Source organism: Desmodus rotundus, chromosome 10, assembly GCF_022682495.2.
Source record: "Desmodus rotundus isolate HL8 chromosome 10, HLdesRot8A.1, whole genome shotgun sequence".
Classification (NCBI taxonomy): domain Eukaryota; kingdom Metazoa; phylum Chordata; class Mammalia; order Chiroptera; family Phyllostomidae; genus Desmodus; species Desmodus rotundus.
The window spans coordinates 95,126,872-95,701,266 of NC_071396.1; the positions used below are offsets into that span (position 1 = coordinate 95,126,872).

The following is a 574,395-nucleotide window of genomic DNA, read 5'->3' on the forward strand; positions in this document are numbered from 1 at the left end:
CTTCCTGTCCTTTCCTGGGCTGCTCCCCTCCCTCTGTCCCTGCTCAGTGCCCTGGCCTGTTCCTTGTGGCCTATGGCCTGGGAAGGGGCGTGCGAGTGGCAGCGACATTCCAGCAGGGCTGAGGTCATCGTGCCTGGGAAAACAGGCTGCAAGGGGAGACCAGCCTGCGTCACTTGAGGGCCTTGTTGGCAGATCATAAAAGCTGGAAATGTCTGATGAGGTCATTGCATCCAGGCTCTGGGGGCTGGACCCCACGGGTGCTCTCGGTGGTTGACACATCGTGGCTGACACATCCTGCCAACTCCCTTTGGAGAGGCAGAGCAACAGGCCCAGGCTGGGACGGTAGCTCTTCTTGACCTAACTTTTCTTTTACTTCACTGGCCCTCCTGGTCCCCTGGGAGGGAGGACAGGACCCTGCCTGCTGGCTGGGCAGGTTCAGCTCCCCATGGTTCTGCCAACAGCCTGAGCCCCTGCCGTAGGGGCCCCACTTCTGGAGGGTCCAAGCAGCCACACTGCTGATACAGGGTGGGTCGGGAGAGCAGGGAGAGGAAACGTAGCAAGTAATTAGTGTTGATGTAAGAAGCTGCCTGCCACGCAGGACAGGGAGAGACCCAGGCTCTAGAACTACGTTGCTTCCCAGCAGGGCTTGCCACTCCCTCCTCCACGTCTCAGTTTTCTCATCTGTGAAGTGAGTGTGTTGGTCTAGAATCGAAGATCTTAATCTGTGCAAAGCGCAGAGCCCTTCGAGTTAGAGGCAACACTGTGAGAACATGAGGCCAGGGCAGCAGGCTGACGCCTGTCCTCAGATGCTGTCCTGGGCTCCCAGCAAGGTTGGGCCTCTATAAGCCCGTCCCTCCTAACAACCTCTGTGTGCTGAAGGTCTCCAGGAAATGACACAGAGGCCCCTGGAGTGGCGCCCAGATGCCCTTGTAGCCGAAGCCCCAAGGCTCCGGGCCCCGGCCCCTGGGACAGAGTTGGTGCCAGCGAGCTTCTCAGAAGAACCAGTGCAGACAGTGCAGAGTACCTTTGAAGTGTCCGGCCATGTCCAGGACAAGAGGAGAAATGGGACAAAGAGCCTACCCGCTTCTGTCCTCCCCCTGTAGCCTTGTGGTGTGGCTAGATGGAGCCCTCGAATGTTCCACCCAGGCAGGAGGTGGGTCTGTCTCGTGCCCAAGGCCATCTGCACCAGAAGGTGCTCTTCCTCACTCACTGCTGCTGAGGTTCTGGGGTTCTGGAGAGAACTTCTGCTCTGCAGCTGCCTGCAGCCCAGCTGGAGCAACACGAGTGGAAACTGAAGTCACAGAGCAGTTAAAGAGCTGGCTAAAGGGAAGAGGAAGAAGAAGAAGAAGAAAGAGAAGGGGGAGGAGAGGAAGAAGAAGGGCATGCAAGTGACGATATTCCAAAGTATTTCCGTAGCTTCTGCATGAACCTACCAAGTCCCCAGTCCAGTCACACCTCCGTCCTGCTCCGTAGCATTTAGACCTCAGGTGGTCCTCAACCCCCCGCGGGCAATTTCTGTGCGTAGAGCACCTGGTCAGCATTTATAAAGGTGCTCCCAAGTAGTTCGCTGCCATGGCTGATTTCAGCCCACAGAGGCCTCTGAGAGTGGGGTTTCCAGAGTGATCTCCCTCATTTGATACATCCACAATGACCCCCATGTTTAGGTAAGGAAACTGAGACTCACCCAGCTCTGAGGTTCAGGCCTGTCCTTTCCTACCAGATGTTCCGAGGCCAAGTCGAGGTCTTTCTCACCCCCTTCACCTGCTCCATTTAGCTGTGATGCCAAGATAGCATCGATCTAAACAAGGAGGCAGTCTGTGGCCTGGGGGTCAGATCCAGCTGCCTGTGTGTCGCTGTGAGCGAGGTTTTCCTGGAACCCAGCCATGCCTGCTCATTCACACACCATCTGAGGCTGCTTCCACCCTAACCCCAGAGCTGAGTGGTTGTAGCAGAGACTGTATGGCCCACAAAGCCTGAAGTGTTTACTATCTGGCCTTTTACAGGAGAAGTTTGCTTTGGTCCAGAATATATAAATCGAGATGGCTTTCCCCGAGAAAGCAGGTCAGCGGGGAGGTTACTTCTTACCCGAAGCCCTGGTGTCTAAGACGCAAACAACTGCAGCACTTGTATTTAATCAGCTGATAACGGTGCCGCGCCTGTGTTTTATCCAAAGCGTTCAAGTGACAGCCTCAGCAGGCCAGTACTGAGATGTGGGAGGTGATTGGAGGAAACAACTTGCAGAGGAGGAGGTCTGTGTTTGAGGCTGGAAGCTGGGGAGTCGTGGTGGACAGGGTGGTATGAAGTGTTTGCACGGGTTGTACACATGGTGGGAGCTCCATCAGCATCCTTGGTGGAAACGCTGTGGGCACCCTGGGAGTCCTACCTTGGGTAGAGGGGGCTGGGCTGCTGAAACTGTGATCCGTGGCCAAAGGCTGAGTTCATATCCCATCCAGCTGATTGCTGGGGCCTGGCTCAGCGTGTGAGTGTGAGTGTGAGTGTGTGTGTGTGTCCCATGAGCTGTAGGCCCTGCTGGGGTCTACAAGGCCACCCTGCAGGGTGTGAGTTTCTAGGGAAAAGGTGGGTGCTCCTGGGAGGCTCTCTGGACCTGTCCCCTTAGGGACTGGCCTTGGAGGCGGAAGGGACCTATCGTGGTCCGTACTGGGACGAGGGTACTTGTCCACGAAGCTAACGGAGAAGTAGTGTCTCCAATGGCAGAGGGTCTAGATTCAGAAGGGTCTGCATCTGTTTCTCTTCCATCATCCTTGATGCCCCACCCACCCACTGGCAGGCCTGGCTGGACGCTCCAGGAAGGTCTTAGCGGAGCACCAGGGTTAGGAGGGGGTCCTAAGGCCAGTTCTGGGCCACAGCACGGAGGCTGCAGTGGCAGCACCCATGGCCTATCTTCACCAGTGTGACGCCAGGCCAACTTTGGCAGCTCTTGGTTTAGTTCAGTTTGGTTTGGTTTGGTTTGGTTGAGGAAAGTGGCATTTCTTCCTCCTGCCTCTAAGGAGGAGGCTCTGAGCATGGGTAGCCTCTGAGGGCAGGAGATGGTAGGGACCAGGCGACACAGAGCAGTGTGGCTCAGTGGTGAGGTGTCCTGGACAGGATGTCCTCCTTGCTCTGTGGATGGTGACGGTGTGGAGAGTCTCTGGTTGATTGTGTGCCCAGGCCTCTTGGTTGGTGGACCCTCTCCCATGTGCTCTCTGCACCTCCTGCTAACTTCTGTCCATGTCCGAGGCCTCAGGGGGTTAGGGTGCTGGGGCCATCGACCCAAGCCTGGTGCTGTGGGACCTTGCTAAACGAACGGAGGCTCCTGTTCCAAGGCAGTGGCCCTGCCTTCCCTCCCTCTCAAACTCTGAGAGGACTTATGCCCCGGATCAGTGCCTGGGGTGGAGCCGCAGGGGCAGGGGACTAGACAATCCTTCCCGGTGGGTGAGGTGTCACAGCGCTTCCTCCCCTCCCTGCTTGCTCCTCCCTCTGAGTAATCTTCAGCAGCCGTGTCTAGCACCACGGTTTCTTTTATTTGGGGGGTCGGATCTCCCAGGGGGTGATCCCCCCACCCTGACCTCAGAGCTCGGGCGGCCTCGGGTTCCACCCCAAGGACGCGCAGCCTCTCCCACCCCGCCCTCACCGCCTCGGGCTTTGTTCTCCAAACGTCTCAGCAGCGCGGTGGCCACACGGGGGAGCAGCAGGGCTGGCTGCGGGCGGCGGGGACTGGTCTCCTGCGCCCCTTCTCTGTCCACGCCTCCGCGGCCCTGGCCCCAGCGCCCCGCCTCAGCCGCCCCGCCCCGGGGCTCTGCTCTGAGCGCTCCAACAGGCGGGGACCGTCTCCGAGGGTTATTCCCCTTTCGGAGCCTCCCGCTTAGGACACAGAAGCCTCCTCCCGGGCCGCCGCCTGGAAGCCCAGTCCTGGCGCCTGCTCCGCTCCAGGGTCCGAGGCGACGCTGCTGGGTGGAGCAGGGCGCTGCAGGGCCGAGGCCTGGGCACAATGCACCTGGATCCCGAGGCGGGATTGTGTCCTCTGGGTGGGGAGGAAGCAAGGGAAGCGACAGCAGTAGCGTGCAGTTCACGAAGATTACTCTCGTGTCCACCGCAGTCAGGTTGTGGAGACTAGGATGGGATGGAGGCAGGGAGACCAGATTAGGGGGTTACCTCTGTGGTCCAGGTGAATGAGCAGTGGCCCTCAGTGGAGGCCACAGCAACCACAGACATGGAGAGGAGGGCACACTCCTACCACGTTTGGGTTGGAGCCCACAGGACTGGGCTTTCGGAAACCCTCTCCCTGGCCTCGAGCTCCCTTCCCACCTGAACTCGTCCCTGACGGCCCCACGAGGTCTTCCCTCCCTTGGGCACGGACAATTCCTGCTTCCCACACCACTGCCTTTGGAGTCTAGTGAAGGGCTCTGTTGCTTGTTTTAGCTGTTTTCTTGTGCGCCACGGAAAACATTGGGAAATTTTTTTCTAGACCAGAGTGTGGTCAGCCTCCTTCTCCCCCTCTTTCTCCTTCCCCACCCCTCCTGGCCTCTTTCCCTTCCCCTGCTCCTTCTTTTCTGCTTTTCTTGCTCTACCCCTCCTGTATTTATCACAATTGATGTATCCATCCTGCCCTCGCACTGTTTCCAGTTTCTGACACTTACGACTAATGCTGTTTATCCCTGTACATGAGTTTTGTCGGACCTGTGGATGCAGTCTGTCGGGCATACAGCTAGGACCGGAAGGGCTGGGTCACACGTGTGCATGTGTTTGACTTCGGTTGATATTACCAGTGTTCTAAAGAATTGTGCCCGTTTTTGTTCCCACCAGCAATGTATGAAAGTTGCAGTCGCCCCACACCCTTGGCAGCACTTGGTATTGTCAGTTTTAAAAATTTGAGCCAGTTTGGTGTTTGTGTAGTGGTAGTTCATTGTGGTTTTGATCTGTGTTACTTTGGTGACTAAAGAGGTTGAACAGTTTTTCTGTGTTTATGGGCCATGTCGATATCTTCTCTCATGAGGTGCCTGCTCAGGTTTCCGGTTCCTTTTTCAAATGAGTTGTCTGTCTTTTTTTATATTCTGGATATGACCCCTTTGTCTCTTATATCTTCTGTAACAAACATCTTCTGCTCTGTGACTTCTCTTTACTTCCACAATGATGTCTTTTGATAAACAGAAGTAGTTCCTCATTTTAATATAGTCCAATTAGTCTATCTTTTCCTATATGGTTTATGCATTTAGTGGAATGTTTACAAGATCTTTCTCTACCCCGAGATCATTAAGGTATTCTCTTATGTTTAGCTTGTAGAAGCTTTATTGTTTTGCCTTTCACATTTATTTATACAATTGGAATGGAGTTTTATGTATGGTGTGAGGTAGGGTCGTTTGTTTGTTCGTTTCTTTCTTTCTTTCATATGGATATCCAATTCACACAATTCCGTACACTGAAAAGACTATGCTTTGCCCACTCCTCCGTCACGCACTTTTGTTATCAAACAAGTGTGCCTATATGTCTAAATTTTTGGAACCTCTATTCTGTTCCGCTGGTTTATTTGTCTATCTTTGCACCAGTAATGCACTGATTTAATTACTGAAGCTTTGTAAATCTTGATATCTGCTATAGCAAATCCTCCTAAATTTGCCCATACTGTACTTTCCACACTGCAATGCAAGTCCCTGCTTACTGGTTCTCAAGGGATAATCAAAATGTATACGCCAAGACTCAGATGTGCAGAAACTTTAACTTCAAAATTTTTCTAAACTGAATTTATTTTGCTTTAAAACTCTCCCTTCCTACTGTAAGTCTATTGCTGCTGTTTTTAAATTAATTATGTTTTATTATTCCATTTTCTCCTCTAGTAGCTTGTTATGCGATATTTTATAATTTTTATTGGTTTCCTTAGAGATAAAAATACGCACTCACAAGTCTAATACAAATTGGTATTTTTACCATCCCAGGCACTGCAGTGATTTCAGAACACTTTAATTTCAGTCAGTCTCCTCTTGTGTTTTACATATTTGTGTATATTTTAATTTCTATTTTGAATTCTACTAGAAATTGTCATTGCTGTTGATTTATACAGCCAATATTCATTTGGGTTTACCTGCAAATTTGACCTTTCTTGTTCTCATTTTTCCCTTCATTTCTGTGATTCCATCTGGGATCGTTTTCTTCTCCCCGAATAACTCCCTTTAGTATTTCCTTAGTGTTGTTTTCCTGGTGACAATTATTTTTTTCTGTGAAAATGTGTGTGAAAATGAACTTAACTTTGATTTTGGAGGACATTTTGTTGAGCGTAGTATTTTAATTTGATGGTTACATTCTTACAGCACATTGAAGACACTAGTCTGTTGACTTCTGGCTACTTTGTTTCTGTTGAGGAGTCAGCCGCCTGTCTTGTTGCTTCTTTTAAGATACAAGCCCCACCTCCACCTCTGGATTTTTAAAAATGTATCTTTCTATTTGGTTTTCAGCAATTTTATTCTGAGGTAACTAGATGTGTGTGTGTGTGGTTACCCTTCTTGGGGATACCCAGAGCTTTTTGAATCTGGAGTTTGATTTCTCTAGTCAGTTTTGGACAATTCTCAATAATGATCTCTTAAAATTTGCTTCTGACCTATTCTCTTTCCCTTCTCCTGCTGGGATGTCACATATATGTCGGATCTCTTCACATGTCCCATTTGTCTTTTCTGCCCTTTTCTGTATTTTTCTATCCTTTTGACTTTATCTTCAGTTGGGCATTTTTCTCTATTTCCCAGCTCTTAAATCTTCTTTTCAACTGCATGTAATCTGCCATTCAACTTTTCCATCACATTTTTAATTTCATATACTGTAGTTTTAGTTACAGGTTTAACCCATTTTTATACTTTCCAGTTTTTGCCCAAATCCTCCATTTTGTGATTTAATTCCATGGACACATCAGTCCTAGTTATTTAGCACTGTTTCTAGATATCCATATCTGAGAGTCAGTGAGTTCATTTCTATCATCCTTTTTTCTCTTGGTTTTGGCCATATTTTGTCGTATTAATTTTTTTAACCCTCACCTGAAGATATGTTTATTTATTTGAGAGAGCGGGGGAGAGAAGGGGCAAAGGACGGATAGAAGGAGAGAGAAACATCGATGTGTGAGGGAAACATCGATTTTTGCCTCCTGTACATGCCCCGACCAGGGATCAAGCCCATGACCTAGGTATGTGCCCTGGCCAGGAATTGAACCTGCAACATTTTGATGTATGGGACAATGCTCCAACCAACTGAGCCACCTGGCCAGGGTAGACTTTGTCTTTTTGAAAGCCTTGATGTCCTTGCTCACCATCACATATGAGAAACGGTAGAAATTAATTTGAGATTCCGAATGGTGTTATCTTCCTTCAGGGAAGATTTGCTTTTACTTCTCACAGATAGTAGGCTAAGAGCAATTCCCTGTCATTCAGGGATGCCCTCACACTCCTGCAGCAGCCCTTTCAGATTTCAAACAAAGCCTGGGGTTTTTATCAGGACCCTTCCACTTAGGTGGTCTCTAAACACCCCCAAATTTATGCTGCCTCAATTGCTTTCTGAGGCCATCAAGCAGATTTGTTTTTTTAAAATGTTTTTCCAGATTTTGTAACTGCCATCAGTGGAAGGATGGGCCCAGGATACCCCAGTTGGCCATTGGTGGAAGTGGAATCTTTAGCCCCAATTTTACATGAGCCATCCAAAACAGGTCAAAGGCTGGTGACACACACATTTTCCATGCAACTCACATAAGGAAAGATCCCCGCTGAGTTCCTGCTGGAAGGCAAGTCACGGATCTTGCTTTCCTTAGCTGTTGAGGTGCGCGTGCCCACTCAGCAAACTGACTGGTGGTTTTTGCTTCCCTTCGCTCGGGAGTGGCTGGCTCGTCTCGCCATATCTCCCCTCTGTCCTTTGCCCCTGCCACCTCGGGGACACTTTTTGTTCGATCCTGCTCTTTTGGGCCTAACTCCCAGCGGGCTGGCGGGGCACAGGCTGCACCTGTGGGGGCAGGACCCCCCACCTTCCAGCTGTTATGAGGGCGGGCATGCGAGCACCATGAAGGGCCCCAGCAAACCACGGCCTGGGATTGATTTCAAAATACTTGTAATGCAGACTTTCGGGTCACTAATGTGACAAAGGTCCGAGTAGTTTCTATAGAATGATATGCATGGTGTGTGAACTCCCTTTTTATCACTAAGAGTTCTGTATGGACCTGGTGGAAGGGCGGTGCTGAGAGAAGACACGGGGACGGGGTCCCTGTGGGGGCCACACATCCCCACGTGCATTACCCTGGCTCACTTCTCTGCTGCGCCGACCCCACGACACCCTTGGGCTTCTGGGAACTTGGCCTCCCTTCGTGAATCAAGGTGCCACATTGACTCGGGTCACAGAAATGTAATTTATCCTCAGACGAAGCTTGGAATCAGACCCTGCCAGTGTGCACTTCAAAGGCACCTCTCGTCAGACACCACTCCCGCCCCCATTCCGCTCCCCCTTCCTTGGCCAGTCACCCCGGAGGAAACGTCGTCAGGTGCCGGGACATGCCCAGCCACATCCGATTCTGCATGGAGATGTCAACTGGCATGTCTGCGACAGGTAACCGATCCAATGCAGAGAACGAAGTGAAAAATGAAGTGTGAGTGGAAAGCAAGCGCAGAACTTCTTCTGTGCCTTCAGTGAAGGCAACATCTGTGGAAAAGAGCTTTTTACAGATACAATCCCACAGGCACTCTGAGCCGCTGTGATGACGACATCACTGTGTGCGTCCCTGCGGATGTGCCCGCGTGTCTGCCCGCCTGCCTATGTGCCTAAGAAGAGACTATTGGGAAGACCAAAGCAAGAGCATTCTGGGTGTCACTTGGTAACCTGACAGAGGTGGCACCTCCAGCAGGTGACTTTGGTCTTGGACTGCAGTCATTCCCAATGATGTTTTCATCTAACCGCCTTCGATGATGCGTATTCTGCGTTAATGGGCAGCCTCAACTCTGGAAAGAGAGGAGGGTGGCTTCGGGGAAATTTGGCCCTTTTCAGATGCTCCTCAGCACGGGAGCGTGTCATCTTGCAGTGTGAGAGCAGAAAGAAATCTTGGGGATCATCTCATCCACCCCCTTGTTTTCCAGATGAGGAAACACCGATTTACAGAGTTGAGCTAACTTTGTCCTGGTTGCATGGAGAATTGGTGGCAGAGGAAGGCTTGGGAACCAGCCTCCTAATTTCTGGTGACCCCAGCAGGCTATCCTGAGCAGGGGGAATGAAAGATTGCAAATGATAAATGATTAAGGAAACTTTCCCAAAGCCCCAAATCATAAATACGTGGCTTTGAAATACAAACCCGTAAACCAGTGGTGGGCCCTGCTGTTGGCATCAGAAGCCGTAGTTGTTTCCTTTGCACGTGACCAGATGACAGTGGTCATTGTGCCCGCCATTCTCAGGCCGAGCGCACGGGCTGCAGTCAACCTCTGTCACTTCGAGGTGACCCTGCACTCGATCATTCTCCTGTTTTGGGGATATACCTCCGTGAGTGTTGGAGTGAGCAGAAGCTAAGAGGGCCAGGGACGTTGTTCTGCTGTCCCTTGGCAGCTAAAACTGGGGGGCCTGTGCTGTCACCTTGGCCATTGGGATGCTCCTGCCTGGGACTTTGCACCTGGAGAGGTGACACTGCACGGGGCGATGTTCAGGGGGCAGCAGCTTCCCTTGCTGGCCGTGGTGGTGCCAGCAGTCCGCCTCTTTGGCTTCCTCCCTGTTTTCTGAGGCTGGCTCTCCAACTTCCCGTCAGTCCGCTGAGCTACAACATCCTTTACACTAATCCTCTTTCCCCTTCACTGTCCTTCCCCCCTGGCTCCTGTGCAAGAACCTTGACAAATACATTTGAAGGAGAATGAATAGCCTTCCCAAGTCCCTAGATGCAGTGCTCTTGCTGGCTCTCTGTTATGTATGCCTCACTCTAAAGATTAAAGAGGCACTTGTCTTTGATGTCCAAATAAAATCAAGTTGGAGGTTGTAATTAATTTTCACATGGGGGGCTACAGCCTTGCCTCAGGGAAAGGGATTTTAAAGGTCAGAATGTCTCCAAGTCCAACTGGTCTCCACCCCGTGGAGCCTGCAGAAACATGTGTGAGACACAAGCACCCTTCTGTCAACTGTCTCCAGCCACGGGGTGACCAGTGCTGGGACTCAAGACTACCCACGCAGTTGAAGAGACCCACCTTCAGGCAGGGGGTATTCAGTGCAGCCCCAAGTGCCACAAAGGAGGGGCTTTGAAGCCCTTCTCCACTCTGTAATCCCCGTTAGGATCCAGGCTATTTCGTGGAGATGTCGTAGGTATTCTAGGAAATCAGCTGCAGGGGCCCTTGTTGTTTCTCTCTCTCCTTCCTTCCTGTCTTCCTTTCTTCCTTCCTTCCTTCCTTCTTTCCTTCCTTCCTTCCTTCCTTCTTTCCCTCCTTCCTTCCTTTCTTAAATCCTCATCTGAAGACAGGTTTACTTATTTTAGAGAGAGAAGAAGGGAGAGACAAAGAGAGAGAAACGTCAGTGTGACAGGGAAACACCCATCCATCCTCCTGAACACTCCCTGACCAGGGACTGAACCTGCAACCTTGGTGTGTGCCATGACCAGGAATCGAACTCACAACCTTTTGGTGCACAGGATGGTGTTCTAACCACCCGAGCCACCCAGCAAGCATTATAGGAGCCTCTTTTCCATCAGGGAAGAGTGGAAGGTTGGAGTTCCCAATGGGGAGAGAACAATCAGCATTTGGACATCTGCCACTGAGAAGGCACTGCCCCCTGCAGAGTGACCTTCCCCTTCTCCTGCCTCCCTCCTCTCTGCTGGCCCCCAGAGGAGCCGCAAACTGAAGCTGGGGGTGTTTGAAGATGTGGAGCAGAGTGAAATGCAACTGTTAGGGATGGAATGCTTGTGTCACCCCAAAATGTGCATGTTGGACCCCTACCCCCATGGGATAGTATGAGGAGGTAGAGCTCTTGAGAGGTAATTAGGATTAGATGAGGCCATGAGGGTGAGGCCCTCATAAATGGCGTTAGTGCCCGTGGGAGAGAGCTTGCTTCTCCTCGCTGCTTTCTGCCATTGAGGACAGGGCGGGAAGACAGCCGTCTTCGACCCAGAGAGGGCTCTCACCAGACCCCGACCCTGCCGGCACCCTGACCTCGGACTTGCTGCCTCCAGAACTGTGAGAAACAAATTCTGTTGTTGATAAGCCATCCAGCCTGTGGTACTGGAGCGCCTGGGCCTGCTCCAGGCCTGAGCTGCATGAAGGACCCTAGGGAGGGAACACAGTGATGGGTGAGAGGGAAGCTTTGATGCTGGTTGGGACTGACTGTTTTGATAACTGGAAATGAGACTTCTTACACCACATGTGCCCAGAAGATGTATGAGATCTTCTCAAAATGGGCAGTTGGAGAAGGGAGACCCAGCAGAGTGAGGGTGAAGAGAAGTGGTGGGAAGAAATGACAACCCTTCTCGCTGGCACCCTACTATGTCTGCTCCTTCAATAAAGAGCAGACCACTTCAAGTGAAGTCAAAATGCAAATGCAGTGTCAGCCCCACCTCCACCCCTACCACCTGCTGGACCTCCACACCCTTCCATTCTAGAACGTGTGGGGCCACCACGGCTTTCCCTCCATCTTTCCCGAACACTTGCAGGGCCTGGGCGAGAACACAAATAGAGGTCCATGTGTCAGGTCTAAATATTTAAACACAGAAGCCAAGCTGACGAATCGTTAAAAAACTATGCTCTGTCCTCCTTTCCCGACAAGCATGAAGACCTGGGGAGCCAGGTCCCAGTTAGACCCGCAGGTTCCTTGGGGCTCTGGTGGGGCAGAGCCCTGTCTGCTAGCTGGCAGCCACCCCACCCCTCCTCTCCCCACCCTGGCTCCATGCGGCACACTGAGAGGCCTTGAACATGAACACCCCAGTCCACATAGTTAAACTCTGTCCATCCTCCCAACAAAGAGCCGCCCCGGTGTCCCTCCGTGTGGGCAGAGGGATGCCAGCAGCCATCTGCGCCCACAAAGGAACCCCTGGGAGAGGCTCCTGCAGGCGCTGGGAACAGGCTTGAAGCTGACTGGGCAGGGGATAGAGGGGCCCCAGGCACTCTGCCCATGCACTGCCTGCAAGGGGCACAGGGTCCTGGAGAGCCAATCCATGGCCTTGGATCCTTAGATTCCGCGCCCCAGGGAGCAGCGGCCTGGGGGCCAGGACAAAAGGCAGTGCTGATGGTTCTTCCACCTTTCCAAGCCTAATTCTTAGGGCCCGACTGTGATTCCTTCCCCCCCCCCCCCGCAACGTGTGGCATGGGCTCTGCAGCCTCTGCTGGCCTCCCTACCTGCCATGGGTGTGCCAGCCGCCGTCAGTACCAGAGTGGTCTTCACTGTGCCCGGGGAGCCTAGGGAGGTGGGGCTGGAACCGGGCGGCATCTGGAGAGGAGGCCCAGCCACGTGCAATCAAAGTCCTGCAGCTGAACGCACCTCCCTGGGTGCCTTCAAACAGCTTCACGCGCCAAGCAAACCCTGAGAAATCACCAGCTCACATTCTGACTTACAAAGATGTTCTTGTCACTTCCTCCTCCAGCTTTCCCATGGGAGCTGGCCACTGATTAACCATCATCATCCGATTTTCCAAAACACAACTCCGGCAATCACTGGAATAGTAACAAACACTTCTCCTCCTCCTTCCCTCCTTCCTTCCTTGACCATTTGAGGAATAGAAGCGGAGGGGGAAAGGTAAGGAAACATAAATAAGCAGCATTATTTTAAACATCACTGATGGATCACAGAGGAGGGAAGGAAGGAAGAATAGCAGGCACAAGGTGGCAGGGAGGCCGGTGTTCACTCTGCCCCTCTTGCCCTATCAGGGACCCTCCAAGGAGTTGTTATCCCTCCTTTTAATGAACAGAAAAACGGGCTAAGCAAGGATGCTGAGTGACACAGGGACTCCACTGGGCAGGAGCCCTGGGTCTGTCTGCCAGTGTCCCCAGGGCAGAGGGCTGGGTCCCAGTGCAGACTGGAGAGAGTCTCTGAGTCCTTTCCAGCCACCGGGACTCCATCTGGGGGAGAAAATGAGGCAGCGAGCCCCTGTATCCACAGGCACCCGTGTTGGCGCACTTGGCTTCCTTGCTGGGCCAGCCCCTCTTCCCCTGGCTGCTCCAGCCCCCCTCCCACAAAGGCCCACCTACGTGGGACACCACAGCCATTAGGAAATGAAAATGCACTGTTGCATTTTAGAGTGCGGCTCCTACAGGCGTGACGCTGAAATGACAACAAAGAAAACCCATTTTCATTAAACCCCGCAGGCTCTGCTGTGCCGACCAAATCAGGAAAACCCATCTTGAGGAGGGCGGCTCAGCGTGTGCAGCTGACTTCTCAGCAGTGGCAGAGAAGTGTGGGTTCAAGTTCTGGGTCCCCGAAAGTGATGAGAAAGCCCTGATGGCTGCATGTGCTGGGAGGGCCTGGGTGGGAGGTTGAGGGGTACAAAGATGACCCAGGCTGACGAAGCTCACAGCTTGGGAAGGCACTTTTGGATGTTTCACAGGGTTGGGGAGGGTGAAACTGAGTGAATGTTTACCAGGGCTGTAGAGGGCTGAGGTGTCTGGGGGGGGGGGGCGGCGACACCCAGTATGAGCTTTGTCTAAACAGACTTCTGTTCCTTGCAAGGGTCCTTGCCTCATGCTGGGTCTCAGCTTCTAAAGGGACAGTGCAGGGCAGTGGCCAGGAGTCAGCAGATCCAGGTTCTAACCCTGACTCCGCCAGAGCTCACTCTACGACTTGTCCTTTCTGTTTTGTCACCTGGAGCTCCAGGTCCTCATCTGCAAGTCCTGCGTGGTCACGTGGCGAGTTTTGAGGCCCCCTGACAATACTGGGACTCTTCTTCTGTTTGGAGAATCCTCATCAGGGATCCTTCCTTCTCCAGGCGGAAGCCAGAAGCTTACTTTCCCAGTCGACCTGCAATCAAGACGAGGCATGGGGCTTGGCTTTTCCAATCAGGTGCACCGGCGCCAGAGCGATGCATGTCCAGATGTGTGGAATCTGCTTTCTGGGAAGAACAGTGGTAGAGGCTGGGCCACAGAGCGAGCCCCAGTGTCCTGGGCCTCGAGTCAGGGCGGTGGGCTGTGGGGTCTGTGGCCAGCAACACCAGGAGCAGCACCAGCAGCAATCACATGCGATCTGATGCTATGGTGTGGGGTTCTCCTTGGCTTCCGGGCTTCCAGGGCTTGGACTTCATGCAAAATTAGACAAGGGCACGCCGGCTAGACACATTACTGCCACCTGCTGGGAAGTTGCTATGATATACTGATCTAATGTGTATGGTGACAAATCCACCCATCTGTGTGGGGTACGAACAGCACCCCCCCCCAGAAGTGGTGTTGCTGTGCAGTACGCGACCTGCACAGCGGGTCTTGGTGGCCCTGCAAGCCTGGCTCTGGCCCTTGTGGAAATTCTGTGAGAGCATTAATTTCCTTTAGTAAATGCCTTTTCTACTTAAGCTGCCTAGAATGGGCTTCAGTGGTTGACTAAGAATAGGGTTCTGTATTTATGACATGTCCTCCTAGCGCTAAAACCCAGCTGACCAATGGGTGTCAAGTTCCTCGGAGAAGGCCAGAGCGCTTATGTTACTCAGAGGCTTTGTGCTTAATTTATTAATATTTAGAGGAGTACGGGAAAGTGGTCTGATTCACTCTATCTTCCTTCCCTATTCCAGAAAACTATTTGTTTGTTCTTTCGCTGCTGTCATCAGGGCCAGAGTTCATGGTTAAATAGAGGAACCCCAGGGATGAAAATGAGAGTGAGCGTTATAAATACTCCAGCAGGGAGCCTCGTGGGGGGAACGGCTGTGCCGGCTCTCTTCCAGGCACTGCCTCGTCTCCTATTGTTACACGGAGGGATGACACCAGCCTGTGTGCCATTTGCCTGATGGCTTTGTGTGCACGTGTGTGCATGTGTGTACAAATGTGCACACACATGTGTACACGTGTGTGCGTGTGCATGTCTGGCTGCAGGTACAGTGATCAGTTTTCAGGTTTTCCAGGATTGTCCCGATTTGAGATGTCTTGTCTTTACTTGTGAGGCCATTTCTGGGCCCATATTTTTGGGTTTAGGCCATGTAGCTGCTACTGCTTAAGGTCAGAGTGGCCCCTGCCCAGGGTGTGGAAAGGAGGGAAACTGAGGGGGCCTCCCCAGGGAATCCCCATCAACTTGCTGGAAATGCTCGTTTCACTCAGTCCTCAGTGCTTCAAACCTAAAAGGAGGGAAGGAGGCTTGAAGTTTGCTCCCTGCATCTGGGAAGCAGGATGGGGAGAGGGGAGTAGGGCTGGGAGGCCCAGGCTGGCCAGTGAGTACCCACTGGTCTGATTTCAAGGTGCCTGTCCAGGTCAGCCACCCTCGTTTGCTGCCTGAGGCCTGCCCCTGCTTGGCACCGGGTCTTTCCAGCCCAAATGAGGAACAGGGCTGCCAAGGCCAGGAGAGGGAGCCTGTGAGTCGTGTTCACCCTGGGTGGCCCCTGTCAGGGTTTGGGCAGAGGGAAGGGCAAAGAGAGGAGAGGAAGGTTGGGGTAGGAGGGGTGCCAGGAGGAGGAGAGCAGAGGACCCTGGGGGGTTGGGGGGTGGGCCACTGGATACTAACATGAAATACTTGATTTCAGAGCCTGGCAAGGTCCCAGGAGGGAAGAAGGGGTGGGGAAGAGGTTTGTCAGCGTGTGGCAGGGACCTGCAATCGGAGGCCTTCTGAGGCCCTGTGCACTGCTCTAAACAGGCGGGCCCTGGGGTCAGATCAAGGCCTGAGATGAGAGACAGTCTTATTGCCTGTTGGCTCGTTACTTATTTCTGTCACATATTTGGGGTCTCAAAGGAAGAGCCAGAGTCCTGTTTCTCTGTCCCCAAGTCACGGTAGTTTACAGGGTGGCTGGGGGCATGCAACTGAAGGCCACCAAGGTGAGTTTGGTGAACTGGACCCAACTCATCGTTTTCCCTTGTCGAAGCTCTCCCTGGCATGGTCCTTCTCCTGTGGTCACAAGAGAGTATATATCCTCCTTTCTCCAAATCAGATGGAAGGGACCCAAGGAAGGGAGCATGCCGCAAACCCTCCTTCCAAGCGGGTCCACCCTTATTCTTGAAAGGCGATGGCGAGCCCTTCCAACGACAGACCCCTCGTTGCCCCACAAAGGACCTCCTTCCTCTTTAGGGCAGTTCCAGATGAAAGGAAATTATCCTCCTCCATGGGACACCCAGCTGCCTCCTTGAATCCCTCTCCTTCGGTTCAAATTGGTCCAATGTCGTGAAATCCTTCCTCTTCCTTTAGAAGTGCCAAGGCCTCTTCTCACGCATCTCCTAAGCCTTCTTCCCCAGCTCAGGCGCACGGGCTTCTCTGGCCTGTCCTCAGTGGCCTCCTCCTCCCACCTGCCCCTCCCTCCTGTGCTGTTGTTAGACCCCCAACTCCCTTAGCACAGTGGGGCCTGGGGAGCAGGCCCTGCTCCACGCAACTTCACAAACACCCACGGGGCCAGGACTGGAGGAGATTTTACTTACTTGGAGCGTTTGGGAGCACCCCACGCTCAAGTCCCTTGTGCCCAGTTCCCTACTCCTTCTCCACATTCGCCTCTGGCTCTCAGTGGACAGCCACCCCCAGAGTGAGGACCCAGTGACCCCAGAATGTCCCAGCCGAGTGGAACGTTGACGAGCATGTGGCCTTGTATTTTTGCACTGGGCCATGAGCTGGGGCCTCTCAGAGCTTCAGGGCAGCTAAAAAATACGCTGATTTGACTAGAAGATTCTGGGGAAAAGGCAAGTAATATGACTGGCAAGTTGTTCCAGACGGTATTTTTATATGAGGACTGATGCATATGCATTATGCAATAGATGCAGCAGCCTGAAATTCAAAGCCAAAACATGAGACTTCAGAGCCATTTTACACTATGGGGGGCTCCTTCAGGCTATTGCTTGGGAGTTCAGTCCCCAACTGCCCAAAGGGCCGGCCCCCTGCTGGGAGGTGTTTGGTAGATACCTTGGAGGAACTCGGAAGTACTCAGCCTCCTTTGTTATCAGAGGGGAGGGAAGTGAGGACCGGAGCAGGGAAGTAATGAACCTACAGACCCACAGCTCAGAGGGGTCTGCATCTGAAACCCAGGCTAGTTCTCTCCTCTGTACCAAGACATGCTGCATCCATTTATAAGAGTGCTCACCACGGCAAGAAAGGGGAGCGAAAACAGAAAAGTGGCTCTGGGCCCACCCTCGGTTATCCAGAAAACGCGATTCAGAGAACAATTTTACTCAGGGTCTGCACGCCGGGTTCGGAGTGGAGTAGACCCCATCGGACAAGTAGAGTGTATTCCCTTACCTCCATCAGGGTCAGCGTCCCCTGCTTGGGAACGGGCTCAGGTGAGCAAAGAAGTCCCACTCCAGGGCCAGCGAGGAAGAGCAGGGAGGCCAGGAGGGCAGCAGGGCCTGGAGGCCCCTCTGGACACCACCCCAGGGAACTGGCAGGACGGGCTGTATTCAGTCAGTCAGCCACACTTCGACATTCCCCCGCTCACACACCACAGGCTGTACCCGCACACGTGTGTGCGCACGTGCGCATGCATACACACTCACATTCGGGCTCACAGATGTCCAAAAGCTTATGACCAAAGGGTGGCTCACACAGCTGGACTGTAGGAGACCATCAAAGGGCTGAGTCCTGGACTCCCTACCATGCAGCTGCCCACTGACAACCAAAATGAGAGTCAGAAGGGGGAGATCGGCCTTAACCCGGAGCTGAGCAAGCATGGTTTTACCTCAGGACACTGCCCTTCCAATTATCAAATAAGGGCCAAGGTGTCTTTGACATGATTGCAAGTTTGTGACACCCAGTCATCAAAATCTGAAGCTGTGGATGCGTACAGATTGGCTCGTGGCCGTCACCTCTCACAGAAGTGCAACTCTCCATATAATTTCATCAAGTCAATTAATACTGTTTAATAAATAGGCCAGAAAGTTAGCTGAGAGTTTTTCTCGGCGGGATGCGGCGTGCCATCAAAGTTATTGAAGATTGTCCCTTGAATCACTAAGGCAAACTGTTGAGTGTCATTTTTACATATAGCAATCACATTTTAAAAAGGAGTTATAAATAGAAAAAATTTCAAAGTTCTCCCACAGACAGACAAATTGAAACATCCAAAAAAAAAAAAAAAAAAAAAAAAAAAAAGGAAACAAAACACACCCCCCTGACCCCACAACCCATTTGCTTCAAGTTCTTCTCAAACATACAGTACTCAGCGTCTTTGGGTAATTTACAATGTACCACTCCAAACTGTGGCCAAGAGAAAACAAAGAGAATAACCAGTCATCTGAAAAATCGAGTTTATAAGAAGTCATTACCTTTACAAAATTAAAACAAAAGCCCCAATACCACTGGATTTTGATTTGTTCATTTTTCCTTGTTTTCTTGTAAAGTTCGGATCAGCCCGATCCCTGGGCTGACAGGGGAACCTGTGCATGTTGGCAAGTGTCTGGAATGGAGCCAGGAACCCAAGACGCGGCTGCCAGGCAGGTGACATCTGAAGAGGGTGTCTGAAGCAATTCCCTCTGGGCGTAAGGGCACCAGGTGGGGGGTGGCGTCAGGGGTTTCTTCTGGAGAGCCGGGGAGTGACAAGAGTCTGCAGTCTTCTCTGGCCTTTTTGTTTTTGTGTTTGCCCAGGGAGAAGCCAAGGCGAGAGGACAGTGAAGTCTCCGAGGCCCACGGCTCTGGGACTGGGGTTGCCAGGCCTGGGCCATCCGTGCAGGTGAGCTCGCCTCCTTTCCTGGCTACTGAGGAATGAAAGCAAACTCAGCGAGAAAAGGGAGGAAAGACGGGAAAGGGGAGAGAGATCAGGAAGGCACTGGGCCAGCAGAGCTGTCTTCCTTCTCGGGACCAGGGAGAGTGCGGGGACAGCCCCAACTCACAGAGCCCTTCAGGCCCCTACTGGAGCCAAGGCTCAGCCTCTCCGCCCTGAGGGGGCCACACACCTCAGCTGCATCCCCAGAGGGAGGGGCCGAGGGTGTTCAAATGCAGCAAAGGGAAACCTACAACTTGAAAAGCAAAGAGATAAACCTGGGAACCAAGAGTTTTGTCTATTTCCAGGGATCGTGGTAGAGGGAGGCAGTTGACAGGTATGAAGACATGGTCCCCACCTCTTCTTTGTTGGCCTTAGGAGTCCCTGGAGACTCCTTACAGCTTTGGAAGGGGTGTTCAGAGGTGCGGTAAATCATGACTTGAGGTGTGCTCAAGTCATCGTGGGGTCCAGCCATGCGCGGGGCCCTGCCCGGAGATCTGAGGAGGGGAGTATGTGGAGTTCCCCGAAGCTGCCAGTGGGCTGCGGACAATCCCCACCCCAGCTCTCTCTCCGTCACTGGTGTCTAGTCTGGCCACATTTCTCACCTGCGCTAATACAGAGGTGGACGTGATAAAACTAAATCCTGTACTACAGATAGTTGCATCGGCAACTTCAGGAGTGCAAAGCGGCTACTCTCACAAGAATTGTTTTTGGAGGGACAGGCATGGATATGCGAATAGGTGAGTGGGTGGGAGAGGGAAACCAAATGACCAGCCCCGCTTCATAGTGGGGTGAACTGGGGAAGAGAAAGCTGACCTGTCCAAGGTCACAGGACATTGAGGGAAAAATGGCCTGGAGTCCAGAGCCTCACTCCGGACCCCAGGAGGCCACCCTCTCAATAGGGTGTCTCCAAGAAGGACCCCAGGACCTCTGGGGACTGGAAAAATGACCCATCAGAGCAGTGTCAGCAGGGACTCTGCTGTAAGGGAGTGGGGCTCAACCAGACAGAGCATGTATCCCCAGGCCCCGCCCCTCATCCCCACTCTGTTGGGTCTGCCTCTGGCCCAGCCACCTCCCTGCACACACAGCCCCCAGGCACCCAGCACGGGGCCTCCTTGGAGGCCTGGCAGGCCAGGTGAATTCCTGCCTGAGAGCCAGCGAGGCACACAGTCAGGGGGAGGCTGGCCCAGCTGAGAGGAGTTGCCACCTCGGACACAAGCGAAGGGGAGGCAGCTGCCTCAGAGGCCCAGAAAATACCATTGCTGCTGATATATATTTGTTCATTTTTTTTCTTTGTGATTGTGATTTTGAATAAATCCAGCAGATCCACTGGATGGGGCAGGGTGGGCCTGTAGGAGAGAGGACAGGGTAGCTGGACTGCGGCCGACAAGGACCAGCCTAGTTGTTGGCTTCAGACATGGAGGCCACATGATTGAGGCCAGCGAGCCCAGGGAGGCCAGCCAGGCCCGTGGCCCACGGGTCAGGCAGCGGGAAGTAGGGCCTCGCCGTGGCCACGTTCTCGGCCAGCGCAAAGGCCAAGAGGCCCCCCGCGTTCCTCTCCGCCTCCAGCTGGGCGCGCCCGAACAGCTTCATCTGCGTCTCCTCGAACTGCCGTTCGAGCTCCTGCAGGCTCAGCGCGCCCTTGGGTGCCGCCAGGAAGTGCTTGGCGGGGCTGGGGCCCGGGAGGCACACGGCGGCCCCGCCCAGGTGGCTGCCCACCTCGCCCAGCGCCGGGGGCATCACAAAGGCTGCCTTCTCGGGGGTCGGGCCTCCAGACCCGAAGAGCAGGCTGGCCGCCCTCCAGGCGGCGGGCTTGCGGCCCCGTCGCGGTCGTGCCATGCGGCAGCTCTGGCGCTTGATGTGGCGGTGCAGGTGGTCAGAGCGTGTGAAGCTTTTGTAGCAGAACTCGCACTGGTAGGGGCGCACGCCCGTATGGATGCGCATGTGATTCTTGAGGTCGTAGTTGTGCACGAACTTGGCGTTGCAATGGATGCACAGATAGGGCCGTTCCCCTGTGTGCTTCCGCATGTGGATCTTTAGCTTGTCCTGCCTGCAATGCAGAGCCGGAAGTCAGTCGCCTCGGGGAACACCCTTCGCTCCCCTTCCCCTCCCTCCAGAACCTGCTATGCGGCCACGGTCTCAAATCCCAGGAAGGGCACCCATGCTAGGATTTACCTGCAATCCCTGCCCCACACCAAACAGGTGTGGTTATCACCTGGCTTAGAGGGCTGGAGACAGAGCAATGCCCTGAAAGACCTCTTCCACGCCAGAACCCCTTCTACTCAGACGCTGAGTAATGAAGCTCCTGCTCTTTGTCAGGGGCCCGTCTCACAGACTGGAAAATAGCCCGGCCGGGTCCCACATCCCCAGAAGCCAGCAGGCTGTCCTTGGTCCTCCAGTGGGGCAGTGACCTGTGATACTGAGTTGCACCTTAAGTTCATGCCCACTTCCCTCCAGTCTGTCTTGTGCTTTTGCCCAGAGCCCCTGGGCCCATCCCAGCCTGGCTGTGGGGCTCCGTCTGTCCTCAGGGCTAATCTGGGAGGCTATGGAAACTGGCACACCTTGTTCAAGTCTCCTGCGCTGTGGTTTCTGATCCCAAGCTCTGGGCTCTGCTCTTTGTCTGCAGACAATTCAAGGGTTTACAAAAGAGCCAGGTGCAACAAGAATGCAGCCTAATCTATGGCAAAGCTTCTCAGGGTTTAAGCGGCATTATTCAGAGGTGAGGTATGGTGTGGGGGTAGGGCTCGCATCCGGGGTTTGGGAGCCCCTGCTCTAGACCCACTCACTGATAACATGCTGAGTGACCTTATGCGAGTTACTTAACCTCTCTGCGCAGAGCTGCACCTAGGGCCAGACGTCAATTCCTATTGTCCAGGCCTGATGAGGCGAAATCTGGGTTTGCATTGCACTAGATTCAACACACCTCCTAGAGGTCTTGAGGGGAACACTGACATCCCAGGGTCTTCCTCAAGACTGAGCCTGCATGAACCAGCTAACAGGGGCCTTCAGCCTAGCTGAGACGGAGTCAGCTGGGCGGCAAGGGCTCCTCTTGGGATCATTCTAAAGCCTTCATTGGCCAGGCCCATGGGCCAAGCAGCTCTGAGTCCTGTCTCCCATCTCCTCCCTGCAGGTGTGGCTTGGGTGGAGCGTCTGTCTGCCTGTAATTTTTGGCTCGGCTTTGAGGTCGGAGCAGATGTGGAGCTCAGGAGTCCGCCCTAAAATGGCCAGATTTAAATAAACCACCCTCCACATAACCCCAGGACAGCGGGAGCAGAGGTCCTGGTTCCCTGGTGTCCCCTGCCACTAGAGGTCTCACTGGCTCTCATTTTCAGACTGGTTCCCCAGGGGTGGGGCAGGATGGTCTTGTGTACCCTGCCAGGGACCAGGGGAGGAGGAGGACCTGAGGGGACAGACCTGCCCCTTCCACCTGTGCCCACAGGAAGGCTGGAGGGCATCTGGGAAATGGAGGTGGGGGTGGGGAGTGGGAGGGGCATAAAGGAGGAAGTGAGTCGGCTGGTGTCCTCCGCACACCAGATACCCTTCTCTTCTACTTCCCCTGTCGCTACCCCTCCCACAACCCACCAGCTGCCCCCAGGCTGCATAGTACCCTGCTGTGACATCCCACGCTCTCTCCCACCCTCAGCATGCTGCTCTTATAGTATCTGCAACCCTCATTTCATCCAGCGATTGAATGTTTGAGCAGGAAGGGGCCTCAGAGAGCATCTGGGCCAGTGGGTCTCAGACTGGAGCACATACCGGAACCAGTACCAGGGCCTGATGAAATGGAGTGCGGGGCGCCACTCCCAGACGTCTGATTCCGTAGGTCTGGGGTAGAGAGGGCAGAGATCTGCACTTCTAACAAGCTGACAGCTGCTGCTGCTGAAGCTCATCCATGGACCCCGCTGAGAACCAGAGTCCTAGGCTAACCCTTCACTCTGCAGGTGGGCAAACTGAGGCCCAGGGAGGGACGCTCACGAGGTCACCCCGAGGTTACTGGCAGAGCTGGGACTAGAGTTCAGGCCTATTGGCTCCCAGCCCGGGACCCTTTCCTCACCACTGCAGGAAATACAGCGCTTCTACCCCTGCTTCTTTAGGAATAGGAGCTGCTCATGGAGATGGCATGAGTGAAGTCAGAAAGTGTTCTAACCTCAGGGGCTGAGCTCTCAGTCACTTCCCTTCAGGCTGGGAGGCCTGCGTCCTGCTTAAAATCTCGTGAGGCTTCCTCTGTCCCAGGGCCCATGTGCTAACTTTCCAGTTAGCATGGCTTTCAAAGCTCCTTATGAGCTCACCCCTGCCAGTTACAAGATGACTACGTTCAGGGGACCCCTGGTGACTCTACTTCGCAAGACTAGTGTAGACGTCAAAGTTGCCAAGAGAGTAGATCTTAACTGTTCTCACCATACCCGCACTAAAAAGGTAACTGTGCGAGGTGATGAATGTTAACTAACCTCATTGTGGTGATCATTTCGCAATATATACGCATGTCAAATCATCATGCTGTATACTTTAAACATACACAATGATATGTATCCACTCTATCTCAGTAAAGCTGGAAGAAAAGATCACCCCACCTACTTTGCCATCCCCGCCCCTCCGTGTGCTTAGCCCTGCACCCACGCCCACATGGATATGCTGGCCCCTAGCAGGCCAGGCTCCAGTCAAGTCCGCATGAGTTGGACTTCCAGTGCCGCCTCCCCCAATGCAGACAGAGCCTGCCATGTTATGGGATGGATGCTTGATAAACCCAGGATCCTTCCCCTTCTGGGTATGACTTTTTTTTTTTTTATGTTTTACAGTTGTTTCAATTATTTCCCACTTTGCCCCCCTCCACCAAGCCCACCCCCCACTTCCATAGTCAATCCCCACCCCAACATCCATGTCCATGGGTCCTTCATCTATGTTCCTTGCCATTCTGGGTGTATCTTGTTAACGTTTGGACACCAATCCTTCATCCTCGGGGTCCTACTGGAGATCCAAGTGTGCTAGCTCCTTCTTTCCAGCTGTGAGCCCTTCATGCCAAGCCTCCTCCTCCCTGCACCCTCCTCTTTCATTTCTGAGTTTACTTCTGCAAACTGCCCCACCTGCAGTGCCTCCCACTCTCAATCCCCCTGACCCTTCCAGATCAAACTTAAGGGTAGTCCTCCACAAACCTTTCCCTGGCCACTCAGGTTCTGCCCTTTCCCCTGACCTCCCAGAGCACCTGTGACCTGAACGCTGTGCAGGAGGGACAGCAGGGAGCAACAGAAGTGTCAGCATCATCTGCTCCGGCCACCTAATGGCCCCAAATGTGCCAGCACTGCCCTCCCAGCTGGTCGAGAGCTCTCGGTCCAAGCCTCTCTTCCACACTGTCTGTGGCCCCCGCTCAACCACCTGGGTGCTCCTGGCAGAAAGGGACATCGTTCAGAGGCCCCCTTTGCTGCCTTTATTTTCCGTGCCGGTTATTTCCAGGGCAGGGGCTGTCACTGTGCCGATTCCCTTAGGTGCCCCTCCTGCACTCCCTGTCCTTGGCTGTCTTGTCATGCACCAAGATGACAAGATGAAGCAGGAGGAAGAAAATTCACGGGCAACAAGTACTGGCCCTGGCTGATGTAGGGGAGAAAGCCAGGCTCCTGGGCATTCCCCTTAGTGTGTTAGCACAAATCAAGCACCTCCCACGCACCAGGCAGCAACGCCTCGCTCACCGAAGCTGAAGAAGGCTGTGTTTCTATCCTTCTCAGGAGGAAACGAAGGCAGAGAGGATGCCGCCAGGTGTCCACAGCTTTCCCGATCTTGGGCAACATGTGAATGGAGCCACCAAACTGGGAGCGACCTTAGCGATACCTGCTCCAACATCCTCATGGACACATGGGCAAAGTGAGGCCCAGAGAGGGGAGGAGACTTGGCCAAAGTCACACAGCTGGTTAGAAGCAGAACCAGGCCTGGACCTGGGGTTCCTGACGATCGCCCCTGATCTCTCCCTGAGGCGCCACTGTGTACTGAGGGACACCGAGCTCTACCTTTACTCATTGAGCAGTAATTTGAGAGCCAGGTGCAGCATTCCTGGCCCTCGCTCATCATGGGGCCCGGAGGTACTGGTCCCTGCTTTGATGAGAACCTGCCAGACGCTGTGTATTCTGCCCCATACTCAACACTGAAGGTAAGAATGGATGCTCTTGGAGCGTCTGTTGACTGACCAGTGACCTGCTGGTGCAGGGCCAGTTCTCAGAACCCCGGCTCCAAACCCAACGTGGTCCTCTTTGGCCCTGACCCCCTTGCCTGTCACGTCATTCCTGTATCCTGCACCAGAGACCAGCCAGCTCACATGCACCCAAACCTGGATCTGCATTCCCCCTTGCCCGCCGGGAGGATTCGTCATTGAGAAATATGTGCCCGACCTCATGAGCTCATCCTCCTGAGTGAAAGCAAGGGGCTGCGGGTCTCGCCTCTGGTCCTTGGCCCCCACGTAGGCCCCCACTCAGGCTAATGTGTTCCCAGCACCATTCTCCAGAATTCTGGGTAACCTGATGGTCTGAGACCAACTCTCTTCCTGCTGCCACTGCTAATGACATTACATTATCTTAATAAGGTCCCCAGAGCTGCCAGGAGCGGGAGGACTAGAAGGAAAATATAGAACAAAAAAGCAGCCCAGCCCCTGGCCTTACTGGCAGAGCAGACGCTGCAGGCTGCAGGAGCGACCGGCAGCATTTGGCTGACTGGAGGAGGGCGCTGAGGATCGGGAGCCGCAGGCTTTGGGGGTTGCTGGCAGGGCATCCAGTGGAAGCTGGAGAGATCATGGCCCACCAGAGGGTGACTTCTCAGAGCACAGTGGTCGTCCATCTTTTCCCAAGGATGGGATGGGACTTCTGTTGCTTGGGGGCCAGTCCCTCCACCAATCCTGAAGTTGCATGCCTTTGTTACCTGCCCTGCCGGAGGTGGCTGGGGCGCCTCTGAGAGCTGGGCTGCAGGGCGGAGGGTTGCCCAGCCATGCTCTCTAGGAGTCCCCTGCTCCACACAGCTGCCTGCACTCCAGGAGCAACAAGACAGATATTAGGAGGAACTCAGGGTCTTCTGAGGCCCGGTTGGCAGTGGTGAGCGCTGCAGTGGGGCACCCCGGGGGCAACCTTTGGTCTGGGAGGGCAGCAGCACCGCTCTGCATGCAGAGAGGACAAATGCCTTCTCATCTTCCCGGCTCACTCGCTCCCTTTTCTTCAAGGCCGGTCCTTGGGGCCACGGCTGGCAGAGCCATGCGGCCCTGAACTTTGGCCCTACTTATGGACTTTCTGGGACTGGAAGGCCCCCTGATGAGGAGGGTCTGGGGGAATCTTTATCCAGACTGCCTCTGCGCTGGGTCCTGTTTCTCTCTCCCAAGGTGGCGCCCCTGGGACCTGTTGTGGCCGAGGCCATCTCTCTGCAGCCACACAGACCCCGGCCTTTTCCAGGGAGAAAAAGGCGCCGAGGGACTGTGCTGGAGAGCGTAAACAGAGGCTCGGGCACAGGTGGAGGCACTCAGAGCGGTGACCAGAGAGCTAAGAGGGAGCAGCATGGGCCAGAGAAACGTAGTCTTTGAGTCCTGCTTGGGGCTGCAGGGGTGTCTCCTTTGTGGACCAACCAGGGCTGGGACAACTGGTGGGACTGGCAGAGACCTGGAGTTGGTTCAGGGGTGAGGGTCCTGATGCCAAGGAACAGACAACACCCTGGTGGGGAGGCCGCAGTCCCTGCTCTTGGAGAAGCAGAGAGTGAAAGCAGCAGGCAGGCTTTAGGGAGAGAAGGGCTCTGATGGAATGGCCCCCAGGCCCCTCCTCCCTGTTGTGGCTGCTGCAGTCATTAGGAAAGATGTCCTCGTGGGTCGTGGGCATTCTGGGCATTGGCACCCGAGGCCATAACTTGGAGCATGTGCCGAAGGACCACCTTGCAGGGGTAGGGTAGGGCCCTCCAAGAGGGATGGAAGGTGGGTCAGCAGTAAGGAGAAGGGAAGGGAGGCCTGGCCAGAGAGCAGAAGGCCAGCTGACATTCAGAAAGGGAAAGTGTCCAAGGGGAGGGTTGAGGGCAGCAGGTCTGGGCTCCCTCAGCCTCTGGGGGCCCAGTCCCAGGGCGTGGCCTGGCCTTGCAAGGGAGCCTGGGAATTCTGAGTCAGAGAGGCAGCAGCAGCTGCTTTAAATGGCTGCTGAAGAGCCTCCAGCTGGGGAGGGGGGGAAGGTGTTATGGATGGGGGCTGTAGGAAGTTAGCCATAAGGAAGGTCCCAATGGTAAGGGCTGCAAGCGTCTTGGCTACAGACAGTTGCAGGAAACCCCCACCTGGACAGGCCAGCGTCTCGGTCTCCAAAGACCAAAAAGAATCCTCACAGGGTGGTGCTAGGGAGGTGGCAGGAGGGAAGCAAGGAACCAGTGAATCTGAAGAATGTGCCAGGGAGGGGGGTCGGATGTTCAACATGGATGACCACAGCCCTCAGTGAGATACACAGTCCCTTATTCAAGGAGCAGGAGAATCTTGTCCAGCCTCCCAGGAAGGAGGTGGGAGGTCTCCTGATCTATCTCAGGAAGTCAGAGCCCAGTGGGAACGGGGGAGGGGGAGGGGGAGGAGGAGGTGCTGATGGAGGCTGGAATGCAGCTGCTTTAGCCTGAGGCCAGCCTGGGGCCAAAGGAGTCTGTCTGCTGAGGGCAGGGCAGGTGGCTGGAGGGCCAGGACGCCCCCAGCTGATCTGACCTGGAGGGGAGGGGAGGCTGCAGGCACAGAGGCCACCCTGAGTGATCATCAGGAATGTGCTGGGAGGGAGGGCTCCGGAATGCAGCCCTCCTATGTAACCCAGCCTCGCTGCCCAAGCCAGGAGGCCTGATCAGAGAATGTTCTAGTGTCAGGAGGGCAAGAAGCCTATCTGCAGTGACTGACCAAGTTTAAAGCTTTCCCTGGGGTAGCCAGGGCCCAAGGACTGGCATGGTCCTCACAGAAAGCTGCACGTGGCAGAGGCCGGAGCAGTCACAGGGAGGGAATAAAGATGGGGACTTGGGGGCCGGGCAGGGTCACTCTGCAGTAGCCTGAGACATGCATCCTGTTAAAGCCATAGACCAGAGTCTCCCTGAAAGGAGAGGTGTCTCAGTGGCAGCCACCTGTGTAGGGGAGAGGCATGAAAATTAGGGAGCTGGGCCCTGGATGGCAGGAGGGGATGCTCCGAGCTACTCAGGGGTGGGCTGTCTTGGATCTGGCCAGTGAAGAGTGTCAACTCTTTGAAGATTCCTTGGGGCTGGACTCCATGGGGCTGGAGATGCGTGAACTGCACTTGACTTTGGATTCTGTTCTGGTTGAACTTCCTTCTGGTGTTCTGGGCTTTTTTCAGCCTTGGTCAGGGGCTCCAGCGGGGCCCTGTGGGGCTAAGTGAATTCAGGAGAGGGTGGAGGTGGGACGAGAGGGAAGCATTGCCTAAGGCGGCATCAGAGTGGCAGGGCCATTAGTGAAAGGCACCTGAGGGCAGGTGAATCTCTGGCATTTAGGTCCAGCTGCTCTGTACCTGGAAGTTCTCCCTGCATTGTTAGCTCAAAGCGTGTGGAGAGATTCTCTTTGGGGGTTCCCTCACAGAAGCAGCTGTGTGGGGACTCCAAAGCCACCTTGGAAACAATCAGTATTGTCCTTTGAAGCAGTTGCCGAATGAGCCTGCCAGGCTATTTTAGCAATGTCACTGTCGCCTGAAAAAATTTCTGATACCCTTCTCTGGAAACCTCTGATAGAGTTTTAAGCCACCCAAAAGAGTAGGTCTCATTACTTTATGGAACTTGTTTTTCCCCCTGAAAAACATGACCCCAATTCAGTATTTGGCATGATTCAAGTTTCACTGTATCCTTAAAGGCCAAAGCTTTGGGTCCACTGAAGAAAATCAAAAGAATGAGCCCCCAGCTGTTCCCACGATGAATTCCTGAGAGGACTGGGGTGACCTCAGCCCTGTGGGCACAAGCCAAGCGTGAGTCTCTCAAGGCAAGCTCTCCCACAGGACAGTGGGAAAGGACCTCATCCAGTAAGTTGTGCTCACAGGGCAGATGGTCCCCAGGCTCTGCCCACATCCAACACATGGAAATGACCAAGCCCTGATGCAAGGCCACCTACCAGCACTTCCCCCAGTGTGGACAGGGCTGGGAAGGTCAGCCTCACAGCGGTGACCACAAACAGCACCAATGCACCGCAGTCCCCCTGAGTGAGGCGCGTCGATACCTAGCAGTGGACGAGTCTAACTCCCATCAGTTTTGGCTACCAAACTTCAGAGTGATCAGTAGTCTCCTGGTCATAGATTTTGCGGATGTACAAATAAGTCCCAGCTCTGCCATTTTCTAGCTGCATTTATGAGTGGCCAGCCAGCCACTGGGAGACAGAATGTTCCTCTGTTAACAAAGGCCATATAGCACCTCCCCATCTTCCTGGGTGTGGCTGGGGCGACAGTGTGTGGAACACACTTAGGACAGCCCCAGGCATGCTGAACATGCTCCAAATAAAATAAAGGGGCTGCACGCCTCTGGGGAACTTCAGAAGGCTTCCATGGATCTACGGTGGGGAATGGGAGAGGAAGGGCAAGCGGGCAAGGCACGGAGGCCCCCCGCTTCTGCCTTCACCAGAACATCTCTGCTCTGACCTGTTTTATACCTTGGCCTTCCACCTAATATTGTATTTAAGAAAATATTTTTTAAGTAAATTTTAGCTCTTAAAAAGAGCTTGAAAATCACTGTGCCAGGTAATGCCCAGCACGCCTTCTAGTAATGAACTTGACATACATTTGGACGCAGCTGGACCTCCCCTGAACTGGGTCTCTCTCTCCATCCCAGCCCTCCGCGACCTGTGCCCCTCTCTGCTGTCAGCGCCCAGATGGCTGACCCGCTCCCAGCCCCCCGGGGCCCTGCTGGGGACTGCGGCGCGCACCTGGTGAAGCGGACCTCGCAGATGTTGCACACGTACGGCTTCTCCCCAGTGTGGGTCCGCATGTGCCGCGGCAGCTTCCCGGCCCCCATGATGACTTTGTGGCAGATGGGGCACTGCTGAGAGGCTTTGGGCTTCAGCTTGCGCTCCTCCACCAGTGGCCAGGGTGGGAAGAGGCCCCCCAGGTGGGTGGCACTCAGGAAGTTGAGATAGGCACCATAGTCATTCTCTGACTTGATGGAGCTCAGTGGCCCCCCAGTGAGGTCTGGGAACATGTCCTTGAAGAAGTCATTTGGGAAGGGTGGGGGTGGGGGTGGGGGCAGCTCCTCCTTCTCCTCCTCCTTGATCTTCCGATTCTTGATGACCAGGTCCAGTGGTCCATTGTCCATGGGCTGCTCGGGCAGCTGGGCAAAGGCACCAAAGTCCCCTGGCCAGAGGTGGGGGAAGAAGTCTGGGGTGAAGGGAGATAAGGAGGGTCTCCTGTCAGGGATGTTGGCTTTGGGGTACAGGTTCTCCCTCAGCAGAGATTCAATGGAGAAGTCCCGGATCACACCCAGGTGGCCAGGGCTGCTGGCCTGGAAGGAATCCGGGAAGTCCCTGGGTGTGTCTGAATAGGCCTTCTCTGTGAGATGGTCCGTCTTGGAAGGGCTTTGGTGGCAGTTGATGTCCTGGGGGTCAGGCAAGTTTTCTTGATCAGCGAAATCCTCTGTATCATCATCCTCTTCCTCATCTTCTTCCTCTTCTTCCTCCTCCTCATCCTCCTCATCGTCATCATCCTCGTCATCATCATCATCCTCCTTGTCGTCCTCCTCCCCCCCATCCCCCCCAGGCTCCATGATCTCCAGGCACACGTTCACGATGCACTGGATCTCCAGCATCCTGGCGGCATTGAGGATGTGCTTGACGTTGGAGGCGGTGATGGTGAGCGTGGAGGTGTAGGCGAACTCAAGGATGGCGGCCAGGGCCTCGGGCTGCACAAAGTCAATCTCATAGACATAGGGCTGGCTGGCTAAGGTGCCGGCCGTGAAGAGCTTCTTGAAGTACTTGCTGCAGGCCGCCAGGACCGAGCGGTGGGTGCGGTACTCCTGCTCCTGCACCACCAGGAGCACGTCGCAGAGCAGGCCGTCATGCCGCTGCTCATTCAGGCTGCACAGCACCTCGCTGCTGTGGTTGGGGAAGGGAATGCCGATGAGCTCGTCAATGCCATTGGCCATGGTCTCAGCCAGAGCCCTGCAGAGGGACACAGAGAAGGAGGCCCGAGTTAGAGGACATGGTCCCGGAAGGAGACACCCAGCTCTGGGATGCTGGACAAGGGAGGAAGCAAGGCTGGTGGGCATGCTGGCCCACACCACCCCTGCCTTTGCTTAAGGCTTCCCCCTCCAGAGTTCCAGCCCTTCTCCATCTCAGCTTTTCTAAATCCCATAGGCAAGGCAGAGCCCAGCTCACAAGCTGGGGATTTTCACTGTACCATGGGGTCTTTTCCTGGACCCCTCAGGCCCTTGGAGTTGAACTTCTCTTGGGGCAGTTGGCGTACGTCCTTTAGCAAAGGCTATGTAAGCTTCTTGTGGGATGATCTCACTGAATTCAACTTTGTTGACGTACCACACACAGTGGGGCATCAGGGCGGACCGCCTCCTGACACTCAGCAGCTGTGGTGAGCTACGTCCACTACTTCCGCACACAGCGTCTGAGGGTCAAGGGCCAAACGGGGACCGTTGTCTCACGACTCAGGGCTGCTGCTGAGAAAACGCTCTGCTTTATGTCACAACTCCTCTGACTCCTGCAACAGATCACATTTGGCTGCTATTGGCTGCTGTTAGGGACTGAGTTGTGTCCCCCGCCAAATTCAATTCCTGGTTGAAGTCTTAACCCCCAGCATCTCAGAATGTCACTGCATTTGGAGGTGGGACTATAAAGAGGTGATTGAGGTTAAAATGAGGTCATGTGAGTGGGCCCCAATTCACCGTGACTGGTGTCCTTATAAAAGGGGATTAAGACACAGGCACACAGAGAAAAGACTGTGTGAGAAGACAGCCGTCTGTAAGCCAAGGAGAGAGGCCTCAGAAGAAACCAGCACTGCCAGCATCTTGACCTTGGACTCCCTGCCTCCAGAACCGTGAGAAAACAAATTTCTGTTGGGTAAGACACCCAGGCTGGGGCACTTGGTGGTGGCAGCCCTAGAAAACTGGCACAGCTACTAGGAATCTCAAGGCCAATTTTGTGGCCTATGTTCAGCAAGGGAATTGAGGGCCTTCAGGCATGTGTTTTGCCTTCTGACCTTCCTTCTGTCTTCATCTTAGTTGTTGAAGTTTCCTTTCATTTGCAATTCTTGATTTTTTTCTTTTAAATAGATTTTTTTCTTTTAAATATATATATATATGCATGTCTGTGAACCATTTCACCTATAAATAAACACTGAAATCCAATATTAAATTCAAGTGCATCATTAGTTCATTTATCCTGTTTGTATTCTGATACCATCTGGGAAACAAATCCCTGCGGGGAGAAGTGCTGTGAGACCGCTTAGCCTGGTGTGTGTTAAACATGAAGTGTGGCCAGCGAGAGCCACCGGCAGGGAGGTGTGCAGGACACGTGACTCCAGGCAGCCCCTCTCTTCAGGGAGCAGAACTCACAGCCCGACTCAGCTGGTTAGGACAAAGCTTGAGCATGGCCCATGGATAAATCCAAGCAAAGGCCTGCTCCTTACCCTGGTGAAATTACAATGGAGAAAAAGAAAAAGAGAACCAAACCCGAAAGCCCCAGACCTCAGGGAGAAGAGCTTCGGGGATCCCCACACATTTATCTTCTGGACGTTTCTGCCCTGAGAAGGTTGACACAGTGGGAGCGGGGGAGTGAGGAGTGCCAGGCCCATGGTATGTGCCCAGCACCAGGGACCTGGTGAGGTGTGCAGGATGCTGGGTGCTCCTCCGCCTGCCCCCTTCTCCTCTGTCCCAGAGGGCCTGAGCCTGCCCTGAGCAATCCCACCTGGCATGTGCTCAGGAAGTTGCCCAGAATGATTGCCTCATTGAGTGCCTGCCTTCCCATCTTTAAAAGGGCCAGAGGCCCCACAGGCCATGCACTCATTCCCTGCATAGTTATTGGGCTTCTCCCTGTGCTGGGCCCTGTGGCTGCACGGACAGCAGATGGAGAAGACCCCTCTTCTACCAGAGCTCACAGGGACGTGACAGTGTGAGACGGACGGATGGAGCAAGGTTCACCGAGGAGGAGCCAGCCATCACCACGCACCCGCCCCAATGGCTTCAGTAACACTCGGTGCTAACACCACATGCTGGCGGGGTTGGGGGGGACTGGGTCACCCATACATGGCTGGTGGGAATAGCAATGCTACAGCCATCCTGTAAAACCACTTAGCAGTTTCTTAAAAAACTGAATATGTATTGAGGAAATGACACCTTTTTCTAATTTTCATGCAGCTTCCATGTGAGTAGCAGGGTCCTACCCTCAGAGGGACCCTCCCATCTGAAAAGACTGTGAATGAAATGCCTCTTCAGCCATTAGGAAAAAGCCCAAATCAGTAAAACCTCAGGAAATTAGAGCCAAGTTTTCTTGCTTGATAAGGGCTATTCCTTTAAATATAAAAATGTTCTTAAATGGTATTTTTGGGGATCAGTCCCACAATTCATTAAGCTTTTCCCCACTTTCTTAAATAGAGGAGCTGACCCCATTGGACCATGTGTTGGTGGCCAGTGTCTCATCCAAGCTCCCTGAGGGATGGAGACTGCTGTCCCTTAGTCCGAATGTCCCATCTCAGTGCTTCTGTAGCCATGTCTGCTTGAGACTGGGAAGCAGGAACTGTGGTGGTAAGATGTGGGAGCTGCACCAGCCCTCTGGGCCCCTGCGGCCTCACCTGGTCGTTGTGTGGTCATGGGAAATCTAATAACCGGTGCGTCATGACCGTGAGAAGTAGGAAGTGCAAAGTGGGTCTGGATGAGGAAAGGGTGACAGGCCGGGGTGACCCTGGACTCAGAGGCTGGTCTGCCCAGTGGCACCTTCTCACTGTGGCCTCCTTTGGAGCCTCTGTCCCGCTCCTGGGGGAAGGGATGTAACTGTGCAGCTGGGGGCTGCTTTGCCAGCGGGGAGGCAGGGCTGGCTGTTGCCGTTTCATTGTCTCCTTGGGAAGAAGTGTCCCTGCCCTGTGCTCTGGAGCTTCCCTGGTGACCCTAAGATTCCCATGCCCCGGAGGGCCCGGACAGCAATGTCCCAAAGGGGTGGCCATGCCCCACCCCCGCCTCCCTCCTTCCTGTCCAGGCCTGGGCAGTTCTGCCTCCAAGAATAACACGCTCAGGAAAGACAATCACACACCAAAACAAAACAAAATAAAACAAAACAAAGATTCTCAATAGCCAGGAGAGGCTTGGCACAAAATATGACCCTTTGGTACAAAGGGGGTAAAAACATATGATATATATATAGATAGATCAGAAATACAGGCGGAGGAGAAGCCCGGGAGTGGAGGGAGGAGGTTCAAGAGGAAGAAGGCAGGGCGGGTGCAACCTTCTCAGGTGTGGTGGTTTCCATTCCAGAGGTCATGAGGCCTGCCTGGCCCCCCAGGGCCTCTGCCCACGATGGAAGGTTCTAGAGCCCAGTATATGCACGTAGTCCTGTCTGACAAAGGCAGCACTTCTCATCTCTGGCCTTGGTTTATTCAACTGTAAAATGAGAACATTACTCAGCTCAGGGAACTACCTGCATTCCCCCTCTCTCCCTATATCAAGAGAAGGGGTCTTGCCCTCAGTTTAGCACCTAAAGACAGACAGGGGGCTTCTTTGAGCGGAACAGAGAGTTAGAGGGAGGGTGGGGACTGGAAGGGGTGAGAGGCCCCCCCACCACAGCAGTGCATTGGAGAAACCTGCCTCCTGCAGTCCTCCAAACTAGTGTCTGGAGTGTGACTTGAATTTCATTCTTATTAGTGTCCTGTTCCAATGACCAATTGAAGCCAGCCAGCCAGCCAGCATTTATAAAAATCATCAGTACCAGCTGCCATTTTTTGAGTGCCTGTAATATGTCGGCCGTGGCACCTCTAATCTTTCCTCGACCAGTCCCATTCCGAAAGGTACCTGTATCACCGCCTCCAATTTAGGCATGAAGAAAAGGTGTGGAGACGGTAAGCAACTTGCTCAATACCACAAGTAGACTGAGCCAGGCTTTGAACCCAGCTGTATCTGGCGCAAAGTTCATGTTCATTCTCTTTTACCACAAGGTCCAATTTGGGGGCAGGGGGATTCGAACTCTTTTCCCTTACATGTCGTCTCTTACTTGAGAGCCTTGCTCAGAACCAGGGCTGAGGGATGTGCACCAGGGAGCTGAGAGCCACACATGCCAGGGGTTGGGGGTAGGGCCTCAGTGCTGAGTGCAAACGAGAGGTATTAGCAGAAAGTCACCAGAGCCCCGTGGGCTGGGGGACCATGCAGGAGGAGGGGGCTTGTCTGAGCTGTGAAGGATAGAGAGGACTTTGGTGGGTAGATGGGAGAAGGCTTTGGATTTCCAGAGTCCCCTCTAATATGTGCATAACCCAGATCCCAAACAGGATGGTGCGAGAAGCTGTTCTCAGCCAGCAAGTGCTGAGGTTGGCAATGACCATATGACACGCTAAGGCCCACACTGAGTGGTGGAGGGTGAGGACCCGCTCTCAGCCCGCCTGTGGCCACACCACATCACCCATGCTGCTGGCCTCTGGGACCTGGTATTTCTGTCCTAGAGCTCAGTTTCTTCATCTGCACAATGGGGATGATAATACTGTTGACCTCACAGAGTTGCTGTACAGAGCTAAGGCACACAAAATGAGCTAAGGCATATAGTAGGTGCTCAACCAATGTTTGCAATTAGGAAGTCCAGGAAGGACCTAGGACCTTACCAGTGTTTTGGCAAAGGGAGGTGGGATCACACCGGGAACCGATTTGCTGTCTACATAGTTTCGCAGAGACCCACACTACTTAAGCACCTCTTCCAACAAAAGACACTGAGAACAGCCCTTACAAACTCCCAGGGCTGCCCTGGCCTGTGTTAGGCATCATTCTTCCAAGGTTCATCCATATCTCCTGTCTCATGTACTCTGTGAGGCAGGCGAGGGTGGTATCAACTTTATACTCATTTTACAGATGGGGAAAATGAGGCACAGAGAGGAACCTGTGTCCAAAGTCACACAGCAGATCAGTGTCAAAGCTAGAACCAGAAGTACGGTGTTTTGTTGCCACACCTGTGCCCTTAGCCAGCTGCAGGGTTGCTTGTCTAATAAGGGCCCCACGTTCTAGGATTGTTTGTAACCGGGACGTGAGGTGCAGGGGTATAGGCAAACGACACACTTCCACTGCCCTTGGTTTGCCCATCTGGGAAATGGGGAAGTAATGTCATGGACCTCACCTGCTCTGAGCAGGGTCTGTCACTTATATGCCTGTGTCATTCCCAGGATGCCATGAAGTGTGAACATGGTAGATCCTGAATGAATGAGATCACTTCCAATACAGAGTAGAGATAGCACTGAAGTCACAGGAGGTGGTAGAGTGGTCCCAATCCTCTGCCTTGGGGATATCTGACATTGGAACAGAGCCCCGCCATTCATAAGGCACTGATGTTCATTTATTTCCTCTTATTATGGTCCCCATTTGGTGGGGAGCAGAGCGGCAAAGTGATTTCTTGATTTGCTTGATTTCTGAGTCCCATCTCTTTCCTGTTCTCTATGGCTGCCTTGATGGTATGACTTTTGGGGCCGTTTTATTGCTCTGATCCACAAGTCCAGTGCCTTCCTAAATCCTGCTCAGCTCAGCAAATCTGGGGCTCAGGATGATACTACCATCTGCCAAATCCCTGGGCAGGCTGGCCCCAGCCGGCATTCAGGCTCCCTCTGACCTCACAGTGGGCCCACCATTTCCAGATTCTAGCCCTTCCGCTGCCAGAGATGGCAGCTTCAAGGCCACCTGGCAGAATGGGTGGCTGCAGTGACGGCAAGGGGTGCTGCCCTTGTGGGTTCTTTTCTGGACCTGGGGAGGAGCAGGGCAGCTACCTGTATCTTCTGAGCAGGTTCTTAGTCCCTGTGAGCTGTGTGGGCACTGAAACCGGGAATGGGGGTGGTAGGTGGGAGAGAGGGCGGGGAAGCTGGGTCCTAGCAGCTGGATCTCTTCTGGGCCCGCTCCACCTGCCCTTGGCAGTTCCTCTGAGCAGGGAAGCCACACCTCTTGGCCCCAGAATGCCCTAGAGCCTTAGCTGCCCCAGAGGCTGGGGCCAGACGCGTGGGCTGGGAGGCTGGGCAGGGCCACCTCAACTTCTAGCCTGTGCCCCATCTGCCAGAGAACTCCAGGCAGAGCACCCACAGCTGGATGAAGCTGGCCCTACCTGCTCTGCCACTCTGCCGGGACATGCCCATAGCCCACAGTCCCCAGCTGGCCTCGGGCCCAGGACATGGCGCTGGCTGGTCCCTGTGAAATGAGCTCTGAGCTTCCCTCCTCCACCAGATGTTCCCTTGTAACTGGAATGCAGGCCCTCCTTGACTCACACAGTTGTGCTCCCCCATTCTCCCTCACCTCCACCCTCACCCAGTGTCCAGTCCCCACCCCCCACCCAACAAGACTTGAGGACCAAGGAAGAGGAGGGGCCTGGTAGGCGACACTGTGGGCTCTCACCCTTGCCACAGACAGGTTTTCCCTGTGTCCTTACTTCTGGGGCCTGAGCTTTTCCTCCCGTGACCAGGCATCCAGGCCCCTGCTTCCTTGTTCTCTGCTGAACCCCCTGGGTTAACAATGCCACAGCCCTGTTGAGCTTTAGATTCAGAAAAGCCTGTTCACAACTCCTTTCTCCATACATTTACGTAGGATCCCTGGGAACGCAAAGAATTAGTTGGCCCATTTTTCTGAAGGGAACCCTAAACTTACACTGGCACGCTGACTTGCCCAAAGTCACAGTGCTAGGTAAGTAACAGAGACTCAGACCTCCGACTTGCAGACCAGACTCTGCCCATGGTATCATGCTGTACCCCTTGCCAACCCCTCCCTCACCATCAGCACCATGTCCACACTCCCACCGCACTTGGTTTTTATCAGAACAAGGTCTGGGACCACCCTCAGGGGTTGGGAGTAGGGGCAAAAGGCAGGGTGGGCTTCTCTCCCCCTAAGTTCTTACAGGGATGAAACATACACTAGGGAAGACTGGAGGGGTACCTGGTGGGTGGTCAGATACCACTGAGAGATGAGTGAGGAAGAGTGAGGGGAAGCTCCACACTTGGGCTTTGGCGATGGGGTGGGGGTATGAGAGTCTGAGCTGTTCACTTACCCCTGGAGGAACCCCTTGCTCTTCCCAGCAGGCACCTGCTAGGAACCCATCTGCTCACCCAAGCCCTGGTTTGGAGCCTTTATTTTTCAAAGCAGTTTCACTTCCTCGATGGCAGATGAGGCCGGTATTATACCCATTTTACAGAGAAGGAAATGCCAGGCAAGTAAGGTTAAGGTCACAAAGCAGTGCGGTTAAATAACTCCTGGACAGCCCACATGTCCCCTGAAGCCATTGAGTTTTCTCCCACAGGAGTGGTAACCTTGCGGGAAAGATAGGAAGGGTGGGTCTCTAAGGGGCTGCAGTGAGCTGGAGGGAGCTGGAGGGGCCCAGGATGGCGGAGCAGGCCAGGGGGATGGCTGCACGCTGACAGCTGGAGCACCGGTGGGCTGGCCTGTGGGAGTCTGGGCCAGACAAATAAAGTGGTGCCCCTTCAAACTATTGTTCTTTAATTATTTAGTCATCTTTTATTTATTAGAGGGCGAGGTAGGGGTGGCGGGAGACTTGTTTCCTCTGAAAAAAAATTGCACACTCTTTATGTTCAAAATAAAGGATTTACTACTCGTGTTTATTACAGGCGATTTCCTGAGCCAGAAAACTCCCTGGGAGGCTTATTAAACCTTATTAAACCACTGAAAATTTAGATAATAAAATAAATCATTTGCCCCCCATAAACAGCACTAGGTTCGTGTTGCTGAATTCCAGAATCCCGCTGCCTCTGGCTGCCTTTCAGGAGGTGTCCTGGCTGGTCTATTTCCTCCCCACAGTCCCACACTCCCTGGAGGTGGGGAGGCAGGGGGTGCACGGGTGTCCCCTGGGAACGCTATTTTTTTTTAGCATTGCTGCCCAGAGGCTCCAGCTCTGGGGGAGGAGTGGAGTGGCTTAGATTTTGCTAGCTAGTAAGGGATTGTGTATGGACACCTGCATTAAGTGGCGTTTTGACCTTTCTGGGGATATTCTAGTGTCTCTTCTAGAAGGCACCAATGCGGCCACACAGCTGGCCAGACTCTGAGTGTGCATTGCGTGCAGGCCACCCTGACCCAAGTGCCCAGGTCTCCCAGGGCTGCACCCCGCAGCCACCGAGCCAGGGCCCTTCACAGTGGAGAAGGGAAGGCTGGAAGATAAGTTCTGCTGAAGTTAAAAACACGAGGAGTAAGGTCTGCAAAGAGAGGCTAACGCCCCTTTGGGGAGGGATATACTTAAAGCCTGCATCTACAAGTTTCTGCTCTGCAGCTGAGGTACAGGTGACCCTGGGCCAGCCGGGTTCCCTCTCTGAGCCTGTTTCTTCTTTAATGTGAGACTGGAAGGCACCTCCAACTAATGCACTTAAATATTTGGTTCCAGGGTGGATCCTTGGATTCCGAGGTCACAAACAGCTTACGTTGGGCTTTGAAAGGATGGGCGTTCTACAAAGTCAGGGTGGGAGCTGCATTTGGCCACACTGGGCAGAGTGACAGCGATGTGGCAGCTTGGTAAAAACTGCTTGACATGTGCTTTCCTCACCAGGCGCCCCTGAAGAAGGCGAGGAAGCAGATCCAGGTTTAGGTTCCCGACTCCCAGACAGAAGCCAGGGGCATTTGCTGGGGCAGTGTCTGGGATGTGTGCAAGTTCATTACCAACAACTCTACAGGCCTTGTGTGTGGGGTGCGGGGCAACAGGCAGGGACATAGCCTAACAGAGATTCACTATATAGGAGACAGAGGGTTAAATCTCAGCATCCTGCAGCCGATGTTGGCAGAATCAAACACACACAGAGATGGAGCTCGCTCTGGGCTACTCGCTGTGTTAAATACTCTACGTGGATGCTCTCATTTAAGCCTCTCAAAAAACTCATGCTCTAGTGAGTGTCATCGCTGTTACCCCATTTTTCCAATGGGGAAACTGAGGCAGAGCTGGGACTTGCACCCAGCAGCCAGGCTCCAGGTTCCCTAAGCAGTCCTGAAGCTGCCCCTCAGCTCCAGCAGAGTTTACCACTTTGTGCAGGGCTGGAGAAACGAGGGGGAAGGGGCGGGACTCCTGGCCTCCAGAACTCCCAGAAGAGTCGGAGATGGGGACAAGTCAAGTCGAGACCTAACACCAGTGCCAAGTGCAAGTCCAGGGGTGTGGACACAGCCCCTTGGGGGCAGGGCCCAGGAGGTCAGGGAGGGGACTCTCCTGAGCTGAGCTCGGAGGCCCACAGGCAGCCAGTGGGGCAGGGGTAAGAGAACATTCTGGCAAAGGGAACAGTGTGTAGAAAGTAAGGCACAGAGGCTTGAGCTTAGCACGGCAGGAGTAATGAGTAGTGGAGGTGCTGGGTTCCAAGGCAGAGGCTCGGTGAGTTCAGAAAGGCAAGTGAGTCCACAGCAAGGAAGCCAGGCAAGGCTCTGGACGGGACAGGAATCAATCGACAGGTGCCAGCACCTGGTGGTCTCGGAGAAGGCAGGAAGGGTGGCTGCAAACCAGCTCCAAGACTGCACCTTTGGACCCATGAAGCTGCTCCTCAGCCCCCACAGCTGAGTCCCTGCCCTTCTCCCCGCCCCTTCCTCTGCTCCAGACCTCTGTGTGGGGTCAGCGTGTAGGGGCTCCGGTGCAGGAGGGACTGTGGGGGAGGAGGGCAGAGTCACAATCCAAGACCTCATCCAGGTGGAAGATGTGCTCGTTATGCCTCGAAAAGCACTTCTGCCTCCCTCCTGTTGTCCACTTCAGTTTGGACACCAGGCCCCGATCAGTGGCCCAGTTGGCCAGCCGCAAGGACCTGTGTTTTCCAAAGGAACTGAAACCTCAGATTTGCCTTCCACTTGCCCTTTTCTTCTAAGCGGACACCATCCACCACGAGAACCGCCTGGCATTCAGCTGGGAAGAACAAACTGGAAGCTTGCAATTTCCAGGCTTAATTGCAGTTACACATAATATTATAATATAACTTTTATTGTGCTGAGAAAGTCCAAGCATTTCCTTTTCCTATTTATACTCGAGCCCAGTCCCTCCTCTGCTATAATTTCTTGCCTTGCCCGCTACAGAAGCTGAGGGCTCGTTGGTTCAAGGGCAATTAGAATGTGAGTGGAAACTCAGTTAACAAACGTGGCCGATCACTCACCATGTGCTTGACGTGGGCTTCATGCAGTGTGGGGTTTTAAACTAGACCCCAAACCTGCTTTTAGGGGCTCTGGCTTCACTGAGCAGGGAAGACTAACCCGCTGTATATGTAGTGCGTCCTCATCTAAAGCCACCAGCGTATAACGAAACCAGTTTTGACCTTGGCTAATTGATAGAAACGAGAGTTAAGTTCCTCCAGCATCTCATTCACATTGAGCCCATCTATGTTATTTGAGGACCTGCTGCATTATAGAGAAACAGGAACCAAGAAGGAAGGAATCCATGTGGGCTGGGTCCTGGGATCAGGGATGTGGCAGCCAATAAGTGATTGGTGGGTAGGCTACAGACCCCCAGTGTCAGGCCACTGTTTTGGAAACTGCAGGGTGGTGTGCAGCGAGGGCCCACTTCAGAGCACAGCCAGGAGCCCTGTCATCCCTGTGTGCTCTGTTCCCCAGCACACCTCTCAGAGGCAGCGTCCTTCCTTCTTCTGCCGCAGGAGCCCAGCAGCGAGAACTGTACCCTCTCTCCCAGCCTCTGGGGAGGGTGCCTCACTGGCCAGCCCCTTACAGAGTGACTACCTACTCCCTTCCCACCCTGATCACCAGGGCACGTCATCTATTTGCACCAAGAGTTCTGGTCTCTAGACTGTCATAAATTACAGTAAAAATATTGTCAAGACACGGGAAGCCCTCAACCCTGCACACACCCCCTCCCACCTCTGGTGCAAAGAAGCCTAGAGGATCCGCTGATGAGCTGGAATGGGCTCAGCGATTTCCTCAAACCCAGGAAGGCTGGTCGCCCTTTGAAGTCTTAAGATCAAAAATGTTGACTAAGAAAATACAATGTTAGAAAGTTAGAAAAGAGTTGGCAAAAAACATCATTATTTGCAGAGGATATGATTGGATAGTTTTCTATACAAACAATAGACAAGTTTAAAAAATAGGTTAGAGGATCCCATTTACTTGGCAACAAAAATAGGTACAACACCTAGGACTAAGCTCCTAAGAAATGTGTAAGAGCTATACAAAGAAAGTTTAAAAACATGACCAAAGCCCTTTTAAAAAAGATTCAAATGGAAAGCATACCCTGCTCTTGGATAGGGAGCCACAATATTGTAAACATGCCAATTTTCCCTAAATAGTTCAATAAATGCAATATGATCTCAATAAAAATAACCAGAATTTCTATTGAAATTAGATAAGCTGACTTTAAAGTTCATATAGGAAAAAAAAAGAAGTATTTAAGCCTGGCCAAGAGACTTTTGAAACAGATGAGTAATGGGAGTAGGGGACTAGCCTTCCCAAATATAAAAACACATTATAAAGCAATAAAATAAAATATTTGGTGCTGGATCATGAACAGAGAGACAGAGCAATAGAAAGTCACAGACAGGTCATAAAAAGACTCACATAAATTCATATATAGAAGAATTTAGCATATAATAAAGGTAGAATTTCAATTTTTATTTTCTGACAGATTTTTTTTTTTAATTAATGAGATTGAGACAACTGGCCAATTGTGTAGGAAACCAAACAAATCAAAACTTGGATCCCTTCCTCACTTCTCTCACCAAAATAAATGACAAATACAGCAAATATTGAAAACGTAAAGAAAAATCGTGAAAAGGAAATATCGAAGAATTATTTTATCATCTCAAAGGGGAAGTGCTTTTTTAAGTGAGACAGAAAACCCAGAGGCCATAAAAGATTGATAAATTTAACTAAGTAATGACTTAAACATTTGTGCAATTCCCTAACACAATCAAGACACAAATAACTGGGAAAAATATTTGCACAACATATGATGAAGGGCTAATTTCCTTCATAGGGTTTACAGTAAGTCAGGAAAAGACCTATAGCTTGCTAAGAAAATTGACCAAAAAGCATGAACAGGGAGATCACAGAAAAATAAATACAAATAGCTTTTCAAAAAGTGAAAAATGCTCCATATCATTCAGCATGAGACATCAAAATTAAATGAATAGATTTTAATTTTCTTCAATCAGATGGCCAAAATAAAAAATGTTTGAGGATCCAGAAACTTCCCTTATAGATATTTATCATTATAGTTTTATTATCACATGTACTCAGCGTATGTCACACTGATTCTGTAGCCAAAGACTGGAGGAAGCAGCATGTTTGCCAGTGGGAGGCAGTCCAGATCTGTCATGGCATACTATGCAGCCATCAAAAAGGGTGGGGCAACCCATGCATGGACATACAGAGAACTACCTCTAAGACGGAGCTGTGAAGCGCACTGCATCATGCACGGTTTGCCACCACCGGTGGAAAGATGACCAGGTGTGTGTATTTGTTTGGAGATGCATGAGCTGTCTTTGGAAAGACACACTAAAAACGGGTTACTGGTTCTTTCTGAGATGGGGTTGGAGAGCTGCCGCCGAGGGATAGAAAGTAGACTTGTTTTCCTATATGTTCTCTTTAGTGATATATTATTTAAAGATTTTATTTATTTACTTTTTTAGAGAGAGGGGAAGGGAGGGAGAAAGAGAGGGAGAGAAACACCAGTGTGTGGTTGCCTGTCACACACCCCCAGCTGGGGACCTGGCCCACAACCCAGGCGTCTGCCCTGACTGGGAATCTAACCGGCAACCTTTCGCAGGCCAGCACTCAATCCACTGAGCCACACCAGACAGGGCTCTTTAATGATATTTTTATTTAAAAGCCATTACTCTTTAAAATGTTGAGTGATTTGGATTCTCACCCCTCTTTCACAAACTCCCAAATCTTTGGCGTTTTTGGTAATGTCTGACCACTGCCAATCTGTTCTGGGGCCTTTCAGCTACTCTGTCTCAGTTTTTCTGTCTGTAAAATGGGGTTAACAACACTGGGCTGTCTATGTCACAGGTGGCTGTCAGGACCAGATGAGAATGGGGTGAGAACAGGCTTCGGCTGCCATCAAGTCCTGCAGGATATTAAGCATGGCCCGTGTTCTGCCTAGCATCTACCTACTGTAGGGCAATAGTCCTGTGGCAACCAAGGCAGACCGTGCATGAAAGTTGTATTCTTCAACAGTGGAAGAAAGAGAAACACCTATTTCACATGTTAGCTCATTTGTTCTGCCCATTTTACAGATGTGGCTACTGAGCCCTAAAGGATTGAAGTGACCCACTCAAGCTGCCCGGAAAGGAAGAGGCTGAGTCTCCCCACCTGGACCCTGTCATCACTTTACTACAGAAATTATGATGACTCCCTTAAGGGAGTCCCACTGTCCCAGCCTGCCCATCATGGATAGTCCTCCACAGTCTGGTCTTGACCTTATTAACCAGTGCTCTCGGACCTGGTTCCTCTCTTTAAAGCTGTCTGTGCGCTGCCCTCCAAACACACCATGCCCATTTTGGCCTCTGCGCCTGTTCTTTTAACCTGTCACACATCCAGTCCCATCCTTCTTGTCATCCCAGTGTCTTCCAGACCCTGTGTGAGTCTCACCTCTTCCCGCACCCTCCAACCCAAGGAGACTTTTGACTGTGCGGCAGCCAGCCTTCAGCATGGCTCCCAGTGATCCTCATGTCCAGGTATTCCCTCCTTGTGAATTCTGCCCACACAGCATCATGCTGGTTTGTGTGACCACGGAATACAGGGAGGTGATGGCTGACCTTCCGAAGCTGGGCTGTAATAGACATTGCCACTTTGCCTTGCTTTCCCTTGGAACTCTTGCTGTGGGGGAACCAGTCACCCTGTTAAGTAACCAGCCACGTAAGCAGCCAGCAGGAGGCTCAAATGAGGAGGAACTGAGGACTCCCACTAACAACCAGCGCCAACTTGCCAGCTGCTGACTGAGACATCTTGGAAGCAGGACCTTCGGTCCCAATCAAGCCTTCAGGTGACTGCAGCCTCATGGGCAACTCTAAGCCAAAACACCGTAGCTAAGGTGCTCCTGAATTCTTGACTGTAAATTCATGAGGATAATACATGTTATTGTTGTAGTAAGCTGCTAAAGTTTTGGAGCATTTTTGTTACATAGCAACAACTAACTAATGCACATTTGTCTTAACCCCTCTAGGAGTTAGGACCTTACTCCTTGGCCCTCACGTATTTACTCTCTCACCTAACCTTTCTGTGTGTGTAATCTTGCCTCCCCCCCAGCCCACCCCAAAAACCCAATAAACGTGTAGTTTCCAATTTCTCTCTATTTCCCATCATGCCTGGTAGAGGGCTGGGGACAGAGGGAGAGATCCACAAAGATTTTCCAGCTTACTATTCTGGGAAGAGAAGGCAGGTGAGTAGAAAGGCTATAGCATGCAATTGCACAATGCTCCCTGCTTGACTGGTACCCTCATTAAGTATCAGACAAGTCACATGCAAACTACCTGCACACCCACCACCTAAGACCTACAACTCACCTTCACACCAGAGCATTCATGTGTGAGCGTTCCAACTGTTCCACAGTGAGTCAGGCTCGGCACCCACCTCCGGGGAGGGAGGGAGGGAAGGAGAGAGGGGAGGTCCTGGAAAGGGCTCTTGCTTCCCACTTATTCCACTGAATGCTACTCATGATTTATTTGCTTGCTCCACACCCTTTCCAAAAATATTCCTTTCAAAGCCAGAGTGACGGCCCCTCTTTCAGTGTTTCTGACACTCAATTCTAAATAGATGGTATGCTTAAACCCAAAGAACGATTTAGGAATTCAAGAATCACACACACAAAAAATACTGTGAAGGGAGCTGCTACTCTTGCCTTTAGAACAGCCCCTGCCCCAGTCTCTCGTGGAGCCGTGGGCCCTGTCCCCAGAGACAGATCTCCAAATCTGCCCAGGCTATTTTCCCTAAAGGCAGCTGGGTGGGAGGGTGCGATGCTATCTCTGCTCTCCCCCTCCTCCCGTCTCTTTCCCAGGCCTGCAGGCTGACTCTTCAAGACTAATCAGAGAAAGGGGAAGGAAGGAGGGCCCTTCTGTAAAATGGAGCCTAAACAGAGGCAGCCCCACTGTTTTTCGGGCCTGGTGGGTGGAGGTGACCAAAGATACAATTATCATGTAGCCCCTGCTCTCCCACAAGACCCATTTTAACCAGTGTGTAATAAAGCCCCAGCTCATCCACCCTCTGATTTGGGTCAGATGAGATGAATTTTTAGCTTTTCTGGGGAGTTGGTGCCAGTGGGGGAAGCAGAGGGGTGAAGGAACAAACAAATAGGCTGCAGTTCCCTGGCAGAAAGGGAAAGTGCCGAGCCGGAGCCGCCCAGGCAGGGACTTGGGCCTCGGTAGGGCCGCCTTTGCTTCCTCCCACCACCCCAGTCAGCCTCAGGTCCGCGTCACGTCTGGGTCCTTGGTGGAGATCGTGGCTCTCCCTCTCTCCTACTCTCTCGCTCCTGACATCAGTCCGCTGTTTCTGCCCCATGTTTCTCCTCTGTGCCCTCCTCTCCATTCCGGCTGCCGCTTGTTTGGAAGCAAGCCTGCCCTCCCCACTGGCTCCCAGAGCACGTCACTCTGGGCTCCGTCACGCGGCCCTGATCACCGTACTCCTGGGCCTCCAGCAACTGGGAGGTGTTCCCAGCATTCCCAGCTCCCACCACTTTGGCCTTGCTCATTCTGTCCCCACTGCTGAAGTATAGTTCCCTCCCAACTTCCTTGCCCTAACTCACTTTTATTGGGCTAAGTCCTGTTCATCCTTTAAGACTTAGCTTGGGCATCACCTCTTCCAGGAAGCCTTCCTGAATGAGGTGCCTGTCCTCCATGTTCCCTTCCCTTTCTCCTGGCCCTTACCACATGGAGATGTAACTGGAAAACGAGTGTTATTGTCATTGATGTGGAGAAGAGAAGGGAGAAGGAACTCCAGGATGTGAGGTATTAAGGGAGGTCAGAGTAGATGTAAACAGACCACAGTGAGTGCTGCAGGATGTTGGGGTGTCAGGGATCCCCATAACTCAAGGGGTGAGAGGGGCTGCCAGGAATGAAGGGAAGTGCAGCCCAATCTAAGCCCAGGTACGTGAAAGGTGGTGACTGGGCCGCTGTGGAGTGCTGGGACAGGGTGGGGTTGGACAGAGGCAGAGAGAGGAACACGACTTGCCTTGGTCTCTGGAGGCCAAGGAATTCAACATGCAGTGAGGGAGGAAGGGTCCCTTAGAAACAGCTGTAGGTGATTCACAAAGCTTCAGTTATTGAATTGTAAAAGGAACAATGTAAATCCAGATGCAAAGAAGGGAGGAAGGTTTCCTAAAACAAATAACAGCAGTGTTAGACAAAGTTGGATTATTTTACATCCCCCCAGGAAAGTGTCATTCCCTCCCTTTCTCCTTTGCCCTAACATTCACCATGGTCTGTCACTGAGGGGACAGCCGCCCAGCGCACTCCCACCTTGGAGCTTCTGGCCTCCTCCTCCTCTGTCCCGGGTCCCTCAAAGTCCTGAACACTCATCAAGCCCCTTAGACAGTTGGAGATAAGGGCAGGGGATCTTCAGATCCATAGAAACCAACACCATTTGGATGCCGAACAAACACTTTTGTGCACACACACACGTCTGGCCAGTTTTCACGTACGTGCAAATGAGATAGTGACAGATTCAACACGGGTGTACGTAACAGCATTACTGAACCATACAACTAGAGTTCAGCCAGGTAGACATCCATGAAACGTTTTCAGCTTCAGAAAGCAGCCTCATCTTCCAAAGGGTGGGGCCCACAGGCCCAGAGTGTAAGCTCCTCGACGGTAAGAATGGTTTGCTTCTCCAAACCCTCCACAGGATGGAGCTCAGGGCTTCACACCAACAGGATTTGACTGCTGTTTGTCGAGTGACTCATTGAGCAAACATGGGCCTGGTTCCCTTGAAATGATCAGTATCACCTTGACTTTCCCAAGGAGGAAATAACCTGGGAGCATAAGCAGTAAAGACTAGCAAAGCCCTTGGTAAGTAGTTAATATGTGTGTGTGCTTCGCCCCTCCAGTAATGCTGGGCCCGGCTGTGCTCATATGTAGCCAAGGAGAGCAGGACGTGAAGCCAGAAAGCTCACGTGAGTGAAATCTCCCAAGGGAAAAAAGGGAGAAACTTATTTCTTCTGAGTAAACAACTTATAAATTGAGATAGGATTTCCTCTGAAAACCTTCAGCCTCATACTGCTTCACAATTGCCCTCAATTCAAAATATCGTAAACGCGGGGGTGATGAGACTCTCCACTCTGTCCCTGAGTATTCACAGTCGAGAGGCAAGGGCAACACCTGGTTGGTGCCCAGGGAAGGGAGAGGAGAGCCATTCCCTCTCCCCTTCTCCCAGGGGGACCTGGATGTCCACACTGTCAGGTCCATAATGTCACTACTGTGCTCAACATCATATCCTGTCACATCACCACTGAACCATGAGCATGTCAGGCCCCATCCGGAGTAGTTTTGAGTTCATGCACCATTTCTTAAGCACCTACTATGTGCCAGATATTGAGAGGGCTCTTTTACATATAGTTCCTCATTTAATCCTTATGATAGCCCTGTGAGCTATCACTCTGGCCCCCATTTTCCCACGAGGAGGCAGATCCAGGAGTGGTGAAGCCCCATGTCCCAGGAGGAGCAGGAAGGCAGCGGCGTGTGCCATTGCGGGGGCTCCCTTGGAAAGCGTCCAAAGGCCAGAAACTGGGGTAACAGCGAAAAGAGCTGGGAATGCTGTCTGCATCCCCTGCAGAAGGCTTCTAGGACGTCAGGACCGAAGAGCACCTTTTATAGTTGAGGATGTTGAGGCTCAGAGAGGAAAAAGACCTGCCCCTGAGTCACGGCAGCAAATATAGCGAGCGCTCTTAGCCACGGCTCCGTGCCGTTCCAGCACAGGGAACCGCAGGGACGGCAGACTGTGAGCCTGACTCCCGCTGCGCGGCGCTCCACTGTGGGCTGCAGGCCCAGGCAACAGTGGGTGGGAGAGGCCCCTGACTCTGCCAGCTGGCACCCCAGCAAGGAGTATAACACACCATTCTCATCCTGAGAGTTACCCTCCCTTCCTCCACCACCCAAAGCTAGGAGATGGGACCAATGCATCTTGGTTTTCCCAGGACTTTCCTGGTTTAGGCATTGAAAGCCCTGCATTTGGGGAATCCGCATGACCCCAGGAAAAGTGGAATTGCTGGTGACCCTAGACTATCTCCACCGTCTGGTGTAACCCCCCCCACCCCCACCCCCGCCTCTGCTGTTTCACTAGACGCAGTGCAGGGCTCTGGGCCCCAGCCCACACCCTTGTGGCACTGCCCTGCCCCAGTCAATTCTGGAGAAAGAATTTCTGTTGTCACCATGGGTTGCTCAAACCTGGCACCTTTCTGCTTTACCTGTGAGGGGGCAGCCCTCTGCCTCCAGGCTTCTAGAGGGACATGGGGCAGGGAGGAGCAGAAGTGAGGGAGAAAGACGTGATGAAAATGGGAAGGAGGGAGGGCGGGGAAGTTGATGCAATTGAGACAGGGAGCACAGGGGGCCGAGGCAGGCATGGAAAAGGGAGTGTGGAGAGGGAGAGGAAGAAGGAGAGGTGGCGACGTGGTCCTATAAATAAGGGAACGCCAATTGCATGGCCAGCTGTGGCCCAGGTTCCAACGAATACCCATGGACAGGTGTGCTTAGAGTTATACGAGGCTACGGAACTGCCTGGTTTCATGCCCTCATTGTGTAAATTTAGGGAGAATTGAGGCCTATAGGACTGGAAGGGAAAGCCCTCCATAGCAGAAGTCACGTCACACTATTTTTTGTACCCAAAGCAGAACTTTGATGGTATCTTGTGTGTGGCAGTGTCTCAAATACTCATTATTAAGGACTGTGACAATAGTGATGGTTATCGCTGGCAACCCAGCGCTCTTAAGTAGGTCTTTCCGAGTCACTGTCAACACAACATTGGATAATCAACTTGGAAATTTGAGCAACATGACCATTATGGCTGAGAAGGTGGCCCCAATCCACTGGGAAACGCAGCGGGGCTGGCTCCACAGGCGGGCAGCTGCCGGACGGGGTCACTGCAGGGCACCTCACCGAGCCCTACCTACCCCGAGGTACATCTCTTCTATGAGCCCGATATGATGCCACCCAGCTTGCTGTTCCCGCCCTGTGAATTCCCACCAGGGGAGATTATAACAAGGAGCTCTGCTGGTGGGAATCCCCCAAAGCCATTTTTCTCCTGCACCCCAGTTTTTAAGGATTTTGGGATTAGCCTGAGAGTGGTAAGTGAGAGAGTATCAGGTCAACTGTTTGTCTCCTTGGAAGACCCCTGAGGGTCTCGGGCCCATTGTCCACACCACTGGACATGTGGGGTATGGGAAAGGGAAGACAGTGGTAGGAACTCGGGGAAGGTGGGGGGCTGGAGCCGGGGAGGCCTCTCTGGGGGGAAAAGGGGTGAAAGGGAGAGGAGCTGAGAAAAACAGCAGGACACAGCCTCTTGTCGAGTGGCAAAGCCCACCCTGGGCCCCTCATAATACTGACTCCTTGGTGGGGGAGGGGGCGGTTGCTGGGAAGAGTTGTTACTAAGCATTCTCCCTCTTCCATCCAAAAAAAGGACTCCAGAGTCAAAGATTTCAACTGTCAAGATCTGACATGTCTTTCCAGTTTGGGAGAGGCCTGAGGCCCACATTAGGAAAGCCTTGGTGGGAAGAAGGACCCTACCCCCCCACCACTGGGGAAGAGGGGGCTCCCTCCACTCCCACCCCTGGCAGCGAGCTCTCGAGTGCGTGACCAGGCCCAGCCAGCTGCACACTGCTGCCAGGACTTTGAATCTTACGTGGGTGACAGCTAGCAGCAGCAGTTCGAGTCTCTTATTTGCAGCTGTGAACTTCGAATGACACAAACAGGTTTGGGATACCTGAATACCAAGCCCTGTTAGAGAGTCACACTGGCTATCACACACACACACACACACACACACACACACACACACACACACACACACACCCTCTCACTGAGAAAGCCTACAGTACCTTCTTAACTTTGTTTAACTCTGCATTTCCTAAACTTGTTTAATCTTTCTGTTTTGCCTAACACCTTTCAGTATCATCATGTGCGAGGACCCCTGCAGGGACACTGGTATGAAGTTGTGCTTCCTGAACTTTCTCAGTAGTGGGATCCACAGAGAAATACCATTTTCATGGCACAGAGGAGTATGAGGGCTCTCAGGAGGTTGCCGGCTGGCTCAGTTGGCTTAGGGGGCCACTTTCTGGGTTGGAGAAAGTCAAAGCTGCTGGCTGGAGAGCTCTGGAGAGGACAGGGCCCTCTGGGATGGGCGCCGGGAGGCCCACCCTCTGCCTTGGCCTCCTCCGGCTCGCACAGGTGGCTGTGGCCTGGCCCGGGTGTCTAAACTCTCAGCCTGGGCCTCTCCGGCCACACCACATAGCTTCTTGTCCAGAGCTCTTGGAGAAGCAGTCTCATCCGACGATGCCTGTTTTCGGTCCCCACATGAAGAGGACATGGTGGTGCAGCCCATCTTCCAAGCCACCTTCCCAGGGTCAGGACTTGCCAGCTCCTTCCTCTGTCCCTCCCTCTCCCTGCAACTGGTGCCTGGCCTCAGCCCCAGCAGGCAGCTCCTGGAAGTGCCCCATGTTTGGCAGTCCTGCCTTTGGGGGTCTCCCTCCCCCAACATGCAGTGTCTTGTTTCCCCACCTGCCAGCCAGGCATCAACTCCCAGCCAGCTGAACTTTTAGCTTCCTTGCCATATACCTTCTGAGGCCCCCCAACCACTGCGAGGCCTCCCTGGGGCCTGACCCAGGGCCCACCTCGGCTCTGCCCACTGTGATTTCCGGCCCTGTCTCTGGAGTTCTCTGTCTGCCCATGGTCCGCCTCATCCCAACTCTGGATCACAGTCCCTGGGGGTCTGCACACCACATCAGTGTGCGTGCCACCAAGCCCTTTGGGGGCAGAAGTGAGGGTGACGTGCTGCTAACAAGATCAACCATCATGACAGGCCTTTGATTTAAAGCAAACGCAATTTCACAAGCCACATTCAATGGGAAATGAGAGGCGGGTGTGCAGGCCCATCTCTGCGGACGACAGCAGTAAGTGTACAAACCCAAGCATAAAGGAAGCAGCCACAAAATTGTAGATATCGGTGGGGCCTGGATATAAATGCAGGGAGTCAGCAACCACTGGGAGGCCTCCCAACTCTCCCCTCTACTTAGAGGCAGAGCTGATTTCCAGCTCCCCCCTCCCCTGTCCCCAGACCCTGAAGAGCCAGTCTGCAGGCTTGAGAGAGAGGCGGGGCTTATTCACGTGATCACACAAAGGTACTTCTCTTGGAGCCCTCGCTCTGTGGCCATTTGGAGTAGAGAAAGGAGCCAACACTGGACATTAGGACTCTCAGGTTTAAGGCCCAGCTCTCTCCCCTGCCCAAATGCATGACTCGGAAACACTGGTTGGCCTCCTTGAGTCAGAGCTTCCCTCTACAAATGAAGGAGCTGGACTTTACCTATACAGTCTCTTCATGGGTTTACGATATACAAAGTTGAGGATGAGTAGATCAGCAATGGGGGAACCAGGTGCAGGGCTCTGGAGGAGCCGTTCTACTTCTCCAGGTCTCAGTTCTCTTATTTGCAAAATGAGGGGTATGATGGTTAATTTTATGTTTCAACTTGGGTAGGCCATCATTTCTAGATATTTGGTCAAGCATCAGTCTAAGTGCAGCTTTAAAGGTAGTTTTTAGATGAAATAAACATTTACATCTGTAGACTTTGAGTAAAGCAGATTACTCTACCTATAGTGGGTGGGCCTCATCCAATCAGTTGAAGGTGCTAAGAGAGAAAAGACTGAGATCCACAGAGGCACAGAGAATTCTGCCTCCTGATTACTTCTGGACTCAAACTGCAACATCAGCTTTCTCCTGGGTCCCCAGCCTGCTGGCCCACCTTCAGTTTTTGCACTGGCCAATCATCAGGGCCAATTCCTTAAATAAATCTCTCTCTCTCTCCACACACACATACACACACACACCCAGTTGGTACTCCTTGTCTGGAGAACCTGACTAACGCAAAGTATGTAGATGAAGTAGGTCCTGGGTTTTAACCCAGGCTGCACATCAGAACCACTGAAGAAGCTGTTAAAGCCACCAGTGTCTAGATCCCAACCCCAGATCAGTCACATCAGACTTTCCGGGATAGGGCCAGATCACCCCTATTATGTACTCCCCAGGGCCTCTCCATGTGCAGCCAAGGCTGAGAACCATGGCTGAGTCACTTTGGAACTTATTTAAATGCATATTCTCCAAGCTCCACTCAGGACCTATAAATGAGAACTTCTTGGTGGTGGTGGTGGGGGAGGCGGTACAGTTCCTGTCATCCTTAGATTTAACCACCCCTGTAGCACACAGGTCAGACACTCTCTAAAGTCTGAGAGCTCTGGCCGTGGAGTGCCCCTGAGGGCCCTCTTTCCTCTGACAGTCTACCATTCTGTGGTCCAAATTTGGGGGCTAGAACACAGTCCCTCCCCTCTCAGGTGGAGACCAAGGACATCACAGCAGGAGAAGCCAGCAGGGGACCATGACTTGAAAAGGGGACAAATTTTGCATCTTCCCCTCTTCCACCGAGGGCACATGTCAACCGCCAGGCAGGTCGCTGCACTCCTAGAGGGCACACACAGCATCCCACCCACCTTTGTATCCCCCGCCCCGGTGCAGGTGGGGCACAGAGAGGTGCTCATATGTTTTGTTGCTTCATTGACTAAATGAACACATTGTCTCATCTCCACTGGCTCATCCCTGCCCAGGTGTTTCTGTGGGTGGCACGCCTTTCCCCTTTCCCAATTCTTCCCTGCTACCATCTGCAAAGGCCCGTCCCTTCCTTGTCATCCCAGCTCCTAGCCATCCTTCAGGGTCCAGCTTACACCCCCTCCCTTTGAAAGATCTTTCCTGATGCTTCTCTTTCCCACCACTGCATCTGACGGGACCCGTGGGCAGGCCTGAGAGCTGCCACACGGCACGACGCCAGTCAACTTCGCCGCCTTTCTCCCAGGTTGTCCCAGATCGTGAGCGGCTGGAGGACAGGCCGCCCTCCAGAGTCTACCCCAGCCTGGCCCATGGCAGCCAGCTGTGAGGACTCGTGGCATGTGCGGAAGAAATCTCTGCTGTGTGGTCAACGGAGGCCCCAGAAAGCGAGTCAGCCACTCTAACCTCTCCCACCAGTGTGCCCCCCGTGCCGGGGAGCCTCTGTTACCGAGGACAAGGCTTTGAGCTGTACGTGCATTATCTTGGACCCTGTTCCTTCCAATTCCAGGGCTATGCTCTTAACCACTAGACTATAAGACCTCCTCACTGCCCTGTGAGTGAGGCAGGGAAAAGGGTGTTTATTGTCCCTGAGAAAGGCAAGAATGAAGGGCAGGACTTGAGCCATTGTGGTAGATTAGAAAGAAGATCTGATAAAAGGCTAAGGAATCAGGGGCTGAAAACACTTCAGGGGAGTCAGGTCTGGCACCTGGAGTGGGAGGAGGGGGAAGTGATATGTCAGGCACTCTTCTAGGCCCTGGAAGCACAGTCTGTGGATGGGGGTCCTGGAATCATACCCCATTTCATAGGTGAGGCAACTGAGGTTCACAGAGATGCTTCGACTTACCCAAGGCACCAGTGCTCCTATGTGGCAGAGCCAGGACCCAAACCCAGGTCTGTGTGACTTCAAGGGGGTACCCAGTGAATGTCAAAGAGGCAGACAGGGACTCATTCCTTCACCCACTCAACAAATGATGTTAAATATGAGCGATGCGCCAGGCTCTGCCAGGCATGGAGCAGTTAACAAAAGCCCACAATGAGTTTCTAGTCTAGTGAATGAAGGATGAAACACTTTGAGGCCCTGGAGTTCTGGGAGGCAGAATAACCAGACTAGACCTGCCTGCTTGGTTCCAGAATTATCCCCACCAGGACCTTGCACATGAACCCCCAGCTGCAGATGGGTACCTGGTCTCCAGCTGTAAAAGCCACAAAGACATTCTTATCAGATGGTGTCATCTGAGAAAGGAACTGGTGCTACCTTGCTTACCAAGGTCCAGAGACAGAGGACGGCGAGGAGGAGGAAGGCTGTCCCCTATCCCAGTGGGTGCCACTCCAGAGCCGCAACTAAGCTGGAAAGAGTCCACCCTATCTCAGTGTGGGGGTCACGCCTTCTGCCACACAATGTTCTCTGAGAAGGAAAGCTCCCCTCTTGGAGGCTTAGATTAGCACCGGGATGGTCAGAGAGTTCCTTCTCAGACATACTTTGCATTCATACACCCCATTTCTCCCTTAGAAGTCTACACCCAACTTGGAGCCCAGAGTAGCCAAGGGGGACAGGCACCTGTGCATTTTGGAAGGATGGGGGTGCAAACATGCCAACATGATAGATTCTGGGCAAGAAGAGTCTAGAGACCCAGATTACCCCCACCAACCCCATCCTCCTCCTCCCTGATGTTGCTGTGCTGATCTTTATCTTCCTCTGAGCCTGCATTCTCCCCTTTCCCAGCGCATCTCAGAGCCCAGCCTAGTGCACCCAAAATTCCCATCGCTTTATACACTGAGATTTCTCATTCAGAAAATGTGCACGTCTCACTTCATATTATAACTACTTTTCCCCTGCAGGGTCGAATGTCCTTAAGGGAAGGGTCCTTAAGGTCCCGAAGGGACAGTGGCTGGTGCATAGTAAGTTCTTCATATGTGCATGATGAATGAATGAGAATTTTGCAAGAGCTGTAGACTTGTCAGATATTTCAGATGCAATAAAACACACTTTACACAAAAGCGCTGCACGGACTATTTAGCAGATCTGAGAGCAAAGTAACTTAACCAGGGGTCCTCGTTATGAACATAAATGATGAGTTTAAGTTCTTTGGAAAACTCCTCATTATGTGTAATTTTGAGTAAAGGCTCATCGATAACGAAAACCCCACAAACCGCCCAACTCAAAAATGGGCAAAGGACTTGAATGGATTTCTCCAGATCCAGTGGCCAACATGAAAAGATGCTCACTGTTTTGCTCAGTATCACTAATTATGCAGGCAAATGCAAATCAAAACCACAACGAGATACAGATACTACCTCACACCCATTAGGATGGCTACTGTCAGAGGACAAAAAAACCGAACTGAAAATAATGAGTGCTGTGGGGATGTGCAGAAAGGAGAACTCCTGTGCGTTGCTGATTGGAATGCAATGTGCCACAGCCACTATGGAAAATGGCACAGTGGCTCTTCAAAAAGTTAAACATAGAATTGTCATATGATTCAGCAGTCCCACCCCTGGGCACATACACAAAAGAACTGAAAGCAAGACCTCGACAGATTATTTGTCTACCCATGTTCACAGAAGCATTATTCACAATAGCCAAAAGGTGGAAACAATCCAAAATCCATCAACAGATGAGTGGATACATAAAACAGTATTTCAATACAATGAGATATTATTCAACCTTAAAAAGGAATGAAGTTCTGTTCCAGGCTACATCATGAATGGACCTTCAAAACATTATGCTAAGTGAAATAAGCCAGGGATGAAAGGACAAATATTGTATAACTCCACTTGTACGAGGTGCCTAGGAGAGTCACATGCACAGACTGAAGGTGGGAGGGCGGTTGCCGGGGGCTGGGGGCGGGGTGGTGCGGAGCCCTGTGGAACAGGTGTGGCGCTCGGTCTGGGACAATGAAGCACTTCTGGACGTGAACAGCGATGATGGCTGCACAACCGTCCTGTGTACCTCAGCTGCCGCATTATACACCTAAAGGGCGACGCGTGTGTCGAGTGTGCAAGAATGAAGGAAGCATGGGTGCCCTGTGAGGAAGGCCACGGTTGGAGGAAGGCATCCGGTCTTTTAGAGTCAGAGAGCAGTAATTTCTAGTCCCAGCTGTGTGAGATCGGGTGACACTTTCCGTCTCTGGATTTCCAGTCCCTCATCTGTAAAATGGGTTAAGAATACTCAAAATGGGAAAAAATACCCATGTTACAAAACAGAGCCAAGGACTGAGGTGACAGATATGAAGCCTGTAGCCCGGGGCCAGGAGAGGTGAACTCTCCCCTGACCTTCGCCTCCCTTGTCCCCACCCAGGGCCTCAGCAGTGGTCTCTGGTCTCGGTTGACCAGGTTTGCCCCTGGCACTGTCTCCCCCTCACCTTTCCCAGAGACTTGCGGCCTTCCCGTGTCCCATTCCCCAAGAGCAGCCACTTCCCAGGATGCAAGGGACAGAAGCAGGGGGCCAGCAGGCAGAGCCTTACTAGTGCCTCCCCAGGGTGCTCAGGACCAACAAACAAGCCGAGACTGGAATGGGAAAGGTAGAATTGCTCTCTCTGGGGAGTTTGTGGCAGATGTATTTTTAGTAAGGGAGCAGGACGGAGGTATTTTTAGGTTGGGGTACTCTTGCCGTGACTCCTCAAATCCCACTTCACCAGTAACTACCTCTTCTGTGAGGCAGGGAGGAGAGGGGGTGCCCAGGAGCCTCATTTGATGGGTGAGGCAGCTGGCACCCTCTGCGGAGGAAGAAGCCACCCTATGCTTTGCCCTGGGGCTGGGACCCCAGGTGTTTGACCCTGCCCAGTGCCCTTCCGGGCTCCCTTCCCGAGCCACCTCCCTTTTGGGAATGGAGCCTGGAGTTCCCTACCCCCTGCCCGGCCACATCCCTGCTCTCCCTTCAGGATGACCTGAAAGGGAAGTTTATAAGAGGAAAAGGAATGAAAAGGATCCTATTTAACAGCACATACTGGGCGAGGGAACTTCCTGACAGGAAGCGCTGTGGAAACCGGGCCCCATTTGGCCATGGAAAACTGGTTTGGCTCAGAACAGGCCAGAGTGGACAGGAGGCCTCGGGCAGCCGTACGTCGCAATTAAGCTGGACTTGTCCGAGTTCACTTTCTTTCTTGTCCCCTCTAAGCACACAGACACTATAATAATCTGCACACCACAGGGGGAGAAAGGTACCATTTTTTTTTAATCCAGGGGAAAAAAAAACCCACCCTAATTTAGGTCGCAGAGACATAAAGTCCTCCTGGTTCCGAGGCAAATCAACAGCAGATGTAGGCAGCTGAGCGGAGCCAGGCTGAGCAGGGCGGCTGCCATCGGCCACCAGCTTGAGTCACCGGGGTGGAGAGGGAGGGTGGTGGAGGGCAGGGGTGGTTATCTTTCTTCTTGGGCTGGGGAGTGGGGTGCCGGAAACAATGGGAACAGAGGATCCTTGGGGCTGGTTCAGGCACCGTGTTGCAGGCAGGTACGGACAGGCTCCCAGCAGGCTGCTCTTGTGGGCCAAAGAATTCAAACAGGCCCTGAATCTGAACAGACACAAGGCCTCTCCTCCCCTCCCACCCAACAAGACCTGGCAGTTCCCTTGTGCAGGGCTAAGTCTGGCTGTGGCTGGCCAGCTGGTCCCCGCCCCGATCCCCCACCCACCCCTGTGAAGAGCCAGGCTATGCTGCTGCTCGTGTGGGCGGCGCAGCCTCTGCCTGGGCGCCTGCTCTGCTCAGCACCCCGGCGCTGGGTTGCGTTCCAGTCCCTCTCCTCAGTCCTATCATTTCTCTCTTCACTCTAATATGAACGTCTGTCCCCGCCTGTCAGGCCCCTGGCTGGGCCTCCTGTCGGGGAACTGGTGACACGGACCCCTGGAACATGAGCTCTCGGGAACAGGGACCTCCTCTGTCTTGGTGGTCATTTAGCCCTCCAGCCGGCAGGCCTGGCAGAAAGTAGGGGCTCAGAGAGTGTCAGTCATATCTGTGGGTGAGTACCCCTGAGCACCAAGGGACTCCCCCGCAAGAGAGCACAGTGACTTAGAACACCCCTACACGCCTGTGTGGAGAACCACACGCTGCAGCTGGCGTAGTGGCGTGTTTCTCGTAGACAGTGCAGGATTTTCACGATATCCTCAGGTCAACTGAAGCGAGAACTCGGTCTGGGACAGAGTGACCCAGTTTTCCCAACCCCCACAAACCTTCCAGTGACAGAAAGAAGAGTAAGAGCCTACTCCCAAAGATGCTCTGTGTGGCCGAACACTGGAAGCAGAATCAAAGCCTGGGAAAGAGGGAGGGTAAACAGCACGGTCAAGGCCACCTGGCTCATCAGAGAAATTGGAACTAGGTCTCCCGCGGTCCAAAGCCCTTCCCATTCAGTTATGTTTTTGTGATGGCTCACAGGTTTATTAACATGCTGGCACTTATTTTTTTTTGAAATTCTCAAATTTTCCTTGACCCTTTGATTTTCTTAAACTAATTTAATCACATCTTTGCCAGCATCAAAATAGGTCATTTATCAAAGTGCACAGAGCAGAGGGAGGAGGCACACGGTACACGAAGAGGAGGGGCGTTCTACAGTTTTCCCGGTGTACAGGCCTTTCCCCTGTGCATTTGCTCGAGCACGGCTGTCCCACCCTGCAGCGTGTGGTGTTATCGCCGAGAGGTCTGTCTTTGAGTCATCAGCCTGCGTGCCACCGGAGGTCCATTGCTAGACAGCCTTCTCAGTGGACCTTCAGTTTCTACCTGGTTCTTCCCTTCCCACCCACCTGCCCACCTTGCTCTGTGGGAGACATGGCACACAAGAGGGACCCTTCTGTTTTAGTTGCAGCTCCCTGCATTCTTGCCTGGGGTAGGGTGGCGATGTGGGAGGGCTGCTAGCCCAGTGACGGGAGACAACAACAGGAAGCAAGATGGATGTGGCCCCAGCCAGCCCAGAGAGGTCGCATGTGCCTGAACCTCCAGGGACCTTGTTTGGTGCCTGGAGTTCCAAGAAGCCCACGAGGGGCCCTTCTCCCCCTACTGTGGGCTTGACTGAGGTCATCCGCTCAATGAGGACTGAGCAATCTGAGTTGATTTATTTCACCTCCTGCCTCCTCACTCCCAGAATGGGATCTAAGGGCTTCACCTGCAGCTTCCGGGAGAGCGAGAACCTCAGGCCTGCTTCCAGGGTGGGAGGGGAAGATAAATCCCTTCTGCTCTTTGCCAGGGTGATTTTCTCCTCCCTGCATCTGAATGGGAGCATGTTCAGGTTAGCGCTCAGTTGGCTAATCCCCCAACACCTGCAGAAATCCCAAATCGTGGGCGAAGAAGATGCTCCTGCCTCCCCAGAGACTCCAGTTGTCCTCTGCAGACTGAACACATAATCCATCTGCGTGCACCTAAGACAGTGCGGTGCCTGGCACCAGAACTAGGTGCTAAGGGAATGTTTGCTTCCTTGTCCTCCCACCCTTAACTCTTTCTTCCCCAGGGCAGGTTCAGGCAAAATTAACAAATGCCAGCTGAGCCTCTGCGCAACAGATGGCCCTGGGCTAGGTACTGCAACAATGGAGTGGGACTTCTGTCCAAGGGGAGGGGATGGGGAGTCCTCAATTCCACTTTTCCCAGGGAACTAGTCCTCTCCAAAGAGACCACCAAGCCTCTCCTCTTATTTAGGGTCGATTCCTTGAAATGAATAAACAACAGAAGCTGAAATTATGGTTCTTCTTGAGGCAAATATTCAAGAAGGGGAGTAGAAACCTCACCTGCAAGAAAAATGAGACCTCAGGGTGGGCCCTTCTCAACCCCAAGCCAACAGCACAGCCGCACATTCCATGAGGCTTAATGTGCACCCTGCCCCCATACTGCAGGGGCCCCACAAACACACAGCCCAGCAGCATCGGGTCAGCACTTCTGAATGGGGTTCTGATTCTCCACACCTCTGGAACTGCCATGGCCAGCAAACAAGTTGGAAGTAGCCTGGGATTTTGCTCATCCTGTGGGATTTTTTCCCCAATACCACCATTGGGGCCCTCCTTCTCTCCTTTTCTTTTCTCAGTCTTTCTCCTCAGACCTCAGCATACTGCCTACAGTTCAACAGGTGGCCAGCATCAGGCTCAGGTCAGCAAAAGACTATACGTGAGCTGCCCCACCTGGAAGCCATCAGCCATGCGTGGCCACTGAGCACTTGAAACTCAGCTGGGCAAATGGAGATGAGCTGTGAGCATGAAATACAGTCCAGAGTTTGAAGACAGTACAAAAACAATGTTCAACGGAGCATCAATAATTTTATATGGAATACATATCGAAACGATAATATTTTGGATATATTGAGCTAAATGAAATACATCACTAAGATAAATGTCACCTATTTTTCTTTTTTTATGTGACCACAAGGAACATTTTGAGTGAACATGTGACTTGTGTGCTGTTTCTATGGGACAGTGCTGGTCTGGACTCTGGGGATGCCTAGAGAAGAAAGCCGGTCCCCACCCTTGGGGCATCACGGCAGTTTGGGGCCCTGACACATGCCAAGTGAGTTGAAATTAAAAGTCCCCATAAAGCATTCGCTTTCCATGGGATTGCGCACCATCCCCTGCGCTGCCTGACTGAAGAAGATTCCAGTACACGGAGCCTTATAACAGGGCCACAGAGTGTGAGAGTGTCTGGGGCCAAGGCTGGATCGGAGCCATCATTTTTCTCTATGGTGAGACTGCAAGTGAAACTCTGCCCAGTGGTCTCCAGGTGCGACTGAACTGCAAGTCTTGTTGAAGTTCTCTCCACACACCCACGTTCCTACAATCACGTTCTTTATCTGCAAGGACCCAACAGGGGATGGAGCGGTCACTCAGGCCCTTGGCAGAGAACCGGCAAGCTCAGAGAAATGGCTGACATGTACAAACAGTCTCAGCTCTTCACCTCCTTACCAGGATGCTTGCTTGTATGGAGGTATTGTTGGGAGAGTTATATTCTGGGACCAGATACTTGGAGAGGAAGAAAAAGTAAAAGTGCATTGCATACTGTGGGTTCTTTCATGTGCTGGGTTTTATATTGACCCTGCTGAGTGAGTGTGGGCCCATTTTATAGATGGGAAAACTGAGGCTCAGAGGCTTAAGTGACTCTCTCAGGGCCCAGTGCAGGTTGCTTTTGACTGCTCCCCACAGAAAGACTCTGGTGCATGGAAGTGCTGGGGAGGCGGTGAGGCCTGGCCTAGAAATCAGGCTACGTGTCCTGGAGTCAAATTTTAGGAGTTGGGCGACCTTGGACCAGTGGCTTTCCCTTCCTGGATGTCAAGTTTCTTAAAATGAAATGCAGGTATTGGTATGTAAGAGCAGTGTTTAATTTTTTTCAACTGTAACCCACTACACCATTTTTTTCGTGAGCAGGATGTGAAACCAAAGAAAAGTTTGATTAAACTACATCACTTGAACACCTATAATGCATGCTGAGAGTTTCTGTTGTATTATATATAAAGATGGTGGATTTGTTACCCACTAGACTGATCAAATGACCCATAAGTTGCCACCTACAGTTTGAAAAACACTGCTTTAAGTGATTGATTTCCAAGAGTCTCTCCAGAACTAACATCCTGAGGGACTATCACTGATGCCAGACTAAAAATCTGTAAGCTCCTTGGTCTCAAATCAGCTTTCTGCCCTCCTTAGTCTTCCTCCGTCCTCTCTCACTCCTTCTTGCCTGCCCCCCATGCCACCCCTCCTCACAGGCAGGCCAAGGGCACACTGGAATCAGAGAAGAAGGCGAGAGGAGCCTCTGCCCAAAGTACTACTTCGAACTCATCAGCGAGTGCCCAGTTCCACAGGCCGTTTGCAGGGACACGGAACTCTCTCTGTTACAAAGAAATGCATCTCTGTAAATAGAATTTGTTTTAACGAGGCTTTACCACCCAACCTGGCAGCAAAGCACATTTTAGAGCCCTGAGGAAGATGAAATGAAAGGTGTTCTCCTGATGGGAAAGGTGCCAGTGTAAGGAAACCCCCCGTCACTGCTGCTGAGATGACGGACACCCTTCCTTTAGCAGCCGCGTCAGGAACTTTTATCTCCCCTGGTCTTGCCCCCGGAGAGGGAGAGGCCTCTGCACGCGCCTCCTGGGGAGTGGTGGCCGAAGCAGCCCTTTAAACACAGCTGAGATGTCTACTGGGTGATTGCAGGGCCAGTCTCGATCCCCTCCCTGCTGAGTGCCCATGGAAGGTCTCCACACCTGAGCGTTCTGGAAGTATCTGTGGGCATGAGGCCTCCTCTGCACCCAGGTTCCTTGTCCATTACCCCCATGAGGATGTACCACTGTGCTAAAGTACAGCATTGGGAGGCAAGAGGTGGGCACATGCCCCAGCCACACCCCAGCTAGGGAGGGCAGAGAAAGGTGTTGGGGGCAGGCCCAAACCCAGCTGAGGCTCAGCCTTCAGAAGGCAGAGAATGGGAACTGGCAGCCTGGAGCAGAGGTCATGGGCAAACAGTGAATGACGTCCTGCCAGAAAAGTGCCATCCCCTCCCCGCGCTGGCATTTCAGTGACCCTCTCCACCTACTGCCCTGTGTGTCACCTCAAAATTTTGTTTCACTTGCTGCACTGAGAGTGGTTCCGTCTCTGGCGTTGGGTTAACTCCTAGGGCTGGTGGCAGGTGGCTCTCGGGGGCCTGGTCAGCCTTTCCTCTCTGCTCCTGTGCCCCTCAGGGCTGACTCCAGTGGGAGCAGAACATCAGCCCTGGGCTGTGAGCCATGGACGGAGGGATTGCTCAGGCCCCCTCCACGCGACCCCCGCCCCAGGTGTCACAGATTCAGACCCAGCATGGTTCAAACAGGCTTCCCAGGATGCTTTCAGCTGTGCTGAGCCTCCTGCACGCTTCTTGGGCTCCTCAGGTGCATCAGGAGCTGAAAAGTACGTAGTTGGCAACACCTGGCAGGGCCCAGGCAGAAATGGTATTACATCTGGGGGCCAGGAAGTGCCTCTGCACCCTAACCTCTTTGCTACTAGCCCCCACCCAAGCCTCCCTGGCAGGCCGATAATTCCATAATCACACCCTCCTTCCTTCGGGGCAAGCAAACCTGGACTTTAGCCCATATTAAAATGCCCATCCCTGGGAGTGGTGTCTTTAAAATCTTATCAGTCATTCATATCTTAGAATGAATAAGTTCATTCAAATCAACTCAGCTGAACTCCAGGGCCTGCCTTGTGTCTGGGCCTCTGCTGGGTCTTGGGTGGGGGGGATGAAAGCTGGTCTCAGGGGCCTGCTCCCAGGAGCTGCTCGGTGGTTGCTGTCGGTGCTTGCCAATACCAGACCCAGGACCAGCGATTGGCAGAACCCAAAGGGGGCATTTTTCCAGAGTTTTCTTATTTCTTAATAAATTGCTTTCGCCTTTTTCCCCCCTAATCTACTCTTTTTAATTCTTTAAAGCTACCATTTATTTTTGAAAAAGCCTAAAAGCAGATTTACATAAGTACATAAATAAATAAGTAAATGTGTGACGAACACCCGCACTTCCTCCTCAGCAAGGTTATACTCTGGACATCCGCCTTCAGTCAGATGAAAGTCCCTCCACGCACAGGCCGCAGTGTGACGGGGGAAAGCCACGTACCCAGAAAGTAAGCAAGTGCCCATAGCCTCCAGTTACCTTGGGCCGCAGGTGAAGGGGGCAGTCTGAAACTGGCCCTGTGGGAGCCCAGAGGGACAGGTGGCTCTGAGGTTGGGCTCTCAGGGAAACCGGGCATGAAAGGAGGAACAACATTTAGAGATAAGTAAGTTTTAGGCAGAGAAGGGCCCGGGCAGATGATCTATCCAAAAACAAAATGAAACAAAGTGAGAAAACCAAAACCTGTATAAACAAGGAACAAAGAAAGGAATGCAGAAGATGTGTGTGGCGCATCACATGACTCCATGTTGGTTGGTGTGATGGATTGATAGAAACTGTGGGTGTCAACTTGGCAAGGGACAGGAGGTGACATTATGGAGTTTCTTCAATGCCAGACTAAGGAATTTGACCTTAGTTTGGTCGGCAATGGGGACCCACTGAGGATATTTGGATGCAGAAGCGATGGTTTGAAAACACAATCTACCTCGTGGTGCTGTGAATAAAACCTCCCTGAGCCGGGTTCACTAATCACAGAGGGACGAAAAGTGCTCGAAAAGACTGCAGTCCTAAACCCATTATGCCGATGAATTAGAACCATCTGGGTTGCTGGTAGTCAAGTTTTGTCCTAAAGCTAAATGGTTGTTTTCCAGTTTCGAAGCTTGATTTTAAAAAAATACTTCTACCTGGCTACTCCAGCCTGGCTACTCTCTGGGGCAGAGCCAGGCCTGCGTATAGTTTAAAAGTTCCCTAGGTAACTCTACTGAGCAGGCGGGGTTGAGACCCTCCACCCCTAACTCTGGAGGTGAGTGTTCTCTCTTCCCAAGACCGGCAAGGCAGTCTGATGATTGAGAAGTGGCCGCAGGCAGAAGGAGCTCAGCCAGTAAGCCCGTCAGTGAGGTGGGCAGCCCCGAGCCCTTCCCCACCTTGGCCAAGGCCGGCACTCAGGAAGGTTCACTCGGGTGGGACACAGGCATGGAAAGCGACAGGAAAACACCCACATCCAGAGCCAGCATGTGCTTTTTCCTATGAGCCCCCGGATTTTCTCAGGTCATAAAAGGGGAAGGCCAGGCGGCGGCGTACACTAGGCCAGTCACATGCGCCGGCTGTGTGCTGACATATGAAGTGTGAGTGCCTGGGACACGGGCGGGGAAATGGGCTAACAGCCCGAACCCCACCAGCAGGCTGGCTGCTGACCGGGAGCAGCTTTCTCTCGGCTGTTTGGCTACCCAGCCTAATCTTGGGGTGTGAATTTCTGTCAAAGGAAGTTCTTGCCATGGGACCAAAAAGTCATTTGTAATGACACCTACAGAGTTCTGGGTGCCGTTCTGCCCTCTTCTGAACAATCATCATCCCCAGGTGAGCAACACTAGACGGCTCTGACAGACATGCAAGGTGAAAGAACCAACCAGGTCCTCCCTCAGCTACTGCTGTATCCTGAAGGCTCCAGGGGGGCTGAGCATGCTCAGTGAGGAGCATCAGAAAGGAAAGGAGAGGGGCAGAGGATGGGAGATGAGCACTGGGGGAAGTGGGAGGAGTGGAGAGAGGTTGGGACTAGGAATGCTCAGCATGACTGAGGCCTGTCCTTGGAGCCTTCGATCTCTTTAGTCCCCTCCTCCCAAAGCCATTGCTTTCAGAAAGGCCAGTCAGCCGGCCACTTGGCTGCGTGCAGGATGCGGGATTTCTGCTCCCTAACCCAGGCCTGGCAGGCAGGCTTGCCGCCCTGTCTCTCTGAATCGGGCGCACCCACCTTCCCACCGGGTCTGGTTGGATGGCTGCAGCCCACCTCCCTCTGTGCTCTGCGAGCCCCTGCAACAGGCCCTGCCCCAAGTGCCCGTTTTCTCTTCCTGTGGCTTCTCTCTGCCCCATGCTCTTCTTTGGAAATATATCACAAACCACACGTGTGACTTGAAAACTGTCTGGTGGCCGCATAAAAAGTTTTTAAAAGGTGAAATTAATTTTAAAAACAAAATTTAAACCAATGTGTCTGAGATAAGACTGTTTCCATATGTATCAATCTTGAGGTATATGAAAATTTTTTTGTAATGTCCTTGAAATTGGTATTTACATTTATGGAACATCTCATTTGGAAGTAGCCAGATTTCAAGTGCTCGAAAGCTACAGCAGCTCATGGCTATTGTACTGGACAGACCCTGGACTGTCCGCACTTTGAGGGCAGGAGTCATATATTAGAGCTCGCGGACGCAGGTTGGATGGGAGAGCTGGAGGAAACCTTAGGACCACCTGGTCCAGCCCCTCTGTTGTGCAGGTGCAGAAAGAGCCTCAGTCCTCGAGGGAGGTGACTCACTCTAGATCAGAGTGACTGGAAGGGTGGAGTCTCATCCTCCAAACAACACCCAGTGATCAGTCTTCCTGTGTCTGTGTGGTCTTCTCCCTGCAGGAAGACTCTGCCCCTGGCCCACTGGGGATCCTGGAGAAAGGCACCAACTGATCAGTGCCCCTCGATACCGGAGGGGCGCTTAGTGGTCTTTGTTTATTCACTTGGAAGAGTCCGGTGCTCTGAGTGTTCTCACTCAGGCCGGTGCTTCCAGTCTTGGGGTCAAGCCATGGAGAGATAAACACCCAGGAAGAAGGAACTTGAGCAAACAAGCAGGGTGTGGATGCCATCCATACAATTCTTGGCAGCAAAAGCCATTCTGGGAATCATTAATGCACTGACATTGCAACAATGAGGGAACCATCCATCCAATCAGCCTGAAAGCTTGTTTCTCCATCGTGGGTCCACACCTCCAACCACAGAGCCCAGACTGGAGTTATACAACAGAAGGAGTGTCGCCTCCACTTACTAGACTCACTGTGCTAATCAACACTCTCCATCCCCTCTGCAAACCTACTGAACCACGTGCTCCACACCCAAACACCTCTCTCTCTTTCTTCTGCACCCATCAGCTGAGCAACTGTGCTGTGCCCAAACCTGTTTATGCCAGTTGTATTTGCTACTATTTCACAATTTAATGAAATATCATGTAAACTGAAGAACTAGAGCTACAACAAGAAAACAAGCTGAAGTTTTCATGCAAACTAAAGTGACAGGCTTTAAGGTGAGCCATTTAACAAACGCTGTTGAATTAGGTGTGGATGCGATAAAACATTGGAAAGCAAACCAGGAACCTAGGAGGGTTGTGCACTCAGATATGCTTTGCATGTGCCTTTAATCCACTCTAGAAACCTCAGGAAATGCTTCATTTATGGGGATGGTTAATGCAAGAGCAGTGGGGAACCCTAACCACTAGACCCATGTGTAAGTGAAAGGCCTTGACTGACTTCAAAAGATTGGGGCAGAAACGTTCCTTTGGTTTCTGATGACTGCTTTATCTGATTTTGGGGCTGGCTGAAGACTATGGGTGCTGATCAAGTAGGTGAAAACCACTGGGGAAGGCCATGAAATATAGCTGGTCTCCACTGGACCCTGAGGATGGGGGGGGGTGTACGGGGTCTCGCACTGTAATATTAACAGGGATCTTGTATTGGTCAGGGGCCAGTCAGGACCAGGCCATTAAACAGAGAATTTAATGTGAGGGAACTGGTGACTAATGACAGCAGGACGCTGCTAGGATACCCAAAGAGGAGGTGTTAACAGGGTGCTGACCCAGAGCTTTCCCACAGGTGCCAGAACCATGGTGGGGTACCTGGGGGAGCTGGAGCCACACAAAGGACTCAGGCATAATGGCAATGCCACCGGATTTAGAGAAGAGTAGGAGAGGGGGAAAGATTCCTGGCTCCTCCCTTCCTCCTGCCCCGAGCTGGTGTCTCTCAATGACCAAACCTAGGCAGAGACTCACTGGCAAGGGGTCCTGGGCAATGTAGCCGGAGGGGCAGCACCAGGACGCAGAGCGGGGCAGGGAAGAGAGGCACATGAGGGCAAACAGGCCCGGGCCTGGCCCAGATCTCCTGGAACCCAAAAAGTTACCACTGAATGATTCAGAGAGTGGAGTTTAAGACACTTTTAAGGCTGATCGTGGACAAGTGAATATTTGGGGCCAGGTCAGGAAAGAGTTGTCCTCCCGATGCCCTATGATGATGCTTCGTACATGACGGACTATTTGGAGGCTGGCCTTAAGGGCAGCTGCGAGGGACAAACAAGGGCAGGGATTCCTTCACGTACACAGAGGCGTTCACAGGTGAGGAGGTGACAGAGCCCAGGGAAATCAGAAGGCTTCGCTAGGACACAATGCCCACTGCATCCCAGCCTTTTCATATTTAAGGCTTTTAAAGATTTCTTTAAAAAGGCTTTTAAACTTTAATAGGCTTCTTGTTGATGATAACCAAAATCCCAAAGATGGCTAATTTAAGTGGCCCCTGTGCCCTACTTTGGCTGTCGTCCAACCGCTGTCCCAAAGTCAGATGCTCTGGGCCGCCCGACGGGCACTGTGGGCGTGGCTGCCTGGCTAAAGACACTCTCTTCCAGCCAGGCCCTCTCATTTTTGCCCTCCTGGTTTTAGCCCACGGGCAGCCATTCTGGTGACTACCAAGACTCGGCAGCTGATGTTGGGGGCAGTGGCATGTCATGGTTGTGGCACCTGATGAGTATTTAAGAGACTTTGCTGCTGGGAACTGCCAGCTACATGTCTTTGGGCAAGTCACACCACCTCTCTGGGCCTGGTGTATGAAGTGATGGAGCTGAATTGACATTATACATTTCAGGGTCACCCGCCTGACATTCGTTTTCATCATATAGACACTTAAATGGAGGTGGAGAAGAAAGGGATATTAGGGAGAAGGAAGATGGAGACCAGACAGACCTTGGAAAAAGTTTTTAAAAAATCCCCGAGATGAGATTTCCCCGCTCTTTATCATAGGCTTTTCCCCCTAAAAGCAGAATTCTAAGAAATAAATCCTAGTTAATTGAGAGTTCTGGTTACTTGGGGTGCAGTTAATCAAGGTTTTACTGCATTTTCAATTGCAGTGAGTTACACAGTGGTTTGCATATGCAGTTACTTCTTAAGTGACTCCTGTTCCCTGACCTCATATCGGTTTTATTAAAATTGAACACTTAGAAAGGAAGAAGAGAGCGCGGAGCCGAATGGTTCCACCCGGATACAGCTCTGGGGAAACAGCAGTCAAGGTGATGGAAAGCAGCGTCCAACCATGCCCATACATTAGCTGCCCCGCCTGAGACACAGTAATTGCATTTACAACCACACTTCACAGCGTTTTTCAACGTGGTGAGGCATTTATTTCTAGGTTATTCTTGTCACTCTAGGGCAGGCAAATTTGGTGCAAAAGTTCTCCCCCAATCCTCTCTTAGTAGTGACCATAATTTACGCTGGCTGACTAGGCAATATAAGCGATCATCTCAACACTCCCTAAATGCTGTGCATCGGAACTCAGGCATTCTTGGGTCTGGAGGAAAATGAGTTCTTGAATTCCCATGGCCATTCTTAGGTAGTTCCGTGGCAAGCAGTGGTGTTGCCATTTTATGTAGAGGTGAGCCGAGGTCTGCAAAAGCAAAGCCATTTATACACCTGTGCTCTCATTCAAGCCAGAGGTCTAAATGAAAGAGGGCAAAGTAAGATGAGGGAGTCCTGGGGCAGGGTCAACGAGCAGGGATCTGAGCAACTGATTACTGGGTGAAGGAATGAATGGACAACTCAGTCTCACCAATGTGTCCTCCTGCAGCCCCCAGCTGAGGGGTAAAGATGTCTGTCTCCTCCTCTTGCTTCTCCTTGAGTAGCCAGATGGAGAAACAGCTGGAAACCTCTTGTGCAGACCCCCAGCTACACACCACAAGCCATATTTCAATAAGGCGATCGCCCAATTTCTTCTCAAAGCTGCACTTCCTACTACTAAAGCTTCCGTCACTGTCCTATAGCACCCGCAGCTCTGCCCTGATTGGGGACTCTGGCCCCTGGTCCCCCGAATGCTGTCCTATTCCTTCAAAAAAAAAAAGATCCTTTTAATTCAGGCAGCTAAACAGTTACATTGTTTTAGTAGGAAAGACAAAAAGATGAAGGTGCCAGTTGTGAGCATCTGATTGGAAGACACACAAAAAAGAGAAAGAAATCATTTTGGTTTTCTGGGAGAATGTGTGAGAGCAAGCAAGAGAGAAAGAGAGGGGCAAACTGAATCCAGACCCGATCCCTAAAGGCAGGCTACACGCTGAGCTGTGACCTGTATTGGAAGCTCTGAAATACTAAGTTCTCAGACTCAGTACACTTTCTGGGCAGGGGACTTAGACAAAGAGAACAGGGCTCCTGATGACATCAGGGGCCACTGACTGCCTCCCAGGCTCTGGCATGAACTTTATCCTTACTTTTTTCTTTTCTTTTAAAATAATTGTCAGGATAGGACAGTGTTTGACAGGGAGATGGCAGAGGGGAGCTCAGGAGGCTGGCTGGGTGTCATGTTGGCTGGGGCACCGAGGGTACCGCTCCAATTGTCACAGGCAGGGGCGAGTGGGGAAGGGACAGCTTTCATCTGAGGTCAAAGTCTGAATAGCAACATAATCACAAAGCTTATGAACAAACGCTGTCCCATCTCGTGTGGAATTTGAGAGGAACGGGTGAGGAGAGAGCGAGCAGGTAGGGCGAACCAATCCGACTCAGTGAACCTGCACCGCTGCCCCCTTCCTGGCCCAGGACCTGGTTTTTGGAAATGATCGGAGTCTGTGTGGGGCCCAAGCCATTCTTCCCTACTGGACTGCAAGGCCCTCGAGGAAAATCTAAGTTTCACTTATTCCTGTACCCCTGCCACCTAGTGTCATCGCCATTATTGCTCCTACCACTGCCACTATGGCTTCTGTCCCTGCTATCAAGGTGTGGTCTACAAATACACAGAATAAGTAGAAAGGAACTTCTTCTGGAGTGTCTGTCCAGCCTTTGATGACCCTCCTTTTCCTGAAAACTGGTCCTCTCATTTCATAAGAAATAAGTTCCCCACTCACTGACCCTCATTGGTGGGATCAAAGGTAGAGAACCGACTCAAGCTACACTGGCCAAGACTTTCTGTACATGTCGCGGGGCCTGATGGTCATATAACTGTAGATCATGTATGACCACCTTCTGTCTCATACAATACAGATCAAAGTGAGCCAACTTGTAGAAAGGAAAGGATCCATCAGTTGCATAGAGAGAGCGAAGATGAGATAGCCTGGGGCCCCAGAAAGCTGGCTAAATATTGAAGAAAAGTTGGTTTCCAATGGCTGTCCTGGGTTCAGTCTTTCATGAGGTCTGAAAGGCAGCCCGAGGAGGGCCCATCCCGTGGATAGTATTTAAGTGGACTTCCACTCTCACTCTGGTCTTAGATTAAGCTTTGTGACCACCCGGCACCTCCTGTGGCCCGTACACGCCTTTCAAAACACGCAGGCCTCCCTGTGGTACCCGGGTGCTGAGAGAGGTTGCAGGGTGACAGACCCAGCTGAGGCACTGGCGAGTCTCTGAGGGTTAAGTGCGATCCCTGAAAATAAACTGGCAGGGTGCAGCCCCCACCAACCCCTCCTGATGGCTGGGGTCAGGGAGGGGGCCGGGCAGCCCCAGCTGGTTCAGAGTGGGCCCCTCTGATAAGGAGCCTGGTTATCACCCTCCAATCTCAGGCAGCTGGCAGCCTGTCCCCTCCCACCAGGACAGGTACAAGGGCTCTGCTGTTAATGGCCTCAGTTGTCCAAATATCATTCATCACTTTAGACAAGCCTAATAAAAGGCTAAAGGTGCCCCTCCCATACTTTCTTCTGAACGCAATTTTGTGTGTCCCCTTTAAGCAGCTGCCTTCTCAGGTTCCCCCTCAAAGCCTGCGCTCAGAGTCACTGGTGGGACCGGGCACTCACACCCCCATTTCTTGCGCTTCCCCTTGCTCCCATCAGCAAGCCCTCACTCTAGGCATTTGGTTCGGGGGAGTGGGTCGCCTTCTCCCAGGCTTTTCTCATCAAGCGCTCCCTTTTGCTTTTCCTCCATCGTCAGCACATTAGGATGGCAAATAATTTTCCTGGAGGTAGTGATTCTACAGTTCAGCCTGCATGCTTGACAATTAACTAAATAAACTGCTTGGGGTCACTTGGAGTAACAATTCACAGACTTCCCCGTGACAGGCAAAAGTTAAACCCCTCCCAGTGTGGGACCTCCCTGTGGGTCGAGGAGGCCAGTTCTGCAGGAGGGAAATTCTAGGCATCTTATTATTCACCCTCTCCCTTTCCTTTCTCTTTCTGACCTTAAGAGTACTCTTAACCTTCCTCCTCCAGCTTGCTAATGGGGAAATAAATCTTGGGAGAGTATCTTAAATTCTTTTTTATCACAGACTGTATCACCGAGATAATAAGACCAGCCTTCAGAGTAACCATTAAGCCGAAGAAGGTGTGGTCATCATTTATGATTTTTTAGCCTTAATTGCTAGACAGACACTTTAAGTGGGAAGTCTGTCTAATGAGCCCAGTCATTAAAACATCAAAAACTGTTATCTGGGGTTTCTATTTTAGTTAGACATTACATTATTTTAATAAGGGGGCTGCATTTCTTGTCACAGGGTTTGGTAATGGAGACTGAAGCAACCCCCTGGGGGCCGGGGGAGGGGGTGGAGGAGGAGGCAGTCCTGCCTCTGGAAAACAAGGTTGCAAATCAAGCCTGAGACCAGGAAGAGGGATGCAGATGAGCAGATCTGGGAACCTGAGCGGAAGGACTCTGTCTGTGGGACAGCGGGGGACTAGAACGGCCACTGTAGTCTGCGTAGTCTGGGAGAGGAGGAGGGCAGGTCCCAGGGTGCTCTGGCCTGATTGTGCGTCGCTTCGGAGCTTTCTGACCTGTTGCCACACCTCCGTGCCCAGGTCCTCGGACTCCTCCTTGCTGCCTGGGGAGGGAGGCAGGCAGCCGCAGGCCCAGCCCACCCTGGCTTCCCCCGGGCTCTGCTCATGAGCAGAGCCCCTTGTCTCCCTCCTCTCACCTCTGACAACAGGTATGCTCAGAGCTGCCTCTCTGCACTGGCCATTCTCAGACTGAATGCTCAAGATTTTGGCAGTCCACCGCTGGCTGCATTTTATTGATGTGGACCAGCACCATCCGGTGGAAATATAATGTGAGCCACAGTCATATTTCCCCGCGGGCCCCGTGTATAATTTTCAATTTCCTAGTAGCAACATTTAAAAAGTAGAAATAAACAGGTAGGCTTAATTTTAACAATATACTGTTTATTTTTAAACCAACATATACAGAATATTATCATTTCAGGTTGTAATCGATCTTTTTCAATGGTTAATGAGCTATTTTACATTCTTTTTTTCGTACTAAGTCTTACACTTCCACCACATCTTGATTTGGACCAGCCACAGTTCAAGTAGTCAATAGTGACATGTGGGTAGAGGCTACTGTTTCAGACAAAACAGGTATAAACTCGGTTTTCCAACAGCTAACTGTTACCGAGCCCTTATTCTCTGCCAGGCACCGTTCTAAGCGGTTGACATATATTGATTTATTTAACACGACAACCTCATCAAGCAAATACTACTATTACGCCCCTTTTATAGGTGAGGAGACAGGCCAAGAGAGGCTAAGTAACTTGCTCGGAGTCACAGCGCTCATGACTGCCACCACCCACGTGGGGCACATTGTAGCTATGGGCTCAGCATGTATTCGATACTTAATTCAACTGGCCCTACTTAACCCAACAAAGGAGCCAGCCGCACCAAGCCATCTGGGGACAGCTGGTTCCCTGTGTCTGGGACAAGGTCCTGGCCGTGAAAGCCCCAGGTGACCAGCAGCTGCCTGTCTGCGGGCCTCTGTCCACCACAGGACATCCTCCTCAATGAGGGGACTTGCCAATGGTAATCTTTTGGAAAATGACAAAAAATTAACAGGTTAGCTATGAAAAGATAGCCACAACAACTCCTTAGAAAACTTCTGACACTGACAACTTCTGACACTGAAGCAATGGAGAACACCCTAAACGTCACTGTCAACAATAAGAGAGCACAAGATAACACCACTAAACTGTTTTCCCAGCGATTGTCACCTCATCGTCAAAATGATGGCCCTGGGGAAGGCACACCGTACTCCAGCCCACAGATGCTCAGTAAGTGCTGGCTGAGGGAGTGAACTGACCTAGTCTGCTAGGCAGAACAGTCTTACCCCAGCACACTGCGGAGTGGTTATCAAAACCGGGAGAATAGGCCAGGACCAAGCAAGCGGGCAGGTTGCAGGCAAGGAGAGCAGCGTCTTTGGTGGGGGGTGAAGGCAGGAAGGGGGACAACTTGATGACTCATGGCTGCGCTGCTTTTACACCTCACCGTCAACCAGCCCCGCTAGGTTTGCCTGACACATGTAAAAAGGGGGCATGGGGAGAAGGAACGCCAGCCTTGCCAGTGGGTGGTCACAATTCAGAGCAATGCTGTTTGGTTTTAAATTTTGTGAGAATCAATTCAACTGATTAAATTTATAAAGAAGGGAGGCAGGAAAGGCAAATATGAGACAGGAATGACCTGGTTGTGGGTATAAACAGCAGAAGAAAATGCTGAGGTTCCTAGTGGCTCACAGACCAGCCTAAGACTTCCAAAGCTCTGAAAAACACATTCCTGCCCTGGCCGGGTGGGTCAGGTGATTGGACTGCTGTTCCTGTGAACCAGGGGTCCGGGTTCGCTTCCCAATAGGGGCACGCGTAGGATTCACCTCATGAGTGCGTGGGTGGGTGGAAAAGCAAATTGAGGTTTCTCTCTCTCTCTCTCCCCTCTTCCCCTCTCTCTAGAAATCAATAAATGGGAAAAAATTTTAAACAGAGAGAAGAAAAGAAAAGCACATTTGCAGAAAGAGAGATGAGAGGTTAGGCCTGGCCCCCACCAGGGCACAACAAAGACATCGCAGGCAGTCCGTTGGGAAAGGGCCCTGGATTACTGAGCCGGGAGAGGAGGAGGCTGAGTGGGCACAAGTGGGTAAGGGCTGCTGGGACGCAGACGACTCTGACCTAGAGCAGCACGCACGGTGCCGCACGGGAGAGCCACACAACCCGGTCTGAATGCAGCTCAAGCAACTCTCTTGCTTCGAAGTCTTGGGCAATTTCTTTATCTTTCAGCACCTTGCTTCCTTTTCTGCAAGACAGAGATAATGACAGCTACCTTGGCAAGAGGCAGAAATTGGTCAAAATGTATGTAAAGAGATACCCTATGGCCATGCAATTCCACTCCTAGGTATTTACACAAGAGAATTAAAAACATTCGTCCACCTAAACTCTGTTCACAGCAGCCTTTTACTATCCATAAAAGCCAAAAAGTGGAAGCAATCCAAACGCCCATCCGCTGACGATGGAACAACAAAATGTGGTAAATCCATACAGTGGAATATGATGCGGCCCTAAAGAGGGACGCAGTACTGACATCTGCTACGACACGGGTGAACCCCAAAAACATCACACTAAGTGAACTAAGCCAGGCACAAAGGACCTCATGTTGTGTGATTCCATTTCTGTGAAAAATCCAGAATTGGCAAATCTGTAGAGACAGAAAGTAGATTGCCAGGGGCTCTGGGTGGGGGAGGGGAAGTGAGGGGTGACTGCTAATAGATCGGGGTGTCTTTTTAGGGGGATGAACATATTCTAAAAATAGTGGTGGTGAAAGTGATGATTGCACAACTATGTGAGTATATTAAAAACTTTGAATTGTACACTTTTAATGGGTGAATTGTATGGTATGTGAATCATAATGCATTAAAGACATATCTATATATATAAAATCCATCCAGTGGCTTCCATATAAAAAGAATATAGAAGGTACTTGGTAATTGTTAGTTGTTAGAGAAGATCCTTTCTCCTTATTATTTGCTATGAGGATATAAGAGAAGCAAGCACCTTGGGGACCTAAATGTCTTTCTAAGTCAGTTTTCCCACAGGCAGCAAGCTTCGGGTTTCCCTGGGTGGCCTATCCCCAAGTGGGACTTGAAGGGGTACAAAGAACAAGGAGTGGGCCCAGCAGGGTGTGGTGCATGGTGCAATGCCGGGGCACACCTGCGGTGCCTCCCCGGTCCTGGGCAGGCAAGCCCTGCAGCCACAGGCAGCTGGGTGTGGGGCTTACATAAGAAGAGCCCACGCCCAGCCGACACAGGAGAAGTTGGCCTTGACCTCTGCGACAGCCACACTCCCATAGTGCTTGTCTGGCTGGCAACACACTGGTAATGCCTCTGCAGCTCTGCAGGAGAGGTGTTCCAACGGGGCGGCTCGCCAGCGCAGGGCTAACCCGGGCCCAGGGTTTGCAAAGACCGAATGCCCCCTCCCCTTCATCTCTGTCCTCTGCTCAGAGAACAATTCCTCCCCTTCCAGCCCCCAATTCTGCTGTCGTGGGAAGAGTCTGGAATGGGATTTAGGATATGGGCAACCTTGGTTCCCATGCCCACTGCAAACCTCACATAGCAAAAGGATCGCAGGCCCATGGGGAGGTGGGGCTGCGTGTTGCTCATCTTCATCACCCTGCACTCGACACTCTTTGTCAGGACTGAAGGCGACCCTTGAACCTTCTCTACATACAATGCCAGGAGCTGGGCAGAGGCCCCTGATGCTTCTCAGCAGAGGCACTGTTGCATCTTGGGTGCAGCAGTTTGGGGGCTTCGCAGGAGGACACTTGTCGTCCATGGTCCTGACCCGCCTAATACCTGTAGTGTCCCCCGGGGGGCAGCCTCAGATTAGCCCCCTGCCCACTTTCCAAATGCCCCCTGAGGAGATACTGCTCCCAGGGGCGGGCGGGAGCAGCAGGTGTTGTGTATGGTGACCCCCAGGGCATCTTCCAGCCCTGATCAGTGGTGTGATGATAGGAAAACACCAGCTTTGCAGAAAAAACACTCCCGCCAGGCCGATGTTAAGGATGGCTGCACTGAACAGCCACCTGGTTCCCAAAGTTCCCAAAATGTAACAACTGGCCACGGCGCTCACAAGCTGGTAGAGACTGGCCCCAGCAAACCGCTGCCTGATGCCGTGTGTCTTACAGCATAGCTCTATATGCTAATTAGAAGGGGGCCCTGAATGATGAACTCAGCTGGAATATTCCTGCTATGGCCGTATTTCAGAACCTAACACTACTCCTACTGCTGGAAATCCTGATAGCGTCCTGTGACCTGAACCAGGCTGTGGAAAGTGAGAAATATTTCCCTGACCAGCAATGCTGCTGCGTTAATGCCAGGCCAGTGGGCAGGGCCTGAGCCGCCCACTCCTCGCCCTCCACCCTGACTTGGCGGGGGTCCCGCCACACACTGTTAGGGCCTGAAGGGTTCCGGTTCCTACCTCCTAGCCTTTCCCAACCTGCAGTTGGAATCTTCTCCCAGTGTCTCACCTTCAAAAAGCACTTGACTGCTCCTTCATGCCCAGGCGGTGCAGACTCCCTGGGTGCCTCCTACCAGGGGACCTTGCATTTTCAACAGTGGCAACAAAAGGAAGAAGGCAACACTTAAACCACAGAATCCCAGGCCTGGGTGCCAGCTGGCCAGGCAGCCCTGCAAGGCCAGCACGGCAGAGATGGCAGCTGTCGTCAGAAACAGGGGCGCAAAGCCTGTCACAAGGAGGGAGAGTTAGGGAAGAAGGAGGAGAAGATGGCGCAAGAAACTAAAAACCCTTAAGGGGGAATGTATTGAGGCCATTCCCCTGGTTGGAGGAGGGGAGTCCTACGCTGGGGCAGGACAGAGGGTTGTGGGGGGCAGGAAGTCCCTGGGGGGGGGGGGGTAATGGATTTGTTCCCTATCCTGATTGCAGTGTTGCTTTCCCCGAACACCTATCAAACGGTGCACTTTAAACACACACAGTTGATGGTACGTCAATTATACCTCAATAAAGCTGTGAAACCTCCCCCAGGCAAACTGGGAAACTGGACATGGGTATTTGGCTGGACCCAGGGACCCAGCAGCTTGGAACAAACCGGTTCTGGCCTTAGGAAGAACCCGGGAAGGGGAATCTGGAGCAGAGTGGGGGGCACGAGGTGGGAGGGTGGGTGCTCTCTTGCTGCCCAGCTCCAAACTGCCTGGGTTGCAGGGGCCCAGACAGGGATGAAGGGAGGAAGGGAGGAAATGGTTGTATAAGCAGGCTCAGCAAGAGTCACACTGCCCAGAATTGTGGAGGATGAAGGTGATATAATTGGAATCAGAGCCTCAGCTGAACCAGGAAACAGTGGAGATTTAAATACCAGGATGCAAAGTTTACCGAAGGGATCTGAGTGAGGGAAGGAGGAGGGCGGAGAGGTGGAGAATGTGGGGAGGGAGCTTTGCAGCGAAGAAAGGTGGAGGAAAGGTCAGGACTGGGAGGAGGGGAGGGGGATGAGGGAGGATTGAGGAGGAGGGGTGGGGAAGGCTGGGAAGGCAGGGAGGAGGGGTGGGAGTAGGGAAAGGGGTGGAGAAGTGCTCGATAGAGGAAGAGCAGGAAAAGGAGGAGGAAGGGGTGTGGGGAGGAGGGCTGAGCATCGCTGGGAAGGTGCTGACACAGCAGGGCCAGGAGAAGTTCTCACAGTGGGCTCCTGGAGAAGATTCCTGGAGGTGGCCAGCACCTTTCAGGCAGCCAGGGAGGAAAGGGGAGCCTGACGAGTTCCTGGAGATGAGCAAGGCCGGGCTGGGGAGAACCGGGGTCCTTGGCAGGGCAGTGCTTGGGGTGGGTGGCCAGCTCTGAGCTTCACTGGCAGGGTCCTTCCTGCGTGGACAGCCTCCCTTACCCCCTGGGGACAGTTTTCAAAGAAGGACTGATTCTAGAGGAGTCACTGGAGCTCCAGCAGGAGCTTGGCTCAAATGCCCAATGTGGTGAAGGACAAGTTACCTGGAACCCATGCTATCTAGAGAGTAGCAGTAGCTGTCTGTGGAACTGGCTGGTAAAACTAATTCCTTAGGTACCATCCTCCTTTGCTCTCAAAAGGAGTCCAGAGGTTCCTGGGTTTGACATTATGCCTAGACCAATATCACCTTTTCTTCCTCCCCTGAGGAAGACAAAACCTTTCCTCCAAATATTTGTCAGAGCACATGAAATTCTACCATTAGAAAGTCATTCCTTTGATTATACCTGAGGCCAGGAGAGCAGAGTAAGTCACTTGCTCATGGTTGCAGGTGTCTGACTCCAGACCCCATGCTGCTTGCACCTGAGGGGAGCAGTGGGGTGCAGTCCGGGTAAAGCATCCAGGAACAGTGGAGGGGCTGCAAGGCTCCAGGGCCTGAAATTTTCTCCTGCAGGAAACACCCAGTGCAGGGAAGTGGGAAATAAGAAATGGATGGGAGGAACCTTGCAGGGGAGAGATTTAAGTTCAAGGAGGCCAGGCTAAGCGGGAACGTTAGGGACAGGGGACCAAGACCCACCTAAGGAGGGGCTGCACAGACCTCAAGCCTCATTTGGTCTAAGGATCCCCTTTCATGGTTGAGGAAGCTAAAGCTCAGACAGGGAAGGACTTGCCCACAGCGGGTCTGGGACAGATGGGCTGGACTGCAGTTCCCTGACTCTACCAGGCTCAGGCACTCAGAAGCGCCAGCAAGTTAAAGGCACGAGGGGCAAGAACAGGAAAGTGAGAGGGGGCGGTCATAGAGTCAAAACAAAGAAGCACCCCTCAAGAGATGCCGAATGAACCCCCAGGCTGACACACTGGGGAAACCGGGGCACTGGGCTTTGCACACTGTATTTACCACGCCCTTAGGGCACGAGTCAACCGGCACAGCAGCCCGGTTCAGACTGAGTTCTGCGGGCAGGGTCTCCCTGGGCTTGGCCAGGGCCTTCCCACCCCTGACCTGCTCCCTGTCCTGTCGCACCTTTTCTGTTCTCAAAGAGCGTGAACTTGCTCCTCCCCAGGGGGTCAGGGAATTACTGAAGTTGTTCAATGTCCCTGAAACTCTATGTAAAAAGTGGGGACAGGGGAGCCCTGGGTGGGGATGAGAGGGGGCAGTGAGCTGCAGCTAGACAAAGCCCTGGAAGAAGACATTGGTCAGAAGATCCTGCAATAGGGAGACTGCCTGGAGGAGAAGAGGTTGGATGACTCTCCCAGTACGGGGTGAGGGAAGGGTAGTGGCCCCCAGCAATGCCATGGGCCACTGCTGGGAACCCAGGCTAGAGGTGGCCATCACAGGCCAAAGGGAATGGACATCCAGGAGGGAGAGCCAGGGGCAAGGACATGCCACATCCTGCAGCCCCTGAGCAGAGGGACCCCAGCCAGCCAGTCCTGTCCCAACCTTGGTTCCCCAATTTTAAATACCTAGAGCTTGTGCCTCTTCCTGTGGAGCCCCCTTCCTTTCTGGAATTGGAAAGATCCACAGATGATTTCCACCATTAAAAATGATGCTTATGAACAGTTTATAACTTGAAAATGCTCATGAAAATGAATGAAAAAGTGGGATACAAATTGTAAACCACATAATTATCACTCTGTTGTCACATACACGCAGCAAGTGTGGAAAAGGGAGCGGAGGGGATGCAGCCAGATGAGAGTAAGCCAGGGCCCAGGACGAGGGGTGTGCTAAGTCGAGGAGCGGGACAAGGACTGTGGCTGTATATTTCCCAGATGCTCTATACTGAGCATGCGTTACTGTTATAACTGATGCAAATACATGTCACATATGGAAAGGATAAAAAATACTAAATTTTTTCCTAAACGCTAAAAGAATCCTCCCCCCAAGGCACTTCCTGTACAGACAGCAACTCACCCATAAGCAGTTACCCATGCCACTACCTTACCCCCAGATTTAGGGAACCTGGTTACCCCCCAGGTGCTGAAGGGGCACAGATCACTCAGCCCAAATGGAGCTGCAGCCTGGAGGGATGGCTCCCATTTCACAGACTAGGAGACTGAGGCACTGAGAGGTAAAGTGATTTAACCACAGGCCCATCGGACATGGTTAGTGGGAGAGACTGCAGGTCCTGAGTATGAACTCAGTGATCATTTCTATCCCGTATACTGCGCTATTGAATTTATCATCCTCATCATCATCACCTTCACCATTCAGGGTAGTCTTATATTGTCTCACAGGCACAAGGATGACCCACTCCTTGTGAGTCTCTCACACACAGTCCTCGGGGTCCCTCACAGTCCTGCACCTCACTGATCCGAGGGCTGACGCCTTGTGGCTCCCTTGACCACATCTGTATTGCAGCCCACACCCGGCTGCCTTGTCCGCTCACCTGGTTTGAAGAGCAGAGCCCTAAAAGCCCCTCCATGGCTGGCCCCTCCACTGCTGGCCCCCCCTATGCAGCCTGCAGTGTGTTTTTAAGAGCCTGCTCTTTAGGGAGCTAATTACCTAATTAGTGCATCTAGAGGAAGGCTGATAATAATGCAAAACTGACGAAACAATTGTGCTAGGCGGCTCCTTGCTGTCAGGCTTGTTGTTTGCATCAAATCATTAATTACGATTTTTAATCACTCTTTTCCCCGTCGGAACCCCAGAGATTTAATTCTCTTCATCGTCTGGCCTTCCTAGCATACAGGGCTCTGAATGTCTTTCTTCTCCAGGGTGACAGGGAGGACGGCTCCATCCAGCCAAGCAGCCTTCCGCTCTGCCCGCACCTGACAGCATCCGCTGCTTAGCAGCCAGACTGCGAGGCCCGGGCCCACCTGTGCCAGCCAGCCTTTTCCTGTGGAGGGCGTGCTCGGACCGAGGACCCAAGGAGGGGTCCAGGATGGGCATGGGGGAGCCTGGATGAGGGCAGGAGGAGCAGCACAGCGCAGCTGCTAGCAGTCTGATGGGGCTGTCAGGTAGAAGAGAATCGTCTGATTCCGTTGCTCCTTAGACGGAACTGGGATCAATGAGGACACTGTGCAGAGGTTCAGTCTGGGCTTCCCAGAATACCTCTCTGACAATTACAGCCGCACCAAGGATGGCCTGAGCTGTCCTGGGGGCAAACCGGCCTCAGGTTTCTGGATCCCCAACCTTTGAGGTGCAAGAAGACCCCTCCCTCTTTTGTGCTGCTCCTCCCCCAAACTGAGAGTCTGGGTCTGTCACCCCACCCCCACCCAAGGCCAAGACTGGACCCGACTCATCCCTGTGTCCCCAGCCCCTCTCACAGCCGCTAGGGCAGGTGTTCAACAAACGTTTGTGGATTTGCATCAGAACAGAAATCAAGCCAAGATTCAACAAATGGTTAAGAGTTCAACACAGATACAACATGGGATATCTGGACTGGGGGGGATGTCACCAGGGACGTCACCGGGGACTTATTTCTCATGCTCCCATTCTTTCCAGGGAGTACAAGAAGTCATGATATTTGTGAAGTTGACAATTTTAAAATTAAAACCTCAAAGTGAAACTTCAAAAGAGTGCTTAGGTGGCATTTTTTTCCCTTTTGTAAATATTTGGTAACCCAAGGTGAGCTACTACCCAGGACTGTTCTGGTCCTTCCGCAACGGTCCAGGGGAGGCGGGCGGAGGGGAGAAGATGAGAGCTCCGGGGAGGGTGGGCAGGCACGGAGGGGATACAGGGGGCGCATTTTATTTTACCTCAGGTGTGACACATGATAAGGCGGCCGCTGGGGCAGCTTAGCCACATCGGTGGCCCTGACTCTGGGGCCTTCCTGTGAAAAAACTTCCTATGCTCATTCATTTTTAAGGACAAACCTTGTCAAAACGGGAGAAAAAAAATACTCACACACACAGAGAAAGAAACTCAGACATAACCAGTCAAGAAAAAAAAGGGGGGAAACACAAATACACATTTTTTTGTAGGCAACTCAGTCATTTAGGACCCTAAAATGATTATGTGCATTGTCTCTGAGCCAGCAATTCCACTTACTGTTCATCCTAATAAATAAGTATGTGCAAGGGTTTTATTACCTAATATTAATCTCAGTATTGTTATGCTCTGGAAGAAATTTTAAAGGTCCAATATTTATACAATGAAATGACTTATAGCCATTAACATAATACAGATAAATATTTTACTGGCATGGAAATATGCTATGCTATGGTGTGTACAGTGTTGTACAGAAAGATCCCAATTTGTTTAATAAAATATGTGTTTATAGAAAAATACCTGGAGTAATATATATTTATAGCAATCACACTCAGTAGGAGGATTATAATAGTTTAATTTTCCTCCTCTTATTTCCTTCCTTTTAAAAAATGAACATGTGTTACTTTTATATTTAAAAAGAGGTTTAAAATTACATATGGTTTCCCCAGGAAAAGAAGGCCTTTCTGGAGGGCTGAGAAAACGTGTGTGCAGAAACCCCTCGTTTGTGTGCGCCCTACAACTCTAAAGGAGACAGTCGGGAGAATATCGAGAACGTCTATACAGTTTTAAGAACTGCATTTCAAAGTAGTGGGACTATGAGTGTGTTCCCTCCCTCTCCTTGTTTAAATTTTTTCTTTATAAAATGAGTGTTTCCATGTAAAAAGGTTTGAACTTGACCGTTGTGTGTCTCCCAAGTGCTGAGCGCTGCACGGGGGTGTCGTGCTGCAGGGAAAGTAAGACGGGTGTCCACCAGGCAACACTGCCCACGTGCGTGGAGCGCCTTACTTTGCACGCCCGTCATGGGAAAACGTGCCTGCACAGAACCGGGAAGCTGACAGGGTGCTTCCTCTCGGGGAGTCCTTGAAGTCGTCCTTCCTGCGGTCCCAGGCACTGGCACTGTTTTGCGGACAGGGCCATGACATAAGGAAAAGGCCCTGGACCCGCTGCCCAGTCGAGTCATCTGTGACACCAACCAACCGCACTATGCGCGCACACGCGTGTGTGCACTCCAAGCCCACAAAACACTCCGTGTGTGTGTGTGTGTGTGTGCGCTTACTGGTTGATCCATCATCAGCGGGGCCCAGGTTGTTTCTACCTTTTGATTTTTAGAAATAATGTTGCTATCAACATTCATATACACGTATCTGTTTTCAGTTCTTTCGGGTATACACCCAGGAGCAGAACTGCTGGGTCATACGGTGATTCTACATTTACCTCTTTGGGGAGCCACAGAGCTTGTGGAGTCCTATGTAAGTGATGAGACCATCAGAAAAGCAAGGGAATGATAAGCCCATGATGCAGGACAACGATTATTTCTGGGAGGGAGGGAGGGCCAGTGCCTCCCCTGACTCCTGCCACTTGCCAGAGTGTCAAAGGGACCCTGCTCTGACCCTTCACCCCTGCTGGCTGTCCTGGCCACTGTCTGTCCAGCCGTTGGTCCTCTGTATGTATCACCTTTGGTCCTGGCTCCCACTGAGAGCAGTCCCTCTGTGTGCTCAGTGAGCCCTCATGGCCTGGTGGCTGGGGGACACTGGACAAGTGTGGCTCCTGTGTTGTGGTAACACAGTGAGCAGCAGACAGAGCTGGGGGATGGATGACGGAGAGCGAGCCAGTCTCTGTGCAGTCTGGCGACTTTTCCTCCACGCCTCCCTCTGCTGCTGCCCCCATGAGACAGTGCCCATCCATCACGTCACGTGGAATCAACGCTTCTAACACACCACACTGCCCATGGCCAAGGACCCTGACACCTACCACCCTTCCCATTTCTCATCCCAGCCTCTCTCTGCTGTGCATTCCCACCCAGGGCGGAGAGGTCCCAGGCACCTCGGATGAAGAGGCTGCCTCACAGAGGAGGCCCAGCAAGCACTCTGAGACCCAGTCAGGAGCCAGACCAAGTCTTTGGTATAAAACCATGCCCATCAGTGTTCCATAGGCCCTGGACAAGGACTGGGATGGCAGGGCCAAAAGGGTGTGGCTGTTCTCCCAGAGGTCCTTGCAGATGTGAAAGGTAAACACACACCTGGCAATGGTGTCCCATGGGTGCAGCCTCCGCCAACACTGGCAGGTTCTCCTTCTAGTCTTGGTGTCTTGAAATTCCTCCCACTGGGCATCACCTTATCTGTCCTTCACCTCCTTGCCTGGGACTTCTCTTCACGTCGACAGAGCTAAGCAACCCGTGTCTTAGCAAAACCTCACTTTAATCATGACATTCCCTGGCGATACCTTCAGTGTCCTCTGTTACCTCCTTAATTTAGCTATTCATTCATCTACAAACACACAATGAGCCCTCAGCAAGTCCCAAGACTCTTACAGGCTGTGCTGGAAATTGGGAGAAACAAAGATGTAAAAAACAAGGCCCACAGTCCTTGGCCTGTCCCTCAATTTCTCTCCCATAGGGGCCTACCTACATTTCTGGCTGGATCCTGCCTCTCCCCTACATACACCATCTAATGTGAGGGTATCGGAGCCTGCTACTGCCATGTGTCTCCTTCTGTTATTCCTCACCTGTGGCTATTGAAATCCTTCAAGGCCCCATTCAGGTGACACCTCCTCCAGGAAGCTTTCCTGGTTAACCCCACCAGAAGCTGGTGTCTGAGTGGAGAGAGCACAAGGCCTGGTCACTGAGTCCATCTCATTCTCCTGCAGTCACATTGTGAGGGTAGGTCTGAACTGCCCAAAAGGTGTTACATTCCGCAAGGGCAGGGGCTCTACTTTCTAATTCTTTTCTGCTTCCCATGGCATTAAAGCACAGCCATGGGCACCTGGGGAAAAGCTGCGACTTGAGAAAGAACTTCACTTTTACCTTTCTGACGGGCCCACTGATGCAACCCGTCTGGGAATGGGCTAGAGCTATGAATCTAGCCAGCTGCCTCCCTTCACTCCAGTGACCCAAGAGCCATGGAAAATGCAGGTATATTTTCAAGAAAGACAGGCTACACCAGAACAAACCAGTCCCTCCACGGGCAGAGCCACTTTTCAGCTCTTTATAACCATGAAACTGTCCAATAGTATCTGAAATGTGGGTGCTTCCAAAGCAGAGAGACTGTCTCAGAGGAAGGGCTGACCAGAACCCACAGCCAAGTTGGTAGATGGAAGGTAATAGAGGGAATGAATGAATGGTGAGCTAATGGACAAGGGAAGCCCCTCCCAGTCTCGGATGGTTCAGGCGAGGGTCACTGAACCTTTCTGTTTCTCAGCTTCTCCCATATGGAGAGGCAGCCTGCCACGGAGGTTAAGAGCACAGGTGTTAGATGGAGATTTATGAGTTCGAATCCCAGCTCTGTCAGTCTCCTGCTGTGTTGCGTATGCAAGTTACTCAACCTCTCTGGCCTCATATTCTCATCTATAAACCAGAAATAATAAATAGTCCCTTGCCAGCTGGTTGTGAAGGCTAACGAGGTAACACTAGTGAAGCACTTAGAACAGTGCCCGGGCCATCCCATGCCCTAAGTCGGAGGTCTCTTCTTGCCCAGCAAGATAACTCATTTCACCTTATGAAACACTGGTCTGTGGACGGAGCCTTTATGATGTCTAATGAGCTGGGCAAGTAGAACAAATCTCTAGTGAGACATAACTAGCTGTTCTCCAGGAAGGCACTACTGAATTACACGTCTTCCAGAGGACAGGGGTGGGAATATCCACTTCCTTGCACCTTTGCTTGCCGGCCTATTTTTTTTTTAAACAAAGTTTTGTGAAATTGACAAGTTTAAAAAAAGGTGGTATCTTGGAGGTATAACTTGAATTTTTCACTAGTACTGAAGCTCAACCTTGCCTCCTACGCAAATTGGCCATTGGCCATATCTGGTCCTACATGTGTGAACTGCCAGGTCCCTTCCCCTTTTATAAAAGGCATCGAGAGATATGCCTTTCCCTGAAGGTTTAGGGATGCTCTCTTTAAAGGATTAATGTATTACCTTTTTGCCTTATGTGTTACAAATACATACATATGTGTTTAAACTTTTTATATAGTAAAAAGTCTGTTGAGAAATATGAATAATTAATATGAATAATAAAATATTTAGTATTTGCCTAGTCGTTCATTTTCTAGCGTTTTGTCCTAGGAAAAGAAATCAGATTTTTTGAGACAGGATATTTATCGTAGTGCTATGTATGTCCGAGGAAATTGTAAGTTACCCAAACACATAACTACTGTGATATGTTAATGTGAGCATACAGTACGAAGCCATTAAAATTAGATTTTCTGTGCACGATTAGGAAATGCTCACAGCTAAAATGCTAAGTGATAAAAGCAGCATAATGGCCAGCATAATCCCAGTTTAGATAAAGCAAAAACCATATATGTGCATGTGCTTTTTAAAAAGTTCAAGAAGATATGCCAAAATATTAGTAGTATTCATTGGAGTTATTTATGAGTGGTAGAATTAGTGATGTCTTAATCTTCTTTGTACTTTTCTGATTTTTCCAATTTTTTATAATATATGTATTATTTTACAACTAAAAAAAAAGAGATTTACTTTTATCAAGTCAGTCTCGCAGAACCCAGCAGCACCCACCAGATGCCCCACTTGGAGACTTGTCAAAACACAGGGGCCCCGCCCCCAGAGTTCCTGATTCTGTAGATCTGAAGTGGGGCCTGAGGTTCTGCATTTCAGACAAGTTCCCAGACGCTGCTGCACTCGAGAGCCACGCAACACTTTGGGAGCCAGGCTCTATACTAAAGGGTCTTCTCCTCCCATCGCTTTGTTTCCCTTTGGTGAAGGAGGTGAGGAGCACTGGTGTCTGATCTCCTTCATCTTTGAAGACTGATTCATTATTTCTACCAGGTGAGAGAGGAGCCAGAACTTCAGGCAAACATCCGCCAGCCCCACACACTGGGAAGACCTACGTTCCGAGCATTCCTTCTCTCAGATTGCTGGCACCTCCCTTTCCTTCTCTTTTTCCAACCGAATGAACTTTAGAGAATGGGGTCATTCTCATTAGTATTTAGCTCCTGTATTTTGAATTAACTTCCACTGTGACAGGTGGGTCATCCCAGCCCAACCATAAGCCCCTGGGGGACCCAGGCACCTTGCATAGGCCCATCACAGGTATGCGGTAAATGCGTGCTGGTTTGACTGGGGTCCTCCTGCACTCCAGGGACGGTTAGAGGCTGGGAGGATGTGGTGGAGAGGACTGGCGGGGCCCTGCCCTCATGAAGCTCACATTCTAGTGGGAAGACACAGTGTCACAAAAACAGAAACGAGGATTTCATTGACGGGGATGAGCACTCGAAAGAAAGCAAAGCAGAAGAGTGGATTGTAAGTGGCTGGGGGTTACTCCTTCGTTGGGGGCTCAGAGGGGGCCATCTGAGTCTGCGGTGTGACTGTCCTAAATGAAGTTGAAGTGATCTCGCTGTGTCACTTTGGCTGGTGTGACATGCACATGGCCCAGGGATTTTGGTTCATTCGATGTGGGATGGGGCCTGAGATGCTGCATTTTCACCAAGCTCCCAGGCGGGGTCTGTGCACCCTGCTGGGGACCACCCTCTGAGCAAGGCCTCAGGCCATAGGAAGTAGTGTAGAATTCAACCTAATTTCAATAGGGGACCACTGAGAGTTTAAGCCTGGAGAGTGACAGGTCCTATTTATGTTTTTAAAAGGTGATTCTGGGGGAGAGAATCTGTGGGAAGCTCAAGAGCAGAAGCAGAGAGACAGGAGTTGGATGGTCAGGTCCAGGATACACGTTGGAACAAGGGCCGGCAGGAGGAGCTGAGGGACTGGACACCCAGTTGGGGGTTGGGGGAGGAAGGAGAGCAGGAAGCAAAGAAGATTAAGCTGCCCCCACCAGATAGGTCTGCATAACCCCAAACAAAGGGCAGGGCAGTCCTGAGTGCCACCCCCTGCATCAGCCATCAGGGACTCACTCGGGGACTAAGGTATGTGGCTCTTGGGCAGCAGGCACACACAGTCTGAGTCCGAGGCCTTCCCCAACTTGCCGGCAGGGGAGGCTGGGAAGGCATTTCATAGGTTTTCACACTTGAAGTCTCCTGCAGCACCAGCTCAGAAAGGAAGGAACCTGGCTGCAGATGGCTGATGGGCTCTGGGAGGTCCAGGAGGTCTCGGAGAGCAAGTGGGCACCTCAGAGGTCTGCCAGGATCCTAGGGCTGGCCCAGCCCTCCCAGAGTTGTCCCCTGGTCCCGGGGCTCTTCTCCAGGAAGGCAGCTGCTTCCCATGCCTGCTCCCATATGTCCTGCTGAGCCACGTCCAGGAATTCTGATCCTCTCTGTCTCCTGTTCCCGTAAGAGCGAGCTTTCCCTGGGATGCAGAGATCCAGCTGGACCAGTCCGGAAGATGGGTCAGGCAGAAAGAGAAAGGAGCTGGTGGCAAAATCATTACCGAAGCCCCCATGCCCCCGTGTGTCTGTATCTCCGCAGTCAGCCCGCACCCTTCCGCTGTCACCAGAGCTTCCCCTCCTCAGCACATGCCCGCTGCTCTTGCTGTGTCTCCTGAACCTTCTACAACCTTCCTCAATTGCTCTGTCCTTCCTCTTTTTTTCCTTTTTAAGATTGGCTTAATGGTCACTTAATATATAATACATAATATATACATATTTTATCACAATATTAAAGGGCGATTTGAAAAATGCACAGTAGAGCTCGCTGCCCTCCACATTCACACTCCAATACACCTGTTTCTGCCATTCCACACGTTCCCATTTATGCAAGTAGGATTCTGGGCTTAGCCGTATGTGGAACTGATAGGCAGTAATTCACACAGAAGCTTGGGACTGAATGAAAGAGCTTGGCTCGCAGGGCTGGAGACAGGCAGGAGAGACGGTGTGAGCCCCACCTGGAGAGTTAGGCTCTGTGAAATTAGGGCTCACAGGAGAGGCTGAGTAATGTGAGGCCCTGGTGGCAAAGGGCGTGCAGAGAGAGGGAAAGGGCTGTGCTGGGCACACAGTGGCTCTGGTGTCCTGAGGGCTCGGGTGACCCACGGAGGTGGTGTGCTCACCATGCAATGGCAGAAGCTGGAGAATTAAAGCCTGAGCTCACCTGTGTCTTGGGCCTGGGAGACCCTGAACTCCCTGGGGACTTAGAGCAGTTGCGGGAGGTCTATTGCATGTGCAGGGGGCAGGTGCCAGGGTCCTGCGGCCAGGAGAGCCGGCTCGGACACTGGGATCTAGGCAGACTGTCAGCACAGCCCAGTGGAAGCACAGTGTGTGGGCAGCGTCTTTCCTGTCCTGTTTCTTCTTTTACAGGGGCTTCATACAACTCCCATGCTGCTGCTGTGCAATGTCTGCATTTGTCCTGCCCGTTTGCAGCAGGACAATGGATGTTACCATTGACCTATTTTTGGCTACACTGATTGTTACTAATTTTTTTTTCTCTTGTGAAGATGTAGCGGTTGTTTTACGGCACGAAGCTGCTGGAGCAGGGTGTGGAGGGGGCGCCACTGGTACAGCCAATTTCACCGAGCTGGCCCAGAGCCGCCAAGGCGGGTGGAGGCTGGGAGCATGGGGATCAGGCTGACTTCATCTGTTACAACACACTCGGGTGGAGTGTCTGACATGGGCAGCAAAGTACAAGGGTGGCTCCGGACAGGGCATCCCAAGTGAGAACAGAGAACCATCTACTTCAGGCTGTGGGGACCAGAGGTCTGATGAACACGAGCAAGACTTCCCTGGGTGGTGGCAGTGGGGCAGCTCCAGGGGGGGTGTCCCACAGCCCAGGGAACCTGTGCATGCAGACCACCCCACAAAGAAGGAAAACTGCCCACACCTGTGCCCTGTGGCACTGCGCCAGCTTCACTGAAGGTACTCAGTAAACGAATGAAGGAAGGAAGGAACGAACGGATGAGATGGGAGCAGCTTATGTAACTCACAGTCTTGTCGCCACTCCCAAAAACGTTGAAATTTTTCCCTCCTGGGCCCTGACTCCCTGCAGAAGGAAGGGGTGTGGCTGCACAGCTAGGAGAGCCTGTCCCTAGGGCTCTGTCCGGAGGGGCTGACACCTGAGCTGTAACATCTCCCTCCTGGCAGCTGTGGCCTGGGTCCCCAGGCACAGAGACCTGCAGCAAGCCTGCTGCCTGTGGCTGTATCTTAAGAAGGATCACTAACTGCTTTATGATCGCCTGTTATGTGCTCAGCTCCACGCTAGGGACTCAGGGGGACAGAGGGAGCAGCATGGGATATACTTCCTGTCACAGGGCGTTTACAAACTAATGAGCAAGATGAGCCATAGACAGGCTGCAGAGGGCACAACATGACTAGGACAGGTCACCACGCCCCAAAGGAGTGGATGCCAATTAAAGGGACCCAGTTTGCCCAGAGAGTTGGGGAGATAGTACCCAGCCTGTGATCCCCAGGTTGTGGGGTTAATGTGACAACTGAGATGCTGCCTCACAGACAGCTTTGCCTTAATTGGCATTTCTTCCTGGCCGGCTGAGCCCTGCAGGGAAGGAGCCATCTCGGTGTCCCCAGGCTACAACACCTCCTGTCCATCAGGGACCCCGGAGCTGAGCGTCACACATAAAATACGAGAAACAACTCTTCATATTTATAAACAAGACCGGAATATAAATGTCTGTGTTTTACAAATTAATAAAATCTTACGTGGTAATTCCCAGGCAAACTGTATTTCAGGGATGCATCTTGCAGCATTTATGTCTCCAGCCACCATTCTCCCCGCACTTAGAGTCTGAACTACAGAATTAACCCTGAGTGTTACTGCAGGGATGACACTCGGTGTCCTGGTCCCTGTTTCTCCAAGGCTGGCTGCTCTGGGCAGAGACTAGGAGGCAGTTTAGTGTGAGGCTGTTAGTTAGGAGTGCCCGAGGATTCTGCTTCTGCAGGAGGGAGGGGAAGAAGCGGAAAGTGCAGAGGAGAAGCTGATGAGGCAGCATCAGCCGACCCCAGGGGGACCTCTGGAGCTGACATGGCCCCCTCAGGTTTGTCCCACGCCTTTATAGAGCCCCCCCCCCGCCATGCCTCAGGCAGTCTTTGAATGTGGGGGGTCCCTGGAAAGGCACGACTTTGGGCCTGGTAACTGCAGCCCAGGCAATCCTTGCAGGGCTGGCTGCTGACCGCACCCTCAGGAGCCCAGCTGCCAGGCCACTGCTGCTGGGGGTGGGGGACCAATAAGAACAGCAGTGACCAATACAAGGACAACCCGGAGGAAATTGAGAGCTGGCGGTGCATTCTAAGAATGGGTGACACAGAGCTCTTTCCCCAGTGTGCTGTGGGCAAGCGACCTCGGAAGGGCTGTGCCAAGAGCAGAGCCTCCAGGGTGTGCCAGTGTGGGGCCGCTGCGAGAGCCCCAGGGCACAGCAACGTGTGCTTCCCCGAGCTCTGCAGACGCGGCCAGGGCCGCTCTCTGGTGATACATCATTTTTATAACCATTTGACCTCCTGAAAGGATACCATTTAAAAGTTTACACACCGATGTTTTCTATTTCCTTTATTACCTCTCGTGCTGATTTTCCCCTCTCCTCCCCATGTTACCTGCTCTGTTTTGATACCTGGTAGTAATTACTGTGAATGTGATAATTCTTCACTATCACTGATAAATGGACTTAACTGAAGAGCAGGCCAGGACTTTGCCGTAGATAGGGCTAAGGAGTTTCTTGTTCAATACACCAAAATAACTGTCTTTAATCGACCCCCTGGCCCCCTGGGTCTTGGAAACAGCCCTGGCGTCTGTTCCCCTCTGCCCCCATCAAAGCAGGGCTCAGAGCCCAGCCCTGTCCCATGTGACCCTGGTGGCTCTTGAACCCCCTCACCTGAAACTGTGTGTGGATTTGTGCCCCCACTGCTTCCCACAAGGTGCTGCTCAGTTTATTTCCCAAATTCAGACAGTTCCAGTCCCCAGGGGAGATCCTGGCCAAACAGATGCCCCCATCTAGCTTCATGTGACCTGGGGTCGCCTCCCTGGAACAGGCCACTGTGGTGCATTGCGGTTTGTCCTGTCCAAATGGGGAAGGCCAAACCTCACGGACTGGGCATAGAGGGGCTCTCACATTCAGCCCTCACGACAGCCCTATGAAGCTTCATCCCCGTTTTACAAAGGAGGAGACTGCAGCAGAGGGAGGTGGGGTACCTTACCCCAGGCCACACAGCCTTGCACCTGGCCTCGACTGCAGCGCCTCTGCGCTAAGAAGCTGGGCTATCTGGCTTCTCTTCAGTCCCAGCTCAGAGCACCTCTGTAAGGCTTCCCGGGCACCTGGCCCTCATCCCTGAGCTCTGACTCGAACAGCACCATCTTTCCAGACCACTTAGCTGGGTGTAACACTTGAGTCTACAGAATCTTGCTTCATGTTCAAGTTCTGGTCTTTACTGGGTAAACAAATGATAGCCTTTGGACTGCAGGGGCCAGAGAGCTGGGGCCAGGAAGGACCTGTCACACAGGAGGAGCTGCCTTTGGACTCGCCGATGAGGCATCACCTGCCATGGCCCCACGGGCTGTGGACACAGCTCCATAGGCCAGTATTTCTCATCCCAGGACCCCACCCAGTCTCTCCTGGCTCCCCCAAATAAGGCTTACTTGGCCTGGCCTTTCATCCCAGCAGGGGCCTGGGGTTGGCTGACGCTCAGCCCCTCTCCTCTGCCTGGGTCTGCTAAAAGGTCACCACCATGTTATTGGAAAGGCTTCCAAGAGCTGAAGGCCAGGTTCACTCAGAGGGTGCACCACGGGAGTGGGAGGAGGTGGGAGGGATGGTATAGGGAAGTGTCCCTCGCAGGGCACCCTGACAAGGGAAAGCAGGAGGAGAAGACAGTGGAGCTGAGTACCCCGCAGTAGGGTGTGCCTGAGCGCCAGCCAGGGGCCGCCCACCCAACCAAGGAGCCCATGTCCATTTTTTCGTTTACTCTGTTAGTTTTCCAATCTCAGATATCAACCTCTGGTGTTATTTAGTCCAGCTCATCCTTTCAAAGCCCCTGGTTCTCCTGCAAGGCACCCCAGCTGACAGTCCCCCCCCCGCCCCGCTTGGCGCCCCATTCTGCTCATTCACCCTCTTCTCAATTTTGTGCCAATTCAGTGCCCAGGCCTCACAAGCAGGTACTGCTGTGCTTGACCCTTCTAAGAGGTCCTCATTCCCACCCAAACTGCCCAGAGCACTCTGTTTTCTCTGCACACCCAAACCCCTCCATTAGAAACATGTGCCCGTATATTCATTCCCTCTTTCCAAGGCACCCCACAAAGTGGGTAGTCAGTGCCTTCCACACCTTAATGTGATTAGTGTAGAGAATCGCCTTTCTCCTCATAACGAGGCCAGATCATCAGAAAGAGGGGATGAAGCCAGACTGTTGAAGGGAGGCTAAGAGCTCGGGGTGGGGGGAGACTATGGAACGCAGAAGGATTCCTGGATGGGCAGGGTTGGGGGAGATTTGAGCAGTGAAAGAACAGCATGAAAATAGCAGGGGAAAAATTTTTTACTGTCTGTTTCGCTGCCTGCACAAAAGGGAGGGACGAAAAACTAGAGGTGGAAGACACACTCAGGGTGGCTCGTAACTTCCCAGTGTCCCTGTCACTCAGCCAGAGCCCAAAGCTTAGGCGGTGAGCATTCTTAGAATGGAGTTGTCACTGGGCGGACACACACACGCATGTGCACACTCCGAAGAAAAGTACTGCAGTGCCCAGAAACCTACCCCAGGTCTGTTCCCTTCCAAGCTGCCAACCGAGGCCTCGCAGATCAGTGGGAGGCGGCAGATCAAGCCCGTGTCTCCTTTTATTGCAACTTCTACCCTTCTAGAATTTCTCCTCCTCTGCAGGCCCAGGCCACAGAGACATTAATCCCTATTCAAATGCATCTTCAAGGTTCTTCCTTGAAAAAAAAAAAAATCTCTCAAAACACCCCAAAGCAGCAGCTCTAATATCATTGTGTGTGTATGTGTGCGTGCATTCACCAGGAAGGGAGGGAGAGCTCACCAGGCTTCACCTGGTCCCTTGTTGGAAGGCAGAAACGTGACCCTTTCTTCCCTCCTCCACCCTGCTCCCCCTCCCTCCAACAGCTTTAATAAACAGTGATTATTTCAGTCCTTAGGGCACAGCTGCCCTGTGAATTGTCCAGTCAGGGTTATGGGGTAGGCGCCAAGGGCTGGAGCCTGGAGCTCAGATCTCTGAACAAACTGGCCCTCCCTCCCTACCCCTCCTTTCCCCCTCCCTAGCAGGTGGGAGTTGAGAAGGAGAGCACAGCTCTGCCTGAGACAGGATGACAGAAGCATTTTCTGAGCAGCCTGCTGGGCGCAGAACCCCAGTGGGGGAAGGTGGGGGAGCAGAGCTTGCAGACATGGGTGGAAGTGGGGTGGCACTTCCTACCTGCCATGAATTCAGGCCTCCCCAAAATCAAGGTGGTTTGAAATCACACCTCTAGGCTTTAGCCTCAGGCTCTCTCTGGTTAAAATGTGCTAGCACATTATTTGAGGACAGACATGGAGTGTTAGTCAATTTGTCATTTATAGGAGGTGTTCGGGAAATGCTGGTTAAATGGATGAATGAAAGAAGGAATGAGTGACAACACAAAGAAAGAAAGAAAGAAAGAAAGAAAGAAAGAAAGAAAGAAAGAAAGGAAGGAAGGAAGGAAGGAAGGAAGGAAGGAAGGAAGGAAGGAAGGAGAAAGGAGGAAGGAAGGGAGGGAGGGAGGGACTCTGGGTTACTATTAGGAATAGTAGAAGAAGGTGGGGAAAGCGCTGAGAGCTTCAAGAGGACTGGGAACAGAAAGGGATACCACATCACAGTCGCGCACTTGGCCAGCCAGGGCAGCACAGGCCCTGTCCTCAAAAAAGCAAGACTCCAGCCCTGGCTGGTGTGGCTCAGTGGATCACACGCCGGCCTGCAAACCCAAAGGTCGCTGGTTCCATTCCCAGCAGGGCACATGCTTGGGTTGCCCGCCAGGTCCTCAGCTGGGGGTATGCAAGAGGCAACTGATGGAGGTGTCTCGTACACATCGATGTTTCTCTCCCTCTTCTTCCCTCCCTCCCCCCTCTCTAAAAATAAATTTTAAAAAAGGCAAGACTCCATCACTGAGTAACTGCCACGTGCACGACTCCTGCTAAACCTTCCTCTAAGAAGCTGGGACCGCCGTCCTTGGAAAATGTGGCACTCAGAGTCATCACAGATGAACTTCAGACACCATCTACCCAAGACCTCCCTTGCAAAAATATAATTTTGCAAGAAAACAGACCCACACAGACCTGTTCTGCTTGAATCAGCTCAGCAAGGCCCTTTGGAGAACACCGGTCTGATCTGATTTCTTGTTTTGAGTAAGGAAACCAAGGCCCAGGGAGGTCAACCCGTGTTCTCAGACTCCATCGCAACCACCTTCTGCCGCCTAGTCTCCTCCTCGCCTGAGATTCTACTTTCCAGTACTTCTTGGGTGGGGCCCGGGCACCTGTTATCTTTTTAAAGGGTTTCATAGGTGGTTGCCACCTCTAGTGAGGTTTAGGAATGGCTGGATGAAGTACGAGTTTGAAAGTGCAGAGTAAATTAGTAGCAGAGCCTGATGTCAGCTGTTCCTGGGATCACACAGGCCAAATTCTATGACAATGACTTCCAAGAAGCTGTTGGAATTGATTTCTGGTGCTGAGGTTTGCTCATATTCGACATGATGCCACAGAGCATCTGCTAACCAGGACCTCAGCACGTTCTGGTGAAAGGGTAATTCTTTGTGATCTTTCAGTCTTTCAAGCTAAATGAAAGATCCCACTTGGCCCAACTGTATCTTTGTTAAGAGACTACCCCAGTCGGTCTCACAGATATAACAATGGGATAAAACTATTTCACCATGCCCCTGAAATACCAGTGTAAAATGGAACACCCAACGGCACCGAGCAATTTTGGACATATCAGTAGATCCTGCCAGCCGCTCAAGGCCCCAGCAAGAAAGGGACAGGGTGGCCTTGCATTGACCAGCGACTACCTGGCTGAGAAGTCAGGGCTCTCTAGCAGCTTTCTCTGTGGTCCCAAAGGGGCGACTTCAGAGAATAAAAAGGTTAGAGTCTTATTCAAGTCTCCACTCAAAGCCACAGACATTGAACAGCATGTCTAAGAATGCACAGTCATCTTCCTTTAGGTCAATTTCTTCCCTTCCCAGGGCCTGGCTTCCCATCAGCAGCCACATCTGGACAGAGTGGGGCTGGGGGAGTGGCCCCCATTGCCAGACCTCCTCAGGAAAACAGGATAAGAGCAGTGACATTCGCATCATACTCGGGGACCCTGCCCTCTCTCCCACAGGAACTTGAAGGGAAAACCCAGTGAGGGCTGTGGGACTTGCACGGGAGCCCCAGGCTCTCACCAAAGGCCTGGCAAGCAAGTGTGACTAAGCTGATTTCACACTATTTCCTGGTGCTTCTCCCCTGAGCAAACCTTTGAAAATAGGATGGCTGAAATAAAAAGGCAAATGTTGTCAACAGGTGCTGGCGAAGACGTTGAGAAACCAGAATCCTCGTACACCGCTGCTGGGAACGTAAAGTGGCACGGCCACTGTGAAAACCAGTCTGGCAGCTTCCCAAGCAGTAGGACCCAGAGTTACCACGTGACCCAGGAATTCCACTCCCAGGTATCTATCTATCCAAGAGAAATGCTGACCTATGTCCACACACGTACTTCCACGCGAGTCTTCATGGTGGAGTGTTTTTCAAAAGCCAAACGTGGCAACAACCCAAACGTCTATCACGTGATTCATAAGACGTGGTATAGCCACACGGGAATATTATCAGGTATCAAAAGTGAAGCGCTGAGGTATGCTACAAAGTGGATGGAACTGGAAGACACTAGGCCAAGGGAGTGAGAGAAGTCAGTCATAAAAGGCCACGTAGTATATGGCCCTACGATGTGAAGTGTCCAGAGTGGGCACATCTATGTGGAGACAGAAAGTGCATTACTGGCGACCAAGGGCTGGGGGTTTGGGGTGGAATAAGGAGTGACTGCTTATGGGCACACAGTTCTTCCTGGTGTGATAAAAATATTCTAAAATTGATTGTGGTAATCATCGCACAACTTTGTAAATATACTAAAAGCCATTGAATGGTACACTTTAAATGGGTAAATGGTATGCCAATTACCTCTCAATAAAGCTGCTATTCAAAAAAAAAATCTCAGGAAAGTTCCTGTTGTTTAGGTTTAATAGAAACCTCCTCTGGGAGACTTCCCTAGGGCTTAAGGAAGGCAGGGCTCAGCAGGAGCTAACATCACCGTCACCTCTCCAGTGAGCTTTACCAGTCACTTCACAAAGGCCAATGGGCAACCTGGTATCTCCAGAAACAACTTAATAGAATTGGCGGCCAAAATCCACAGCCAAAAAAGCAAGAGCCCCGGGTGTATGCATGCACGCATGTGTGTGTAGCCGACAGTTTTCCAGAAGGTCAAGTTCATTTCTGTGCTTTCCTTTGGGAGGGTCACACGTACATTTGCCTCTGGTTTGTATCTAACTTGAAAAAGCCAGCATAGATCGTGTATTCTATTACTGGGCTTTTTTCCAGTTCAGAGTCTCAGTGTTGCCCCACTCAGTGTTCAGAGGACGGACTCGCTCATTGACTAATGCAGAACAACACACCACAGGTTCTTGCCCAAGGAGGGACAGGCTGCGGTCATCCCAGCTTTCCTCTTCTGCACCCCATGTGGCCCTGAGCCAGGTCACCGCTGGGGAAGGTCTCTTACCCCGAGGGGGAAGCTTCCTTCTCACTAGCTGGCCTCCTGCATGGTGGAGGGGTGCAGACTGGACCCAGAGAGGAGGCCCACTCTGGCTGGTCCCCTTCCAAGCAAGCCCAGCCAGATGGAGGGGCCTCCCAGATGGAATAAAAGGAAGTATGACAGAAGAGAGCATGCATTCCTTTTGTTCTCAACAAAGGCTCAAGAGGTACACAGGGAAAGTTATATTATGCTGCAATTTTGCTCCACTGGAGATAAACTCTCCCTTCAGAGGAATGACCCATCTCACTCCATCATGGTACCTCGGGGTCTATCAGTATTCACATTTATTAAGCAATGACATAAAGAATGCATTGTATCAAGGGCCTGTTTCATCACCCCGCTCCCCAAGCTATTTTTTTTCTTGCTAAGTCATGAGAAGTCCAGCAAGTTAAAAATCAAAACAAAAACTAACAAGCACGCACACACATGCACACTCACTCCAGATGGAAAAAAGTCCTTCGTGGAAGTTACGATGCGGCGGGCGGCTCCAGAAAGGAAAACACAATCTCTGACTAATATGGAGGAGACTCCAAACTGCTCTTGGCAACAATCTCTCAACCCCAGATTTCCCTCCCTCTATTCATCTCCGCAGTTCCCAGCCACAGGAAAATAAACTGAACAGCTCTCTCCCCGGCCCGACCTGTAGGGCTGCACGACCGAGCAGGGCCTGAGCACACAAATGTCCCTGTGCAATGATACACCTGTGTCACGGCTGTAAACCTGGGACAGCTGGGCAGCTGCTCACTGCTCCGGTCAGGCTGATGATCTCAATATTGGGAGAAAAGTGGCTTGATTCTGGCACCACAACATCAACACGAAATGCAATATAATCTTGTGATCTCAAACCAAGAGTTTTTTTTTTTTCAAAGGAAGAAGAAGGAAAACTGTCCTGTCCCGTTCCCCCTACCTTCCCCCTCCTGAACGGGCTGGTGTCAGTTCTGAAGGAAGGCTCTAGAACATCGCTCAGACGGGCTTAGCTCCAAGGCAAGATTTATCAGTGCACCTTCCTCACTGAGGTGATAGTTCATTTTAGAGGTAGTTATCTTACACCTGTTACACCACTCAAGATGGAAGGAGAGTTAACAGGCCAAATGCTCCGGAATATTTATGGCTTTTCTGTCTCAGAGATCCCTCCAACGCCACTTTATTAGGACAGGTATGTCAGGTCAGCTAAAGCGGAGATAGACAGGAGCACTGGGAAACAGCATTGTAAATGGAGATGGAAGGAAATGAAGAACACTCTTTTCAGCTGAGCCCTAAACCATGCTGGCAGGCCAGTGTGAGCTGCTCTGAGGACCGTGGATGGCCAAGAGACCTGCGTTCTAGAACTGGCTTTGCTACCAAGTCTTGTGGGCATGGACAAGCTTCCCCCACGTTGAGATGAGGGGCTTGGAGCTGCAGCTCCAGGCCCGCATGAGTGGTGAGCCATCACGGCCCCTGAGAAACAGGGCTGGTGCATGAGGAGGGTGATCCTCAGGGGGCGTCTCAGCCCCGCTGGCACTGCTCCAGGGAGGAGACTGTCCTCTTGGAGCCTGCACGGGTGCTCTCGTCACCCCCAGCTGGGGTGTGCCCAAACTACAGGCCCATCTTGGAACCTACAATCACAAACCCATAATCTGAATAGCAGGGGCTCAAACAGCTTCACAGGTACTGTGCGAACTTCAATGTGCCCTGACCATAGCACGGGGACAGCTCATCCATCATTCCAGCTGCCCACCCCTCCTCCTCACCTGGGCCTCCTGCTGCTTCTCCTCCATGGACATGCTTCTGTAACGCTTTCCCACATACTGTCTCATTCATTCACTCAATCAGTGCCCATTGAAGGATATACTATTACTATTACTCTTCCCATTCACTGAGGTCAGTCTTCTTACTGATGTACGCCCAGCATGTAGCATGGTGGCTGGCACCACGCGTTAGACAATACAACCATTGTTGAGTAAATGATCGCTTGATTGAATGGGAGGAAAATGAGGTTCAGAGAGGCTAATACTCTGTGTACCACTTGCATACTATTTTGTGTTGTGCGATAATTATACCAGAGTGATTCTTGTCTCCGCAGCTAGAGTGTAAGATTCTAAAAATGTGTGGTCTAATGGGTAGCTTTGATTCCCAGTGCTGTCGCTAACTAGCCGCACAGCGTACTTAACTTATCCTTTGGGCCTCAGTTTCCCGACCTGCAAAGTGGGTCTAATGATTCCTATCTCGCAGGTTATGTGAGTTAGAAGAGATAATGTATGCCAAGTCCAGTGTCTGGCACAGGGTAGGTGGCTCCTGAATGTCCCATCCGCTCCCTCCCCGCCTGTCTCCTCTCTGGTTCACCTCCCAGCGCTGACAGAGCAGGTTAAGCCTTGAGTTCAGCAACCCAAGCTGGTGGCCTCGGGGCCTGTGTGGCACTGACGTCCTGTGGTTCTGTGTAAGGAGCCCTGAACTTACCTGGCCCCCTGGACCTCAGTCCCTCATCTATAAACTGGGGGTGATGAGGACACTGGTGGCTGCCCTTGCGTGGTCCTTAGTGTGGCAGTTTGGGAGAGCCCAGGAAACAGCACCAAACCCTGAGAGAAGGAGCACAGGCTGGCTGACCCCAGTCTTTCTGGGGGGAGAATGGGTTTCTTTTCCCTTGTAGCCCAGGTTGGGCTTTAAGAGGAGAGGGCGGCACCCGGTTACTTTCCTTTCTAGAAGATCCAGACAAAGGAGGTTCCTGAACACTGTTAATCCCCCAGGACTTAACTGGGTGAAGGAGCGGGGGTGAAACTTGAACCTGGCAAGGCCTTCACCCTTTTTTCCGCTCGCCCTCCTCTTCCACAAAATCTTCTTTTGAATCTGGAGAAAACTGCTTGATCATTTCAACCACCTCCTTTAAATTTTCGAATGTCTGCATTTAGAGGGATTGGACGGGGTATACCACCAGTGAGTGGGCCAGTGAATCTCCTGAAAGAGGCTGCCTCCTCTGCAGCGCCCAGCACCAAGAGTTAAAAGGGAGAGGGCAGCCGTCCCCTGCCCACCCGCCTATAGCCAGGAGCACAGAAGCCAGAGACTGAGGCAATGGAACCGGGACCACCGGGAGCCTTCGCTACAGCCGCTGGTGCGAGGGGCTTTGAGCTCTGTCCCGAGCCCTTCCCAGGCCAGCGCCGTGGCCGCGGAGCCCAGCCGAGGCAACCAGGCGCTCCGGACCGCGACTCGGGTATGACTGCCCTTGGAGCCCGGTCGCCGCCACCCCATCTCCACTTCCAGCCGCTGGCCTCCTCGGGAGCCCCAGAGCCCAGCTCGACTGGGGTATCCGGAGGGAGGGAGTTGTTACTTCCCACTCACACCCAGTTTGAAGCGAAGGGAAGGGTCCCCCACCCACCCAGCTCAGCCGCAGATCAAACCCGGACCGAGACGGGACTCCCCCTCTGCCTGGAGGAGAGAGAACCCCCCGCTTTAATTTCTGCCCCTCTCGGGACTTCGACTTGTGCCAGGAGTTGCCACGGCTTCTGTCCTCCCTCCCCCCTCCATCCAGCAAGTTTTGCATCTGCTACTAGGGAGGACCAAGCTTTTTGCGGGACGGCGGGGACTTACACTAAAAACATATATCCACCATTACCTTGGGAGTGCTTGCCCCTCGCACGTCCCCACCCCCAAAAGCCTGCCCGAGAGGCCACCGGCAACGAGAAAGAGAAAAGAGTTTTTTTCACGCAGAGTTCTAGACTCTTTTTCGCATTTCGCTAGGAAGTACGTGGCCGCGGCCGCACGCCCTTCCATCAGCTCCGGGGCTCCAGCCCCGGGTTCCCCGGTGCGCTCGGCTCCAGCTCTGGCGCGGGTTTGAAATTTCGCGCAGACGCCGCCCGGGGAGCGCCTGTGGTTGCCGCCACCCCGGGCCAAAGGGTCCCCGCTCGGGTGGTGAGACTGCCCGCAGCGCCGGAGGTGGGGGCGCCCGCGCCAGCTCTCCCCGACGCCCGCAAAGGCTTCCTCCCCACCCCCTCCCCGCGGCCTGGCCGCCTGGTTCCCGGAGCCCCGATCACACCCCGCTCCCGGCCGAGGCCGCCGAAGACCCACCTGGCCACCCCGGGGGCGCAGCGCTCGTGCCCGGGTCCTGTCCGGAGCGCCGCCAGGGTCCCGGGCTGGGAATCCACGCGGCAGCGCTGCTCAGGGGAGCCTGCCGCAGCCGGCGGGAGGTTGTCATTGATTCGTGCTGGGCGAGTTAAGCCATTCCAGGAGTGGTTTTGAGAAAGCACTCCGACCCCTCCCTCCAACCAGAAGTATTTGGCAAGCAGCCCCTGTCGTCCACCTGTACTGCTGAGCGCGGGACAAGGACCGATTTCACCGACCGCGCTTTGTGCTCACTTTATAATAGGCAAATTAGGCTCTTTCGTAATGGTAAAGCTGAAATGGGGGCAGAGGCGGTGGAGATCCCCCCTCCACCGCCCCTGCCCAAACTCCCCCTTTCTCCAGGGTTCTCCGTTTACTTATTTTTCTCTACTACTTCACAACATGCCTTACCACTTCCCTCAAATCAGCGGCGACTTTTTATTATTATTGTTTTATTCAATTCTGCGTGTCTTTTATTTTTAGAGGCAATTTTATTTCCATCTGCCTGAAACCTGCGCCCAATAAAATTACCAGAATTATATGTTTTCTCCTTAAAGGGTCGTGAGTGTGACTTAACCAAATCAAGCACCGCGCAGAAAGCATTGGAGTGGTAAATAAAAAAGAGGGAGGCGCCTGAGGGACGCTGGGAACCGAGGCCTTGTCCCCTGTCCCGAAGGGCTGCTCAGCTGGGCTTGGCCCAGGTGGGGTCCTGAGGCCGGGGTGGGGGCCGCTCTGACACTTCTCTCCCAATACACAAATCATACAGGCTGTCATTTGCTTTGTCTTGCTTCTGAGACTGACTCAGAAATGCCAACCAGCGATCCAACAGTTCACTTTTGGGGTGGGCCAACCGCCAATCACAGAGAGGTGTGGCCCAGCACCCTCTCCCAAGCAGTTCCTTAGCACCCCCACACCCTTTTCGAAAACTTCTAGAGAGGAGGCTCCAGCTGCTGTCAGATCTCCCTCCCTGGAAACTGACCTTCACCTGGGGGAAACCACCAGTAACTCCTTGGTTCTTAACCTGGCTCTTCTCAGAAATGGGGGCGGAGCCAGGGGAAGTTCTTCCCTGGTGTCAGGGCTGCCCCTTGTGTCACAGAGAATCCGCACAAATCGAATGAGAGGCCTGGCCCTCTGTGGCCTCTGCCACTCTTCCAGGGGCAGCCCATGACCCTTAAAGCACCCCAAAGCCAACAGTAAACCCCAAAGGTCCATGGAGGCCAAGACTGGGTTCTGATGTGCAGAATCCCAGGACAATGGTTCAGACTAAACTATCTCCTCCAACAGGTGCCCCCCTGCCTGAAATCCCAGTGTTAGTGATTCATTCCTTCGTGGGCGCACCCTGCACACAGCCTGCGCCAAGCAGGCAGAACTGCTTCACCATGGCAGGAAGGGTCTCCCTCTGATTCTAACACTGTGCCTGCCCGTGGGCCTGGGGTGGGGTGGGGTGGGGTGGGGCATCTCCCCAAGGGGCCAGAATGAGTTTGTCAGACTCTCTTTGCGGTGATGGGAGGGCCATGAATGGCATCGTGAGGGGACAGAGAGGCTTGGAGCCAGGGAGTGTGGGGCAGGGGTGCTAAATCAGGGAATTAGGCACTGAAGGTCAGAAGGGGAGGCGCTTGAACAGGTGGACAGATTCCCAGATTGGATGACTCCATAACTTTTATCCAAACCCACATACTCCCACAACACCCAAGCCAAAGAATGAAAAGTCAAATCCCTTTGCTCACAAACTCACTAATTAAGCAGCTAATCAAGTTTAACTCCACACTTCAATCCCAGACCGGGTAGGTAAGGGTGCCAACACATGACCTGGATGGAATCAGTATCAATCCAGAAGTGTTTGTTGTGCACCTAGGGGTTCTCCTCAATGGCCCATGTGGAGGTGGGTGGGGCGGCTACAGTGGGATTCTGCCCTCGGAGCCTCCGGTCTTGTGAGGAGATGAAGAACAGGTGGCTGGTCAGTGTGGGGCAGGGCCCAGAAAGGAACAGGGCACTCACTCTGCAGAGCAGCCAAGGAGCCCAGAAGAGTCGGGAAGACAGGGCTCAGCAGGGGAGGGCTTCAGGAGGTGGGCTACGCAGGTCTGGGAGTCTGTGCTGCAGTGAGCAGGAGGGCACATCAGGTGGGGGGGAGGGAAGCCTGGGGAAGGGGGCAGCACGCCTGGTTTAGAGGGTTCTCCCGGCAGATAAAGCATCAGGCTGGGGTCTACAGGGTGGAACCAGTTTATGGATACATCTTCGGGCTGAAAGGAGGGAGTGCAGAGCAAGTCCTGCTATAGAGGGAGGGAGGATTGGAGCACCCCTTTCAAACCCAGTTGGAGCTGGATGTGGGCGGAGGGGGTGGTGGAGGCGGGAAGCTGCAGGAAGGGGTGGGAGAGAGTTGCAGTGCCCAGCCCTGCCTGCACCCAGGGGGCCCTCCAGCCCCTGGACCTGAAGGAGTGTCTGAGTAGGCCAGTGGGTGGTGCCAAGGCTGATGATATTGCAGCCAAGAGCCTGGGGAGAGCTGGCTACTGTCCAACCCACTGGCTGGGTCCTGCTGTGGACTGTGAATGTCATTCCTCCCTCCCCCTTAATCACTGTGTGTGTGTGCCCTGTTGGGACACACCCTTCAGAACAGCTCTGGGCGAAAAGTGGGGAGCCCTGCCCCACCACCCCTCAGCCTCACCTCCCTATTCTCAGCCCCTCAACCCCCGTGCCAACTGCCTCCTGGGAATAGGACCATAAAGGAGTCATAAAGGAGAGGCTCTCAAAGCCACCCACAGAAAGAGCTCTGGGCAGGCCAGACTCTAGATCTGTTATTGTGCATTTCCTTTGGGGATGTGGTCCCTTCCCCAGGCCCTCTTTGGCCTCCTCCCTCTTACTCAGCCTCCTCTACCCCCTCTTCTTCCCACCCTGCCCCCCTTCCTGGGTCAGGTCAGTCAGAGCACTGGGAAACTACAGGCGCCTGGCTTTCACATCTGTCTCCAAACCCACATCTCACTCTTGTTCCAGGAAGGATGGAAGCACCCACCGCAACCGCCAGACCTGGCTCAGAAGCTGAACAGAGGCACAGTGAGCAAATCTGCTACTGTCTTCACCTGAAGCCTAGTGGCACCTGAGCATCAGCTGTGACACAGGCACGAGGCAGCATCTGCGAGAGCACGTGCAGACGGATGCCCACAGTGTCTGTGTGCACCCGTATCAAGATGTGGATGCAGAGATGGTCTGTGTGACCTAGAAATAGTAAATAACTGGTACCTACTGAGGGTCTGCCCCTCACTTAATCCTTCCAACACCCCATGAGGTGGGTGATCTTATTTCCCCTTTTTACTGATGAGGAAACAGACTCAGAGAGGTCTTATCACTTGTTCAAGGTCACATGGCTTGGTAAATCATAAAAGTGGACATGACATCTGGGTCTTTGGGATGCTGGTACCCAAAGGCCACCCTTGGGGTTCAGCTCTGGCTCTTTGTCTGGTTTCTACAATTCGTTCTCTACGAAGCAGTTTACTTTGCTGGTGTGTGCCTCAGTTTCTCCACCTACTAAAGAGGCCCGGTGATGACCCTTGCTGAACTGAGAGGCTATTATTAGCCAGGAAGAGGCCGAGACGGAGGTTGGACGTTGGTAAAGTGCTCGAGCAAGCCTTCCCTAGAGACTGCACATAGCACTGGGCTTGAGTGTTACTCAAGCCGGAAACGCGGCGTCACCCTTGCTGCCTCCCTCTCCTTCCCACCCCAAGCCCCACCCCAGCCCATCCATCCATCTGGGAGACTAGCTGCAAAATAGATCTCCCATCAGCCCCTTTCCTGCTACCTCCTCCACCACTGCCCTAGACTGAGCCACCACCCCCTTTGCCCTTGACTTCAGTAGGGACCTCCTAACCGGGCCCCTGCTTCCATGCCTGTCCTGTGCCTCCAGTCCAGAGCCACAAGGCTCCTAAGTCATCTCCTTAAAATGTGCATTTGGTTATGTCACGGGGCACTTAGAGTGCAACCTGAACTGGTCACCATGGCCTACGAGGCACAGCCACATCCCCGCTTCTCTCGGCACACTCACCCCTGCCTCCCACCCCCAGCCGCCAGGCCCTGGCAAAACTTCGGAGTTCCTCTTCCCTCCTGTGGTGGGACTTCACACACGCGAACTCACCGACCTGACATGCTCGCCCCTCCATCAGGTCTTGCAGCAATGTTACCCCCTCAGAGAGGCCTTGTGTGACCACCACAGGTACATTAGGGACCCTACTCCCCATTATCTATCTCAGACCTTCATGCAACTTGCACACTTTTATTTAACTACATGCTTATGTTGAATTATTTTTGACCGTCCCTCCCACTAAAATGCAGGCTGCTTGTGGATAGGGACCTAGTATATCTTTTTCACTGTGTGTACCTGGTATACAGTAGGCCCTGACATATATGTACAGGACAAAGAGAACCTCAGATCTGGGAGGTAAGAAGACTGCATCTAGTCCTGGCTCTAACACTGGTCGGCTGTGAGTCCTTGGGGAAGTCCCATGCCCTCCCAGGTCCTCCGCTTTATCCTCTGTACATGGGGACACAGATGAGTCCTGCCAGGTCTGCTGCTCTGCAGGCAGGTTGACCTTCATTCTCTGAGAAGGTGCGGGTGCCACTAAACAAACAGGAAGAGAATCCTGGCCATAATGCACTTGAGACGGCTTTCAGGAGGCTTCGCTTCTGTGGTCAGCCCTGCTGACTCTTTAGAAAAATCAGCTCATAAGGACTGAGCAAAGGTCAGCCCCCCGGCGCCTGCTGCTGCACCGGCATAGAAACTTGTCTAGAGGGAGCAGCTCCTGCCTCGGACAGAACCAGCCAGAGACCAAGGCAGGGCTGATTTCACTGGGGTATTTCCACCCTCAACAGCCGGGTTCCCCCAGCACCAGGTCTGAGGGCCTTGCCCTCGATGACGTCAGCTTCTATTCCTGCAGTGCCTTAGTGGCAGTCTAGCCCTGTTATCCCAGTTGACCTGCAGGATGGTCTGAGATAGGACCAAGAAGGGGTTTTTATTTCCACTTTGCAGATGAGAAAAGTGAGGTCCAGATCTAAAAGTGAGTGAGTGGCCGAATGGACACCTTTGCAGCTAAGGATGAAAAACTCTAGTAGATTCATTCTTTCAAAAATTTATATATACAGATATATAATTTTAAGAGAATATGAACATATGAAATGTGTTGTAAAAATAGGTCTGAAATTCTTCCATCTTAGAGGAAATTTGGGAGATAGCGGGGTGGTCACTCCTAGTCTCCCCACAGTAGACAGGCTAACAGCTGTAGCATCACAGCAGTTTAGGGCGGTTGGTCTCAATGTCTGTCTGTCTGTCCTTCTCTCTCTCTCTCTCTCTGGAGGGAACAGTGCACACTGCATTAAACACAGTTTTCATCTGACACCCCACTGTGCATTTCTTAGGTGCTCAACAAATGTTTAATTTGTTGAAAAAAAATTGAGAAAAACTAAGAGAAAACTCAGCCGGAGCAAGAGGAAGAGGTGGCCCTTCAGGGACATGCCAGCCTCTTCCTTCCTGGCCCTCTAGCTTCCAAACCCTTGCTATTACCAAGTCTTCTGTTTGTACTGTTGCCACACGGGAGTTCACTGCAATCACGAGGCCCTATCGCTTTGATCTATAGATCAGGTTTCACTGAAATGTATTGAAACGCAGATTTGAAATAGTTACCCATTGCTGTTGAGCAAGGACAGCAGAGGAGCTACCAAATGAGCCTATGCAGGGCTGTTAACGCCCTGGTGGCCAAGGCGTTATATATGGTGGCCAAGCTCTTCCAAATCTGTTAGTGGCCAGGGCCCCGCACGCTGCTGCGCTCTTCTTTAGCGGGGTGGACCCAGGCAGCTGGAACCCACTGGCAGTGTGCCAAGCACCTTGCCCAAACTCCTCCATTTCTTCACGAGGTGATCCAGAGAAGCCGAGTCCTGTGGCCAGCTGGCCTCTGGCTACCTGTCCTGCAGGAGCTGGAGGGTGAAGGCAAGGCCCAGAGGGGAGGCCTTGATCCTCGAGCCACCTCCCCCTTCTCAGGTGTGCAGGGAGACCAGCCGGAGCTTGTCCTGACCTCAGAGGGAGGTGCTGGCTAAGCACAGGGTGCATGGATTGTTCTCTGTGGGGGAAGTGAGGGAAAGTACCCTGCCTGGCTGGGGTGTGGGAGAAGGCTCCCAGCTGGGCTGGCTGCACAATAGACAGGGTGAGCGAGCAGGGTCCCAGCACTCTCTGCTCACAGCCCAGGGCCCCGGGGCTGCCAGGGCCTCACCCTCCTCTCAGATTATATTGCATGGCACAGTCAGGCACCCACAGTGGGAGGAGGGAGGGTGCCAAGAGCTTCAGCTAGGCCCGGCTGGGGCTTTGGGTGACTGAGCCTGTCACCACCAGCGCAGGCTGGGAACCTGGGGGTAGGGAACGGCTCAGCCAGGACAGGGGGCAATGGCCAGGAAGGGGGGAACTACCAACCAGGAGAGGCAGTTCTATCCTCCTTCCTCCCCTCTTCCTTCCCTTCCCTTCCCTGCACGGGTATGTACTGATTGTCTTCCTTTCCCCCATCTCCCCACTACTCTAGGCTTTAGCTATGAAGCGGTAAGCACCACAACATCTCTGGGCACTCATGGGGTGACCTTCCAGGAAAAGAAAGACAATAAACAGATACCCACCTACCGTGAGTCAGAGGGATGAGACCAAGTCACTGTCCCATTCCCATATAGAGTGAGGACATGGGGTTGAGGGCAGGGAGGTGACTTGCCCAAGGTCACACTCCCATGGACTACTGGCTACCTGACTCCTCGCCCAGTGCTCCCAGAGCTGTCCCTCTTCCTTAGCATGGTCACCTAGACTGACCTGTGAAGGGAGGGGAGAATTTAGCTCTGTGCTTCTAGAGAAACTTACTTTTAAGGGGACATTTATACACAGAAAACAAACAAACAAACCCACAACAACTAAGAACCTCAATCGAGACAAACAACTAACTCGACTAATATTAACTGACACCTGTAGGACAGGACCCTGCGGGCCCAGGGAGCCTGGGGAGCCGAGGTCCAGGCTGCACTAGCTGCACATTCTGGCCTTGACGCAAGTTCCCCTGGTGAATGCCGTGAACGTTGGCCTGCCCCTCCCGAGGCCTGCAAATGTGTGAGCCCTATTCCCCACTCAGGTGATTGGGATCTTTTGAGCATAGCAGACACTTCCTAAGGGCCCAGTTGTCCCCTCACTGGTGTTTGACATCTCCCTGGTGACAGTGATGGGGAAGGTTTGGCAGGGCTGTGTGTGTGTGCAGGCGTGCCTGTGTGGGTGTCCTGTGTGAGGGGGACCGGTGAGTAGAGGGGTGGCAGGTGGGCTGGGGGCTGAGTGCTAGCTGGGGAAAGGGCGTGTGCCAGCCATTTCTCTGTTGGATAAAGCAGCAAACAGGCCCCGGCACCTGCCAGAGAAGTGTCTGCTCTAACTGGCCCCAGGTGCTCTAGCAGGGGTCGGCCTCACCCCTTCTGCTGGGCAGCGAGCCATTGCTGGGGGTACGCAGTATGGCGAGGACAGTCCACAGCCTTTCCCCAGGCCAGACGAACCAGCCAGACTGGAGAGTCAGCACAGCAACCTTCACCACGCTGTGAGGGTGGCAGGGACCTTCTCATTGAAGCTGGCGTTTTCCCTAAGTTCAAAGTCAGGCTTGTAGGGTGGATGGGGGAACGGGGCAGAATTGAATGGCCGTCATGGAGAATAAAACAAGGGACTTGACCTCCTACAAAAACCACATCAAAGAGAAGACTCACTGTTAACCCCCAAGGACAGGGAAATAATCATAATTAGCATAGCTGAAGAGTTATGCTAAGAGCTTCACATGCATTATTTCTTTTAATCCTCGACAACCTGCAAATCCATACATTATTACCCCCCTCTTAGAGAACGGCAGCTCAGAGCCAGGACCTGAACTCAGACCCCACTGGCCACCTCACAAGTTGGTCTTAATCCTGGGAATGGTATAAGGTGGCTCAGAGTACTTCTGGACTTCAAATCAAGTAGGAGAAACCAGAGTGAGACAGAGGGGAAGACCCGTTTACCATAACCACAGTGAAACAGGTAGACCAGGCCCTGGTTGGAGGCTGTAGATGCGGTTTGGGGCATCTCAGAGCAGAGACTGAAGAGCCATCTCTCCGGCGTGGTTATTTAGCAGGCTCACTTTGTGGTGAGTTCCAGGACAAGAGTAACTTAGAAGCCCTTGATAAAGACTTGAGCTTTCACTGATGAAGAGAAGAGGGGTAACAGCCTGGACTGTGTGCTGTACATGTATGTGAGGTGCAGTGATTGAAGCATGGTGGTGTTTCTCAGAATACAGATTTCTAATCTTCTGCTAGAGTCTCTTGGAAAATGGCTACAATGCAGATTCCTGGGCCCCACCTCAGGCCCACTCAATCAGAATCTGAACCCCAGATCACCATTTTCACTGACTTCCTAGGGGATGCACGCTGATGTCACAGAAGCGGCAGAGGTTGGTAATCGGTTGGTTTGACCTTGCTGGGTAGGGCCCCAGTTGAGAGTCTGTGCTGCGAAGAGCCACTGTCACTGACCTAGGTCCTTCAGGTGTGTGATGGGCAGGTCAGCAAGGGGAGCAGGAGGAATTTTTTCCAGCTGCTGGATTGTACCTTAAGCATGTTCTCTGCATCAGCCACTTTTAATAGCTGCACAGAACACCAGCGAGTGGACGCACTATTACACACATAACCACACACTACTTGTGGACACTTGGGGCTTTTCTATATTACGGGTAATGTTGGGATGAACACCCTTATGCATACTTCCCTTGCATTGTGGGTTACTGCCTTTGATTAGGTTCTCACAAGAGAGATGAAAGGGGTGTGTACCTTTTCACGGTTCCTAACACATAGTGCTAAATTGCATTTTCCAGAAAGGCTGCACATTTGGACTGACACCTGCAATGCTCAAGAGTGTCAATTTTATTACAGCACGGCCAGCATGTCCACCCTCATTTTAAAGATAAGGAAAGTGAGGCTGGACTGTTGATTGACCTGCAACCTGGCCCAAGTTACACACTCAGTCAGTGCCGGAGCTGGGACACGAACCCAGGGTTTTCTGGCTCACCGGCCAAGGAGATTTTGCCGCTGCTGGCTTCCTTGATCTCCAACCAGGCAGCAGGGGAAAAATAAGCCTGGTGCATCGTTCTCCCTCTGTCCCGCTCTCCCTGCCAGGTCTGACTTCAGCCATGCCAGGAGCTCACATTTCAGTGCTTTTCATTGTTTTTCTGCCTCTCCTCTTTCTGCTTAAGCTCCACACACTCCCTTCTGGTTACTCAGAGGAGGTCGTTACACACTGAACTATGGGTTAGATGTAGCTAAGTGGGTGGGGACGCAGTGGGACAAAGGCAAGGTGACAGCCAAAGGGAGGGACTGAGGCCAGCCAGACTGGCCAGAGCAGCGGGTGCCCCGCGAGGAAAGATGCAGTGAAAGGTGTTTGGGGCCTGGCTTGCCAGACCGGGGAGCTCCTGTGTAAGGACCCTGGAATGCATGCCTAACTGGCCCTCTGCTGCTGCCTGGACTTGGGTGGTTTCCATAGGAAAGCTGGGCTCTGGCTTCAGCAGGGCCCTTCACAGGGTGTCTTGGTGGGCTTCAGAGGACCCTTCTACCCCCAGCTAAATCATGTGTGAAGTTGTTTGAGTATGTTCCTTTTTCTGGAGAGCCAGCCCACATGTTCATCAGATTTCCAAAAACGTTTCTGATACACTCCCCCAGGAGTTCAAAAAACAACATTCAGCTGACAGATAGAAGTCAACTAGAAACATAAATTGTTTATCGTGCGAGTTATGTGTGTATATATTTCTACCCATGGCAAGGACGGAAGAAATCATTTCAGGTGGTCCTTCTCCGCTAGGCGATGGACAGATACAGATAGACAGATAGAATCTACATGTAGCAACCAGACAAGAAACCATGATCCGTGCCACCTAACTCTTCTTCTCCACTGTGTGACAAGGAGCCAGTGGAGCTGGGAGGAGATGGTAAACCCGGCGCTGAGGTGTTCCGTCACTGCCCTCCAAGGATGATCGGTGACAAAGATAAAGCCTCCATGAAGTGACGACATCTGTTAGTGGGAAGACAGGATTTGGTTTCACAACTTTTCCAGTGCCGTTTCTTGCGTAAAATGGGACACTCTTGAGAATAACCATAGGGAGCCCTTCTCAAGCACAGGGTGTCAGGTCCAGCGCTAAGTGCTTTGCAGGTGTTAGCCTGGTTCCTCCTCAGTAGCCCAGAACCCCACGGTGCTCTGGGCAGGGCTGTGCCTCCCCATTCACGAGAGAGGAAATGGAGGCCCGGCGATGGGACGTCACTGCAGCCAGTGACTTCACATATAAGAGGAACGGTCGGGGCTGGAAGCCAGGTGGACTGGATCCTGGAGTCCGGGCTAGCTAGAGCCTTTGAGAGCAGTCATGTCTTGTGGTCAGTAATCAGCTTCATCTCGGTCTCCTGCAAAAGGGCTGGACCTGAAATATCTTTACCCAACTGTTCTCTTTGCCTTTGAAGGGATGGTTTAGTGAATATACTTGAAATTACCCAGACTTTTTATCTACATTCATAAAAAATTAATAATATTATAGTAGTACCTCCCATTTATTGAGCATCTGAGTCAGACAATAGACAAAAGGCTTTGTAAACATTTAAAAAATTTCACCCTTACACGCCCCCAAGGTATCAGTGTGTCCATTTTACAGATGGGGGCCAAGGGAGTTTAGAGAAGCTGCCGAAGTCAGCCAAGGAATGGAAGGGGGCTGGACTGACCCACGCTCTTTCTGCTTCTCTGCCTCTTGCCGGATAATGCAGAGCACAGAGGGTCAAGGGCCCGGATTCCTTGTTGGGGCCACCTAATATTTGGGGCATAGAAAAGGCCCAGGGAGCTCACTGCCATCATCAACTGGAAAACAAGGAAGGAAGGAGGTAAAGAAAGAAAAAAGGACGGAAGGAAGGGAGGGAGGGAGGAAGAAAGAAAGGGAGGAAGGAAGAAGGAAGGGAAGAAGGTAGGGAGGGAAGGGAAAGAAGGGAGGAAAGATAAAAGAAAGGAAGGAAGGGAGGGAGCAAGGGAAGAAGGAAGGGAGGAAGAAAAGGAGGGAGGGAGGAAACACAGATGTAGCATGAACTACATGTCAGGAAGCAAAGGTGTCGATGAATGATCTAAATCTAGATTTTCAACTTCACAAGCTGTAAAAAAGGGAAGAGCTTCAGCTGGCCACAGCGCTGTGACTCAGTCCACCTGGAGTCACTCACTGCAGGTACAACCAGAGGTATGACCCAAGTCTTTTTGGAATTTGACTGTAGAAGGTGAGGCCAAAGCCTCGAGTGTTCTTGTGAGGTTCTGATGAAGGTGGGAATGAGCCTTTGATTAAAATCAGTGGCCCTTTTAACTCTTCTCTCTTGGGTTTTGACCTTGATTTTGGAAGCCCTAGAGCTTGGAAGGCATGCGACGCAGGAGGCAAGAGGTATGGTCAGCCCCTAAGGTGGGGCTAGGATGGTGGGGGTGGACAGGGTGAAAGCTGTGGCCCACGGTCATGGCTGGGAAAACCTGAAGGGAAGGACAGTGCAAGTCTTGTCAAATCCAGACGCCAAAGCTGGGCTCAGAGTCTGAGAGGCCTTTGGGGCACAGAAAGCAGCAGGCGTTCAAAGTGAGCAAGCAGGGGTCAGGTCGGGGCATGTCAGTGCCAGATGTGCAGCCTTGTCCCCTGGGGTCCTGATGAGCAGGCATGACCAGGAGTCAGGAGTCCATTTGAAGAGCCAGGAGGTCAGTCAAGGCAGGAGGGAACAGTCTGCGGGAGATCCCGGCTCTGACGGGGGTGACAGGAGCCCCTTACGAAAGACCCAGCGAGCCACGGGGACACCCAGGCCAGGGAGACGCTCTCTGCAGGGTGGGGCAGCGCTCTGCACTCAGAGCCTTGGGTCTGTTCTCTGGGGCAGGATGAGGACAGCGCTTGTCCAGGGAGAGCCAAACCCCCAGGAGACTGTGGCTAGTGACTGTCCCAGAAGCCAGGGCAACCCCCCAGCTTTCTTCCAAGGCGTCCCCCAAATCCACCCTGTTCGGTTCTTAGAGGGTTCCCTCTCCTGCTTCTGCAGTCCTCTTGGGTCTTGTATTTCCTTTCATTTTAGAAAACAACACGTTTGTGTTTCTTGATCTCGAAAGCATATACACACATTGAAAAAAATGTTACGTGTTTATGATTCTATTACAAAGGCAACTCTCCTACCCTGTTTTCCGCACTGGCCATTTTATGGCGGGCAGTTTTCTGTGACAAACTGGCCCTGTCCCCTAACCCTGCACTTCTTGCCACCTCATTTCAAGTCTTACCTGCTAGACTCTCTGGCTGGCCTCTGTGTACTCAGATTAAGCAAGATAACCCTCTGAGCCACACAGTCACTTCTGAATGCTTAAGTCCTGGTCTCTTTCTGTGAATTGCTCAAAGAAGCCTGCGTAACAGGCAGCCAGAGAAACCCTCACCATACAGTGGCCGGCGTCAGCCAGGGCTGCCTCCCACAGCCCCTAGACGTGGGGGGGAGAGAGAGCTGATACAGAACTGCGTTTTCACCAGCAGGCTTCTGCCCTATATTCTCAGTTGTTCTACACGGTCTCACACAGGCGTGAAACTAGAAAACCAAATACGTTAGAATTGTGCGTAAAACAAGAGCAAACAGGCCTCTGAATGACAGCGGTCCCAGGGAACAAGCGTTCAGAGCGTGTGTTTGGCAGCTTCTTTTAGGGGCTCGAAGTTGTCTTCTTTTACTCTCAGGTTCTTGTCTGTGCCCCAGTTGGAGGAAGTAGGCAAATAAATGAGGTTTCCTTGTACCTCCAATATCCTCTTAGTATGTTATGTGGACTTTATTTCTGTGAAATTTTAAATGATTTCTTTCATTTTGGTGGGGGGAGGCGGGTGTTCCCAGGTGCCGGGTTTTGCTCCCCTGCCAAGGCTGAGAACCACGGGTTTAGTGCAAACAGAGCTGTACCAGAAAAACCTGACTTTAATATCTCACTGTATCTCCGATGGAGCTGTGTGACTCCAGCAGGCTTGGAAACAGAAGCATGCTCAGACCATCAGGGCTGCGAGGCTCCCCCGAGCCCCCACAGACCTACACCCTTGCTTCCCCCCTGGGGAAACAGAGTTGGTCCACGGTTACAAAAGAAGCTGCTGGCCAAATGCAGCTATCTCCTCCACAGGGGGTCTTATGAAATGATTAACAGCAGCATCCTGGGTGTAGGAACGCGTGCATTTATAACCTGTCTTATTCCAGGAGGATTTGAACTACGTTATGAATGTGCCTACAATGCAAGATAAACATACATAAAAAATAAGAAAGAAAAATGAGGCCAGGGAAAAGTAAGAGAGAAGATGGAGTCAGGCTTAAGTTCAGCACCGAAAGCAGACACTGGCAAGAGCCACGTGCTTATCCAGCATGGCCACAGGTTTGCTATCAACGTGCCCAGCAGTCAAGAGTAGGGGAAATACACTAGCCCCACGGGACTCTGCTTTCTTTTCCTCTAGGACTTGTTATTTCCCTCTCCAGGCATTAGTCAAACAGGCAAACCTTGCCTTGTAGGATCTTTGTGAAGATCAAGTTAAATCTAGTGTATAGAAGAAGGCACTCAAAAAGTACAGGGTACAAAAGGTTTATCATTTTACCATCTTGCTGTCTCCTTGTAATGAATTAAACATTACTCATTTTTCCATGGGCCGATGTGTCCACCAGGTTTCAGTTGGTTAAAGTGAACTGTACAGGTGTTCTTAAGATCACCAAGCACTGCCCGAGGCTGCGTGAGGGGCCCTGCAACGCTTTCTGAGCTCCCAGCATGCCCATTGCCACATCACACCTTTTTCCTTTCCTCGCTCCGATGGGGAAAATGCAGGTACTCGGGAGCAGCAGGGAATACAAATTTCTAAGTAAAGTTTAAGTACTCCCTAGAAGATGTCTGTTCTCTGCTGTGGGAATGACTCTGAAGAGTGGAGAGGAGGGCGCAGGGCGGGGGGAGGGGCGAGGGCGCCCCTTCAGGGCTCTGTCCAGCAGCAGTTCGGCAGGCACTGCCGCTACCTGTCACTTGGAGGGTTTCCTCAGCCTTTTGTGTTGGTGGTGGAATGACATACCTTCTGAACACAGGCTGGGACTTTCAGAAAAGTTAACTAGTGGTCGGAAATGGGCATGTTGTGATTGCAAAGGGGGAGGGGCAAAGGAGCCACCAACGCTGGGTGAGCAGAGCTTTGGGGCCTCAGCTGGCCTCCCCTATGTGGCCTTTGCTGTATTCACCAAGAAGTGCTTTTCAACAAACAAGGGCATTAACAGCAAGAATCATAAATATCAATCATAATAATAGAAACATTATTTAAATACCATCTAGACAATAAGTTTGGTTTGGGATTGAACGTGGGAAAGTCACTATGGGCAAAGGGGATCCAGCATTTTCCTTGGGAAGCCACTGGTCCCAAAAGGCCATTGCTGACAGAACCTGCTGATGGTGGGGGCAGTGGCGGGGGTGGGGGTGGGGTTGTAATGAGTCATCAGGGGATGAATCAACCTCAGCTGGGACATGGCTGGATAGGAACCAGCCCTCCTGTCTGTAGATCCCTTCACAGTTCTATATGACGGGTGAATGTAGGGTTGATATTATTATCCCCATTTTGATAGAAGAGGCAACTGAGACTGGGTTGGTTAAATTACTTGTCCAAATGGCAAGAATCTGGTTGTCCCAGCAGAAAGGCAGCCTGAAATCGAGGCTCTGCCTTTCCTCGCTGTGTGACCTCAGGCAGGTTCTTCAGCCCTCTCTGCTTCAGTTTCCTCATCTGCAAAGCCATCGGTACACAAATATTACCTAAGCCAGTACTTGTAAAGTGCTCAGAACAGTCCCTGACACATATTAAAGTGTCACATAAGCATGTTAAACACATAAAACTGCCAGCTCACAGCCCTCCTCTCTAGCCCCCAAACCAAAACCGACCAATGGCAAGATCCCTAGGGTGTGCCCCATCCTCTGGGAGAAATTCCAGTTCCATCCAGTGTCAGCGGGAGGTGTCTCTGGGGGTGGAGAGAGGGGCTAGAGCCACAGGGAACGTGGGGAGCAGGCACCTGGCAACCTTCCCCGGTGCCCTGGGGACAGTGTCACTTCCTCTCCCTTCAAGGACTATGCCAAGGAAGAACACACAGGCTGGACAGAGCAGTGCCAAGCAGGAACGAGATGGTATCTGGGCCGGATGAGCAGACAAATTCAATATGTCCAGGTTGCCACCAGGAGCAAATACCAGCTTCTGGCTCTGACCCCTGCTCCTCCTTTTCTTTGCTTTGGTGGATCTGTTTCAGCGGCTGCCAAGGGCACCTATCAGAAATGACGGGTGGTGTACCTTTGGGGAGGGCTGCAAAAGTGTCAGGCAAACCAGCCCTGGCTGACTTTCTCCTAATGCTGGCCCCAACAGGCTCCAGGATGACCACGGGACTGAGCCATGTTTCCCCAAAGCCAGGAGCCCCTGTATGTAGGAGCAGAGTCCCCTGAAGTGCAAGGCAGGTGTCCAGCTTCTAGCCCGGGCTCCGCAGTGAAGGGGCTGTGTGTCCTTGGGTGGCTTACTGTTTCCTCCCAGGTCCGCACTGTTCTCATCAGTAAAATTGAGAGTGTTGGGAAATAGACAGGGGGTAATGAACTTTAAAGGCCCTTTTCAACTCTTCCATCTGTGTTTGGAGGAAGCATTCTGGAGCCAGAGCTGCAGAATTCCGAATGGCTGTTGGGGGCCCTCTTCTGCAAGACTCTCTTGGTTTTCATTATTGACTTGGCAGTGGGGAGGGGTGTTTGTTCATTAAACAAACACACAGAGCAAGTGTCCCGTGTCCCTTTCCTACTCTGGTGGGAAGAGAAGAGAGTAGACTCCAAAGGCAGAGGATGACAAGGAGAGGCCAAGGTGAAGAGTGTCAGGCACAGCCTTCTACAGCTCACCCCTGGGTATCAGAACGCTGCATGGAACGACCAGCCGACAAAGAACCCCTGTAGCCTCGGGCACACCCCTTCCCTCTCATGGGCCAGTCTCCGCATCTGGAAAAGGCCCAGACTAGACTCATTGACCTCTCCCGCCCTCACTTCCTGCATTTTACTGGTTATTTGATGTTTATCATGCACAAACACTGGGGGACACAGAAAAATTCAAACCCGCTTCTGCCCTCAAGGAGTTCAACCCATGTTCTCACCATTGCTTAACTAATTAATTCACTTATTGAGCACCTACTATATGCCAGGCCCTGTGTTTAATATATCAGAAACATCCGGAGGGGCAGGGGCTGTGGCCTGTCCCCTTTTATTTTTTTCTCTCTTATCCCCCTTGTCCTAACACAGAAAATAGTGAACATGTGGTGTTTAAGGGCACGAACCCTAGAGCCACACTGGCCTGGTGTAAATCCTGGCAGTCTTCCAATTAGCAGCCTCAGTTTTCTTGTCTGTAAAATGGGAAGAATAATGCCTACCTCATAGGGTTCTCATGAGGATCCAAAAAAATTAGTGCTTGTAAACACTTGGCACAGGGTCTGGCACATAAGAAATGCCCAATAAATGTGTGCAAATAAAATGCTTACCAAGGTGAATGGAGCTGACCTGCTTCTGGTCAAAATTTGTCATCATAAGAAAGTCTCATACATACACCTTCCCACCTGTTCAAAGTCACATGTGTACTGTTCATTTATTCATTGGGCTCTGTGTTCACTGACAGTGCAAAGGTGAACTTTACTACAGACAAGCTCAACTATCCTAAATTCCAAATCTCTAAGATCCAAGTTTGTGAGCTTCTACTATAACCAAAAGTATTATTTTAATCATTTCAGCCTACTTCCCCTCCTGATACTTATTAAAACTGGTAATAGTAGACTGCCTGGCTTGAATTTCTCCCGTTTTTGCTCTTCCAGCCCCAGGTGCCATAGCAGGGCTCACGAACCGCTGGGGTCTAGCAGGCAGGACCCCAGAGCCAGGGGCAGCCCAGAGCCTGCAACAGGGGCCTCTAGCCCTGAGGCTCTGGTCTCCTAACACAATGCCTGGCAGGGCCCCAGAATGACAAGAGCCCCTGCAGGAACAGACATGCCTCAGCCTTTTGCAACCTGCTCAGATATTGGCGGAAGGCAATGAATGGAAAAGAGTCCCAGCATTAATCACTCCGACCTGGAGTTGCCAATTTGGCTCAGACCTACCTCCAGACCCACAGACTCCTTGGGCACAATGACTGGGCTTGAAGTGACCAAAGCTGATGCCAGGTTCCTAATGGTGGTTACTATTGGCCAGAGAAACATTTCACTAGCACGCTCAGTAGGAAGGGGCTAGAGTTCCAAGCCTGTGGGGGAGGGGTGGGCGTCTCACTTCTCCCAAATAAGGTATTTCTCCAGTTTCACCACTGAGGGCTCATTTGCCTCAGCAATATTTACCCAGTATCTACTCTGTGCGGTGCAGGTGCTAAGCCAGGTCCTCACACGCAGGTACCCTAACACTAAAGCACACTGCAAAGGGAGCTAGGAGGTGGGTCGGAGTTCCAACTCTAGCACTAACAAGTTGTGTGACCCTGGGCAGGTCACTCCCCTCTCTGGGTCTCAAAGGCCTCAGTCTATAAAACCCAGGACTGGACTGATGATACTTGTGGTGCAGTTCTACTGGAGATCCCTGTAATTTAATCTATTGGATAACAGCTCCAATTTACAGATAGCGGCAATCTTGATCACAGGGCTCCAAGCTTGTAAAAGCTACAAGCTCAGCAACCCACGCAGCTCCCGGTTGCCACAGGGAGGACTTGTGCTTTGCTACCTGGAAATATAAGAACTCTAGCCTTGGGGATGAAGGAGAAGTTTAACTGGCCACAGGGAGAAAGACAAGGGACAGGGCACTGGAGGGTCTAAGGGGGACTGTGGTGGCCTTCTTGAGGTGATCTGAGGGATCCCTGAAAGGCCTCCCCTGCCCCATATATGCCCCTCCCCCCAACCTGGTGTCCTGCCTTTGGAATTCCACAGCTGAGAGCAACTACTTGGGAGGTGAGGGTGGAAATTATTCCACTGCAGCAGTCCGTGCATAATGCGGACAGAGCGTGAATCTTCCTTCCCTACCAGCAGGGGCCTGGCAGCCAGGGGGCATCGGGCCCTGAGGACTGGAGGAGAAGTGGGGGCCCTGAAGGCCCCTTAAGGGTGTGGTAGGGGAAGGAGGGCCTCTGGGGCTGATTCACTAAACTCCTTCGCTGAGCCCAGAGGGCCTGGGGGAAAGGGGCTGGGCGGGTGCAGGGAAAGAGAAAGGAAAGGCACGCACAGGATTTGAATTCTCCACGAGGGGCGGGAGTGGGAGAATAGAGGAGCTTAGTGCCTCCCTTCGGCCAACCTATTACTCCGAGGAGCCTACAGGGAGGGGGAGGAAAAGGAAAGCAAGTCAGGAGAGAGGGTGGGGCCAGGATGGGGAGGGGGCACTGTAAAAACCATCCGGGCGGATTCACAAAAGATTCCCGAGGGTGGTGAGGGTGAAGGGTGCTGGGCAGCACCCCAGTTTGCTGGGCCCACGCCCCTCGAGTTGCCCGGCCGGTTCAGACTGGTTCGCCCACCTCTCCTTCTCGGCCAGCCCCCTGGCCTGATTCCTGAGAAAGCAGAATCAGGAACATGATGTAACCACAGCCACTCCACCCCGACCACGAGCGCAGCCCCCTTACCCCTGCGCCCTCTCCCAAGTTGTGCCCCAGAGCCCCTGTCCTTATTCCCGATTTGTTCTGTCCTCTCCCCGGAGGACAGAATAGCTCGTCCCTCTCTCCTAGGTGTCCAGCACTCTCTCCTTCTCCGCAGCCATCGCCCTCCTGTGGGGCATCCCGGCGCCCTTGACCCCTCCCCTCGCAAGGACCCCACCCCTCTGTCCTCCCCGACCCCCTCTCCCGGCCCCAGCCCGTTTCTCCGCGCCTCTCCTCCGCATTCTCACACTGCCACAGCCCGACCTCCGCACCCGCCCACCTCCCCTGCTGGTGGTTAAAGCTAGGGAGGCTGGCGCCGGCCAGGGGTGGGGGGCGAGGGGGGGAGGGAACTGCACTGACCCAGGAGAGGGGCTGAGGGGTAGGGAGGGGTCTGAGGGCCACGAGAGGAGAACTCAGAGCCCGACCCCCTCCCCCACCGCGCACCCCTAGGCAAGGCTTCGTGCCAGGGCCTGACGCAGGCCAGGTAGGAAGCTAGCCAGGCTGCAGCTATCAGCTGGGTGCAGGGCCGTGCTAGCTGCCGCGTCCCTGAAGCGCAAGCACCACCCCCACCACCCCCAGCCCTCCCGTCCTGACAGCAGCACCTTCTTCCTGAACCCTGGGAGAGGCACAGGCAGAGAGCCCCGCTTCTCTCTGAGGTCTCCTGACAACAAGCAGGCCAGGGGCGGGGCCTCGCTGCCAGGGCTAGGCTGAAGAGCAGCGCACTCGTTTTCTGGGTGACTGTGGCAAGTCACTTCTTCATGCCTCAGTAGTTGCAGCTGTAAAATGGAGGTAATAAAGTGCCCAGTTCACGGCATGTTGTGAATGTTGTTACTTGGCACATAATAGGTGCTTCATTCATAATAGGAATTATTAATTAATAGTAATTATATTAATCATTTGTATTTATACAAAATGTATAATTACTTATAACATATAATTAATTATATATTACTTAACAATGTGTTGCCTATGTTATTTATATCGCTATATGATATTAATGTTTATTATAATTAATATACATTAAATATATTATCTCAGGGGGGATTTGCTATTTGACAAGTGTAGTACCATCTGTCAGTAAAGGTCTGTGAAGCACCTACTGTGTGTAGGGGAGGCCGCTTGGTGTGGTCTTGGGAGTGAGGTGTGGGTTTGAATCCCAGCCCTGTCACTTAGTAGCTGTGTGCCCTTGAAAAAGTGCTCTCTCCACTCTGAGTCGTAGCCCCCTACCAGTAAAACTGTGACAGTAATGCCTGTTCTGCAGGGACAGTGCAGGCGTCCAATGAGACAACGTAGGACAGTGTCCGGGGCAGTTCTCAGCACGTCACAGTGCCTCCCAGTGAGCGAGAGGCATGGAGAAAGCAAGAGGACGGGGATGAAGAGCACAGACTCCCTTTCTGCTATGTGGGTGTCGGGGGATAAGACGTGGAAGAAACCATCACTAACTCAAGGGGACCAAAGCTCCGTTCCAAACGCCGGTCAGGAGAAGGGCTGTGGGAGGCAGCATGCCCTTAGCACCCGAGAGAGTGAATAAGCTGCTGAGGGTGACTCTCAGGCCTTGGTGGGGAGTGGCACCCCACCCCCAGCCCTCTCCCTCTGGGGTCAAGGGGGTAACCACGTCCCACCCTCCAGGGGGAGCTTGAGAGGGGAGGTAGGTGCTCCTGAGTGACTGATGTCAGCACCCACTTCACTGGGAGGCCTCACAGCTGGCTTGGCCATCTCCCTCCCATCTCGACAGGAGAAGAAGGAAGAAAAGGAGAGGTAGAAAATGAGGCCCGAGTAAACTCTCCATCCTTATAATGGCCGTGAATGCGGCTCACTGCCTGCAGCTATGGCTGACTCTGGAACGGGGTTCCCTCATCTGTAAAGTAACAGGGTTGGTGGGGCGCTTTCAGGGCCCCCTGAGCTGTACCCCTCCGCCCTTCTTGAAAGTAATACTTGTCTGACCTGTAGGAATGTGGGGGAGAAGCCATTCCTCCTTGGAAGCACAGGGCTCAGTCCCATCAACCATTCTGTGAACTGACCCGAGCCCTCTTCAGTGAAGGAGATGGAGCTCCACCCCCTGGGTGGGACAGGAAGAGGACCAGCTGTCCCATGACATATGACTCTTTGAGCTGGAAGGAGCCTTGTAGGCAGGTGTCCAGCCCACTGTCTTAGAGATGAGGAAGCAATATCCCAGTGAGTCAAGGTACTTGTCCAAGTTCACATGTCTCTTCAGGGGCACCAGGGAAACGTATTTCCTTCACTTAATTTAGTTAACAACAAACCCAACAAAAGACCCCAGTAAGCCCGTGACAAGGCCAGTTGGAACCTCTCTGAGTTCCTTTCATGAAAGCAAAATGGAAACTCACTCGCTTCACTACCAGGTAAGAAGGTGCTTCCCCGGAAGTGGGAGAGCCATACAAATAGCCCACATGGCCTCCATAAACCCTGCAGGGGTGACCCATGGGACAGAGGACAGTGCAGCGGGCGGCAGTGGCTCCTGCCAGGCCAGGGGCATTTGCTGTTGTGATCAGCCTGCAGGCTCCCTGAAGAGAGTCCAAGGACACTGGGCTTCAGGACTAATATGCATTTTTATTCTGCAATAATTTTCATACTGAGTTCAAGAGGCACCAGCTCCAAGTACATAAAACCAAATCAAATTAAATTAATTGATTTTATTGAAACCTGCTGCAGCTGTATTCAAGCCCACAGCCAGGGGCACGACCCTCGTGAAATACCAAAGGGGCTTTTGAAATAATTTAATTACTCACACCCTGGGTTACGCACAGGGGCCTGCTCCTGTGCTTGCCGAAGTCGCAGTCCTGTTCACAGCTGCAGGCCACACAACCGTTCTGGGGTACGTGTTGTGCATGCTCTCTGGGCAAACACACACATGTACATACACACACTCACCAACTAGAATTTTCCTCTCTTGTTCTCTCTGCCTACCCAGGCCCCAGTGATGTGCTCTCCTCCTCCTCCTCCTTTTCTGACCCCTCCCATACTTACACTCGTGCACGTGAGTCGTGTGCTTTCTCATTGGCTATTCTTTCCTGAGGGACCGGCTTGGGTCACTTGGCAAAGGATAATAAGCCCCTTGAATGCAGAGAATAGGCCTTGGCCTTCTCTGGATCTCAGGAAGCTCAGCACAGTGCTCTTCACATGGAAGGAGCTCCAGACATTATTAAGCACCTACTATATACTACACACTGTTCAAATGACTTTACACGTGTTAACTCACTAGGTCCTCATCATGACCCCCTACCCCACCCCGCACTGGGATCGTTGTTTGCCCCTGTTTTACAGATGAATAAACAGGCACCCAGCTGGTAAAGGGAGCAGAGCCGTATTGCTTCTTAGAAAACCTTCAGCCAAGACAATCCATCAGCCCCGCTGCTAATCAAGTGATGGTGCTGACCTATTTGAAGATATTCCTACAAACCAGTAAGGTCACAAAGTCCCAGCGTCCCCAGTGGACACTCGCCAACCCTTCCTTGCATGGAGGAGGACATTTTTAGATCAGCAGGGGGAAGGTTCTTTTGCAAGGTCACACAGCAATTCAGAGCAGAGAGCACCCTGTCTGCTGTTGGCCTCCAGCTCTGAACAGCACTGCGCAGAGCACAAAGTTACCAGTTACTCAGTTGCTCACATGTTGGGGGCTAACACTCCAATTCAGCTGCACTTTAGAGAAAACGAGGCGTGTCCAAGGATGGGCATGTCGCCCTGTGCAGTTGCCCACCTTCTGTGGCCTTGTGTACATTCGGGGAGCAAACTAGTGCAGGGTTAGGGGACCCAGCCCTTTAGGAATCAAATCCCCAAACTGTAACCTTATCAGGATGTAAGTCCTCGCCTTAATCGGCCAGGACACCTTAGGAGACAAAATGCACCTCTCTATGCCTGTGGCACAGAGAGCTTTCTGAGCCCCGCCCCTCAGCCCTGCTTATGCGCCCTGCTACTGCCCCCAAGATTAACCTCGAAACAAAGCTCTGGACCCCAGCCAGCATGAGTCTCCTCCCTAAGTCTGTGAACTTGAGCTGCTGGTAGTTACGAATGCGATGATCGTGACCATGTAGGCTCCTCTTCACAGGCTGCATTGCTCGGTGCCAGGTGCACAGACAGCGCATCATTGCATCCTCACAACACCTTATTTTCCAGGTGAGGAAACTTAGGGGAAGGGAAGTGAGTAGCTTGTTCAAGGACACAAGGCTAACACCTCATGGTGCCTGGATTCAAAGCCAGGTCTATGGCATACCTGCCAGGCACATCTGCGTGATACATTTTCCCCATATTTTTTGACTGGTCACCTCTTTGTCTGAGAATAATTTTTTTTAATTGTGGTAAACTACATACCACATACCAGTTGCTATGTAACCATCTGAATGCACAGTTCAGTTTTATTAATTATACTCACAAGGTTGTGCAACCATCATCACTATTTCAAACATTTTTTCACCCCCAAACAAAAACTCTGCAACCATTAAGCATTAACTCCTCAAATCCCCCCTGCCCCCAGCTCCTCTAATCTACTTTGTGTCTCGATGAATTTGCCTATTCTAGGTATTTCATGCAAGTGGTATCATACATTTGTCCTTTGTCTGCAAAGCCAGTTGTCTTAAATAATAAGCCAGACTCTTCAACTTTCCAGGCCCCCACCTTTGACAGGTGACAGTTTCTCACCTGTCAAAGGACATAGCATCCTTGACCAGCCTTCTTCACAGGGGTTTGTGGAGATGTTAATCCCAGCATGGGAACCGGGGGATGTCATTGTGGCGAGGACCAGTCCCTGGAGGCTCAGGGACTGGTCCTCCTACTAAAGGCAGAAGGGCCTTGCTCAGCCCTCAGCATTACCAAGAGGATCAGTGACACAGCACATTGGGAGAAAAGAAAGCAAAGTCCCTAGCAGAGAGAGATGACAAGAAGGGACCCCAATGCCTCTGGGAGATGGGCACTGCGTTGTCACAGGGGTCAAGGGCAGGTGTTGGATGAACCCTATGGAGTAGCACTGCACCCCTGAGGAGAGACAGGCAGCCCAACCCAGGCCCACCAGTCCTGCCCTCCTGATTTTGGGCCCACAGCCTCTTCAGCTCTCTCCCTCTCTCCTCCCTGCTCTCTGTCCCTCCCTGCGGTTCCAGCGGCCTTACTCATGCCTCCCTTTGTGTTTTGTCTGCAGTTCCCCAGCCTGGGCCCCAGCTTGGGCCTCAGCGCCTCCAGGAAGCCTGCTTTCCCCTCATGGCTCCTCTCCAGCCCCACCAGGGCCCTTGCAATCCACATCACATTTCCGGGAGGGGGCTCTGTCTTTCAGGTGCGTATGCAGTGGAAAGGTTCCGCATTTGGGTCCTGATGCTGCATCTTAGAGGGGACCTAGGACACACTGGAGCCTCAGATGCTTCATCTGTAAAGCAACCAGAGAACGCCTACTGTGTGGGGTGCCATGAGGGCGAGAAGGAATGTGTGTTCATGACTACCACACTGTGGTGTGTGGTGGAAGTTACACAAAGATGGGGGATGCTACCTGGCAGACCTTTCTGATGCTCGATTTTATTATTCAACGACTTGGGGACAATGCATTCCTTTTATATGAAAAATATTGGGATGATTATGGAGAAGAATGAAAAACTGGCAGAGATTTTACAAGATAAAACGGGCAACTTCCAGGATATTTCTTGCTTCCTGGGAGCCACATTAGCAATTCTCTCAGAGCTAAGCATTCCCCACTTTGTCTAGAGGGTGCTTCTGAAGCGAGCCGGTATGGCCATGGGTAGGTCAAGGGCCAGGCACGCAATAACATAGTTGTGTTTTCCTGAGCTGTCTCGGGGGAGTTTAAAGCATTGGCACTGTCCTGGCCCTTTACACTTGACAAACCATCTGTTGGTCTTGTTTCTTAATCTCCCTTAGGAGAGGCAGAGCACTAGCGTGGGGCACAGGGAAGGGGGAAGGACTTTTTGTCTCTGCTCTACCACCATAACCTGGATATGTGCTTGGACACATCACTTAACCTCTCTGAATCTGGTTACTGCCCTACAAAATGAAAAAAAAAAATGTCCTAACGGCTGCCTGGCAGATGACATCAGAGCATGTTGGAGGAGACAGCCAGGATAAGGAAGCCCCCATGTGCCCCTCATTGCTCCCCACTGCGGCTCCGGGAGGCAAGCTGGGTAGCGAATGGAGCCCCAAGTATAAGGGGTTGTTACCACAGCGCTGCAAGGCTCTGGAGTTCAGAACCAGGAGGCCGAGCCACTCAGCTGAGCCTGGAGCCCCTCTCTGGCTCCCAGTGGTGCTCCGTCCACTCCACCATGCTCCTGCTAATCCTGCTGCCCAAAGAGGAAGCAAGGGGCCGAGATTCTGGGATTCTAGCTGGCTCAGATTGGGAGGGGGTGCTCAGGGCTCTGATTTTATATTTGCTATTTTTGCTTATTGCATTCCTTTTATATGAAAAATATTGGGATGATTATGGAGAAGAATGAAGAATGCGTCATTTGTCTTTTCTGCAGAACCTTATCCAGAACACAGTACCCAACAGGTGCTCAATAAATACCTGGTGATGGTTTTGCTGAAGTGGCCCTGGAAGCTGCTGTCCAAACTGGAACAAACCCTTTGGGACTCGGCCAGTGAGGCCACCGACACTTACTGGGCACCTATATACTGAGCAAGGAGGTGGCTCGGTAGCATTGTCCTTACTGAATGGTGGGAGGCAGCTCTTGCTTCTGTGTCTCCACTCCCAGGGTCTTTTCCTCTGTCTTGAGGGGGCATCCTCAGCTGAAAGCCCAGGGCTGAGCTGGGCTCCTATCCCTTTTCAGCCCCGCCCCTCTCTGGCCAGCTGAACCCCATTCCGCCCTTCCACCAGAGCTGTCTGTGCCTGCTTTCTGCGCAGTGGCCATCCGAAGGTAGCCCTGTGTCCTGCCCCTCCTTGGCCAGAGGGAAAGTCCAGACCCTTCCTAAACCCTCACAGGCTTCCCGCCCACACCCGAGTCTCCACTTTGAAAACTTTCCATGGACGAGTGAGCCTCAGGCCACAGCCACACACCCACCCTCGCTTCCCCTCCCAGTCAGGCTGCTCCTCCCACGGGCCCTAGCCCACCCATTTCCTCTACCCTTTTCACCCTTGGCACTAGAACCGGCTATTCTGAGCCTTTGGTCCAGCTCCTTCTCCTTGCCAGCTGCTCCCTTACTGGAGCCTCCATTTCTAGCTTCTTTTCTTTGGAATTGACTACTATTCAGCCCTTCCAGAAAAAAAAAAAAAATGCACCCAGAAAGTAAGTGGCGCTATGATGTGGGGACACCAAAGGCAGCAAGACCTAACGTTTGAGTTCCCTATTTGGATGTTAAACACAAGCCGCTGCATTGCTGGGTGGCGTGTGCCCGTGTGCGCCCATCATGGGTCCTTCCAAGAAGCTTTTCAAAGCCATCTTTCTCCCCCTTGCCAGAAACAATGAATTAGTAGGATGAGCCCCAACAGGATTAATAGCCCTTTTCTGGTTACAAGCTTCTTGCTTCTTTTATAACACAGCAGCCACTGGATTTCAAGTTTTCTTTAAGAAGAAGCTAGGGCAATTACTGCAGATCTTATAAAATTACACTGAATGGTATGTTTGAAAAGATAATTTTCTGTATTCGGCTCTGTGAAAAGTTTCCCACAAAAGCAGCAACAGTCAGATAAAGGTGTCCGCCCACACAAACCAGTTCTAGTAGATTTTCAGATCCCTTTCAGAACGTGGGGACAAGAAAGAGGAGGAGGGCAGGGCTACAAAAAGGTTAAAAAAAAAATGTCCCTCGGACTTGATTTGACCTCAGTGGCCAGGAAAACATACTCTGAGAATTCAGTGGTCAATGTTTCCTTCATTGAGCTTTCCGGGTAGACCTCCGCCTGTGGGAGCGGAGGGCAGAGCCTGGCATGGACCCTGGGGTGCTGTGTGCGGTGCCTAGGGTGAGGGCTGGGTTGGTCAGCAGCTGTGCTGAGCCTCCTGGTCCGAGACACCCTGCAAAGAAGCCCCCAGAAAATGTTTGCTCACTGCAGGACAACCTCCTGGGATCTCTGCACCAAAGCTTTCGGATCCTGCAGCTCTGGCCAAATCTATTTTGACAACTACACGAGCAGTTCGCAGGCTTTCCTAATGTGACACACACCTCCTGAACCATGAGAGAAAGGCAGTGATGGGTTTGGCTAAAAGATAAGGACTTTTATATGACAAAGATACCAGATTAATCCACCTTAAAAGTCAACAGACTGGGAGAAAGTATTTGCATTATACATAACAGACAGGGTTTTAAATCTATCATATACAAAGAGCTCCTGTAAATCAATAAGGAAAAACATGAAGTATAAAGGTGCACTAAAACTATTTAAACTGTTTATTCTCACTGCTAATGATTTTGCTTGAATATAAAAACCAACTGTTAGGTGCTTATAAAGAAATGAGTGTGGCCAAAATTTCAGAGAAAGGGCACTGGCTTAAAGAGAAAGAAGACCTGAGAGCTACTTGTCTTGTCCTGTGACACCTCAGCAAATCCAGTTCTCTGCCTGGGACAGCTTTCTAATTAGTATTTTAATGGAAGATGCATAACGGATGGTATTTATTGGACTTGAGTCTTCCGCATCAAGCATAAAGGGGGTGCCTTATAGCTTCCCCTTCTCTGAGCGGTTGTAGAATGCTAATCACACTCTCTCCACTCTGGAAGATTAGAAATAGTAGTTTTATTGGGTCCACTTTTCAACTGTGGAATCTGAGAGCATGGAAGGAAGGGAAGTGGCTGAGCTAGGACTCCCCCTCCTCCCCCCACCCCCCAGCAGCCCTTGGTGAGTGGAACAAGTGGTCTGGGGCTCTTGCCCTATCTCTGTGGGAACCTGCCTATGTCACAGAGTTTGCTGGCCAACTCTGTGATGAATAGGGGAGATGGGGAGTGGGTTAGACAATAGAAAGATGAGGTGGAAGGGAGGAGCACACACTTGATCAGGAGGCAGCTTTGGGGTCGAATCTCAATTCCACCACCTCTCAGCTGAGCCCATTATTCCACCTCTTCCAGCCTGGGTTCCTCTTCCATAAAGTGAGCACATGCTCCCTGCCTCCTGGTCTCCTTTCCTTGCCATTGTCTGTACCCCTGGACATATTTCGGCGAGAGCTGTACGCTGCTCTTACTTAACTGTTTGCTTCAGCTCCCCAAACCAGGCCACGTGACTTCATGGGCTGGAGCTGTGTCTCGGCAGGGCAGGGGCCCCAGAGGTCTGAGAGTGCTGGATGAATGCCCAGGCCCTGTCACGGTCACTTTTGAACTTCCAGTACCTGACGCATTGCTTTGCATGTGGAAAGCACGAAATAATAATATCTGCAGAATGAAGGAATGAAATTTATGGATGAGGAAGCCAAGAGTCAGAAAGGTGATGTGGTATCCTAAGGGCTACAAAACTCATTAATTACCTGGAGAGGAGTGTGAAGTCTTGTTTCTTTTTTATCATGGGCAAAATGGAGAGGGGAAAATATAGCCAATTATATTGGCTCCTGAAGTTTTACATTTGCCAGAAAAGTCCCTTTTTACACCTGTTTTCCCTTATAATTATAACAATGCCCTGCCTGTGCTTGTGGACCCCTGGCTTACAGCGCTCTCAGGCCTGGCTCTTAAGGCAGGACAAAGCAGGTCTCCTGGCTTCTTCCCCAGGCTGGCTGACACCTACCGTATTTTGCTGTGTATAATGCACACCCGTGTTTTGGGCCCAAACTTTCCGGAAAAAATCTTTCGTTTTAATTTTTGAATTCCATTAATTATTTATTTATATTTAGATACTTGTTTTTTTGTACTGTAAAGGAATTTTAGCATTTATTTTTGAACATATTATGGTACAAGAAATTTTATGTAACAAATAATTACAAAACAAGAACAGACATGAGGTATTTCAGGTACTACCCATGTATAATGCACATCCTCATTTTTCCCTCAAAAAGCTGGGCAAAATTTGGTAGTTTCCCCAAAGGAAGAAACCAGGCCTGCTGTGGCCATCTCACCTCTACTTGTGAACAGTGGGCGTGGCCCATCTGGAGCATCTTGAGGCCAGGAATCCAGGCCTCTGGGAATTCCCCTCCCCTTCCCAACTCTCTCCTCCCCCACCTAGGCCAGGCCCTCCACTCTGTGAGCAATTTCCCACAAGTCATCCGCCACTAAATTCTGGGAGCTGATCTCAGCAACTGTGGAGTTGGGAAGAACCTGGACAACTCACTGACCCCATGATTAGAAACATGGTGGGGATGTGTATCCGTCCACCACCCGGGCCCCAGCCCCACAGGCCATGGACAGAGTGAGCTCTCCGCATCAGTTTGCACAACTGCACTTGATTCTTAGTGTGTTGCCCTCTGTCATTTAGTTCCCCCAGGGAGAACTCTAGGACTGCAGGGAGCAAGAAGGGAGACCATGCCGGAGGGAGAGGTAGGAGTGGGGAGCTAGCATATGCCTGCCTCCCTCCTCAAATGGGGTCTGGGAGAGTCAGCCACCCTCCTGGCCTCAATCAGCAGAGCCCAGAGGGAGAGGCAGATAAGTGAGATCAGCTCTGGCCACGTGGCTGCAGACTTATTATTTCTCCCACAAACCTGATTGACTTGATACACCAGGCCACAGAGAATGGCCTTTCCTGGGCCTGCTGCTGAGGAGAGAGGTGAAATGACAGGTCTGGGGTCCTTTGGTGGCCCCTCCCTCAGGGATGCAGCCTCGGGCTTGCTGCTCACTCCACCTCCTGCCTCCTGCCTCCTTCTAGGTTTTTGCTTGTCTTCTTCCCAGTCAGCGTGGTTCGGGGAGCGAGCCCCGGCCAGGCCGCTGGGAAGGCCCTGGCAGAGGCACACAAGCCCGTGTGCTTTCCGGGGCTGGGCGTCCATCTGTCCATCTCTCCCTTGAGAAGACTCATGGAGCACAAACATTAACTTACTGGGAATCATTAACATGCTGGGGATCCCTTCCTGGGCCTCAGTCTCCCTTTCTGTAAAACGGACAGATGGAGCATCCCAGTTCCATCTTTCTCATAGCCCTCCACCATGCCTTCTGCCTCTTCCCAGGGTGAGCAAACAGCTGGCTTACTTCAGGTTTTGTTTGTTGCAGTGTCCTGCTCCTACCTCATGGTTTGAACTTCACCATCCCACTCCACTGAACTTCCTCCTCTCCTCAGGCCACAGCTCTATCCCTGCTGCTCCCAGAACAAGGGCAGGACCGTGGGGATGACCCGGGGCCTGGGCCTTGCATGTCCCTGAGAGTGAGACCCCCTTAAATTTGCCCTGTGAGCCTTATTGCCCCACCCTATTCCCAGACCTGCCCCAATGCCCCTCTACCCAGCCCACAGGACCTGCCCCTCTCTGAGCTTCCTACAGCCCTCTCTTTCAGGTCCTGTCACTGGACTGGGTCCCAGGGCCGACTTTTAATTCTTTGCATGAGTATCCGTCTCTGCAGGGGAGAGATGACATTTCCGTTGTCCCCACCCTGAAAAAGCAGGGTTCAGGACTTTCGCACCTCTGACCTTCAAACCGGCTCCCCCTCCACACTTTTCTGCCCTCTTCCCTGAATGCCAATTCATCCTTTAGAATCTATATAAAAGTGATGGGTTATCTTTTCAGTGAAATATTACCTTTAAAAATGGTGTTTCCACGTGGCTGAATTCTTCTATAACCTCAGTGTAAGAAAAAGCTTTCTAACTATGACTGAAAATCCAGAGGCAATAACATAAAAGACTGATGAATTTGAGTATTGAAAAAAATTTTATGGCAAACACCGTAAGTAATAAAAGGTAAAAGGTAAACTGGGAGAAAATATTTGCCACATATATCAGAGATAAAAGGTTAATATTACTAGTGCATAAAACAACTCTTAAGAATCGAGGGACAATTGAACAACAATAAAAAGAATTAAAAACAAAAAAGAATTAAGGAACAAAGAACCAAAAACCCAAGAAAAAACAGGCGATAGAAAAATGGGCCAAAGAATGGAGAACTCACACAAAGAATATAAAAATTACCCGTCAACATATGAAAATATTCAACTTCACTCCTAACAAGCGAAATGCAAATTAAAACTACACTGAGGTACCATTTCATACCCAGGAGATGGGCAAAAATTTCAAAATTTGACAGTAGCTTCCGCTGGCAAAGCGGTGAGGACACAGGACAGAATGTAGATGGGTGTGAACGGGAACAACCCCCTGAAGGGGTGTCCGGCGGCACCTGACAAAACTCCATACACGTTTACTCCTCAAGCCACGAATCCCATTCCCAGAAGTTTACCCCGAGGACATACTTCCAATATGTGAACCACACGCACAAGCACTGCAGCACTATTCGTCCTTGTAAACTGCAGGAGACCGCCCACGCGGTCAATGCGCAGCGGAGCGCTGGGGTCACCTACGGCACGCGCCCATGCAGGCCTGTGCAGCTATAAAAACAGGAGGGAGACCCTGTGAGCTGGCATGGAGTGTCTTCTGGGAGATATTGAATGCATAAGGCAAAGCAACCAAACAAAACAATGTGTGTAACATGCCATCTTTTGTGTAAAAAAGAAAATGTTAAAAAGTACATAAAAATGTGCTCATCTTTAAAAAAAAGGAATAGAAGTGGAAGCATAAAACAGTTCAGGTGGTTACCTACAGGGGGGTGGGTGGGGTAGGAGGAATACAGGAGGGAGTGACATATCTCTTGTACATCTTTTGGCTTATTTTGACTTTTGAAAGTATGTTACTATCCTGCTGACTAAAAAATAAAATTAAATAAGAAAGAATGGGGGAAAAATAAATCCCTAAAACTTAAAGCAAACAAAAAAGTAAACTTAACTGTATTTCAAATAAATACTATAACCACACTGAAGGGGAAAAAAGGAAGGAAGGAAGGAAGGGAGGGAGGGAGGGAGGGAGGAAGGGAGGAAGGGAGGAAGGATTAATTCAAGTTATTTATGAACACAGCAGGGTGGGTTGGGGTGAGGGGAAGAAATTTTGTTGATTGCAGTGGTATGGGTGAAGCAATTCTGACCCTATTTTAAATGTAACATAGGATGGAGCAAATACGTGTGAGTGAATGTGTTGACGGTTTTGCGAGCCTGGGTTATCACTGCTGAAGAAGGACATAGAAATGTGGAACAGGGGAAGATAAGAAGGACCCTTAGATTGGAATTGGACTTATGATTTCTAACATTCAAATATGTAAGTGTATATGCATGTATGTTGCATGAAAGGTACGTGTATGTACATATGTATACACATGCATTTCCTAGTTCTGTCACCTGAAAGGGCCAATAAGCAGACACCCAGCAGCAATGAGCACACTTGGAACCCAGAGTTTGGTTTCTAATACCACACTCCTACTAAAAGGAAGCATAACCCCTCAGAGAAAGGACTGATTGTCGGGCTAGTGCAAGGCAGCTATAGGATGAGCCTGGAACCTCTTCTTATGCCAGAAATTAAGAAAGTGATCCAAGACAGGGATGGTAGCCTATTAAAATATCATGGGAGTCAGCCTGCAGGGGCTCCCATGGATCAGATCTGGGGCAATCGAAGTACCAATTGACTACAGTAAGAAATAATAAACTCTTATAAAAACAGGAATTCACCAGTCTATATAGGTAGTAGACAAATAAATACATTTTACTGCTTATAATAGTAAATGTATACTGCTTACAATATAAATATGTTTTACTGCTATAGTAGAATGCCAAGGGCTGGCTGGTAAACATAGAGGCAGTACTGGAGCTGGAAAAGCATTGGGTTTTTGCCACCATCCTGGACCAGGCCAGAGCTATCAATGGATGCTACATCGAGGGGGAAGTCTACAGACAACAGAGTACTTGCATAATTTTGAAGAGTCGCCCCACAGACTACTCTACAAGGGCTGAAAAATATAATTATCATATAGTGAAGAAACCAGACAACACCTGGACTGGGAGGTCAAAACTGATGTCACCGATGAGGACCAGCGCAGGGAGTGCCTCCAGACGGGACAGCACGAGAAGAACCCACAACTGCCCGTGCAGGATTCTGGCTAAGAATACACAACCTAGAGCTAATGACAAGGAACCTTCAGGCAAACCCAAAAAGAGGAACGTTTGATTAAAAATAAGAAGGGAGCACTGTACCCTTCAAAAATGTCAAAGTCATAAACGACAAAGAGAGACTGTGAAAATGTTCCAGATTAAAGACCAGAGACACATCAACCAGATGTAACAGCCGACCTCAGACAGCATCTGTTAGTGAAGGGAATGCGCCATGAAGAACATGATGAGATTAACTGACGAAGTCGTAATACAAATGGCAGACTGGTAAATTAGATCAAAGTGTGCGGTAACGTTACATTGCTGGGTCCAGTCGACTACGACTATGTCAGAGAATATGCCTCTCCTTAGGAAACATGTACTGAAGTAGTTAGGGGTAACTTACCCTCAAATGGTTCAGACAAAATGTGTGTGTGTGAATAATTGAAAAAGCACAGATGATAAAGGAAATGGGGTATTTAACCACAGATGAGTCTAGGATATAAGGGTATTCTTTGTATTGTTTTGATTTTTGCAGTTTTTCTGCAATGTGAAATTATTGCCAAATAAAACAATTTTAAATGCATATGCCCACATGTGAATGATGCTCCCTTTGCGGGGGGCAGGCTCTCGTCGACCTGGGGACCCTTGGCAGGTGCTGGGTCAGGGGGCAATTCTGCAGTCAAGCCATCGGGGGCTCAATGTAGCCTCCAGCAAGTGATATTCATCTCTGATACCCACCTCAGGGGCTGTTGGACAATTAGAGCAGATTATGTTGGCACGTGCTTAGCTCAAGCCAGGCTATAGGGAGGGCACATCAAGGAGAGCTGTCACAGCACTGGTCAGTGGTGTTGCTTTCATCAGCATAGACCCCTGAAGGGGGAGGGGGCAGGGCTGAGAGCTGCCTGCAGTTCCAGGAGCCACTGGTGCAGGTGCGCTCCAGCAGGACTGGGAGCCCAGGGCCAGCACACTGTCCCAATGCTAGCCTCCCGCAGCTGAACTCAGGGCTTCTGTGCTCTTGGCCTTGATCTACACTTTCCCTCACCTACAAAGTCCTTTCCCTTCAGCCTATACCCTCCTTCAAGGTCCACTCCTACAGTCCCTTGGCACCTTACTAGAGCTGCTCCGGTCCCTGCCTTCTGCTCCTTCTGGTGAGGCATCAGAGGTGGCATTTCAGTATGGATTCACTATGGCCCCATCTCTTCGCTCCCAGGGCAGCCCTGTGTGCCAGTATTGTTCTGGTAAAAAGAACTGTAATGCCCAGAAAACAGGCTGGGGAGGAGGCATGTTTCTTTGGGCTGGGGACTTTCTTGGAGGCCCTGAAATGGGCCCTTGTACCAGGTCTGCCAAGATGAGACTAGCGGGCCTCTCCCTTCACCCCTGGCCTACCATTTGGGAAAGAGGCATGTGTCATTATCTCCATTTGTCCCTCCAGGCCATTCTCCACCCTGTGCCCTCAAAGCTGACCCCTACAGACCACAGTGGTGGGCTCTCTGCCCTCTGTCCCCCTCCCTGTCAGCTCAGCAGTAGGGCCCCAGGAGAGAGACAGGAGAGAGGGAGAGGGGAGGTCAGGTGTCTATGCCTGGGCTTCCTGTCTTCAGGGGTGCCTCGGGTCACAGCCCAGGTAGGGTGACCCCCTCCACAGCACTCTCACTGTCTCTGCTTTCAGCACCCCCTTCTTTATGAACCTTCATCCCAGGGGAGGGGAGCCGCTGTCAGTGTTGGGGAAACTGCCCTGGCCTTTGGACTCAGCTCTATTCAGACCGCCAACTTTGCGTGTGCCATGTGCTTCCCGACTGGGCCCTGCCTTGCAGACACCTGTGGGGGACACGGTGCCCTGCCCCGGTGAGGCCGCGTTACCAGGCTCAGCAAGGGACCCACCACGAAGTCATTCACTCTGCCAAACAAAAGGAGGGGCTGCCACTTCAAGCCTCCTTCTGGGGCTCACTGCCTCCTGTTCCAACTTTATTTCATCTTTTCCTCTTTTTCAAGTTACTGGTTGTTTTTTTTTTTAAGTCACTGTTAACTGAGAAGCATTACGAGAAGGGAATTAAAAGAGAGAAAAGTTAGTACAGAAATGTCCTTTTTTTTTGGTTTAAACCTTTTGTTATCGACTCTTTAGGAGCTGATTCAACTAGAGGGACATGTGGCAGAGCACATTCTTCAATATTAGTTTTGAGAGACACTCTGGGCTCTTTAGTATTCATTCTATTCAAATCAAAACAGTCTGGCAACTTCTCTGATGCATTGTCCTACTTGAAAGTGAAGAGGAAGGCCTTTCATGAGAGGCCTCTGACCAGTCCCTCTGGTCTCCCGCTCACACAGTGACAGAGAAACCCCGACTTGCTGTGTCTGAAACACTTGCAGGCTCAGGACAAAGTGGTGTCCCATTGTGGCAAGGCCCAGCGGGCGAGGCTGCCTCTTCCTTAGCCCCAGCCTACATAGAACCTCCCCCACCCCCAAGGAGCCCAGGGTGGCCTTGGCTGAGTGGGAAGGCCTCTCTGCATCCGGGGAGTATGGTTCCCCGTACGGAGAGCCAGAGCTGATTCAGAGGGGGTGAAGGGAATGAAGACTCAAGGATGACGAGGCTTAGAAATGCAAAGCCTTTTGCATGTTTTCCTGGATCCCCAGCCGCTGCCCTCACCTCCCGAAGGAATACCACAGTCGGGCTTTCGGCACTCTCCAGAGTCCCCCAGAGGTGCCGCTGTAGTTTTCTAACTGGGACCTGAGGAAGAAAGTGAGGTTCTTAGCTCAGTGGATGCTCATTGTCCTTGAGGACCATGGGTGGGACCAGAGCATCCTGCTGCTAGGGGTCTGATAAGCAGGTGGCCCAGGTTGCAGGGTCAGTGAATGCACATCCCTTAGGGGGCCTTTCAGCTAGCTGGGGAGCCAGGGACACAAGGCCCACCGTGGGGACTACAGAAGGTCAGGGAAGACAGAGATTTCTGGGGGCCGAGTGGACCAAAGAAGGCTTCCTGGAGGAGCTGGCATTGGATAGATGGTTAGCAGTGGAAAGGAGAGAAGAGAGGGATGAGCAAAGCTCACAGGCTGGGGTGGGAAGGAGGGGAGGCAGGAAGTGATCAGAGGTAAGTCTAGGAGGACCTTGACTGCAAGTGAAGGTATTTCTTCTTTCTTTTTTCCTTTTGCTTCCTTGAGTAATCCTAAATTCACTATTAATCTCCCAACACTTATCTTGTTGATAAATGTTGATTTCCCTGCACACCTGTGCATATTTCTGATGGAAACGTGTTATAAAATCACTCCATTCAGCTGGTGATTACCATGGTAATCAAACACGTTCACTGGCAGACCAGGACTCTCGAAAACAAGATTCTGAAGATACGGGCTTTCATTTCACTTATGTCGTGCCTGAGGGAAAGAGGGAGTGAGGCAGGCACATGGGGAAGTGGGGGTGATGGTTTCCTTCTCTGAGGAAGTCTTCACAGACAGTGCTGCCCCAAGGGCCCTGAGGGTGCTGCAGGAAGGTGCGGGATGGGCCAGGTAGGGGCCAAATAAAAGGGGGCAAGTCCCACACACCTTGCTGCTCTAGAATGCCCCTGGCTGGGGCCAGCTTTGCAGGATGCCATGAGAAGAGAGGATTTGAGCTTGCAGGTGCCCAAGATCAGGAACCTTGGCTAGAATATTATTCAGCCCTCCACCTCTGCCACAGGACCCACCTCTATGCCTCCTAAAACGTTACAAAGATGCCATTTATTATTATTATTATTATTATTATTATTATTATTATTATTATTATTATTTCTGCCTCTCATAGGATTCTAGTTGAAGATCTGATAACATGTTTGCACTATATTATTTGGTCTTGATGCAATCTACTTTGTTTTCAAGAGCTCCAGCCAGACTGCTTGCCTTCAAATCCCAGCTCCACCACTTAACTAGCTGTGTGACCTTAGGCAAGTTACTTAACCTCTCTGTTCCTTCTCACTTATAAAAGGCAGATAATACAAGTTTGTAAGGTATAGTATTGTTGTGAGGATTAAGTGAATTAATGCACATAAAATGGTTAAAACATGCCCGTCACAGAGTAAGCATTCACAAGTTCCTGGAATGAAGCAGAGCCGCCCCTCACAGGGTGAGGGGCAGGGGGCACTGAGGATATAGCTGGTATCCTAGACTTTGCACAAACATTGCCTCACCTCCTTCTCCTGACACCCCCACATTACCCTCTCTGAACAATGATGAGACTGAGCCCCGAAAGCCCAAGGCTGGATGGTAGAGTTGGAATCCAGATCCCCTGCCTCTCTGCCCACTGCTCTTTCTGTTTCCTTCTCCAAGATGTTGGCTTGCTGGCCTCTGGTGGCCCTGTTTTCCACCCAAAACTAGGACCTGGTCTGCCTTCTGAAGCCCAGTCACCCCCTTACTCTGACTGCAGCCCTGGCAAGCTCAGGCCTGGTGGGCACAGGCTTCCCGAACACTTGCATCCTCAAAGTATGTGAACACCCACAGCTTTGAACCGCTCCTGCGATGGCCCATATGTGAGATGTGGTCTAATTAAAAACAATCACCATAATAATAATAGCTGCATTTATTGCTGAACTGTTCTAGGCTCTACACTAACTTCCATTTTAATATAATATTTGTCATTTATGGAATTATTTTACATTGCTCCAGACATGGTGTAATCCAAATCAGGCCAAGAGCGGTGGGCTCTGCCTACAAAACCTGCCCCACTAGAGGCGGCTGACAGGCCATTACTCTGTGTCCTGCAGACTCTGTGCAGTGATAAGGAAACCTCACCAATTTGATGCTTTATCTGGTTGCAGGTTGGGGAAAGATATTATTTCAATCAAGATAATGATTCTATTTCTTGGACGGAAATGAGATTTTTTCATTGCCTTGTGGGGGTGCCACCAACATCTGTCTTTGGGCTTAAACAGGTCATGCCCAAGTTAGAGGATTTGCTTGCAACCTGAGAGCATCAACATGAAGGAGAATTGGGGGGGGGGGGGGGAGGGAGCTCATTTGCAAGAGAAAAACATATATGCCAGGCCTATGTGGTTATACAGTAAGTTCTCCGTGGACATTTATAGGCATCAGGCAGAATCTGTGCAACCAAAATTCGGAACATAAGCACGCAGGGGGAGCCTGATAGTCTGGATTTCAAGCGAGGTAAAGGGTCTCTAAAGGCAATAACGATAACAAAGCCACACAGACCAGACTCTGAGCTATGATAGGACCTTAGAAGTCTCCTAAACCTGCCTGTCACATAGGGTGCATTTCCTGTGTGACTCTGCTGACAGATGACCCAGTTGCTCTTTCAACACCTCCTACAACAGGGAGCTCACCGACAGAGGAGCCTGTTCCATCACTGACCTGCTCCTGTGATGAGAAAGCACCTCCAGACTGTAGTCCAGCCACTTCATCAAAGGGCACCACAGTGGAGATTCACGAGGTCTGACACTGCAGCAGACCCCAACCCTCTTTGGGAACAATACACATTTCGGTAAGTCATCGAACAATATGCAAATGACATTACATGATAAATGTCGTGACACTCCAGTAATTTGAATTAAAAAGTGAATTTAGTAACACTTTAAATTATTTTAAATATTTAGACATTTCAAGAGCTATAAGATAGCATCTCAAAATCTTTATACGTGATTTATTGTAATGAGGAAGTACTTTGCAGTTCTTTTATCAGTTGTCCATATAGGAATTCCAAGGAGGTTGGAAATGTTTGTGAAGTTTTATGGATTTTGAACCTTCCACTGAGAGCCGACTCAGGGAATTGCTCTCCTCCGTTTCCGTTCCAGGCCTCTGGGACTGCCCCAGCTGCCGACTCTTGGCCTGGGCCGCATCAGGCTCACCAAACCTTTGGAATCTGAACCACCTCTTTGTGGGTGTGCATCGGCTGTCATTGGGAAGGAACACAAAATCCCAGGAATATTGGGAAGAAGACTTTCATAATGTAACATTTGGCACTTTGGGATTTAGAGCCATGGGACGGTATTACCTACTGAGTAAAATTACAGTTAAAAGGCACACGGTTGTTTCGATAAAAACAGACGTCAACACTATTGATTTCTATTTTAATAACTATACTCTTTAAAATGCGAACTTGCTAGAATGAAAATGACCGCCAGGTCAGATGAAAGCTACAGCTGGCTGTCTTCACAACGGGGAGGCTCCCAGGCATGGTGGTAAACGCTACAGATATCCCCACTCACATCCCCTTGACCTGCCGGGGCACCCACTCCCCAGCTGCTGTCGCCTGTGACGTTCTCAGACCCCTTCTCTTGGTCAAGGTGAAGCCTGGGAGGCAGCACCACTCCAGGCGCCGATGACTGATGAAGGGCTACGGGATACGTGAGGCCGGCCCCTCGCCTCCAGTGTAGACATCACTGCAGAACAAGTCATGTGGGTCGGCCTCATGCTTTCCTCTCTCCCTGGTGAGTGTCTCCGAAGAGCTGTCCCTAGATATGCCCAGTGCACCTGAACCCTGGTCTCAGGCTCTGCTTCTAGGGACCCGACCTGACTCAGTCACCAGTGGCTGCCCTCCTGCCCCTTTCCAGAGGGTCACCCTGGTGATGGAAGCACACACGAGCCTTCTTCCCTGAGGGCAGAACCAAAGTCACCATCCTGCCTGGCCAAACCACCAGACTGACCCTACATGTCCGTGAAAGCCGGCACAGCAAAGCGCTGACCACTCCCACAACCAGACCCCCGTGGGCCCACACGAGTACTCCCCTCCCCAGAATAAAGAGCGGGTAGGGGGCAGGGGCAGACCCGGAGGCCTGTCCCACCATCATATCCACACCTCCTTGATGTGCAGCAGAAAGTCAGTGTGAACATCAGCTCTACCATGTGTTAGCTGAGTGGGTTTGAGGAAAATGTTTAACTACTCTGAGCCTCAGAATGCAAAATGGCAATATCCGGCAGGCTCGTGGGGCTCACGAGAGGCAGTGCCATCGCACGCGCTACACGTTGGCAACACCATGTAAATACTGGTGGTGGTTCTCGAGATTGTGAACCAGCTAGCTTCCTCTGGTTGCTTGGAACAAACAATTAACCTTTGTGAAACAAATAAATCCCAGCTGCCCTTCACCCTGGGCATAGTACCACAGAGCTTCCTGTGGGAGAAGTGGACCCAGGGACAAGCAAGTGGACATCAGGGGCACTGTCCAGTGACTGTCCTTCTGGAGCTCAGGGTGTGTCTGTAGATCTCATGTGGGTTTGGTGGCCCGAGGCTGCAGCTGACTGGGGAAGGCTCTCTGTGTGTGTGTGTGTGTGTGTGTGAAGTACAGGGAGAATCCCCAGTGTGAATTGTGCATTTCCTACAATCTACCCAGTGTGTATATTGATATCAAATACAGTGGCCACCTTCACGCCATGAGTCACAGACAAACTGGCAGAAACTTAATTTTATTTACACAGGTGAGGGACACTTTATTCCATCCTGATTCTTTGCACATGAACCATTTGTGAAGCCATTTCAAGCCTTTTACCACCTGGCCCTGCCCAACCTCACCAGCTGCCCGTCAGCCCCACGTCTATGACACCGTCCACACAGGCTGCTGGGTGTTCCCGTCCTGGAGCCTCTGCCCTGGTCCTCCCTCCCCCATCAGCCCAGTTCAAGTCTCTCTTTCCCTAGGAAGTCTTCCCCAGCTGCTCTTTGTCACGAGCCTTCCTACTTGTGCCGTGAGAGCCAGAGCCGGACTGTCTGCCCATTCATACTGTTTTTTAATGGCCTCCTGTGCAGGTGTCTTCTCTTCCCACACTGGACTGAAGGCAACTCCGTAATGGAGCCTGGGCCTAGTGCTTCTCTTGTCTTTCTCAGAGGCTCCAGGTAGCCCCAGACATTCTCAGGTCAAGGAATGGATTGGGTTACATGAATGCTCTTGGTTTAACACACTGTTAAACGGCCTATGTGAGAATTTACTGTTCTAAATAGCGTCAACCTAGCAGCAAATTTAGGATTGTATGAACTGTTCGTGGCTTCAGGGTGAAAAAATGCACATCTTCCTTATCCCCGGAGGAGTCCTGCTCTCCCTGTGCCAATCACCCACAAGGGAGAAGGCTCCTTCACCTTCGAGCCAGTGGGAGTGCTCTTCACTTAGAGGGCAGAGCCGGGGTTCACATCATGTACCTTCAACTCAAAGCTTTACAGTCCTGGATCCAGCCCCACCCAACCAGAGGCACCTTCCAGAAGAAGAACTGAAAGTCTATTCCATCAAGGTCATGCTCCCTTCCCCAAACAAGGAAACCCGCCCACTCCCCAGGAACATTGTCAAACCACAGACCTCAAAAAGCAAAATACATACTCACAAGCAACGACGCCTTTGTCTTAAATTTCAGGCGAGCAGTTTCTCTGCAGACCTGCTCATTTCCTGCAAAGAGAAGAAACGGATGGAGAAGCATATTAGCATCTGCTCTAAGCATCCTTCGGCAGTTTCCTGGCTGACCTCGGGCTTCTGCACCTTCTCTGCATTCTCACTCCCAGCAGCACTCTCCCCTCCCAGGAACATCGTGTGCTAGTTGGGTGGGCGCCCCCAGCTCCCCGCAGGATCGCACCCCTCCTACTGTGGGCTCAGTCCACGCTGCCTCCCTCCCCCTCCCCGGCGCCATGCCAGTCTCAGATTGACCAGTGCCTCCAATTCCCTGAAGGCGCTGGGCTTCTTCCCACTCTGGAGTGAGGCCTCCTCTCCTGTAGCATGGAGTTGCCTAGCAACCCTGCGCGCCAGCTCGGAAGGCCCTCCTAAATTGGACCTCACAGCACAGGGCATTTCCTTGTACAGCTGCCTGAATCTTAACAATCTGGTTCTGAATAATAACACAATGGTAATTGCATGCATAGGCCCCAAACTACATTTAAATAATGTTCAAGAGCTGACACAAACCCACGATGGCCAGAGAATGCATTGCGGAGGTTGACTGTAAGGCCAGGCAGGACGCTCAGTGAGGGAGGGAGTTGACACCAAAGACTTGAGCTAATGACAATGCCAACCTGAACTGTGAATTGTCCTGCCTTCTGCCTGAGAGTGTCACCACTCTAATGTGTTTTAAGTGACTTTGGGATCTGTGGAGGCAATTAATGCCCAGAAGTAGTGATGCCTCAAGACAGGATGTCCTTTAGTGGTTCTTTCTGGGGGGAGGAGGCCAGGGGGAAGGCACAGGACACGGAGGGAGAACAGTGCATGTGTGATTTCCCTGGGCGTTTACAACCATGGCCAAACACATTTCAGAAGGTGGGAGAAAGAACTTACCAAGCGAGAGCACAAAATGCTTGCTACCTTAGCAAGGGAAAGATTCAACATGACTGATGCATTTCAGGATAAGAAGCAAAGGCAAAGAAGCCTTGACCCTGGCTGACGCGCAGACTGAAGCAGCTCAGCGTGGTGTGGGGAAGGGCCACGCGCGCCCGAATGCAGCCTTCGATCTGTGTCCCTGGCAGAGGGTAATGAAGGATCTCTGCTCAGGGCAGAAGAGCCTTCCCAGGTGGGAAACGGCCAGCTGGCAACCTGCCTCTCCTGGGGCAGCAGCCGGCGGGCCAGCCCACCAGCCTTGACAATTTGAAAGCCTAAAGCGCTTCTTTAAAAAATAAAATAAAAGCTCAAAAGGCTCCTGCAAGGGACTTAAACAGGTATTTGCACACCCACGTTCACAGCAGCAGTATTTATAGAAAGCAAGAGAGGGGCCCTGACTGGTGCAGCTCAGTTGGTTGGGCATGACCTCAAAGCAAACAGTTTCCGGTTCGATGTCTGGTGAGGGCCCATGCCTGCGTTGTGGGTTCGGTCCCCAGTCAGGGCACGTAGGAGAGGTGACTGATCGATGATTCTCTCTCACATCGATGTCTCTCTCTCTCTCTCTTCCCCATTCTCTAAAAATAAATACGATCTTTAAAAAAAAGAGAAAGATGGATGTACCCCAAGTGTCCATCAACAGATGAATGGATGGACAAAATGTGATATATACCTACAACGGAATGTTATTCAGCCTTAAAAAGGAAGGAAATTCTGGCATACGCTACAACATGGATGAATCCTGAGGGCATCATGTGAGGTGAAATAAGCCAGCCATAAAAAGACAAACACTGGATGATTCCACTGCTATGAGGTCCCTGCGCAGACAAATTCATAGGGACAGAAAGTAGAGCAGAGGTTACCAGGGGCTGTGGGACGGGTTGGGGAGTGAGGACCTAATGAGCACACAGTTGCAGTCTGGGGAGATAAAAAGTTCTAGAGACGGATGGTGGTGGTGACCGTGCAGCAATGTGAACACACAGTGCACTGAACCGTACACTTAAAAATAGCTAAAAATAGCTAACGTGGTAACTTTTATGTTACGTATATGTGACCACAATTTTTAAAAAGGCCCCTGCAATTACAGCACAACCACATGACATTTCTCTAGAAGACTTTCGTCTGTATTCATCAGCTGGCCTGTGCCATTCACAGCCGGAGAGTGTGACTCTGCGCCGGGGGACCTGTGGCTTGTAGCCATGGTGTTTGCACAGCGCAGTCGCAGGTGGAGGTGTCTGGGGTGGAGAAACAGAATTCTCCTGTGCCCACCAGCACCAGCACCACCCTCCAGAACATCGTGGCCTTCTGATACCCAACCTGGCCCATTCACCATGACCTCTGCCTGCCCCTCCCCCCGGCCCATGGGCTGCAATGGCACCTCCATTCTTCCCCTTGGCTCTCTCTGTGCTCCGGGCCAACAAAGCCTTTTCCTGCGCCCTCCACCCAACCTCACCCTACTCTTCCTAGTGGACCTCCATCAGGACCCCCTCTTCCACCAAGCCTTCTAGACACCTCCCACCTCTGCTTTCTCGGAGTATTGTAGCCGTTAGCGAAACACTTGCTTAGGTCCTATCTTATGTTCATGCTGGAAGTGTCCCCTCTGCCGAGAAATCCTTTACAGGATCCCTGGTCAGGACTGTCACTGAGTTTGTGGCTGCCACAGGCCCTGGCTCAAGGCTGAGCGCATAGTGGGGCTGCTCACAGCGGCTCTCGGAGGTGGTTCTTTCTCAGGGAGTCTGACCACAGCGCCCCTGCCCCGGGGGACACAGCTGTCTGCCTGCCAGTGGAGCCCCACAGCTAAGCGTTCCAGATGGGCGTGCAGTTGCCTCTGGTCATTTAGAGGTGTGACTCAACGTGCGCAATAAACAACTGAGCGTGTACAAATTTTACTAATTTGGAAAGGTCATTGGAGATAACAGCTTCTCCGAGTGAGAGTGAATGAACAGCATATGGATTATTTTTTTTAGTGTCGTGATTCTTTTCTTGGAATGTGCTTTCAGCCTTAAAAAATAGTGTTACAAGTAAAAAAGGGTGGGGCGGGGGGTGAGGGAGTTCAGGCTTTTGGGATGGGAAGAGCTGGATGGGAACTCTGGATAAGCTTCTACCCTCTCTGAGCCTTAGTTTTCTCTGCAAAAGGAGGGTGTGGACGCTAAGGTCCTTTCCAACTTAAACAAAAATAAAATTACGAATCGAGGTGAAAATGTAAAGTTAGCAACTTTGCAAGCTAACAGTTAACTCCTCACCGCCACCCATCCTACCAGCTGTCGGGCCCCACTTCATCTCTGGAGAGGTGAGGTGCAAGTTCTTCACCCCTTCAGCCGGGAAAAGAGCCTTACTGAATTCAGGTGCCTTCCCAGCCCCTCACCGAGGACTCTCAAACCCGACCATCTGGCTGCCTTGCTCTCATTAGGTCATTAAGGAACACTCCAGACTAATAACTTGTTTTCTGCAATCTCTAGAAAAGGCTGGAAAGGGGCCAAAGGGTATCATCTAGACTCCACTCCCCAGCCCCTGGCTCCATGACCAGTCCACGTGGTCTGTCAAAGGCCAGACTTCTGCCCCTCCTCTCTGCCCGAGTGCAGACAGACGTGTGCCCACGCACGCCCCTGCGCCTCCGGATTGCTCCTAGCAGGAAAAAGTCTAGGTATGAATCAAAACTGTATGATTAACAATGAATACTAACATTAACATTAATATTAGTTAACATTAACATTAGCATCAATATTAGTTAACATTAACTGGTATTTGCACAATGCTTTATAGTTAAACAAGTAGAGATGCTCCTGGACTTAGGATAGGATACGTCCTGATAAAGCTACAGTAAGTCAGAAAGGCCTTAACACAGCACTGTGGAGTATCAGTTGCTCATCCTTGTGTTCGCCAGGCTGACGGGGAGCTGCACCACTACCCAGCATCACGAGAAGCAGCGTCTTGCAAACCCAGAAAATGGTCAACATTCAAAATTTGAAGCCCAGTTTCTACCAAATGCATTATCGCTTTCACACCATTGTAAAATTGGAAAGTCCTAAGTCAAACCATAGTAAGTTGGGTACTATCTGTGTTTTCCCGTGTATTTGTCAGGCGGGTAGGGTAGATTGCTCCCATTTACGGAGCACCTGCTCTATTCCAGGGTCTTTGCTGCCTGCAGGGGACGCAGACATGAAAAGGCGTGGCTCCTGCCTGCAGGTTCCTCCCCAGAGAGTTATGGTCAGGAAGATGGAGGCACAGAGAAACTGAGCGACTTCCTCAGAGACGTCCAGCCAGCAGGAACCAGCTGTGTTCAAACCAAGCCCTCGGACTCAGAGGCCTCTCCCAACAGGCCTCAGTTCCTGCCTGGCCTGTGAATTTAGTGTGGAATTCAGCCTGCACAATACCACCCAGAAGGGACCAGCCCGAGGACAGCACGGCCTGGGGACAAGTGGAAGTTTATGTCCAGGATGAAACGATGCCTGTGAGTGTCACACTATGTTTGGCCCTGGACACCCCAGAGGGGCAGGCCCTGCGCTGGGGACAGGTCAGAGCCCACTGTCGACATGGCCTTGGCCCCTCGTGGTCTTTGGATGAAGACTCTCCTCTCATGAGCAGCCTTTGCAAAGAGGCTGCCTTGAGAGATGACGCAAATTTATAAAATCTTTTTATTTAATCTGCCTAACTTTTCTCTTCTAGGAACTGTCACAGCACTTACAATCAGCGTGTGACACCAAATTTGCATGGTTCCCTGAGTCTCTTGGCTTTTTGGAAAAGTGTCCATGCTTGGAGGAGCCCCGTAGATACCTCACCTCACAGCCGGGGCACCCAAGCCCAGGCTGGGCAGATGACTTGCCCAAAGTAGCGCCCAAGACAAGGGCAGAACCCAGATGCCCAGACTCCCAGCCCAGGGCCGCACACCCCCACCCTGCAGTGTGTGGGGGTGGGGGAGGTTCAAGCTCTGTCCTCTTTACTTTGAGCCCCCTCAGCAGCCCCCCAGCACGTGTGCGTGTGGCTGGGAAGGGGCTCTTTGATGTCCCCCTCCACCCCCCGCCCCACCCAATGATACTGAAATGATTGGCTCTGCCCCGGGCCTCTAGTGTGAGTCTCACAGGGAGGGGCAGAGGCCATGAGAGACGCCCTCTGGGGACAGAGAGGTTCCCATCGCTACTGCAGAGCCCCTCAGCCCCAGGAAGCCATAATGCCTTGTGGCTTAGAACCAGACTGGCCCTCCCATTGACCAGCTGTGTGTCCTTGGGCAAGTGAATTAACCTCTCTCTGCTTCAAATCTTCAGCTGCAAAATGGGCAGAATGATGGCACTTAGCTCCGACCTCACAGGGTGGATTAAATGAGACACCGGAGGGAGCAGTTGGCACAGGGCCTGCCATTGGCGTGTTTTCGGGTGAGGCCATCGAGACCGGCTGTGCCCTGGGCAGTCAGCCCCACGAGGGGACACTGACTGCAGTGACCCCTGCTCAGTCCCCGTGCCAGCATGGGAGCAGCACGTCGAAGAGAGCTGACCGCACTCCTGTGGCAAGTGCTACCCTGCCTGGTGGCCACCCAGCACCTGACAAGAAGAGGCCTGGTGTGATGAGCTGTCACTGAGGGAGGTGACTCGGGTTGGTCAGCCCAGGGTCCGTGGTGACAGGGAGGCAGTGGCTGCTCTTCCCAGGACCCTGCACAGGCTGTGCTGGGCGGGCTGCAGTTAGCTTTTTCTCTGCTGTTACCATCGACACCCTGGGAATGCACAATGGCACAGCCACTTCGGAAGACAGTTCGGCAGTTTCTCACAAAACTAAACACACTCTTACCATAGGATCTAGCAACCTCACTCTCAGGAGTTGGTTTTTTGCCCCAGTAAGTTGAGAGTTTATGTCCACACAAAGACCTGCACGTGGATGATTAAAGCAGATTTAATCATGATTGCCCCAAACTGGAAGCAACCAATATGTCCTTCAGTAGATGAAAGCAGAAGTAAAAAGGAGCACATCCAGACAGTGGAATATTATCTGGTGCTAAGGTGAAGTGAGCTATCAATCACAAAAAGATATGGAGGGGCCCTGGCTGGTTTGGCTCAGTGGATTGAGTGCTGGCCTGCGAACCAAAGGGTTGCTGGTTCAATTCCCAGTCAAGGCATGTGCCTGGGTTGCGGGCCAGGTCCCCAGTCAGGAATGAGTGAGAGGCAACCACACATTGATGTTTCTCTCCCTTTCTTTCTCCCTCCTGTCCCCTCTCTCAAAAATAAATAAGTAAAACCTTTAAAAAAAGATATGGAGGGAACTTAAGTGCATATTACAAGTGAAGGAAGCCAAGCCGTAAAGGCCACGTACCATATGACCCCAACTATATGAGTATGACATTCTAGAAGAGACAAAACTATGGAGACAGTAAAAGATCAGTGGTTCCCAGGAGGAAGAGAGGACGGATGAATAGGTGCCGCTCAGAGGAGTTTTAGGGCCATAAACCTACCCTTTATGGGGCTGTAATGGTGGATATGTGTCATTATGCATTTGTCAAAACCCACAGACTGTACAACACCGAGAGTGGGCCCCTCTGTAAACTCTGGGCTTCGGGCGATTATAGTGCGTCAGTGTTAGTTCTTCCGTTGTAATAAACATACCACACTAGTGCGAGATATTAATAAGCAAGGGAAATTTGGGGTGGGGAGAAGAGAGAAATGGGGGTATATAAGAACTTTGTATGTAGTGCTCATTTTTCCTATAAATTTAAAACTGTTCTAAAAAATAAAGTCTATTCATTAAAAAAGAAAAAACAAAAACCCACCCCAAACAGCACAGGGCAAATCAATACAAGGACTATCACTATCGCTGAGCCCCGCTGGGGGTCCAGGCCCCATGCGGCGGTCTAGGAGGGTGGGGCTAGAGACCAGCCCGTTCTTCCCAACTCGAACCACAATCATGTCAGGCCAAAATGTTAGAGACAGTGTGGGAAAGCCAAGTGGGGAGACCAGCAGGACCCCCAGCTGGTGACATAAAAAGGTCCGTGCATCCCAGCAACCAGAACAGCTCCCGGGCAATGACCCAGCCTTAATTTGTCCTCCTCAAGCACACTCCTGGTGCCAGGCTTCCCATCCCTGGCTTCCAGAGGGAGGGTCAAAATGAGGCTCAGCCCCCCGCCTACAAGCCAGACTACACACAGCCTTTTCCTGATCCCTCCTCCCCCAATCCGTATATAGTAGGCACCCGATAAACATTTACTGAATTAAACAGTGACTGTTTGTATGCCTCCTGCTCTTCCCATTAAAGGACAGAACCCAAATGTAAGCCTGCCTAAATGCTCAGCAAAGTAGCTGCTGAACAGAATGAATTGCAGAACTCAGGTGAAAGTGCCACACCTGGGAGAGACCTTGTATTTGGTCACAGGGCCGCTGGCCACAGCCCTGAGTGCATGTGTCCGAGGGGGCATGCTTGAACACGCTGGCCTGCTCTGCCCTAAGTCCCCACCCAGTAGGACGGATGTGCCCCTGCTCCAGTTGAAAGGGCTGAGAGGCCAGTGTCCCCTGCAATGGGGTGGCAAGTGGGTGGAATCATTGCCAAGCAGCCTGAGGGGACAGCAGGGAAACCAAAGCGGAATGAAGGCTGAAGGCCTAGTGCCCGGGAGCCCCACATGGAGGCTCGCTGGGGAAACCCAGTTCGAGCATGGGGAGAGCGAACCAAGAAAACCGGGGTCCAGCCTGTACCACCTAGCCCAGCACCAGGCCAGTTTGGTTGGGTCTGATTCAGAGACGGGGAGACGGAGAGACAGAGACAGAGAGAAGGGAAGTGTGTGTTTGTGTTGCTGGGGAACAGCATCTCTAAGGCAATGGAATCCTCCCTCCCTCCTTCAGTCATTGCTTTGGGGGTGACGACCCCTTAGAAGTCCCAATTTCTGTGACCTTGGCCTAGAATCTTAAAATAGCTCTTAGAAGGAGGGAGGGCTGAGCCTGGAGCCAAAGCCAACAGTGGGGGCCTGGGCCTGGGAGAGGGGGAAGGGAGAAGAGCCTGTCCGAGGAACAAAAGCCCAGCCAACCTCCCTGGTCAGGCTGCCCCAATAGGCCCCCAGCTCAGTCATGAGCATTGTATTTTTCCTGGCCTCGGATAACTGTTCTGGGGCTGGGCAAAGCTGGGGGAGAGCTGACAGCTGGGAGTGGCCTGGAGCAGCTGAGAGAGCATGTTGGTTGCTTAGACCCCTGGCCCCCAGGGGCCCCCCCAGCCCTGCCTGTTGGGAGTAGGAAGGGGGTGAATGCCCACTGAGGGGTCCTCCTACTGCATTCTGGCTGGTGAAGCTGGGATGGTCAACTCTCAGTAAGAACATGGGTGGGCACAGGTGAAAGACAGAGAATACTCAGTCACACCATACTGACTAACAGTTCCCATTTGGAAAAAGGAAGAGGTTTATTTCCAGAGAGGGAGGGAAAGGACATAAAGCATGAGGAAGTTTTCATGTCTTCTGGTCCCATGGAGAAGCAACAGAGCTCCTCCCCTGCAGGGGTGAGGGGAGGTGGGGTGTCTCATGGATCTAACAGGATGGTTCTCTGGGGCCCATTTCAGTGGCTGATGGTGTCTGAGGAGGCTCACGCTGCGGAATTGCCTCAGTGGGAGCCCCAGCCGGGCCTGCCGGGTTCTGCTGCTGAGCGGGGCTAGGACTTCAAGGCTGGCTGTGAGCAATTGCTGGGAGAGCAAACCAGACGGCAGTGGTAGCAAGGCCTGTCAGTCCTAGGGACCCGTGTCAGGCAGGTAATGGTGTATTTGGAGCTCCAGACAGCAAAACAGGGAGGCGGGCCTGCTCTTGTCGTCACCGGCCACAGGAGCCTTCTGTCTCTGTAGGTTTTGCCCGTTGCCCTGTTTCCTGGTGCTCTGAGTCCTATTACTCACACTCTTCCCTCTACCTAAACCTGCCTTCCAGAATGTTCTATCTCCACCTGGTGTCCAATGTGACAGGCAGGCGTACTTAACGCCAGCCCTTCTTTCAGAGAAAAGGCATTTCCAGCTCCTCTTGGGTAGAAGGAAAAGTTGATCCCTCGGGAAAGAGATTAACTTTACTTTTTATTTTTGAACTCTACTGTTTGCTCTGCTTCGCAATCACTAATCCGACAGTGACATACAGTGACAAGCAATGGATGTCGAGAAAGGGGACAGGCGGCCCTTACAGCAGAAGGGGAGCCCCTGGGAGAGGGCTGCCTCTAGAGTGTCTCCTTCGGCTCCTGCCCCTTGTCTTCCTGGCACTGGACCACTCCGTCCCAGCACGGAGCCTTGGTAAGGAAGCCATACACTTTGTTGTCCAAACTGATACTCTGTGAAAGTGGACACCATTAGTAGTTACCTGGGACAGCAGGCAGAGAGTGGCTGTTCCAGCTCAAGCAGGGTGATCACCCCAGCAGTGTCACTCAACCTTTGAGGTTTGGGAAAGCCCAGTCAGAGAACTTTTCTAGAACTTCCATGGCATGGGTTGGGAAAGGCAGGCCTGTCCCAAACACCCAGCCTCCCCTCCCAGGAGGAGGCATCAGAACTGTCCTGAGAGAGGCCACCAAGCCTATCTAAGACCCACTGGAAGCACTACATGTATCCATGTAACATATAAGAACTCTCCTGTCTAGCCCTGCCCAGCTCAGATACCACCTCCTGCAGGAAGTCTGCCAGGATACCCCACTCCTCTCAGCATATTGTATCTCACATGTCTGATTTCCTCATGCCTGTGGCCATCTCCCCCTCCAGCTCATCATCTCTGGAGGGTAGGTACCACCATGTGTTGTTCCAGTGGACCCTCCTGTCCTTCCCCTCTCCCTCTGAACCCCAGTGCCTTGCCTACAGGAAGTCTCTGACTTCAAGTTGCTGGACAGAACTGAGTTGAATGGACTCCTGCCATTTCCCCTTTAGTGCTAGGGACCCAGGGCTCTAGGTGTCCTTAGACCTCTGAGAGCTCATTGGTTCTCTCACATTGGCTTATGAGTAAACTTCAGGGCAAATACTCCTGAATTTCTATGTCCCTTAAAGGGGCAAGAGTGGGATTTGTGCAATCATGCAGTGTGGTGATTACTGGGTAGGGGTGTCTGAAATAATATCCAGAAAGGGGCTTTGGAAGAACTCTATTTTCATAGCTGGGAAGTATGATTTCGTCAATGAACCTGGGTGAGAACCTCCACTCACCACCTAAAATCTCCCCATATCTTGGAAAAGATAACAAGGTCATCAAGACTAAGTGTAGGAGGGTGGTACATGCAGTAAGCTCAGGGGGTAATCAGGGAGGGCTTCCTGGAGGCAGCAGACAGTAAGCAGAGGCTTGCAGGATGGGGAGGATATAGAGAATAGGGTCAAAGGGAAGTCTAAAAAGGGGGGACTCTGAACAAAGATGCGGAGGCAGGAACGGGTCCAGCATAATCAGGGCAGTGAGTTACCAAGTCTGACTGGAACAGAGGGTGGATGCAAAGAAGAGCAGAAGATGTGGCTATGAGGTCAGATCAAGAACTCCAAATGCCAGCTACCTCTGGGCTTAAGCCTCAGACAGCTGTGGAATCACCCTGCCCACACTCCAATGGCCCGTGGGGAGAAGGAAGAGAGTGGAGGCTGGACAGCAGCTTCTTGTTCAGGTTCCCAGGGAAACATCTGGGAGAGAGCAGAAGGCCAGGCTGGAGGCATCCCCAAGTTTCTTCCTGCTTCCCCTTGGCTACTCCCAATTCTGCCACCTCCAGGGAACCTAGCCAACTAAGCATCTGTGGCTCAAAAATGTACTCTCGCCCGGCATACCAGCATCTGAGTCAGAAAGGGTGGGAGCAAGTTTCCAGAGCTGAAGCCCATGCAAACATGCTGTGGTAGATGTCCTCTTAGCTGAGATGATTGGTCAGCGAAGTGAAACATTTTAACATCTAATGTACTCTTCTACATTTACTCACCAAACCTTGGATGCAAAGCCAAGGTCTTTAACTTTGTATGTCCTGGATGGCATCATTCCTGTTTTCTTTCTTGCATAAATCATATTCATATGACATTACCTACAATTTCCAATTACAGTTTTTTTTAAAACTGCAATGAGAAAGTAAATATACTTGCAAAATAATCTGAGTGCAAAGTCTCTGTTGCTTTTTTGGACATTTCCCCCACCTTTCATAGATGTTTTACCCACAGAGAACTCAACAGCATTCTTAAACAATGACTGGTCTTTTTTGGGGGGTTCCTAAGCTTCAACCTAGTTTTTATTGAAACAATCCCCCTGCCTTTTGCAATGGTATTTAACTGGTTTGTATAATAATTAAATTGCATAATTACAATAGCAAGTTCCACTGGCATAAACAGGTTTGGGAACTGAGCCAGCTGCCTCTAGGAAAGCATTCAGCTCAGCTGGTGCGAGCAGACGTGGTGGATGTTTTGGACAGCTACCTTCCTGTCCCCAGTGTTCCTCCAGCTGTGGGCATCAGTCAGAGGGAAGGGAGAGAGCTGGCAAGATTGGCGGGACGGTTCACTGCGGTGTAGAGCACAGTCTAGTGCTCCCCCGGTCAGGAGCCAGGTTAAGGCTAATTCTCCAGGAATTAAGGCCTTGATGCTGCCCTGCCCCCACCCTGGTCCTCACCTGGTTCTGTTTCCGCCCACCTCCTCCTTGGGCTAAGTAGGCCCCACCCTTCCGGATGCTTTCCCCCTCTTCGCCTCCCACACCCATTCCACCCCTTGCAGCTGTCTAGGAAGGATTTGGCAAACTAAACGCCACAGCTTTAGTGACAGGCAATAGCCAAGCATGCCACCCTCCCAGAGGTGACGGGAAATTCTTTCACAGTTTCCAATGAGGTCGTGTCAGGCATCTGCACTGCATTGCCTGGGGGGAGATTTGGGGTCGGGGTTGGGTGGGGGGGGGACACCTAGGAGTCGTCCCTCAGTCACACCATCTTCCTGAGGTGGAAAGTTTTGATCCTGTTCAACTGAGTCACAGTTGTACCCACTCCAAACCAACCAAACCAATCAATCCATCGCAAGTATTAGCAGGCACCGACAACTCACAAGGAGGAGAAGGAAAACACCGCCCGGAGGAACAGGTGTGCAGTGGGCATCTGTTGTTCGGAGCCACCCATCATCCTTTCCCCCTTCCTCTGGGTAGGAGGACCCTGATTTCCTCCCCGATCACTACCTGCCCCCAATAGCTAGTGTGTTTCAGGGGTGGTTCACGGTTGGCTTAAGCTGATCAGCTCGGCTCAGCTCCCTGGCCATGGTAACTGGAACAAACTCTACCACATCCGTTGCAAGGAGCTATTGGCTGGGAACTTCTGGGGAAGAAGGTCCATCGCTGGACTTGTTGAGGGCACATACAAAGCCTGGAGCTGCTGAGAGCATTTTTACTATAAAAGAGTTCAGAGGGCAGCAGTGAGCTGCAGAAAAACGGAGCTGGGAACTGCATCCAACTTCTCCTAGAGATCAACAGGCTTCTGGACTTTCCAGTTACCTAAGCCAATAAATTCCCTTTAGCGTTTTTTAATTGATTGACTTTAAGAAAATCAAACTAATACATACACATGGCTTGAAAAATCAAAAGGAATAAAAGCCCAACAATGGAAAATATCAGTCCTTGCTCCAGCCCTTCCCATACTGAGTTCCAATTCCCAGAGATAACCGCTCTCGATTATGTTAGTCATTTCTTATGTTCTTTGCTGCCACGTTTCTAAATAGCCTGCTGTATTTGTTAGCTAGGGCTGCCATAACAAAATACCATAGACTGGTTGGCTTAAACAAAACACATTTATTTCTCCCAGTTGTAGAGGCTGGGAAGTCCAAGGTCAAGGTGCCACCTAATTCGGTTTCTGGTGAGAACCTGCTTCCTGGCTCGCAGACAACTGCCTTCTCACTGTTTCCTCAAAGGGGAAAAACAGAGTGAGTTCTCTGGGGTCTCTTCTTATAAGGACGATAATCCTTCCGGATCAGGGCTCCATCCTTATGACCTCATTTAACCTTAACTGCTTCCTTACTCCAAATACAGCCACTCTGTATGTTAGAGAGTCAACCTATGAATTTGGGGCAGGGGCGGGGAGGACACAATTCAGTTCAGAGCACATGCCACGATTTCCGCTTTTAGATATTATCTGTTAATGCCCTGTAATGGAAGATGAGTTTTTATCTCTTGCATGCCCCTATTCCACCTCCTCTAAACCTACATTTCTGTTTCCTTTGGTTAAATCAATTGTCAGTGTTCACAGCATTGTGGCTGTGCAGCTACTGCTCGTAGATGAGCACATGATGTTTCCTTTCTTGAATAACTTATTTTCTCTAGTGTTGCAAATGGCTTCATATGCACCTAACCTTGATTTGCTCACAAATTGACTCCCAGAGCTGCTAAAGTCACTCCCCAAACATTTCATAACCAGTGCGTTAGGAATCAGTGAATTCCTTTTGGGTTTTTTCCAGTAGTCATCCTATCCAGAGTTCCCCATCCTCCGACTCCAGTCTGGACCCAAGCCTTCTGCACAGCTGTCACCTGGGACTTGGTACATTAGATCCCTGGTTTCCCAGGCCCGATGCTGCACTAGTTTCCATTGCTGCTGTAACAGATTACTACATACTAAGTGGCTTAACACAACCCACATGTATTAGCTTCTAGTTCTGAAGGTCAGAAGTCTGAAATGGGTCTCGCTGGCTAGAATCACGGTGTTGGCAGGCCTACGTGCATTCTGAAGGCCCTAGGGGAGAAGAGGACCCATTTCCTTGCTTTTTCCAGCTTCTGCAGGATGCCCACACTCCTTGGCTCATGGCTCCTTTCCTCCATCTCAAAGCAAGTGACCTCAGCTCTCCTCTGCTAAATGAGTGACCATCCATCCACAGATTCCCCAGCCTCCACAGGTTTGTTAATATCTCTTACTTGCTGTCAGCTCCTCGCCTGTTCTCATGGTCCTTGTGGAGTTGGGCTTTGCCAATTTCTTTAATGCCATGGATGAGGGACTACTAGGAAGGGGGTGAAGATAAGTAAATGGATGTGGCCAAGCCACCATGTTTAGCGAGAACGTCACCCTTGGATCTTTGGACTGCTCTTGGTGGGGTTTCCAGTACCATGAGCCAGGCCGCATCCTGCTCCACACACCGGGGCACCCCAGACAGCCACACCCCCATAGCTCAGAGCACACACGGCCATACTGCCCACCTTGGGGCGGCCAGTTCCCAGCACCTGCCCATTCCGGCTCCACCGGCCCCTCTCCAGTGCTCACACTGCCTCTGATTGCAGTGCCAGGAGCTTCGAGCAAGTTCTCCTGACCCTTGTTAACAGCTCTCTGCTCCTGCTCACATTTGCAGTGCTTCCCCACCCCTTGAGTTGAGTACAATACCTGAAAGGCCCCTGTCCACAGCAAGCAACTCCTCCACAGTGCAGACACCAGGTATTCCCAAGAGACTGGACTGCATGGGTCGGTCACGAAGAACCCACGAAGCACCCTTTTATATGCAGGGGCTACACACACTTGCCTGCATCTGCCACCTGGTCTCTTTTGTGACCCCTTTCAGGTGCGCATGTCAGAAAACCCCACCCAGACCTGTTTTGTGACCCTCACTCCATATTTAGACACAGTGCATGGCCCAGTGGGGCTGGCATTCACAGGACAGGCTGTATCTGGGCCAGAGGAGGATGGCAAACCCAGCCCTGCCTAAGGAGACAGACTCCTAATCAACTGCAGGTTCATTGACACGCAGGCGTGAATAGAACACCTAATAGCACAGGCACCAGGTGGACACTCAGACCCAGACGCCAGTAGCTAGCCTCTTATTGCCATTTTCTCATAAACAATACTAAAAAAAGAACTTAAGCACCCCTATGTTCATAGCTGCTCTATTTACAATAGCTGAGTGTTGGAAACAGCCTAAGTGCCCATCAGTAGATGGGTGGATTGAAAAACTGGTACATTTATACAACGGAATACTATGCAGCAGAAAGAAAGAAGGAGCTCCTACCTTTTGTGACAGCATGGATGGAGCTGGAGACTATTATGCCAAGAGAAATAAGCCAGGCAGCAAGGGACAAATACCATATGATCTCACTTATAATTGGAATCTAATGAATACAATAAACTAACGAGCAAAATAGAACCAGAGACATGGAAACAGGGAACAGACTGACAGCTGTAAGAGGGGAGGGGGGAAGGGGGAAATAGTGGAAGGAAGGGGAAGGGACTAATCAAAGAACATGTATGAATAACTCGTGGGCATGGACAACGGAGAGGGGATTGACTGAGGGAGTGAGGGGTGGGCTGAGTAGGGCAGGCGAAGGGGAAAAAAATGGGACAAGTGTAATAGAATAAACAATTTTAAAAAATCCACTGAGTCATTAGAAGTCATCCAGCAAAAAGGTGCCAGTTAGCAGGAAATGGATCCTTTTTCCAGAAACACCTCAGAGAAGAGACAGGTGCACTGTGCCCCCACAGAAGCACAGTCCAGAGATGCCATCAGCCACCTGCCCCATCCCTGCTCAGGCTCTATAGGATAGCCATCTAAATAGCAGCCCCGTGGTCTAGACTCCCTGTGTGGCACTCAACATTCATGAGAAGCAACAAATGTGGTCCTGTTCACTCGGGGAGAAGCCAATGGCGAGTGGCTCACCGTAGCACCAGGAAGGGCAAGGCCTCCGCCCTGGGCACTGCCCCCCAGAGCCCAGCGCCCATGTAGCACATGCCAACAGCAGAACTCAGTCACCGCCCCTGTGCAGGTGAACTCTGCTCTTCACACAAGATCAGCTCTAAACTGCCTGGCACCTCGGATCTCCCTGAAGCTCAGGAAGTCTTGTACCTCATTTTTCGAAAGTGAATCATTCCCCCTGGTCTTCAGAGATTCAGACTCTGAACACCAGGCATGCTGAAAAGATTTACGTACAAATGTGTTGTTATACTTTTCTTTTAAACACTAACAACAATAAAGGAACTTCCCACCCTCTGCCAACAGCCATGCCTAAGGGCCTGGGAGCATAGTCATAGGACTAGGATCCAAATCCAGGCCACAGGCAGGTCACCGAAGGGGATCCTTTTGTACCCTAACAAACTGAGTCTCATCTGTTGTCCATCCCCATGATGACATCACCTCTGGCAGCGCTGTCCCTGTCCACTTTCTGGCAAGTTCCTGGCAGAGCCCCAGCGAATCACGCCTTCAGTTTTCCATGCAGCTTCCTCCTTTTCCTCCCAGAACCCTGCCCCTCCCTCCACCTGCGCTCCAGGTGCCTTTCTCCTGCCTCCTCCCTCCATCTTTTCCAGAGCCATCTCCTTTGTTTTGGCCTCAGGCACTTCCTTCTTTTAAAAATTTGTCATGAAATATTCCTGGCATACAAAAAGGCTCAAAAAGCCTCTAACAAACACCTGTGTCCCCACCATTCGGCTGCGTAAATAATAGGCAGCTCTTCTAATCCCAGGCCCACGTCCCTCCCTGACACCGCGGTTCCTAGCAGCCTTTGTTCCATTTTTCCCTGGAAAAAGCCCAGGTTGCTGCATAAATCCAAGGCACAGCCAGCTGTCATCTAGAGCTCAGTATTAATTCTTTCTCTCCCCCAGCTTCTAGCACGCCATCTTCCTTCGTGATCTGACCACTTCCCTATCCTGGCAGGGAGTGACTTACTTGGGGTCCTGCCTAGTGAGCAGCCCCGCCTGGGTGACACCACTGGGCTGGACTGCGTGCTTCCTTCCCACACTAGCACTCTCTGCCACACTCACGGCCCCTTTGTACATCAGTTATAGTGCAGGGGCTGGAGAGGAGGCAAGAAAGGACACTCTGCTTTCCACTGCCTTGCAGGCTCTTGGGGGCAACAGGCACATGCACAGAGGTAGCCCAAAGCCAGGTGGGCAGGCTGGAATCTGGGGGATCCACCTGTGCAGTAAGAATGGGGGCTGCTGAGGCCTGGGGAGGCTGAGAAGGATTGGAGCCTGAGCTCAAGGGGTGGCTGGGATTGAGAGAGACAGAGAAGGACAAGTGGAGACCTCCCAGGTGAGAGAAGGTAAATCAACAGAGACAGCCAGGGTGGGGGAAGGGAGCTTAGAAGGAGAGTCAGCCAGGCTGGAGAGGACTGAGATGAGGCAGGCAAGCTGAGCCAGGCTGGGCAGGGTCTTCAGTGCCAGTGGTCTGAGGGCTGAGGGGATGGGTGTTGATGCTAAAAATGCTAGGGTCCCTGCACCTACCAGGCCTGGCCTTTTCTCAGATCTTAATGCAGGAAGGGCGTGCATGTCAGGAAGCCCATGGTTACTGCTTCCCCACCTGCCCGCCACACCCGGCCCCTCCGCATGCAGCCTGTGGGAGGACGCGGAAGGGCAGCACAGACACTGACTACACTGTTGACATTGGCACGGCGTGGGCAGAGGCGGGCGATGAATTGCTGGGTGGCCGCTCACCTGCAGTCTTCCCCAGCACACAAAGGGCGCCCACTCAGCCAGGACTCTCCCACAGCACCTGGCACCAGTCACCCTGGGCAGGGGGTAGGGCTAGGGGGCAGGGGTGCCTTCCTCACCTCTGCGGGTATTTCCAGACTGAGGTTCACCACCACCTTCTGCATTCTGCATAAGAGGTTAGAGTGTGGGGGGGTCCTCTCCCAGTCAGTTTCTCACTTGGTTAAGACAACTAGAAATAGTAAATGAGTTTCTCAAGGTTGCCAGATACAAGGTCAATAAACAAAAATCAATTGTATTTTCTATAGACTAGTAACAGACAAATGGAAGAAAAAAATTTTAAATAGCACTTACAATAGCAACCACAAACATTTAAATACCTAAGAAATATACCCATGAAGTATCGGCACAACCTCTCTACCGAGAAGTATGAACAATGCTGAGAGAGATCAAATACTTAATAAATGGAAGTACCGTGTTCGTGGGTTGAAAGACTCAGTAGTGTTACGATATCTGTTTATAGAGTCAGTGCAAGTACAATAAAAATCCCAGCAGATTTGTTCCCGTGCATTTGTGTATGTGGCTGTGAAAACTGACAAGTGATTTTGAAACTATATGGAAATGCAAAAGACCTAGAATAGCTAAGGCAATAGTGAAGAACGAAGCTGGAGAAATTCCACTAGCAAATATCCGGACTTCTACGACAACAATGAGTTTCAGCAATGAGACAGAGAGCAAGGATAGACAGCAGGCCAGCGAACAGAGTCGGGAATAGACGCATTCGCACGTGGCCACTGAGGACAAAGGCTCCTCTGCAGGTCAGTGAGGAAAGAGTGGTGTTTACAATAAGTGGAGCTGAGTCAGCTAGATATCTGAATTTTAAAAAATGAACCTTGATCTCAGCCTCACACTAAACAAAAAATAATTTGAGATAGATCATAGAACGAAACTTGAAAAGTAAAAACAATGCTGTTAAAAGAAAACGCAGGAGATTAAATGTTCATGACCTTGGGTAGGCAAAGAGCTTCCTTAAACAGGACAGGAGAAGCACTAATCAAAAATGAAAAGACTGATGTATTTGACTTCTTTAAAACTAAGAACACCTGTTAATCAAAAGACACCATTAAGAGAGTAAAAAAAGGAAGCTGCGGATAGAAGATACATGAGAGAGGACTGACATCCAGAATATACAAAGGAAGCCTACAAATAAGAGAGAGACAGGCATGCCCATTAAAAACTGGAAGAATAGTTGAATAGACACCATGCAAAAGAGGGAATCAAAATGGCCAATAAAGAAGATCACACAAATGCAAAACTAAGACCACAGGGACACCTCACCACACCAACCAGGATGGCTAAAATAAAACACCAAGTACCGACGAGGGTGTGGAGCAATTAAACTCCTAAATTAAACTGCTAGGTTGTAAATCTGTACAACTACTTCAAAAAGTGTTTGGCGATGCCTATGAAAGCTAACTATACATACACCACATAACCCAGCAATTCCACTCTTTACTATACGCCCGACAGAAATCGTACTACGTACACCAAAAGACGTCAGTAAGAAGGTTCATAGAGGCTTCTTTCAAAATAGTCCCAAACTAGAAGTGACCCAAATGTCCAACACCCATAGAATGGGTGAACAAACTGTGGTATAGTCACACCATGAATACTACACAGCAATGAAAAAGAAGACTTGGCATATTCTACCATATGAATAAATCTCATGGATATCATGCCAAATGAACACAAAAGGAGTGAATGTGGATGATTTCATTTATATGAATCCAAAACAGCAAAGCGATTGCATGACAGAAATCAGGGTAGTGGATACTCTTGATGGGGTACTAGCTGGAAGGAGGCAAGAGGGAGCTTGTCTGGAAGGCTGGAAAGTTCTAGAACATGAACATGGTTTTATGACAAGACTGTTTACCTATGTAAAAACTCTTCAAGCCGCACACAAAAGGGGCTGGGGGTGGGAAGACCAGACTGCGATCAGAAGACCATGGAGAGAGAAAGGCAGGACCAGGGGAGGCATAACTGAGGGTCGAGCTGTCCTTGGTGGCCTTCCCTGTGCCCAGGAGCCTTGGGAAAGGAGCAGCATTTCAGCAGAGTTTCCGCATGAGGGTCAGTCCCAAAAATGCAAAGGCCCCTTTCACCAGCACCTAGTCCACTTTGAAAAGACAAGTAAACAAGAGTGGCTTTTGGAGAAGGGTCATTAAGTGCAGCTGCCACAGTGGGGACTATATGCAGAGGTGGCCCTGGGGATGACAGAAGCCTCTATTCTGGACTAGCCTTATATCAAGTGCTGTCTGCTCTAGGGAAAATTAATAAAATGAGTTTTCTTTCCTTCCTTTTTAAAAAATCTAAACTTCTACTTATTCCCCATGAGAGAAACGGGTGGGGGGAAATACTTTGGCTGGCACTGAGCCTGGAGCCTCCTTACCCAGATAAGAGAGATATGGATTGAAGTCACCCGCCCCAGGAGGCCTTTGTCGGCACTTCCTTTCATCTTGGCCTGATCTGGCAGCCCAGGGCCACTTGGGCTCATCCACCCCCTTCCCAGACTCTGGGTGGCAGAAGAATGGCTTAGGTGTTCCACTTCCTTCTTGGCTCCCACTTTCCCCACTTAGATGGTGATTTATTCATATTTGTTTGCTTTGAGCAATCTGACAATCTGGTTTTATCCCCCACCCCAGCCCAGTCACTTATATTAGGGTGGCACTGGAAGTCTGTTATTTGGATTTGCTCTCCATCTGTCCCGTGCTCAATGTTGCTGTACTCCATGTTATACTGTTTAAAAATAAAGTCGAAAAAGTAACAACTAAATAGATGACAGCCTGGCAAAAACAGCAGCTGTTGCCCATAAGGCAAAATAGAATATATTCCCCTGGATATATTTATATAGAGATGGATATTACAGAGCGAGAGACAGAAGACAGGGGTCTGAGCCAGTGCAGGATCATTTAACCCTCTCTGACGCCACCAAGGTGATGGATGTTCCTCTCTGGCACATGTGACTCAGCCCTCAGGCTCCAAACGTGAACGTGCAGAGGCTGAAGACTCTGAGGCGGGAACTGGTCTCCGGGAACCTTTGCGAGATGAGTGTGCTCGGTCTGACTGCCGGTACGAGTCAGGTCCACATCCAGTCAACCAGTCCGGACACTGCAGCAGATACGACAAGGAATTTCCCGTGAATTCTGCTCTCGACCGACTTGAAATCTGACCGAGTCAGCAGGACACTCAGTGGTCGTAAGCTCACGATAAATCCATTTAAAAATCCAAGTCCTCTGACACCGAAAGCAAAAAATGACAAAAGAAATAAATTGGACTTCATCAAAATTAATTTTTTTCGGCTTTAACGAACATCATCAAGAAAGTGAAAAGATGTCTCACAGAATGGGAGAAAAATTTGCAAATATGTCTAGAATGTACACAAGCCTGTTAGAACTCACAAATAAAAGACAGTCCAATTTTCAGCACATGGTCCAAGGACACGAAGAGACATTTCTCCTAAGGAGAAACACCAATGGACAAAAGCACACAAAAAAGATGCTCAATGTCATTACCTACTAGAGAAATGCACACCCCAACCACAGTGAGGTACCACTTCACAGCTATTGGGGTGGCTAGAATGCAGGAGTCAGCTAATAACAAATGTTGGCAGGGGTGTGGAAATGTTGGAGCTCACACACTGCCAGTAGAAATGTAAAATAGCACAGCCTCTTTGGAAACCGGTCTGGCAGTTCCTTAAAAGGGTAGATGCAGAGTTACCATACGAGGCGGTAATTCTACTTCTAGGTATACATCCGAAAAAAATGAAAACATATGTCCACACACACGCTTGTGCATGAATATTCATAGCGGCGTTATTCAAAATAGCCAAATGTGGAAACAAATGCCCATCAACTGATGAATCAATAAATAAATTGTGGCATTTTCATACAGGGAAATGTGATCCAGCTATAAAAAGGAATGCCATTTTGATACATGTTACAACATGGATGAACCTTGTAAACATGCCAAGTGAAAGAAGCCAGTCACAAAAGACCACATATTATACGAAATGTCCAGATGGTGGCAACTCTGGCCTGGTGGTCAGGGAGGGCCCAGTCACATCTGAGCGGAGACCTGAGTACTGAGAAGCAGCAGCAGCCAGTGAGGGCGGAGCAGCGTTCTACCAGCGGGAGCAGCTGGCATGAGGCCCTAGGAAGGGATGGGGCAGGTGTGTCTGAGGACCAGAACGCCGGCTGGGGTGGCCTTATGCCCTGGGAGTGATCTTAAGTCCCATTGTCCTCTAACTTTTGCAGTCTCCAGTGCTGTCGTTTCTGGATACACCGTTTCTCTACCCACAAACCACCCAATGTCGGGAAATTAACTTGGCCAAAAGAGCTTGCGGCAGAAGAACCTTTGGTGAAGGCCCGAGCCACTCCTCAGTGTCCTGTGCTGGCGTTGAGCGGGACCCACTCTTGCCCTGGGTTTTCCCGTCTTTAACGGCCCCTCCCATGTGCACTGGGAGGCAAGCAGCTCCTGCCATCACGTCTCCTGATAGTATTTCCACAGCCCACCCACATTCATTCAGATCTCTTTACTCCTTAAAAAAAAAAAATTACTTATTTTTAGAGAGAGAAGAAGGGAGGGAGAAAGAGGGAGACATCAATGTGAGAGAGCCGTCTCTCTTACGGTGTACGCTCCCCTGACCAGGGACCGAACCTGCAACCCAGGTATGTACCCTGACCTGGAATCCAACTGGCAACCCTTCCCTTTGCGGGATGATGCCCAACCCACTGACACACACCAGTCAGGGCCATATCTCTTTACTCTTGACATAAATGAAGCAAACACATCAGCTCTGGAAAGAAAGCAGTTACCAGGCACAAAAGACATGTGCTTTATCCAAATTTATTAACCTCTTTTTGGGGCACTGGTTCTGACTATTCAGAACTGAAAGCATCGGATCCCTTGTGGTTAAAGAACATGCAGGAGAATTTGGGCTGGACGAAGACTGGCACTGAACTTAGAGCGGAACTGGCTAGCGGGCCATGTCAGAGTGCAGGGGTCGGCTCTGCGCTGAGCATCCAAGTACGGAGGGCTCCTTGGGGCTGTCAACTGCAGGGGCGGGATGAACAATGGCCTCCGGAATACACAGCTGTGACGACGTGTGTGTCAAACGAAGGACTAGGTGAATCAAAAGGTACTTGGACACGCACCTGCCCGTTCCATGGTGAGAGCCAGCACCGTGTGCGGCAGGGGCTGGGCTGCAGCACAGGCAGGACACGGTGCACTCCCTGGAGCCTCTGCCTGGCGTCAGCCTGCAAAAGCTGGTGGCTTCTTTTCCTCCAAGTCTATTTATTTTTATTGTGGTAAAATACAGATAACATAAAACTTACCATTTTAACCATTTTTAAGTGTGTAGTTTGGTGGCACTAAGTGCGTTCATGTGGTTGTGTAACCCTCACTGCCATCCGTCTCCAGAGCTTTCCCACTTCCCAAAAAGAAACTCTACCCATTAAATCCTGACCATCCATGACTCCTCCCCAGCCCCTGGCAACCACCATTCAACCTTCTGTCTGTGTGAATCTGACTGTTCTAGATCCCTATGTAAGTGGAGGAATAGGTAGTACTGTCCCTTTGTAACCGGCTTATTTCACTTAACGTAATGCCTCAAGGCTCATCCATGCGGTAGCACGCGTCACAGTCTCCTTCCTTTTAAGGCCGAGTAGCATGCCCGGTGTGTGCAGACCGCATGCTGCTTGTCCACTCGTCCAGCTGTTGACACTTGGGTTGCCTGCACCTTTTACCTTTGTGAACAATGCTGTTATCAACACGGGCGAGCAAGGGTCTGTTTGAGTCTCTGCTCTGAATTCTTTCAGATTTATACGCAGAAGTAGAATCGCAGGACCCTATGGTCTTCATGTTTATATTTAGCTACCCTGTTGTCTACATGTGTTTTAAAAACTCAGAATGCCTTCATTTTTTTTGTTTGTGTTTTTCAAAGTGGGCACAGTATAAAATAATACATAGATTGATTTAGTAAATAAATCTCCTTCAAGATCTGGGTCTAAAAGCTCAGTCCCAACAATCATGCTCAAGGAATCCTGCTCACCACCATTATTCCATCTTGACACTAGCAGCCCTGCAGGGAACATCCATGCCAACTGTCTACTTGGTGCAAGACCCCCCCCAGGACCCCTCAAGGCATGGTCGTCCACCACCTCCGCGGGCAGGCAACTTCTCAGTGGGCAGCTTATACTGTTTCCAAGTTCTTCTCTGAAGACACATTTGTTTTCTCCAGTCGGCGGTAAGGAGGCAGAGCTATTCTGTGAATTTGCTTGGCATGGGTGAAGCCTGAGGGGGTAGAAAATGCCTGTCTCCATGGCCTACAGCCTTGTTGAGGAGAGAGTGATGGCTGCCATAACTGGAGTTACATAACCAACCTGAACTGGTTAGAGTTAGGAGGCAAAATGAGTACTGAGAGCTACACAGTCGATAGGAATTGAGGGGGAAAGATCGCAGGTGACTGCTGGTTGGCACTCACTCCTTCGGGGACAAAGGCATGTATGAGAAAGGAGGTGCCAATGTCTCCAAACCAGGTCTCCAGGGCGGACTTGTCTCCCAGCCTTGGGCCCGGTTTCCAGAGTGAGTGTGGATCCCTTCCTCGTGGCTCCCCACACTGACTCCTCAGTCAGAAGCCGGGGTCATTCTAAAATGCTCTCTCCATCCTGAGTCAGCCAAGCCCAGTTCTAATCCTCTAGAACCCACCCCTCCTCTCCACCCCACAGCCCCTCTACCCTCCGACCCGCACCATCTGCTATGGGTTGAACTGCATACTCCAGATTCATATGTCGACGTTCTAACCCCCAGTACCTGTGAACGTGACCTTATTTGGGAACAGGGTCATTGTGGCCATAATTAATGAAGATGAAGTCATACAGGAGAAAGTTGGGCCTCTAATCCCATATGACTGATCTCCTTATAGAAAGGGGAAGTTTTGGATACAGACACTTGGCATTCTCCACCAAGATCAAAGGCAAAGAAGACAAGGCAAAGATCAGGTGATGCTTCTATCAGCCAGGGAATGCTAAAAATGGCCAGCAAACTCCTAGAAGCCGGGGGGGAAGCATGAGACAGATTTTTCCCTCACTGCCATAGGAAGGAACAAACTCTGATCTTGGATTTCCAGTCCCCAGACTGCAAGAGAGAATAACTCCCATTGTTTAAGCCACTTGGTTTGTGGTGCTTTGCCATGGCCGCCCAAGCAAAGCAATATGCCATTTCTCTCGTGTTTCTTTAGTAGCATCTAACTAAACTCTCTGCCTTCCAACCCTCCTGTCCATCCTCTCCAGGTTTAGCTTCTGCACAATCATCAAAAATATCCCCAAGCCACAAACCTGGTGCTGTCACCCCCTCCCCTGCTTAAAGCCCACAGCGGCTTCTACAGTGGAAGCACAATTTCCAAGTCGGTCCTGGTGTCTCCTGTTTCAGTACCCTCGCCTTCCTCCTCCTCACAGAGCCTGAGTCCTCCAGCCCCTTCCTCTGAGCCATGCTGTCCCTCCTACACCTCTTGTCCTCTGTCCAGCCCTCCTTGTCCACCTCCAAAGCACCAACTCACCGTAGAAGCCTTAGCAAAGCCTTCTCCAAACTCCCCGGAGAGGGCCGACCTCCCCTGCTGGGTCCATCCATCACTGCCCTGTTCCACCCCTACCAGCCCAGACAGCCTTGTCAGGACCCCTCTGCTGGGGGTCGTCCTTGGGGCTGCAGACAGAAGATGGTAGGGCAGTTGCTGTGTTTTACAGGTGCAGAGTGCAATGTTAACTACCTGGATGACAGTTACTCTCGGAGGGAACCGAAGGGCCACAGTATTCTGTGCTCATCAGAGAAGAGAGATGCCACTGCGTCCGACAGGAATGCTGCTGCTGCTGGCCCACATTTGGCCGCACCCGCAGTCCCGGGAGTACCTTCGCAAACTTCCTCCCATTGAGTGTCAGCCCCACCTTCTAGGCAGGTAGCTTTCCACCTCCGAGAGTTTGTGTTGAGGGGGAGCCAGGTGGACCCGTCCCCTTCCTTTTGGTTGGCTCTCCATCTAGTGTCTAAGGGGAGGGAGGATGATCAGGGTCTTACTTGATTGTAACGGGCTCCACGAAACCCTGGGAATTACCTTCAGAGTTCGTGGACCTGTTTGCTCCTGGGCGCCCCCTTGCCACAGGTGTTTCAGATGATCCCGGTAGTATCGATAGCTGTTTACACTGTTGTTGGGGACTAGGATCATGGCTGTTGTTATGGCCTGCAGCCTACAGCGAATGGTGAACACGCTGACCATCTTTCAGAGTTGTGCTAACTCATCCAGACCCTAGTTAAACAGCAGTTGTTTTACTAAACGCTGCTTTGCCATAAGGCTTTTCATTGCACTAGTCTTTGCCTTCTAGTAACTAAAGGAAAAAATAAAATTAGGAAAAGAAAAAAAAAGCTCTCTGGAAGGTATCACAGTATTTGTGGACATGGCAGGGAGAAGGGTCCCCGTTCCCTTCCCTCCCTCCCCATCCATCTCACATCAAGAGGGCCAGAGTCAAATGAGGGGGACATTTAAATTGCACAACTCCTTAGTTCATGCAAAAAGCCCAATGCAGACAAGGGGCTCTTGACAAGGGAGAGCGAGCTCTGTGAGGCGCTGTAATGCAGCGGTAGGAGAGAAGGTCTGGGTACCAAGGCAAGGGCTCAGCAGGTGAAGAGTGTGGCGGAGAGGCCCCGCTGAGAACCAGCAGATACTCCCAGCCTCTCCATGAAGGAAGAGGTTTCCATCAAGCAAAATTAGATGGGTAGGGACTGTGGCTCCTTAGCCAGGGAGACAGGACTGGCAGAAGGGAGGACACTGGGCAATACAGAGCAGAGACAATCATGGTAACTGACAAGCCCTTCACTCCCATCCCTGCATTTCACCTGCGTGGGCCTCAGTTTTCTCCTCTGTAACATGGGAGGAAAGGACTGTATTTCCAAGGCCAGTTGCTGCTTCTGACCATGGGTAACTTTGGTAAGGGCCAACCCTTGAGGGAGGGTTTTGCTCACCATCTGTCCAGCACAGATGGCACTGGGTCTTTGCCCTGAGAGGGGGTTGCAGAACTGCTGGCCTGGCTGCTAATGGGTGGGGCAGGCCTCTTTCGCCTTTCCCTTCCCTCACCCCCACCTCTCTGGCAGGACCCCTCTCCACTGTCCCACCCCACCCAGTGGCCTCACAGCACTGCCAAGGGTGGAGGCTGCAGCAGGAAGAGCAGAAGCAGCCCCAGGATGTGGTGGCAGCCTCCCCCTGCCCGCCACACCCCTGCCTTAAGAGGCCAGGAGTCAGGAGGCTCCGGGCAGAACTAAAACCAAAGACAGGGGCAGTCTTCCAGATTACAGGGCATTCAACACACACACACACACTCTCATACAGGTACACAATCATGCACACACATACCCCCATGCATACTTTCACACGGATATACATACCCGCATGTACATAGGTACACACTCACAAACACACACATGCTCTAGACTTAATAACAAGGATATTTCTTCCCCACTTCCTTTGTGCCCCACCCCCCCCAACAAAAAAAATCCATCTGGCTCTCTAGTGGCAACCACAGCACTTCCAAGCATCTGGAAATACAAGCAGAGAAGACTGTACCAGGCTGGAGGTGAAGGCAGCCAGGGTCAGGGGAGGGGAGGGGAGAAAACAAGGCAGCTGTCAGATTCCAGTTAAAAAAGCCTATTCACTCCCCCTCAAACCTGCCTCCCCCAAATGCCCCACACCGCACCCCTAGGTCCTCCTGGGCAGCTCTCCCTGACTCCAACTTTCTTCCTGTGTTCTGCTCACCCACCCCTCCTGCCCCATTCTGTCACCAGCACCCACTCCGCTGACATCTAAAAACAGCCACACAAAGTCTAATTTTAGCTCCAATCTTCCCTGGCTATGGTTGTATGATTTCTAATTATTTTATTCCCAAGATTTACCTTGATGGATAGTTATACATTTTCCAATTTATTGTACAGTATCTTGTAAAGTGCCCTTTAAAAAAATGGGTGGATAAGTCCATGTTGTTAATTTGCCCGGCTCTAAGGAGAAATCTGCAGATAATCACCCGCCCTAGAAGCTCTGATTCAATCCCAATTTCCTTTAATACTAATAAAATGGACAGTTCATTTATAAGAAGTTCCCTAAAAGAGGGTATTGAAAAACACTATATTTCTTTTAAAGTTGTTAAGAGGCATAAATCCATTACTCTGATAGAGATCGCTTAATAATTTAATTCCTTTGGCTTGGCATTGTTCCCGGAATATTTTCACTTTATCTGTCTTTATTTTCGGGTTGGAACAAATTGAGGAATAATCAGCCCTGTTGGCGGGAACCGTCTCAGAGTCCACAGGAAGGAGTGGTGGGGCCGCAGCCCCCAGAGACCGGCTGTCTCCATCACAGCCCTTCAGTCGCACTCCGAGCACGTCCAGGGAGACCCAGCCCCCGCTTCGGGCCTCCTCATGATGGGGAATGTGTCCTACAGGTGGCCTGGGAGGTGACCACCCCACTTTCCCTCTTCCCTCCCTTGGCTAAGCCAGGCAAGCAGGTGGGAGGGCCCACAGAGTCTCTACAAAGGGGATTGGCTTGTATTTTCTAAATAAAATCATTTATGTACTGTATTAACCTGACCTCATAAATTAAATCATTAACATTTCTTTGTGCAGATTAGCTTTACAGAGGAAGTGAGTGCGGAAACCAACATTCCTTCTTACAGGCGCATCAAACCACTCTCGCCTGAAGAAGGCTTGGCGGCGCCATCCTGTGCACCCCCTGCACTACACAGGTCCTGTGGATACCCCTGTCAAGGACCCTCAGCTGCTTGGGTCCAGCCGTGCTGGGCAATGTCTGCCCCAACCCAACCAGAAGCAGGCCCAAGGGGAGCAGGGACCAAGCGGTTTGGGAAGCAGCCCTGGGATGAACAGAAGGATGGCTGACATTAAACCTCTGCTCTCCTGCCACATCACTGCATATTCCTTCCCTCCTCTGGGCCCCCGTTTCCCCTTTAAAATAAAGTCAGTGACCTGAAAAGTTGCTCACAGCCTCTTTCCAGTCCCCAGTGCCATGACCAGTGTGCTGTCCCTGTGAGGAGAACAGATGTTTGGCCACAATTGCTGTTCAGGACATGTTTGTTGAAGGGAATTGAAGAAAACATGCCAGACTAGTGAGGGGATGGGTGTGGGGGGAGGTGGGAGTGTCACCGCATCCACAGGAGGGACATGAACTGCGAGTGGGTGGAGCTGAGCAGCTGGGGATGCTCCAAGAGGAAAGGGTGCCCCAAGGCCAGCAGCATGGAGCCCTCACCCTGGCCACATGGGCAGGTGCCGGTTTCTACAGGCCCCGCCCACGCAGTGACCTCAGGGCTCAGAGGGTGAGTTAATGAAGGCTGCTACAGGAAGGGTAAGTAGGGAAACCTGACATGCAGGAGGAACCGAGGAGGCTCGTGGTCTATCCTGATAATCTAGGAGTTTGATAATCTTTGTCGCATAGATGTATGACCCTTAGGGAGATAGAGCTTAGGAAGTCAATGAAGGCACAACATAAAGCCCTCTCCAGCCCCAGGAAACAGAGTTGTTGGGCTCCTTTTGAGAGATTCTCAACCTCAGTCACCAGGGACATGAAATATAAACCGTACTACACATATATTCACATGGGAATGACAAAAATGAAAAGATCTGACAATGCCCAGTGTTGACACAAAGGTGGGGCAATGGGGGATATAATTTGGTGTACAGTCTTTGCCTGCCTGTGGAGATATAATTTGACATAACCACTTTGGGGAAAAAAACAAGTTTGGTGTTATCTAGTAGAATGGAAGACAGGCATACTTTACGTTAGATAATTCCATCCCTAGCTAGATATACTATAGCAATTACATCACACGGTTACATGCCAAGAATATTTACAGCAGTTTGTATTTGCCCCAAACTGGAAATAATCAATAATCAATCATCCAATCAAGAGTAGAAGCAATAAAAATTTAGAGTATACCCTTATATATTCATAGATGGAATATAGTAATGAAAATGAGCTAAACTATACACAACAAAATGGATGAGTCTAACAAAACCTAATGTTGATTAAAGACACAAGACGTAAAAGAATAGATATGTAATGATTCCATTTCTTAGTAGGTTCAAAACCAGGCAAATCTAAATGATAAAAATGAAAGCACATTTGGTAAAAGAAAAGCAAGGAAATTATTACTGTATAAATTAAGACTAATTGTTACCTCTCAGGAGAAAGAAGGAGTTTCCAGGGGCTTTTAATATGCATGGTAGTTTCTTAGATGTTTGCATTATAACTATATGTTAAAACTGTATGTACAAATTTTATGCACTTTTCTATGTGATATATTTAAGAATAAAATGAAGAAGGTGCAGGGACGGAGGCAGAAAGTGTCTCCATCACCTTTCCCCATGAAGCTACTGGAGGGTGTGTACCACCAAAACAAGGGAGCACACCGCGAAAGAAGATACTGAATCCAGAAAACAGGAGTTCCGCCCAGAGGAGAGAAAGGGAATCCTCTCTCATGATGGTGAACGATGGATGATTCCACGCTGACAGCTATGCGGCAGAGAGCCACCAGGCAAGAATAGAGAAGGTCAGAAGTCTGCAGAGAGATTTCAACAGGAGATGAGATTGACAGATTGCTTGATGTATTTGAAAGGATTGGGAAGGTATTTATCTAATTAAGGGAACATCCGGGCCTGAATTAATGATACATTCACAGAAAACTAATCAAATTTATAAACAAAACCAAAGGTGATCATTAACTCCAGGGAAAACAAAAAGCTGTGTCAGAAAGGAACCATATAGTATCCTGCATTGCTTGGGTAGTGTGGTTACAACTGTACACACCACCATTGCACTAGACAGTACTAGCAGCATACAATTGCAGTAATGTAAACAGCACCTACTGATCTAACTAGAGTTATAATGTAAGGATGGAGATACAGGAAATCTATGTTTTGGGTGTGGATCTAGGGTAAAGAAAGCTGAATCATCATCTTTCATAGTCATAGGTAGAAGGCACCAGGCTTAACTGACCACCAGCACAGACAGAACAGTCTTAAAAGAATAGAAATATACTCAATACATTAAAATTATACCATGACCAGTAGGGTTACTTGAGGGCTATAAGCAAGAATTGCTTCATACAAGAGTTCTATCAATGTGCTACATCATATCAGGATGTTAAATAGAAGTAGTATGCTATAATTATAACATATACTTAAAAGATATTGTATAGAATTCAACAGTCATTTCTAATACAACTTTAAGACCTAGACTAAAAAGAATTTCTGTTGGTAATACAGAGCCTCCATATTTATATTCAATTAGTAATAATTCCTCTAAATTTTAGAACATATAAAGATGCCTGCTATTATTATTAATCATTAATACATATATAATTATTTAACATTATCTTGAAAGTTTCTGTCAAAAAAGAGATAAGGACAGTATAAGGGAAATAAATATTGAAAAGGAAGAGAAAATATTATTGCTTGTATATGCTGTGATTATATACCTAAAAAATTAAATCAGCTAAAATGACTCAAATGTAGAAATATCTAGTGATCCTGTTAAAGTGTAACAGGTTATGTCTCTCTCATATGCTCTCAACTCCAATGGCTTCCCATCTCACTGAGATTAAATACAGTACCCTTACCAGGGCCCCATATCATCAACCTCATTTTCCCCCCTTCTCTGCCTTGTCTGCTCCACTCCAAACACACAGCTTCCTTATTTCCTCAATGTGCTCTGTATGTCTCCCATCTCAAGACCTTTGCACCTGCTGTTCCCTCTGCCACCTTATTCAGGCCTCTGCTCAAATGACACCTGTTGACAGGTGTCCTCTCTATCTCAAATGTCATTCTGTGGGTGGCCTTTCCTGAGCACTAAATCTTTCCCTAATTATTCTCTATTTTTTCTTTCTAAGATTTATTGCTACCTGGCATGTCGGTTACATATTTGCTTATTGTTGCTTTTCTCACTAAAATGTAAACTCCAAGAAAATGGGAATTTTATATCCTTGGAGCCTAGAAGGATGTCTGGCCCACAAAAGGCACCAGATAACTCTGTGTCAAATAAATGATTAAGTGGGAGGCACATAAAATACTCAAAAGAACTGTAGAGGAATCACTTTCTCTTCTTTGTTAAAAGGAGATCGACAATTACTATGTATAACAATATAAAGCTTCTCTACAATGAAAATTAAAATTAAAAAGAGGACAATAAACTAGGATAAATATTTGAATCAACAGGACAAAAATGATTAATACTTAGAGTCAATAAAGAGCCCATTTGAATACATAAGAAAAACTCCAAGACCATAATAGATAAATGAACACATAATTCACAGCTAATACATTACAAACAAACCCATGGAGAAATAGTAATCTTTACTAGTAAACAAAGGAATGTAAATTAAAGCAAATTGGGATACCATTTCATCTGTCAAATTTGCATATATGTATATATATATTTTGCTAACTGCTACTGAAGTTGAGATGAAACTAGTAGATACATTCCAGAGTGATGACACTGTATTGAACAATATTTTTGGAAAGCAATTCAGCAATATAGAGAGCGAGCCATATAAACGTCTGTGTTCTTTACCAGTAATTCCTCTATTAGGAGTTATTCCTATGGAAATTCAACAGCAGCAAAAGCTATTTACAAGAAGATGCTCACTGCAGTGTTATCTATAAAAGCTCCAAACTGAAAACCTAAATGGCCAACATTAAAGGGAATGGTTTAATAAATTACAGTACCTCAGCACAATGGAATATTATGTGGCCATTAAAATGATAATTATGCAGAAACATGAAAAATGTTTATGATCCACTGGTCATTGAAAACAAGCAGAATACAAAACAGTCCATATGTACCATAGCCAAAACACCCCATGGGTATATATATTTAGAAGATAATATGTGAAAATAACATACTGGTTGGATTGAGGTTAGTGGAATTTTATAGCAAGTTACAAAAAAATAGTGTTTTTTAAATGTTCTCTTTAAATTTCTACCCAGAAGCTCCTGTGATTTCTAACAAATTAGATTCTGAAAGGTTCTTCCTGTGCCTGAGATGACACTGCACAAACCACCAATTTGCGTATGTCCCTGTAAGCCTTTATTATCTGTGCTGTATTTACACCACGAGAGTAGGACCCCTGTTACCGCCACTTTCTATGCTCCCTCTGCTATGGCACTTCGTAGTGAAGGCACAGAAATTATCAAACAAACAAAACAACACCCAGGCTAGGGAGAAAATGACCCTCATCACCACTCAAGCTGCCTGTTCATGGCTGGCTGGTCTAACATGGTTTTGCTTTGGCTGGAAACTTGGCTTGTATCTCTGAAAGCTTCTGGGTGGAGGGAGGTCTTACCTTGCCCAAACCAGAAAACACGGTCTGAAAACACAGCTGGGAGTTGGGTCAGCCACCTCTACAGCCAAAGACACGAGCCCAAATGGATTTCCTGGTTATTGGGCACTGGAGGCAAGCAGACCTACAGCCTAGACTCTATGCCCCTGATGACAAGCAGGCTCGACGGCACAGAATGAGGCGGAGGTCCTGTCTGCCCAGAACACTTTCCTTCCCATCCTGCACCTGGAGAACAGATGTCCCAGCCTTCCTTAGGACACCGTCCTGACGCTTCCACCACATCCTACTCATGAGAACTTCAGCCTGTTACTTAAACTCTGGGCCTCACTTTCCCCCTCTGCAAAACGGGGATAGTAAAAGCCCCTGTCTCATAGTGCCATGCAAGAATTAAATGAGTTAGTATCTGCCAGGCAAAGGAAACGGCGTCTGCCGCACAATAAACACCCTCTCGCACAAGGTTAGTTCCCGCTTTGTTGCCGCCCCTGGGTGGACTCACCACCCCTCCTCTCTATTCTGTACACATTCTCAGTAAAGAAACACAGTCCCAAACCTGGTATGGGACAGAACCTTTTTGCATGATGTAATCCACAACCTCCTTCTGGGAAGAAATTAGCATTGATAAAATGCTTAAGCAATTTTCTGATAAACTTTAATGAGATTAAGACTTCTTCTGGGAAGCCAGTTACCCACCCACTCAGCTGACTGTCAGTCGGAATCTAATGATCTGGAAACAATCCGTTTTCTTGTACCCAGTCTAACAGCGATAACTCAATCATTCTGTTTTCCTATAAAATTTTTCTATGGGGCAATCTAGAATTGGCCTTCTTAAGCCGCCTTTCTTGTGACCTGCTTGAACTAAAACCTGGATACATATTTAAAAGTAGAAAGTCTGAAAAAATATAAGACACCTATTATAGTACATACAGTAGTTTTTGCATCTCTTTGTATTCTTTTCTAATTTTCACACTAGGGTAAGGACCCTGGGAGGCAGGGACCATAGTTGTTTTAACCCATATTTTTATCCAGAACTTAATATTGTAACCAATACATAAAAATAGTCAATAACTGTTTTTAAGATAGTAAAATAATTTAAAAAACAAATAAACCTTTAAAAACAAATGAAAAGAGCATTTATTATCTAGAAGAATGGAGACACCGTATCATAGGGCACTACTGGGTATGCATTCAACTATAGGTTGAAAGTTTGTTTCTAGCTGTGTGGCTTGCGGAAAGCGTCTTCACCTTCTCGGGCTTCCATCTCTTCACCATACTATGAGATAATAATACACTGTGGAGGTGTCATGCGTTGGGACAACTTGTACAGAGACTGTCACACAGTATCAGGTACATTTGGACCTTACAACATTTTACTTTCCTCTTTTGTCACTGTGATGTCCTATGCGACATTGGCAAAGTCACTGCCTCTCTCCAGGCCTCAGTTTCCTCATCCGTGAGGGAGAATTTAAAAATCCCTCGTAGACCAGGGATAGAGTGAGGACAAAATAAGGGAATGGACATACAAAATGCTTTAAAAAGTAACTAAAGCTCAGGGTAGACTTTTGCTTCCAGCCAAGTTGGAGAAACAGAAACCAGTTTTACCCTCCTGCCGGAAACAACCAAATTACTCGATGAAATACGTACATAAAACAACAGATTGAAGACACTGGGCACCCAGCAATGAAGGACAGTGAGACCTGAGAGATGAGAAAAAAATTGACATGAGCCTTATGATCGCCCCTGTCCCAGAGAATCCAGGCCACAGAGCAGGAGGGAGAATCCAGGCCACAGAGCAGGAGGGGAGAGCTGAGGTAGAGCTTGCTGTTCTCCCTGAGCTGAGGAGGCAGCGCTGAGAGTCCAGGGAGACCAAGGTGATTAAAGTTCAGAGGACAAAGGACCAGGTAGGAGAGCCGCACACAGAGAGTGAGAGAACCCCGGAGAGCTGCAGAGAGCTCCCTGCAAGTATTCATCAGAGTGCTGACTGATGCATGTGACGAAACACCTCCCGAGCCAGGGAAAGAACCACCCAAAGGGCGAGAGGGAGCAGTGTCTGACACTCACAAGGACCAGGAATGGGAAACTGGGAAACCTCATAACTCACAGGGCATCACTCAGAGCACTCGGAAAGGTCTTAGCACTATAATAGAAAATCATTAGTCCTGGACTACATACAAGCCGGTCCCACCTCACAAATCTGAAAGGTAAACTATTCCCAATAATGTAATTGAGTCCCCAAAGAAAGTTTAAGAATATTTAAAGGAATACAAAAATATCCAGTACACAACCAGATAAACTCATAAAGCTTTACATCCAATCAAAAATTGCCAGGTATAAAAAGAAGCAGGAAACTGTGACCCATAATGAGGAGAAAAAAGCAATCAATCCACACAGACCCAGAACTATACAGAAGTTAGAATTAGCAATGTCCTATAATGTTGGAGTTAGAAAAGTAATACAGTTAAGATGTAAAAAAGACCAAAATCAAACTTCTAGAAATGAAAATCACAATGTCTAAAGTGAAAAATTAATAGCTGATTAGATCTTAAAAAAATAAAAAGAAAGATGAAGAAAAGAGAGCGAGAATACACAGCAATGGAAGCTATCTGAAAAAGAAACGTGCAGAAAAGAAAAGGATGAAAACCAATGAACAGAGAGGGCATCAGTGCTCTCTAGCGATAACTTCAGGAAGCTAATACCTGTGTAATTGGAGTCCCCAAAAGCCAGGAGAAAGGAAAAAAGTATTTGGAAGAGTAATAGCCAGAAAATCGCTAAACTTGATTTAACAACAAAACAAAAACTATAAAACCAGGGTCCAAGAAGCTCAACAAAGCCGAAACACAAGAAATATGAAGAAAGGCATGCCAAGACACAAGACACATCATAATCAAGTTGTTCAAAACCAAGAATAAAGAGAAAAATCTGAAAAGCAAACAGGCAAAGGACATATTACATTCAGAGCAACAAATATAAGAATTATAGCAAATTTTTCATGAAAGGATGATACAGGCAAAGAGACAGTGGAACAGTATCTTTGAAGCACTAAAAGAAAAAGAAAATGTCAGCCTAGGATTTTCTAGATGGAGAAAATATCTTTCGAAAGCAAGGTGACATACTTTTTCAGACATGTAAAAGCTGAAGATCGTCAGCAGCACACCCAAACTACAAGAAAAGGACATTCTTTAAGCAGAATGAAAATGATACCAGGTGGAAACATGGAGCTACATCAAACAATAACAACATCGGAAATGGTAATTACATTTATAGCTGATTTAAAAATATAATTGAGTATTTAAAAAATAACAGCAATGGCGTTATTTAGTATGGTGTTTATAATATATGTAAAAGAAAATTTATGACAACATTAGCATAAAGATGAGGAGACATTTGTGGAGGAAACTGAAGAAAGAGAAATGGAGAAAAAAATGGAAATGTACTACTCTAAGGTTCGTATACTAACAGGAAGTGACATAATACCATTTGAAGATAGATGTGACATTAAAGATTTATATTGTTAACCTGAAAGCAACATTAAAATAACAAAACAAAGAGTTTTAGATAAGTAAGTTAACAAAGGTGATAAAAGGAAGTCATAAAAACTAATCCAAAGAAAAGCAGGAAGAAATGAAATAAGAGGTGGGCTGGATAGAAAACAAATAGAAGGATGATATATTTAAACCTAACCATCAATAATCACATTAAACATAAGTGTTCTATGTACTATAATTAAAAGGCAGAGATTCTTAGGTTGGATAAAAGAGAAAGACTCAGTTATAGCTGCCCACACAAATCCACTTTAAATATAAAGAAATAGATCGATGAAAATAAAAAGATCAAAAAAGATATACTATGCTAAAATTGATCAAAAGAGAGCTGGAGTAGCTATAGATAAGTGAATGTCAAAAAAGCACAAGAACAGATAATATCATCAGTTGAAAGGAAAACAATACAAATTAAAATCACAATGAGGTACCCCTACACAGCAATCAGAATGGTTAAAAGTAAGAAAACTGAGCACACCACGTGTTGGGGAGGATGTGGGGTGACCGGAGTTCTAGACTGCTGGAGGGAGCGGTAAATGAAATGGCCACTTTGGAAACCAGTTTGGCAGTGACTTAACCAGTTAAAGGTATACCTGTCAGGTAATCCGGTCATTCTAATCGCTCTGTCCCAGAGAAATGAAAACATATGTGTACACAAAGATTCGTACATGAAGGCTCACAGCAACTTCATTTGGAATAGCCAAGTGTCCATCAGGTGAGTGGATAAATATCCATAATATCTCCATGTGAGCGGATGCTACTCGGCAATAAAAATGAATGAAATATTGATACTTGCCACAACACGGGTTAATCTCAAATAATTGTGTTGAGTGAAAGAAACCAGATAAAAAAAAGAGTAACTACATACTGTATGATTCTATTCATATAATATCCAAGAAAATACAAATAACATGGAGTGACAGAAAGCAAATCTGTCACACAGCATCCCCTGTTCCTCAGGGACAGGAGGAAGTGGGAGCAAGTGATTACAAAGGGGCACAAGGGTGAAGAATTTGTTCATTTTTTCATTGCGATGCTGATGTCACAGCTGTATGTAAGTCAAAACTTATCAAATTGTACACTTGAACAGGCACAACTTATTGCATTTCAATTTTCCATCAGTGGAGCTGTTATAAACAATGTAGGTGGTGATGAAGAGCAGCTATTATCAGCTGTGCCTGGGTGTCCAGCAGAAGAGGGTCCAGCCACACTCCCGCAGCCACCGTGCAGGACCCAGCCTGAGCCTCCTTCCGGTCATGGAGACAGTCCATGCCTCCCACTTACTGTCTCTGTGACTCATATCTGAGTGGGAGAACTGCAGTCAAGTTTTCAAGCCAGTAAAGCCAAAGCAAGAAAAACAGCGAAGGCCAAATGAGCTGTCGGACCTTATCAGGGAGGCGGTTTGGACTGACTTACCCCTCCCTGATCGCCCACTTCCTCCCAGCAGATAGCGTAGCCGCCTGTTCTAGGCCTGGACATCTGGCCTCTCTGCCCACTCTGAAAATCTCTGCCTTCTTCCCAGCTGAAACTGTTCTCCAGAAAAACAAAATTATGATAAAAGCAGCGTGGCCTCATACCAGGCTTTAATGGGCAAATTTGTATGAACAGGGGCAAAAATGAAGGACAGCAAGTAAAACACTGAATTAAAAGCCACTTAAATTAAGAATTCAATAGCATCCACTTAACTAATAAATAGTATTCCTCTTTGCCATTGATCGACTCAGGATTGTAATGAAGAGTTCCAGGGGCAACAGTGGAATGCCTTAATTCATGGTATAAACGTCACCAACTCTTGGGTTCCTAAGATTGAATGCGTCGGAGAGGAGTGGAATGGAGAGCCTGCAGGAATTAATTTTTGAAACATCCCTGCGGGGTCACCACGATTACACCCTGCTTCTAGGTGAATTTAATATCTGGAGTGCTGGGCAGGGCGCCGGTTGCCCAGGGGGCCCTTCGTAATCATTATTAAGTGATGATGGGGTAGAGAGACTGGAGGTGGAACTCACCCCGGATCAGCTGTCTTATTTATTTCCAAGTTAAGAGACTGAACAAATACAGTGTCGTTATTATCATGGTGATGATTATGGCTGTAGCGTATAATAACAGCCTGGAGCTGCCAGAACTACGTGGGAAAAACAGCACTAAGTCACAGGCTACAGAGAGCGGTTTTCTCAGACGACGTTCTGTAAAATAAGAATCTAAAAAGATGCCTCCCACCCTAGACTTCCCCAGCCCCAAAAGCTCCGCTCTTTGGAGTCACTCCCTGCATCCCAGAGTGTCTGTCATGGTAAACAGGGCCTGAGCTCTGACTGCCACTACTTCTTGGAAAGTGAGTGTCCGGGGACTTCAGCTTGGGCTCCGAGGGCCTCCCCAAACACTCCCTTACGTAGGATGTGGTCGTCAGGAAAAGGTGTTTCAGGGATGTAGTCACTCTGAGTCTCCCAAATCTCATCAAAGTCTATTTCCTGCCCCAAATGGAAGGGGGTGGTCAGGACAGAATGCCTTGGACAGGTGCCATCTTAGGTTCAGTGAACGGGGACAGAGCAGAAGAGCCAGACGGAATAAAGGTGATTTTCTCTATTGTTGGTACGTTCTGGGTGTGTCTGGTTGCAGGGCCGGGATTCCTAGCCCTGGAAAGTCCCACGGTCATGTAAAAGAACATGACGATGGAAAAAAATCTGAGATATCCTTCCTCCCTCTTTACAATGATGCCCTCAGTTTAGAGTTGAGGAAATTCAAGCTCAGGAGGATAAAATGCCTGGCTCCAAGGCTATATCACTCGAGGAGGGCAGAGCTGGATGTGGGCCCTGGTTCCTGTCTCATGGTCCATTCTGTCACATCGTGCTTCCAGTCCTTCAGCAGCTTAGTGAAGCTGAAGGGTGAGACACTTGAGAGGTGGCCCATAACCAAGCAACAGGTGTGTCCCGAACACTTCCTGCATCTCTCACCTATGAACACGCCCTGTAGGAACGGTGGGGAAAAGACTTACTGACCTGTCTCCAGAGAGCGTTCTCTCTTGCTGAGGAGACGGGGCTTACCCACAAGAAACCCTCCGCGAGAAACATCAGGCAGCAGTTAAATCAAGCATGAAAGACAGAGTGTGTGAAAATGCTAAGGAAAGGGTGCCATTAGGGTGAGCCCTATGGATCCACTTCATAAATGCATACCCCCTAAAATAACAAGCATACACAAAAAACATTTCTCAGCCTTCCTTTTTTCTTTGTCGTACCCAACAGATAGGGACCTGTGAACGCACAACCACCAACCCAGCATAAGCCCGCACTGTCTCTCATGCCACTGTCTTTCGCTTCTAGTGATACGGGGCCAGACTGGGGAGTTTCAGGCTCCACCAAGATCAAGCTCAAGGAGCACATCCTGGACCATTCACAAAGCCTGAGAGCAGCCAGTATCTGCTGATGCAGAACCTACTAGCCCAGAGCCTCCACCGGTCCTCCTGGAGAGCCGGCTACCTGCCCAATCCTCCTGTAACACTGCTCTCACGCCCTGCTCCCACCACTAGAAAGCCCTCTGTGCTCCGCTCACGGGTCACCTCCACCTGGCCTGGCCCACTCTTCACCCCTGGCGCCGAGTCGTCCCAGCCCCTGTGGGAACCCTGTGCTCTGGCCTGACTTAATTGATTCCTCATCAATTAAGCCACAGACACCAGAGCTTGGGGGATGATGTCCCCTCACCCATGCAGTCCTTCTTGTCTCTTCATGTGTCAGAATCTTACACATTCTTTGGGACTGTCCTCCATGCCTAGACTGCTATCGCTCACATCACCCTCTCTGTCCTCTGGGTCTCTGGTACCCTTGCAAGTGGCACCATGCAAGTGGCACGGGCGGCTCACGTGGGCAGCGATAAGTTCATGCATCCTCCCGCTTGTGATCCCAGTACCTGGAGGGCAGCACCATGCCCCTAGGTCACCAGAATCAAGGATCAAGGCACTGGACAGACTCAGCAGTAACCTAGTTATCCCTTTCGTTTTGTCAGATGAAGCAATAAAGGACCTTTGAAAACAAACTTAATGAATGCATGCTGCTGAGCTCTATGGCACCTTGAATATGATTACCCACCCTTCCTTGGTCCCCTCCACCTACCACAACAGGGCCCTGAGGGGTGAGTGGCGTTGGGGGAACTGGTGGGCTATCTATACTCTAGGCACTGGGGTACTGTATGTGTTTAGTCCATGGGGTCCTGGGTGACAATTAAGTTGTTAAAAAATAAAAAAAACTCAGCCAAAAGGAGCAAAGGACATAAATAGACAATACAAACAACAAACCAACATGTAGAATAAGTCAGTAATCAATGATATGCAAATAAACCACTCAAGCCCCGCCCAAATGCCAAGGGAGGCCATAATGTACCATTTTATACCTATAAATTAGCATGAAAAATGGAATCTATATATCAAATGTTGGTAGGACTGTGGAGAAATGAGAACATTCATAAATGACTAATGACATGAAGACCTGGAGCAACATTTGGGAGAAAATATTTAGCAAAACATATCAAGACCCATACAGATACTCGTGCCCTGTGACCTAGTAATCCCACTGCTGGGACTTCATCCTGGAGGTATGAACAGCATCCGTAGCCCTGCTGTTGCTGAATCAGCACTACCTCAGGCCGCTGACTGTTAATACCTCCGGTGTGGGGGTGACATCTCTACAGTCAGTGAATGAGCCCATCTTTGTAAGATATAACATTAGCCATCCTGGCCAACATCGATTGCAGTCAAGGGCTGGGCTGTAATCATGGGGGGGATGACTGCGCTGCCCGTTGTTTAAAATGACCACAGAATCAAATCACTTGTATAAACAAAACTGGGATAAATCAGAGAAAAACAAAGGAAGGAGCACTCGCCGCATGTCACTTCACACAGCTGGCTCTGTGTCACAGCACATCCTCACACATACAGCTAGGCTCGCCTCACTCCCCATGCTCAGCTTGATGAAGGGCCTTCTGGGGTCTTCTGAGGGGCTGGCTTCCAGCTGTCAGACACGATCCTGGTTTCACAGAGGTGGAGAAACAGCTTTTCCATGTGCTGGAAAGCGGTGCTTCGAAAAAGCTGGCTGCAGGGGTTGGGATTAGGGAGGCTGGGGAGGGCTACCACCAAGTCACCATGGCAACAGTCTCCCTGGCATCACCCTCCCTAACCCGGCCAGCCCCCACCAACTGGTCTGCTCTCACAGGGACTGTGACTAACTGCTTCTTCATGTGGCAGACACTCCCCACAGGCTTGTGCCTATGGGCGGTAGAAAGGGCAGCCTATAACCCTTTGCCTTCACAGAGGCCTTCGCTGCCCCCACAAATGAGAGGGTGGTGGAAGGACAGGGGGTGCAGATGAAAAAGCGAAAGACAGAAGGGGTAAGTCCTCTGGGGAATTCACAGTTGAGTGAGACCCACCTACCTGGGGGGTGGGGCAGGCAATGGGAGGAGAGGGGCATTAGAGGAGTGACAGGCTCTATGCTGGTGGTGCCACACAGCTGTGTGACCTGGGCATCTCACTGAAGCTCTCTGGTTAAGGGGGAGAAGGAGGACTGGACAAGATCCAGAGTTCCTAGCCTTCCGGATTAAACTGAGTAGTGTAAAAATAAAAATGGGAGTTCTGACATACGGTTGCCAGGTTCGCCATAGTTACATTAAAAATCACGTATTATCTACTGTGTCCACTATAAACCATCCAGTATCACTTTTATTTCTTAAAAGAGAAGACACTTTAACTCCTCCAAAATAGAAAAGGCATAATCTCAAAAGAAGGAATAATCCTTTAATTGGATATATTTAGCAGTACAGGCATAACTCGGAGATATAGTGGGATTGGTCCAGACTACTAGAATGAAGTGAGAATCACAATAAATCTACTCATAGTCTTTTGCTGGTGGAGTGTCTTGCCTTCACTTTGTAAAGAACATGACATCTATGAAGCGCAATAAAGCAAAGTGCAATAAAACAGCCCATGACTCTACGAAGTTCTTTTTCTCACTTCACATCAGACTGGTGAAGACTTAAGTGACAACTGGTAGGAAACTGAAGGCCAGTGTCTGGGAATGTCTGAAGGGTCAGAAACCCTGCAGAAAGTAGCAGAGGGGACACACTGTTCCAGAAATAGACTTGAATCCAGGGTAAGCTGTCCTTTGCACCGAGACCTCCATCTCCCTGGGGTGACAGAGTGCCCTACAGGACCCAGCGATGTAAAAACAGTATCCTTGTTTTGCTTTGCTTTGTTTTGTTTTTCCAAAGCAGAAGCAACTTTCCCCCTGAATAGACGAAAACTTCAGTTTCTCCTTCTCTTCTTCGGCGTTTTCCAGTTAACCTCTATTCTAAGCAGAGAAATTTCTGCTGGTCAGTATTAAGTGTTCTACAACTGAGCTCAACCCCAAGACATTGGGGACTTACAATTAAGGACACAGAGAGGTGTCAGTGGATGGACATTAAAGAGAAACTTGGTTATCAAGGGTAAGGGGATTTTTGTTAAATGGTTTAATATGTTTCTTTCTAAAGGTAGACCAGCGACTTATATTAAGGGTGGGGGACAAGAAACATAATCTGATATCAAGGGTAATCAGATATCTTTGCTAAAACTGAGTTGGGCAGGCTGAGGTTGAGGCCTGGTCAAGAAAAGGGCTCACAGACTACAGTTTGGCCAAGGAGGAAGTCCTTGTAAAGACAAAGATATAGATGTAGGTGGGTGTAGATATATTACAGATGTGAATGTCAATGAACATATGGATGTAGACATACAAATATAGTCAGGCCCATGATGAAAGCTGGGAATGAAGTAGATAAGAAAAAGTTCCTGTTTGGAGAGAATTCAACGTCAGGAGCTTTCCCACATTGTGTTCCAATAAAGTGTGAGCAGACCAAAATCACCTTGATCAAAGTATGAGACCCACCATAAAGACGTTCAACTTTCAAATTTCAGCGAAAGCTGAGATGACAGGGACAGCCAGGACCACATGTAAAGACTTTCAGAACATTCTTGGGAAGGGACAGAAGGAAGCACACAGCTCAAGAACAAAGCAGGAGCCATGAGATGTCAGTATGGGACCTGATATCCCACTGAAGGCCTGATAATAACTGGGCAGAGGCAAACACAAAGCCCCCAGACAGAGAGAGAACAGTGAGCACTAGAAGAGGAAGAACACAACCTGGCACTCAGAAGAGCCTGCGAGCCACAACTACGGGGAGAAAACAATTGCTAGGACATATGGCTGATAAAATCCACCGTTGGGAGATGGACTGACTCAAAGTAAAATAAAAATAATTTTAAAATCTGAAAAACAATTAAAGCAGCATGTTTTAGTATTCTCAATGAAGAATAACAACCATAAGAAAAAGAATTAGAAAACAATCATTAATAAAAATTTTTAAAAGCTGTATATGAAAAAGAACCAATAAATTCTGAAAATTAAAATTTGGGCATAAAAATAAAAGGTAATAAATTATAAGATCTATGCTGAACATAATTACAAGGAGACTTAGTGAATTGGAAGAGAGCATTAGGGAATTTATCCATGATGAAGGCTAAAAACTTCCTAGATTTGAAGACCGGAGTCATCAGATTGGAAAGCACTTTTACATGTCATGATAAGTCAGATTTAAAAAGCATTTTTAACAAGTCAGTAAAAAAATCATGAGCAGGAAATGCAAAAATAAATCCACCCTCGGATACAAAGTGGCAAAAATGAAGACTGTGAAAAATAAAGAGAATACTTTAAAAGCCACCATAGAGTTAACTTATGAAGGAAATATAACTGTGAAGAAAGTAGACTTCCTAGTAATAGGTTCCAGGAGTCAATAAAGTAACATCCTCAATAGACTGAGGAGATAGAATTGTTATTCTGAAATTGTATACCTATTCATGATAACTTGGCAAATAGAAACAGAAAAGAACTTCTTTAATTTCATGAAAGTATTTATTAAAAGCTAATGGCAAACATCATGTGTAATAATGAAAATTTAGATGTATTATCATAAAGTCAGGAACCTAACAAGGATGCCACTATCACCTGTATTATTCATCACTGAATTCAAAGTCCTATCCAGTGCAATAAGACAAGAAAAACAAAGCAGTATAATTGGAAAGAGACAAAACTCTCATTATTTAAGATGATATCATTGCTACTGATGCACCTAAAACCAAGATCATAAAGCAACACAGCAAGATGACTGGAAAGGCATAAAAGAGGATTTGACAAAATCGAGATACACACGTCCGGCTCGTGGATGAGAAGAGTCCATGTGGACATGCTAATGCTCCCAAAATCGATCTGGAAACCAATGCACTTCCAACCAAAATGCCATGAAGGTTTCCACTTCACACAGAATAGAATGTCAAATGGTGCAGTCGCTTTGGGAAACGGTCTGGCAGCTCAGAAGTTTTAACAATAAGTCCCAGCAATTCCATTCCTAGGTATATTCCCAAGGGAAATGAAAAGAAGTGTCAGCTTGAAAACTGGCACATAAATGTTTACGCCAGCATTACCTGTAATAAGCAAAAGTGGAAACAACCCAAGTGTCCCTCAACTGGTGAATGGACAAACACAATATAGTATATCCATTCAAGAAATGCTGTTCAGTCATGAAAAAGTTCTGATTCATGCTAAAACGTGGGTGAACTTGAAAACATGCTAAGTGAAATCAGCGAGACGCAAAAGGCTACATGTTATGTGATTCCATGTATATGAAATATGGAGAATAGGTACATCCACAGAGACAAAAGCAGACTTGTGTTTTCCAGGAACAAGGGAGAGGGGAACGCTAATGGGTTGGAGTTTCTCTTTTTGAGGGAGGAAAATGTTCTGGGATTAGATGGTAATCATGGTTTCAACCTTGTGAATATATTCAAATATATTCAACCTTGTGAATATATTTAAAACCACTGAATTATACACTTCTAAAAAGTGAAATTTGTGGTATATAAATTGTATCAAATTTTTTTTTAATTGCCATCAAGGATTTTTGTGGTGTGTGACAGAGATGATAAAACTCATATGGAAATATAAAGGTCCAAGATTACTAAAAGACTTTTGAAGAAAAAATGCTGGAGATACTTGCTCTATTACCTATCAAGACTTGTTAGAAAACTTAGTAACAGACTTATATGTCATAATTATAGGGGTAGACAATTAAGCTGTGAAGAAATAGCAATCCCAGAAGTCAGTAGATACATGCGAACTTGGTATATGGCAAAATTGGCATTAGGAGTCAGTAGGAAAAAAAAAAGACCCTTCAATCAGTTTACCTAAAAGTGGAAAAAAATAGATTTTATCGCAATGAAGTTCAAAACAACAATAAAAGATCATTTCACACTCAGATTTGTAATAATTATACAATAGCTATTATATTTTAGGACAACAGGGAAATAATTGAAAGGGAAAAGTAAAGGAAGGGGTTTAATCATATCTACAACTCTGTATTTCTAGAAAAAGAAAGGATCCAAGTTACGTGGAACGGAAATGTTAATGTTGATTAATAATGGCTCACGGTATATGGATAATAGTTATATAATCTCCCTGCACATTTCTACATGTTTGAAATTATTCCTAACTTTTAAACTTCCATGAAAATATTACCTGCAGGAAATATGCCAAAATATTAAGAATGATTTTCTCAGAGTAGTGAAAATGTGGGTGATTTTCTTCTTCCTTATGTTTGTCTGTATTTTCCTGTTATTTTTATTATTCACAGGTGTTATTTTGCTAAGAAGGGAGAACATTAAAACTATCAAAAAGGGAAACAATCCACCCTGTCATTGCCGTCTCCCTAAGAAACGCACTATAACCTGAATTAAATGATAATTTCTGTAAATTTCATGGCACGTTATACTTTACATAACATCGAAGCTTCTACCCCTCTGTTTGATGATAAGTGTGGGAAACAGGTAGGCAAACTGTCGTGATGAATATTTGTTCTAGTTACACACAGTTATAGTGACAGAGCTGGGTCAAGGACTAATATTTTAGGACTCTCAGTCTCATGCTTTTTCAGCTACGCCAAACCACCTCTTAACAACACAAACCAGCCGGTGGTATAAATGTATACAGCTGCTCTCAGCTTTTAAACAGCTCTGCTCTCGGGCATATCTGTTAAATCAGGTGTTTTGAATTTGAATCCCAGCTTCTCACAGAAACAACGTTACAAGAGCAAGTTAGGTTCAAAGGTTCACGAAAGTCACCGTGTCCACTCCAACCTCTCTCAGAAGAGTCTGGGTCACCTCTACCAGCACCATTCATCGGGCACCCAAAACTCTGCCTTTTCAAAACTAAGTGTTTATATTTCACCCCAACCTTTCCCAGTTTTCCTTATTTTCATAAGTGCTACCTTGGCCAAGAAACTTTGGGCAGTTATCCCTGACTCACCCCTCTCCCTCCCCATCCCCCACATCCCCACCTCACTACTGTTGGCATCCAACCCATCACCAACTTCTGTTCAGTGTGCCTCTGAAGTATTGAATATATCTCAGTTCTACCTGCTTGTGTCCATGCTTCTGCCACTGACATGATCCAGGCCACCATCCCCTCTCCCCAAAATCTAGCTTACTATCCACTGGACCCTTGGCCAGAAGGCAAAGGGTAGAGTCTGGCCCCCTAGCTCTCCTGTTTGGGATGTTTGTTAAGTCAGCGAGTATCTGATCTTGTCTCGGCTGAGGAACTATTTGCAAAAGTACGCTCACTACCCAGCCCCTCCCCCACTCCATCCCATGTGGCCCCTGGTTCTCGTCACATGTTGTCCATTCACCAACATTTCTTTTCGCAGAGACTGACTCTAGGGGCTTTGTCATCTTCAACTTGAAGCCAAAGTTATTTTTTCTAATTACAAGATGTACTTACTACTAGAAAAGAGTCACAAGTGACCAAAACAATGACTTAATTAATAGAAAGGCCTCATCGCTAGCAATAGAAAAGTAATCAATTAATTAATTAACAGATACCAAAGCAGCCCTAGCTGAACTGGTGGAGTGCTTACGTAAGCAAACCTTACATAAACATATGTGAATGCTAATGGCCAATGCCGGGATAGTCTTCTTATGATGCCTATGGCTTCCTAGACGATGTCAGACCGCTTACTAGCGTGCTTTTCCTCTGCAGAAGCAAGCGTTGGTGCTTGGCTCGCCATCGCATCAGGACGCGCCTGCTTCGGGGAATTTCGAGCACTGTCGGGCCTCAGAGACCATTCATTATCCTGGGTTCCCTGCATGCAGGACACAGCCGAGCGCTCAGTCCGTAAGCCCGGTGCCCAGCACAATGCCTGACGCAGAATGTGTTAAAATGAATCAAATCCAAATCTCCAATTAAAGATGGAAAAGGTGAAGCCCAGAGAGGTCAGTGACTTGCCCAAGATTTCAGGGTTCACTTTTGATAAAGCCGAGATCACCACCACACTCAGATCTCCTGACCCGCAATCCACACTATTTTATGCATTCAAAGGGGGGAAAAGTAATTTTAACTTCTTTGCCCTGCACTTGGCATACTTTTCTAGCCCTGTGTGACCTAAAACGGACCGCTCAGCGCTGCCTTCCAGCAAGCAGATAAACAGCACAGAGCAGTGCAGAAGTGCACCCTTGGCGAGCCTCTGCTTTCTTTCCTCAGCACCTAATGATCCCACATGAAAATCAATGAGAAACAGAAGCCCCTGAAATTCCAGTCATCGGCTAAGCAGCATTATGGTGAGAACATTAAGCAACAGAGACCAACAAACTACAGACCTGCTTTCTCTCCTCGAAGGCTAATCTGATTTTGGAAATTTGCTTTTGGAAACATCTTAGGTGTGGAATCCCAGAAATGGCCTCGGAACGTGGAGGAAAGGGGACAGAAGGATGGGATTTGAGGAGCAGATGACAATAACAGCGGCAACCACGGCGAGGCATGGGATCAACAGGACAATAAAATGACCTCAGATTTTATAACCCGACGCGACTTCCAGAATTCTCATATTGTAAAAATTCTTCCTGTACGTCATGAAAAACAACCCTTCTCATTCCTGGTCTCACTTTCCTGTTTTCCAGCTGTGTCAATGACCCTAACAGGGCTGCAGGTGTGCCCTGAAGTTTACTTGAAGATTTTCTGTTCCAAAGAAAAGTGCAAAGCAAATAGCTCTTCTACTTAGATTTTGAGAATTGAGAATTTGCAGCGATTGTGAGGAAGGCTAGGACTCCTAGTAAGCTGTTGAACGATAGGTGAGGCACAAGTGCAAGGCTGCACGGTTGAGGACGACCCCGGCTGGTGAGGACACACTGAACGGGGGAGAGGATGCTCAGGTTCGGCCCTGCTTCACAGCCACTTTGGAGGTTCCTGCAACCGAAGTCAGAAGACTTCCTTTGAGTGCTGCACTTACTTAGGGACAGACACATCAGGTCGATAATGAACAATGGAGTTCTAGGACTCGCAGTTTGTAGTCACAAAAATAGCACAGGAGCTTAAAAAAAAATCAACCTCCCTTCTGCCAGGTGGCAGCATCCTCTCTTTCGGGACACGGGGTGGGGTGCAGCAGGATTGGGGCAGGGTAAGGAATCTAGGCTCAGACAGGAAAGGGCTGCAGAAAACAAGCCCTTCAGGTGTCTTCCTCTGAGAGATTATTCCCAAAGACAGCCCCAGCAATCTCCTATCCAGAGGTGGATATTTCCTGTCCCCTTAATGTGGACTGGCCATATGATTTGTTTCGACTGATAGAATGTGGTGGAAGTGACCTGTGGGGTTGAAATGGCCATATAGCGTCCACTTTTACAGAAGCAGGTTTCAGCCACATGAAGAAGTCAGGATGTTGCACTACAGAGAGAAGCCCAGGAGAGAGAGGTCCTAAAGAATGAGGGGCCAGGAGAGGAGAGGTAGGCCATGTGGAGAACACTTGAGGCTCCAGCTAAGAGCCAGCATCAGGGTCCCGGACCAGAGTGTCACCTTGGATCCTCCAGCAGCAGCTGAGTGACCCAAAAGGAAGACACAAAAACCGGCCCTGCAGAGTCCTGCCTGAGCTCTTGAACGTATGATCGTGAGCAAGGGATTGCTTCAAGCCACTAGATCTGGGGATGGTTTGTTCTGCAGCAACAGGTGAAAACACCAACCACCTGCTCTCTGTTGCCAACTAATTTCTCATCGGCTGTCCCCCGGGGGACTGTAATGGGTTTGGCTTTTATTTTGTTTCTTTTTTCATTTTGTTTTGTTTTGTTTTTAAATTCGCCAACTGGAGAATCTTGCTGGGGACAGTGAAAATGGATTCCCAACTGACAGAGCCTTTAAATCTGCCTGGAGGGGCAGTCGGTGGCTGGGACATAATCACGCGTGTGTCACACGCACTCAGAGGGAGGAAGTCCGTGGTGTGGACCCAGCCCAGGGCCCGGAGGGAAGCCCCATGGACCTGGTCCCCCTAGCCAAGCCCTCTCCTCAGAACTCAGACCACTGGCAGTTTTGTGAGCAAGCTGCTCCTGCTCCACCATTAAAAAGAATGCCCTAGAAGGGAATCTGGCACATCCTGTCCTCACGGGCCTTGGTGCCTCTCCAGTCTGAAGTGATGGGCTGACAGCCCTGCCTGCCTCCCCACATTTCACAGTTAACATGGCAAAAGAGGGGAAAGAAAACGAGGCCAGACTTAGTCCACACAAAGCTTCAGGTAGGGCCAGCGTCTACTCACATGTGGACGCAGGTGGGCCCAGCAAGATGCAGCAGCTTTTGTCACCAGTGAATCATGTCCGAACTCCACTGGGGAAAAAGCACCTAAACAAAACGAAGACAAAGGACCTCATGGGGCCTGGCGAGTTCTGCCTTCGAGAACAGTGCTGCCTGGCTTTTTGCAAGGGGGTGAGAAAGACAAGGGATAACTCCCCCCAAATAACCTCTGCTTGGCTGCTGCTATAATGAAGGCCACTTCTGTCCTGAGCCTCTAGCACAGCGGTCCCCAGCCTTTTTGGCACCATGGACCAGTTTCTTGGAAGACAATTTTTCCACAGTTGGGGGGACAGGACGCAGCGCTCAGGTGGTAATGGAAGTGAAGCTCACCTGCTGCTCACCTCCTGCTGTGTGGCCTGGTTCCTAACAGGCCACAGACAGGTACCAGTCCTCGGTCCTGGGGCTGGGGACCCCTGCTCTAGCAGCTTCCCAACTGCAGCATCATGGGTGGCGGCAGCACAAAACGCAGGCATCTTGAGTCTTGGGCCGTGCGGCATGCTGACCCTGGCCCACATTCACAGAAGTAGGAATAAGGGGAGAAATGGATCTGCCACTGGACTGAGTTTGCCTGGACACCTTCACCTGTAGTCAGGGTTCAAGAGCCTTAAAGGGAGGAAACAAAGGAAATCACAAAGCCGCCACTACAGGCAAAGCCAGGACTGAAAGACAAGCAGACCAGAGTGCTGAAAGGGGCTGGCAGAGAGGGGATATTGGGCATGATACAAAAGAACATTCACTGTTCCACAAATGTTTACTCAGCATCTACTATGTGCCAGGCACTGTGCTAGGTGCTGGGAGTCCGGTGGTAAACAGGACACGCGTGGTCCCTGCCCCCAGGAGCTCACGTCCTGCTGAAGTGCACTTGTTGGAGGGTGCTGGGGCTGGCCAGTGTCAGAGAAGGAGGATTGGGCAGAAAAGGCACCATGGAGGCTGGAGAAAGGGGCAGCACACTGCTGTGTGGCCCTAGGAGGTCCACAGGCCCCTGCGGCTTCACCCGAAGGTGAAGAAACTCTTCGTTCCCTCTCTGGAGTCTATAGTTTCTCTGTCCATGCCATTGCATCCAGCGTTAACCGGATGCTGGCCATCTTCCCATATGCTTCTAAAATGTTGCTTCCATGAAGGCATTAACCTGCTCAAAAGAGTTCTATAATACCCCACTACCTACAGAATAGACTGCCCAGCATTCTGTCCCGGCACCTCACACCCTGTGCAGTCCGCCCCAGTCCATCGGTTCATCAGAGCACGCTTGGAACAAAAGGGCCCCACAAAAGAACGCTGCCCCCCAATATCCCTTCACAGTCCCCTGCACAACCACATGACTAGTTCCACCCCAACTCTGACCACATTCGCTTGTGTATTTCTGAATGTCTCCTTTCTGTACATAAACCTTAAACACAAGCGTCTGTGTATTCGCACAGCTACATGTTCTCAAGCCCGCTGTCCCGACCGTGATGTATCTAACCTAGGGAAGGGCCCCAGGCCCAACTAACACCCAACACCCAGATGGTCTGGAACTTCCTATTCGCTATTATTTTATTTGAGCTTTACTCATCAATTTTTTTAAAGGTAAGAATATTTAGTGTTTTGACCCAGTAATTCCAGTCCCAGGCATGTAGCAAATAGAAATGCCACACTCCTTCACCAGAAGACATGTACGAGAACGATCGCGGCAGCAGCACAGGTTGTTAAGATCCCCAACCTAGAAGTTACCCAAATACCCACCTACAGTAAGACGGACGGATTATGGGACATTCACCTAATGAAATGCGATACGAGAAGCATGAACTACACAACTACACATAGCGACATGGAGACTCCTCAAGCATGTATGGCGTGAAATCAGGCAGACACAGAGTAACAGAACATGACTCCAGCTGTATAAAGTTCTAACGTGGTCAAGACCAAGCAGTGGGGTTAAAACACCAGTGGTTACACCTGGGAGCATAACAGTGGCTGGAAGGTGGCTTCCCGTGACTTCCTGTCACGACCTCGGTGCGAGGTTCATGAGTGTGTTCATTCTGTGAGCCAAACACTAGGGTATCTGCACTTTTCCTGTGAACGTAATACTTCAATAAAAAGTTAACCTTAGAGAAGGAGAAAAGGAAACAAATACAATATTGATGAGAGTACACAGAAATTGATATTATTTTACAGTGGGGAGTATAAATTAGTATAGTTTAAGGAAAGGAATCCAGCAATATTTGGCAAAACCTTTAAAAACTTCATGTCCTTTGACCTAATAATTCCAGCTCTGGGAACTAATCTCCAGGAAATAATGAGACTGTGCAGCGGTACTTGTCATAGGATTACGTGTGCTGGGGAAAATTTGGAAATAATCTAAATAAATTTGAGCACATGTATATTTATTAGGCAGCCACTAAATATTTGTGATTTGTAAAATATTTAATGAAAGTATTATGGGAGATTTTAATTTCTCCTTTCTGCTTTGTGTTTTCTTCCAAATTCCCTACAATGTATCACATTGGAAAAGAGTTATTATAAATGAATAAATGCAAATAGTCATGCAGAAATTAGTAACTTACTTCAGCATTCACTGAACACGTATATACTGAAATATTCCGTTGCCAGGCACTGGGGAAAGTAACAAATATGGCTTAGGGCAGGGGTGTCAAACTCATTTTCACGGGGGGTCCACATCATCTTCACAGTAGCCTTCAAAAGGCCGAATGTAATTTTAGGACTATAACTGTAACTACTCTTTAACAGTTAAGCAAGAGTTCAGTGCTGCCCTGGGTAGAAACAGGTGTAGGGCCAAATAAAACAAGGTGGAGGGCTGGATTGGGCCGGCGGGCCTTGTGTTTGCCCCCTGTGGCTTAGGGCCAGCTCTCAAGCCCTTTAGTCTTGTCAGACTTGAATGTGAATTACTCTCAGCTGATGCAATGGGAAGAGCAACCAATCTGAAGTCAAAATACATGAATCCAGTCTCAGCTCCCCCTTTTACATTTTTTTCGGCACCTTGGTAGGTGATCTGCTCCTCTCTATTTGTCAATTCCTTCACCTGTAAAATGCGTATAATAAGACTTCTCCTGGCTACCTTCCCTAATGTAGTTGGCTGCAAAGAAGACTCTACTGAGCATGCCCTAAAGATGCTGGCTAAATATCATAATCAGGCGATCCTTCCTGTCTTGAACAAAAAGTCACACACGCGCTCTAGTTCTGTTCAGAAACATCATCCTGCCCCCAGCCTTCCTCCTGCCTCAAGGGGACTCCACGCTCCCCTGAGCTTGCCCTCACTGCCAGCATCCGTGATGGAGTGGCTAGTGGTTAAATGCAGAGGGAAGTGCTTTTGGCCATTGAATTCTAGTTGCATTGCATGGTGGTAGAGACTGTGGTCTGTGTGATGTTGGTTCTTTGGCATTTGCTGAGATTTCCTTAGTGGCCTTGTCCTTGCTCAGGTTCTGTAAGTGTGTGCCTGAAAAGAAGGTGCGGTTTCCATTTCTAGGGTGTAGGGTTATGAATAGGTCCATTGGCTGATGCTTGTTACTTGTCTTGTTGGAACCTTTTACAGCCTTATAATTTTTATCTTCCTGATCCACCTGTTTCTACAAGGTGTGCTAAAAATCTCCTACAGTAATTGTGGATTTGTCCTTTTCTCTTTTCAATTCCTTCGATCTCTGCTTCTCTTACTTTGAGGCTATGTTGTTAGGCACATTGTTCTATATCCTAGGAGACTATCCCTTTCATTGTTAAGCAATAATCTTCTTTCTCTGTTAATATTTTCTCCTTAATTTCTACATTGTAGTTAACACTGCAACACCAGCTTTCTTTTGGAATCTACACGATATACAGGGGTGGGCAAAAATAGGATAAATTACCAACCATCATTACCTAAAAGATAAGTCATAAATAAGGATATCAAATAATAATAATAAATAATAATAGTGAGAAAACAACTAATAAAAATAAATAGTAATAATACAAGAATAAACCCTGTATTTCACATACTCACAACTGTAATCCTACTTTTGCCCATCCCTGTATTCTCCTCCAATCTTTGGGTTTCAAAATGTTTGTGTCGAGTGTTTATCATTCTGATTTTACAGAAGAAACTGCCCTTCATGACTCCTGGAACCAGGCCATTAGTTTCCTAAATACCGGGACCAGACCTCAGTCTCCCTCTCCTTGCTGGATCTAGAACCTCGGCCTGTTTTCATTTTACCCTATATTAGGGCTCCCTGCCTATGAGCCATTTGGTTTCAGCTCCCACTAAAAAAACAAAAAGAAACAAAAATTAGACTTGTAAGTTTAAAAATACTGATCAAACCAAAAATCACAATAGAAAATTTGAAATACTTAGAACTGAATGATAATGAAAATACTATCTGTCAAACTTGAGGGATGAAGATAAAGCAGTAGACAGAAAAATTTATAGCCTTGAATTCTGATGTTATAAAGAGAAGTTATTTCATAATGAACTAAAGTATAAAAATAAATAGAATAAAACCAAAAAATATAGAAATATAAAAAGAAGAAATTAACAAAACATAACATAAAGATACAATAGAGAAAATTAGCAAAGCAAATAAATGACCCTTTAAAAAACTAGCCTCTAGTGAAATTGATTAAAGAGAGAAGGAGGAGAAGAAGAAAATGAAATGTTAGTTCAGAAACGGGGCTAACTTTAGAATCTATAATGATTTTAAAAGATCATAAGAAAATAATATAAAGAACTTTAGGCCAATATATTTGAAAACCTAAGTAAAATCTAGGACAGTTTTCTAGAGGACTATAATGGATTTACAAAAATGGTCTCTAAAACAAATAGAAAACCTGGTAAGTCTTATAATCACTAAACACAATGAATCACTAATTTCAAACTTTTCCACAAAAAACACAAGAGGTTCAGATGGTTTTACATCAAGTTCCCTCTGACACGCAGTGAGTAAAACATTTCACCTTCTATACAATCCTTCTAGAACATAAGAAAATATGGCCTATTTTGTGAGATTAATAAAAACTTCAGACCAGGAAAGTGTGAAAAAGAAAAAATTACAGGCCAATCTCATTCATGAGTAAAGCTGAAAAATAATTGACAAGCCAAATATAGAAATATATTTTAAAATATATTATGTATCAATATCAATTTGAATTTTTTCAAGGAATTGGAAATAATAGCTTAATGTTAGAAAATCTGCTAGTGTAATTTATCAGAGTAATGGATTAAAGGAGAGTAATCATATAATCATCTCAGTAAAGGAAGGAAAGCATATGATAAAATATAACTGTTATTCCAGATTAAACATTTAGCAACCTAGGAACTGAATGGAGCTCCCCTAACCTGATAAAGGTCATCTAACATACTACAACCATGATACTTAATAGTGACATTTGTGGAGCAACATCTTTGCCTCTATTCAGTTCTGTCCTGGGCATCACTAGCCTGTACATTTAGTCAAGAAAAAGAAATAAAGGGTTGACAAATCGGAAAGGAAAAAATGAAACTATCATTATGTAAATATGATATAACCTTCTACAGGGATCTAAACAACTTTATAGCTGCTAACAAATTCGAGTTACGTTTATCGGTCTGGAAGGGCAAACATCAGCTGCCCACCATCATCTCTCCAGCCCGAACTCCAGTCACTACAGAACTTTCTGCTTCCAGGACAAAGCAGACCTCCGTTTGGTGCACTGGTCATTTTCAGTAAGGACATTTGTTTCTTGGATTTAGAGGGTTGGGCTGAAAAGTATGTCTCTTGTAAACAGGGCATTTTAGCAGCCTTAGGCCGTGAATTAGCCAAAATTTATAGAAATGTCCATCCCCAGTTCCTGTCATCTTGACTTCTAAATGGCCCCACACACTCAAGAAAGGTGACTTGAAGGGCTGGGGAGCCACACCTCCAGGGATGGAAAAGGAAAGGCAGTTGAATCTTCCTCTATCCAGCTGGCCTGGATTCGATGAACCAGAGCTACTCTCATAAAGGGGCTCCTTCCCCCAGGGAATTAAAATCCAAGAGAAACTTGGGAGGTTCTGGCCAAGATGGGGGCATAGGTAGAAACACCTCTCTTTCGTGCACAACCAAAAGAAGGGTAACAACCAATCTAAAAACAATAAACCACCAGACCTGCCAGAATAGCAAATTGCATGGAACTCTGACAACCAAGGAGTTAAAGAAACACTCATCCAGACTGGTAGGAGGGGGCACAGATGGGTAGCCAGGTAGGTGGAGAGGACTTGTGGCAAGGCGGCGGACTACGAGGGCGAGGAGGGGCTGCCTAACCCCAGGAAACTAAAGACTCAAGACCTCTAGTGATAAAATACTGTGGGGGGTTGAGGAGGTGGGAGAAACTCCCAGTCTCACAGGAGAGTTTGTTGGAAAGTGGGGCTAGAGCTGAGCGAGCTAGTGGTATTGTTCCCTCTCTGACCCCTCCCCCACAGACAGCGCCACTCCACAACCAAGAGGGTAGCCCTGCCCTGGTGATACATAAGGCTCTGCCCCTTACAACTTAACCAGGCGTGCTGAGACAAAGAAATATGGCCCAAATGAAAGAATAGATCAAAACTCCAGAAAAAGAGCTAAGCAATAAGGAGAAAACTTATCAGATGCAGAGTTCAAAACACTGGTAATAAGGATACTTACAAAACTGATTGAGCTCGGTCACAAAATGAAGGAAGAAAGGAAGGCTACCCAAAGTGAACTAAAGCAAAATATACAGGGCACCAACAGTGAAGGGAAGGAAACCGAGACTCAAATCAAGAATTTGGAACAAAAGGAAGAAATAAATATCCAGCTGAAACAAAATGAAAAAATAAGAATTCAAAAAAATGAGAACAGGTTTAGCAACCTCTGAGACAACTTTAAATATTCTAATATCTGAATTATAGGGGTGCCAGAGGAGAAGAGGAAGAGAAGAAATTGAAAACTTATTTGAACAAATAATGAAGGAAAACTTCCTCAGTCTGGTGAAGAAAACAGACTTCCAGGAAGTCCTGGAAGCCCAGAGAGTCCCAAAAAAATTGGACCTAAGGAGGAACATACCAAGGCACATCATAATTAAGTTACCCAAGATTAAAGATAAGGAGAGAATTTTAAAAGCAACAAGAGGAGAGAGTTACCTACAAAGGAGTTCCCATAAGACTATCAGCTGATTTCTCAAAAGAAGCCTTACAGGCAAGAAGGGGCTAGAAAGAAGTATTCCAAGTCATGAAAGGCAAGGACCTACATCCGAGATTACTCTATCCGGCAAAGCAATCATTTAGAATCGAAGGGCAGATAAAGTGCTTCCCAGACAAGGTCAAGTTAAAGGAGTTCATCATCGTCAAGCCCTTATTATATGAAATATTAAAGGGACTTATGTAAGAAATAGAGATCAAAAGCTATGAACAATAAAATGGCAACAAATTCACAACTATCAACAACTGAACCTAAAAAACAAAAACAAATTAAGCAAACAACTATAACAGGAACAAAATAACAGCAATGGAGATCACATAGAGGGTTATCAATGGGGAAGGGGAGGGGGAGAGTGGAGGGGGGAAAGGTACAGGCAATAAGAAGCATAATTGGTAGGGATAAAATAGACAGGGGGAGGTTAAGGATAGTATAAGAAATAGAGAAGCCAAAGAACTATGTACAACCCATGGACATGAACTAAGGGGAGAGGAATGCTGGAGGGTGGGGGGTACAAGGCAGAGAGGAGAATAAAGGGGAAAAAATTGTGGGGCAACTGTAATAGAATAATCAATAAAATATACTTTAAAAACAATTATTCAATAAATCTGTTTACTTTTCAAAAGGAAATCCAAGTGAAACTTGGAAGTGGTGAGTTGGCAACAGCCCCTAAGAAAGCACCCATAGAAAAAGCTGCATGAGCCCTCTGCTCCTGAAACCCACGGCCTCCTCATTAGCTGGGAGGGGCAGCTTCTAGGCCTGGTCATTACAAAAGCCATCTTAACGTTTATGTGGCATTGCAGCTTTGGAAAGTGCTTTTAAAATCATTTATGTACATTGACCTGTAACTAACCAAAATATTGTACCGTTCCATAACCACAGGCATTACCGTCACTGCAGTCGGCCATGCCGTGCCCAACCTGGCTGTGTCCACCCTCACCAGACGGCCATTTCTCTGCGGGCAAGAACTCTGTATGGCTTGCTCAGTACTAAAGCTTCTCTGTTAGCATGTTATCTATAGGCCCTCCATAAAGGTATGATTATGGAACGCTCTGATGCATAAATCATCATTTGGCCTTTATTATTTATTATTCATATCATCTCCTAACTCGCCTCTTCCTCTTTCCGATACTGCTTCAATCTTAGTGGAGACACTAACAAACTTCGGAGTGGCTGCCAAAGAGGCAGAAGGGTAAACAGGAGAAAAAAAACAGTCCAAAGACTGAAAAGATATGAATTGTCAAGTGGGGAGAGGGTAGAACTGGGACAAAAATTGTAGCAAAAGAGCCCCTCGCTTTCTCAGTAGGAGGCGCAGGCCCAAAGGCTCTGCACTGTCAGTCATTTGGCCCACAACACTGCTACGACCTAGCAACATTTTAAACCCCCACCCTGAGAACCACGAAATGAAAAACTGGAGATCCAGGCCCATTGGGGGTGGTGCTTTCTTAGCAAGGTGCGGGGGCCTGTGCTGCTGGGCCCGCTGCAGCCACTGCAGGAGTCATTAGGAGGGACGAGGTGTTTACATCCCTGGAGAAGAGCGAGCAAGTGGCTCTGGTGTTTCAGAATGCACCGCCCCCTGGGACCCAGGGAGAAGGCAGCAGAGGCTAGAGAGGGGACTAAGCAATCAGCAGGTGCGTCTGCACATTCCAGCGCAAGAGTTTTGAATTAATCACCTGCAGGAAGCACAGTGGGCAGATGGGAGGGAGTTACAGGGAAGGAATCAAACCAACAGTCAAGGCAGCACTAAATTTAGTCTGGTCCCCAAAGCGGGACTTAATTAAATTAATCCTGCACACCCCCGTCCACCCCCAGGCCCCGTTCCCAGGTGGGTTTTTTCTGTTCCTAGCTTGGTTCACATTATAACATGGGCCTCCAAACGTCGATCCCCTTGACAGGTGCCCCAGGCCAGCTCTTCTTGCGCTGGTGCTGGGAAGGAAGCACAATTCCCAGCTGCCCTGGCCGCTCCTGCAGTGCTGTAGTGTGCAAGGCCATTTTCGAGTCCACACCAACCCCACACTCCATCTCCCTCCCACTCAAATGAGGCAGGACCCTCACATCAGGGTAAGCATTCTCCTGACCTGCGGGGCTGCCGCTTCCACATAGACAAGGCTGGCCCTTCCCTGGTCATTGTCTGTCCCCACGCAGAGGCCTTCAGCCCCTCCAGCACCTGCGAGGCTGTTATTTCAGCTGATCTCAGAGCAGCCCCGTGGGTGTGGCAGGGGAGGTACCCCTGCTCCTCAAGCCAGTTGAGTGAGCTATTGGTTTCTAAATTTTCAACTCAGACCCTTGCCTTCAGAATTTGTCACTTGCCCTGAACTCACTACCCTGCCATTCACCATTGTCCTTTTCATGCATAAAACATAAGCAACTGAATAGGAATTGGGAGACCCAGGGTGGAGCAAGAAAGTCAGCATCGCTCTGGAAGCTCTCTAACCTGCACTTGGCCCTCCCTTCCTCCTGCACAGTGGAGAAGCTCGGGTCTTGAACTCCACTGTGCTTGGGGATCAGCTGCAAACTTGATAAACACAGAGCGCTGGCCCTGCCCCAGAGTCTCTGCTTCAGCAGGTCCAAGGCGGGGCCAGAGAATTTGGCATCCTAATAGGCTCCCAGCTGATGCTGGTGGTGCAAGTCCCGGGACCCCACTTTGAAAGCAGCTCCTCTGGGTGATGGCTGTCACCAGGGCTTATCCCTGACAATGTGGGGGGCTTGCTGATCAGTACTTTGTGGGGACAGAAGTAGGGCTAGACGCCTGGTCCCAGGTGACCTCCAGTCCAGTGCTCGTTCTAGCGGACTTCTTCCATGTAAGTGAGCAGGGTGGGATCCAGTGGGGTGGGGAGTGAAATGCTTCTCCCTTCCCTGCCCCCACCACCACCTCCACCCAGTAGCTGCTTTCTGGAACCCCAGCCCAAGAAGATTTAGGCTACAGTGTTTTTAGCCTGAGGGAGTCAGCTACTCTCAGGAGTCAAATTCAATTCACCAGCCTTTCAGGAGCTTCTTCTGTGCCCCTAGCCCACTTTGGGGCTCAAATGGTTTAGGGTGCCTAAAGCAGGCTCGAATCCCAGGGAGCTCAGAGTCTAGGTGGCAGGCCTGAGGCAGCTCAAAAGCAAAAGCCTCACACGCACGAGCTGAGTGGGTGGGTTGGGCGAGGGGGTGGGGAAGGGGTCCTGTTCTGAGTACCCGAAAAATCCCAGGAAGGAGTGTTGTGCTGGGCCCATTAGAGACACAGCCTGGGATCAGGGTTAGTTAAATCTGCCCCACCGTGTAAGTCGTTCTCCATTGGCACCCGACAGTCAGGGCCTGGAAAGGAAGCATGTCCAGGCCAGCGGGTTCCCTCCGACCAAGGGCCCTGCTGGGGCTGAGCCTCCTTCCCGAGAGAACCTGCCACCTGGACCTTACCAACCACCCTCCATTCCCGTCTTCCTTGTCCCTGCCTCCCCACCCAGGTTCCCAGCCCCAGCAATGGCCTCCTAGATTCCTGGAAGGCATGGAAAATCCCGGGCAGGCAGAGCGGACCCAGGGCTGCCTTCCCCCAACCCCCCTCAGGCAGGAGGGGAGAGGGCTTCCCATGCACCCTGTCCACCCTGGCAGGCGGCCTCCTCCTCCAGGCTGACTTCTGGGCTCTCAGAAAGCTGCTCCCCAGAAGGGCTCCTCACTGGGGCGCCTCGACGGGTGTCTGCTAAACCCTTACCTGTGGTTTCACTTTCCGCAGTTTCAGTTACCCATCATCCCCCACGTTCCAAAAATATCCGATAAAAATTCCAGAATAAACAATCCACAAGTTTTAAATTGCACACTGTTCGTAGCGGGGTGAAATCTCATGCCATCCTGCTCCATCCCACCTGGGGTGGGAAGCATCCCTTTGCCCAGGTGTCCACCCTACAGAGGCTCCCTTAGTAGCCGTCTTGGCTATCAGATCAACTGTCATGGTATTGCGGTGCTTGTGTCCAGGTCACCCTAGTTTTACTTAAGTGGCCCCAAAGCCATTCTCATAACATTTAGTACAGTATATTGTTATAACTTTTATTATTAGCTACTGTTGTTAATCTCCTACTGTGCCTGATTTACAGATTAAACTTTGTCTGTATAGGAAACATAGAATATATAGTAGGGCTTGGTACTATCTGCAGTTTCAGCACCCACTGGGGTCTGGGAACGTACCCCCCATGGATATGGGGGGGACGGCTGTACAGTGAAGTTTTTCTCCCATAACATGTGCTAAGTAGCCCAGGTCTCCTCCCAGGGGGGGACCTCTACTCCCCATGACCTGGGAGTCCTTCTAGAGCTATGCTAGCTGTATGCCAGAATGTTCACGAGCTGTCTCTTTTTCCTACACAGGTAGTGGCTTGCAACACAACCTGCCCTGTGCCTTGCTGTCGTTTCCTTTCATAGTTTTGTTTCATTATAAAATATTCCAAACATATTGACAAATGTGAGTCATAACAAACATCCTCGAACCCACCTCCAGCATCATTACATCTTGTGTGATCACATCATGTGCTGTTTGCAGTTGGACTTTGATTTCAGAACTAAAACACCACGCGTAGGGTTGGGGCACCGTGGACCCGTCCCTGGTCCCATTCCTGCTACGCCCTCCCCGGAGAGAAGATCTCCGACACATTGGCTATTTATAGCCTCCTACTTTTCTACTTGTCCCTCTCTTCCAGTAACCCCTCCCACCTAAGGAAATCCCTCCTGGGCTAGGATGTGCTCAGCGGTTTTGGAGCCGCTGATGCAGTCCGTCTGGAATACGGCAGCATTCACAGTTATTTTCCTGTTACCCTAACAAATGAGGTGCTATTAGAGCAGGGCTTGGCGTCGCTACAGCACCAGGCAATTGCAGGATGTTTTAAACCTCACAGACTCCCAAATAGCATTGTCCCCTTCAGTCAGAAGTCATTGCAAGTGGCATACATCAAGGCTGAAAATCAATGCTTGCAAATGTCCCTGCAGGAAGGCAGAAACATTAACTTCATGAATTCTCCTTCTGTTTACACACTCGTTAGGAGGATAAAATGTTACACTGAGTGGGCCAGGCTGTTTGCTGCTTCAGGGGAGGTCCTTTGTGAAAATCCATGCCTCAGTTTTGGTACGGCCTGTGTCACATGTTAAATGCCTGCGGTAGCTAAAAATGCAAACTCCATCTTCTCTATTAGTTGCTAAGTGTTGTAAGAGCAAGGACAGGGCTGTGAGTTGACTGCCTTGTTTGTCTTGCTATAGACTGGAGCTGGGGACTGACCTGCCGGCTGTTCTTCCCCCCCAGAGCACCGTGCTGGTGGGCAGGGCTGTGGGTGCTAACGGAGCAGGCTGGGCTCAGGAGGCAGCCCAGGACTCTGCACCTGGCTGTTTAGGGCCCTACCGCTCTCTGCTGATGGCCCAGACCAAAGCCACTGCATTACTACTCGGAGCTGGGGGGCACTTCGGAGACAATCCCAGCCACACATCCATCATTTTCAAATGAGGCTACTGAGACTCCGGGGCAGGGAGCCAGTGGCTTAGGACATCCAGCAGGCTGGTCCCATCAGAGACCTCAGAGGGGCCAGTGTCCTGCAGCAGGGCTGGGCCACAGTGGGTGTGGCCCAGGGTGGGAGCGAGGGATTTTCTTGTTCTCTGGCTCTGTCTGGGCCCCTCTCTCTGCTTACACTAAGGTTCCTGGGTCCCTCCTCAGCTCTGGAGATCTGTCCTGGAGCATTTGGGCCTCTTATCACAAGTTGCCCTTGGCGCGGGGTAGGGGGGGAGGTGGGGGGGGGGTAGTGTAAAAAACACAAACAGTAGCCCTGGCTGGTGTGGCTCAGTGGATTGAGCACCAGCCTGCGAACCAAAGGGTCACGGGTTCAATTCCAAGTCAGGGCACATGCCTGGGTTGCAGGCCAGGTCCCCAACAAGGGGTGCATGAAAGGCAACCACACATTGATGTTTCTCTCCCTCTCTTTCTCTCTCCCTTCCCCTCTCTAAAATAAATAAATAAAATCTTTAAAAGAAACCACACACAGTAATTCTGCATGCACTTTTGCACTGTGCTTTATTTTTTTACAGTGCATTTTTGCACTGCAGCTATGTCCAAATAGTGCAAATTGGGAGGTGGTTGGCTGCATGAGCTTTGAGGGACAAAGAGGTCTTCCTCGCTCCCCCACTCAGCCACGTCACCCATTCTCCTCCGAAGACACAGTGTTTCAGCCCTATCCATGTCTCAAAGACGCATCCCTCAGAGGTCCTGACCCCAGCATGGGCAGGTAGGGCACAGGGTAGGGCAGAAAATGATGACAATGGAGGCATCACTTGCAACAGGAATGAAGGGCCAGGAGGAAGACTGAACGGAGAGGAAAGGCTGTCCTGGGTCCGTGCAGGGCGAATGAGCTGAGCACTGGCTGCTGAGAACTCGTGGGGGTAAGAACTGGGTCTCCACTCTCAGGGGACAAAGGGTCTGTGCTCTCCTTCACACCCTGCCTTCTCACAGCTCCCTCCACCACCCATTCCCTGCCCCCAACACAATAAAGAATGGTTATGACTTATATTTGTAGAGTCTTCGTATGTTAGAAAGCATCTTAGGATCCCCACTTCATTTGATCCCCACAAAGCCCTGGTGAGGTGGGCAGAAAAGGTATTTTCTCGGCCTCTTCTTGCACGGATATGAGAAGAATGAAGAAAGAGACAAAGGAGGTGAAGAGATGGGCAGGGCTGTGAGGTTGGATTTCCCCACTCTGCCCCAGAGCACTCTGGGGCTGTCATTGGAAGTCTGTGATGCCAACGAATGGGAGAGATAGGAAGAGCAGTGGATCAGGTGGAAGATCAGGGTGGCAAAGGATGTGGATCGGATGAAATAGTCCACCAACCCCAGCCATGGGGGAGCAGGAGTCCACCAGGTGAAAGGCAGGATGGTCAAGGCTAGAAGGAGTAGAGGGAACATAGCGGGCCAAAGAGAGCATGTGCAAAGGCCCTGTGGGGAGAGAGCTCAACTCCTCTGAGAAGCAAAAATGGTTAGACCGTAGATATTATATCTGTTTCCCTAGTTAATATTATCTGATGTCAGATATAAATTTTTCTATGCCCTACCTATAGCCAAAATGGATTTGTGGCCACTTATGTAAAAGTACCAGGTAGTATAAGCAAAGGGAATCCTCAAAGACCACTTATGGAGAGAAAGCCATGCTTCTTAACTGTTCAAGGGCAAAGGAATCCCCTTGCACCTTGAAATGGTGCACATTCTGGTTGGGAGGCCTGGGGTGGGGCCTGAGATTCTGCATTTCTAACAAGCTCCATGTGACACTGCTGTATTGAGAATGGCACTAGAAGCAGGAAGGCACCGGAGAAGTGACTCTAACTTTGCTCCTCGTTAGAGTCACCAGCTTTGAAAACACAAAGGGTCCTGAGCCCCACCCATTCCAGTTGAATCGGACTCTCTGGGGGTGGGGCCTGAGCAAGAGTATACTTTTAAATCTCCCCAGCTGATCCTACTGTGCAGCCAGAGCTGAGAACACCGGGCCAGATCTTTCCTGAGTTTCAGTTTCTATCAATCATCATCCATCTCCGCCTGGCAAATGAGTTCTGAGCGTTGTGTCCTTTGTGAAACAGAACTTGACGGGCAGGGAGTGTACAGGCTGTGCAACAGGAAAACAGCTGTTTCTGCCCCAAGTTGCAACCATACACTGTCAGAGCTGGACCTCTATTCAAACTCTATTTCCAACCGAGGGTGCTGAGGCCCGAGGCCACACAGCCCAGGAGTGGCAGGGCCAGAAAGAGAGCCCTGGTCTCTCAGCCTCAGTCTGTCCTTCTCACTCCCTAACGTTAGCAGGAAGGCCCCCTGAAAGATGCAGGGCTAGAGGGGGTGAGGGGAGGTTGGGGGCGTCGCAAGTGGCAAATGACATGCAGAAAGGGATGGGTGATACGAAAATGTGGGGAGACATAGGTAGAGGAGGTCACCTCCAGCTCCTTTCAGGCCACAGGATTAGGCAGTGATTGCTCTGCCCGTGTGACAGACTGCTGTGAAGTAGCAGGCGGGCAGAGGGAGGCTAGGTGGAGCACAGCGAGGGGACGAGATGGGCACTGCCAGGGCAAGGATGGGTCGGTCAGAGCCCACAGGACAGCTTTGCCTCAAAGCCAGGACCCTCCTGGGCTGCAGACATATCTCAGAGAGGGCACAAGTGGAGCATAGCCTGGATCTGGCTTTTAGGAAATTTTCTGGAAATAAAAATATCTCATTACTTGACCATCCACTGCAAATGTCCTCCTAGGATGCAGTAATGTTATTTACTTGTCATGTGTGAGGAATGCCATTATTAGTCTGTCATCAGGCACCAGGCACCCATGACAGATGAGAAAGGGGGAGGTACAGAAGATGTCGAGGCAGAAAAGAACTCAAAGGACAGGAGAGCTCGCCCCAGGCCCCAGGAGGGCTGTTTGTGCAGAAGGGGGGCCGGAGTGGAAAGCAGTGACAAGTGTGGATATGGAGGCAGAGAGTGGGTGCAGAGTGGGCTTCAGTCTTGCAAAGAACTCCTGAATACTGTTTTCCGAGAGTGGAACTGCCTGCCTTGCAACACAGCATGCCCTGGTACTGGAAAGATCTGAGCAGAGACTGGAAGGCCAACTCTCACAGAAGTTGGGAAAAGTGCCCAGTGGAAGGTGGGATGAGAAGCCTTAGATGTTTTCTGCCAGATCTAAGATTACATTGACCTTTCATGGCTCTACTTCTGATTTCTCTGTCTTTGCTGGCTTGGGAGGACAGGGGCTGGGGCCGTAAGGACAGAGGCTCACGGTTCCCCGAGTGGAAGAAGGCAGAGCAACCTGGAGACCAGTGAGCACAGACCTCAAGGAACTAAAGACTCAGTTCCTCAGAAGACATTTGTAAACCAGCTCTTATCCCATCTGGCTGTGATGGGCTCCAGCTGCCATCTCTTCACCTATGCAGAAGCCAACATCCAACCAAGATTTCTGAGAATTCTCAGGGGCATGCAGTTCTTTTTGTTACCTCCACCTCTGATTTCTGGCTTCTGCAGAAATGCTCTCCCTTCCCCATAAGGTGGAAATGCTCCTTTAGCTTTGTCTGGTAGTCTCCCATACAAAGGACCAGCCCTCCCCTTGGTCTCCCTCTGTGCCCCCCAGCATTGTGCACACAGGGTGGGTGAGGAGGGGGAGACCTGGGGAGATCTGGGGTTCAGGAGAAAGAAGAGCCCTCAGGAATTTTAAACCAAAAAGCAGACATCTCCTGTTCTTTGATATTCTCTTGGCCATTTCCACTAACTCAGTCCCAGTCTCCAGCTAGAATCCTCCCTTTCCCCCCAATTCCTGCTCACACTCACACAGAGTTCTTTCCTAGATATATTTTTTCTCTTTCCATACATGCCCTCAAGGCCTCATCTCTCACCCAAATGACCTATCAGGGTAGTTCTTCAATGAAAGCTGTTCTTTCCCTGGGAGAGCACTAACGCCAGCAGATAAAATAATAATTTTTCTCTTTGTTGTGTGTTCGATAACAGAGAGCCGGCTAAGTCCGGCCAGATCGATGTCTGCTCTCTACCTGGTGAGCGAGCATGGATTGGCAGGGTGTGAATGTACAAATCTGAACACGGACGTCTCAGGGGGATTCTCGCAACATTCTTCCACAGAGCCCTTTCCCCAAAAAACCACACTCCACAGCTGACTTCCTGTTCCGTTGAGGGCGAAGTCCCAGTAAAGCTCTGGCCTTGGCAGGTGTCTGTGAAGCATTTCTTTGCAGTTCTGCTCTTTGGATGCGATCTGCCGCCACATCCTCCAGCCTGGGGTCATCAGCATCACCAACCTTTGCAAGCCCAGAGCCCACAGTCCAAGCATAGTGTCTGGTTTTTAAAGGTTCTAGTCCCACTGGTGTTCACAGGCGCAAGGAATGGTGCCAGAAGGGGAGAGTGATGGCAGCCCTGTGACAGCGGTCCAGACGCGTAGGTCAGGCCACTGAAGCTCCCGGCTTCCCTCTCCCTTGCCTTTTCTATCACTGGGGGCGTGTTCACGTGTACCTGCGCAACAGGACCGATTTGCAACACTGTGGAGAAGGTATCTTTCAATTTCTCAACTTCTGTGTACTTTAATACGCAGTGTTATCGTTGTTTCTGTCTTGCCTCTTGACCTGCTCTTTCATCACACTGGAGGAGCGGGGGAAGTAGGCCAGTCCTCACAGCCTGTGTCTAAAGTTGCCAGATAAAAGGCCCAGAGCAAATCAGGTAGTGAGTTCACTGTCACCAAAGTCTCCCGGCCCCACCTTTGACAAGATCTCAGATGCTCCTTTTAATCCCAAGGATCCATAGGCAGGGTCAGTGGAAAGGAAAGACTGAGTAGACAAAATGTCATGAGGCATGACAGCAGGGGCTCAGGGGTGTTCTCTGCCTCCCCAAACACCCTGCCAGCCTGTGAGCAGGTTCCTGCCATTCTGCAAGTTCATTCCCGTAGCAGCGGCATTGACCCTGGTAAAGTACAATGTATGCAGCAAGGGGGGATGCTTTGAGTTTATCTCAGCTGTGAAACAGAGGTGCGTGAAAGAACGCAGAGCAAGGCTCTGAAGAAGATCAGAGACAGAGTCTGTGGTGCCTGGTGGGAGGAGGTGACGAGGCCACAAGTCCCCACAGTGACAAGGGCCTTGATTCCAGGCTCAGCTCCACTTTCACTTTGCTCTGTGAACTGGGGTTACTCGCCCCTCAGGGCCTCCGTATCCTTTTTGCAAGGTGAAACTGAAAATGCACTTATCTTGTTCCTTGCAGAGTAGAGGGTGACTTCACCAGTTCCCAAGCTGGGGAAAGGGTTCTGTGATAATAAGATTAGTGAGACTACTGTGCTCGGTACTGTTCTCAGCCCTTCAGGTGCACTAATTCATGGAAGCCTTCCAAGAGTCCAGAGGTGGGAGCTATGACCAACCCTGTTTTGCAGATGAAGATCTTGGGGCAACCGGCTGGGAGCAGCTGGTAGGTGAGTGGCAGGAATGAACCCAGGCCATCTGGCTCCGGAACCCACACCCTGACCACCACACTGTGCGGCCCCTGCAGGTGCAGGGCCTGTGAGCACAGAGCCTGCGCCAGGCTGCCTGTTCCCAAAGTTCTCACTCATGCACAAGGGGTAAAGTGTGCCCCCAGCCACAAGTAGGGGGCAGCCATGCATCCTTATTCTTCCAAGTTCAGAGTAACTGGCCCCACTTTAAGACTGCACCTAGGAAGGGATGTGCCACTCCAGGGGGCTAGGCACCTGTTGTTAAAAAGACAGCCTTGCTCGATTTGACTTCCGGCACACAGGGACTTCATTTTAATACTGTGAGACGAGGCTGGTCTTCCTTCTAGCGCTCTACGGGCCTGACACTGCAGGGAGGGATGTGGTGCCCAGAGCCTTTGTTACCTTTAATTAGGTGTGCACTCATTGATTGACTGATTGATTTTCTTCCCTGGGTTGCAACAGAGGACAGCGCCCCTGCTCCCCAGGTGCGCGGGGCTTGCCACCAGAATTATAACAAGCGCTAAGCAGGCCCAGCACGCCGTTTGAGGCCCACGAGATCTCCACCAGCTCCCTGTCAAACTTCAAATTGATTCTGAAATTGCTTTGAGGGCGTAAAGTGGTGAACAATTTGAAACCCGTGTAATTTTCTGAGTGGCTGCTGCTGGTTGACCGGGCCATCATTGCCTGAGCCCATCAGAAGAGGCCAGGGCTTCAGTTCCAAAATAAGACTGTTAAGGAGCTGCTGGGGACCAGCCAGCCACTCACACAGGACTGACCTGCCCGGAACACCCCAGCTCGGGGGCCCGGAGTGGCGCTGCTCTGCGGAGAAAGTAAAAGGGCTCCCCCTGGAAACACCGCCCAGACTGTGGCTTTAGGGAACAGACTATTCAATCAACCGACGTTGGTACCGGACGTGCCACGTGCCCAACACTGTGAGAGACATGGTGGGCCTAGGAAGAGGTGGTACCCCTCCTGTGTGCTAAGTAACCCGAACGGAGCGAATATCAACATAGGGAAACTGTTAAATCGTACTACGTCATTCATTGTAAGACAGACTATGCTAATGCCCAACATGTGGCAGTGCTCCGAACTGAGTTCCGGAGAGATACGGCGTGCCAGGCCAGCAGCTACATGCTTTCCACGCCTCTCCACTCCATGTGCTCAGAAATTCAGGGTTTGGGACAGATAGAGCAACTGAGGCTCAGAAAGCTGAAGTCACCGGCCCAGGCTCCTCCCCTCAGCCCCACCCCACAGGAAGTGTGAGGAGATCCGAGCCTTAAGCTATGTAGCCTCAGCTCACCGGGGTCTTTGAAAGAGAAACGCTCAGAAACACATTCTGGACAGAAGAAAACCAGAGCCTCAGCTCTGGGAGTCACCATGGTTGCAGCCCAAGGTTTCTGCCACTTAAAATTTCTGGGAACAGACAGTAGTTCCACTCAGAAATTCAAACTTGAGCACTGCCCCTATGCTGGCGATGTCTCAAAAATCACATTTCAGTAAGAAATTTGTCTACAGACAGTGAGCACCCTCGGATGCACAGACACCTCTTTTAATGGGGGTGCGGACGGGCCACACCTGCCGGGAATCCCCTCCCCAGCCTGCCCTGGCTGTTCCAAGCCTCCGTGGGCTCCTCCTGACAATCGCCACCATGGGGGCCATTAGCCCTCCTTGTTCAGGCCACAGTTGGATATGGGGGGAGTGGTTCCAGAATATCAGCTACTTTCTGGAAGGAGGGACTGTATTCTGTTTCTCTGTCTCTCGCTCACTCTCTCTCTCTCTCTCTCCCTCCCTCCCTTCCTCCCACCCTCTCAGTAAAATACAGGGTGGTGCAAAAAGTAGACTTACAATTGTGAGTATGCGAAACAGAATTTGTCCTTGTATTAATTATTCGTTATTGCATTATTTTCCATGTGAACAACTGCAAACCTACTTGTGCCCCACCCTGTACGCACAACATAAAATTTACCATTTAACCATATTTCAGCCTGTAGTTTAGTGGCATTAAGTACATTCACATCCTTGTGCAATCCTCACCACCTTCCGTTTCCAGGTAGCACAGTGGCTGGGAAATAATAGGTGCTCAATAAATATTTGCTGAACCAATGAATGGTCCCGGATTCAGGTGCAGTTGTCTGGCCCTGACATAGAATCCAGTGTAGCTGCAAAAACTCAATGTGTTGATCTTCCTATCACACACCAGCTCTCCTCTCCTCTCCCAGTCAGTAACTGTTCAGCTCAAGCTCAGCAGCTGTCCCCAGCCCAGAAAGGGGAGGGCACACCCCTCCCCAGAATGATGCCAGCTTTTACAATGTCCTTGTCGGTGTTCACCGAAAAAGAAAACAGAAAAGCGGGCTCTTTAGGGCCCAGCATTAAAAACCAACAAGAATTAGCCCCAGAGAAAAAAAACAGGTGGGGCACCTTGGACAGATCCGCACAGTTGCACCGGGATCTTTGAAGCGTACACGTAAAAAATGTGAGCTGGCGGTCCATGGAGCAGGCCGGCAAGAGATGATTTGCCAACTACCTGCCACCTTCGTACCACCTCCCCTCCGCGCTCCCACTCCACCCTCCTGAGGAATCTCATGCCTGGCCCAAGAAACAAATGAGGGGCTTTACTGTCCCCACACTTGCTCCAAATCCTGTTAATTGCACGGTAAGCCTCCAACAATAGGCTAACACAAGCTCAACTTGGGGCCAGTTTGGGGCCTCCAGGGTCTCAGTTTCCACGCTATACAATGAGAGGTTGATCAATGCGAAGCCCCTTCCAGGCTCCGAATTCTCTGACTCTGAGCTTGAAGAGCCACTGGCCTCCCCATAGGCCCAAAGGCACAAGGCAACTAATTATTTCTCACACTGTCACCATAAAATGTCAAAACCTGTCCACAAAGATGGCAGGTCAGAATCACAGAACTTTCCTAGATAAAAAAGAGCTGCCCAGGCCAGGGCTCGTGAGGGCCAGTGACGAGAGGGGCTGCCAAGTCCAGGCTCAGGCCGGCTCCCTTCCACCTAGAACCGCTTATCATGGTATTTATCGCCATTGGAACTTCAAAACAATTTATAACGCCGCCTAAAATCGCCACACCTTTAAAGACTGCCACCTTCTTGGTAGAACAAGTATCCCTATGCGTGCAAATAGCTGTCCTAGAAACTCATGCATAAACTATGTTTTTGGTACTTTTTTTTTTTAACATAGGAAGGGTGCCTATAATTAATCTGTTTAAAAGGAATTATCCCCATCGCCCCTGCCAATCTTTCCCTTTGCTACGTAGGAGCTTTTGTATACTGGTTTTGTATAAAGCCGGAGGTCCTCATTAGGAACCAACAAGGTACCCATGTCACCATGCAACGCTATACACACACACAAACATACACACACCAGATTACTATGTACAAACAAGGGCACTCTGGTTAAGCTGCTTCTGACCAGTGTGCCCTACTCCACACCCCGTGCCCCCAGTACCCCCACCTCCAAGATAAGGCAGGGGGTCTGGAGTAAAGCCAGCTTCTTAGCTCCGTCCTTCCCCAGCTACTATTCCTCAAGAGAGCTTCACTGGCATTGATGGCAGGACAATTTTTTGCTGTGCCTGTGCCCAGCACTCAGTCATTAAATGCCAGTTTTCTCCCCAACCCCAGCAGTCATGTGATAGCCAACACCCTCCGCCTCCCCCTACATGTTTCCAACCACCTTCTGGGGCCATCCCACTGCATGCCTGGCTTGCCCAGAGCCCCTCTCTCTGCTTCTCCACGGGCACTCCAATCCTCCTGCCAGCCTGGGGCGGCTGCGAACCCAGGCCATGAGGCTGGGCCCTCTTAGCCAGAGTCACCAAGTTGCTCTCTGTGACAAAGGACTTGAGGGGTTTTTTTAACTAGTGAATTACTAGTGGTTTTTTTTTTTTTTAACTATAGACCAACACTTTTGTGAAAGACAATACTAATGAATTAAAGAAAAATAATCACAACAATAAAAAAAAGAGAAACAATCATGTGCTTGGATGCTGTGATAATGTCAAATGTCAGCAAAAGTTTTAAAGTGTTCATTCCTAATTTTTGTACTTCGTTTCTATTGCAGACTGGTAACAGTAACCAATGGACTGCACTTTGAGCATCACCGCGCATTCGAGGCCAGTGGTTCTCCAATTACCGTCTCTGTACAGCAGCCCCAGTGTCATTGGGGAACTGAAATCCCAGTTCCCAAGCCCACCTGGGACCTTGAGAATCTGTAACTCCCGGGGAGGTGGGGAGAGGCCAGAAAGCTGTGTTTGAACAAACCTTCCATGTGACTCTGATGCCTGCTCAAGGTTGGGAACCAAAGCTTTAAGCAGCCCCTTCTCTGAGGGGCAGCTGGACTGGGGCCCTAGGAGCCCTGCGGAGGTAAAGTCTACCTGATTCTAGAACTTTCCAGGCAGGTCTCCAGCCACTTGCCTTACCCCATTTGCCATGGAGTTAGAAGAGCCCTCTTAGCCTGGGCCACAGGCCTGTGGAGATGAGGAAGGGAGAAAAAAGTTATTAAAATAAAGATCATTGGAGCCACACACTGCCTAGAAAATACTCTTTAATTAGGGCCAGACTCCTGGAGATCACCAAGGGAGGCTTGTGGGAGACCACTGGTCTCCATTAGCATTTCCCCAAGGGCTACATCCAGGTTATGAAATAGGAGGGCGATGCATAATTTGCATATGATTTGCATATGCCTACTTGAACTGCACTCCCTTCTCCAGCAATTTTCAACAGAATCACGATCTTTTCTTAGAAAACTACTGCTGCCCTAAGGGTTGTCACTTATCATTTTTCCTGCTTTCTCCGCCTCACCCTCCCTCTCTGACAAATCCACAACCCTAAGCAAAAGTGTAAAACAGGTAGAGACGCCCAGAGGTGGGGACAGTGGCAACTCATAATAGAACGTGGCAGAAGGGTTGTTCTTGGTGGGGCTCTGTGATCCGAGCATCCCATTCACGAAGGAATGGCCAAGTTTAGGAATTTCATAGACCTGTGAACTAAATTTCTCAGGGGGCAGAGCACCAAGTTTTCATGTTGCCAACATCTGTGTCCACAGCATCATAAAAGTTGGTATACCCGACTGTCAAAAATATTGAAAGAATGTCAATCTCAGATAAAGGGCAACCCTTCTAGGAGGGGTTACATTTAGCCTTACGAAAAACTCCCTCCATTACGTTTATCTTCCTTATTTCTCCCCAGAACAAATCTGAATCCCGGCCTCACCACATGCTCTCCGGGCAACGTCAGACTTCGGGTGCCCGCCAACGAGATGCATCCGGTAAGAGCTGCCACCGAAAGCGCCCGGTCCACGCCAGGCACTCAGAAATTGGTTGCGATTTGTCCTTACCACTGTCTTTTTAAAACTGCATTTGTTTCATTGTTATTAGGTTTCGGGGAGCTTTCACTTCTTGCCACTTCTTCTGAGCAAGGGAAAGCCATTCCTTCCACTTGCTGTTTTCCAGACTGTTCAGGGAGGTCTGGATTTTAAAACCAGAAATGTAAGACGCGGATTCAAGTGGAAAAAAGAGCTACGTGCAAGACTTCCAAAGAAAGGCCAGTGTGGGGACACAGAGTCTTTCTTTCTTTCGTAATGCTCACAAAAGCAAGAGGAGAAAGACTTTTCTTTTCTTCTTCTCTCCAAAGGGTGGAGAGCAGCCCTATTTCAGAGCACCTGGGGAAGGTGCTCTGACCTGGGCCCAAGGGCCTGGGCAGGCAAACGCTTTTCTGAGGTTTTTTCTGAGGTTTCTTTTCTGACATGTTTTTCTGCACTTCTGCCCCTCAGCCCATGGGTTTCTCCTCCCCCTCCTGCTTTGGCAAGGTCTCGGGCGAGTCTGAGGTGGGGAATGCCCCACTTGGCATGGCAGCGCCGGTATTCTTTTGTGGGGTGACCTAGTAAACCCACCTGTCCCCTGCATTATTGGTCTTCCTAGGAGACACATCAGCAGGGTCCTGGCTCCAAATGTCAACACAAAGTAACTGCCCCTCTGCGTGATACATTTGTGCGCATCTTTCCAGCTGATTTGGGCAGTAAATTATGTCATTTGCAGCCTTGAACAACTGGTCCCAGATTCATTTAATCAACCACAGAGAGAGAGGGATTTCTGGCACATGTAGGCTGATACCCTGTGGTACCTTTGACCACCCCCCATCTCCACCCCCAGCCTCCTCCAGTGAGAAATCCAGGATTAAGCATCTCTTCTGTGTGTTCCCACAGCACCATGTACTTGCCCAGCATAGCATACCCCAAGGTGGGGTGGATGGGTGCCTGCTCCTTCTCACCCATGGTCTCCCTATGATGGGAGGTGCTGAGGGCACATGACCTCTCTGGCTCACCAGTGAATCCCCCTGTGCCCAGCACATAGTAGCCGCACAGTAAATATCTACCAAACCCATGAATCAAACAATGTATGAATGAAATGTAGCCTCTTCTGCCTAAAAGGCAGCCAGGGACTATTACAGCAGTTCTCGTTTATGGGCAAATGTGCGTCCCAGGGGACATCTGGCAATCTCTGGAGACATATTTGGTTGTCACCAACTCAGGAGTTGGGAGAGTGCTACTGGCACCTACGAGAGAAGGGCTGGGATGGTGCCAAATACCCTACAATGCCCAGGACAGCCTCCACACAACAGCTGAGAAAAGTGAGTTCAGAGAGATAAAGTTGCCATTCAGTGGCTGGAATGGGACTCACACTAAAATATGCCTGACAGCAAATCAGCGGTGTTACCATGTACAGGGAAGGCCAGGAACAGTAGGGATCCCAAAGGCACGCACAGTAACAGTTTAATTCCATCTAAACTTGCCTTCATTCCGATCTTTCTTCATCGGTAAAATAAGCACAAGTAGAAGAGGCAGCCAGCTTAGGTCAAATATTTCTTCCCAACAAGCCTGCTTTGATTCCTGAATTTCCCCAGTGAGTTATTTTTTTAGATTAGGGCAAGAACCTTGCACATTCGCTGATGTTCACCTGCCTGCTCAGGGCGCCCTTGACGCCTCCATTTGCACGTCCAGTTTCTAACCATCTCTCAAGGACAGCATGAGGGTTTCTTCCACTGTGGGGCCCGGTCTGACCCCCAGGTGGGAGCCACTCCAAGCCTCATCAGGGGGCATGAAAGGGGCTCTCAGGCATTGGGACATTCCAGTTCACGTTTCAGGGCTTCAGCCACATCCCGGAGCCCCAGTCCTCCCCGGGGCTTGCTACCAGCTGGCCCCCTCCCTGCCTGGACTCAGACTCCCTGCCCCAGCCCGTGGGATCTCCTAGGGGCAGTCCAGGCAGCGGCACTGGCGTTCATCAAGCCCCGCCCAACTCTGGCCCAGCCGGTCCCCCTCCTGACCTAAATTTAATGCCGTGAATTTAATGCCCGGTCACCTCATACCATCACAATGAGTCATGTCGCCCTCTGAGTTTCGACTCTTTTCTATGCATCCAGCGAGTATCCAAGTGATGACTTGTTTATCATGGTTTAATAGCCACGTGGCTCTTTATTTATAAGGACCATGTTTACTAGCCTGGATGCTGGAGGCAGACTGTCTGGGTTCAAATTCCAGCTCTGCTGCTTTCTAGCCATGGAACTTTGGGCAAGCTACTTAAATTCTCTGTGCCTCGTCTGAAGAGCAGAGATAATAACAGCGCCTGCCTCACAGCCGTGCTGGGAGGGCTAAACATACAAAGAGCTCAACCAAGCAGCTGGCATGCAGTGACTGCTCTCTAAGAGTCAGCTCTGGTCCTGTCACGTGTCTGTCCCTGGGAGCTCACCTGTCCCTAGCTCCTGGGACAGTGTCTCAGCTAATCACTGGCTCAGCCACGTGTCCGGGTCAGCCATGTGTCCAGCATAACCCCGGTGAAGGGTTGATGCTGGGTGGTGGTGAGCAGACAAGCTCCTCCACGATACTATGGGGCAGGGGTCCCCGATATTAACTGATTCCGTTTAAACCATCTCAACCCCAGATGCTGGTATTTCACGTAGTTACTTCTCTCAGTCTCCACTGTCATCTCCTCTGACATTCCCATGGTGTTTATAGATCCAAGAAGCTTTTACATACATGGGTCATCTGATCCTCCTTTTGTTACAGTTAATACTACACCCCCATCCCTTTATAAGGGTAGATGTGAGGCTCAGAGAGGTTAAGTGACTTGCCAAAGATCACACAGTACTTAATCTGTGAATGTAATGCTAGGCTTTCTGCTTCCCAGGCCAGTTGTGCCAGCTCTAGGGGGCACTATTCACATACAGGAACCCCTGAAATTGTGGAATGGACCCCCACCCCATACCTAGCAAAACCCAGAAGCCTCAGGCCAGCAAGAGTAGAGAAAAATCGCCAAGAAATACCCTAAGGCAGTAGTTCTCGAGCCTACCTGGGAATTAGAATCACCTGCGGAGGGGACTCGGCAACACTGAACTCTCGGGCACCTGGTGGGATTGTGAAATGGGGCAACCATTGAGGAAAGCAGTAGGGGGATCAAATAGAACTATGTCATGACCCAGCGACCGTATTTCTGAGCAATACCCCCAGACACTGAAAGCAGGGACTCCAACAGATACTTGCACATCCATGTTCATAGCAGCATTGTTCACAATGGCCAAGAGGTGGAAGCAGCCCAAGTGTCCATCAACAGACGAATGGACAAGCAAAATGCAGTCCTTACATATAATGGAATAGTACTCGGCTTTAAAGAGGAAGGAAATTTTATCACATGCTACCACATGGATGGACCTTGAGGACGTAATACTAAGTGAAACGTGCCAGACACAAAAAGACAAACGCTGTATGATTAAATATGAGTTATGTGAAGCACTCAAATTCTTTGAAACAGAAAGTGGAATGGTGGCTACCAGGGGCTAGGGAAGGGGGGCAGGGGAGTTGACTAATGCGTGAAGAGTTTCAGATTCGCAAGGTGGAAAGTGCTGGAGATCTGTTTCACAATAATGTGAATATACCAAACACTACAAATGATACACTTAAAAAGGTTAAGATGTCAAGTTTTGTTATATGGCTTTACCACAATAAAAATGTAGTAAAATGAAAGTCCCTTGCTTGGGCCCCACCCCAGGCAAATGAACGTGGAATTGTGGGGTGAGCCCAGGCAGGAGGGTTTTCAAGTCCCTTTCACCACCCCCGCCCCTGTGCACGTCCCAGTGCATCTGAGGTGAGCCTGCAGTCGCTGCTCTGTTCCCCTGCTACTCAAAGTACAGTCCTCGCACCAGCAGCACTGGCCAGGAAGCTTGTTAGACATGCAGAGTCTCAGGCCCCCCCAGAGCTGTCCCCAGGGCTGTGAGAACAGAGCCGGCGCTGCAGAGGACAGGAGCCACAAAACACAGACATCCCCTCTCTCAGGCCCAGCCCTGTGTAGGGAGGCTTCTCTGCGGGCGAGGTTGCCAGATCTGGCAAATAAAAATATAAGATGCCAACTTCTGAATTGCAAATAAATGACAAGTGGTTTTTTTAGTATAAGTATGTCCTGTGCATTATTTGGGATATATATATGAATTTTTTTTCATTGCTTATCCAAAATTCAGATTTCACTGGGCATGCTGTGTTTTATCCAGAAGCCCTACCTAGCGGAGCCTAGAGAAGCGGGAGAGAGGAGACAAGTGGGTGGGTCACCGCAAACAATGGCCAAGTACGCCGAAAGCTGCTGGAGCTAGTGCAGGGGATTATGGGTGGTGGCAGGTATGGGCTGCACTGGACCCCGGTCACGTGTGAGACCCAGCCCTTCCAGAAAGCTCTTTCAGGAAGGTGTCCCCAGCTGAGCTTCCTTGGAGAGCAGAGGAGGAAGAGCTCACAGGGCCAGCTCACCCCTCCAGAGACCCTGACAGCTGGGAGAAAGGTTCAGGATGCAGAGGTGCTGGCCCTGACCCTGGCTTTCATCTTTAATGAGCCATTCTCCTGGGACTTCACAAGCAGGAAGGCAGCAGAAGAGACCAGAGCAGGGCTATTAATGGCTATGGTTTCCCCTCAGGTGCCCCTCTTCTCCTAGGGTCTGCACAGCCTCTTGGGATGAAAGGAGCCCTCCACAGAGGGCATGGTGACCGTGGGCATGGCAGCCCTCTCCTGTCCTTTTTCGGGCTGTCAAAGTCCATATTATCATCTGCCTGGGGAATGCCTTCAAGAGCGCCAATTAGAGTTGGGACATAGTGTGTGTGTTTGCAGAAGCTGAGTGCACTCGGACACTCGGAACACTGCGATTTCTGCATAAAGCAGGTACCTGGGGAGTTAGCCTGGAGAGACGCACCTGGCACTTGTCAACAGCTGGAAGTTTGGGGAGTAAATTGGCACACAAGTACTGCATTAGGCTCACAGAACTCATGGATTTTGAAAGTTCAAAACCCTAGCAGGCCACAGGAAAATGACTAGAGGTTCTCTGTGACCTGGTGAGGAAGGCAAAGCCAGGGACAGTGGGCTTGGATTCACGAAGGCATGAAGTTCCTCCCCACAAGGACTCATGATGTCCAAGGTCATCCCATCTCCTCCTCTTCCCCTCCTCCCACTCCCACCCTATTTGAGTGCAAAGAGCACGAGCCTGGTACTCAGGAGCCACCAGCTTTGCCACTTAACCAGCCTTGGGACCATGGAGAACCTGCCTCCTGTTTTGGGCCTCAGTTTTTTTATTTTAGACAAAGTGAGAGACAAGCAGGTAGACGGGAACCTGTGTTCAGCCCCAAATCCCACACTCCCAATAGGAATGGAAGCTCCTAACGGGCGTAAATGGATCCGCCTCTCCAGCGGAGCTACTGCTTGTGACCCTGCCTCCCACTCAATCCACCGGCCAGAGAATCTCCAGGCTCTGACTGCAGGAGGCACAATTAGCTTCATGGTCCTCCCCCACCAAAGTGTGGCAAATGGAAAGGCCCATAAACAAGGCCTGGGGGCAGGCCCTATGGGTGGAGGTAGACTTTCATGACCACTTAAGCACCTGGAAGACTGCAGCCCCGCCCCACTCAGGGAGGACCAGCAGCTCTCACTGCCCCCACTCCTCTTACCTCTGGAGAGTCACACCCTCCACTGTCCAGCCCTAGAGGCCCAGCAACAAGACTCCCCAGTTCTCCCACCCAAACCCCCCGACTGCCACCACCCACCACCCGGGACACCCAGCGCCCGCACTGTGCCCAGACAGAACACTCATTACTCATTTTCCCCTGTCTTTACAGATGGGTGGAATTGTAATTTTCAAAGAATGTTACTAAAAATCTTCATGGAAAATAAACAGAGGATGTTGAAGGAGAGGAGTAGGGGGAGGAGACTTTGAAAAGAATGATTTTTCCATGTGTGGATTTAGGAATAGGCGCGGACTGAAGCCAGGGCACGGGTGTCTGAGGGGCCCACGGAGGAAGCCATGGGTCATAACTGCAAGGAGGTGACTGTGGTATGATGAAAAGCCAAGAGGCCTGGCTCTCTGGTGTGACCCTGAGCAAGCCACCAGATCTCTCCGGGCCTCGGTTACTCACTCTGTAAAATGGGGATATGTGTACCCATTACAAATGATTGTGGTGTGAATTAATAAAGTGAACATGTCTAAAACATAGAAGACACCCCACAAATGTTGCCATTCCAGCAGTTTTGGCTAAAATACTGCCTCCAGCTATATGTCACAGCCAAGGCTAAGGCCCTTGGGGAAGCAGGCACCATCATCATCATTTCTGACTTGAGACTCTGGTACAAGACAGTATCGACCTTTTTGACCCAGGTCTGACATTTGCGTTAATCTTCAAAGCAGGTCCCCATTGTCAGCTCATTCTGTCACCATCACCATCACATACAGACGACAGTCAATGCCCCACGTCCTAGAGCTACTAGGGGAAGCTGGTATGCACACAGCAGCGTCTGTCCCAGGGGTTCTCGATCCTGGCTGAAGAGAAGAATCATCTGCGGAGGCTTTAAAACAGACCGATTCCTGGGTCCCCATCGCTGCTCTTCGGGTTCCATCAGTCTGGGTGGGCCCAGGGCCTCAACATTTTTAGAAGTTCCCTGGGGCAACTCCAATCTGCAGCCAGGGCTGAGAAACCTCACCCTGAGCTCGTTCAGTCCTCCCCCTCTGCTGGAGGCTTCTCTGCCTCCTCTCCTTAACCCCACCCCACACGGCCTCACTAATGCACACACACCAGCAATAGGCCCTGCCCCCTCCCACGATGCCACACGTACACGGCTTGAAGGCTTCTAGGCTCACAGGTGCTTAGGGGAAACTGAGGCCAGGTAAACAATACCAGTGGAGGCGCAGCTGTTTGTCTTCTGCTGTCTGCCACCCCCTATTGATACCACCCAGCTGAACTTGTCACGCTTTCTCTGTTGGTCTAGAACTACCTGCTTCATCCACCGGCTGCACCCTTATCCCCTGTCCAGGTGAAGCTTCTCTCCGCCTCCACCCTCTCTGTTCTCAGGTGTCTGGTTCCTAGAGAGGCTCCTCTTCCTTCCCCCAGTGATCAGTGAGGCGATTCCCAATCAGCTCCTTCCAGACCAGCTCTGCTCCAGGCCTGGGTAAATGCTGGAATGGCGGTCACTCCATTCTGCACACCAGAATGGTAAATTCCGTGGCCCCATCCTCCCTGTGGCCAAACCTGGCTCACTGGAGCTCAGTGTTGGGCTCAGGATCAAAGCCACTGCCAAGTTCACTTACTTGCCTGACCTAGGCCCAGCTGTGTTTACCCCCTGGGGCAGGGGCAATTGTTCTGGGAACATCATCTATTGTTTGCTCAATCCCAGGCCCAGCCCTCCTGTTTCCCATCACTTCTGTTTGTTCCTGGTGTAAAAAGAGTCTCATCCCTGAGCAGATGTTCCTCGGGGCCAGGGGCCCCTGAAAGGGTCAGCCCTTGCCCACTCTGGTCACCGCGTGCCCAGCTTTGCTGAGGCCCTGCCGTCAGCCTGGGCCTGGTGGTGAGCGGGATAAACTCTGCCCTGAGCAGGGCTCTTCCTTCCACAGGCCGAGGGCAAGGGCTCCCGTCCCCTCCCCTCCCAGGAGCCAAGCCCGAGGCACAGACTGTGGGTGTAGGTTTCTGAGCTCCGGCCTCTGTGAGTACAAGGCCCAGCTGACTTTTTAATAGAGAGAATATGGACAAAGAAAAACAGGGTCAGACAGACATATTTTGGCAAGCATCAGAAGGTAAGATACGTTTCTCCTGCTATAAATTTTCTGTCAATTAACAAGTATTTGTGAGCAATGCCAAAATGCTAGTGTGTAAGTGTGGTGAACCTAGATCTGTAACCAAGAGTCATTCAGTGGGTTCCTAAAGGGCTGGAAGTATTGGTAAGTCTGTGTATGACCTCATTCATTCCTTCATTCATTCACTCATTCAGACAGACAGTGTGGCATGGGGCAGGGGCAAGGCCTCTACAGGCACACAATGCAAGTTCAAATCCTGCTTCCATCCCCAGATCCATCTGGGTGTGACTCTAGGCTAGTTGGTCACCTCTTGAATGTCAGTTTTCCCATCTGTTAAGTGGGGCGCACAAAGCACTTAGCAGAGCACCGTGCACAGAGGAAGCAGTTAATAGATGCTAGCTGTCACTACGAACCTGGCGGGGCGCTGGGGAGCGTAAAGTTGCACCAATATTTTTTGTCATCAAATGCAACGAGCCACAGCACATGCGACAATGCAGGTAGATCTTAACAAGCCGACATTAAGTGAGCAGCACTCCAGAGATCACACACAGCACGGCACACTTTGCACAAGGCCAAAACTAACTACGAGAAAATATACTTTTTAGGAATACATGTGTGTGCGATACAACTAGGTAAAGGAAACACAGGAGAGGGATGAGTAAGAGATCAAGGAAGATGGTCACCCCTGGTGGGTAGGCATGGAGGGACCTCAGGCAGGGACTTATGTTTGGGTGTAGGTTTGTTGTGGGTGATGAGCTCTTGGGTGCTTATCACAGTAATAAAAATAACTACATAATTACATAATTAAATAAAAGCAGACTGTGCATGGACCAGTGGAGAGAATGCCAAAGACTGTGAGTAAACCAGTTCTAAGCATCTGCAGTCCAAAACTGGGCAGTAGACACAAATACATTGGGCACCCACTGCAGGCTAGACACTGTCCAGCTCTGGGTTTACACCAGGGAATGTAACAGAGCAAACCCCCACCTTCTGGGAGCTCACGTTCTACTGTGGGAGACGGACACAAAACGAAACATACAGTGTCAGCCTGAGTGCGGTGGAGAGAAGGGAAGATCCTGAAGACAGGAAGCAGGTGGTCCGGGAAGTTCTCACGGAAAAAGTGACATTGGAGCAAAGGCCTAAAGAAGAGGACGAGGGGGCTTGCAGAGTTCTGGGGGCATCCAGCAAAGGCCCTAAGAGCCGAGACCGCCTGGAGAAAGGGAGGAGGCCAGCGCAGCTGCCGTGCAGCGGGACGGGAAGCGGGGCAGATGGGTCAGGAGGGACAGCGGGGGCCTCGCAGACCACTCTGAGGACTTGGATTTGACTTGGGGTGACACGGGGAGCCACTAGAAGGTTCTGAGCAAAGCAGAAAACCACCTGGCATGTTGTAAAGTCTGCTGTAGGGGCAGAGGCAGAGCCCAGGACACCCATCAGAGGGCTGTTGTAATAATCCAGGTGAGAGAAGAGGCTGCTCGCACCGGAGCAATGACAGCAACCAGGGGACAAGTGCCCAAATCTGGCAGCAAGACCAGACATGTGTCCAAATAACCACGACACGAAATCTACAGTAAACTCAACAGCCGTTCACCCAGTGTCCACTCCCTCCCTTGTGTCACCAGGAGAGTACCCAGCCAGGTGCAGGGAGGGTGCTGGTGCCGCAGACCCTGGCTCTGGGTGTCCTCCACCCCTGGGTCCTCAAGCTGTCCCCTCAACCCTCTGGCAGCCAACCTGACCGGAAACCCTGGTCACTTGTGCGGTCAGACAGGCAACGTTCCTTCCCCACCCAGGGTTTGCCAGCGCCGTGATTGGGCCCTCCCCTGAGGCCCATCAGGGTTCCCCCGTGCCCTCATTACAAGCCTCAGTGTGGCTCAACCACTGGAGAGCCCAGGGAAGCTTTCCATCATTGGTTCTCCATCTCCGCTGGAAATCCCCTAGAAACTGAAAAATGACTGGTGTCTGCGTTCCACCCTAGAGACTGCTGTAAATAGGTCAGGGATGCAGCCAGGGCACTGGAATTTTCTCAGCGCTTCCAGGCGATCCTAACACGCAGTGGGGGCTGAGAGCCACTGCTCACATGGCCTGGTCTGGCTTCCCAGCTCCCATCCCTCGAGGGTGCTCCGTGTCACATGCCTCTCTCCTGTCACTTGCCCTCCCAGGCAGAGTCCTGGCTGCTGCATCCTCCCCTGAGGTGGGGCCCTTGGCGGGACCTGACCAGTCCTGAGCTGAGCTGAGTGTGCTCACGTGTGTGGGGGCTGGGCAGGCCAGAGAATGCCCACCCAACTCCCACCGTGGGCTGGGACTCTGGGGCTTTCTGCAGGGCAGCACCACAGGCCTGGAGAGGGGAGCGGACAGCAGGACCACCTGCTTGCAGGGGCCTCGAGGCCAGAAAAGCCCTGCGGCTCAGATGCATTTAATCAAGACTGGACTGGCTCCCCTCCCCAGCGCCTCCCACCCTTCCTCCTCTAGGAATGCATTTTTATTAGGCTCTTCCTAGGTGAAAATGCTGCTGGGCTGGGGGGTGGGGAAACCGGATGGAGTGTGATTTATACTTACCCTGAGCCCACACACCTCCCAAGGGCAGCCCGAACGGGCAGCCTGCTCACACAGCCGCTGGCAGGTGGGTAGCAGGGCACAGGCAGCACCATCATCCAGGAGCCCCATCCCTGCATAAATGCCCCACGTCCCAAATGACCCCAAGGTCCTTTAGAAAAATGACTAAGGGAATCTGCGTGCGTGGATGGCAGTATCTGTAAGACTCCGACAAAGACGCCACTCAGAGAAATTGCTGTGTTTGCCAAACCCCGTACAAATTGATCAGGTTGCCCCTGTTAAATTTTCTCTGTGCTCCAAATGGCTACTTTGACACTCATCTGCCCCTAAGTTCCTTCTCCAGGCTTCCTTCCCTGCTCAGCCTGAAATAAGGAAGGCCATTTCCCCTGGACAGAGGCTTACTAGGCACTCCCTCCTGCCCTTTAGAGAGGGTGCCCTTCACCAGAGCAGTTTCTGGTGGACTTAGCAGGATTTCTCAACCTAGGCACTGCTGACATTTGGGGCTTCTTTGCTGGAGGGCACGGGGGCAGGGGAGGGAGGGACAGCTGTCCTGTGCATTGTAGGATGTCCAGCAGCATCCCTACTTCTACACACTAAATGCTCATAGTCCCACCTCCCCAATCTGGCACATTAAAAAGTGTTTGCAGACATCACCAAATGTCCCCTGGAGAGGGGGTGAGGGAAATCACCCCCACTGGGAACCACTGTGCTGTAGCAACATCACCAGGAACCGCTGGAGGGCAAGGGCTGGGCCGGCCAGCGCTTCTGAGACCCAGTGCCATCCGGCCGCCAGGACAGAACACCAGCTGTGCGCTAGTGACTGCGAAGTCTGGCTCAGGAGGCCGCGCCTGTCTGGGCTTCAGTGTCGTCCTCTGTGACAACAGTAACAGCCCACACGTGCTTAGGGCTGGCACTGTGCTAAGCATCTTCCATGGATTTTCTCATTTAATCCTCACATTTTCCTAGAAAAAATACTGTCCCTATTTTACTGAGGAGGAAATGGAGGCTCAGAGAGGTCAGGCAACTTGCTCAAGAACATACGAGAAGGCAGGCAGTGTGCCTCCTGAACCCATGGTCTTACCCACAGTTCTGTACCCCGACCTTAAAACAGGGGCTGGGGCCTCAGACCACCTCTGAAGTCCTTTGCAGTTCCGTGACTCTGCCGCTCATTTGAGGTTGTTGCTATAAAAGTGTCCACTGGGCGTCCTGCACCCCTTGTGTCCCCCAGCCCCTCCCTCCAGGACGCCACCTGCACATGCGGTCCCCCATTCCACATGCTCCCACTATGATCTAAGCACTGTGCCCGGGTCCAGCTGTCCATGAGACGTGGCGTTTACTCCCCAGTGAGGAGGCAGATATTCAACTGCCTGTTGGACATTTATTTACAACCAGGATTAAGAGCCACCAGGGGGCCTGACCCAGCCCAGAGGGTCAGAGAAGGGACAGCCTCCTGCTCCGTAACAGCTGCACAGGGGTTGACCCCCCAAGGTGAGGGAAGCCTGCGTGCTGAGGGAGAGCAGGGCACACACAGCCTGGGGTGGGGAAGAGCGCTGCTGGTCCTAGAACCCCAGGGAAGATGGTGCAGGAGTCTGGAGAGGTGGACAGGCCCTGGCAAGGACCACCAGAAGCAACAAGAGGCCACTGGCAGGTTTAAATAAGGAGCGACATGACCAGGTGAGCATATCGACCAGGGAAGCTCCTGTGTGCAGGGAGGAAGAGGGAGGGGGACAGGAGAAAACACAGGGGGACCTGTTGGGCTGCAGGCTGGTCCAGGGGAGGGTGATCTGGGCTGCAGGGTGACAGGGGGCTAGAGAGAAGCGGCAGGCTGCAGTGACACGTAACACACAGAGCACAAGGGAACAGGAAAGGCCTGGTGGGCAGAGTGGCCGGTGGTGCTTTTCACAGGGGGGCAGGTCCAGGCATGGGGCCAAGGTCAGGATTTGCTTGTGGGCACCTTGCATTAGAGGGGTGCAGTGATGGACGACATACTGACTGATTCACTGAGTAGGGTTGCCAAGACCTCTTTCCTAGGAGGGGGCACACCACAGCCCCCACGCCACTGACTTAGAACACACCCTGCACAGGAGCAGACAGACCAGAGAAGGCAAATGTGCAGGCGTCCACGCCCCGGGAAGGGGCCCCCATAATGAAAATGTAGGTTGTTAGTACTATTACCTTATCGGCTCTGACAAGATCACAGTCAAAGGTGGGGCCCCCTCAGCCTATAATACAATATAAATGGGCTCTTGGATGGCTGTTGGCTGTTGCGTTGATTCTTATTCACTCAGAAGCTAAATCACAGTGCTAATGGGAAACATGTGTGAAATATCCCTTTTTCATGCACTAGCAATGAAAGGACTTCACAAATCTGTAGCCAAATGAAAGTGCTTATGAGTAACTGGAGTCTGCACACGGGCATCATTGGAGCACCATGTCTAAGCCAGCTGCACCGAAGCTCTGATTTCCTGTTAAGGAAGCACTCCAGCCACCTGGGAGGTGCAGAAACACCAGCACAAGGCGCCTCCCTGAGAAAGTGACACTTGACTTCAACCCAGGGCCTGAGGATTTTAAAAGTGTATTTCATCCCACGCGGTTGTGCCCAGAACCACTGAATGTCAGGATGGGAAAGGACCTCAGGCCACTCGGCTCACCTGTGTGACAGGCGAGGACGGGGACCCAAGCAGGGCCACCAGCTTCTCAGTGCAGACCTCAGTAGTCTAGGCCACGCTGCTTCCACCCCTGCGTTCAGGACCCCAGCAACCCTTTCTGGACATTCCACATCTCTAGGGCCCAGGCTTCTTGAGTCTTCACTGAAACCAGAGGAGGAAACGGGGGTAGACACTATTTCTAACAGTCCAGGCAGACAACGACCATTGTTGCATCCTGGTAGGCGTTTTGGTAACTATGGGATACTAAGGGGCTGGGGGACAGTCACCTGGAGGACAGGGGGACAGGGCATAGGAGTCTGGGGTCAGGTCTCGTTCGCTTATCTATGCACAGAGAGCGCACCCTGGGCCTACTTCTCGGAAAGAGGAGGGGCAGCGTATCATTCAGAACACACACACAGACAACAAAAGTGCTCAGACTGACATCAGGGTGCAGACTTGTTTTTAAACGAGACAAGTGTTTCTCTGGGACACTGGTTTAAAAAACAGCTCTGTCCGTGCACACCGTGGAATACTACACAGCCACTAAAAACAGGCGGCGTTCTATGTACTAGTATGGAGATATTTCGAGTTTATAAATTTAAGAAAATAAAAAAGCAAGGGGCAGCATAAACACTAGGCTATTCTGTGTATAGTAAAGTGGTACGCTAAGAATATATATTCAAATTTCTGTATTTTAGCCTAAAGAAACACTGGAAGAATAAACCAAAAAGTAATATAAATGGTGCCTATGGTGGGTAACAGGGGCCGGGGCTGGGACAGAAGGGGACAGGTGAGAGTGAGAAATTGGAGTATAAACCTTTGTGTATATTTTGATTTTGTGAGCTATATAAATTCTTTACCTACTCAAAAAGTACAATTAATTAAACACAAGAGGAGAGAGGAAATGGAAAATAATTCCAGGCACAAGAGATAAAAATGTCTCCCTTCTGTCCTCTCTGAAATATGGATGCTTATAGTGCTGTGCCTGGTCCGGAAGTGGAGAGCATATCGCCAGCCTCTGGCTGGGAGGAGGCTGGAACCAGTGCAGAGGGGCAGGCAGCTCAGGCTGGTCTCAGTGGCTTGGCCTCCCTGCCTCCTCACGCTGGAGGGAACTGAGGGCGGAAGGACAGGGCCAGGGTCAGGCCGGCACCACTCAAGGCCTGCCCCCGTGCCCACATCTGCTCCCTGACTCGGGCCTGAAGCACCGTGATCCCAGCTGCGGACAGTCTGTGGTTCCAGGAGTGGCCAAAGCACCCGAAGTCTGACATCCACGTTCTCAGGCTCCTGCCTGCCCAGCGTACTCTAACCCACGGCTCCAGGCCCAGCCTTCCTCCCTCTGTTCCCAGCTTGGCCCTGGTGGCCCTGGTTCTGGGGGCCAGTTCCCTGTACCCCAGCATTGATCAGCCACAGTACTTGCTGAGGAAGAATCTGGAGAGGCGAGAGGGCAGCACCCCAGCAAAGGATGGCAGCTTCATGTGGAAAGGAAATGGGCTCCTGGAGTAGGAGGGGGCGGCCAGCCATGGAACTGATGAAAATGGACAGCGAGCACCAGGTGTGCATCGCAGAGGTGACGTTAATTCTGGCCTATTAATAAACTTTATCCATCTTATAAAAAAGTAGAGTGAGGCGTATGAGTAGTTTTTAAAAAGATATTAAGAAAAAAAAAACAAGCTACAGAACCTAATATGTAGCCTGGTCCCATTTCTGTGTAATAGGGATATATTTTTCCAGATCCATGATGACGATATAGATGCAGGCCGTGATAAGGACGTAACAATTCCCTGACCTGTTGATGGGGATGATCTCTGAAGAGGGAGAGAGAGCATCACAATTTCCTTTGCTTTCTCGGTTAAATAGTTCCACACTGGTTTAATTCTTCCTTCTGCAGAGCGGCTGTTATTTTGGTAATCAGAATCAGTCTGCCTCACCCACCGCACACCGGGTTGCGCTGCAGCGCCAGGCCAGAGGTTCAGGGAAACTCCACTCTGCACCCTGTGCCATCCGGCAGATGGGAAACTGAAGCCCAAAGGGGTCAAGTGACTTTCTTGCTTGGCGTCACACAGTGAGTTAATGGCGAAGCTGGGCTGACAGTTCCTATCTCCTGACTCAGCCCTGAGCTCTCTCCACTATGCCATGTGGCCTGAAAATAAAATAAGTGTGTATTTGTGGAGGGTTCTTTATGTGGCTGGTAGGGGAAATGTTGTCCCCCCCCCTAAAAAAACAGACTTGGTACTCCAGAACCTGGCTGCCACGTCAATGCCACCACCGTTGACTGACGGAAGATTCCAGACAAGTGTTCGTTTAAAGATGAATATTAACTATAAATCAAAGCCCCAGAGTGGTGCTGAGTTCTAAAGCAAATCCGGCTAAGTGAGTAAATGGATGGCTGGCCTCAGCCCCTGCGCTCACCTGACTGCCCCCACCAGGCCAGGGGAGGATGTCCCATCTGACTCAGAAAAGCAACAGAGGCCAGGGTCAGGGGAAGCTTCTTTAAGGAGTGTCTCTCTGATACAAAAAAATAACCACCACTGTCTCCCCAAAAGGCAGCGGAAATGGCAGGATGCATATTAATCAATTAACAGACACTATTAAGTCTTGTGTCCCACTGGGTTCAGAAGGCCTGGCTGACAGCTACAAGGATGGTGACCTCTTCCATTTGGCCACTGCTTTACAACTTAGACAGGCTTTAACTCATCTTCCTGTTGGATCGTCCTGGTGTCCTGTGACCGGCAGCCTTTAACTTTCATTTGTGTGTCTGAGGAAGCGGCTACACGGCTTGCAAAGGGTCACACAGGGCATTTCAGAGGCAGAGCTGGATGCTGGCTCTTCTCGGCCAGGCCATGTGCTTCTCCTACTTGCCCCCCTGCTGGGGGCTGCAGGCCCAGAAAGGTGGACAGACGGCCTCTGGGAAAGTGAAACAGCCAAAACCCACAATACAAAGCAGTCTCGAGTCAGGTGCCACGACGTCTCTCCCTCCCAGACCCCCGCACCATGAAGTGGACACAGTTTGTCCCTCAGATTTCGTCTTCTGAGTGTGGTTTGTAGATGTGGGTTTGTGTATGTGGATACATACTGTGTGCATTTTTTAATGTTTGACTCTTTATACTCATTGAAGTGTTTTTCCATAATTGCCCATTAAACTCTCTCTACAGTTAAATGACATCAGTAGGACAAGGGATCTAATTATTTCCATTTGATAGATAAGGAAACTGAGGCACTACTTGTCCCATGCCTTGTTACTCCTCCATGGCAGAAGGGCTTCCAAGAGCCGAAAACTGAGCATCGTTAAGGGCCCGTGGGGACCAAGAGCTTTCTCTACATCATTTCATTTCATCCTCCCAACCGTCCTGGGAGGGAGGGGTTGTTACCCTATCTGACACTTGAGGGCGCCGAGACTCAGAGAGTCGAAGTCACCCACCCCAGGTGTCAGAGCCAGAACTCAGCACAGGGCTCTGTGAGCCCGAAGCTGTGGTCTGTAGACGCTGTGAAGGTCCACAGTGGGGCCAACTTTGTGCCAGGCACTGGGGAAGTCCTTTCCCAAAATCTCAATACTATCAGTAGGTTTCTGAGCCTTCAAATGCACCAGGAGTGGGCTGAGATCTCTCCACGCAGGACTCTTGAGGACAAGGCATTATGTCCAGCTTGTCTTTGAATCTTCACATGGCGCAGAGCCGGGCCTCCTTGTTGACTTGGAGTACCCCACCGCAGCCCTGTCCTTTCCTAGGGCCTTTTCTTTAGTCCCTGCTGTATACATTAAAGGGCAGTGTGGGTTCTTACTTAATCCACATCCTGAATAACTCCATGCACACCTTCCTTTGCAGGGGAAGTCAGAGCCCCCCAACCAGCTCTCCACACCCAAGAAACCAAGTCAGTTCCCAGGAGCATCTCAGATCCCTTCACCTTAACTCAAGCAACTGCTCCCCACCTTTTCCAAGATTTCCCCCCCGGTTGTCTTCTCTCACTGCCCTAAGGAATGATTTGATGGTGATGATAAACACTTCTGCGTGAAGACTTAGGTGGCGCTGAGTCTAAATGCATTGCTTTGTTTCTGTGGTTCATATATATTTTTACAAACTTAAAAGGGAGGGCAGGACTGAGTGAGTAAGGACGGGCTCAGTAATCTCAGCCTCTCTCAGCTCTGGTGGGAAGATGGAAACAAGGGGTGGAGACAGAGAGGGGAAGGCTGGGAGGGCTGGGCAGGGGGAGCATCGACCCCAGTTCCGGGATAGGGAGGACTTGGGCTCCCAAGTCAGATAAGACTGGAATCCAAACAAGGTTTATGTGTTCAGCTGCCAAATGTGAGAGAGCGGAGGTGGGAGACAGGAAAGTGTTCCAAGTGAGTGATCCATAACCAACAAAAAGAGATGGCCCGTCCAAATCCCCCCAGGTCTCAAGGCCCAGGTCAAGTGCCCCCTCCTCCCGGTGGCCTTCGAGGACCACCCCAGCTCAGAGCTACCCTCCTTCCTCTGAGCCTGAACCTTTCATTTACCCCTGGGGCTGATGGTGTCGCTGGTCCCCATCCCTGCTTCTTCTTCTCACTTCCCTGATTCTGTCGTGAGTTCCCAGAGGCAGAAAACTTGTGTTTGTGTTGTTTTTTTTTTTTTTTACCATTTTTGTATCTTTTGCACATGTGACTCCCACAACAGTTCATACTTTGGATGATGTTAGACCTGCATCCAGACCCATGAGCTTCCAAGAAAACATTGTAGACTGAGCTTCAAAAAGTGGCATCAAGTAATAATCACACCACTGAACCTGAACTCTTGGGCTTTAAAATGTATGAAGCCCGTTCATGGTCTTATAAGGTAGGTAGCAGGTGATACAAGGCTCATTTTACAGGTAAGAAAACTGAAGCTCACAAGGTTTAGTGATTGCCCCATGACCAGTTAATAAGCGAAAACAGCCCTGGAACCCAGCCTTCTGCCGTCGTTCAGATTTTCTGGGGAGAGACTGGAGGTTTCCAGGCCCTTAAGCACATGACACATGGTTTTAGGGAACACTGCCTTGCTACCCTCCGCCCCCATGCAAGACGCACAGTGAGCACCAGCATAACCAAGGCTCTGAAGAAACCCACTGGGCTTAGTTCAACACAACCGTCTCCAAGCTCTCCTCACCTGGAACCCTTCTCCGCGTGGGACACTTTGCACAGGGAATTTCTACTTGCCCGTATGACTTTCCTAAATGGTAGACCACGCTTCCAGGAGTTGTTGTATATGACAGACTGAGAAAGGCTTCAGCTAGAGCTGAATAAAGCTCTAATGGTGAAATTTCAGGGCTCAGCCAGCTAGTAAGAATGTTAATCATTTTTTTTTTACTTTCTTTACTTTTCATTAGTGAACTTTGCAAATATATAAAAATAAAAGAACAACCGTCCTGTCCTCACCGTCCTGTCACCAATCGCCAAACTAGCTTCAACAACAGGCAACGTTCTGTGTTTGCTTCTACCCTCTTTTTTCTGAAGCGCTTTAAAGAAAATCCCAGGTATCATATCATATCATATCATCTGTAAATACTTCAGTATGTAACGCTGCCACAATATTACATTCCCTAAAAAATTAACAATAATTCCCGAATATCGAATGCCCAGCCTGCATCTAACCCCCTTGCTTCTCTCAACTACATCCTTCCACAGCAGGTAGGCTGGCATCAGGGTTCACACCAGCCCCACAGAGTGCCTTTGGTTGGTATGTCTCTTAAGACTTTGTTAATCTATGACAACTCCCCCTGCACCTCCCCATTATTTCCCTCGCCATCCTGTGGAGGAAGCTTGGAGCTTCTCTTGGTCTGGATTTGGGGACGGCCTCGCCTACCGGGGTGTTTCACACATTCCCGTAGTCCCTGCATAAAGCGGTAGTTGGATCTACAGCCTTGACCAGGTTTGGGTTCAGCTTCATGGCAAGGGAACATCATGGGTGGTGCTGTGTCCTTCCTATTATGCTACATCTAGTTGTCCAACTGCAGGTAGCAAAGCTAGTATTGGTCTGTGGGTTTGGGTGGTGGAGCACATGTCTGTATGACCGACTAGGTCCTCCCAGTGTCTCCACAGTCCTAACACAGTCTAGAATTTGGTTCTAGATCCAACTCCAACCCAGGATTTGCCCATTTTCTATGATTTTATGGAAGACTCTCTCCTATCATCAAGCTCCAAAATTCTACCAGCCTGTCCTTTTCTAGGCTGTCTCTAAGTGACCTTCTACCTTTTCTCCTTTTTTATTTAAAGAAAAGACATTTGAAAATGGACAGGCAAGCTGGAGACACGGTGCTCCCTTCAGGTTAGGGCCTACCAGTGAGTCCCTGGGCTTAGCAGGAGTCCCAGGGTCTCAGCCTGTGGATTTCTCCACCCATCTCTCAGGACATGAGTAACAATCTCAAGGAGAACAAGAACACATAGTTCAACATGATAAATATGCATCCAAAATGTTTAAAAACCAAATTACACAAATCAAGCTTATTCTGAGAGGTTCATTTTGCCAGGGGTCTCTAGCGCTCCAATCAGCATAATTAAATAGTACGGTCGCTCTAGAATTGATTGTGGTTTTCACATTTTTTTATCATCCCAGGACCATTTCAGCAAGATGATTTTCAGCTACTAAGAACCCCCAAATTAGAAACGAATTAAGGAGATGGAAAATACAAACGTATTTGTTTGTAGTCGGGTACTATTTTTATCAGCAAAATCATGAAAAATTAAAATTGTTAAACACTCATATGAAGGTTGTCAGTCAAGGGCAATGTGGCTTTCTGCCTCTCCCTCCTGCAAAATTTTAAGGCAATATATCAGAAGCCGTCCCCGTGGGGCCCCAGGAAGCAATAAAGAGGCTAAGGACAGAATTACGCAGTGCAGACTTGGCCAGGAAAGAGCGTCGCCACATCATACTCTCAAATCTTTGGAGAGTAAGCTTCATAACACCTCCTGCTTTTTGAATAAATGCACATAGATCCAGCAACAGAGTTCGATCGTTGCAATGGTTTCTCGTGCCCACTTAAGAGGCGAGAATGTGAAGGCTTGGGGAAGCTGAGAGATCTGCACGGGGTCACACAACAAGCTTGGAAACAGCCAGGATTAAATCTCTGTCTAAACGTGCTTGGCTTTGTAAAACCTCCTCATCATAGCCCCCCAGATGGACCACACATTAACTTTTAAAATAGATATTGTCATAATGACACCAGTTTGGAGGAGGACTCTTGCGGGGTTCGTGATAATCGTGAGCGTTCCAGCCTCAGGGGAGGCATCGGGAATCAGGAGCCAGATGTTCCAATGGGAGGAACCCTCCGTCTAGAGAGACAGCAGAACAGAGACCCGCAGACCACGACAGTGAGCATCCACGGACCGCTGACCCAGCCACGCACCATGGAATGTTGACCCAACCTTGAAAACACCATTTCAGCACCCAAGCCTGGAGAATTTCTATTCATTCTGTAGACTTTGTACTGATCCCAGTAGAGCAGACACCCAAGTACCTCCTTACCCTGCACTTTCCACACTGGACCCTGTACACACTCCCTTCAAGCCTCCTCCCCTATCACAGAGTCCTCACTAAACCCAAGCCAGGTGAGAGAGCAGGGCCTGTGTCACTCCCCTTGGGCCCAGAAGGATGAGTTATGAACTTTCACAATGATTGGGTAGATTCCAGACTCTGATGACAGGAAAACATACTGCTGCCACCCACTGACACACAGGCCCTTCCCTCTCCTGGAGGAGGACAGGAGATGAGTGGCTGATTCAGAGGCGCTGGGCCCGTGGGGAGGAGCGCCTAGTGGGAGGGAGCGCAGGGCTGTGTCTGCTGGCGAGGGGACACTGCTTGGTACGCCAGTCCACCATGGGATGCTGAGTGGAAGGGCGCCATGAGAATCACCCACATCCCCCAGACCAGAAAACACACCCAGGTAGGGAATTAAGAGTCTCAATAATATTTAATAACTCTACAAAGGACTGTCACAAACCCTGTCTCATTTGAGTCTCAGAAAAACCCCAGAAGGCAGAAATTATGGGATTCATTCTTCAGAGCAGGCTGGGCATAGGAGAGCTTGACTTTGCGGAGTGCCGATCCTGAGCCGGCTACAGGTGTCAGGGTGCTATGTGAATAAATGCGCACGCAGTTACTGTTTCTGCTGTTGTTGGGGGCCAGTTACTGGAGCAGCTGTCATTTACAGAACAATAAATGAACTCCCCCACCCCCAGATAGAACAGCCACAGGCTGTGATAGTGGGCTCCCTGGCCCTCAGGGGGAGCTACCTGTATTTTTACCACTAAGGAAAGGAGTCAGGTAAGGTGAGGACAGGCCTGTACAACAAAGGCTGAGGCTGGGAGACAGAAGAAAGAGGGTTGAAGGACACGCAGTTTTTGGAGCAGGATCCTGGGTTGGATCCCAAGATACTTGGGATGGCTTAGGTAACAAGTCTGAGGGTCGGACAACCCTCCCTCGCAGTTGCACAGCACCCTGGATGCACCCATGCCTTGGAGATGAGAGCCCGAGGGCTCCAGCGCTCCCCGTGGCAGAGCTGACGGAGGGGCAGACGTTGCCTGCAGCACTCAGCTCCTCCAGATGACCAGGTGTAGATGAGGCGGGGCCAAGGCAGCTGCCACCACCCTGGGCCAACTCTAAGCCTCACCCCCTCTCCGTCTGCCGTGACCTGGGAAGCCCCACAGTTCTCATACAGCAGAAGGACAGAGACAGAACAACAGAAATGCCTGCCGGGAAATTTCACCAAACTTAGCCAGGAGGGGAACTCAGATGGGTTTTCATTGGATTTAGGAAAATAAAAAGGATTATTTCTTGACATCAAATGTCACAGAGCAATTATTCATTATTTGATTTAGTCCTGATAGTTCCCCAACAAGATAGAAATTATTAGTTTCACTGTTAATGAAGCTTCTGAGGCTCAGAGGGCTTCAGGAACTGCCTGAGGTCAGCCCCAGACCCAGCACAGGTGGCAGCATTCTGGGCCCAGCTGGCATGACGCACAGCCAGGGCTGGTTCCAGAGAACATGTGTAATGCTCTAGAGCGGTGTCCAACCTGTTGGCACATCTGGGCCACACTGGAAGAAGAGGAGTTGTCTCGGGCCACATATTAAATACAGAAACTCTAACGAAATCTGATGAGCAAAAAAAAAAGGTTTTAAGTGAATTAACGATTTTGTGTTGGGCCGCATTCCTAGGCATCCTGGGCTGCATGCGGCCTGCGGGCTCCAGGTTGGACACCCCTGTGAGTGATCGCTGATCATTCAAGCCAGTTTACCCGGGGATTCATTCCAGATGTGTCATAAGAAGAGGACAGAATAGTAAATCCTGCTATTTAGCTCAGGAGTCACCTAGCCTCTGGGTAAGCCTTGGCAAGATGTTCTAGATTCTAGTTCATCTTCTAGCCCTGAGCTGTCCAATACAGGAGCCATTAGCCACAGGTAGCTACTGAGCACGCAAGATGTGGCTAGGCCAAGCTGAGATGTGCGGTCAGTGTCAAGTACACTCTGGACTTCAAAGACGAATGTAAACTATCTCATTAATAATGCTTATATTTAGTAATGTTTATATTACATTGCATGTCGCACAGGTAATACTTTGACCATGTTGAGTTAAATGAAACACATTACAAGTAATTCCACTTGCTATATTACCTGTTTTAAGGTGGCTATGAGAAAATCAAAAATAACATGTGTGGCTCGTGCTCAGCATCTCCTGGGCGGCCCTGTTACAGGTGCCCAGTCTTGCCTGGGTTCTGTACACACCTTCCCTTGCCCCACTCCCAACAATAGGAAGCCTCTTGAGCATTCTGAGAAGGTCCTCTCCTCTGAACATTTCTGGAAATTCCTGGACCCACCTGTCTCACCCGTACCCAGTGCCCATAAAGAATCCCCAGGCCCACAACTGCCAAAGCACTCATGCGTGGTGTAGGTACTAGTTCTGAGTGTTTCCATCCACCTTAAACCACCTTATCCACGGCCAGAGGGGTTCTGATAACCAGGCTTTCAATGCCCAAGTCTCAAACCCCATGAGCAATTGGCAGCCCTGGGAATTTGGCTGCGTTTCTCCCAGTCTCCTTTGCTCCCACCCCTGCCAGACTGTGAGCTCCTGCAAAAGCAGAACAATGGAGGTAAACTAAATGTATCGATCACTTTTTAGGGTGCCAGCTGCTGTGCCAAGTGTTTTGCATGTTTCATTTTATTTAATTCTCCCACCCAGCCTGTGAGTAAGTATCACCCCATTTTGAAGGTAGGAGCCCAAGGCTGTCAGAGTCTTGGATCTGCCTTTACCCTCACACTCCTTCCTCTGTCCCATACCTACTCCCTCCCTGGGAGCAGACACCCACCAGGCATTCTTGCATTTCTGTACCTAGCATGGGGCCTAGCGGTAAATATTGGTAAGTGAGGTTTAAGAACCTTCTGATAGACCAAATCCTATGTTCTTTCATGCAGAAAGTGTGCTGCCCCTTACCTTCCTGGCCTTGTGCGTGATGCAAGTCCTCTCCCACCCACCTGCAGGCTGGACGTGTCCTGCCTCCTCGTACCCTCTATCACCCCCACCCTGGGGCCCCACAGGGCCAGCCCTGCTCAGGTCCCCTGTCAGGTCGAAGATGCACAGACCGCCCGCCCCACCGAGAGGTGGGCTCTGGGAATAGCCCAGGGCCAACATGTTATGGTCTGGGGTCCCTAGAGACACAGCTAGCCCTGGGTACCTGTGGAGCTGCCAGTTCTGCAGCTAAGCCCCTCTAGGCATAACAAGCCCCCATCTATCCTTGCTGGGGCCCCTGGAACTCGATTCCCCTTCCACGTCCTCATAGAGACAGGAGCCAGGTCCTGAGCCTGCCTGGTGCCTGTAGCTGATCGATCCATTTCCTGGAGCTGGGCTCTGATTTCTGGATTTTTTTCTTCATTTTATTCTTCCTGCCTGCTTTAGAGTGAGGCCACCCAGAAGTCTCAATACTCTGCCCCTCCCCACCCCTTGGCTTGACCCGTGGACCCTGACACTGGCTGCACTGGAATGGAATTTGCCACACCCCTTTGGGCCTCCTGCCCCAGGCCATTGGCTCTCTCCCCCTGCCCTGGTCAGTTTCCCAAGGCCCCAAGCTATTTTTGCTTCCACCCCAGCCTGCCGTTTTCCCGGTGGAAGTTGCCAGAGTGGTATACTGTAAGACACACACAATGAAGACCACAGGGCCAATGAAACAGAACTCAGCTTTGGGGTGTCGGGTCCCACTGCCCCCTACACCCATCCTTCCAACCTCAGGCTCTGCCTTCCAGGCTCTGGGGACCTGCTTCACGCCTCCTGCCTTGGCTGACCACCCCACCGTGTCTGCCAGCCCCTCCTGGGCTCTCCAGACCCCACTCATGACCCGCCCCCCCCCCCCCAGCCACCCCTGATCATCTGCTACTTGCCCTGGAATTCTTAGAGGGATGGAGGGAGCCACAAAGTCCCCCTTCCCCCTTTTTTTTTTTTACAAGAAATACTGACTTATCACTTCTCACCAATCCATGAAAGAGCTGCTGTACCCCTTGCTGCCTCTGTTTCCCCCTGCCACCATCTCCCTGATTCCCAAGGGAGCTGATGGGGAATGATGACTTCCTGATTTGTTACTCTGAGTTCTTCAAACAAGAGGTGTCACATCCATAACAGCATCAGGCCTTCCCATTAGACATGGAAAGTGAACCCACCTGATGCTAAATCTTCTGGGGCCTGGCTCCCACAAGTGCACGGGGCCGAAAACTAATAACTAGAAAGCATCCATCTATCATGTTATCAGGCCTTACTAGGTTTGTTTGCATAGTTATCTTCCCAAGAGTTGACATTTTATGTCTCCTGCAGGCTGATGTATTCTCCTACCTGTCATATCATTCAGAAAGAATAGATGAGCCTCAGGTTCATTACCTGTCATTACACTGTGTACAAGTCGCCAGGGGCCGAAGCATCGATTCTTCTTGAGTCTCCTGGCTGGTGCAGCCTCCTGAGTTAGAGGCTCCAGGTCCAACAAGCTGCGGATGACGCACACTTCTCAGGCCCTGGGAGGGCTCCTCACCATCCCTTAGTGATTTCCTGGCTGGCCCACTCTTCAGGGGTGGTGAGGCCTTCTGAGCTCACAGCTGCTTCAGAGGGGACCTGCAGGAAGAACAGAGGTCTCTGTTACTGGGGACAAAGACACATGTCCAAGTTTTAACTGTTCTAGGACTTTCCACGCTGTCCTCTCATTGGTGTTTATTATTAGGTCTTGCAGTTCCTGGTGACTCTATGAATCTGTCTCAGCCAGAGTCTTTCTTCACTGCCCACGCCCTGCCCACCAACACTACTTCCAGGCCTCTGCGTGCACGCCCACATCTTTATTCCTGTCTTCTTGCCCCACGTATTTCATTTTATCCTCCTGAAAGACCTGCCTTCAGTCACTCGTCCGAACGGCCATTCTGCACGAAGCTCACACCCACCAACAGAACCTCACTGCAGGAAAGAGCAAGGACCTGGCTGCTCTCCCTCCACCAATGAGACCGCAAAGAATAAGGACATGTCGACTTGGGTCAGTCCTCAACTCTGGTAGCCCAGGTCCCTGGGATGAGGCATCTGTGGCTGAGGCCTTCACAGACCTTCGCTCAGAGCGACAGACAAGGGTGGAGATGCAGACTTCACTGGGTGAGGGACACAGACACGGGTCCCCTGAGTGACCATATTCCATAGCCAAGACCATGGCTCACACGCTGGGATGGGGATGGAGGTGGGGGATTAAAGGCTCCAGCAAGAAGCAGCCCTGCCCCAGAGTGGAGATCTGTCCAGCCCTGAACCTCTGACCAGGCTTGGGCTCCAGCAACTAGGGTGTAGCGGGGGGAGTCAGTGGGGGGGGTGGTCCTGTGGCCTGGATGGCTGTGACCTTGAGCCCTAAATCTTGGGTTCCTCCTGGCGTCCTTGGAGCCCCTACTGAGAAGCAGCTGTAGCAGGTGGACAGCTCTTAGGGCACCTAGCGCTGCAGGTTGGAGGAAGCACCCTGAACAGGGATGGGGGAGGCAAAGGAAGGTGGGGACTTAAAGTTCCATGGTTTTTGTAATCACGAAGATGACAGTGCCTTACAACCTTACAATGGCTTCTGTTCCTCAGGCTGTTGTGCATCCATCAGACCCATTTGATTTAGTAGCAGCGATGTCAAGGGGTGTTTTAAAGATGAGGAAACAGAAGCACAGAGGTGTAAGTGAGTGAAAGAGTCAAGACTGGAATCCTTGACTCCCAATGATCATTCTTTTCAGCAAGCTCCCTGGTTCTAGGGTCATTTCCTGTCTCCTCTAGGGTGTGGCTGGTCAGTAGGCGTGGGGAGGAGGAGGGAAAGGGAGGCAGGCTGGGCCTGCTATGGGGGATGGGAAGAAAAGGAGAACAATCCTGCTTTTGGTTTCTCCCCTGATAGGAGGGTCTAGGAGGAGAAAGCACAGAGAGAACAGAGTGATAAATAGGGAAGACAGGTCTGTGGGGGCTCCCGGCTGCCAGGAGCAGCTCAGACAAGGAGGAAATTGGCTGTGATAAATACCCACAGCTTTGGGGGGCTGGGCTGACCTTGAGTCTCCTGGGTGACCTGGCTCCCTATGGCTGTGGCTTCTAAGGCATTTCTAGGCAAGGCAGTACGGGGGGGTTAGAAGTCCCTTTGAAAGAACAAAGAAATTACTGTCATTACCTTCAAAAAGCATATATACATGTCAATGCTCTTTTGTATATATGACATATTTCTAAATAATAAAAATGAAAAAAAAAACCCATGCAATTCCACTCATATGAAGAAAGATCTCAGCTGCTCCTGACAGTGGGGTTCTCAGCTTGATTCCAAAGCCGCTCGGCTCCTATTGACACAGGGGAAGTGATGACCTAGGAAATTCCTACCTGGCAGCCAAAGGCAGGGCTGACCCACACGCCCGCCTCCCTTCGACAGAGGACCAGACCTCAGAGTATGAGGTCGCGCAAAGAAGAGAAAGGCATCCCCTCGGTATTAGCGCTCTGTGTCCCAGGCAGCCTGGTGGGTCCGCATTCAGTCCTGCAGCTCTTAGTGAGCCCTACTATGTGCGCTGGGTGCCATGCAGGAGGGAGAACATGGCGCACCCCTTAGAAGCCAATCACCAGCCAATCCCACTGGCTGCACAGTCACCTGGTGGCTCTAATTCCCTAGCAAATCCCTAGAACACATCCGTTTTGGCTGGGGGTGGGGAAGGTGGGGACAGGAGCCCTCCCGAGGCCTCTTGCAAGGTGGGGCCGAAGCACATTCACAGCAGATGGTGCTGTCGCCCTCACTCCAGGATTCTCATTCCTAATTATCTGTGCTGTCAGCAAAACAATTAACCCTCCAAGAAAAATTGCACCGTCCACTCCCAACCATAATAAAAGGCAATTTTTTCCAAGGACGAGGGACACTTAGGGCAGCGGCAGAGGGAAAGTAGGGCAGCCTCTTGTCGGGCTCCGGCTCTCGCCCTGGGTGATTTCGCCATCCCCTCACCTCCCAGCTCTGCCGCAGGCATCGCACTGCAGCCCCTCTTGCCTTGGAGACTGCATCTCCTTTCCCATAAAGGGAGGGTGTGAGTCCTATCCCTGGATCCCTGGTGTCCCCTGCAGTCCCACAGTGCCACCATTCTATCTATACAAGCCCAGTTCTTTTCCTCTGAATTTTAAGTTCCTTTGGAGCAGAGGCTGAATTTCCCTTCCTTCCTTCTTCCCTCCCTCCCACCCTTCCTTCCTTTCTTCTGTTATTGGATATTTACCATGTTCCTTCCAGGAGACACAAAGAAAAATATCTACTCAACCTTCTTGACCACTCCTTGGAGCTGTCTTCCTCTGAGATATGGGCAGAAGAGGAAAGGTGGGGGCAGGGAGGGGGGCTGCCAGCTGCTTGAGGACTTGGCACTTGCTTGGCATCAGGCTGTAGGAGGGAAGTCCTGTTGCTTTGCTGCATTTGGATTCTCTCTGAAGATTCGGCTGTAGGAAGGCAGCCTCCTCTCCAGAGAGCTGAATTTGATGAGCAAGCCACTCCGGTCCCTGGGGCAGGCCTGCGGAGGGGTGGAGAGGTGGGATATGAGGAGATCTGAAAGCCCCTAGCAGCCGCTTTGGGGCTAGTGGCAGCAGAGGGCCTGCCCTCTGCAGGCGCTCATTACGTAGGGAGGCAGGAGCGAATGAGCCAGAATGCCCTCGTTAAGGGAACTGCTTTAAAGAAGGGGCTAAGGCGTGATGTGTGTTACCCAGGAGTCTCTATTTAAGGCTGGGATCAGTTGGTCTCATTCATCTGTCATCACGCACTGTCACGGAAAAGAAGACAGCGTGAGCAAGAAATTGTAGAACCTTCGCTGTCAGAGCCTTTGGTGATGACGTAACCCGGGGCCACATTTTGCAGGTACGATTTGGAGCGGTTCAAGGGCAGGTGACTCACAGACAGGGAGAGATGGAACAAGATGTTGCCACCAATGGCCCCACATCCAGGTCTCACCCTGTCCCACTCCACACTGCCTCCCAGGATCACCCCTGAACAGACTGGGGGGCATACGGGGCAGAAAGAACAGGACAGTCCAGAACGGGTCACTGTCCAGCTCCCTGCGGGGGCTGCAGGACCCCTACCTAGACAGGGACAGCACTCTGGGAACCTGGGGAAACAGATCAGGACTGAGGTGGGGGGCTGGGAGCCGGGACCCCTCCTCCACCACCATTTTGGCCTAGTTCAAGCCATGTGACATCTTCCTTCCCTCTCCCACCTTTCTGGCTACCAGCACTAGGCCTCACCCAGTACCCAGGAGCACAGGCTCAGATGCCAGCTCCCTGGTATAAAAGGAGTGTGTTTATATTCAAAGTGGGCTGTTGCCCACTCAGAATCTGCCCACTTGAAGGCAGCACATGTGACTGCACCCCCTGCCCAGCCCAAGCGGGACAGACGCCAACCTCTGGCTAGACATTTCTAAATATGAGTCTGGCACAAAGAGTCAGGTTCCCAGGCCTCCTCTGCCCTGGGAGACCCAGCCAGAGTCTCCAAAGCTGCCGGGAGGCTGAGGGCTGTGGGCAGGCAGGATCAGGAGGCAGCCAGCTGAGACAGCCACCAGCCCCGGAAACATCACCTGAACCCCTCCCTGGCCTTCCAACCTCATTAGGGGAAGAGAAAGGATTACTCTGCACCCAAAAAGCCTAATCAATGGCCTGAAGCCCTTGGCAGGGTGGACAGGAAAGCCGCTGCCTCCTCAAATGTGCATGGATTTAAAATATACAAATGGAATATTTTTCTTCCCCTTTCCTCAACCCCCTGAAGCCTGGGATGCTTGTTAAAAATAGCCTTGCTGTGGCATGGATCCTACAAAACCCAATGGCTGGCAGGAAAATTAAGGAGACATTGGAGACAGCGCTAAGTGGTCACCCCTGGGGAGTGGGCTGGGGAGGGTTGGGAGGAGGGTTTGCAAGTGTTTCTGGACACACTTCTCGCTGCTTGGAGTTTTCACAACAAGCAGACATTATTTTTATTAGTTTGTTTTATAAAATGGAGGTTCACCCACTGCATCCTCCAGCCTAAACTTAAGCCTGAACTTGCACTGACCTAGCAACCAAGAGCCCAGTACGGGCTGGCTTGACGGACACTACCCCTCAGTACCCGGGCACCAGATACCAATATAGCCCAGGATCAGGAAAGGAGCACTGAATGCAGAGCCTCAGATCTGTAACTAGCTGGTCGCGTGACCTCAGACACGTCACTGAGCTCTCTGAGCTCCAGCTTCTTTACCTGTAAAGTGAGGCAGTTGGATTAAATGCTAAACCAGGTAGCTTCTGACGCCCTAGCATTTCACAAGGGTAAGGACTGAAAGAAAACATCTAACATTTGTCCTGTGTTTGTACTCAAAAGACCAGGGACATGTGTTCCTGGGCAGAGGTGGGGCTTTAAAGCAGGAGGTAGGCAGGAAGAAGAGAAGCTCTTCTGAGAGCAGTGATTGACTCTATTCCTTGCTGATGGAGTCTGCAAGGTAGAAAGAGCATCACTTTGGTAGGCAAAGTGTCCTGGGTTCAAATGTGACTCCAGCTCTTAGTAATTATGTGACCTCAAGTAAACAGCTGATCCCTGACACCAATCAGCCTCCTCAGCTATAAATGGGTACAAATGCCCACATCCAAAGGCTGTTGTGAATATTCTATGTAATGAAGTAAAAAAGTACCCAGCTCCTTGAGGAACTTAACATCCTGTTATTCTTTTCTTCCTCCCATTGTTACCCTACGCCGACTGCACTGCGGGGTGGCTGAGAGTGTGGGCTCTGGAATCAGGTTAGTAGCCCAGCTCCACCACCCATTTACTTGTGACCTTGGACAGGCAGCTTCACTTCTCCGTGGCTTAGCTTCTTCATCTACAAAGTGGGAGTGAGCGGGGCTGGTGGTTGTGCTGGCCCAGCCCACAGTCCTGCCCCTGCTAACCAGCAGGCCCCTCAGTTTTCAATCTCGCATTTTCCATCAATTTGACTTTTAGAACTTCCTTCACAGGCGTCCCCTCATCCCCCCAACCTCTCTAAGTTTCCTGGCCCACAGCTGCCCACAGTTGTCACCCACTGTGGTTGTCCCGCTGGCCTGGCCCTTCCCTGGTCACTGCTGCCCCCTCACCATTTGGTCTCCGCTCAGCAGGCTGTACACCTGGCCAGGACTGTCGACTCTGCCCTGGAGCCATGGGGAAGGTGTGTTTCAGGTCAGTGCTTCTCAAGCTGTAATGTGCTTAGGAATCACCTGGGGATCTTGGCCAAATACAGATGTAGATTCTGATTCAGTAGGTCCCAGATGGGGTCTGAGATTCAACATTTCTAACAAGCTCCTGGGGGTGCCCAGGCCACACTGGTCTGGGACCACCCTTTGATTAGCAAGGCCATAGGGCAGGGAAATCCTGGCATGTGTGTTTGTGGGGGGTGTGGGAGAGGGGACAAGGACAAGGCCAGCCAGTTGTCCAAATCAGAAGGATAAGAATTTTGACAGCGATGGCATGATGGAGACCAAGTTTGGGTTCAAGAGACACTGAAGAGGCAAAGTGGGAGAATGTTTTATAAAAAAGAGGTGACGTTACCCAACCAATAAAAATAAAGTGCATTGAGGTAACGCAGCCACCCAGGAGGAGCAGACCACCCATGACACGCACACCCGTCTTCCACCCCGCCAAACGTGCATTTAAGAAAACCGATACAAGGGCTGCAGCTCCGGACCACAAAGGCCATGTTACAGTGATGGAACCGCACGCACAATTATTTATTCGTCATTGTCTAGATGGGCTTAATGTAGTTTTACCATTTGTGTCATTTAAAATTTATCTTCTGTGCATGCTCAGAGGCCCACTCCCGCAACCTGTCAGTTATTCCGTGATACTGGGGTTTGATACATTTCGAGCACAAACTGCCATAGCTGCAAGGGCTGGAAAATGGCGCATTAATCTTCTCAAACCCCAAAATAAAGCAACCCACATTCTGTTTTTCCTCTGAGTCAAGGGTCCAGTGCTTTGGAAGTCTGGCGCTATCACCTGTCACTATAGCAACAAGGAGACCCTGGTAACCCCGAGCTTGTGATTATTAAGAGCTGAAATAGGAAGTCTGTGGGTAGATGTTCAGTAAGAAGCTGTCACAGGTTTGCACTGGACAGGCCGGGCTTGGAGGCCCTCCCCATCTCTCTTGAAAGAAACAGAAAGCAAAAATGCAACTCCAGGAGCTGGTTCCCACAAGAGCACAAGGAGTGCTTGTCATTTTCTTCTTTGTTTCCCATTTTAGGGCTGGAAGCTGCCTTTCAAACCAGCTCCTGACATGCCTGAAGGTGGGCTGCTCTAGAGCAGTGTTACACCCTCTGGCCAGGGGATGCCTGTGGCTGGCTCACACAGTGGGCACGGTCACAGCCTCCCAGCTCCACGCCCTAGGCTGCCCCACACACCTCTGCCCAGCTCTTCGGACTTTCCAGTGCCACCCACCCATTCCCTGCACCCCACCCCGTCTGTTCAGGGTCTCTTCAGCTTGTCCTTAGGCAGATGTTTTAGGCCCCCGTCTCCCACCAAGGATCTCACCTCTGGGAGGATAGAGGGGGTCCCAGCCCCGGTCTGGCTGCTCCCACCTGAGGTATGGTGTCTGCGCCCAGGCCTGCTCCCCAGCCCCTGTATCAAGTTTGAGGCCCCATTCTGCCACCATCTGGCTGCACCACCTCGGGCAACTCCCTTCCCATCTCGGAATCTCAGCTGCATCACCTGTAAAAATTTTTCAGTGAGCTCATGGAATCTCATGGTCTCTTTCAGTCTTAGCAGCCTGGGATGCCACTGGGATAAGCATTTGTCTAGCCACGCAGAGGAGGTACTTCCCAGACCAGGGCCTCCTAGGTAACTAACACTGCCCTTCAAGCACCAAAATGTGCTTTGTTTCAACCCTACTGCACAATGCATGTATGTATACATACATATATGTGTGTATATGTATGTGTGTGTGTGTGTGTTTTAAGACAGAGAGAGGGAGAGAAACATCGATCGGTTGCCTCTGGTACATGCCCTGACTGGGGACAGAACCTGTAACCTAGACATGTGCCCTGGCCAGAATCAAAGAGGAAACCTTCCGCTTTGTGGCCCAACGAACTGAGCCACACTAGTCAGGGCCATACTATACTTTTTTAATGTTTACATACTTCTTTTCTTCTTGGGACAAAGAATATAAAACCTAAAATTTGGTTGTGTGCACCTCTCCCCAGTTTTGTTACACACACTTACAAACTGTTTTAAGAAAACCTGTTCTGACTTTGTTCCTGGCCGTGGCTGAAGTGCTACACGTAATGAGGCCTTCCTTGTCTTGCCGGCGCTCTGCTAGCTCTCTGAGGCTCTCTGCTGTGTCGGGCAGAGATACAGCTCTGGTCCCGCTGCTCTGGTTTCTCTGCGCTCCTGTCTGCCCCCTCGCACAGTAAGGTGCCCTGAGCTCATCCACCTGTTTGGGTATGCCTGCCTGCAGAAGCTTCCCCTGCTTCTAATGTGCAACTTGGAATCCTCCTAAGCCAGCCAACCATGGGACTCCAAGCAAGGGTGAGGGGAAAGGGTGTCCTTAGGAGTAAGGGGCCATGGTTTCAGCCATGATCAGAGGCACTTCTCTGTCCCCTTGACAGCTATGTTCTGCGTAAGAGAGGTGGTAGCAGGCTGACCTCTGGACAAGTGCAGTCTCTGTGTCTGGAGCCCTCACCTGAAGTGGAACTTATTCCTGCCTCACCGGCTGGTTTTCCCAGCGTGGGGTTTAGAGACTGTCAGAGTTGCTGGCACTACCACATGGGCCAGACTGGAAGGTGAGCTAAGGTTTAGAATTTAACCCCAACTCTATACATTCCTGGTGTCAAGAAGGAATGTTCTGCACACTGATCCCCAAGTTCAATATGTCTTTGCCTGGCTTCTTCCTCTAAGAGATGTTACCATTCCTAAATTAGGCGTTCTTTTCTGTTTTACCCAGAAGCACTAGGGCTGATGCAGGCTCATCCCTGGACCAGAAACATCTGGCAGAGCAACACATGTCCCCTACCCGACTCTGGCAGCTTGAAGCCTCGACCCCTCTGCCTTTGCTCCTCCATCCCAGGTTGGAGCCAGCTTCCACCAACAAGCTCTTACTGTCCCCTTTGTCCCAAGCTTCTGGTGGTCTCTTCTCCTACCTGACGCAGTCAACTCTGCTCTATCGCCAAACCTCCACATCCCCGGGAATGCGTGAACTTCCTGTTCCGTATGGGACAGAGCCCACCACATCACTGATGCTCTGCAGGGTGCCAGCGGAGGGCCTGGAGGTTGTGGTCAGAGAAGAGAATTTCAGAGCTTTCAAGCTGGGAGGGGGGCAGTTCTGAAAGGAGATCTTTATGAAAAGGCCAGGCTGCCCACTACGGGAGGGGGAAGCTTCCAGGGATGAAAGAGTAAAGGCACTTTGAGACCACGGTGGGAGACGGGAGATGGTTTGCAAAATTCTCGGGTCAGCAAGAAAAAGGGCAGGGAATGGGGGCAGAGGAGGCCTGGGAGGCACATGTGGGAAGCTGCTGAGGAGAGAAGGTGAGTGATGGATAAGGGCGAAGAAGGCAGTTGAAGAGGCAGGGAGGCCCTATAAGTGTGCTGGCGGGCTTACCAGTCCTGCTCGACAAATGAGCTGGACCCAGGATTCCACCCAGAGGGCTGTCAGGAAGGGGCCTCTGCAACCCACATCCCTGCTGGGTCTGGCAGCAAAGAAATGAGCCAAGACAGTAAAATAGCATGAACCTTGCAAAATAGTAACAACCACCAAGAGCCAGGCGTTTCCCAGGGATAAGTCAAGTCAGTCAGCACGGCCCTAGTCCGGGACCAGCATCTTCTGCTTCGCTGTCGGGTGTTTCAGGAGCAGGGGCTTTTACACTGTCAGGGCTGACGTTACCACAAGGGCCAGACACAGCTCTACACACCCTGGTGACACCCCAGGTCTGAGTCCAGCCTCTGCTTTTATAGATGGGTAAACTGAGGCTTAGGAAGGGTAAGCAGCCAAGGCCACCCAGCTCTTAAATGGAGTCTGGATTCAAATCCTCGGCCACCTGACTCCTAAGAATGCCCCTTGGACACCACACCTCACTGTGGACCCTCTCCTCCTCACCAGGCAAGGACAGTGGCTGCCGGCTGCTCTGTTCCAGGGGCCCTGCCATGTCCCAGCATGAAGACCCTTGCCCCAAGTCTCCTGCAGAGGCAGAGGCGATGCCGGCAAGATTACTCCCTCAGGTAGGGCCAGTTTCCAAGAGCTACAATATGTACACATGTCACCTGGCTGTGCACGCTGCCACCTCTGCTCGACACACACAGTGCATCTGGCCAAGAGAGGAACCTTTGAGAGGTGGACCAGAGGACTCTGGAAGCAGGGGTGGGGGGGACAGAGACAGGAAGCAGGAGAGGGCAGCTGGGGCGGGGGGCTTCCAGTGCAGCCCTGGGGCTGGTGCGGGCTGACGGGCAGCTGGCAGGACTTGAGAAGCACCTATTAGCAGCTTGCTGGCTCCTTCTAACCAAAGAGTCGCAGCACCCAGGCAACACACCATAGGGGAGGGGGGCTAAAGGAGGAAATCACTTTCCCCTTTATTTCCTATCTAGAATAGCCACAGAGAAAGGCCATGGCAGAGGAGAACAAAGGTGAATATTCTCCTTATCATGAGGCTATATCTTTTTTGCTTCTTGCATCCTTCCTAATGCCCGCTCGGCACCACCCAAAGCACTCTACAGGGGCTGTATCCGTGCTTCCGCTCCACAGGCTTCAGTGAGTCTCTGTTCTGCGTCAGGGCCCATCAAGATGACGTGCAGACAACAAAATACTCCAACAGACCCCTACATGGGAGTGGGTGATCTCACCAGGAGAGAAGGTGGGACACATACCTCCCTGCAGAAACCCAAGTCATCCGGTCCTTGAGTGGTGCCCTCGCTAAGTGCTTTCGGGGGAAAGTCTATAGCAGATCCAAGCTTCCCAAGAGGCGGTGGGTTCTCCAGCCATGAAGGGATTAATGAGGGAAAGTCCAGTCCATCAGCCCCAAGAGGGCAAAGGACATGGAAATGCCGCACACAATAGGCCATGGGTCAGGGGTGGGAGGACACAGTGCCCACATCCCAGGGGCTGGTTTTAAAGGGCGAGGAGAGATACTGCAAAACTTGCCATGAAGCCCCCCTAGGGCAGGGACCAGGTTGTGTGTGCGGTCTCTGCACATGGCACGGTGCCCGGCCATACGGGGAACCCTGAAAGTCCTTCAAGATGTCAGCAGGGTCCCCCCACATGGAGTCTGCACCGCACTGCCCTGCAGTGAAATTCAGGGCCTGTTTCCTCCGTGCACGAGCTGTGAGTGCCCCTCTAACTGAACTGCGAGCTTCTTTCGAAACCTGTTTTCTTTAGTTATTGTTCGGCATATTAGTTTCCTATGACTGCTGGACCAGATCACCACAAAGTTAGTGGCTTAAACAACGCCGGTTCGTTTTCTTACAGTTCTGTAGGTCGTAAGTCTCACGCAGGCGCCGGCCAGACCGGGTTCCTTCCTGGAGACTGTCAGGGAGAATCCCCCGCTTTTGCAAGCCTTGCGGCTGGCTTGTGGGTCCTTTCCTCCACCTCTAAAGCCAACGACATAGCATCTCTCTGACTGTTCTTCCCTGGACATGTCTCCCTGTCTGACCCCAGCCGGGAAAGGTTCTCTGCTTTTGAGGACTCATGTGGTTCGACTAGGGCCCACCTGGCTGATCCAGGCTCCTTTCCCCATCTCAAGGGCTATAACCTTAACCACATCTGCAAAGCCCTTGTGCCAAGTGAAGCAACTTATTTACAGATCCTGGGGGTTAGGGCACGGGCATTTGGGGGTGCATTTTTCTACCTACCACAGATAGGAAATACAGTCACACTGTTCAAAATTCAAATGGCACAACAGGCTACTGAATCAAGAATTTCCCTCCCAGACCTGTCCCCTATCCCTGCCACCCACCGCCCAGCTTCCTTCCCTGCCAATATTTCCTGGTGTTTCTATCCCACAAGACTTTATGCCTGTGTAAATAAAGAGTGATATGTATTCTTCTTACCCTTTTTACACAAGTGGTACCATACCATAACACTGTTATATACTTGCTGTTATCACAATACCTCTGAGATCATCCCAGGTCAGTGTTATAAAAGCATCCTTGGTCTTTTCCATGACTGCATACTATTCCACGGTATGGTTGCACTACATTTGGTTAGTCCAGACTCCTGCTGATAAACACTTGTTGTTTCTAATCTTTTGCTCTTACAAACATTACTGCAATGAACAACCTTATACATATATCCTGACCTACATGTGCCTGAATCTGTAGGATAAATTCATAGAAGTGAAACGCCTGGGCCGAAGGATTTGTGCGTTAAAATTTCACAGCCACTGCTGAATTGCCCTCCACAGAGTTGAATCAGTTCACACACACACACACTCCCTCCTCCAACCATGGACGGGAGTGACATGTAAACTCATTTTGGCAGGGAAGCCATGGCTCACATTTCCTCTGTGTCCCTCATGGTACTCATTCCAGAGACTGACTCAGGAAGCCCTTGGGACTCACCACTGCTCACAATTCCCTGGACTCTTATTGGTGATGGGGGCAGGGGCCGAAAAGGAGGATGCAGCCAGCAGCCAGCAAGGAGGGGTCCAAGTTCAAAGGCTTTAAAAGAAGAGTGGCTTTGTGCATCTCAACCAGCTAAACTTCTCCTCCCGCATGGACGTCCTGCTGGGTTGGGAGCCAAAGGGTTTCCCCAGAGGGGAGACCATATTACCACTGACTGAAGGAGGGCCTCTCAGCATTGACGAGCCCCAAAAGGAGATTACAAGTGACTTTGGGTTTCCAAAGTCCCAGCTGCACCCGTGTTAAGAAAGAACTGTTTTCTTGCTCTTAATCCATTCCTGGCGGAGATGCTGCTTCAAACTGAATGAACCTTTTATGTGCTGAAGTCAATTGCAATCTAAAAGATAAGTTAAATCACTTATTCTGGAAGACATGAAACCTTTGATTGGAGTGGTGGATTAAGATTTCCCAGCAGCAGTTGTGGGGCCTAGGGAACCTAAAAAGTGCCCATTCCCTGCTTACCCCCCGGCCTGGCCCAGCCCCACATCAGCCACAGAGCAAACTTAGGCTCAGCATAGGACCCAGAATCCTAGCCACTGGGAGATTTCTCTCTGGCAGAGCATGGAGGAGGCTGGGTGGAGAGACCAGACTGCTAAGTCCCAGAAAATGAGCCTCGGTGGCCGTGGCAGAAAGAAGGGCAGGGACTAGAGGTGCCATGCCCCCTGACCAGGCCCCTTTCTCACTCTATTTGACCTTCTAGGTTCAGCTCAAGGGTCTCCTCTCCCAGGAAGCCACAGGCTGGGATCCAGTGGGTGCTTCTACAGCACGTTCCTAGAGCACCTCTAACCCTAAAATGCAACCTTGTCCGTCCACCTAATTTGGCATCGACTGGACTGGACTCCAAAGACAGTACCCAGCACCATGCTTGACGCCCACTAAGTGCTCAATAAATGCTTGATGAGGGAATGAGACTGAGTCCCAGAAGCAGTGAGAATACCTACCTGCCCCAATGGTGTCACCCACCAACCCAACCAGATGTTCACAGACCCACTGGGCACCAACCACCTTGTTAGGCCCTGGGGGCATCCAAGGGATTCCAATGGGGCTTCTTGTCCAAAAATGCTGCCATGGCCCCAAAGGCCTACAGTTCAAGCCACTCTTTTTAGTGGAAGCATCACCTCCAGGAAGTCCCCGTCCCCAAGGGAAGTCACACTGTCACTCGGTGGTCCTCTTTAGCTCATTGGCCTGCCAGGGGTGGGGTATAGGAGCAGAAAGTTTAGATCTAGGACTAGGATGCTGCCAGGGGTGGGTGGCAGGCACTGCAGTGGGCAGCCCCAGGGGCACGGGGCGCCAGGAGATGAAAATGTGTCTCAAAGGATGTCAAGGTAAGAGCTGAACTTTAGAGAAGAACAGAAGTGACCAAAGTCAAAGGCAGAAGTAACGAACAAGTAGGGGAGCAAAGTAATGTCAAGGTCAGAGGTGAGCTGAAAAGCTGTCCTTGGGTCTGGAGCCCAGGCCCAGGCTTCCCTCACCCCCCGCTTTCAGGGGGGCCTCAGGCAAGCCAGCAGCCTTAGGCATCTGTGTATGAGAGTCCCATCATCAACAGCTATGCATTAAGTAAAAGATGAGAAAGTTCTCAGGAAGTCAATGTAGGAACAGAAATGGTTATAATAACAACTTTTTGTTTTTGCCATGCCTTGCCATCTGCATAGAGCTTCCTATCCAGTACCTCCTTATCCTCAAAGCAATGCTGGGGGAAAGGTAACGATAGTCATGCCCAATTCACAGATGTAAAAACTGAGGTTCAGGTAGCCCCGAATCACACAGGTAACAGGGGGCTGAGCTGATAGCAGTATCCACATCTTCTAACTCCAAAGAGAGTGTGCTGTGTGCCACACCAAGATGCACCCAGCATGGCCCAAAACCACAGCCTCTAGCTTGCCAAAAGCCTTCCTCCTCCTTCAATCCTGTCACTTTCCCCAAATTTGTTGTTTGATGAATGAGCTTTCCCAGGCTCTTGGTAACCAACAGTGTTGGCAGGGGAAGCATCTCCATCCAGCTGCAGGCTGGAATCAGCCTCTGACCCCTGTGGGGCTTTGAGACAGCCCCTGTCTCCCAATTTCCTCTAATTTTATGTATCTTTGATGTTAAAACCACTTAATGACCCTAATCGAGGCGTTTTCAGGAAAATGTACTCAGGGCATTTCTCAGAGTGCCTTGGTGCTTTGTGACAAGGCAGAGCGCAGGGCCGAGGCGGCCTTCCCGAGAGGTCACTCCGAGTACGTGTGCTCAGCTCTCTCAGAGGAACGTCAGGCCAGTATTAGTACAGGTGAGGAGCAGAATGGCTGCAGCACGCCCGCCGCCATCACACAGCCTGGGGGTGGTCAGGCCCAAAGGGCCATGCGCACGGGGCGGAGAGCTGAGACAGAAGCAGGGCCAGGCCTGATCCCTCCCACCCCCCAGCAAACGCTTTGCCTCCACTCCAAGCCACTCCTGGGCCTTTCAAATTTTTCTTCTTTCAGCAAATTATGTGGAATCAAAGCCACTCAAGTGGGAGCAGGAATCAGCTTCCAGTTTCTCAGGCACCATCATTCCGTAAAAGTGTCTTCTGAGGATGAGATTGCCGGGAATACGCCTTTGGAAATCCACAGCTGTGGGCAAAACTCCGTCCTGCTACAAGACCGTGTAAACGGGTGGTGTCGGCTGCCGTAACCGATCTCAACGTGAACACTATTAATGACTTTGTTCATTCCCGTTTCCTGTTGGAACTTTATGGGTACTGTGTACACGGTTCCCACTTACAGACCATCTGATGTGGAAAAAACGTGACTTTGAAACAGGAAAATAAAGAGGTGATTAATCACCTGGCAAAAGGACTCATCTGAGATCTCCTTGTCAACACACCGTCTCCAAATAAAATTAGAACAGAGTGTCTCTTCCTACTCTGTTTTCGCAGCATATGTATCTAATGGACTTGAAAACGTGACTTGAGAGACGGCTATTTCCTGCTTCCTGACGGAGACTCTAGCACCGATTCCAGTCTGTCTAGCCTGTTAAGCAGGAGAGGAGAAGGCTGGTGTGTGCGGGCTGGGCCTGAAATGCGGCGGTACCCTCCCCTCAATATTCTGAAGAAAGGAAGGAAGATGGGGACTGGGCCGAGCTATTGTGAGCCCACCAATCACACTGAAGCCCTCCTATGCTGTTGGCATCCAGCGCCGCCAGCCTTAGCCACCCCAAGAACAACCTGTTGTTCAGGTCTCAGAGGGCTGCCTTACACCCACTCCGTCTTGTGCTTCTTCTCTGACACGTAATAGTGGTACTCCACCTCTGCCACACCTAGTCTTTCCCCCTCTGCCTCTGGTTCATCAGAGTTACCTGTCCCAGGTCCCCTGCCCACTGGTCCTTGGAGAAGGAGACTGGCATGTAAACCTCTGCTAAGGGGGCCTGGCATACATTACACGCTAAGGTTACCGACTTTTCTTCTTGGGAGTCCCTGGTTCACAGCACAAGCCTCTTGGACAGGGTAATGTTTAGAACAAAAGGATATAATCTCTAGTAGTGAAATTTCAAGGACTGTCGGGGAGAAGCCAAGGAGCAAGAAGGAAAGGGGGACAACAGAGAAGTCTCATGAAACCTTGAAATCATGTCACACACACAGGCTGAGCTACTACTGAAAATCTGTTCTTCAAAACTTAAAGAAGTCCATTTCCAGATGTCTGCTTGGGGGAGCTCAACTGCTGTTGATTTGTTCCCAGTTCTCTATGGAATAAAATCTGAACTCCTCACCTGAGTATTTCAGAACTTGACGAGCCACCCCCAATAAAATCTTCCCCCCTTCTTGCCCTACTGGGAACTCCACTGGGCACTGGCTTCTGTGCTACACCTCAGGCCTACTCTGGGCTTTCTGATCTGTGTTCCTGCTCACAAGCCCAGCCCCGACTGCCTTTCCACTCACCAGAGACATTGCGCTGCACAACTCCAGGGGGCGCCACTCCCATCATAGGCCATGTGTCTGCAGTGGATGGCACAGTAATCCAGATCTGCCCACCCTCATGGCCCCTCTGCTCACAGCCCCTCTGCTTCTGGAGCCCCCTAACTACACACTCCCTCTCCCCTACTTCCTTGGTGCTTCACACCTTCAGCTCAACTCAGGAATTTGACACTCACTGCCTCATAATTCTCTGGTCTGGGTGGGTGGGAATAGGTCCCAATTAGAGTAAAGGTGCCCTGGGGGCAGTGGCTGGTTTTCAAAGTGTGGTCCTGGGGCCAGCAGCAGGGCAGCACCCTGCCATCTCTCAGAAACGCAAATTCTTGCCCTCCCTCCCCAGACCTTTGGAGTCAGATACTGTGGAGGTGGACCCAGCACCCATTTTAGCAAGGAGAGGGAGCTTGAGAACCCTCTCCCCAAAGATATAGGATCCTACTTTGCTGGGTCTGCGGGACTGATCGTCAGAGTTTCCAGCTAGGAAAGGAGTTGGCCCAGTGGAGGCTGCCCATCTCATCGCCTGCGGTGGGGACCCAACTCCCATGCTTCTGCTAAAGCATCGCAAAGTGAACTTCCTCGAACAGCCTTGCCAGCGGCCAGAAGCATCACCATGTCAGGGCTGACCATGAAACTCGGGGCAGCCAGGCTGCCTGCAGCCCTCCTCCAAAGGGCGCGCTTGTCCAACAACCTTGCCCTGGTCCTGCAAACCGGGTGGGTAAATTATTCTGCAACCAATTAGCATTTAACATGTCCCTGTCCCCCTTCCAAGTGACCTGCCCCCGCTGTGGTAGGTGCTTTTCTGACAGAGATGGGCATCTCTTGGGTCCTCCTCCAAACCCCCCACACCTTTCACAGCCTGCTCAGGCCAAACCCCAACATCCCAGCTCCTGGGCGAAACTGGGGTGGGGAGGGGAGGCTGGGCAAGAAATAAAGAGCCCGGTGCCCAGCCCAACTCCAGAGTCACAGAATAAGACTCTCTAGTAGGTCCCAGCAGTCCTGATGTTGAACAAGTCTCCCTGGCCATTCTCATCATCAGGCAATCAAAAAACCACCAGTGAGCCCACCCTCCCTTGTCTAACAGGTGGGGAAACAGAGGCCCCTGGACAGGGTCTCAGCATTCCCTGACCAGCCCAGAGCACAGAGCAATCTCTCCACCCTCTCAGCCCCCTCAGCTCTCACAGCCTGGATCCCACGCACAGTTCCTCACACACGTCACCCTACACCATAGCCCTGAACACTCTGCCTGCGCAACTCTGCCCCTGCCCCAGTGGTCTGCAAGGGGCTCGAGGCAGGGCCAGGCCTTGGTCATGAGCCCCGCCCCATCCCCGCCATTGTACTGTGCTCGGTTCTGGGCACAGGGGAGCCTCAACACCCTCCACCCCCACCCCCACGCCACACTCTTCCTTAGCATAGGCACTGAGATTGATCTACAAGTCCATCACTTTGAAACACAAGAAGATCTGTCCCAGAGTGGTGAGGAAATGCATACACTCTGATGGAAGCAAACAGCCAGCCACAGAACAGGTAGAGAAGGCCAGGAGGGGAGGCCGCAGCAGCGGGAGGTGGAAGCTGGGGGGAGGGCGGGGAGTATCAGAAGGACAAACTTTGCCTCCTTGTTAATTCTGCCCAGACCAAGCCCTGGAGAAACACAGCCGGGAAATGGGACACAGAGCCCGCACTTTCTCACCTCTGCCTCTCAGGAGCCCTGATGCTGGCACTAGGAAAGGTGACAATGAAAGGAAAGGTGACAATGAAACAGAGATGAAGAAAAGCTCCAGGGAGAAAACAAGCCTGCTCAGCGTCTGGGTCCCAGGGTCCAGGGACTCCCCACAGGCTGCGCCGGGCAGGGCAGGGCAGGACCCAGGACTGGCCTTCTCCAGTGGCACAGAAGGCGACTGCCAAGCTGAGGAGTTTGCAGTGGGCTCGAGGGTGTTCTCACTGGCCTTCCAATTTTGCCCCACTGAGCCCTGCCCAGGCCATCCCCGCCCCCCGTGCCAGGCCGGTTGGCTAGTGGTAGCAAACCACTCAGGAATCTCATGGCCTGAGGCAGCAGAAGTGTGTTTCGTGCTCATGGTACAGATCCACCAAAACTCCAGCCTCTTCACTTCCCTGTTAGCCTTACACAAATGCCACAGAGTTGACATTTTTGTTTCACAGCACAATTTCTGCCCCACTCAGGACAGGCCAGGGTAGGCGGCAGTAACAACCAACCCGTGTGGCCTGTCCTGCTGCAGTCACTCGGGGTGTCAGGCCTTGGCCACAGCCACCATCTCTGGTGTTGCCGCCTGGCCTGCAGCTGCGGAGGCCCTCTCGCTGGTGATCAAATGCTCCTGCTGGAAGTGAAACCCAGATGGCACTCACTTCCTGCTGACCGGAACTGCACTTGGAGCCCCACCCCACAGCAAGGGGTAGAGGAAGGGCAATCCCGCCAAGGGCCAGCAGACAGAGAGGATGACCACAGCACCCACAAACGCACACGCACAGCCAGCAGAGCTGGCGGGGCCTGACATTCCCCCATCAGAGCTTCAACCCCTTCCCTCCCCTGTGAGAACCAAACTTTCTCTTATTTGTCATGTTCACCCAGGAGGAAGGAAAGTTTTCAGAGCACATTTAGAAAGAGGAAACCATGAAGACGGGCTGACCATGAGTTTCGAAGACTGTGGCAGGGGGCGCTACTACAACATGCAATCACATTCGGTAGGGGCTGGAACTACATGGGTCCGCCTATACCCAATTTTTCTTCAGTAAATGTATTGGAAAACTTTTTGGAGATCTGCAAAAATTTGAAAAAAGCTTACAAATGAACCTTATGATTCTCTTGTTAACACTTTCTTTTCTCTAGCTTACTTTATTGTAGGAATATAGTGCATAATACAAATATGCATTACTAGACCGTTTATGTTATTAGTAAGTCTCCCGGTCAAGAGTTGGCTAGTAATAGTTAAGTTCTGGGGAGTCAAAAGCTACAGGCAAATTTTCAAGTCAGTGCCTCTGGCTCCTGGTTCAAGGGTCAACTGCATTACAGGTGTATTTCATTATGTGTAACAGGAAATTAAAAGTAACAGCTTTATAGTGAAGGCAACATAACCGACAGCAGACGCCACTGTAAGAGTGAGGTTCAAATGTACAAAGGCAAATTTCAAGAATGTGTTTAACAACAGTTGGACCTTCCAACAGGCCAAGGATATACTGGGAGGCCAGAAAAGGCTGCTCTGCAAGTCTGGTCCCTTGAAAACCCATCAAAAGCTGGGGGCGTCCATACTGTGATGACACTTTCTGACATCAACAAGCCATCCCTACCCTTTTGCCCAAGGACAGAAGGGAGTCGACTTGGAAAGGAAGCTGTGGGCAGTGTGAAATAGGACCAAGAAATCACCTGCACTGAGGTCAAGGGGAGTCCAGTGCAGAGGCAGAGGAAGGGCAAGGAGAGGCCAGAGGCCAGAGACCACTGCCATTCTAGGGGGGCTTACGCTGCGGGGGAGCGAAACCTGGGGAAAGAATCCAGAAAAGCAGACAGGACATTGGAGTTTCTCCCTGGCTCGAGCTGTGGCATTCTGGCTGCTTCCACAGGCTCAGCCACAGAATCCGAGGACGTGCGTATACCCAGAATTTGTCATGAATGGGGCTTTCACGGAGGTAGCTCCCAGCTGTCTGCTGAGATCAGAACATGTCGGAGTCTGGAAACGTCAAGGCTCCTGCCAACTGTGCGTTAGCAGTAGGTCCCGTGTGAGGATAACTATTGGGTTGGCCAAAAAGTCCGTATGGCTTTTTCCGTAAAATAAAAGACACGTTTTGCATTTCCACCAATAACTTTATTGATTTGGATATTTTGAGTATGTCAGCTATTTCCCACATGGTAGAACATTGGTTGTTCTCAATGAATGTCTCAATTTGATCATTATCAACTTCAGCTGATCTATCCAACTGCAGAGCATCGTCCAGCCAGAAATCCCCAGCACGAAACTTCGCAAACCACTTTTGACACGTTCCATCAGTCACAGCACCTTCTCCACACACTGCACAAATTTTTTATTGCATTGCAGTTGCATTTTTACCTTCCTTGAAATAGTGAAACATAGTAGGCCAAAAACGTACTATCTTCCATTTTCAATATTAAAATGGCTACATAAAAATTCACCAATTTGCATGTTTTTTAAAAATGCACACTGATACGACAGCTGTCACAATACAATCATACAAGACTGTTTTCAATTAAGTTAAAGACAACTAAGCACTACTAGAGCCATTTTATGGGAAAAAAAAAACAATCAAACTTTTTGGCCAACTCCATACTTTCCAAGCACTGGAGTACATGAACAATATGAGGCAGATCCAGAAGTCACTGTGGCATGTCAGGATGTCCTTCGCCCCATGAGCCCTCCATCAGTTCGATGTGATTCTATAAACATTTCTTGAGCACCACCTCTGCACTGGGCTCTGCAAGTGTGAGAGCCAGAGCCTGACAGAGAGAGCGCCAGCAATGACCCCTTCTCTCAATGAGCTCCCAGGCCCTGGGGAAGCACACGGTGTGCGCATAACGCAGCGTGAGGTGAGCTATGAAAGCGGCAAGTCCGTGAGCTGCGGTGGCCCAGAGCAAGGCGAGGTGAATGAATCCCATTGGGGGATGGAGCAGAGGAAGCAGGGGAGGCTCCTGGAGGGATCTGACAGTTGAGCTGGGATTTATACAATGAACATTCCTCCAGTATGAGGTTAGGGTTATGGTGGGCAGGGAAGGTCTCAGGCAGATGTTACACAGTGTGGGAAACCACAGAGCCATGACACACCATGACATTTGAGGAATGAATGCACACGAGAGAGGAAGCGTTGGAAGAGATGAACGTGGAGGAGCAGGAAGGATCAGAGCACAAAGGACTGTATACTGAACTTGACCCTGGAGGGCAAGAGAGAGCCAGGGGAGGGTGGTCAGGGCACCTTAACAGGTCCAACCAATGGCCCAGGTGAGAGATACCACCGAGGTAGTAGAGGTGAGCACTGAGAGGAGGCTGCAGGTTTGAGAAACATTTAATAAGTGAAGCCCCTAGACCAGGTGATCAGCCAAAGGTAGAGGGGAGGAGGAGAAGGGAAGGGAGGATGTAAAGAAACCTGAGGAAGGACAGTGTGTCATGGAAAGTATGGTCCGCAGGGCACACTGCAGAGACCCAAGCAGATGAGGATAGAGCAGCTGGTGGCCACGGGTCACTGGTGGCCTCTGCTAGGGCAGAGGTGGGAGGGGTGAGGAAAAGGGAGGTCTCCGAGTAAGTCATATGTCCCAGAAACCTGACTATAAGGCCAAGGGGGGAGGATGGAAGATAGAGAAGGTCCAAGGGTCACAGGTGTGTTTTCTTTTCACTGTGGGAGAGATGAGCATGCGTCCTTCCTATGGGGAAGGAGCCAGTGGAGAGCAATGGAACTGGAAGATCGGCGTGGCGGGGAGGGGGCTGGCCAGTGGCGCCCAGAGTGGGTGAGGTCTGGAATGCACATGATGGCATAAACCTGGGCCAGAGCCCAGAAACTTGGGACATCTGGTCTCCCTGTGTCAGGCACAACTCCTGAAGGATGGCGTCCAGACAGTCACACTGGACAGAATACAGAACACACTGTTTTTATGCAATATTTTCATTTGTATAGAAGTCTTGTTTTCTCAAAATGTTTTCATGAATAAGGTCACTTATTCCTTACAATGACTCTGCGAGACAGGCACTATTATTTCCATGTGACAGATGAGGAAGCTGAGTTCAGGGAAGTTAGGGAGCTTCCCCAGACTCACAGAGTGAGCCAACCTTAGCACCCCGGCTTCCCATCTCTGAGTCTGCTGGGCCCCAGCTCCCCTTTCCTGGGTCTCAATTCTCAGATTCCAGGGGAGACTCATGTTAACCTACCTGCACATTCTTCCAACAAGCATAAAATCCAAACTACTCCTTTAGTAGTAGTTTAACCTTGCAAAATATACCCAGTGTCAGGCTTAAAACATAGCATAGCATCTAATAAACGTGCTTTAAAATTTTTGCTCTAGATCCATATGCTGCCCTTGAGAGTCTGACAGACCTTCTCTCCCTTCCCTTCTCTCCGCTCAAGCCCTGTACTGTGCTGTGGACTGCATGTCACAACCCAGGGCATGCTGGAGCCAGTGGAGGCCTTTAAGGAAATACCAAGCCCAGGCTGCACCTGGGACCACGGGATCAGAACCTCTGGGGATGGGAGCATCAGAGGCATCCAGGGAGGCCACGCAGGGAGGGCTCAGAACCCCTCTATGGAGGAAAAGACACCCCCAGGCGGGCTCATGGGACAGCAGAGAGAGAGGGAGGCCTAAAGCTGCAGATGCAGCAAGTGTGGTCAAACACACAAGCCCACCACCTGTGTCGGAAGAAAACCAGGGGAAATTGCCTCCCTTCATGTAATTCCAGTACCCAATGGGCACACTCCCATTTCACCTTCCCAATGCTCTGCCACAGCAAAGGTTTGGGTATTTCTCCCCTTTATGCAAACGAGGTAACTGAGGCTGGCAGATGGGAACCGCCTGCCCCAAGGCTGGTTATGTTTATGGGACAAAGACAGCCCAACTGGAGGATGAGAACCCCACCGCAGAGAAAACCCCTGGGACAGAGCCTACTCTAACCCCAGCCCGTTGCCTAGGCCTTCCCATCTATGGGCCCCCTCATCTTCAAAAGGGGGACCCTTTCCAGGGAGCTCCCCTCTGGCCATGGTCACAGGGTAGTCCTCAATGTGCACCCAGCTCTCTCCAACAATCTCACAACCCACACATTTCACACCCCACAGGACAGCCCCTGTCATCTGCATCACCGTGCCACCTTGCCCCTCTGCCCACAGCGAGAAGGCTGGGCATGTTCTCGGGCACCTCCACTGGCCCCCACCCCTCTGCAAATCAGCCCGGTGGCTCTAAGAAGGGTGCAGAAGACTCCAGGCCTCCTGCTCTGAGCGGGGCCCCTCCGTGGTCTCTCAGGAGACCCGAACTCCACAGTTCATCGGCACTGACTCCGGCACCTCTGTGCTGCCCGGCACAGCGCCCGGAGGGCCCGCTGCCTGGTCCAGAAGCCAAGACATACACGCCTGAAATGGGACAACAGCTTACGGACAAATTATTTCATCTCTCTTTACCACATTCTCCTCGTCAAAATAGCGGGGGCACAATTACGGATATGACCTTAGAGGCGAATGTGAGATTGAGTGCGCTAATCCATGCAGAGTGGAGTAGCAGGGAGAAAATTTCCACCAGAAAGAGGAAGATGGAACGTGAGGTTCCCCAGAGTCAGAATCTGGACTTTGATTTATCCTCAGGGAATCATGAGGTGTGAGGCCCATCCCCACCCGATCCCCCTAGAACTCCTGCTGCTGCTACAAGATGGACTTCTTCACTCAGGGAAACACCCCACAGGAACCCAAATCGAACAGCTCCAGGCAACAGGAGTTCAGGGCACCTTTGGCTCCATCTCCAAGGCAATCGAGAAGAGCTCAAAACAGATTAAAATATGAGATGAATTTTGAAGCCCAGGAATGAGAGAAAATGAATCCTGTGACTGAGCAGCCAATATGATTATTTCATTATTTGGTTAGAAAATTAAAATGTGCTGGAAATGTCAGATGCTTTCTCGAGATGGAAGGAGGTTGGGGACAGCATGGTCATTAGGGACATATTCTTTTTGATATTAAAAAAATAGCTTTGTTCTTGACTTGGTTTTCATCAGAAAAAGAACCCTCCCTGGTAAGGCAGCTTTCCCTTCTGCCAGTCTGTGTGAGGTCTTTTTAAGACGTACATTCTACCCCCCAATTCCCCACTTCCCACGAAAGCACACCTGTCTTTTTAAAAGAACTCCTCCCCCACTGCCCCCGCTCCCGATAAAACAAAATCCCATGGCCTCCTAGGTGAAGGGTTCCCTCCCCAGCCCACCCTCAAGCTCAGCCCCAAAGCAAACCCTGTATAAAGCCCAGTCACCAGCAGCTGCTCCCGGCGGCCTCTCCCTATCCTTCCTGCCCAGATTCATCTTCTCCTCCCTGGGCAATTACCACTCACTGTTCATGCCGTCCTGGGCCCCCGTGGCCCCCTCTCCATCATTCACTTGTTCGTTCAGTTATTTACTAAAAGACTCTTAGCCATCCACTTGCTGTGGGACCCAGGCTGGGCTGGGTGCTGGGGACAGAGATGTGCAGGGCCAAGTCCCTTCCCGCGGAGAGCTGACAGTGGAGAAAAAAGAAGACAAGTGTGCGGTGAGCATCGGAGAGGCACAGGACAGGGTAGCCAGAAAGGGCTGTTAACCCTTACAGCTGAGAGAGGCCAGGCAAATCTGCCCAAAGGAAGCAGCATCTGGGCCTGACCTTTAAGCGTGAGTTGGCTTTGATTATGCAGAGAGGACTAAGGGAATTCCAGATGGGTCAAGGAATTAAGCAAAGGCCTGTGGCCAGGAAATGTGACCCCAACCCAAGGGACAGTGAAGAGGCAAATTTGGCATGAAGAGGCCATGTCAGAGGTGAGAGAGGATGCTAATGAGGAAGGCCGAGGTCAGATGGATGGAGGCTTTGTACTTAAATATTTTAAATGAGGAATACATTAAGTGGTTCAAATACAAAAGGTACAAAAGGATATACAGTAAAAAATCACCTTCCCACCCTTCCCCTAGCTATCCTGTTTCCCATTTCAAAGGTAACTAAAATTAGCCGTGTCTCTTATGTATCCTTGTAGAAGTATTTTATGCACATACAAGTAAATATATACCTCTGTTACCTTTCATGTATAAGTGCTAGCATACTAGATACATCGTTCTACCTTTTCTATTCAATGTTACATAGTAAACCAGCAATTCTCAAAATGGAGCATGCATCAGAACTACCTGGCCAGCTTGCTAAAACACAGCCTGCTGGGCCCCACTCCAGTCTCCGATCCAGTGGGTCTGGAGTGGGGCCTGAAAACATACATTTCCAACAAGTTCCCAGGTGATGCTAGTGCTGCTGGTCCAGGAACCACACTATGAGAACCACCTGTGTGGACTACAACTGTATAAAGCGTGCCTCATTCGTGTTCGTGTCTGTGTGGTATTCCATCATCTGCATACGTGGCCGTGCAGCTAAGCATTCCCCTCCATTTAGGATGTTTCCGGTCTTTTGCTTCTTCAAACAGTTGTGCAGTGACTGCATTTGTGCATTCATTATTTCACTCGTGTGAAAGTCTTGTTCTGGGACAAAGTCTGGTCAAAGGATCCGTGTGTCGCCAGTTCTGACAGACACTGCCAGGCAGCTCTTGGAGGGAGCCTTGAGTGCTAATACACGAAGAATTCTGAATTGTAACTAATGCAGGCTTTTGAGCAGAAGACTGGTGGTCAGAGATATGCTTTAGGAAAGTGAATCTGGCTCCATGGCAAAGCATGGACCGCAGTGGAGGGAGCCTGAGGGAAAACACCCGCTGTGGTGGACAGGCTCTCAGGGCGCCCCACGAGCCCTGCCTCCCGGCGCTCACACCTTCAGGTAAGTCCCTTCCGTAGAGTGCGGGTGGGACCTGTGACTGCTAACTGGCACAATAGGCCAAAAGTAATAATAAAACGTCACCCCTCGGACCACACTGCATTGTATAAAGCTCTGTCTTGCTGGGAGACTGGCCCTTGAGGCCCTTTCTCCCTTCCTGGACGAAGACGCAAGCTGCCATGGATCCCACTGAGTGCTGCCAACAACCACATGAAAAGGGAGGGAGCCCTTCCACTGTGGGATCTCCGAATGAGAGCCCCCAGCTGGGTGACACCATGGCTTCAGCCTCATGAGAGGCCCTGAAGGCCAGGCCCTAGCTAAATGCGCTGGGACTCCCAGCCTTCAGAAACAAGAGTTCTGTGAGGTAACGAACGTGTGTTGTTTTAAGCAACTAAGTTTCTGGGGATATTTTTGGCAGTAAGGGATAGCTCATACAAACATTTAGGAAGGTGTTCAGAAAGCAGACCATAATACTGAAAGCCTGACGTGAACAGGTGTCAAGGATACAATAGGGAAATAGGGAGGAAGGGTGGATGTCAGAGCTATTTCAGGAAAGAGCGGGACCTGTGGGTTCACGAGAGGAGCAGACAGAGGGGCCTCCTGCCCTCAGGGGGTGAGGTAATTGGACAACATCCCTGAAACAAGCTCAGCCCATTTGCATGAGATCAAACCACAGAGCAGTCCCTGGTGGAAAGGAGCAGACACCCTCACTCCTTATCCCACTCTGAAAGTGTCCCCGCCCTCGCAGATGGCTCTGAGATGACCTCAGCACAGCCTCCCCAGGCCACCAGCTGCCACCTGCAATTTGCTGACAAGGCAGGTAAGCACCCACACAGAGAAGACCCACAATAAATCAAAGTGCCATTTCAAACCACTGGGGACAAGACAGACTTTTCAACTAATTGCGTTGTGACAATTCGGGAATCTGGAAAAAAAATGGGTCACATGTATCAAGGACCTAAACAAAAAATGAAACTGTGAAAAGAGTTAGAAGAAAAATGTGGAAGAATGTTTGTAATAATCTTGAACTAGGAAGGACTTTTAGCGCATGACCCAAATTCAAATGTCATTTTATACAAAAGGCTACATCTGACTTCAACAAATTTTAAATATCTAACACCAAAAAATAAAGTCAAATAATAATGAAAATAAGAAAAAATATTTTCAACATATATGGCAAACACAGGGCTGATTTCCCTACTACATAAGCAATGTGCATGGGCAAGTCTGTATGTAACAACCCAACAGAGGAATGGACAATAAAGAAGAAATTAAATCGTCAGTCCACAAAGCAGGAAACGCAAATGTATTTTAAATACTTGGAAAGATGTTCAGCCTCACACAATGCAGGAAATGCAAATTAAAACGATCACGAGATCCGGTTTTCATGTATCAGGTCGGCGAATGTGTTTTAATGCACACAGTGTTGCTGAACCAGTGTGTATAACCATTCTCATCCATGGTCGGCGGACATTTAAATTGGCGCCACCACCATGTACGGAAGGAGAACTTACACGCGCACACGGAGTCTCTCTCTCCCTCGACCCCACCCCCACGGGCACTGGTAACAGTGCCTCTGGTCGAGGAACCATGGACAGCTGCCAGAGCACAGGAGTGGAAAGACTTTTCACCGTGTCCCTTTTGTACTGTTTAAAACTTTCCCTAGTACATGAACTGCATTCTCAAAAACTCTAAAAAGTAATAAAGAAAAAGAAGTACAGGGAACTTCTACATCTGAGAGTTGGACTAGATGTACTTTTCCCTGTGCCTTCCCCTAAATACAACTAAAAGCCCTGGACGTTATACATAAAACAAACATAAGAATCTGAGAGGTGTAGAGAAGCAGCTGGTTGGGGACCTTGAAGACTGAGGAACAACAGGATGGTAAGATTCCTAGGTTTTCTTTCAGCCTCATATAGCCCAGATTTGGGGCTGAAGAAGCTGGCTGCCTAGAAATACCAGTGGGTACAGACAAAACAAACTAACAAACAAACCAACGAAGCCTGCCCTTTCTAGCCAAAAGACTGGGAAAGGGGCAGTCCAGAAATAAAAAAACTTCTAGACAATAACTGCGCTAACCCTGCCAAATACAAAAAAAAAAAAAAAACAAACCTGTGGCTCCACCCTAATCCATGCTAGCAAAGGCCAAGTGCGTAGCCGTGGCTCCCACCCCCACCCAGCAGTAATGAGGTACCCTCACCCTCCCTGCTGGAGTGTGTCAGAGGAGGCCTAATGCAAAGTCCAGATTTTTATCACTGTCAGTAGTAATGGGACCATCCTCAACCTGCATGGTATCAGTGAGAGTCACGTGAGGAGTAGTAACTGGGCATTCCAACCCTGCCCAGCCAGGGGGGTATTTATGGAGGCCAAGTAGGAAACCTGAACTTCAAACCCCACCTGGCAATAATGAGTCAGAACTCCCAATCTTCCCACTGGAACATATATTTTTTTAAAGCCAGTGGAAGCAGAAGGTTTAAGTGAAATCCACATTCTCAAAAAATGCCCAGGTTTCAATCAAAAATCACTTATCATATCAAGAACCAGAAAGATCTCAACTGAATGAAAAAAGACAACCGATGGATGCCAACTCCAAGATGACAAAGATGTTAAAATTATCTGACAAAGATCTTAAAGCAACCATTATAAAAATGCTTCAGCAAGCAACTATGAAAATGTTTGAAACCAATGAAAAAAAATCCTAGCAAAGAAATATGAGAATGTTTGAAACCAATGGGGGAAAAGTCTAGCAAAGAAAGATGAGCTATAAAGAAGAACCAATGAAATTTTTAGAACAGAAAAAGATAGCTGAAATACCAAATTCAATAAATGAGCTCAATGGCAAATGGAGGGGGCAGAGGAAAGAATTAGTGAACTGGAAGGTAGAACACTAAACATTACTCCAGCTGTGTTGTAATAATTGTGTGTGGTACCGGGCGGGAGTACCAGACTCACCAGGGGGATCACATCATAAGTTACATAATGTCTAAGGACTACATTGTACACCTGAAATTAATGTAATATTGAATGGAAACTGCAACTGAAAAATACAAAGTAAACATTTTTAAAAATTGCCCAAACTAAAAAGTAGAAAATAGACTAAAAAGGAAAACAAGCCAACAAACAAGCAAAGCTTCAGGGACCTGTGGTAACAAAAGATCGAACATCCCTGCCACGGGAGTCCCAGGAGAGGAGAAAGGAGGTGAGCTGGGCAAGTGCCCGGAGCCGAAAACCTCCCAACTTTGGAAAAGGACAGACACCTACAGATTCACAGAAGTGAAAGAACCTCAAACAAAATAAACTCAAAGAAATCCCCATCAAGACACATTGCAGTAAAACTGAAAACCAAAGGAAAAATCTTGAAACCAGGCAGAGAGAAATGACTCCTACGTATATGGGGAAAACAATGAAAATGACAGCAGTTTTCCCATCAGATACCACGGAGGCCAAAAAGAAGTAGCACAACATGTTCATGCGTGGAAGGAACTATCAACCCAGAATCCTATGTCCAGTGAAAATATTCTTCAGCAATGCAGGGGAAATCAAGATATTCGGAGATGAAGGAAAAGGAAGAAAATTTGTTGCCAACAGACCTACTCCCAAAAGAATGGCTAAAGCAAGTTCTTTAAACCAAATAGAAACAATAAAAGAAAGAACCCTGGAGCACTATGAAGGAAACCTGCTAAGCAAAAGTATAGGTAAATACAACTACTATGTTTCCTCTTGAATTTCTGCATTAAACCTGACAGCAAAAATTGTAATACTGTTTGATGTGGTTTTAAATGTATCAGAGGAAAAGTTTAAGACAATCCCATTGTTAAACAGAAGGAGGGTAAAGACATAAAAGGAGGTAAGTTTTCTACATTTCACGCAAACTGGTAAAATGGCACCAGTGGGTTGTGACATGTTATGTACACCTAGTTTAATATGCAGAACAAATACACACACACACACACGAGACAAAAGTGTAAGTAGCCCACAGGAAGTCAGGAAAAAGAAAACAGAAATGAAAGAGAGAATAAACAAAAAACATAAAAATGAAATTGCATACTTGAGTCCTAACATAATAATAACAGTAAGTGTAAATAATCTAAAGACAATTAAAAGCACGACCCACTCTATGCTGTCTGCAAGAAACTTACTTTGAGTATAATGATACAGGCAGGTTGAAAGTAAAAGGATGACAAAAATATATCATGCAAATTCCACTCAAAAGAAAGCAGGAGTGATTATATCAATATGAGGTAAAGGAGACTTCAGAGCAAAGAAATTACCAGAGACAGAGAGGGAATTATACAATGATAAAGGGTCAATCCACCAAGAAGCACAGCAATCCTAAATGCGCATGCACCAAACAACAGCGATACAATCGTGCGCAGCAAAAAGTGACAGTACTAAAGAGAAATAGAGAGATCCAGCATTATACCTGCAGACTTCACTCCTCTCTCAACAATTAATAAAACCATTCGACAATCAGTGAGGATACAGAAAAACTCAAGAGTACCATCCACCAACAGAATCTAATCAACATTTGTAGAACACTCCCTCCTACAACACAATGTGCATCCTTTTTAAGTGCCCACAGAACATAAACCAAGATAAGACTATATTCTGGGCTGTAAAACAAACCTCAATGAATTGAAAAGAAATTATACAGTGTATGCTCCCCAAACTCAATGGGATCAAACTGGAAATCAATAACAGCAAGATAACAGGAAAACTTCTAAACACTTGGAAACAAATCCACATACTTCTAAATAATCCATGAGTCAAAGATGAATCCAGATGTCCTTCAATGGGTGAACGGTTAAATACACTGTGGTTAATCCACACTATGGAATGCTACTACTCAGCAATAGAAAGGAATAAACGATTGATACATGTATCAACTTGAATCTTCAAGAAGTATACTAAATTAACAAACCCAGTCCCAAAAGGTTACATACATACTGTATGATTCAATTTACATACGTAACATTCTTGAAATGATAAAACTACAGAAATGAAGGACAGATGGGTGGGTGTCAGGGGTTAAGTAGAGAAGGAGGGCAGGAGGGACCCGTGGGGCGATGGAAACATTCTGCATCTTAACAGCATGAACATCCCCACCCTGGCACTGATACGGTGATGATACTGTGCTATAATTTTGCAAGATATTGCCAGTGGGGAAAACTAGGTTAAGGGCATAAGGAATTCTTTTGTATTATTTTTTACAACTGTATAAGAATCTCCAATTATCTCAAAAGAAAAAGTTTAATTAAAAAAAAGTAGAAAATCCCTCCCAGAAGATGTCATCAAAGTAATGGTGCAAACCCCTCCGCAGACACACCCTCCCCAGCAAGTGCCTCAGGCCATCACCATATACATTTGCACTGATTTTTAAGTCTGATGTGGCTTTCTGCCTCTCTTTGGAAAGATTTCACCCAGGCTCACATGAGGTCGGGGAAAACATCTCTTTCGGCCTCCCCAGGCTCTTCTGCAGCTTGGCACAGGAGCAAGCACCAAACCTAGAGAAGGAACTCTGCACCCACTAGGGAGAAAAAAGCAGGCAGGTAGCAGGAGCTGATACAAGCTGCATCTTGGAGGGGCAAAGAGCCCCTGAAATTAAATGTGCAACTTAGGGGGCGTATCTGACACATGGTTCCATGCATGCCACATGTTTTTCTGGAGACACAGTCTATAGTTGTCACCCGTTTCTCAAAGAAGTTCGTTTCCCAAAAAGGCACAGAAGGAAGAGGCCCACACTGGCTACCACACCCCCAGTTTCTGCAGTCCCAGGAACAACTGGTGAGCTCTCCAGAGTTCCAGGCCACCTTCTGGTGCCCCCCAACAAGCCTCCTGCTCTCTCTGCCCCTTGTTGAAAAAGCACTATTCTGAAACTGGACCCTTAGGATATTCGGTTTCAGTCCTGTGGAGCTGCAAATATAGGAGCTTGGAGCTTATCTCATTTAAAACCCCCAGGCCCATCCAACAGAAGAGGAAACTGAGACCCAGAGATACAGGATGATTTCCCAGATCATCTAGACAAGAGCCAAGTTTACACCAGAATTCAGGTCTCTGCCCCCCAACCCCCGCCAGCTTTGCAACATTTGTTTCTTAGATTGGTATAAGAGCCTGACACTGGACAGAAGGACCGCCACCCCCACATTATTACCGGGGGAAGATGGCAATGGGAGCAGAGCCAGTCACTGAATGCAAATGAGCACAGATATGCAGAAGTGAATGAGCAAAGTTCTGTCTGAAAATACCCAACAGTCCTTCTGATGTGGCAGCTCTCAATTACTCCTGGGAGACACAAATAGGTGGCAATGAAGGTTTAGGAACACTAGAGAGATTTTATTATTTTGGAAGACAAGCCATTAAACACCACTGTTTCCCAGGGCTGTTGCCACCCCTGTCCCCCTTCTTCCTCTCAGCTGCTTCATTCACACCCATAATTCATTTCCCAGCTGCTCACTCACTCCATAATAGCTAATTGAGGACCTCAGGAGTCCCCAGGACATGCAGACAAGGAGATCTGAGCCCCGCCTCAGCAGAGCTCATGCTAGTGAGGACCTAAACTCTAAAAGCAGCAGTAACACCCCAGCTCAGGTCCCCACCCCCTCCCCCCATCCCTGCAGCCCTACATGTGATTGCCCATCACGCCCATCCACAGGCCCTTCGCCGACCTCCCAATGCCCCCAGAGCTGTCTGCCTCGCTCGAGGCTGTCTCCGCCTCTCTTCCTTCAAAGCCTGAATGCCAGCTGGCTGCAGTCTGGAGGGAATTCTACAGTAGGGAGAGCCCTCTCATGGGACAACTGGAAGAGCCTCCTGCCTGGCCCCCCCGTCTCCAGCTTGAAGCCCCTTAGTCCCTTCTTCACTCCACTGCTGGAGTGAACACCCTGTCACACCGCAGACTGCACCGTTTTCCTAAGATCTCCCACAGCAGCTCTTAGTGCTCTCCAAACGTGCCAGTGTCTCCAGACATTTCCCAGCCTCCTTTGCACTTAGGCTGGGGCCATGTGACTGGTTCTGACCGATGGACTGTGACTGAAACCATACGTGTCATTCCCAGGCGGAGGCTCTAAGAGCTGGTGTGCTTTCTCCACCTTTCCCTTCTCTCCCACTGTGACTCTGGAAGTCTCACTGGCCTTCATAGGAGTAGAATTAAACTTTATTGGGGTTAAGCCACTAAGAAGTTAGGAGTTGCTCATTGGACAGTTAGCATTGATTGACTAATAAAACTTTTCAATGGCTCCCCATTACCCTCAGGATATAAAGTTTAAACTCCTCTGTGTAGCCTTGTTCAATGCCTTTTATGGCCTGGCCCAGCCCTCCTCTCTGTCCTGACCCTTGGACCTCCCCTAAACACAGCCTGTCAATAACCATGATTCAACCATAATTCCAGGTTCCGGAAGGGTCATGTCCCCTCCCACCGAAGATATTCCCTCTACCTGGAACGCCCTTACCTCTCCCCACTCCCACCTCCTCTACCTGCTTAGCAAACTCTCGCTCAGTTTTCCATTCCCCGCTCACGCATGCCCAACTCTGACTTTCCCCAGATGAACCTGGGGCAACTTCTTCCTGACCCCGTCTACAGCTCCCTGAGCGCCGTTGCTCACATTGCATCTCAGCATCTGTTTAACTTTCTTGTGTTGCCCAGTGGACTGTAAACCCCACAAGAGCAAGGAGAGTGTTCTCCTCGCCTTTATCTTCCCCAGGTCCTTCCTTGGCATCCAGTTCCTAGGGTGTCTTCGGAAGACGTTTAATGACCCACACACAGAGCCCACTTTAAAGTCTCCCTGGAGAAGGTCACCTCTTCTTGAAGGAAAAATCCAACCAAATTTCAGGAACGCACCACAAATAAGAGGAAACGTAGAAGAAACAAAGCAACCCACCACTACACTGGGCTCTAGAAAGAGCTCTGTTCTGGAAACCAATAGGCTAGTTCAGGCTGGCTCAGCTCCCTGTCGGCTCAGTGTTGCTGAACAAGGCCGTCCCTTCTCCAGTCATCTCTGGGTCCCTCCCAGCACCGAGTTACGAGACCCTCAGCATGGCAAAGCTCTCTCTGCCATCCTACCTACTCTTTTTCTGGTTGGCCCCTCTCTTTCCCAGGAGCCTCCACTCGGAGTCCTGGGCCCATTTCCACAGAACGCCTTGCTTGTTTAACTAGAATCTGACCAGGTATTCAGCAGCACCTGGTGAATCTGACCAGGTATGACCCTTCCTCAGACATTCTACTTTAATACGAGACCTCTCCAGTCTCAATGGAGTGGTGCTCACGAGGGATTTCAGGCCTCAGACAGGCAGTGGGATAGACATCTAGCCAGTGGTGAGGGGGTCTTTAGAGACAAGCCTTCCCTGAAGCCCCCTTCCAGCCCACCCATCACATGGCAGAGGCGAGAGCTGTGAGAATGGCTGGACCCTGGCAAGTGGCAGGGAGAGTCCTGGCCTGGAAGAGAGTTAATGTTGGTGGAATATCCTGAGGGTGGGACCCAAGCTCCTCACTCCTCATTCCATGGTTTCTTTTATCTGGTATTTCTGGGCAAGACAATGAGCAAACAGACTGGAAAGTTACAGGCCAGCTTTGGTGATCCCTGCCAAAAATGCAGTAGAGGAAGCTGGAAGGAGACTCAAGCCTCTCTTTAATTTCCTCCTCTGTTTGGCTTCGCGTGCGCGCCATCTGCCTTTGAGCTCTGACTCCAAAGGAACGCTGCTTCCCGTCCCAGATGTGTGGGAAACCCCTCACCCACCCGAGTCTGCCCTAACTGATGTGCTGGCCACATTTGGTAAGGCTCTGGCCCTTCCTGGAACAGCAAGGACACTTAGAAGCATGAGATCAACCAGGAAATCCAGTTCCCAGGACAAGCTGGAAACACAGAAGGAAGAAAGGCTGGGTGGGTCTCTCCCTCTAGACTGGAGTCAGGACCCAACCGGAAGCAAAACTGGGAAGGTGGTACATGGGAGGACTTCCAAGTTCCCTGCTTCCCCAAGAGAGGCGTGCCCTTAGAATGCAGACCTGACCTCCAGAGGGCCCCACCCCCGCTGAGCACGCTCTGCATGTGTACACATGTGCACATACAGCACATACAGAAAAATGCAGAAGCAGAAAAAAAGATGAGGATAGAAATCCTGTCTCTACCTGGGTGTGCTATTTAACCACACTGATCCTCATCTTCCTCTACAAACTGGGGACAACTTGCAGGATTGTGTGAGGATTAAATGGGATGACTCTCCTGCTGTGGGACTATATGGAGAAGGCCCTCCATACATGTTCATCCCTCCCCAGATCCTGGCAACCCAGTTGTCATTTGAAAATGACAGCTCTGCCATCAACTTTGTAACTTCAGGCAAGTCCCTTACCCTCTTGGGCTTTCTTAAAGTTTCCTAATCTTGAAGAGGACCCCAGTGCATCAGAGTCACCTGGAGGTCTTGTGAAACACAGGTGGCTGGGCCCCACCCCAGAGTTTCCCCAGGTGCGACTGGAAATTCGCATTTCCAATGAGTTCCCAGGTTATGCAGATTCTGCTGGTCCCTAGACCACCTTTTGAGAAGCTTTGAAGTGGAGGCAGTCTAAGAAATCTCTCCAGTTCTAGCAGTTTAACAAGTACGTTAAACTAAACCACATTAAGTTGTTAGTGACTTGTTTAGTGCGTTCTTCTTAAGGCTACTTGCATTTTAAATGGAATAATGTCTTGACCCCAAGAAATCATCTGCTTCTACATTGGGTATCAAAAGAGCCCTAGCGTCTACGACAGAGAAAATTTGGAAGGAAGAGCCTTCCAGGCCTCTCCAGTCACAGTACTCAGGGGTGACCTAAAAGGCAGATTGTTTGCAAAACTCTGGCACACCAGGTGACTCAGTTGCACTTGGTTACTTGGTTAATTACCATCTAGGGTTTACCATCTGAGGCTGAGGAAAGACCCTTGGTTGCCTAAAATCAGCCCAGGGCCAGGCCCCATTGCTGAAGGAAGGCCATCGGTCAGCCCTGACACCCTGGGTTCCCCCACCTCTGTCATGGAGTAGCCTGCTGCCTAAGGAGGGTGGCAGAGCCAAGAGCCTGAAGCCCCAGAGGTTGTCACTGTGCACATCTACAGACTGGGGTGTAGAACCCTTCTCAGCTTCGCTCCCTGCCGTTGCGTCACAACGAGACCTCTCCAGCCAGGTGGCTGGGCTCTATGACTGCTGGGGTCACTCTGCTAGTGCTCTGGGCCTGCCTCAGGGAAAAGGCCTGCCCTGTGTATCAACCACAGAACAATGACACCCTCCCCCGTGACTGTGACTTTGAGCCAGTCCCCCACCCAGCAAGGCCCTGCCTTTGGTGCACAGAAACATGAAGAGGACAGAGACCCATACGTAGCAACACCTACCTGCACTGTGTTCTCAATCAATATTTCTAACTGCAGACTCAAGCACGTGGACAAAGTGTTCAGGAAAAGGTTAATGGTTCCCAGGAAGAATGAAGGGAATGAAAGCAGGACTGAGATCAAGCCCTCAGGGACCCAGCCTGTGCCCCTCATTGTGGCCCAGCATGCACGTCACAGCGGGTGGGGGAAGGATACCTGCAGGCAAGACGCCTCCCACCACAGCATCATCCCACAAAGCACCAGGCTTTGCTCTTGTTCACACTGAAAACATTTAGTAAGTCTATTGAAGGCTCAGCATTGGAGCAAGTGGGGGAGATCTAAAGATGAACAAGAGGTGGCTCCCCCAAAGCTCCTGGTCTAAGAGGGCAAGACGGCTGTACAAATTACCATCGGTGAACGTGAACAGAGTGAGGGAAATGAGTGCAAAGTCCATCCACACGCTTAGCAGAAGATGGCTTCTTGTGGGGAAAGGCATGCCAGAGCATTTGAAAGGACAAGATAAAGCAGCACAGAAAGGTGACATTTGAACTGGTCCTAAGGGATGAATAGAGGAAAGCATGTATAATATTCAAAATCATTAACAACTGCTGAGGCCCAAGTTTGGCCCAATCAGAACAGGTGCTGGGCTGGCCATCAGCTTCACCAGGTAACTATGGCCAGTTAGACATATTCATCTATATGTGCTTCCTCACCAAACCCTACCAGAATGGCAGTTTTTCAAAATTAAATATAAATATACAACGATGGGAAGAACTGGAGAGGAGACAAAAGTAACAGAATTTTAGAAGATGGAAATCAAATGGACAGTTGGTATATGGCTCAGGCATCCTCCCCCCCACAAAAAAAACCCCGCTGAATTCTAAGCCAGCAGTGGGGGAAGTGAGAACCAATCCAATTTATACTGCAAAACCCTCTTAACAGCTCAGAAACTGATGGTACCAACCCCTCCTGAAAGCAAGAAAGAAGAGGAGAGGGATAAAATAAGGAAGGTTGGTTGGCAACGTGTTTAGGAAGCAGTTACATCCCCAGGTTCTTTCCCTGTCTAGTGAATGCCCCTTGCCCAGCCCAGCAGAAGATGGAGGTTTATTCCTTGAAATAAACAGAGGCTTTCCAGATTCAGAGACACCAGGCATGACAGAGAACAGACCCACCAAGCTGAAAACAGGGGAATTAAAGAACATTCATTTGCATTTTGGTTACAGAGGCTCCACTGGGCACTCAGAGTACCAGCCCTCGAGACCATGCCCTCCAGCAAGAGACAGGACCCCAACCTGACTAAGGAGAAAAGTTTCATGATTTAAAAACACTCCATGACATTTAAGATTCCTCAAGAAAAAGGCGCAGCCAGCCAGCGCATCCTCCAGCAAAGCCCACGGTCATCGAATCCCACCTGCACTGAGATTCTTAAGTGTGTGTAGATACACAAGAATAACCAGGCAACTGGAGAAAGCTCCAAAATTGAACAACAAATGCCTAATCAAACAGCTTCTAAGAAACAGAGACTGTGTGGGAAGAAGAAAAGTTCTCAAACGTATATCATTAATTTCTTCAAAGAGACAACATTACAATCATAAAACAGGATGTTATCAAAAGGGATATTTAGAGAACAAAAGAGAATTCTTATAAATTAAAAAATAACAAATGAAGGTAAAGTTGAGGAAATCCCCCAGAAAGTTAAGCAAAAAGACAAAGAAATGGAAAAGAGAAAAGAGAGGAAAACTAGAGAATCAGTACAGAAGGTCTACTAGTCAAATAAGAGTCTTAGAAAGAGGGAACAGGGGGAAAAACACAAACAAGAAAAAAGTAAGTTATCTACAAAACCAAGAAAATGTCATGGATCTGAAGACCCAGAGTTCACACATTGAAAAAGCCTACCAAGTGGGCCCTTAGATAAAAATATGAGCTCCACTGATAAAAATAGATCCACTCAAGGCAAAGCACATCATTATGACATCTCAGAATACTGGGGTAAAAAACAAAACAAGAACAAGACATGTTCCTGGATCGGAAGACTCAATATGAAAGTGTCAGTTCTTTCCAACTTTACGCATAGATGCAACACCATCTCAGTCAAAATTCCAGAAAGCCACTTTGTAGATATTGACAACCTGATTCTAAAGTCTATGTATAAAAAGCAAAAGACCTGTAGTAACCCAACACAATTCAGAAGAACAAAGTTGAAGGCATCACACTATCCAATTTCCACACTTACTAAAAGGCTGCAGTAATCAGGACAGGGTGGCGTTAATGTAAACGCAGACACATAGGTCTACGTAAAAGAATAGAGAGCCCAGAAATAGGCCTACACGGAAGTCGTCAATTGATCTTTGACATAGTCGTGTCGACAAATGACGCTGCCATGGCTGGACATCCATATACATATTTTAAAAATCCAGCTAGACACAGACTTTACATCTTACACAAAAAATCAAAATAGAGTATATGTAGACCTAAATGTAAAATGGAACATTATAAAACTTCTTGATGAAAACATAGTCAAAAATCTACATGAACTTAGGGTTGCTAATGAGTTTTAAAATATAACCCCAATAGCGAAGGTATGGAAAAGCACAGATATTTGAAAGAAAAAATTGCTAAGTTGGATTTTATTTAATTTAAAAACTTGTAATCCATGAAAGACAAGCCCTAGACTGGGAAAAAAATGTATTTGCAAAACACATATCTGAGAAAGGACTTGTATCCAAAATATACAAACAACACTTAAAACTCAACAGTAAGAAAACAAACATGCCAGTTAAGAAATGGGCAATAGATCTAAAAAAAAAAAAAACCCCTCACTAAAGGAGATACATGGATGGCAAATACTGTATGAAAATAAGCTCAACATCACTTTCATTAGGAAATTGAAAATTTAAGCAGCAAAGAAATATCCTTGTGTAGTCATCAGAATGGCTAAAACCCCAAAACTGACAATACCAATAACTGTTGAGGATGTTGAGCAACAAGGACTCTTATTCATTCCTTAAGAGGACAAAATATGGCTCGGCCACTTTGGAAGACATTTTGGCAATTTTTTTCAAAACTCAACAGTCTTAGCACACAAACAAAAAATCATGTGCCTAGATATACACTCAACTTATTTGAAAACCTTTGTCCATGTAAAAACCTGCAAGTGAATGTCTACAGCAGCTTTATTCATAAGTGCCAAAAAGTTGGAAGCAACCAAGATGTCTTTCAAGAGGTAAATTGATAAACAAGCTGTAGTACATTCACAGAATATGATATTATTCGATAACAAGAAATGAGCCGTGACTTCCTGTCAAGATGGAGGCATAGGTAAACACACTTTGCCTCCTCACACAACTACAGAAAAAATTACAACCAGACTGCAAAACAAATATCACCCAGAACTGTCAGAAAATTGAGCTGTATGGAAGTCTGAGAACCAAGGATTTAAAGAAACCACTTTCATCTAAATGGGTAGGAGGGGCAGAGACACGGGGAGAGGTGGAGAGGCATGGAGAGGTGTGAAGAGGCAGCAAAACAGGTGGTCCCACATTCAGGTGTGGTGGATAAAAATCAGGAGGGATACATCAGGAGCAAGGGATCCCAGCCCCAAATCAGACTACCCAGTACCTCAGGGTTCCAGCACCAGGAAGATAAATCCCCATAATTTCTGGCTATAAAATTCAGTGGGTATTGGAGCAGTGGAAGAAACTGCTGGATTCTCAGGAGACTCCTCTTAAAGGGCCCACACAGACTTAGGACTTACACAGACCCACCCCTTCTGGGGTTCAGCACCAGGGCAACAGCTGGAAGGGCACAAGTGGCACACGGGGAGAAAGGGAAGTAACTGAAAACAGGGCAAGTGCAGGAGACAGCTTCCTCCCAGGCAAAACTCCAGAAGCCAGGCAGTGGCACTGTTCCCTCTCCAAGCCCTCCTCCACAGAAAGCCACAAAGCAATGAAATGGGTTGCCCTGCCCTGGCAATCACCTAAGACTCCACCGCACATATTTTACACGTACACTGTTCTATAACAGGCCACACTACTAAGAGTGGGAGTCAAAGCAGCCCTACCCAATACACAGAAACAAACACAGGGAGGCTGCCAAACTGAAGAAACAAAGAAATATGGCACAAATGAAAGAACAGAACAAAACTCCAGAAAAAGAATTAAACAAAACAGAAATAACCAACCTATCAGATGCAGAATTCAAAGCACTGGTGATCAGGATGCTCAAAGAGCTCACTGAGTATGGCAACAGCATAAAAAAGACCCAGGCAGAAATAAAGGTTACATTTAGTGAAGTAAAGAAAAAATCTACAGGGAACCAACAGTGGAGGGGATGAAGTCGAGAATCAAGTCAACAATTTGGAACATAAGGAAGGAAAAAAGCAATTAATCAGAACAGCAGGAAGAAAAATAATTCAAAAAAGTGAGGATAGACTAAGGAGCCTCTGGGACATCTCCAAGCATACCAACATCCAAAAATATGGATGCCAGAAGGAGAAGAGGAAGAACAAGAAATTGATCTTATTTGAAAAAATAATGAAAGAAAACTTCCTAAATTTGGTGAAGGAAATGGACATATAAGTCCAGGAAGCACAGAGAGTCCCAAGCCAGTTGGACCCAAAGAGAACCACACCTAGACACACTATCATTAAAATGCCAAAGGTTAAAGATAAAGAGAGAATCTTAAAAGCAGCCAGAAAAAGCAGACAGTTACCTACAAAGGAGTTCCCATAAGACTGTCAGCTGATTCCTCTAAAGAAAGTTTGCAGGCAGGAAGGGATGAGCAAGAAGTATTCAAGGTGATGAAAAGCAAAGACATACAACCTAGATTACTACATCCAGCAAAGCTATCACTTAGAATTGAAGGGCAGATAAAGTGCTTCCCAGACAAGGTAAAGCTAAACAAGTTCATCATCACCAAGCCATTATTATATCAAATGTTAAAGGCACTTATTTAAGAAAAAGAAGATCAAAACTATGCACATTAAAATGGCAACAAATTCACAACTATCAACACCAAATCTAAAAAAACAAACTAAGCAAACACCAGAAGAGGAACAGAATCATAGTTATGGAGATCATTTGGAGAGTTATCAGCTGGGAGGGGGAAGGAGGAGAAAGGGGAAAAGGTGCAGGAATAAAGGTACAAAATAGACAGGGAGATGTTAAGAACAGTGTAGGAAATGGAGTAGCCAAAGAACTTATATGCATGAGCGATGAACATGAACTAAGGGGGGTATTGCTGAAGGGAGTGGGGGATACCTGGCAGAGTGGGGAAAAGGGGAAAATGTTGGGACAACTATAATAGCATAATCAATAAAATATATTTTTTAAAAATGAGCTACCAAACCCCAAGAAGATATGGATAAATCTTTAATGTATATTTCTAAGTAAAACAAGCCAATTTGAAAAAGCTCCACACTGTATGATTCCAACTATATGACATTCTGGAAAAGGCAAAACTGTAGACATGGTAAACAGATCAGTGGTTAGCAAGGCTTCAGGGGAAGGGAAAGGGAAACAGGTGGAGCACAGGGGAGATTCAGGAAAACTATTCTGCATGTCACTGTAATGGTGAATACAATTCATTAAGCACTTGTTAAAGCCCATAGAACTTTCCAGCACGAAGAGTAAAACATAATGTATAAAAAACATTTTTTAATCATTTAGGAGGTGGAGATATCCCGGGATGGAATAGAGAATGTGACAATAGACTCTAAATGTGTTATATGTGTGAAACGAGGTCACTGAAAAGGGTGGGGAATAAGGTGCAGACCTACGTAGCCTTGGATATAAGCAGAGAACCTAAAACTAAAGGCAAGAGAGGCTGTACATAAGCATTGTACTCAAGTTGATAAAGTTGTTTCCCACAAGAGTGCAGGCTAACAGTCTGAAATACTGGAACTGAGTATTAAATAAATGGAGGGCAGATGGCAGGAGCAATTTCTCACTTGGATGGGCAGTCACAACGAAGCAAAGGCCAGAATAATCCACGTGGCGATGGATTAGTACTGGAGACATATGAACTCGTGTTTACCTTAATAAAGAAATATGCACAGATATGGTACAGGCACAGCTCATTTGACTGCACTTTGCTTCATGACACTCCTCAGATAGTGCATTTTTTACAAGACCCTCCACCAGCAAAAAGGTTATGACTTGATGAAGGCTCAGATGACAGTGAGCACTTTTTTGGCAATCGAGTACATTTTAATTAAGGTATATATATTTTATAGGTAATGCTATTGCACTCTTAATAAACTACAGCATAGGGTAAACATAACTTTTATATGCACTAGGAAACAAAAAATACTATGACTCATTTATTGCAATATTTGCTTTATTGTAATGGTCTAGAACTGCATCCGTAATAACTCCAAGGTATGCCTGTATGTAACTGAGTTAGTATACACACACATATATCCTTGCTCTGTCACCTGAGAAGACCTGGAAGCAATGATACTCCAGTAGCAATGAGGACACCTAGTGACCAGATCTTGGTCTCTAATACCACTCTCCAATAGAATGCCTTGGAGAAATGGCTGGTTCTAGAACTGAGGCAAGATATAAACAAAATGAGCCTGGAGCATCCTGTAGAGCCGCAGAGCAAAAAAGTGCTAAGACACCCACGCGCACACACGCACACGCGCACACACACACACACTGAGGGGGTATGTCAGAGGGTCATAGGAGCCAACTGAAAGAGCTCACAATGGTAAAGGCTGATACAATTTAAGCAATAAAGTAAAGTGGAACCGGATTATAACTGAAAGTATAAAATGAGACTACAGTAACACAAATAAATAGTTGAATAAGTAAATAAGTGGGAGGAAATAGTAGACAAATCTCCTAGGTGGAAGAATTCCAAATACTTTACATAGACACTCTGTCCTTAAGGAGGTGAACATAACTCCCTATTCCTTGAGAGTGGGCTGTGCTTTATGACTTCCTTCCAAAGGAAGAATTATGGAAAGCGAGGGAAAAAGAGAGTAACTTTAAAGTGGAGAAATCTAACAAACACCATGTCAAGTAAGATGATCAAAGGTAACACCAACAATGACAAGTCACACTGATAGTAGGTACCCTTGATATGATGTGATGACAATGGCACTTTACCTCCGCCGTCCTCTTCCCCAAAACATATAGCCCAGTCTAATCATGAGAAAAACATCGGCAATATCCCAACTAAGGCACATTCTACAAAACTCACAACCAGTGCTCCCTAAAACCATCTGGTCAGCAAAAACAACAAAAGTCTGAGAAGCTGTGACAAGAGGAATCTAAAGAGATACAACTACTAAAGGTAATGTGGTACCCTGTACAGCATCCTGAAACAGACAGGGACATTGGAGGAAAACTAAGGAAATCTGAATAGAGAATGGAATTTAGGCAATGATAATACATCCATATGGGTTAATGTATTGCAACAAATGTACCATACTAATATAAAAATTTCAAAATAGGGACAACTAGGTGTAGGGTATATCAGAACTCTCTGTACTATCTTCACAATAATATTGCAAATCTAAATCTGTTCTAAAATTTAAAGTTTATTATCAAAAACTCCTACAAGTTTCCAGAGAGGAAAGAAGCAGGGTATATAGAGAATCAGGTATCAGAATAGTTTCAGACTTCTCAAAAATAACAGCAAAATCTAAACGATAATGAGAGAATGCCTTCAAAATTCTAAAGGAAAATGACTTCCAAATTAGAATTCTATACCCAGTCAAACTGTCAATCCAGTGTGATTGTAGAATAAATATACTTGCAACCATACAAAGTTTTAAATCATTTATGCTCCATGCACCCCTTTCTTAGAAAGCTATGAGAGAATGTGATCCACCTATACTGGGGTGTAAACCAAGAAACAGGAAGCCATGGAATATGCAAAACAAAAGGTCCAGCACAGCAGAGAGTCCCAGCGAATTTCAAGGATGCTGGTGAATGGTGACTCCAAGATGACAGCTATGTGCCAGGCACAGAGATCAATCAGTCCAGATGGGAAGCACATCAGAGATACAAAAACAGATTTCTGAATGAAAGGAAACCTGAACATTCTGAGAGAAGATACAGACAATTGGTAGGAATTTGAGTATTGAAATAGGGATAAGAAAGTGGAATCATAAGCAAATGAAAAATAATACAGTGATCAACTCTTGGGAAAACAAAGAGTGATTCAAAAAGGAACAACATCATGGAGATACTAGATGGTTCACCAGGGAAGAGCATGTACACAGTCACAACAAGGCAAACCCCCAATATTTGTACCACAAAAAGGACGATATAAATATGTTGGAAGATGGGAGGGGGATGAGGTGTCAGTCAGATTTTGCTAGTTTGTGCTGCAGTAACAGCAGCAAGCTCAGTGGCTCCCAAGAACAAGAGTTCTCACTCATGGAGCACTGCAGTGCTGTCGTGGGTCAGCTTTGGCTATACAGCATGTCTCCTCCATCATAGGGTCTAGGCTAACGGATCAGACCTCCTTGGGGACATGTCCATTTTCTTGGCAGAGGAAAAAGAGTAACTCACCCAGACACGTAATGGCTCTAAAACTTCTGATCAAAAGTGGCGTACATTACTCCCACTCACATTCCATTAGCCAAGGTAATCACATGGCTAAGCTCTATGTCAATTATATTATTCCTCCCATTAGGATGCTAGTCACATGATCCTGTAAACTAGCACATTATCCATTTACAGAGAGGCAGTGGCTTAACTGAAAACAATAATACAATTGATGAATAGATGAGGTCTGTCCAGAAGGTATCCAGCTTTGTAATATGAAATACTGAGATATTTATTGAAGAAGATACGAGATACAAGAAACATTGTACACAGGACAATGATACTTCAATCTCCCTCAAGGTAGGCACCTTGGGACCTCACACAGTTCTCTCAATTGCCATCAGCTGCCCCGTCATATTTTCCTGAATCTCATCAACGGTCTGAAATCTCTCCCCTTTCAAAGGTGATTTTAGTTTGGGGAAAAGCCAGAAGTCACAGGGCCAAATCTGAGCTGTAGGGGAGCTGAGTCATCTGGGTGATTTGATGTTTTGCCAAAAAACTCTGCGCAAAATGTGATGCATGAGTGGGTGCATTGTCGTGATGAAGCTGCCAATCACCAGTTGCCCATTGCTGCAGCCTTCTCAATCATCTGAATAGTTTCCATGGAGGAATGTTCAAGTTTAATGCAAAATTTGATGCAGGTTCATTGCTCTACTCGCTCAGTCAGCTTGAATGGAATGGCCACACAGTACACATGCTCCCTCAATGGTGTCTACCACCCCCACTGACCAGTACAGTGAAGTCATCATTGTTCATGCATGCGCATTCCAGTCCACTCTCCTCGGCTGCCAGTTTGCATGGATGTTGCACAAACTGTTCTCACTATATTAACAATGGCTGGACTTTTTCCTTATGGATCCCACGTATGTATTGTAGTGCTGAGTAGAGGGTAGGTGCAGCAAAAGAGAGTTCAATTTTCATCTTCCACTGGTAGGAAGCCAATAGAGAATGCCTAAAACTGAAAAATCAAGAAGTAGCTATTTCTGCATGCTATTTAGAAACATGGACTTAAGTATAATAATTGAGGAGAAAGAACTAAAAATAGCTGCCTCTGGAGAGGAGGAAATGGGGGAAATGGGAGTGGGGAGCAGGGACTACTATTTTTTATAATAAATTTGTAAAGCCATGCAATAAAAATAAAAGATGACGAATAACAATCAGGCAAGAAGCTCTTAATTGCTAAATGTCACTGTGCTGTGGTCACTTTTCACTCTGTTTTTGATAGGAAGGGAGTACATCAATCTCTGTACTTTCAAATAAAGGAACTGAAATTGTTGACAGCTACCATTATATTAACACCCCTTCAAAACCCACCACCTAGTGACAGACAACCCCAGGGATGACACTCCTTCCTACACATCCTTCACTTTCTTTCAGTCGGCTGTGTATTATCCAAGCCACAGGAGGAGGATAATAACACAGACACCCATAACAGAATACAATTCAGAAGGCACACGAATGACTTGAGAAAGCATCGGCATTACTTCTGTACAGGAGATTTTCCCTACTAAGTATGCCTAACTCCAGCTAACATTTATATATTTTTTTATTTTGCCTGCACACGGATTAGGTTATAGGAGAACCTATACTAAAGGCCCTAAGAATAACAGAGCTTGGAAATAAAAATTTGCCTAAAATGATAAAGCATAAACAACGGCTCAGGAATTAGCATTCTTTTCCCCCCTCTAAATTCTCAGGATGTGCCCTGCATCTTGAAGGATGTAAAAGCAGGAGGCAAGGTAAATAACTGTGATCCCTGTTTCATAGGAACTCAACTTGGGCCCAATATTTTCTTAGCTAGGCCAGATGGGAACATTCACTTATAGGCATTACATCACAATTGACTTCCCTAACATAATCAAAGACCACGAGTCAGTGGTCTGCCTGTCAATCCTCATAGTCACTAGGCTACAGGTACAGGTGAATATAGAACTTACCTTCATTAGTAACTCCAACACAAAAACTTTTTTAGAAAACTAATTCAATTATAATCTTTTAAAAACCTATAGGGCTTAAAAATAAGAGAATACTTTATTGCATTTCTTTTTATACTTTCTGATGTTGAATTAAAATAAAATGTATTATTTTATTTTAAAAGATATATAAAATATACATATACATCTTTTTTAAGCACCAAAAAGGGTTTGGAGTAAGAAAGGCATAAAAGAGTTTAGCATGTTGTAAGAAGGCCCAACAGCTGAGCATCACCAGGGCTGTGGTATCTGGTGAGGCCAGCAGTTCTGGGAGCCTGGCTTTAAAGACCTCATGCTGTGATAAAGGGGCTGGACTTCAAGCCTAGAGATTAGAAAGGTAATCCTGGGGGCTGAATAATCTTAGAGGTCAGAACTAGTGGGGAGGAGGGATCTGTCAGTGTCTCCAGTCCTTGCTGCATTTTAAATCACAGGAGTCTGAACGAGAGCGGTAAAATGTAAGTGGACCCAATGGGATGAAATCGGAAGATACTGAGGTGGTAGAGCCAACACGATTTGGGAACTGCTTTAAAGAGAGAAGTGACAGGAAGAAGGATAGAATAGGAAACCTTGATCAGGGTTAGCTTGGGGTTTAGCCCCAGAACAAGTCCACCCAGAGCCTCCGACCTAGTAGAAGGCATCTTCTCAGTGCCTCACTCTGACGAAGTGTGCTTGGCCAGCTCAGCCGTAAGACGAATTGCCCACGCTGGCACCAGTTAGGCTGCCTCTGAGCTCCCCCCACTCTGGAACGGGGACCAGAGGGGTTTGAAAACAGCATGAGTGAGGTTTGCCCCTGTTCCTGCCACCTCACCCTTTGGAACAGAAGCTGTTGGAGACTGGAAGGGGCGGTCAGGAAGCTGGGAAAATCATGGTGCTAGACGCAACCTCACATCCTAGCCACCCTATCAAACGCACCTGCATCCTACACGGAATGGGATCGCTACAAGATCACAAAGTTGAGGTAAGTTGCAATGAACCTAATGTTATATTTTGTAGACAGTTTATTCAATGTTTACTACTTTTCAACTCACAGTCAATGCTTTTCTTTTCAGGTCTCAAGTATTTTTGTAGGCCTTTGACACATTCATATTGTAGACCCTCGTGGTACCCTATGGTGGCAGTTAGGGAGCCACTGACAGCCTCTGCTGCAGCTGGTGGGGGTCACTGAATTAGAGCACCGTGACTGAGCAGCTATGGTCAGGGTTTCAGTTCCTCTCCTGGCCGACTGGCTTTGCAGAGCCCAGCAATTTCAGAGCCCATCTTGGGGTATGGCCAGAGAGGGTGGATGGCCCCATACAAAGTCACCCCCATTACAATATCAAAAGCATGCACTATTTAAGGGGATAACGTGACCCACAGGGGTAGACCTACCCACAAAGCACTCACCACTTGGAATGGAAGGTGAAAGGACAGACAGAGATGGGCAGACTTACAGAAGCAACTAAAGCATACAAAAAGCCCCTTTAACCTCTTCCAGCTATCAGTTCAAAAATGCACAGGAAATCCGCCATATTTGCAGTCATGATTTGTGGTTTGAAACACGCACAGCGCTGCCTGCTCCTCGCTCCTCACCAGCCCACACAGTTATGCTGCAGGCAGCCCATGTGGCAGACACACGGCCCATGTGTCTCTACAAAGCTCCCTCACAGTGGCTTTTCAGCTGCCCTGATTCCATGACCAAGAGGTTCTCTCCCCGCTCAGCCCCTGCAAATATATGCTTTTTTTTTTAACCCCTTGTGGTTGAGTCACAGCATCATATGATGCTTGAATCAGGAGGCAAGGACCTTAGAGACCTAACCTCTACTTTCTTCTGACTCCCTGCCCATTATTTCTCCCATTTCATGCAATTAGGAAGGGGAGGGGAGGTCTCCTGATTAACATACCATAGGCTGAACCCTGACTGCGGAGGCTTCTCTATCTACCCTGAGGACAACCAGTGCTCGTGTGCTTGGTCAAGAAACACTGCCCACCACCACCACCAATAGCAAGAATCTTCTAGGCAAGATGTTGAAAGGTAGAAAGAAGAGATGGAGGGAAGAGCAGAGAGCAAATGCTGAGAGTCCACAGGGGAAGAACATGCATGAACCCAACATCCAGGTGAACTTGGATTCAGAGCCCATTCCTGCCACCCCTTTAACAAGCACTGAACCTTACCAGTACAGAGGATGAGACCAGAGAGGCACTGATGCCTCCCCCAAAAGGGGGACGGAATCTAAGCTACAAGGGCTGGGTGTATTTCCACAGTCACCATATTTTCCAAACCACAAATCAGAACTGTTCTGGAAAATCGAGGTCACAGAATAGCAGGAAATATACAAAAGAACCTGAGTGTAGGGTGACGGGACTCAGTCTGTGTACAGATATGCTGAAAGAATGCAACTGGTGACCTGAATGAATCCACAATGCCCCATCTCTGCGAGGACTCTCGTCAAAGATACAGAGTCCAGCAAGCAAAATAACTGAAAAAAGATTCCAGTCTTGTCTTGCCTCATCTCGAAGAATGTCATCAGACACCATGTGGTAACCTACAGAAACACATCTCCAGGTGCCCTTTCTCCCCTCCCCAGTCCCCCACACCTCTCTGGAGCCTCTCCTTTGCCACATCTTCTAAAACCTCCTGAATGCCCAGCATGCAGCTTCTCCATTCTCTATCTCTTGTCTCGGCCCACAATGCTGTGGGAGCAATTGGTTCCAGTGGAGTGATCCAGGAAGACTTCTTGGAGTGGGAGGCAGGCCCATAGGGTGAATTTTAAAAGATGACTTGGGCTTTAATAGCAAAGTAAAGAACATTCTTTATAGAGGGGATATAATGAGCCAAACCAGGAAGGGGCGTGAAATGTCCTGTCATTTTTAGGACAGCAAAGAGGTAGGGTCACCGTATGCAAGGTGCAGCGATGAAAGCCTGAAGAGTCTGGTCAAGTGTGGATTTAGAGGTCAGAAACCTGGACTCCCTGGAGGATTTTTGGTGGAAAAGTTGTGCTGAATAGCATTCCAGACACCCACAGGGAGAATTAGAGAGGAAGAGACCAGTAAAGAATCCATTGCATCTCCCCACAAGCCAGCCCCCATTTTAACTGGTACTCAAAATAAAAGGGGTTTTCTTTCTAATAGGCAAGTGTAATGGAGACTCTTGGAAAACTTGGTCATCTGAAATCCACAGATACCACTCAGGTCCCACTGCACCATCACTTATGGCCAGCTGCCTCCTCCAGAGAATCTCTTCCCTGTTTTCTAAGTGAAAAACAGGTGAGTCTGACCTTCATGTCTCTGCCTCTATCTTCCCTCCAGCCAGAGAAACGAGCAGGGAGACAGGCAGGAGAGGGAGGGCCTGGTCCTCCATAACCTGGATACAAACGAGTAAGGAACTTGGTCAGGAGTAGCAAAGCAGCCGATAGCGTGGTATCATAAATAGGACCACTTGGCAAAGGGGGAAAGAAAGCATGGTTTTCACCCTGCGCACTGGTCTAATGAGCTATGCGGGTTTGTTTCATAAGACTGTTTCGTCCTTCCGATTGAAAGCCCAACCACGTTTCAAAACCCACCTCAACCGCAAAGCCGCCCTCATTATCCCCCTCTCCCTGCTGTCCCTCTCCAGAACACCTACGGTACCAAACAGTGCGCCACCAAATCCCGATGCTGTCCTGTATCTTTTTCATCTTGTTTTAATAGACATTCATGTCTTCTTCCCAATGAGGGGACGTGTTCCTTAAGGTAGGTGTTGCGTCTTATATTGCCACATAGCCTTTCCCACAGCACCTAGTAGTATGTTGGCGTATAGATAGAACGGAAAACACTGTTGCTGAGTAACTGACTTTTTAAGTGTTTGTAAAATATAGCAGTGCTCGTATCGCCTTCTTTTCTATACTGGGAGATCAGCGAGGGAAGCTGGCTCTAGCAAACAGATGTAAAAATATCTTATTTCATTTAGACTGACAAGTACTAATATCGTAGAAGTTGGAGCTGGAAGAGAGAGGCATTTGGGCAATTTAGTTCATCTCACATGGGAGTAATTGGTGTAACTGATCTACAGCAACTGGGAATGGAAGCATTGTTTAGAAGGGCACGTCCGTCCTTAAAATCTATGTTCTCCTGGAGTTCAAAGACTGTGCTCTCATCTTGTTTACAAGATTTATTTGGCCTCCTCCTGCTTCCAGTCTTTATTTGGACCAAGTAACACTTCAGCCCAACCCTGTCTGAGTCATCACACTTTCTAAATAATTGCCCCGCAGTCTGAATTAATGTGGAGGCTTCAGGCTGGGAGTAGCAGGTTAACTTTGCATGCTGCAAATTCACATTTTGTCATTTACTCATGGAGTGACATTCAGTGACCTTCCACTGTGTGTGTGTGTGTGTGTGTGTGTGGCAGGCCTGCCTGTGGGCCTTGTGAGCACTTGAGGGCCTATGCCACCCCTATGGACTGGGTGGTAGAAGAGCAGGGTGGACACAGTGGGCCTCAGAGGTGGAAGAAAAGATGTGGGTTCAGGTCCTAATCCAACAGCTCATAGCTGTGTGATCCTGAGCCAGTTGGTGTTCTTGTCTCTAACGGGGTTTTGTAAAGATTGGAAATGTGCATGAGCACTTCGCACACCGCCTGGCTCAGGGAAAACATCCATAAATGGTCAGGAGGGTCAGGACTGCCCCCAGGGATTCCCCTGAGCTGGCTCCCAGCCTCACCCCCATCCTGGCCACCCCAGGTCCCAGCCCCAGCCTGAAGAGGCCTGCTGGAGCCCCATACACCTGAAGTGATGTTCTCTCCTGATAAAAACTGAAGCACTGGATCCATACTGAAAAGGAGAGAACCCACAGGCAACCATGCTCCTTAAGACACTCTTAAATCTGCAAGGCTCAGCACAGTGCCTGACGCTTAGCAGGCACCTGACACAGATCTGTGAATCGACAACTAAACGAATGACCTATTCATCTGTTCGCAGGCTTCTCTAGCATCCCTTCTCCATGTTAGGAAATGCCCCACGCTTCATGAGCTGGAGTCAGACGACTTCCAGCAGGAAAAACTTTTCTAGTTTATTTAAAGATCCCATCACTGATAATAGATGAAGCTAAGGACATCCACAGGAAGGGACAAGGGCTGGACTTGAGCCCCCATTAAAGACAAGTCTCCTGGGTGGTCCAAAGACACCAGGCCTCTTTTCTGTCTTAAGTAAAATCAATAATTTTTCCTAACTGCAAAAGTAATATCAGTTCAAACTAGAAAAATCAGAAAACACAGATAGGCTAAAACAAGAAAAATTTAATCTTAATAATACTTTCATATTCATTATTCCACACATAGAGTATTTCCACACATAGATGCATTTTTATCAAAATGGAATCATACCAAAAAAACAGTGTCCCTTTATGCTTAGCAATTTATGTTGATCATTTTTTCCAAACTATTACACGGTGTCTATAGAATTTGTTTCTTAATCTGGAAAAGAGCTTCATTTTTAATTAGTTTTTTTTAACATATACAGAATAAAAGTGAGACATGGTCAAAAATTCAAACACTAACAAAGAGTAATAAGTAAAATGAAAAGTAAAAGCCTTTCCCACTATCATGCCCACTCACAGCCCCAGGAGGCAACACTTAGAAGCCAGTTTTTAATCACTGCTGATGATTGTTTAACAATTGTAATCACACACTAATTTGAAAAGATATATATATATATATATATATATATATATATATATATATATATATGCTCCTGCATTCATTGCAGCATTGTTTATAATAGTCAAAATATGATATATACTTTATATCATATATTTGATATGGTATATGCACACACATAACCACTGGAATATTACACAGCAATGAAAAAGAATGAATTGTTGCCATTTGCAACAACATGGATAGACCCAGAGGGTATTATTCTAAGGGAAATAAGTCAGGCAGAGAAAAACAAATACTGTACAATTTCACTTACATGTGGAATGTAAAAAACAATATAAAACAAATGATCGACACAGAAACGGACTCAGATGTCAACACAGACAACAGACTGATGGTTGCCAGAGGGGAGAGGCGCGGGGGGCATGGGTGAGAAACACAAAGGTGAATAAGAGGTACAAACTCCCAGTTATAAAATAAGTAATGGGGGTGTAATGTACAGCACAGGGAATCTAGCCAAGAGTATCAGAACTTCGTACAATGACAGATGGTTGCTAGACTTGGGGATCACATTGCAAGGTATATAAACATGGAATCACTATGTTGTATACCTGAAACTAATATATGATATGTCAACCCCACTTTGATTTTTAAAACTTATAATGACAGTATATCACTCACCTGCTTAAACCCTTCTAACAGCTTCACACTCAGAGTGAATGCAAGCCCACCCTGCATGTGCCCTTTTGGAGGCTCCACACCCCACTGATAGATGAGACCTGTCCTCCACCACCTCATGCAGGCCCAGTTCTGCCTTCCACACACCTATCTCCAAGCGAGACTGCCTCGTAATCCCTCTGGATTTTGGTTTTTTGTGTTTTGAAGCACCTGTAACGAAGTTTTATTAGAAATGCTTGAATATCTTTTTGGCTGAAAATGTTGCAATGCAAAGTATACTATCGAATTTATCGGGGTTTTGATATGCAATTCCGTCAACTATATATTCTACATGATCTTAAAACTCTTTGCTACATTAACCAAGCAGATATGACTTAACAAATTGCCATCTTCCCCCAAACAACACAGAGTCAGCACTCTGACCCCCAGCTGTTATGGATCATCACGGCTTAACACAACCTTCCTTCTTTCTACCGCTGTCATTCTCCAGCTTGAGAGCTCCTCAGAACCTCTGGGAAGGCTCCTAAAACTGCAGGCCCCTGGGCCCACCCCTAGGGTCTCTGGTTCAGGTGGTCTCCGTGGGGCCAGGCCCAGTAATTTGCATTTCTCCCAAGTTCCCAGTTAGACACTGATATGGTGCAGGGACCCCATTCAGAGAACCACTCCAGTCTTCTTGGCTCATCTAGCTGCTACAGGCTCAAGCATCAACTGTCCCAGCGGTGACTGCCACTGTTTCACCGTCACGACCTTGCTCCTCTGTTCCGGGTCTCTGTCTACCCACTTCTCCCCGTCTGGCTCTCAGCACAAGGAGAGCTTGGCTTTCTGCCCCATTAGTTGGCGTTCTGCTCCACACCAGCTGGCAAAGGCTGAAAGGAAAGGCCAAGTCAGCCTCCCAGCAGGGCGAATTCCCTGTGATGGGCCCTTCAATCAGAAGGAAAGACTGTTCCCCTTTCAAAGCATAAGGTCTTCCCTTTTCACCACACGTTGGGTGTCTAGTAAGGACCTGCATCTACATGCAATCGGTGTCTTCACTAACTTTTTTCTAAAGCTCTGAGTTCTTCAGAATGAAATGCTCTTTTTTATCCCAAAATATAGGGTTGTTTTTTTTTTTCTTTCAGAACTTCCTTTTAATAGACACACACACATGTACACCAACAGGAAGCAACCGGGATTTAAAATAGAGGTTTGTGCAGAGTCCAAATGTAAACTATGGCTGTGTTTCTCTGTTTGGTCCGATGTCTTGCTTGGAGTTACCAGGTATCATCGAAGGGTTGCCTTGGGAATGATGGTCTAAGTTAGGGGACTCCGCACTTGACCTCCAATCAGACTGGGATAGTGCAATGTCCTCACTGAGGGTGCTTTAAAATAGCGAAAGATAGCTCTGAAGCTGGTCCCTGTTGAGGGACAGATTGCTCTTTGGTGATCTCCACGTTGCCTTTCTGCCCACTTCCTCCCACACCCACATTAGTCTCTTCCGACAGGGCAGTGTGTTGACAAGGCCACTCCCAGACTGGACAGTTAGGAGACCAGGATCTGATCTCAGTTCTATGGATGGCCAGTGAGTGTCCCTGGATCTCTTAACGTTAGCCCCAGGGACGATATTTTGTGTTGTGCATATACAGAAGCGGCCCTCAGAAACCTGCTTCAGCACAGTCTGTTGGTGAGGGTTCTGGGCCAAATGTGCTAATGAATATGCTTTTGATGTGACAGTACCTTGGTATTTGTGAACCGTTAGTGACGAGGGAGGAACTATTATTACCCAAGCACCGAACAGCCCCACCTGCCAGAGTGGGACCCGAGTGAATCAGGAGGGACCCTGACTAGGGTATGTCTCCCCAACCCCCATGGGACTGCTCTGACCCCCACACCTCCTGCCCCCAGGGCTCCCTCTCAGGGAAGGTGGAAGGAGAGAATGGACCCGAGTGGGCTTGGGACACAAGGGTTCCTTTCCCTTCCCCTCACCACCTTCCACAGTCTCTGCCTCACTTTCCCTAAACATAGATAGCACTTAATTTAATATATAGGTTGTTTAAGATTTATTCATTGAATTATAAATCTAAATCATACCTCTATAAAGTTGTTTAAAATGTTTTTTTAAGAAAGAACTGTGTGAATATAAAGATTGCACTTGCTGCTTCTGCAATTAGACTCTACATCAAAATTAAAGGAAGTTTTGGTCAGGACACCTTTGAGATCACACACACACATACACACACACACACACCCTGAACCTAATGCCCCTTAATAAAAGAAGCCAAGAGGCGATCATGAGACTCCTGAGGTCAGCAACCTCAGGCACCTGAGTCCTGGAGCTGCCACTTCAGCAACTGGAAAATGCTGTTCCTTTGCCTCCAGGAAGCCAGGACCCTCCCACATACCCGACAAGGAATGTGGCTCCCAAGCTTCAGGGTGCTCTTTGCATTTACTGTCTGATTGGACCGCAAAAGAGCAAAGCAGCACGCACAAAGAAGCAGCCCCTGGAACCCCTTCCCAGCCTGGCGGGTTCCTCTGCGCGGCGACCCCCAGTTAGCCACGCAACAGCGTATCTCTGCAGCGTTTCCTGCATCCATCACATCTGAAGACTTCTATGGTTCAGCTATTTAATTCTCCCTACACCGAAATGAGGTAGAATAGGCGTCAACTTGGCATCCTTTTCTTCTGAACTTCAAAAAGAAAACCTCCACATGACTGTTTTTAAAATGCAGGTGCCTTATACCTGCAAGACCTTAAAAACATCTGAGTTTCTTTTCTTCCTGCTGCTCCATTTTGTCGGGTCAAATCAAGCACAGCCAATGGCACATCCTCTAAGGGTTGACTAGAGGGTGGGTGTGGGTGGATGGATTATCTGGTGATGTTAGCTTGAAAGAGCAATTTCTGACGAGCTCTCTGCCTCGTCAGAGCTCAGCTAACCCAGAGGCAGATGACTAATGCTGGAGGTGGGGGTGAGGGGTGGGAAGTAAGGGACCCAAACCAGGGAAAGATCAGATGCAGTGGGTTCATTTATTTTGACAAATCTTTTCTTTTTAATTATCTGTAATGAGACCATAGTACATGGTGCCACGTGTATGATATATTTTGAAAAGGTAATGACATCTGGGTAATAGGCAGCGTAACTCAGCTCCAAGTATTAAATCTCTGCCTAGGAGTAAGGCAAAGTCACACTTGTGTGTGTGTGTGTGTGTGTGTGTGTGTGTGTGTGTGTGTGTGAAAATTATAGGGCCGGTACATTAGCAGGGGCAAAAATTAGCCAGGTTCTGCTACTACAACGAGATTTAGAACGTCCAAGTACAGTGACTACATTTTTCTGCCGAGATCTTTACAGCTATTTAAAATTATGAACCTATAATATGCAAATGCACGGGGCTAAGAAATACATGTTCTTGGCAGAGACTGAAGATGTTATAACGTGTGCTGTGAATGGCGCCGCATACGTGTATAAAATCAGCGTGCACATACTAACTGGTCGATTATCCCCTCTAAAACCACACATAAATTCTCCTGAAAGGAATTGGAATTTCACACACATCCGAAGAACGAACAGACTCTTAATGTGCTGTGTGTGTATGAAGGATGCCATATAAAAAACCCAACAATAACAGAACGGGCCACTAGGCTGAGAGAGCTTTCTGATTCTCGAGCGTGACCACAAAGGGACTGGGGCTATAGTTTCCTCTTGAACAGGAAAATTATAATATTAGTAGTAGTCAATAATATTGAGTGCTGGGCTCTGTGACAGCCACTGTGCTGGGTGCTTTCCACCCGTGATCCCATTTCAGGAGGGAAAGAGAGAGAAAGGGGATGTGTGTGTATGTGTTCTATCCAAATGCGTTAACTCTCTGGCCAATGGCTACTTTCCCAGGGCATGCAGTAGGTGCTGTGGTGAAAATGTTAGTTCGTCCACGAGGCAGGCAGGGAGGGGAACGAGGTCACCCAGGAACCTGGTGGCTGCGGTAGAGTCCTGGTACAAACATGTATCTTTTTGTGGTAAGACTACCTCAGACCTGCAGCTCAGACCTAGGTAATAGACATTCCTGAATAAAGAGCACAGAAATAAGGAACTGCAGTCCAGAATCTGCGAAGAAGTAACGAAATTCCGAAAATAGAATGTTGCTGAGTCAGGTCTGTACAAATGCAGGGTCTTGAAAATTGTAAGGAAAGAAAAGAAAAGCCTTTAGTTAAACAATGGCTTTTAATGACTTCTGCAAATAGGTGATGCTCAGCAAGGTGGCTCAATCTGGTGCATCAGAATCTGTCAGGAGGAATTTCTGGCAAAACAACAGAGACAGAACATAGTGTGATTTCGTTTTCTATAATGTAAGCAGAAATATTATTTTATCAAATAATTCACTTCTACAACCTTTCGCTCTACCCTCACCCCCCTCACAAAGCAGTTTAGGAGAAAACACCCAGGGCTCCAGGTAGACAAAAGCATGCACATGCTCACGTATTTTCCAATAGCTGCCAAGGAGAGCGACTGGAATTTTGCCCTCTGCTCTCTCATCTGTACCACCCATCTTGTAAGCACAATTTCTGAGCTCCTGGAAGCTAGGTGAAATCTAAGTGAGCAGATGATTTGCAAAATGGGCACAAGCACATGTAACAACCAAGCTAAACCAGAAATAGGAGGCATTTTCCTTGCCCTCGGGGTACATTCTATACTCTGCAAGAAGCCTGAGATGGATATAACCTCATCAGGTGAAATTCGAATCTACTAATATGTCATTTAGGCACAGATTCCCAGAGGCTACAGACAGAAAAATAACAGGTGGGCTTTCCTCTTCAGGTGGCTTGTATTTGTTTTCAAGGTAGTACCTGAACAGAGAAACTCTGAGATTACAAGGATGGATATAAATCCACTTATGCAAACGTAGGCCTTGGAATATGGTCCTGGGATCTGTTCAGCCCATCTCCCAGCCTAACCATACACAGGACTCACTAACCCACAAAAGCTTTGCTCTGTTCCTGCCCATTCACCACCCCTGACCACTCAGATGACTTGACCCACACCACACAGAGAGTGAGTATGGTTAAAGAGGAATTTTCATCCTTGACCAAGACCCATGAGGTCATTGGCAAGTCATGTGGCTCTCACAGAAGTTGAAATATAGAACCATCCAGAAGGGGATTTGGGGGGAGGATGAAGAAGGTAAAGGGGGTCAAATATATGGGGATGGAAGGAGACGAGACAAAATAGAGCAGGCAGATGTTGTATTATAAAGTCGTACACCTGAAGTTTGTATGTTATTAACCGAAGTTATCCCAGTACACTTAATTTTTTAAAAAGAACCATCCATCGACAGAATTATAAAACAAAAATAAATGCACACCTCTGGGATATCCGAACACCTGGTTTTGGTGCCGTGATACTCCTTTGGGCTGGCGGCTGCATTTTTACAACAGTGCTTTCAGTGGCTCCAAGAGCAATTTCCTAAAATGCCATAGGACAGAGGGGAGGCAATGACTAAAAATCACCCCAGTTTGGTTCTGGACTGAAGTGCATAGTTTTCATCAGAGGTATCAAGTGGTTTATCACTTTCTAAATGCTCATTGTTTAATGCTAAAATTGACATAGTGGCATTCTCTGGGGCATACCAGAACTGAGCTGAGCCAGGCGAACCAAGCAGAAGTGAACTGGATAGAGGGGATCAACAGCCTGAGAGCTAAGATTTGCTGCAATTAATTCTCCAATCAATTCCCCCTGACCTAGCGTGTTCCCTCTTGCCTCCCGCGCATGCCTCTCTGCTCGGGGGCCACAGCTTCCTGAGCATGGCCCAGAGTGGCCGTTGGTCCCACCACCACTCCTTTGCAAGGCGAGTCCTCCCTCCCTGAACAACCTCCAGAAACCTTGGTGTCAAGTTAGGAGCAGTGGAGAGACGGTGGGCTCTGCAATCTGGGCTCTGCCGCCTCCTGGCAGCCGTGTCACCTTAAGCAAGTTAACCTAAAGACTCCAAGCTCGGTTCTTCATCTGTTAAATGGGAATAAAAACCTCTAATTGAAAGCTGCTGTGAGAATCAGTGGCTGCTTCACACTGAGCAGGGCCTGCCAGGTCGCAGTTACTGAGCTGAGGTCAGTTCTCCTACCATGCTCCCTTCCTGAGGTTTGTCTGAAGTCTCACATCGTGCTGACTCCAGGCACGCAACCCCCCTTTTCTTTAAAGTCTTGCAGCCTTTACGAGCTATACTGTATCAGTTAGGCCTTCAGTGTAAGCCTGGTGTATGTCTTATAAACATCCTCATCTTCCTAACCAGATCTTCAGGTCCCTGAGGTCAAGGCCACGTCCTAGGCTTGCTCTGATCTCCTGCAGCACTTAGCTCAGGGCTGAAAACACAGTGGGAGCCCCCGTGCACCTTCTCCCCTGTGGGCTCCCCGCTCCCCTCCTTGTGCACACACGGAAGCAGCACACATTCCTTGTGACAGGTAGTTTCTAGGCTCCAGCTGCAACTCTTCAGCAACTGTAGTGTTGCCTTGAAGCCTGCTGAGGAAGGTCCACACTCAGCCTGTGGGGATGCTTCGGGACAGCATTCTGAACCTCCAAGAGGGCTGGCTGCCAGGGCTGGGGCCAGCATCCTTGGGAAGGTGCCGTCGCTCGATTCAGGAGGGGAACGTGGAGATGTACACACAGGGGCAGCCCAGGAATCTCCAGTTCAGGCAGCTCAAGGGCACTTCCTTCAACACCGTGGGGTCGAATTCTCCCCACAGCCCACAGGCCCTCTGTCCACAGGCCTGCAGTGCCATCACTGCCATGTGCTAAGAAGAGATTGGCCTGAGAGCAAGCCTTGTTTTCCAAACAAAAGTCAGCCACATCTCTCTGGAAAAAGAGGACTTTCAAGGCCCTCAAGGTCAACAGAAACACACCAAGGACATGCAGAATCTGCCTGACTGACTGGGGATCCCGGGCCCTGCCCTTTGGAGGGCCCTGCAGATAGGAAATGACTGAGAGAGGGAGCCGGGAGGGACCAAGGCAAGATGTGGTCAAGGAAGCTTGCTATACACATATGCTGTCAGACTAGAGCCCCCTCCCTGACCCCCTGCACCCCACCTCCAAGTCAAAGGCCCCAACCCTCCCTCTGTGGCATTTATGTTCCTTCATTAAGGCTGCCGCCAATGCTACTGTAACTGTTCTCCTCTCCTACGGTCACCTTCCACCCACCCCCACCCCATGCCCAGAATGTGAGCACCATCCCACCCGCCCTTTCTTCTCCACCCCCACCCCCACCGCCTAGCCCAGCACATAGCAGCAACTCAAGAAACACTGGTTTCATAAATGAACGTCGACTATATGACTCATTTTCCAGGAAGCCCAATGCAAAAGTTGTTTATTCTACTCTTAATCCTTAAACAATTTAGCAATTTTACTCTTTGAAGCATCTTGCAATCAATAAATCAGCAAGCTTAGAATGCTCTCAATTTGCCTGTATGCAGAAAACTCAAGGATCACTTTCACAAAAAATTGCTGGGTAAAAAACAAGGGTATTATACAAGCAAAAGACTGGAAACGATCAGAAGCCCCTCTCAGAGGGACTGCCTAGATAAACCGAGGTGCCGCCATGCAGTGGAACCCAGGTGGCCAGGACAAACAAGTGAACAGAAATGATACTCTTTACTGCCAGATGGTCAGACACCTCCAAGATATCTCATCTGGAAGAAAATGTAAAGAGAAATGTAATACGTCTGATATGCTTCCATTGGGGTAAAAACCATGGACCATACACATGTATGTGCATGCACACATATACCTATGTTCCTGCACATGCACCAAATATGTTAAAACCGAAGGAACCAGGAACAGAAGTTGCCTCGGGGCAAGGGGGCTAAGAGATAGGGTGAGAGAAAGATGTTTCACTGTGAATACCCTTTTGTACCTTTTGAATTTTAAACCATGTAAGTATTGACCTATTCAGAAAAAAATTAAATTAAAAATTCAAAGCAAACATTGTGTGGAAAAGTAATAAAAATCTAGTTTCAGAAAACATAAAAAAGAAATCCTCATTTTTAAATGGTTCGAGGCAGTCTGGCTGAGTCGTCTGTTAACCATGGAGAAGACAGAACCCGGGCAGGCACACTGCGTGGCAGAAAGGACACCGTAGCAGCACCGTGGGCTCTGGCTTCGGCTCCTCGGCTGCCGTCCTGGGGCGCCTTAGAGCATGGCGGGGCCTCTCTGACCCTCTGTTTCCTCATTCTCCAATGGAAGTGTCTGGCCCAGACTCACAGCCCCTTGGCCCTTTCCTGTATGGAGGTGGCAGTCCTCAGGTGGACGCAGCTAGTTACTTCGTGACAATCTAATTAAAAACGAAGAGACAGTCCTTGGAAAAGAGATAGTTTCCACCTCCCTCCAGAAATCTACAGCAAGGAGAGAAAAGCCTCAAATCTCTCCTCACCAGAGTGCAATAAAACCAGAGCCTCTGACTTCAGGAGCTTAAAATACATTCACGGACGCACCCTTCCCTCCAAACACACCTGCTGCTTTTTCCCTCCCTCTTCCCACATCCTCTCTGGACAGGCCAAGTGCCCATTTATGACAGAGCTGGAATATTTCCTTTTTTGTTCTAATATTTCCTGAGGGCCCCTCCCCTCTATTAAGGCTGTCATTCACAGCCATCTGGGATAGCCGAGGAACAAGAGGAAGCTCCAGGATTTAAAAACAATGAAAACATGTCACTTTTTAAAAATAATAGTTAATGCCTACCCCCCTCGTCCCCCAAACATACTTTTTGATAAAGGCAACGCGATGGTGGTGACTGGGTGTTGTCCATCCTTACACAGGCTTGCACGTCTCTCTAAGGTGTCCCGACAGAAGTAAAGAGAAGCTTTCACGCAGGGGCCCAGCAGTCCTCGCTGTTGCCCAAACTTTCTCTCCGCTCTCTTCAAACTTAGCAAAGCGGCTATATTTGCTTTCCATGTCTTTAACTCAGGAATCAGAGAACACCAGAGCCAGAATAGCTCTTAGAAATAACCCAGCCTCACCTTGCAGGTGGGGAAACTGAGGCCCATAAAAGTGGCGTGACTTTCTCAGAAATACAAAATTCATCTATCACTGGGCCAGGACAAAAGTTAGGTCCCTATGACCCTTTTCTTCTTCCCCAATTTGCTTGATTTTGAATTGTCCCCTCCCAGAGGCCCAGCTGCCTTCCCACACCATGCAGAGCCCCCAAGCAGCGCCAGTCCATCACCCCCAGACTGGCCCTCCTGACCTGTGCCTCTGGCTCAGTGCAACTGTCCCAGGGGGGCTAACAAGCATTTGAAATGTGACTAATGTCACAGGTTGAAATGACAACATGTTGGATATACTGGGTTAAATAACCTATCTTACTAAAATTCATTTTACCTCTTTCTTTTTAGTTTTTTTTCATGCAGCTCCTAGAAAATTTTAAATTACACGGATGGCTCACATTACATTTTCACTAGGTGGCACTTCTCCAGGTCACAGCTGCTTACCTATTCAGTTTCTAATCATTCAGTTCAGCAACACTGACTTGTCCTGTGTCCCGTTCTCTGCATGGCCAGACACCGTCTGTGCTGAAGACCGCCCATGCCCGGCATTATGTAAACACGTGCCCCTGCGGGTGCCTTCCAGACTAGCTTCTGCAGCCACGGGGTGATTTTAGGAAGGCAGCAAAGGAGAGAAGCACGCTGGCACCCCTCGGGTGACAGTGATTCTACACACCTGTGAGCTGTGCTCTCCAACAGTCATCTTTCTTGTAGGCTGAGATTTTAGCCCCTGAAGTAGGTGTGGTGGTAGCTTGGGAAGGACGAAGAGAAAGAAAGACTTGGGTGTTTTTCAGCACTGGTCCTTGGAGTCCCCTTACCTCTCTCCTGGATTGGAAGAGAAACTCACAAAGCGCACAAATGATGGGGCTGCAGGGTGTGGACCCCTCGCCCCGTGTCAGGAGCTGTGCTGGGTGCTCGCTGTGTAATATCTCATCTCATCCTCACAACTGCGCCCGAAGCTGGCGCTCACCATTTTCTAGACGAGGAAACCGAAGCTTGGAGAGGCTGACTCCGTGCCCAAAGTGACCCCCCAAAGTGGCCACACCATAGGAATCAGCTCCCAAACTTGGGCTCCTCACCATCCCTTAACTTCTCGAGGCCTCAGTTTCCTGCTCTGCAGTCTGGGCAGGATAACTGCCTGAAGGCACGACGGGGCCCCAGGATCCCCAAGGAGCCATCCTCCCCTGGGACTAGGTTCTGGAATCCAGAGAAGCTACCAGTTTGAAGGGTCTCCATCCATTGCCATTCCCTGGCTGAGCTACATTCCCGCCTCCTGGGCTGGCAAACCCGTTCCCACTCTCTTAACTCCCATGCTCTGCGCAGTCCGCTCCTCCAGCTTGGGTGTCCTCTAGTCCTGCCTCAGGGCACTAAGTGCCTCTAGTCCAGGGGTGTGAAACTCATTTTCACCGGGGGCCACATCAGCCTGGCGGTTGCCTTTAAAGGGCCAACTGTAACTGTAGGACTGTAGAAATGTAACTACTCCTTAACTAGAGGCAAGGAGCTCGGTGCTGCTGCCGGGTAGAAACAAGGTAGAGGGCCGGATTCCGCCCGCGGGCCTTGTGTTTGCCCCCTGTGCCCTAGTCCCTACATCAAGACTCCTCCAAAACCCCATTAAACTATTAAACTACTGCCTTGCATGCTGCCCCTTCCCTGCTCTGCGTCCCAGAACGAGAGGATCTTCCGCCCCTTCCCCCCCAGAGCCCCACGGCCCCACCCCAGCCAAACGCACTCCCAAAAGAGACCTAAAGATCAGAAGGTTAAATCAGGGTCTCGCCTCCCGCAGGAAGGTTCTGTATTTCACTCATTCAGCAAAATATCTTCTGAGCACCGTACTGTGCACCAGGCATCCTTCTAAACCCAGGACACTGAAATGACAGTCACAAAGTCCCCGGCCTCCTAAAGGAGCTAAGGTTGTCCCCAAACAGTGATGTCCTAAAAAGTGATCCATACTTCTGGAGAGTCTCCTACTATTCTTATTTTTAGGTCAAGGAATAATTGGTTAATGGACCCTGGGTTTTTGTGGTTTTGTTTTTGGTAGTGAGTAAATAAAGTGTGACACATCACTTGAAGAAACACTATATAGCCATTAAAATACGTTTCTAAAGAACATTAAGGCACTGGTGAGCGTGATGGAACACTCAGTGAGGGGACAGCTTGCGACACCATGTACCAGTGAGGGAGAGAGGTGAGGAGTGAGGAGTATGATTCTGGGCACATCCTGATGTGCTGGGGGCGGAATGGGGCAGATGGGGCCTGTTTTCCTAATTCAAACTACAGAAGGTAAAGCTGGCTGAAATCTCGGCTGGTGAGGAGACACGGCAAATACATTTTCTTCCAAATATCAATGATTCATAGTAAGAACATCTCAGATCCCCAAAAGGAAAAACAAAACCTTTTTGTTTATTAGAAGATGGCACAGGTTTAAACAGTTTCAGAAAATAATGGCTAATCCTAATTATATTTTATGTGTGTGCACACGTGTATATGTGTGTGCGTACACCCATGTACATACGTGTTGGTGGTACAGAAAAAAAAAGGGACTGAAAGGAAATACACCAAAATTAGGATGTTGTAGCAGGCTTTTGTTTTAATTTTGTACCTTTCCATATTTTTCAAATTTTCTATCATGACTCTGATTGCTTTTACTATCAAAAAATAAGCAGTAAACTGAATGCTAATAGTTTTTTAATTTCCTCATGAATCTGTTTTTACAGGCACCATTTCAGTGGGGTTTGGAAATCAGCAGGGTGTGAAACACAAATGAAATTCCCCGTCCCTGCAGGGCTGAGTGTGCCCCGTGGCCCTGCGGAGAACCCCCCCGCATCCACGCTGGCAGCCAGCTGTCCACAGCTGTGCTGAGGAGGCTTCGAATGAATGGAGCTGGTGGAAAAACACAACATTCCTGACTCTCCAAGGATGGCATTATGCTTGGAACCCTTGCTCACCAAAGAAGTGAATAAACAGAGAGAGAGGGAGGAAAGAGGGGGGGGAGAAAGAGAGAGAGAGAGAGAGAGAAAGAGAGAGAGAGAGAGAGAGAGAGAGAGAAAGAGAGAGAGAGAGAGAGAGAGAGAGAGAGAGAAAGAGAGAGAGAGAGAGAGAGAAGGCCAAGCAGACTAGAGGAACTTCAGTCCTGGAGGTGGGGCAGCTGCCAGAGCTCCTAACTTCTAATACCACATCTGAAAGAAGACCCTCTAGCCTTGTTGAATCAGGGCTAACACTGCTGATCCACAGCTCTCCTGGGCTGTACCTCGAATGCCACCTTCCTTCCTGCCATTCATCGGAGTGTGCATGAACAAGCTTGATCCCTGCCTCTAGGCTGAAGAGATCCTGAGAACAGGGCCCCTGGCGGACTCATTTTCATACGTCCCTAGCACTCGTTGGCATATCCACTCACCAACTGTTTCCTCAGGCACTGCTGTGTGCCAGGCACCGTTCTGATGCTGAGGACATACTCATGGAGCTTACAGTCTAGCGGAAGACACACATAAAGAAGAGGACCAAGACTTTGTCCCAGATGGAGCTGGGTACTGTTCTACTTAAGACCCAGGTGACAAGGAGAAGCCACTCAGGGAAGAGCTGAGGGAAGGACCCTCCACATGAGGAGGACAGCCGAGGGGAAATACATGAGTTGGGTGTGTTCAAAAGACAACAGGACCCAGGAGGGTGGAGTACAGGGAGCGGAAGACGGTCAGAGAGGCGGGCAGGGGCCGGCCCCGGAGGTCCACACACAGGAGGGTAAGCAAAGGACCGGCCTATCTGCCTTACTAAAGGAAACTCACTCTGCCTGCTCCGTGGGGCTGGATTGTGCTGGGAGAGCCCACAGTGAGAGAAGAACATCACTGCCTGGTGAATTGATGGCTGGGAGCTCCCAGCATCTCTCGTTGTGTGGAGTGGCCAATCAGCGTGTCCCAGGGCTCTCAAAATGCCTGTGGAACCCCATCTCTTCTCATCTACACTCCGCTTCTACATCCTTGCCCTCCAGACACCCCCTTCATGGTGCCAAGGAGCATAGCCGATGGCAGTGAAGAAACAAACCTGACTGCTGTCCACCCGCCCACCTGTTCCCAGTCCTCCGCGTCCATTCCGCAAACATTTTCCATGCCCAGGCCTTGTGCTGGGTGGTGAAGATGTGCAAGTGAGCAACACGTAAGCCCTGCCCTCAAAAGCATGCAAAGCCTGAGCCGGGCTCACCAGGAGCTGCCCGATGCCCACCTCTCCATGTACGGCTACCCGCTTCTCTCCCTGGCAAAACCAGCTATGAGCTTCTGAAATGGTTCTGATTTGCGGATTAATTCACTCCAAGGAGCTAAACAGAGAGACAAGTTCAGTGTCTTTCCTGCTTCTTCTGCTCCCTTCCCTCACTCCTCCCTCCACCAGCCCAGGGAGAAGCTGTATCCAGTCTCAGGAATGAAGTTGTAACCGGTGGGGCTTGGGGTGTTATTTATTCAAAGACAAAGGAGGACTTTGGTGTTGGTCTGAACAGCGGGAGGGTAAGGGGGACTGGTGGGGACTGGACTGGGGTGGGGGTGGAGAAGGAGGGCAAGAGCATTGAGTGCATGCCTCAAACCCCCTGGAGCAGCACCGCACAGATGCCAGAGATGGACTCAGAGGAACCACATCCAACATTTCGCTTTCAGAATCTCCTTGTGCATAAAAATCATTGTTGTCATGATTCAGAAAAGCCAATTAGCCCCACTTTTGCAGGTTCTTAAGTTCTGCTCTGTGAGATTTCTGGGGTTCCCCTCATTTTGTGCTAATGGGGGAGTCAGTGCCTGAGAAAAGTCCACAGACTGGCTCAAGGAAGTCCTTGTACCCTAAATCCGCTGGAGCAGCTGAAGCTCCAGGAGCTGTGCAGGACCCTCCACACCTGTTACTCCAATAGCTGCAGTGCACTTGGGTGGCAGGTTTTTTCCAGTGGGGCACAGCCACCCTGAGTAGAAGTCAGCACCAAGGATGGTTCCAGACCCTTGAGTCTCTTCTTCCCAGGAAGGGAGGAGGGGTTATAAATAGCCTGGACTCCTCCAGCCCTCCACAGGCACAGATCCCACACCCCCGCCCAGCCTCAGCCAGCTGGTCCCTCCCAGCCCAAGTTCCCACAGCCTGGTATGAGAGGGAGGAAAACTGCTCACCCGCAGTGGGGCGTGGGGGGGGACAAAGTCCTTCAGGCCCCCATCCGAGTGACTGGCCTCCCATGAAGTCTGACTGTAAGCCCACCACACCTCTACACCCCTTTGAAACTGCAGTGCTGGAGAGGGGCGAGGCGTAATATTTTTAGGAGGCCTCTTATTCCCTGGCCAACCCAGAAACCCCAAGCTGCACTGAATGATGTTATAGAAACAATACTCTCCCCTCTCTCTGCCTCAGTTTCCCCGTCTGTAAGATGGACAAACAACGGAACTGTGAATCACTTAGGGATGCGTAGGAAATTAGCATGCAATGAAAGTGGAAGGTGCTGTCAAAATGCAACATTGTATACCTTCATGATACCAGATCTTGGTTTCTCCTATGGGAGTCCCTAGTTCAGCTATGGGGATGTTGATTCACATCTGTTCATGAAAGCAGAATTACACCCAGTGCCATTGCATTAGCCTTGAATTCTTGATACTGCATGCCCTCGAAAGCAGTAAAACTTACAAAATAGTCTCCCTTACAAGTCATTTCTGACTAACACAGATCGACACACACCACGCCCTGATCTATTTTTGTGTAACATGATTCCGCTGGACTTTACATGACATTACAGACCAAAGGACTGAGGAGAAAGAGTTCTCGCAACAGTCATTCTGTTTATTATTCAAATCTTTCTCTCCCATACACACTGGTAAGAAACAAGTGGATAAAATCTAAGTGGCCAACTCCCAGGTCTTTTTAATTAAGACACTTTGTTTACTCAATGAAATACAGCATAAAAAACATTTACTGAAAACCCACTCATTGATGTCTTAATAGCTGTGTCAAATACTCATAACAACATTTATCCCAGCACTCCCAGATAATTGCTCATCTTTCTCATTTGGTATCCACAACAGCACAGCATTTGTGTCCAAGTGTAATTGATCCAGAATTGGGCTCCCTTTCAAAAATATCTGTAAAACCTAATTACCAGGAAAACAGAGTTCTGGCATCCTACGGAAAGTGGGTGCTTCAGAGTGAGACAAGCTGCAAACTCATCTTGGCTAATCAAGCCACATTATGTTACAAAAGGAGCGTGAGGACTTTGGTGGGAGGAGGGAGCAGGAAAAGTTGGGACAGTGTCAGCCTGGGGTCTGCAGCGACAGTCCTGATTTCTTTAGCCAAGGGCAGAGGACTGGAAATATACCACATCTGCTGGCACGCATGGACATAGAAAGTACCAGATAATGAGCCCTCGGTGGGCTTGGGTGTGGGGGTGGCATTTCTGCCCGCAAGTCCTTCCAAGCCTAGCTGAGGGAGCTCCCTCCACCCTGGCCTAGGAGGCCGCCGCCCCTTCTGCCGCTCAGTCTCCCCAGGCCCCCAGCATTGTGACAGGTCAGTCTCCCTCCTTGGGCCTGGAGTTTGCTCACCTGTAAAATGAGCACTCCTAATATCTAGGGTCTCTTTCAGCTTCAAAATTCTGTGACCTTCTTTAAAGAAAGGATACAGCTTTGCTCAGGTACTTGTTGGGGAGCAGGACCAGCCAGAATGAAGGACTGAGTGTTTCCAGCTCTCCGGAGTTCTGTGCCGACTTGCAACAACTGGGTATCAGACCCACTTTGGAGAAAATGATTTCTTTCAGCCCAGGACGGACCTACCTGGGTGGTTTCTAACCTCCGCTGCCCTGGATTCGCCAACCCTGCCAAAGAGGAACGGGGCCAAACCACAGAACTCTGAACCTCTCTCTCAGAGCTGACCACAGCATGTCTTCCTCTTCTGGGGGTCTTCCCTTCCCGCGCTCCTCCCTCCTTCGGTCCCAGATGCCCCAGAAAACCCAGCCCGGGCCTTGTGAATAGTCTGGCGAAGCTCCGCCGGCAGGCAGCGCACACCACCGACTGACTAAGGGCTCCCCTCGGCCCTGGACCCTCGCCGCCTAGGCTTGGGAACCATCCTATGCTGCTGGTTTCAAAGGAAAGGAGAGTTGTTGCCGCTCGGCTTTCCTTTGGCTCCTCCTGGCCCTCTTCCTAACACAATCAGACAACCGGCCTAAATAACAAAGCGGCACAGCAGCTAGAGACAATTCGCTTTCAGAAGAGCGGGAGATGCTCGCACCCTGAGCAAAGACGCGCGCGGTTCCCAGGAACAGAGCCTGCACTGCCCCGGGCAGAGGACAGGTTGGCCTCGGCGTAACTTTCCCGAGGCGCAGAGGAACCGTGGGCGTGCACCCATTTCCCGCAACTGCTCAACTGGACAGCGGCAGGGCTCTCAGGGTCCCGCAAGGGCGCCACCTCGGGGAGGGACCGCCAGGAAGCCCTCGAGCCACGTCGAGAGATGCTGGATCCCAGACTTCCAGCCCCTTTTCTAATCTTCAAGATAAGACAATGTGAGGTGCGGATGCCAAAGTCGCTCTCCAAAATGCTCCCGCGCCTTCCGGACAGATGCGTAGTAAAACTTTTGGCAGAAACCACCTGTGGCTGCCGATAGGCCCGTCCTGCCCTCGCCCGGAGGCGCCGCGGAGCCCAGGGCCGCACGAGCCCGCAGAAGTTCCCTTCCAGCCCCGCGCGCCACTTCGCTCCGGGCCGCGGTGCCAGCCAGGAGGCGCGGCGCCCGCTCTCTGGCTCGCTCTCCGCTGGCTCTCCCCTCCTCCCTCCCTCCCTCCTCCCGCCTCCTCCCGTTGCATGGCTGCCGCACGGAGCCCCTGAATAGCCATCTCAGCCCCCCGCCTCCTGCCCGCCGCGCTGGGCGCCCCTGCCCCCGCCGGCGCCCCGGGGCGCACGGACCGCCGGCCTCGTAACAACAGCCCCCCGACATCGCTTTGCGGCGTTGTCGACGCACAGCTACCCTCCGGGAACCCCGCGACCCCACGACCCTCCACGGCAGCTAAGGTGCGACGGAGACCGCGACCCGCACAGCCGGTGCCCGAGCTCTGCGCGCGAAGCCAACTCACCTCTGCGCACCGCCAGACCCACCCGCGCGCCTCCCGCACTTGGCGCCGGGCCGCGGTCCTCGCGTCCACCTCTCCGCCGCTTCCGCGGTCGGTCCGTCCCGGTGCGCCCGAACAGCGCGGGCTGCGCGGCTGTCAGAGTCTCGTGGCCAGGCTGCGCCGGCGGGTGTGGAGCCGAGCGGCGGCGGGCGCGCGGGCAGCTCCTCCCTCCCGGCGCCGCGCCCCCGCCCTCCTGGCGCCCCGCCTCCCGCGCAGCGGCTGTCAGCCCCGCGCCTCGAGCGGGGCGTCCTCGCTGTCCGCGCCACCCGCTCGGGGGGCGCACTGGGCTAAAGGGCCCGGATGTCTACGGTCGCCTCTGCCTCGCGCCCGCCCCCTCCCCGGCACCCCCTTCCTCGCCCTGCCGCACATGCACTTGCTGCGGCTCGACCTCCTCCCCGGCTCCGCTTAATTTCTATTTTGACAGTAACTGTGCGGGTGGGTGGTGCTGCGGGGGGCGCCCAGGACCCGCGGAGGTGGCGGAGAGCGAGCAGGACTTGTCGCGGGGGCGGATTCGGGGGGCCGGGCAGAGCCATCAGTCGCTCGGGGCTCCGCGTCTTTTTTCTTTCTTTCCTTTTTTCTCTTTGCCTCCTCCAGGATTTAAAGGGACAGCCCCGGCCGAGGCGAGGGGCCAGGTGGCCGCCGTTTCTCCGGTCTCCAGACGCCCTCTGCGGCCCGGCCGGACCCGCCGGCACCCGGAGCACAGGCTCCAGACCGCCGGGTATTTTTAGGTTCACACCCGGCCCGGGGCAGCGGGGCGGCGGGGCTTGGCTCGGTCGCTCCGGAGCACGGCTATTTTTACAAAGTCCGATTGGGGGAGGAAATAAAACAACTCAGCAACTGCTTTCCCACCCGAAAGTAGGGAACAAGGAGTGGGGGCGAGAAGTTTCCCAAATGCTCTCGGAATTCCAGAGAGCTCGGAAAGACACCTCTCCGACACGAGAAACTACAGGCTTGCAGCACTCCAGGGACCCAAATCCCTGCGGGCAATCCGCGTACAGGCCGCTCGGGCGCGGGCCTGACTTCACCGGCGGGAGTCCCCGGCAACCCTCACTCTGTGCACCAGGGACCCGCCCCGAGCCACCACCGGTCTCTCTCCAGGACCGCCAGGAAGGCGGTGTTCCCGAGCACCCAGTCACCCAGCTACGCAGCCAAGGGGCGGGCCCTAGGAGGGTTTGGCTCCGCCCCGTACCACCAAGACCCCGCCCCGCGGACACTTTAAGGGCTCCAGAGTATCCTTGGAATGCGCTGCGCGGTGCGGCGACCGACTAAAAAGGGCCTTTTCGAAGGAAGAAGGCGCGGGGTGCGGGGGTGCGTCTCAGCCTGGGAGGGACGACGTGAGTGGTCGCGGGCTAGACAACTCGGGCCGGCGTTCTGGCCACCAGCAGGCGAGGGCCCACAGGAGTCAGTTCGTCCCTCGACCTTTTAGCAACTCACCCCTCCGCGCTCCCGGCAGACTTGGGAACTTTTGCCCGCCTTGGCAGGGCCTGCGACTGTACCCTCGCTACCAGGGAGTCCGCGCGGGGCCTCCACTCTCAGACACAGGAGAGTCTGCCGTCCTCAAACTCCCACAGGGGCTGCGCTTACCTGAGCCGCGCCGCGCCCAGGACAGGCAAGAAAATGAATCCCTCCCTCCTGTCCCCATCCGGGCCATCGACTAATAAAAATGTAGTGTGGCTGCTGCTAAGTACTGTCTTTTCATATTGAAGATAGTCGATGGCCGCCTTTACAAAATTCACAAAAATAAATTTGAAGACCTTTTGTTTGGCACTTCTTCCCAGTGTTACTCATAGGGACTTTTTAAAAGATCATTTTATCCATTCGTGTAGTAATTACACCATTATAAGGCACCGCCCATTGGGAGTGGTGGAGACAGAGACAAATGCTCTGGAATCAGACGTGACAACACAAAGCTAGGCACCCACGTAACAGAGAGGTCTGGAACGTATCTTGTGTAAGTCGTGTTTCATGTGCCAGAGAGGCCGGGCTTTTTCTAGTAAATAAATGTCATTCATTCAACAGTTTGAACAACTACCTATCCATACCGTTCACAAAAGCATATAAGGCTGGAGAAGTCTGTCCTGGAAACCAAGAGATTTTCAGATTCAGGGTGTCGGTCTGCCAAGTTGCGAGAGCTTCCAGTAGCAAAATAATACCCTTGCTCTAAGCAGCCCTGGAAGCCACCGCCCTCCAAATTAGGTTGTCTCCCGGCTAAATTAGGTTGTCTAGTTTCCTTTCATTAAAGGGTCTTCCGTCATTTGGAATATTGCTGACCCAGCTGACACGGTCAAGCTTCTCAGCCAGAGTGTGGGGGTGCATGTAGGGAGTCCTGGGAGGATCCCAGCCCTGGAATAGCGAGACACTGCGGACAGTGGGAATGCAGCTCTGGGGGTGAAAAAGGAGGGATGTGGACACTAAATTAGAAATGCCTCTAAATCAGGAAGGTTCTCCCTCCTTCTCTAGGTACGGTTTGGCTCAGAGCAGCTGTTAAGTAGCTGTAGCCACTGGACGTCTCCCCATGCAGCCAGCTATCGCAGTGTTCCGCGTTGCAGACAGTGAGCTACAGGGCTAGGAACGCAGTCACCGCAGGCAAAACTCCTATACATTTAAGAGCAGTCAGGATGAGAATGGTCTGCGTTGTTAATATTTTAACAACAGCAGGTATTTTACTGTTTATAATTTTTGTTCAGTTCTTTTTTTCCCCATAAGACCTCAAACCCCTTACCCATATCGGTCGGTGCCCTCAGTGCCGGCACCTAATAGGTGTTCATTAAAAGATTAACAAACTGGATGAACAAGAAGTAATTTTAGAAGAGTGGAGCAAGTGTGGTAACACACAAGGACAGACGTCTAGTGAATTTTGTAAGACTCATTTGCAATTTGCCTATTTGTATGTAGGTGCAACTATGGATGGTTCCCGACTTACCAGGGTCAACTTAAATTTTTTTATTTTATTTTATTTTTTACTTTTCAAAAGAGATTTTATTTACTTACTTATTTTAGAGAGGAAAGGGAGAAAGAGAGAGAGAGAGAGAAAAAAAAATGTTCATCTGTTGGCTCCCTTTGCCTCTTGACCAGGGACCAAACCCGCAACCCAAGCCATGTGCTCCAACCGGGAATCCTTAGCTTTGCCATGAGACCCCCCACCAACTGAGCCACACCAGTCAGGGTGGTTTATTCACCTTTCGATAAGTTTAAATCCACGAGGGGTACAGCATTACACGGGTTCTGTGTCCAGTGATCTTAGCAGGAAGGTTGCTTCAGAATTCAGCGCGAGCCGTGCCACTGTTTCCACCCGCAGGAGCTCCCTTTCCCCAGGTTGCTCTGGGCGTGTTCGGTTTACCACCCGCAGTCACCGTGTTGCTCTTTGCTCCGTACACACCAGCAGATCTCTTGCCTAGCTAGAACTCAGTTTCATCTGGAGCACAAACACCTTTAATTTTAAAAAGAGCTGTGTGCGCCCTCTGGTTCCAGAGGCCCTGCTTATCAAGGCAAAAATGGCCTCGGAACACCACCGTCCAGAAAGATCTGTCGTCATAGAAGTCCTGTTCCCAGCAGCCTCCACAGGCTCCAAGATGGTGGAAAAAGGAAATTTAAAAAAAAATTTTAAATGGTGTAAAAGTGATAAACATTCAGTAGATATCATACTTTGAATTTTGATCTTTTTCCAGGCTAGTGAGATGCAGTATGATACTCCCTTATGATGCTGAAGAGCAGCAGAGAGATGACTTTGCCTAATGTGAGTGTCCCTGAGTATGGTTAAGGTAGGCTAGCTTAAGCTCTGCTGGTCAGTGCATTAGGCATAGTAAATGCCTTCTCAACATACGATGGATTTATCAGAAGATAATCCCATTGTAAGACAAGGAGCATCTGTAAAAAGTTTTTTGTCATAAATAATGGGATTTTCCAGCTCCTGCCAGACTCCACTACTCATCAGCCATGTAACCTAGAAAAGCATGTCATTCATCTCTTCAGTGCCTCTGTTTCCAAATCTATGAAAAAGAGATAATAATGGAACCTTTTCTACTCCACGAGATTCTGGGAAAACCAGATGAGAAAAGGTGTGGGCAAGTGTTACATTCATTAAGGGGTTAATGTGCAAATATTGTAAACTGTAAATATTAGTTATTGAAATAAATTTTACAGAAATTACTAGAGAATGGGACTCAAATATTCACCTAGATCCCAAGGGTGGTGAGAGGCTGATTCAAGAAAAGGGAAAAGAAGGGAATTAACATGGACAGAGCTCCTTCTGGAATCAGAACTCACGGCACACATTGGTCTGTGTTCCCGTGATGGCTGGCTGCTACGCATTTTGTAAAGACCATTCTGTGGATGAGAAATCCGACGCCAATGCAGTGGTAATGACCGAGGTCCCACAGCTGGGAAGAGCAGTAGCCGCATGGGGACCCAGGGCTTGAATCTGGGAACTCACCAGCCTCCCAACCTGTGGTGCTGCCTCTGGAGAAGGAAAACAGAAGAGGCTTCGAGGGGATCAAGGCTGAAGAGAATTTCAGGAAAACAACGACCCATGTCTCCACAGGGCAGGTTGGTGAGGTACAACCTTGGTTGAAAGGAACTTACTGCAAAAGGTGGCGTTTGACTCTGTCCTTTATATTTAAATGAATTTTTCCTCTTTTTTTTAAAAAAAGTTTCTTTTGAAGCAATTGCAGATTTTCAGAAAAGTTACAAAGAGAGTATAAAGAATTCCAACACACCTTCACACAGATTCCACAAGTGCAAACATTTCCCATTTTGCTTTGCCCTGCTGTCTCTCTGTATAGACATTTTTTTCCCTAAACCATTTGAGAGTAACTTAGGACAAGATGCTCCTCTACCAAAAAGTTCCCAGTGTTTTCTAACGAGTACATTCTCTTACGCAGTAATCAAAATCAGGAAATTGCCGTCAATGCTATTATCTAGTTCAAACCACATTTAGATTTTTCCAATTGTCTCACTAATGGCAAGAATGAAAAATAAATTCTGCGCAAGGCCCAATCCAGGATTACACATTGCATTTATCTGTCATATCTCTTGGGAGGGTATTTTTATTATTAAAAAGAACTTTTTTTTATCAGTTTTCATTTATTATTTTAATCACCTATACAGTTACAGTCCCTGTGGGGTAACAGACTCTCTTCTTGACCAAACTTCAGACAGGTTTCTCAGAGCCCTCTTTTTGGCGAGTCCTGGACCTTCGGCCCTGTCTTCTCCTGCTTTGTCCAGTTGTAGCAAGAATCCTACTAAGTCGGTTTCTTGAAAACCCCCCTCCAATATCTGATCAAATTCCTCATCCCCCACCCTTGATAACTGATCAAGGCCCGGTTTTAGCAGGAATCCTGTCAGGGCAGTTTAGCAAGAATCCAACTACCCCTGATGTCTCCTCTTAGTAATTTCCATCCACTGACCCCCATCCTGGGCTATAAGTCCTCCCTTCTCCTTGTTGATCTCTCTCCTCTGTTGCAATACCCCTTTAAACACAGTCTCTCTTACCATTGTGACAAATGTCAGAATAATTTTTTCTTTAAAAGGGCCAAAGAAAACAGAAAGAATTAAAAAAACCATCTGTAATCACCCACCAAATATTACCAGCGTTAATTCCTGATTTTTTTTAATGTACCTGTGTAATCCAAGCATACACCACCTTTCAGGGGCCAGTTTGCCCCAGAAAATATTGAGGATGTGGAAGTGTACCTTTCAGTTCCACCGGAGGTTCTTCCTCAGTGGCCAGTGCACCTCCTGCTGCTCCCAGCTGGGCCATGGTCCACATTCCCCTTTAGGTCCTGACCCAAAACTCCAGTTACCATCCCCCTTGAAAGGATGCTAGCCCCCCAACAGCCCCCAGGAAGAAGCTGGTGGGGGCAGGCATGCCCTTCAGACATACCTGTCATTTGTTTGCCACACTAGGGCCTGCAAAGGCTCTACTGGGTAACAGATTTAATAAAGGACTGCAGTAACTCAAGGGAATTAACATGTAAGACTGGACAACTTCAAGTTGTGCACCAGATAGGACTTCCCCACATTCCAGCAGACAGCCACCTGGGGTCAACCCTTAACGGTGGGTCCTTTGATGGTACACTCCATTTCTAACCTGGCCCCCCAGCTTTCAGGAGCCCTTGCCTCACACTTTGCCCACCTACCCTTTGATGTGACTCTCCACGGGAGAACCAGCCCCTAACCTCTGTCCTCCTCCAAACATACGTTTCCCAAGCCTCTGTCAGTCAAGCCATCTAAAGTAATACTCTGGGTTAGTTGAATGGTCAGCAACTGGGCTGTTCAGTGATGGCCACTGGCCCAAGCATGGCTGAAGAGCTGAGCCAGCCAAGGCAGGTGAGGTCCCCAGGTAAGTCCAGCCTCCTTCCAGGTCTCCCCAGCAGTGGGAGTTGCCTCTGGGCCTATGTGCTCTTCCAGTGTTGACAGAGTACACTAGTTGTTGGATCAGGTGTGCACACGTGCACGCTTCTCCCGCACAACCTCCCAGGACAATTCTCACAGATGATTCAGTCCGAATCTATGAGGACCAGGAAAAACAGTGGCCAGTTACCTCAGATTTTGCATAATGCCATAGTATTACTTCCTTTCTTTCATTCTCCCTCTCCTTGAGTTTATATTGTCTCCTTGCTCCATTTCCTGCCCCTCCCATGAGAATTAGGGAGTGACCTATCACTGAGCCAGGGCCCCCAAGGGGCGCTAGTTAGCCAAATGCCAGGTCAGAGTCCTGCCCTGCGTTTGCCTGAGGGTGTGGGTAGGGTGAGAGCATCCTCAGAGTCCGTGTGGGAGCAGAGGACTGCTTTTTTTCAGAACGTGCAGGGCGCCGGGCAAACATCTGCTCTGGAGTGCCTGTCTACATATACAGTTTAACTTTAAAATGCATCCCGAACTCCATGGCCCACGTGAAGTGTAGTGACTTCATGATGAAGATATAGAATAATGAGTAGAGAAGAGGTATTTACATATTTTTTTATTGTTTCATCAGTGCACGTCAAGATTCTTTATAGTATCCAGGCACCATCTCTTCCTGTTCAAGTCCAAAAACCATATTTTCCTTTTCTTTCTCATTCACTACTGTCAAATGCACTGTTTTTAGTTAAATCTCCCACCTTGAGAAAAGGTAGCAACACTGTTATTATTCATAACACCACTGGGAAAACGGTTCTCGAACCGAATTCCAACATGTGAGTGGAGGCTTCCCCATATCAACAAGCAATTCTTGGACTCCAGAGGGGTGTCCAAGAATTTAACTCAATTCTGACACTATCTACCTGGAGACAGACAGCATCAGATGCCACAGGTTGAGGGTTTAGTCCTACAAGACAGCCCCCTACTTCAGATGCTAATCACAAGCCCAGGTTGTAACCTGTGCCTCTGACCAACTGGCTATAAATCAGAGGTTCCCACGACCCCTCTCCAGGCTTGATTAATTTGCTAGAACGATTCAAAGAAATCAAGAAAACCCATTTACTCACTGGACCACTGATTTATTACAAGGGACATAAAAAAATATGAATCAACAGCCAGATAAGGAGATAAGTAAGGAGATGCCCTTTTGTCCTGGTGGAGCTTGGGGTTCTGCATGGTGCCCCTAGAAGTATTCTGGTTCTCCAACGTGCAAGCTCTCTGAAAAATGACCAACAAGCGGTCCTCCTGAGTTTTAATGGAGGCTTCACTATGTAGTCACGATTGACTAAGTCATTGGCCATTTGGCCATTAAACTCAGCCTTTAGCCCCGTTCTTCTCCCTGGAGGTGGAGGCTTGAGACTGAAAGTTCCAAACTTCTAGTCACAGGGTACCTGTTCCTGGCAACCAGCCCCTACCTTTGGGGGTGGGGTGCAAAAGTCATTTTATTAACATAACAAAAAGGCACCTTTACTCTGTCAACACTTAGGAAATTCCAAGGGTCATAGAGCAGTGAGCCAGGAACTGTGGATGAAGACCTATTATCTGATAAGTCACAATGTCCTGGCTCTTGAGCACCTATTTGTATTGAAACAATATAGCTCTTGTTACCTCTGAAGTCCCTTAATACCACTGACTCATAACATTGCATCACCTATCCCATAGTTCATGAGCAATGCCTCTCAAAAGTTGTCACTGTGCTTTGTTGACGGGGCCCTCAAACCCAGTCTTCCCCAGAGTACACAGGAAAAGGTGAGCAGTCATTCATTTTTCAGATCATGCTAAATTTACCATGTGGCATGCTACAGCATAAACGTAAGACAATGCACGAGCCACCCATGTCCTCTCTTACACTCTTTCAGCTCCCATCACTGCATTCCTAGAATGTGACCTCTTTCAGTGTTGACCAAATCCCTGTGTACTGGGTTGAATAGTGTCCCCTTAAGTTCACGTCCATCTGAACCCTGTGGCCTTATTTGGAAATGGGAATTTAATAGATGTCATTAAAGTTAGATAAGGTCATACTACATTAGGGTTGGCCCTAAATCTAATGAGTGATGACCTTATAAAAGAGGGAAATTTGGAGACACCGAGACACAAGAGGATAATGCCATGTGAAGACAGAGGTGGAGATTGGGATGATTCATCTATAAGCCAAAGAACGCTGAGGGCTGCTGGTACTGCAGAAGCTAGGGGAGAGAAACATGGCGCAGATTCTCACTCAGAGTCTGCAGGACGGGGTCTGCTGTGACTCCATAAGTCCAAGCCTGTGTGGTTATGGTAAGTACAGAAATTATTCATCCCACGGACGGAGCGGTTCTCTTCTTTCATAGCTCTTTATCTATTTTCTCAAGTAGCAGGTGGAAGAAGTTTTCCTTCCTTCATTGTACAGATTCAGCAAGCTATAACTTACCCAAGAGAGACAGGAGAACTGGGTCCCTTGCAGCAAAAGCTAAGTAGAAATGTAGGTGGTGGGGCTCTGGAGGTGTCTTTTCTCTTTGAACCTGGCAATCTCACCTCACCTGCATGCACGGAGCGGGGGGCAATGGAGTGGATGATGAAGGACATGGGCCTTTGTGTGTGTGAGCTCCACAGGCATGTGGGTGGGGAGGGTAGCACGTGCACCAGCTGGATTTCTCTCCCAGAAGGTGGCGATGGGGCACCATTGCTCCCTGCATGGCTTCCTCTTCCCAAATAAACAATCATATGACACAATGTCTGAAAGCCCAGAAGATTTCCTGTCTCCATTGGTCTGGTGCCCTGCCTGCTGCAAGCCTGAAGCCTTTAGAGCTATCTTCAGCCCTCCACTCCCTCCCACCCTCAGTCTCCTGCTCCAGGACTCAGGGAATGCTATGAGCTCACTGCCCCTGGCCTGCTTGGCACCAGCTTCATAAAGAGGCTGGACATTCTTCTGCCAAAGAAAACCCGGGGTTGGGCCAGTGACCTGGACTTCCTCCAATAGGTTGGCTCAGCCTCCCTACCCACCTCAAGGCTCTGTCCCTGCCAGGACTCACCTACTCCCATCTGGGTCCTGATCTGAGAGACCCTAAATAGGGTCCACAATTACCAAAAAAGTCATGTTTCCCAAGGACCATTATCTTTTCTCCAAGTTGCAAATAAGCCACAACAGTGCAGGGAGTGAACAGGAAGCTGGGAGTTCTAACCTACTTATCCTCTGAGGTCGATTTGACTTCTATCCACTCCATGACTTCTTCACCAAATTCCACCAAAAAGTGCCAACCAACTGCTTCTCTGTGCTCCCACAGCAAATGGGTGCAGTATTATTATAGCTCTTGTTGCCTGGGAAGCAAATAGATTCCATCTTTTGTGCCAGGTCTGATTGATGGGTAGTGATTGCCTGGTTGATGCATCTAGAAGGATGCTGAGTCTGTGTTGGGACACAATGGGAAGCTCGCCACCACCAGTCAGGAAAGGCGGCCACAGTGGGTCCTTGCCAACCCAGACTGCCACACAGCACTGCCTTCCATTGCCTTGACTGCCCCCTTCACCATATGAGCAGCTTGGGGACAGGACTCCATTGGCTCATCTTTGTACTTCCAGTACGTTGCACAGTGCCTGACACTTAGTATAGTAGATGGTCAAAAAATACTTTGCCGAATGAATGATTGGGTAAAAGACCCCATAAGCTTTACCATAGAGTGGAGAAGCAGGGCCCCCACCCTGGCTAAAGACAAGCAGGAACTGCAACTTCAACTCGCTGTGGCCGACGGAGGACCACTTCTTCTCTGGGCACCCGTGGTCTCCCCGTAACCTTATTTTTGATGATGTTGTGTCTGATAGTGCCTCTTCATAGTTTTATTCACGTGTCTCTGACTTGTCTCCACATTAATAACTTGACATGAGGGTTAGTAACTCCTACTTTAACCCACACTGTGCTGAGCACGTTGGCACACGTAGGCATTTAGTAATTCTTGGTTAAGTGAATGAATTTAACTCTCCACCTGCCATTCACTCTCCTGTTTTGTCAACACCGTTGGTTTAATACCTGGTAATCAACACATTGCCATGTTCCATAAATATACTTAATTTCTTCTTATCAAGCAGTGACCATCTTAATTGAATTCATAAATGTTAACTGAATCATAATGCTTTCATGTGGAATGCACTATACCGTTTAAAACACTTACGTTAACGGTGAGGAAATAGAAACCCTAATTGTTGACAGAGTTCCAGTCTGCTCTCTCCACCTTTGTCCTTCATTCATTCAACAATTTCTTAAGAGTTACCATTTAATAAAAATGTATGTTAGATAACTTTGGAAGAACACAGAGCAAACCATCCTTTTTAAAGGTTTGATATGTAGTTTACATTTTTGTGAGCTTTTAGAGAAAACCAATTCTAAATGTAGGTAGGATTAGCGAGGCCACCTACCAGGTTCATTGTATTGCAAATTCCTCCCCAAGCCACACACAGCCCTCCTATAAGACTAACCCTACCACTTAATATGTACCTTAACCAAGTATTACCAGTTGTGCAGAAGAAATAAGAGACACAGCCCATGCCCTCCAAGTACTTATCTCTGCAATTATCTAGAGCTTAAACATTTTCTACAGGCCATCAAAGCTACAATAGCACGTTATTTATGTGGTATGCCACAGAGCAGGTTTTCTAGAAATTCAAAGCTTAGCCCTCCAGCCATCAGAACTTAAAATGCATACATATTATTATACACATTACAAAGAAAACTTTCTACAACATATTGCATACACTCTTTTAAAACAGAAAACGTTCACCCTAACTCCACCCCCTCTTAAGGATGTCTTGGCCACTTCCTGAGCATTCTTAGGCTCAGGTACAAAGCCCTAATCGACTCAGGGTTCCTAGAGGTTTGTGGGGCTCTTTCGCCCTGAATGGGCCTAAATGCCAAGGATTTTTGGTTCGTCTATGTAATTGTGACAGTACTTCTGCCTCCCTTCCTGCTACAACCTGATGGGCGCGAGAGAGGAGATAAGCTGAACACCTGCGTCCTCTGCCCTTTGCCGCCCCATCCACGTGTAGCGTGGGCTGTGTTCTCTGCGGCTCCATGACCCCCTCACCTGTCCTGCCTCTGCGTCTGGCTGACCTCCCACGCATCGCAGGCCTGCAGGGGTCCTGCACTCCTGTCCCATGCCCACACAGCTACGACTGCGTGAGCAGACACTGTCAGCCCCAGGGGCCACTCTTCCCATTCAGGCCAGAACTTGCTTTGAATACAGAAAGATGGCAATGGCACTGCTAAGAAACACAAATGACCAAGGGACCCTAGCATATATTTTTTTTACTCATGTTACTTCCCTGTATCAACCGACCACTTTTGCCAAAAATGATGACATAAAAAGAAAGGAAAAGAAAGGGCAACCAACTTCCTTTTAAGTCCTTCCTTAGTCACCTGTCAGTAAACTGAAGGTGGAGGTAGGTGTGCATGTCAAGGGAAAAAATGATAGTTGAGTTAGTTTTATCCAGGGTTTCCTGTTGTGGTGAGAATGAAATATAAGCTAGGAAATATGAATTACATAATTTTGGTGATTTGCATGAGTGCATTGCTTTTACATTTGTATTTAAAACTGACTTTGCCTATTCACAATAGCCAAAAGGTGGAAATAACGTAGGTGTCGACTGGTGGATGGGTGAGGCCCCTACAGTTGGCAAACGCATAGAGACAGAAAGTAGAGTGATGGTCGCCACTCCAGTGGGTGCAGAACTTTATTTCTGCAGCATGAAAAGAGTCCATGGTGGCCCTGCCCAGGTGGCTTAGTTGGTTGGAGTGTTATCTCATAGGCTATGGGTCGACTCCCAGTTCGGGCACACACCCAGGCTGTGGGTTCGATCCCCAGTCAGGAGGCGTATGGGAGGCAACTGATCGATGTTTCTCTCTCACATTGATGTTTCTCTTTGTCTCTCTCTCTCTCTCTCTCCCTTCCTCTCTCTCTAAGATCAACAAACAGATCCTCGGGTAAGGGTAGAAAAAAGGAAAGGGCTCATGGTGGATGGCGGTGATGGTTGTAGGGCAAAGCGAATACACTGAATGCCACCAAAGTGAACTCTTAAAAATGGCTAAAGTGGTAAATTTTATGTTATACATATTTTACCACAATAAAAAACAATAAGCACATAACTGGCACAATAGAAGGATGAGTGACAAAATTCATCCTAGTAAGTTGTAAGTTCAAATGTTTACTTATAATGACATTGAATAGCAATTTAAAAAAATACATGGAGAGAGATCGCAGAGGAGAGGAAAGGCTCTGTACCTCAGTACCTTTACCTGCATTTCCCCTACATTTTCATTTTTCACTGGGTCCCGCAAATTTTGTAGCTGGCCCCGTCCTCACCTGCCACCACATCCTCTCAGTCCCTGTGCCTAGTCTTGCTGCTGAGCCCACATTTACCACTCAAGACACATGTTCACTCCTTCGCCCTCTTGCTTCTCTTCCCTTCTTGTTCTCCTTCCCTCCTGCCCTTCCTTTTCTTAATCAAGAGCAAGAGCATCACTGTCCCCTCTCTCTACTTACTGTCCCTGACAAATGTCATCTCCTTTCTCACCCTGTCTCCTTCAGCTGAGAGCTGGGCCCACAGTGTTCTTTCTTGCTCTGGGCTCCTTCCACTGACCCCATCTGAGCCCACCCCCTTCTCCTCTTGCATCCCAAGGCTCAGGCTGTGACTCTGTCCCGGAGCCCCCACAAACCAGTTCCTCTGGCTTCTGTCACTCCTAAGGTGGAAAGCTCCTGCAAGATCCCATCCACTTAGAGATTGGATGCTTATTCTTCTCTTGACTTCCCTGGATTCAATGGGTTATCCAGAGACATATTTCTTTAAAAAGAATGGGAGGATGACCGAGCGTCCATCAACAGAAGAATGGATAAATAAAATGTGGTCTGTACATACAATGGACTATTCAGCCTTTAGACGGAAGGAGATTCTGACGCAGGCTACCATGTGGATAGGCCTTGGAGACATTACGATAAGTGAAACACGTGAGGCACGAAAGGATAGATACAGTACAGTCCCACATGTGTAAGATTCCTGGATAGGAAATTCGTACGGACAGAAAGCAGAACGGTGGTTTCCAGGGGCGGAGGAGAGGGAAGAACGAGGCGTTACTGTTGCCACCTTCCTTCTCCTCCTAGAGGTGTTCTGGAGAAGGAGGAAGATGATTTACATCTGCAGTTCAAGGCTGCACGGGACAGAAGACAGAGGAAATGAAGGCAAGCCTGTGGCAGTATCCATCAAGGTTATGGTGCCAGTTGAAGGGTCGTTTTCAGAGAAGCACTTGAGGGCTTTCCGATGATGGCAGAATTGAGGGAATAGAACTTCACAGTGGAAGGCTAAGAGGAGAAATGACCCCCAGGTCCTTATAGCTCATGGGTGGCAGGGACAGCACAAGAGCCAGACTGAGGCTCTCTGAGACATTGCAGCTGTGAAGGAGACGGCAGGTGTCAGGGACCACAGCATACTGAAGCAGGGACGCCAGGGAGGTGGACACAGAGGAGCCAGGGGCTCTGCTTCCAGGGACTAGGCCAGACAAGGCTTTGAGATAAATAGGTAAGGAGCCATGTGAGGCAAGGAGCCTGGAACAGGTACCCTGGAACCCCTGTACTGTAGGCCATGGCAGCATCAAGGCAATGTTTCTGTTGAGGACACTGTTGATGTCTAGTTCAGGACAGTTGCAGACACAATGGAAGACTTAGTATCTCCTATCTCTGCCCATTGAATTCCTATGCACCCCTCCAGTGGTTGTGACAATGTCGCACACCTCATAATTTTCAGGTGCCACCTGGGGGCTGGGACCGCTCCTGGTTCCCTTCTGGTGGTCTAGGTCCTCCAAGCAGTTCAGCAAGGACAAAGAACCAAGTGAACTGTGACTGCGACTGTGGCAGTGAGGGTAAGGGGAGCACGAGACCAGGACACATGTGCGGGGGGCTCTCATGGGCAGGTTACCAGAGCAGCCCCCAGCACCCCACACTCCGGAGGGCCCCACGAGTGGGATTTAATGCTCTGAGGGCACCAGTTTGAAGTTTTTGATCCTTTTGTCTTTGAATCTGTATTTGGTGAGTTTAGTCTGGAACAATAAGCATGTGGGAAGGCTTGGAGCCTCTGCCCTGGCGCAGGCCCACTGCCCGCTGCCTCCCCAGGCTGCATCCTCAGCCACGCCCTCTGGGCCCCTAGCACTTCAGGATCCACCCAGTTTCCCCCTCTCTCCCCCATCACTTGTCCCCATCACACTGGTGGGGCATCACATCCTCCCTCCATTGCCCTCCACCCCCAGGGGAGGCCAAGGCAAGCTCAGGGAGGGCCAGGGTTGAACCCATGCCCCTTAGTGCCTCAGGGATAAGGCAAGGCAGTGGCCGTCGCTACCCTGGGTTGGCAGCACCATGGCACCTTGGGGGTGAATCAGCAGCCTCTTGCCTCAGCCTGAGACTATTGATCTGGATAAATGCATTTTTGAGGCGCCGTGGAGGCTGGGCAGCATCTGCATGGTCCCAGATGCATTTGGGAAAGCGCACAAAGGAAACGCAAGGGTGGGGGATCTGGTGGGCAGCGTCCCCTTGGGTGCCTGTGCGCCAGGCACAGAACTGTGCTCCAGTTCCCCATCTGGAAGACAGAGACCCTAATCCTGCCTACCTCGTGGCCTTGTTGTAGTGACAAGTGATGGTCCTACTGCAGGCAAAGGAACCTGAAGAACCAAAAAGCCACTGATGTGTCTCCTTCTGCCACCCCACCCCATTCTACACTATTTCCATGCCCTCCTCCTTAAAATCATTCCCCATCATCACTCATTCTCACTTCTGAATATTCTTCACTCCCCCACCCACAGTGGCTTTTTTCACTCAGGATAGGAATATATAGGAATCTTTCTCACCCTCCAATCTTCTCTTCTGCACCTCCCACCCCTTCAAGGTCACAGCCAAGTTTCCCAAAGTGCTTCTCTCCAATCGCCGACTCCTTCCTCACCTCCCAGTCACTTCTCAGCTGGCTGCCATCTGGCCTTGCCTTGCCGCTCCATGGAGACAGTTTCCACTGATGGCACCAGAGACCTCTGAGACCCACACCGGGAGGCCAGGCTCCCCAGCCTGCCCAGCCCCTGATGGGTTTGGTGCTCTGACCTCTCCCTCCTCCTTGAGCCCCTTTGTCTGTCCTCTTCTAGGACTCCACCTACTCCCCGTACCTCTCTGGCCCCTCCCTGTCCGGCTGTCCTCAGACCCCCTCCCTTCCACACACCCCACTTCCTTGTGCATGACCTTGAACGTGTTTCTCAGTGCTCCACCCTCTTCCTGAGGCTTTCTCACACTGAACACTCTCCCTGAGCAACGTGATCAGGGAGGCAAGTGCCCCAACACCCCCATGTCTGCCTCTACTGCCCACCCTGCTTTCTGGACTCGGATGCCCAGATGCCTCTGGATATTACACTCGAAGGCCCACAAGCATCTCAAACACATTGTGTCCAAAAGCCAGCTCGTGGTCCTCCAAAGCTTCCACCTGGGCTCATATTCTGTGAATGAAACTGTGTTAGACAGTTGTTTAAGTTGGTTTCCTCCTAAATCACACCTCCAAAGAAGGATTCAACTGCAGGTGGCTTCACTGGGAGGTGATATGTCTATGAGGCCTGACCTGATCACTCCATTTGCAAGTACAATCCCCTCCAGGTCCCACCTGCGACCCTGCTTGACCCTCAGAGGATTCGTCAGTGGCTAACATACGCTGTAAACTGTTCTGTGATGACATTTATGTCTATGGTCTGTCTCCCCCACCAGAGTGAAAGCCACAGCACGGGTCTTCTTCTTTTCGTTAGTTCACTGATGAAAGTCAAGTGTCCCGAACAGTGTGTGTGCACAGCAAGCGTGACAAACACCTGTGGAATGAAAGTGTGCCTTGGTGGGTTCTGAAGGCCTCGTCTTCCCACCTCTCTTTCTCGACATAAACTGTGTCAGGGTAGATGCTGCTTTATTCTCCTCTGAGTCCTCCACACTTTGTGCACACCCGCCACATTCCAGGTCTCAGTGAATGTTTGTTGAACAAGTAAAGTGTAAACATAAGACAATGTGACCCAATCTAGGGTGACAGTTCCTGCCACACTGTGGCATCTTTAAAGCCCAGATACCTTGAACTCTAAGGGCTGTGCTAGGTTTGTGACAGTTTTTATTTTTATTTATTTACTCCTTCTAAGTGTTTAAGATCAGCCAGCCAGGCACTTGATCACCTGGGGATTTTGGTAATAAACCAAAGAGGTGCCTTTCAGGCTCTCTGATTCTAAAATCCAAACCGATTACTCCACTTCTGATACCTAATTTGCTTGAGACACGTTAGTCTTAGATTCCTGCAGCAGAAGCTGTCAGGGAGCCACCTGCACGCCCCAGACGCTCAGCACTCCACCGCCATCCATGGGGTGTCCTGGCCAGCTCCTTGACTTTCTGCGCACGGGCTTTCTCTCAGCCTGAGTGTCAAGGGGGTAATACCCCTGGGGTGGCACCGGTGGCCGGGCGTTGGAGGGTAAAGACTCCAGTTTATTCCAGCCTCAGGGGGCGCCTGGGCATGTTGATTCTGTCTGGCACAGTTCCCTGGTGAGACTGAACCTTGTTTGCCACCAGGGGCAACCTGCCCCATAACACATCCTTCACTGGCTTCCTTCTCTGCCCGCCTCACTGCCCACTCCCCCCGCAGTGAGAGACATGGCACTCAGAGCTTTGTCTCAGCCCCTGCTTCTGACGACACCCAGACTAAGACAATCACACTATTACTTTCTTTGACAGACTGCCTTTCTGAAATTGTGGACCATAATACATCTAAAATGCACAACTTATGCATACACAGGTCAATAACCATCACAAAATGAGCACCTGCGCATCCACCACCCCAGTCGAGAAGTAAAAATGCTGCCAGTGCCCAGAAGCCAGTAAGAGGGGCTCTTACTCCCCTTTTCCCTACACATCCCCCTTCCCTACATACCCCCCTTCCCTACACATTCCCTTTCCTAGCCTTTATCCTGACCTCGAACACCACAGATAACTTTACTGGCCTTGAACTTCATTTGATGTCTATTCTTTGGGGTCTCACTTCTTCCACATCACGTGTACGAGGACTCATCCATGACGCTGCAGGGGGCCACAGTTCATAATTCATGCTGCGTCGTTCTCTGTCGCACGGCCCCACCACAATGCGCTTGTCTGTTGTGCTACGTGCGGGTAGCCACTCAGGGCTATTACAGAAATGCTGCCACGCACACTCTCACACGTGCACGTGTACACAGTTCTGTTGGCTATGTACATTGGGATGGACTCATTGTGCATCTGGGGGCACGTGTGATGATAAGTGGGAGAAGAGACGTTTTTTAATCAGGGAAGCCTCTCTGGGTGCTCCCAATGCGATACCCTGCAGCCCTGCCCCACTGTGTGAAGTTGGAATCTGTCCCCTGCAGACACACTACAGGCTCTTCTCCTGGGCATGGTGTGATGGGAAGAACAGGAAAGAGGCAAGGCACACAAAGACCAGGAATCCCTAGTTCTAGAACCTGCTATGGGGTCTCGAGCAAGTCCCTTCATCTCTCCACACTCAAGTGCCCTCTCCCTTGCCAGTCACTCCGTGGCGGGGCAAGCCCGGGCCCTGCAGGCAGACCACCTGCATGTCAAATTCTGACTCCCTGACTTACCAGCGGTCAGACCTTGACACATGGCTCAACCTCTCTGTTTCCCCAGCTGTAAAATGGGGATAAGAAAGCGCCTGCCTCACAGGTTTGTTGAGGATGAAGTGAAGTCACATGGGTGAAGGTGTGCAGACCAGTCCCTCCATAGAATCAGAGCCCAATAAATGGGGGCTATTACCTCCCAGGTTGGGGGACTCACATAAAATACTCGGAAAATGGGAAAATGTGGAGAAGTACAAAGTCAGAAAGAGGAGGGAGGCACATGGTTATTTTCTTAGTGCTCACAACCCCTTATTTGTGTCTCTTGTTTCTTGACCTGTTCAATTCCTTTCTTTAAGAGATACCACAAGCCAAGTGCGAGGTGAAAGAAGTACTCACAGTTTTCTGAAACGCTGGCATGGTGGGCCATGGACCTCCATTCAGACTGGGGTCTGAACACGGCCTCTTTTCTGAGGCACCATAACCCTCCGTTTTGAACTACAAGATCCAGGATTCCTTCCCAGCAACATGATCTCAGTTCTGCAGCTTGGTTTCCTCCCTTCCCCAGTCTCTCTTAGAGGGACACTGTAAGGTTCAAAAGAGAGGTGCTTTGCAAACTGGAAATTGCCCTACACACATGAACACACGAGGGTCTTGGAGGATAAGAAGGGCCTGGAAAGCTTTGAGGCTGGGGACCAGACCTTGGTTATCCTTTCATACAATGTGCTCTTCTCCCGCGCTACCTTCCAGCACCTGGCTAGTCCCTGGAACACACTCGATGCTCAAAACAATGCTTGCTGAAACAACTTGAGCTTGGGGAGGGAGAAGGAAGGGTATTTATAACTTTTGTGGGTTTCCAGCCCCAAGGGCTCTGCCGTCTCTCAGCAGTGTGTGGGTTTTTAGGAGCCTACCGAACATGTCACCCATGAAATCACAGGGCCACCAGGAAGGCGGCATGGGGTGGGGTCAGTGGGAATGTACTAATTTTGTAAATTGCATCGTGCCATCACGCACACACCCATGGGTGGTAGGTAGTAAGGGAGCGGAGAGAAGGGAAGGGAAGGGAAGGGAAGGGAAAGTAGACAATTTCATGTGAGTGAAATTGCAGGTCCTGCCCGATGGCTCACAGGCCTGGGGCTGGCCCTGGGCAAAGCTGTGCAGTAGGAAAATTGTTTTCACTGTTGCCACTCCCTCCATTTCATCATTTTCTCCAACACACTTCTCCCCAGTGCACGCACACAGCATCCAACTCTGGCACTCTCCCCTGACATGTCCTCCTCTTCTTCCTGGGAGACAACCTGTCCGCCCCAGAGGGAAGCCAGGACAGGAGCCTGTCCCTGCTCCCTGCCCCATGGACCCTCATCTCCCACCCACATCCCCTGATCCACGATCCTACTGTCCTCCCTTATCACGTTAACACTAATCAGCTCCTTCCAGGTAACACAGCTTTAACCCCACCCTGTACTGCCATGATGTAAGCCCCAGTGGGAGGGCATGTTCCATGAAGTTGGGGGCTGTGTCTGGTCCTCCTTGCCACCCACTCAGAGCCCCGCGGTGTCGGGACTGAGAAAACTGAGTTCTAGGCCAACAGTGGGGAAAAGCCAGAAGCAATGTGATGAAATGATAGAACTCTTCAAAGGCTCAAGAAAGGGTGGGACCAGTCAGTTATCTTTGGAAATAAAGGGGGAAAAGGGACTAAAATAAATGGTTGAAACTCTGCACTAGACACAGGTAGACTCTCAGACTCCCTGCCAGCTCTGCACAGCCAGACGCCTGCCTGCCCTTTGTGGAAGAAGACTACACGTTTATTCTCCACACAGGCTCAAACAAGAGGTTTCTCGACTGGGGAGCACCAGGTGGCCGAGGGTGGGCATCTCCCACTGGAAGCCAGAGCATTAGCAAGTCTGAGACTGAGACTCAGAGCTGTCTCCAAGACCCCTGGGGCCAGGCACTGGCCCTCACGACGGGAAACGATTTGGCCAGCCCAAGAAGAAAAACATGAAGATACTGGTATTGATCATCTCTGGACAATTTCTACTCACACAGGCTGAACTTCCAATTAGTTGCTGTTTCTTTGTCCTCTTGAGGACACAAACGAAGATCTCCAGACACATGAGAAAAGCCACAACATGAACAATAGAGACCCAGATGAACAAACGGGAAAAAGCAATGTAGAAGAAGCAATGTTGACTTGAGAAGAAACTCAAAAAATGCTGCAATTAATATCCTCAGCGATACAAGAGAAGATATTGCAACCGTAGGACAAGGAGAGGCGACTAAGAAAAAGAACATTCAGAGAATAAAACAAGTGCTCCTGAGAATAAAAAGCATCACAGTAGAAATGAAAAATTCAGTAGAAAGCCAAGTTGAAGAAAGAAGAAAAAGAAAAGGGGTGGAAAATGGACAAGAGAAGAAAATTAGAGGAATTAGAGGACTAGTCCAGGAGTTACAATGTGTAACCAATAGCAGCAACTGTGAAAAATATCAGAGAAAAAAAAGAGAGGAATCATAGAAAAAAAGAAAGAAATGGAAGCAGGGAAGAAGAAAAGGAAGGAGGGAGGAAAAGAGAGAGAGAGAGAGAGACTGTAGAGGGGAGGGGAGAGTAGAGGAGGAAAGAGAAGGAAACCCCCCAGAAGTGAAGGACTTGAGTTTAGAAATTTAAAGGACCTACCAAGTGCCCAGAACAATGGAGGAAACATATAGGAAATATTAGAATGGTCTAGAAAAAATTCAATAAGCATTCAAAGATCAAAAAAGCTTTGGATTTTTTAATAGCATTACTGGAAGCTTGGGGATAATGGTGAATGCCCTCCAAGTTCTGAAGGTAAAGTACTGCAAACCTAGACTTTCATAACCACCCAAAGTACAAATCAGTGAGGAAGGGGACATAAAGATATTGTCAGACATGGAAGGTCTCACAATGTCTACCTCCCATCCTCCCCTTCCAGGAACCTGGAACCAGGAAATAAACGGTTAGTAAGGAAGAAATGAGACACAGGAGATACAACGTGAGAGATTCGCTGGTGAGGGACGGGCCCAGGGAGACAGCTATTCACCAGGCGCAGAAACTTCCAGTCCACATCAGAGCACGTAGGAAATCTCCAGGAAAGGCTTCCCAGAAGCTAAAATTGATTAAATATCTGATGATTGTGAAGGGAAAATGCGGACAACTGTTGAAGCCTTTGTGACTGAATTAGATATGTACAAGTAGAAAGCCAAACAAACAAAAAAAAGCAAGATAATTTTTACCTCCAGGAGAAACAAAAAGTTGAGTGGAAAAGTCCTTGTGGCTTACTACGTAGCTCCACATGGTTGGACTAATGTTAATCCCAAATGTCGACCTAACCAAAAAGTACAACACAACCTCAGTGAAGGGCCGGGGAAGCGAGGGGTGCATGTGTGCGGACAGAGCAGAAAGATGCTCAGCGGACTGTTTAACACCTAATGATTAAAACTGGGGGGGAAATTACGAGGTAGAAATACAATTGTAGGCATATAATTTTTAAATAAATGCCAAAATAATCAGGGCTGAAAATGGTTGCCCCTAGGGAGGGAGCTGGGGAGGTGAGAATAGGAGATGGCTACTTTTCCTTTAAAACCTTATAAAAACAAACGGATTCTGCATATGTAAAAGTTGGATTAAAATACAAACTTTAAAAAGAAAATTTAAAAAAGAAAATGGTGGAAATAATACCAGCTCTCACAATTCTGTCAGGTTAGAAAAATTAAAGTGCATCCAAGGAAAAGGTATTTCATAGCTAATGAGGCGCAGGAACAGTTGCGCGGGTCAGTATTTATAATCTGGTTGATATTTCTAAATGTTGCAGCTCTGTCACATATGCTCAGTCTTCCAATTTGTTTGTGTTTATTTAGCATAACTTGTTCTGAAATCCAGGAAACATTCATGCTACACACACATACACACACGAAGATCTAAGAATAGCTAAGACAATTGAATAACAACCTGGCGGGGGACTTGCTTTACCAGATATTAAGATTTTGCAGAACACTGTATAAATTAAGTGTGGTGTTGGCACAGAAGAAACAAATACACCAGTAGAACCAAATAGAGGGCCCAGAGAATAAACAAACGGAACCCTAAAATGTGGCGAACATTGAGGAAAGCATACACTCTAAATAAATGGGTTGAGATGATTGGTAATGATGGGGGGGAAATTAACGTTAAATGTAATTTTGGGAGGCAGGAAGAAAGCTCAAACAATGAGCAAAACACTGAGATTCCAGATTTTATAAGCTAAGAGCTAGGTAAAAACAGAAAAGCAAACAAAATTTTGCTCGGGTGCTGTGCAGTTGATACCCTGGGGGAAGGGGGAGAGTCAACCAAGGACACCAACTGAAAGCCATTGCAATAGTGACAAGAAGAAATGATGTGGATTTACATTAAAAATGGTGGCATTGGAGATAGAGACATCTGTCCCATGTCACATGACTTTGGCTTGTCCGGCATGCATGTCTAAGGGAGACTTGACAAGACCTAGTGACTGACTGGATTTTGGTGATCGGAGAAAAGAGTCAGTGGACCCCAGGCACCAAACCCCGGAGACGGGAAGCATGAGCCAGTACCAGTAGCCAGGAAGTCTGACTGGATGAACAACAGCTCTAGGTAGGATATAATTATTTCCATTGCGAATATGCTTGAATCTAAGGCTGCTTGTAGATGGAGATTCTAGTAAGCCGCGGTGAATACAGGCCTGCAGTTCAAGAGAGAAGTGGAGCTGGGAACAGATTTGGAGAGTCCTGGGAAGATGGAATTCAGTCCCTGTTGTGCGCCACTGTCCCCTCCTCCCACCCATCATAGACTTGTCATAATCGGCAGCAACTACTTCTCATTTCCTCACTGGGCTGCGAACCTGGGAAGAGGGAAACTGTGGCTTATTCTCTGGTATAACCATAGGGTCTGGCACATACTAGGTCTTTTATTGAGAACCTAGCAAAGGGAAGATGATCAAGGACAGAACCTTGGGGAACACCAAAACCTATGGGACATCCAGCAAAGGGAGACCACCAGAGGAGCTGCCCGAGCAACCATCAGAGAAAGGGGAGAAGCACATCTGTGCATTCTGGGAGCCAAATGCAGAGACGGCATCTAGACTGGAGTGGGGCCATGTGGCCAAGGTGCTCCTGTCCTGGACAGGTTTCCACCTGCTCCATCCCAGCTCTTTCTACAGAAACTCCTCCATCCACAGTCCAGACACCACATTCCTCTCCTTCCCGACAGAGGCTGACAGGTCCTGTCAGGCTCACAGATGGACACTGGACCTCTGGCTGTGTCTGTCCACCAGTGCTGAGGTTTCCAGGGAAAATGGAGGGAGGGGAAGTCAACAGCACCATGACTGGCCAAAGCCATGTGACAAAGCCCCGAGCCAGAACCATGTGACACCTATGAGGGGAGACATTTATGGGAGAGAGAATGAAAGGACCATGGAGGCAGTCCCCATCCCTGGGACTTCCCAGTTCCCCACTTCAGCCCCTACAGGCCCTGCCCTCAGCTCACATAGGGTCTAACCAACCTCCTTTTCTCTTGAACGGGTTTGCGTGGACTTCTGTCCTTCTGCCTCCCCACCACCAGTTAGAACCATATCTGTTAGATAGATAACAGTTTTAAGGAAAATCAAATGTCTATGGTCTCAAGAAAATCCTTCCCTGTATTGGAGATTGTCAACAACTTCTGTTCATATGAAAAATATAATCTTCGCTTGTACTTGAAACACCCCTGTTTAGAATTTTGAAATTAAAGGAACCTAAGAAAATGCTAGGGAAGGAATTGGTTTCCTGCAGCCATGGGCTGGTTAGTTGCCCGGAAAGGACTCCATTCCGGAACCCCTAACTCCCAATTCCAGGCACCTTGCTGCAACCTGTATCTCCATCTCTAAACTCAGAGAAGTGGGTGCCAATCACTGCACAACGGCGCTGAGCACGCATCCCCTCCAAACCCAGCTCTAGCAGGGAGTGCGCAGGCACATGCCTGACTTCTCTGCACTAGGACCCCTCTGCAAGGAAGGTGGCTCACATGAATTAAAGCCTACATTGGACGGCCTGTGATGACCACTCCTTGAAAGCCTAAAGCAGGCAGGATTCTGTTTGTCGAAACCCTGTGTTCCTTTTTACACATTTTTAAAGTCACATCTGGAGTTGAATGCATTCGCTTTCATGCTGAATAAAAGCGGTGAGATTGTGTTCTCGGGGGTCTGGGGCTCCTCTGAAAGGCGCTCCCAGCCCTCTTAAACTGGCACAGGATGTCCGGCCCTGGTCTGCTTCCTCCTCCACCGCAGAGAGTGCCAATCGAAACACGGCCTCCTGCCAAGACTCTGGGACCATGCTCAGATCCAGGGCCGGGGGCAGAAGGCAGACCTCCTGCCAAGTTCTCCGAGGCCAGGCTCCTCCTGGGCTCTCATCCTGAAAGTGTCCTGGCCTCCTCTTTGGAAAGGGGAGATCAGTCTTCAGATGATCCCTGACACAGGTTCGAGCACTGGAAGCTGTAGGCTCTCTTCCAGCTCCCCTCGCACTCTCCAGTCCGGAAGGCTGGTTTGCAGTGTCTGGAAAAGCACTCTCTGGTTCGGTTGTGGTCTGCCCAGCAGCCAAGCTGGCTCCGGATGCCACGTCCTCCGCCGGCTGCTCCAGCCCAAAGACACTCCAGAAAGGTGACAGGGGCCACTTGTATATTTGCCTGCTGCTGTCCTTCCTTCAGCCTTTGGAACTCAAAAAACATTTGTTTTTGTGGAATGAATGAAAAAATAGTCTGCTGCCGTTGTCTGAAATTTGCAGTCTTCATGGCGATGCTGGACAGACAGAGATTAGTTAGAATGCAGTTTTTCTCCATTATATTTCACAGGCTGCGTGCCAAACTGGCCAGGCTTATGAAGCCACTTATCTTCCCAGCCTTCTCAGAAAAGACCAGGGGAATAAACCTCGTGTCTCCTCTGTATGTAGGGGAAGGGAGGCTACGGGGAGCTACAGAGACTCACAATGATGGGGAAAGAGCCAGGAAAGGCAGCAAAGCAGGGCCAGTCTGAGAAAATGCTCACCGATGGGGTGGACGGACTTTTCCTGACTTTAGGGAGTTACATGACCCTTAGGCACTAAGGTCACCACCTGGGTGAGTGATGTGGAGGGTAGAGGAGCTGGAGGTGGGTCCACTTGCAAAATTAACATTAACAACCCCAAATTTAAACATGCACCCCAACCTCCAAATCTGGTACTCTTATACTGGTACCGCAATATCCAGCACAGCGATGCTACTCTAAAAGTGTCCCCTAATTGCTCAGCCCCATCATCCTTCACATCTAAGAAGTGTTCTCCCAAACACAGCCTGAGTCACACCCTCCTTCTTTACTGTCCTCAAATTCGTGTTGGTCTTCACTCAGTGACCTTACTAGCCACTTCTCAAGCGCAGGGACCATGCCCTAGATTTTGGAAACTCAGCCCCACTGGGTTTCCTCGTTGTTTGCCAAATAACAGGGTCATGAACACAGCCTCAGGGGCAGGATCAAAGAGAACAGCCATTGGGGACTTGGGGGGCAGGGGAGGGGGTGGGGAACTGTCTTGTTTTCCGTAAGAACAGATGGGGGGTGGGGGATCAATGTCTGAAATGACTATGGGCAAAGAAGTGTGGCTTCCCCTCCAAGTCATGGGAGGCGGCTGTGCCAGCAGCTTCACACACAGGGAAGAGATCTGGGGCGACTCCCTGGTCAGCTGATCCAGGCTGAGGCAACCCACAGGGAAATGCCCAGCACACCAAATGTGAGGATTTCCCAGCAGCTCCCCTCTGGAAACTTCCATCTGTGTCCATTGCCCCACTGATCACCAGGAACAGACCCAAGAAGCTCCTCCCCATCCTCCCAGTCCAACCACACAGCACCCCACAAATGACACCTCCCTGGCACCACCCATATCAAATGCTGCGAGGGAGACTCAGAACCCAACCACAAGGAATCCGGTCCCATCCAGGACCTTGAGCAAGTGGCTCCCCTCTCTGGGTCTCAGTGTTGGTGTCTGTAAGACAAAGGAGTTGACTAGCTGGTCTCTGCGCTCCAAGAATCGAGCGCTCTAGAATGGCAGGTGGGGCGTGGTTTGGTTCTCGTTCGGTTAGGTTCCTGGTCTGTGTATTGGTCCTGCATGGCCGTCATTGCCTGGGGTGGGCCACACAGTTCCCTGCAACAGGTTACCCCACCTGGGGAGGGACCCCTGCTCTGCTCCAGGGGGCCTGGGTGGGCTCAGGCCCCCCACAGGAGGTGTGAAATGACTTTGAAGTCTGTAATTGCCCTCAGAAATGACTGTGGTGTTTAAAAGAGAAAATTTCATCCCCAAATCTGAGAGTAACTGACCCTCCAGGAAGGTGCCCCGTGCTGCCTACCCACAGGCGTTTGCAGGAACAGCGCGGCTTCAGGGCTGAGCGTTCATTTCAGATCCGAGCAGAAATCCCTCACCGATATTCACCCTTTCCTGCTAAAAAGAAAATTCCCTTGGGGAGCATCTAAGAGTTGGACGAAATGGAGGTAGGGACAAAGTTTTTAGACTTGGGCCTGAGAAGCCAGTCACAGCAGGACAGTCTGGGGCTGCTGGGATTAGCAGTAGCTGGTGAGAACAGCTGAGGGTTTTGGTGAACTTCCATCGCGTCAACACCGTGACTCAACTTTGCCCTCCAGAACAAGAAGGACATGGTCCGCGGGTCTCAGCACCAGGCAGGGACCCCCGAAGAGCTGCATTTAGAGCTGAAGCCACCCCTCAGAGGGACCTGGACTCACCGGCCACAATCTGGACAGAGAGCATGGATGTTTCCCATGCAGAATAGGTAGAGAAACCAGAGTGGGGACAGAGAAGGGGACACTCCCAATCGTCACAGGGATGAGCTCACCGGTTCTGGTTTGGGCTCAGCAGAGGTGAGCCTAGAATCTTGTGAAATGGAGGTGTGTGGCCTCCGGAGAAAATGAGAGCTGGCCCTGGGAGAGTGGAGGTGGGAGTCAGCTGACCCCCGGGTTAAGGGGTCCTGTGAGCGGGGAGGTGCATAGCAATGTGGGTCCTAGGTCCCCTCAAAGGGAGAACTGGCTGCCCTGCTGCGTGGCCTTCCGTCAGCACACAACCACGTGTCAGCTCTTCAGGGTGGGCCTCAGCCACCAGGAGCCTCCTCCCCTGAGGCTCACACTGGCCACTGGGAGGGGCAGGGGTATAAAGACCTGGACCTCCAGGCCGGCTGCAGGGCACCCCGGTGGGCAGTACTCACTCCAGAACCAGGCTGGCCCAGCTGCTGCTGAGTCTGCATCACTATCCAGCATCTTTCTCTGCCCCTCAAAGTCTGTCTCAGCCTCTGCTTCTGGAAAACCCTACCTGAGACAGGATACGACATGGGATGGGTCCCCCTGAGGTTTTAGGTGATCACGCTGTTATCACTTACACTTGAGTGTGAAGTAATTCACTGAAATCTTGACAAAGAACAAGTTTGTACAGGTGTGTAGCTTCAGGAAGTGGGGAAGAAAAAAGTCACAAGACAAGGAGATTAAGAGACAATGGACTGAATTGTACACTTTAAATTGGCAAGTGGTGTGGTGTGTGAATTATATCTCAAGAAAACTGCTTAAAAATTTTTAGAGAACGGAGTCGATAGAGTCTCTCTGAGTGACCAGCCCCGCCCGGTCTGTGCCAAGAGGCTCCAGTGCCGCAGCCCACCACAGCTCACCACCAGCAAATGGAAGGACCTACGAATGACCCTTGTCCCCCCAGCAAAGCTGTCCATCCCCTAAGAGCACATCTGCCCTGCGCTGGGCAGGCGAGCAGCCCTGGGGCCCCCACGGCACCACCTTCGTCACGTGCCACAGGGTGCAGAGGGAGGAGCCCTGCTACCAGCCAGACCCTAACGTGCCCAGAATCCAGGTGGGCAGGCTTTTTCTGTAACGGGAGACAATAAATATTTTAGGCTTTATGGGCAAAATGATCTCTTTTATAACTACGTAACCCTGCTGAGCAGCACAAAAGCAGCCACAGACAATACCTAAATGAATGGGCATGGCTGTGTTGCAATAAAACTTTATTTACAAAAACAGACAATGGCCCAGGTTGGCCTGGGCACTGTAGTTTGCTGACCTATCCTAGAGTCATGGGCCAGCCTACTTGGAAATAATTCCAGGCCATGGACACAAAGGTTTGCTTTATTTGAGATCCCATCAGACAGCATGCTGCTGGGTCTTCAGGTCTCCCCAGAGAAACAGACCAAATGTGTCTACAGATGTTTGAGATACACAGGACTTCACTGGAAAAGAGACTCAGAATATGGTTCCTGCTCTTAAGGAGCCCATCTGGAGACATGTAAGCAAGCAGATAATTCTCGTTCTCGGTGACAAGTTCAGGAGAGATGTAGGCACATTGTATGTAGGTTTGGCCTAAAACCATCATTGGCCATTGTCACCAAGACTCTGATGACTAACTGGGGGGCTGGGTCAGTTGGCCCTCGTGGTGAACTAACGAAGTGGCATCTGTAGTCCCTTCTAGCTACAGTCTTTACACATCTACAGAGGACTTGACCTTTTCAACTAATCCTGGAAGCAAGGACAAATACAATCCCAGTTTGTCATCGAGCCAGATCCTGCAGGAATTGTTTCGGTGCACAAGCCACAGGGGTATCGACCAGGAAGGGAGGGTGGTCACGGCCATTGTACGGGAAAGGCCAGGGGTTGGGTGTGGCCGTGATGCCACATTCCCAGTTCCTGGGCTACTCCATGTACTTCAGTCAGTGTGTAGGCTTTTTCCCCTCCAGGGCCAGGACGTCAACCGCAGAGTCTCCCGGGTACCCTCCCAGGCCCTGTCTATGGGTGCCCTCTGGTGGCCTATCGGCTGGAAAGCCTCAGGCCTGAAAACAGGCAGGAAGAGGGGAAGGCATGAGACTCAGTCGTAGAGATTGCTACCAGGCTCCACTTGCGCAGACACCAACTCAGGCCTCCCCTGGGGACTTGAGAATTCATCCAGAGCTGGCCGAGGCAATCATTTTCATTCCTAATCCCACACCCCGTTCTTTCAATCTGAGTGACTCATCGCATCAACCCGCCCCAAAATTTGGCAATCTGAACTGTTTATGGCTGAGAGGGCAAGGGGGTGAGCCTCTAAGGCACTGGGCCCAATGGATCAAAAGGCAGCTACAAATTTTCCTAGTGGGGTGTCACTGAGTCACTGCCCCCCAACTCCGTTCCTTCCATGTCCCCCACATCTGGGGTCTCAATGGAAACAGACAACAATCTTTCTTCTTCAATGGGAACGGAGTCTTCCTCTCTGTGTTTGATGCACCGAGGCGACCCACTTCCAGTGAACGTGCCTGTTGTGATGCAATAGTTGTTCTAGCTGCAGGCTGCTCGCTCCTCTCCCTCCATGGAGGCCATCCACGTGTTTTCTTTCTCAAAAAGTGGGCAGGGTCTGTGGCCTCTTCCTTCAGGCCTCACTGATGACATCGGAGCCTCTGGCAGGGCCCATCCTTGGCTGAGCTGTACTGCTGGCGATACTTACCTTTGTCCCAGGCCTCCTGCCTCTTTCAAGGCCCATATCTTGCCGTCTCCTCCCCGAGACCCACCCTTCCACTCTCATAATGCATGCTCTGTCATTCAGACACCTAGGTGCCCTGATGTTCCGGTGCCTTTACCAACAGTGGCTGCTTTTGGAAAAGGACAATGTTCTAGGAGTCAGGAGCACTGGATTTTCATTTCAGTCCTCCCTCTGGTGGCCAGGTGACTTTGGACAAGCCACTTTATATATAATAAGGTGATAGGCCTAGATTCTCAACTTGGTCTTCAACTTGGCTGCACATTAGAATCACCCAGGAAGCTTTTTAAAGTACCCTTTGCTGCCTGGAGCAAACCCCAGAAAGGCGGATTAATTTGGTGACGGGCAGCAACCAGCAATCAGGACTTTCTATAAACTCTAGGTAGTTCTCACACCGTCAGTCTGAGCTGTTCAAGGAACCCCCATCCAGCACAGGGTCAGCGGTCTGGGTGGGAGAGGGGAGGGAAGTCCCTGAACACAGTCCCCAGTGCTGCCTACTACTCTTTGCCTGCACATGAAGCCAGCCCTGGATTCAGGAAACGCATGCGAAAAGCCATCTGGAACGGAGAGAAAAGCACAGACAGCAAGGGCTGAAGAAATTAACAAGGCAGTCTTTTTATAAAAACTCTAAGCAGAGGCGTTTCTGGACTCCAGAACGGCATCCAGATCTGGGATGACGGAGCAGCAGCCAGCACCGTGTTTAGCAGTTGGTCCATCCTATAATTAATGATGGGTTTACAGGGAAAGCACAGGGACCTGAGTCCAGACAAGTCCAGAGCTGGCATGGCCCTGCAAACACCGTGATAACTGGTCCTCTCCCTCCCCACCTTTCCACAGGTCCAGGAAACTTATCAAGACCCTAGAGCACACTGGTTAACTGCATGGACCCCTGATCTAGGCCACCTGGGTTCAAATCCCAGCTCTAGCACTTACTAGTCGTGTAACCTGAGGTATGTTAATCCCTCTGTGCTTTGCTTTCTTATTTGTAAGATGCAAATAATAACAGGGTCTATATCATAGGATTATTTTGAAAATTAAATGTTTTGGTACCTGAGCAGTGTGTGGCATTTAAAATTGGCTCAATAAATGTTTCCTCTCTGTATTAGGAAGAGCCCTCGTACTGCACTGGAATGGGAATCTAAAGGCTTAGCTTTCATTCCAGGTCCACCTTTATCTGGCTGTGCGTTCTGGGATAGGGGACCTCACTCCTCTGTGTATAGGGCACTCTGTTCCAACATGAGGGGTAGGACTAGCTCTCTTACTCTAAAATCTCCATGGATCCCCATTGGCCTCATGATAAAGTCTTGGTTCCCTTGCTTGGCCTGTAATGTCATTGGTGTCCCAGCCCCTGCCCCTCTCTTGGCTGGTAAGTGATCTTATGAAGCATCAGCTTATCACTTCCCTCCTCCACTCAGAGGCCTCGCATGACTTCTCCCGACACTCACAGTAAAACCCCAGGCCCTTTGAACAGCCTGCCAGGCCCCACAGCCTGACCTCAGCTCCTGCCACTCTCCCTCTCCATGCCTGCACACAGCTCTCTGGCCTCCCCCAGGAGGATGCCACCCTTTCCTGCCTTGGGGCCTTTACACCTGCTATTTCCTCTGCCTGGAACTTCCTCCCAGAAAGCTGCTTGGCTCGGGCACGCCTTTTTCAGGTCTCTGTTCAAGAATCCAGAGACACTATAATAAGTAATAAATAGCAAAGTCAAGAGGTTTATGATATAAGGGGTGGGCAAGAGACACACATGAGACAGAACACAGAAAGACGGAGAATAAGTACATAACCACACCAGAAACAACTGAGTTAACTTCCTCAGACAGCCTGGAGCGCTTCTACAGCTGCAGAAAGAGGCAGGTGAGGGTGGGCTGGAGTCGGCTGGAAACTCTGAACTACGACAGCGGTCTTTCCTGACCACCCTGCCTATGCACCACTCTACCCCATTGCCCTGCTCTATGTTTAGGAACAAGCCTGCTGTCCCTAAGCCACTATACATTTGTTTATGGTTTGTCTCCCCTCCCATGGAGTAGCCCAAAAGAGCAGGGACTTTGTCTGGCCCCTGCTGTGTCCCCAGCCCTCCCCGCCATGCTGGGCCCATCCGAGGTGTTCAGAAACTGTAATGAATGAAGAAGGATGCCGGCTTGCCTATTAGAGAAAGTTGTGTTTTTGTAAGAAACTCCTGATCAAGGCAAATCTTAACCTAAAAGAATGAACCGCTTTCACAGGTGATGTCAGGCATGGAGACAGATGGATGGGGAGATATTTTAGGAGCAGTGGGAGCATCCCTCACCCAGGTCCTCAGACCAGGACACAAGCAAAACACCCAGCACCTGTGAGCGAGCACAAGGAGCGGGAGACCTGGGAACACCATTCAGCTCAGCACCGATCCACCGGAGGACTGAGCCCTGAGGACTAAGGCCTGCGAGCTGGTCCTGCCTGAAGGGCCTCAGCCAAGGAGACAGCACCCAGGGCACCACGCTCACCCTGACACCATTAGACCTCTGGGCACTGGGAAGCCACGAGTGGCTGATGGCCGCCTAGGCTTGGCCACCGTGGGCAGGACGTGCCTTTTGACGTCTTATGTCTGCACCGCATTACTGGGACATTTGGTGGCTTCCAAAATACAGCCACGTGGTTGGATGGTGGATCTCTGGGGGGAAATTCTGCCCTTTAATTGTCCTCACGACTGTTCTGAAAATAGAGTCCTTTTTATTCAAAGCTTAATTCAGTTAATGTTCCCAATATAAATGAATAATCTAAAGCGTAAGCGATTTCTCTCGCAGGCTGTGCTGACAGTGTTCCTGTGCTCTATTTAAAGGCCCTTCCTGGGCAGAGCCTAAGCTCAGCTTTTCCTGCACCTACTTTAAAGTCCCCGGCCCAAGGCACTGCACTGATTTCCCTTGGGCACAGTGAGTCCTGGGGAGGGACAGCAAGGAGCACCTGCCCATCCATCTAGACTCCTAGACATGTGCCCTTTGTCCAGACCAAGCTGGTCTGGGGGAACCCAAGAGAAACCATGGCCCCCAGAGGCTTCTGGGGGCAAAAGGGGGTGGGCACGGGACATACACATGTGAAACAGAACAAAGCAAGATAGGGAAGAATCACGTGATCACAGCAGGAACAATTTCCTTAGCTGTGTGAGATGGGCTGGGCATGCTTCTGGAGAGAAGTTACAGGTGGGATGGCATCATTCTGGAAGCTTTCGGGCCCAGCCTAAAGTTCAGTCCTTCCAGGAAGCCTTCCCCCACAGCTGGAGGAGATCTCGCCTGCAGCTCCTAATGCGCCCAGCCCAGTCTGCCCCCTGGGAGGGTCCTGAACTGTCACCACCTGCTCTTGTGATTATTCAGGTACCAGGTGAATCACCCCCCAGGGAAGCCGGCTCTGGCCCCAGGGGTGGGGGAAGCCTGTCTGTGCTCCACTGCTCCCCAATTTTCCCTCCATTGTGCCACTGGGCACAATGTAGGAGGACTTGCTGGTTACGCCTCTGTGTTCCTCACCAGGCCTAATGCCCATGGGTGCAGTTCATTGCCATACGCCCCCAGCCCAGTGAGGTGCCTAGATCACGACAGGCCCTCAATCAATATTCGTTGAGGGGAGTAATCTCCCCTTCCAGAACGCAATACCCTAGAGGCACAAGGCTATAGTTTATACTCCGTGTTCTTACCTGTACCTATCACGGTAGTTAGTGTTAGCACTCTGTAACTACTTGCCGGCTGAATAATGAGTGAGTGAATTAATTAATTAATTAATTAATGGAAGACTTCACAACAGAGACGGGACTTGAAGTGGGTCTTCAGGATGAGGCAATCCAGAAAGTTCCAGGAAGAATGACTGTGGTTAAGATTTTATTAGCTTCTTATTGTAAGCTAACTCCCCTGATAGGGCCTCTCATATTAGACCTGATTAGCAATGGGAAGATCCGCCCAGGGGCATAAGAGAGAAAGCAGGCTTGCCGTCAAAATTCCTGGTCTGCAGGGCAGCACACTCAGGAGTCGCCTTCATGTCCCCAGAGCCCAGCACGGTGTCTCGCACACGGTAGGCTCCTCGTAAACACGTGCTGAGTGGAATCCAGTATCTCCAATCCATTATTCAGTATCTTGTTGCCCACAGCACTGGGGCATCCAAGACCAGGTCAAGGGGAAAGTGTGCAAAGGCAGAAACTGGAGCAAAAATGCCCTCAACTGCTGGGGCTAGATTCCGCAGCCTGAGGTTCTGCAGAAGTCAAAGGATTCCAAGTCTCAATGGGCACGAAGCCTTGTCAAATACTAGCTATACAGTATTTGTTCTGAAGGCCCATCCTACTCCAGCCCCAGGGGTGAGAGCTGCGCCTTACAGCTGTGTGGTGAGGAGTCCAGCCCAACCCCCCATGGCTGACATAAATCCAAGTGTGGATGGGTGGACAGAGCAGCGCCTGGGTGGGAGACAAGGCCCTAAGAAAGAGAGGCACACAGTTCAGGGTGCAGAAGGAGGTGTCTGAAGGCCTCACAAGGCTCATCCATCTTGGTGGGCAGTGGGTCACCCTGCTTCCCAGAATTGTACAATTTCCTTTCTCCCAGAGAATCTGAGCCATAGGTAGTTTGAACTAAAATATCCCACCGGCCCAGGGAGAAAACACGGCAAGCTCTCAGCCCAAGCCAGCTCTCCCCAGCCCACAAGGCCCCTCTCCCTGATGGGTGGCCCCAGGCTGCGTCCCTGCTTTTCCTTAGTGACTCAAGCCTCCATTCCTTTGGGTAAACAGCGGGAACAATTACAATGACCTCCTCCCACTGCCTGGGACAGCGACCATAATCCAGGCAGACACTGGATGTGAGGTCTGGGATGAACCACCAGGTTGATTATTATTATTACCCCTGCTTCCCTGACGGAAAAAGTGGGGAAGGGCGTCACGTGCTCAGACAGGCGCTGGCCCTCAGGGTGAGGCCCAACTGGGATGGTGCGCCCTCTTTCAGCAGGTCTGCAAGCAGGGCCCCAGGGGGCGGGCATGGGTCCACAGAACAGAGCTGGTGCAACTGGCAAAGAGAGGAGAATGGCCTGAACTCAGGGCTGTGCCACAACGCTGACTAGGGCCTTTCAGGGACCTAGGCAGGTGGGCCGAGCAGGAGGTTGTGAGACCTGAAGGCCACTTGGAGAAGCCTCCCAGCTTGTCCCCAGGTCTGGTCCTAGGGATAGACCAGCCCTAGAGGACACCTCACGGTGCTGCCCAGGCTAGACAAGACCAGAGCAGCTTACGTTCCCCCAGGGACACCCTGTTCTCCGAGCCTGTCACTGCTAGGCTTCTCCTTGGAGAGCGTCAGCGCCCTCTTCAGGGACAGAAGATATTCAAACTGAACTGAAATACGTAGGGTAGCACCCTGGAGGCTGGCATGAAGCCTGGCACAGTTGGTAATGTAAAGGAGAGGAGGTAATTCCTGTCCAGTGTGAACGCTGGGAGAGAAGAGTGGCAGGGAGGTGGCTGCCACCCCAGGGAGAATGTGAGGTTGACCAGGACAGCACTAGGAGCTGGGGCGCTGGGACATGCCCTCCTATGTGGGGCCTATAAGGCCTTCATGGAGGCATTGGCACGTCCGAAGAGTCAGCACTGAGCACTGCGTCAGCCCTCGGGCTGAGCTGTGGGTCTTGACTGGGCCACTCCTACAAGCGAGTAACCTAACTCTCCCAGCATGCATTTCTCATCTGTAAAAGGGGGGAAAGAACATACCTGGCCGTGAAGTGGCCGTGATGATGGAATATGATCATGCACACAGCAGAAAGCAGTGTCAGTGTGTCTGCTGCAAAGCGAGTCTCAGCCTCCACGCGCTATTATAAGGATGGATGGGATTTGAATTTACAGAGACCATGGGGAAAGGGCAGGTGCAGGAGGGAGATACAGATAGATATAGCCCATCAACTTAGGTTTGAGCTACTCAAATTAAAATCTCATTTTAAATAACCAAAGAAATTCCTATTTAAAGGGCTTTAGCGAAAGAATGTTTTGTAAAATGAAAAATTCTTTTATAAAAAGTGAAGAATCTGCCCTGACTGGTGTAGCTCAGTGGATTGAGTGTGGGCTACAAACCAAAGGGTCATCAGTTCGATTCCTGGTCAGGGCACATGACTGGGTTGCAGGCCAGGTGCCCAGTACGAGACACTCAAGAGGCAACCACACATTGATGTTTCTCTCCCTCTCTTTCTCCTTATCTTCCCCTCTGTCTAAAAATGAATAAATAAAATCTTTTTTTTTAAAGTGGAGAATCTGTCCTCATTTTCCTTCTTTTAAGTCTGAGTTTCATATTGTTATTTCAGCATGTGTTAAGCACATCCTTTATCCAGGATGCTGTGCTAGGAGCCGTGGCAATCCAGAGAGATCTGGTAGTCTCCACCCTCAAGGACTTAGCCAGTAACAAGTTCAAGTGCATAGGTCCTGTGGGGGAGGAAGGCCAATGCATGTCAGGAAGCCTAGTGTAGCCCCCTCTCAAGTACCTCCAAGGGACTGCTAAGGATGGGATCCTTCAGCCCCAGAACCCAGAGTGTTGAGCAGACCAGCTTCTTCTGCGGAGATCAAGGGCAAATGGGGCATTACTTACTAAGGCGGCCTCTGCTAACCAGCAGCTGGCAGCGAGCATGAGAAGTCTGGTGAGAAATTCCAAGACCCCAGGGCAAAACTCCCCCGACCAACCTCCCTTTGCTGAATTTAAAATGAACAGCCCAGCTGCAAAGAGAGTATTTGTTCTGTGTTCACAGGGAAATGGCCTGTGCAGATATGACCTTGGCTCTGACTCTCACCCCTCTCCCACAGAGAGAACCACAGAAAACATTAACCCTCAGTCCACCAAACCATTGCTCTTCAGCAAAAGGCATTCAGCTCCTCACATGGGATGAGCAGACGGGGATGCAGTGTGCCCCTGAGATCATTTATTGAACTACCTTCACTCTGTGAGGGCTCATCATACTACGAGATAGATTCTTCCACGATCCCCATTTTACAGATGAGAAAACCGAGACTTCGCAAGGTTAGTAACCTGTCCCACAGTCACACAGCTACAATGAAGCAAGTGAGGGATGCTCAACAGAGCCGGACACCAAAGCCTGTGTTTTTAAACACGGTTCTACCAACACCCAACCCAGTGCTGGGTTTTAAGAATCCCTCAAGGGACTCTGATACTTTTCCTTACAACCCCTTCTAAGTCAGAATAGCAGAACTGTGTGTACAGAAGAGGGTTGGAAACTCACAGCCTTGGAGGTGTATCTAGTCAGGAGACATATTAGCTAGAAGAAGTTTTTAATAAAATACTTAAATTAGATGTTGGGCCTGCCATGTATGCTACGCCTTATATCTGGCTGGCTTTTTCCGTGTGAACGGCCTGGCTGGCCCCAGAAAGCCCTGGAATCTGTGACCTCTGGTGAAGCCCACCTCACCCTCCTCTGTGACTTCAGGTTTGGCACTTCGGGAACCTTCTGCTTTGAAGGCACTCCACCTCCTTTCCCCCAGGAGGTACTTTGGGGCTGTCTCACCTGCAGTGACAATTCAGACCGAGGAGCTGGGCAATCTGATACGACTCTCACCCTTCCCCTAATCCACTCGCTTTCTTTCTCCCTGCCTGCCTTACAAAGGACTAGGCAGTCCCAGACAGGCCGGCTCATGTCCCAAGTCCTCTGAGTGTGGGCAGCAAAAGGGGAGCCAGGCTGTCGGTGCTAATCCCACAGTCTTCACCCAGGGGTCCACGAGGCCTGGCACTAAGTCCCCTGGGCTCAAGGCCAGTTCACTGCCACTTGGCCCAAGAAACTGCAAACCTAAGGAAGCTCCCATCCCCATGTTTTGAATCCATGCCAACAGCAGCCAAGGTGAGGCCTCCTGGTCCAAGAGGGGCTAGCCGGTCCTCTGGGTGCCCTAAAGGTTGTGGGCACCCCTTTGTTTACATGTCCCTGGACCAAACCCTAAGGCAGCCTTGTTTCATGAACCAACTTCCTGTTGGGAAACTGCTCTGGAAAAACAGGGTGTGTGTGTGTTGAGGTGGGAAGGCGAGGGAAGAAGAAAGGCAGGGAAAAAACAAAACAAAGCAGCCCAAATCAAAAGACATGTGGTTTTCTTCTTGTGGTTGGATGCAAGGACTTGGTGGTTTAACTAAAGCCCTGAGCCCAGATTGTGGGACAGTTAAAGACTGGGTAGGGCTGAGGAGAGTCCTGGGTACAAAGAGTCCATTGAGGGTGCCCTGCCCAGGGGCACAAGCAAGCAGCAAGGGGGGGGGGCATCTCTACTCACCTGTGGAATCCCGCCCTTGGGCATAGACTTCTGGTCTACCCAGAAAGCTGGCACCACCATGGCTCACATGGGAGCTCTTCCTCCCCTGCCAGGCACCTGCCAGGGGCGATGCCGCACGAAGGCAGTTTCAGAGAGCATGTGTGCTGTGTGAGACCCAGACTAGGGGTCAGAAGATAAAATGTCCATTGGAAACACCTGAGATGAGGATACAGGCTGTAATTCTCATGTCACTAACACTGACTCAGAGCTTGGACCTTCAGCTCCAACTTTTATATAAGACTCTAGACCGCTTTCTAGGGCGCCGCCTCCCTTCCTACCTCTTGGGCTCAGCCCCGTCGAGTTTACATGGCATTTACCTGGTGGGCACTGCTGTGAATGCCACCAACTCATTCAATCCTCACAAGGTTATGAAGTAGGTCCTATGGCTATTGCTGTTTTATAGATGAGGAAACTGAGGCACAAAGAGGTCGACTGACTGATTGGATTGTGAGTCCAGGTGGTGAGCTCTGATATCTATGCTACTGAGGATATTCTGGCTCATTTTGGGAGCGTGAGGATGCCTACAGCAAAGTCAAATATGAGATTCCAAGGCCCCTGCAGCCCTTCCCTTCCTTCAGCCCCCACCCCACCACCAATAAACACACACACACAGGCACAAGAAGACATCCATGCTCTGGGCAGGCCAGTGCCCTGTTTCCTGACCCGCAGGACCCACCAGGAGCCGGGCCCACCTGGCCTCTTCTGAGAGATGAGGGCTGGGCTCTGGTGTGGATGACTGAGCCTGAGACGTCTGACCGCCACCGTGCAAAACAGCCTTTGAAGCAAACCTCTACGCTGATTACAATGAGCAGGGGTTGAAATTTTCTGGTAAACTTATTTTCTGGGTTTTGGAAACCACATGGGCTTTCACTTGTTGCTGAAAAACTTTCAAAATGGCCATGGAAGAATAGTCCTAGAGCCACCATCAGTCCAACTAGGGTGGCTCCCGCCACATCCAGAACGCGGGTTGCGGAACTGAATACCGACATGTGTCTGCTGGATTTCCTCGCAGCCACACCAGGTGCTGTCCCACCTGTCCCACCTGCTCCCAGCCCCTGACTCCCACTCCACCCCAGCAGCCTGTTAAAGCCAACAGGGACCTTGGGGACCACGGGATATCCCACAAAGCAGCACAATTGGTGGAAAGAGAACTTTAGAGTCCCAAAGACCAGTGATTTAGAGCCTGTCAATTACGTGCTCTGAAATACCAATAAAAATACCCACCTTAGTGGTTACTGTTGGAATTCACAGGAGCTCTGCTCCTAAAGCACAGAGCACAGTGCCTGGCATGGGGCGGGGGGGCGGGGGTTCAATAGTAATCACTGGGACCAGCCAGACCCACACCTGAGTTTACTGATAGGGAAACTGAGGCTGGGAAATGATGTCGATAATATAACATGTACTGAGCATTTTTGATGAGCACTTTACATATATTTCCTTATTAACGCTAAGAAATAAGACCCCAAAACTCACCTGAGACCTACAGAGATGAAGGAACTTTCTCAAGGTCATTCAGGCTAGTAAGTGGCCAAGTTCAGACTCATAGACTGGACAAGGCTGGAGGAAGAGTCCAGACACCATCCCTACATGTCTAGTACTCAATAGACTGAAAAATGTGTTGAATCAGTGAAAGTATGAATGAAAAAAATGAGCTAGGAAAGTCTGAGATCAGAGATACCCTCAAAATCTTGTTGAAGTAGCATCATTGCCATATCACCCCCTGCCTGCCACCCCCGAGGAGAGCTGCACTGCATAATTCTTGGGACTGACACCTGCCAAAGTAGCTTCTCTGGCTAAAGATCTGTTTTCTAGGGAGGAAGAGAGCAAAGATACTTGTATAACGGAGGTAGTCCATAATGCGCTGTATGTTCAAATCTGGTGTTTGGTGCCCAGATACGGCAGTAAACACCCGCCATTCTCAGGACGCAGAACACAGCACCCGGCCCTGCTCTGAATGAGGTTCAGCAGAGTGAGTTATTAGTGGGCCGGGGAGTGGACCCCAGGGCTGCATTACCCCCCTTATCTCTTGCCCCTCTTTCTGCCCTCAGGATCTTGTCACAGGAGCACGGCTCACGGAGCTCTCCAGCCCTAGGCAGTCCTATCTGACTTGTCTCAAACCTGGGCCCCCACATAGAAACATTTTAGGCTGTCCAAGGCAATGTCCCAGTGATGATTATGATTTAAGGGAAGCACCAGTGAGGAGGAGAACCAGCCCGAGGGGGTTTTGAGAGGCAAATTTTCACGCAAGAAGGTTCTATATCGTGTCTTAATGTCTTGTGCTGCAGCTGATTAAATTTGATTTTTTTTAGTGCTGTTGTTTCTTTCTCCTACTATGTGTGGTAAGTTCAAGAAATAAAGAACAGCAAGAAAATTGAAGGAAAGGAGAGAATGAGAGAAGCGTTATACTTCGATGCCTCAGGGACGGAACGTTTAGAGAACATCTGGAGACGGAACCTACTCCAAAGAGTTTAAAATGTATACAAATCAAAGCAATAAAACAGCAATTACCATGTATTAAAGCGCCACTCAACTGGGGCTCACAAAGGCCTGGCACTTCGGAGTCCAATCGGTAAACAGGAGCCATTTCTTTCTTAACATTGCTGAGGCCTGGGTGGAAATGCTGGAGCTTTCTGTGGAAAGCCAGATCTTTTTCTTTTCCTTTTAAATACTTTATTTTTGGAGGAGTTTTAGGTACACAGCAAACCTGAGCAGAGAGTTTCCATATGCCCCCCGCTCCTACACATGCACAGCCTCCCCCAATATCAGCACCCCCAACCAGAGAAACAATTGATAAACTTACGTCGACACACCACTGTCGCCCAGAATTACACTTTACATTAGAGTTCACTCTGGGTGGTGTACGTTCTGTGGGTTTTGACAAATGTATAATGACACGTACCTACTCTTAAGAGTATCATACAGAATAGTTTTACTGCCCTAAAAGTCCCCCGTGCTCTGCCTGTGTATCCCTCTCTCCCCCTTAGCCCCTGGCAACCACTGATCTTGTTACTGTTGCCATAGTTTTAGATTGTCTAAACTGCCGTATAATTGAAAATACTATGTAGCTATCTCACATTCACTTCTTTCACTTAGTAATGTGCATTTAAGTTTCCTCTTCATCTTCTCAGGTCTCAACAGCTCATTTCCTTTTAGCTCTGAATAATATTCCGTTGTCTGGATGTACCACAGCTTATTTATCCATTCCTTGGTGCTGAAGGGCATCTTGGTTGCTTCCAAGTTTTGGCAACTATGAATAAAGCTGCTACAAAAATTCATATGCACGTTTTGCACGGACATAAGTTTTCAGCTCCTTTGGGTGAACACAATGAGAGCTGGATCATACGGTAAGACTGTGTTTACTTTTGTGAGAAACTGCCACACTCTCTTCCTAAGCGGCCATACCATTTCGTCTTCCCACCAGCAAAGAATGAGAGTTCCTGTTGCTCCACGTCCCTGCCGGCATTTGGTGTTGTCAGTGTTCTGGGTTTTGGCCATCCTAATATGTTACTGGTACCTCATTGTTTTTTAATTGGCATTTCCCTGATGCCTTATGATGTGGAGCATCTTTTCATATGGCTATTTGCCATCTGTATATCATCTTTGGTGAAGTGTCTTCAGGTCTTTTGCCTATTTCTTAATTGGGTTCAGGTTAATTAATCTGGGTTTCTTATTGTTGAGTTTTAAGTTTCTTGATATATTTTGGATAGAAGTCTTTTATTGGGTATGTTTTAGCAAATTTTTTCTCCCAGTCTGTGGCTTATCTTTTTATTCTCTTGACGGTATCTTTCACAGAATAGAGGTTTGTAATGTTAATAAAGTCCAGCTTATTAATTGTTTTTTCATGGATTGTGAAACATATAATCCACGAGAGAAAAGAAACCCCACCGGGTTTACACTTGCTTTATAGGTTGTTGGATTTGACGAGCTACTATCTGCATCTATGTTCATGAGAGGTGTTCGGCAACAGTAAGACAGAGCACGCCTATTATAAAAGGGGAAAAGGCTATTCCTCCAGGATAAAATGTATCCTGGTCTGTCTCACTAAGGTTTTCACTCCAAAGTGTCCCTTCTGTCCACATCTACCACTCTAGTGTCTCCCAAGAACCCTTTATGACCTACCTTGACTTTCAGACTTTAAGTTAACAAATTAAGTCTTATTAAACAGCCACCCCATAAGCAATGGGTCTTTGGAAGACCATCCAACACTATGTCTTTTATATGTTGAGAGAGAGAACAGGAGTTCGTAACTGTATTTTTATTCTATTTCAATTATAAAAAAAATGCTGAGCATTTTCCATCATTGTGACACTAAATAGTTACTAAAGACACAACCGTGTAGAGAGACTTGGTCTCTACCTCCGAGAAAAATCAGTAACCAGCAGACACTCTGTAACTGATAGAGTTCCACATAGTTAAGACTCAAGTGATCCTATGGGTTTCTACTTACAGTCAGCATCAAAAAATAAATACTTGTTCACTAGATGGATGAAAGGATGGGTACATACATACATGAACATACATACATACAAAGTTGAATGTATGGATAAATGGTCCTTTCTCTATTAAACCCGTGAGGATCCTTCATTCACCAATGAGGCATCCAGAAGTGGCCTCAAAAATTGGACCCAGAAAGTAGCCCAAGGGACCCGCACAGGTGAAAACAGGTTATTACTAACAATTGCCTAATGACGGGACTGCAACATTAAAATGTCAGCAGGAGTTTTCAGAATTACAGATGACCCTCAGGCTCCGTCCCTAGAGATTCTGACTCCGTGAAGGTGATGTAAGTCCTCAGTAGCTGTATTTTTTTCAATCTGCTGGGATGATTCTGACGCACGATTGAGTTTGAGAGCCATTGGGACAGATTTCCAGCTCTAGGGGTCATTCCAGCAGGAGAGAGTAAGGAACCCACACTGGTCCAGGCAAAGAGTCAGCATAAGGAAGGCAGAAAACCTGCTTACCAGGCTCAGCCAGGGCAGAAAACAGGGCCCCCTGTATCCTTTCAATACAGACACAGAATTGGTCCTCTGGTTTGAAAATGACTTTGATCTGCTGCTGGTGACCGCTAAGAGACTTGCTGATGACGCTAATAGTTTACTGAAGTAACACGGCTCTCTGAGAACTTAATGCTGACGTCATGCCTTTCACCCATGGTTCCTCACCTAACCTCACGGTACAACTCCCTTGGAGAAGGAATGAATCTCTGGGTGAGAGAGAAAGCGTCTCGATATTTGTGCAGTGGAAAGCGCTGTGGAAATGCAAAGCCATCACCACAGTGATTATCTTCTCCATTAATTAAACCCTGAAAGGTCCACACCGCGGGGCTCTATCAGTTTAACTCACCCCTCTCCTGTCACCCTCAGGTCCCAAGGCCATGGAAAGTTGGTGCAGCCTTCGCTCGGGCTTTCTGGCACTGGTGTCTGTCCCTGCCCTGGCTCCACAAAATCCAGCCCACAGCTGCGAGCTAGGAACTCTCTCACGAGAAAAAAGCACACTCTTCAACTTCACTTAAGAATGTACAAAAAAAGAATTCAATCAGTATCATAGATTATTACACTTGAAAATTATATCATTTTCTTATTTTTTTTATTCATTGATTTGAGAGAAAGAAAGAGAGAAACATTGATTTGTTGTTCCACATATTTGTGCAGTCATCGGTTGATTCTTGTATGTGCGCTCACCAGGTATCGAACCCGCAACCTTGGCAAACCCGCAACCTTGGAGAGCTCTAACCAACTAAGCTATCCTGCCAACGTGAAACCTGTATCATTTTATTAATCAATATGACCCCAATAAAGTCAACAAAAATTGTTTAAAGAATTTAAAAAGTAACATAATCAACAAAAGAAAAAGCAAACAAAATATAACCAAAGACATTGAAGTTAAGAACAATCTAACAGTAGCCAGAGGGGAGTGGGGAGGGGACAGTGGGGAGAGGGGTTTACAGGAACTACTACTATAAAGGACACATGGACAAAATCAAGGGGGAGGGTGGAGGTGGGGGGGGAGGGGGGAGGGGGGGGAGGGAGGGGAGTTCGGCTGCGGTGGGGTGGAGGAATGGGGAGAAAATTCAGACAACTGTAATTGAATAACAATAAAAAATTTTTTAAAAGAATTTAAGAAGTACAATATATAAACATCTTTGGCTTTATCCCTAATGTGTAAAAATTCAATCTGACCTGGAACAAAAAATAAAGCATATTTTTGAGATATGACACAGCATTGGACAATGTGGCCCATTACAAAAACCTATTCTTTTGAAACCGAACTCTTCTCTTGCTATAAGATCATTCATTCACATTAACAAAAGCAAAAAAATCTACCCTTTACAAACTTATGCACCAGGCTCCTTGAAACGTAGGCTCTTCCTTACTCTTCAGGAGCATAATGATTTCGTAAAATGAGGAACACCTGGACATTTTGGTGGCCGTTGTGAGGTCACTTATGTCTTCATTTATAATATGAAGAGCCCTTGAAAGGAACAGAACTGAATCCGGCTGAATTGTCTCCAAGGTAAGAATTACTCAGCAACATAAGCCTAATTTGTCCCTGTTATCCTGAAGCATAACGGATGGGATGCAGACTTTGTGCCTCCTTTGGTTACCGTCCTGGCTTCCTTCCCAAGGCTCTGCCTGTCTCCTGCACCGTGGTGCTGCCCTGCTTGTAACAGCCTCTCCAAGCTGGCAGGAATCCAGGCCAGGCCCCAGGCCACATGGCCAACAGGTACCACGTGTCATGCTAGGTGTCCTCCACTCCTCGACCACAATGCCACTCAGAGCGTGGCCCCTGCCTTTCTGAGCAGCTACAGTGGAGCCAGGCAATGTAACATAGAAAAGTTGGTGCCCACTAGGAAGTGGAAGATGGAGGGGAGCTGCATCATAATTTCTCCTCACTTCTCCCTTTCGTGGACTACTCAGGGCTAGATCTTCCTTGAAATTCTTTTGGAGAAAAGCCTACGTGCAGCGCAGACGTGCAGGCCAATTGAGTTGTACGCCTTTTCACGGCTTGTCGTGAAGCAGTGGCCAGACCAGTAATGTACTGCCACGTTTCATGGACTCGCTCCCCATTTTTCTTCACCCTCATCTCCCTGGTCTTACACTTTGCAACATAACATCAGCACTCTAATCCGTGCTCGGTGCTCTGCTTTCTAGAAGGCACGGGCTAAAACAATTGTGCAAGACTGGGTCTAGGAAACAATTCCCAAGATGGAATTAGGGAGCAGAATGGTCCACCTGCCTGAAAGTAACAGGTGCTGCATTGCTGGTGGTAGGTGGAACGGGAATGATCCCTTGGCATTTGATAGCCTCATGATTTCCTCAACTTCCACTGTAGCTAATTAGGATAAAGCGCAGGTGGAAGGAGACTAAGGCACTGGGAAAGCAAGTGGCCACAACACTCAACGATACAGAAACAATATTAATTACAAGGTCTGTGGAGTAGGATGGATCGTTTTGACAGTAGTAAAGACATTTAAATAAATAACGCTCAGGGAAGTCAGTTTAAGGCATGGTCTAAAATCCAGATAACCTCCAGGGCAGTACCAAAGGAAGTCTTTATTTCCTGCAACCTGCGGGAAGACCGCGCTGAAAATCAGGGCAGGGATCTGACCCTAAGGGTCCCAGACCTGCCGTGAAGACGAAATGCAGAGCCTTGGCAAAGAGTCTCTGTCAAGTCGGAGCCCTGATAGGGAAGCATGGGACTCTGGGTCCTGGGGTGGAGACGTTTTGCTGAATGAACCTGAGCACCTTGAAACTCTAAAGTCCCAAAGGAGCAGCGCCTTCCCCTTGGCCAGAGAGAACTGGCATCTCTCCTAGCCTGGAGAATGTGCGAGGATCTCACCCGAAGCAGTTTCTTCGCAAGATGACGTTTGTCCTCCTGAAGACAAGCTAACCTGCCCCAGCCCTCATTGTCTCCCGACTGATAGCCAAAGTCAAGTCTGAGCAAGCTCAGATGCAGAAGCAAAGTCGCTTTCAGGAAGGAGTGGTCTAGATAGGAAAGAGATGACGAAACCTAGCAAGAACTTGGGAACATAAATGGAAGTGAAAATTGAAGGTGCTAGCCCAAGAGGGGGGCAGATTAGATGGCTGGATAGAAGAGAATTCACTGACATGGGTAATTCATTTATGAGATACTTTAATTTGTGTTAAAAACACCTGAATAATTTGCTGGGATGGCTACTCGATGCTGGGCTCCATGAAGAGCTACAATAAACAAAGTGGAGACGCCAGAATTGCCCTGGCATAGAGTTAAAGAAGAAAGCAGAAGGCTTCGGGAAGTAGGGACAGTAAGCGTGGATCTACATGTGTGGTGCGAGAACCTAGCGCCCAGAAGTCACACTCTTCACGAAGGCGGTGAGAATGCGCGGGTGAGGAGGATGTCAGCATCGTGGTGAAGTGCAGCGGTGGCTCTCACAGGCGCAATAAACATGAAACCACTCAATAGGCAGCAAGCTGGGGTGGCAGGCGGGGCTCCTTGAGCCGCAGGGACCGATGGCAGTAATGAACAGAGTATGGTGTCTTAGGAGGGGGACAGATGGACAAGCAGTCTGAGCACTATTGCATTTATCTAAACAAAGCGAGCCAGAGCAGAGCCAAGGTCAGCACCCGTTTCCTGAAGCGTAGCGCAGCACGGCCTTCCTGCACACCCGTTTTCCCCAGCCCTGCCTTGTGCTGCAGCCCAATGGTCACCTTTCTATTATAAAGAAGCCCCCATTAGAATGTGCATTTCTGAGAACAAGACCAAAAACCTCTTCCAAACACTCTTTGCCCATGCGTTTTAAAGCACTGGGGTTAGGCATGAGCTTAACTGAAGTGGTGTGACCCCGAATTTTGTTTTAACAGAATTCCACTGCATTTGGATTAAAGGCGATGCAGAGGTCACAGATGGTGGTCGAAGCTGCAGCAGTCACTCTGCACTCTTTAGAGTCAAACTTTGCCTGTTTCCAAGACTGTGAGACGTCTACGAACAGGAAAAAGAAAGGCATTTCAGGAGTAAGTTTTTGCAGTCTCTTTCAACTTCCTTAGTAGCTGCGCCCTCTTGTGGTGATGAATTAATTCTGTCCGTCTTTCCCGGACTTGGGAGGAATGGTGGCGATTCTCAAGCTAGAGCAAGGGAACCTCACCCTTGTGGAAGATCTAGGCAATCACATCCACACACACAGACTCTTTAAGGCAGACCAGGCTGGTGCATGTGTAGCCCAATGGCAGAGATGTCACGGTGCTCTACCTGGAAGCAGATGACAGCAGTGATGAGGACCTGTCTACCAGAAAGGGGTTGGTAGGGATGGAGAAGAGCAAGACTTGCAATGGGGAGAAACAGAGGATTTGGAAGTGAACTTGAATGAGAGGAAAGAGGCAAAACAATGAAAGAAGAGTCTAGGCGCTCTGTCCTGATTTCAGACCACCGGCTACATCCAGGCTACTTCTCCCCTCAAAGACACGGACAGTACACAGCTCTGCTGGGCAGCTCGAAGTCGGCACCATCCTCCTCCACCATGCTGCTTTCCCCTCATCTGTCTCCTGCATCTCTCACCCTAAAGTTAGTTGGCAGAGAGGCTGGCCAACTAACTCCCAGGACAGAAATGGTGGAGGTGACGATACCTGAAATCCGGCACACACTACTATAATGTTCGAGTCCTCCTCCCCTCCACCCAGAGTCACTCCTTGAGAAGAGCTTTCTCTGTGCTTCAGAGTAGAATGCAAGTAGATCTAGATCCTCAAAAAGGGAAAAAACGGGATTAAGTGAAGAGAAACAGCTTTCTAGAGTGCAGGGCTTACCAGCATTTTAAACATGCTCCTACACCAATGGGCTATGAAAGGCAGCTATAGGGGTTCTAGGATGGCACTTCCAAATGTTATATGAACACTGTAACCTACTTTTCAAAAGGCATCTTGAAAGATGTTCTCTAGAACCCACCTGAGAAGCACTTCCTTAAACAACTAGTAAGCTCACTCCTATCAAGGTCCTGGCCAGCAGAGGGCAGGTCCTTGTAATCAAAAGAGTACTGTTCTAGGTGCCAAGCTACCAGAGGTGCCCCTCAGACCTGCCATTCTGTGTGTGCTTTTAGTTAGTTCCCTTCATTTTGGGAGGGACCCATTTCCTTTTCTGGAAACTGAGAAGTTTGGAGAGATCTGTGTTTTCTAAACTATTCCAGGGAAACGCAGGGCTTCATGGAGGTATAATTTCCATAAAGTAAGAAAATGAGGCTTGGCTGGTGTGGCTCAGTGGATTGAGCACTGGCCTGCAAACCGAAAGGTCACCAGTTCAATTCCCAGTCAGGGCATATGCCTGAGTGTTGGGCCAGGTCCCCAGCTGGGGGCGTGCGAGAGGCAGTGGGTCAATGTATCTCTTGCACATTGATGTTGCTCTCCCTCTCTTTCTCCCTCCCTTCCAATAAATAAAATCTTTTAAAAAAGGAAGAGAATCCATTCATCTCTTTTAGCTTATTTTCTATTGAAGATTTACCCAGATTTCATTTGAATAAAAGCATTCATTTGCTAGAACTGGTTGAAAACCTCTAGAATGTTTTATCTGAATGGACAACTCCAGGCATATATAGTTGTACAAGTGTATGAAGTAGGATTCAAGTAGAACAGCCTGAAGTAAGATTTACCAGTGTGGATGGTTGCCGGCTGCAGAATATGGCCAGGTCACGAGACTAAGGGGAACTTCTGGGACTAGATCATTCTGCCCTTGGGCACAGTGAAAGGAAATGGATGTGACTACACTGGAAACTTCCCAGACACACCTGGGAGAAGCAGGGACTACTCTAGATTGGCTGTGGGGGACTGAGTCCGGGACAGAAGGCCCCGCAGCTGAAGCTGCCTCTCCCTGGGTCACTGCCACAGCCTCTTCCTTTCCTGTCTCCCAGTTCACCCCTCCTGCTCGGTCCACAGTGTTATCACATGATCTTCCTCAAATAACCCCCTTTCTGCTACTCAGTTGCCTATGAACCTACAAGAACACACAGCAACCTTCGCAGAAGCTCCGTGGCGGGCTCTCAGTGGTATTGTGTACCAGGCAGCTGCAATCTCCACTGCGAGCTAGCCGGGCAAATAAGTCTTGTGGGTCAAAAAAAAAGAAACCAAAACTGAAATTACCCAATCCTTCAAAATAAATGACATGAGAGCCTTACACACCAAAGCTGTGGGCTTCAGCAAAGGCAGAATTTAGAGAGAAATTCATAACTTTAAATCCACATATATTAGAAAACTAAGAATGTAACTCAAGGGCAATGTGGTCACGGTGGCAGTTCAGTTTTTTATTTTTTATCCTCACTCAAGGATATGCTTACTGATTTTTAAAGAGAGGAAACGAGAGAGAGAATGTGAGTTTGGCAGGTTCGACCAGGGACTGAACCTGCAACATGTTGGTGTATGGGACGATGCTCCAACTACCTGAGCCACCCAGTCAGGGTGACAGTGTAGTTTTTTAATCTCCCTATAACCCTCTTGACAAGCTAGCAGACCAGATAAGACACCCCCTCCAAAAACAAAACAAGTCAGTAACAACAACAAAAACATATAGAGTCTCTTCAACCAAACTAGGTGACAGGAAACCCGTCAAACCCTGGGATGTGCATACATGCATCAGACCAACCACAACGGGACTTAGCAACAAAATGAAAAAGCCACTCCCAAATGCTCCCCCAAAAGGAAAAGGTGACACCCTGGGCAGAAACTGGGGCCAATGGATCTTAGAGTGTTCTGTGCGGGGAAGGAAAGTCCCACAGGCTGCAAGCTGTGGGGACAGTAGAAATAACCGTGTGTAGACAGGGGCAGAACAAGCCAGGGGTCAGTTTAAGTCCTTGGAAATCTCAGGCAGATCCGGCCATCCGTGCATGCTAGACGGAAAGGGCCCCACATTGAGGGAAATTTGCCTGGAACAGAAACCAAACTGAGCGGAGCAAGGACACTAGGAGTGAGTGCAAGGGAAACTTCGACAGTCGGAGGGGAGGGGCCCAGTGGAAGAAGGTCTCAGATAACGCCAAAATGCAGCACATGGAACAGAAAGCACGTGCCAGAAGGCTGGGCCTGCAGAGCTCTAGGGCTGGGGCCAGACCTCTGTTTCAGAGACAAAGTGGCTACAGAGACAGGCCTTATTTTGAGTCATTAAATATGACTCCACCAACAGTAGAGGTGACCTTGAGCCTTGAGCTGGGAAAACTGCCCTGGCCCATCTCTTCTCAAACTTCTTCCCACTCCCAGCTGGAAGCTCCTCCCACGGGCCTGGCAAAGCCTTCTGCTTTACACACGAGGGAAAAGAGCAGCACAGCCCAGCCCCACACCAAGTTCCTCTTCCACAGATGAAAATGAAACAAAGGACCCTGGAGCTGCCGCGATGCTTTTAGTGCCCTGTGTCATGTGCCCTTGGCCACCTCGAATTTCAGCCTCAGCTGCAAAGGACAGGAGGGTGATGCCTGTGAGTTCTGACCCAGCCCAGCCTGCCAGTGCCCCTCCCCAGTGGGGCACTCTGCCTCTTTTTGCTTCCTGCCCTGGGCTTTCTCCAGTGCCCCGGGAGCCCTCTCGCTCCGTGTAAGAGCACGCCAGTGCAGGGAAGTCGCTGTCCTTCGGGGCGACTCGTGGGTAGTGCTATAACGCATATGGACCCATCTGTAAATGGGGCCCAAGTTTCTTCTTCCTCTTCAGCTGACCATAAGGAACTCCCCGTGAGGTCAGAGTCTTATATTGAGGGAGAGGAAGCAATGCAATAGGATTAGAGAAAGCTGAGCTATCTGCTCATGCAACTTACTTGTATCTTCTGGACCTGAGTGAGTCCTGGAACAATGCTGGTTTGAATGGTGCGGGTCCACACGAACTCGGCTTTTTTTCAATGCACACCGTTGGCCCTTCTTATCCATGGGTTTTGGATCCGCAGATTCAACCAACCGCTGACAGAAACATTATTTTTGCATTCCCAAATGCAGATTCGCAACTGCAGACTGAAGATACTCTTTTTGATACGCGTTTGGCTGAATTTCTGGATGTGAAGGGTCAAGTATAGTTAAGTGTTTGGGGAGTCAAAAGTTATACTTGGATTTTCTACTGTGTGCAGGGGAGGGGGTGGTGAGTGCCCCTAACCCCCTGCCCCACAACCACATTGCTCAAGAGCCAACTGTGCATCGTATATTTTGGATGCTATGTTGCTGTTGCACACACCCAGCTCTACGGCTTTGTGATTCAGAAGGTAAGTTACGGTCTTATGGTCATTTTCCATCTCATGCACAAGCTTTCTGTCTCTACCAAGGCCAAGCAGTAAACCAGAAACTTGCTCAAACTAAGAACCTGCAGAAATGTATAGACTTGCTCAAGAATCCTAGCAGTCTGTGCTATAATTCTCCTGTCGTATTTTCCAGACACTCCAGAGAGCATCCCTGTTTGCCACACACACTCTGGGTACCGTTGTGTCTGCTGGGTCGCAGGCCCGCGTGACTGAGCCGCTTGCTCTATAGCCTGGACTTGCTGAAGGACTTCGTCTTGCTCTGGTTCCCACTTGAAACTGCAAACAAGGTATCAACTCAGACTTCCTGTTGACAGCTGAATCTTCGATTTGATGAGTTACTGTACCGTTGGAAAATAACATCACCACGATTTCCTTCGCTGCAGGCATTCGGTAATGTCAAGTCCACAAGGGCTCTGTTAGCCTTCCAGCCAACGGGTGTGTTCTCCACCCAGCACCACCTGATAGCTTCACCTGTAAGTGGTATTTTCAATTCTGGTTTGAAAAGCTGTCACAAACAAGCTATGGCCTTTCAAGGCGTCATCATGTCTACATTTGAAATATTCAATTCCTTTTTCTTTAAAATCTGAATGATGGGTCTCAAAATTGTACCACAAATTATATGATGCTGCAGTACTGTTCAAAAAAAATTTTTGTTGCACAAGACACAGTAAATTATAAATATCTATAAAGTTGAAGGAAAAGCAGTTTTCCTGTGTCATTTTTTATTTACAACTTCACTAGTTTCTTTGGCACATATTCCTCTCTTCCACGAGTCAGAGAACGATGTGGTCTCACATTTTCATCTTTTTTATCTTCTTTAAATGTACAAACTATGGCTGTGGGCTGAAAAGGGGAGCTTTCTGATCTCTCTTTTTAAGTCAATGATCCATCCTCAAATGCAAGAAACACATATGGTAAGAACATTTTTTTAAATTTTAGAATAAAATATAATTAAATTATAAAATTATAAATACTTCAGATAACATTTAAAAATTGAGAAAAGTTTTCCAAAAGGTTTTAAAATATTATTACAAAACAAGACAATAGCCCTGGCTGGTGTGGCTCAGTGGATTGAGTGCCGCCCTGTGAACCAAAGGGTCACCAGTTCACATGCTTGGGTTGCGAGCCAGATTCCCAGTAGGGGGCGTGCAAGAGGCAACCACAGATTGATACCTCTCCCTCTCTTCCTCCCTTCCCCTTTGTCTAAAAATAAATAAATAAAATCTTTTTTTAAAAAACTGCAGTTAAATAAAAAACAAGACAATAGAGTACATACTTCTTGTGTTTCAATATAGAGGCAAAGAAAACTTTGGGATTTCAAAGTAATAATTTATTAGACAATAATGAAGTTACAAAAATTATAGCAGGTATAACCAAAAGAAGGTAATAACAGAAGTCCTAAAAATAAACTGAGTTAATCTATGAAAAAACGATATTTATACTTTAATTCTACTACTTAAAAATTTCTAGAAAACACAAGAATATATAAGCATACATTCCATTATCTGTCAGAGTAATATTCATACAATGGAATATTATATAGCAGTGAAAATGAACTAAGCCTACACATATCAACAAGAACACCTCAAAAAGTTAATATTCATCAGGAAAAAGCACAAGTTTGAGAAAGATACATACATATTCTGTGATATATTTATATAAAGTTTTTAAATATGCAATTCTAGCATATGTTGTTTCAGAATACATATGCATATAGTAATGGTGTAAATGCATGCATTGGAAGGATAAACACTAAATTTAGGATAGTAGTTCCTTAGTGGGGTACAGTATGAAGAAAAATGCAATTAAGGAAAGGTCAGAAAGCTTCGACTGTTTTTGTTATTTTTACTTCTTAACATGAATGTTATGTTGTTTTCTAAATCTTTTCGCATTTTTATATACATCACAATAATGTTTTTATAAAAAGACCAGGTCCTGGGTCACACTCCTGGATCTAGGCTTATAAGTTATATGAGCCAATACAGCCTCACAGTCCATTCGGCCAGCAGAAGTACGATCTTTTGCTACCCACCAAAGGCTCCCAAGGGATTGGGTCTCCACCCTGAGCCCCCCCCAACCAACGTGGCTCTCAGGTGAGCTTCTCATTCTGCTTCTATACACTATGGTGGCTTCCACCTGGCCCAATATTGTATAGATTTACTCCCTAATTATTTCACCTATACTTATCTCCCATAAAATAATAACAACAACTGTATCTACGATTCCTTGGGTGCTGTGTGTTAGCCAATCTAGTCCTTAACTTTCTGCAAACAATTTTTTTAATCCTCACCTGAGGATATATTTATTGATTCCAGAGAGAGAGAGAAAGAAACATCGATGTGAGAGAGACATCAGTTGGTTGCCTCCTATACTCCCTGACCTGGGGACCGAACCCAAAACCTAGGTTTGTGCCCCAATCGGGAACTGAACCCACAACCTTTTGGTGTACCAGGATGATGCTCCAACCACAACTGAACCACACTGGCCAAGGCTGCAACCATTGTTTTAAAACAACCTCACAGCAACCCTGAGAGTTAGGCATCACTAACTCCATGTCATAAACCAGGAAACTGGAGCCCAGAGATGCTCAATGAATCTCTCGAGATCACACAGCGAACAATGCTAAGGCCATTCATCTTCTGCCAGCTCTTCAAAGGTCTCTCCTGTGCCTCCCACGACCTGAGTCTAGACCCACCAGTGCCAGCTGATGCAGTGACAGACTTCGCCCCAGGGATGCTGTTCTGATGGAACCAAGCATTGTGACAAGGCCAGCTTCAGTGTGGGTGATCAGGACTTTCCACTACTGCAGGCTGCACTGACGTGGCCCCCAGTGTGGGGACATGGGCCATAGGTGTGCTGCCCACCAGGTCCCAACTGGTCATCAGTCACAGGCACTCAGACTTGCCTGAGCATTTGCCACCAGGTGCCACTAGATGTCTCTGTTACTTTATTTTCTGGTATCAGAAGGGGAACCAAAGCCCTGTGTAACTATCTGAAGCCAGAGAAATGCGCTGCCTGGAATTCTGCGATCTTCAAAGAAATCATACTTCTGCGGTCAAAGTGTGGGCATGAGAAGAAGGGAGAAGAGAACTCACATTAATTGGAGGCCCTCTGCATGCCAGCCAGTTTGCATACCTTGACATTAATAATAGCCAACACTTACATAAAACTTGGTATGTGCAAAGCACTGTTGTAAGCTCTTTACAGATATTAACTCTCTTAGGCCTCACTACCACCCAGGAGATAAGCATAGAAGTACAGAGAAGTTAAGTAACTTCCCCGAGATCACAAAGCGAGTGGGTGGTCTTTTGGATCATTTCATCCGCGGGGCAACCCTGTCAGGTACATGTTAGAGTTTGTATTTCGTAGGTGAGGAGAGCAGGCTCAGAAAACTTAAGAAGCCCAAATTCCACAGCTAGCCAGTGACAGCAGCAGAATTCAAATCTACGTCTGCTCGACTCAGAACAAAATATAAGATTTGGCCCCTTTCCTGAGAGGGAGAGAACACTAGTTCACAGGGAGGGTTCTGTGGCCTTGGCCCCACTCGGTCACGGACGCAGGCTTGTGGGCCCCAGAAAGGACTGGGCAGCCCACCTTTCACTGTAGACAGGGATAAGCTGTTCTGAACGGTTTCAGGAATTGCTTCAAAGGAAATAGAGGAGCAAGGGAGTCTCTCATCTTACCTGCCCTCCACCTCCCCACCCAAGTCTACAGAGAGGAATACATCCCACCCCAGCTGAGGAGGATGAGGGAGCCCTGCCTTCGAGGGGCGGGTTCCAGGTCAGCGCCAGCGGGGGGTGGGATCTGAGAGGATCTACAGAAAGCCTCATAATTGCTCCCTTCACCCAGCTTTTAACGGCTGCCTAAACTCCCCCTGTAGAGATTCATTTATTTGGCTTAGGGCACCAGCCTCTGTTAAAATACAAACCCAGCTGTGGTCGTTTTAGTGCCATTCACCCAGTAGTCCTAGTTGTCCACCCAGTAGGATGGCACCTGCCCCCGTGGAGGTATGTGTGGCCGCGTGACTCGCTGTGGATGATGAAACATGAGTGGGCATACCGTGAGTCACTTCCAGCTGGGAGCTCCGCCAGCCGGCGCACAGTTCTACACGCTCTCTCCTTCCCTCCGTCGCCGTGACCCGCAACGCTCCACCCAGAGTCAGCTCCATCAGGCTGGGTCCCAGGGTGGGGACATCGACTCGGAGGACACGTGAGAATACCTCTGTGGGGCAGTGTACTCCAGTCCCCCCAGCTGGTATACCAGCAGGGCACACGAACCCAGTGGTTGTCCAGTAACAGCTCAGTGGGAGTTTTCATGGAGCCAGGACTTGGGGAAAACTGGAGTTCTGCTGGAAGGGAAAAAAAGGAAGAAAAAAATCTCCATACATGGTCCCCCCAAATACAGCCTTCTGGTGCATACATGTTTCTCACATCTCCTTTTCCTGACCTTGAACCTGGGCTGATTGCAGTAACTCACTAGGCCAGTAGAGTGAGGCGGATGTGATATTCTGGGGCAGCCAAGGCTACTACCTGAGGAGCCTGCATCACATGGAACGTCTACTGCCCTAACCTGCCCCTTTATTACTTCCTACGTCACTTCCTGTACAAACTTCAGCACAGTGCTTAGATCCAGAGTCTCAGTCCCTCCACCCATGAAGAGGGAAGCACGGCCCCACGTCACAAGGTTACTCTGAGGAGCGAGATGCACTGAGAGAATGGAGGGCAAGTCTGGGCCCACTGGATGCTCAATGAATGTGCACTTGGTCATTTGTTTCTTTCCACCTCCACGGGAGGAAAGGCTGCCATATTCCCTCCTGGGGATCTCGGACGGCACACTCTCTCTCAGCCTGGCCCAGAAGTACCACACCAAACAAAGTTTCCCAAGTACGTGCTAGAACAGTGTTCCCCGTACATCCTCGGGCAACATTAGTGAAAGAATGCTTTAAATGGGGTTTCCACTCTCTGTCCACCTTCCCCTGTCTCTCTCCTCCTTTAGGAAAACCACGCCCCACCTGAATCAGAGACCAGGGAGGCTCCCCACTGAGCCTGCCCTTCCTGCTGCTCCTTCTGAGATTTTCCCCCTCTTTCTCCAGGAACGCAGAGAGACCTCCGTCACTCCTAGCTCCTGAGGGCTCCTTGAAAGAAGTGAGCAGCACCTGAGAGAATGAATAGAGCACTGGAAAGAGAGCCAGGATGTGATGGCTGGTTTTATGCGTCAACTTGACCATGCTGAGGGATGCTCAGAGAGCTGCGGAAACATTATTTCTGGGTTTGTGTGTGAGGAGGTTTCTGGAAGAGATCAGCATTTGCATTGGTGAGTGAAGCAGATGGCCCTCTCCAATGGCAGTGGGCATCAGCTAATCCATGGAGGACCCAAACAGAACAAAAAGGTGGAAAAGGGGTGAATTCATTCTTTCTGCTGGAGCTGGGACATCCATCTTCTCCTGCCCCCAGACATCGGTGCTCCTGGTTCTCAGGCCTTTGACCCCAGACCGAATTTCATCACTGCATTTCCTTGTTCTTGCGCTTGCAGATGTGGGACTTCTTGGCCTCCCTAACAGCCTGAACCGGTTCCTGTAATAAATCTCCAGCTAGAGAGAACGAAAGCAAGAGATGACCTCCTATAATCAGTTCTGCTTCTCTGGAGAATCCTAACACACGGGAGTTCTGGCGTGCAGTCCTGGTCCTTTCATTCACTTTTTAATAACCAGAGTTGCCTAAACACACGAAGTGTTCATAATGAGATCCATGCTACTGGAGGTATTCCAGCACAGCCCAGAAAACAGCCTAGGGAGGCCTTCAGTTCAGCGACTCAATGACTGACATACTAAACTTGGTCTTGAGGGCACTAGGGAGCCGTAAGGAACGTTAAAGTATTTTACACTTGTTACAAGTCTTGTTTTAGAGTTGGGCATGGCACAAGCAAGTGTTTGTGTATAAAGATTACAGTGGCAGTCGGTGGAGAATGGATTAGGGTGGGAGAGGCCTGCAGGTGGGGAGACCCTTGGGAAGATACTGCGATGATCCCCGGAGACACCGAGAAGGCCTGAATGGACGCATCGCCCCTTCTAGCATCTAGCATGCTCATTCATGCAACAAATATTCATCAAGCCCTCACATGGCTCGGGTAACATGTTAAGCTTTGGGAACTATTACTGAGGACAAGAGGGGTATACGTCATACGGTTTTGTTATTTAACTGTTTTAATGAACTTACTGCTTGGCCACATTAGAGTTTTCCTTTACATTTTACTCAATAAACAGGAATTAAATCGAATTGAAATCATGTGAGTATTGGTATAAATCTCACAGTGCTCCAGGCAGGTGATTAAACCTTGGATCAAAGAGATGTCACTCAGGGTCACAGGAAAAAGTCCCGTAACCCCGTTCCTAAATTACCCACAAGCGCCAGCCTATCGTTGACTGAAGGAGACGCAGAAACTCGGTCCACGTGCTCCCTCGAAAGGTCTCAGGCCCAAGTCCCGTGTGCTGAAGCCCAAGACAGCTGAGCGCTCTGGGCCCACATTTACAGAACACGGCTCCCCACTCCCAGCTGAAGTTCCCCTAAACATTTAGGGGGAGACTGAAACTAACACTTTCAGAGAAGACAGAGGAGGGAGGAAGGAGGAGGGGGAAGGCCAGTTGAACAACGAAGGAGGGTAAAAGAGGAAAGAGCATTCTTCTTAGTGTTTCTAAAACTAGCTCCAAGAACTCAAAGTTGCTCAAACACAAAAAGGAACTAGGAATCCCTTGCTGTCCTCATTCCAAGAGTCTTTGGGAAGGCAGGCCCACCACCTGAATGATGCAGGCGACCCCTTCCTAAGCCTCGTGCACAAAAGCTGTTTGCGACAGTGCAGCCTACCTTCGTGCATGGGCAGGTTAGTGTGGGGGTGAGCGTTTGCCTGTGAGAGGAGAGGAGGCAGGACAAAAACGATCAACAAAACCAGCGTGGTGGCTAGCACACTTGTCAACGCTCGTTATCAACTCCGCTTTCCCTCTGTATGCTCAGCCTGCTCGTTTCCACCGCAGGGGAACGTGGGAGCTAGTCTCAGCTTTCCACTAACAGGTTCCGGAGTCTCCGACACTCAACCTGTCTGGGCCTCAATTTCTTTACAGTATCGCAGGCCTACTTCCTGAGTGGTCATGAGCGTCCCTGAGTGTGCCATCAACAGAGTGCTTGGCAAAGTGAAGGGTGCTTTAAAAACACATGATAGTGTTGATTGTCTACTCCTCACTGTGACTCCTACTGACACACACACATATCCCCCACGCATTCATCCATTCATTCAAGCATTCAACACATTTTTTGTTAGTGCCTGCTAGGTGCTAGGCATTGATCTAGGCACTGGGCTGTCTCAGGAACATAATGGCAGTGGTGCAGCTTATATTTTAGTGGGAGAGATAAATAAGAATCAAATAAACAGAAAATATGTCAGGTGGTGATAGGTCATAATATAGAGAAAATAATAAAATATACTATGAAAACTTCAAGTCTAAATACTACTCTGGTGAAAGATACTGCCTGTGCATGTGTGTGTATGTGCTGAGAAGGGGTGGGAGGGAAGGCGGAGCCAGGGCTCAGAGCTGGAAGCACCATGCAAGTATACGTGCAGAAGAAGTATAATCTGGTGGTAAGAATTGGGGTGGAATTGCTCTGACTCAAAAGAACACAGAGTCCAAGACCTACTTATTATATGATTCATTGTTCTGGCTTTGCTTGCATTGGGCAGGGAGAGAGTCTAGACAAGGTGCCCCCTGGGGCTCAGTGGAAGATGACCCGATTGTGGGAAGCCAAATGAGAAAGTAACTGGGGAAATGCACCAGTCAGGACCCCTTTCCTCTCAGCACTAAGTAAAAGCAGAGAGGAGGAAGACGTGGCACCTCCCTGGAATCTAACAGGCCTTCCTCGCTCCCCTGTTTTCAGGCTCAGCTCCTCCCTGAGACAAACATCGGCCTGGAGACTCTGTAGGTCCAGTCGCCATACTCTCTCCAAGAGGTGAGAGGGCAGGCTTTTCTCCCCACCCTGGCTCTAGCCAGGTCTCTGCTCACCTGGGCCCACCTGGACTCACCTGGGCTCACCTGGATTGTGCCTCTGATTTGGTAGCTTAGGAAAATTTCAAAACATCGTGTGCCCTCCATATCTGTTGGCTGTTATGATTAAGTTACCCCTCTGAGCTTCAGTCCTGGTGTGTAAAAGGATAGAATGGTGGCTACCTCCGAAGACAGGTCATGCGTGTAAGGATATGTTGTGTGCCTCAGGCACTGTCCTAAGTACTTCACAAGCATCATCCCATTTGTCTTAACAAAACTCTGTAAGTACTATTATTATACCCATTTTACAGATGAGAGATTCAAACAGACTGTTAAAAAAAAAAAAGTCCCCAAGGTCATACAGCTAGTAAGTTATAGAGCCGGGACTCAAAATCAGATTTGTCTGTCTCCAAAGCTAGTGTGCTTGACTAATGTTTATAAAAGTACCTCAGTCATAATAACAGCATCAGTTACCTAACTGCTGGGAAAACAGGTCACCCCAAAACTTAATGGCTTAAGACAACCACCATTTACTTAGCCCACAATTCTGCAAGCCAGAAACTCAAGCTAGGCTCCCTTGGGTGGTGCTGCGTTGGCTGGGCTGCCTCACACAGCTGCAGTCAGGGGCAAGTGGCTCAGCGGCTCTGCTTACGTGAGTTACCGTGTGGGGAAGCACGGCTCACCTCCGCCTAGTCGCTCATCCTCCAGGAGGCCACCCTGAGCTCTTTCCCATGACAGTGGCCTAGGCCTGGGACTGGTACCCTGTCACTTGCACCCCATTTTTCTGTTCCCAGTAAGTCATAAACTGGCCCAGATTCAAGAAGTAGGGAAACAGGACCCACTTCCTGTTAGGAGGTGCTGCAGAAGACACTGAGAGGGTGAGAGTCGGGCAGGTGAGCAGAGCAATAGTCTATCACAATGGGCATTCAGTGGTCAGCAGGCAGCGTTCCTGTTGGATATTTTTGGACAATGTTCACCAGAGAAGTCTGAGTAATTACGTTACTGTTACTACATATCCTAGAAAGTTCTTACAGTAATCCGGACTCTTCCAGCTACAAGGGGGGCAGAGACGAAACTCATCGGGAATCTTTCTCCATCTTTGGTTATCATTTCCACTGGGGTGGCTTCCTTCTCTCACATCCCTAGGAGGTGACAGAAATGACCACAAGCAGCTCCAGGCTCCCACTCTCGCCCACTCGACCCCCAGGCTGAAAGATGATATCTCTATTCCAGCACCTTAAAGAAAGCGCTGGGGTGACGCCAGCTGGCCCAGGCGGTATCCCCAGACTCATCTCAAAGGCCTTTGAAGTCACTGACTGACCAGGTCTGAGTCACAGCTCCATTCCTGACACAGGAGGGAGAGGTGTCCCCCAAAGAGGGAGGTCCCCGTTTGTTACCAAGAAAGGGGGAGACCTCACTGAGGAAGCCACTCAGTAGATGTTGACTGCTTGCCTTTTCTCACCCCCTCCCCAGGGAACCCCCTCCCAATGTCCCTAGAGTCCCAACATTGGTCTAAGGTTTCTAGGTGAAAATGCACTAGCCAGGTCTTAAGTACTGTTTTATGTTAAAAAGGGGAACCTCTTTGAAGTGAAACAAAATTGCCTTTAAATGCTAATTGTGAAATCCTAAGTAAGAATTTTGTGAAAAGATCAAAATGAGAACTATTCAGACTAGAAAGTGCAAGGAAAACAAGAAAGAACTGGACAGGAAGTCGATAAGAAGAGAGGGAGACCTTCTGCATACAGAATATACTGGAGGCTTTATTCCTGGTCTGGGGAACATCCTAGAACAAAGCCTGCACAGAAGCTGGAGAGTAAAGAGAATTCCTGGCTTCTGCCCTGGAGAGTCTTTTCACTTTTAACCTTGCGATTACCGCAGTTCTGACTCAGAGTGGCGAGGGTTCAAATCCTTGCTGTCCCAGCTTCCTAGCTACCTGATCTTGGTGGAGTGATATAAAATTTCCTGTCCAAACCAGGACAGTTTTGAAAGTGAAAGGGGTTGTTATTAATGATTTCACAAGAGCAATATAATAATACGGTCATTCTTCTCAAGCAAAAGGATAAAAATTTATCTTTTTTAGTGACACATAGTACTTTAAAAAATTAAGAAATCACGAGAAGGCTGAGACTCTGAACGGCAGCCATGGAAGAGTTAGGAAGATCACCAAGAGCAAAGATTTGTCCTTGGAGACGGAGGCTAAGGCCATCCGTGCCCTCGTGTTCCCAATGCTGGGCACAGAGGCAAAAGCTGGGTGTTGAAGAAGCCTGATAGGAACAAACTTGATTCATCTGGAATGCAGTGCTGGAGGAGAGCTCCACAGATACCCTGGACTGTTAGAAAAACGAACAAGTGGGTTCTAGAGCACATGAAGCCTGAAACGTCACTGTAGGCCAAAATGACAAAACTGAAGCTGTCCTATGTCAGGCACATCGTGAGAAGGCAGGGTTCTTTGGAAAAGATAGAACTACTGGGAAAAATAGGGGGCAGCAGGAAAGGAGGAGGACCAAATATGAGGTGGACTGACTCCATAAAAGAATCCACGTGAGGCTACAGGCACTGAGCAGGGCTGGCGGGGACAGGACGCTGTGGACGTTGCTCATCTGTAGGGCCGCCAAAAACTGGAGTCAACTCACCGGCACGGAACATCATAATATTTAAAAACACAAAAATATAACATTTGTCCAGCACTTATTATTAAATTGTGCTCAGTTCTTTAGGTATTCACCCTAATCCTATGGCGTGGGAATTATTACTATCCCCATTTGACAGATGAGCAAAGTGAGGCTTAGAGAAGTTAATTAATTTTACCAAGATCCAGGGGACCATATGTTTTAGTTTTCCTGTAATCACACAGTAATGAGGCTGTAAAGAACCAGTAGAACTTGAACCTTCAAATGAGTACCCTCGCTGGGAGCGCTCGTCTTGAGTACAGCACCGCTATCGAATATGACTAAGCACGTGTTTGGAATGGTGCTTTTGGAACGTCCCACAGATCGTGAGGCACATATTCTTGAGAATCATTTTTATGGTACAATAAAGTTTCCATCCATAGGAGATAAATATGAGTTCTGAAAAAACCCCAAAGTGATTCAGGATAAAAATGAATCCTCTAAAATTATATTTAGATTTCTGGCTTCCTCCTAGAATGTAGAAAGGTGAAAAGAGCGTCCCTCCTGACCAAAAGTCTACCTAATCATAACTTCTCTTGAGCCCAGCAAAACACTTCAGTGTCACAGGGCAATGCCGACAGGTTCCTCTAAAGGTACACAGCCCCTGAGCGCTGGCTCACCTGTGAGCAAAGGAGGAAGACAGGGCCACCGCACATGTCAGCAAGAAGCTTGCGGCTAAAATGCTGGCAGAATCACAGAGGCCGAGCGTGGGCTAGTGTGAGAACACAGGGCTCCTGAGAGTGAGTTGCAGACACAAGGCAGCTCCCATCACTCAGCACCTCTGCTGCATGGACCTCTACCTGGCTCTCACGGGAGGTTTGGGGCAGGGTGGGAGACCAGAGAAAACCGTCCTCCATGGTTGCAAGAGGGGAGGGGACATAACTCTGTGAAAGGCATTAAGACATGGGGGAACGGTGGCAACCCCATGACCCCAAGGACACAGGTGATGGAAGCCACACTGTGATTGGAGGAAGACAAAAAATCAATCGCTACTCTGAAAGGAGGGGAAGGACATGGTCCTGAGCCCACACCATGAGGCCTCCTGTTATTGGAAGAAAGTCAGGGTCCTGGGGAAAACCCCACTTCCAAGACAGAGAGCCCAGTGCCTGCTCCAGGCTGAGGCTGAAGCAGAACAGCAGAGAGCCCCACTGCCACCCCTCCACACCCACCACCAGTCTGGCAAGCACCGGGTAACAAGCACCAGCCACGGCTGCCACTGGGGGGCGGGTGAGAGAATGCAGAGAGAACTCCCTCCCTAGTGCGGGCACCCAGGGAAGTAGAGGGTAGAGAAGGACCATGGAGACAAGTCCTTCTGGCATCCCCGGCCCCACCCTTAGCGCACGGTGACGCCAATCAATAGAACAAGTAGAAGGAAAATCGGGAAAGACTTGGCAGTCCCACACAACGCTGTCAACAACCTTGACCTAAGTGGATTTGTACAACATTCCAAACAATGACATCAGAACACATTCTTTACAAGTGCATGTGGAATGGTCACCGAGACATCCCATCCAACAAACTTCAACTATTTTAAGATAATTGAAATTGTAGAAAGTATGATCTCAGGCCATAATGGAATTATACTACATACAGATAACAGAAAGATATCTGGAGAATCCCCAGATATCTGCAAATTAGGTATCACGCTTCCAAGTAACCCGTGAGCCAAAGAAGTCATGTGAGAGTTAGAAAATACTCCGAATGGTAAAATGAAAACAAAACATATTGAATTTGTGGAATGCACCCAAACTTACAGAAAACTTACAGAACTTACAGAAAAAATTATAGCATAAGATGACCATATGAGAAAATGAAGAAAGGTCTCACTTTGAGGGAAATGGATATCTTAACAATAATGAGCATCCCAATGCATTTGCTTAGGTCTTTGATGTGTCTCAGTAATGCTTTGCAGTTTTGGGAATAGAGGTCTTGCCTGTTTTTCACCATAAAGTTTTGAGTTTCCAATGAAAAGAATGACAGCTGAACATAAAATAGAGCTTGTATTTTTATTAGGAGTACCTTCCAAATCAAGTAAAGAAATAAAGCTTCACTTATTTTATCAACAACTGTTCAAATAACCACTAAAAAAAAGTAAAGATACTGCCAGTTGCTGCTTATCCAAGAAGCAGATCCAATTATTAGCGTCTTGAAGGTCAGAGAGTGGTTTTTTGGCTGGATTTCAACAACCCTTTACAGATGTTCCCACCCAGATGGGACTCTCATGAAGGCATTTAAAACACTCATTATATCTCTTAGCCGAATGTTAAGTGTACTTCAAGCCTCAGCTCAAGTGGCGCCTTGTCTAAGAATCGTCTCCAATGACAACCAGCCATGCACGCTGAGCTAGAACCTTACTAGGTCTCCCACGCCTTTTTCTGAACTGGTGCTTCCTTAGGCTGTGAGGAACGGAGACCAGAACCACAGTGACTTAAGAGCACACGAGGTCGCTCGCTCGTGGAAGACACCGTCTGAAGGTAGGCAGTGTGGGGCTGGCATGGCAGCTCCTCAAAGCCACTCATCCTCATCGTCATCTGCTCTGACATCCGCACTTCATCCCATGGTCACCCCATAGTCCAAAACGGCAGCTGGAAACGCAGCCTTCTGGTCCCCGCTGCAGGCACCAGCAGGTGCCATGGTACCCAAGGTGGCCCTCCCTCCCTTTATGCAGTTTTTCCAGGTGTCCCACACAGAACTTCCATTTACATAGCATTGACCAGCAGCTAACTCAGGGACCACACACTGGTAAAGAAGCCTGAGAGATAAAATCTTTATCCTGGGAACAGTGTTCCCAGCTAAGAGTCAGGATTCTGTCCTCGCTGAAGGAGAAAATGAATGTGGACAGGCAACTGGTAGTTCCTGCCAACCGCACTTAACACACCATATTATAATTGCCTGGTTGTCTGTTCCTGCTGGAAGAATGTGTATCCTGAGTGCCTAGTGCAGTACCTGGCACACAGTAGGCACACAGATTTTTTTTAATTTTTGTTTTGAGGTTTATCACACATACATGAGTGCACTAATTGTAAATGTACATTTATATACATTTCAATGAATTTTCGCATATGAATACACCTATGCAGCCATGGTTCAGGTCAAGATGTACACCATTTCCCTTGCCTACTCCAGAAGGTTTCTTCCTGCCCCTTCCTAGTCCACTCCTCCCACAGGTAACCACTATTCTGGCTCACCTGAATCCGTTTGGCCCGTTCTTGACCCTCATATAAATGAAACATATGGCACTCAACATTTTAACCAACTAATGGCTTCTAGGAACTGTAACCACGCAACCCAGGTTTTCTGGGTTAGTCTTAGTTTCAGATAGGCTGTTGTTATAAAAACATTCTTACTTCCTAGAATACTGAGGTCCTAATTGACATACCCGGGCGCTGCCAACAGATACTACACAGTCCTCTTCCCTTTGGCCTGCAACACCTCCCACAATAAAGTTCTCTCATCTGTGCCCCTTTTCAGAGGCATGTGCCTAAAAATGCCACCTCCATCAGGAAGCCTCCTGCTGCCGTTCCAGGTGTGCCAGGACACTGGACGCGCGCTCCATGGGGATAGTGATGGCAGTGGGACATAAACAGACGCTGGCAAGGGAGACGAACAGGCTCCAGGCAAGCCATCTGGAACACCTGCAGCTGGCCCAGTGTGATGCTGTGTGCCGATCCAAACTGCCCAGCTGGAGGATTCACTGTCTCTGCCACCCCCACCGTTGGCAAGGAAGCATCGCCCTCCTCGCTGGCAGTCAGCTCCTTGTCTATTGGTCAGAAACAGAAAAGCGCGCCCAGATTTGTTTATTCCACCCGGCAGGAGATGGCAAAAGCTTGGCAGAAACGTAAGCAGCAGACAAAGGTCTGTCAGAGCTGGGTCTGATGGGAAGGCAGCGCTGCTCCCTCCCACAAGAAAATGACCCCATGCTTCCTGGAAGCCAATGCAGGAAGTTTTTCTTGCCACGGGTCAGCCTTTGGCTAAAACCAGGAAGTTGACTGGGATAAGGGGGAGGAAGGAGAGGGGCAGGAGGGGCAGGGGATGGAGGGGGTGCATCACAATGAGAGGCAATCATGCACAATAAGGTGGGGAATGTGGACATGTGGAAATGATGGCATTGTAGCCAGGGTGCCATCTTCCCTTCAACTGTGGGTGTATCAGCATGGCCCTGACAGATGTCCAGGGAATGAATCTCAAGCCCTAGCCTCCAAGTCTGGAGGTCTTGTGTGATTACTGAGAGGCTGCCCAACCCATGACCCAGGGTAGAATGGTAAAAGCCAGCCTAGGTCTTCTATTCCAGCTCCTCCTCCTCCTGGTCTGGTCCTAAGGCCCCTCCCATCATTCTTTCCACCTTTAGGACACTCTAGGACCACAGCTCAATTCGGCTTTGTAGAGTCAGGCTGGGGTGACCTCCCCTGGAGTCGTCCCCCAAAGTGGATGAGACAGGTTGTCTTCAGGGGCTGCACTACTCACCTGGCAGCTTCTCCTTTGAATTCTCAAGCATAAAAGTGTGCTTTACCCACCCTAAGGGGCAGTGTGTGAATGATCAAATGGGACTCAGAGCAGCACAACCCAAAGACCTCACCGGGGAAATGGTCTCCTTCCCTGTCTCAGAGACAATTAACCCTCCTAAGGTCAACCAGGTGATTCTCTGCGCTTCTGAGATAATCACGATCTTAGAGGTCATCAGATCTGAGGTTCTCCAGCCTGGCCTCACATTCGAACACCCTGGGAGCATTTAAAAACATATCGATGCCTCAGCTCTGCCCCCAAATATTCTGATTTAACTGGGCCGCAGTGGGTCTTGCACATAGAGATTGCTACAAAGCAACCCCAGGTGGTTCTAATGTACAATCAGGGTAGCAAACCACTGACCTAGTCTCTGCCTGCCCCAGCTCCACGACTTTCTCCATGAGGAGACAGAACCAGAGAAAGTGGATGTGACTTGCCCACATTTACAAAGCCAGGCAATAGCCAAGCCAGCACAGATTCTCAGCCCCTTGGCTCCTGTTCAGAACTCTCTCTTCCATGGCTGTAAGTTCTGGGCAATAGCACTCTTCCCAAGTATAGCCTCCGAGAAAGGAAAAATGGGAGAGAGGCCAAGGGCGCTGGACGTCTGGAGGAAGGAGGAGGATCAAGGCGACCAGAGGGGAGAAGCCACGGTCAAGTTAGCCTCACTGCACAAGAGGAAAAGGCAGCGCTGATGGGCGACCATATTAGCTCTTTTCACAGCCTCCACCAGAAGAAGAAGAAAGTAGTTGAGTCCTACGATTACATTCCGTGGTCATTGTCACAGCCTCCACTGATCCCAGCTTTGTGGACTATGAATGTCGCCGCAGTCCCCAAGCCCAGGTACGGTTCCCAGCTCTGCTACGGCAGCACCGGGCCTGGCCTGCTGCTTTCACCTGCCCAGGGAAAACTGCAGTCGACACAAATACAGCCACTCCCAGGGGACAGCCCTGCTGAAAGGGCCCTGTGTCTTAGAGGCTGCACATAATACCCAATTATCCCCTGGCGTCCCCAGGGAGAGAATGGAGAGGTGAGGGCTTTCAAAAGCCAGCAGCCCTTAAGACTCCATTATGGGGACACTCACACAGCTGCCTTTCTCCGAACACCGCAGAAGGTCATAGGGACACAGGGCAACAGAAGCAGCTCTTTGGGGCTTGGAGAGCAGCCTCTCTCCCTGTCCTGGCCCAACCAGAAAACCCCAACTTCCATTCTTAGCAATAGAAACAAAGATGGAGAGTGTTGTAGTAATTCAGCATCACATGGAGGCACCTTCCAGGCCGACTTTGTGGGAGATTTGACCCAAGCGAAAATCCAAGCAAGGAGGTTCTGCTCTCATTCAAGATGGCTCTGTGCTCTGCAATCCCTTTTCTGACCAACCCCCTGCACCATTTCCACTGGGGCCTTGTCCCTGTCTCCCTGACCCCCAGCCCTCCAGCCCTGCTCACCAGACTTGGCCTTGGGCTGTTCTGCTCTGTCACCGTGTCTCCCCACCACATTAGCAAGCCCTCTGGGCCAGAAACACACCATCCACTCCTCTATCTTCATTTGCTTCCCCACAGCTATCCACACAGTGCTGAGCTCACAATGAAGTCCAGCGCTATAAATACCTGTGGAATTATTAACAGAGATCGAGAGAGAAGACATTTCCTTATGTCCAAATTTGAATCTCTGGGCTTTGTGTCGCCCCGTTTTTCTCACCACTAGCGACACTGAAGTTCTGACAATGCACACAGAACTCATGGAAAGCATTTAGTCTTAGAATCCACAAGTTTGGAGGAGGGGGTATTCTGCAGTGTTTAAGAGTATGGAGTTCTGTGCTTGAATTTTGAGTCCTTGGTCTAGCACTTACTCCCTGGATTACTTTGAGCAAATAATTTAATCTTTCCAAGCCTGAAGTTCCTTATCTATAAAATGGAATTAATATTAGTGCTCCAGTCCTTGAGTTGTGACAGTTAAGTGACATATGCCCATAATGCTCTTAGCATGCTGCCTGGCACATGGTAAGTGCTAGATTAAAGTGAAGTATCCTTACTAATTGAGCACCTACATATCTTTAACCAGCATGGTGCAAGTTGCTGGGCATGCAAAGGAGAAAAAAAGCAAATATATGGTCTTAAAGTTTGTACTAGAGAGGGAGGCAGACCCATACAGGGTCGTTATAAAGCGATGTTTCAATTGCAGTATGAGATATGGACAGGGAGCCCAGAGCAAGGAACTCAAGCAGACTTCCTGGAGGGTGACAAGTGAGTGAAAGATAAACAGAAAGACTGGAAGTGGTGCTGGAATGACATTGCAGGCAAAGAAAACTGCATGAGCCAGAATATAGAACCAGGGGCAAGAAACATCCTACTAAGGGGGAGGAATTGACTAACATTGCTGAAGTATTAAGCAGAAGACAGGAAGGAGCAAGACAAGCTGGCTCCCTTTTTTTTCTCACATTGCTGGTAGTATTGAACACAAGTGCCTCGGAGTGAAAATGCATGGATGCACACATCCTTGGTTTCTGCCACTTCCTTCCCCTCAGAAGCATGTTCCTGAAGGATGAGGAGAAACCGACAGGTATGGTCTTCAGACTTCAGTTCATGCACTTAGCGTCATTCCCTATCAGTGCAGAAGCCTGCAGAACTCATGGCACGGTGCTTGGCTCACAGAGCCTGTTGCCAAGGAACACCACCTCCAACCGGCACCAAGCTGGGTGAAGGACTGACAGAGGATCAGTGCCTCAGGGGAGCTCGCTGCCTGCACCTGGAGCTCGGCAGTCACCAGCCCTGGGCACTAGACCTCAGCACAGAGGACACTGAGTGAGGAACTCACAGAGTCAGAGGGCCAGCTGGTGCAAGATTGCTCTTTTACAGTCTCAAGCAGGGGGCGGGGCTACCTCTTCATATCAGCCACCCCCACTGCCATATAAGGAAATGCTCAAGCACCAAGGTTATATACTTTGGTTCTATTAATGCATTGCATGTTGGAGGTGAGGATGCACAGAGGTGGTACAGAAAGGAGGTTATGAATTCCCCTCTAGCTGGCAGACAGTCCTCAGCTCGAACCCAGGCTCCACCTCTTAGAAATCTGACAACTTACTATAACATCTCCAAGGCCTGGTTTCCTCCTTTATAACACAGGAATAGTATCTACCTCACAGGGATCTTGTGAAGATGAAGTGAAATCATGCATGTAATAAGGATGGCACATACAGGGCGGGGCAAAAGGAGGCTTAACAGCAGTGAGTACGTGAAACAGTTTTGTTTTGTTCTTTGGCATTTCTCTGGCACTTTATAATTTTCACCAAGATTAATAATAGTGGTTTGATAGTTGCGTCTACAGATCCTTTTGTAGTTGGAACCCTCAAGTGCTGAGGTGAGCAGATCCCCCCCTGCCATTACCCAGTGATCACAGTCATTTTAGCAACTTGACTTGGCTTCCTGCTGTGCAACAGATGGGTTTGGGGGAGCTATATATTCATCACATTGTTATAAATTAATTCCTGTTTTAAATGAATGGGAGAACCTCATCAGAAGAGGATAATTCAGCGAATCCTTCTCTAAAGTAGTAATTCCTTTATATGAATAGTCACAGCCAAATTTAGTTCTCTACAAAATAAAATGTTCAAATATTGATGGTTTTTTACATATGGAGATCATAGCTGAACATTCGGTCGTATTCGATTCCTTTTTTCTTCTTGAACATCATTGGCATTACTGTCTTTACTGTTGTTTGTTGTCATCATCCCAGAAAAGGCACTAAATTTTAGAAACGTAAGAAAATAACTGCATTCCTAGAGGTCTTCCTATCCATTCATAAGCAAGCCTTGTTCTGTGTTGAGAAATCCTGTGGCCTTCTTCAGCGGAACAGAGTGATTAGCTGGTTTCATGGCCTTGGGCAAATCACCAATCATGTAAACTTTCTGGACCTCAGTTTCTTCATCTGTAAAATGGGAATGATAGAGTTAGTGTGGGAAATGAGATAACCAACACAGAGTGTTATGATGGTTAATTTTATGTGCCAACTTGACTGGCCTAAGGGATGCCCAGGTAGTAGGATTTGAATTGGTAGACTGAGTACATCTGACTCTTCACCAATGTTGGGGGGCACTGCCATCCAATCAGCTGAGGGCTCAACTAGAACAAAAAGGCAGGGGAAGGGCAAATGCAATCTCTCTGCTAGAGCCGAGACATCCATTTTATTGTGCCCTTGAACACTGGGGCTGTCGGTTCTCAAGACTCGGACTGGGACTGAATTACACCACTGGATTGCTTGATTCTCTAGCTTGCGGATTGCAGATCTCGGGGTTTTTTGGCCATATTTGTGTGAGCCCATTCTAATAATGAATCTCTTCTTCTCTTCCCTTCCCTTCCCTTCCTTTCCCTTCCCTCCCCTCCCCTCTCTCTGCCGAGGAAATCAAACATACCAGGTGGAAGGAGAATGTAGGGAATAAAGAAGTGACTGGAAGGACAAGCTGGGATGTGCTTTGGTGGAAATGAACGTCTGCCATAGCTGACAGGTAGGTGGACCACTCACAGCATGCTCGTGTTTCATGGCATCTCTGGAGCTAATTCCACAGCCAAGCGGCTTCACAAAGCACAGCCTAGCTTAAGACCTGTGTCCAGATAACTACCGTTCCCAGAGTTAGGCCCCACCCAAGAAGCTAGTATTTGAAAATTACAACTCAACTGAGAGCAGAAGAGTTCACTGGTGTTGGCTTAGTAATTAAATTACAAGGCGATTATGAGTCTGCTCAGGAACAAAGATTACATCTGAGTACTTTAAGTAGCCTAGGACTAAAACTCTTTCTAGAAGAAAAAAAATGTGAGTAAATTAATACCATTTTCTACCAATTACAGGTGCCTCTAGTGACCGTCAGGTTGACAGGGCGACATGCCCACTGGAAGGTGTGTTTGATAAGGCCTGAGTTAGGCATGCACAGCAGAAAGGGAGTGCTGCCCCTCTTCTCTCCGTGTCAGACAACATCTGTTTCCTGGGATGGGGAACGAGTGAACTGGCATGGGCCTGCTTCCCCCTCCTCCTGGCCCTTCTGAGGTTAGGCTATCAGGCTGCCCCTGCTGCTGCCCTGTAGGGAGAACAGCAGGCCCAACATCTGCCCACGTTGCTGCTTTCCCCTGGGATTGTCTCCCCTTCAACTCCAGCCAATTCGCATCTTTCCTTGTTTTCTTGAACCACCTCCTCTCCACCTCCTCCAGGCAGGCTTCCCTGACTAAATGGCAGCTAAACAGTCTCCAAAACAGAGTAATTGAATTGCTTAATTCTGCACAGCTCAGATTGTACAGAAATTGATCAAAAAAATACAACAAAGCCGCTAGTTTGGTTTAAGACAGTACAAAATAAATTCAAAGAGCTTCTTATAAAATGTATTCAAGTACCGCCCTGGCTGGTGTGGTTCAGTGGATTGAGCGCCGGCCTGCAGACTGAAAATTCGTCAGTTCCATTCCCGGTCAGGGCACATCCCTGGGTTGTGGTCCAGGTCCCCAGATGGGGGCGTGTGAGAGGCAGACAATTTGTTTCCCTCCCTCCCTTTCTCCCTCCTTTCCCCTCTCTCTAGAAAAAAAAAAAAATCTTCAAAAAAAAATTCATTCAAGTACCAAACTTGACCAGAACAGCCAGTGCCGCAAACACACTAACGCCGCTGGCACATTCCAGAAGAGCTGCGAGTGGGGCGGAACGTTGTCGGTCAGACCCCACGTTGAAGGCGCCAGAGGAGCTGCTGTTTAAAGAAAACTATGGTTGCTCCATGTGTAAAAGAGTTAGTCATCTCATAAAGTGTCTTTTGTGTAAACTCCCATTCTCAGACACCAGGTATATCTCAGACTTTAAACAGCGGTCTCAAATTCTTTCTCGGAAGGGTAGAGTATAAACAAATTTGATAATCAACATTGTCGAAACAGAGGAAGAGATGGGGTGAGCGTGTTTGCGTCTGCACGTGGGTGAGAGAGGGACAGAGTGTCAACTCCTGCGGCACTGGAGGACTGACAGCTCCTTAGGCCCCAGGCTCCACTGACCGCCCCGCCCCCCGCAGCGTGAGGGTCACTGGGATCCAGGTTCAGGCCGGAGTAGAGTCGCGCTCCAATGTCTGCATTGCTGCTGGAAATGCAATCTAACCATCTCTTTGCGGCTCTTTGGGCCGCAAAGTTTGAACTGGTCAGCTTTTCATTCTGGATCCCACACAGCCTATCCCCAGTGTAACACCAAAACACAACAGTAATAACCAAAAACTAAAAGTTAAGTTTCAGTGAGCCCATCCAATGTGGTAAGTGCTTTGCATACATGGTCTCATTCAATCCTCACAGCAACTCACCAAGGCAGACACTCTTGTTTCCCCATTTGATAGAGGACACAAGTCCAAAGCACTCATCACTGCCCGAGGCTGTCACCTGGTTATAAAAGGTGCTGGCAAGACTCACATCCTGGTCTGTGTGCCTCCTGAGTTGGGGCTCAAAGCAGCTCCTCAGCACAAACTTTCATGGACTTACTGCCTCCTCCTTCCTTCCTTCGCTCCCCCCACAATTGCTAATTCCCATTTATAAACTCCTGCTGTCAAGCTGGCTGGTGTGGCTCAGTGGGTTGAGTGCTGGTCTGCAAACCAAAGTGTCACTGGTTTGATTCCCAGTCAGGGCACATGCCTGGGTTGTGGGCCAGGTCCCCAGTTAGGGGTGTGCAAGAAGCAACAAGAGGCAACCGATCAATGTTTCTCTTCCTCTTCCTCCTTCCCTTCCCCTCTCTCTAAAAAATAAATAACAGCTTTAAAAAAAAACCTGCTGTGAAATGTACCTATCTTTTCTTCTGACCTAAACTGCGAGCCCAGATAAATGCACATTTCTGTGTGTGTTTGTCATTCATGTTATCCAAGTTAGAGCAAAGGCATTAGATGTGCTTAAAACACGAGGGTAAAAAAATAAAGGTCACTTAAGTAATTTTTCCAATGGTGCCTATAAAGACTTTTTAATAACAGAGAGAATGTGTGTTTTTAATTTTATGAGGCAACTAAAGCTGGATGCAAAAATGCATAAGCAATGCTATCGCAACCACTATAATTACACATAGTAAACCACTTGTTTAAACTGCAAAAAGTAAAAACCAGTAGGCTAATACATATGTCAAAGAAGGAATGGAAACTTACTCAGATTTAGCTGACTGCATCTTCAATGTTTCTTGCAATCACTTTGTTATTAACACATGGGGAATGTGTCAAACATTCCACATCCAGAGTGTGGTACATGGGCCCCGAGTGTGTTTGTCCCCAAATGAGCCACTAGAGAACCAGAAGAGAATATTGTGATATTTATTGATAGTCACTTTTATGTTAAACAAAGGCACAAAAAAAATTTCCCAAATAGCAAAAGCACTTTTGAACCGTTAACTCATACATTTTTAAAATTATTTAAAAAGACTTATTTCACCTTTAGGTCATCATTTAAATGTCTATTTTGGTAAATATAATTATTATATAGATACATGACAAATATATTATAGATATGGATCAAAATATTTTTTAAATATTTTACCTATTGATTTTTAGAGAAAGGGGAAGGGAGGGAGAAAAGGAGGGAGAGAAACATCATTTGTGAAAGAATCATTGATGGGTTGCTCCTCGCACACCCCCAGCTGGGGACCAGGCCTGCAACCCAGGCATGTGCATTGACCAGGAATCGAACTGATGACCTTTCAGTTTGTGGATGATGCCCAACCCACTGAGCCACACCAGTCAGGGCTGGATCAAAGAATTTTTGACCGATGAGTTACACGAATAAAGATCATTCTTCTGTGGCATAGAATTGTTTGGGGCATCAGATATATACAAACAAATGCACACACATCTCTGAAGTCCCAGTCTCAAAGAAAGAAACCTCATTACGAATGCATCTGTGAGGAAAATGGATGTTTCCGGCAGCTGGAGGAGAGATGCTGCAGGAGACTTAGAGAAGGTAGGTCTTGATGTTTGGGGATGGGGATGGGGGGTGTCCTACTTACTGGCAGTGTGCCCCTGGGCACGTTAGGTCACTCCTCCTAGCCTTAGTTCCTTCTGTAGAAGGTCCTTCAACTGCCAGGTCCACTAAATGATACAAAGCGCAGAAAGTGTTTTCCTTATTGCCTGAAAAATAGTAATTGCTCAATTAGTATATTAGCTATTGTTCTTTGACAAAGGGATGTAGAGGCTGTGGAAGGTTCATGACCAAACCATGCTGCCATCTCAGAATAAGATTGAGGAGACAGGAACTGTAAGCTAGTTGAGAAGGGAGACATCTAGGATAGAAAAGGGAAGTGCATCTTCAGGATCAGGGATTAGAAGGGCCGCAAATCCCCTCTCTGCGCTTCCTCTCATTCAGGCTGTTCTAGATGTGAGTCTTTGCATTCCCAAGACCAGAAATGCACTCAAGCTGGCACAAACTAAAGAGTCACTATAAGGATACAGAGATATCAGGAATCTAAGGGCAGCTTGTGACTGAGAATTGGAAAGTTAGGAACTGAGACTACTCTAGATTCTTCTCCCTCTCCCTCCCATTTTCTTTCCCCCTCCGCCCCCCTTCTCTGCTTACTCATCTTGCACCTGGCCCACCAAGGCCACAGGTCCCTTCTCCCTCCACCAGACTAAGGCACAGTCCCCAATGAACAGAGTTCTCTCAGCCTTTTCTTGTAGATTCTTGCAAAAGAGAATCTGATTGGCTCAGTTCATCTGCTAGAGCCAGGGCCACCTAAGTCCAAGCCTAGCCAATGGCCTGGTGTCCTTGATTCAAGGACACCTGGTCCAGTAAGCTTGGCTACCCCTCCAAGGTTGAGGGTGGCACAGTTTTTCTAGGGTGTAGCTGGACAATGAAACTTGTCTCTTGCAGAGATGTGGGGATGTATCTTTGCCCAGGTCCTCATCATGGACAAGGCCACCTGTGGATGAGGTGCTCATGTCACCAAGCAGTAAGGTCTGACCTTGAACTCCCACGCACCTGAAGTATGCCTATCTACTCATGGGCTTCACACACTGTTCTTTACATATTTTTTTAATCCTCACCTGAGGACACTTTTTTCTATTGCTTTTAGAGAGAGAGGAAAAGATAGAGGAAGGGAGAGAGAGAAACATTGATGCCAGAGAAAAGCATTGATTGGGTTCTTCCCGCCCATGCCCGAACGGGGGATCATATGCATCCAGACTGGAGATCATTCGCACGTGGACCAGAAACCAGGAGTCAGACCTGCACCTAGGTATGTGCCCTGCCTGGGAATCAAACCTGCAATCTCCCAGTTAAGGGATGACGCTCCAACCACCTGAGCCACACCGGCCAGGGCCACTTACTGTTCTTGAATCTTGCAAGACAAGATCTGTTTTCCTTCTGTTCCCTCATGGACTTCGGGCTTTGTTTAATGAATATTATAAACCCTTCCTATTCTGCTGGAATTAAACAGCTTTTAAAACATACTTTTTGGCTACTTAACTTTACAGCTTCTTTTGCCAGCTGAATTGTAAACTTCTTGAAGGGAGAACTTCAGGTTAGGAAATAATTTTAGAGATTGTAGAGTCCAACCCTCCCATCTTACAGGTGTGAAAACTGAGGCCCAAAGAGTGGAACTGTCGTACAGCAGGGTCGGGTCAGCTGGGACCTGGAACCCAGTTTCACACACTTAGTTCCCCAGGGTGTACGGCAATGCCTTACGCATAGCATGCTCCCCATAAACTATTTGTTGGTTTATTCCTACTTAGCTTTCGCTTTCTCAAGCTCGTTGCTCTCTATCGACGTCCCTTCCTCCACCACCAACTTCAACCCTAGAGGATCACTTTCCGCCTGCTTGTCAGGCGTTGGTCTTGGGAGTTGTGTAGGAGAAGCTGAGATGAGACCTGGGTGAAATTTAACCTGGTTCTATCAGAGCGTTATCTCTCTAGACCGACACCGCAGTAACAGCGTAGACACTAGACCAGTAACTTCCTTCCTTCTGCGGGGTCAGAGGCCACCAAACCGACGCCCGATGGACCCACTCTCTAGCGTCCACCTAAAGACACTACTTCTGCAAAGCCTCCCAGGCCAGTCCTCCCCATGGGACGTTATCAATGGGTCCCGTGTCACTTTCCTCCCAGAAGTCTCTGTCCATTCCAGCCTTCTAAGAAGCAAGTTGCCTTTACACAGTGCAGCACTTCATCAGTTTCCTGTTATTTCCAGAGTGCCAGACTAGCCTAGTCAGCTCCTGAAGGCAGGGAACGTCCCCCTAGCCCTAGGTGGGCTCCCACCAGGCCCCCAATAATTGTGTCGGTTGATGGAGGGAAGGCTGGCAGGAGGAAGGAGAAACATTTCTTTTTGCAAATATCTTAGGGAAGTATGGGTTAGGAAAAGCAACTGCTTAAAGCAGAGAGAAACATTCTGGCTTTTAATTTGTAAGCTATGTAGCGACAAATTAGACAAAGCAACTCTTGGCACCTGAAATCTGCCCCAATTAAACCAAAGCCAGGGTCAGTTCATTGACTCTGCACCCAGCAGCAACTCTGACCTAAGCCTGCAGGTGGGGCGTAAGGTCAACTACAGAGCAGAGAAGGAAGGACCTTAGATGAGGGACCAAGCAAGCCCCAGGCTTCCTGCACTGGGAGACTTGGGTCTGAAGGACCGGCAGAGCCTTCCTCTCAAAGACCCCCACTCCAGCCTGAATCCTAGCCCTGAGAGGCCATTTCAGAGAGCTCTAGATAAGAATACAAACAAGTGGGTGTTGGAGGAGAGAAGGAAAAGACTATCTTGTCATACATTAGTGAAGGTATTAGATTAGAAGGAAAGGGGAGAGCAGGGCTCGGGGGGGTCCGGAAAGCGGGAGGTAAGTTTTCATAGTCAGGGAGAAGCAACGTGGGAGCCCAGGACATGCCGTAAGTGGGAACACCTATTGGAGAGCCTTGGGCATCAGGGTGGGCAGAGGAAGAGCATAACCACTGTCTGCTGGTGAGGGTTCAGAGCTGCGCCAGCAGGGCGTGAGAACTCAAACTGGATGAAGCTTCCTTGAAGGTGAACCTAATCTCCATCACACATGAAGATGAGTCACCCCAAAAGTCCTCCCTGCAGCACCAGCCCTGCTGGCCTGACTCCACAGAAAGGAAAATCCAGGGATCATTCTTCTGACCCAGAAAGACCCTGGGTCAAAGGAAGAAATCCATCATCACTAAGTATTAGCTGTGTGTTGGATCCACTTTAATGACATTATTACTGCTGGTTCTCACACAGCCAAGAAAGGTTGTTGACTAAGCTGCCCAAGGTCACCCTTGTGGAGGGTAGGTAGGCTTCCCAAGGTCACAGATCCAGGAATGCCACTTGTGGGATGCAAACCCAGGAGTCAGGCTCTCAGTCTGTGCTGTTGCTGCTGGCCCTCTCACTCCAGGCAGCCCCAAACAGAGGTGTGTCCGCTCCGTGGATGTTTTGCATTCTGCACGTAGCTCAGCCTCTCATCACCTCTGGGATGGAACCTGTTCTCACCTCTGGGGTGTGATTTAAAGTAAAAGCAAAACCCAGGCCCAGACAATTCCATTCTTGTTTCCTTGCTGGTGGCGTGCCTCTCACAAATGTGCAAACAGCGTTGACAACAAAGGTAGGTAAATGGCAGTCTGCTGGGTGGATAGATTCAAGTGCTATTAGTATTTTGTGTTTTGCAAACCCAAGAAATACTCAGATGTCAAAGCATAAAAATAACACACTCCCGAGCCAATGAACAGATTCTGAGAAGCAAAGAAGGGGGTGGGGTAAGGTGTGCTTAAACACGGTCCTTTGGCCAGTGTGTATGGGGGGTGGGGTTGGGGATGTGGGGAGACTGGACCTGGCACCCAGACAACTGGCTTCTGGTACCCACTTTGCCTCTTATGAACGTCCAACTGTGGGCCTGCTGCCTCCCTCTAAAAGGGAGGGGAAGACATGCCTGCATGCCCTTCGGTACAAGAATCAAATGAGCTGCTCTATAGGATGGGACTGGATTCTCTCTTGTTGTTATTTACTAACGGCCAGGCTATTCCATGTCTCATTAGTCCTCTAACAACTTTATGATACAGTTGTTTCTGCTCCCTTTTGAGGATAACGCAGCCTCAGAGAAGTCATGTAACACTCCTAAATTCACCTGGCTTTAAAGTGACAAAAGGGGACTCACTAACACTCAGTTCTACCTAACTGTAAAGTATACTATACCATGCTGGATTCTGCTTTGCTTTCTGTCCAAGGTTTGGCTCATGCTGAGCCTCAAGATTGGAACGCAAGCTCTCCACACAAAATGAAATCCCACCCATTCTTCAAGGCCCACTTAAGCCCTGTCTCCAGTGAGAAGCTGTCCCGGGCTCCTTCTGCCCTCTAGACTCAGCCTTCACCCCCACTTCCCATCAGTCTGCCCCTTCTGCCCTGCCAACTTGCTGGGACTTTCAGAATTTGTTGTCTTCCTTCTCATCTGGAGCATTTGTACCCTGTAGCCTTTGTCAGATGCCTATCACTTCCTCTGCCTTTGTTAAAATACTTCCTCCAGGAAGCCTTCCCTGACCCTCTCCCACCTCCATCCACCCTCCATCCTGTTGGCTGCTCCACCTGAGAGCTCCCTAGCTCTTTCTGCGTATGCCTATGTGAAGTGTTGACTTATCCCCTATACTTACTTGCATTGACTTTACAATCCTTACACTAGACTTTGAGATGAGGACAGGGACTGAGGGTCCTACTTGCCTTGGCATTCCCAGGCATGTCCTGTCTGTAGAAAGTGCTCACCAAATGTTCTTTGAATTAATAAATGGATTTTTATGGCAGTTATACTGCATCACACAGTTCCCCTGATGAGTTTTTAACTCCTTTCCTTGGAGGGTGTACAGCAAGGGTGTCAAACTCATTTTCACCAGGGGCCACATCAGCCTGGCAGTTGCCTTCAAAGGGCCGAATATAATTTTAGGACTGTAGAAATGTAACTACTCCTTAACTAGGGGCAAGGGGCTCTGCGCTGCGGCCGGGTAGAAACAAGGTGCCAGGTAGGATAAAACAAGGTGGAGGGCCGGATTTGGCCCCCGGGCCTTGTGTTTGCCACCTGTGCTGTACAGCATAGTACATTTCTCCTGAACGCCTCTCTGTGCCAAGTTCAATCAATGCCTAGCACCCAGTAGGTACTCAGAAAACATTGGTGATTTGGTTAAGAGATTACCGGATTTTCCACTGTATTGAATTCTCCCAGCCACCACGTTCTCAGTCCCAGCCCACAGCATGGCCAATGGAAAATTAATTGGTTGCAAAGTGTATATCTAATTACAACATCCCACCCCAGCCACAGAGATGTTCAAATGTTAATTATAACATATACATCTCAATAACAGACGGTAGCATTTAATTCAGCATCAATAACGCCACTTGGGCCTGCCAACACACACACACAAAGCTCCCTTTTATCTGCCATTAGGACAGACTTTGCACTTTAAGCGCCAAAGTCCTCACCCATAAAGCATTCCTGCCCCGAAAACCAAACGTTCCCTCGCAAGCCTGGAACGCGCTTAAGCCTTCAGTTTTCCCAAAGCAGAGGTCCGCACCCAGGGCCCCGCTAGAGTCTTGGGGCGCTGGGCGCGCGTTTCGGCGTCACTGCGCTGGGATACCTCAGATGCTGGGGCTGCATCCCCAGCTTGCCTGTCGCACCGGGCTCTCCAGGGCCCGCCATCCCGGGAAAGAAAGGCGAACTACATTACCCAGCAGGCTCCCCGCCGCCCTCTTTCCTTTCATGTCTTTGCACGTGGCCGGAGGGGAGGGCGGGGCCTGGACGTCACTCTCCTACATTCCCTTTCCCTGTGTCAGAGCAGGGATATATTTTTTTCCCTTCCTCTGTTCCCTCCCCTCCACCCGCCCCTCCCTCCCTCGCTCCCCTCCCTCCCTCCCTCCCTTCCTTCTTGGCTGGGTTTGTGCGCTGGGGCGCCCGAACCCCTCCGCAGCCGGGACGCGCGGAACTCGCAGCAGGAGTCGGCTCTCCGGAGCCTCCTCCCTCCCTTCCCCTTCCCTGCCCCCTTCCCCCACCCCCGACTCGGACTCCGAGCGGCGGCCAGAGGAACCCCGAGGTGAGCATCCCCCTGTCCGCCCCCTCTCTTTTAGTCACCTCAGCTTGCCGCTCGATTCGGGGACCCGGGAGGAGGACTGCGTCCTTATAGGTAAATCCAGGAAAAACCGCCCCAAACAATTAGCCCCTTGCTCCTTCCTGCGCCAGGGGCAGCCGGGCGTCAGCGCTCATCCTCGTCCCCCCTGCTCTGCCGAGGACCGCACTCCACGATCTCGCCACTCCCGAGGTTTGCCCCTTCCCTGCCGGGTGCCCCGCCCCGCGGGGCGCCGTAGCCTTGGAGCTCCGGTGGGGAGGGGGTACTGAGGGGCGAACGGCTGGAGCCTGGCTGGCGTTGGAGCCGCGCAGTGTAGCTGCTGTCATGTGCCGGGTTCCGACCCGGGGGGAGGAAGAGAGCGAGCGTGATTCCTCTCCCTTTTGTTTTAAAGCCCGCATTTGCTGCATCGAGCAGTTGGTTTAGTAGCAGCCAAACTTGCAGCTGTTCTGATCGTGCTCCGCCGAGGTAGGAGCGCGGCTCCGGGTGGCGGCTCCCGGCCGGAGTCTGCTGCCCTCGCGGCTGCAGGAGGGACCCCGAAAGAGTGTCTCCACGCCGCCCCTCCCTCCTCTGGTGACTGATTGTGTCTGTGGCAGCGGCCGTGTTTGAGTGTGTGCGCGCCCGACCCCGCGGGCGCGGGGATGGCTGTCGTCTAGACAGTCTCTGTGTCCCTCCCTCTGTCCCCGGTGAGCCCGCGGGCCGCGGGGGGCACGAAGGACGGAAGCAGAGGAGAAAACCGAGTCGGTGGATCCATTGAGGTTCCAGCTTTGGATATTCCCCATGGTGGTGATTCTATTGGCTTTGTGAAAATTATTATTACTGTCGCCGCGGTGTAATTGGGCCTGAGGAATAGGTCCGCCCGGTGGAGCGGGGGTTAAGTTGACAGGCTCTGAAAAACCAGGCTCTCGGTGGCGAGTGACTCCAGCGGCCATGGGGTGGGCTCCAGCTCGGGTTGTTCAGGACGGAGAGCAGGTGACTTGTTCTGGACGCCGGTCTTGGGGGAGGGTTGGCAGGGGGCGGTGGCTCGGTCTGCAGCGGGGCTCCCCGAGGGCCGCTGGTGGGAGCCAGGGTGCGTCTGGAGGAGGTGTCCCAGGGACCGAGTATGTCTCTCTTTTGGCGTTAAAAGACAAGCGGGGGTCCATCTGGGTGGTGTTGGCTGTTTGGTTTCGTGGAGTTTGCAGGGCTGGGGTTGGGGGCAGCCATGAGCAGGATGGGGGTGCGGTGTGTAAAGGGGAGGAGGGATGGCTGGCAGCACGGCGTGCGTCCCCACCCCCGGGAGTGAGGCGTTGCCTCCCCCGCCCAGCTGTTTGTGTGTGTACACACCGCTCCAGCGTGAGTGTGGGGCGGGGAGCGCAGACTGCAGCGTAGTGGGGACGCCCGAGGACCCTGATCTCTGTGGAGACAGGTCGCGCCAGCCCCCTGGTGGTCCCAGTTGGACTCGTAGTACTGTGTCCGCTGGAGCGCGCACATGTGCGCGCGACCGGGTTACTTGGAGATTGGGGTGGTGGGTCTTTGGGTCGTGTAGACCCTGGGGTTGCGTGTGCCCCGGGTTCGCAAGGGCGTACCCGCCAGCTGTAGAGCAGGAGACCCGCAGTCTCTATCTCCGCGTCTCTAACGCCCCCAGGCCCGGCAGACCAGCCGACTACTAGGCGGCGCAAGGGAGGGGGCACTGGACTGGCCGGAGAAGCCTCCAACGCACGCGTGTCGCCCACCCCGACACGCTCGGATTGATCCTTGCACTGAGGCGCTCTGTGGGTGCGCCTGTCCGCGCTCGCCATGGCTACCTTTACAGACCCTGGCGGAAATCAGCGTGCTCTGCGCCCCCCACTCAATTCTTCGTCCAGGAGGCAGTGCGGGCCAGAGGCTGGTCTGCGGTCCCAGCCTGGGCCCAGCCCAGCGCTGCCGCACTTGCTGCTGCCCTCGCTGCTGCTGCTGCCACCGGATGCCTGGGTGCATGCCTTTGCTGACCCCGCCCGCTCGGTGTGAGAGCCCGGGAATTATCTCCCGGGCTAGGTTCCGCATGCTAAGGAAGGAAGCCACGGAGCTGCCAGGTCCTCGACCGGCTGGAGGCTCTGGCAGGCGAAAGTGACACAGCTCGAGCACCGCTGCCGCTGAGCTGTAAGAGAGAGGAAGGTACCGCCCAGTGGGCGGGAGAGGCCGCAGGCTGTCCAGCCCCAGCCCTCCGGCCCAGCGCCCGCCTGTGCAGAAAACCTCAGGAATCCCAGTTGTGAGCATGCTCCGGACCTCGAGAGGAAATTGCCTGGCTTTCAAGAAAACTCAGTTACAGGAGAACAGAATGCACCCAGCAAACATGAGACGATTCCAGCCCCTCGAAGGATGCACTCAGGTTGCTGGAGGAAACTCCCTTTGAGTATTAGAAACAGGATTCGATTTACACACAGATCACCGCATCTGCTGTGTCAAGTGTGTCCTGGACTGTGCGCGCTTGGAGGCAGTAATTTTGTGCCGCATTCTGGGGCACAGTGTCATCAGTGATTAACAGATTGCCAGAATAATAATAGGTTTGTATGACTTTGCAGGGCGCGAGATCCCCCAACCCTCCTGTCATTGCATTTATTCAGGGGGGCCTGTGAGGCAGGGGGTATTAACCCCATTTTACAGATGAGCATATTGAGGCCCAAAAAATGGGCAAAGGGCTACTTCCCCCTCCTTGTGATTTCTCTTCTCAGCCTATGGCTTTTAGTTGAAATAGTGGTCACTCCCCCCCCCACCCTGCCCCAGAGTAGGTCTTGGTACACCAGGAAATACTGAAACTGAGAAAGGGGGTAAATTAATGCTGCTTATTGCTCTTTGTCAAAACACTTTTGATTTGCTACCAGTCCTAATGACACTTGCCACTAAAGAATGGACGTCTGTGTTGCTGTCATTACCACTTATCTGAAAATATGCTATTGGTGGTTATCAGTTTGGGCACATCCAGTGTATTCCAGAATCATGCCTGCACGTACTAAATGCATATGGTACACATGTTTATGTAACACACGCCTGTGTTCACATGGCTGTGTTAACGGAGTTCTTATTGGATCCAAGGGTTATTCTGTAGTTCCTGGTTTCAAAACCGTCGGATTTAGAGTGGAGACACCTAAGACACCATCTCAGATTATACTCCCTGTCCCCTCCATCTCCAGGGATTGGGAAGCCCCCCAAAGAGCAATGAGCCCCTACGTGCAAGTGCGTGTTTCTCAGAGTTCATGTTCACAAAGGATCTCAGACACAACCTGAAAGAAGATGATTGGGTTCTGTCAACTAATCAACCATTGTTTCCCAAATACATATCGGACACCTACCTGTTTGGATAGCTTGAAATGTATACAAAGAATATTTAACATATGGCCCCTGCCTGCCAAAAACCTATTCTGACTATGGAGATAAATGTTTAAGTCCAACAAATGTTTATCGAGCGTCTACCTTAAGTGAGATATGCTACTTTGTTTTGGGTACACAGAGATAATGTGGCAGAAACAGTTAAGTTATAATGCACAAAACAGATGATTCAGACCCTGAGGGAGGGAACAAATCATAAATATTTTAGAGCACTCACCCCGGGACTTCATCAGTTTCACATAGGCTGGTTGCAAGGGACTCAAAATGCCTGTTTTATCCTAGAGCAAATGCAGAAGCAAGTAACAGAGGAAGAAGATCCCAATGTCTCTTGTTTTCCTGGAGTTCAGACGGTTTGGAATCTCCCAGGGGGGTCCAGAGGTTCTGTGTGTCCTTCTGTAGAAGTGAAGCAGCTGGTGGGAAATGACCCTGAAGCCACCCAACAGCTTACTTTGCCAAGCAATGAGGAGCTCACAAGTTGTTCTCCATGGTCCTGCCCCTGCACTGCTGGGCTGCTGTAGGCTGCTGTCTCCTGTGATGGGCCGTGGCTTTGGTCAGCGTCTCATGTAGGCTCTCCCTGAGCTTAGTGTCTGTCGTACAGGTCTGTGTCGATGGTTTAGTATCGGTCTGCTTTTTATCTATTCATTCCCAAGCTCACTTCTGGGGCCCTGACCCTGTCCTTTAATTTCTTCTCAGTCGCAGGGTCCACACTGCCTTTGTTTTAAAGGTTCTGTTGTTTTGCTGTTCAGATCCCGAAGGAGGTGGCAGTTAGGATGGAGAGAGAATCCTGGGCCCACATAGAGAACAGGAGGCACACACAGACGGGCAAATCGCAGTTTTGGGGAATTCTCCAAATATGATGGTATTTCTGTGTAGCTTAGCCAGTAATGTGGCAGCCCCTTTTGATGTTCTTTTAGGGGGATGCTGTACCTCTGGGTCTCACTGCTGACTCACTGGTCACCTGAGCTCAGCAGCTCACACGCAGGCTTCGCTCTTCCACCCTCCTGCCTCATCCTGCACACTGTTCTTTAATTTAGAACCATGCTGTGATGGGGGCCTCCTCCCTGACTGCCACCATGCTGACTATCGACATCTGCTTCTTATTTCTGAATTTAACCCAGGCCAGAGCTGTGGTTCAGAACAGGGTGGGAACAAAGCCATCCTCAGATCCCAGGCACCCAGAGCCGGGGAGTCCTTGTTGATAAGCAGATCTCCATACGAGGACCCCAAGGCCCAGAGGGACGAAATGACTTAATGCAAAGTGGCCAGGAGCCCTTGGCAGAGTGGGACAAGAAATCTTGGGTTTTGATGCCTCATCCGATCTTCCTTGTCTATACCATGGTACTTTTGGGGGGGAAAGAGTGGGGTTCTTACTCCCCAGAGAGTGAGAATGCCCTATCTTCTTCTCACCTCTCCTCTGGTTCCAGGAAGGGCTCTGGAATTCACCTTATAGTGTTGAGACCTCTTTCCTTGGAGACTGGCCTGGCCTTGCCTGCCCTGTCTTTTCATCTTTCCAGGAATCTTTTCATCTTTCATCATCCAGGAATCTGGGAGAGGCAGTGGGCCTTGGGGCCTTCTAACACTCTTAAATTTGGCCTTTTGCTTTTTCCTTTTCATGCAAGATCCTCAGAAACCTCCCGAAAGTGTATGCAAAGCAGTTGTGTATGTGCATTTTTCTAGGAAGAGGACCCACAGGTTTCATTTGATTCTCACCTGACTCATCTGAGGACAGAAACTGCCGGCGCTGGGGGTCATGGAGTTGGGTAGGGGGTTGGTTGGCATTGGAGACTCTTATGGTACCTGACACTTGGTTTGGCTTTATGGTTTGCAAAGCATTTCACACAACCGGTCTCATCTGTTTTTTATAATAGTCCTGTGAGGCTGTTTGTCATTGTTCCCATTTTGCAGATGAGGAAACTGAGTGAGCCTCTGTGGTTAGTGACGCTCCCAAGCCACAAGTAAGCAGAAGAGCAGGGATCTGAACCCTGGTCTTCAGACCTCAAACCCTTTGCCCAGGGTGGAGGGGGCCTACCATGTTATATCCTCTCTACAGTTCTGTGAGTAGAGGGCCTCGGACTTTTTGGAACTTCTGTATGTCTGCTGTTAGCTCATATCCAGCCATGAAGCCAGAGCCAAATGCTAATTTACTCAGGGGTGGGCTGGAGGAGGGATGGGAGGCAGTTACCATAGCAGTGGTCTGGGGCCAGTTTGGGATGACTTCATGGAAGAGGTGAGCTTGGGAATAGGTCTGGGGTTGCAGCGGTCCTGGAGGAGGCTTTCCTCTGGGGCTGTGGCATTGTGGGTGTTTGGGCTGGAAGTGGAGAAGACTAAGGAGGTTCAGTGGGTCATCCTATAGTTAGAAGGAGCTTCTTAATAGTGTTTGGGCTGTGTTTCTGTGCCTGGGTCTGTGCTAGAACCTGGGGCTACAATGGTGAACAGGCACAACCCTTCCCAGACCCCCGCCCCGCCTCCTTCAAGGAGCCTAGTGTTTTGCCGGGGACACAGACACTTAAACAGTCAACTTCAGTGTGGTGTGGTGAGTGCAAGTGGTTAAATTCAGTATGGTGCAGTAACTGCAGCGGTAGAGAACGTTCCCAGGGCCTTAGAGCAGCATGGACGGGGGCACCTGTTCTAGCCTCAAGATCAGGGAGGGATTCCTAAGGGGGATAATGAAGGACCTGCATTTGAATGGATGAAAGAGAATGAACCAGGAGAGGAGCTAGGAGAAGGGCATTCAGGGGTAGGAACAGTATGTGCAAAGGTGTGGAGGCTGAGGCTGCCTGGCTAAGGAAGCAGTGAGGTCGAGCACAAGGGCAGAGAGGCCCCGATCTGAGGAGCTATGAGCCTGGCTGAGGACGTTGGCTTTCAGCCTGCAGGCAGAGCATGCAGGACCGGGCTTTAAGCAGGGTGGAGGTATGTGCCCTGGGGCAGAAGGGAATGGGACTGGGAGCTGGGCAGCTGCAGGGCTGATGAGGAGATGGCAGGCTCCATAGGGCACCCAGGTCGCAGGGGTGGAGGCCTGCAACCAGGGAAATGTGGATAGGGGTGGAGGAAGGTTATATATTAAAATTTTTTAGAGAGTAAGTCCTTAGTGGTTGCTTAGCTATGGGGGATGAGGGAAGAGACCCAGTGACTCCCACGTTTCCGGCCCCACTGACCTGGTGAACGGCAGCCCTTACCCAGGTGTGACCTTCTGGTTCCTGGAGCAGGTCGGCTCGGGTTGGGGTGGGAAGGAGGATTGTGGGAGTTCAATGTTAGATGCGTTGGATTTGAATTGTTGTTGTTCTTACAGACAGCATGATGCACAGGATAGAAGCCCGAGGAAGCGCTGTGGGCAGGAGCCCCAGGCCTGGGGCTGGGGGAAGGTCTGCTGCTGAGTGGACCCTGGTGGGGATGGTGGACACAATAAGAGGACACCTCTTCCTCCCATTGTCGGAAAATCCTTTGTCACGCCTCATGCCGCTGTCATCAGGGAAGCCAGGCGGGGATGCTGTGTCATGCTGGAGGCCCAGCTGGCAGAATCCAGCGACAGCCAAGAGTGAGCTTCAGCTGGAAGCGTGAGAGTGAGTTAGAGGACGGGCCTGTTCATTTTGCACATCCATGGTGAGCAGGGCGCTGTCCCAGGCCCTGGGGGCCTGAGTACAGGACAGGGAAGATGTGGAGCAGGTAGTCCAGTCGGGAGACAGGATATGGAACATGTGAAGCCACTGAAAAGCTGTAACAGCTTGGGCAAAGAGTAGACTGCAGATTAACTAGTAGAACGGGTACTTCTCTTCCAGCCATACTGCGTTTTTATAGCACTGATGCATATTGGGCAGAGCTCCAATCTTTTCTGTTTTGAATCCTTGGGGCCTAAGGTAGTGCCTGGCACATAGTAGGTGTTCAGCCTATATGTCTGTGGATCTGCAGAGATGTAGCAAGTCAGTTGTTGGGGTGGGAGGTCAGCCAGGGAAGGCTCCCATGGACAAGTCCAAAGAGGGGATCCCAATACCAATTTAGGGTATTTTTAGTACCACAGTGGAGTAAAAATCTTGAAAACCTTCCAATTACCAACTACCTAGAAATGCTGTATAAAATATAGCCAGCATCCATTCAAAGAAGAGCTGAACTTGTAAGATGTAAGGAAAAACCAAGGGACTCGAAAGTGTGGACAGGAAGCTTGTGCATAGGCCAGGCCGGTCCTGGGGGTGGGGGTCTTGAGGTTACAGGTCTCAGAACCAAGGGGGGTTGGGTCCTGATAGCATCTGCCAGTGGTGAGCCTGGGCGTTGGGACCAAGAGCTCTGCCTGGACTGGGCCCCTGCCAAGGTTTGCACGCTTGGAGAAAGGACGGACTAGACATCAGTCCACTGCTGGTGCATAAGAGTGAGATGCGGGGGGTGGGGGGACACTGCCAGTCTTGGCCTGGATTTAGGGTGGAGAAAAATGTCCCCTGGAAACTCAAAAGCTCAGGCCTGCTTTGCTTTTGGATGCCCTCCAGAGGTTCCCCCAAGAGGAGGAATTAGCATATGAAGCCTCTGGAAGCCAGGGTCCTCCAGCCTGTGGTCTCTAGGTTCTCAGGGGTACCAGGAAGATTCTGGGGTTCTTCACCCTTCACTGACTTGGGTCACAGCCTTGGAGAGATGCTGTGGGACCTGGGTAGCCTGAGTGAGTGAGGAGGAGAGGAGAGAGGCCTCATTCAAAACCCTTAAAAAGGGCCTTCTAGACAACTAGCTGCTGGGGGAGGCGTGTGCAGGGCTGTGTGAGGGGCTGTTCCGGCCCCGGGGCTTCATCTCTTAGCAGAAGCCAGCAGACAAGCCATCCAGGAAAGCCAGACTGCTCTCCCCTGCTGTTTACTCAGGCCACGTATGAGATGAGGCTTCTGCCAGGCTCCCCCTAAGGGTGCCCTATGCAGACTCCATCTGCCGCTCATGCCCCAGACTAAGCATCCTGCTGGTTCCCTGAAGCCAGGAGTCTGAGTTCCTAGAATTTCAAACTGGGAGACATCTTAGAGGTCACCTCGCCAATCCCCGCTGTGTGGCAGTCCTGACTACATCAGCAGTTGCTCAGATGCTCCCCACGGCCGGGACTGTCCTGCTTATGGGGCAGTGCCTTCTCTTACCACAGGACTTTGTGGCTGGGAAGGTCCTCTGTGAGCCTCAGCCACCGTCCAGCTATTCCCACGACCCCGCTCCCCAAACAACCATCGCCCCTTGGCTTCGGATGGAAGGGCCTTAATTTGTCCAGCTAAGATTCCCTGACAGTCCAGCCAACTTCATCCTAACTTACTTAGCACAGAAAGAGTTGTTGTATTTTGAATTCTCACCCAAGGATATGTTTATTGATTTCAGAGGGAGAGGAAGGGGAGCAGAAAGAGAGAGAGAAAGAGAGAAACATTGATGTGAGAAACATCAATCGGTTGCCTCCTATACATACCCCAACTGGGGATGGAACCCACAACCTGGATATTTGCCCTGACAGGGAATTGAACCTGCAACCTTTTGGTGCATGGGTCGATGCTCCAACCAACTGAGCCACCAGCCAGGGCCAGAAGGAGCTTTTGAAGATGAGATGTTAGTTTAGCTGAGCTGGCTGCATAGATGCCGTCTGTGCTGTCGAAGTTTTGGGAAGCTTTGCTTTGGTGCTATTCAGATTGCCGTGAGAGAAGCAACAGCCCACACTGCAAGTTCTTTCCTCCAACACCCAGAATACATTTTGGCTTCTAAGTAAGTGACTCAGGAATTGGTGTTTATTGAGTGTCTATTTCGTGCCAGGCATAGTGCTAGGCCTTCTCTGTGTGCCTCACTGAGTAAAAGTCACTTCCATGAGGAAGAGAGACAGAGAGGCAGAGACGTGGAGATGCCTAACTGTAGCCGTGCCAATGGAGCCTGAAGTTATTCAGAAAGAATGTGCGTGGCTCCATCCGGCCTGGGTGGAGCTGACATTCCCCATGCTGTTCCCTTTTAGGGCCTTCTTCCGGGGGAGCAATGTCATGATCTCACCGCTAGCAGGGGAGGACCAGCAGGTCTTTACCATATTTGTGGGGCATTTGCTGAGATACAATTTTCAACCGTGCGAACAACAAAGTGGTCTCCAAGTAGGATGGCGTTCACAGTCAAAGTGTTTCTGAGAGCGTGCTGTTTATCTGTCTCCCGGGGTCGGTCTGCAGTGTGCCAGGCTTCCTCAGGGAGCAGAGGCTTCCCGTTCCTTTGCACCTGCAGGGTGGCCGGCGTCTGCGGGTTCATCCGTTCACCAGGTGCCATGACAGGTTACAAGGGGCATGGATTGCCTTTGCAGGGAGGTTGCATCAGCCAGCTGGATGCCCGGATGTGCACTGCCAGTTTCACACAGGACCCTGGGCCAGCAGTGCTCAGTGGGCAGGGCCAGGGATTCTGGGAAAGCACCCAATTTCTCCTACTCTCCCTCCAAAAATTGTTCCTCATGCTCACATTGTAGTGGTTCGCTTCAATCCTTTAGCTTCAGGCTCTCACCCCATTAACATTTGGTTCAGTTTGGCGGATGTGCATGAGACGCCTGCTGGGCACCAGACTCCGAATGAGGTGAGATGAATTCTGGTGAACTGGCAGCACCTCCTGTCTGCTTCTCGGTGGGGAAGACAGAATGGCCTCCTGCTCAGGTAATGTGGGAAGTGCTGGGTAAGAAGAGAAGTGTGGCTGGGCAGCCAGAGGTGACTTAATGTTTTGTGGAAAAGGAGACTTTTGAGAGTAAAAGGGAGTACTATTAATAATCATTCTGGGACTCAGGTGTGAACTGGGATTGTCCTGGACAAATGGGTGCTTATGGCCACATGGATCAGAGAGGGTGCGTGCTCGTGGGTCACACCTGACACTATTATCCTTTACACTGCAGGATGCACATAGGTTGATGGGGGGAAGGGCTCACCCACAAAAGAAACCAGCATCTGTCTCCTCATTTTGTTTAGGGACTAGAGAGGAAAGTGTCTGTTGGGACTGTGGACTCAGCATTCTGATGGGGCTCAGTTTCCAGCCACAAGGTTCTATCTTACATTATACCTCGCCACAATCTCCGTTTGGGGGCTGGACATGGAAGTCTGGAGAGGTGAAAACCTCCTGGCTTACAGGATGTTGGTTGTTGGCAAAAGAACAGTGGACTAATCATAACTTTTTAAAAAAGGTGTTTGTAGATTTGCATGGCCAAAAGTCTGAAGACCGAGGTTATAGGGTTGGTTAATTCACTGGGTCAGTAAAAATTTAAAGGACTCAGTCTACCCTTCTAGGCTACCATTTTCAGCATATTGGCCTTTGTCCTCAGGCTTGTCCCCTCATGGTTACAGTATGGCTGCCACTGCTCCAGGCATCCCGTTCTTGTGTAACTGTGTCTGAGGCAGGCAGGAAGATGAGTTTCTAGTTTTTCCTTGTGTCTTAATTTATCAGGGAGGGAGAAATTTCCCAGAACCCCACAACTAAAATTTCTATCAAGTCCCACTGCAGAGAAATGGGTCAGTACCCATTTGAGAAAGCAAGTCTTGGTCTTTTCTGTCTGATCTATAGGAAGAGGTAAGCTCTGCTTGTAGGGAAGTGGGTAAACAATGATTGACATTTGCCTCACCAAATTTTAATATGATTTTATTTATTTATTTGGGAGAAATATCAGCTTTATTGAGATAAAAATTTTTTATACCTCAACATAATTGAGGTTTAAAAAAAGACCCACCCCCTGACTCTGGCAACCATTGAGATGCTTTCTTTCACTATAGTTTTGCCTTTTCTATTATCATTTTTTTTCTTAACCCACAGGGAATATTGGGGCATAGGACCCCAGGTGTCCCATGAAGGCCCCTTGTATGATCTCAGCAAGTGGGTTCTATGGCCCCTCCCCCAAGCAGCCCCTCTAATTTTCCAACTGGGGGTTGGGAGGGAATCCCTGCAGGCAGGACTGTACAGAGGGTGGCGGCCTATGTGGCTGGTGGCCTGGTCAGCAGGACTGGAGGTGCCTGAGAGACTGAGGCTCTGGCTGGTCAATGGCAGACAGTGGTCACCTTTGCAGGTGACCATGGGACTGAAGGAAGAAATTGCTTCCGAGAGCGCCGTGGACACCTTGTATCTGGCAGATGCAGATCTCTCGCCCATGCTGGTTGGAAACTCTGGCTGTAGGGAATGCAGGCCATGGGAGGACGGTGGCGGATACCACCTTCCTCTCCCCCTGCACAGGTGACCACCCAGAGACCTGCTGGAGCAAATCCATCCCCTCTGGGCCCTTCTGCACTCTTCTCATATGGTCGTTTTTCTCCTCCTGTTCCACCCCAGCTCTTGGTTCATACATCTTTTTTTTAAAGAATATTTTTATATTATGTTTCGTTTTTGTTTTTTTTAGAGAGAGGGGAAGGGAAGGAGAAAGAGAGGGAGAGAAAATCGTTTATACGTGCCCAAACCAGGGACCAAACTCTCAACCGGCATGTGCCCTGACCAGGGATCAAACCGGCGGCCCTTTGCTTTGCCAGGATGATGCCAACCAACTAGCCACACTGGTCAAGGCCAGTCCATAAATCTTTAGGGCACTTAGCACTTGCCGTCACGCGCGTCATTTCTTGACTCCTTCCTGATCTGTTCTCTGAGATCATGAGCACCTTGAAGATACTGTCCTAGTCTGTGTCATCTGTGACTCTCCCACAGGGCTAGGGCTCGGGCAGCGCCCGCCTTAGGGTCCATGCACCATGAAAAACCACGTTTAAAGCAAAATGCGTATATTGAATGAGGAACGGCACTTGCTCGTTCTAGACATCCGTCCAGATTGAGAACCAGTTCCAGGTGGCTCAGCACAGGGCCCTGGATGAGGATTTATGGATTTTTACATACAGGGTGGGGCAACAGCAGGTTTACAGTTGTGAGTCTGTGAAACACAGTTTATTCTCGTATTTGTTACTTATTGTTATTTTCCATACGAACAACTGTAAACCTACTTTTGCCCCACCCTGTATTTCTTCCTGAAGAGAAAGAGAGGTAATCCACCATGCTGTTATGGGTTGAGTTTTAAACCACCCCCCACCCAAAAGGCACATTGAATGGGATCCCAACCTGGCACCGCAGTATGTGACTGTATTTGAAGGTGAGGCACTTAATGGGGTGATTAAGGTAAAACGAGGTCCCATGGGTGGGCCCTAATCCAGTATGGATTATGTGATGTCCTTGAAAGAAGCAGAGGTTAGGACACAGAGTGGACGCAGACAGAGGGACAATCGTGTGAAGGAGGGCACAGTGACAAGGCAGCCGTCTGCAGGCCCAGGACAGAGGAGAAACCAGCCCTGCAGTACCTGCAGCTCGGCTTTCTAGCCCCTGGAACTGACAGACGCTACTTTTCTGCCTGCGCCGATTTGTCGTGGCAGTGGGGCTACGGATCCAGGCCGGAGTCACTCTAAAACCCTGAACTCTTTGCTCTGTGAGCTGCTGCGTCAGGGCATTGGGGGAGATGTCTGTCACCTCAGGGACTGAACAGGTGGGACTTCTCCGGAAACCCTGGGTCCATCCGATACTTACGTTACAAACCGAACATTTGTTAAGTATTACAGTATTACAGCGCTTAGTGAGCCCTTTACATGCATTATCTTAGCCTTCACAGCCTCTTTATTATGGATGAGAAAATGAGGACGCAGAGAGGCTAAGCATTTTCCCCCAGGTCACACAGCTAAGAGGTGGCATAGCCCATTTTGCTCCCGTTTTGCCTCTTAACTATCACACACACAGGGATTGACAAGTGATGCGGAGGTCTCCTTGTGGCATTCTGGAAAGGTCACTGGTCTCAGGTCTGCCACTAATGCCACCTGGGTGATCTTGGGCAAGTCACTTCACAGCTGGATGACCTTGAGGACTGGATGCGTTAATATTGAGGGTCCCCAGTTGCCTCTTTCTGAGGTTCCCAGGGCCAGGCCCCTGAGGCACAGCAGGGAAGATTCCATGGCGTCATCTTCCACATTTGCCTGCGCCTAAGGTAGCAGCTCTCGATCTGCCTGACTTGGCCACTGGGACCCATGGTTTGGTGGTTAGTTCCTTCCGGATAACATTGATTGTTTTGTCCAATAAGGTAGAAATTGTCCCTACCCTGTGCCAGGCCGTGTTCCGAGTCTTTTAAGGATGCGGGCTTCCCGTTACATCCGCAGAAGGGTGTCGGGGGAAAGGGATGCTGGCGAGGGAGGTAATGTGTCTTCTGCCTCTGAGTAAAGCAAACGTCAGAGAGCCTCCTGCACGTCAGAGAGAAAACAGCCACGGGGGCCAGGGGACCCCAAATGGAACACAGCCCTCTGCGTCTCTAGTCATCTAGTTTCCACTCCCCAGGAGGCCCTGGTGGAGGGCAGGTGAGGGCGAGGAGAGGGTGGTCTGACGGAACGCAGGGCGGGAAGAGCAAGAAGGTGCTTGGCTGGGCCCCTCGGGACACTCTCAGGGACCTGCTTGTAAACCTCCAGCAGTCTACCTCCCGGCTCATCCCCACAGGGTTTTAGTGATTTTAGTTACTTCATTAGGGCCAAGTTTACTTAATGTATCTGTAATAGGTTTTAGAGCCAGAAAAGCACTCGAGTACCAACATCCTAGCTCCCCAGCCACCTGCTCATGACCTCAATAGCTGGGATCCCAGGCTCTCCAGCTCGAGCACCCAGCTGGCCCGGAGGAAAGAGGTCTGCTGGATGCCTCGGCTCACGGTGGGCACACAGACTCCGGGCGCCCCTGCTGGCCGTGGATGGGCGCTTGTCCATTATCACCTCCTTTCGGGCTTTTGACAGCAACTCCAGGGGTTGTTACTCCTGTGGTTCTTGTGAGGTGACTGGGGAACTAGCTGGGTCAACGCAAGGCTTCCAGGAGACATTGAGGCAAGAAAAGGCAGGTGACTTGGCCAAAGTCACATACCACACTTGGCAGTGAGAAAACAAATTAAGGGCTGGTTCTCTATTCAGTAACCAGCACCCACCCCCACTACGTCTTAAAGGATGGCATTCACGCTACGGGTGGAGTATAAGCTGATTTCCAGTTGAATGTCTATGAACTTGTAAAAAATTTAGGGCCATTATCTGTTTAAATGTGCATCTGAGAAAAAAACTTGTGGTTTCATTATTGCTTAGCAGGAAACTAAGTATAATACTAAGTCCATACAAGGTCAGGGATAATGTTACAACTGTTACACAGGTGTGACAGACAAGACCCAACAAAGTTCTGGATTTTGGGAAGTGCAGCATAAGTGCATTTGGGTTGGGCTTGTGTCGCTTGGCACTGGGAGCGTTTTGAATAATACATGTCCAATTTCAGCCCAAGGCTACCTCCTTTCATGTAACAAATGCAGGTTTCTAAAGGTTTATTTACATGAAATTTTTATACACGTGATTATAATTCGAATGCACAAAAGATGGTCATTACCTAAAGACAGGCTTAGTAAATATTTTTGTAAAGCCAAGGATAGAGGCTCTAGTTTTTTCCTAAACCACCTGCTTAGCAAATTTAGACCTTTAAACAGTAACTTCTGTTCCCCAGGATTTTGATAACCGGAAACTTCCTGTGATTGGCACCTGAGTAACTTCAGCACACTGACAGTTCACGCACTCGTTAGAAAGATCATCTCAGCACCACATACGCTACAATGAAGAGTGTTCTGTTTGACATCCCTTCTCCAACCAATGACAAATGCTCTTTCTAAAGTTAACAAGGAAGGAGTGTGTTTTTAGAGCTCACTCACTCTAGTAAGCCTGACAAAGTTTTGCTACTCAAATACAGATAATCTAGAAGAGTTATGTTGAAGTCGAGATGAGTCTGTGTCTATTTTGTTTATTTGTTTATTTTGTTCTTTAGGTTCCACATATAAGTGAAAGTGTATGGTATTTTGTCTTTCTCTGTCCGACTTCTTTCACTTAGCAGAGCAAGATGAGGATTACTGTTGTCACCCTCATTTAGAGAAGAAAAAGATGAGATAATAAACAGAGAGGTGAAGTAACTTGCCTGAGGTCACACAGCTACTGCGTGGGAAAGGCAAGACTTGAATTCATCAGCCTAGCTCCTGAGTTCTTGCTGGTGGACGGGGTGGCCGACTGGAACCGACCTGGGGGTGATCAGCATCTCACCCTCACCCCCCTGCCCCCACCCCCGCAGCCCCAGGGCTTTCCGGGCCTTGACTGGCAACCTCTGGAGGATGTAAGGTTAGCGTATTAGTCGGGTCCTGAGCTTGTAGAGGGGACTTTAGCTTGTTTGGTTTCTACAAGATGAATTGGTCCTTGGCTGTTGGGAATTCAAGCAGGCCTGGAACTGTCGAGAGCACTGTTTCCGGGGAATGAGGACTCCAGACAAATACTATTTCTAGACAGCCATAATTATGCCAATAAAATTGAGTGCTAGGAGTCCAAGGTACACATTTTAGCACAATAACTGGAAGAGGCACCCTTCAATTAATTGCAGTGCCCCAAACAAACATTAAAACCTATAAATCTGATTGGAGCCAGTTCCCTGGGCCAGAGTGATTTACCTCAGAATCGAGCCATAAAACTCAGCGAGGGCCTACTTCCCACACTCAGTGTCACCTTCCCGGCGCCCTCCTCCCTGTAACCCTAAATTAGGTGCACCCCGCCCTGCCCCCCCTCCCTCGGGGTTGAGAAATGAGCAGCAGCATTTGTTGAGGAGACAGGAGCCTGGGGGGCAAAGAGAAGCCCTTGGGGTCTTCCCTGTATGTAAATTAGCTCTCTTGACTGAGTCCCCCTTTCCCATAAGGGGGAGTCTTAGGGAATGAGGCACAGCCTTCCCCTCCCCTTGGGGCTGAACCCAAGGGAGCTGAGGGTGACTCACTTTTCCTGTCAATGGAAAGCAGACCTTGATCTTGGTGGTTTGAAGGTGACTGGGATCTTGGAGGAGAGTTTATTCTTTGTTGTTTTGGCTGCTGTCCACAATGCTACCCATTCAAGTTAGTGATTTAAGAAGGTTCCTGATTTCTAGGAGACACCCCTCCCATTCTGGCCCATGGGCCTCTGCCCCGTAGGTACTGAAGGGTCTCCTATGTTGAGGTTTGTGCTGTCTCTGCCTTTTCTCCTAGTTTGTGGCCCTGCCTGCTTCAGTGGGGCTTGGATCCGTCCACACCCCCAGAGTGGGCTCTGCTTCCACTTGGGGTCCCTGGCCCTACCTCTTCTCCCAGCCAGCAGCACACTGCTCCCCAGCCTCCCCCCTCGCCACCCCTAAAATAGTCTGCTTGACAACCAGGAGTTCCAGTTCCTTCTCAGTTGGAGATTTTCACCTGGAGGGGCCAGCCTTTTAAAGACTCCAATTTCTTCTTGGCTGATTTGAGGTGATTCTTGGTTCTCTCTAGGTTTGAATAATACACTATCCAAATTATCCAAATTGGGGTCTTCCTTGTTCTCAGGACCCAGCTTTTCTGCTGGCCACTCTCCCTGGGGTCCTGCCTGTTTAAGCGTGATCAGAGTTGATCTCAGGTGTCCCAGGGGCCAGAAGGTCCCCAAGTGAAATGGGCTTTTGCAGGAGTGGGTGGTATCCCCTTTCCCAAATGCTTTGCCTGCCCCCTGGAATGCAAGCAGGGGTCTTTCGGGCCTGGGATTGAGATGGAGGCCCTGCTAGGGTGGGGTGGTATTTACAGGCCAGTTCCTGGGGTGCTCCATGTGCTACAGACGGCCCCCTCCCCAGGCCTCAGTGGAGGTCCCCAAAGCCTGGCCCCCCTCTAGCTTGTTCTAAAAGAATATTTGACCTCCTTCATCTAATAGGATATTAGAAAGAGATGGTATTTGAATGAAATGAAGCTGTTTGATTTGGGGAGGATGCTTTGGAAAGTAGAAGCTTGGTTCTCGTTGACGACACCTTACTAGTGTGTGTGCTTGTATTTTAACGACTCAAAAATGTTATTGAAAATACTGTGCCACCTGCTGGCCGGGTAGTTCAGTGGGTTGGAGCGTCATCCCAATACGCCAAGGTTGTGGGTTCAAGCCCTGGTCGGGGCACACACAAGAATCAACCAATGAATGTGTAAATAATTGGAACAACAAATCGATGTTTCCCTCTCCCTCTCCCAAATCAATAAAGAAAAAAATTTTAAAACATAGAATGAAAATATGGTGCCACTGTGGCATTAAAATGCATCTGAAGGGAAGACTCATCTGTCAATCTGCCTCTTGACTTGAGTACAACATTAATTTTTGCATATTGTATTCTTTTCCCTGTTTCTAGCAGTTGGCTGATTTGCAGGTAGATTAAATCACTTTGTATCATTAGCTTGGGTTTTAGCTGGTGCACGTTCTGTGTACTGCCCACGTCACCCTGCTTCCATAAATGCCAGGCCTGCAGTTCTGTTGCGTCTCCGCCTTCCACGGCAACCCTTCTCGGCAGAGTGTCCAGTTATAGTTGGTGTTTCCTGGCTGTCTGGAGCTCCTCCTTCCCTTCTCCTGAAGGAAACAGCTGAGACATCGCCAGGGTTGTCGTATCCTCAAATAACACCAGGTGCCACTCCTGTGTGTCATATTTTATGAATTAGCCACGTGCTCTCATGCCTTGTATGTGGGGTGGGCAGGTGTTGGTATTATGGCCGCTTCACAAAAATGTTCCAGGGGATTAAGTCTCACACAGGACTTCACAGCTGCCACTGGGACCCGAGGCCACACCCTTTCCATCACCCTCTTATGTCCTTTCCAGCACTTCACAGAGCCAGCCCTAGACACCAGGGACATGCCTTGTGCTTTAGTTCTGTAAAATGGGGATAATAAGAGTGCCTAGCTCTTAGGGCCACTGTGAGCTGTTACATGTGGTTAGGACAGTGCCTGGTGACAGGACACGTGAGCTCTTAGGAGGGGTCTTAGCAGAGAGTCCCTCCCCTCATTATGTGCTGGACGCTGTAGGGGACAGGCAGGTCATGTGGCTCGGGTACACCATCCAGACACGCAGTTAACCTGTGCCAGATAAGCATCCTACAAGGTGGGTAGGCTGGGCCCACACGTGTGACTTTGTGGCCATTCTGCACTGTGCATCTCCTGGGCCAATCCAGCCTCCTGAAGTTGGCCCTTCCCTTGCCAGGGCGGGTCTACCAGGAGGTCAAGGGTGGACATGAGAGCGCTTGTAGAGCTGAGCCTCCGGTCAGGGATCTGGGTGTTCTCTGCAGGCTTTTTAGCTCACAACCAGTGAAGCCAGCCCATTTTACAGACCGAGGTTATGGTCCTAGGGTATTCTGGCTCCCTGCCTCGCTTACTCCCCTCTCAGTGTCACCAGGTATACACACACACACACACACACAGGAATATACCAGGCAGCAGGGGAAGTGCGTGGTGTGCAAAGGAAGGGGGAGTTCACACATTCATTCAGCCAGTATGTACTGCAATACGCCAAGCACCGTTCTAGCCACTGGGGGTGCAGCTGTGAGCCAGACAGAGCCTCGTGGCGCTTTCCAACAGCAGACAAGCACAGGAGTGTGTGCTCTGAAGGGGAGTAAAGCAGGGCCAGGGGCTGGAGGGGCTGGAGGGTGAGTCTAGGTGGTAGGGGCAGAGTCCTGTAGGAAGTGGGGGTAGGTAAGAGGGGTGGGGAAAGTGGTCCGTTTAAGGAGCAGCAGGAGGCTATAGGGGCTGGAGGGGAGTAGGCAAGGGGGGAGAAAGGCAGGGAGGTTGGTCGCAGGAGCCAGGTCTTGGACTTGATGCACAGGAATGTAGGAAGGCTTGGGAGGCCTTGAAGGGCATGATCTGACACTGGGGGCTCAGATCCCCTGAGCAGGGGAGAAGATCCCACCTCTGACCCCAGCACGGGGCAGAGATTTGTGGACCTCTGGCATCTCCTGCATTGCGGCTTATCCAGGAGCCTCCTGCATTATACCCTTCAGGTGCAGCTGCCCTGTTGGGGATATTCCTGGGATTTCCGAGAACGCACCCTCTCCCTTCCCCTGTGCTGGACCCATTGGAGGCAGGGGCCGCCTTCCGTTTGCTTTTGGCAGAATGCCCTCTCCTGACCGGTCATCTCTGGGTCCCTGCCAGTGAGTGGGACCTCATAGGCTTCCCTAAAGCTGGTAAGGGAGAGAGAGAAGGTAAAACCCAAAACTAGTCCCGGGACTGGCCAACTCCTCTAGGGAGTCTTGTGGGGGAGGAGTTGGTATTTTCATGGCCAAGGTGTCTCCTTGTATGTGGGGATTTGCCCTCACAAGGGTTGGGGGCATAGAGGAAGTCCTACAGCCACAATGCAGCAGGGACCTCCTTTCCCTGCTGTGTGGGTAGCTACCCTGTTTAGCTGCTCAGTTTTGGAGGTGACAGCTGGGACAGCAGCTGGGGCTCTTGGAGCCAGCCTCTTTGAGAGGCGATGATGCCCTCGGGGGTCAGAGTTCCGGTTCTTCGTCTCATCAGAAGGAAATGGTAGCTTTGGGAAGACTGAGGCACAGCCCTTGGGGATAGCTCTGGGTAGATGACAAGAGAGAGACTTTTGAAGAAATAAGTAATGCTGGAGTTATGCCTCCGACGTCCTTCCTGGGCACTCCTATTTGGCTTACAGTACCCAACTGCCAGGGGCCTACCTGGCTCAAGGCATGGCTAACAGGTAATAGTATCATTTAGTCAACAAAATTATTCGACAGATATTTTTGAGCAGCTACTATATACCAAACTTTTTCCTAGGAGCTGGGAATATAGCAAGTGAAGAAAACAGACAAAAATGCTGGTGGTGGGTAGTCTTAGAATAACCAAGGGACGTCTTTAAAGAAACACCCACGGCTCTTTAAATAGTAACTCCTGGATTCATGTCGGCCTTGGTTGCAGGATGATGAGCCTCGTGAGAAGGGTTAGGGATGGTGGGGGTAGTTGGGATGTCCAGGGGCAGAGGGAGAAAGGAATAGTGTCACCTGAGGCCAGTCAGACAGGGTGGACATCCAGCCCACTTGCAATGTGGCAGAAGTCGGAGAAGCATGAGACTCTGTTTGCAGAGTTGAGCTTGTACACAGCTATTTTTGAACATGTTTACATTGCAGAGGTAACTTATCCACGACAGAGCAGCAGGTGTTACTGAGTATGTTCTTTGTGCCCAGGTCCACAAGGCTGGCAGGAAGATGTGCTCCCCGTCTGGGGGACAAACATGGTTAAGCAATTTGCAAACAAAAGAAGGGCAAGTCTGTTTAGAGTCACCTCATGTGACTGGGCCTGAGAGCAGTGTGGAAAGACCTCAGAGCACTCAGGGAAGGCTTCCTGGAGGAGGTGGCTCATAGGCTAGTGGGAAAGAAGTGGGGAAAGGTGTTCTCAGTGAGGTGGTAATGTGAGCATGGCAGGTATCCATCGAGCTGTGTGAATGAATGGTCTTTCACAATGGAGTTCAAGGTGGGGGGCAAGAGGTTAAAAGGGCAGGGGGAGCACAAGCCAGGGGGGGCTTGATGTGGCCGTACCTGGGAGCCATTGGGAGTTTTGCAGCAGAGAGTGACCTGGCAGTGGCGATGTTTTTAAGTGTTCACAGTGCCAATGACAGTGGGAGGGAGCTGGAGCAGGTGGGTGTGCATGCATTTAGAGAACCCGGGTCCTGCCCATCCATCACTCACTCGTGAGCCTCAGTTTACCCCATCTCTAGAGTGAAAATAAGAAGCTTTTAATCCTGGTTACTTCACAGGTTCAGTGTGAGTCTTAACTTGAAGAATATATGTGACAGGGCTTTAAAGAAAAAAAAAAGTAGAGTGTTAATTCAAGAAACAAATTCCAGCTGTTGGTGTCAGGATCCCCTTCTCACTCGGGCTTCCTGTACCTCGGAGGCAACCAGAAGTGAGAGAGAAGTCTCCTTTTCTGGTGGGTAAATGACATCATCCACACAGATGAGAACCAAAGAGGAGGAAGGTGAGCTCGTAAAACACACTGCCCATCATTGGCCTTTAATCCTTATACCCACCTCCCCCCCGCCCAGAAAAAGAAGCTGATGGGCCCCCCAGCCAGAGCCAGAGCCCTGGCTCAGGGTCACACAGCTCTTCGGGGCACTGCCTGCCTCTCCCGTGTTAGTCCGCCCAGGCTGCCATAACAAAGTGCCACAGACCAGGGGACTTAACCAACACAGATTCATTTTCTCACAGTTCTGGAAGCTGGACATCCAAGATCAAGGTGTTGGTGTCCAGGGTTTGGTTTCCCCTGAGACCTTGGCTTGTAGATAGATAGCTGTCTTCTTCCTGTGCCCTCGCAGGGCCTTCCCTTTGTGTGGGTCTGTGTCCTAATCGCCTCTTCTTGTAAGGAGACCCGTCCTGTTGGATTAGGGCCCACCCTAATGACCTCATTTTTCCTTAATCACCTCTTTACAAGCACTGCTTGGAGATGCAGTCACATTCTGAGGTACTGGGAGTGAGGACTTCAACACAGGAATTGGGAAGGGGGTGCCTAGTGAACCCCTAACACACTCTTTCAGAATTTCCAGAGTGTGCGCAGTTTTCAGTAGAAAGGCGCTCTCCTAGAGGAAGAGCGGAGTGAGGACTGTACAAAGTCAGACTCGATTTGGGGGAGGCAGGCAGCACTGAGAGACTGGGCTGAGGGGATGATATCATGCTCCCAGCAAACCTGAATTAGATTCACTTAAATATAAACTTCATAAACAAACAGAAAACCTGAACTTCAAAAAAGTTCCACTAACTTGCTTTAGAAAAGCTTTCATAACAGGTTTCCTTTTAAATACCCAGCCTTGCTAGTATTCTTAAAAAGTGGTTTGGTTCAACACCGTGTGATTACAGTAGCATGTTGTCAGAGCCCAGCCGTTAAAAGCACGGGAGACAGCCCATAATTACAATTTTGCTGCCCCTCCCTCCACCAAAGACCAGTTCAGGTCACAATGGCTGACAATGAACACTGCAGAGGCCCTGTGGGTCTCCGGAGCCTTCTGCTGCAGGTAGCTGTGTGCCCAGATCCAGCCTGGGGGAGGGCAGCACTGACTGCCTGGCCACCCCCCTGCCACCCCCAGCCTGTGGCTGAGGCGCCTTCCCTGCTGGCCTAGGAGCCTGAGTTGGATCTGTGCCAGCAGCAACCCAACCCCGCCCTGCTTGATCTCCCGTGTCACTTGGGGGTCATCATGTTGGCCCCCTGTCAGCCTAGAGGGTCAGGAGGCCCCGGCAAAAGAATATGAGTGTTGCCCAAGCCTCGTGTTAGCAATCTTAACCTGCATGCATTTTACTGGTAGCAGAGCTGCAAACATGGCCAGGTTCATTGACTCACTTCCTAGTCTCCCTGTAAGTAGAGGCCAGAAGGAGGCCCTTACCCCCCAAGAGGGGAGAGTGAGCACCACCAGGGAAACGCATGTATGACCAGTCCATTTGCAGGGAAGTATGTCGTGATTCTCAGAGTGTAAAAGGCAGCAAGTATTGGGAGGAAGAACACTTGTCATGCAGGGCAGAGGAGACTTGGATTCAATAAAGCTTATTGCTGGTTGGCGTTTAGATTCTGAGTCCTGTCTTTCCATCAACTGACTGTGTGTTGGGCTCTGCTGTGTTCTGGGGGCTATACGGTTGTCTCCTTCCAGTGCAATTCTAAAAAGCCCCTGCTCTGAGGGATGCACCGACCAGTGGGGACAGACACTGTCACATCAGAGATGCCCAGGGCACTGTGGTGGGAGTCCCTGGGGGGGAGGGGCCTGGTCCAGCTGGATGAGTCAGGGAAGGCTCCCTGTGGAAGTGCTGAGTAAGCTGAGAGCTGAACCGAAGGATGCAGGGGAGTCCATCTGGCCCAGAGGTGGGGAGAGGAGTGCTGGAGGCAGAGGCAGCACTGCATGCAAAAACCTGGTGGTGAGAATGTGCGTGGGCGGGGGCCGCTCAAGCACGAGGAAGGACACAGACTTTGAGCAGAGTGGAGGGAGGTGAGGAACGGGGCTGGAGAGTTGAGCAGGGGCCAGGGTGTGAAAGTCACACAGGTGGAGGTGAGAAAGCAGACCTTGTCCCAGGGTGCTGAGGTACACGTTGGGGTAAGAGACCCCATAACAGGTGCCTTGGGCTCAAGGGACCACAGTGCTGGGCAGACATAGCCGACCCCTTGGCCGCACCCCTTCCCCTTTACATGGTGCTCTGAGGGCTTATGCAGACCTCACACTGGCAGCCAGGCAGAAGGATTTGTTCTTTGACTCTGCTGTGAGGTTTGGATGCCCTTGTTCCCTGCACACCAAGCTGCCCAGTGATTTTCTGGGCTGTGGCTGCCTCTGTGCCCATCCATGCCAGCACAGATCTCTCTAGTGCCTGGCAGCCTTCACTATTTAGGGTGCATCAGCCAACTCAAAGAACAGCCCATGTGTATTGGTTAGTAACAGAGACCAGAACTAACCAGGGTTATTTAGACAGAGTATTTCTCTCTTGCATAAAAGAGGCCTGGGGGTAGGTTGGTCAGAGGTGATGTGTGGGCTCCATGGGACCTAGTTCACTTCCATCTTTTTTGCTCCACCATCTCTGCATGTGGCTATTTTACTCAAGAAACCTCAAGGTCACCTCATGGTCCAGAATGGTCACTGGAGTACCAGCCATCACAGCTTCATTCCAGGCAAGAAGGAGGAAGAACTGAGATCAGTATTTGTTGGTCATCCCTACGTGCAGTGTGGCTGGGGAAGGTAGTTTTTCAGCTGAATACGTATCCCAAGGTTCTTCTAGTGAGAAAGAATGGGAGAAGGGATATCCAGGAGAGGTCACAGCTTCTGCCATGGTATGTCATAAAAAGGACCTGAGGAGGACCAGCAGCTCCCTGAGAGCCTGGTTCCATATTCCACCTTTACCTGCAGTGCTCAGCACCATGTGGCTCTTAGGTGATGCTGCCGAAGGGGCAGATGCATGAGACAGGGACACAAGGGGACTCCAGTTCTGAATAGCAACCAGCAAGCCCAGGTGTTGGGTCTGCATGCATCTTGGTGGAGAACAGGACTGCACAGGGGCTGGGGCCTGGCTGCACTTCAGATTCAGACAAGTCATTTTCGGGTCTTCTTGGAGGCTCAGTTGCTCCTTCTTCAGAGAGGGAATAACCCTACCCTGCAGGTTTGAGGCAAGGATCAAATGAGACAATAGACTACATACAATTGTATGAGTTTGTACTGGTGGTGTATAGCTTGTTTAGCTTCTCAGACTCTCTTGCCCTCCCTCTAGATAAAATCTAGGAGATTACATTACTTTTCTGAGCTCAGTTATATATACTAACTTTTCTCAGTCTCCACCCATCCACCTAGGCCATGGGAATCATAATATTCCCTTGTGTTTCCAGGCACCTTTCTTCAGAAGAGCTTAAAGCCCTAATTATCTCTGGATTCCAAGATTCAGGGAGGAGCAAGAATTACTATTTCCATCTGGAAAATGGGCAAGTAACTTACCTGGGGTCAGAGCTACAACTAAAACTGTGTCTTATGACTCCACGCTCGGAGTCCTTTTTCCTAAACTACTATTTATAGACCTTTTGTTTTAAAGCGGTAGATGTGGCCTCTTCAAAAGACTTCTCAGTGAGAGGTGCCATGCGCAAAACAGGGATCAGATGCCCCTGGCTGCTCCACTCCACAAGCCGGCTCTGAGGAAAGTGTCCCTAGTCCTCCCTGGGGTCCCAAGATGGGCAGCTCTTCGTCCTCCAGGAAGCATCCAGTTCAATGCTCGATGCTCCCCGGGTTTTGAGTGCTCTGGGTGGACACAGGAAACAGAAACCCAGCCCTCCCATTAGTTCGTCAGGGAGACGAGGAACTTGGGCAGTATATGACAGCAATCAGTGCCATCGTACAAAGCTTGGCTCTTGCCTGGGGTGGAGACCCTCAGAGTCGAGCCCCCCTCCCAATCCTGCCCAGACTCACTGTCTCTCCTCCCAGTGTTTTACCCCAGATAGGTTCTTAAGGGGTGCTTTCGTCCTTAAAAAGAGTACAAATTGTGTGGTGTAAGCACATACCCCAAATACAAGTAATTATAATTTATTACCCACTTTTTCTTTTAGATTTGTAAATGCTTTCTCACTTTTTTTTTTTTTTGCCCACTTCCTAACTTTTTAATGAGTCTGCCCCTGTGTCCCCATCCTTCTGTGTGGTCCACATTCACTGTTTAATAGAAATTTAACTTTTAAAATTTGATACACTTACAGAGTTTAAAAAAATAAAGTCAAAAAGAAAAGTCAAAGTGGGAAGATATGCTCTGGAAACAATCCAGATGCCTCTCGACCAAGGCGTGGACCGACGAAAGCTGGAGGATCTGTACAGCCGTGCTCTCCAGCCATGTCAAGGAATGAGGTGCTGACACAGGCTGTAATTTGGAGGAACCTTGAAAACATTCTAAGTGAAAGAATCCAGGGACAAAGGTCACATGCTGTGCGATTCCCTTCATTTGGAATGTCCAGAATAGGTGAAGCCATAGAGACAGAATGAAGGTGGGTGGTTTGCAGGCACAGGGAGGTGGGGGGCGAGGGGCAGGTGGATGGTCGGAGTAGCAGCGAGGCACGGCTTAGTGAGAACAAGTTTGCTCTTCGCGTGCTGGAAACGGCTTGTAACTAGATAGAGGTGGTGGTTACACAACAGTGCGAATGTACTAAATATGGCTGGATTGCATATTTCAAAATGCCTAAAACGATGAATGTGTTATGTAAATTTCACTTCAATAATTAAAAGGAAAATAAAAGCCTGGTGTTCCGTAAAGTACGGAAGTAGTGTTTTCCCTCTGTCTCCAGCCACCCTCTTCCTTCTTGCCCTGCTTCGAACCTAGAGGTAATGATTTTTTTTTAACATTTTATTATTGAAAATTCCAAACAACGTAAAAGGAGGCAGAATAATATAATGAATCACAATAAGAATCACTTCTTATTTCAGAGCCAAGCTTGAGTCTTTTCTGATATCCATTCCTCCATCCACGGATAATTTGAAGCCAACCCCAGACATCATATTATTTTATTCATAAATAATTCAGTACATCTCTGTAAAAGATAAATAAGAGCTCTTCTTAAAAAACATAGCCACAATGTAGCACTACGAGGAATACATCCTAATTTTCCCCCTTCTTACATGAAAGGGATCACACTGAAAAGGCTATTCTGTACCTTGCGCCTTTGGCCTAATAGAACATTCAGTAGATCTCCTCCGAATCAGTGAAGAGTGAGCCTCCATATTTTTTCCTAAGTATATACTATTCTGTTGTTTGCCTACCCACTCGTTTACTCACCCATTCTTTCTTTCTGGATGTTTGGGTGCCTTCCAGTATTTTGCCTCTGATAGTCTGAGCTGGACACTGTGTAGACTGAGGGGCCAAAGGCAAATCGTATTGGCTCCTGGCTTCAGGGAGCCTGGCTTAGGCAGGTTCTGCAGAGAAACAACCAGTAGAGAGAGAGGGAGAGAGGAAGGGAGAATCCCCCTGGGGCCCTCTGTTCTTCTCTGTGTGGTCAGCTGGGGCTTCCTTTGAGCTCGGTGGTCTCCTTGTCTGTCATTGGCCTTATTTCCAGACAGCTGGCTTCCCTCAGGACACAAAAGCAAAAGCCGCCAGGCCTTCTTCAGGCCTAGACCTGGCACAGGTATGATGTCACTTCTGCTGCACTTCTGAACACCCAGTCACACACTGGGGAGTGTGGGCCCTGTTCCGTCCCCACAGGGAATGCGGGAGAATATCCTGGTACTCTATAAACATCAGCTGTCTTGTTAGAGCACTGGACCGGCTGAGACCCAGCTCTTGGGGTGACTTCCTGTGTGACCTCACCCAGTATGCACTCCCTCTCTGAACCTCTAAATCTAGGAAGACAGAAATAGCAGCCAGTCACCACCCTGCCTCACAGGGCTGCTGCCAGGCCCAAATGGGACGGGACAATAACAGCTATGACACCAGTTGGCAACTGGGTGTGGCAGAGTTTCGGAACCTCCTTCCCTGGATTCCCCGCCCGCACACACTGCTGCCAGGACTCTTGGGGGCAGATCTGGGGGTGCAGGAGGAAGGTCCCAGCTCCTCCCCCTGAGGCGCCTCTGCAGGCCCCCATCAGCTCGGCAGGCAGGGCTCTGGTCTAGGAGGCATAAGGGGCTAACTGGCCAAGTGTTTCATGTCCACCAGGGACTCTGCAGCCTTTACATCTTTCTCTCATGTCCTGGTAGAAGTTCTGTAAGGCAAGTGACACTTTTGCCCCTTTGGCAGATGTCCCCACAGTGACACAGCTGAGTGACAGAACTCCAGCTTGTACCCTCTGGGCTCCAAACCCCGTCCCTTCACCCACAAAGCTGGCGGAAGAAGAAACGCGTGGCAAAATACCAGAATTGTCCTTACTGTGAACGCTGTCGACTTTAATTAGATTAATTTTCACTTTTTTTTTTTGCCTCGGAGGCAGGGATGTTGAAAATGATGCAGTGGGATCACAGCCATGCTCTGTGAGTAGGACCGAGGGGCCCATTTGATTTAGCCATGTGCTCCCTTCAAAGACCCCCTCACCCCTCGGAGGGCAGGGATGGTCCGTGGAGGCCCAACCTCTTGGTCAGGCATCTCTGCCCGCCCCCCCCCCCCCCCCCGCCCCATCCAGGACCATCACACGTGCGCCAGGTCCGGATTTTTCTTGCGTTTATAGAAAGGCTGTTTTGTGGGCATGTCTGCGCTGGGCTGTGGCCACAGCTCCAAGCTCTGGTTACCTGAAGTAAATAAAGGATGGCAACCACTTCAGTATTCTTCTCTTTCCAAGGTAAACTGCAGAATTCAGGGCTTGCAAATGAGAGTGCTTTGCCCAGTCCCAATGTGGCGTTTTTGCCCTGGGGAGCCAACAGCAAACATCTGCAGAGGGCCCAGGGCATACCGGCTGGGCCCTGGGCTAGAGAAATGTGCCTTGTGGACCAGTCGGCCTCAGAGGGACCTCACTGAAGAAGAGTTAGGCTTGTGGGTTGTCCCTTCCTCACTGCGGTCAGCAGCACCTGCAAGCAGGGCACCCAGGGCTGCCTCGGCCACCCAGTGGGAGAGAGTGCCAAGCGGTGGGCCCTGCCCCTGGCAGCCGTGGGCGTGGAGTCATGGTGCCCAGGCTGCCCAGGGCGGCGCTGACCTTTGGAAGGGCAAACATGTGGCCTTTGGGGCTTTGCCAGGCCAGCCACCAGCCCAGGAGAGAAGCATTTAATGCTGCATGGTGTTTTCCCTTCTCCTCTGGCCTGGCTGTTTTCACTGGGAAAATGAAAGACTCATGCATTGTGCAGCCACTGTAGGAGGCTGGGCCCAGTGGTGCCTACGGCCCTTTCTGGGGCCCTTTACTGGGAGGGTCCTTTCTGTTGATCTGAGGACTTTTGCCCATCCTCCCCCGCATCTCGCTGGCATTCTCCTCCGAGTCCCCCTTCTATGCGGGTCTCTACTTCAGCCAACACAAACACCAGGGTAAGTAGGCGAAAAGCCACCTCTGAACAGAGAGCGTTCTCTCTTCCAGATTCACTGTGTCAGCTGAGGCATAACCGTTTAACTGCCAACACTCAGTAGAACCCAGTGAAACCTGGTCCCAAGGAGGCCCAAGTACAGGATTTATATGTGACAAAACAAGAGAAGGACATAGGTAGAATTCGGTCTGCTCACATGCACCTATTAAAATAATTTTATTCAGCCCTGGCTGGTTTGGCCCAGTGCACTGAGTGCTGTCCTGAGAACCAAAGGGTTGCCAGTTCAATACCCAATCAGGGCACATGCCTGGGTTGTGGGCGTGGTCTCCAGTAGGGGATGAGTGAGAGGCAACCACACATTGATGTTTGTCTCCCTCTCTTTCTCCTTCCCTTCCCCTCTCTAAATAAATAAAGAAATAAAATCTTTTAGACAATCAAATAATTTTATTTAGACTCAAATTTCCTATTCTGCTTTATAAGCTTGAGGTTGGGGGATTTCAAGGCTTGTCTTTGGGGTGGTTGTTTCTGGCTTTCTCCACCGGGGGGTTAATATTCTAAAAGGCTGAAACTGCTAATTATTCACAGGCCCTTGAGAGCCGCTCTGGTGGCCCTAAGTGATGTCACAGGTCACACAAGCGAATGTGCGGGCGGAGCCTCCAGGAGGTTGTTTGAGGGGAATTACAGAAAAGAGGTGGTTACACCTGTGCAGGGAATGCCACCGAAGGGTGACTGATGAGAGGGACATCTGGGAGGTGCAGGCCCGATGCAGGCCCAGCATCAGTCCCCTCTCGAGGCCTCTGTTCCCCTGCACTGACCCAGGGGAGACAGGTCTGCCCAGGGTCTCAGTGTCCTGGTGTGAGGCTGAGTGTGACCAGCTGGCCTGGGGGACTCTGACCCTGGAGGAATCTGAGGTTAGAGACATGAGGAGAAAACCACAGGAAGTTGTGACTCTAGAAAAATGCTGCCTCGGGCTGAGGTAGGGAGTTTAGGTAAAGTGGAATCCGATCTGTCCCTGCCTCAGGACCAGGGAACGTGACAGGGTTCCGGCTTTGAGGCAGGTGGTGTCAAAGGCCGCATCCGGAATAAGTAGTCTTGTAGAGGCCCAGCTTCATCCTCTTTCCTGTGAATACCCAGTTGTCTCAGTGCTCCTGCTTAAAAAGATAATACTTCCCCATCGAATTACTTTTTTAAAAATCATGTCTCTTTCCTATTCAGAAATAACTATTGACTTTTTCTCCCCCCTCCCTCCAGCATCCCTCCCCCTGCACCACCCCCCTACACACCTGCCAGCCTGCCCTGAACAAATGGACAATGGACGTTTCCGCTGCTTGAGGGAGGCCTCGTCCCTAACTCCCAGGATGCCTTTCCACGTGGATCTCTGCACACTCAGGCCTCTTTACGTGTCCATTTGTCTCCCGAGATGGGCAAATGCAGCTCCTCCAAGGGAGGGGCATGAAGGAGGAGCCATGTGTGACTCACAACCCCCCACACTAACATGTCATCTTTTCACACTTGTATTTCTAGCTCCCGGGCCCATTGTAAGCTTCTCCAGCATGACCAGCATGGAGCCCTCGTCCTTCTGAACACTGTGTACCAAATGAATGACTAAGTGGGGGCTTCTACAAGGCATCTGGCTGGAAAATGGCTTGCTCACAAAAGTGGTAGTCCATCCTTTAGTCCACCCATCCATCCATTCATCCACCCACCTGTCTGTCCATCTGCCTCTCCATCCATCTTCTGCGATGGTTACTTGGCCCCTGTCTGCTGGCGGGGTTGGAGTTGTGCTGTGGGTGTGCATTGCTATAAGGCCAGATGTATCCCATCGTTCAAGAAGTAGCCGGTGCACCAGACAGCCAGACTCTGTGGTTACCTTGGCTGTTGTCTCTGGCAGCACTCTTGCTCGGAGGCCCTTGTGTGTGTATGGGGTCGGGGGGGATCTCTGACCTGGTGAGCAAGAGTTAGAAGAGAGGGGAAGGGTGGTCTCAGAGGCCCACTTCCTCCACTCCAAGGATATTTCTGCCTAAACTGTGGGTTCTGCTCATTAGACTTTTTTGACACAGGATGGAGACGGAGGCCGCTGAGACACTCCCACTCCTGGGTGCCCTGGGCAGGCCGCCAGCCTTCAGCAATGACATCCTTGGGGCCTGCAGTTCCATCTCTCTTTATATCAGTTACCTTCCACCAATTCTGAAATCGGGCCTGATCCAAACGACTTTCGGCTCTTTGACCGCGTGGTGTAAGAACCTCACTACTATCTGGAAAATCAGGGTTTCGACCTTGACCTACTCTATGGGGACCCTCTCTGACTGGGGCTTTTATTCCCAGACCCTGGCCCACCCCTCTTTCTGGACCCTCAGGTCCTGTCTGTGCCAGTGTGCCAGGCTGTTCCTCCTCTCATGGGAGTTCCTTTCTTAGGGTTTCTGCTCTCCTGCCCTGCAGGCTGGTCTCTCTGTCCACTATCTCCTGCCGCCCCTGAGTGTCAGAGCTCTGGCCTGCACCTCAGTGGATGACAGGTCGCCCAGGAGGCCCCCGGTAGCGCGCAGATGCAAGAAGGCATCGGGTAGCAAGTAACGCCCTTGCTGGGAGCATCAGAGCTTCGTTCATCTAAGACACCTTAGATGTGTTGAATGAAGCTCAGATGAACCTTAGAAGCTTCTGCAGTGCTGCCTTTGAGCTGATGTCTTCCCATTTACCAAGGAGTTGCGGGACTTGCCATGTCCTTACGCATTTCCTGTTCAGCATCAAGCCAGCACCAGCTCTCTGATATTTATTTCGTAAATTCCCCATTTCCCAGTGAGAGAAGGGGAGGTGGCAATAATCTACTTCCACAGTAGCGAGGCTCATCACTGAATCTGGGTAGTTTTTTTGGTTTTTCTTTTTTGTAAAAATCCCGAGATCTACCACGTTCCAATGTGAATTGTGTAACTTATCAGCCCTGTGTCCAGAATTACAGTCCTTGTATTTTCAAAAATAATTCTTGCCAATGCCGTAGGTTTTGCAGTTTTATTTTGGCCCTGGTCCTCCCTTATCTTCACATTCCAAGACCTTTTCTTCACATTTCTTTTCTTTTCTTCTCTGCTGCCCGTGCCTGGGTTTGATTTGGAGGCTCCCCTCTCCTGGCTGGGGCCTTGTAGACTTTCTGGCATTTCTCTAGCCACTGGCACTTCCTCAGAGGGAAGCAGATTAAAGGAACAGAGAGCTGTGGCCAGGGGAGGGGATGCTTTCTCTGTTGGCAAAAATGGAGCAGAACTAGCGGCTGGTTTACTCCCTGAGGTCCGGCAACCAGCAGCTTTACCTCATTTCTTTCTGATTGCTGCTTGCAGGGGAATTGGAGGCTAGAGTGCGTATCCATCCTGCGTATGTTCATTGAGCCCTAGAAAGGTACCTAGTTCCAGGAAGGTGTTAGTCCCTGTCGTTGGGAGGACAGATGGCAGACAGGAAGAGGTTAAGACTCCACTTAGGGAAAGGTATGATAAATGGCAGAGGGCAAGGTTTGGCAATAAGTGCTAGAAACTTTTAGGGAAATGGGGTATGGGGTGGGGGTTCAGTGTGGGCCCTATAGGATGGGGTGTTTTGGAGCTGGGTGGAGAGGGACACTTTTAGGACGGAGAGGGTATCACTGTTCTCCCAGGTGACCTCCTGAGTGACTTGGCATCTGAGAAGCCCTGAGGAGAGAGATGCCAGAATGAAGCATGGGTTCCAGGAAGCAGGAGGCAGGGCCAGGTACATGGGGTGTGCCGCCCCCTACCCAGTGTGAGGTGGATGGAGCCTGTACCCCTGCCCAACAGGGAACCGTGACAAGACTTTACAAAGACAAACTGACGGCGTCATGAGGCTGTTTGGGGATGAATCCTGGCACCTGGGGGCAGAGGTTTGATGAGGGTAGGGGATCCCGTCAGAGCTACTTTGGTGGTCCAGATAGCTGACTCAGGGAGGTGATGCAATGCAGATGGTATAACGCTATCACTAGGAATGAAAAGGAAGGGGTGAGATTGAAAACCTTTAGGGGAAGACCCCTCAGGGCCTAATGCCTGTCTTGGGGAATGAAGGAACCCCCAGGAGGAATGGTGTTCATTCTGTGCAGTCCACTGGAGACCGCCAGTAAAGGCCCCCCACCACACCTGTCTGCTCCTGCTCTTCTGCCACTGGGTCCTCTTTGAGGCTCAATGAGTCACACTGAGGCACACTGACCTCCCTACCGAGTATCATGCGCATCCAGCACAGGGTCAGGCTGCTTACCTCATGGCCTCCCAGCTAGCAGGTTAGTGAGCAGTCGCAGTGGTGGTGATGGTGGGCCGGGTGTGGGGGGACAAGTCCTAGCGGTGGTAACACTGTGATCATGTGGAGTAGTAGTACTAGCGGTGGTAATAATAGGATCTTTTGGAGGACCAGTACTAGTGGTGGTAACAATGTGATCATTTGAGCCATTGTCATGTGCTAAGCATTTTACTGACTCTAGTTCATTTTGTCCTTATAACAGTCCCTGAGGTTGGTCCTGTTCTATACCCAAGGAAACTGAGGCTTAGAGAATTAGGCTATTTGCCTGAAGTGGCACAACCCGTAAGAGACAGCCGGGACAGAACGCCAGTCTCATGGCTCCAGACCCCACGCTTAGTCATTCTGCTCCGCCCGCTCTCAAGGAACAGGCCATTAGTCACTGTCGGTTGAATCGCGTTTACCGTGCTGTATGTTGATGTTCTTTCTGCAAAGAACCAGGGACTCTTACCACTGGGGGTCAGAACCTTGATAAGCACATTGTCCACAGTTCCCACTGTTGGTCCTGGGCCCCTGGAGACATCACCATCACCCAAGGAGCTTGTCACAGCACAGATTCCTGTTCCCCAGACTCATACCGTATGTGATTCAGCACAGAGCCCCGGAATCTATTTTTTTCTAAGGTCCCTGCTGGAAGCCACAGGCCTAGCCCATCTCTTCAATTTATAGATAAGGAGACAGGCCCAGAGAGGGATGGTGACTGGCCCGGGTGCTCCGAGGGCGGGGCAGCATCCTGACCCCACTCTTGCAGTTTGCAGCACAGACCGTGGCTGACCCCACCGTGCTGCCTCCCCGGCTCTCTCCAGCTACCCCATCTCTGCAGTCTCCAAGGCCAGGGGCCTGGCTCTGACCCATTTTGTTTGCCAAACATGCTTCCCGTAGCCATCGATGTTTTTCCACCTTAATATTAACAGTGATTTACTGGAGTATAACTTACATACATTACAAGGCATGAATCTTATGTACACAGCCTATTAAATGTTTATATCTGTGTAACCATTGCCAAGATCAAAGTACGGATCATTTCCACCATGCCACAAGGTCGCCGTGGCTCTAAACGTGACATAGAAAGGATAGTGAGGACAGAGGCACCTGTTTAGCAGACAGAGCCCCCCCTCCCTTGTCTGTGCCGCGTGTGCGTCTTACGTTCCCCACGGTTCCCTCTGCAAGGGTGGTGTGTGTGCCCGAGGCAGGGCTGCAGAGCAGCCACAGCGACTTGTTGCCGAATGTCTCCAACCCCAAACATCCTCATATGCCGGGGCCTGACCAAGTTGCAGGGTGACAGTGATGCATCTAAGTGGACTGTCACCAGCATTTGAAGACTATACAGGGAGTTGGACTTGTTGAAATAAAGGGGTGTAGAGAGAGCAGAACAAAACTCATTTGAATGTTGGAGATAAGAAGAACACTCCGTCTTGGCCTGGGCTTCTCTTAACCCCAGTGCTGGCTCCCCGAAGGTGGTAGGGTCTTGGGATCACTTTGAGGAGTAGCCTTGCTGAGGCCCATCTGTGAGGTTGGGATGGGGCCTGGGAACATAGCCTGGACACCCCCACCCCCGGCGCCTCTGGGGTGACCTGATGGGAAGGATGCCAACCCTCCAAGACTTACTTTGAAGAGTCCACACTTCTAAGACATGCAGCTGTGGGATTTTCATTCCACCCCAAAGGTGGAAGTGTGGATCATGCAAGAGATATAATCCCTTTCAGCTTTGAGAGGCTCCCAGGGACTTTACTAAGGGGCATCGGCTGTCATCCTCATGTCCAAGGGACAGGAGTGGCTCAGAGCATTTGAGCAGATGACCCGGTCGCCACGAGCTCCTGCCTGTCAATGCTGCTCTTTCTGTTACACACACCCATTTTTTGTCCTTGCTTTTCCTGTCTCAACATCATGACTCTTTGGCGCTGAGTTAGGGGAAAAGAACAGTAACATCCTGCAAATGTCTTTGCCTTTGGGTCAACTCTCGTCTGGTCGCATTGTGGAGTTTGTCACTCCTGTTGACCTGAGAGCTGAGGGCTTGAAGGGGGACACCTGGCCTGTGGGATAGGGCCTCTGCTCTAATTTTTCCTTCAGACGCACTTGTAGGTGAATGTCAAAAACAGCTTTGGTTGTTTTCTTGTTTGATTTTCTTGATTCCTAAGTTATGTTTACATTTAAAGGATTTTGTTTTCGTACTTGAGTCCAGTCTCCCTAGAGAAGATGGTTTTCATGCCCATTAGCAGAATGTGAGAGTACTTCTTTCTCCAACGGTGGGCATCAGTGTCCCTGTCTGCTCTTCCACATTTGATGGGTATAAAATTATACCTCATTTTTCTTTACGTTTCTTTGATTAGTTGGTCCCCGTCTCTTCCTTTGGTTCTCACTGCCTGTCCTGGGAGCCGGCTGTCTTGGCCCCTGCCCTCTGTACTTGAGCCCCAAATACTGATTGGGTTTCAAGCACCCCCCACTCTCACTGCCGGGGTCTCAGGCAGATTCCAGGCAATCCGGCCCCAGCTCTGCCTGTTAATCCCGGCTTAGAGCTCTTCCGCTGAGGTATTTGAGTTGTCCAAACTCTAGTCCTTGCCTGTGGTATGTGAACTTGACTATAAGCTGTTTATAGCTTATTTTTCCTGCTCTTTGCCCATTTTTCTATGGATGTTTATCTTTGTCTTCCATTGTAGTGAGAGGTCTTACTTTATAGGTGAAGGCCTTAATGTCCAGATTAAAAAAAAAAATGTATCCCTACCTAGACTTGAAGGCTTGGAACATATTAAATTAACTCCAGAGTGGTACTAGCCCCTCAGTGGTCCATCTCCAAAGTGATCTTTGGGAGAGTTAGGGAAGGTGTCCCCTCCCTGGAAGACACAGCTCTGTTCCTAAGTGTAGAGCCTGCTGAGTGGTACACAGGTCGGTTCCAGCCCTTCCTGGGCCCCTCATCCTGGCACCCCCGTTCAGGGCATAACCTACGCACCGCCCCCACCCCCAGCCTATAACGGCCCGTGTGTCTGCTGTGAGTGTTCCAATGCCGAATTGAGCCCGTTTTAAAAACAATATCAAAAGCTGCACTGAGCGGTACAATTTTTACTAAAACTGAACCCCCCGCACCACTGGGTTTTGAATGGAATCTGAATTAGATAAGCCTGGAATCAGCTTGTGCAGCAGGAACAGGCCTGAGGGGAGGGAGAGGCACAGCTCCAGTCCTGCCTTTGTTGTTAATTAATGATGCGATGTTAGGCTAGCCAGCTAACTTTTCAGGGACTTTTCTCAGCGGTAAAGTAAGAGCCTGCCACTCAATAGACTTCCAGGTCGTTCTCATCTCCAACTGTCTATGAGTCCAGTTCTGGCCATATTTTCTTTTTTGTTTCCACAGAACATATGATACATTTAAGACAGTGTCACTTTAGTTTTTCTTTAGCATCTGGGTTATATAAAAATAAAGCATTTCCGAGTCTGGTACGTGTGTATTTGCATTTCACCAAATTGCTACCTGACTTCATTATGTTCTCTAATTGTGTCCACAAAAGGGAGTACTTCCGAAGCCCAATCTCCTCATCTGTGTTTCCCTGAGGGGGTGTCCTCAGTGTCTGTGAAGTCACCGATGGAAGGCATGGGTACATTTGACAATGGGGCTCTGTGGTTAAATCTTGGGCCATTCCATCCTTTCCTTCTTTCCATCCTTGGTACCATTTATGCATCTCCTTGGTGAGCTCAGGATGCTTCAAAGACCTCACTGCTTTGGGGAGCAGTGACATGAGCCTGGATGTAGGGGGACCTTCTTCTGTGCCAGCTCCACGACCATTCTGCTTCTGTGCTGATGGTGGCGGTTCCCACAAAAGACCCCCCAACCTTACCTCCAGCTCTAGCTGCCTTGGCTTCTATGCACACTGCCTTCGTTCCCCCACACCTGTCTTGCTCCCCACATGTTCCCACAGGTCCTGTTCGCTGTGGCCTGTCAAAGGTGGGGGTTTCCCAGGGTCCTCATCACAGCTCTTCTCCACTTGCTCTCCTCCTGGGCCCTCCCACCCCCTCTGGTGGCCCTGGCCATCATGTGAGTGTCACTGAGTGTCACTGACTGTCACGTCTATTCTCCACACCAGGCCTGGTCTTGGATCCCAGTCCAGTTCCCACCCAGCAGCCTCCTGGAGGCCTTGACCTCAGGCACACCCTGAGCCAGCTCCTGATCCCTTTCCACACCCACTGCTGAGGTTCACCTTTTCATCACCTGACTAGTCCCGCAGGCCGAACCTGTGCTGTACCCACCCGAGTCCCTCGCCCTCCTGCCCCTCCCACAACGCCCTCACTGACAGTGGCCTCCTGCTGCCTGCACAGCTCTCCCTGCACAGCTCTCCCTGCACCTCCTTGTCTTCTTTGGCCCCTGTCTCCACCTTGGTGCAAGCCCACATCTCCTATGGTCTGGCCTTTTACAGTTCTCTTCACTGCGAGCCTTCTGCCTCCAGCCTTCCTTGATATTTTGGTGCAAATCTAAACAAGAAAAACTTCAGTCCTGTGAGTGAATCTCCCCATGATTCTTTGCTTTTTTTACAATACTCTCATCCCGAGTGGGGTAGGATGCAAGCTTGCGAGGGTGAACTTAACCTACTTTGTATCAAAGGTGGCCTTTCCCCGGATGTTTCTGCACCGTCAGCACCGTGTGGGCGGGGCAGACCTCCCTGTGCTGGTCCCCATCCTTCGCTGTGTTTATCTCCTCCCACCATCCTCCGGAGGCTTAGTCAGTCAGAGAACCTGGAGTTATATGTCAGATCTGGAAGGAGTTACCTGCTCCAACCTCTTAAATTTTACAAAAAAAGAAAATGAAGGTCCAGGGGAGGGGTGTATTCAGGGTCATGCAGCTGGGGGTTTGTGGTGGACCCTCTCACAGGTGGTGTGTATTAGCTTTCCATGGCTGCTGTAACAAATCACCACAAAACCTGGATGGCTCAGAACAACAGAAATTTATTATGTCGCACTTTTGGAGGTTAGAAGTCTGAAATCAAGGTGTCAGCAGGGCCACGATCCTTCCAAAGTTTCTAGGGCAAGACCCTTCCTTAGCTCTTCTGGTCTTCTAGTGTATGGCTGGGAGATACAGCACTCCAGTCTCTGCCTTTGTCCTCCGTGGTCTCCTCCCTGTGTGCATCGCTGTGTCTGAATTTCCTTTTTTATTTTCGTTTATTTCTATTTATTTTTTATTTTTAAATTTTATTTATTCTTTGAGACAGGGGAAGGGAGGGAGAAAGAGAAGGAGAGGAACATCAATGTGTGGTTGCCTCTCACACACCCCCTACTGGGGACCTGGCCCGCAACCCAGGCATGTGCCCTGACTGGGAATCGAACCAGCAACCCTTTGGTTCTCAGGCCAGCACTCAATCCATTGAGCCACACCAACCAGGGCTATTTTTTATTTTTAAACAAGTACACTAGTCATTGGCTTTAGGGCCCATCCTATCCCAGTGCGACCTCAACTTAATCACATCTGTGAAGACCCTACTTTGACATAAGGTCACATTCACAGGTGCCAGGAGTATGGACTCCAGTGTATCTTTCTGGGAGACACTGTTCAACCCACAACAGTGTGGCAGGTGTCACCAGTTCTGTGGTGCTACAGAGGGGACGTGGGACATGGTTCACACAGGATCACCCTCGGGGAGGATTCTGCCTGGTATTTAGGTTGGACACTCAGTGCTCTGCTGGTCGGACCCGTAGTTTTTATAGACGGATTGCTAGTGATGATTTCTGTGTGTGAGTGTGTGTGTCTGTGTGTGAGGGTGGAGGGACAAAGTCAGAAGGGCCTTCTTTTACAATGTGACCATATTTCAACCTAAGGGCAGGGAGAAACACTGAGAGGTTGTTTTTTGGTTTTGGTTTTGCTTTTGCTTTTGTTTTTTTTGAGAGGTTTTTTTTTTTTTTTTTTTAACTTTTTGCCATCATCCCATCTGGAAAATTAAGTTATACAGCTCTGGGCTTACCTGCTTGACACCATCTCTGTTATTTAAACTGCCAGGCTTGCTCCCATGTTCCATCACAGGCCAGTGCCTTCTGCTGCTGCTGCTGTTTTACTCACTCTGGAAGTTCACTGTGACTCGGGCCCTCCTGACCTTTGTCTGGCCTTTGCCCATGGGCAGAGTTTCAGAGTCAGCATTTCGGTGGGCTGGAGGGCGGGCAGCATAATCCTCCAACGCCACAGAGGTTTGGGCACTGGGCCTGCAGGTGGGGAGAAGCCTGGGGCTGGGGCTCCATATTTAGTCTGGAATCCAGTCTGAGCTGCTGCTCTGCGGCTGCGGTGGGTGCCAGGAAGGGCAGAGCACCAGCCCTGAGCCAGGGCAACCGTGGCCTGCTGTGCAGCGCAGCTGGGACAAAGCACGGTCCATCTGTGCTGGGCCTGTCCGGAGCCAACTGGCCCCTTTTCCTGCCTAGACATTGACCAGGAGGCCCCAGGAAAAGCAACCGCAAGGAAAGTGAACCGATATCTCACCATCCGAAGGGTTAGAATCACAAAGGGCCCCCGAGGTGAAAGACGCCAATGCTTCTTTTCTATCCAGATGAGCCTGGGCTGGCCTGGAGAGGAGACGTGCCCAAAGTCACAGAGTTAGTTAGTTAATGGCAGAACCAGTAGATTTGGGTTTCTGGCCTCCAGATACTTAGCCTTTCCCTGTGCCCAGGAGGCCATGCCATCATCAGGCTAGGGGTCCCTCCAAGAACCAACTTTACCAGAGACTGGGAAGAGGATGGCCAACACCCCTGGTGGCACCCCGGGTCAGAAAAGACAGACGTCCATTTCAGGTGTCTTCTTGCCTCCCTCTCCGTGCCACTCTCCAATCCCCATTGGCCACTGCCACTCCTTACCAGCCCCCACCCCATTGAAATCTGCTGTGTTAGTCATTTGCACTGTAGTATGAATGTCAGTCCTCTCCCAGGGGAACTGGACATAGTCACAGAGTGAGACTTGGAGTCAGACAGACACCGCATTCCGGAGCATGCTGTAAGGGGCATGTGGATAGAAACAGGTGGACCTCAGGAAAGGAGGCAGCTCTGGGTCCTGCTCTGTCTTCTCACACTCACACTCTCAGCTCCTGTCTGGTTCCTGTCCTGTCTCCCTTGTCCACAGACTGGCCCCTCATCCCATGTTCTAAAGGCCAGACCTGCTCAGGAGCCAGTCCAATGGCCTCACTAATTCCAGGGTCCTCCCTCCAAGCCACTTCATGGGTCCCAGCAGGCCATGGGTGGACCACCCTCAGGGGTGTGTCAGCTGCTCCAGACACAGGCCGGAACCTCTGAGCAGGACACATGGGAAGGGATAGTTTCAGCAACCAGAAGAGCCTAGCACCATAATGGGAGAACCCATGACCCCGTGTCCACGGGCCCTTATGTGCCGTGTGGCCGCTGTGTCTGGACCTTTCTGGGCCTCAGTTTCCTCGTCTCTAAGATAGGATTCATCTTACAGACTAGGGAAGAGAGTGTATTTAAAGGCTCAGCTCCCAGCAGCCACTCATATGCTTCCCATGATTCTTGTTGCCTCCAGGAGTCCTCCTGGCGGCCCTGCTTGTGGAGACGAGCAGGGCAGTGCTGTGGGCCCCACTCGGCAGAATCAAAACTGGTGGTAGGGCAGGAAATGCGCCTCCCCGCCCCCACCCCGTCACTGGTCCTTTGGGCTCCTGGGGCTGCGTTCTTTCCACTGAAACGCCCGGCACTGTCTGTGGTTCTCTGCCTTGCCTCAGTTCACCTAAACACCTGTGAGTAAGTAATCATAAAGCCTGCCCCTGTGAGGCACCTTACTTCCCAGGGCTGGTTTTGAAATAGCTCTCCCTGGCGTTCCCCCGAACAGGGCGAGGAGCGGATTCCTGGCCTTCACTCAGCAGAGCAGCCACGGGTCTCAACTGCTCAAGCGCAGCAAATGGATTAATAACTGGCGTGAGGCTGTCTCAGAGCCCCAGACGCTGCCATTCCCGTGACGTGCCACTTTTGTCACTGTTAACAGTCAGAGGCTGTGTGCCAGCAGAGGGCTCCGGGAGGAGTGGACCGGAGGGCCTGGCACTGCTGAGGACAGCAATTAGCAGGGAGTGGCTGGTACTAATCACTCTGATCAGCCGAGCAGAAGCCAGGCCTGCCGTTGCACAGGCCACATTTGGCTCCGCGGCCCCAGGGAAAGAACAAAGGGAGTCACTGCAAAACTTAGGAGGCCTGTTCTCATTCCAGAGGGCCTGGCTGCTGCCAGAGAGCTAGGGATGGTGGGCAACCAGGAGCTGGGGGTCCCAGAGGCAGGTGGAGTCCAGCCAGGCTGGCCAAGTTCCCTGTGCCCAGAGCCTATTTCCTGCCTCCAGTTGAGCCAGCACATTTTTAAATGAGCCTGGAAAGTTTTCTCCTGTCCCCCTGACCCCCGGAATCCTCAGTGGCCAGGAAGACCATGGCAATGTGTGTCCAGCCAAAGCGTGGCACCCCTCAGGGTCTGGGAGGAGACTCCCAGAGGGGACTCCCCGAGGGGACCCCCTCAGGTCCATGTGCACTTGGCAGAAACGCACAGGAAACCCCTCCAATAGGTGCTCACCTGGAGAGCAGGGCCTGCAGGTCCTGCAGATTCTTCCCAGAAGACTTTGCAGCAAAGGGCAAATGTACAGGACTCAGCTGAATCAAAGCAAAATTCTCTTAATGATGATCATCATTATTGTTATCCTTTTGGTATTAATAATACATGTTTAGGGTTCTTCTGTATTTCAGACCTGATGTTTATGTTTTTAACAACCCTGGGAGATCAAAACAAGTAAAGAGGAAAGAAAAGGTATGGTTCTACGTGTAGACAAGGGGGCTAAGTACGCAGGTGACTGACGAAGGGCACAAGCCAATGTGTGGACGTGCCTTTGCCTCACGTGGGGCTGGGGCCAGGCCAGGTGGCTGCAGAAACTCATTCCGATCCTTCTCTTTCTGCACGTGTCTGGCATTCAGTTATACAGCATATGACAGAAGCTCCTGAAAAATTACTTAGGGGACTCTCCTATTGACTAGATGACGTAGGCCACAGAGGTGAATATATTTACCTCTCCAGCATCACAGGTGCTTCCTGGGATAGCCACCAGCCTGCTCCTGAAATGGCAGTGGAGAGGGAGAGAGTTTATTTGGCAGCTGGGCCGTGCCCCGGATCAACGTGGCTTCAGGCGGGGCTACCCTCTTCCTGTGCGTGGGCCGGGGAGATGCCTTGGTCATGGGCCAGCTTCATGGGTGTGCCCCCCTTGCAGGTGCTCAGAAGGGTGAATGCGTGGTGAATGCTTGGCTGTTGCTGTTTTTAAATTCTTATTTTGAACAAGAGACCCTGCATTTTCAGTTTGCACCAGGCCCTGCAAGTGATATAGCCAGTCCTGTTGGCTCAAGGTCCCACAGCTGTTGGGGACATGAGGCCTGCATTCCTCACCACAGTCTTTGGGGTCTGTCAGCCGACCTAGCTGCTGGGTAGGGGCCAGCAGAGGCCGCGGTCCCCCGCTGTTTGTGGGGCTGGCATGTATGGCAGCTGCACGCGGAAGCCCGGCAGCTGAACAAAGTCAGATGGGATTTCCGGAATGAGCGCATACATTCTCTGGCTGCCACTCTGCACCCCTTCCTCCCTCCCTCCACGCCCCCCTGCCCCTTTCCTCGTCCCCTGGAAGCACCATGTGCACCATGAGACCTTGCTAGCAAAGGGCAGGAGGCCAGAAATCCCCCACCCACAAAAGACAGGCATCCCCCGACCCTGTCTTGCAGGTGGCGCCCTCCATACTTCCCACAGAGTTTGTTTCTGATGGATGAAGACGAGAATTATCCGAGGAATGAGGGCCACATGCTCCTGAGGGCTTCCTCAGGCTACAGCAGGTCCCGAGGAGAGCACATTTGAGTCCAGTGGTCCCCGGAATGCAGGACCACCCCCCACGCACACCCGCACCCTGCCAGAGCACGGTCCTTGCCCAGGGATCAATTCAGCAGCAAAACCGTTAGAGAGCTGAGGAGTGAGATCGGGATTGCGGGGTCCACTTGCAAGCGCCATGGACTCCAGAGAAGGGAAATTGGGTCAGTGCCAGCTTTGCCACCTGAAACTAGTGGTCTCCAAAGGGGGGTGCACAAGCCCCCCACCCAAAGATAATGTCAGAACTCCTATGTGTGTGTATATATATTCTATCTTTTAAATTCTAGTTGGGGTCTGTTTTGTGGTGCACAAAGTCTATGGCCGGGCCACATGTGCACATTTGCATGCTGCTCACAGCGTGGGTGCAGGTGTGTTCGTTTGCTGGGGCTGCTGGAACAAAGTGCCACAAACCGAGTGGCTCAAACAACAGAAATTTATTCTCTCTCCCAGTTCTGGAGGCTACAAGTCCACAGTCAAGGTGTCGGCAGGGTTGGTTCCTTCTGATGCTGTGAGGGAGAGTCTGTTCCATGCTGCCCCCTAGCTTTGGTGGTTTGCGGGCCATCTTTGGCACTTCTTGGCTTGTCAATGCGTTACCCCAGTCTCTGCCTTTATCTTCACATGGTGTTCTCCCTGTGCCTGTGGGCAAATTTCCCTTCTAGAATGAGCCCAGTCATATTGCATTAGGGGCTCGTCCTATTTCAGCATGACCTCATCTTAATTAATTACATCTGCAATGACCTTAGTTCTAAATAATATCACATTCTGAGGCATGGGGTGAGGACTTCAATGTATGAACTTTGTGGGGGACATAATTCAACCCAGGGCAGATGGCATGAGCAGAGAAACAGCTGGAAAACCCTGGCTTCGTTAAGCCATTTGCTGTCTGTGGTCAGCTAACCTTGGCTGTGTGTTGGCCCAACCACCTCCACGTCTCATCAGCAGACCCCGGTCAATAATGGAGTCCTGGTGAACAGCAAGCATTGCTGCCAGGGTTTGCTGCGCCCTGAGCCTAAAGTCTGCTAAGAGGAGAGTCCTGCCTCAGAGGTGCAGGGCCCTGAGTGCCAGGCACAGGGAGAGTCCCCTGGGCCCTGCCTCTCTTCCTGGTCTTGACACATCAAGTCCCAGTGAGCAAAAGAATTAGCACTAAGCAGTCATGAGTGAAAGAGCCTGTGAGTTTGGCCATTCCAGTGATCGAGGTCAAGAGCCATGGTCTCTTGTGGCAGGGACTTGGGTAAGTCACAGGATTCTAGGATTTTACAGTTGGCAGGCACCTTTGAGACCATCCAGTCCAACCCTTTCATTTTCCTGACAAGGGGACTGAAACCAAAGGAGGGGAGAGTCTTGCTCAGTTAGGATTAGGATCAGTGGCTGTGCTAACTATCTGTTGCTGCATAACAAGTTATCCCTAAACAACACAGTCAGTTTCTTACATGTCGTGCTTGTCAGGAGTCCAGGTTCAGCCTAGCCAGGTCCTCCACTTTCAGGGGACCTCCTGAGGCTACAGTCAGGGTGGTGGCTGAGGCTGTGCCTGGTTGTGGCAGCATCTGCTTCCCAGCTCAGGCCTGTGGTCGTTGATGGGGCTCAGTTCCTACGTGCTGTTGGGCTGAGGCTCAACTCCTCACTGACTGTGGGCCAGCAGCCACCCATAGCTCCTTGCCATGTGGCCTCTTCAACATGACAGTTTGCTTCATGAAAGCATGCAAGCCAAGAAGGCAATAGAGAGTCTGCAAGACAAGTCACACTCTTTTGTAACCTGATCGCAGAAGTGACATCCTATCACTTTTGCCATATTCTAATTGTTAGAAGCAAGTCACCAGGTCCAACCTACACTCAAGGAAGGTGATTAAACAAGGGCGTGGATAGTAGAAAGCAGGGGTCATTGAGGGCCATCTTAAGGAACTACTTACCATAGCAGCATCTAATAGGAAACCCACATGAGAGTGGTTTAAACAACACAATTTATTTTTCTCCCATGTGAAAGAAATATAGAGGCAGGCATCCCAGGGCTGGTGTAGGGGCTCTGTCATCATCAGAGGCCCAGGATCCTTCTGTTTTTCTGCTTTGCCATCCTGAATGAGTGTCTACTATCCTCAGAGTTGCCTCACAGTCTAAAAGGGCTGCTGGAGCGCCAGGCATCGCATCCACATTCCAGGCAAAAAGGAGAAAGTGGGAAGAGCAAAGGGCGTGTGTTGACCCAGTCAGTCCATTTATAGTGTTTCCTACTCAGTATCTCCCTTATGTATCTCATTGGCCAGTACTTTCTGTAAAGGAGGCTGGGAAATAGTTTTTATCTGGGTACATTGTCTCCCCCAATGTTATAAGGGTTTTTAGTAAGGAAGAAGGAGAAACTAGATATTACAGATTCAGCTAGAAGTGCCTGCCACTCTCATGGCTGCACAACCTGCAGTGGTGAAGCCGGGTTTCTGGGTCTCACTGCATCGAGTGGCCCTTCTCCCATGTCCTGGTCTCCTGGGGGAACTGTATGGGTAGAATAAGGGTCAGGCATGGAAGGGTAAAACATTGAATGAAGAAGTATAATGCTGACTGGCCCATTTCATTTGCTCCCTCCCTCATTCATTGAGCATCCCTTTGCTGATTTTTCTGCATGAGGCAGCAGGAAAGGAGGAAGAAAAAGACTTGACTGGGAAACAGACATGTGGTGGACAAATGACCATCCAACAGAGAACTCACCAGAAAACCAGTCGTGAGAAGAAGAGGCAGGCAGGCTGGGTCTTGAAGGGTGGATAGGAGTGGTCCAGGCTGGAACGAGGAAGGAAGCAGCCCAGGGAAGAAAGCAGCCCATGTGCTGGCAGGCAGGTCCCGCCCCTGGTCTAAGGGAGGGCCTCTCTGGGATGTTCTCTCTTCTCCAGCCTCCGGCTGTTTCAGGGCAGGAGACCCAGTGTCCTAGGCGAGAGGCCAACCCGTACCTCAAGCAGGGCTCACAATGGGACCTCTAGCACCATCTATTTTATTGCTTCTCCAACTTTTGCAGTCCATTCTCTGGCTCCTGGGTTCCTTAGACCTCCAGTGGGCGTGCATCAAGCTTCAGGCCCTGAAACACTGGGCCAGTGGACGAGGTAGGCAGGGAATCCCCAGCTGAGGGTGCTGGGGAGTAAGGGGACGTTCTGGGATCTTACCAGGGTTCTAGAGTTCTCCCGTGTGGAGACCTGAGGAATATCACAGGCATCCCCCTTGATTGGCTTAAATTTTGATTGACTTATATGTTACAGGAGAACAACCAAAACCACACAACTTAGCCTGTGAACCTTCGTTCATTCATATGTAAGATTTCAGAGGCCTAGGTGTGAGGAAGTCATTAGCAAGGAGGGAAGGTGTGGCAGGCACCTCTCAGGGCTGGGGCGAAGGTGACACCATCCAAGGAAGTTCAGACGTGCCTGAAGCCTGTGCCCTTGAGCCCCATACACAGAATTACAGAAGAATACCAGGCCAGCAGGGCTTGCTCGGGGGAACTGGGACTAAGCTCAGGGCAGGCACCATCTCTGTGCATTGAAAAGTTTAGGATCAGCACTTGGGAACATTATTTCCTTTGGTATTTGCCAGCAGGAGAACCCACCTCTGGGAGGTATGTGAAATGGTAAGCTGGCGTTGCAGTGCTGATGGACAGGCAGGCTCCTTGCTTAGCATTGTGGCAAAGGGCGGGGGTGGGCTGGGGAGTGGGGGCGGGAATTCTACAGCAACACCCAGAGCAAGAAAGAGGATGAGAGTGCCCATAACCACAGTGACATTTACTGAATGTGCTGACATGACCAGCCTGAGTTAAACTACTTTATGGGAATTACCTTCCTCAGGGCCCACTTGCAACCCCCAGCCTTTTTCCCCAGAAATCGGGGGGCAACGGCAGGGGTGCTCTCAGATCCCACCTCTGTCCTTACAGAGTTTAGCAGATTCCAGATTAAGCGGTGACCGGTGACCAGTGGACAGGATGCTGCCCACCCAGCGGGGGCCCTGGTACATTGCCAAAGCAGAAAATTACCTCTCAGCCAGTCAGCTCACGGATGCAGAAAGGGCTTGCGAAACAACAGAGTCCCTGCAGGAGAGGTGTGAGCAGACAGCCCTGCGGGCCTGGGGTGTGGCAGTGCCTTGCAATGTGCCGTGCCATCCGTGTGACCAGTCACCCGAGGCCGGGACGACAAAGGCCCCTCAGAGCTAGCCTTCTAACCAGGCGATCAGCAAGCAGGAGAGACCCCACAGCCAGCCTATTCTTTCCTCTTAAGGTTTGTTTTTTTTTTTCTTGCTTATATAATAATGCTACAAACTCATTTTGGAAGGAAAAAAGAGGACAATATAGAAAAAGTAGTCCTAATTCCACCTGGGAGAGGTGTTTTAGGGTATTTGTTGTTTATAGTGAAGAGTAGACTCCAAAGGCTGTGTTTGTCCCCTCGGTGACTCGGTGCTGACTCAGGGCAGAGGCTCCTCTCACTCACCGGCTACCCAGAGTCTAGCCCAGGGCCTGTCAGGCGCTGAGGAAGTGGCCTGTGTTTGCTGTGCTCCGAGTGAAGGGCAGAGCCAGGGGAACACTGAAGGGACATTCCTTTGGCACTCCGAAAGTTCAATGTCCCCGTCTCTGTTCTTTGGCCTGTCACTACCCACCAGACTGGAAGGATGGACCTTTTTTTCTCCCTTGGATAGTGCTGGGTGAGATAGACAAATTTGTCATTACCTTTCCCCCGCACTATCCCTGACCAGCCCTGGGTGGCCTCCAGTTCCATCTGTCCTGGTGTGGCTTGTCCCTTTAGTTACCGCTCACACCGGCCTGTAGCCCGTGAGGCGGGACTCTGCTGGAATCTGAGACGCTCCCCCCGAGATGCACCCCCCTTGCTGCAGCTGTGCAGGGAGGGTGCTTCCACGGCTGCCGTGCTCGTGCCCGTGCCCGTGAGGCAGGCAGGTTTCTGGTTTGGCGCTTGGCTTGGCCTTGCATTCCTGGAAGTGCGTCTCAGCTCAGTGGAACTGGATCCACCCTCACTGCAAAGGCTGTAGGCCCATGCTCCTCCCGGCCGTAGGAAAATGTTTAAAGTTTTTGTTGAAGTGAAGAAGACCCAACTCTGTTCACCTGGGTTAACTTCACAGGGCCAGCTCTGTAATCCCAGGCTCACTAAAGAAAAATGTGTTCTCCCGACCTTGATCCGACACCCGGGAAGACTGACATGCTGCCAGGGTGCAAGCGCTGTGTTGGATGTTGAGAATCGATTTAGCAGCCTCCTGCACTCTGGACACTGTCTGCCTGCAGCAGATCTAACGATTTTTAACACCAGGCCCACAAGGGCGTTTCCAGGCTCATAGGGGAGGTGCTGTGGGTGGTGTCTCTCCAGGGGCCTCACTCCCAGAGAGACTGCCTGACTCTGAGAAAACACCTGGCCGGCCTCATTTATAAAGATGGCACAATATTGCTGAGTGGCAGCCTGGGGACCAGCCTGTGGGGATTGGAAATGCAGTCCCCCAGCAGCTCTCAACGAATGGTTCCAAGTGGTATTGGGACGACATTTCTCATTGTCCATGTTCACGAGGCTGGCCGGACTAAGACTGACTGCTTGTACCGATAGGTCAATCGTACCGGCAGGCATGCTCTAAAATACTGGGTTTTTTATTTTTGTTGTTTTTTGTCTAAGTAAGAAAATGTAAGACAAGCTGAGAGATGGCGGTCTCCTGGAGGTAGCCCGAGGGAGCTGAAGAGGCACCAGCACAGATCTCAGCTACAGGGGTTTTATCCTGGCTGTTGTGTGTGAGGGGGGCGTGGGGGAGCATGTCGTGTCTCGGCTCCATGCTTACGTCCCTTATATGTAATATGAGGGGTTGGATTGCCCATTTCCCAGTTTATTTTTTACATGTTAATATGCCTGAAGCCAGGGTGCATCTTACAATTGCTGGTCACCGGCCACATGGCAGGCGTGACGTAGCTGTCATTGCCGGGGCAGGCGTGAACGTGGGCCTGCTGCTCAGGCCACCGTGACCTCAGTTGAGTTCGGTGCATTGCTGGTAATGCGCATGTTCAGCCTGACTGTCATTCTGAGGTCTTCGAAAAGATCTCACCATGCTTTATTATTGGCAGCCAGAGTTACTATGCATGCAGAAGGGCATGGAAACAGTAGCAGAGCATTGATTTGGTATTAGGAAAGCAAATATCCATTGATGGGGGGAAATTGCAATCTCAAACTTGGAAAACACCACAAATTGCCAGTCTCATGCATGCTAAGCAATGCCCCCTCCAAAGGCAGGAGAAATCCCCACATTCCTCAGAAGAGATGAAAGGAACTCAAGGCCACGGGAGGCTGACATGGCCATTGTCTGCATGCAAGACATAAAGGCATTATGTCACAGTTTAATTGGCAGCATTTTTTTCTTTGTGGCTCATAAAATAATGGTGGATCTTACAGTTGATGGCTTTGCTTTCTGAGGTTTCTCCTGGTTTTCACATATGATTGTTATAGTTGTGTTTTTCTGTCAATTAGGGCAAGCTAATCAAAATAACCCCATCACATTCCTCTCACGTGTTGGTGCTGTTCCTCCGAGACCCACAGCACTTGACTCATGATACCGATTGTCTGGTTACTATTCTGCCCTACCTGTTGCATCCCTAGCACCTAACACCAAGCTTGAGTAGGTACTTTTTTTAAATGAATGGGTGGATGAATGTATGAATGAATGAGCGGGTGGATGGTGGACGAATGGATGGGTGGATGATGGATGGATGGATATATGGATAGATGGGTGGGTGTGTAGATGGATGGGTGGATGGAGCTGCTCCAGGAGATGCATCCCCATCTTTGGTGAGGCAGCAGAATCCCTTCTAGGGAAGTTGCAGACTTTTCTCCCAGATTCAGTGGGAAATAGACTTAGTTTTTCAGGCTTTTTGTTGATTCGCTTACAGCTTCAGATGATTCTCACTGCCAGTATGTTACTCTCTGGGAGTTCTCCAAGATAATCATGCAGAGGTTCTGACCCAAGGCCAGCATCCTGGAGGCAGCGTGTGCAGATGCACTAGTTTGTTAAACAACTGGATTGAGATGGAATTCACATGCCACACAGTTCGCCTAGTTAAGTGTGCTGGGAAATGGTTCTCGGTACAATCACAGACGTGGGCATCCACAGCCAATTTTAGAACATCTTCGTCACCTCAGAAAGAAAGCTCACACCCTTTACTATTGCCACTACCACCCCACCCACCTACCCCTTCCCCTGTCCCAGCCCTAAGCAACCACCAATCTATTTTCTGTTTCTATAAGTGTTCATTTCTGGGCATTTCGTATTAGTGGATTCATATAATGGAGTCATAATGGTCTTAAAGTCCATTCGTGGTTTAGCGTGTATCAGCGCTTCGTCCCTTTCTGTGGCCAAATAATGTTTCACAGCATGGATATACCCACCACATTTTATGGACATTTGGGTTGTTTCCATGTTTTAACTATTATTAATGATGCTACTAAGAAATTGATATACAAGTTTTTGTGTGGACATATATTTTCATTTCTCTTGGGTATATGTATGCCCCTAGGAATAGAATTGTTGGGTCTTAGGTCAACTCTATGTTGAATCATTTGAGGAGCTACTGGACTGTTTTCCAAAGCGGCCACACCACTTTTTCACTCCCGTGACCAGCGTGCCAGGGCCCTGGTTCCTCTCTGTCATCACCAACACTTGCCTCAGTGACTCGCAAGGGCCTTTCTCCAGGGGAAGGCCCCTTTGTGCCTTCCCGTCTGTTCTTTCCTGTGTCTCAGCAGAGTGTGTCGAGGGCTGTGGGGAGTTTGTCAGCTCATTATCTGCCAGGTCACCACTCGGCTTGCTCCCTGTGCTTATACCTGGCTGTAGACCGCTCCTGCTGTGTGTGCTTAGAGAGGTTATCTGTTGCTACCACACTCTAACGGGTGAAATTAGCCACAGGAATAATGGGACTAGAGAACACGAGGACTGTGGACTGTGATGCAGAGCCATCCAGGGTCTGCCACCAGGCGGGCTCTCTCTGCCAGGCATCTGGCTGCATCTGGGAGTCCTTGCTGCAGCCGCCCCAGACTAGCCCTGGGCAGGGAGCTCCTAAGTGAGGGCACAGAGACCCCTGACGGCAGGCTCCATAGGCCTCCTGCAGGTAGCCCAGGGCTGTCCATCCATCTTGTGTAGACTCGTGCTTTGTGCGAGGCCTTGAAAGCACTTGATGACGAGAAAGATAAGACGGTCCCTGCCCGAAGACCGTACCCTGCAGTGGGTTCCCAGCAGAAATGATTTAGGGCGAAGACCTCCTGGCTGCCTGTTCCCCTAATTACTTGACCTCAGCATGCCCCAGAGGGAAGCTCTTAGGGAAACCAACTCTAGGAGAACTCCCATACCTGGGTCTTCAACATGTCCTTGGCCAACAGCTCTCCTCTCTGGTTTGCCCGTCCATCGCCACAGACCTCTGGAATTGGGGCTCTGTGCTCTACCACGCTGAAGACACAGCTGGGAAATGTGTGGGCAACTCCTGTCTACCTTGGTGTCCTAATTTATACCACGGGGACAAAAATGGTGTCTATGTTATAGGATTGTCTTGGATTAAGTGAATATATACCAGGGATTTATCACAGGGCTTGGCACATAATAAATGCTTGGCAAATGTCAGTTACCATCTTATATATATCGGGGGGGGGGCATTAGAATTGCTTTAGAAAAATAAATAGGGTATGAGAGGAAAATTGTTTGGAAACCAACGGTCTGTGGGGAACACGATATCGATGGCTTGCTTTCCTGCTTCAGTAAAGGTCAGGGGACCGCTGTCCCTGAGCAGGAGTAGCTTAGCCTGGGGGCCTCCAGGCAAAGGCAGTGGCTGCCACTCCAGGAATCAAGAGTCTGGCCTTTCGTTTCCTGTGGGGTTTACACTCCTGGGCTCCAGCTGTTCTTTATTTCCCTGTGGCTCATAGAGAATTCAGGGAGAGCCCCAAGGGCCCTGGATGAGTCGAGGTTCTGGTAGTCGCTGCCTAGGGGCCTCAGGCATCCTGTGACTGACACACACAAGCTACTCCAGCAGAGAGGGGCCCGCCCAGCCTCACTGTGTTAGCTGCACCCTCGGCTGATGTGCCACCCATTTCTGTGCCCATCAGCAGCCAGCAGCTCCTGTCTGCTAATATCGAAGAGGACAGAATGTAGTTACCTGCTGGCCATTGGCTCATTTCCGGGAGCCCATCCTCAAATACTCACTGGTTAACTAAACGTCTAGTGGGCCCAGGCCTGGCTCCCAGGGGACGAGAGGAGGAGCAGGCACATCCTGGGCCTCTAGGAGCTCTCAGTATAGTTGGGGAAGGAGGCAGCCCCTCAGACCACTTCAGGGCTGAGCTGGAGTGTGGTTGGGGCATTAAGGGGAGCAGAGGGACAGCCCTGTACATTTCTCTGCCCCTTCTCGCCTCCCTTGAGATACCCGGAAAGGGCACCCCTTTCCCCGGACAGAGCTTGGGCAGCACCGCGTTCCGTGGTTGGCTGTTTTCTTTGCTTCCAGTGCAGCCCTGTCCTTTCACAGTGACACAGGCTTCCTCTACCAGCCGTGGCCAACTTCAGCCAGGTTGGTGTTGAGTCCTTCCCAGAACCTTTCTTTTTCTTTGCAGTGATTCTGCACATTTCTGCGCTGGACTGTCATGTATTGATTTCACACGGTAACTCCCAGGGGACAGTTCTCGTTCTTGACCTCCCAGTTCTCAGGACACCTGTCATTTTTGGTCTATGACTCACCTGCAGTTACTTCCTTAAGGGGTCTCAAACTCAGATGCCTGTAAAGGCCAGGCAGGTGACATATGAGTGAGCGCCCAGCCATGTGAGAATGATGGTTGTGGGCAACAGGAAGACATGAAGGAGCGCTGAGGTCTGTGGAGAACTAGCAGTTCCATGCCCTGTCTGAAGGGGTCACCCCTGCTCAGCTCTAGCAGAAGGCTGCAGTGTGGGGAGGTGGGCCAGTGTTGCTGGGTCTCCCCCCACCTTTTTTTAGTTTTTTTTTTTTTCCTAAAAATATTTTTTCTTTTGATCTCCCAATTTTTTAAGAAAATCAGAAATGTGGGTTTGTTTGGTTTTTTTACATGAAATGTTTTGCTTTAAAAATGTTGGCTCAAATATTTTTAAAATACTGAACAGGCAAAACAAAACTGTGGTCCTGCCATGGCCCCAAAATGGGCATTTGCCATCTCTGCTTTGTGGTTATGCTCCTGTGCAGCTAGTCATCCAAGGCAGGGACAGTGGGCAAAGGCCCCATGAGCAGCTGCTATGGGCGCTTGAGGGTCGGGCCACGTGGAACCTGTTTCCAGCTTCCGAGACCCCATCAGACTCCTGAGAAGTGCTTGACCCTGTCACTGCTGCAGCTGGGCTCTGGTTCAGGAAGCTGGAGCCAGGAGAAAGAGATCTGACTGGGGACCCTGGTTACCCCAAGAGAGACACTGGAGAGAGAGTGTCACCCGAGAAGGAGGCCCTCAGGTGCTGGCCACCATGCTTGGAGGAGCTTCCGGCCTTCACCTGAGGTGCTCTCACAGGTACATTGCCAGGTTCAGAGCAGGACACTGTTGGTCTCCCTTCCCAGCATGCCCTGAGTTGATTTTTACTCTTTGTCTGTCAGCTCAGAAGCTTTTGAAGGCTAATATGGTGGACCCACCCTATCTACCCCCAGATCCCCTATAGAGGAAAGAGCATGAGTCTCCATGAGTCACTCCATGCGGGCTGGCAGAGCTGAAGGTTAACCCAGGAATTAGAATACAGAAAAGGGCCAAACTGTGGCCTGTCTAGGGCACGGGGGGGGGGGGGGGGGGGGGCACATTACGGAGTAGTGGGGACTGTGGCTAGCTGGAGTGCAGAAACAGCAGTGACCAGTGATAGCCAGAGTGGCCAAGGGGGCTTCATGGAGAAGGTGTGCCTGGAGCTGGACCCGGAGGGAGAGGGTGCAGTTTGGAGAGGCAGGAGAGAATGCGGAAGACAGAGTGGAACACAGCAGGGGCGGATCACAGCCGTGAGTGAGTGCTTGCTGTACATCTGGCTGTGTTGAGCACATTCCCCTACGTTCTCTCACGTAACCCTCACCACACTTTACGAGGGGCACTTGCATCACCAGTCTACTTTAAAGATGAGGAAACAGGCTGCCCCAGGTCACCAAGGTAGGCAGAGAATTAGCCAGCACTGGAACCAAGCATCGGAAACCATAACCATTATGTTCCCTTGTCTTAGGAACCGGGGGCAGTGAGGAAGTCACCGGACTCCAGCCTGGGATGTGGCTGGCTGGCCGGTAACCCTCCAGCTTTGATATTTTATCTCCCCTGTGCGACCTCACCTGTGACTTCCATGACCCCTGGTGCCTGTAGGGCATGGCATACAGCAGACGCTCAGTACCTGTTGGGGTAAAGTGCCTTGAGGAGGCTCTTGGGATCAGGTGACCTTGGTGACTGGTAGGGAGGGGCATTGGTCCACCCCCAGCACCCTTGGCCTCAATGTCCTAAAAGCTGGGAGGGACTGAGGGAGAGCCTGGGCCCAGTGGCAGAGGGCAGGAGGGCCAAGGAGGCCCACTTTGGGAAAGAGGGTGCTGGGGTGGGTGTGGGATGGCTGGGAGCCGCAGGCCAGTCTGTCCTGGGCATGGGGTCATGAGAAGTATAGGATGGAGTGGAGCCTCAGGGACCATGCCATCTTGTCAAGACAAGATAAAAACCCATAAAAAATTCAAGAGCAGGACAAGAGTTGGGTAACAGCACAGGGGCGGATGAGAAGGTGTCAGGAGGCAGCCTGTGCTCAGCGCCAAGGGAGCAGGTTGGGGGGTCAGTGCAGGGAGCCCGTGGAGGCTCCTGTGGGGCTTGGGGGCTCAAGGGCAGAGCAGGCCTGGACAACGGGGATGTCCATGGACAAAGAAGGGGCCAGACCTCCCAGAGCCCACCCCATCTGCCTGTTCGCAGGCCTCCGCAGAGCCAGGGAAGCTACTGTATAAGGAGCTTGTCCCCTGAGGGCACGCCCCCATCAGGAGCCCGCAGTCCGATGTGAGATGTGTCGTCCTCCCGGCAGACTTCTAAGGAGGCGGCATCCTCACTCCGGGCGGGGCGCACTTGCTCCCTCTACCTGTCGGGGGCACTGGTCACAGTGGGTGTTCCGAGCAAACGAGGATTCACAGCAAATCTCTCCCGCAGCAACCTGTCCCCTCACCAGGAAACCCGTTCAGCTCCTCAGTTACTACTCCTGATCCCCTGCATCAGAATCTGCGTTCTAACAAGGTCGCCATTGTTTCGTAAGCAAGTTGAAGTTTGGAACATGCTTCTCTGGGCCACTTAAACTCTCTCTTATTTTTTTAAGATTTTTAAATTTATTTTAGAGAGAGGGCAAGGGAGGGAGAAAGAGAGGGCGAGACACATCAGTGTATGAGACAAAGATCCATCGGATGCCTCTCACACACCCCCAGCTGAGGACCTGGCCAGCAACCCAGGCATGTGCCCGAGCTGGGAACTGAACTGGTGACCTTTTAGACCATGGTACAGTGTCCAACCCACTGAGCCACAGTAGTCAGGGCTGGGCCATGTACACCCCTAAGACCATGCCTCTCAGAAAGCAATACCTTTTCCATGTGTGGGTGGAACAAAAGTCCTGTGAAACAGTTGTCCCATTCACCGTGTGTGTCACTCGTGGGCATTTTCAATGTAGTTCTATATTTTCAATGCTGAGATCAGGATTTTATTTTACACTGTTTATTGTACAGCCCACGAAATCCCTAAGACCCGCAGTCTCAAAAAGAGTATGTGCCTAGCTAACACCTGTCTGTCATGTGAGAGATGAGGGTTACATACTAGTGTGTGCAAGGGGGACGGTCAATGATGTACAGGACACCAGGTATCCTTGGGTCCTGCGACAGAAAATGGTGCCACTTTCTGATCTTTCCCATGTCCGGTGGGTGGGGACCTGAGGCTCTTGGTTGCAGAGGCATTGGTGGAATTCTGCTTTTCTTTGGCAAACACTGATGCATCCCAGAGTCCTCAGGTCATCACTGACAGGGACAGCTGAGCACAGGGCTGCAGTTGCAAGGGAAAGGCATTGTCTACAGGGTCCCATTGATGCAGGAGGTGGAGCATGGCCTGGACTTGAAGGGGTGGGCTGGCAGCAGACGTCGTGAAGAGGGTTCCCATGGCTCCCTCAGGGAGAGCTGTGGGCATGCTCGGTCCCCAGGAGGCAGCACGGCCATGGCCTAGCCCTGCCCTGCTTGACAGCCTTGTTGCAGGTTCTGGGGGAAGGTCAGTTGCCAACATCATGTAGAGGTAGGAAGGGGAGAAGGGATGGCCTGTGCGTACCAGGGTCACCAGGAGGCAATTGCTGGAGAGCAGCCCGGGGGAGCGAGGCTGTGCTGCTGCTGGAGGCAAGGGAAGGGACCCTGGGAAAGGCGGGAGGACGAGATTCAACACAAGGTGAGCAGTGGGGCCGTGCTGAGCCCTGCTGTCCACCCACAGCTAAGTGCACCGACCTCCATCTTCACAGCTGCTCTCCTGCTGGGATGGGCAGGCGGACCCATGGGCTCCAAGGCCACTGAGCTCAGGAGCCCAGAGCAAGCCCCCCCCCTGTGGTCCTGCACAGCTCCCCTGCAGCTGACTTGGGGTCCAAGGGAGGCTGGGCCCCTGCAGCAGCCAAGGGCAAAATCAAACCAACCAACCATGCATCAGGAAAGCAGAAAGGAGTCCGGAATGCAGAAACAGAGATCTTCCCGGGCTGCCTCTGTCAGGTCCCAGAAGGGCAGGGTGCCCGGTGAGTTGCATGGGGAGGGCCTGAGGGAAGGGCCTGATGAAGGGCGAGGGGTGCATGCTGCCTCCTTGCAGGCCCTGGGAGGGTGGTTCCCTAGAGAAGGGCTGGTGGCAGAGAAGCAGAAGTCTCTCATCTGGTTTGCAGGTCACTTAATTTATTCTGGGAACTGTGGAAGGAGGTAATGCCTCTTAATGCCTTGGCTGTTCTTAAAGGGATTGGCCAAATTTATAGCTACTAATGCTATTTGTTGCTGGGTGGGAGGAAAGGATGCTGAGCCGGCTGGGAAGGTTCCAGCTTCTTGCCTCTGGACCCTCTGTTTTCCTCCAGACCTCTAGGTCTGATGGTAGCAGACTCAAAGGCAGGTAGGGGTGGGCACTGGGGGTGCAGAGACTCCTGGCCTCAGTCCAGGAGCCCCATGCCACCAGCAGAAGCACCTTTGCTGAGTGCCGATTGCCAAGGAAGCCGCACCGCTCTGGGCAGAGGGCAGCAAGGAAAAGGTCCACCTGGGTCTGGGCTGGGAGGACATGGTGTTTTTGTTTCTGGCCTTAAAAATAGTCAACCAGGCTCACCTGGCTGTAGTGACAAGCATAGAACACAATTGGCTGTTGCAGGGGGTGCCCTGGGCCCCCGGGGCTGGGACAAGGCCCCTTAACACCACCAGGGAGAGAGCGAGGGCCACCTCTTTCACCAGACAAGTGTAGGTGGGCCTAAGTCCCGTCTGGGAAGCACACCCAGGAGTCCCCCCACCCTTCCATTTCCTCTGCACACACAGGCCTACCCCTCCTGCCTTCAGGCCCAGTGCTGCCTGCCCTTTACAGCAAAGAGCAGCCTCAGCGCTTTCCCCACTCCTGCTGCTTCCCTTTTTGTCCTCCAGGGCCATCACCTGGTGGGGCGTGGGGGCAGGGCGGGGGGAGGGGGCGGGTCCTGGGAGAGGGCCTCCGCTCTGCAGGGCTCTGCATGCTGTGTGGCTGTGCCAAGGTGTCTCTTGGCTTCCTTCTCTTCTTTCTTCTCCCTCTGGTCCCATCCCCCCTGTCACTTTCCCTGATCATTAAAACAGAAGCTCTTCTTGCTGACTCTCAGCTTAGCCAGCAGCCCAGCTGTTTGGGGATTTCCCATCCTGCTCTTGCCGTGAACAGGAAACCGAGCCAGGAGGCCGCCTCAAAGCACAGGCAGGAAGGGAGTAGAACAAACCCTCGGGGAAAGATTCCCCTTATTTCCCTGCATCTCCTCCAGCCTGAGAGTTTACTCTGGGCCTCCTCACTCTTTTTGCCTTAAAAATGGGGCAGAACTTGTAGGAACATCCCCCAAAGAATTAGAAAGAGACTCAAACAGATACATGTGCGGCCGTGTTCATGGCCACACTACTCACCACAGACACAGGTGGACGAATTGATGGACAGAACGTGGGCTACACACACACTGTATCATTGTATGCGATGTATTATTTAGCCATAAAAAGGCATGAAATGCTGGTGTGTGCTACCACATGGATGAACCCTGAGGACATGACGATAAGTGGAATACGCCGCCCACAAAAGGACAAATACTGTGTTACCCCAGTTACACGAGGTTCCCAGCAGAGACAAGCTCCCGGAGACAGAAGGCCGAACCGCGGGTGCCAGGGGCTCGGGGAGGGGGAGTGAGGAGCTGATGTTTAATGGGCACCGAGTTTCTGTTTGGGAAGAGGAATAAGTTCTGGAGGTAGACGGTGATGGCGGTTTTACATCCATCGTGAATGCTCTTAATGCCACTGAACTGTACACTTGGAAACAATTACAGCCCCGGCCAGAGTGGCTCCGTTGGTTGGAGCGTCGTCCAGTAACCTGGACAGTAGTGGGTTTGATTCCCAGTCAGGGCACATACCTAAGTTGCGGTCTGGTCCCCATTGGGGTGTGAACGGGGCAGTCAATGTTTTCTCCCTCCTGTCTGGTACAGGGACAAAGCCAGGCTTTTCCGCGGAAGGAGGGGCTTCTCGGCTCTCTGCTGGGGACTCGTCCGGTAATGAACGAGTGAGCCCAAGTGAGAGGTCAGCCTGGTTCCCTCAGAAAGCGGAGCTCCTGGAAGCACCCCAGGAGCAGGAGCCCCGCAGGGAGTGACACGGGAAGGGGAGAGCCAGACAAAGGGGTGTGTAGATCTGGTCACCACTGTGGGACAGCACCTCAGGACTGTCATCTGAGAGACCTTTTAGAAAGGAGTGTTTGTGCAGACGTGTTAGCTCCTTGCACTTCCAGAGTGCAGGTCCCGGGTGCCGGGCGGCTTCCTGTGGGTGTCTGCGGGCATGAGTCGGTGGAGCCAGCAGGCTGTCAGGCGCATGAATCTGATTGGGCAGCAGTGACTGGAATAGAAGGGCCGCTGAGAGGATGTGACACAGGTGTCCATGACAAGTGTCCAGGGAGGGCGAGTCCTCCTTTTTCCCTCTGGCCACCAATATTTTGCAGGGTGGGAATGGGTCTCAATGCCTATCCCTTTCCTCAAGGTGCCAGTGTGGGTTTGGGGCTCCCTCACAGGTATGTCCCCAGGAGAGGCCCACGTGTGTCTGGGAGAGCCCAGTAGAGCAGGACAGAGGCTGCAGCTAGAGGCAGAGCCGGGCACGCCGTCCTCCTGGAAAAGCTCCCTCAAGCTTCTGCAAAACCCAGTCTTCCACCTGGACCTGTGAAGCCCTAGATAAAATCTGAAGTCACTGAGGAACAATGGGCATGGCTTTAGGTGCCACCTTTTCCTGCAGGTGGCTCCTCTCATCCCTCTCTAGACATCAATCTTATTGTTGCATGGGCTGAGGCCAGCAGCTGGGCAGGGGCCCAGCCCTCCACAGCCCAGCATCCCCGGTGCAGAGTAAGAAGCACACACACAGCACTTGAACTCACTGTGCACTGGAAGGGCAGTGGGGACTGGAGAAGGGGAAGATGTCCTGAGGGCCTGAGCAGGCTGCCAGGGGGTGGGATAGAGAGGCAGTGAGGTGTAGGCAAACCTGGAGCTCTGCTGTGCTAACTTGGGCAAGTTACTTAACCTCTCTGAACCTCTGCTTTCTAAGTAGTATAATTATACTGATTTCGTAGAGTTGTTATGAAGGGTAAGTGGGTGAAGGCATATCAAGTTCTGAGAAGCTGAGAAGAGTGCCTGGCACGTGATCTGGGTGCAGTACACACTAGTTATTAGTGGAAGTCACAGCATTCATGCCCATAGACCAAGGCTGGGTGAATCCTTTGCCCACTGGCCACCATTAAACCTGGGCATTGGGCCAATTGCCAGATGGCCCTGATGGTGCTATTCTAGCATTCTGCGGGTGTGCTGGATCAAGGTCTCCACAGCCCCACACAGCTCCCCTGCAGCTGGCCTGGGGTCCAAGGGAGGCTGGGCTCCTTGCAGCAGCCAGAAGCCAAACAACTGAGTCAGGAGACCAGTGGAAGAAGGTGTGTGTCCACCATCACCAACCCAACCTCTAGGAAGGCCAACATGGGTGTGGGGGAGTCAGCATTTGTGGACTCGGCGGCGCTTCTGGAACCCAGCGGGCCATTCCTTGCCCTGCTTGGGATCCATTAGTTAAACCCTTCGTCATTGTGAATAACTATGTTCTAAAAAAGTTCTCAGTAATCCAAGGTTTTGAAATTCAAATGTTCTTTGAAACATACTAGGACTTTGTCTTTATTACCAACAGTCACGGACTAGGCGTACGCAGGCCTTTGTGGCCTCGGAGCTCTGCACACACAGTGTTCGGGTCCTCTGCATGTGTCCAGTGGCGGAGGTTTGGTAGACGACTGTTCTGCTAGCCCTGATGGGGAAACCGCACGCCCGCTGGTCCTGGAGCTGAGTATGGTATGGTCTAGGCATGGACCAACACCGAGCATCGCACAGGTTACTGTGTTGGTCAGTTAGGGACGTTCCCTGCCTTCTCTAGCCTCAGTTTCCCTCTCCATACAGAGGAATTACAGCACATGCTTCCCACTAATGAGGGTTTAGCACCTCCAGCTTTGCCTCACGGAGCCTTGTCCTTTCTCTCCCACAGCCCTGACCCGGGCCCTGGGCCGGAGGGATGGAGAACTCCTCGGCTGCGTCTGCCTCCTCCGAGGCTGGGAGCAGCCGCTCCCAGGAGATCGAGGAGCTGGAGCGCTTCATCGACAGCTACGTGCTCGAGTACCAGGTGCAGGGGCTGCTGGCTGACAAGACAGAGGGTGACGGTGAGAGCGAGAAAACACAGTCCCACATCTCCCAGGTGAGCGCTGCCCCGGGCAGCTGGGGTGGGGGGCAGGGACCTGGGCAGGTACAGGGCCTGGGCAAACTCAAAGGTGGGGTAAGGGGGCCCTACATCCAGACAGCATCTGGTTGCCTTGCCCTAGATTGCCAGGGTGCGGGTGGCCCCACCCACAGGGCATGGGATCCATGCAGCAAGTCCCTCTCCGACCCTCTGACCCACCTCTGTTCTGTCCTGCCCCACTGGGCAAACCTGCAATTCCTGGAACACAGATTTACGGAGCACCCGCCATGTGCTGTACCCTATCCCCGTCTTCCTTGTGCCCTAGAAGAGGCCTGGGGATTGTCGCTCATCCAAAACGCACACAGTGAGAAGGCTGTGACTCGTGCATCTTTTCTCTGATTGCAAATGCAGGCAGCCACGAGGGAGTCCCTCAGGCAGTCCCCCAGGGCTGTGTATGTCATACCTAGTTAGGCACAGGAGGCTTCTGAGCAGGCTCTCAGGCCGGTCTCACCCCCTCCTGGGTCAGTTTGCGGCAGCCCTGGTCTCGCATGGAAAGTGGACTCCGATGAAAGACTGTGAGCCGAGATTGGAAGTCCCGAGTTCTCCTGAGTGGAGTATGAGCCATTGATGGCAGCAACCCTGTCGCTTGTGTGTTTGCTTAACACCGTCAGTCTTCGGTAGATGTTTGTTCGAGGGCTGGCTCAGATGTACTTCTAGCTGCCTGTGCGACCTTGGGCATATCCCTCAACTTGTGTGAGGCTTGGTTTCCTTACCTGGCCAGTGGGGACAAGCCAACTGCCTCAGAAGTGTTGAAGGTCAGAGGGTGTTGTCTGCACAAGGAGACATGGGAAGGCCTCTTCCATTCGGGGTCTGGGTCCCAGGTGTCCACCTCTTGTACTTGTCGTCCCACCTGAAGCCTGGAACCCCTGTGACGAGGAGAGGAGAGCCACTGGGTGTCCTGCTTTGGAGAAAAGCTGAAAGCAGCTGGCTGGGTGGGCAAAAGATTCAGACCCTCCGGCTTCTTAGAAAGCCAGGCGAGCATGTGGGTTTCCTGGAACTCGAAACACATGTCAACCTGGGAAACTCTGAAGCCGTGGCGTCTCCACGCCTTATCTCCACCAGGGGGTAAAAAGAGGAGATCGTCCTGGAGAGAGAATGGAAATGTGTGTGAGGTTCCCCTTAGCGTCCTGGAAGTTCTGGAATCAGAGTTAGTGCACTCTGTCCAGGGCTCACTCTGCAGGGTGTTTTGAGCACCTGCCCTGTGGCCGGCACTGTCCCTGGACTGGGTGTCTGGGCAAAACAGACAAACGTCTGTCCTCATGGAAGGTCTATTTAGTGGTGGATGACAATGGCTGTGGAGAAAAATAAAGCCGGAAAATGGAACGGGGAGTGATGAGGGGCAGGAAGGGTTTGCAAATTTAAATAGCAAGTCCAAGAAGATGTCACTGAGGAGGTGGAGGGGGCAGCTGGGCAGGCATCTGGGGGAGGGGCGTTCCAGATGGAGCGGACAGCCGGTGCAAAGGCCCGAGCTGGGAGGGCGTCCTGAGGGCAGCAGGGAGGCCAGTGTGGCCGGAGCAGAGAGGAGGAGCGGGGGCCAGAGGAGATGAATCCGGGAGAAAGGATGTGCCGAGGCTGAGCCCTGGGGTCTGCCAACATTTAGAAAGCAGGGGTGTGATGAGGAACCAGCAAGAGACCAGGAGGCGTAGGCAGAAAGGCAGGAGGGAACCCAGGCAACCGTGAAGTCTTGGAAGCCCCAGAGAGGATGTGCTTCAAGGAAGTGGGGGGTACATTGGCTGTGTTTGCTGCTGCATGGCATGGAAGAGGAGGACTGAGGGTAACCTGATAGAGCCATCGGGGCTACTCGTGACCCTGATCAGAGAGGTAAAGGTCGAGTGGTGGGGGCGAAGGTCAAGGAGGCACATTGGAGGTGTAGAGGGTAATACAGATCCACTCTGTATTACGGGTTTTGTTGTACAGGGCAGAGACACGTTTGGGGAAGTGAGGTCAGAACAGGAGTGTTTACAACACGTTGTGCATCGAAGGGATCACTCCAGGGAAGAGGGGATGGTTGCTGGAGCTGTGGCCTTGAGTAGGAGAGAGGACTCGGCCTTGGCTGGGCCCCCACAGCTCACCCGCAATCACAGGAGGGAGATGCCAGGCTTGCAGCCCCACCTTTACGCTGACACCTACTTGTGCAGCAGAACTGGCTGCTTCTCCAGCTGCTTTCAGCCACGAGAGTGCAGAGCTATGAGGGGAGTATAACCAGGATGGGAGTTTCTCTGGGCGAGGACAGTGGAGGGGAGAAGGGAGAGGCAGATGAAGGAGTGGTGAGTGATGTTCCCTCACTCTGAGCCAGGCCCAGAGGGGAGTGGGGATCCAAGGTGGGTGGTAGACACTGAAGGGCGGTGGGTCAGTGAACTGGAGGTCCTAGGGAGTCGGAGAATTGTCAGAGTTCTGATACCAAAAGGTGTGAGCCAGAAAGAGAGGTGTGTCCAGAAGAGGGATGTTTGAAGCTCAGGGTGGAGGCAGTGCAGTAATTGAGGATAGAAGGGCTGGGTGTGAACGGGAGAAGAGGAGAGATCAGGAGAGGGGTCTTGGAACTGAGAGGCAAGGCACCAGGGGAACCTGCCCGGTGCCTCTGGCCCTAAGCCCTCAGCAGGGAGAGCAGGTGGAGAAGTGGCCTGCCAGCCCCTGCTCCTGGGACAGGTTGGGCCTGACCCACCATGCTGTGATGTCCATGCCTGGAGGGGCTTTGCAACAGATGCTGGTTGTGAGGTAGAGTACAGAAAACATGGCCACCGGTAACATCTAGATGCATTCCTACAACCTCCTGGGTTTTCTGAAGTTCCCTGGAAGAATGCAAGCACTGGGCAGGTCTGCCTGCATGCTGTTTGCCAAGGAGCGACATTTCAATCCTGATCCCACTGCCCCCTCCCTGTCCCACAGACACCCACAGACACAGCTGGGTTCAGACTCCGCAGGAGGCGCAGCTGGGGGCCACTCGAGGCAAGGCCAGGGTCAGAAGTGTCTGCATAGCACACTTCTACTGACACGGCCTTATGGGAAATCTTTCTGCTAAAGCACTTTTGATTGTTTTTCATTTAATCTGATGACTATTTTAAATGGAAGCCAAAAACAAAGAACCAAAATAAACTAAGGAGAGTCCCTGTCTGCCTGTCTGCGGTCTTTTAATGTTTCTGGAAGAGGAAAATTGTTAAGAATCTTGGAAACCTTGAGAAAGCTTGAGGGAGTGGACAAGAAGTTGTTCTTCAGTTGGTGAGGTCATCATTTTAGGGTCCGAGAGATGACAGCTGACACTCAGGAGGAAAGTACCCTACCGTGCTTGGATGCTTGGACTGTGTGTGCTCCCTGCCCCTCCCCCAGCACTGATGAGAAAGATGGACGCGTGGAAGGAGGGAGGGAGGGGAGAAAGGAAAGAAAAGTGGGGAGAAGAGGGGAAGGGAAGGGGAGGGGAGGGGGGGAGGAGATTGGAAGGGAAGGGGAGGGGAGGGAAGGGAACAGAAGGGGAGGTGAGGAGAGGGAAGGGAAGGGAAAGGAAGAAAAAGGAAGGGAAGGGAAGGGAGGGAGGAGGGGGGAGAGAAGGGAAGGGAAGGGAAAGGAAGGGAAGGGGAGGGAAGAAGTGAGTTTTCATTTCTCTAGATGAGCAGTAACCAGGAGAACGTAAGCCCTAAGTTCCCCAGCACTTTCTGGGTACCGAATGTTAAATCACACCACTCCCCCGCCCAGACATGTTTCTAGAATGTCTGCCCTCCCGTGGAGTTCAGGTCCCCAGAGGCGTATCCTGGAAGTTGTCTTCACTGTGCGTGGAAGTAGGGGGTTTGTAGCCCCACCTGCAGGAGGAAAGACTGAGACACAGAAATGAGAACTAGCCCAACGGCGCTGCACTGCGGGGAGGGCTGGCTGGGCCCTGGTGCTTCCCCACCTACTTTAGGTTCCCTGCTGGCTACATGCTGTTGGGTCGTTAATACAGTTTCCCCCCTGTGGAATGAGAATTAGGACTCCAAATCTCATTGACCATTGAACTTCTGTGGAAGAGATTCGGGCGTCGTAAGTGGGGAAAGCGTGGCACTTAGGACGTTAGTGGACGGTCTTGTTGGTCATCACCAGGCTTTCAATCAGTGTCCACAGCTCTGGCCGCAGGTTGGAATTGCTTGGACAGACCCCACCTCAGAATTCAGCTGAAGGGGGAGGGGCTAGGGCATTGCATTCTTATCAGCCACCTTGTGACTCTGATATCCACTAAGGAGACAACCATGTCTGTCTCCACTCTCTTGAAAGGATAGAATGTAGGGGCATCGTAAAGAACAGATACATCTAACGAAGGCATATTTTCCAATCACTGCTTGTCAATGGCTCAAAGGAAGAGCCAGTGAGAGTCACTTGGAAGTCCTGGGTTTTGTTGCAAAGGCCAAGTGGCCTTTCAAAGAGAGAGGCCGCCCTGCAGATCAGGAGGCTGGGGCACAGACAGTCAGATGGGCGAGATGTCTCTCACCATGGTTTTCTCCTCTTTCTCGTTCTGCCTTCCCAGGGCACTGTTCCCTCGTCCCCCTTTTATCCCATCCCTTCGTTTCCACCTGCCTTTGCACCTTTTCCCCCCACCGGCCATCTTTGCCCAAAGGAGGAAGCGCCCAATGGTGGACCACCCCTGAAAGGCTGGGCAGAAGTGAGCGTGAGGGCAGCCGTAGGTGGCTGAGCTTGGGGGACTCCGCTTATTTTTCCCTTATTTTAAAACACACTTCGGTTTTACTTAAACAAGATCTACAGGCACACATTCTCCCGGCCCACAGGAATTCAAATACTATTCATAAAGCCTGCCTCAGCGACTGCCTCGTTCCACGGCCTTACCCTCCCTCACAGCGGGCCAGCAAGTCGCCTTCCTCACCTTGTTGACGGCTTTACCACTGTACATACAGTATGACTTGTAGAAATACAGTATTTCAAAATGACAAAGTATAGCCACGGAATATGCCTTCAGTGACTGGCACTTTCGCCTAGCTGGGGGCCCTCCCTCTCATCGGTTGCCTCTCACACGTCCACAGGAAGAAAGCAGTGCCAAGGCCCGTGCATCGGCTCTGTCCTGTCTGCCGGCTGCACGGTCGCCCATAGTACGGATGTGCCAGGGCTGAGCCATCCCCCTGTGGGTGGGCGTTCAGGTGACTTCCCGATTTCCCCCTGGAAATTCAGGGCACTTCAGTGAAGACTATTGGCTGTGCCTCCTCCTGCACATGCAAAAGTGGTTCTGCAGGGAGATGCTGAGAGATAGAGTCATTTCAATAGCTGTTGCCAAATTGCTCCCCGAAACGACTGTCCCTTACTCACACTACCACCACTGTCCTGGGACAAATGGTCTCTTGTCCTTTTAATTTGCATTTTCCTGATTTCTAGGGAGGTTAACCCCTTTCAAATCTGATTACAAGTTATTTTTGGTAGGTTACATTTTTTATTTTACTTTTAAAGCAACATTTGGAAAAACAGAGATAATCAGAAAACAGGAAAAGAAGTTCACTGTAATTTTATGACAGAAACTAATACATTCTTTGTGTATAGTTTTTTCTCTGTGTACCTTTTACAAAGTTGAGGCTCTAGCATGCATGTCATTTTTACCTTGCTTGTTTATTTAGCATGAGCTCCTCCACGTTGTTTGGTGGTTTTTGACATAAAGCACAATTGTTTTAATCTGCCCTTTTTCTGCCCATTGCTTTTGGCTGCATAGGGGAATAGAATTAGAGCTAACATTTACTTATTCAGGATCTGTCGTAGGCTCTGGGACCAAGTGATGGACAGAATGGACCATCGCCCGTGTCCTCCCAGCCCTTGCTCTCTGGCGGGAAGGACAGTGACAGACACAGACGGAGCTAGGATGTTGGGGGTGAGGGGCGTGAGTGCTGGGCTGTCCTGGAGGGCTCACTTAGGAAAGGACTTCCGAGCAAACATTTGGGGAAGATACAAGAGTGAGGCCGCTTGGGAAGGGGTTCCAGGCAGAGGAAACGTCAAGGGCACAGGTCATGTCCCTCTTTCAGGAGCAGCTTTGGGGCCAGTCTTCCGGGAGCAAAGTAGGCAAGGGGGAAGGTCACAGAAGAGCCGGAACTGCAGGGCCTCGCTGGCCCTGGTGAGGACTCAGTGTTCTCTGGTGAGACGGGAAGATGCTAGAGGGTTCTGAGCAGAGGAGGGACGTGGAGTGACCACTTAAAGACCAGGAAGCCATGCAGTTGGTACAGGCAAGAGGTGACGGTGGCTTGGAGCAGCCTGGTCACTGCTGAGGCTCTGAGGAGCGGTCAGATTCTCGTTGCACTTTGAAGCTACACATGACATGATTTCCTAGTGAACGACCCTGAAGAGTCTAGCATGAGCGTAGAGAAGTGTAGATGTTCCAAAAATTAGTTCTGGGAGTCCCTGGAAGAGCAGCATTGGCAAGCAAAGGGAAGGAGTTTGGTTTTGGGCATGAAAGAGACGTTTTTCTGATTTATTTGAGAGTAAGTTACAGATATGATTCCCCTTTATCCCTAAACACTTTGGGGTGTATTCCCTAAGAACAGGGACGTTCTCTTATATGATCGCAGTACAAAAAAGAATCATCGATACAACCCTATTATTTATAAAAAGGAATTCTAGGTTTCTCAAAAAATTAAACATGGAATCACCATATGATCCAGCAATTCTACTTCTGGGTTTATGCCCAAAAGAACTTAAAGCAAAGGCCTGAACAGATACTTGCACACCCGTGTCCATAGCACAGTTACTCACAAGAGCCAGGCAGTGGCCACAGCCCGAATATCTGCCAGTGGACAAATGAACAAAATCCCACTTCCGCTAAGTGAAATCATCCAGACACAGAAGGACAAATACTGTACGATCACTCTTCCTTGGGGCACTAGAATAGTCAAGTTCATGGAGAACGAGAGCAGAACGGTGGTTACCAGGGGCTGGGTGGGGAGGGATGGGGAGTTACTGTTTGCTGGGACAGAGTTTCAGTGTGGGAGGTTGAGTACCATATTTTTTGGACTATAAGACACACCTAGGTTTTAGAGGAGGAAAATAGGAAAAAAAAACCCTGCTCCACTGCCGCCCCCTCCCCCACAAAAGCCATGTAAGCTACATTTGGACTATAAGATGCACCCCCATTTCCTCTCAAATTTGGGGGGTGATGTGTCTTATAGTCTGAAAAATACGGTAAGTTCTGGAGACAGCTGGTGGTGTGGTTGAGTAGCAGTGTGAATGTGCTTAATGCCATGGAATTGAGCACTTAAAAATAGTTACAATGCTAAATTTCATGTTAGATACATTTTATCACACCAAAAATGAAATAACATCCAGTTCAGTGTCTATCTGAGACCACAAATTGCTTTTAGTATATGACATTTTTGTTGGCCTTTTGAATTAATACCTGGTTTTGCCTGTTACTCATTCTGCCACTTTTTGGCCATGTAACCCTGGGTCAGTTACTTAACCATGCATGCTGCGCCTCGAATTCCATGTTTGCAAAGTGGGGGTAATAAGCATGCCTAGGAATCTGAGGAGTAAATATCACTGTATGTCAATATATGTAACAGGCTTAGAACAGTGCCTGGATTTAAACGAAATCTTTGTATCTTCAGGGCAATTAATCCTTTGTTGCACATTGTTATACATGTTGCCAGTAGCCTCTCACTTGTCTTTAAATTTGTTCATGATTTGCTTTGTCCCATAGAAGCTTTAGACTTTGAGGCAGTTTCAAACTTGGATTTTAATCAATTCGGACGTGGTGCGTATGGATAGCGTGAGGCAGACATGTGGGTGTTTTGTCCTCACCTGCTGGCTGGTTGTCTCACTCCCGAGTGTTTGTTTATTGGTGGTCTCTCCTTTCTGTGGATCAGAAATACTCCCCTTGTCGTAGACTAAGTCCCCATTTGTTCATCCCTTTGCTTATGGAAGCAGCTTTAGCAGGGATCTCTTTGTCCGGTCCCATGTTGATTCAGCATGCTGGGTTGGTTGTGGCCACTGACACACTTTGATGTCTTTGGGGACCTGGAGGCCATGGGGATGTGCAGCGCTTTGTCATCAGCACTTCAGCCTCCCCCTCCCCGAGCCTTTCTCCCCTCCCCCATGTGCAGTGACACCCCTGCTCCCCCACCGAGTCTGCTCCTAAAATGCTGTCCATTCTGGATGCACACCCCTGATAACAGGTTTTAATTCTTTCTCTCTGTGTGAAATATTAAAGGTAGCACTGAGACCGAGAACACTGGAATGAACATCTACCTTGAGCAGAGAATAAACATCTGTACTCCTGTTATAGACTCTCAACCCTGTGCCATCTTCATTTCAGCTTTTTAAAGAAAGAAAGAAGTTATCACATGGTGGAAGCCCTGAACCATGTGAATTTGATGTTCGTCATTCCCATATATAAAACTAAAAGTGCCCCATTTTCCTACCTACTTCTGTTCCATGACCTTTGTCAGGGGAACATCACCTCCCCCCAGCCGCCCCCCAGGACTTGCTCCTAGCTGTCAACCTGTTTACCTTGAAGGAGAAATGTGCTGTGTGTAGGAGGCAGGCATGGGGGTGGGGTGGAGGGGAGTGTTCCTGGGCAGGTGGGGGGGGGGGCGGGGGGCTTCTCTCTACCCTGGAATCATCTCATACAGCTAAGGACCTGTTCAGGAGGGTCTGTGTCTGGAGATTTTTCTAGGTGGTGGCTCATACAAATCTGATTTTTCCAGGCAGTGGGCTCAGGGTCAGGAGGTGGTAGCTACGGCCTCAGAAGAAGGAGACAGCTCTGGGAGCAGAGCCCCAGCAGAGGCAGGGCGAGCTTCGGACAGGGAGGCAGAGCTTCCTGGGGGTTGGCCTGGGAAGAAACACTCCTCAGTGGAGGTGATGCAGGCAACCGCAGAAGAGACAACAATGTCCCTGGGGCTGCTGCTTGGCTAGCGGGTTGGAGAGGGAAGGTCACACAGGCCCAGTGGGTGCAGCCTGCTGGGGTAACTGTGACTCACACTGAATTCCTCCCTTGGGGTTCCCCGGGGGTCGGGAAAGCTGCACACAATTGGATGGCATGCCCTTCTCCAACAGCTTGGTCTGGGGCCACACCTGTAGCCAGCCCTGGCCGGGTCTCTGGGATGGGTTTCTGTGGACTTGAGCATCTTGCTTGCTTTCCTTGGTACCTGTCAGCCCCTCGCTCACTGCTGGTCTGTGCCACGCTCACAGGTCCTCATTTCCATCTCTGCCTGCCCCATGGGTGGAACCCTGAATGGTGGATTCTAACCTCCTGACCCTGCCTACCCAGAAAAAGTCTCTGACGCCTTAGCCAGAAAGGCACGCTTGCCCTGATCTGCCCCGAAGCTGGCCAGCAATCCACACCAGGCTGGCTCTTCTCCAAGAATCCCAGCTTGCCCATCTTCCTTCCCTGGGCCTCGCCTGTGAAGGGAGGCCTTGCAGGTCCCACACTGAATGTACTCAGGAGGCAGCTTCTGGTTGGTGGATAGGAGGTTAAGGGTGAATCTGACAAAGCAGAGCCATCTCTTGGGAGCTTGGAATTGCTGTTGGAAAGCCAACCAGAGGGGCGAGGTTGCCTGTGGCTGAGTATGAAGCCTTGGCCCCCCTGTGCATGTTTGTTGGGAGGAGCCATCCTGGTCCCCTGCCCCGCCCCTCAGGGGCCATGCTGACCCCAGGAGGAGGTGTGCCCACGCTCGAATCACTGCTCTATCACATCAGCGTGTCACGTCAGCGCTGGGCGGCTGGGCTCGGAGTGTTTGGGACGCCTGCAGGAAGGAAGCCTTTCTCTGCAGGGCCGTCGTAGGACCGGGTGACAAGTGCATGATCTAGTCCTCCGCGGCCAGTAGTCTCCGTGGGCCTTGCTTGTCCCCAAGCCTGTCAGCCTGGCCCCAGGCAGGAAGGGAGACACCACTCAAGGATATGAAGCAGAGGGATTGCTTTCCAGTAGTTTAAACATTTGTAGATAGACAGATAGATACATATGCAGGGTGGGGCAAAGTGGGTTCACAGTTGTGAGTACGTGGAACACAGAGTTTATTCTTATATTATTATTTATTAGTTATTGGATGATTTTCCCTGTGAACAACTGTTCATCTACTTTTACCCCGTCTTGTATGTATATAACATGCACATGTATATAAACACACATACATATATGTGTTACTTTTTGTGTTGAAATTATTTTAGACTTTATCGCAAAGGTATAAAAATAGCACAGGGTGTCCCCACGACCCTGCTTGTCATCCAGCTTCCCCAGCGTCAGCTGCTTCCGTGACCTCAGTACCACGATCAGAACTAAGAAGGTAACACCGGTGCGATGGGACTTTATTCGGGATTTTACAGTTGTTCTACTAACATCTCTGTTTTGTTCTGAGATCCCAATTTGCGTGTGATTTTCGTGTCTCCTTATTCTCCTCCTGTCTGTGAAAACTTTCTTGGTCTTTTCTTGTCTTCCACAACCTTGACACTTTTGAAGAGCGCGGGTCACCTATTTTGTAAAAAGTTCTCTATTTGCATTGCCGATGTTTTTGTCTTGATTAGATTGAGATGGTATGTTTTGAGCAAGAGCACCTCAGAAGCAGTGTGCTCTCCTCGGCGCATCATTTTGGGGAGTCAGTGATTTGATATATTTTATTACAGGCCATGTTCTCCACAGTGACTCAATCAAAGTGGTGTCTGATGGATTTCTCATTTCTCCTTCCCCTCCCCCGTAATTAATAAATACAATATCTTGGAGAGATGCTTCGAGACTGCAAGTATCCAGCCAGAGGGAGTTCAATGCAGGGAGTTAGTTACAGATGATAGAAAAGCTGAGAAGCTAAATAACTAAGAGATGAGCAATCACAGACATCACTTCCCCCTGTAGACCTGAGGCACAGGGTAGGCAATGGTGCTGCCAGAGCCAGGGTTCAGGGTCATGTACAGAAGGCCACCTGGTGAGGGCTGAGACACAAAGGGGACCCAGTCACTGCTGGTATGACACCTGAGGCTGGGGGGGGGGGGAAGGAAAGGGGAGGGCAGGGGAAGCACCTTGGCTTCTCCCTTCTTCCTGTCTCCCGGAGGCAGAACCCAGCTGACACAGGAGCCAAGGAGTCTCAGTTGGCTGGGACCAGAGCCCCTGCTGCACAGAGCAGGGATGGGCAAGAGTGGAGGTGAGGGCCAGGAGTCCCCCGGGGCTAGTACGCCGCCTTTGCCTTTCCCTCAAGCTGTACTGCCCAACAGGGTAGCCACTAGCAGGCACTGGAAATGTGGCTGGTCTGAAATGGCATGGGCTCAACATGGATTTCAAAAGCTTAGTGTGGAAAGAAGGGCGTAAACTATCTCAGTAATGAATTTTATGTTAATTACCTATTTTAATTATGTTAAGATAAACAAAATATATTGTTGAGTTTCATTTGACCTTTTTGAAATGTGACTGCTAGGTCACTTAAAATGACACCTGGGGCTCCTATTGGTGGCTGTCATTGTCCGTTGGACAGCACTGCTCTGGAGCACACTTGCGCTGGCCTGTGTCACCAGCATTGTCATAGAATGTCTTTCCTGTGCAAAGGTCATGGCCTCGGCCCACAGCAGGAGGGTGTGTCCAGACAAGGTTTTACAAAACCGGGCCTTGAGACATCCACGCTCACTCCCGGTTTTGACCAGGTGTGTGGGACAGAGAGAGATTGGGCTTTCCTGCGTTTCCCGAGTCACACAGGGTGCAGATCAAGGTCAGTGTTCAGCAGCCCTAGCCTGCGAGGCTGGCTAACATTTAACACAATTAACAAACGCACCACCATAACGCTGGGTAGCACCACGCACAGGAAGGGCCCCAGGTCACTGCTACCCCATATCTCTCCAGTGTGTTTATGGTTGACAAAAGTCCTCCTCTCAGCCGTGCAGAGTCACCCGGCCCAGCTGTCCCCATGTTATAGGTGGCAAAAGGGAGCCTGGGAGATCACATGGATGTCGGTGCTCTGAAACTTCAGGGGCATCACTTGGGAGCTTGTCAAAATGCTGGTGCTCAGGTTCTGCCCTCATGGAGTCCAGTTCAGTGGGGGGAGAGTGGTCCAGGCTTTGGGGACTGTCATGCAGGTGGTTGTCGGGCCGCACGCAGGGGCACATCAGGCCTCTGCGCTCTCAGGGGTGAGCAGTGGCTCTGGGCTCTGATGGCCAGTCTGGGCTCCTCTCCTGTGCCAGGCAGTCCTGCCAGCCCGCAGGTGCATCGGCTTTTGGAGCTGAGCATACAGGGAGATCTGCCCACACATGCTTCCCTACCAGCTGTGGCCTTGACATTGTAGAGGTCGAGAAGCCTGGTCAGGTGGTCAAATACGGTGCCCACTGTTCAAAACTCACAATGACCCTGTGTCGTGTCTGGTTGCCTTTGGAGCATAGCTGGTTCTCCTTCACTTTGGTGGGTGAAGGGAAATGAGTTTGCCTTCCCTGAGCAGACACCAAAGGGCCACCTCCCTGTGGAATTCAGAGATGCCACCTTGGACCTGCTGGGAGGGAAGGGTTTGCTACTGAAGTGGCCAAGTGGATTTCAGCTGTCCTGCCGCAGGAGGACAGGGCCATGTCTGGGGTCCCGGGCTGAGTGATGGTGAGCCTGCGTGTCCTGCCATCACTAACCACTCCTTTCTCCCCACAGTGGACAGCGGACTGCAGCGAGAAGCTGGACGGCAGCTGCTCCTTCTCCCGAGGGCGCACACCCCCACAGCAGGTAGGGAAGACGCTCTGTGCTCCATCGGGGGTGTCTCATCACATGTCGTGTGTGTCTGGGTTTCTGGCCGGGCCCAGGTTGGTCATCTGGAGACCCTCCAGGTTCCCTATTCACCCCCTGGTTGTCACTGTTCTTTCTGATACCTCATCCCTGCCTGTGGGAGACAGTGGGGTCAGAGGCCAAAAAGCGTGGCTCTCCTGAGAAGCGAAGATGTGGAGAGAGCAGCGACTGGGAGAGCGGAGGGTGCAGTCTGTCCTCTGGAAAGTTCTCCCTGGGCACCGAGCCCACAACGAAGCACTCCTCCCCCAAAACACAGACTCATAAGATTTCTTTTTAGTGGTACCATTATTTGTAATAGCAAACATCTGCTAACAACCAAATGTCCACTGAGAGGAGAGTGGAATATCGTTCAGCAGCAAAATGAATGAGCTGGAGGTTCACACGTCAACGTGGACGATGGGTCCCACAAACAATGGGACTCCTAGGGCTTTGGTGCTAGTGGTGCACTTTGGAGATTCTGCTGTAGGTGTGCAGAAGACCTGGGGGTGAGGTGTCAGGGACCTGTCCATTTCCCTCAGCCAGCCAGCTGTCCTCGAACCAGGGGGCCCCTGCATGAGTCGTGTGGCTGGGAGGGAAGGAGGCAGCGGGTCTTCCAGAGCCGTCCCTGGTGCCCCCTAAGCTGAAAAAGCCATTTATCCCCACCCACAGCACAGCCTCATACTGCGTCTCTCCAGAGAGATAAGGGAGCCATACTGGGCTCCTGCGATAACTTGTTCCTGACCTCAGCGCGCTGACTGGGGCCAGAGGGAAGGCGGTTGGCCTGAGTCTCCTTGTGGCCACACCGCCAGGGCCTTGCGAAGCTGCTCAGAGCCAGCACAGCTCAGCAGGCCTCCAAGTCGTGGGTGTTTGCAGGAGGGATTCCTGCCGATTCCTCCACCAGGCAGTGTTGCGGAGGCCTGGTGCCAAGCTCTGGAGGAACAGCCCCCAACCTTTTTGGCACCAGGAACCAGTTTCATGGAAGATAAATTTTCCATAGATGGGGGGTGGCAGGGGAAGGGACGGACACCAGTCCACGACCCAGGAGTTGGGGTCCCCTGTTCTGGAGGACCTAAAGCATGGTCCCTGCCTTCGGGAGCCCTGCTACTTAGTTAGAAGGACAAAATTATGTGTAAAAGAACATCCAGTGCGGGGCAGGAGATGCACATTTCCAAAGGGTGGCCCAGGTCACAGCTGTCCCAGAGTTCAGGAGCCTGGCCAGGCACGAGCAGAGGAGGTGGAACTGAGCCGGACCTCCCAGATGGAAGGCCACAGTTGGGACCTGTGTGCTGGACACCGTTCTGCACAGCGGGGCAGGAAATGGATTAAAGTGAGGTCTCCTGAGGCCGGGAGAACTTTGGCTCAGCGATGAAAGGCCTGATATTTAGACGCTAGTGACTCAGTTAATTAGGGTACGAACAACAGAGTGATGTAAACCAGACAGAAGTTTCTTTCTCAGCACAACCTGGGTGGGTGCACGGGGTTGGCATGGCACTCAACAGTGTTGGGACAAGTTCCTTGCTTCTCATTCTCTGCTGTCCAGGGTGTTGCCTTTGTCCCCGTGGTCCACGATGGCTCACGTTCCAGTGCGAGCATCACCCAGGGCCTCTGGGTCAGGGGGATCCAAGCTGGTCAGCATTTCTTAAGTGACTGCTTCACAAGGAAAGCCCCACATACCTAGCCAGGGGCACTGCCCTACCCACACTGTCCTGGAGTGGCTCTTGTGGAGGGAGAACCAGGGAGCTGCCCACTGAAGAGTGCCTTTGCTGGGCACAGCTCCGATGGGATGCTGCTGGCCCATCCATTCTTCAAGCTCCCTTCAACCTGGTCCACCAGATGTAGGAGCACCAGACCCACTCTCAGGGACAGCTGCCAGCCCCATAAGCACACCTACTGGCCTCGTCCCTGCCCCTCTCATCCAGGCAGACCCTCTCCCTGCTTCATCAAGCTATTCCATGTACCTGTGCCCAGGCCCTCAGCCAGCTGGTAAACCCAAAGATGGGAGCGAGGGCTGGCCCTGCTTCCATGACTGCCCCTGGCCTAGGACCTTGCACACAGAAGGTGCTCATAAAGATGCTTGAGTTGGCCTAGACCCGGTCCATGTGGCCAGTCCTGAGTGGGCCCTAGGCCTCTGGCCACACCAACTTTGCTGAGCTGCTGAGGTCATTGGGATGACCGGGCAGCTCTGCGTCCCCACATTTACCCATGGGGGAGAATTAGTTTCAGGGGGAAACCGAGGGTAAGTTGAGACTGGGGTGGCCAGCTGCTTGGGCACTCCCCTTCACCGCCCTACCTTGGCCACATGTGCCCTGGGAAGGTGGATGGCCAGTGGATGCTGAGGTGCTGCGTTCTGCCCAGAAAGCTCTGTGTAGTGGGTCCCGGACCATGGGGGGCCCAGGTGCAGGTGCCTCCCCCCGGGGATTAGTCATGCACTGGACTCATTCATTTTATTTCAATTAACGTGAAAACAAAACGAACGAACGAACAAGAAAAGCCCTTGCCTCCTCTGAAGTATTTTTGAGGTACAAAGTGGGAGCAACCTAGAATAAGGTGAGCCCCACGAGTTGGGAAGAAGGAGGCCCAGAGAGCCCAGAATGGGAAATGGGCCACATGTCGTCCGAGGAAGCCTTTCCCACTGCAGTCGGGTTTCGGTTGTACTGAGGACTCTTTGGCATCCCGGCGGCCTCTTTCCAGAAAAGTTTGTCCGTCACCTTATTGTTTAGCTACAAGATTGAAGTCCGGTTTTCACCTTTTCCCCGTAGTGGGGGAAATGCATGGAGATGACTCAGAGGGAAGCACCTGAAATGAGAGAGTGCAGCCCAGCTCAGTTAGGGAATATTTCGAGGTCCTGGCTGGGGGGTCAGCATTCAGGGAAGAAAACTGAAGGCCTGTGAAGGTTGTTTGGGGTCAGGAGCAAGCAGCCCTTCTCTATCTGCATGGAAGAGCTAAGGAAAGGAGATTAAAGTGCACAGCAGTAGGGCCTATGATTAGACCTTGAGAAGGACTTCCTGATGGAAGGGCTTGGCTGGCAGTGTCTGCTGTTGAGCAAGGTGATGAAACCTTGCTGGGAACATAATGAGCACATGTCCTTATCAGGCAGGTTCCTGCAAAGCCCTGGGAAAGGTGGGGGTGTGTCAGAAACGGTGTCTCTGGGTCCTGGCCGACAGCCTGTGATCCCACACTTCCTGGAACAGGAGAGAAGGGCACGCCCATGTCCCATCATGATGCCGGGTAGCAAAGTGAAGCAGCGGGAGCGTGTGAAAGAGCCTTGTCCCCCCAGGTCGAGAGAGCCAGATGCTGACTCAGGTGTGGCACGCCTTCCAGTGCCTCTGCTGCAGAAGGAGGCACTGGGCTACGCAGACTTCTCTGAGCCTCTCTGGAATTTCTTTCATTATTTACATTCTGTGTCTCCATGAAATAACCGACTGGATCCAAATAGCTGCTAAAAGCAACAGGAAGCCTGGATTTTCCATATTTCTTTACTATTCCCCCACCCACTCTGCTGCCTATGCCAACCTGCAGGCTCAGTATATCCTAGGTGCCATCATTGACCGTGACCCGGGAGGTGACAGGTGGTCAGCAGAGATGAACCTCAGATGCGCGCTGCCTACCTCTGGCCCACAGGAAAGGGTGGCGGGGCTTTCTGCCAGCCTTCCTGCTGCCCTCCAGTAGCTACACTGTTGGTTCAGTGCCAGCTTAAAAACTCAATAGTACAAATGGTGTCTTAGTAGAAGTGCCTAGTGTTTTAATCAGCTTCTGTGGGTATGTAAGTGCCTGTATGTGTTCATTACTCTCGATTCAGTCCATGTTTATTGAGCAGCTGCTGTGAGCGTGGCAGACACAGGAGCTGGCACCCCACGGCTCACCAACCGTTTGTGGAGTGCAGGCAAGTTAACACAAAAGAGGCTGAAGGCACACGTGTCCTGGCCCCCCAGGAGATGCCCTGACCATGGGTATTGCAGCCAGTCCAACGAGTGGCTCCGTTGGTCTCTACGGGTAGGGAGATGTCTTGCAGAACATGTGACTTGACCTGTGCCTGCAAGAACAGGTAGGATGTTTGACCAGATGGAGAGGAAGAGACAGGAAGATGAAGAGAGAAGAAATGGCATTAGCAAGGGCTTGAAGTTGGGATGTTAGGGCGATGGGAGAGAGCACAGCTCAAGTTGATGGTCAGTGTTGGGTGTTACTAGAGCGTTGGGGGTAAAGATGGTGAATGCGAAGGTGCTTCTGTGCTCAGCTGAGATGCTGGAAGTGTTTGTTGTCTAACCCGCCACTGTTTGTCCATCTTATCTATATTTTCTCTGGTATTCCATACAGGTAAAGTTTGTCTCCTCGTGTCAGTCAGGATAGCCTAGGTAATGCTGCAGTAACAAATGCCCCTGAATCTCAGTAACTTTGAAGAACCCATTCAGGACCCAGCTTGATGGAACAGTTGCTGTTTTAACCAGTCATCAAGACAGAGGGAGGCCTGACTAGTGTGGCTGTCAGTTGGTTCGGCATTGTCCCGCAAAGCAAAAGGCCGCCAGTTCAATTCCTGGTCAGGGCACATGCCTGAGTTGCAGATTTGGTCCCTGGGTGGGGTATATACCAGAGGCAACTGACTGATGCTTCTCTCTCACATCGATGTCTCTCTCCCTCTCTTTCTCCCTCCCTTCCTCTCTCTCTAAAAATAAATAAATAAAATCTTTTAAAAAAACAGGCAGAGGGAAAAGAACACTAGGGGGTCTCTCACTTTGGCCATTCAGCACTCCAACCTAGATGTAGCACCTGTCACCTCCACTGTGAACATGCTGCCTGGAACTGGACCCACAGTCCCACCCAACCATAAGCACATGAAGAAGCATCATCCTACTGGGTGCCCAGAATGGGGGAAACCAGAACTATTTGGTGACTGGCTAGAATGACTGTCACCTGCCCTGCCTCTAGTAAAAGCCCCGCAGAGGCTAGAACTGACCTCTCCCTCCCCACCGCAAATCCAGAGCTATGCAGATCTGCAGTGAATGCTGACGGCCTCTCAGACTCTCCGGGTGACAAGCAGGTCAGTAAAGGTGACCCGATCCAACCCCCACCCTGCAGTGCAGAGACCCCCTCATGGGGCTGGACATTTTCAGTACAGGGGAGCTCACCGCTTTAGAAGGCATGTCACTGTTAGGCAGCTCCATTGATGGAAATGTCTTTCTTTGATTGGCCCCAAAGCACCTTCTCACAACTCAGCAGATGGTTTCACTCCCCCTTTGCCCAGGCTGTGTGGCCTCTCCAGAGTGCTGCACTGTGGCAGGTCTGCCCTTAGTCCAAACACCCTCATTCAAGCAGCTCTCACCCCATCGTAGTGAGCTCATTCTTTGTCTATTCGTTCTTTTATTCATTCATCCAACGAGCAAGCTCAGGAGTCTGGGGCTGGCACCGCAGCTCTTAGGCGCTGCCCATCCTAGGCTGCCCTGTGGGAGCACTATCAGTACGGGCTACAAGTCATCTGAGTAAGCCTCCCTCCCAGAACTGCGCACGGCCCTGCTGGGGAGATCTGTCGGTGTCACCCCACTGCTCTCAGCACGCCAGCCTCTCTTTTCCAGAAGAAGCCGCCACCCCTGACTTCAAGGCACCTCTGGCTCCAGCTCACTCGGAGGGACCGGATACGGAACTCACCAAACCATGTGCATCACTAACTTTCACAGGGAGAACGGCCAGCAACCACTCATGGGGGCCTGCCGTGCACGGAGTGAGCCGTGCAGTCTCTGCTCTCAGAGACCCTGGAGTCTGCTTTGAGATGTAAAGATTTTCTTAAAAAAAAATAAGTGAAGCCTTTGTTGAGTGGAAAGGCAGAAGTCCAGGACAGCGTGTGAACATAGTGTGTGGGGGCTGCTGTCTGCAGGGAAGCTTGCATCCAGCAGCGAAGGTCATACCAGCAGGCGGGCGGGGCGCCGTGTGGTCAGGGAACTGTGACTGGACTGGGGACAGGGAGACGTGAGACCTCCCCTCTGCACCTATGACTCAACGTTCGCTCATAGGTGAGCTCTATCCTCTTGCTGCAGCTCCAGTTTCCCCTCTGAGAAAGGAATAAACTAGACTTAGGCCCTCAAAATGTTTCCGTAAAAATACAGACCTAGATTTCTGCCTCTGGGAAGATAGAGTAGATTTTTTTTTCCCTACATCCCTACTGCTATTGCAGCACACACCTGGGCATTCTATATAAAACCACCATGAAAAGATCCTGAGAGGTGGAGAGAGGAAGACACCGGCTTAGAGACCTTGGGACCTGAGCAATGACACCGTGGTAACCTCCCTGGGTTTCTTTTCTGCCTCCTCTACCCCAGGCTAGTGCTGAAGAAGTCAGTAGCCAGGAAATGCCAGTGCACACAGATTTTTAAAAAGCCCCAATAAAAGCCTGCTCTTGTTGGCAAAGGTCCAGAAAAAGAGCCACCTAGAAAAGTAGAAAACTCAGACAATGGCTGCTCTACTCCAGCCGGACAGCCCAGAAAACACTTCAGCCCCACTCACGCCACGCCAGCAAAGACCCAGGGGAGGCTGGACTACCTCCCTGGCCCTGTTGGATCAGGGTGCCCCAACCCACCACCTCAGGGTGGTGTCAGCGAAGGCCAAGTAGGAAGATGCAGCTCTCATCCCCGCTGGCCTGTAAGAAGGCCCTTTCCCACCCCGTGGTATATGGGAGCCTGTGAGGGGTCGGGGGGGGGGGGGGGCTGGACTTCTGCCCCACTCAGCAGTGGTGAGGCGCCCTCCCCACCCTGCGGAGATGTGTCAGAGGAGGCCTGCTGGAGAACTGAGACTCCGGCTGCCTGATGGTGATAAGGCTGCCTTCATGGCAGGGTCATCGGGACCGGGAACCTGGAACTTCACCTCCGCCAGGTGTAACAACGGCGCCACCCCTGGACTGGAAACTTTGAGGCTGTGACCCCTTCCCCTGCCAGAGTGGTGTCACAAAAGCCAAATGAAACAGAAAACTTAAATAAGGTTCAGAACTTCATAACATATCACGAAAGTGTCCTGATTGCGATCAAAAATCATTTGTCACACCAAGAACTGGGAAGATGTCAAACTGAATGAAAAGGTCACCAGCAGATATCAACACTGAGATACTGAGATGTGACATCGGACTGGTATCTAGACCATATAAAGAACTCTCAAAACTCAAAGTTTAAAAAAATCCAATTTTAAAATGGACAAAATACATGAAGCCACATTTTTCACCGGAGAGGGTGTGCAAATGGAAAATTAGCACACAAAAAGATGTGCACCACTATTGTCCACTAGGGAACATCACTACACACCTATCAGAACGTGTATATATATTTTACAACGCCAAGTGCTGGTGAGGATGCGGAGAGATGGGCCACTCGTACATTGCTGGTGGAGACATAAAGTGGTGTAGCCGTTCTGGAAAACCGTTGGGCAGTGTCTTTAAAAAATCCACCTGCAAGTACCATATGATCCAGCCATTGTATTCCTGGCTGCTTATCCCTCAGAAGTGAAAACTGATGTTTGCACAAAAACCTGGACTCAGATGTGTAGAGCAGCTTTAGTGACAATAGCCCAGACTGGAGACAACCCACATGTCCTCCGACAGGTGGCTGGTTAACCAAGCTGTGGTACTCAGCAACAAAGGAGAGTCAACTACTGACACCCAGAACCAACTGGATGAATCTCCAGGGAATGATGCTGGGTGGGGGAAAAAAGCCAGTCCCCCAAAGTTACATCTCTGTGATTCTGTTTATGTAATATTCTTGACATGGCAAAGTTATAGAAATGGGGAACAGGTGAGCAGTTGCCAAGGGGGAGGGTAGGAGGTGGGACAAGAGAGAAGTGGGTGTAAAAGGGCAGCAGGCGGGATCCTGGTGCTGGTGGGAACGCTTGGCATCGTGCCCATGGCAGCGTCAGTATCCTGGATGTGACATTGACTTAGGGGAAATATACTTGGCCATGGGCTTTACTCATCATCAACCACCTCTCCCTCGTCTTCTGGGTCTTAATTCGAAGACAGTGGGGGTGGAGAGGGACAGGACGGAGTGGACAGACACAGAAGGTCCAGAGTGAAAGGAATGGCCTTTCCAGCCCCTGAACTCAGCACTGGTGCCACCTGGGAGGCTCTCTCTGCCGGCCTCTGCTCTGCATTCCCTGGCCTCAGGGCCCTTCTATTGTAGGGGGTTGGAATGTCAGAGGTTCATCACAGGCTTTCCCACCAGGGTATTGGGCGCTGTCCTTGGTGCTGAACACACACACACACACACACACACACACACACACACACACACAGATACACACACGACTGTTTCTGCTTGAGTCCTGCCCTTCCCCACCACCTCCCTCTGCACTTGGCTCCTTACTTCCTCTCTGCTGAAGCAAACCTAAGTCACCCTTAATGTCTAGTTTAGTTTGGGCCTGGGAGGAGCTTCAGACCCAGCCCATAGGAAGCATCCGTTTGGGTTAGGGGAATGCCAGTAGCCAGTGGAGGGGGCAGAGGGACAGTCTTCCTGCCGCCCTGTCCTATTCAGCCAGGTTCTTCCCACTTTCTAAACCCATGCAGCCTAGAATTGTCAACACCTGCACACACACACAGGTGCACAAGCAAAAATCGCTCTTAGTTATGTTAATAAAGAAAAATGGCAGCATATGGGGGAAGACCCCCCCAATAAACAGAATTATCTTCTGGAGGGCAGGCACCTTGTAATCCAGGCTTCCCCCACTACGTGAGTGTACTAGGAACCCATCTGTATCAGTGGCCCATCTGGCATTGTTGTGAGAGGCTGCATTCAGCTTCAGTGAATTTTTTTGAAGACTCGATGCATTTGCCCATTTCATGATGGGTGATTTACAAGCACACCTGCCCACACCTTGCTGAGTGTTCAGCAGTTTTTGACCAAAAATGGCATGACCCCCACCCTCTACCCTCCCTGTTCACCCAGTCTCGCCCCGAGTGACTTTTTTTGTTTCCTGGGATGAAAAAGTCCTCAAAAGGAAACATTTTGCCAATGTGGAAGAGGTGAAACAAAAAATGGCAGAAGCTCAAAAAGGCATCCAAATCGATGAGTTCAAAACCTGTTTTGAGCCATGGAAAAAACATCTCGATAGGTGTATTGCATCAAATGGACAGGACTTCAAAGGTGACTGAAGTTTAAACATGTGAGAATAAATGCACAACTTTTTATAAATGAATTCTGGTTGGGGGGTGCGGACTGCAGTGGAACAGTCAGAAAGGGAAGTGGCCACCAGGGCACGAGGTGTGGACAGTGCAGGACTGAAGGAGCGAAGGGTCTTCAGCTGGACCCTAACAAACAGGAAGCCTGGGGAGGGGGGTAGAAAGAACACTTGTTTGTTTCCTCTTAGTCCAGGGAGACTACAGTGGCCCCATGAAGAAAATGACCCCAAACCTTCGGCAGCTGTGTGTGGCCCAGGCGACCCTTCCCAGACAGGCCAGCGTGCGAGCCGCACACTAACTCGGCATCACCTGTGTACCCAGGAGGAGGCCGAGGCCCCTGCAGCCAGGAACAGAAGGCTTGAGGAGGCAGGGGGTTCCTGGGGAAAAGCCAAGCCCCGGTCACCTTCTTCCCTGCCCTTAGCTTGTCCCCACCTCTGCATGGGTCCTCGGTATGAGCAGGTGTTGGGTAGTTGAGAGGGCGAGGAGGGTCTAGCTCCTGCTGCAGCGTCCCAGAAATCAGGTTGCCGCCTGCCTGTGTGTGGCGCCTCTGTCTGCAGGCCCCTGCCCTGCTCTGTCTGCAGGCCCCTGCCCCGCCGGCTTTCCTGCCTCTGTGGGCCCTGAGAGGGTTTGCAGCACAGGTGGGGTGCGTATGCGTGTCCAGAACTCAAGAAGAGGGGAATATCCAGGCATGTCTACAGATTCAAGGGCTTTGATTGGATCTGAAGCAACAGGGTGGGGTAGCCTGTGGTCACCCAGCTTGTCAGCCCAGCGCTGGCGGGTGCAGAGATGGGCGTGCGAAGCCATTCAGTTCGGCTGTCCCATTTAGTGGCAGCAGTCAGTCACTGCTGAGTGAGGCCCAGCCCCTCTGGGCACCACCTAGGCCACCACCTCAGCATCCACAAGGGACAGCACAGGGAGAAGGCCCTGCCCCTGAGGTTCTTCCCAGTCTGGGCTGAAGCTTGAAGGAGATAGATTTTGTTTCCAAGTGCGGGGCGACTGCTCCCGCCCGTGGATAAGAGGTCACGTGTGGTGATTACAGGCCTCTCCCATCTCACTGCACAGCCTCCACGGGCCTGTTCAAACTGTCGTCCTGTGCTGCGGTTAGTGTGTCAAACAGAGCCACAAGTAGGCCACCCCCTCTGACCAGGATCTCCACTGGGAGCTTCTCCCGAGTCTGGCCCCCAGCCGTCCTGGGGGTCACCTTCCTGTCCCATCAGCAGGGAGGCCGTCTTGCTCACAGTCCTCAGCGTGTCCTTCAGCGGTCTGAGGGTCCTCATTCTTGCCACGGGCTGGCACCTCCTCAGCATTATTCTTTCCTGGAGGTGGTGCCCCCAGGGTGCCCTGTCTATGCAGAGTTGGGGCTCCAGCTGCTTGGTCTGCAGAGGACTCATGTCCTGGCACTTCTGTGGCTCAACTCTGAGAATCAGTGTCACATTGTCTGCAGGGTGGCAACGGAGGCAGGAGGTAGGTCGTGTGAGAGAGGACAAGACCTAACCCCGTGGAAACGAGAGCACATTTGTGGAGGCTTCTGGCCTGGGTGATGGAGCAGGCTGGTGAGTCTCAGGAATCGGAAGGTTGAAGCCATGGTCGGGGAGGGGCGGGTTGAGGAGCTGGGTATTTGCTGGGAAGAGCAGTGAGTTCTCTGAGTTTGCAGGCATTTGAAATAGGATTCAGGTTATCTATGCGCAGTTCAGAAATAAGTTCTCTGAGTGGTCGTAGAATGGGAGAGCTGTGGGGAGTCGGTGAGAAAAATGTGCAGAGAGAGCCTGAAAAACTAGACGTGCCCTTTGCCGAGTGCGGTGGCTCTCGGCGGCTCGGGTCGGCCTTCTGGCTCTGCCCCTCGGCAGCTGGGCCTGGAGACCTCCCTCCCCAAGCTCCGCATCCTCACCTCAGCGTGGAGACGGGAACAGAGCATCACTGGCTGAGCTGCCTGTGCTCAGAGAGGTGGCCTTCCTTTGGAGAGCGTAAACACCTGCGTGCTGATGCCAGGCCCGTCTTCTCCAACTACGTCCCTTCTGTCACCCTTTCCACCATCAGCCAGGGCCCTTTTCCCTGGAACCCAAAGGGTCCTGAGGCTGGAAGGTCCCCTGCAGGGATGCAGGATGCTGCCTTGGAAGAGGCTAGAGCCCCGAGTTGGAGATGCCCCAGATGCCTCCTGTAGCTCAAGGCTAAGGTCCCCTCTGCCAGCTCTCTGCGAGGCCCTCAACCCACTGCACAGGAGCTGAGGGACCGGCCCAGCAGGAGACTATGTGCCCTGTACACTGCCCTGGAGCCGCCTTCAAGGGGAGCTGTGCGCCCCCCTGTGAGGTGCACTGCACTCCTGGGTTCACTCTTGTTCTCTCTCTCCACCCACGTTCCTCCTCCAACCCCAGGGCCTCCTGACATCCTCACCTGTGGGCCAGTGCTCCAGACCAGAGGCAGCAGGCCAGCACCTGCTTCCCTTACAGGGTTGAGTCTGTTTAAATCGGTTGGCAGGCATCTGAGGTGGACCTACTGTGTGCCTGGCTGGGCCCCTGTGGGGATACCAGAAGAGAAGGTAGCAGTCGAGGAGCTTACATTTTACTTGGGGTCATGGATGAGCCATGGGATTCTCTTATCTCACTCGAGGTTCATGGGATTCATTTATGTCATTCCATGTTGTTTTTAATTAGTTCTCATTGCTCAGCAGTCGTCCAGTATGTGGACCTGCCACGATTTGTTTGTGTGATCAACGGTTGGTGGGCATCTGTGTGGCTTCCTGTGGGGAGCCGCTCTGTCCCCTGTGCTGCATACTGTCGGTGGGTCTCTGCACCCATCTCGGTTGTATTTGTACCTGGGCGCAGCCCTGGGTCACAAGGCATGTGCACATTCGACTCTGCGGAGGTAGAGGTTTGCCTTCGAAGAGCGAGGGGATGGATTGCAGCCTGTGGGGCTACCAAGGGAAGGGTGGTGTTGCCATTGCAGGCTGGGAGGCCAGAGAAGCCCTATTGTAGAAGCTGGATCCGGGAAAAAGCATCTTTGTCTGGGGGCTGGCTCACGCAGGAAATATCCGAGGGTGAAGACTGGAGCCCTTAGACTTGGAGAAATTCAGTTGCTGCCATAGCCTTGGCCAGTGGGGGCTTCTCAGTGCCTCCTGACTTCAGGGAGTGGGGATGTCACTCCCCATGACACAGACCCGCCAGTGTGCCTGGATCTGCAGAGCCCTCACCTGGGCAGAGGCCGCAGCCGTCGGGCTGGCGGTAGCGTTGGCAGCTGGCCCACGTGGGGGCTTTGAGGAGAGAGCATGGGCCTGGGCAGCAGAGACCCGAACTGTTTCTGTACCTGACAGCACAGCTCTGCCAAACACCACCAAAGAGAGGGCCCAGGCCTGGGGGGAGGCTAGGGGTGCACCGCAGGGTCCTCCTAGCTGCCCAGGATGACCAACCGAGGGGGTCAGGGAGGGCCTCTGCAGCCCCCTCTGGGATTGGGCCTTGGAGAGGCCTTCCGCCCACTTGTGCTCAGTGTCCTGGCCAAGCAAATAATGCCACCCCTTTCGTCCCCATCTCTTCCAGAACGGCAGCAAAGATAACTCTCTGGACATGCTGGGGACAGACATCTGGGCTGCCAACACCTTTGATTCCTTCAGGTAAGCCCCTCTTCTTCTGTGTGGCGTGTGGCCCTGGCTGGGGCCCAGCTTCCTTGTCCTGATGTCCTGCGGGAGTTTGGGGGAGCTGAGTAAAGGTTGGGAGTTCCCTGATCAGGAATGGAGAGAAGCCAGAGGAGCATAGGGTAACTTAAAGGGTGAGACTGCAGAGGAAGGAGGTCAGAGAAGAGAGAAGGAGACAGCAGGAGGAATAGGAGGGGAGCATATCTAAGGGGAAAAGAAAGAGAAGACGGAGAGAGAAGAGGGTGGAGACAGAAGCTGCCAGTCCAACACATGGAAAAGGAAAGGAAGCAGAGGGGGAACTGGGAGGAGCAAAGAGGACAGGCTGGGGAATCTCAGGCAGCCTGGGTTAGCTCCAGGACAGGTAGCTGTGGCTACAGACCCCACCCCTGTCACCTGAGGTCATAGCTAATGGGAGCCCACTGGCTTCAGGGAAGTCTGCAGGAAGGAGGGAGTGTCAGTGGCTCAGACTCTAGAAGGTTCCTGATGGACAAGGTTGGAAGATCAGGTATTGGCCAGGGTTCCTCAGGATGCGGGGACAGTGTCCCTGAAGGGATTGCTAATGGGCTCCTGCATGGTGTCCACCCCTCTGGGAATGTTGGCCTCAGGTAGCTGGCGGGGCCTTTTCGCTCCAATCCTCGAACTCCAGACACACCCCTGGCTCGGGGTCAGGCTCACTCAGCACCGTGGGTCCGACCCTGTGGGACCTGGTGCCCCCTGCTTCTCCCTCCCTCCTGGGCTCGCCTCCCTCCTGGTCTTCAGAGCTGCCTTGTCACCATTTAGAGGCTCTAGTGACAGATTTCTGGCCTCCTTTCTCTCTCCAGGCTTTCTCAAATGTAGGTGTGAAACAGACTCTCAAGTGTTTGGGCGCGGGGGTGGGGAGAATGCTGTATCCTTCATATCGGGCTTACGCTTGGGTTTTGTATGCGTGTGTTGCTGTACAGTAGGGTCGAGGAGAGGTGAGGGCTCCTAGGCAGTCCCCATAGCTGACAACTCAGGCTGCATTCTGAGTGAGGGGCCCCTACCCAACCTTGCCCTCCGATGGCTGGTGCCCTCTGCTTCCTGCCCTCCTGTGCCTGGGGTGGCTGGGCCCCATCATAACTGGGCCTGCCTCACATTTCTTGCCCTCCCTCGCCCTCTAGTGGTGCCACCTGGGACCTGCAGCCCGAAAAGCTGGACTTCTCCCAGTTCCACCGGAAGCTCAGACACACACCCAAGCAACACCTGCCACACATCGACCGTGAAGGGTAAGGGGCAGCTGGCCCTGGGTGGCGGGGGGCTTTTACATTGGGGTAGGGTGGAGTGAAGAACAGCTGTGGCTGTATCAGAGCTGAGAGGGGGCCTTTCCCTGGACAGGAAGGGGTTCCTGCTGCACTAGGGACACACAGATGACTCATTGCCTCAGACCTGCAGACTCACTGGCCTCCCTCCTGAACCCCCCCACCCTTCACTGCCAAGGCCCCTCCAGCCACGCTGCCTGCGTGCCCTACTGACCCTTACCAATAGGCTGGTGCAGTGGGTCCCACACTTGATCAGAGCCACCCGGGGGCTTGTTAAAACACAGATCCCCAGGTCTACCCCAGGGTCTCTGACTCGTGAGGTCTGGGGTAGGGCCTGAGAGCGTGCATTTCTAACAGATTCCTAGGGACGCTGGTGCTGTTGTCCTTGGGGCCCCTGTCTGAGGACCACAGGTCTATACTGGCTGATCTTACACTAGGTTGTCTCACCCTCTGGTCATTTTGTGCATCAGCGCTGCCTTCCCCTTTTAAAGAACCCTGTCCTCTTGGGTTTTTATGGGGGTTTCATTACATAGTCATGATTGATCAAATCACTGGCCATTGGCCAGGAGAGGGTCCCCTAGTTCAGAGGACCCCTGTCCCCTCTAGAGCTCGAGGAGCCAGCCACACCCCCTCACCAGCTGCAGGCCAGGCCCACCTACTCACGGGAGCCTCTAAGATTTGCTGACAGTTGCTGGGGCCTCCCACTGGCACCTGGTTCTGGTCAAATTCTGTCTCATCCTGGTTCCAGGGGAGTCCAGGTGCAGCTTCCTGTGGCCACCTTGTGGCTGGGCCAGGAACTGTGTCACCTTCAGAGTCCTGCTGCACTGGGGACAGACTTCACAGAGGGATGCCCAGCCACTGCAGCAGGGTACCACTTTGTTGCCAAGGCTTCCCGCAGCCCGCGTATCCACGGAGGGACAGGCACTGGGAAAAAGCTGTCGCCTTGGAAACTCTGCTGGCAGCAGTGACTCAGCTTGTCTCTATCACCCTTCTGCCCTCCGAGCCTGCAGTCCTCCAAGGGGCTCCGAGCCCCGGATAGGGAGGGTCCAGGACCCAGGAGGACACAGCCCACCCTGCACACCATCCACCACCAACCCCTGGGGCTGCTGAGGTGTGAATGAGAGGCCATGCCTGTGGGGTGCCAGGCTGGTGCCAGTTGGAGCCAGGGGTGTGTTATACACACATGTGACTTAGGAGAGACAATGTCAGCCCTTCTAGTCAGCCAGGAGTCCCCAAGTCCCCCTGTCCTCGCTGCCATGCACGTACGAAACAGAGATGAGTACAAGCAGTCGGGGACTTCACAGGCCAGCCTGGCTCTTCCGGGCAGATTTGTTAGTAGAAGGTGGTTGGATGTTTCCAGGCCTTTCTTCACCTCATCTGCAGCCCAGCACATCACGAGGCCGGGGTGGAGGCGGAAAGAGCAGGAACTCTCCTCTTTTCCCTCCTTACACCCCTCCCGCCACAGCTCCACCTGCCAGACCCCAAGCTGTCCATCCAGCCCTGGCCCTCCAGGGTCATCTTGCCCCTTTAAACCCACCCCTGGCACCCCACCCTCTCCCCACTCCAGCCATGAATGCCAACATCCCTGCTGGCAGCCTGCTTGCGCTTAGCTGCAGGCCTTTGCCCTCCCTGCTGCCCTCTGCCTGGGGCATTGTCCCTGGCTCTCTGCTCTGACAGCTCATAACCCATCCCCCCACACTTCCCCTTGCCCAGACTGTTCAAGACGCCACTCTCCTGGGTTCCTGTTGTGCCCTCTCTTACCCCTGACCCAACGCCGCTGTGATGCAGAGGGCCCCGCCTACACAGTGTTGATGCAGGGGCCCGCCCCAGCCAGAGCCCACACTAAAGCACTTGGGAAGTATGGGCGTAGGGCACATCCCCTGCTCCCAAGCCTTTGCTCATTTTTGCAGCCAGCTGGTCTCCCTGGGGTTCCAGGGCGGCTCTGTCCAAAAGACTTTCAGAACACTTTTCTCATGCTGCCCCCTACTGGTCCTCAGTTGTACTGCCCTGTCGGATGAGAGAGGGCCTGTTTGCTAAGAGCTATTGGCTGCCTGGGGGCAGGAACCAGTTGGATGTGTTTTCCATGACTCCAAGGGAGGTTGCCAGGGCCCAAAACACAAGACACAGTTAGCACACATGGAAAAATAAACTAATTACTCTGAAGTTTGAAAGTAGCTTTAGCTCTGCAGCTAGAAAATGCTGCCACCAAGCTCCCAGGAAACCCCTGCCATTCCCGAATCAGTAGTAATAATGTAACAATAGTAGTAACTAATATTGTGCACAGGTCCTGGGCCAGTTCCATTCTAAGTGTTTGCCTCGTATTATTGAAAACCCACCACAAGCTAGGAAGGTAGGGGCTATTACTCTCTTCACTTGGACAGATGCAGAAACTACTGCTGGTAAAAATGAGTCACTGCATGAGGCCCTGGAATCTAGCTCCTAATCAGTCACTGTATGCGGCTCCTCCCCAATAACAATAACAGCAGCAATAGTAGTAGAAGTAGAGGCAGTCCTGGTAATAGCAATGTATCTACTTTATTTTATCATATTGTTATTTTTCTATCACCTATATCTACCATGATAATATATTTACTGTTAAAAATGGTATATTGAATGTGAGTGTGTGTGTGTGTGTGTGCCTGGAAAGGTTCTAAGCACTTCGATACATTAATTCAATCTTCCATTCTCCTGATCATGTTAGGCACTATTAATTATCCCAATTTTTCAAATGAGGAAACAGGTACAAAGAGGTTAAGTGACTCACGCAGAGTCACCCAGCTAAGGGATGCAGCTGGGGCTCCGACCCCACTAGTCTGGTGCCGAAGTCTGCACCTTAAATACTCAGGGGATGTGGACCTTGGCAGTGACTCAGGCCGGTGTCTCTGGCCTGGAGGCTCACCGGCCCACAGAAGGCGTGAAGACAAAGTGTTGCTGGACTGGCCCAAGGTCAGGTCAAGGCAGAAGGAAGCCCCCTCGGGGGCCCACGTGACCCTGAGGAAGTTGCTTGGTCCCTTTTCATTCATTTTCTCTTTGGTGTAATGGGCCTTGCAGAGCCGTGGCAGGTTTGGGGGGAATCAGCAAAGAGCTTGTGTCTTTGCCTGGAAGGTCCAGGGAAACTCTGGTACTTTGCACCACCGCCTGCAGGCCGGTCTCATCGTTCCCACCTGCAGGTGCCCTTTGCCCCTGACAATGGCCGGTGCTGCCAGCGGGGGGCAGAGGACAGCAGCTCCAGGTCTCAGGTCACTTCCTCCTGGCAGGATGGGGGACAGGCTGATTCTGCGGGCCTTGAGGGAGGGCAGGACTGTGTGTCACCTGACTGTCCCTGCCCGTCCTGCTTGCCGGGCCAGGACAGGGCCCGTGGATGTTCCTCCCTTTCAGCGTCTTTACGTCTTTTCTGACCCAGGTGTGGAAAAGGAAAGCTGGAAGACGGGGATGGGATCAACCTGAATGACATCGAGAAGGTCCTCCCAGCCTGGCAGGTAGGCACAGGGGCAGAGTCTCCACACATACCTCTCCCCTCAGGTCCCTATCCTCAGGCTGCATAGGGCCTGAGCACTCCCGCTGACCCCTAGCCCCAACAAGGCGTAACTGGATGTGCTGCCCTGGTACAGGGGAGGAGTGGCTGCCTCATGGTCCAGAGTGTCCCACCATGATTTGTGCACAGAGGGCCTCGGTGGCCCCCAGACTTGATGCCTATAGTAGATCTCCAGGAAGCCCCAGCTTCTCTCTCACTGGGAGTCACACGTGGGGCACATGTCGCAGTGAACGGTCCTAGGTGGGAGTGCCTCATTCAGAGCTCAGATGCTGACCCGCAGGTTCCTGTCCATCCCCTGCTCCAGCCAAAGCCAAGGACGCTCTATCCTGGTGACCCCTCTGGTCGTATTTCCACAGCATGCAATGCATCTCGGGGTGAGGGGGTCATGCAGTGCTATCTCTCAGGGGGCCCCATCAATGGGGCTGCTGGGGCTTAGGCCCCTAGAGCTGCCAAGGACCTGGGGCAGCAGGGCAGACAGCAGGTGGCCACAGGTTTCCCAGCATGGTTCTCCGCCCGTGAAAGCATTTAGGGCTGATGCTGTTGATGGTGACTGCCCCCAAGGTCTGCTTCCTTGTAATGGCAGCTGAAGACCAGGTGAGCTGGGGTAGGTGAGAGCCAGCAACCAGATTTTGGCATCTGCACACCATCAGCAGCTTTAGGTAAGCCGAGGCTAGCGAGCACTGCTCCCCAAGAGCACTGACCCAGGTGTGGGAAGCTGGTGGTTTTGAGCGTGGTGACATGGTTTTGGGGGGACATCAGTCATGGTTCCAGGCTGAAAGCAAGGAATACAGCAAGGCAGAAGCTAAAACCCACACAACTGGGCTTAGAATGGGGTTTAGGGGCCCCACCTGCATTTTTGGCATCTCTGCTGTGAACTGTGTGGGGAGTGGCAGGGGGGTGGCTGGCCCACCGTGTTGACAGTAATGCGGACATTCCAGCCTCCATCATTTGTAATCCTGCCCGCAGTGCGGCCGCAGGGTCAGGTGCACCTGGTGCAGAGGCCCTGCAGACAATCGGCTGCACTGTAATCTGCTCCCACTAGAGGGCACCAGCGCACCGCTCTGGAGGCTCCACAGTCTGTTGTTTGCATTGGAAGTCCCTTGGCCCCAGCAGCCTTAGCGCTCAACATGTAAATTGTCCCAAAAATGGCCCAAGACAACGCTCAGGCCCTTCCTCCCCAGAAAAAGAAAGAGGATGAGGCAGTAAAAGAGGCAACCACACAAAGGTGTAGGGAAGCACCTGTTTGGCCAGAAGGCCTGATACTCCTCCCAGGAGTACTCCACACATACTCCTGACCCCTGGGAACACGCAGCAGCTCCCAGCAGGGCACACCTTTTAAGCTTCTATCAACTTCACAGACAAGGAGGGTGCTTGCCCACCGAGTGAGGGGTGCTGGTGGCGTTCCCCACGGCAGCGTGGGACCTTGGGAGTTATGAGGTGCTGGCTTCTGCCCGTGGAAGGAGGGCCCTGGGATTAGGGAGATGGAGCTCCCTAATCCCAGCCAGTTTATGCTCAACCAAGTTCAATGTGAAGGCAAGGAAATCAACTCCGGATAGTTTCTGGCCTCCCCTTGCCTCACCTCTGGCCACGGTACCCCCCGGGCTCCTTCCCCCTGAGACTGGTAACTTGAGGGGGCTCCATGGGTTACCAGAGCACAGGGGACCCCCAAGGTTTCAGGGCTGTGCGGGAATAGTGCTTCCCTCTTCCACACCACCCCGGGTGCCTCTGTGTCTTGCCCAAACTTTCTGAAAGGACATATTTTGATCATTTTTCTTTGAATTCTCTGCCAGACAAACATTATGTCTTCTGTTTGGGGGGGGGGGTTGTTTGTTTGTTTGTTTGTTGGTCCGACTGCGTAATCCAGCCTATTTCCCTCTTTGCCTTCCTGTTGGGAAATTTTGAGACTAAACTCTGTGTCTCAGTGAACTCTGAGCCTACTCTGACCTGGTCAGGTGCATGGTGCTGATCCCTGGTGACGGACCTGGTTACCTGTACATGATGTGCCAAGGGCCCCGTAGGGAGGCTGCGCGGCCCACACAACGAGCAGCAACACACCCGAGTCGAGTGGGGTTTCTGGGCCCGATGAGGCACCCAAGGCACTCTCTGTGGCGGGTCCCAGAAGACTCAAGGGAGGTAAAGTGCCATTTCTGACCTCACGAGAGTGTGTCTAAGGCTCTCTCTTCACACAGGACCCAGAGAGAGGACAGGAGACTAGTTAATGGAGGAGACGGTGAGACTTGGGTTAAGCACCCGGTTGCCCTGCTCGGGCCCCAAGTAACCACGGGATGAGAACCACCCCCCACACGCATGCATGCCCACGCAGACGCATGCCCGAGGAATCTGAGGGACAAATGAGCTTTCAGAATGAAAAGCACCGCGGGCAGGGAATGATCTGGCTTTCCGACTCCAATGAGTGCTGGGCGGGATAAAAATGGTGGCAGACGCGGGAGCAGCCTCATTTCTCCAGCAGGTGGCGCCATTGCGGTTTGGAAACCAGGTTAGTGGGAAGGGGCCGCCCTGCACTGGATGGAAGCTGCTGTATGCAGCCCAGTTCCCAGACCTCCAGATGGGAAGGAGTGACTTTATTGTTCCCTAGAGCTATGCCAGCTCTGTTGCCAAGTCTTCTGGAAACTTCCAGGATATGCTAACTCCCAGGCATAAGGAGTATTAACATATCCAAGCCAAGGAACAAAGTCATGTGAAAACCAAGCTCCACCTCTCTCCTGGGCCCTCTCCTTTCCCCAAAGTACTGCTTCACGTCACTTCTTGGTCCCACCACAGGTACAGTCTGACTCCGTTCACTGGGTCCACCAGTGCTGACTGAGCAGCTGTCTGTGGCCCAGGCACTGTTAGCCGTGACGGATGGAGTTAAAATGCAGGACCCACTGCCTCTCCAGTGGACCAGGCGGGGAATCCCCCGAGGTCCCCTCGGAGCACCATTGTGCCGCACCAGTTACAGCCTGCACACGCCCGTGCTCCAGGGACTGCACCAGCCTCCTTCTCTGGCCTTGCTTCACCGCACATCGTCCCTGCCGTTCCTGATCGCTTTTCACAGGGGAGGTTGGCACTAGTCCAATGTCACCTTCTCCGAAAGGCCTTTCTCTTTGCCCTTGAATCGTACATGTGCTTTATTTATTTGGGGGCCTGCATCCTCCCACTGGAATGTAAGCTCCACGGGGTACATACGGTGGGGGGGGGCATTAAATATGGGGTGACTGAGTGAGCCCTGGCCTGCTCCTGTCTCAGAAGGACTCAGCCCCAGTACCCAGGTCCACAGCCTGTGCCTCCTTCTCGGGTTCCCACGAACCCCATCTGGGCTTCGCGTCCGCACACCCTCTCTGGATTCACATAACCACCCTGCGAAGTGCAGCTACTACTGTCAGCGTTATTTTTGCCTAGGAGGGAACCGAGATCAAACACCTCGTCCCGAACCCCACGGCTTATCAGCGGGGGAGCGGGGATTGGCATTCAGGCAGCCTCAGTCCTTTGTTGAAGGGGTGACGAGGAGGAGGAAGAGGCGCTGGGAAACTGTGTTCTCATTCTAGGCGGCTGGTCACGTACAGCAAGCAAGGGGTGAGTGTCATTTCCTTCATAAGCAGGAACAAGAACATGGATATCTTTTTTTTCTTTTGAAGGCACTAAAAATGGAAAAAGAGGAGAGAGAGACTGAGAGGGAGAGTCCCCTACTGACACCCTTGAAAGAGGAAGAAAAATGGTTTTTCCTTCCCATTCTTTTTTTTTTTTTTTTTAATCGGAAAGGTTTCCAATGGCTTCTCTCTCATCCCTGTGACCCAAGACACTGCCTCAATGATCAAGGAGGCGTGCTTACCTAGGACAGCCCCTCTGCCTCTCGGCCACCCCACCCCTCGGGCTTCCGCCCTCAGGACAAAAATAGGCCCCCACACACAAAGGAGACCAGTTCTCCAATCCCCGCTTCCTGTCTGAGGCCGCCAGGTAGCAAGGCCCATTGGGAACAGGCGGCGTGCTCCGTGAAGCGAGCCCATCTGTGTTTTTGTCACTTACAAATCTTTTTACAGGACATTATTATTATTTGGGGGGTGTGAAGGCTTTGTTGGTGACAAGTAGGAAAGTCCCTAGGCAACAGGCCGTGACAACTGGGTTGTCACAGGGCCCAGGACGGGGGGAGAGGGGATGGTGGCGGGCAGATTGCAGGGAGCAAGTGCATTCTGGCTCTCCGTCCGCAGAACACCCTCCTTTCTTCTGGGACTGGTTCAATTATCCAGAACACGGCTAAGGCCTTACACAGGGGTTGGCAAACCTTGGCCCACAAACCAAGTCCAGCCCCCCAGCCTGTTCCCGCAGACACAGTGGCAGTGGCATGCACCCATGCCTGTCCATCCCTCTCCTCACTATCTGTGGCTGAGTTTGTGCTCTGGCCCTGGCCCTTTACAGAAAAAGTTTGGGGCACGCTGATCTGGAATACAAACAGAAAAATGCCCTGGGGGTTAAAATGGGTGGCAGAAGTCCTGGAGTTTATTCACTGACGTCATCCGAGAGCCCCAGAGTTCCGCATACAGGACTTGGTGCAGCTCATTGTAATCACTGTCTTTGAGCTTCCATATCTTAAACGGACTGTACACCCATTTGACTTACATCACAAGGCTGTGCTAAGGGTTGTCATGTAAACCAGGGCCCATAGTGACAGCTGTTTGTAAACCAAAACCACTGTACCAACATGGTGTGGTCTGGTGACACCTGGAAGTAAGCACAGAGCTCGTGAGCTGGCCACATAGAGCACGTGCTTAGGAGCCATCCAGCAGGTCCCTTCTGTCGGGTACTGGGGGAGTGGGGTGGTAGAGGGGTGGGGATTCTGTTATTTCCCCAGGCCTGCTGCCGCTGTAGACCTGAGGCTGGGAGAAGGCAGGCCTGCCTCCCCAGCTGTGTTTGGTACCTCATTTGGCCTGCCATCTCTCACACCTGTGTGTCCTTACCTCTTCCCCCCGTTTTCCTGGTCCTGTTCAAATTTTACCTCCTCTGAGAGACTGTCCTGGATAAATCTGACCACCTCAGTACTCAGGGATAGGGTGGACATTTGGAGGACTTGTTTCTAGACCAGTTTTGAGGTCCTCCACTTGTTTCCCGCCTCTCCTGCATTTGTGCCTCCTGGAGGGGGAGGACCTGGAAGCGGGCCCTGGGGGGCGGACAGGGCGGGTCTGTAGAGAGAAAAGGAAGGCACTTAGGACGGCAGGAGTGAGCAAGTAGTGGTTCCGAAGAAAAGGAGGCTGTAGAGAATGGGGAGTCCGGGAATCCTGAGGGGACATTTCTATAAACAGAGAGGGCGGTTGACCAAATAGGAACCCAACCAAATGTTCTTGAGCTGAGAAAGGATTTAAGCAGCCAAGGGGTAGGACCCATGCAGTCCCTCTGCCCTGCTGCTGCTGGGACCCCCAGGGAATTCCTAGGATGTCCACATCTTCCCACAGTGGCCAGGAAAAGAAGTTCTGTCACTGTGTTAGGGACAGGCCAGCATCCCTTAAACACACGACTTGCCCCCGGACAGATTATTGTTCTGTGCCCTGCCTTGGGCCAGACCATACCCAGAATCCTTTGCTCTGTGCCAGAGAGCTGGCTCAGGCAGGCAGGACAGGGCACTCGGGGGAGAGGGGGGCAACAGGCGCAGGTGAGGCCAGACTGAAGTCTGTGCCCGTCTCGGCCTCGGCTGAGCAGAGGTCACCTCACAGAGAAGAAGAGCTGCCCTCCTGGCCATGCTCGGGAGTGCCTTGGACTCAGGGCTGGGAGGTCGGCAGAGGTGCCAGGCCCACAGCACTGTGCACAGGCTCTCAACCGGCCTGTGGGACCTTGTCTACGGACGTCAGAGGCAGGTTGGCCCTCCGGACCCCCAGTGAGTCAGCAGCTCCTGCCAGGAGAGACCCGGAGCCCACCGTCCATTTCTGGAGAAGTTCCCAGAGTTGGTTGAACACCCGGCCCTGGCTAACTTGAGCTGGGCCCAGTTAAACAAGGTTGCATCCTGGTCCAGCACCTTTCCTGCTTTGTCCTCAGTCAGTGGAAGGAGCAGCTGAGCGGGGGGGAAGAGGAAGGTGTTGCTAAGGGTGTGAAGCATCCATTATTCCTTTATTAGCCAGCATGCCATTTCTGGTCGCGTTCTCCTTCCTGGCGGCAGTGAGGTTGGGGGCGGAGAAGCCGGTTATTTTCGTTTACCCCAGCTTCTCTCACTGGGAACAGCCGGCCACGGCAGAGGGGGCGGGGGGCGGACAGGGCTACGTGCTCTCCAGCAGGCGTTTGTGAATGGGCCCCGGCTCCCGGGCCTCGCCAGGCGCGCTGACTCTCACTGGCTGGACACCGTTGTTTCTGGCACTGCAGTGGCCAGGCAGGAGGAAGCTTTCTTCTGGCCCAAGAACAATACCGGGGTCAGCCCGGGGACCTCCCTCCTACACCCTCTTCCTTCCATTGTGAGCCGCCACACAATCCCAGGTCGCTGGGCTCTGCACAGCCAGGGGGCCGGGGGATGGGCCCAGGAGAGGTTATCCATGCGTGTGACACCTCCAGGTCTGCCTTGACTTCCCAGGCTGGGCCAGGGTTCTGGAGGCAGCAGCTGGATGGACAGACCCAGCATGTATGAGTAACCACAGGGTCCCTTTGCTTTGCAAGGGACGGCCAGCAGGGTGAGGCCACTGGCTGGATGACACTACTCCCTCCCCTGCCCCCACTGAATTATGTAGCGCATCAGGGCTGGGAAAGACCTACTCAGACCTTCTGCCCATCACCCCATTACACAGACGAGGAAACTGAGACCCAGAAAGGTAAAGGTTTTACCAAACTTTTTATTGCCATGCTTAAAAATTCTTTATTAATAGTTTTCGAGGCCCATGGGACATCCCAGACTTTTCCTTTTCCGCTGGTGCCAGGCTTCTCTCCTGGGACTCCCCAACTTGGGCTCCAGCCTTGTGACTCATTAACAGGCCCTCGATCCAGCAGCACTGGTCCCACTTCATTTGCCTGCCAGCCACACACCTGTTCTTCCAAGACTGTCTGATGGGCACCTCCTCCGTGCAGCCCTCCCTGATAACCCACTTTTTTGTTGAATCATCTGGGCTGCCCTGCACGTCAGTGGTGTGTATGTATCTCTTCCTCACACACACTCCTTTACCCACAACACACACTCCCAATTCTGAGCGGGGAGAACATCTTCACCTTTGTGGCCCTTAAAACCGTGGCCCTTGACGTGGGGTCCTCAGACCTGCAGCATTGGTGTCTCCCGGGCACTTGTTAGAAATGCAAGTTCTCAGGGCCCTTCATATCTGCTGAGTCAGGAAGGGGGAGGGGAGCAGAGAGCTGTGTTTGGAACAAGCCTGCTGCCCGCTCAGGTCTGAGAGCCAAGGCCTTAGGACCTGCTTTCAGGCAACCGGCTCTTAACCATTTCTTTGATTCCTCTCTCATTCTTTCTTTTCCTTTATTATCCCGTCATTGTTGAGATGTATTTAACAAACAGCACTGTGTCAGTTTAGGGTGCTCAGCGCACCAACTGGATACATCTATGTGGCGTCGCGGTTGCCTTTTGACGCTGACACCTGTTGGGGCACAGCGTCATCATTTCTTCTGGTGCAGGTGACATTGCCTGGTCTCTAAGCAGACTTAATGGTTGTGATACAGTTTCGTCGTCTATTTTAACAGTGTCTTCAGTAATTAACATCACTTACTCCCTTCTGTTTGCTGCCAGATTTTTTGGTTGGTTATTTTCTTACAATTGTTTTTCTCAAATGAAGGACAAAGAATCTGGCGCTATCAGACAGCCAAGGATGTGGATTTGTGAAGGGCTGAGTGACAGGAACACAGTCCCGCAGACTCCAGCGTCTGGTCCTGTCACTGGCCCTGCCCCAGATGACCCGTCGGCCCCAGCAGCCCTGGGTGAGCCCCTGCAGGTTAGGGGTCCTGCAGAGCTCATTACCTTCCTGCCTTTCAAAGGTGGGCACCTCAGGGGAGCCGCCAGTGACACTGCAGGTGGTCACAGCCGCCCCCCTGGGGTGGAGGTGTGGGCAGTCTTCGTTCACACGTGGATGGACAGCCCTGGGCCCATCACTCTGGCTCTTCCATTCAGATCACACCCCTTCTGCGTGCAAACTTACCACCCTGTTGGGGGTTGCTGGTGGGGGTTGTCCCTGAGCCCGAGCCTCTGCCGGCAGCAGGCATCAATCCTGACTCACAGGTGGTGGCAGGAGGAAGCTGGCCAGGGTGGGGAACACCAACTTCTGCCTACGGAGGGAATAGACAGAAGTCGACGTGAACTGACTCTGAATAGTGATAGCAATGCAGTTGCTGGCCTAGCTAAGCAGTCTGTGGGAAGGCCCGGTGTTGCCGTCCTGCCCAGAAACCAGTCCTGGCCGTTCCCTCCGAGCTTCAGCGCTCTGGCTCTCCTGAGTGAGGGCAGAGGAGGACAGCGTGCTGCCCCAGGGGCTCATGTCCTGCCTCTGAACCTCGCCTTTCCATAGTGAAATAGGAATGGAGACTCTGCCACCCAACCCTGTATCCTCCCCTACTCTTGGGGGTGCTTCTCGAGGAAACACCTAGTTGGATTATCGAAGCATCATGCCTCATTTCCCTTCCGGCACCCAGCCCCTGGAGGGTTCGGGGAGCTGGTCATCCTCCCCGTCCCCTCGCGGGGCCATCTGCACCTCTGCTCCCTTACTCATCCTCCACTTCCCCAGGCTTCTGTCATCCCCAGAGCTTATAAACTGGGAGGAGTTCTCTCAAGACTGATGGGGAATTTAAGCCAGTATTCTGCAGCTTGTGTCTTGGAGTGTGTCTCTTCTGGGCCTCAAGGTCCGCCTGTCTGGTGGGGCCACAGGGAAAGGTCGATGGTGGCTCGTGCTGCACGGGCTGCCCTGCTGAGGGTTCTGGGCCCCAGCACCCAGGTGCTCCTGGGATGCAGCTGTGCCACCAGGCAAAGGGCTGTCACCTCCGTGTTGAGCAGCTGCTCTGGCTGGACTGGGGTTTCAGCCCCCATCTCCACGGCTCTGTGTGCTCATCTCCTGAGTAAATGTGTCAGAGCAAATGATCCCAGTAGCCACGGCCACCTCGTACCTTCTGCGGCTCTCAGTCACAGTCCACTCAGACTGGCTGGTGCAGTGTGATGCCAGGGGTGCAGACAGGATTCGGGAAAGGTATGCTGGGCGCGTCAGCCTCAGTGGGCGGGGGCCCAGAGATTCAGGTCCACCTACCCGCCCACTTTTCCCCAAAGCAGTGCCTGCCTGGGGTTTATTCAGATTAAGTAATACTTGACCCGAATGACAATAAAGAGGCTCTTTTCTTTCCTGTGGTTCAAAGAGCTGTAGGGCGCAGGGACACACACACACCCCCAACTGTCTGAGGGGCCCCGGAAAATCTGCTTGGATTCAGACCTTAGAGAGGCTTGCTCCCACGTGAGATCCAAGAGCCACCAGAGAGATGTCCCAAGGATAAGGCTTTATTGCCCAGCGATTTAGCATTCAGCCATGCCCTGCCTCGCTTTGCACTTAACCCCTCCTGGTGGGACTCTTCCCAAGCCAAGCCTCCGGAGCCCTGGGAGCAGGGCCATTGACCAGCACCACACCTGGAGCAGGGCTGGGCACATGGTTGGAGCTCGGTAAATCACAAACCCATAGATAGGTGCTAAAATCGCAGAGCAAATGTGTGAGCCAACTGTGTGCAAAGGGCAGGGGCCGCAAAGCATGTCACTGTTGCCCCTGAAAACCTGGAGGCCACGGGGTGGTTCTGGCCTCCCTCCTGTCACTGCCAGAGCCTCTCCCCTAGGGCATTACTAAGAAACGTGACCCCACTCACCCCCAGTGGTAGCCTGGCTTCAGAAGCCCTGCCAGAGAGGAAGAGCTGTCCCTGCCTCTTGCCCGTGTGCATTTCAGCAGTCCACACATTCTGCAGTTCCCAAAAACCATTTGCGAGGAGCTTCTGGAGGCTCTAACCTCCCCGCTTGCGAGTTCCTGCACGGATCTGGAAATGCTGAAACGAGCAAGTGTGCCCTGAAGGGTGGGCAGGGCACTGCTGCTGGCATCGCACCCTCTTGCTAACAGATGGTGCCCAGTGCCCAAAGAAGGGGAGGAAAGGGGAGGTGTGCCCAGCTCTGCCAGAGGCTCCTCCTCAGGAACACAGAGCCCCTGAGGGCACAGACTCTGGGTAGATCCTGTTACCTAGAAGGGCTCTGTTCCCTGCGGATCACTGGCAGGAATTCATCCGCTGATAAGTTGTCACCCCAATGTGCAGGATAAAGCTGAGGTGTGCTCGGGGTGGGGCTGGGGAGAGAGAGGGTCAGAGAAGGGTGGGCCCAGGCGTAGGAGACACTGAGGATACCTAGACCAGCTGGAGAGAACACTTGGCTGCCTCGGCCTGGTGCAGGGGTGAGGAATGGCCAGCGCAAGGCAGTGCATTCCTCCCGGAGACCACCAAGCCAGCATCCTTAAGCCCGAGGAAAGCATTCTGAACTCATCATGATCTGCAGGGAAACTGAGAACACCCCCTCCATGGAAAGGGGTGCACCCAGGGACACACGCAGCGACAGATCGGGCCGGGACCCTGGGGTCGCTGCTCTCCACACACATCCTGCGGTTGTGTTTATGATGAATTCTGATGGCGGGTCCTCGCATGATTCGAGCATTTCACTAGGGATCAGCATCAGTCGGTGTCTTTGCAAAGGCTTCAGCACTAACGTGTCTCTGCATAAAACATTCTGTGGACAGGAAATTGGGGGAAGAAGAAAGAAAAGGAAATCGTACCAGAGCAGCCTCTCCATCTCTGTATTCCGCCCTCCGCGGCCTCCCACGTGAGCACAAGAGCAAGGCCCCCTAAGCAACTAACATTGACCATGCCCCTGCCCCCACCCCAAGCCAGGCACTCCTGAGGCCCGGGCCTTGGCCCTGCGCGGAGGGAGCAGGGCTCTCCAGAAAGAGGCAGTGGACGGGGCCCGTGTAAATGCCACAGAGAAGTATTTTCCGTGCTGTCGTCTGCACGCCTCACGGCTGCGACTGCATCCGTCCTCTTGTTGGTGTCTGTTCTAAATGCTGAGCTGTAGGCCATGCCTGTGGGTTCTTTTTTCGCCCCTAAAGAAGGCCTTTTGGAAAGCGTTCTAGTACCTGGACCAGCCCTGCCCCTGGCCAATCGGGCCATTTTGTGCAAATTAGGAAAAAAGGTGTTCTTTCCTCAAGACCTGTGACAGCTGCCGGCCGAAATGGTCAACATGACTCAAACCCACGATGACCAGAGGCGAGGACCGCCTCCCAGGGCTGTAGAAAGCCCGCGTGTCGGCAGCAGGCTGCTCCTCGTTTTAAGCAAGTTTCACAGTCAGAAGTCTGACTTAAACACCTAGGTCACTAGTGCATTTTCTGGAAAGCCAGACTTCGAGTTTAGAATGTTTCCAGCTAAAGAGAACACCCCCACCCCCAATTAGAGAGTAATATGTAGCAGCCAACAAGGCAAGGTACCCAGTTCTATTTCTTCAAAAGGACGGAGTCACGGAGTCAGGAGGCTGGAATGTTACAGGCTGTTACAGAGTGTTCGTCCTGAAGGGAATAATCTTCAAGTCCTCTGGCCCAGCTCCATTCACTCTGCAGTTGGGGAACTTGAGGCCCAGACAGACGTCCCTGCTCTGGGCACAGCACTCCACTCCTCCCCAGGAGGGAGGCGATGAGCTGAATCCTACAGGGTGTTGTGAGTCAGAGGGCCCACACCTGGGAGAGCACCCCCTGCATCCCCGTGGGCCCACGTGCAGCAGTGATTTGCAGAGGAGAAAAGCTGCTGCCACATTCCCCGGATTCTTCAGAGACCCTAGTGTGTGACCTCATTCACCTGTTCTGGTCAAAGGTCACCCGTGAGTGCATAGATTTTCTCCTGGAAATGTTAGTGATGTTTGATTATGCATGTGAGCAGTATGTGGTGCATTTTGTAATGCATTTTTTAGGAATTCATGGCAAAGATCCCCAGCAAACTTGGCCATAGGAAGCAGACGTTCTGACAGCAGGAGCTCCCTTGGCTGAGTCCACACCCCACCTGGCCCCCCAGGCACAGTGGCCGGTCAGGGGCTGCTCCAAGGGGCAGTTGTCCCTCTCCCACCTGCCCTGACACGGCATGCACACAGTGTGGTCAGTGTACTAAAAGTGTTGGGAACAGCTCATTCTTGTTCTTGACCTGTGACCTCCGGGTCAGCTCAGTGGCCCCTGGATCATTATTCTGCTTCACAATGTAGCCTCCAGGTCAAACGAGAAACATTTGCATGGCAAGAAAAGAGAAGATGTTCCTTTATGCAGCCTTTCCTAGCGGCCAGAGAAGGAGCACTGTCCCAGCAGGCTGGCCCAGGCTGGTGTGTGGTGTGGTTGAGGAAACAATGCATGGCGCCCCTCAGCAGGGTCCTTCCTGCCAGGACACCCCAAAGGGTGGCAGCGCCCGTGGCTGGCCATGTGGCTCAGGCGGCTGCTCAGGTTGGGCAGTGATGCAGGACATCTGTCCACTAGACGAGGAAACCTGATTGGTGGAAAATAGAGCCAGACAAACCAATCCTGCAGATGGGGCCGGGGCACCCTCCTGGGTCATTGGAGATGCTAGACAGAGGCACTGCTCCATGCTACAAGAAGAGATGACCCCGAGACCGCAGGGCAAGTCAAAGTCAAAAGTTAGGGACTAAGGAGAGCATCTTTCTCCTATTCTCCCATTGGTGCCCTGTGAAACTACGGCTCCCTTCGCAAAGCTGAGTGGACCCAATGTCAAGGTCTCTGAAATGAGGTGCTGTGTCTCCCCCCTCAATCCTTGCTGCACATTAGAAACAGCTAGGGAGCTCTTCAAAAAAAAATGCTGGCCCCCACCACAGGCAAGTCAGAATGTCTGGAAGATGGGAGCTGAGTTGTTCTCACAGCTCCCTGGGTATGTCTGATGGGCAGCCAGCGCTGAGACCCTCTCACTTCTTCACCCTGTCAGGTGTTTGCATCATAGAAAACAAGGGGTTAGCCAGGGCTTAATCCAAATTTACAAAGCATGAGCCAGTGACCTCTGTCTTCTTGACAGCAATTATCCTTGGCCTTGCACCATACTCAGGAATCTCTGTCTGCCCTCTAAGGACGCAGGATTCCTTCAGGGCACGGACCATGTCGTATTTGCCATCATATTTCTCGAGGATGGGGCTCGCTCTCCCATCTGCATCTCCATCCTTCACCAGAACCAGTCCATGTTATTCTCAAATGTTTACAGACTCTCCCTCCATCCCTCTGCCACGTCCTTAATTCCTACACTAGTCACTGTCACGTCTTGACTATTGTCCTAACTAGTCTGCCTTGTGTTTGGCTTATGCCCCTTAAATCTACCCCCATATTACCTCCAGCATGATCTACAGAGTCCACAGATCTTGCTATTTTCCTAACAGGCTTAAGCCTTTCTCTGCCTCTCCATCACACATAGGCCTGGGGTTCTGGCATGCAAGGCCTCCCTAGTCCAGCCTCTGCCCTCCTTTCAGCCTTGGACCCCACCTTTGCCCCATCATGCAACCTGTGTGCCACACTGGACTCGAGGGGCCCTGGTAGGCCCCCATCCTTACTTGGCTGATCTGTCACGAGCCAGTGCCTGGCATGGGGATTGGCTATGGTGAGTAGACCATGAACCAATGGGAGGAGAGACACTCACAGCAGCCCTGGTTCACCTCACCACGTGCTCAGGCCCCAAAGGCATCCTCTCAAGTCACCACAGGCTTCCGTCCTGCCCCGCCCCCTTGACCAAGAACCTTTACTGCTCCATTTCCTCATCTCTAGAATCGGGGTGAAGAGATTTATCTCCGGCCTGCCGCCATCCACAAGGTTGTCATGAGAATCAAGCAAGATGATCATCGAGAACGCACTTGGAAAACAGAGAGGCACTAGTCAATCTAAGGACTTCTACGAGAGCATCAGTAAATGGGTGTCGCATATGGCAGCTCACAGGGGCCCGCTGGCAGTCACTTGCCACGGGACACTGCGCACGTGCTTGTGAGCAGGGCAGCCACGTTGGTGACGACTCCCACTTCTTCCCTCAAAGGTTTTATAAAAGGAATCGGGTGAAGGAAATGTCCTGGAATAGACAATCTTCCTCACCTCCCCCAAAATAACTTCAGTGGAAACAATTGTGGTAACATCCACTCTGCAGTTATTGTTTTGGTCTATTGCAACATGGGAAAAGTCTCCCGGCGTCTCCAACTCAACTGGGAATCGAGTTGACTTCCAGAGGCCTGCGAACAAAGGGATTGTGCTCCAGGGCTGCTGTGGGTCTTCGGGGCCCACTGGAGCTGCAGACAATCCCAGGGCTTGTGTACAGTTCAGCTTTTCCTCTCGACTTCCCCCTGGGTGTCACGTTTGCTAGAGACCTTGGTGTTTTCCCATGGACAACCTTTGGGGGGGTCATTACCAGAAGAGTTTCTTGTAACAATAGTTGAGATGCTGACTTCCCTCCAGTCCCAGATTTGAGAGGTCAGACTGGTCAGCAGTCGCTGACCAGTGTCTTGTCAAATACAACCAGTCCCCTGCTCTGAAAGGTCTTTCTGGACGCTCGTTTTTCTGCCTTCCCCCAGGCTCTCCTCTCCGCAGGCCCGGGTTACACCCTTGTCTGGTCTTCCCAGCTCTCTGCTACTTCTCTTACCAGCATTTCCTCCTGAAAGAAATTGTCCAGGCACCTTTGCCCAGTGCCCTGTCCCATCAGCTCCCTCTCCGACTTGAGGCAACATATAGCTCTCCACTACCCCTGTCGGGGGCATGCACAGTCCCTGGAATCGTCTTTCATGGCTCCCTTCATTCTAATCGTCCACCACCCCCTGTTGCCCCGAGTTTCCAGGACCACCCCATTTTCCTGGCGTTGTCACTTTATCCTTCCCCAAAACCTCAGCTCATTAATTGTGTGACACGTGTGATTTACTGTTCTACTTTTGCAGAAATCACGCTTTAGACTACTTCTTTCTGGCTCACCGCACATGAAGGCCAGTTTCCTTCTGGCCTCTGTCCACCAAGCCCTCCCACCCACTCTCTCCTCTTACTCTCCCGCCCTTCAGCACCTCTCGCTCCTCCCTTCATCGTGGTCCTGGTGACTGTGCTGGGACCGCAGTCTTTTCTTTCCAGGACCGGCAGCGCACTTCTCAGAGGTGAATGTGTGAGCAAATGGCCTGCAGGCCCATTCACATGCATGTTCTGACTCCGTAAGACGGAAGTGAGGCCCGGACCCCCTGGTTCCTAACCAGCTCCCGGGTGATGCTGACAGCGTGGGCCCATGGACCACACTTGGAGTAGCAGGACCTCGTTACCATGGTTCCCACATTTTGCTGCACATTGGAATCACCTGAGGGTTTTCAAAGAAAATAGAATGTGCCAGTCTTCCACCTCCAGACATTCTGATTTTGTTGGCATGGGGTACTCCCAAGGCACTGGGGTTTTTAACATCCACCCAGGTGACTGTGCTGTGCAGGCAAGTGTGGGAATCACTGCCTTATATTGTGTGAATGTGGCCAAGCCTATTTTTCATTTTATCTGTGCTTACCTTGTCTCCCTGCATTGGCTACAGTCCTCCCTAAGGCAGGACTTGGTCATCTTTTTTTATTTTGGGGGTTTGATTGATTGATTGGCTAGGGATTGAATGTTAGGCCGTTAGGAGCTTTTCTGATGATTCACCAGTGTTAACAGAGTATGTATTTGGGCTTAACCAGTATGAACAGAGTATGCAGTAGGGAACCATGCTATATGTCAAGAGGAAAACAAAAATGGAAAATCTTGGATCTTACACAGCGCCAGCCTCAGCTGAGGGTGGAGCCATCCTTGGCCGAGGTGTCCATCCACGTGATATGGTCTCAAAGGTTCTGGACCTGTCTCCTCCCCTCCCCATCCCAGAGGGAAAAGTGAACCCCACCACCATGGCTCACTTATTCCAAAAACACTACCACTGACTTTTTTCCCTTTTGGTCTAAGGCAGTGGCTCCCAACTTGACTCTTTAGAATCACCTGGAACACTTTTGTTTTTAAAGATTTTATTTAGTTATTTTTAGAGGGGAAAAGGAGGGAGAAAGAGAGGGAGAGAAACATCAATGTTTAAGAGAAACATCAATTGATAAAACATTGATTGATTGGTTGCCTCTCACACACCCCAACCGGGGACCTGGCCCACAATCCAGGCATGTGCCCTGACCTGGAATCGAACCGGTGACCTTTCGGTTTGTGGAACAACACCCATCCTCCTGAGCAACACCAGTCAGGGCACCTGGAGCACTTTTTAAATCCCCACGGCCTGGGCAGCACCCCAGGCCAGTTGCATCAACACTTCTGGGGTGGAACCTGGGCCTCAGGGTGTTTGAAAGCTCCTGGCGGGGTAGGTGGGGGGGCAATCAGTGAGTAGCCAGGACTGAGAGCCACTGACCTTAGGTTTGTCTTGTTTGAAATGTAAATACAATCCTTTTATCCTCTTAGGGGACTGAATTTGTTAGGCCCTTCCCTAAAAGCAGGTCCAAGTAGCAGGGGGTGCAGGAAGGGGGTAGCGGGAGGGAGGATGTGAGGAAGTTGGACACCGATCAGCTGCAAGAAGTCAACACTGGGTGCAGGAGGGGTAGTCAGCGCTCAGAGAGTGAAGACAAAATGCTGTCAAATGCACTTGGCCTAGTCCTAGCAACTCTCTATAGCAGGGGTAGGCAAATGGCCCAGGGACCCTGGCCCACCACCAGTTTTTATAAATAAAGCTTTATTGGAACACAGCCCTGCTTCTATGCTATGCTGTGGCTGCGTTTGCTGCAAAACAGCAGAGGTGAGCAGTCGTGACAGAGACTATGTGGCCTGCCGAGCCTGAAATATTTACTTTCAGGCTTTTTACACAAAAAATTTGCCAACCCCTGCCCTAGAAAGCTGACCCTGCCCACGCTTCCTAGCTGCCGCTTATGCATTGACACAGATGCTCAGAATTTTGGAAACCGCTTCCTAGACTCTTTGCAGTGTTTTAGTTGCTATTAAACCAGAGCAGAGTGCACGGATAGGTGTCTGAGAATAAGTCGCATTGGGCCAAGATCTAGCTGTCCTCTCTCAGCTTGCAGGTGGCAGGCCTTGGGTGGCTGGCACTGCAGGCAGCTGGCCTCTGGCCACAAGCAGCCACTTTGAGTTACCCCAGTGGCCCGAACAGATGTCACTGTCCTCCTATGAGCTATGAGGTGGGATGGTTGGGAGCTCCCACGTCAAAATCTGATAGATTTAAGGGGTCAGACAGACTGAGCTAGGAGTGAGCTCCTGTTCTGACCAAGGAGGATGGAGTCAAGGTGGGGGGCTGCAGGAGGAAAAGGCTTTGGAGATGGAGAGAAGAGACTGTTAGGAGCTGTGCTTGCCCAGGGCAGGGGGCGGCCGGGAAGTGCCTGGAGCCCACGCTTCAAAGCCCTGTGTCCAGGCTCTCGTGTTCCCCCCCACCCCTTCTGGAACCATCACTAGGCCCCTGAAAGTAGGTCACATCACTGTCTGCTGCAGAGACATGGAGGGAAACAGATACCAACTAGGTCACCAGAGCTGCTGGTGCCTAGTGAGCCGGCCGAAACCAATGGCTGCCCAAGTTCAGACAAGCCATAAAGACTCTTTTATGTGGCAGAGAATCCTTAATGGCCCACATCCACACAACAAAAGGTCAGCCCTGCTTTCTGGAAATGGAATGCGTAATTGAATTTCTGAAATGGTACATTTCCTGTAGTCAGAGAGAGGTACGACCCGTGTCCTTAAAGTATTCACTTAAAAAATTAATAAGTGGGAGGCAATTATTTCTTTTACCAAAGATATTTGCTGTTGCACTTATAATTTCCTAGTACAGTTAAAATACGATTCTACACAGAAATTTTTTTTGTACGCGAGCAGATTTTTAGGAACTTATCTCTATCTGCCGCTTTGCTATCTTTCTTCCTAATTGGAAACCTGCATTCATCCATGTTCCTTTTTGACAATGCACTTGTCATGGAGGTCCATTATTTTTGCACGGTACTGATCATATTCATGTTTAGCTTGGCAGCATAGCTATTAGCGACTTCATTTGGAAGGAGAGGGAGGGAGGAAGCCAGGTACACTCAGCACAGACTGATTGCAGCAACCCTGTGAATTGAACTGGTCTAGAGTGAATCCAGGGAGAACTGTGAGCGGGTGCCCCCTTTTCATGCCTCATTGAAAACTGTGCTCACTGCTCACCCGTTCACTTTCCAATTCCATCAACAAATGCTTGCTGAGTATCTGCTATGATAGCTCTGTGCTGAGTCCATTGCGATGGAACCTGGGGTGTCTAGTGCCTGAGAAATGCACCCCCACTGGCTCCTGGACCACGCTTGCTGAGGCTGGCGTTTGGTGTCAGACCTGCTGCTCTACTGGGTGTTGTGGGATCCTGAGCCTCTGGGTCCCAGCTCCACTATGCACTTGCTGCATTTCTTTAGTCCGGCTATTTCATGTCTTCCATCCTCCCCGTCCTCTCCTGCGAGAGATCGGATAATAACGGGACCTCCCTCTCAGGGTTGTTGTGAGACCGAGGTTAGTTAATCCATGTAAAACTCTTCCCGCAGTGCCTGCCCCAGTAAGTGATGGACGCTGTTATTGCTGTCATCAAAGCTCCGAATCCTTGCAGACATCACTTAGTTCCTTCTATGGTAAGGAGACTTCTGTTGAATACCTTCCAGGAAGAAGGAATTGCTCACTCTGTGGAGCATATTTATGGGGCAGGACTGGAGGGAAGGAAAGACTTTGCAGGCTCGCTTCCCCCCATTGTTGGGCCGGGTCATCCCCTTTGGACTCAGGTCAAGGATGCCCTCACCTCACTGTCTCCTTCTTTACCTTCTTGCTGCCCTGGGTGGCCAAGCAGGTGGCCAGTGGGACCTATTGCAGACAGTCCTGGAGTGCTCCAGGCAGGCTTTGCCCACACATCCGAGCTGTCTCCCACGCATGTTCTCCCTTCACCTCTCCCACAACAATCAATGTCATTGCCAAGTGGGAGATTCTCATTGAGTTTCTGCAACATGTAAGATGCTATTCTGGAGATGAAACTAAGGGCTCTGTCAGGGAAGGCAGGAGCCTGAGGACTCCCCAGAGTCTCCTGGCCTTAGTCGAGACAATGGTCCCAACTGTGATTGTTACTCACCTTTACCCCCTGTGTACCAGGCGAAGAGCACAAATCCAGGGCAGAGAACAGGGGCTGAATTCTACTCTGGAATCCCTGACGATAACCCAGCAGTGGGGGGTGGCCCCATCGGTGTCTGACTCCGGGTCATAGTTTGGGCCGTCCCACTCTAAAACCTCCTTGTGCAGGAGAAGCCTTGTCCTGAATCCCTAAGGGGCCACGCCTACCTCTGCCTGTTGGTGGGGTGAGAAGGGCAGCAGGTGTTAGACTGCTGGGGTCAGACCAGACCTTGGCTCCACAATCTCGGGACTTGAGTTCTGCCTGGGACAGAATTCAGAGCCAAGACTCAAACTAGAAGAGAAGGTTTATTTAGAAAGTCACAGAGGTAGAAGTGAGCTGTGGAAGACATGGGCTCAGGAAACAAGTTACAGCGGCAGAAAGAAGGGTCCTTGGAGCTTAGGAGAGAGGGAGGTAGAGGTAATAGGGCTGGTGGGGGAGGCGCAGGAGAGCTTCAGGGAGGGAGAGCTCCCTGGGCCCTCAGTCTGAAGGGCTTCGATGTGTAGGGGTTTCAGCAGAGGTCCAAGGGGGGGATCTCAATCGAATATTCATCAGCTCTCCAGGTGTGTCCTTTCGGGGTCGAGGTCTCCTCTGATTGGTTGGCACCAGCACAGGGGTCATTAGGCAGTGCAGCTGGGCCTGAGGCAGCCAGGGCGTAACTTGTCTGGTGTTGCTGCTTTTCTGGGCCTGGAGCTGAAATACCACTGAGGCCTAGATGCTATCTCCAGGGAGGAAAGGTCAGGGGTCCAAACCGCAGGACCAGAGTTATGCTAGGGGAGGAAAGGTCACCCTGGGGACGAGATCCTTATTTTCCCAGTTTTGCCTATTGCCAGGCCCCTGGGGCTTTCCGCCCCGGTGACCTTCTGTACCTGGCCTGTCGTCCTTGCTCTGCTCCTGTCTGTCTGATTGCCGACCACATTTGGACTGGATCCTGCCACCCATGCACTCCTCTTCCACGGCAGGGTACAACTCCAGGCCTCACCTCCCTGGCCTCTGTCACTTGTGTGACCCCTCCAGGCCCCGCTCCTGCCCGGGGATGTGCCAGGGATCCAGGTCTGCATTATCTGGTGCACGGAACTGAAGGAGGGTTGCGGTCGTAGCACTGGCCCTCACGGTTCCCCATGGACGGCTGCTGGGGCCATCGAGCATCCTGGCGTCTTGCAACATAGGAGATACTGCCTGGCCGAGGGCCACAGGCCCCTGGTCGTCTGTAAATGTTGTTGGTTCACAGTGGATAGAACGGGGATGGCCCGACTCTGGCCCATCCAAGGCTGTCAGTCAACTTAATTTGTCCTCCAGTGAGCAGTGATGGAGAGCTGTAGTGTGCAGGCCACCGTGGGGCCTGCAGAAGTACAGGAAACATGGCCCCTGAGCTCCTGAAATTTGATGGCTTGCGTGGGGAGGCAAGCGTGCAAGCGACTACCTAGTCTACTTGGACACCAGCATGGAGTGCTTAGAAGAGTTTGTCCAATGTGCTATGTGACCAGATGGATGGATTCTGATGGGAATTAGGGTCAGTTTTGCAGGGTGGAACATTTATGCCAATGGTAACGCCTAGACAAAATTTCAGGGGTGAACAAAAGTGGGAGAGACGTTCCAGGCAGAGGGAAAAGCCTAGAATGAGGATTGTGTACCCACATGCCGTTCCACCTACCGAGTCCGGAGTAACGCCTAGGTGTATAATGTCACTCTGCCTTACAGGGTAGAGCACCAGTGTTGGTCTGTGTTCCCATGAGCCTGCTTTTCGAGGATGTGGGTCTTGTCTCTGTCGTGGACACATCCCTCACACAGGGCCAGAAAGCAGGGCACGTATGTCCAGTCTTGCCTGGGCTTTCTCCTGGGGCTGCGGAGCAGCAGTGGTGCCATTCCCGCGGCCATCGGCACCTCTCGCTTTCCTTGTGCGTCTTCCTGCCTCTGGTCTGCAGCAGCCTGAAGGCATCGCCTCCTTCGGTTTGGCAGTGCTCCCTGGACCCTCGGAAAGGGTCCCTCATCAGGGGGGTGGAGAGCATCCATCTGCGCCAGTCTCGTTCTCACGTTGCCGTCCCCATGTCAACAAGCACCCGAGACACCCCCAAGAGCCCAGGTGCCCTGCTTCCAGGACTGCTTCTGGGCTCTTGGTCCCGGGCTTGCCGGCTGCACAGAGGGCCAGAGCCACTGGGTTACATTTGGTCTCTGACGCAAAGAGAGTCACAGTCACCCCTCCAACACCCTGTCTACACACACACAGGCACTCACAGACACACACACAGGCACTCACACATACACACACAAAGGCACACACATACATACACAGAGATGTACACGCATGGACATACATACATACACAGACACACACAAAGGCACACACTCAACTGCTGGTTACGAAAGGAAGAACTGACAACGATGGTTGAACAAGCAGCACCTTAGGAATTGTCCCCTGTACACTCTACACCACGTAATGTAGGAACAATTTTCTTACATTTCCTTCTTGGTTCTTAGCCCCCGTCCTTTGCATCAATGTTCTCACCTATGTTTTCTGTTCATTCGGAAATTATCAAGTGAACGTCACCAGTGTTTGACTTTACCCAGCAGGCTCTCCCTGACGCACTACCAGGGGGAGGGGCGGGGAGGGCGGTGTGTGCTTTCTGTGACGTCATGGATGTGACACGATCAAGGTCAACACCCAAAGTTGCTGAATTACTTAAGACTTTTTTGGTGGCAAGAGACAGAAACCCACCTCAAAATATCTGGAAGATGAAAAGGGGACTTCCCTGGCCCGTGAAATCTGAGGAAGGCTTAGATTGTCCCAATGAAGGAGGTGGAAGGGACAAATATTCTCTCCCTCACTTTCCACAAGAATGAGGACAGGGCTGGAAGACAACTGCCCAGGGGTCTCCAAGTTCGGCCACAGAGCTGGGAGGTTGCCTAAAGACTTAGCACCAACAAGCAAGGCCTGCACAAGCCAGCGATGCCCATGAACTAGCGTCCATAACCACAGTGCCAGTTGACCAGACCCTCAGGATGTTGGATAAATGGGCTCTCACCGCTGCCACAGGCAGGATGCTCGTGTGCAATTCAGGGAGGTTACAGACTCCACTGAAACCTGTTCAGACAGCCTGCATGAGGCTCCTCTCCTCGAAAACGTCCAGTTCTTGTGAAGCCGGCGTCCATACGGTACCCAGAGCAGAGCAGAGCTTCTCAGAGTGGGTAGAGTTTAGGTGCTTGATCCAGGGTGCGAGTAGGGGGCGGCCAGAGGCAGGGATGGGTGCCAGTGGCTCAGAGACAGCCTCTAGATTTCTTTCCTGTTTACTTAAATCTCTGTTTTTATATTGGGACTCCGGCTAAGGTATTGTTTTTAAAAGGGCCTCTGCTGATTAAAAAAAATAAATTTAAAGTTAGACAACCATACATTTAAACATGGCAAGCCAGCCCACCCCATCCACCTTTCTGAAACAGGATGGCTTCTCTGAATAGATATACAGCCTCAAGATTCCAGGAATTCTAGAAACATTACCTGTTTATTTCAGCTTGGACGTGACCCACATATCCTGCCCACATGGAGTGAGGCGTGGGTAGGATAACTTCTTAGAAGCTATGAACAAAACATGACCCCCGGCGGGAGGAAGGCTCCACTACTGAGACAAGTTCATTGTCAGAGGAGTTGAACTTGGTATTTTAATGGCCCTTTAAGCTGCCAAGTGTTATGGTTCCTTTGTACCATTTGCCCTTGGGAGACGGGGAATCTAGGGGCGCCAGCTGGCTTTGTCTGAGGGTCCGTCCTGCCTCCTGGGGCTCCAGGTCTTCTGAGCCAGAGGATTCATGGGGCCCTTCATTCTGAGTTATCTGGAGTTTTCTGGAAAGAAGGAAGCTGTTTCCATGACTTTAAACAGCATTCTTGAGCGTGGCAGGAGTCTGATGGGGACAGTATGCAAGCTCATGAAGGATCCACGAAGGAGAAGAACCGTGGTTTCCAAGAGTCCAGGGCAGAGTTGCTACCCAGGCACAACCTAGGCAGACAGGTGTGTCCCTGGAGAGAGCAGGGGACTGGTGCAACACCTTCCCCTTTGAGACTCCCACTGCTGCCTCACAGGGCCGGGATCCTCAGTCTTCCTTCCCAACTGGGCCGTTTACTACCTCCTGCCCAAGGCTATGGGGTTGGCGCTGTTCGTCCAGTTCCCGAAGCCTGGGAGGTCCTTCACTCAACGGGAGGGCACTTCTTGTTTGTGTGTGGTGCTCTCTCCCTTGCAAAGAGCTGGTGTGTCAGAGACAAAGATAACAGTCCTGTGAGATAGTGAGGCCTGGGTGATTTCCATTAGGCCCAGGTCCAGGTTGAGTGGTCAGAGGTCAAAGGTCACAGTGATATCAGGAACCTCTCCCTTGGGCGGGAGGGGGTATAGGGTTCCACAAAGCTGCAGACCGTGGTATTGAGCTCTGAGGGGCACGTCTAAACCTTATCCAGCCAGACTGAAAGGGAACGAGGCACAGCAGCAGCCAGCAGCTCCCCCACCCCCAACCTGGAAGTGAAGGTCAAGGCGACCTTGGCGCCCATGAGCACCACCTTCTAGCAAGAGGAACAGAGGCCTGCCCACTGGGCTGTGGCCAGCGGCATCTCAGGGGACACAGCAAGCGCTCTGCAAGACAGGCATGGGGAGGCCATTGGAACCTATACCCAGTGACCTGGTTGTCCAGCCTCAGGCCTGGTGGGGGGCCGTGTGGTCAGAAACGGGGCTGCCCAGCTGTGGCTCCAGTGTAGATCGGGGCTTGCTCTCGGCCACTCCTCTCACTTCTTGGGACCCAGAGTGCATGGCTGGGCTCCATGGGGTCGGAGGCAGGGCAGGAGAGAGCTGTTAGACGCCACCAGGGGTTCGGCCTCCACATCTCCACCCCGATATTGTCAGCCAAGTGACATCACAGTTGGGAGCGGGAGCCTTGGAGGCGCAGACACAGGCTGCTGCCAGCTGGTTGGGTGGCCTTGGGCAACTTCCTTGACCTTACTAAACCTCTCCTTCCATAAAAACAGCGTGGTAATACAACATAATGGAATTTCTGGCTGAGCCCGTAACTTAACACAAATTCAACCCCTACCTGACTTGGTTTCCTGGGGCCGCCATAACATATCAAAGTGCCGCAGATAGGGGAGGCCCAAGATCAAGGTGTCGGCCAGGCCAGAGTCTCTCTGAAGTTGCCAGAGAAGGACTGCTCTGGCCTCTTCCGGCTTCCAGCAGCTCCTTGGCTTGTGGCAGCACACCCTGCTTTTCACATGATGTTCTTTTTATAAGGACACCAGTTATTGGGTTTCGATTCTACCCTGATCCAGCCTGACCTCTTCTTAACCTGATCACATCTGCGGAGACCCATTTTCCAGATAAGGTCATGTTCACAGGTACACAGGGTTAGGACTGCAACTAAATTTGGGGGCACACAATTCTACTAACTACAGGGGGGTGAGGACTACACGGACGGCACCTGCCAGACACTGCCGTCATGGGAACCGGCCCCGCCCATCAGAGAGCCCGGTGTCGCTGTCTCCTCCCACAGTGCTGAGCACGTCTCCGCACACTCTGCCACGACGCTGGCGTCCTTGGCCAGCAGGTCAAGGTTGTAACATGCCTTCTTCTCTCTGGAGCCCCCCTTGAAGCCTTAAGAGTCAGCTTAGGCACCACCCTCTCGGCAAAGCAGCTCTGACCCTTCTCCCAGGCAGAGGCCCTCGTTCCTCCCTCGGGGCTGCCAGAGGCGTCTGTTCAACCTCTGTGTTGCGCACACACACACTGGCTACTTGTTTGTGTCCCCCTGAGTTCCCAGGGCTGCGACTGGGTCTGTTCATCTGGAATTCTCCACCAGCTGCACCTGGCTCTTAGCAGTAGGCCTTCAGTGCTGGATGGATGAGGAGGGACCAAAGATGGGCAGAGGGGTGGATGGATTGAAGGGTAGGTGTCAAGTAACGGAGAGGTCTTTCCTGACTACCCCCACCCCACCCCTGCCTTATTCTGCTTTGCAGCATTTTTTTTAGCATGTATATTATCTACTCATTTGTTTGTCTCTGCTTTTACTAGAATGGGTGCTCTGTAAGAACAGGCATTTTGCCTGTTTTTTACTACCATGTCTGCCGTGCCTGAAGCAGCAACACTTATAGGATGGGGGGATGAATGGAAGAGTGGATGGGCGCACGGGTGGAGGGGAAGGCAGTCTGTGGCTCAGTGGGAGTCCCCTATCAGAGGCTGCTGGTCTCAGAGCCACAGGCGCACATGCTGTCCTGGCTCAGTGTCCTTGCTTAGCCCTCCATCCCTCTGCTCTGACCCCAGACCCAAGATTTGCTTGTTTATAGTTGTCACCTCAGGCCAAGGCCCTCGCCCTCCCAGCCTGGGGCGAGCAGCTCTGCCCTGGAATGGGCGGGCTTTACATAACACGTTCCTGCAACCAGACAGTAGAGCTGTGTCTTACACACGGCTGACCTCCTGGAGGGAGGGAGGGAGTGTGTGTGTGTGTGTGTGTGTGTGTGTGTGTGTGCATGCTTCACGTGTGCTCTGCTAGCGCTGCACGTGGCAGTATTATCTTCCCTCCCTCCCTGGAGAGACTTGGTTTATATAATCTACTTGTCTCCCAGGCCCATTTAGTCATTGAAAGTGGTCAGAGGTTAGACTGAGGGGAACCGTAGCCAGGTCTCGGAGATAAGGGGGAAAGGTTCTCATGGAGAAAAGTGGAACAGGACCAGGCAGGGCCTAGGGGGTGCAGGGGGGTGCTGCAGAGGCACCTGACTCCCACTGACGAGACACACAAACCAGCTGGGAAACCTCCCCGTGCAGCTCTTTCAAAGCATGGAGGGAGCAGAAGAATTTGCTCTGAAGAGCAAATTTGCTCAAAGAATCAGAGCAAAGGCCAGTGGTACTTTTAAAGGAAAATTCTGACAAGCCTGATCAATTTCTCCTTCTCCACAGAAGGGATATGTCCTACCTAAAAGGCAGGGAGGGGTCTCTGGTTGAAAGCTGGAACACCATCTCCCTGGCCAGGCCTGGAGATCCCAGTTCACTTTCCTTTCCAGATTCCTTGTCACTCCCGTCACTTGCCTGGGGCTCCTTGCCTGGGACATGCCAGCCTTTCCCACTCTGTCTTGTGGACAGTGTCTTAGGGTAGCTGCTTGCTAGTAATTGAGTGAGGGAGGCACACTTTTCATTGTGACTGAATCTTCTTCCTCTTCTTCCTCCTCCTCCCAACACTTGCTATTCCCTCTTCCGGGAATATACTCCTCTCAGATATTTTTCCACCTTTTTAAATTGAAATACTTTTTATATACCCTAAAATTCACCCTTTTAAATGTAGAATTAAATGGTCTGGGGTATATTCACAAGGCTGTGCGACCGTTACTGCTCTCAATCCCAGACTATTTCCATCACCCCAAAAGGAAACCCCGTGTCATTAGCAGTGGCTCCCCGCTCTCCCTCTTCCCAGCCCCTGGCAACTACTGACCTTACTAGTTGTCCCTGCAGATCTGTGTGCCCTACAGATCTCGTTAAAATGCAGCCGTACCATGTGCGGGTTTGGTCCCCACCTCCTTTCCCTGACCGTGAGGTTTTCAAGGCTCACCCATGTTGTAGCATGGCCCAGAACTTCCTTCCTCTCCATTGCCCTCTAATGCATTTCTTTACCTAGCCATCGGGTAATGGACATTTGGGTCATTTCCATTGTTGGCAATTATGAATTATGCTGCTATGAATTCATGTATGAGTCTTACCTCTTGCCAGTGACTTTAAAAAGCTTTAGGTAGCCTGGGTCCACCACTTATCTGATGGCAGACAGGTGGCTAACCACAAACTTCCTCCCTCTTTCTTCTTCTGTTGGCCTCTTACTTGCCCCTGTTGGCACTAAGAGGCTACTGTTTTTGAAGGAGGGTGGGCAGCATCTTGAACTGTGTGCGCCAGCTTGACTCCAACCACCAGCTTGGGTGTGAGGAGCAAAGTGGCGGATAGGAGAGGGTCCTCCGATGAAGTGTGTATAAATACAGTGCACCCCACTGAATGCTGAGTGCCTGAACGTTCTATGTAAGATGTAAGCGCCCCAAGGAAGGCAGGGCTCGTTCACATACTCACCGTCAAGAGGAAGAGCCAGACTGAACGTCACAGTTCAGCTCCAGAGCCGTCCTTTAACTATTACAATATTTTATATATGCACATGCATAGGTTTTTTATGTTTTTAAGATTTTATTTGTTTACTTTTAGAGAGAGGAGAAGGGAGGGACAAAGAGAGGGAGAGAAACATTGATGTGAACAAGAAACATCAATTGGTTGCCTTTTGCATGCACCCCGACCAGGGACCGAACTTGCAACCCAGGCATGTGCCCTGACCGAATCGAACCCGCAACCTTTCCGGTTTGTGGGATGATGCCCAGCCCACTGAGCCACGCCAGTCAGGGCAACACACGCATATATATTAATTTGGGGGATGGATGGATGCACACAGAGGTCTCAGCTGTGGGTTATTTAGAAGCCCCAAGTGGCCCTGCACACCCCCTGGGCTACAGTGAGTCCTGGCAGAGAGTTGGGGACACCCTTGCAGAGAGCTGGGAACACCCAAGGGCAGCTACCTCCTGCCTTGGCCATTTTGGGCAGACAGGAGGTCAGGATGCAGGTAGAACCCAGGACTCCAAGGCCCAGAGAAGGCCAGGCGTTGTGGACAGCTCCCTCTGCCCGGGCTGGAGCTAGCATCCCAATCCAGACCCCCAGTTTGAGAGGGAGCCTCTGCTTCCTTCCATTGTCTCGGCCGGGCACACCCAGTGTGTTCCTGCAGTGACCTGAGGCCAGGCTGGGATAGACGGAGGGAAGAGGCCAGCCGGAGCTGGGTCAGGGTGGGAGAGGGGAAATGAGAGGGGAAGACGTGGTGTTTTTCCTTGTTTGTGTTTTGTATTAAAGAAAGCAAATAATGTCCTTTGAGAAAACCATTAAACAAAGCACATCCTAAAGCCACAGAGGCCCATTGTGGCTGCCTGGAGCCCGGAATTCATTCATGCCTTTTTGGCTGCATTGTTGGAGGCAAGATAGGGTGGGAGGGAGATACTATTATTGAAATATACTTCGAAGTGTGTCATTGCCTCCCTGGACTCAATAGCAGTCTAGGCCGAGTGCCTATAACACCAGGGTCCCTGGGTCCTCCTGAGCCCATTGCCTTCTCGTGCCCCCCTGGGGAGGTCCCCCTGACTGCCAGTCCTGGCACAGCCAGAGTGGCCATTGTCCACCCCCCACCGCCCCCGCCTTGGTCAGGGGCTGAACCCTGACCCCCAGAGCCAGCAGAGCCTTCCACCATGGAGCCCAAATGCCAGGGCTGCTTGTGCCCTCACCATCGAGGGGCTGGGCTGCAGCCCCACAGGGCCGCCTGCCTCCCATCCACTGTATGAGCTCTTAGGGCCTCAGTCTCCCTGTCTGTAGAGTGGGGGTAGGCCAGATCGGCTCTCCCTGACCTCGGCCCAGAGCACTGGGATGGGTCACTTCCTCTCTCACCCTGGGCATGCCCAGGGTCCCATGGACTCTGAGTCAGCCTGCTCCCAGGTCTCCCAGACCCCCAGGCCTAGATACCCCACGCCCCAGCCCCTGGCTGCCCATATGGATTGGCGGTGTTCTCCCCAGGTCTCACCAGCACATGCTTTTCTGCTGCGGAGAGGGAGGCGGTAGGAACAGAGCTGCCCTTCAGCCCGGCCTTTGCAAATAATCCTGCCTGGGCCTGGCATTTCTGGGGCCAGCCCCACGGTATGAGCGGGGTACCTCACAGTGGTTGTGAAGTAACTGTGTAAGTGTTGGCCTGATGACTGCATACCAGACCGTCCTTAGGGTTCCCCCAGTTTAAAGTTTTAAAAGGGATTTAGCTCTTAGCATGTTTCCCCAAACTGCTCCCCGGGAGCATAAGGAATGAGGCTCCTGGGTAAAATTGCACAGTTGTCCTGGACGTGGATGAGGAGACCTGGGTTCTAGCACATTCCCTGTGTATGAGGCTCAGGGTTGGCAAGGCGCTGCATCTTCTCGGTCCTCTCAGCAGCTCGGAGAGGAAGATGCTGACATTCCTATTGTGTCAGGGAGCTTGATGTTAGAGAAGTTGCTTCTCAGTCGCAGAGCCAGTGAATCCAGGACGTGGTCCCAGCTCTGGTGCAAACTCTGCAAGACCTCACAGTGCTCATTCTCCTCTCTGGACCTGCGCATTCACATCTGTAATTTGAGTGACTGGATATGACAAATCCTAAGTCCCCCTTTGGGTCCCTAGTGCTTTTGATTTTGGAATTCCACCATCATCGCCTGGAGGGAGATTCTTCCACTTTTGAGTAGTTTCCATTTTCCGGTCTGGCTTTGGTGGTCAGAGTCTAGCCCTTCCAGACGCTCCATTTCTGTCTGCCGTAGATGTCATTAGTGGTACTTTGGTCCCAGAAGTTCTTACGCTCTCTCGGAAGCTGCTAACGATGCCCCCTCCTCCCCCACACCCCAGGGCTACCACCCGATGCCCCATGAAGTGGAGATTGCGCACACGAAGAAGTTGTTCCGGAGGAGAAGAAATGACCGAAGGTAGGAGAGACCACGTCTCACGCTTTGTGTTTTATTTCCCTTTGCTGGCCATCTGTAGCTCCGTCACTCCTGGCCTGTGTTTCGCTTTTCCTGATCACTAGCTGGTACCTATGAGGTCGGCATGTGGGGTTGGTAACCAGTTGGGCAGTGACTGCTGTGCCTCTCTTGGTTGACCCCCGGGATGGATGCTTTCAGGAGTCCAGGGCAGGTCTTGAAGTTCAGGGGGAGAAATGCTCTTTCTCCTGACCTTGCAGCAGCAGCCGCAGTCCAAGGGGCTAGGACCCAGCCAACAAGTGTTTTGAGACATGGCCTCTGGGAGTTCCCGAGAGTTGTCCCTGGCCCATGCTTGGCTCTGCTGTGACAGGAGACACACAGCTCAGCACCTGCACACGCTCTCAGTTGCCTGGAGAGCATTACGCTGAAGCAGAAGCCAGGATCTCCCTGGAGTTCGGGGCCCTGGGTGATAGATAGCAAGGGTCCGGGAAAAGCGCCATGAGGCAGCCCTGGGCAGAAACAAACAGCTGAGGCTGGGCATTCTGGGAGGGCATGCCTTTGTTTCCCTAAGGGCTTTCTGGCACAGAAGGGGCTCCCAGGTTTATTTCAAATGGAAAACCTTGGGTGCAGAACAACATTTGCAGTACGTGGCCATTTGTGCAAAAGGAGGTATTAAAGTATTTTTTGCTTGAACATGCATAAATGATTTCTGAATGGAAATATTTTGTAAAAAGGTGGAGGGAAGGTGGGAAGAAGGAAGAAGGAAGGAAGGAAGGAAGGAAGGAAGGAAGGAAGGAAGGAAGGAAGGAAGGCCGAGGAATTAAAATGAGGCGTTCCTCTAGAGAGAATTTCTTCTTAGATAAACATGATGGTTTGTGGTTTTACCGTTAATGAACAGAGAATGTTCTTGGAGAGCTGAGAAACAGCCCAGCCGACATCCCTGCTCAGAAAACTAGAAGTGCCCATTTTCGTGCAGCTCCCTGAGATCAGAGCTGCGGCTGACCTAGGTCCCTGATCCTTCCCTGCATACTCGGGGCTTGAATGCGGGGTGTTGGGTGGTGGCCAACCAGCTTGGGGTGGGTGGAGGACTGGGCACTCATCGTCAGCTGGTGGGTCTACCAGGTCTGAAACAGAACGGTGAATGCACAGGGAGCTGAGAGGAAGGCAATCCTGGCTTACAGTCAGAACCACTGGGCACCTTCCTGCAGCGGCATGCGAAGGGGGAACTGAGCCGGGAGAGCTGGAGAAGCCCTGCCGCTGGTTATTGCGCTGTGTGCTACCTTTTTCTGTGCAGCCTCACAGAAGCTAATTCTTGGTTTCCGGGTCCCTGGCAGGCAGAAGATGTAGGGAGTACCCCCTAAAGGGGGAACTGGGCTCACAGGGCCCTGGGGAGGTGTTGGAGTATGCAGAGGCTTGGTGTCCCTCCTCCCCTGCCCTGTGGGCCCCAGAGTGCGTGTCTGGAGGTGTGGGGAGGCCCCAAGCTTCTGAATGAGAGGTCACCCTCTGACCTGCTTCCCCGGACTCAGCAGCCAGGTCCCCACCTCCACTCGTGGGCCCGGTGTCCTGGCTCAGCAGGAGTCCCCCAGACAGTGGCATGCCTCCGGAAAGCAGCAGCCTGACCCAGGAATGTAGGAAGAGGAGCGTGACATGCAGGCACTGGGAAGCTGCCCTTCCGCTGGGCCGCTCTCGGGCTAACAAAACACCCCTGTTAGGTCAGCACACCTCGCAAAGGATGTAGACCTGGGACAGAGTCCAAAGCCAGGCAATAAAGATGATTAAAGAGATGGAAAGTATGTCCTGTGAGGAGAGGCTAATGGACGGGGCCAGGGATGAGGAGGTTGCAGGGGAGGGACTTCACGTGGTAAACCCGCGGGAGATTCATGTGGAGGGCCAGGGGGCAGCCGCCTCTGCACTCACAAGGCCCCGAACCTGAGGAAGTCTGCTGAAATAGAAGGGGAGCACGCGTGGTTGGACTGAAGACAGACTCAAAGAGCAAGCGTCTCGACCATCAGAGGTCCGATTCTGCACTTCCAGGCGATGGACACGGAACACGTTGCATGTGCAGGCCGGGCGCTCCACCTCTGTCCACGGTCTGGAATGCGGCACGATCCATCACCCAGCCACCATGGAGTCCCAGAAATGGCACTTTTCAGGAGAAGAGCAAGCAGCCAGACAGCTGAAGGACCCCATTATCTGGAAGCAGGACGCCAACCCCAGAGGCCTCCAGTGTCCGTCTTGTTAGAGCATGTGATTCTGACATTTGAGGGACAGCTGCAGAATATTGTCAGGCAGACCCTAACCTTCACAGCTGGTGATGCATCGTAGTGGCCTTGCTAAGCCCCAAACCTTTGCATTTGACCTTGGTAGCTAACACTTTGTATAGCAGGTTAACTTTCCTAATATGTGGGGCTTAAACCACATCAAGAAGCTTGCATTCCCTAGGTGGCAGAAGAAGAGGTGACCAGAATCAGGTTTGGTGGCCAAAGGGCACAGCCAGCCTCTGTGTCAGGCCTCTGACCTCTCCCTCTGTTGTGGGGGAGAGCAGGTGCTGTTTCCCCATTTAACAGATGGAGTGACTGAGGCCAGGAATGTTAGCTAAGAAGTGGCAGAGCCACACGGGCCTCCACTGACTCCAAATCTCTTCCCCTTTCAACTCTCCAACCTCAGGTGGACATTTGACCCAGAGAAGGCCAGGAGCAGGCAGCTGGTAGGTAGACAGTTGTGGTGTGGCTGCAATGTCACGTGAAGAGAATGGCCTGCTCTATCCCCATGGCGTCTCTGTGGCTCTCCTTGGAATTCCTACCGGGGACTGGCTTTCAGGCTCCCTGCAAAGGAACTGGATCGGTGTCCGGTAGCGGCAGAGTCCCCACAGCACAGGCAGGTCGCTGACCCTGAGATTCGGTGGCACTCCACAGCCTGGGGCAGGGACTTGCAGAGCCCTTGTCCTCCTGCAAGTCTGCATTCTCTCTCAATTCAGGGTGGGCTCTCAAGGTGTTTGGGGGTGCGCTTACTGCCTTCTCTCCCAGTTGTTGAAGTCTGTGGCACATGCTATGGAATTTGACACTGAATGTGAACCCTGCCTCCTCTGCTCTGATCTGGGCAAATTACTGCATACCCTGAAAACTCAATTCTTTCTTCTGTAAAATGGGTCCAGCAATTGGGAGGCTTAAATGAGCTAATCCCTGCAAAGTACCTGGAGACAGTCTCAGCACCAGCTCAGTCCTCTAATCAGAGGGGGTTCGAGGCCCTTGGGAAACACTGGAGGGGAGAGTGGATTGAAGATGTCTGCAGCCAGGGGTGGGCTGTCACCTCATGGTCCCCAGGCGGGCAGGGTGTGCTTGTGAGCCCAGGGAGCTCTGCCTGGTGTCCCCTCCAGGGTGCCCGGGGTCATTGACCCTTCTCCTGGATCAGCTTCGAAAGCTCTGCCCGCACTGGCGGGGCTAGCAGGGAAGGAGGGCCCCTCCAGAGCAGCCCTCTGTGCACGGCACCCACATCCCTTGGGCTGCCGTGAGGGGCTCTGCGATTAGCATTGGGTTGTGGGCGTCTTTTCCTCCTATGCCAGAAAAAGGTTAAGCTCTCATAAACAGTGCAAAGTTGTTCTCCTTTTCTTAAAACTTGAACAACTGGTCACTAGTTGTTTATTTGGGGAAATCAGTCGAAGACGCTTGCTGATTTCAGACCAAACTACGTACTTCATGATGTGAGTGTGCTGAGGGGGTATTCCATGCATTCCTCAAAGAGGTTCTTCGGCTTGGCGACTCAGTGGCTGGCAGGGGGGCCACCTCCCGCCTCCAGCTCCCTTCCCTCAGGATGCAGGGCACAGTGCGGACTCCGAATAGGGCAGCTGCAGAGTCCTGGCCCTGCCGCTCACCCACTGCCTGTGGTGACCTGGAGTGAGCGCTCACCTCCGGGTGGGGGGTTCTCTGTACGTCTGCCCCCATGGCATTGGACGAGATGAGCAAACTAAGGCAATAAATGATCATCTGTCAGAGTCTGTTCCTGGGAAGCTGACTCTGGGAGGGAGATTAACGGCAGGACGCTTGCTGAGGGGTGCCCTTGGGATCAATGGCATCAGCCGGAAGGGGAAGGGGCAGGACTGGGCACCGGGAGAAGTGGAGCTGCAGTGCAGTCTGGGTGGGAGGATCTGACCCTAAGGGCAGTTGTGAAGTTGGGGTGACTATTTAGGGTGAAGGGGCAGGTCTTTATAGCCCCATGTCCGCAGGTCATCGAATGGGGACTGCCCAGGGGTAGAGCGTGACCTTGGCCTGGCAGCTCTCTTAGCTCAGAGCAGTTTTCCTAGGAGCAGGGTGCCCAGAGAACCCCAGCGAAGTGCCACCCAGTCCCCAGGTCTCCAGATGGTGCTGTAGGGCCACACACTGGAGGCTTTGGGAGGAGCAGGTTCCCAGCAGCTGCGATTGACTGTGACCGTGACTTGGTGCCTCCTTAATTATAAAACCGAATAAGAATCTCCTCCCTCGTTCCCTTCCTTGTCAGCATGTGCCCAAACCCTCCTTGGGTGCCAGACTCTTTCTCTGGGGACAAAATTAGTGTCAGCCATCGGATTTGATTTGCAAGCTCTCTGTGACATCATCTAGGTCACGGATAAAAACAAACAGGATATCTGCATTCTGAGTACCAAAACATAATCTCAGAACTGTCATTAACCCTTATTAAGCCCAGTCCTTGTCACCCCTGACAGCTCTACCCCATGCTGTGGTGGCTGTCACTGCTTCCAGGAGACCCCTCATTGCATTCTGGGAGCCACCCTACCCCTCCGCCTCTTTTCATCTGGGCTGAAAGATGGGCCAGGAGGGCCCTGGGGGGGCCTGCTGCCTCCTGAAACCCCATCTCTGAGGCACTCACCATTCCCTTCAGCACCTCAAACCACTCCTGCAGCCAGGAGTCCTGCATCCTGTGACGATGACTGAGTCCCGGATCTTGCCCCCCCCCCGGAACCGAGCAGTGACTTCCTGAGTTCAGAGCTCTGCGAGTCTGTCAGCTCTGGCACCTGAGTTGTTCGCGGGGCCTTTTGGGAGGACAGTCAATCCTCATTATTCATGGATTCCATGGTTGCAAATGTGCTTACCCTCTAGAATTTATTTGTAACCCTAAATCTACTCCCCGTGCCCTCGTGGCCGTTCACGGACCTGCACGGAACAGTGAGATGCCCGAGTCACCCATCTCCACGTTCCCCGCCGAGGGTGAACAAGGGGGCGGTCTGCCTTCCGGCTGCGGTTCTCATGCTGCACACAGGCTGCACACTGCAGCAGTCCGTGCGGCGCCGTGGTTTTCGCACGTATGTACGTACGTGCTCTTTGTTGTTTAAAATGACACCCACGTGTGGTGCTGAAGTCGTCTAGTGCTTCTACGCACCAGGCGGCTGCAATGTGCCCTACGGAGGAAGTGCGTGTGTTGGATAAGCTTCATTTGGGCATGCGTTACAGTGCCGTTGGCCGTGAGTTCAATGTTGATACAACAGATCATCAACGTATATTAAATAAGGTGTCTTTAAACAGAAACACACATAAAACAGGTTGTATATTGATCAGTTGGAGAAAACGTGGTGAGCAGAGGCTCCCAGGAACCTAACCCTGTATTTCCCCTGGGACCCACGGTTCAGTAGCTGCTAATTCAGTGTTTCCGGGACTTTGTAGAACATACCTACTATGAGTAAGTAGGATTGACTGTACTTGCTCTTTAAAACAGGGACAGAGATGCTGAAGCTCAAGGAGCAGGTTGTGAATGGCGGGATTTCAGGCCTGAGTAATTACCTTGTTTGTGTGGTGGTAACAGAAATGCGGGGGAAGGGAAGAGGAAGCAGGAGACCCTGCCTCTGCCTGTTATCACCTGGCTTGGGGTTTCACTGAGGGGACTTCTGCTTCACCGGCCCTATCCTGGGATGGCACCACCCCTGAAGCCACCCAGACCGCTCAGCCCTGCAGTGGCCATCATTGTCAGCCTGTCATCAGGAGCCCAGGGGACAGTGAGACAGATCCACGCTCCTGTTGCCCACGGTTTGCCTTTCTATCCCAGCAAGGAAATTGCCCTCATTAAGTCCCTGCTAAAGATAGATAAGAAAATGGGACAGGCAAACCCCCACCTGGCAGGCAGCCCTGTCAGATTCTAAGCAAAATGAGTCAGAGAGGAATTATTTTTAGGCTCCTTCTCCTCCTCCCCCACGCCCACCCCAAGTGGGCCGTCTTGGAAAGAAGAGCAGCTCATTTCTTGAAGCCAGATGTCCAGGTCCGTGCCTGAGTGACGGGCAGGCCCCACGCCACCTGGAGAGGACCCCAATCTGTGTGCAAACCACAACAGCCAGGTCATCCTTGGGACGAGGCCCGCCTTGCCCACTGCTCCTGGGCAGAACAGAAGCCACGAGGGCCCCGCCAAGGCTAGCCCGCAGCTCACCTGTGAGCCCCTTCCCGCCCCTTCTTCCTGCTTCACCTGCAGGACTTGCTCTCAGCATCACACTTGGTGGGAAAGCAAACGAGGTCCCGGCATCCCTCTCCCAGGGAAGGACCAGCACGTCCCTTGCCCAGGACCCACATCCGCATGGGGGTCATCTTGTTCATTTTGGCAGGGTACCCGGGTCGGGCCCACCTGCCCTGCAGTGGGCTTCTCCTCACCTGTGCCCACTGCTGGGAAGTGGAGCATTGCTCGTCTTCTTTCTCCCTCTTCCCCTTTCTCCAGCTGCTAGAGTCCGTTCAGATCCCACACACCCTAGATGGCAAAGGAGGACAACCTGGGGGCAGTGTGTGTGTGGTGGGCAGCCCAGGGACTGGCTCCTCCCTCCCAGCCAGCAGATCTTGAGAAAATGACTCTCGCGGAGCCCATTCTTCTTACTGTCCCCGAGGACTTGGATATGCAGCCTGCAGGGAGGCTGGGAAGTGACGTGTGATGGCAGGTGCACAAGAAGTCCCAGCCTCGTGCCCAGCTCTCAGTACAGAGACACGAGCCCCCTCTTCTCTCTGAGGTTTGCTTCTGGGACCCCTGTGCCCTGGGCAGGGTGCAGGGCCGGAAAGAGCACTGGACTGCAGTTGTAAATCTGGGCTTTCGTCCTTGTGCTGGGGTCCAGGGTAACCCCCTGACGCTTTCGGAGCCCACAGTTTTCTCACGTATGAAACCGGATTCCTTATCCCAGCTCTCACATGTATTAGGGAGAGTGCAGGGTGAAAGATGAAAAAACAAAACCACTTCCCAGGAATATTCCATTCCTTAATTGTGGACTGGGGAAGACTGAATGAAGGACAGTCCAGAGGCAGCGGGGCTTTCATTGCAAATAACAGTGCCCATGTGCCTTCAGCCCAGCCCATGCACCCTCTCCAGAAAGTTCTAGAAGGCTGGGCCATGTCTGCTACTCCTGTGTATATCTTTCAGGACCACATCTGGTCCAGTCTGCACCCTGGGCACCCAACCATACCTGACTGAGCCCCTGTACTCCCAGCATCCTGGCTGCCTGAGGGGGGACGCTGCCTTAGTCATAGCAAGGGCTGTGCCTCCCATTAGTTCTAGGGCCCATCCTCTGGGCCAGCCCGGCCGACCTCCATCCCACCTGAGAGTCTCTCAGCGATTTAACAAGCACTGCTGTCGTCGAGACACACTGGACCTTCACTGGTGTCAGCTCACAGGACCTTTCCAAAAGCCCCGGCGAGGAGACCTGCTTTGTTCCCGCCTCACAGGCCAGGACGCTGACTCGCACACAGAAGCCAAGGCGCTTGCCTGCAGTTGCAGAGCTGGGAAGCAGCTGGGCCTGGGTCTGGCTTCACACAGAGCCCGTGCCCCACCCAATTTCCTGCTGGAAAACTTCCCTCAGTGCCCTCCTCGTGTGGCCCACGTGGCCTCCCTCCTCTGCGTGCCTCCCTGCCTTCTACATTCACCCCCTGACTAAGTCGTGTGCCGGGGTGAAGAAGGGCGGGGCTGCTGTTTTCTGATGGACTGACGAGAGGGCTAGCGCACACTCTAAAGGAAGGAACAAACCGTGAGATTTCACACAAGGCCCACCAACAGGATTGCCCGCCCTTTGCCTTCTGCACCCCTGCCCTCCAGGTCGTGCCTGGAGATCCCTGGTCCAGATGAGTCACGCAGGGACATACTTAGGCCGTCCCTGCAAAAGCCCAGAGATCTCCCAGGTTTGTGGGGGCCGAACCAGTGAGAGGAAGGATGGTGTGAGTTCCAGAACAGTGAGCACCTCTCAGGGGAGGGCGGTCTGGCTGGGAGAACTTCCTCTAGCTGCCAGCTCCGCACTCACCGCTGCCCCGTCCCAGGAGGATGGGCCCAGAACACGAGGCTGCTAGCCACTGCCCAAGGCTCCCCAGCAGGGACAGGAGCGCAGGTTTTAAAAATACCAAGGAGCCTTCCTGCCTGAGTCAGCATTTACCCTGAACTCTGAGAGTTATTTCTGAGTCTTCCAGTAATTTAAGTTTAGCTGTTTCTTCCAACGCCTGTGTTTTGGGGAAGCCAAGGTGGCCTCCATTATGGTTTGGAGTATTTTGGGAGGCCCTGGTTTCCAGAAGTGATGCAGTGGCTCAATTAGGCAAGAGAGCAGCAAATAGAATTAAAATTACGCAAGGAATCAGGCCCTTGGGTACCCGGGGGCGATGCCTGTGCTTAGCACCCATGGGGGAAATTTAGACCAAGGTGTCCCCTGCGTGCCCAGTGGTCATATCTCAGGTGGCAGTTTATGTCATTGTCTTCAGCTGTCTGAGCACCTGAGGGCATCTTAGTGCCCTTCAAAATGCAGAATGGGTGGAGCTGCCGGTTCTTTCCAAGTAGGCCTGGACAGACAGAGGGACAGACAGCCCGAGCACCAGCAGTGGGTAGGCTCACACAGCTAGACACTCAAACTTCCCAACTACTCACGGGAGCTTAAAACATATAGTCACCTGCAGAGGTTTGGGAGGAATTATTAGACAGCATGTAGCCTTTCAGATAGACCTTCAGAGCCCCCTCCCAACGCCAGCCATACCTGACCTCATCCCCCCCGTCCCCGACAGGCCTGCCCAACCTGCCTTCTCCCCGCCTCCCTCCTGTCCTTGCTCACTGCACTTCCAGACCCCTGCCCCTCAGTTCCTCAAACAGGCCAGGCTCACTCCTGGTCGCAGGTGGCTGGCCCCTTCCTCACCTGACTCTTACCTTTGGGACTCCTCTTGCAGGTTCTGCCTGCCCCACCCTTCACTATTCAAGCTCTTTTTAGCCCTCCCTTGATCTTCCCTGCCTTCCCCACAATTGCTGGGGTGTGTCAGGCCTGGCACGGCCTGAGAGAACCCTCCCCGCCACGCTCGGGTTCCCTGGCTCACCTGGAACAGGTGCAGCAGCTGAGGGATTCGGGGATGGGCAGAAGGCCCGAGAGCAGGTAGGACATTTGTGTGTGGGAGGGCAGGCCCCCAGGCCCTGAGCCTCCTCTCCAGGTGACCGGAGGAGCCCAGAACAAAGCAGCGGCCAGAGCAGCACTGCCCACCGTACAGGCGTCCCTCAGGAATACGGCTGCCCTGAGTCATCTTCAGCGGGAGGAGCCCGTGGACAAAGAATCCAGTTTCGGGCCTCCCATTTGTCAGGACTGACCCTGAACTCAGAAAAGACATGGGTACACTGAAAACAAAGATGAGAGATGTTTTTCAAGAAGAAAACATCACTACAAAGGGCTGTGTGCCTGTCTGGTCTGGCGGCCAAGTGGCCACAGCAAACAAACGTCCCTAACTGGCTGCGTGCGCCAGGGACCAGATGGCCTGGCCTGGCCACCTGAGCAGGAAACCCAGAGCCATTGAACCGAGAGCTGTAGCCCGGGCTCGGGGAGGCTGGACCAGGACAGGCAGAAGGCAGGATTCTGACTTTGCCCTCACGTTCTGGAAGGTTAGATGGCCAGGTCAGGAGCAGGCTAGGGAGGGCGGTCATCGGGACCTCTCTGGGCAGGGGCCCTGCAGGCCGGCTCCCTGCCACGGCCCCGCCATTCATGCACTTCGTGCTCTTCCGTGCCCCCTCTTAGGCACCCTTTTCTAGCTGAAGTTCAATTTTATATATATATATATATATATATATATATATAATTTTTTAAGATTTTTTTTGTTTTTAGAGAGAGAGGAAAGGAGGGAGAAAGAGAGGGAGAGAAACATCAATCGGTTGCCTCTTATACACTCCCTGAGCAAGGACCAAACCCGCAAGCCAGGCACGTGCCCTGACCAGGCATTGAACCAGCGCCTTTCACTTAGCCATACAACACCCACCCAACCGAGTCACAAGAGTCACACCGGCCAGGGCTCCAGTGTGTTTTTACTGCGGCGCTCACTCTGCCCACAGCTGGGGAGAGCCGTCACTGCCTGCTCGCCCGCCTCACCTCTCCCCACTCTCAGGCAGCGCCTTGTGTGCCCAGACTCCCCGCTCTTGCACCCATCGCACGGGCTGGGGCGTCAGTGACCAGTCCAAGAAACCCAGGCCAGGCCGGGTGCTTTTCCACCGGAGCCCTCAGTGATGACCTGCAGTTAGGAGAGTGAGCTAGTGCCAACCGTCTCCAGCATGCTGAGAAGCCAGTGCGTGTTGCGGGTGGAGAGGGAGGGTGGGTGGATTATATTTTCTGAAGACAGGATTTTTAGCTCCTAAAACCCTAAAACCATCCCATTGTAGGCAAACATCCTTCCTGCTCTTACCTTCGTTTTCTAGAAGTCACATAACATGAGGCACCGCAGGGCCCTGGTTCCAGCCAGAGGAGCCGGTGGCCCCTTGAGTGTGCTGACTCACGTAGGTTTGGTTTGGGGCTCCTGGCTAGATGTGGAGCCGCAGAGGCGTGACTTCACCTCTCCGAGGCATGTTTCTCCTCTATAAGCAAGGACATCTGCCTTCTAAGAATGTGATGATGCTCTGGAAGCAGGTAAACTGCCAAGCGCGGCACGAACATGAGGACTTGTCACCTGTATTCGCGTTTGTAGTATATACACACACGCCTGTGTTTATAGGTGTGTGTGTGTGTGTGTGTGTGTGTGTGTCGCTGCTTTAGGGACTTTCTGATATCATTTCCAGCGTTAGTTTGCTGGAAGTGGAGCTTGGCCTAGATGTTTGTATTGGTTATCTATGCTGTGTAACAAGTTATTCAAAACTTAAAGCTTAAAACAACAAACAAGTATTATCTCGCACAGTTTCTGAGGGTCAGGAATCCAGTAGCAGCTTGACTGGGTGGCTCTGACTCAGGGTCTCTCCTGAGATAGTGTTTAAGCTGTTGGCTGGGGCTCTGGTCATCTGGAGGCTCAGCTGGGGTTGGAACATCTGCTGCCAAGTTCACTCACAAAGTTGTCGTCAGGTGTCAGTTCCTCACTAGTTGTTGGTCACCAGGTGGACCTCTTCATAAGGCTACTTATGACACAGCCACTGGCTTCTCCCAGAGTATGATCCGGGAGAGACAGAAGGCAGGCAGGCAGTCATATCCACATAGAAGATGCAGTATTTTTTATGACCTAATCTTAGAAATGACATTCTCTCACTTGGCCACATTCTGTGGGTCACACAGACTACCCTGGTACAGTGTGGAAGGGGACTACATAAGGATGTGAATCCCAGGAAGCCAGAATCATTAGGATCGTCTTAGAGACTAGCTATCATTGCCCACCCTCTTGCCCCCAGTGGTGTACATTCCTCCTCCATGCAAAACACACTCGCCCTTCCTAATGTCTCATGTGATTACAGCCTCAGCTCAAGGTCTGAATATTATCATCTATACATGTTTAGGTTTGCATAAGGCTCGTCGGGTGCAAGTCCTTACATACAGCTCCTGAAGTAGAGCTCCCTGATCTCTGGGCCTGCGCGCCCTGCCCACATATCAACACACAGTTGTGGGACAAGCATAGGGTAACTGTCATAGACACCCCTATTCAAGAAGGAGGGAAACAAGAAGCATGCAGCCGTCATTGGTCCATAGCAGTTCTGAAATCTAGCCAAGCAAATGTTGGAGGTTCCTTGATTAGAGCTGAGCCCTCCTCCCGCCTGGGAGTCACTCTGCATGGCTCTTGGCTCTGCTGTCTACCCTCAGGGTCTCTCGTGAGAGTGCAGCCCTGTCCTTGGCCGAGCGAATGCTCTGGGCCCGTCTAAGTCATTCTTCCTTTTCTATGAAAGGTAGCGCGTGTGTGTGCAGCTGAGTCATTTTCCTAGCTAGTTCCCTGTCAGTAGAATTTTGAAGGTCTAACAGCATATTTTCACTTTGTACAGTCTCTGCCCCTTCCAGCCCAAGTTGTTACTATTTCAGCTGATGTAATTCTTTGAAAAAGTATAGGGATCTTCTGTGAATTCCCTGTGGATCTACTTTACTAAATAAAGGCCCAGCCCCAAAGCTCTTGAAGATCATCCCTTCTCCACTTTGGCTTTCACTAAAGAACAATACTCTTAAGATTCTCTGAAGCTCTGTGGTTTGATTGAAAAGATCTGAAAGTCACACAATTAAACTCTTAGAGCTTTTTGTCCAAATGAACACTCCTCTGAGGCCCCACCTTTGATCTTTCATAGGACTGAAATCTTAACTAAGGATTTCATAATCACACCCTCAGCCTCACCTTTGGACTGTGCTTCCCTGAGAGTGCCTGGGTTTGACCTTTGCTCAGATGTCATTTCCTAATGGTCGCACCATTTGCCATCTGGAAAGTCTGAGCATCTTCAGAATGAGGACGTCCTGGCACCTTTTCTTGTAGCCACCTCTTTTTTAGCTCCCATTTCCCCTCCCATTTTACCACACCAAGCTGCACCCTCAGCCCTCTGGCCAGAAATCTCTTGGCGAGATCCTCCAAGGCATTGGGTACATTTTCTACTTTTCACAGAACTACAGGAGATAGTTAAACATTCTGCGGCCACATAACGAGACTCCCCTTTCCTCTGTTCCCAACAACATATGATACTGCTCACTTCCCTTAAAGCCCTCACCAGCAACTCCTCGGAGTCCAGATTTCTGCCAACAGTTTCTTCCTGGCGCTTTAGGTTTTCACTGACACTGACCTCAGAATCCTTCGGTTCCTGCCCACGGCCCAGTCCCAAGCCACTCCCACACTTCAGACGTTGGTGACGGCAACACCCCACTTCTGAGCAGCAAAGTCTGTATTAGTTAACGCTCACTGTGTAACAAATCACCCCCCCCCAAAACGTTTTAGTAGCTGAACATAACGCACACTTGTTATCTCGACGAGTTTCTGAGGACCGGATGCCCAGGGACCATGGAGGTGGGTGGTCCAGGCTCCGGGTGTGCCGTGGGGTCGTCGCCAAGCCGTTGGCGGGCGTTGTGGCTCTAAAGACTTCAGGTGGGACCAGAAGGTTCACTTCCAGGCTCACCCATGCGGTTGTTGGCAGGCCCCAGTTCCTCACTGTCTGTCAGCCAGCGGCTTCATTTCCTTGCAATGTGGGCCTCTCCGTAGGGTGCTCGTAGCAGAATGAGATCTGAGAGAGAGACAGAAGCTGCCGCATCTTTTGTGACCTGATCTCAAAAGTGGCCTCCCGTCCCTTCTGCCGTGTTCTGTTGGTCACACAGACTAACCCTGGCACAGTGAGGGTAAGGACTCCCCCAGGGTGTGATCGCCAGGGTCTGGGGGGCCCTGGGGGCCCTCTGTGTCTGCTTCTTGTTCCTTTCCTATGTCATCGCTCTTTCTTTTCCACTTTAAATGATCCAATATGATCCGCCAATAGCTTTGAATGGGTTTAGGTTTTTTGTGTTCGCCCTGTTTTCTGGCCCAACTCAAATCTTGCCGAGAATACTTTCCTTACCCTGTCTACCCCTCTTTACGTCCACCCTACTTGTCCTGTCCTCTCCACCTCGGAGCGAGCTTCAGAACACCCCTGCCCTCCAGGGGGACCAGCAGGTAGCTCCAGGAAAAGGGAACTTTCCAAGATACACACACCTATGTTTTCTTAAACTCTATAATCACGGTGATTATAAAATGTTGGGCTTTAATTGGAAGCATACTGAAATACTTGAATCTGTCAGACATCCACAGGGAAGGCTCCCTTGGGGAGGAGAGGAAAGAATACAACTATTAACAACGTAAAGAAAGATGTCTCACACAGCCGTTTTCATAGTATCCCACAGCCAGTGTGGGAGGCAGATGAAACAATTGCCAGCATGCCCAATTGTAGCAGTGACCTCGGCGAGCCCACAAGAGGCTGTGCGGTTCACTCAAGTCCGTGCAGACCCGAAGCCGGTCTAGATACTGGAGTACCCAGGTGCTTTTCCATGGGGGCGGGGGGCATGCGCTTCTTTGGCCCCTACTCCTTCCCACCACAGAATGCCTGGGAGTGTTGAGAGGGAAGAAAAGTTGCTCGAGTCTGCCCCAAGGCTTTTGTTTTGGAAGAGCAGCATTGTGAAAGAAGCCAGCTCCCTCCCATCTCTTTCAGGCCAGGCCTGTGGGGGTGCCTCCAGCTCTGCTCCACCATCAGCCCACCCCCGAGTGCTCCCCCTAACTCCCCCTCACAGCCCCTCTTCCCTGGAAATCGCCATTAGCCCATCTCTTCTTCACGTTTCAGGGCTGAGTCTCGGAGCGAAGGTTTTCTGTGTGAAGGTGTAGCTTTCCATCCTGAGACTCCTGTGTACATTCTGGCAGAAGGTCTTAATTCTGATGGAGATCGTGACAATGTGGGGTCCCATAAAGGGGGTGTCTGGAGACAGAGCTGCCATCTTCCCACGAGGCAGCGTTCACTCTCTGCACGGCCATTAGGGATATTGGGTTCCTCAAACTCCACTGAGCCTGCCCGGTGAGCTCTGGCTCAGAGCCGAGATGGGACCCCCCTGCCGGGGAGGGGCTGTGCTACAGAGGAGGCCTGAGGCCTCACCTCCCACTCTGGGGCTGGGGTTTGGGGAGACCTTCCAAGCTGCCCCTTATTCTAGCCATGACTGCCCACCAGGCACAGGTCAGGGCCGCCCCTCTCGAGCATCACTGTGGTGTGTCAAAGACTTGGTGTCAGATTAGCCGCATTAAAATTCAAATCCTAGAGTTGGCTGGCATTCATTTGCACCCAGTGTATCACCTGGGCATCATTCTGGGGAAAAGAGGAAGGTTTTCCTACAGATGCCAAAGCACTGTGTGGTGTGGCCCCCCACCTCATGGTGCCCAGGTCAGGGAGCAATGCCTGTGAGTGGCCCCTGCACAGACAGGGAAGTAGGGCTGGGAAAGGGGGCTTAGGTCTGGGAGAGGGGGTGGTCTCCTGAGCGGTCCTCACAGGTGAAGGTCTGTGCCTGGCATTCCTGGAGCTTACAGTCTAGCTGGGAGGGTGGGTGCATGTGAGCGGTGTATGTTTGATACATCTGTGTACATGTATGTGAGTGCACCTGTGTACATGTGTGTGGTGTGTATGTTTGTGCATGTGTGTCTGTATTTCTTTGTGTGGGTATGCATGTGCCTAAATGTGTGTGCATGCATATGTACGTGTGTGTGTGTGTGTGTGTGTGATGGTACAATTCCAGGCCATAGGCTCTGGGACTTCAGAGAACGGAAAGAGTTCTCAGGTTCAGAGTAGCCAAGAAGCCTTCCTGGAGGAGCAGGGATACAATCCATGCCTGCCGCAGGGCCATGCAGAGGGTAGAGGGAAGCACATTCCCAGCAGGTAACTGAGCAGAGGTGAGGATCCCAAGGTGGGGCCTGCCTGGTGTGCTGTTCAGAGACAGGGTGCAGACCAGCCTGGCTGCAGAGGACACTGCCAAGGGACCAGGATGAGAGGATGTGTCAGGGAGGTGGGCCGTGTGCCGAGGGCCTGAAGAACCAGCAGAGAGTTTGGACCCTGGGCTCCAAGCCATAGGTAAGTCACAGATGTCCAGCCTACAGGCAGAGTCACTGGAAGGGACAGCAGGTGCCAAGGCACGTGGTTGGAAGGCACGTGGTTGGAAGGCACGTGGCATGTGGCTGGTGACTCCACGTGAGGAAGGAAGTTTGTGTTGGAGAAAAGAAGGAGGTGAGCTTGGAAGCTGGAGAAGGAAGTTGAGAGGTCAGGAGAGGGCACCTGAACAGGTTCTGCATTTCCCAGGGTGTCCAAGGCAGCCTCAGGTGTTGGCCTTGAGTCCCAGAGAGCAATTCTCATCCTTTTAGTATACAGTCTGCAGAATGTTTGCTGGTGACGAGGTTTCCCCAGTCAAAACAGGTCGTGGTCAAAATCTGAGACATTCTCCTACCCAGGGGCACTTAGGGCAGGTGAGAGGGGCAGGTGCTCCCATTTCACCTGGGGTCGTCACTGGGAGCCCAGCCCTTGGATGGGACTGGGACAGGAACACCCCCTGCCTGCTCGTGGAGAGAGAATGGAGGCTGTGGGGGGAGCTGGGCCAGTTGTGACCCTGGGTGTCTGGGGAAGTGGAGGGGTCAGAAAGGACATGCCAGGGTGGCCTGGTGGTTAAGATGGCCTTGTTCCTGGGAGCGGCTGCCACGAAGCCTTTTCCCCAGCTTCTCCACGGCTATGACTGCTCCTTCCTGGAGGGTTAGGAAAACCTGCAATTACCAAGCCGCCCCTGGGTGGGAGCATTCAGACCTCATCTTCTTTCTTCCAAGATGCATTGAGTCAAGACCCAGTCAGTACAGAAAGTGGGGAAAGTGGACCCCCCCACAGCCCCGTTCCTTCCTGGATGACCCACAGGGCTATGGTTCCCGAGCGTGGTGATGATGTATTTCTCATCTGGGGAGGAGGCTGAAGGGCGCTGGGTGGATGCCTGTGCCCCTCCAGGCTCCGAAGCCAGCCGTCCTACTCTTGGCATGCTTGGGGGCCGCTTGGCAGATCCCACAGTGCCCCTGAGATTAGAGCCCTCTGCCTCCAGCTGCAGCGGAAGTGCGAGATGTGAGAGGGAAGCTTGGGAGAGGGCTTGGGGCTGGAATGTGCGATGCACACACAGCGCAGTGGAAAGCTCCACCCAGGCTGCCACTCGGGGTGGCTCAGAGTCTTGCTCTTTCTTGTTCTTCCAGTGATTTGTCTTTTGGGCATATTTATTTCCTGGCCTCTTGCCTTTACATGTGTGATTTGTGTTTGGGGAAGTGGGGAGAGAAGGAAAAACATAGAATGGGTGGTTCCAGATCTGAAATACTCTCTGTGGAAAAAAGAATAAAAGCAACCCTCATGCATCAGAAAGTTTCTGGACCTGCACCAGTGCGGCCAGTGAGCCCCAGGCCCCAGATGGCCCTTCTGGGGAAGGTCATTGGGCAAGCTTCAGGCAGGAAGAGGATAGGAGCCTTCTGTTGGGGTGGGCCGGCCTCAGGGGCTCACTCCTCCTTAAAGTCCTCTGCCATCCTGACTAGTTGGCTGGTCACCTGCCCTTCCACTCCACTGGCCTCTGTGAGCTCCTGAGAGCTGTACCCGGTCAGCTGGCTGCTCCCTGCTGACCCTCTGCACTCCTACCGCCTGCTCACAGCTCTGTCTCCATGACTCACCACATGGCTCCAGATAACCCAGCAGCCCCGTGCCTGGTACAAAGAACCAGTGATGAGTGCAAGGCTGCCACGTGATAAAACGTGTCTTTATCACTTGCCCCCAGGAAGGGGATTGGCTACCTCCTTGGCTTTTCCAAGAGCGGGTCTGGGACAGCCTCCCCACATGCTTCTCTTAGAGACCTGCAGTGTGCCCTCAGAGCTCAGAGGCACCATCTTGTCCAGTCATTTTGCAGCAAGACTGGGCTCCCCAAGGTTAAACACTTGACCTTGACGGAACCAGACTGTAACCTGGGTCTCCAGCTCCCACCCTGATAGTTCTAGTGTTTGGCAAGGTCCTGGCCTGCCTATCACCAGGGAGAATCAGGGAGCTCCAGAAGTTCAGGACAGGGAGAAAGCCCAGAACAACCCACTCTCGTAAGCTGCTGCACGTGGGATTCCAGGGACTGTTTGCCCCTTACCGAGAAGGAAGGAAGAAAATCCATTCCTGTTAATAAAAGGCAGGTAGAAATAAATGACCTTAAACAATATTAACTCAGAAAAAAAAGGAAAGGGGGAAAAGCATGGGTAGTATGTTATCATTTCTCCCTAAAAAGACACATCAATATATATTCATATTATATTAAGGACAATGAGAAGCAGAGGGATGGTTACCAGAAGGGAGAGGTGGGAGGGTGGGTGACCAGGGGAAGGGAGATGACGTCAGCAATGTTGAGATACATTTGCACGGGGACAGACAATTACCGGAATTAGTGGAATGATCACACTGCGAGGTATAAACACGTCAAATCACTACATTGTGCACCTGAGACTAATGTAAGCAATATAAGATTGTATACCAACTATACTCCAATAAAACTTAAATTTAATTCTAGAAAAGATAATGAATGGATGGATAAATCATAAAATCAATAAAATGGTTGTTTACCCAGCCATTAAGGGGAGGAGGAGAGGGCAGAGGTCCCTGAACACCTTGTTCTGCAGATTTGACTTGAGAACCAGGTACATATTTTACATAATTATAAATAAAAATTAAGTTGAAGTTAGAACAGACCTTTTTGCTGTGCTGAGGGAGCAGGCATGCTGTCCCGAGCCGAGGTATCCGGGCCAGCCCCTGTGTGGCGGGACGACCGGGAGTGGAAAGGGTTTATAGCCATTAGTCAGGGTGTCGGGGCTACTCCAGGCCTTGCCCTTGGCCGGTTTGACTGTTTTTCTGTGCCCCAGAGAGCAGAGAAGCTCTGGCTTCACAAGGGAGGGCTCAGCAACCTGCTCTCTCCCACTGTGGTCAGTAGGAAGCCCGGGGCAGCCAAAAACAGACCATTAGAAGGTTCCTCACGGGTTACAGAAATACTACAACGTGAGAACTCGACAGGTTGCTGGCAGTCCTTCTGTCTGGCCCCCACCTCTCTGCCACGTCTGGAAGGACAGCGTGGCCTCTCCCAGCTTCCCACTTCGTAGCTTTGTGACCTGGCAGGTTACCTCACCTCTCCATGCCTCTTCCATCCGCTTTAAAAGTGAGGATAATAATGTTGCTGTCTACGTCCGAGTCGTGGGGATGATTGGCTCAGTTAGTTTGCGTTCTTAGAATAGCGTCTTGGGCATAGAAAGCACCAACAAGTGCCATTTATGGTTATTGTCATCGTCATTGCTGTTGTTTTTGTGAAAAAAGAACTGGGGCCGGAGAGGTGTTTCCGTTAACCCCGTGACCCACAGCCGGCAGCAGCAGGGTGGGGGCCAGGCGCCGGTGGCCCCCTCTCCAGCCCGAGCTCCCTGTTACTTTGCTCCTCCCTCCATTTTGGTGCACATGGCCAGGCAATGGGCATTCGGTGGGTCTAAAGTACCACCAGAAATGAGCATGGGAATCCCCCATCCCCAGCCCACCTGCACCCCATACCTTTGCCAGCACCGGTCCCACCCACCCCTCAGCCACACCACTTCCCCTGCAGGCCCAGGCCAGTAGGCTGCGGGCTCACCTTGGTTTCCCACCTGATGGGAATGGGCTTGCTGAGCTGTGCTGAGAAGATCCTGTCTCTCTGTCACCCTCCCTCCCTCTCCCTTGCCCCCAGAGCAGAGAGCCAGTGAATCTGCTGGGCACCAAGGCCCCCAAAATACCCGCCTCATCCTGTAGCTCAGAAACCTTTTCCCACCAACCACACAGTAAGAACCTAAACTTCCACTTCCAGTGGAGCCCGATGCTTCCTGCAGGGAGCCTGGCAGGGGCAGGAGAACAGGATGCGGTCCCGCCTGCCCTCCAGGAATGCGCTTCGGACACAGGTGCAAACATGTGGATACTGGCCACCAACCCCATGGAAAGACACTAGGGGCAGACAGCATTCACCACAGCCTGGGTGACTGGGACAGTTCCCATGGGGGCTTGAGCAGCTGAGACCCCAGAAAAGATGTGTTGAATGGGGGACTGGCATGGACACTCTTGGGGAGCAGGGGGCAGGCAGGTTGGAGCCCTCAGACCTCCAGTGGGTTTTCTGAGTGAAAGAGGCTGGGCTGGCCACAGAACCCTGGAGATGCCGGAGGAGGCGTCTTCTGGGCTCAGGGCCCCAGGGTTCCCATGAGGGGGCGGGAGAACACTACACCCAGAGTCCTGACTTGTCACTGCTGCTGTTTCCTTAGTAAAGCAATGACAGCATGACCGGAGCTTCTCACTGAGCCCTTGCTCTGTGCCAGGCACTGGCCAGGTGAACCTCGTTTATCCCTCAGAGCCTATGCAAGACCCCTTGTTATCATTTTTAAATGGGAAACTGAGGCACTGACCAATAAGAGCCTTGCTCAGGGGCACACAGCGAGGAGGTCACAGGGTCCTGATTTGAATCCCGACTGGGCTGGCCAAAGTCGGGCTCTTCCCCCCACACCGAGAGTATCTTCTCACCTTACCTATAGAGCCACAGCCGTGTAGACTCCGCCCACGTGGGTGGAGTGAGTGCCAGGCTGGAGGAGGTCGGAGAGCAACCCAGACTCAGCCCCTTGGCCAACCCATCACTCAGCCACTTTGGTGGTTTTGACCATTACGCAGTTTGGAATTATTTTTATCCTTAGACAAATATTTAATTTTTACCCATAATGGACAGTTGGTTAAGGCAGGAAGCATTAAAGAACCCTGATATTAAAAGGCTGGCTCACGAGGAACGTACAAGTGGTAATAAATCTGCACATTTGCAGACATTCGTCTGCTCAGAGCGCTGTGGGGCCGCCGCCGCCGGTCCCTGCAGAGCCCCACTCCCCGTGCTGGAGAGAGACCGAGCCCGCCTGGCACCCAGCTCTACTCACGGGGAGTGAGACCCTCCACGCTCATGCCCTGCTTCTCATGCCCTGTGATTGCAAGCGCTTCCTGGAAGTTCTCAGGTCCCGGCATTTAGAAATAAAGCAAGAAAATTACAAAAACAAGCCAGTTGATTTTTATTTTAAAAAGCAAACAAACATAAAACTCAACATTCCAAACAGTGGGCCATGATATCGGGTTTTGCTTTTTGTTTCTTTCTCTGCCTTATATATTCAAACTCCAGCCTACACGCCAGTGTGTGTCTGCTTCCAGAGCCACAATGTGATGGTCATATGTCACTTGGAAATGTCTTTGTAGAAAATCATGCTTTGCTTTGTTAGCCCATTTACAATAAATTAAAGAGAAGGAATCGCCTGATTAAGTGAGGGGAAGGTTAAATTTTGTCTTTATTATGGGTGTTATTAAAGATCATATTAAACACGAACCTTACAATTTGTTCCCAATAACATAATCTAAAAACCATATTTTACTTAAAATAACTCCTTTATTGTATACCATCAAAAATAACAAAATGTTTTTTAAATTCCTAAGGATGTTTGCAAGATGATACAGAGTGGGCCAAAGTAGGTTTACAGTTGTGAGTGCGCAGAACACAATTTATTCTTGTATCATTACTTACTAGTTATTGTATAGTTTTCCTTATGAACAACTGTAAACCTCCTTTTGCCCCACCCTGTATCACTGTGACGGAAGTTCTTGAGTCTAAACGAGGTAAGCAAGGCTGCGACCAGCCTCAATTCCCACAGGTGTGAGACTGCGTTCCTCACCCTGTTCACTGAGGACTGACGTCTCCTGGTGGGTGGCACACAGGCCCCCACCGGAGAACGGGCTTGCCTGGGGAAGCTCAACACTGCAAGCTTTATGGGAGAAGGCAAGCTGGCCTGTGCATGGCGGGCAGTGCATGGGGACCGCCGGGCCTGTGAGTCTCCAGGATGCAGAGTTCAGCTGCCCTTCAGACAAGCACAGACGTCTGAGTTCCGTAGGACTTCCTATGGGTCTTGAGGACACGATGCACCATGAGCTCTGTGTTCACCTCTGCTGGGGCCGCTCCGGTGGTGAAGGGTCTCTGCAGCTTGACCTGCCGCTCGCAAAGCAGGACCCTCTGTGGCCCATTTTATTGTATGTTATTTGTTTTGCCTGGTAAGGAAGAAAATGGCTTCAGAGTAATTGCCACCAAGCCTTTGTGGAGTCTGGTGTTTCTTCTGGAATGTCCGTTCCCCTTCTCCGCTTCTAACCAAACCCTACTCATTTTTTTGAAACTTTCTTTTGACCAATTTTCAGACTCTCAGAAAAGTTGCAAGGGTAGTATGAAGAATTCCCTTATATTCGTCACCTAGATTCCTCAAATAGTAACATTTTTACCACATTGGCCTTACCTTCTCTCACATCCATTCTTTTCTGCCCTGCTTGAGAGTTGCTGAAATGATGCCGTAATTTAGCAGTAAATGAGAGTTACTGCTAAAGACTTCACCGTGTGTTGCTTTATAAAGACTCCTTTTTTAATCGCCGCAATAACCGTGATCACAACCAGGACAGAAACGTGGATACACTGCCGTTGCCCCTTCCGCAGTCCTTGTGTTTCTGCAGTGGCCCTAGGCCGTGGGTCACATTCCATCATCACGTGTGTTTGGTTTCTTTTCATCTGGGGACAGCCCCCAAGTCTTCGTATTTCGTGACATCAGCTCTCTTCAAGAGCGGCCAGTCACTTCCGTGGAAGCGCCCACAATTCAGGTTTCTCTGGTGCTTCCTCATGATTAGACTCAGGTCGAATGCACTGGGCGCTGCTGTGCCCTTGGCCTGCGAGCCCGTCGGGAGAGTCGGATGTTAACTGTGATGACTTGGTGAAGGCCGTGTCTGCCGAGGTTCTACACTGTGAAGTTGCGAGATTTCCCGTAGTAATGAAGACATCACTTGTGGGGAGATACTTTAAGACTGTGCCAATATTCTGTTTTTCTCAAATTTTCACCCACTAGCTGCCATTGACGTCTCTTGCTTGAAACAATTATTAGTATGATGGTTGCCAAATGATGTTCTAATTCCACTGTTTCTTCCACTTTTACTCATTGTAATTCTGCTGGCAGAAAGAGAGTCTGGTTGACTTTAAAGTCACTACTGGAAGCCTCAGGGCCCCAGCGTTTGGGAGCCAGGAAGAGCGAGTTCTCGTCACCTGTCTGACTCCCCCAGGTGGATACTCTGAATCCCAGCTGCTCGGTGTTTACTGTGAAGACGACCGGCAGTCTCCTACAATGCCTTCTGTGCTTTGGAATGTTCCAGCCCAAGAGCCCATCTGCTGGGCAGACTTGTCCCAAGACGGCCGGGCGGGGCTGGGTCCCGTGATGTGCACAGAGCTGCGGAGCGGCCTCTGTGCGCCGTGCCGTCTCACCGTGGACTCGTCCATTCCACCAGTCCTGGCTGAGGAATGGGGCCTCAGGGAGGCCCTGCTCCAACCAACTCCATTTCACATTTCTTCTCCTTCCCGGGATGGAAAAATGGCCCTTCAGGGATGGAGCAAACCTGTCAGTAATGAAGTTGCGCAGGGGGAGGCTTCCCAGGAGGGCGGCCGGTATGTGATGGCTGATGGACTGGTGCGGGTGGGCAGCCAGCAGCGCTTCCCCGGAGAGCCTGGACACTCAGCACTGCTCCGCTGCCCACAAAGCCAAACCGGCTCAGGGACTGTCCCAGCCACTCCACTTCCCGTAATGGAGCCACCTTCCCTTCACTTCCCAGGAGTCCCTCAGCGCCAGTCAAGGCAAATGTAGGAGTGGGCAAGAGGAGCCGTAGGCTCACTCCTTTCAGCTCTGCCCCTCACCTGCTTTCCAGTCGTGAAGTCTGTCCGATTGATAAAACAACTGAGGGGCAGAGAAGTCAGGCAACTTGTCCAAGCCCACCCCAGCTAGATGTGAACAAAACCAGAATAGGAACCCAGCTATGTCGGGTTCCCAGGTTGTCACTGAATGCTTCATGCTGCCTCTCCAGGTGACAACTCCTGGGAGGACCGCTGAGACCCTGGCGGAGGCACTGATTGCAGAATGGGCAGGTTAGTGATAGGAGGTCTCCAGAGCTGACTGTTGGTCAGTGACTGGACACCTCCAGGGACAGGGAGCTCACCACATTCCCGGCAGCGCTCTCCACTGTGGGTCAACACCCCCTCTGAGGAAGGCTCTCCACTAGGTAGGCTCAGGCTGTTCTCTGGACTTCCTTCCCCACAGTTCAGAAGGGCTCAGCAATTAGGCAGTTGGTCACACTCAGGGTTTAAAACTCTCAGGGATTCCCTCTCCACCCCGCTTCCTCTTTGTCCTGCCTGTTCCAGTTTGAGAGCTGTTCCACTGCAGGGAGAGGGTGAGATTCGAATGAGTGATGAAAGGGGCTGGCTTCTGAGTGGGCCTCTGAAGTCAGCACACAAAGGAAGAAAGGTAGCGTGGGGCCAGACAAGGCCCAGTGGCCAGCGGCTATGGCCAGGGTTTAGGCTGGGAGTAAAGGAAGCTGCTGGACGTGGCCCTCATACCTGCAGGGACCCCTCGGGCAGTGTTTCCCTTGGGATGATGGAAGTATTTGGCAATGGAGATTTTCACGGTGAGAAATTATGTCCCAAATGCAGCCTGTAGAGGTTGGGGTGAGAGCAGAAGCCAGAAACTGGGCATCCTGGAGCTCCCTCCTGATTCCTAAAACTTGAAATAGCCTGTCTCCCTACAGCCTCAGTTCTCCCGCCTTTGCTATGGGCGTGCTAACGCTCACCACTTCCTCCAAAGAGCTGATGTGTTTATCCTATATTGTTTGAAAAGCTCACAATGCAGTAATATTATTATAAGCAAATAGTAAAATAACATTTACATCAACTCCTTTAAAACGCACAAGAGCCCCATGAGGTGGGTACTGTATTTGTCCCCGTTTTACAGATGAAGAAGTGGAGTCCCAGAGAGGTTAAGGAACTTGCCCAATGTTGCTCAGCTAGATGTGCAGAGCCAGGATTTGAACTCTAGTGGACTGGCTCCTCTGTCTGTACTTTGAACTACAACAGCATGTTGCCTGTTGGTAAATCCCCTGGTCGTCTGTGTTGAGGACCTTCTGTTCCAGACAGGGAGGGGCTGTGGGAGGCCACACAGTAGGACAAATTTGCACCCACAGCTGGGCATCCTTGGTTCTTTAGAAAAGTGGGTGGGAGCTGGCCGAAGCTCGAGACTGCAGAAAGGTGGCTTAACCAGAATTTGCCCCCTGGTGTAAATTCACATGCCTGGGGCAATTTAGCCAGAGTTAGTAAGAGCTGGGAAATCCAGCATCACCGCTGAGACTGACCTGCATCCATGGCTGGGGGCCACCAGCCTCTGAGAGGACACCCAGGTAGACACGTAGCTCAGTGGGTGCCTGGACTCGCCAGCAGGCTGCACTGAGGGTCCACAGGCGGGACCTCAGAGACTGCAAGGCTTGGCTGGGCCAGGTGGAAGGGCGAGGGCCTTCCCCTGGAAACACTCCGCCGGGGCAGCCGCGAGCTCTTCCCATGACATCACGCTGCCTCTGAACGTATGAGGCCAAGGATTCTTGGAATGCCTGATTCACCCTGGAACAAAAATAATACCTCGTATTTGCAACGTGCCTTTGTTCCCAAAGGCTCTCCGGGGCTTGATTGTCTTGTAACTTCAGACCAGCCTTGTGACCCAGGCAGGAATGCGGAGCATGTGGGACCCCACCTAAGGGAACACCTTGAGAGGGGACTTGGTATTCCCATTCTGCAGGTGGGAATACTGAGACACAGGGAGCTGAGTGGTTTGCCAAAGCCACCCAGCAAATTGGTGCTGGGCAAGGTGGGCTGAGAACCCTGGCTTTGCCGCTGGGGTGGAGAGGAGGGCCTTGGAAATGCCTCAGAAGTTGAGTGAGACTGAGCCCCCTCTAACACCCCAGAGAAAGCTGCTGCCCTCAGCTGGAGGAGGGTGGCAGGAGCCCGCAGCCCCTCCTCCCCTCCCCCAGGGTACAGCAGCCAAGCCAGAGGGCCACCGGAAAACTCAGCCCCGCCCCCAGCCCTGCGGTGCAGGGCCCAGCCACAGGAACTGGCAGGCTGTGGTGAGGAAAGGATTGTTCCCAGCACACATGGAAACCCGAGGGCCACACGTGGCTTCTGTGGTTTTCCCCAGACGCGGTGGAGCCAAGGCGGGAAGGCCGGATTTCCAAACCTCGTTGCAGAGCTCCCGCCCAGAGCCCTCCCAGGCTTTCCCCTCCCAAGGGCCTCAGCTTCCCAGTGGCCTCAGCTCAACCTTTGGCCTTAGCTTCTGCAGACCTAGTCCATGCTGCCAGCCCACAGCCCCTTCCCCCTCGGGCTTTGGCCAAGGCCTAGGGTCCTCTGAGTTTGGATTCCAGCAGTGGTGTGCAGGCTGCCCCCAGGCCCTCGGGACCCTGGAACAGGCCTCAGAATCCTGAGGGAAGAAAGCATGGTGATTAAGGATGGTATTCTAAGGCCAGACTACTTCATTCAAATCCAGGCTCTGCCTCTTGCAAGCTATGTGGCCTCAGGCATGTACTTACCCATTCTGTGCCTCACTGATCTCTCTGTAAAACAGGGTTAACAATAGTCTCTCCCTCTTAGGGCCAAATGAAAGCCGTGCCTGGCACATGGTTTGTGCTTCATGCATGCTGGCATGCTTTTATTCCTGTGGTCTCAGGTCCAGCCCCATTCCTCGGGTAGCGCTCTGGCCAGGGCCGGCTGCATGGGTGTGCAACTGTGCAGTGACACAGGGACCCACATGCTGAAGGGCCACTCTTGCTTTAATGCTCTGCTGTGGCTGTCCTCAAATGCTCAATAATGTCTGAACAAGAGACCCCCATTTCATTTTGCACTGGGTCCTCCTAACTGAGTACACGGTCCTGCCTCCAGACCAGACTAGGGCAGACCCCGTGTGCCTCTCTCTGCTTCCTTTCCTTTGTGACTTTTGTCCCTGGCTGTAGCCAGATATGTGTTTCTGTGATTAATGGATTAGCATCTGTCTCTTCCAGTGGACTCTAAGCTCCATGAGAGCTGCGTCAGTGCTGTGTCCCCAGGGCCTGGCATGTTTCGGGACTCACTTGAGGCATCAATGAATGCCCAACCTCCTGCCATACCCCAAGGGACATTTAGAGGAGGTTCTGCCTCATCCCATGGAAGCAGATGCTTTTAAGAGCATGCGGGAGGAACACACAAGGCTGTCAGTCTGGGGGCAAAGATTAGGGAAGTCAGACCATAATCACCCTGGGAGTCTGGAGAGAAGGAGGTGCCTCCTGGGGGCTGAAGAGGTTCCCAGGCAGGTCTGGGCCGTGCAGCCCAGATGGGGTTAGGAGAGGTGTGGAGAGACTCCTTAGGGACAGCTGTACTCCTTAGGGACTCCTTACCTCGCGCCCCACTCCCAGCGTCCCTTGGAGTGTTCCATCAACAAGTTGCCTTGGGCAGGCTCACTGATACCTGAGTAAGCTCCAGGCAGAGCAGAATCTCAGAACATGCTTTATCAATGAAGCAATAACCGACCCAGCCTTTCCTCTCTCATCACTCGTTGGTTCATTCATTCTGTAGTTGGTGAGAAAAGTCCTCACCTGCAGCATGCAGAGGTACTGGTCAGACCCTCTCACTTCCATTCCAGAGCATCCCTTTGGCCAGGTAAACATCTGGTTTCTAAAATGTCCAACCATGCAGTGAAATACTGAGCTCCTTACGTGAACTTTTGCCTTGGCTGGCAGACACCTCAGTCTTGAATTATTTCCTGCCCGACTCTGGGTGAAAGGAGAGTCCCACGGGCTGTTGGAGTGGGAGAGTCTAAAGCTGGGCTGACCGTACGGGGCCGCAGGCGTGTTCCTGTGGCCCACAGGCGCCCTCCCTGTGGGACCGTCCAGGGACCCAGTGCGGGGAGTGGGCCTGGCAGTCGGAAGGCTCACTAGTGCAGGGCTGCCGCGGTGGTGGTGGTGATGGCCAGCCGTTCCAGGGTGATTCAGTATTCAGTTGTCAAAGCTTTGTAGTGATGCCCCCGGTGCCCCCGAGAGCTCTGCGACCTCAGACAGGTAATTGTTCGATCCAGTCAAGGAGCGTGTCCGGAGCCCCTTGGCGTGGAAACACAGATCAGAGTTTCAGGGCGGGCTTGCCACTAACGAGCAGGCAACCCCAAGGGAACGAAGCAGCCTCTCTGAACCTTGGTTTTCCCATCTATAAAGCTGTCATGCTGTCACTTGCGTAACCCTCACAGCCACCCAGCTGGGAACAGAGACACAGAGAGGCGAAATCACCCTGAGCTACGCTGCTCTGAGCAGCCGAGCCGGGCTCTGAGCTGGCTGCAGACAAGGAGCATCCTGCAGAACAGACTCAGTGGATTTCCACCATCTAATTCAGCCCCAAGTACGTAGTAGGTGCTCAGTTAACATAGGCTGCTATGATCCTTGTCCCTTTGGTAAGCCAATGTCGTGGTCCCCTTGGTTGGCTCCCTGAAGAGGGAAGGAAGTCTCCCCTATGCCTTTCCTCATTAAGCTTCACAGTGATTGTACAAACTGGGCGGATGTGTGAGGCAAACAGCCTTTATTTCTGGGCCCCCCTTGCCAGCACCAAGCTCGGCAGCAGCCTCCCCACCCCTGCACCTGAGCCTTGAGTCTCACCTCAGCTCCTGTTCTGTCCCAGTGCCTGGGGCAAGGAAGGTGGGACCCCGCGCAGGGCGTGTGGAGGTGGACGGGAGTGGAGGCGCCTAAGCTCCAGAATAAGCAGTCATCACTTTTCCTGAAGGCAAGAAATATGAACCCATGCATAGTTTGAAAACCACTTGCCCTAGGAATTTTGCTTTCAGAAAACTTTAAGCAGACCTACAAATTATGTGGTAAAGTGTCTGACATTGAGGGAACCATAATAAGTCAGCGGCCCTCGGAATATCTAGTTGGGAATGATTATGAAATAAAAAATTAACAGAGAGATGTTTGTCTGCGTTGGGACTGCTGTTAGAATCATTTTTAAAAACAAAATCTGAAGATATTCTCCCACCACCCACCTCCCAACATGCAGCTGTGGTGTTCCGAGAATTTTTTTTTTAATAAAAGAAAGAAATCTTAGAGTGAAACAAGACATCTGATTTCAGAACCCAAAGAAGAAAGAATAAACTAAATGAGTGATGGAAACAGCATACTGACAATTTCCATTCTCAAAAAAAAAAAAAAAAAGCATTATTTCCCTAACAGCAGGTGTTGCCAGTAGCACAAATGGAATATTAATCTTATCTCCTAAGCCATTCCGCCCCACTGCCACCAGAGAGAACTAACCCTGGAGAGATTAGAGCATAATAAGCAGGCAGGGAGGTGGATTCCCATCCCCCTCGTTTGCTTGCAGGGCTGCAAAACTGCACGTCCAGTGTGCCTCCAAAACCTGGATTCACATATCCGTGTGTGCGAGACCAAGTGTGCCTGCCTTGCCTGGCCACTGGGAGCAAAATCAGTTTATCCCCAGCACAGCCAAACCTAAACCCGCAGGTTTCATGGGGAGCAGCCAGCTGGCCCCTGGAGGAAGGTAGCCACCAAACCCAGGGCCAGCAAACACAGAAGAGAGAGGAGCTGGTTTGGGTCAGTGCAGCCAGTGACCGCTGACAAATATTTGTGAATGGCCAGAGCAGGGAAGCCTGGGTCTCCATTGTTAGGGCCCAAGGCCCAGCCCCATGTCTGTTCCAAAGCGTCGGGCCCTCATAGTCCTTTCCCAGGCCCAGGATGTGGGCCTCATGTGGCTGTCACCACAGCAGGCCTCGGTTGTAATTCAGTCTTTCTCTCCTGAGAGGCCCGGATCTGAGGACGCATGGGGGAGAGACAGGAGGTGGGCGCTGGGTGCCGGGAGGAGCTGACAGGTTGGGCTAACTTCCAAGAGCTGCTGCAAGGCCCTCTGGAATTGGTTTCACCTTAGGAGCCTCCGCGGGCTTATTTGTAAAATGGAAAGAAAGTGTCGACCCGCCTGCCCACAGAGAACAAAGCAGGGCCTCAAGCAGGAAGGAGACGGGAGAAGAGGTTGTGTGCCCCTTGCCTCCACGGCATCTGGCTCTTCCCTGCCCTCCAGGGGCCACCCAGCCCATCTTACCTACCACCCAGCACCACAGCAGCCGCCCGGCACTTGACCCCACCGGTCTCGCCTGCCCGGTTAGGAGAGAGCCTTGAGGGAGGTCCCCCAGGCCTCCCCTCCCAGCCACAGGCACGGCTCCACATGTGCAGAGGAGCTGCCGCCCAGGCAGAATGGGGCTGAGCAGGCCCACTCTGCCCGGCAACTGGACATTCTTGGTCTTCACTGCACCGACAGGGCCGGGCGGCTCCAAGGCCTTCCGATCTAAGAGAATGTAGAATTCTAGCTCCCCTCCCCCAAATTTACAGAAAGGAACAACAGAAGGGCTGGGAAGATCCATCAGTATTCTTTCTGAGCCTTTGACTCCCCCCAACCCAACCATGTCCAAATTACCCCCTGCTTCCTGTAGGTAGAACGAAGTTTTATTTTGTATGATTTGGGGCACAAAAAGGGAAATCCCTGATATGGTAACTGGGAAGCCAGACAGTTTCAAGACAGATGCCGGGAAGGGCCTGGTCAGCCGTCTCTGGGGGCACTGCTGGGCCGCGGCTGCAGGCACCGCAGAGGGTCTACACGAGGATGACAGAAGTTGAAGGAATCGAGCATTATCTGCCAGGGAGTTTCCAAGCTTCTTCTCTGAGCTTGAAAATTACTCACACTCACAGAACAAAGAGAGTGGGAGGAGAAAGGGCCAATTAGTTGACAGTAATTAAAAAATCAAAGGAGAGAGAATTCACACAAGTCACCAGTACATGGCACCCTGGAGAGTTGATGGGCCATGGAATGTCTTCTGTGGCCAGCTGGCAATCCCTGGGAAGAGCCGACTCAGTGACTCACTGTGCTGATGGGGCCCCACTCTCCCCTGGGTGTCCACACTGGTGACCCCTCCCTGCTGTCAATGCAAATTGACCATCTTCCAGAATGAAAGCCTGAGGCCCACTGAAATCAAACCCACACAAGGATGAAAAATACCATGCGGGCCTCCAGCCCAGTCCAGCGTACCAGGCTGCAATAGATGTTTCTGTCGTGACTCTTGAATTCCTAAAATAGATACAGATAACTAGAACCCCTGGACATTATATATTTAAAAAAATAAAATAAAACAAGGTGGAGAGAAGGCAGACTGGCTGGGGTCCTTGGCCCCTAAGGAACGACACAGTGGTGACTTGCTGGAGTTTTCTTCTTGGCCTCATAGAGCCTCCACTTACAGCTAAAGAAGCTGGCAGCTCCAAAAGCCCCCAACAAAAGCTCCAGCCGAAGGACCAGGAAAGGGGCAGCCTCCCAAGACAGGAAACTCTTAGACAATAGCTGCTGGACTCCAGGCAAATGCCCCAGAAAATACTGACTTCACCCCCTCCCATCTAGCAAAGGCCAAGTGCGGGGCCAAGATCCCCCACTCCTCCCCAGGATGTAACAAGGCACCCCGTGTCCGTGTGGGGATCCAGAACTCCCACCCCTGTCCTGTGACCAGAGCAAGGTCAGAAGAAACCAGATAAAAGGTTTAAGTCTAGAGTCTCCTAACATAATACCCAAGATGTCCAGATTTTGCCTTAAAATCTCTTGTCATACCAAACCCCAGAAAAATCTCAGAGGAATGAAAAAAGACAATGGATGTCAATCCTGAGATGACAGCAGTGTTAGCATTATCTAAGATTTTAAGGCAGCCAACTTAAAAATGCTTCAAAGAACAATAGGAACATACTTGAAACAAATGAACAAATAGATCTCAGCAAAGCAATCGAAGGAAAAACAACAAAGAACCAAACAGAAACTCAATGGATAGGCTCAACAGCAGAATAGAGGGACAGAGGAAAGAGCCAGGGTACCGGGACATAGAACAATGGAAATGACCCAGTCTGAGCCACAGAGAGAAAACAGACTGCAAAAGAACGAGCTGAGCCCCACGTGTCCTCGGAGCCCAGAAAGTGGGTGAGAAAAAGGGCAGGGCTGAAAAATCACCCAAGGGAGTAACAGCTGGAAGCTTCTCGTGCACTCCTGGCAGGAATGTAAAATGGTACAGCCTCTCTGGAAAGCAGTTTGAAAGGGTTTTAAAGAACTAAATATGCAAGTGCCCTACAGCCCATCAGTGGTGCTCTCAGGCATGTGTCCCAGAGAAACAAAAACTGGGTCCACCTGTACACAAGTATTCCTAGCAGCTTTGTACATAATAGCCAATAACCAGAAACAAGCAGATGTCCTTTGGTCGGTAAATGGTTAAGCCGCTGGTACACCCACACTGTGGAATGCCAGCCAGCAGTGGAAGGGGTTGAACTGTGGATACATACAACCACCTGGCTGGATCTCGGGAATTACATGCTGAGTGAGAGCAGTCCATCCCAAAGGGCTACATAGTGTATGGTTCCGTTTCAGTAACACCCTTGAGATGACAGAGTTACAGACAAGCAGACTAGATTAGCTGTTCCCAGGGGCTGAGGAGGAGGCGGTGGGAGGGAAGCGGGTGTGCCTACGAAATGGGGGTATGTAGGGTCTTTGTGGTGATGGGAATGTTCTGGATCTGGACTGTGTCGATGTGAAAACCTGGCTGGGATCATGTGCTATAGTTTTGCAAGATGTTGCCATGGGGAGAAACTGGATAGAGGGTACAGAAGACCTCTCAGCAATTTTTCTTACTACTGCATTTGAGTCTGTAATTACCTCACAATAAAAAGTTTAGAAAAATAAAGTCGTGTTCATTTCGAAAACTACTGTTAACATTTTGGAGTATATCCTTCTAGATTTTTCCGTGCATATAAATACTTGCCTTAAAAAAACAGCACCGTGCTGCACACATTACATACAGCACAGGTCTTCTTCCATCAGCAAGACTGAACTCCTTCACCTTGTTCTCAACTGCTCCCCATTCAGTGTTTCGCGGTTATCGACATTGCCGTTGTGAATGTCCTTGAACCTACATCCCTGTGCACGTCTTTCATTAATTCCTTTGTAAATCGTTACAAGTGAAATTGCAGGGTCCAGTGGTCTGCGTGTTTTAGAGGCTCTTGTAACAAATTGTCAAATTTCCAATCCAGAGACATACAAATATCTACTTCTGATACAGTAGTCCCCCGACCCACGGTTTCCCTTTCTGTGGTTTCAGGTACCGATGGTCCACCGTGGTCTGAAAATCTCAGTGGGCAGTTCTTAAGTTTTCAATTGTATGCCGTTCTGAGCAGCAAGATGAAATCCCACACCGCACCGCCCCACCCTGCCCTGGACGTGCATCACCCCTGGGGCCAGCGTCTCCGCGCTGTACCCGCCGCCCCCCCACCCCACACTTAGTCACTGAGTAGCTGTCTTGGTTGGCAGGTTGACTGTCCTGGTATTGCAGAGCTCATGCCCAGGTCACCCCTATTTCACCTACTAAAGGCCCAGAGCACAAGAGCAGTGCGGCTGGCGATTTGCATATGTCGCAGAGAAGCCTTAAAGTTCTTCCTCCAAAGGAAAAGGTTGTACTGGGTTGGCCAAAAACATCGTTTAGTTTTTTTTTCCCTAAGATGCCTTCAGTAGCGCTTCGTTCTCTTTAACCGCATTTGAAACCCTTTTGTTAGATCGTTAGGTGACAGCCGTCACATCAGCGTGCATTTGAAAAACAAATCACAATTGAATTTCTGTGTAGCCATTTTAATATTGGAGATGGAAGAAAATACACAACATTTTCGGCATATTATGCTTTATTATTTCAAGAAAGGTAAAAACACAACTGAAATGCAAAAACAGATTTGGGCAGTGTATGGCGAAGGTGCTGTGGCTGATCGAACGTGTCAAGAGTGGTTTGCAAGGTTTCGTGCTGGAGGTTTCTTGCTGGACGATGCTCCACAGTCGGGTAGGACAGTTGAAGTTGATAACAGTCAAATCAAGACATTAATTGATAAGAATCAACATTATACCATGTGGTAGATAGCCAACATACTCAAAATATCCAAATTAATGAAGTTGTTGATGAAAATGAAAAATGTGTGTTTTATTTTATGGAAAAAAACCACACAGACTTTTTGGCCATCAATATGTATGGGGGGGGAAGAAAGCATATAACGGTCAACCAGCCACGGGGCGTCTTGGAATGTATACCCCTGCGGATGGGGGGGACCACTGTGTACAGTATATTGTAAGTTACCATTTGTGTGGAAACAAAATGAGCCCCATACACCTGTCTCTCACTTAACAACTAATTTCCCCCGAAAGCCCTGTTGCTTAGGGAAAGCTGTTCCCCCAAAAAAATGTTTTTGTTAATTTTAATGGGAAAATGATATGTTAAGCCCCAACCCAAGGTACCCTCAAATTTTCACAGATACACAAAATTATTAAATGAACCTTCAACTGCGTTTATATCAGTAATAATTTGAAAGAAAATAAGTACAGCTTGTTCGTGTAATGCCTCGTACGAAAGGTGTGTTGGGCTCACCAAAGAGAAGGGTCACAGAGGAGGATGGTGTGGACCTCAGTTTTTAGAAGGTAAAGTCTTCTTTCTGCAAACTTTCTTCACCGGCTTTACAACTTTTGAGGGGCTCGTGGTTATCTTGTTCTCCGCCTGAACTTCAAATGATGTCCAGTAACGCTGGGACGGTGGAACAGAGATGGGACATGGGAGCTTGCTGTGACGGAGGAGCCGCAAGACCGAAGGGCCATCAGAATGTGCCCCCCACCCAACTCGCTTGCCTTCGATCCACAAATCAAAATATTTGGTTTGCTGCATGGTGCACACCTCAGATTTCTTCTGTGTGATACGCTCTGCTTAGAATGTTGTGCCAAGTACATTGGTGCGCCTGCCTTTGCTCAGCACCATCACGGTGAATGTCACTTCTATATTAGTCAGCTGGGGTTGCCACAATATTGTACCACAGGCTGGGAGGCCGAAACAACAGAAATTTACCTTCTCACAGTTCTGGAGGCTGGAGGTCCAGGATCAAGGCGTCGGCAGGTTCGGTTTCTTCTGAGGCCCCTCGCCCTGGCTTGCAGGTGGCCTCCTCCTCACTGTGTCCTCCTGCGGCCTGTCTTCTGTGCGTGGGCACGTCTGTCCTAATGTGCCCTCATGAAGACCCCAGTTCTGTGCGACTGGGCTCCACCCCAACGGCCTCATTTTACCTCAATCGTCTTTTTAAAGGTGGTGTCTCAAATACAGTCACTTTCTGAGGTTCTGGGGGTTGGGGCTTCAACACGTGAATTGGGGTGGGGGAGCCCAATTCAACTCGTAACAACTTCTTACAGCGTAGTTTGTGGTCGGGTTTGGGGGTGAAAATGTCAGTGTATTAAAAAAGGTGGTTTAACAAATGATACAGCTTTTCAAGAGCCATGATGGTAAAAAGTCATTACAAGGATGGTTGGTACCAGATGCAGGCCTGTGTATATATTTTTGCTGGAACGTGCATGGAATACGTTTAGAAGATTCACAGAATGGTAACAGTTGCTTCGAGAAGATGTAACAGCGGCTGCAGATAGGAGTTAGGAGGGTTCCCTGCAGACTATGACATTTTAAGTCATGGGCTGACTTACACCCTCTGTAACCTCAGGGACCTGCTCCCTCGTTCTCTGCTGTCTCCCCAGGCCCATCCCAGAGCTTGGCCCACAGACGATGTTCAGCAAGGGTATGGGAGGAATAAATAATAAGCGACTCAGTGAATTCCTCTGGTCCTGTTTGGACGCAGGGACCCTGAGCAGCCCACCCAGTCACCCTCTCTGTCTATCCCCTTTGGTTTGCAGACGGCAGCAGAGACCTCCAGGAGGGAACAAGCCCCAGCAACACGGCGACCACCAGCCAGGCAGCGCCAAACACAACAGGGACCACCAGAAATCCTACCAGGGGGGCTCAGTGCCCCACCCCTCAGGGAGGCCCACCCATCACGGCTACAGCCAGAACCGACGCTGGCACCATAGCAACATGAAGCACTCACCCGGCGACAAGGGGGAGGCAGGCACCCTTCACCGCAATGCCAAAGAGACCCTGACCATGGAGAGCCCTAAACTTGAGGATGCCCTGGAGGACACCGGGCACACTGGCCTCGATCCCCCCTGCAGCCCTGATGGCCCGGCCCCAGCGGCTTCTGAGAGGCTGCCTGCACAGCAGCCGGGAGCCCCAGAGGCCGAGACAAAGCGTAAAGACAGTATTATCCCCGAGCGCATCGGGGAGCGGCCCAAAATTACCCTGCTCCAGTCTTCCAAAGACAGGCTGCGGCGGAGGCTGAAAGAAAAGGTACCGGTAATTGAATTTTTGTTGTTCTCTTACGCCAGGGAGGACGGCATGAGGTAGGCACGTTGGAAGATGGGCTCTGTTTCAGGGACTGGGGAGCCCTACGGTGGGAAGCAGGAGCCACCACTGCCTTGGGGACCCCTGGCCACCAGAGGGCAGGCCTGTGGCCAGCTCTGCATGAGCCCCTCCAGCACATTCTGGCTCTTCACCTTCTGGCCCCTCAAAGAGGCCAAGTGGGCACTTGGTACCAGCCCCCAGCCTAAGACGGGAGTGGGAGAAGAAGCACGTGCCTGGGTGTGATAGGAGGGTGTAGGGAAGTCTTGGCCCGTCCCTCCAGCATTTCCTGGGGTCAGACACTGCCCTGTTAATGTAAAGTCCAGCTGGGGGAGATAAGAAGGACTGCTGATTCTCCTGGGGTGAGTACTGGCCAGGCCGTGGTCCCCACCAAGGCTGAGAGCAAAGGTGAGTTGGGTAGTGCGCGAGCAGGCCTCAGCCTTGCCATCCCTGCCCTCACTCCCAGCATCACTGGAGCTTGGTTCACAAATTCAGGAGGAGACAGCCCCAAACCCCCAGAGGAGTGATGGGGATCTGTCCCTGGCAGCAGTGAGTTCAGTGTGCTCCGCTAGCTCCCCTCCCCAGCCAAGAGGGAAGGTAAGGTCACCTTGGAGACAAACTGTTCCCAAGAAGGGCCTCCCGGGAGTCCTCCTTCTGGGGTTGCGGGGTAGCTCTGATTGCTGAGTGTTTCCCTGGCCTCACTCTACTGCCTTCTCTCCTCTGCTGTTCACCCCATAGGCCAGGCCCAGGCCCACCCTCCGGCAGGACAGGCAGGCAGACCTCTTCCCCGATCGAGTCTTGGTGCTGAAACGCTGCTCCTAGCACCCTCTGCCCCGCCACTCCCTGTGGGGCCAGCAGCTGTGAGGTCCCACAGGGAGCCTCACCCATTCCGCTGTGTCCCAAAGCAAGGAGCCTGATGACCAGGGTGCAGTCGTCACCGGAACAGCTTCCGGGACAGATTGCTACAGCCCATCCGGGGAGAGAGGACTATTCGCTAAGGTCCCTCCAGGACTACTAAATCTAACTGCAGTGCTGCCGAGCAGAAATAACATGGGCTTTCGGGTCCAACAAACCAGGCTCGGTCTTCACTCTGCCTTTGACTGGCTTGGTGACATTGGCAAGTCACCTAACTGCTCTGTGCCCGTTGCCTTGTCTGTAAAATGGGTGTAATGGTGCCCACCTTGCAGACAGACTGTGAAGATGAAATGCTACCACATGGGGAAAGACCCTCGAGTGTGGTTATCATGCCACACACCACTCTTCCTGCCTGGGGTGCAGACGGCTGGGTAGTGGCGGACCTTCTAGTATAACCTCCTCATGTTACCAGTGAGGAAACTGAGGCCCAGAGAGTGAAACCACTTCCTAAAGCCATAAGGCTAGAAGCAGAAAGCAGGTTCTAGAACCTCCGTCTGGGCCTCCTAGCCCAGAGATCTCCTTGTTGAGAACAGAAGGGCAAGTGGGCCCCCCCTAATCTTGCCCTCCACCCTGCCCTCCATCCCAGCGGTGGACCAGTCATACTCTTGGCTACCAGCCCAGTGTGACTGAGTAAATACTTTTGAGACTGTCAGATGCCATTGTTCTTCCTCCTCCAGCTTGGCTCTGGTGCAGTGGCCTTGAAACCTCAGAAGGGTGTAGGGCTTTCTGCCTGAAATTTCTCTCCTGGAAGTGCCGGTCACTTTAGTGACACACTAGAGGATTCTTTGGTGTGTCGTGTCTGTGGGTAGAAGGCCAACTTGGTCTGCACAGGACACGAAGCCAGGACCATGTCCCCAGGGACCCTGATTCCAGAGAACACAGCTGCCCTTGGGCCCTAGGGGCCTGGAGCTACTCCATGGGTGCCTCTGACCAACAAAGCAAGCATTTTGGATGCCACCTTCCTTCCTGACCCAGCCTTCCTGCCCTCGTTCTCTCTTTGGCCCAATTTTTTATTTGTTATCTTGTTTCATCTTTTATAAGCCCTATTAAATCATTTCCGGAATGAGACCTTTGATGGACAAGTAGCCAAACAGAACCAACATGTATGAGAGTCCTGGGGAAAAGGTAGAGCTCACTAGAAGGCTCAGCTCAGGATGTCACAGGGGCCAAGGACAAGGTCAGCAGAGAGCCGTGGGGCCTGAGGGTCCTTGGTGGAGGTCAGCATTCCCAGAAGGGATCAGACCCCAGGTTCTAGAAGGTAGGGCTGTGTCCTTTTTGGGGGTGGCAGGCCTCCCTCCACCGGCCACTCCCCCAGCATACACACAGAAACTTCGGCGGCACTCAGGCGTGACCCGGTTTGTCTCCCATGCCCCCAGGATGAAGTGGCGGTGGAGACCACCAACCCTCAGCAGAACAAGATGGACAAGCTGATTGAGATCCTGAACAGCATGCGGAACAACAGCAGCGACGTGGATGCTAAGCTCACCACTTTCATGGAGGAGGCCCAGAACTCCACCAACTCCGAGGAGATGCTGGGTGAGATCGTCCGGACCATCTACCAGAAGGCAGTGTCCGACCGCAGCTTCGCCTTCACGGCCGCTAAGCTCTGCGACAAGATGGCGCTCTTCATGGTGGAGGGGACCAAGTTCCGGAGCCTGCTCCTCAACATGCTCCAGGTAACCCGACACCAACAGCTGCGCCTCCGGCCCCCCGCCCCGCCCATGGGTTATTACTAGAGAGAAGGCTGCGAATTCTGACCACCGTTGAACTTTTCCCAAGTTCCACCCTTGCCTGATTAATTATAGAAAATAAAAAGGCACTCAAGGGGCAAGGGATGAGTGGCCGGATTTACGTGTGTTTGTGTGAGTGCTCCATGGTTACGATGGACCAATATAATTTTATAGGTGCGTCCGGTTTAACTGGCCTTTCCCTCCTTCTATTTCCATGATAAGAGAGCTGGCTCTTGGGCTTAGAGGCTGTGCTTTTGACCTCTCCCTGTCCGAGCAGACACAAACTTGCTGTGGACTTCTCTCTTCTCTTTCTCCTCCTCCCCAGGGCCAAACTCTCCCCCACCCCAGCTCCCGGAGGTCATAGCAGGTGCTTAAATGGGTCTGAGCAGGAGACGTCGGGTCTGTCTGCTGATGAACTGAGCTTCCTGAAACCACGTGGGGATAAAAGGGAGGCATGGCCATTCAATGTGGTCTTATTCTTTGGTGCTTTCCCACTCGGGCCCTCCACCCCCCAAGAGCCTGATCCCACTCCTCCTTCTTCTGCCATGGGTGGCAGGTCCAGCAATAGTTTCACTGGTATGAGTGTGTGGTAGGCAGGTGTGGGCTTGGGCACCAAGACTGAGCCCGGCACAGTTTCATCTTGTGAGTGGGGAGCTGGGGGGCTGATACCTGCTTGTCCGTCATGGGCGGTAGCAGGTGAATTGCTGGCCCCAGAACTGGTGGCATTGGGGATAGGTAGCAGGTGGCACGGCATGGCCCTGGGACTGTCCTTGAAGACTCTTGACTGGAGGAAATCAGCTCTGCTTTTACTTTGGACATTAGATTGGCTAAGATATGAGTTGAGTTTCCAGTCCAGGGAGAGTAAATACCAGTTTGGAAGGTCTGAAAGCGAGAACTGGAAGAGACAGACTACCTGCAGGTCTGTCTTAACCAGGGCGACCGTACAGGAGGTTGTCCAGACCATGACACTTCAGAGAGCCAGAGACCTGTACTCGGAATTACACCCAGACACTAGGTGCAAGCCAGGACAGATGGTTGCCCTGGTCATGAGCACCTGGGCCACGGCTACTGTCTTTTCCCTGAGAACAGGGAGGAAGCTGTCCTCCTCCCACATGCTGCCTGCAGGGCTCCATCCCTGCTCTCCTCTCCTGTCCCCAGGAGCCTGCTCGCTGCAACCCGAGCCCTTACTGGCCAGCCTAGGCTGTGTCTCTCCAGCCCTGGCCCTATCGGGTTTCCATTCCTGGATCGCCCGGTGCTCCCCTGGTGATGAATTCCCGCATTACCTGAGGGATTTGCACATTGGGCATGTTGCTCACAGGCCGGAATGTCCTGGGAGAGTGTGGAGGGTGACAGCAGGGAGCAGCCTGTCTGCCACGTACCGCCAGGCGTGGGGGAGTCAAGAAGGGGCTGGGTCTCTGGCCTTGGCTTTTGTCCTCTCTTAAGAACATCCAGGATAGGCCAGGGCTTTTAGACAGTGGCTGCTAGGGCGTGCGGCAGACAGACACACAGGGCCTGGGGGACGTACCTGGCGGGGAAGGATAGCTGACCTCAGGGGCTACCCAAGATCCTGCCCAGGTCGGGCATTTCTTCCAGTGACCTGTGGTTCGAGCGGCCTCGCCCACAGTGCCCAGCAGAGCGTCAATCCTGGCAAACGCTCACCCACTAAAACGGCTCCCTGCCCTCTCCACCAGTCGCAAAGTGGGCTGGCTGAGGACAGCAGGAGGGGAGCCTGTTTGCCTGCACTGAACTCAGCGAAGTCCTCTTTACAATCCCCAGCTAATTACTGTCCTGGGAGACTCCATTTGGCGCCAACACTAGGACAGGGAGAGAATGCTAGGTTGGAAGCTGGGAAACAGATTTCTCGGCCTGATTCACGAGGTCCACAGGAGCTCGGCCTCTGTGGCTCTTGCTGGGGAAGCGCTTGGCTGCTGACACTCAGCAGCGTACCTTAGCATTCTGTTCTGCTGGAACTGAGCCAGGACACGTGAGCCCTGTCCCTTCTTGCTCTCCCCAGGACCTGCCTTGGGCACAAAACTATCCTGGGTCCCCCTAGTCCTCTGAAACCCGCTTACCCCATTTTGGCTCAGTGTCAGCCCTCCTGATGCTGCCTTATCTCCGGGGCAGAGGAGGGCCGTCACCCCCACATCCACCGTTTGCCTGGGTAGAGCATTTGTGGGTCAGGTATTTAGAAGTCTAAGTGTTCCCCCTAGGGCCCGCTCTCCCCCTCTGCACCACCTGCAACCCCAGCTTTCATGTAAGCTGAGGAGGGAGCTGCTCAAAGGGCATAACCAGGGGGCATGAGCCGGGCACTCAGGCCTCCTGGGTCGCTGCCCAAGGCCCCTTCGGCCGCCATGGAAGGCAGGCTGGATGTGCTGGCGCGAAGCTAACCTTACAGACCCCTGCTTGTAAGGCTCACCGGAAACCAACACAGAGTATAATTGGGCCTCCCTGGGCCCCGCAACCCCCCTCTGCAGCTCAGGAAGTGGCCGTTAGAGTGGCTTTCCAGGCAGCATAGTTCATGGCCACACCCACCCCAGGCTCACTGGGCACTAGAAGAGAGCAGGGCTCATCACACCCCACTTCCCTCTTCATAGCCGCAGGGCAGCCTTTTCCACCTGCTTTCACTTTCTGACAAATCTGATTTGTATCTCTTGCTGGCAGGCAGTCCTGGGCCCAGCCCCCAGAGCCCTGCCCTCCCCTTTCTCCCTCTGGGTCTCATGCTCAGCTCCTTCCACCCAGGCCCACGGCCACAGGCTCCCCAGCCGACCCCTGGTGCGGTTGGGTGGCCTCTGCGATGCCCCTCGTGTGGCCAGGGCTGGCTGCCGCCTCCATGTGCAGGTCCTGAGACCCAGCTTAACGATCGATGCTGGCTGCGAAGTGCCCTGGGTGTGAAGGGTCCTCGGAGCGCGGCTCCCGCAGCTGTCTTTGGATGTTGTCCTCCTTGGCCAACCACGTTTCAGCCCGGTGGCACTGGAGGAGAGGGGCGGGCCCTGATAAAGTGGGCAGAAGTGTGAGGGCCGCCTGCTGAGCTGAGAAACAGCCCCCATGAGACAGAAACACCCCCCAGGGAGGTCAAAGTACCTTTAACCCTTCCCACCAGGACTTAGCATCGTCATCCCAAGGAACCCAGAAGAGTGCTGCCCTCGTGAGCTCTGGTGATGACGAGCCCCTGGGGTCTCCATGGGCCCCTGTCACCTGTCCCACAGCTCCAAAGTGGTCTTTTTGCCTGAGATGCAATCCTTTTCTTAGTGGTGTTTTTATAAGTAAAATTCTACTCACCAACATTTCTTAAATGCCTGCTGTGTGCCAACCATGTGTGTACATTTCATCAGTTTCTCAGCTGGAGTGTGCGTACGAATCACGTGGGGTTTTACTTAAATGTAGATTCTGATCCAGTAGGTCTGGGTGGACGCTGAGAGCCTGCGTCTCTGACGAGCACCCAGATGATGCCGGTGCCACTCGCACGTAACAAGGCATTGGACGACTGTAGGTGACGGGTCAGTTTCAGAAATGCGCCAACGGAGGCACCGTTTTTTATCAGTGTGATTGTCAGACGTGGGGGTCTGGCCCGGGAAGATTGAGTTCCAGCCACAGGGTTTTCTTCATCCCGTGGTCCTCAGCCTGGCCGTCCATCCGACTCATGCGGCAGGACCTTCTGAAACAAGCCAGCAGGGGCCCTACCCCAGACCGTTGCATTGTATTAGCCTCTCCGGGACAGGCCTGTGCGTCCTTTTTTAAAGGACTCCCCAGGCAGCTCCACGGTGCAGCAGGTCGGCACCGCTGTTAGGAAGATACCCCAGGATGCCCTGACTATGCCACCATCGTCACTTGTGAACCAGCTGGCCCTGCCTGTCACCCCATAAACAAGTCAAGAAATAGGTACCAGGTACTGGACTCTGCTGATCTCTGTGGATGAGTGGGTGGGAGAACACCAAAGCAGGAGACATGGGCGGCTGAGACATCCCTTCACCCTTCCCGGCCTCAGTTTCCCCTCTGTGCAGTGAGGAAGTGGGTCTGGACCATCCCAGGGCCCTTTTTCATTCTCCTCACCATCGTTCTGAGGCTCCCAGTGAACCAGGCGGGAGGCCGGAGAGCCGCCTCTCCTCTCCCACTGACCTGTGCCCCTCTGTCCTATGCCCCGTCCCATGACCTTTCCCTTTTTCTCGGCCTCACATATTTGTTGGAGCCGCTGTCATGTATTTTAGGAAAAGGGCCTCACTCTTAACCCACATTACCAGGCTGTGCCAGAGGCCAGGCCACCCAGGTAAAGCTGGGGAGGGGATCCCCTTCCCTGCCCAGCCCGCCTCACCCCACCCCTTCCCACCCAGCGCTAGGCTTCTGCGTGTTGGCAGGGTCCCACACCCGCTAGAATGTGAGGCTCAGAGATTTTGGACTGCCAGGAGAATGTGGGCTGCCTAGGGCCCCTGGGTTACAGAAATCACCAAAACTCCGCCTTGATCCTCACCAGGCAATCACGGTGCCATACTGGGGAGGGGCACTCCGGTTTCATGGCGAGGTGAAGAATGAGCATGCCTCTTTTTATGGGACATTTGGAATGACAGGAATTGGAGGCCTGAGCCCCCTCCGCCCAGCACTGCCCTGTCACCACCCCAGGCCTTCCACTTGGGCTTGGAGAGTGCTCCTTTGCCGATCTATGCTTGGGTAGTGCAAGTTCAAGCCCTCCTCTGTTGAAATGCGTGTGCCCTGTTTAGCCAAGAGGTGTCTGCATCTGAGCTATGCAGAGCAAAGTATTATTAGAGCAGGCATCAGTGCATCTGTAACTGAACCCAACTCTCCCTAGCAACCGTTGCCAACAACACCTCTAACAGAAGGATGCAATACCTTTTTTGAAAAAAAAAAAAAAAAAAAACCCCACATCTCAACCAAGCCGTAAACATAGCAGGGCTGCTGTGAAAAGACAACGCAAAATCAGAATCGGAAATATGACCAGACTTCAAAATAAACTGCTGTCTGCCAGCGCCGGGTAGAAGACAGCCTCTTCAAAAACCGCTGGGGCTAGGGGCGGATAAACGAGCTGGGTCACCATTAAGCCTTGCATTTGGGGCTGTTGATATACAGAAACTCGATCAAGTGGTGACAGGGGCTTCATGGGGTCTCTGCGGGGTCTCTGGGAATGATTTTAACTGTAAGTTCTCGTGCCAGCGGGGACACTCAAGATTTTCTAGTCTCACTGCCCCTCTCAATCAATCAGGACACAAGATACTTCGTCAGGGCTGGTGTGATTCCTCAGAGCCCTCTCCTGGTGCCACGTTTGCCAGCTTGAGCAGAGGACCAGGCCAGCCCTCTAACTCCAGGCACGAGGGGGCACCTCCTCCCCTCCTGGCTATGTCAAGGTTTCAGGAAGATCAAAGCCATCCCCTTCACCTAAAGTGAGGCCTTCCCAACCCCGCCATTCAGAGGAAAGGAGAAAAGGAACTAACCTTGGTTCTTGGAGTTCTAAGCAGTTCTTAGTTGTAAATTCCTCAAGGGCTAAGTTATCATGGGTTCTCTAGCCCCTGGCACCGTGACTTGGACATAATAGGTGCTCACTTAAGTGCCTGTGCAAGGGAGGGGTGGAGCCCTCAGTCTTAGGCGCCAGTGTTTCCTGGTGTGTGATAGGTGTCTCAGCTCTCCTGAGCACCTTTGCCACTGTGAGCGAGGGGCTTCTCTCCCCAAGGTGGGTTCCAGGGCAGTCCTTCTCCACATCTACACATAAGGGAGGTTGCTCGGCCAGACTACAAGCCCCTCCCAAAGTGACGGGCTGAATGGGGGTGGTCAGTCTAGCCCCCAAGCTCCGGGCTCCTATACCACATTACCCCTCACATAGCTTATCAGGGTTAGCAGCTTGGGAAAATCAAGGATCTGCCTCATGAAGCTCTTAGTAGGGAATTGGAACTCCACCCATCTAGAATAATTGCAGGGCATTTGCAGTGGTCCCTGAGTCCCTGAGCTTTCCGGGCTAGTGGAGGGCTGAGGGTGTCTAAGGAAGCACCTTCATGTCTCCACTTGCTTCACCCAGATGAACCGCACAGCTGTTAGTGCCAGGGTTCGGCTCTCCCCCGCACACCCTACCCCCCTGCTCCGACCTCCTCCATCGCTTCTGCACACCCACCGCTGAGCCGACGTGCACTCCAGGCATGTAAACTAATTTTACCATTGGCCCGAGCTGGGCACACCCGAGGATAGAAGCGCATTGTTCTGTTCATTCCAGAGCCCAAGCAAAGCCCTGGGCTGGACCCACCCCCAGCTCCCTCCACTCTCGCTGGAACTCGGGAGGGTGAAGCAAAGGGCCAGTGGGCAAGAGCTTTCCTTGTGGGCAGATTGAGGAGGAGAATTTCAGAGGCCCACCAAAGGTCTCTTTAGAAAAAAAAAAAAAGGCTGCTCCACCTGCTGGCTGGCATCTGAGCATCCTGCGAGTCATCTGTGCCTAGGCTGAAGGTTGTGTCCTGCGAGGGCCACAAAGAGCTGGCATGCACATTCCCCCAGGGTGGGCACCACAGGCTTGCCTCACATGTCACGGAGACCAGTCGTCACAGGAGTTCGGCAGCTGTGACTGGGGAGTCGGGGAGAGCCGATGCTCGCTGGTAGCAAGGCTGTTAGCCCACCTTGCCAGAACCACGGAGGGTGGGAGCCCAGTGTCTCCTTGCCAAGCCTGTTACCCACACTTGCTCTGTCATGAGTGAATTTTACCTTCTCTCTCCCAATCCTCATTTCTTTCTCAGCAAACACTTATTGAGCAGCTGCTGTATACCGCACATGGGGTGGAGCCTGGGCAGGTGTCGTCTCTGTTAATCTGCCCACCCCTCCACCTTCTCCCAATCTGTGCTGGTGTGGGCGCTGGCCCGAGTCTAAGTGCTTCATGCAAGGGCCCAGCTGGGGTGTCCCAAAGTGAGCGTTTAGACCAGCTTTCCCTAACTGTTCAGTTTAGGGCTGGGGGCGTGGGGGGGGGGCCATGGCGGCTTCTGAAAGTGCTAGATCTGAAGTCCCCTCTGAAACTGGGACATGTTCAGTGAGACAGAATCAGCCTGTGACTTGATGGGGCGGGGTGGCATTTTGTTTTTTTAAATCTGACAAAAAAGCAGAAGAAAGAAAATGATCAGTGACTCTCAGTCCCAGAAGGAGCCCAGGACAGCAGCCTACCAGCCAGTCAAGCTTTTCTTTTCCAAAACTGTCCCTGTCATCTTTGCGTCCCCGCACTGTGCCAGCACCTAGTAGGTATTTGGCAGGCATCAGAGGGCAGGTTCCAGAAGCCTCAGTTCAGTGGGGACCAGGGTGGGCAGTAACCTCAGCAGCAGAAGGGAGCAGAGCCGAGTTCTGTTCCCTCCCATATCTGGGCCAGGGGAGCTTTACTCGGGTCAGGAATGGTTTCACCGTCACCTGTGTCCCTTGCCAGGCTGTGTCCTCTTCCCTGCACACCCTTACCCCCCACACCGGCTTCGTTTTTCCTGCTAAATCCCCTGATAGAACTTGGCTGGGCTCTTCCCTGTCTGAAGCTGCCACGCTGAGGCAGGCCTGCAGATAAGTGGGTTATCGGAGAAGGCCAGCTCGGGTGTCCCGGGCCCCAGAGGGTCACCCCTGGCTGGCTGGCAGCTCACCCCCAGCACCTCCTCCTCCCCAGGGCCAGGCCTGCAGGAGACAGCAGATCCTTTCCCGAAACCCAGCGAGTGGCCGGCCCCCAGCCGCCGGTGGGAATCTGAGCTATGCTAAGCCGCTCCAGATCGCAGCATCGCTGCCCTGCCCAGGCACGGCCAGCCCAGACAGGGCGCCTCTACCTGCCGCGGCCGCCACTGGAAAGCTGGCACCACCTGGGCTGATGGAAAAAATCTCCTGGCGGGTTATGTAACCGCTCTCCGCCCTGTCCCTGGCTTCCCAGGGAGGCTCCCAGCCACCACCAAGGGAGAGTGGGGAACCGTGGCCAGGGAGGGGACGGCAGAGGGTCATTCTTCCAAAGGGAAGTAAATAAGTAGTCTTGAGTGATTGCCCGAGGTCCTCCTCTGGGCCCAAGGTCCTCAAGGCCCCAAGGAGACTGAAGTGTTCCCTATAAATGCTTCATGGGCCTGGGAGGCCTGCCCAAGCTGCACAGCCTAGCAGGGTGAGGAAGGCTTGGCTGGGAGCCAGACCTGGAAGGAGGTGTTAAAAAGGAGAGTGAAGGGCAGTTTCATTGTTGGTTGTTTGGTTTGTTTGTTTGGTTGTTTTTTGGGGGGGGATTTTTTAAATTGTGGTGAATATATGCAACATAAATTTGTCCTGTTAACCATTTTGAAGTGCATACATAACGCAGCAGCACCAAGCACAGCCCCCTCTACCCCCAGAACCCTCTCATTGATTTGTGGCTACAGGATGATAATTCCCAGCCCCACCAACAACCTCCACTCCGCCTTCTATCCCCGGGACTTTGCGCACGCTCTGCATACCGCGTACGAGTGGAATCATACAGTAGTCGTCCTTTCGTGTCGGGTTTATTTCACTTAGCATAGTGCCCTCAAGGTTCAGCTGTGTGTCAGAATTTCCTTTCCTTTCGGGGCCGAATAATATTCCATCGTGTGGCTACACCACATCGTGTGTATCCATTCATCCGTCGCTGATGGGCACTCGGGTTGTTTCTACCTTTTGGCTGTTGTGAATAAGGCTGCCCTGAACATTCAAATTCAAGTGTTCGTCGAAGCCCTTGCTTTCAGTTCTTTTTGGATACAGAGCTAGAAGTGGAATTGCTGAATCACATGGAAATTGTTTAACTTTTTAGGGACTGCCAGAGTTTTCCAAGTGGGGTGGGGAATATAATGAACCAAGACCCAAAGAAATGATGCAAGTGAGAGACAGTGGGGGCACTGCCTCAGCGGGGATCGAGGGTGTAAGTGGAGGGTCAGAGACAGTCTGTGAGGTGGAGCAAGTGGGAACCCGATAGGCAAAGGGGTTTGGACCTTATGAAGTAGGACTGTGAGCCAGTGTTGGTTCCTGAGCCACAGCATCCCAAGATTAATTAAAAATCATAGAACAATCTAGACCTAAAGGAAGGCTCTACAGATTATCCATCCAACCCATTCCTGTTACAGATGAGAGACTACAGACCCAGAGAGGTTAACAGAAGCCTTGCTTCAGGAAGACATATATTCGGTGTGATGAGTTATAGGATGCTGTGCTTGGAAATCTCTTACATTAGAGAGTCAGGGATTTTAGGTGACCACAGTTGTCTCTTTTGCAAAGGGAGCACAGATTCAAGCCTGCCCCTCCCGGCTCTAAGCTGCCATGGCGGGCCTCACTCCCCACCCTCCTCTCAGGAGCCTGCTCCTGGCCTTGTTACGTGGAACAATAGAGATCCAGCCACCGCCCCACAGTCCAGAGGCTGGAAGCAGGAGGGTGCCTACCTCAGGGAGGGTGGGCCAGTGTGGGACATTGGGTGTATCCCTCTCCCTCTGTTTTCCTGCCTTTGCCAAGTGCCACAGTGGGCTTCAGGAGCTTTTAGAAGGATAGGATCAGTAGGTATTTTTGAATCGGAAGTCCACGTTCAAAGACCAGCAGACTTCCCAGGCAAGGACACACAGCCTGTGTTCCAGATTGGGCACCAGGCACGTGGCCTACTGGACACCTGTGGGGAGGATGAACAGGCCTCTGCCCAGCGTGTCCCCGCCACCTCTGCCCAGCGTGTCCCCTCCACCTCTGCCCCTGATGCGCTCCCCAGCTCCAGTGGCATGCCCCCTTACCTTTGTTCAGCCATATCTCCCTGCACTGGCTGTGTTTGGGTGCCTGGCATGATGAGGATGACTTACCAGGAAGTTAGTGAGTAGGGGGTTATGGTGGAGAGAGTTGGGGACATGGAAAGAGGGTGACAGGACTATTTAAACCCCCAGCAAGAATGCCACACTTGCCTTGAACTCACTGCTTTCAAGGCAGCTGGGTTCCATCTCTCCTCGATAAATGAGGCTCCTTTAAGTGGACAGAGGACCTCCCAATCCTGGGCCAGTCGGTGGACACCATGTGAATACCCCAAATCTGTGTCATGCCCAGCTGCTAGTTTCTTCTCACCTGTACACCCTTCCGTGTGTGGTGGTAGCTCTGTCCCCAGAGATGCTGACACTGGATCATGAAGCACGGGCTAGACCGAGTGACCTCTAGAGTCACCTTCCAACCCAAGAACTCTTGAAGCAACCTCAGAATCATCAGTATAGGGAACCTGACCTCAGACCCTGCAGGGCTCCCTGCGTAGCCACAGAGACTCTGTGCCCTGCGGCCTCATGCCCCTGACCTCTGAGTCTTCAGGAGGGAACGCTCACAGCCCCTCATGGCCTCGTCTCCACCTCAGCTCCACCTGCAGGGACCACCTTCACTTAACCCTTTGGTGGCCCTTCCAGATCCCAGTTCACAGAGGGGGAAAAGCTTCAGGCCACTTTGAAGCATGGGACAGACAAGCTCAGGCAAGAGCAAGTCCCCCTCCTGGGATGGCCCCTCAGCCCACCCCCATGGAGAAGCCCTTTGCGCTGCACATCCCACTCTTGATAGTGCCCCGTTAGGGCCATGGTTACTGCAGCAGAGTTGTGTCACTGTGCGCGTGCACTTCCAGAGCTCTGCACCCAGACGCGTTAGGCAGAGAGCGCCCTCGGGCCACTGTCCTCACCCCCCACGGGCCGTACCAAACCAGGGAGTAGCTTCGGTGGTATTCAGGGATGGCTGGGCTCCAGCTAAAGCTTAGGGGTGTCTATCTATAGTTGGAATAAGTGCATTCTGGAGCAGCTGCATGCAAGTCGGAGCTCCGCATGTTGGACTTACACTTGCCATTGACCCCATTAGGCAACAGCCTTTGCATTACTCTGGGTGTTAAAACAAGTTTGATTAGCAGAGTGATTTCTCTAACGGGGGTTGGAAGCAGAGTCACCTGGAATTCAGCCTGCAGGCCATAGAGGCTTCCTCTTAATGACTTACTGCCATGTGGCATAAGAAATCACTGACATAGTCTGGAGTCTGACACCTACCTTCTAGCCCTGGTTCTGGCACCAGTCAGTGGTGACTCTGGACAGACCTTGCAGTCTGGCTACCCTCAACATACTCCTTCATTACATGGAGTGATAATACCTGTCTCCTACACCTGCATATCCCACAGACATATCGTTAAAACCCACTGAAACACATCTCATTTTGTCTGTACCTCTATGGCTCCTCCTCCGAGAGGAACTCCTGGATTTCATAAAAGTATGTTTTTCCTTTTGCTCTTGATAAATCCCCTTCATTCAAGGTTCCTAAGAGACACCCCACACAGTGTGACCTTCCACAAGCCCAGCATGTGCCAGGACTTGGAGTCTGGATGCAGTGTCCTGGACAGCTCTGGGGCTCAGCCAGGGCTACCGTGGAGCCCCGGGACTGGTGTTGAGGCCCCCCTGGGAGCCCTATACTTGGCACTGTTGAACCCCAGTGAGCAGGGGCTACTGGCCTCTGTCAAATACTTCCAGGCCTGCTGGTGGGGCAAGGCCCCATCAGTCAGAGAACAATTAGTTTAGGGGAGTTGGAGGAGGGGCCTGCCCTGTAAGTGCTGGCAGCTGGGGAAGGCTTTCTGGAGGAGGCAGCATGAAAAAAGAGGGAGAATTTCGGTGGACAGGAAAACAGGAGGAAGACGAAAAAGCAAAGGCTTATAGGTGAGGGTCCTGGGTCGGGGGCTGCCGTGGTGCAGGAGAGCAGGTGGGACGGTGCCAGCCTGCCTGTGGGTGTCCGGCGGCAACAGCGGGCTCCACGGTGCCAGCAAGCCCCAGCCCCAGGCCTCCTGGCCAGGCAGTAACCTCCCAAGCTCAGCGGAAGCACAGTGGATCATTCATCGGCCAGCTCTTGCTTCTCACCATTTCAGGCCAAGACTGTTTTAATCCAAAACTAAAACTTCTCCCTTAAGAGTAATGAGCTCCCTGCCACCCTTGGACCTGGGGCAGGAGGCAAGGAGGGCCACCACATCTGGGCCCCTGGCCAGCCTGCGGGGGGCTCTGGACACCAGGGTTTCACTGAGGCAGATGGCAGGAGACCCCCTCACCTCCCCACCTCCCCTCTCTGACCAGTTTGCGACCTCAAAGGCAAGGGTAAGCTTCCAGGTGCCCACCTCGTGTGGCCCACTCAGCCCCTCTGTGGATCTGCTGCTCCCAAGAGCCATCTGGAGATGTGTGTCCACAGACACGCATACAGTGCTGATGCCATCTTACTGCCCTTTCGCCTGCAGCCGCCAGTCGGCCCCCAGGAACCAGAAGCAGGGCTGCACGTGCTGCTGGGGCGGCATCCTGCTGTTACCTCCCCCTCCTCTGCAGGAGCCCCTCCACTCCTCCCCCAGCGCATATTTTCTGGTAGAGAAGGAGACAGACAGTCTGAAGCAGCCAGCATCTAGCCTAGCTCCACCCACTCTGGCTTCAGTGTCCTCACTTGTGGGTGGGGGTGGCCGGGGTCAGCCTCCCCACTGGGCAGCAGGGCTCATGGCTCCTTCTGTTCAGCTCTCACAGCCCCTCAGGTGCCTTGGGCTTGAGAAGGTTGTGTGGGGTGTCAGGACTGGGGAGATCTGGAACACATTTGGGGGTAGATTGGGGCAGGAAGAGAAGAGGGGGAGCTGCTCAATGAGGTCAGGCTGTCCCTCCTTCTGGTGGTTTCCCTGCCCATAAAATAAGAAATGACTTCAGTGGTGTCTTCTCTCTCTGTCTGTTACTCAGAAGCAGAGTAACAGGGTACTCTGGGCAGACACAGGGTGCCTGTTAGTTACCTGCTGCTGACTGGTGTTCAGCGTGACCAGTGAAAAGCAGACCCTGTCTCAGATTCTCCCCACCTGGGGGCTTCTGCCATCCTGGCTGCTCCTCCCTGCCCTCCCGGCCAGGTCTAGGGTAGCAGTACCTACCTGTAGGCAGAGTGGCCTGCAGGGGGTGCCAGCGCTCAAGGCTGGCTTCACCTGCCTGCAGGCGCTTCCAGTCCAACCCAACATCCTGATATCCTGGGGGCTGACCACAGGGAAGATTTAAGCCACATGACTGTTGGCTCTGCCACAAAGCCACCCCCTACCACGTGCAAATTCCAGCCCCTGGGGAACCCAGCCCTGAGTCCAGAAACCCGAGTTTGGGGGTGCCTCCCTGACCTCCAGGGCAGGCCAGCGCGGTGCCCATTCCCCAGTGTCTGGGCTTCCTGTCCAGTGTCCAGCCAGGAGCACTGTTTCCTCTTCCCTCTCAGTCGCTAGTCACTCGCAGGCACCTATTGGGCGCCTGCTGTGTGCAGACACTGTGAACCCTAAGTACCTGTTAGACTTTTGTGAGGCGGGTGTTAATAGTCCTACACATGGATAAAGAACGTTCCAGAAAGCATAGGAAACACACCTGAAGTCACACAGCCAGTGAGCGAGAGTCAGAAGCAGAACTGGACCGAGGTCCCGAAGCCCCGTGCCCCGGGCTCCTCAGAACTTTCTCCGGCACCGACACCGGAGTGCCTCTGTGGGCCCAAAGCACGTTTGTGTTGGGGGGGCAGGGCCAGGTGGCAGAGAGACAAGATAAGAAGATGCCTTTTAGATAACAGTGTGGATCAGAGCCTCCTCCATGCAGACTAAACACCGTCCTTGTGATCTCTCCACGGTCATCTTCTGACCCAAAGAATCTGCCGACAGTCTCCAGGCCAGAGCTCAGGGGGTGCTCAAGGTCTGCTGCTCCCTGGTTGTCTCACCGGGGAGAGGCGTGCTCCTCTCCCCCAAGCCGCAGACAGGAAGTGAGGTGGCTTCTCCTCTGGCAGTCCCACTGTTACTTTTCAACCCATCACCCTCATGATTTGTGAAAAAAGGCAAAGAGGCTCAATTCCATTGGATTTGCTCCCACTCAGTGGCCCAGGGGCTGGAGGCTGCAGCTCCAGGTTAAAGTGGGTCCTGCTAAGTGGGTGCTGCTGGTGCCCTGGACACATTGATGCCTGCGAGGGCCCCTCTGCTCCAAGCCCCCGAGGTCACATAGTAGGTTGAGTCCCCTGTGACCTGCTCCAGCAACGGAAGCCCAGAGGAAGCAGATCGTCTCTCAGATGAGGCTTCGCACCTCCGTTGCCTGTCTAGACCAGAGGAAGGGGTTGTGGCACTTTTAACGGGTCCCTTCCTTACCGCCTGGCAAGCTTGAGAGGCCAGGACGTCAGACTACAAAGTAAAAAGGAAAGAGAGAGAGATCGCACCCGTGCACTGTCTCATTTCTAATGCTCTAAATTATTAAGGAGCAAGAACGCTGGGGTGTGAGCCGGGCAGCTGGTCGGTTGCTCAGTCCCGAAGGAGCCCTTCTAAGGTTTCCCCGGCACACGGCCCAGACTGCCACCCCGAGAAGGAGCCCCTCGTAGGGAGCCTTCTTCGTGCTGCCGTTATGCTTTAATTTTTTTTTTCTTTTTACCGCCCCCTCCTCCCCGCTCCCACGACCACTACCCCATACCACTTGCTCTGTCACCACCCCTCTGCACTTCGGCGGCTGTGGCTTCATCTCAGAATCAGGTTAAGTAGCCCAGGACTCAACATGGGAAAGGTCAGAAGGGGGTCTCCAGGAAGGCGAGGGCTACTTTGCCCAGCGCTCCCACGAACACTGCTGCTGCATGGGGTCACGTGCATCCTCTCCCTGCAAGTGTGGGGTGGCCGCAGACACCCTGGCTCCCCGGCCTTATCAAAGGGAAGCGCAGGAGCATGGTGTTGGCATATCACAGCTTGTTCCTCCAAGCTTCCTCTCCCTCCAGCCCAGACAGAAGAGGCAGCATTCTCAGAGCTGGGTAGAATGAGAGCCCCACAGGGCCAAGATGGCCAGAGGCCAGTTCAGTTTAACAAGCATCTTTATTGAGCACCCTCTGTGTACGTTGGGGGTGGAGGGCATGGGCAGAGTGCTGGGATTGGGCTTGGGGGAGGGGAGTGTAGATAGGCTCAGTGGCCTATCTGTCCCTCCCCCTTTCCCCAAGTTCCCCCCTTCTGTCATCTCACCCCTTCCTGGCCGGCATAGCTTTTCTGTGCTCAGACCCGCCAATGTGTTTTCGGAGATCGCCATCCCTGCTTTCGTGGAGCTTCTGGCTTTGCAAACCCCTCCTTGTTGTCAGGCTCCCAAATGACCCCAAAGGGCTTGCTTGCAAAACTTTGTTCTCTGGACTTTGTGTTTTCCCTGTCTGCTCTGCCCTCCCAGTGCCTCCTGGCTCTGGCCCCAGCGCCAGCCCCTGTCTGTCCCTGCAAACACAAGTCAGCTGTGTGTGCAGACAAAGCCATGTGTCCCAGTGGGGGCCGGGCCCACAGAAGGGACATTTCCAGGGAACTCTGGGGGCGGCGCTGGGAGGGCAGAGGCGACTGTCTGATAGCAGGGACTCGGCGTCATCGTCTAGGGGACTTGGCCAGGCCCCAGGGGCCAGTGGCTGTGGGTGGTGACCGGGAGAGGCAGCCAGGCTGGAAGAAACTGCTGTTTGAGAAGTGTAGGAAACGGGCTGGACAGGAGAGATAACGGCTTGTTCTCTGTGTGTCTGTGTGTGTCTGTGTCTGCCCGGCGAGGGCGGCTGGAGCCGGGCGGTCTGAGGCCATATCTAGTGAGATTTTTGTCCTGGGTTGTGAAAGTGACCTATGGAGCCAGCGGCAGGGTTCAGGGCCTGGGAGAGAAGACATGTGGCCCTGCCCTCCCCCCCCCCCTTGTCTTATGTTCCTCCCAGTTCTTTCTCCGCCCCGCCACCCACCAGAGAGTAAGAAGCGGGAAGGGGCGAGCAAAAGAGAACATTCTTAGTGCCCTGCAAATGGGGGAGGGCCTGGTTTTGGGTCCCGATGGTATCACTAATTTGACATAGGAACCTGAATGCATCCCCTAATATTTCTGGCTCTCAGTCTCATTGGCTGTAAAGTTGGGATTATTTATATCTGCCCTGCATATCATACAGGGAGGCTGGAAAGATCTTACGAACTAAGAATGTGAAAGTAGCTTGTAAACTGTAAAGTGCCACATAAATGTAAGGAGTCGTAATGATTTGTGCCTGCAAGGGTTGCCGAATAAAGCTGCGCTAGAGGGACCTGGTGGGGTGGGGGGAGGGTGACAGACGGTGGTAGGTCCTGGGCGCCACCAAGAGTGGGCCCTGTGGGAGCCTGGCCCTGGACCAGGAAGGGAGATGGCAGAGACTCAAGGAGAAGGTGGCTGGGTGGGGCACTTCTCCAGGCAGTCAAGGAGAGCTAGGTGAAGCCCCTCGCCCATCGCCTGGCCCGGAGGACAAAGTCCAGCTGATTGCAGAAGGGCAAGGAGAGAACTTGGTTTCCTTTCCTAACTAACCTCCACTGCCTAAGGAAGTCAGGTCACCCTGTCCCCATACCTCCTCCCCACTCTGACCTAGAAATCAGCCGTCTCTGGTGTGGAAAGTGCAGGAAGGCGCTGGCAGGGGTGATAGGACTGCTAGGCTGCGAGAAGCTGAGCTATTTAAAGTGTGCGGTGCCCAGGGGGCATGAATGCCACGCACCTCCAAGGTGCTCTCAGCATGCAGCTTTCCTTCTGTGGCCCAGATCCCGGGCCCTCGGGGCACCCAGAGGGCCACAGGTCAGGTGCCAGGGGCTCTGGAAGCAGCAGACCGGCAGCTCCTGGGGCTGGCATGGGATGTGGCTTGGTCTCACCTCCGGCTTGGGTTCCCTCCTCTGAGCCTTTGGGCTGAGTTGGCAGGGCCACACAGACTCCTTGGCTCCCTGTGTCTTATAAATGGGGTTGGGGACATGTGGGGAACTTAGAGGAGGAATGCCCAGCGCCTGCAGACTAGGACAGCTGCTGCCCCCTCCCTCCATTGGCCACCAAGCCACCAGCCTCGGGGAACCAGAGCCAGCTGAGGGCAGGATTGGAAACTGGGGAGCTATGCCTGGCAGGCCCTTCTCCCCTGCCCTAGCCTGCCTTTTTAGCACTCCCCCGATTACAAAGGGTTTTCTCCTCTCTCCCAACTAACCTTTACCTGTCCTGTGTCCTTACCCATTAGTGAGTGACGCAGCATGCTGCCCTGCCCTGCTCTCTGCACGAGGCCAGTGCCTCAGCCCGTAAGAACAACTGGAAGGCAGGCCTGTTATACGTGGTACCACCCAGGCCCCCGCGTGAGGGACGGGCTGACAGTGCCTTAGCCGAGTGGTTCCCGGGTGCTAGCCTCAAACTGAAGTGGGACCACAGGCCAGCTGCACCGGTGTGGTTTAGGTATGGTGTGATTTGAACCGTTGCCAACTGCCCTGTCTGGGAAGGACTGGCCATTATTCTGAGACTGCATCCTTCCTATCATCTTGGCACTACAGTGTCCTTTCTTTTGTGAAATGATGGATGAAAGCTGTTTTAAAAAACATCCTTAGCAAAATAAAATGTTGGCAACCCTCAAATTTTACGGGTCCAAGAAATTCTGGAGTCCAGGCCCAGTGCCCTGGTTGATGGCCAGAACAGCACAGCTCACCTGAGCACCCGGCTGTCCCCTGGCGCTGGGTGGCAGGAACTGACCAGTGAGTGGGGTGCTGCCCGGGGGGCTGGGACAGGGCACACCCCAAGCCAGGCCGAGTGTCGCAGCCTGACACTAACTGGTGGCTTCACACCTTGGGTTTCCAGCCCACCTCACCTGCTCTGTTCTCACAGCTGGAGATACTTCCTTGTGCATGGCCAGGAATTCGGTGCCCAGGCTGCCCCCGTCCCTGCAGACCTGGAGAATCCCAGAGAAGCTGCATAGGCTGCCTTCAGTGGAGCACAGCACGTCCGGCCCTGCCCTCTTGAATGCTGACCCTAGTCACCCAGTCAGCATGCACTCCCAGCAGCCTACGTGGCTGCCTGACCCCTACTTGCTCACACAAGTGCTCTCGAGTTCTCTCTCTCTCTCTCCCCGCCCCCCACCCCCATGCACCCTCTGTCCTTCTCACCTCACTCTGTGCACCCTGGTCAATAGCCTTTTCTATGCAGAGATTCACTCCTTTATTAGCTGAGCATCTGCTCCGCGCCAGGCAGCCTGCTAGCAGGACAGTGGAAAGACCCTCTGTCATAATGTGGCAGAGGCACATGCAGATCAGCCAGTCACCGCAAATTGGTGTGCTGAGTGCTGGAATAGAGGCCCACACAGACTGCCTGGGAATCTAGAAGAGAAAGACCTCCCTTGGGAACATCAGAGGCTGTGTGGTTCAGGGAAAGGGACGCCAGAGATGAGGCTCAGGGGCTGGGGTGGTGGGTACCAAATGAAGGACTTTGCAGAGGCTCATTTTCCAGGCAAACAGATGAGCATGAGCAAAGACAAGAAGTAGGAAAGGAAAGTGTGCAGGAGAAAAGGAGGTGATATTCCTGAAGGGAAGTGTGCACTGGGGGCAGAGAGACATGGAGGGAGCTGGACCCAGGTTTGGAGGGACCCTGCCTGCCCCACCAAAGAGTGAGGACCATACATTTTGCACTTCCGGGTGCCATCTAAGTTGTATAAGGAGGCAGGTGCTGTCTCCCAATGGGCATTTTCAACCTCCCTCTGTGAGACGTGGAGGAGTGCATGACAAGGACTTTCTGAAGACCAAGACACTCCTTTTGGGAGCCTCCTGTGGAAGTTAGGAGGTGTGATTTGGAGCCTCTACCCAGGTGGTGGCAGTAGGGCCTGAGGGTAGGGGAGTGACCTCAGATCTCAGAGTGATGTCAGGGTTGGCTGGCTCTGAGTTGAATGTAAGAAGTGAGAGAGAAGGACTTGGCGAGTTTCCAGCTCCATTGCCCGCAGAGACCCCTGGGTGTAATGAGTGTCAGCACCATGAGTGTGGGGGGTTGGGCAGAGTGAGCACATGCACGTGTGTGTACATGTGAACCACCTCTCACATACATGCTCAGGGGAAGCCACACTATCATCCTCCCTTCTAGAAATGGTCACCTTTAGTGCCTCCCCATCGTTCCCAAAAAGCACCCCCCAAAGAGACCAGCTGTCCGCGCTGGGCCATGTGCTGCATGTGTGGACATCAGGTTTTCCACACCGGGCGGCTTTGCCTTCTGTTCTTGCTTCTGGCAAAACCAGACAACGGGGTAGAGTTCCCTTTCCTTTCCTTCCCTTCTCCCTTCTTTCTTTCCCTTCCTTCTTTTTTCCCTCCCTTCTTTCCTTCCTCCCTTGCTTTCTCCCTCCCTTCCATTGTCTCTCCTTCCTTCCTCCCTTCCATCTTTTTCTCCTTTAACCCCACCCCTGTCTTTCTTTTATGGGAAACGCTCACAGAAAAGCGGGAGTGCGTAGACTGTGGCTGTTTCTCACTCTTACAGGCTCCAGACGCAACCTCGGCCCTGGTGGCTTTAGGTGACACCAAAATCAGAAAAATCACTTGCAGAAACCTTGCTTGGGCTGCCCTCTCGTGAAGGTCTGGGCGGCCTTGCCGCATCATGAAGCCCCCTCAGTTGCCTGCGCTCCTGGGGCTCCTGGCATCTCCAGGCTGGGGGAGGGTTTCCTCCCGCACACACACCTACCATCCTGCAGAAACCTGTCCACCCGCGGATAGCTCACACTTCCTCTGAGATGGATGAGGAGCCTGGGCCAATCCCAAGACCATCAAAGAGAGCAAAAGGCTTTCCAAATTCAGAAGTCCCAGGGACCAAGCCCAGGGGAAAAAATAAGGGGGGTGGGGGATTCTTAAGAGACTGCCTGAGACTCAGAACCTGGCTGTGGCCTTGGCTTTGAACTAGCTGTGACCTTGGTGTCATAGCAGCAGATTTTTTATTTAATTAATCCATATTGTATTTTTTTCCATTACCATTTAGTTCCCTCCTCCCAGTAATCACCACACTGTTGTCCATGTCCATGAGTCCATTTCCCTTTTTGCTCAGTCCTCCACCCCCTAGCCCCAACCCACCACCCCCCTGCCCCGAGCAGCAGACATTTCTGTTTATCAAGTTCCTACTGTGTACTTTGGTCACACCTGGGAACTCTGGAAATGCCAGTGCCCAGGCCGCACCCAGACCAATTGAATCATCATCTCAGGGGGTGGGACCTGGGCACCATCCTTGTCCAAAGCTCTCCAGGTGAGTCCAACATGCAGTCAAGGTCCCAGGCGTTCTGTTTAGGATGTTCTCTGGGTTAAGATCACTGTCACAGCAACCCTACCAGGCTTTGCGAATGAAGGAGATGGGGCTCAGAGGGTTTGAATAACCTGTCCAGAATCCTTGAGGTCCTGCCTTGTCCCAAAGCCTGTTAGTCTTCCTCTTTTGCGGGGGACTCATTCCTGGTATTTGGGAGGGGACTCTAAGCTGAAGGTTTCTCTTCTGGCCTCCTTCCCAGGGCAGAATTAGCCCCCAATGCTGGGACTGGTGGGCTACCTGGTTCTGCTCGAAGCTAAGCATCAGTCAGCAGATGCTTTTAGGGACCCCCGGGCCCAGGTGTGAGCAGTGTAGAGAGCCTGGCTGGACTCAGGAGCTGCACTCCTGCCCAGGTTCAAATCCCAGCTCTACCACTGTGTGACTTTAGACAAGTGACCTAATCTGTCTTTGTCTCCATTTCCTCATCCGCGTGGTGGGGATGATGGTAGGATTTCAGGCAGTGCCTGGCGCATTTTAACACCTAACAAAACCCAGGCGCGCTGGGATTGCTAGTGTCGCTCAGCTGTCCAGTGCCGAGCAGAAGCTAGCGGGGCATGGGCTTCTAGCTTCTAGATGGGCCATCCTGAGTCAGGTCTTACCTGCTCTTAGCTAGACAACCAGAACTCCCGGGTACAGATTCTGGAGGGAGAGGATGACCTGGACACAGCTGTCTTCCCTCCTTGGCGTGACCCCAGCCAGGGACCTTCCTCCTCTCTCCACCATGAGCCACATCCACCCTCTTCACCCGGGCAACCACTGACTCCGTAAAAGCCTTCTGCTTGAGGGCAGGGGACCGGCTGCGGGACCTCTAGAGTCCCTTCCCTTCCTGCACAGCACTAAGTCTCCCATCCTTCACTCTGTCACTCAGTCTGTCCTGCTGGGGACCTGAGCCAGTCCATATGGTTCAGCCAGCAGCCCAGTAGGGGGCCTTTCAGTTGGGACTTGGGGCGCCAGACTATTGAGGAGGAGGCGGGGCCAGGGTCTGGACAACAGCAGGGCCTTTCCCTGGCTTGGTGTGAGCAGCTGTGACCCTGCAGCCAGGAGACAGATGAGTGGGGTCCACCGGGTCCTGACTGTTTGCAAGGGATGGGCGGGGCAGCACGGCTCAGCAGGACAGACTGGCCAATTGGTTCAGTCTTAAGTTTGGGAAGGAAAAGGGAAGAAGGGCGGAACCTATACCTCTCAGAAGGGAAAAACCAGGAGGGACTGGGGCTTTTCTATCTGCAGGCCAGTTTTACACTCACAGCCGTGCAGCCCCCCTCTAGACCTCAGCCACCTCCATCCAGGGGCCCTAAATACAGCTGCCCCCAATCCAGGTGTTGCGACAAGGAACCATGATAAGCCCTGTCTCTCGGTCTCCTGCGTCTCCTCTCCTGACTGAGTGTTCTCCCTCCTGGGAAGGGAGAAGGGCCAGGGAGTGTGTGTGTGTGTGTGTGTGTGTGTGTGTGTGATCACATTCCGCATTCCACCTCCCAGACAGCGTGCCTCTGGCTGTGCACTGTCTGCTTTGCTTGCAAAGGACATTTGCAGTTTAGATTAAGGGCTCCCCTGCCCCCCCCAGTGCTCCCATACCCCCGCCTGCTTCCCTGTGCCCTGGAGAGACTGGCAGAGCACAAAGGGCGGCCTGGCAGCCCTGTGCCTTTGGATCTCTGTCCTATCACCTCTCCCCAGAGGGAGGGTCTCACGGGGAGGGGAGGGTGGAGCCAGAGACTTCTGCCCTTGCAGTGCTGCTGGGGGGGTGGGGCAGCTCTGGGCACCTGGAGCTCTCGCTCCCCCTTTGTAGTGTCTCCAAGTGCTACTTCCACAGGGGACAAGTGGGCAGCTGGCCTCTGACCTTTAGGTTGGAGGAGGAAGAACCTGAATTTTTTTTCCCCCTTTTCAGAAGGAGGGTAGGAAAGGACCAGGGCACTCTGGCTTTGGGGACAGAGCCTCACTGAGGACCTCCTGCAGAAAGCTCAGCTGCGCCCCGTGAGAAGAGGCAGCTGGGACTCAGGATGCTGAGTTCTAGGTCCCACTGTGTCATACCCTCAGGAGGGCTCTGGGTGAGCCCTCTCTCCTCCGTGGTCTGTTTCTCACCTGTAACTAAATGGCCTGGGGCACCCTAGGGCCTCTTGGGGCTCACAGTTGGTCATGTGACCAAGTCCCTCCCATTGCCCTGAGCATCTCAGGACTGAGCCTGGGGCATTTTCCCCACCTGCCTGCACACCTGCCCTTTGGTGGCTGGCTTATCAGGAAGAACTCAGGGAGCTGAAGGAACTCAAGTTGCAGTGGGGACAGCCAGCCAGAAAGTACGTCAGCCTTCCTATTGATAGATGAGACCCCTAGGTGTGGGAGAGGCAGAAACGTGACCACGGTAGGGACAGGGCTCATCACCGTCACCATAAATCCTAGAACAGTGAATCTCGGGGGTCACCCTTGGACAGGTCACTGGGAAAATAAGAGGAAGCACTTCCCTGCTGCATAGGGCGGGGATGGACTCCCCGTTTCCCTGGAGGTGCAAGCCAAGGTGGACCCCACTGCTGGGAAGCCTGAGATAAGTGCAGGCACGATGGCTTCAGGATGGGCTGGGAAGGAGCCTGGACGGTGAAGGGCAGAAGAGCCCTCTGCCCACCGTCCCACAGCAGGCGCCTCCGCTGGGAAACTCTGAGCAGACCCAGGAGGGTATCTCCTAGTTGTGCGATCCTGGATGAGCTTCTGAGTCTCTCTAAGCCTCCGTTCCCTTGTTGGTGGAGCAGGGATGATAGCGTTCCTCAGGGCTGCTGGGGGGTTAAACCATGTGGTAAATGTGTATAAAGCATTCAGTACGGGGCCGATCGCAGTTTGCTCTCAGTGCTGGCGGTGATTCCCTCTGCTGGACTTCGTTGGGGATGAGAGTGAAAGGAATTGGGCTTTGATTCAATTCATCTCCTGTGTACCGGCTGATGTGAAGTTCTGGGGAGATACGTTTCAGGGCGACTCGGGGACACACCATGTTCATGGATCAGAAGAATCAATGTTTTGAAAATGTCAGTTCTCCCCAAATTGATCTCTAGGTTCAACACTGGCGCCATCAAAATCCCAGTAGGGTTTTTGGTAGAAACTGGCAAGCTGGTTCTAAAATACCGTATTTTGCTGTGTATAATGTGCACTTTTGCCCAAATCTTTTTAGGGAAAAGTAAGGATGCGCATTATACATGGGTATGATGTTTACATACCATGGGTATAATATGGGTGTAATAATCCCTTGTGTAACACACACAGAACCGTGGGTGTTCATCATACATGGGAGTGCATTACACACGGCAAAATACGGTACATCCAGAATCACAAAGAACCTAGAATATCCAGAGGGATCCTGATAAAGAAGAACAAAGTTGGAAGTGTAAATCAGGGGCTGGTTTTTGCTGTCTGGAAGCTTCCAGCTGTATTAGGGAAGGCGAGACATTTATCATGAGAGACCCACGGGAGTGTGGGGCAGTGGTTAAGAGTGTAGGTGTGGAGCCTGACCCCCAGGCTGTGAGTGTTAGCTTTGCTGGCATGCAGACTCTGCAGGCACAAGCTTGGCCTTGGGCAGGATACTTCTAAGCTCTGCAGCCCAGGTTTCTCCTCTGTAAAAATGCATTAATGATAGTGCCACCACCTGCGGCCGTTGTAAGGGTTAAGTGAAGTCAAAGGCTGATAAGATACATTCCACTGAGATCAGTCTGGTTGCTCGGTTTGA

At 50.9% G+C, this 574,395-nt stretch overlaps 2 protein-coding genes and 1 long non-coding RNA gene across 9 annotated transcripts in view; 1 reads left to right on the forward strand and 2 right to left on the reverse strand.

Moving 5' to 3' along the window:
- Nucleotides 1-17,907: 17,907 nt before the first annotated feature.
- ZBTB7C (zinc finger and BTB domain containing 7C) lies at nt 17,908-311,416 on the reverse strand. 4 transcript variants are annotated; one of them, XM_053912569.2, is made up of 5 exons: nt 311,279-311,416; nt 241,498-241,725; nt 143,368-143,429; nt 29,640-30,866; nt 17,908-20,813 (listed from the first exon to the last, which is right to left on the reverse strand). In XM_053912569.2, exons 4-5 carry the CDS (start codon nt 30,848-30,850, stop codon nt 20,162-20,164), a joined length of 1,863 nt encoding a protein of 620 aa, XP_053768544.1. In that variant the 5' UTR covers nt 30,851-30,866; nt 143,368-143,429; nt 241,498-241,725; nt 311,279-311,416; the 3' UTR covers nt 17,908-20,161. The 4 variants fall into 4 exon arrangements, with proteins under 4 accessions (XP_053768544.1, XP_053768545.1, XP_053768543.1 ...); XM_053912570.2 differs by having other exon boundaries at nt 143,364-143,429; XM_053912568.2 differs by lacking the exons at nt 143,368-143,429; nt 241,498-241,725; nt 311,279-311,416 and adding exons at nt 100,814-100,932; nt 102,416-102,689.
- A 69,080-nt stretch (nt 311,417-380,496) lies between these two features.
- LOC123478685 (uncharacterized) lies at nt 380,497-391,983 on the reverse strand. 2 transcript variants are annotated; one of them, XR_008425271.2, is made up of 4 exons: nt 391,624-391,983; nt 385,543-385,663; nt 384,692-384,823; nt 380,497-381,483 (listed from the first exon to the last, which is right to left on the reverse strand). It is a non-coding gene; the product is annotated as an uncharacterized lncRNA (long non-coding RNA). The 2 variants fall into 2 exon arrangements; XR_006653972.2 differs by lacking the exon at nt 391,624-391,983 and adding an exon at nt 391,133-391,254.
- CTIF (cap binding complex dependent translation initiation factor) overlaps nt 391,299-574,395 on the forward strand; it is a 248,131-nt gene continuing 65,034 nt past the window's right edge. The window contains exons 1-9 of one of the 3 annotated variants that reach the window (XM_053912424.2): nt 391,299-391,585; nt 452,002-452,208; nt 464,804-464,875; nt 477,590-477,663; nt 478,824-478,928; nt 482,365-482,440; nt 512,071-512,147; nt 547,519-548,008; nt 550,351-550,650. In XM_053912424.2, the coding sequence (XP_053768399.1) occupies nt 452,029-452,208; nt 464,804-464,875; nt 477,590-477,663; nt 478,824-478,928; nt 482,365-482,440; nt 512,071-512,147; nt 547,519-548,008; nt 550,351-550,650 (1,374 nt within the window). In that variant the 5' untranslated portion in view covers nt 391,299-391,585; nt 452,002-452,028. Of the gene's footprint in view, nt 391,586-438,103; nt 438,518-452,001; nt 452,209-464,803; nt 464,876-477,589; nt 477,664-478,823; nt 478,929-482,364; nt 482,441-512,070; nt 512,148-547,518; nt 548,015-550,350; nt 550,651-574,395 lie in introns of those variants that run through there. The other 2 variants (XM_024580202.4, XM_045187688.3) reach the window with 2 other exon arrangements.

What these genes read in the sequence shown, in the direction of transcription:
- ZBTB7C (XM_053912569.2), bottom strand. Translation starts at nt 30,850, where the DNA reads ATGGCCAATGGCATTGACGAGCTCATCGGCATTCCCTTCCCCAACCAC. An exon ending in TGCGAGGTCCGCTTCACCAG is followed by an intron (nt 20,814 to 29,639) that starts GTGCGCGCCGCA and finishes TCTGCATTGCAG; the next exon opens with GCAGGACAAGCTAAAGATCC.